Source organism: Scyliorhinus torazame, chromosome 5 (assembly GCF_047496885.1).
Source record: "Scyliorhinus torazame isolate Kashiwa2021f chromosome 5, sScyTor2.1, whole genome shotgun sequence".
NCBI lineage: Eukaryota > Metazoa > Chordata > Chondrichthyes > Carcharhiniformes > Scyliorhinidae > Scyliorhinus > Scyliorhinus torazame.
The window spans coordinates 246118464-246695179 of NC_092711.1; the positions used below are offsets into that span (position 1 = coordinate 246118464).

Consider the following 576716-nt stretch of genomic DNA (forward strand, 5'->3'; position numbering starts at 1 on the left):
GTGTGTAGTCAAATAGTGTGTAGACACACACTAACTGACCAATCAACACACACAAAACAGGTTAGGGCAGCACGGTAGCATTGTGGATAGCACAATTGCTTCACAGCTCCAGGGTCCCAGGTTCGATTCTGGCTTGGGTCACTGTCTGTGCGGAGTCTGAACATCCGCCCGTGTGTGCGTGGGTTTCCTCCGGGTTCTCTGGTTTCCTCCCACAGTCCAAAGATGTGCAGGTTAGGTGGATTGGCCATGATAAATTGCCCTTACTGTCCCAAATTGCCCTTAATGTTGGGTGGGGTTACTGGGTTATGGGGATAGGGTGGAGGTGTGGACCTTGGGTAGGGTGCTCTTTCCAAGAGCCGGTGCAGACTCGATGGGCCGAATGGCCTCCTTCTGCACTGTAAATTCTATGATCTTTGATCTGTGATCTATGATCTATGAATATTGATTCTAATGCCGCTCCCAGTGGGAACGCTAATTGCACTCGATCCAGTTCCAATGGGAACATTTAGGGCTGGATTCTCTGATGCTAACAGAGAATTTGTGGAGTTTGATGTCAGAAAAATTGGTGCCACACCTGCACAGATTCCGTTACCGGTGAGGGGCTAGCACCGGTGCCGCGTGGAACACCAGCAAAACCACGGAAAATGGTGCAGGAATCTCCGGGTCCGTGATGGACACTCACAGGGCTGACAAGCTGCAGCCACGCTTAAATAATACACCCCCCACACACACACTGATCGAGGCCGAAAAGATGGGACAGGTTCTGCTGGAGCGCCCATACAGCTGATGGTTTAAAGTGGGCTGTCAGCGGCATGCGCAGTTGCATGGCTGCCTTGCCGGCTGCAGTAATGGTGTTGCTTACCCGTCCAACCCGACCCCGCAGCCCAACGCCTGGCTACCCCCTGTCATAATATACACATCAGTATATGATGGTGCAGAGACACACACTGACTGACACACTGCAAGACCAATCAACACACACAACACAGCAGCCAATCACCAGTTAGGGCACAGTTACTATAAAGACAGAGGGCACTAGTTTTCCCGGGATGCAGCCTCTGAGACAGACAGAGCCCGCAGTCAGTAGCACAAACATCCACCATGTGCTAGCAGTATAGGCTGGTCAGGTTAGGCATAGGTCTTCAGTCAATCTAACATAGTGTCGACCCACAGTGCAAGTATGTTTAGTAGATCTTAAATAGAGTATTACAAGTGTTGGTAGCCTGTCTCTGTTACTGCTAAGGTAAACGCAGTCTCCACAGATCCAGAGTACCCAACACATCGTGGTACCAGTATGTGATGTTAGAGTTTAATAGACCTACCTTCAAGTGATCTGCCTTCGACCAGCAATCAGCCATCCAGTAGTATGGACAACGTCCACCCTCCCCTCCCCCCCCCACTGCGCATCACCGGCAACCTCGGTGCGAACTGGAAAATCTTTAAACAACGATTCCAGCTATACCTCGAAGCTACAGACCTGGAAGCTGCCTCAGACGCCAGGAAGATTGCTCTCTTCCTTTCCACGGCCGGGGAACACGCCATCCATATCTTCAAATCTCTCACTTTCGCTGAAGGTGAAGACAAGTCCAAGTTCAAGGCAGTCCTGCTCAAATTCGACAGTCACTGTGACGTTGAGGTAAATGAAAGTTTTGAGCGCTATGTCTTTCAACAGCGTCTGCAAGGTAAGGATGAACCTTTTCAATCTTTTCTCACCCACCTTCGCATCCTCGCGCAGTCCTGTAATTACGGCTCCACCTCCGACTCGATGATCCGTGACCAGATCGTTTTCGGTGTGCAATCGGACCCCCTACGCCAGCAGCTCCTCAAGGTTAAACAGCTCACCCTTGCGATAGCCAATGAGACCACGTTCTGCATGAACACGCCACTAACCGATACTCGCACATTCAAGCGGCTGAAATGGCGCGGCAAGATCCCCATGAGGCAGAGCGGGTGCAAGCCATTAAACAACTCCAGGGCCTAAGCCTGGATGAGGGCGGCCATTTCGCGTGCTTTTCGCGGGCTCCCACGCATGCGCGCACTGACCGAAGGGACGGCGAGGCCAAAGACCGCACTGCGCAGGCGCACACTACGTACGACCGCACCACATATGCGTGGTGGCGTACCGAGCGTTCTGACGTCACGACGTGCGGCAACTGTGGCTCCACCCACTTAAAGCGGCAAGGTCCTGCAAAATCCCGATGCTATCTCCAATGTGGCAAGCTTGGCCACTATGCAGCCCTACGCAGGTCTGCTCAACCTACTACCTCTCGTCGCTCCAACCAGCCACGCAGGAATGTCCGAACCATCCAGCCACCGGTCACCATCCATTCCGACTCCGACTTGATTCCGGACCTTGTCACTGAGGACCCTAAAGCACCATTTCGGGTGGGCATCATCACCAAACAGAAGATGCTCCAGAAGACAAAAGCCAAGTCTCTCCCAATATTCAGCATTGATCCGGACGACGAGTGGTGTGCCACCCTCACGTTCAACCGATCCCGCATCCGATTCGGCCTGGACACCGACGCCTCAGCCAACCTCATTACGCGGTCTAACCTCGAAAGCCTCCATGTCTAGCCTACCATCCTGCCTTTCGCCTGCCAGCTTCTGGACTATAATGGTAATGCCATTGCTGCCAGTGGCTCTTGCCAGCTTGAAGTGTCGCACCGGTCATTAAAGGCTAACCTGCCATTCGAAATAGTCGGATCCACTAAAGCCTCCCTGCTTGGTGCTCAGGCGTGCAAACTTCGAAACCTTGTCCAAAGGGTTCACTCCCTGTCACCCGCTGATGCTTCCGCATCTCAGGACGCTGACTTTCGGACACAGCTGAATGCCATCATCACCGATACCACGGTGTATTCGAGGGCATGGGCACACTCCCATACACTTATAAAATCTTGTTAAAACCAAATGCCACGCCTGTGGTGCACGCACCTCGCAGGGTACCAGCACCCCTCAAGGACCGCCTCAAGCAGCAGCTGCAGGACCTCCAGGACCAGGGCGTAATTTCGAAAGTTACAGAACCGACTGACTGGGTCAGCTCTATGGTGTGTGTGGAAAAAAACATCCGGCGAATTACGCAAATGTATTGATCCCAAGGACATCAACCGCAATATTATGAGAGAACACTATCCCATTCCAAAGCACGAAGAACTCACCTGTGAGATGGCTCACGCCACATTTTTCACCAAGCTAGACGCATCCAAGGGGTTCTGGCAGATCCAACTCGACGCATCCAGTCGGAAGCTCTGCCCCTATAACACCCCATTTGGCCGGTATTGCTACAACCGGATGCTGTTTGGCATCATCTCTGCATCGGACGTGTTCCACTGAATAATGGAGCAGATGATGGAAGTATCGAAGGGGTTCGCGTATATGTGGACGACATCATTGTCTGGTCTATCACCCCGCAGGAGCACATTGATCACCTCCAACGCGTCTTCCGACGAATCCATGAGCATGGCCTCCGCCTCAACAGGGCCAAACGCTCCTTTGGTCAAACAGAACTTAAATTCCTCGGAGACCACATTTCACAGTTTGGCGTGCAGCCGGATGCTGAAAAGGTATCTGCCATTAAGGCCATGAAGACACCGGAGGACAAGAAGGCGGTCCTCCGCTTCCTGGGCATGGTCAATTTCCTGGGGAAATTCATCCCTAACCTCGCCTCCCACACCACGGCTCTCAGGAACCTGGTTAAGAAGACGACCGAGTTCCAATGGCTCCCCGCACGAACACGAATGGCGGGAACTCAGGGCGAAGCTGACCAAGGCCCCGGTGTTGGTATTTTTCGATCCGGCCAAAGAAACAAAGATCTCCACGGACGCCAGTCAGTCTGGCATAGGAGCAGTGCTCCTTCAACGTGACGATGCCTCCTCATGGGCTCCTGTCGCATACGTGTCACGTGCAACGACGCCCACCGAACAGCGCTATGCGCAAATTGAAAAAGAGTGCCTGGGCCTTCTCACCGGAGTCGTCAAATTCCATGACTATGTCCATGGACTCCCAAAGTTCACAGTCGAGACAGACCACAGGCCACTGGTCAATAACATTCAAAAAGACCTTAACGACATGACGCCGCGCCTGCAACGCATTCTCCTTAAACTCAGGCGGTACGACTTCAAGCTCGTCTACACCCCGGGTAAGGAGCTCATCGTCGCCGATGCACTCTCCCGATCTGTCACCACACCCTGCGACCCAGCGGGCTTTGTGTGCCAAATTGATGCTCAGGTGGTATTCGCCGCATCCAATCTGCCCGCCAAGGACGAACGACTCATCCAGATTCGTCGTGAGATGACCAACGATCCCCTGCTCCAACGTGTCATGCGCCACCTGACAGACGGGTGGCTTAAGGGCCAATGCCCTCAATTCTATAACATTAAAGATTACCTGGTGGTGGTAGATGGAATTCTACTAAAGCTGGACAGGATCGTCATTCCGCACTGCATGCGGAACCTCGTCCTTGAGCAGCTCCATGAGGGCCACCTGGGAGTGGAGAAATGCCGCCGACGGGCCCGTGAGGCAGTGTACTGGCTTGGAGTCAACGAGGACATTGCCAACTCTGTTCTTAACTGCCCAACATGCCAGCATTTCCAGCCTGCTCAGCCAAGGGAGACCTTGCAACCCCATGAGTTGGTCACGTCCCCCTGGACCAAAGTGGGCATCGACCTGTTCCATGCACTTGTCCGGGACTACGTCCTCATAGTGGACTATTTCTCAAACTACTCGGAGGTAGAGACTTCCGGGTGCGGCGATGACCAGCTGAGTCGCACGTTTCGGCAGCTCCCTGTGAAACGGACTTTTGGGCTCTTGATAGGAGCCCCAACGGCAATTTTAACGGCTGAAAACACCGTGCGGTAAACCAGAAGGGTGTTCCCCCTGGACACGGATGGAAAAAGGAGAGGAAAGTGGCCGGATTGCAGCGGATCCTTTGGAACAACGGCAAGGAAGGCAAGCAGAAACCAAGATGGCGTCGGAAGGTGGCAGTTTCATATGGGGCCCTGAACAACAAGAGTTTTTGAAACGCTGCGTGGAGGAGATAAAAAAGGAAATGAAGAAAGAGTTGTTGGCCCCGATATTACAGGCGATTGAAGGGCTGAAAGAGGAACAAAAGACCCAGGAGCAGGAGCTTCGGGTCGTGAAGGCGAAAGCAGCAGAGAATGAAAACGACATACAGGGCCTGGTGGTGAAGTCGGAGATACAGGAGGCACACCAGAAACGATCTGTGGAGAGGTTGGAGGCACTGGAAAATAACGCAAGGAGGAACAACTTGAGGATTCTTGGCCTTCCTGAAGGTGTGGAGGGGGCGGACGTCGGGGCATATGTGAGCACGATGCTGCACTCGTTAATGGGAGTGGAGGCCCCGACGGGTCCGTTGGAGGTGGAGGGAGCATACCGAGTTATGGTGCGAGGACCGAGAGCAGGAGAAGCTCCCAGAGCCATAGTGGTGAGATTTCTCCGTTTTAAGGATAGAGAAATGGTCCTTAGATGGGCGAAGAAAACTCGGTGTAGTAAATGGGAGAACGCGGTGATCCGCGTCTATCAAGATTGGAGTGCGGAGGTGGCGAGAAGGAGGGCGAGCTTTAATCGGGCCAAAGCGGTACTTCACAAAAAAAAGATAAAGTTTGGAATGCTGCAACCGGCAAGACTGTGGGTCACATATCAAGGGAGGCACCACTACTTTGAGACGGCGGATGAAGCGTGGACTTTTATTGTAGAAGAAAAATTGGAATGATTGGACTGCGAAAATGAACGTTTGGACAAAGTGGTGGGACGAGTGGGGGGGGGGGCGAAGAGGGATTGTATGATTAATCCTGCGGTATGGTAACTTTTCTTTCTCCCACAGGTGGTGATGGGGGGAGGTGGGGAGGGAGAGGAGATGGGGCGTTGGCCATGGGAGGCGGGGCCGAGGGAGAGGCGCGGGCTTGGTTCCCGCGCTATGATAATTATGGCGGGAATAGAGAAGCAGGAAGGAGGGGGCGCCGCAGGGGGCGAGCCGTGATCACGGGGGGAAGCCGAGGTCAGCCAGAGTTTGCTGACTTCTGGGAGCAACATGGGGGGAGTAATTACGCTAGCGGGGGGTCTAGCGGGGGGAGGGGAGGGGGCAATTACTGGGTTGCTGCTGCTGGGGAAAGGGGGGAGTGGGTGCGGGAAAGGATGGGCGGGGAGGCACCGTCTGGGAGAAATACAGCCGCGTGGGAACTGGGCGAGAAGCTGGAAAAAGATGATGGCTAACCGGCAAGGGGGGGGGGTGGGAAGCCCCCCAACTCGGCTGATCACGTGGAACGTGAGGGGGCTTAACGGGCCGATAAAGAGGGCACGAGTACTCGCACACCTTAAGAAACTTAAAGCAGATGTGGTCATGTTACAGGAAACGCACCTGAAACTGATAGATCAGGTTGGGTTGCGCAAAGGATGGGTAGGGCAGGTGTTCCATTCGGGGCTGGATGCGAAAAACAGGGGGGTGGCTATATTAGTGGGGAAGCGGGTAATGTTCAAGGCAAAGACTATAGTGGCGGATAACGGGGGCAGATACGTGATGGTGAGTGGCAAATTACAGGGAGAGATGGTGGTGTTGGTAAACGTGTATGCCCCGAATTGGGACGATGCCAATTTTATGAGGCGAATGCTAGGACGCATCCCAGACCTAGAGACCGGAAAGCTGATAATGGGGGGAGACTTTAACACGGTGTTGGAACCAAGGCTGGATAGGTCGAAGTCCAGGACTGGTAGGAGGCCGGCAGCAGCCAAGGTGCTTAAGGATTTTATGGAGCAGATGGGAGGGGTGGACCCGTGGAGATTCAGTAGACCTAGGAGTAAGGAGTTCTCGTTTTTCTCCTATGTCCATAAAGTCTATTCACGCATAGACTTTTTTGTGTTGGGTAGGGCATTGATCCCGAGGGTGAGGGGAACGGAATATACGGCTATAGCCATTTCGGATCATGCCCCACACTGGGTAGACTTGGAGATAGGGGAGGAAACAAGAGGGCGTCCACCCTGGAGAATGGATATGGGACTAATGGCGGATGAGGGGGTGTGCTTAAGGGTGAGGGGATGCATTGAAAAGTACTTGGAACTCAATGACAATGGGGAGGTTCAGGTGGGAGTGGTCTGGGAGGCGTTGAAGGCGGTGGTTAGGGGGGAGCTGATATCAATAAGGACACATAAAGGGAAGCAGGAGAGTAAGGAACGGGAGCGGTTGTTGCAAGAACTTTTGAGGGTGGACAGACAGTATGCGGAAGCACCGGAGGAGGGACTGTATAGGGAAAGGCAAAGGCTGCATGTGGAATTTGACTTGCTGACCACAGGCACTGCAGAGGCACAATGGAGGAAGGCGCAGGGTGTACAGTATGAATATGGAGAGAAGGCGAGCAGATTGCTGGCACACCAATTGAGGAAAAGGGGAGCAGCGAGGGAAATAGGGGGGGTGAGAGACGAAGATGGAGAGACGGAGCGGGGAGCGGAGAGAGTGAATGAAGTGTTTAAGACATTTTATAAAAAATTGTATGAAGCTCAACCCCCGGATGGGAGGGAGAGAATGATGGAGTTTTTGGATCGGCTGGAAATTCCCAAGGTGGAAGAGCAGGAAAGGATGGGATTGGGAGCACAGATCACGGTAGAAGAAGTGGTGAAAGGAATTAGGAACATGCAGACGGGAAAGGCCCCGGGACCGGACGGATTCCCAGTTGAATTTTACAGAAAATATTTGGACTTGCTCGCCCCGCTACTGACGAGGACCTTCAACGAGGCAAAGGAAAGGGGACAACTGCCCCTGACTATGTCAGAAGCAACGATATCGCTTCTTTTAAAGAAGGAAAAGGATCCGCTACAATGCGGGTCCTACAGACCAATCTCCCTCCTCAATGTAGATGCCAAGGTCTTGGCCAAGGTAATGGCAATGAGAATAGAGGAATGTGTCCCGGGGGTGGTTCATGAGGACCAAACTGGGTTTGTGAAGGGGAGACAGCTGAACACGAACATACGGAGGTTGTTAGGGGTAATGATGATGGCCCCACCAGAGGGTGAAACGGAGATAGTAGTGGCGATAGATGCCGAGAAAGCATTTGATAGAGTGGAGTGGGATTATCTGTGGGAGGTGTTGAGGAGATTTGGGTTCGGAGAGGGGTATGTTAGATGGGTGCAGCTGTTGTATAGGGCCCCAGTGGCGAGTGTGGTCACGAATGGACGGGGATCGGCATATTTTCGGCTCCATAGAGGGACAAGGCAGGGATGTCCTCTGTCCCCATTACTGTTTGCACTGGCGATTGAGCCCCTGGCGATAGCGCTGAGAGGTTCCAAGGGATGGAGGGGAATACTTAGGGGAGGAGAAGAACACCGGGTATCTTTATATGCGGATGATCTGCTACTATATGTGGCGGATCCAGCGGAGGGGATGCCAGAAATAATGCGGATACTTGGGGAGTTTGGGGATTTTTCAGGGTATAAATTGAACATGGGAAAGAGTGAGCTGTTTGTGGTGCATCCAGGGGAGCAGAGTAGAGAAATAGAAGACCTACCGTTGAGGAAGGTAACAAGAGACTTTCGTTACCTGGGGATCCAGATAGCTAAGAATTGGGGCACATTGCACAGGCTAAATTTGACGCGGTTGGTGGAACAGATGGAGGAAGATTTCAAGAGATGGGACATGGTAGCATTGTCAATGGCAGGGAGGGTGCAGGCAGTTAAGATGGTGGTCCTCCCGAGATTCCTTTTTGTGTTTCAGTGTCTCCCGGTGGTGATCACGAAGGCTTTTTTCAAAAGGATAGAAAAGAGTATTATGGGTTTTGTTTGGGCCGGGAAGACTCCGAGAGTGAGGAAGGGATTCTTACAGCGTAATAGGGATAGGGGGGGGCTGGCACTACCGAGCCTAAGTGAGTATTATTGGGCCGCTAATATTTCAATGGTGAGTAAGTGGATGGGAGAGGAGGAAGGAGCGGCGTGGAAGAGATTAGAGAGGGCGTCCTGTAGGGGGACCAGCCTGCAGGCTATGGTGACAGCCCCATTGCCGTTCTCACCAAGGAACTATACCACGAGTCCGGTGGTGGTAGCTACACTGAAGATTTGGGGACAGTGGAGACGACATAGGGGAAAGACCGGAGCACTGGGGGGGTCCCCGATAAGAAACAACCATAGGTTTGCCCCGGGGGGAATGGATGGGGGATATGGAATGTGGCAAAGAGCAGGTATAACGCAATTGAAAGATCTATTTGTGGATGGGAAGTTTGCGAGTCTGGGAGCGCTGACCGAGAAATATGGGTTGCCCCAAGGGAATGCATTCAGGTACATGCAATTGAGGGCTTTTGCGAGGCAGCAGGTGAGGGAATTCCCGCAGCTCCCGACACAAGAGGTGCAGGACAGAGTCATCTCAAAGAAATGGGTGGGGGACGGTAAGGTGTCGGATATATATAGGGAAATGAGAGACGAAGGGGAGACTATGATGGACGAACTAAAAGGGAAATGGGAAGAAGAGCTAGGGGAGGAGATTGAGGAGGGGATGTGGGCAGATGCCCTAAACAGGGTAAACTCGTCGTCCTCGTGCGCCAGGCTAAGCCTGATTCAGTTTAAGGTATTACACAGGGCACATATGACTGGAACACGGCTCAGTAAATTTTTTGGGGTGGAGGATAGGTGTGCGAGGTGCTCGAGAAGCCCAGCGAATCATACCCATATGTTTTGGTCATGCCCGGCACTACAGGGGTTTTGGATGGGGGTGACAAAGGTGCTTTCGAAAGTAGTAGGAGTCCGGGTCGAACCAAGCTGGGGGTTGGCTATATTTGGGGTTGCACAAGAGCCGGGAGTGCAGGAGGCGAAAGAGGCCGATGTTTTGGCCTTTGCGTCCCTAGTAGCCCGGCGCAGAATATTGCTAATGTGGAAAGAATCCAAGCCCCCGGGGGTGGAGACCTGGATAAATGATATGGCGGGGTTCATAAAGTTAGAGCGGATTAAGTTCGTCCTAAGGGGGTCGGCTCAAGGGTTTACTAGGCGGTGGCAACCGTTCGTCGAATATCTTGCGGAAAGATAGATAGGGGAGAACAAAGAAGGCAGCAGCAGCGGCCCAGGACTTGGGGGGGGGTGGAGGGATGGGGGGGTGTGGGGGGGGGGGGGGGGGGGTGTGGCCTGAGACAAGGCAGTTGCCAATTAGGGCTAGTTTTTATTTTTTGTTATTTAATATTTATTTATTTGTTGTTGTTTTTGTTTAAATTTAAAAAAGGTCATTATTATCTGTATTGTTACAATGTTGTGTAAAGGATGCACAATGTACTGTGTTGGTTGACCAAAAATTTTCAATAAAATATTATTTCAAAAAAAAAAACTACTCGGAGGTAGTTAGGCTACACGGCCTCACCTCAACTGTGGTCATCCGTGCGTGCAAGGAAACCTTTGCTCGCCATGGCATCCCGCTCACGGTGATGTCCGACAATGGCCCGTGTTTTTCCAGTCAGGAGTGGTCGAATTTTGCCACACGATACAACTTCACCCGTCACGTCCAGTCCCCATTACCCCCAATCCAATGGCAAAGCTGAAAAGGGGGTGCAGATTATCAAATGACTCCTGTGCAAGGCGGCTGATGCAGGATCTGATTTTTACCTCGACCTGCTTGCTTACAGATCAGCTCCATTGTCCATCGGCCTGTCACCGGCTCAATTGTTGATGAATTGCATGCTGCGGATGACGGTACCGGCCATTCATGTCCCGGACTTGGACAACCTTCCAGTCCATCGTCGAATGCAGTTGTCTCGGGCCCAACACAAATCGGTGTACGACGCCCGCGCCACGGATCTCCCTGCTCTGGCTCCTGATGACGAGGTCCGTGTCCAACTTCCCGATGTTGGTTGGCCCGCCATCGCTGTGGTGCTCAGACAAGTGACCCCAGGTCAATTTTGGTTTGTCTACATGACGGCTCGCTTCTTCGCCGAAATAGGCGGGCACTACGACTCCTTCCTCGCTCGCCACCAACTCATCATGTCCTGCCTCGCCGTCACGACAAACCCGTCACGGACTTTGCAGATCTTCCTTTTGCTCTGCCACCCTCTGAGTCTGACACAGTCCCGCCCATTCCAGAACAGGCGGCCCCTGACCCACCCTAGAGGGAATTTGTCGCCCACCTCAGAGACTGAATTTATGAACTGCCTGAATTCATGGACTCTTTGAACTCATGAACTGATTGTTTCGTTACCCTGTTTGATTAACTCACTGGTTTGTACATACTGTTGTTCTAGTTATATTTTGTGTTACATACTGTCCATCTGCACTAAACACCTTCCAATGTAAATATCTTAGAGTTTCTGTACATAGTCCTGTAAATATGCTTGCATGTGCCACACATAGTTAGGAACATTCGCATACGACAGTATTTATTGCCACAAACACACATTTATTTTAGAAAAGGGGGGATGTCATAATATACACATCAGTATATGATGGTGCAGAGACACACACTGACTGACACACTGCAAGACCAATCAACACGCACAACACAGCAGCCAATCACCAGTTAGCGCACGGTCACTATAAAGACAGAGGGCACTAGTTTTCCCGCTCATTCGGGATGCAGCCTCTGAGACAGACAGAGACCGCAGCCAGTAGCACAAACATCCACCAAGTGCTAGCAGTATAGGCTGGTCAGGTTAGGCATAGGTCTTCAGTCAATCTAACATAGTGTCGACCCACAGTGCAAGTATGTTTAACAGCTCTTAGTTAAATAAAATAGAGTTGTACTATTACAAGTGTTGGTAGCCTGTCTATGTTACTGCTAAGGTAAACGCAGTCTCCACAGATCCAGAGTATCCAACACATCACCCCCTACTCCTCCCCCCAACCCTGGCAGAAGCCTCCACGGCTGTCAGCGAACTATGGCGGAGCTGGACACTGTCCTTATGCCCTCTCTCTCTCTCGGCAGCCACCACGCCAGGATCACGATTTGTGAGAGCACACGTGTACCGCGCCGTCGGGAAGTCGGCCGATCAGAGGCGGAGCATCATGGGCGGGCCCACGAATGATATGCGAACAGTATTTCAACTATACGCGCGGGCTTGCGTCGCATTCAGGCTTATTTTTGAGGAGGCGGAGCATCCGATTCGGTGGCAAACCGCTGCGATTTCGGAGTCGGAAGCTATTCTCCGCGCTATCCCATGCCCCGATTTCAGCGTCGGCCAGCGGAGAACCCTGTCCAGTAAATAAACGTAGTTGTTTCATACCTAAAGAGGAGACAAATATAATTTAACCTCATCCTTTATTCTCTGAACGAACTATCATTGTGGTTGATATTTTCAGCTTGTCTATTCTGCAGTTTCTTGTTTTATGTGGTTGGCTTAAATGTTGAAAGAATTATAAAAGCCCAACTCTTTCAGCACACCTAAACCACATAATTAGCAACATTCATTTGCACACAAAGCATCAATTCAAGGTGCATTGCTGTCACACGAGAAAAGGGGTTTGACAGAAGCTTTATTTCCACTGGTGTTGAAAGGCAGCCTTGTTTACGTAATTTGCAAAACTCAGAGCAAAAATGACACAATTCTCCTCTCTTATTGCAAAGAGAATAGGTTGGCAAAGTCCATGGGCAGGATTTTCCGTTGGCTGACGCTGAAATCGGGAGATGAGATTGGGCGGAGAATCGGACGACTCCAAAATCGCAGTGGGCGTGATTTGACGGCAAATCACAATTCACCGTCACCTTGACAGCAGTGTCAATGCGGACCGGAACGCACCCCCACACTACTCCCCCCCCCCCACCCCACTCTCCCGCCGCCAGAAACCCCATCCGTGATACATACCTGCCGCAATACAGCGTGCGGGCCCTGGGTTGGCAGTAACACGGGTCTGGTCCATGGGATGGAGGATAATGACAACCCGCTCTGCTGCGATGAGCTCTGGTGCTCCAGATCGTTTGACAATGTCTGACTCCTGCCCACGGAAGTATTTTCCACCATCCACCTGTCTGATCTCTGCATGTGAGCTGGTCATTCCATCACACAGTCCCATCAAATCCCTGGGGTGACAGTGGTGGGGACAGTGTGGGGGGGGGGGGCAGGCCACTCACAATGTCTGCCCATTCCCCCACCAACCCCGCAGCCCCTCTGTGGCCAGCCCAGACCAGTCCACCCCCCATCCCTCACACTCATCTGACAGAGCACCGAGGAAGTTGTAACAAGTTGTAACACAGTTGGCACGGTGTTTAATGTGACAATATATATACAAATTTGTGCCCTAGCCCGATCACTAAACTGTGCCAACGTAACGGGTGTCTAACTTTCTGGCCTTACGGACCCTAATGGATCCCCGGACGGTACTTCGGGGTGGAGGCGTCCTGCTGCAATTCCCGTCCGTGTGGGGGTGAGGGTGGTGTGGGAGTGAGGGTGGTGTGGGATGAGGGTGATGTGGGAGCGAGGGTTGTGTAAGGGTTAGAGTGGTGTGGCAGGGTGAAGATTGTGTGGGAGGTAGGGTGAGGTTGGCGTGGGGGTGAGGGTGGTGTGGGGGTGAGAGTGAGGGTTATGTGGGGGTGAGGGTGGTGTGGGGATGAAGGTGTTGTGGGGAGGGTGATGTGGGGGTGAGGGTGAGATTGGTGTGTGGGTGAGGGTGAGGTGGGTGTGGGGGTGAGGGTGAAGTTGGTGTGGGGGTGAGGGTGAGAGTGGTGTGAGGGTGAGGGTGTTGTGGGGGAGGGTGATGTGAGGGTGTGGTTTGTGTGGGGGTGAGGATGAGATTGGGGTGAGATTGGTGCGGGGGTGAGGTTGGTGTGGGGGTGAGGGTGAGGGTGGTGTGGGGGTGAGGGTGTTGTGGGGGAGGATGATGTGGGGGTGAGGGTGAAGTTGGTGTGAGGGTGAGGGTGAGGTGGGTGTGGGGTGAGGGTGAGATTGGTGTGGGGGTGAGGGTGAGATTGGTGTGGCGGTGAGGGTGAGGTTGGTGTGGGGGTGAGGGTGAGGTTGGTGTGGGGGTGAGAGTGAGGGTTGTGTGGGGGTGAGGGTGGTGTGTGTGGTGATGTGCATCAATGTAAATACATGTCGGCCATCTAGACACTAGAGGGAGCACCAGTGACATCACACACACACACTCAACCAATAGATCAAGTAGATAGGACACGACCAATAGACATTCACAATACACAAGGAGGTGACACGACCACAGGGGGGCATTACACCAACCCATATATAAAGGACACCATACACATGATCTGCCTCTTTCCAGTGGAGACAGATGGGGGTGAGGTTGGACACAGGGTTGATTCAATATTACACCCACCACGTGGATTGCAGCAACTGGTTAGTCAGACTGGGTAGCTATAATAGGATTAGCAGTAGTGTCGAACCCAAGTAATAGAAGTGTAAATAGTTTAATAAATGTCTTGAAGTTATCTCCACGTCTGAACCTTCCTTTGTCAAGTCCACCACAAGGAAGCCGCTTATGTTACACCTGGAGCATAACAAATCATGGTACCAGGACTGAACTGTTTCAATCCACATAGCCATACCTCAGTTTACAGTGACAACCAGCAACGATACCCAGGCAAGATGTTCGAGATCCGGGTTCCGCAGCAGCTCCAGTGCCACGGCGATCTCCGCGAAAACTGGCGGGTATTCCGGCAAATGTTTGAATTCTTCCTGGTCACAGCCGAACTAGAAGACGTGGCCGATGCTGAAAAGACAGAGCTTCTGCTCACCATCGCTGGTGCCAGAGCAGAAGAAATCTTTAAAAATTCAAGTTCTCCAAGGGGCAAAACAGGAGTGACTTCCAGGCAGTCCTGGACAAATTCGGCAAATACCGTGAGGAAACCACACTCCAACCAGCAAGAAAAGGTAAGAGAAGCGCCAGTACTCACCACAATGCCAAAATCCCGGGGCAGAGAATAATTTTGATTGGCGGCCATCTTTCTAAAGGGCCTGCACTTGCGCAGTTGCGAGACGCCGCGCATGCGCAATCACGAAAATGCGCTACGTCACATGCATCATGATGTCAGAGGCCCCGGACCACGCCCATATAAAGAGGAAACGTCCCAAATCAAAGAAAACATTTTTTAAAGCCGTCAAACAACCTTCCTTCGCCTGCAATGACAGCACAATGCCTCAAATTGAACCAGGAAATTAAATTAACCTCCGAAGAACCCTGCAACAAGCAGTTACCTTCGCCCAAACCGATGATTCCGACCTTGAATACTACGATACCGACCTTTACATTTTCTCTGGACCTCGCGAGCCCAATGCCAGCTCCGAAGCAAACAGTGATGATATGGTCCTAGAAGACAACGACTCGGACGAACCTTTCACCTTGGGAGGCTACCCCAGAACCAAATCCAAACCGCAACTAGACGTGTAGCACATTGGCGACCCCCATATTGAATCCGACGCAGACGCGGATTCGTTCTTCGGATTTGAGGGTCTTCAGCCCAGCAGATATGACATCCCAACTCGTGAGTGCAGGATGATGCTGCAGCCTGAAACCAAGAGACAGAGAGCGGTACAAGCACACAGAGAGCGATCTGCTGCCACACAGGGCGTGGTCCACGCACCGCTCAGGGTTCCCGACTCTACGGAAGAAGACATGCAAGACTCCACACCGCAGTCCTTGCATGAACAAGAAGTGACTCCAGTGTCACAAGCCGCCACAATTGCAGAAATGCAAGACTCCAGAGCGCAGTCCTTGCACGAACAAGACGTGACTCCAGTGTCACAAGCCTCCGCAGCGAGCTCGTGGACAGCCTCCACGATAGAAGCAACGCAAGACTCCGACACGCAGTCCTTGCAGGAACAAGACCATGAGAGTCTAGCAACCTCCTCTGACCAACTAGCGGCAGACGATGCAAGTCTACTATGCTCAAGCAAACAGCAAGAAGACTATGACAGTCTACCATGCTCCAGTGCACAGCAGGACGACCATGACGGTCTATCATGCTACAGTGAAGAACAAAGCGGCGATGACAGTCCAAGCCCAAATGAAGGACAACAGCAAGACAATGACTGTCCACCCACATTGTTTGCACCACCAGATGAAGACTCTGACGATTTACCCAACCCAAGTGAACAACAAGCAGCTACTGAGGCTGTACCCACAAGTCAATGCATTCCTGCATGTTCCGACCCCAGACGTGCAGCTTCAAGAAATCTCAGCTGACTCCAGTGAACCTGCTAAGACTCCAGACGTGGAGCATCAACAAACCAACACTGACTCAGTTAAAACAGACCAGACTCCAGATGGGGAGTAACCAAATGCCGACTCTGATTCACGTAAGCCGGACTTTACTCCAGACAGGGAGTGCCGCAACCTCAGTGATGGCACACTCAGGGTGACAGCAGATGCCACAACGACAGGAGATGGATCATTTAACAATTACACTGGGTCAGTAATAACACGCAGCAGCTACACTCCAAGAGGAATACACCAATATTCACCACAGCTATACCCACACATTTGTTCCACACCAGCAGTGCAGCCAATGACAGCTCATGCTGGACAAACCCAGTATTCAGGCATGCAGCAGCCAGCAATCTATGCAGCATATTCTCAAACAGGCCAGCACTACGGATTGCCCACTAATGGAATCAAGGCCGAAGGAGGACTACCGCAAGCGCAATCTGCACTACAGACTGGATGCCTTCGTTACAACCCAGGCTTTGCTGCACCCCAGCCTGGCCAGACGGCATATTCCTATCAGATGCAAGGTTCTAGTTTCACACCATCACCAAGTATTTATGCGAGCAGCAATTCTGTTTCCAATTCGACAAGCTTCAACGGTTCTCAGCAGGATCACCCTTCCAGCACAGCATGTGGCCAGAACCAGTATGTACAGTTCCAACTTCAACATATGGCACATCCATAACCTCGAATGATACTGTTGATGGTACCTCCTCAACGCCAACACCTTATCAGCTACAAGATGCCATCCGACAGCATCATCACAAACATCGGAAAAAGAAAGGGACTCCAAATCAGACAGCAAAGTGATTTGACCACTTCTTGGTTCCTGTGGCACAGGGACGTTGATGACCTTCATAACCAAGAGAGACATTTGACCCCCGGAGGTTCCTGCAATCAGTGCCAATTCCAGATAATCATCCCGCCTTTCATATTAACTATGTTGTCCCAAAATGGCAAAAATAAACAGAAGTTGGCTGCAGAAGCTATAACGTTGTAACTAGCGAGAAGGGCTAATTCCAATTAGATGTTGAGCAAATCAGGACTCAAAATCTACCCATCAGCTAGCCTCCTTAAACATTCCCATTTTTCATACCTCCTTTCTCTATATTTCAAGTATCCAGCCATTCCATAATTCAATGTTGACGTTAATATTTTAAAGCGTATGCAGACACTTCAGTATTCCAATGTATTATCATGTGCAACTTCAAGTCCAAAGACGTGCATGTTAGGTGGATTGACCAGGCTAAATTGCCCTTCGTGTCCAAAAAAGATTAGGAGGGGTTATTGGGTTACGGGGATAGGATGGTAGTGAGGGATTAAGTGGGTCGGTGCAAACTCGATGGGCCAAATGGCCTCCTTCTGCACTGTGTGTTCTATGTTCGAACTGTGATTGGAGATGGTTCCCAATCAGACCAGTTAGAGGACTGGAATGGCGTTGGTCGGAATGAAGCATTCAAGAGGGCATTAGATGATTATTTGAATAGAAATAATGTGCAGGGATATGAGGAAAAGACAGGGGAGTGTCACTAAGTCATAATACTCATTTTGGGAGCCAGTGGAGACACCATGTGCCAAAGGCCCTCCTCCTGTGCCATAACAATTCTGTGAAACTGTGGTGGCCCATTTGAGGATGTTGTAATTTGCTGTCTATTTGAAAAACTGTTAGGAGATCAGCCACAGTGTGACTCAGGTTTTCTTGAAAAACAACTGCTTCCTTGTCTGAGCACAAGATGGTTATTTATGAAGCAATTTCCTGATTACTATATGGCTATAAAAATCACTCATATCATTGCAGAAGGCAGGAATGAAAGCTTTTCGAATCAATCACAAGATAATACTGATGGGGAAAACCATTTCCCCTGTCTTTCTTCATCCATCTGGAAAAACAACAATATCTTTCCACTTCCTCCTGCCCCCATCTAATTGCTTTGTAAATAATTTCAGGGTTTTGCCTTTAATAATTTATTCATGACTCTTTTGTGAAGAACATGCTGATATCAAATTTGTCAAGCTTGAAGCTTTGTGTTGCCCCCAGTTTAGTTTCAAGTATTGGGTTTATTTTCCATATCCTTCCATCATACATACTGTTGTGGTCTGTGGCTCCCCTGATCATGAAGACACGCACAGAACATATATGACTTCAACCAGAACAATTATTTATTATTAAACACGTGGGTTGGTAACCTACAGATCTATGTACAAACACAGATATTCAAGTTCCTAAAGAGCTACTGTAAGTGCGACTTTCCTACTATCCGTCCTGCAACCAACTGCCAAGTCGTGTCAGTCACATGAAGCATCTCTGGCGCCACCCACTGGCAGGAGGTCATACCTGTGATTGCATGCACTGAAGAATAGCTTTTCAGTTGTACAGTTATATACAGTTATATTCATTTGTACACAGATATACATGTATGCATATCACCACATCCCCCTTCCTTTGGAGATAAGAGTATTTGCAAACACATTTTCTGGACGTTCTGTTATACGTTCAGTCTATTGGGCTTCCGCCTTATTCTGGTCGACCTTCTGAACACCAGCTGAGTTGGTGAGCGTGCCCCACCTTCATCAATTGCTGATCTTTTCCCATGCACTGGTGTGTTAGGCAGGTTGGTTCAATGTGGACTGCACTTGATGCAGGGAAGTTAGAAACAGGCGTCTAACACAGGAGAAGATCCAACACTGTTTTATTCAACTAGATGAACTGCTGTACATATTCAGCTGTGGGTCGACACTATACTGATCTGACTAGTGACTTTGTAGTAGCCTGACCAGACTTACTAGCTACCGCATGGTGTTTGTGCTTGCTAGCTCGTGGACTCTGACTGTCTCAGTAGCTGGGTCCCGAGAGAGCAGGAAACCTAGTGCCCTCTGGCTTTAGAGTGGTAGTGTCCTGTCTGGTGATTAGCTGTGTGGTGTTGTATGCTTACTGGTCATCCTATGTGTCAATCACTGCCTGTCTGCATCTCATTATATACATGAGTGGATATTATGACATGCACCATTGTAGATGCATCATTAACCCCAGGCTGTGCTGTCAGTCTGTGTCTTCCTCCAGCTCGGGTTTACACCCAAACTCTTCTACTGGGGTAAGCACAAAAGGTCATTGTACTTTGAGGAGCACTCGTCGGTTCTGGCGCAGAAGTGAGCCATCCTCAGTGAACACCATATATGAGTTCAACACTTGTTGAACAACCGTTAACAGCTTCACCCATTCATTTCTGACGGTGTCCCTTATCTGCAACGGCCTTATCTGCAGATCTATCGTAAATCTCTTTCTGCCTTTGTTTCTGAAGAAGTAACTTCCTCTTGAACCGTTGTTTGACCGAGGAAGCCACCATGGAGGGCAGGGTTGTCCGCAGCTGCCTGTTCATAAGCAGCTGTGCTGGTGACAGGCCATTTACCAGTGGGGCTAAACAGTAACTGAGTAATGCCAGATATATATCGTCCTGGCTATCCAGGGCCTTCGTGAGCTGCTTCACTACGTGTACGCCTTTTTCCGCCTTGCCATTTGATTGAGGATAGAGCAGGCTCAAGGTAATGTATCTGAAATCGTATCGCCGAGCAAACTCAGTCCATTCATGATTACTGAAGCATGGACCATTATCTGACATGACAATAGATGGTATGCCATGCCAAGCAACGATCGCTTTGACATGCTGAATTACACAGCGAGCAGTTGCGTTGGCCAACTGCGCCACCTCTGGATCGTTAGAGAAGTTGTCGATTATGACCAGGTAGTCACGGCGATTAAAATGGAACAAGTCCACTTCCACTTTCTGCCACGGACTGGCAACGACGTCTTCCACATGCATAGGTTCCTTTCTCTGTTTGCAGCAACATTTCTGACAGGTATCACATTGATCAACCATACCTGCAATGTCCTGGGTAATGCTTGGCCAATATATTGTCTCCCAGGACCTACGCTTGCATTTTCCAATGCCCAGGCGCCCTTTGTGAAGATTCTTCAGCATGAGCGGCCTCAGCGAATGCAGGACGCCGATTTTGTGCTGCCGCAGGAGAAGACCATTTACCTCATTGAGTTCGGAATGAATATTATAGTACGCAGAGCAGGAGCCTTTTGGCCAACCTTCTTTGAGACATCTGCTGACCTTTTGAAGTACCAGATCCTGGGCTTTATGCCTTGATCAGCCTTGACTTTTTGTCAGAAATCGGCAGTGACGCAATTCTAGATCGACATGCAGCTGAACTTTGACAGCCCCCGGACAGACCTCGTGATGGCCGCAGCTCTCGAGAGTGTGTCTTCGACAGCCACGAACTTGCCTGGTGTGGCGATCAGGTTAAATTCACACTGCTGGAGCTTCATCATGAGTCGTTGTATTCTAGGAGACAACTGACACAAGTTCTTTTGGACAATCCCAGACCTCAGTTCAGAATGTCCTTCTGAACTGACTTCAAGCTTGCTACTTCCTTTCTGCTTTAGTGACTGGGCTGGTCACAGTGTTGGTGGTTTCCTCTGACTGCTGCACAATGCAGATTGAGCATGACTGCTGCTTTTGTTGTACAGATCAATGATCTATTTGCTTTGTTGATCTCTGCTCTGTCCACTAACCAAGTACACTAAGGCCCTTTCAACGTTATCCTGAGCTGACACAACGGGCAGAATTCTTTGTTTCTGAGACTATGGGCAATGGCAGGCATCTTCAATGTCGCCTTTCCCATTGGCCAAAATGGTGGGATGCCGCACCAGGTTCTGCGTTTGAAACCTAATTAATTATGAACCCCGAATCTCTTGGTGGGCTGGCAGCTGATTCATCTACCCGCTGTCAGCTGCTGGGTTCAAACATTCTGGCAGCATATGTAATCGCCAGTCTAGCACATTCATTTTAAAATACATTTAGAGTACCCAATTCATTTTTTCCAATTGAGGGGCAATTTAGCGTGGCCAATTCACCTACCCTGCACATCTTTTGGGTTGTGGGGGCGAAACCCACGCAAACACGGGGAGAATGTGCAAACTCCACACGGACAGTGACCCAGAGCCGGGATTGAACCTGGGACCATGGCTCCGTGAGGCAGCAATGCTAACCACTGCACCACCGTGCTGCCCCAGTCCAGCGCACTCATATCACCCTCTCCAGGACGGCACCGTGGCACAGTGTTTAGCACTGCTGCCTCCTGGCGCCGAGGACCCGGGTGACTGTCTGTGTGGAGTTTGCACATTCTTCCCGTGTCTACCTGGGTTTCACCCCCACAACGCAAAGATGTGCTGGGTAGATGGATTGGCTATGCTAAATTGCCCATTAACGGAAGAACTAAAAAAAAAGTAAAGCATATCATGCTCTCCAGCCCACTTGGCCTCGCCAGACTGTACAGAGGGCGGAATTCTCCCGTACCCGGCGGGGCGGGGGTCCCGGCGGGATGGAGTGGCGTGAACCACTCCGGAGTCGGGCCGCCCCAAAGATGGGGAATCCTCCGCACCTTCAGGGGCTAGGTCCGCCCCGGAGTGGTTGGTGCCTCGCTGGCCAGCGGGATAGGGGCCTGGCACCACGCCAACCGGCCACCGTGGGGGCACCTCCCGGGGCCAGATCCCCCCGCGACCCCCCCATGAACCCCGGAGCCCGCCCGCGCTGCCAGGTCCCGCCGGTAAGGGACCAACTCCAATTTACGGCGGCGTGACCGGCATAGAATGAACGGGACTTCGGCCATTGCGGGCCGGAGAATCCGGACAGCCCCGGGGCCCATTGAGTCGCGCCGGACCCCGCCATTCTCCGAGGCGGGCGGCACGACTCACGCCACGCCGGCTTTTGGGGGGCGGGAGAATTGGGAGGACGGTGGGGGCGGGATTCAGGGCGACCCCTGGTGATTCTCCCTCCCGCCGGGGGGTCGGAGAATCCCGCTCAGAATGTCTGGAACCCAGAAACAAAAGGCTAGCAGCCTCAAGAAGAATTCCTCAAACCAACCACCTTCTCCCTGAGCCCATCACGGGCGAGGCACCCATATCCCACTTGGATCTCTACCCACCACATCTGGAAGCCTACTTGCCTCCCTTCCGGTGAACAATGTGGTATCCATTTCACCCCATTGTTCATGAGGTTTTAGTGCATTCTTGCTTGGGTCCAGCGTCTCTCTCCTCAGTGTTGAGAATGGAGCTTGCAGGGACACTGGCCATAATCTTACCATCTTCTCTAACCTCAGAGAAGGTATCAGAGGACTAGAGAATTACAAATGTTGGACGGGGTTCTGTGACCCTGAGGCCATGTTGATGCCGTCGGAAACGCCGTCACGTTTCTCGACGGCGTCAACACGGCCTCAGAATCAGCAATTCTGGCCCCGACAGGGGGCCAGCACGGCACTGCAGCGGTTCACGCTGCTCCAGCTCCTAATCCGGGCGTCAAATGGCGCCACAGGATCCGCGTATGTGCTGTGGCACCGGCGCCAATGCGCACATGCACAGTAGCTTCCTTCAATGCACCGGCCCCGACGCAAAATGGCGTAAGACTACAGGGGCCGGCGCAGAAGAAAGGAGGCCACCCAGCCAGAGAGGCCGGCCCACCGATCGGTGGGCCCCGATCGCGGGCCAGGCCACATCGGAGGGGCTTCCCCCCCCCCGGGGTCGGACCCCCCATCCTCCCCCACAGGCCGCCCCCCGACCCTTCCACGCCGAGTTCCCGCCGGCTGAGAGCAGGTGTGGACGGCGCCGGCGGGACTTAGCTTTTTTATGACGGCCACTCGGCCCATCCCGGGCCGAGAACCAGCTGGCCGGCCACGTAGAGCGGCCCCCGACCGGCGCCACGCCAACCACGCCGGCGCCAATGCGGAGAATCAGGTGCCGGCGTCGGGGAGGCGTGGCGCGATTCGCGCCGGTCGCGGGGATTCTCCAGCTCGGCCCTGGGCTGTGAGAATCCCGCCCGATGTGTCCTTGTTCAAAGGAGGTTGTAAAGATTACAACCCGAGCAATTACCGGCCAGTCAGTTTAACATCAGTGATGGGCAAACTGTTAGAACAATTATTCAGGATGGAATTAGTCGTTACATGGAAACACGTGGATTGATTAGGGAGAGCCAGCATGGATTTGTAACAGGGATATTGTATTTAACTAACTTGCTGCAGTTTTTAGAGGAGGACACAGAAAGGGTCATTGAGAGTAATGCTGTTGAAGTTGTGCACATGAGCTTTCAAAAGCCATTCAATACAGACTTGTGCGAGAAGTTAAAACTCATGGAATAAAAGGCGCAGGAGCAACGTGAACACAAAATTGGCTGAATAATCAGCACAGAGTAATGGTCAATGGATATTTTTCGAAATGGAGGAAAGTTTGTAGTGGTGTTCCCCAGGGGTCGACATTGAGGCCCTAATATATATTAATGACCTAGATCTTGGTGTGCAGGGTACAATTTCAAAGTTTGCAGATGACACAAAACTTGGAAGTATTGTAAACTGTGAAGAGGAGAGAATAGAACTTCAAAAGGACTTAGACAAGTTGGTGGAGTGGGCAGATAAATGGCAGATGAAGTTAAATGCAAAGCAATGTGAAGTGGTTCATTTTTGAAGGAACAACATAGCGAGACAGTACAAAATAAGGGGTAAGATTCTTAAATAGGTACAGGAGCAGACTTTTCTTGGTGTATATCTATATAGATTATTGAAGATGACAGGACAGGTGGAGAGCAGTTCATAAAGTATGTAGTATTCTGATAGGTATGGTAACCTGACCGGGCCTAGTATTGAGCCTGATTAAATTGGATATTTGAAATTAAAGATTTGGGCACCCGAGGCACATCAGCAGCGAAGGCTCCAGGCAGAGGCAATCGAGACCCATCTGAGAAGGAAGGAAGGAAGAAGCTGTCGGCAAGACTCGCCTTCATGACGATAGGCCAGAGGAACTCAAGAATCGGACCCACAGTTCAATCAAGCCACCTTTGCGTGTTTTGAGTATTATATATTTTGGGTTAATTTATGGGTTAATTATGCGTTTAATAAACATTGTTGAATTTATGCTTGTGTTTGTCCTTTGTTCTCCTCACTGTTAAACTACACCTAGGTAAAACCTTTGAGTAAGTAAACATGTCGAAAGTATCTGAGGTTATACAGATACAGCATAGGGGTATAGAGTGCAAGTGCAAGGAGGTTATGCTGAACGTAAACAAAACACTAATTAGACCTCAGCTAGAAGTGTGTACAATTTTGGATGCCACGCTATAAGAAGGATGTGGACGCATTGGAGAGAGCGCAGAAGAGATTTACAAAGATGGTTCCAGGGATGAGAATATTCAGTTTTGGGGATAAATTGGAAAGGTTGAGACTGTTCTTCTTGGAGAGAGGAGGAGATTTGATTGTGATGTTCAAAATCATGAGGGAGCTGGATAGAGTTGATAGGGAGAAATTGTTGCCCCTCATAAAAGGATCAGGAACAAAAGGGCACAAATTCAAAGTGATTTTCAAAAGAAACATATGTGGTGTGGGGAAAAACTTTGCACTCCACCCCTAGTCGAACTTCAAACCTTTGTTGCGGTGGCTGCATGAGTCCCCCAGCTCAGTGCTGTCCAGATAGGTGTGTGGCACCAGGGGGAAGGGGACCCCTGTACTCCCCTCCACTGTACTCCCCACCCCCAGGCGCAGTACTGATCCACGTTGGTGACATAAGAGGGCCCATGGGTCAAGCAGTATGTAGCTGTCCATGAAGACCAGCTCGGCATGGAGATGGAAGACAGAGACCAGTCTGCCCCGGCAGAGTGGTGTACAGTGAACGTATCAGGAGCAGCAGAACACTACGGCAGTAGACTTTGTTACACGCACCACAAAGTCTGTTGCAAACTAGGAACTGCCTTGTCCACACCATAAATTATCAATCTGGTCTTAGACCGACAAAATTTCACGTTGTTGTGGTGCAAGATTGAAAGGCCTGGCCGGATACTGGCAGGCAGCTGTTGTAATGAGCATTCAAGCGATGCTGAATGCAAATGGCGTTCACGCCAGCAGCTGGCAGGCAGATCGACCTGCCATTGGGGGAATTGCAATGTGATTTTATGCGAGCGGGTTTCCAACTTTTTGTCTCCTGTTAGATTTTTCGCTACCACTCGCTACCAAACCAGCTGGTAAACTATAAGAAGTGGAAAATGCATGACATCTCTAGTACAACCCTGCTTTGTTCCAGTGGGGGTGGGTGGGAGAAAGATCATAAAGTAGTCCAGGATTCAGCTTTCTCTAAGAGGTCCTGCAAGGCCTTGTTTACTGTGGTGCCTCCACCTACCCAAAAACAAGTTTCGCAACATATTAGAGTGGGCATAGCTGGGGTGGGGACTCACACGTTTACAGTTTTGTCATCGTAGCCTGGTAGAAGAGTGGGCCAGTAAGCAAGTGACAGCAGGCATACCACTGTCCAGTAGAAGTGAGGTCTAGTTGGGCTTCAAGTCTGTATCATGATCTGTAACCTTGAATTTCTTGACAACTTCAAGATTTTTCTGCAGGGACTGATGAGACATTGGTGACGTTTTTCCAGGGAATGAACCCAGTCTCCCGTCACAAATCGGGGCCCTCAAGGCCAAACCACCTGGTACGGGGAGGGGTACCAATTCCCCATCCCCCCAGGCAGAAAAGTCCATTCTAACCAGCAAACAAGCAGAACCAGTTACATGACCTAGGGCTCTATCGGGGGGGGGGGGGGGGGGGGCACAAGTAAAACCTACCAAACCAAGACACCAAGGGAACACCTAATCAGGGGAGGGGGAGGCGAGGGAAGGTGGGGCTACCTGATGGGGGGAGGGGGGAAGAAAAACAACTATACACATGTCAATACACAATGATCTCGTTATGTAAACTATATAAAAACTGCAAAATTTCACTTAAAATATTTTTTGAAACCAAATTGAAGCCATGATCCATGCAATTTCCAGCCTCTTTATGAGTACAGATTACATCTGTGGTGGAACAACCCAGATATTTTAATTAAGTGATCTGCCTCTGTCTTTGGAGTAAATTGATTATCTGTAAACTTTCAACACTTACCAGTCAGCTCAATATATCTTCCTGTTACCCTTGCCTGAATTCAATCTGATTTTCTAATGTCCGGATATTTTTTTCCAACTGATCTTGTGAGCTGTCATAATTAGAATTTGTTGCGCCCCAGTTTGGTATCATTTCAAAATTCACCAAATTGCAATAAGTTGCTGAATTCAGGGTTGTTCATCAAAATTAGAAACAATAGTATCTGCTGTAGCCAGACTGTTCCACCGCCTTAAGAGATGCAGGCTGACTTTAAGTCATGTTGGTCGGTGCTATAGCCTCACATAAACGCGGGCCTGCTGTGGAGCTATTCAACAGTGTTTGGTGCTAGCTGCCATTGTATTCTTCGAGAAAGGCCACATTGCGCGATTACATTACTGCGGTCTGAATCTTCCCTTCTGGAGTCTAAAGATTATTATTAATGCTGGTGGCGAGAATGGGAATCAGGTTGATTGCCACTGGGGGATGGGATAGCTGACCATGCGCCATCTTGCAATAGTCAGCTCATGACATATGTATCCACGAGGATCCATGGTGAAGCAAATTGCCATCCTGCAGTTACCTCATGGGACTGAAGATCCAGGCACCATATTTAATGGGTACCCAGACAGCCTGCACTATCCTGGCCTACTGCTCCACTCTTCGCTGCGAACCATTCTCCCGTCCTTGGTCATCATCCGTGCAACTTAAACTGCCACCACCCAGTCTCAAACATAAACTAGCATTTACAGACACTCCCCAAAGAAGACAATGGAGCTGCAACTCACCATTAATCATGAAAGATGTCAACCTCATTAAGTGCAGTAGTAAAAATGGAGGTTCTAATTTCTGCTGGCAGGGTACTTAATTCTGGGGAGGTGGCCTTTTAATGAGCATGCATGACATGCCAATGTATACCAAAGGGCTTCCCGACAATATTAGCCAGGAAGCCCGAACCGCCTTCAAACTCCCGAGAACATATTTGATAAAGTTCATCCTGCCGCCGGGAAACTGATTTTTGTCTCACACCAAATTAAGTTCCTCTGCTCGCTAAGCTTCCCAAAGCTGGCCCAACTGGAAGATTCTGTCCTGCCTGTCAAGATTTGGCAGCACTCCCCACTCCTGCAACCGCTCCCCCCCCCCCTCACCCCCCCCCCCCCCTCACCCCCCCCCCCCCCCCCCCCCCCCCCCCCCCCCCCCACCCCCCCGCCTTAAGTTCAGTGAAATTAGCTTTTTGAAACAAGCATTTTTATTCTAGGTTGCTCCTTGTCTTTCTCCATAACTAATCTAAATCTAAAAATACTATTATGACTATTCTCCATTCTCAATTAGACACAAATGTCATTCTCGATTTCCCAGCACTAGCAATGTCTCCCTACATCTTCAACAGAAAAGATACTGGGTGCGACCTACCGGCCGAAAAGGAGTGCGACACGGCTGGTAGATTCCGGGAGAGGCCTCCTGCGGGCTTCCCGACAGCCAGTATGCCTCATGAGATCTACTCAGATCTTGTGAGGCGTGTGATCATGATCCCTTTCACAATGGGCGGGATAAAACCTTGCATGCCTAAGTCGGTTTAAAACCTGGGTAGATGTGCTGTCCCGGGATCTACCGGCCTCCACAGGGGGACCCCAGCCAGGCACCATTCAGCACTGGTCCACACAAACGTGGACCAGATGGAACAGCACCCGGTGGGGGGGATCCCACCGTCCATCAGAGGCCACTGGATGATCAGGGACAGGGCAGGTTGGCCCCCTGGCCCTCCTCCTTGAATGCAGGCACTGCCAAGGTGCCTGGGTGACCCTGCAAAGCTGGCAGGAGCACTGCCAGGGTGGCCCATGAAGGGAGGTTGGAGGGGGTATAAAGGTTGGGGGGTGCAGGGTATGAAGGAGTCTCCGGAAGGTTGGGGAGTGAAGGGTGGAGGTCCTGGAAGGAGGGGGCATCGGAAGGCTTGAAAAGGGAGGGGGGCCCTCAGCAACCCCATAATGGCGTGTTATCACTTCAGTGGATGTGGGGTGATGCCCATGTGTGTGGGGGGTGACATTGCCTATGGCTGTGAGGGACCCACAAGCCTTCTTGGAGATCGGGACACCCTTTTAAAATTCTAAGTGTGGGTTTGACAGGGGCAAAACTCCGCAGGGCCCAAAAAGGTGGCACAATCGAACGGGCACGATGCGCCCGAAAAACAGTGCGCTGCAGCATAATGTGGCTGATAGATGCCAGAGATCCTGCTCCTGGGATCTACCCAGCTTGTGGCCTCGCGGGATTTAGCGCGATCTCGCAAGCCGTAACAAAGTAAACCTTGCCCATTGTGAGCGGAATCACTTTTTGGCGAATCTGCATATCAGAATGAGAGAGCCAGCCTCACTGTAATGAGTCCTCCGAGGCATTGGCATCTATCCCCTTCACCTTGGAGACCTTGGACGAGCGCCATCCAGTACGGTTTCCACAAACGGGGACCAGGCGGAATGGCACTTGTGGAGGTATTCCGGAGGGCCCCAGGTGCATGCCTTTGGGCAGGGTGGTACCCTGGCACTGCTGGTGCCACCTTTGGTGCCATGGTGCCCAGGTGGTACTGCCAATTGGCAAGGCCACTGACAGTGTACCAGGTTGTCACTGCCAAGCTGGCATTTTACGTGTGCAGCGATCGGGCTGGGGGGTGCCCTGTGTGGATGTTGGGAGGTGCCGGGCGGGGGGGGGGGTCTTGTGGACCCCTCATAGTGTGTTGGCAGTGGTCGCGTCGGGGGCAAACCAATCTCTCATTACGCTGAGGAGTTCCGGCGCGTGGAACTCCTCAGTGCAGAAAATGCTGCTGTGTGCAACCTCGGCCGTGCTGAGGCCCCGTATCCAGCCTGAGTGGCGTTTAATAGCGTTGTGTCTCAAGGCACTGTCAACGCTGGGAAACATGTGGCTAAACACGCTCGCTATACGACTTTGTTCACATTTAGCTGAACCGCACCCAATGACAGTGTGGTTAGATAGCAGTAGGGAACTCGCCGACAGAGCCGGAGAGGAACTTCCTGCAAAGCATGCCACAAATGACACTTGGAAACTTTTACGTTAGATTGTGCCCATGATCTAGAAAATCCTCCTGAACACATTTCAAAAATTCCTCCCGTTCTGTGCCCTTAATGCAAATATCACTCCATTCCCAATGGGTTACTGAAAGAATATCACTGCAATGTGCCTCATGCACTTTACAGACATTTCTTTGCAAATCTGCTCCACTATTTCCTCTCATTAATTGATGGCCTTAATTGCCATCAAATAGACCGTGGGCGGAATTTACCAGCTGTTTACGCCGGTGGCGCACCCCCACTTTGAGTTTCCTGGCGACGAGGGGTGCATTCAATGGGAAATCCCGTTGACAACAGTGGGACCAGAAGATCCTGCTGGCAGGCCACCTGCTGAAAAACATGCAGGGGGTTACTCAGTAAATCCCGCACCCGTCTTTGACTCCCTCAAGAACATTCTCTCCTCCTTTTTATTGTAATGTAATCTAATCATTGTAACATTTTCCTTAATCTAAACTGCTACCGCTCCTACTTTTCTTCTTTCTCTGCCGTTTCTGAATATGGAATATTAGCGAGGAATATTAAGGATCCAATTCTCCCGCCTTTCCAGCCAGGTCTCAGCACCATTGCATCACATTTCCATGTGGTATTTGCGCCTGCAGCTCACCAACTTCATTATCCCTGGTTTTACACACATGCACTCCAAACCTGCATTTGGTGTTTTCAATTATCCCACCTAATTATTCACTTCAAACTCTAATTCTCCCTCTCAGCCATTGTCACCCAGCATTTCTACATTTTAAACACTAAATCTGGATGACCAAACCCTGGTGAGCTCATTAAACCCTCTTCCACAGCACTAGTCTTCAGCTCTGTTCAGGTGAGATCTATGACCCTGAACAGGTTCCTCCTACACCAATGATGGGCAACCTAGGCGAGTGAGTGGGCCACGCGAGTGCCCTCCTTCGTCTCAGTGGGTCGCAAGATTGAAATCAGGTTTGTTCACCGACCATGACCCCATGAATACTGAACACATTTAATACACACCAAATATTTCACAACGAGTTACAGAAAATGTTTAATCACTTATATAATAATAGAACTATCACCAACTTCAAATGGTAAAATTAAAATAAATATTTACACTTCAGATGCAAAGGGAACGTGCTGCTCTCTTAGTCACTTCTGTGTGCAATCAGCTTCACTTCACTTGTCCCTGATTTATGTGCGTTTAACTTCAGTCATAAGGGGTATAATCATAGAATTTACAGTGCAGAAGGAGGCCATTCAGCCCATCGAGTCTGCACCGGCTCTTGGAAAGAGCACCCCACCCAAGGCCAACACCGCCACCCTATCCCCACAACCCAGTAACCCCACCCAACACTAAGGGCAATTTTGGACACTAAGGGCAATTTATCATGGCCAATCCACCTAACCCGCACATCTTTGGACTGTGGGAGGAAACCGGAGCACCCGGAGGAAACCCACGCACACACGGGGAGGATGTGCAGACTCCGCACAGACAGTGACCCAAGCCAGAATCGAACCTGGGACCCTGGAGCTGTGAAGCAATTGTGCTATCCACAAGGCTACCGTGCTGCCCCGTAGTTTAGCTCAGTTGGCAGGACTGCTGGTTTGTGATGCGGAGCGACGCCAGCAGCGTGGGTTTGATTCCCGTACTGGCTGAGGTTATTCTTGAAGGTTCTGCCTTCTCAACCTTGCTCCTCGCCTGAGGTGTGGTGACTCTCAGGTTAAATCACCAGCAGATCAGCTCTCCCCCTCAAAGGGAAAAGCAGCCTATGGTCATCTGGAACTAGGGTGATGCACGATCAATTGCCTAGAGACGAGAGTTGAATACAACTGAGGCTTTATTACTCTAAGATGTGTGGCCTCCTACAGCAGCTGGTGAAATGGCTGCAGTATAGGGAGCACACATATTTATACTCCGCCTACTGGGCGGAGCCAGCAGGCAGGGACTACCCCCGTACCTGTAGTACCTGTAGGGCCTTACCGCACATCTCCTAATATATACAACAGTGGTGATTACCACATAGAGCAATATTTACAATTATGCTTCAGTCATACCGATAGGAAAAAAACTAGGGAACCAGCAGAATGGGCGGCAGATTACCCACCGCTGTCCAACATTATGGCCAGAAATTTACCGCCCCGCCGCAGCACGTCGCTTCCCCACAGTGGATGAGGGGGGCCATTTAAATCTCTGGGTGGACCATAAAATCATGGCCCATGTTTAGCTACTCATTAACCTACCCTAATGCCTGGCGCAGAGATCATGGGCTGGATTCTCTGATCCCCGACTGCAAAATCGCGTCCGCCGACGGGGCGGAGAATCCCCAATGACGCCGAAATGCTGAAGCCCGCTCCGCGATGCTCCATCCCCTAACGGTCGAATTCCCGACAGCATGGGTCGCATGTCGTCTCACCCGTCGGACTCAGTCCAGCGGCGCCACAGTCGGGGGGAGGGCCGATTCACGGGCAGGAGGGGCATTATTTGGGGCTGGGGGCACTGTGGTGGGGCGGTCCAGGGCCCGCAAGCCGAAGGGGGGGACTGTTTGTGTGGGCCGCCATGAAGCACGCGCAGCTGCTGCAGGCCGCTGCCGTGTGCAAGTGATCCAGCAATTCTGCAGGCCATATCGGCAGCTAGTGCTGGGAGCTCTACGCTGCCTTCCTGCTAGGCCCCCACCCCCATCCCCACCGGAGCAGAGAATCGGTGGCAGGTTTTGCACCAGTTTTCCTGCCGTAAAACACCACCGTTTTCACGCCGGCGTGGGGCCTTAGTCTCCGGAACAGAGAATCCAGCCCCATGCTTTTCAACCTCCACCCTATCTCCTTAAGATTTGACTGTGGGACCTCAATCCTTTTCTAGTGAACTATGCCGTTGTTCCTGATATGAAGCACAAATTATGGCCCTTCCTCTTCATCCCAAAGAATGTTCTGCACCTTTTCAGTGATATCCCCAACCCTGGTATCAGGGAGACAACGTACTAAACCAGTCCCATTTCAACAGCAAAACAATCTGTCTGTCCCCCCGACCATCAATTCCCTGATGACTATTGCATTTCTACTCTTTGCTGTAAACTCTTGTGAAGTCCTTTGCCTCAGATTACCAGCCTTGGAATCGCACTCCTTCAGCGTGGCATGAACCCCATCACTAGTAAATGGCAAATATCGATTTGAGTGCACCACACTCCCATAGGATTCCTGCACTGCCTGCCTCTACCTCCTGTTACACATCTCCACCTACTTCCTATTCTATATTCTATGTGACTGTGACTGACTGTCTCCCAGAACTCACGATCCCAGAAATCATTCGGCTACCCATATTCCCTACAGTGAATTCAGATTATCCTAAAACGCAGAGGCCCTCAACATGAGTTTGAACAATGGGAAGCCCTTTCTGCAAAAATGAGCCTCCGGGACACATGAAGTGCAGGATATGGACCGCAGCTGTCCATTCATTCTACATAGCTGATGGTAATTAGGTCTAAAACACACTGCCACCTTTCCACTTTTCCTTCAAAATGACCAAACCAAGGACGAAATTATTTGGCCAAGGTGAACAAGAACCATTGAAGTACTAAACACAAAGAACGTAAATATCGGACACCTACATATGAACCTTAGATACTTAGCTTAGAATCCTTAAGTTTTGAGTTCCGCTCCTTTTGAGTTGAATTTGAGGATCCACCATCCTCCTCGCCCCTGCCTGAATTTCTACCCCCCTATCCTACCTCAACATCCATTCTGTTTATAATCCACTTTGATAAAACTCTATGTTCAAATTTGAGATGATTGTCATTTAGATTGTCTTGTTTACGAACTCCCCTAACTCATTGACTATAATAGATTGGGGGCCCATGACGTTGCGGAGGATTGTTAGAGTGAGATCACAAATTGTATTTTCAATGACTGTCTGGCAGGAAAGCATTTGATGGTAAAGTTACAGGACTGATTCCATGATGCAGCGCTCCTGTATAAGAGCTGCACTCACAGGGTGCATGTCACAGGCAATCGCTCAGTAATTTGCATGAATTGAAATGAATGGGAGCAAATCACAGGCTCTGCACCTGGATTACATTTCCTGTGAACATTGCTAACTACTGTGAATGACAAATCACCCCCTATATATTGGAAAGGAGGCAGGCTGTGGCAATGGTGCAGATACACGTGGGGGTTCCAGAGAGGAAGGCCAAGATGGCTGACACCTGTGGAAAGGAGGTTAAAAGACAAATCCCTCTCTTCCAGTCCAACAATTCCGGGATCTCTGTGCTTTTTTAATTTTGACTGCTTGCAGATCTCCAACTATCATTTCTCCACCACTGACAAACAGCCTTGTCCTCAGCTACCTAAACTCTGGAATTCCGTCTCTGAGCAGGAAGGAGGAAAAGGACGGAGAAGGGGAAGGAGAAGGAAAAGAAGAAGGAGGAGGAGGAGAATGAGAAGGAGGAGGAGGAGAAGGAGGAGGAAGAGGAAGAGGAAGAGGAGGGGAGAGGAGAGGAGAGGAAAGGAGAGAAGGTGAAGGAGAAGGTGAAGGAGGAGGAGAGCAAGAAGGACTGCCCTGACAATCACGCCTGCTCACAATTCAGAAACCCTGTTTTGATGCCCCCCCAATCCATAGTCCTTTGCACTATTGACCATGCGCACTGACGTCCCAACTAAGAGCAGCTAATTGAAGACTAATAGCCAGCCCTGCAGCCTTCTGGGCAATGTGGTTCAGGGTTACACCCATGTAGCACCTTTTTACATTATTGGAGATAGATCTGTGCAGGTTGTTTCCTCGTTCCCTTCCACATTTCACAGTATTGCATGTTTTTAATTAAATTGAACCACATCCAAACCTCGAAGAATAAGGTGGATACGGATGGATGAAAACTCCACACAAATGTGTTTGTGATATGTTTGAGCTTCTGGGAACTTTGATTGTTCCCATTAGTGTGCGGACAATTATATGGATAACAACAGATGAAGCAGCTGTGCATTCATTGCATCATCTTCTATTACTTCTACAATATATTTTTCTACCACTAATGTCTCAAGTAAATATCAACTCTATTCACCCAAATGCAGTTTTTCAGAAGGAGCGGTTTACTCAGCTGTGCAGCTATGTATAAAAAACCCGAGTGCACAGAACATTTGCATTCATCCAAGAGGGAAGAGGTCCAACCACCGACTGGTCTTTGGCAAGTATATTTGCCCACTGATGGGTTCTGCTGCAAAAATAATGCTGCTTATTGCAGCTTTCCACTTCTGGGATCTACAAGGTAGGTACAAATCTGGCCATATTCTCATACTGGTCATTCTTGCTCCCTCTTCTGAATCTTTCCTGCCCTCTCTGCCTCTTTTCTTTTCTCTTTTTGCATACACTCTCCCATTTTGCTTCTCTTCGTCTCTCCCTTTCTTTCACCATTTTTTTCTTTCCATAGGAAAGAGACTAGACGAGAGACACTGCAAAGTTTAATATGTTTCTCTGTAACTGTGGAAAGAAACACTGCTCTGTGCATTATATTGTGCTATGGCATTAAAGGGGCACTCCAGGCTCAATCCAGCTATCCATTTTCTCCCGGAATGTCCTCTTAGTCGTGAAACATGCTGGTAATGATGCCTTTCATCCACCATGTTCTAAGATTAACTTGTGCATTAAGTACTGCATTTCCAAAAGCTGCCTGACACTTGTGGATATTTTCACGCTTGACAATCAGTGGTATGGTTTAACCTTTTCTTGAGCAAACTAATCAAAACAGCATCAATAGTTGCGTGTTTATTGAAAGTTCTGTTCAGTGTGCAAGAAACCTCAGAGGTGTCTTTTCTTTTTACATAAATTACAGCTGAGACTGAACCTGAGATACATTTTGCAGAGTTGAAGATCAAAAGGCAGGATGAGCACAAACGTGTGAAACGAGAACAGTTTTGCCAAGTGTTGTGCCTTCCAAACTGGACACTGTACAATGACACCTGCTATCGAGCTTCACAAATACCCCGTACCTGGATTGGGGCTGAGGTAGGGCAGAATTACTTTTGTTCTGGTTTTGTGTGAGTGAAGGTGGGGTTTCAAAGGAAAACATCTACATACAGGATCAAACAAAGTTATGTACGATTGAATTCACTCACACTTGCCCTTTTACTATTGGTTCCTCACTAAATTATGTTCACATGACTTTAACTTACATGAATATTCAGTCCAGTTTGTTGCAGGGTTATGGATGGGCCATTTAAACTTTGAGAGTAGAACCATCATTCATTCAACATTTGCACATGAACATTCTCCACAAGGGCTCATTGGATTATCCTCATTCTTAATGATGATAAAGTCCAACACATGAATGCAAAGACAAGGCTGAAGCATTTACAATCATCTTCAGCCAGAATTGCTGTTTGGATGTCTGCTTAGCTAAATACTTGCAGCACTATACAAACTCTCACTTGTCCACACACTGACGTTTCTGTTCCACACGGGTCTTACAAGAAGGGCTCTAAATATAGAATACACCTTTAAGGATGTGGTGGTGTTGCAGGATGGGGCTCTTTACCATCACTTTGGTTTACCCATGATCTTGTTCCAAATAGTGCAGTATGGTCATTTATATGCGTGGGGCAGATGGTCCATTCCTATGGATACAACAGAAGTGCTTGTAGTGATCTCTGTAGGTGCATGCATACAAGGGGTTAATGGGTAAATAGCAGCACCACATGATCACCAGAGGGCTGGACCAACAGGGGTATAAAAAGCAGCCACACGGAGTCTCTCTCTCTCTCTCTCTCTCGTGGGTGCACTGTGAACAGGGTAGCATCAGAATAACATAGATAGTTAGTGGAGTTATGTTTAGTTATTATTGTTAAATCTTGTTAACCAATTCCTAGTTTCCATGTTAAGGTAAAGAACTCACGCATTAATAGTTATAGTTACTCAATAAATCTTTGTTGTCACTGGACGAGTTCGAGTCTTCTTCAACAAGATTCAGATGACCTCACCATCAACCAAGTATTGAGTAACACGTGTTATTGACCACGCAGGTAACACAACGGTGCTCACCCTGCAATTTCAGGGAAATTCACAAAGGCACCTTGCCATTTTTTTAAAATTCATTCACGGGATGTGGGCATTGCTGGTTAGGCCAGTATTTATTACCCATTGCTAGTTGCCCTTCAGAAGGTGCTGGTGAATTGCCATCTTGAACCGCTGCAGTCCTTGAGTTCTTAAGTACACTGTGCTGTTAGGGAGAGAGTTCCAGGATGTTGCCCCAGCGACAGTGAAGGAGCGGCGATATCTTTCCAAGTCAGGGTGGTGAGTAACTTGGAGGGGAACCTCCAAGTGTTGGGCTTCCCAGGTATCTGCTGCTCTTGTCCTTCTACATGGTAGTGTTTGTGGGTTTGGAAGGTGTTTGGTGTTTGGAAGGGCGGCACAAAAGCACAGTGGTTAGCACTGTTGCTTCACAGCGCCAGGGTCCCAAATTCGATTCCTGGCTTGGGTCATTGGCTGTGTGGAGTCTGCACATTCTCCCTGTGTCTGCGTGGGTTTTCTCCGGGTGCTCTGGTTTACTCCCACAAGTTCTGAAAGACATGCTGTTAGGTGAATTGGACATTCTGAATTCTCCCTATCAGTACCCAAACAGGTGCTGGAATGTGGCGACGAGGGGATTTTCACAGTAACTTCATTGCAGTGAGCCTACTTGTGACAAGAAATATTATTGTTATTATTATTGTCGAAGGAACCTTGGTGAGTTACTACAGTGCATCTTGTAGATGGTACACACGGCTGCCACTGGTCGTCGGTGGTGGAGAGTTTGAATATTTGTGTAAGGGGGAGCAATGACATGGGCTGTTTTGTCCTAGATGGTGAAGAGCTTCTTGAGTGTTATTGGACTGCACTCATCCAGTAAGTGGAGAGTATACCATTACACTCCTGATTTGTGCCTTGGAGATGGTGGACATGCTTTGAGGGGTCAGGAGGTGAGTTACTCGCCGCCGGAGTCCTAGCCTTTGACTGCCCTGATAGTCACAGTATTAATGTGGCTAGTCCAGTTCAGTTTCTGATCAATGGTAACCCCCAGGATTTTGATTGTGGTCATGCCATTGAATGTCAAGGGGCGGTGGTTAGATCCTCTCTTGCAGGAGATGGCCATTGCCTGGCACTTGTGTGGCGCGAATGTAACTTAGACCATAAGACCATAAGACATAGGAGCGGAAGTAAGTCCATTCAGCCCATCGAGTCCACTCCACCATTCAAACATGGCTGATTTCAACTCCATTTACCCGTTCTCTCTCCATAGCCCTTAATTCCTCGAGAAATCAAGAATTTATCAACTTCTGTCTTAATGACACACAACGTCCTGGCCTCCACCGCCCTCTGTGGCAATGAATTCCACAGACCCACCACTCTCTGGCTGAAGAAATTTCTCCTCATCTCTGTTCTAAGGTAACTCCCTTTTATTCTAAGGCTGTGCCCCCGGGTCCTAGTCTCCCCTGCTAATGGTAACAACTTCCCTACGTCCACCCTGTCTAAGCCATTCATTATCTTTTAAGTTTCTATTAGATCTCCCCTCAACCTCCTAAACTCCAATGAATATAATCCCAGGATCCTCAGACATTCATCGTATGTTAGGTCTACCATTCCCGGGATCATCCATGTGAATCTCCGCTGGACCCGCTCCAGTGCCAGTATGTCCTTCCTGAGGTGTGGGGCCCAAAATTGCTCACAGTATTCTAAATGGGGCTTAACTAGTGCTTGAAAAAGCTTCAGAAGTACATCCCTGCTTTTATATTCCAAGCCTCTTGAGATAAATGACAACATTGCATTTGCTTTCCTAATTACGGACTCAAACCTGCAAGTTTACCTTTAGAGAATCCTGGACTAGGACTCCCAAGTCCCTTTGCACTTCAGCATTATGAATTTTGTCACCGTTTAGAAAATAGTCCATGCCTCTATTCTTTTTTCCAAAGTGCAAGACCTCGCACTTGCCCATATTGAATTTCATCAGCTATTTCTTGGACCACTCTCCTAAACTGTCTAAATCTTTCTGCAGCCTCCCCACCTCCTCCATACTACCTGCCCCTCCACCTATCTTTGTATCATCGGCAAACTTAGCCAGAATGCCCCCAGTCCCGTCATCCCATCACTTGTCAGCCCAAGACTGGATATTGTCCAGGTCTTGCTGCATTTGAACATGGACTACTTCATTATCTGAGGAGTCGCGAATGGTGCCAAGTGAGGGAACTAAAATCTCTTATCAAGCTGAAGTGTTAAGTGTATTTAAGTTTATTTGCCATGGTAACCTTTGGCCCATATTTTCTTTCAGAGGTCTAGCATAGCATCCATCTCACTCTGAACAGATGTGCAATCTGCTGCCCCTATGAGGAATGAGCCAGTCAGAGTTCTGGAGTAGCTGAGGAATGTTGCATGAATTGTTAGCAATTCTGACCTTGGGTGACTGTCTACGTGAGGAGTTTGAACCTTCTCACAGTGTCTGCATGGGTTTCCTCCGAGTGCTCCAGATTCCTCCCACAGTCTAAAGATGTGCAGGTTAAGTGGATTGGCTATGATAAATTGTCCCCTTAATGTCCAGGAATGTGCAGGTTATGTGACGTGGTTACAGGGATAGAACGGGATGGGCAGGGGAGAGGGCTACTCTTTCGGAGGGTCGGTGAAGACTTGATAGGTCGAATAAACACCTTCTGCACTGTAGGGATTCTATGATCTATGATCCCCCCTGCTAGTTGTGGTGGTGGAGGTTATAAAGAACATACCATCTCCCAACTGGTATATCCTAAGCCAGTAATTCGCAAACATTTTCCTGGTGCAAACCCATTTTAATGTCTCAGACTTTATGTGATCCCCAGAGTGACAAAATGAGGGTACTGAAGCAGGAGGAAGGGGGGTTCGCTCAATGGGGAGACACTACAGTTAATGTGGAGGGTTGTGATTGTTGAGCAAAGACCATTTAGGACTTCATTAAAAGAGTTGGTGAAAAGGCAGGGGCCGGGATTCTCTGAAATTTTGGCTTCAGAGAGCAGTCCATTAGACCATTCTCATCATAGAAAATACACATGGACTCAAAGGGACCTTGTAGCTGTCATGAATCATTCTGCGCTCTATGGCAGCCATTACTGCCTCGGAACCCGTGACCCCCAAAAATGTGATGTGCCTCCAGGAGGGTCGCGACCCATAGTTTGGGATCCCTGTCCTAAGTACAAGATTCAGAGTGGAAATCCATTGGAGTTTGGTTACTTGCCTCAGTGCGCCCCTCCTCCATTCACAAAATTGCACTATGTTACAGTTCTCACGAGCCCTCAGAATTTTGAACCCAAAGTCTTTTGCATTACATGTGGACTTCCTTGTTATTTCACAAAAACTTTTCACAGTCCCTTCAAATGTTTGGGCTTTCTGGGGAGATTCTGCCTTCATAATAATAATAATCTTTTTTGTCACAAGTAGGCTTACATTGACACTGCAATGACGTCACTGCGAAAAAAACCCTAGTTGCCATTTTCCGGCACCTGTTTGGGTACACAGAGAGAGAATTCAGAATATCCAATTCACCTAACAGCACGTGGGAGGAAACCGGAGCACCCGGAGGAAACTCACGCAGACACGGGGAGAACGTGCAGACTCCACACAGACAGTGACCCAAGCCGGGAATCGAACCTGGGACCCTGGAGCTGTGAAGCAACAGTGCTACCAACTGTGCTACCGTGCTTGCTCTGTGAATTTGATTCAGTGCCATTTATCATAATGGCACTCATCTTTTCAGGCTGGTCTGAGGATTACATATTTGTCAATAGTCTCTCCCATTTGGTCTGATGAACATTGATATGTATGTTTCTCTCCATTCTCAGATATACTGTCAGCAATTGGTTCCCGGTGGGCACCTTGCCACACTTCACAGTTTGGGGACAAGTGAGTTTCTTGTGAAGCTGGCAAGCAGAACATTGAGTGCTACTTATATTTGGGTTGGTGCCTCTGCCCAGTACAAGGTAAATACAATTACATAGCCAGTTACAATAGCTTACTTTTTATTTCCTATATCATTGTGCAACACTTAACATTATCCACTTTTGACATTCACTCTAATTTAGAAAGACACCTTCTTCTGGACAGATGGATCTCAGTGGGATTATTTCAAATGGCATAAATATGACTCTTCAGTGGGTGACTGTGTTCAACTCATCTGTGTGGGTGCAGGTATTACTTTTTTCATTGGAAATTGGGGTCTCAATCTTTCTCTAAGATTTTATGAATGTGTACCAATAGTTGGAAGCCTTATTGCTGGTAGCTCATGAGTCGCCATACATACGTAACATGTATAATTAGCCCTACAAAAAAACAATAGCTGAGTTCTCCATATTCACATCAGGGAGTGGTGTCTCTGCACATGTTAAATTCGGCCCCTTCACTCTCTGTTGGGTAGCATTCTCTCTTATTGTACATCACTTGATCTTTATTTTATAGACAACATACTCATTCTGAACCTTATAAACCCTAAAGTTCTCACCCAAACCCTTGGATTCACTCTTATTTTTCAATATATCTTTGGCTTTGCTATCCGTCTAACATGCCTTGTTCTCAACTTCACAGACTTTTCACACATTCCCTGTTCTATAGATCCTCAGAATGTTTTGCATAAAAAACTTAGAAAATAGAAGCAGAAGGAGGCCATTTGGCCCTTCGAGCCTGCTCCGCCATTCGTTCTGATCACGGCTGATCATCAAGTTCAATACCCTGATCCCGCCTCCCCCCATATCCCTTGATCTCTTTAACCCCAAGAGCTTTATTTAATTCCTTCTTGAAATTACACAACGTTTTGGTCTCAACTACTTTCTGTGGATAGTGAATTCCACAGATTCACCACTCTCTGGGTGAAGAAATTTCTCCTCACCTCAGTCCCAAACGGTTTCCCCCTTATCCTCAAACTATGACCCCTAGTTCTGGACTCCCCCACCATCGGGAACATTCTTTCTGAATCTACCCTGTCTAATCCTGTTAGAATTTTGTAAGTTTCTGTGAGATCCCCTCTCACTCCTCTAAACTACGATGAATATAATCCTAACCGATTTAGTCTCTCCTCATATGATAAACCCACCATCCCAGGAATCAACCTGGCAAACATTTGCTGCACTCCCTTCGTAGCCAGGAGTCCCTTCCTCAGATAAGGACACCAAAACTGCACATAATACTCCAGATGTGGCCTTACCAATGTCCTATACAATTGTAGTAAAACTTCTCTATTGCTTTACTCAAATCCTCTCGCTATGAAGGCCAACATACCATTTGCCTTCCGTACTGCCTGCTGTACCTGCGCGCTTACTTTCAGCGACTAATGCATGAAGACACCAAGGTCTTGCTGAGTATCGACCTCTTTCAATTTACACCCATTCAAATAATAATCTGCGTTCCTGATTTTGCTACCGAAGCAGATAACCTCACATTTATCAACATTATAAGGCATCTGCCATGCATCTGCCCATTCACTCAGCCAGTCCGTATCCTGCTGAAGCATCTCGGCATCCTCCTCACAGCTCACCCTCCCAACCAACTTTGTATCATCTGCAAATTTGGACATAATACATTTAGTTCCCTTGTCCAAATCATTAATATATAATGTGAACAGTTGGGGTCCTAGCACAGATTTCTTTTTAAAAATAAATTTAGAGTACCTAATTCTTTTTTTCCCAATTAATGAGCAATTTAGTGTGGCCAATCCACCTAACCTGCACATTTTTGTGTTGTGGGGGTGAGACCCATGCAGACATGGGGAGAATGTGTAAACTCCACACAGACAGTGACCCAGGGCCGGGATCGACCCGGGTCCTCAGCGCCGTAGGCAGCAGTGCTAACTACTGTTCCGCCACCCTAACACCGATCCCTGCATACCCCACTAGTCACAATCAGAAAAAGACCCATTTATTCCAACCTTTTGCTTCCTGTCTCCTAACCAGCTTTTTATCCATCTCAAAATGCTACCCATAATCCCATTTGATTTAACATTACATATTAACGTGCTATGTGAGACCTTGCCGAAAGCCTTTTAAAAGTCTAAATAAACCATGTCCACCTGTTCTCCCTGGTCAACTCTACTAGTTACATCTTCAAAGAATTCAAGTAAATTTGTCAAGCATGATTTTCCATTCGTAAATCCATACTGACTTTGACTGATTATATCACTGCTTTCCAAATGCTGTGCTATGAAATCCTTGATAATGGAAAGCAACTTCCCTACTACCAATGTTAGGCTCACTAGTCTACAGTTCCCTACCTCCCTTTTCGAATAGCAGGGTTACATATGCTACCCTCCAATCTGTAGGAACCATTCCAGGGTCCAATGAATTTGGAAAATGACCACCAATTTACCTACTATTTCTAGGGCCACTTCCTTAAGTATTCTGGATGAAGATTATGAGGCCATGGAGATTTGTCCACCTTCAATCCCATTTATTTTCTCCAAACCATTTCTTTACTAATACTAATTTCCTTCAGCTCCTCAGAACTTCCGGTACATTATTCATGTCTTCCACAAAATCTATGTGCAGATTAAAGTCACCCATAATCACAGTTGTTCCTTTATCACATGCAACTCTGATTTCCTGTTCTAATGCTATTCCCAACATTCCCAAAAAAATGTTTTTTGCCCCTTGATGTTTCTTAACTCAACCCAGACAGATTCCACATCACCTGTACTAATACCTTTCCTCAATATTGTATCAATATCCCCGTTAATCAACAATGCAACTCCACTATCTTTTCCTTTCTGTCAGTCCTTCCTAAAAACTGAATAGCCCTCAATGTTTAGTTCCCATCCTTGGTCACCTTGGAGCCATGTTTCCGCAGTCCCAACTATATCATTTTCTTTTTCTTTATAGACCCTTTGACCAGCTCATCATTGGTAATTTACAAGCTCATTGATAGTCTATATAAGACTGATGTAATACCACAATATCCTACCCATAAATTGTGCTAATCCTGTAATCCCCTGATATTGAACATGAATGTGCAACTGGAACCTTCTGCAATGAACAAGCTCCAGTCAGGTTGCCTAGCCAACTTAAATAGGGGATAGCCAACCTATCCCCTATCTGCTTGTCATCTGCCTTGGACTCAAATTCCATGTGAAGGTGACAACACTGAAGTTAGAACCAATCTGTACTTAGACATCACACGTCAAAACCAGTTGGCACAAACCCAGAGATCACACAAAGAGCAGAGGGCTCAGTGTTTGGGGCTCTTTATCCAAAGCTCTGTTCAACATCAACATTTCTAAACCACTTCCTGGGCTTAGAGTCAATGAAAGAAAATGTTCATAGAATGCTAGGAATCTTAGTATGGGGGAGACCATCTGAACATCAGCATGCTGGTGTTAATGTTCTCGCCTCTCTTTTATATTCCTCCCTTTCAATGATATTTTAAACCCTACCTCAAAAGCGAAGGATCACATGGTCCTTCAGGAACAATCCCAGTCAGTTCTCCCACTGAGAATCCTCCCACAATCTTTGATGCACTGACTAACCTGTTGTGCAATTCCTCATTTCTCCATCTCCCTAATGGTGGAAGAGCCAAGAATTGCCCTATTTGTTGAAACTCCTTATACTACTTTGGTACTCTGTCCTGCTCCAGCTTTACAAACTTTCCTAACGTCCATCTTTTCAATCATGTCAGCCCTCCTAAGTTTTCCTCTATGTATTGACATCCTTTCCCTTAGCTATTTCTCTCCATAAAGTACTTTGAAATTAATTTAGATATGGAAAACATTATAGAAATAGATGTCCTTGTTGCATGTTTGTGTTTGGCATGTGTTTGTCTGGGCTGCTGTTCACATCTGCCTATGAAAGTTTTGCCTGTCTGTTTCATTTTATATCTGTCTAGTTGAATAAAAATGACAACAAACTAGTGGAAATTTATTACAAATGGACTAACCATTGTTGGATGTCTTTTGTTTCTTTTGTGGCTATTTTTAGATATTTACACAGTGAAAATCTGGTATTGTTCAACAATATGGACTTTCATATGCCAGTACAAGCCTGAGTTTGACTAATCTACCTCTCTGAGAGCTAAATGGATCACCTCTGACCAAGGAAACCTCAGCTCAAAGACTCATCACATTAGTTATGGTTTCATCTCTAATAAGAACTCATATCATGTAAAGTAGTTTGTCATCCGAGAACCAATAGACAAACAGGCATAAGCATGTAACAGCTATCAAAATGTTTTGTTGCTGAGAGAATGAAGATTCTGGCCATGTACAATCAGGGTAATGCAGCAAATGTAAGTTCCAAAGCTGGGAGGGGTATCCACCAGAATTTTGCCAAAACCTAACACCAGAATTCCCCTAGCCCTTCACCCCAGTACAAAATAATGAAACACGAAATCAACCGTAACAGAAACAAGTATCTTTCGCAGCTGAAAGTACGCTAAAAACCTGTTGAGTGGTATATATATAACACTTTTAAACATATGTAAGAGGGATGCATCTGCTACACTGCAGAATCTGGCCAACATACTTGCACGATTGTTTATGGATTGTTTATGCTGTTTGCTCGTTCTCGCACAACGACGAAGCACACATAAAACAAGGAAGCTCATTAGCACCCCCTTTCATCTCAAGCTTTAATAGCACACTCTGCTTCGAGAGATTCCAAACACTTCTGCAATGTAATATAGAGCAGAATAGACTGAAGAAAAATGGATCACGTAGGTAGCTACTACTGAGCCTGCAACCAGGCTTCAAAAAGCACCCATGGCCAGTCCGCTAAATAGGGGTGAGTATAAGTTTCAACCACTGAAACATTTAGAAAGTAAACTTTCAGGAGAGCTCAGATCTACCTGTTGCTAATGACTGAGCACACATATCAGACCGGGTTTTCACAGAGTTAGAAGAACTTGAAGCCTTGAGTTGGAGAACACACAGACAGTGACCCAAGCTGGGAATCGAACCTGGGACCCTGGCGCTGTGAAGCAACAGTGCTAACCTCTGTGCTACCGTGCCACCCAAAAATCAATATCAGGAGTGGGATGTCCTGGAGTGGTCCTTAAAAACCCATGCAATACCAATGGCATGTGTGATATACCATCAAACCTCTTCGCCCACCTGCAACTTCCCAACTGGAACAAAATTTCCTAGGAGAGGAAAGAAAGCAGAGGATTAATTCAGGTAACAAACTCGGTATCCAATTTTACAACAACAACATATTGTGGGTGATTTCCTGTTTCTTAGTGTGAGTGATTTGCTGTTGAGACACTCCAAACAAAGACTGCTGGCATCTTGTCTGAGCTTTTACACTATGTGATTTTTGAATGCTCTCATCATTCTTAACTCCACTCATGTCCAAATAGGTTGGAGCCTCATTGAAATATTTAATTAGGCTTCTAAGGAAATTGCACCATGATGCAATCTAGGTCTGTCCACTGAGCAGCTAAATCAGTGGTCCTTAAATACCTCATGCACTGAATAACAGAGAGAAATAAGTTCTCCAAAGATCATAGCCAACATTCTTCCTCCAACCAATATCACAAACATTAATTAATTAGTCATTGCTGTTTTCGACGGAAAATCTTTGCTTTATTCACCAATGTAACAGAGTACTTGAAAGTAAATCATTACTCCAATGTTCCAAGATGCTAATATCAGTACAGGTATTCAGTTAACCAAAAATGTATACTTTTTAACATAAATTTAGTGTACCCAATTCATTTTTTCCAATTAAGGGGCAATTTAGCATGGCCAATCCACCTACCCTGCACATCTTTGGGTGCAATGTGCAGGGGGAGAACGTGGAAACTCCACACGCACAGTGACCCAGAGCCGGGATCGAACCTGGGACCTCGGCGCCGAGAGGCAGCAATGCTAACCATTGTGCCACCGTGCTGCCCCTAAAAATGTATACTTAACAGGTTATAGCCTTGCTTATTAAATACAGATCTAAGCCTCATTTGTATTGTTGTCACTTTATGTTTACATTGATTGTGGTTCTGATGAATTATATGATTCTTTCATCCTTTCCAAAAGGGGGCACACTTTATCCAGATATCATTTCAATCCAAATGACAAAGTAATTTTTATTTATTAACATGTTCAGCATCTAGAGAGATCTAGAGGTGCAGTGGGTGACATTCCTACCTCTGAACCAGAAACTGTGGATTCGAATCCCATTTCAATACTTGATGCAAAGAAGGTGTGTTCATAACGTGGCCAATCAGATCATGTGGACATGAAAATCCTTCCAATAGGTGCCAATGGCAGGCACTAAGAGTGGGAGAGATTCCTGGTTGGGAAAAATCGTTGGATCCTCTACTATCACTATCCATAGCTCCAGACTACATGCACAGATAAAAAAATGTGTTGCCACAGCAACTCGGACTTCCTGAGTGAATTGAAACCACCACCACTGCACCTTCCACAGAACAAGTGAACAGGGTTATCCAATAATCACCCCTAACGTGAACTGCCAGGCAAAACTTAACAACTTAAAACTTCAGAGGTATGTTCTAGAATTTGGAGTATCCAATTTGTTTCATAAATGCATAGTGTGTACATTCCCACATGCAAGAATGTGCCAGTGCTGTGGATAAAGGCAAATAATTCTCTTGCAAGAATTTAAAATGCATGTTAATATCTAAAGGTAAGAGGTGTTGCCTATAAGAACCCACTTCATAAAATAAAGAATTGTCAAAACTATTGATGCTGAGGCACTTACTGAGGTTCCAGTGAACTTATCCAGAGTTCAGTGCCAGACAGAGCAGGTTCAGATTTGAGCTTTGAGCTGTGATATCGATGATCGAAGTTAGTCGCCAGTGAAGGCATTGAAATTGACATCACTACCCATTGGTTAGAGAGGGGGAAATCAACCAAGTTTTCTGTTGTAATACACCTTGAAGGGATTGCAACATGACGTCACGTGAAGAAATTGTGTCATGCGGTCGATTTTTAGTGTCACTTTTGCTTTTCAGCAAAGTACACACACAGCTCTGTAGCTCTGCTGCCTTCAAGCTTTTTACTTATGCTAATCTGTTCTAAAGTGCCTCGCTTCACTAAATGAGCCCACAATGTGTTTGTCCAGTACCACAACATGGCATGCAGCAGCAATTCCTTTTAAACAACATGGTGCGCAGCCTGGCAGCAAGATTCAGTACAGGTACGACATGGTGAACAGATTTAGATCATGGTGCATGTCATCAGATGACCCTTGATGTTTGGTCAGGTCACACAACGACTGGTGCGGTGGGTCCCCGCCAACAGCGGGATTCTCCATCCCGCCAGCCGGTCACTGGGGTTTCCCATTGTCGACAGCCCAACGCCCTCGAGAAATTCCCGGGCATGGGTGCACATCCGGCGCAATGGAGAATCCCATCAGCAGAGAATGCAGCCCACAGTGCTCAGATAAAGAGCTGGCAAGCAGATAGATCCCTTGTTCTGAGATTGCAGCACATAGATTGTCAATTCAGTGAGTGGAAAAGTGTACAGAGAGGACCAGAACCAGGTTAACACAGTTGGGAAAGGCGAGTAACCAGACTGTAGGCCCGAATGAATAGCAAAGGAAGAATCAACCAAATAAAAAAATTCTAAACTTCAGGCCAGAGAAGGAAGTGATTATGCTGGGTGGAGGTTTGGAAAAGTGTGCGAAAGCGGCTATAGCTCCAATCATCCCAAGTGCTATAGAAGAAAGAAGGTCAAAGGGATATTGTCAAAATGTTCACAAATTTCTCCAGTTTTAATTGAAATGCTGCTGACCTACTATCCGAATTTGAGATTATTAAGTACAGAGCTTGATTCAGGTGTGGCTGAATCAGACAACCAAGTCATAAAGATTCACTTAGCTATTGGGAATGAAGGATTAACAGCAGAAGAGCTTGGACAGCACGGTGGCGCAGTGATTATCACTGCTGCCTCATGGCGCCGAGGACGCTGGTCGATCCCGGCCCCGGGTCACTGTCCGTGTGGAGTTTCCACATCCTCCCCATGTCTGCCTGGGTTTCACCCCAACAACCCAAAGATGTGCAGGGTAGGTGGATTGGCCACGCTAAATTTACCCTTAATTGGGTAAAAAGGAATTGGGTACTCTAAATATATTTTTAAAAACAGCAGAAGAGCTAAAGGATCCCCAAAGGATATGGGGCAGGATTCTCCATTCAGCGACGCCGGATTTGTGACACGTGATTGGGCACAGGATCGCGTGTCAGCCAAATATCGAGGTCGGCCTGGCCGCCCAATGGAATGCCATAGTCGGGGCTGGTTTAGCACAGTGGGCTATGTCATAGTATACACCAGTATATCATGGTGCAGACACACACTGATGGACACACAGTGGGACCAATCAACACACACAACACCGCAGCCAATCACCAGTTAGAGCACACGCACTATAAAGACAGGGGGCATCAGAGTTCCCGCTCATTCGTGCTGCAGCTTCCTAGTAGGACAGAGCTCACAGCCTGCAGCACAGGCATTCACCAAGTGCTGAGTGCATCGACTGGTTAGGACAAGGCAAAGGTCTTTAGTTAAAGCTAGTATTGTTTTAACCCACAGTGAGAGTATGTTAAACAGTTAATGATTCAATGAAATAGTGTTGCACTATTTCAAGTGTTGGTGACCTGTATGTGTTCCACGGATCCAGAGCGCCCAACACAACAGGCTAAACAGCTGGCTTGTAATGCAGAACAAGGCCAGCAGCGCGGGTTCAATTTCCGTACCGGCCTCCCGAACAGGCGCCGGAATGTGGCGACTACGGGCATTTCACAGTAAGTTCATTGAAACCTACTTGTAACAATAAGTGATTATTATTATTATTATGTTCTGGTGCCTCAACAAGGGCGTGAATGCGTTCCACACCGCCCATCGGTGCGTGGGTGCAAATTGTCTAGTGACGGCCGTTAGCATATTATTAACAGGCCCGACCCGGTATTCTCCAGTCTCCCGCGATGCTCCGCCTCTGCCAGGTGCAAGTGACGAAGGCGCAGTTCACATGTGGGATTTAAAATCTGGAAACAGGCGCCGTGGCTGCTGAGGGTGAGAGAGGTGGTAAGACATGTTTCCAAAGAGGCAACCGTGGGCTGCCAGTTGTGACGTTGACTGAGGGGGTATCTGCAAGGGACGGGGGAGTATGTGATTGGTCGCAAAAAGACCCTGTTTTGGCGATGGTCTACCACATTGGCTTGTACGGGAGCCAGCACAAGGAACAGCCCCAAGAAATGCAGGCCTCTGTGACCAAAATTGTAGAACTTACTGTGTTGGACTACATTCTTTGGTGGGGGGCACGCGCATGGTCCCACACAAGGATAGAGATCCCATACTATGAATCATGCATAATGGTCACCTAGGGGTATCAAGGATGAAGATGCTAGCCCTTAACTGTGCGTGGTGGCCAGGCCTGGAAGGTGAAATAGAAAGACTGGCCCAACAGTGTGCCACCTGCCAAGAGCAGCAAAAACTCTCCCCTGCAGCGCTGTTACATCCGTGGGAATGGCTGGGCCGGCCATGGGTGCCGGCTGCTTATAGAGTTTAAGGTAAACATCCTGACTCAAAAAGGATGCATTCAGCCCTCGTAAAACATTTTCCAAAGGCCATGCACACCTTTGGACTGTGGGAGGAAACCGGAGCACCCGGAGGAAACCCAGGGAGACACGGGGAGAACGTGCAAACTCCACACAGTCACCCAAGGCTGGCATCGAACCCGAGTCCCTGCCACTGTGAGGCAGCAGTGCTAATCACCATGCCACCACGGTAGCATAGTTAGCAGATGTATTGCGATTGTTACAATTTATTTCTGTTCTGTGCACTCTCTAAGTCAACTCGGCTAACCACCATTGTCACTTTGCTTCTTATATTTGCTCTGTTTCCCAGAGTGATCCTCCTTTCCTCTTTGAGTAGTTCTTCGATGTTGTATGTTTGAGCTCGACAAGCAGATCATTCTGGAGCTCTTTCATGGGCGTGGATGTGATCACCAAATGAACAATTCTGTCTGCTGGTCCTGCATCTGCTGACAAAGTGGTCTGTGGGTTCTGTAGGCTGTTGTTGAAATGAAGTGAACTCCAGGCGATGGTTATGGAAGTTTAACCTGATTCTGAATGTAGTCCATGGGCAGGATTCACCGTTTCCAGCCAAGAATGTGCCAACCCAAAGAGCAGCACCCAGGTTCGCCGGTGCAGAGCTGGATATATTACTGGATGCCGTCGAGGAGAGGGGGAAACATCCTGCTCCCCGGGGTGGCAAGGAGGCTGCCAAATGCAGATGTCAACCTGGCCTGGGCGCAGGTGGCAGAGGCCATGAGCGCCATGGGCCCCACTGCTAGGACCTGTCAGTAGTGCAGGAAGAAGCTGCACGATCTCCTCAGGGCGGCCAGGGTGAGTCACGAGCACGGGCCCTAGCTCCAACCCCGTCCCACACTCTCCACATCCATAACCCCCTCCACAGTCCCTCCAAGTGGCCCCAACCAGGCGGACCAGTAGGCAACTCTGCTCGTCAGTGCAGGAAGAGATTGGGGCTGCCATTTTTAAATGGTGCCCTGATCTCCCGATCTGCCAACACGGCCTCCGGACCCCCGATGCCCCGACTTACAGGTTGCGAGGTACTTGAGTCCCCGCACCCCACCTCATAAGGGCAGGGCACCCCGGACCCGATCCGGTTTGCAAAATGTCACTTGGCACTGCCAGCCTGGCACTTTTCCAGTGCCCCTGCCAACCTGGAGGTGCCATTTAGGCACCCTGGCTGTGCCAGGCTGGCACCCTGGTGACACTGCCAGGGTGCCCTGCTGGCAGTATCAAGGTTCCCAGGTGGCATCAGCACTGGCAGGGTGCCACCCTGCCCAAGGGCCAACCACCTGGGGCCTCTGATTGTTGGGGGGACCCCCCCTTCCCTGGGGCCTCTGATTGTTGGGCAGACCCCCCCCCTCCCAGAAATGCCATTCCGCCTGGAGCCCGCTTGTGGAGACCAGTGCTAAACGGCGCACGGCTGGGGTCTGGTTAGCTTTAAGTGTGCTGTAAATGTAGAGATTCAAATGGGTGGGATGCAAACCGTGACGTCTCGCGAGATGCCGTTAGATCTCACGAGGCATGCTTAGCGGGTAAATCTCGCGAGAGGCATCTCGTGAGATTTACCGGCTGAGTCGCATCCCAACTCAGGCACAACACGGCCATTAGATCGCGCCCTATGAATAATCTCCGGCAGTACAGTGGGCAGAAAATGTTTTACGAGTGCTGAATGCATCCTTTTTGAGTAGGGATGTTTATCTTAAACTCTATAAGCAGCTGCAATGCTCACATCTGGAGTGTGTACCCACAGTTTGGAAGCCCCACTCTCAGAGAGATATACAGCTTAGAGAGAGTACAAAGACATGGGGGGCGATTCTCTGAGCCTCGCGCCGGGCCAGAGCATCGCCGCAACCGCGCCACGACGCCCCGTGCCGGCACGCGATTCTCCGAGGTGCGACGAAACGCCGCCATTTGTGCCAGGGTGTTTGCCGCGGCACTGGCCGCGGGCCACTGGAGTCCTGCCGGCGCCATTCACCCCTGGTTGCTGTCGCCGGGAACTCTGCGGGAACGGTCGGGGGGCAGCCTGTTGGGGGGGGGGGGGGGGTAGAGGGGGGGCTCCATCCCCGGGGGGGGGGCCTCCGATGGGGTCTGGCCCGGGATCAGGGCCCACCGATCGGCGGGCCAGCCTCTCCCCCCCCCCAGGCCTACTTTCTGGTGCGGCCGGCCCCTGAACACCAATGCAATGTTCGGCGCACTGAAGAAGTCCCCCGCGCATGCGCAGGTTGGCGCAGCCCAACTGCGCATGCATGGGTTGGCACGGTGCCCATTTGGGAAAGGAGGCTGGAGCGGCGTGAACCGCTCCAGCGCCGTGCTGGCCCCCTGTGGAGGACAGAATCGGTCGTACCCGGTTCGCGCCATCGTGAAACGCGATGGCGTTCACGACGGCGCGGACACTTGGGCTCCATTTGGGAGAATCGCCCCCATGTTACCAGGAAGATGGAAGGCATGAGGGGTATATCTTATGAGGTGCATTTAAGAATTCTTGGATTATAATCTAGAGAAGTGAATACTGATTTTTGGTTTGGTTGAAGTTTATAAATTGATGCAAGGCCTTACTACCACTGAGCCTGAAAAGTTCTTTATTTACAATACAGGGTTTTGTGCGGTCAGCAGTACAAACTACAGGAATTTGGTTCACGTCTTGATATTCATTAAAATAATTTCACATAGAATTGTTGATACTTGGAACGTTTGTCTGATTTTGTTGTGAATGCTGAAAGTTTATTGACTTTTAGGAGACTTGTTCGGAACATAGTCTGATTTCTATGTACATATTGTCTGATGTTGTGGTTGATGTTCTTGTTTTTAATATTGTGCCTAAGCACTGTACGACAATAAAGATAAAGAAGTACAAAGATCCTTGCAGGTCGACCAAGCTTCCAAGTCCTAAGTACAACCTCAGTTGTTGACATACTTACTAGAACAGCCAAACCTATCAAACATGTGGAAGGTATGGCTTTCTGCATGAACCAAGAGAATGCCCAGCTTTCCAGCAATCCCGCAAGACATGGGACCGAAATGGCTATTGGCAACGACAGTGCACTTGAGGAGAAGCTGATGTAGCTACAAAGAGCCATGCATTGATCCACAATGGGTACACAATGGGTACATTCAGGAAACAGAATTGACCAGCCAGTGTCCTGTCAGATACATACAGAGGAGGTGATTTACAACCTTGAAAATGACAATGATGGGACTTCCGGTGGCGGCCAGGGAGGAGTAGGTTGCACATTTGATAGCTCCCGCCTGTGACGGACTTTTGGACCTTTTTCCTCCGTTTTTGTCCGGATTTTATTGGATAAACCGGGTAAGAGTGAGACAGTAAGGAGAAATCCCCCTCCGGTGTATGGAGAATTGGACCAGAAGTGGCCGTGTGAGAAGACAAAGTTCTACAAGGAAGAAGCAAGTAGAGCTGGCAATGCGGGAGAGCATGGCGGAGAAGCAGGGCCGCGGGGAGATGGCACAGTGATCGACGGAGCAGCTGGTGAAGTTTTTTGAAGATTGCTTCGCCAAGCTTAAGAAGGACACGCTGGACCCGATCAAGGCTTCGATTGATCAAGTTGTGCAGAATCAAGAGACCCACGGGCGAGCGATCCAGGAGGTGGAGAAAAATGTGTCCGAGCACGAGGAATACATAACCGTGCTGGAGACCAAGGTGGAGAAGATGAATGACCACCAGAAAAGAATGCAGGAGAAGCTGGAGGACCTGGAGAACAGGTCCAGGAGGCACAATCTGAGAATCGTCGGCCTCCCTAAAGGCAGAGAGTGATTGAATGCGAGGGCCTATGTGTCAACATGCTGGAGAAGTTGATGGGGGCTGAGGCGTTCCCTCGGCCCCTGGAAGTGGTAGAGTGCACAGAGCCCTCGCGAAGAAGCCCTGAGCGAACGCGCCGCCGAGGGCGATGGTGGTATGTTTACACCGATGCCTGGACAAGGAACACATTCTGCGGTGGGCCAAGAAAGAATGGAGCAGCAAGTGGGAGAATTGTGAGCTGTGCATTTATCAGGACCTGGGCGTGGATTTTGCCAGAGGCGAGCTAGGTTTAATCGGGTAAAAACGGCCCTCTTTAAGGAGGGTGTGAAGTTCGGGATGTTGTACCCAGCCCGTCTGTGGGTCACACATGAGGAACGGGACTTTTACTTCGAAACACCAGACAAGGAAAGACGACTGGAGGTGAACTAAAAGACACCGAAGCCTTGGAGAGTACTGTAGTGGCGATTTGTTGTAAATCACTTTTGTGCTGGGTTGAATAAGTAGTGTTATGAATAATAAGGGGCTGTTTTGATGGCTAAAGTTAACTTTGTCTTACTGGGAGCTGCTGAGAGGGGGGATGGTTTCTGGGGTTGATTTTTCTGTGGCTGTTTTTTCACTTTTTTCTGATGTTTGTTTACTGGGGAACATGATGCTTTGAATATGCTTGTCCAACTGGGGGGAGAGGGGAGAGAACAATGGGGAGACAGACTGCTTGGTGCCATGGGCGGGTGCTATCAGGTCAGCATAGTCAGCTGACTCACGGAAGCACAGTGGGGGGTGAGCAGGAGTTAAGCTGGAGCTTGATGTGTGGCCGTTGAGTTGAACCCCAATTGAAATTGAGGAAATAATCAAGGGGCTGGAGGGCATGCAGTCAGGCAAGGCCCCGGGGCCGGATGGCTACCCGGTGGAATTACATAAGAACATAAGAACATAAGAACTAGAAGCAGGAGTAGGCCATCTGGCCCCTCGAGCCTGCTCCACCATTCAATGAGATCATGGCTGATCTTTTGTGGACTCAGCTCCACTTTCCGGCCTGAACACCATAACCCTTAATCCCTTTATTCTTCAAAAAACTATCTATCTTTATCTTAAAAACATTTAATGAAGGAGCCTCTACTGCTTCACTGGGCAAGGAATTCCATAGATTCACAACCCTTTGGGTGAAGAAGTTCCTCCTAAACTCAGTCCTAAATCTACTTCCCTTTATTTTGAGGCTATGCCCCCTAGTTCTGCTTTCACCCGCCAGTGGAAACAACCTGCCCGCATCTATCCTATCTATTCCCTTCATAATCTTATATGTTTCTATAAGATCCCCCCTCATCCTTCTAAATTCCAACGAGTACAGTCCCAGTCTACTCAACCTCTCCTCGTAATCCAACCCCTTGAGCTCTGGGATTAACCTAGTGAATCTTCTCTGCACACCCTCCAGTGCCAGTACGTCCTTTCTCAAGTAAGGAGACCAAAACTGAACACAATACTCCAGGTGTTGCCTCACTAACACCTTATACAATTGCAGCAGAACCTCCCTAGTCTTAAACTCCATCCCTCTAGCAATGAAGGACAAAATTCCATTTGCCTTCTTAATCTCCGGTTGCACCTGTAAACCAACTTTTTGCGACTCATGCACTAGCACACCCAGGTCTCTCTGCACAGCAGCATGTTTTAATATTTTATCATTTAAATAATAATCCCTTTTGCTGTTATTCCTACCAAAATGGATAACCTCACATTTGTCAACATTGTATTCCATCTGCCAGACCCTAGCCCATTCACTTAGCCTATCCAAATCCCTCTGCAGACTTCCAGTATCCTCTGCACTTTTTGCTTTAGTGCCGTTTGCAAACTTGGACACATTGCCCTTGGTCCCCAACTCCAAATCATCTATGTAAATTGTGAACAGTCGTGGGCCTAACACTGATCCCTGAGGGACACCACTAGCTACTGATTGCCAACCAGAGAAACACCCATTAATCCCCACTCTTTGCTTTCTATTACTTAACCAATCCTCTATCCATGCTACTACTTTCCCCTTAATGCCATGCATCTTTATCTTATGCAACAACCTTTTGTGTGGCACCTTGTCAAAGGCTTTTTGACAATCCAGATATACCACATCCATTGGCTCCCCGTTATCTACCGCACTGTTAATGTCCTCGAAAAATTCCACTAAAATAGTTAGGAACGACCTGCCCTTTATGAACCCATGCTGCGTCTGCCCAATGGGACAATTTCCATCCAGATGCCTTGCTATTTCTTCCTTGATGTTAGATTCCAGCATCTTCCCTACTACCGAAGTTAAGCTCACTGGCCTATAATTACCCGCTTTCTGCCTACCTCCTTTTTTAAACAGTGGTGTCACGTTTGCTAATTTCCAATCCGCCGGGACCACCCCAGAGTCTAGTGAATATTGGTAAATTATCACTAGTGCATTTGCAATTTCCCTAGCCATCTCTTTTAGCACTCTGGGATGCATTCCATCAGGTCCAGGAGACTTGTCTACCTTTAGCCCCATTAGCTTGCCCATCACTACCTCCTTGGTGATAACAATCCTCTCAAGGTCCTCACCTGTCATAGCCTCATTTCCATCAGTCACTGACATGTTATTTGTGTCTTCCACTGTGAAGACCGATCCAAAAAACCTGTTCAGTTCCTCAGCCATTTCCTCATCTCCCATTATTAAATCTCCCTTCTCATCCTCTAAAGGACCAATATTTACCTTAGCCACTCTTTTTTGTTTTATGTATTTGTAGAAACTTTTACTATCTGTTTTTATATTCTGAGCAAGTTTACTCTCATAATCTATCTTACTCTTCTTTATAGCTTTTTTAGTAGCTTTCTGTTGCCCCCTTAAGAGGTTTTCAGAGATATTGAGCTCACTGCTGGTGAGGACATTTAATGAAGCAAGAGAGAAGGGAGTCCTCCCCCCAACAATGTCGCAGGCCTCGATTTCAATGATCCTGAAACGGGAGAAGGATCCGGAGCAATGCGGGTCATACAGGCCAATTTCTCTACTGAATGTGGATGCCAAACTGCTGGCTCAGATACTGGCCACAAGGATAGAGGATAGTGGCCCGGGGGTGATAGGAGAAGACCAGATGGGATTTGTATAGGGCAGGCAACTCAAGGCCAATGTTAGAAGGCTTCTAAATGTTATTATGATGCCCTCAGAAGGAGAGGAGGCGGAGGTGGTAGTGATGGATGCGGTGAAGGCTTTTGATCGGGTGGAGTGGGATTACCTGTGGGAGGCGCTGGGAAGGTTTTTGGTTTGGTGATGGCTTCATTGACTGGGTGCGGTTGCTCTATCAGGCACCAGCAGCGAGTGTGCGTACGAACCGGCTGAGGTCGGGGTATTTTAAACTACCCTCCCCCCACTACTGTTTGCTCTGGCCATAGAGCCATTGGCCATGGTATTAAGAGCCTCTAGGAACTGGAAAGGGCTGGTTTGGGAGGGGAGTGGAGCACCGGGTCTCGCTTTACGCAGATGACATGCTCTTGTATATTTCAGACCCGTTGCAGGGGATGGGGGAAGTAATGCAGATCCTGGGGGAATTTGATGATTTTGCGGGGTATAAGTTGAACATGGGGAAAAGAAAGATGTTCGCGATCCAGGTAAGAGGGCAGGAGAAGAGATTGGGAGAGCTGTCGCTTAGAATGGTAGAAAAGAGCTTTCGGTACCTGGGAATCCAGGTGGCCCGGGAATGGAAGGCACTGCACAAGTTAAACCTATCCCGGCTTGTAGAACAAATGAAAGAGGATTTTAAGAGATGGGATATGCTCCCGCTATCACTGGCGGGGAGCGTACAGACCGTGAAAATGACGGTCCTCCCCAGATTTCTGTTAGTCTTTCAGTGCCTCCCCAACTTCATCCCAAGGGCCTTTTTCTAGCGGGTGAATAAGGTTATTGCGGGCTTTGTGTGGGCGGGTAAAACCCCATGAGTGAAGAAAGTGTTGCTGGAGCACAGTCGGGGAGAGGGTGGGTTGGCGCTGACAAACTTTTGCAATTACTACGGGCAGCTAACATAGCCATGATTAGGAAGTGGGTAGTAGGGGAGGGGGTGGTATGGGAGTGGATGGAGGTGTTGACAAGTAAAGACACAAGTTTGGGAGCACTGATGACGGCAGCTCTTCCGTTCTCGCCGGCCCGCTACTCCACAAGTCCGGAGGTGGTGGCGGCCCTGAGAATCTGTGGGCAGTGGAGGAGATATAAGAGAGCGGAGGGAACACGTGTTTGGACCCCGATTTATAATAATCATCGGTTTGTACCGGGTAGGCTGGATGGTGGGTTCTGGAGATGGCAAAGGGCAGGAATTAGGAGGATGGGGGACCTATTTATAGATGGGTGCTTCCCCAGCTTGAAAGTCTTGGAGGATAAATTTGAATTGCCAGCAGGGAATGGGTTTAGGTATTTGCAGGTGCGAGACTCCTTGCGAAAGCAGGTTCCGGCCTTCCTGCTGCTACCGCCACGGGGGATACAGGACAGAGTAATCTCCAGCACCTGGATGGGAGAGTGGAAGGTATCAGGTATTACCAGGAACATTTGGAAGCGGAGGAATCTCCGGTGGAGGAGCTTAAGGGCAAGTGGGAGGACGAGGGCCGGATTGTTGTTTTATGGTTGGGGTGTGTGAAGATTGTGATGAGGGTGGAAATGTTTCTTGCACCATGTTTATGTCATTGTTATTGTTATTATTATAAAAACTTGCAAATACCCTAATAAAAATATTTTTTTTAAAAAGAAAATGATAATTATGTGCACAACGAGACAATGGGCGGTGAACACATATTTCACATTGTCAATGTCTTTTTTTTCCAATTAAGGGACAATTTAGCATGGTCAATCCACCTTATCTGCACATATTTGGGTTGTGGGAGTGAAACCCATGCAGACATGGGGAGAATGTGCAAACTCCACACAGACAGTGACCCAGGGCCGGGATCGAACCCGGGTCCTCAGCACCGTAGGCAGCAGTGCTAACCACTGAGCCACCGTGCCACCCACATTGTCAATGTCATGGAAAACACTGATGCCATCACACCATCCAAAGTGTTTCCAAGACTGGAATTATCTGCCCGAAGAAAGTTGGTAACTATGCATTATTGGCCAAAATTGACACTGGTAAGTGTCAACATATTACCCCTGCGAATTATAAAAGCCATGTATCCACAGACATGGAAGGCCCTGGAAAACCTACTACTGCACGTCTAGGGGCATACAACAGTTTACTACTTGATGTGCAGGTTCAATGGTTCTGGAGTGCAAGTGCAATCAGTCCTCCTGGGTGTGACGGATGTTCGACATTGTGGAGACTAAAGGCCTGGCAATCGCAGGTTTACTGCAATGCCCTGACCATAGAACTATAGGAAGGTTACGACACAGACAGTCTGCACCAACTGAAAAAGCAAGCCATCGATTCTAATCCCACCTTCCAGCACCCGGTCCGTAGCCTTGCAAGTTACAGAGGTTAAGGTGGAGATCCAGGTGCCTTTTAAATAAGTTGAGAATCTCGGCCTCAACCACCAATCTGGGCAGAAAATTCCAAACACTTACCACCTACTGGGTGAAAGCATTTTTCTTAACATCCCCTCTAATCCTTCTACCAATCATCTTAAATCTGTGCCCCCTGGTAATTAACCTCTCTACTAGGGGAAACAAGTCTCTCTTGTCTACTCTACGTAGGCCCCCCCATAATTTTGTGCACCTCAATCAAGTCACTCCTCAACCGCTTCTGTTTAAAGGAAAAGATCCCTAGTTTACACAATCTTTCCTTATAGCTGCAATTTTCAAACTCTGGCGTCCCGTCTTTCGCCCGTATTCTGAGGAAAGCAACTCTAGCCTATCCAATCTCTCCTCATGGCTGCAACTTTCAAGCCCTGGCAACATTCTTGTAAATCTCCTCTGCACTCTCTCCAGAGAAATTTTGTCCTTGCTGTAATGTGGTGACCAGAACGGTACGCAAAGCTTCAGCTGTGGCCTAACTAGCATGTTATACAGTTCCATCATTACATCCCTGCTTTTGTACTCGATACCTCATCCGCAAAAGGAAAGCATTCCATATTCTTTCTTTACCAACTTATCTATCTGTCCTGCCAACCTTAGAGATCTGTGGGCATGTACTCCAAGGGCTCTCACTTCTTCTCCCCCTTTGAACATCCTCCTGTTTATTGAGTATAGCCTTGCATTGTTTTCCGTCCCAAAATGCATAACCTCACACTTTTCTACATTGAATACCATTTGTCACTTATCCGGCCACTCAACCAAACCATTGACATAATGCTGGAATCCACAGCTATTCTCTTCACCATCAACTACATGGTCAATTGTTGTGTCATCTGCAAATTTCTCAATCATGCCTTCCACACTGAAGTCCAAATCATTAGCGTATACAACAAACAGCGAAGGACCCAACACTGACCTCTGTGACCTCACTAATGTATATTCAATCATACACTTTGTTTCCTATCAGTGAGCCAATTTGGATCTAACTCGCCACATTTCCCTGTATTCCATTGGCTTTTACTTTTCTGATAAGTCTGCCATGTGGAACTTTATCAAATGCCTTACTAAGATCCATGTAGACCACATCCACTGCACTACCCTCATCAATCTTCCTTGTTACTTCCTCAAAAATTTGTATTAAATTAGTGATCTCACACTAGTGACAAGCCATTGAATTCATCTGATATCACAAGGCAAATCAACCTCCGAAACTATTTCTATCGCCTCAGTTCATGCCTAATATCGAAATATCCAGAATATTCTGACAAAATTGGAAGTTTCAAGGGAGCTGAAACATTACACTTGCAGTAGGATGCATGTCCATCAATTGATCTGGTACACTTTGCATAACGTAAATTTCAGCCGCTACAAGAAGATATGGTGATAGACTTTACACTTCAGGAACTGTAAAAAACTATAATTGAAGGATGGCCTGATTCAATCCAGTATGTTTAGGAACACATGAGACCATTTAGGCCTTACCGGGATGAGCTAGACATCATTTTTAAATGATTCCCCATGGAATCATTTTTAAAGGCAGGCAGGTCAACATACAGAATCTTTGTAATCTGATATTCTTTAATAATTTCATCACTCACACATGGGCGTAGATTGGACAAGAAGACTTGTAAGAAAGACAGTCTCTTGCCTGGGTATGAACAATGAATTGAAGCCGTCATCATAAGGAGTATGAGGCATGACAAAGCACCACTGATTCCATATGAAGTTCCTATCTATCCTTGGTCCAAAACCACATCAGACCCCTTCTTGTCCATCGCACTAACTTCATCGTCATTGTCGACTACTTTACTAAGTATACCCTCCGAGAGGGGGAGGGGATGGGGAGGGGAGGGGAGGGAAGGAGGGGGAGGGAGGGGACGGGGTAGGGGAGGGGAGTGGGAGGGAGAGGGGGAGGGGGAGGGGGGAGGGGAGGGGAGGGGGCAGGGGGAGAGGGGAGGGGAGCTTCTGAAGTCAGCTGCACTCCCCTTAATGTTCAGTGGTATCGCCGGACCTCACTCCCATCCCAGCCATCACCTTGCGACCCAAATTGCCCCCTTCACCATCGCCCCAGGCCTCCCCACCCGAGGACAGCTTAAACTTACCTTGGCCTCCGGTGCCCGGACTTAGTCTCAGGCGTCCTCATGCACCTCCACTTCAGTCCACTGCTTCTCTTGTCGCTGTTGGGACTGGAGAGCTGCTAGCCAACCTGATTGTCCGGCTGCTCTCTGAGGAGGAACTTCCTCCTGAGTAAGGGGCAGAACTCCCACCTGAAGACAATTTATGCTCAGTTGACCATCAGTTGACTGCGGGCACTCGAAGTTGGCAGAGATGTAATCCCTGCTGACTCTTCGGGTGGCAGGAAGGGAAGGCCTGAAAACGTCAGGCCTTAAAAAAGGAAAGGGGAATGTTGTAATGTGTAAATTGACATCACAACCCATTGGTTAGAGAGGGGAAAATCATGCAGGTTCTTAACCTTTAAGGGGTTGCAGATTGACATCATTAGAAGGAAATGTGTCATGTGATCCAGTTTTAGTTTAAATTTTACTTTTCAACAAAGCATGCACTCACAGGTCTGCATCTCTGATGTCTTCAACCTTTATACATATGTATATCTATTCACAATGCCTAGTGTCATTTAGTCTCAATAAATGAACCAACAACAACTCTACCCAACTCCTTATGAGTGATTGGTGCCTTTATATATTTATTAAAACACAACAGTTCTTGCTCCTGACTCTCGTGTCTCTGTTCTCCTCTCTTCCAGAAGTGCATATCTGAATGCCAGTGATATTTTGTACAGTTGAATGACTTTCTTCTATTCACTGTTGTGACACACACATTAATAGCGGTCACCTAGGTAAGATACTGGAGGTCAGCTGGTATCTCTGCAACCCTGCATCAGTAATGTGTTAAAATGAGAATATTGATGAGAACAATAGATTACAGCAAGAAAGTGTTTCATCATTTTTTACCAACAGATCAATATAAAGTCCACCCAGAGAATCCACCTGGGAATGACCCTTGTGATTTATTAGTGAAAGTTTATTGCTAAACCAATAGTAACTATAGTAACTGTATGGTCATTGAATCAAAGATCCAGAACATAATGGAAAGCTCTCAAATATTGTCCTTCATATAGAGTTTTGCTGTTGGGTAGATTAATGTGCCAACTTATATGTGATCTCTTTGTATCTGATGTGTTTTATGTCCAAAGCAATAATGAGAAACAGGGAGGAGCCCTGTTCCTCCAATAAGTGTTCATTAATCCTGCTGATCAATACAAAACTTACAAAGTAATTTTTCTGATAACATTTTGCCATGGTTCATATCCAGACTTGTTAGGATACAATTGATTCCATCCTCCTCTCTAGTTTTCTTCTCTTCATTCATGAATTAAATCTCTTGTTGGGCTAACGTTCCATGCGTTGCTAACTTTTGGTTGGTTCAATTGGCTCTGTTTTATAACCTTTGCTCTCGAGTCGCCAGGTATCTTTATGATACCGCCACGAGGTTCAAGTTCAAGTAATGATCAATTACTCAATACACCAATCAGGAAGATTCAAATCAAAGCACATTTATTTACACACAGTCAAATCTACTCATGCATAAACGCTACTTTCTAAGCTACTTCTACAACTAACAGGCCTATACTTAGCTTCGGACTGGCCCACCAGGTCAGGGGAACAAATGGCCTTTCATTTGGGTTCTGAGTCTGCGGGATTCAAAAGCTGGTACGGACTGGTAGTTAGGAGTGCCTATCTCGTAGCGAGCGTTGACTTGAGACTTACGGTCTTTTGGCGGCAGCTGAACAGGTCACTGTCAAGGGTTGGTTCGCGTTGCTGAGTGACCCGGTCAAGAAGGACGATTTGAACTTGGGGGCTTTACTTTATGGTCCCCAGGGGCTTCCCGCCTTTCGGGGCGGACCTCATACCCGGTTCCAAGTGATTGGACTTCGTTCCAATCGCTTAGTTCGATTTCTCCAATGCTGGAGCGGTTCCCTGATCGATGGGCGGCCATTAGGTGTCCGTTAACCTCTTTTGTGTTAACTCCTGCTGGCGCCGAGCAGTCTGGCTTGGCCTTGTTTATCTCAAATGTTTTGATTGTTCCCAGGGATCGCTCATTCGTATGTAGATGGTCGCTACATTATTTTGCAAATGGCTGCTGGTATCGATGCTGTCTGGGCTTTTGCAGAGTTTAATACACAGTAAACTTGCACCTGCTAGTTTCTGCCTGTGTTGGCTGAATTTCCCTTCAGCCTTTGCTGTTCTCCATTTTACGTCGGGAGTTGGCCAACCCAGGTGGCTACACATCCCTCCTTGTGATCCTAACGCGAAGCGTGAAGGATCACATAACTGCGTTGTTGTTCATTCCCTGACCCGGCGAGCACTCTTCTATGGCCTCTACACTGATCATAACTATGCAAGAAATTTATAACTGACAATTCTGAGGGGCGCTATGTCAAACAGGGACATGCATTGCAAAATAAGAAAATCGGTACCTCTAACTATCCTTAATAAACTACACTCACTCAAACATTCAATCATACTAACTTCCTAAACAATGCACACAAAATCATAGCAGCATTATACACATTTTTTTTCTGGCTTGGCAGTCAAGCTCAGGATTGTACAATCACTCATGAAATATTTCTTTATTCACAAAAAAAGGGAACGCAAACGAATGCTCTTTATTATAGATCGCGGGGGTCGGGGGTCTGGTCATATCCGAAAATAGGGGATCTTATCCTATATACCGGGGTGCGAGCGCGGTAGGCTCTCCTTCTCCATTTCCTCAGATGAATAGTCTGCACAATGCAGCAGAGAATCGCCAACACTAGTAGGGATTCTATCAAGTAGGACAGGGAGTACCAGGTTATAAACCTGTCACACCAAGATGGTGTGGTGTCGCTTGTGATTGGGCTCTGGGTACTGTGGGGAAGTGAATCATTAACGGCTGGGGGGAGTGTTGGGGTCAGGGGGTTCGCGTTCGCGTGCAACCAAATGTCCATTATGGTGATGAGCAACACGGAGGATGTCCTCATGGTTCTTCTTCTTTCTTTTCTCTTCTCTTCTCTTCTCTGGTCCTGGAGCTTCTGGAGTTCTGTGGGATCAAGCATAGTGTCTGTTACTATCTTGGTTTAATATCTCGTATGATAGCCTGTCTGTCCTTTAGTGCCAATTACGCCCTTTATAATTGATCACTATGTGTGACTCCCTCATTTTATTTTTCAAAAACCGAATTTCAGGACAAGACACACTTACAAATACTGAAACAGTGCGATCCGTCTGGCAGACTGTGTGATTTACCATCCAAATGTTTGAGGATGTAAATAGCAGAGGGTTGGCAACCTAAGGGTTACCTGAAAACAAAACAAAACAAAACTTTTTGAACAAAACTTGTCGAAATGAGGTGCGTATGGGCCGCGACGGGTAAGATTTGGATGGAATCCCCAGGTAGGAAGGCGACCAATGCCGTGTGTGCTCTACCCGAGCGTAGCTGACCAGAGGGGGGGTTCCCAGGCAGAGCGGGTCCCAATGCCATTTCTCCACTGCCTGAGCAACCGACAAGAACGGGCAAGAAATGTAGTCATCGTGGGGGGTTGCCGTATTGGTTCTTCCTTCGAACCAGAAGGGCAGTTACGAACGGGGGTCTGTGTACCTGTCAACAGACGAGTTCCTCTGAACTGGCGTCTGGGACATTAACAAGTCTCTGCGGACAAACTAGTTCCGCTGAACTAGCATCCGGACAAACTAGTTCCTCTGACTGCCAGTGGGCGTCGGAAGGGTGGTGGCGTGGGGCCGTGGAAAAAAATTTCCGGTCTAACATACAACATTGAACAATACTAGTACAAACAACATTAAACATGCTGCAGGTTCCATCAGAAAGGACACCGTTTTCTCCCAAGCAGTTCCTTTTTAAAACAACATCTGGACACCTCAGTTATCGGTTGCGAAAAGGGTCGCAAAGGGGTTCTTGTTTTGGGAGTCGGACTCAAAGTCGTCATCTTCTCCTGGATGCCAAACTCTCGAGTGTATCTGGGCTGATAGGGCTGCATGGTGTGATTTGGGATCGCTCTCGTCATTCCGGACGAGTCTGTATGAATTATCTCGGTGCCAAAAGGTGGTGTCTAGTTCTGTGGGGATGGAATCAGGGTCGTCATTGTAGGTCGGTGGTGGGGTTTGTTTAGGAAAGTGATCGTGAAGGGATCACTCGAATCATGCTCAGATTCGCTGGGTGTGGGTCCTGTTGCATGGGGATAGTAGGGAGGCGTGCTGTGGCTATTGCCGGAGTCACAGTCGCTGTCCCTGCTGCTGCTGTCTGTGGGCATTCCGGGGCGGAGTGTATATTTTGGGGGTGGAGTCGATGTTGAGTTTGTGGCTGGGCTGGACGTGTTGGGGGAGGGTAAGGTTACGTTGGCTGTGGGCGGGGCGTGGTCTGCTGCGTCGAGCATGACGTGATGTGCGTGGTTAGATTGTGTTCCATATGCCTTCAGCTGGTTGATATGGAACCACGCAGTCTTTCCGTTGGGGTACTTTATTTTGTAGACGGAAGGGCTTACTTTGTCCGCAATGGAGTACGGACCCGAATACTTAGGTGACAGGAATGTGCTGGGGTTGTATACGGAGAGCATGACTTGCTGTCCTACACTGAACTCAGTCGCATGCACTGTCTTATCGAAACAGGCCTTGCGCTGTTTCTTTCTTGTGCCCAATTTCACTGTGGCTGCTAGCTGAGCAGTTTTAACATTCGCCACTAATTGTTCTACTGCCTTCTCGTGTGTGAGGGCCGTCACTTCGGGGCTGGTCAAATCTAATCCTAATAAAAATTCTGTGCCTTTCATGGGGCGTCCGGTCATGAGAGTGTGTGGATGTTGAAACTGTATTTCGCAAAAACATCAGCACAAAGTGGAGGACAGAATCCCAAGTGGTGTTGTTTTGCTGGACCATTTTTCTGAGGGTGGATTTTAGGGTCCGATTCATGCGCTCCACGATACCACTCGACCGGGGGTGGTATGCAATGTGGAATTTTTGGGTAGGACGTTCTTCATGACACGTCCCGTAAAATGCGAACCTTAGTCGGATTCAATGCTGCGGGGGAGTCCCCATCTCGTAAAGATGTGGTGGGTTAGGATCTTGGCTGTGGTCTTTGCCGTGTTAGTTCTGGATGGGACTGCTTCCCTCCATTTTGCAAACGTGTCTATCACCACAAGTACATATTTATAACCATTCCTGCAAGGGGGCAATGGTCCTATAAAATCAATCTGGAGGTTAGTCCAGGGGCCATTAACGGGTCGGGTGTGACTGAGTTGAGCCTTTTTGGCGTATCTGTCCGGGTTGTTCTGGGCACAGATAAGGCAATTCTCAATGTAGTGAGTTACATCATCTTTTAAACTTGGCCACCAACAGAGCTGCCTGAGGTGGGCTGCAGTGGGATCAATTCCCTGAGATTGCTATCCTGCTTCTGGGCCTGCACTAAATCCTCGATATTAGTCGGCGAGACCTGAACTGCATTCACTGGTGCGCTTTCGGGGTGTGTCCAAAAATATCCATGCCTGGAACCTGCTTTTGCCAGTGTGTCGGCTTTTACATTTCCAGGGGGGGAGGAACGGTGGTGACTACGAACTTTAACTATTCCAAAAGTCCTGTTCTGTGCCTTTTCTAGAATATGACGGAGCAATGGGGCTGAAGGGAGGGGTTTTTCATCTGCGGAAACAAATCCTCTTGTTTCCCACAGGGGTAGGAATTCCATAAGGCTGTTGCAGACATAGAGGCTGTCCGAGTATATGTCTGCTGGGCTGGTGAAGGAATCTGGGTGGTCTACTATGTATGCGATGGCCGCAAGTTCTGCTGCCTGCGCGCCTAAGTGTCCTGGAAGTTTTATTGCTATTTCTTCTAGGGCGCGTCCCTGCGCGTCCTCGACGTAAATGCCGCATCCTGTTATGCGCTTCCCTTCTAATACTGTGGAAGAATCATCCACATATATCCTAATGGATTTGCACGTGTCTGTGTGCTTGGGGCTCTGGGTTGGATTACCTATCTTTCTGGGGGGTATTTTAGCAATAAAGGGGCCTGTGTTGTGGTGTGGAGAGATAATTTCACATTCATGGGGGGTTCCGGCGTACTGTAGGTTATCGGCTAAAAAAGTGTGGGTCTTTGTCCTTTTAACAGTGATGTCCCGTCCCTGCAAAAGAAGGGTCCATCTGGCTGCTCTAATCTGACTAACTGTACCGTCCTAGAGTCGTCCGTCAAGTAAAAGTTGAGTGGGGATGTGTTCTGTGAGGATTGTGATGGGGTTCAGTCCGGTAATGTAAGAAAAATACTGCCCAAAAAACTGCGAGCAGGTGCCTTTCACAGGCTGATAATCCCTGCTCCACAGCATCTAAAACTCTGGAGGCGTAAGCCACGGGCCTTAACTGTTCATGCCGTTCATGAAGGAGCACGGCCGAAAGGGTGCTGTCTGTGGTCGCTACCTCTATCGCATAAGGGGAAAGCAGGTCTGGAACTTGTAATGTGGGGGCTGCAATGATTGCTCTTTTCAATAAGTCCACAGCATCCGTATGCTGCGGAAGCCATTCCCAGGGGGCTCCTTTCTTCAGGAGGTCTGAGAGGGGTGCTGCCTTGCTCGCAAAACTGTCAATGTGGCCAACCAGTCCTAAAAACGACCGGAGGGCTGAAACGTTCTGGGGAAGGGGCAATTTAGCAATCGAGTCAATCCTTTTGTGCTCGATCTCGCGTTTACCCTGTGTGATAATTGTACCCAAATATATCACCTTGTTTTCCAAAATCTGGGCTTTTTTGGGGTTGACGTTACATCCAATTGCTTGTAGGAGTTCCAGGAGTTCGGACAGAAGCTCGATGTGCTCTTCCTTGGTGTCTGTCTGCTGTAGTTTGGGGCAGCACGGTAGCATGGTGGTTAGCACAATTGCTTCACAGCTCCAGGGTCCCAGGTTCGATTCCCTGCTGGGTCACTGTCTGTGCGGAGTTTGCACGTTCTCCCCGTGTCTGCATGGGTTTCCTCTGGGTGCTCCGGTCTCCTCCCACAGTCCAAAGATGTGCAGGTTCGGTGGATTGGCCATGCTAAATTGCCCTTAGTGTCCAAAATTGCCCTTAGTGCTGGGTGCAGTTACTGGGTTATGGGGATGGGGTGGCGGTGTGGACTTGGGTAGGGTGCTCTTTCCAAGAGCCGGTGCCGACTCGATGGGCCGAATGGCCTCCTTCTGCACTGTAAATTCTATGTAATCTATGTAGTAGGTCGTCTAAGTACTGGACCAGACATTTGGGGCGAGAAAATTTGGCTAAACCATTTGCCAGCTGTCGGTGGAAAATGGAGGGGGAGTTGTGGAATCCTTGTGGAAGGCATGTCCATGTGTACTGTTGGTTTTTAAAGGTGAAGGCAAATTTGAACTGGCACGCCTTTGCCAATGGAATGGACCAGAATCCATTACTGATGTCCAAAACCGTAAAGAATCGGGAATTGAGTCCCTGCTTGAGCATGGTCTCGGGACTTGGTGCTACTGTGGGGGCTGCTGCGGGGGTGATTTTGTTGAGTTCCCGGTGATCGATGGTCAGTCGCCATGATCCATCGGGCTTTCTCACTGGCCAAATCGGGGCATTATTAGTGGAGCCTACTGATCTAAGTACACCCTGCTCTAATAAGCTGTCGATTACTTTTGCGATTTCTCCCTCTGCCTCTTGGGGAAATCCATATTGCTTTTGGGGTCTAGGGTCAGGTCTTGTGATTTGTACTGAACCAGTCATCCGGCCACAGTCGTGTTTGTGGGTCGCGAATGCTGTCCTGTTCTTTTGTAACACTGCCCTAACCTGCTTGTCCGTGCTAATCGTAGTCAGGTTAAACCAAAATTCGCCTACTGCGCTAATTTTGTTTGCATAGTCCCCTATGGTGAGCGTTGCGGGGGCTCTTGCAGATTTTGCCATTCTCCAGGCACATTGGTTGACTGGATCAAAGGATAGACTGTGGGAATTCATAAAGTCTATGCCCAAAATGTGTTCTGCAGTGTGGGGTAGATCGACTAAAACTATGGGGTGCTTGGTGGTGATGTTCCCGATTTGAATGGGTACAGGGGCTGTGATGTGTCCCTGCTGTGAGTGGCCTGTAAAGCCACTGAGGGTGATGGTGCCTGTAGTGGGCCACGTGTCCTTTTGAAACATGATGGAGGAATTTATTGTGGTGCGGGACCCTCCTGTGTCCCAGAGAAACTCGATGGGCTGTCCCCGTATTTTTGCTGCAACTACTGGTCGGCCGGACCTATCCCAAAGGGTATCGCAGACCCAACTGGGGGAACCCGAACACCGTCAGTCCGTTCCGTTCAGGTCCGTCTGATCTGAACGGGTGCTCACACTATGTATGCGCTCTGTCCTATTCTTATTCAGAGTGCCTGCCTGCTGGGCTCTCTGTGGCTTTCGTGGGGCATTGCACTCTCTTGCAAAGTGTCCCAAATGGCCACAGTTGTAACACTCCTGTGGGTTCTGTGGGGGGCTGTTCTTGCCTTCATTTACCCTTGCGGGGTTCTGGTGTGCCTTAACTGCTTGTCTATCTGCTTCAGCCTGCTGTTCTTCGGGATTTTTAACTGCGGGATTGTTTTGTACAGACTGCTCCCACGTGCGGGACAATCTTTTTACGGCCCATTTCTCATTATGAGCCTCCTCTGAGGGATCATAATTGGCACAAGCTTTTTGTCCTGTTTCTGTGGCAGGGGCGATAAGGGTGCGGGTTCATTTGGCCATGTTGCCTGGGGACTATTGGGCGCGGTCTAAGTCTCCGAAAACTGCTGCAAAATGGATCCACAGGCGTCCAGCAAACGCTGTGGGGTGCTCGGTTTTCTTTTGCCTGCACTTATTCAGGCCTTCTACGGGGTCACCCCGGTTATACCCGATCGCGTCTAGGATCGTGGTATGCATTTCTGCAAGGGTCCCTCCTCCTACATTCTGTGGGTCGGGAAGGGCTGCTACGACCGAAGGGTCGAAACTCAAAACTGTGAGCTTCACGTGCTCTCGCTCATCCAGGCCGTACATGGTAGCCTGCTGCTTTACTCTGGCAAAGAAGTGGTGGCGGTCTGAGGTGGGGAGGAACAGTGTGATTTTCTCGCACGCGTCCCGTAATTGGGTCACTGTTAAGGGGGTGGTGTACAGAGATTCCGTGTCGTCCGATGTGGCTGTGCGGTGGGTGGTGACTGGGTTCATTGGAGCCTGAACTATCTGCTCTGTGGGGGGTTGGGGCGCTTTTCTCTTCTGGGGTTTTCCCTGCGTACATGTTCCCTGAACATATCTCTGCGCTGTCTCATTTAACTCTTCCTAATCAGGGCCGTCTTCCTCGTCTAACTGTGATCCAAAGGTTTCCTGGAATCCTTTTTGAAGCAGAGATTGCAGTTCTGCAATCTGCTTCCGGCACTTTGCGTGGTCTAATGAGCTTTGTCTTTGCTCCGTGGTGGCAGCATAGAGTGCTCTTAACGCTGCCTTCAGGTCACTACACTACCTCTGCAATGCCCCTACCTGCTTCTCGGTTTCCTCTCGTACCAGGACTGCACGTTGCGTGTCCTGATAGGCCTTTTCGTACTGGGACTGGAAGCTGCTTAAGTGAGCCAGACAAGACTGGTGTGCCCACTTGGCATCATCCACCTCTCCGTCTTTTGCTGCCAACTTCCTCCTTAACTCTACGTTCTCTCTTTCTACCTCACTGACATCGACCTTGCTCATTCGATGTACTCCTTCTATCTCTTTCCAGAGCATCCTAACGACCTCCTCTGTGCCTCGCAATTGTGCCAAGCAGGACACGATTGCCATCGGCTTGCGAGCTTTTCCTAAGCTCTTCTTGTGAATCTCGCTCAGGTTCTCCCACCAAGTATGTCATATACTCCCGGGACCTGTTTCCTCATTGTTACAGAATTCGCTCCAAAGGGGCCATCCTTTCCCTTTGAGGTACTTCCTGATTTCCTCTTCCCAAACGGGACACTGTCCTACTCTGCTGCTGCTGGTCGCTGCGACCACGAACTCTTCGGGGTTCATGAGGCGTCGCGTTGCCTGCATTGCCATCTTTCTTCTCTGAATGCTTCTTTTAAAATTTGGAACAAGGGGTGCTGAGGCGGTGCTGCAATTACGGGTACGGCTTTCGCTATTTTCCGGAATACAAAGTCCCGACAGTTTTGTCGCAACAAAAATCTATCAGTTTACCTTATCGCCCTGTTAGTTACGCATACATTTAACACACTTCCGAATTATGAGGATTGATCAGAACTGCTTGAACACTTGTGGTTTTCTGTTCCCAATTGGATCTCTAATTCAAATTTTTGGGTTCTCCCGGAGTGGTTAAGCCACTTCTAGATCGGGTCCCCTCAGATGTCGCCAGTAATATGTTGCTAACTTTTGGTTGGTTCAATTCGCTCTGTTTTATAACCTTTGCTCTTGAGTCGCCAGGTATCTTTATGATACCGCCATGAGGTTCAAGTTCAAGTAATGATCAATAACTCAATACACCAATTAGTAAGATTCAAATCAAAGCACATTTATTTACACACAGTCAAATCTACTCATGCATAAACGCTACTTTCTAAGCTACTTCTACAACAGGCCTATACTTAGCTTCGGACTGGCCTACCAGGTCAGGGGAACAAATGGGCTTTTGTTCGGGTTCTGAGTCTGCGGGATTCAAAAGCTGGTACGGACTGGTAGCTAGCAGCGCCTATCTCGTAGTGAGCGTTGACTTGAGACTTACGGTCTTTTGGCGGCAGCTGAACAGGTCACTGTCAAGGGTTGGTTCGCGTTGCTGAGTGACCCTGTCAAGAAGGACGATTTGAACTTGGGGGCTTTATTTTATAGTCCCCAGGGGCTCCCCGCCTTTCGGGGCGGACCTCATACCCGGTTCCAAGTGATTGGACTTCGTTCCAATCGCTTGGTTCAATTTCTCCAATGCTGGAGCGGTTCCCTGATCAATGGGCGGTCTTTAGGTGTCCGTTAACCTCTTTTGTGTTGGCTCCTGCTGGCGCTGAGGAATCTGGCTTGGCCTTGTTTATCTCAAATGTTTCGATTGTTCCGGGGATCGCTCATTAGAATGTAGATGGCCTCTACATTATTATACAGATGGCTACTGGTATCGATGCTGTCTGGGATTTTGCAGAGTTTAATACACAGTAAACTTGCACTTGCTAGTTTCTGCCTGTGTTGGCTGAATTTCCCTTCAGCCTTTGCTGTTCTCCATTTTACGTCGGGAGTTGGCCAACCCAGGTGGCTACACTTGGACAGCATTAAACTTCTGGAATTTCACTATGGTTCATGTACGATCCTTCATAATGAATGCCAGCAAGCATTTTGGCTCTCTTAAACAACATACTGGGAGGCAGTTGTGTTGGGGGCTAAAAGTCCAGTCTGCTGGGAAAGTGGGATAGGTGATTCCAAAGCTCAGGGTTGTAAACAGTCACAGCCTCCTTTGGAAATGTTTCCTGGGAATTCTGTCTCCATTCATTTTTGACAGGTCTGGTGGTTCCCACATCTGTCGAGGAATCAAGTACCTTCAGAATGCTCCTCCTCTGATCCCCATGGGGCAGATATTATTTATTTTTGAGTGGTCTAGGGGCCTCTTGCTTCCCCCCCAAGGGGAATGTGTGCTGTTCTGTGTTCTGAGATGCTGCAGGATATTCATTCCAAACAGAACATTGGGCGGGATTCTCTGATCCTGAGGCTAAGTGTTGACGCCGGTGTAAACGCCGTTGCTTTCTCGATGGCGTCAACATGGCCTTAGAAGCAGAAATTCTGACCCCTACAGGGGGCCAGCACGGCACTGGAGCGACCCACGCCGCTCCAGCTGCTGATCCCCAGCATCAGATGGGTGCCGCGAGTCTGCGCATGCGCAGCGGGACCAGCGCGCGCATGCGCAGTGGCTCCCGTCTGTGCGCCGGCCCCGACGCAACATGGCGTAGGGCTACAGGGGCCGGCGCGGAACAAAAGAGGCCCCCAGCCTGAGAGGCCGGCCCGCCAATCGGTAGGCCCCGATTGCGGGCCAGGCCACAGAGGAGCCCCCCCGGCCGGGTCAGACCCCCTCCTCCCCATCTGGCTGCCCCCGGATGCATCCACGCCGAGGTCCCGCTGGGTAAGAGCAGGTGTGAACGGCGCCGGTGGGACTTTTATTGTGTGGCCAGTCGGCCTATCCTGAGTCGAGAATCGGCGGGGGGGGGGGGCCCATAGAGCGGCCCCCGACCAGCGCCGTGCCGACGACCATCAGGGCGGCGTTGCACGATTCGCGCCGGTCCCGCCGATTCTCCGGCCCGGCCCCGGGGTGAATGAATCCCACCCATTGAGTCTGCAACAAGTTGATCCAGTCCTCATTCACCCCCAGCACATTTTCCCCTTCCTATGGAACTTTCTCATGTGCATGCAACAGATGCAACACCTGCGCTTTTACCTCCTCCTTTTCCAGTCACAAGGGCCAAAACACTCATTCCAGTTTAAATATACTTGTACTTCTTTCAATTCAATATACTGTATTTGTTGTTCACAGTGCGCCGTCCTCTGAATTGGGGGTGAGGCCATTGATGGGATAGCATATAGGAGAATACCAATAAGAATGCACACTGGCCTGCCAGACACTGTCACAGTCAAGGAGCATGGAGAAGCCTGGCTCCAACGTGACATAGGGCATCATGCAGACCTTTGAACTCATCCTCTCCTCTGGAAGTGGTGGTCAAGCCCATGACAGCACTGTGGACCTAGACATGTTGCAGTGACACGGCAACACAAAGAAGCCACCCACTATCTGGGTGAATTCAGATACCCTCTCATCCTTCTTCTCCTGCCTGAGGAATAAAATTATGTATTCACCTCTCCTGGTATCAATGGCTCTCATCAGCTTCCTGATCCATTGATGCTTGGCATGTTGGGAGATGTTATATCAATCGAGCTGCACGGAAAAGACAGGATGCACGAATATTCAATGCCACTGTAACCTTTACGGACTCTGGCAGCATTGACTTTGCCCTGGTGTGACGCTCCAGATAGCGGTGAAGGGGCTGCCACAGTCTGTGACTGCATCTCTTTGTTGAACCTGATTCGCCTCAGGCAATGTTCCTGGATTAGGCAGGATACGAGAGATGATCTCAAAGGAACCTATGGTGGATCGGCTTTCCTGTGCTGAATACTCACCCTCTTCCCTCTTTGCAGAGCTTCCCCTTTCTGCTGCCTATGTGGTATGTGCTGGCCATGCTGCAACCACAGCCCACATACGTCACACAGAGTTGAGTCACCACATCTTCTGGCAGCTCAGGACAAAACTTCCAAAAGGGGAAGACATCTTTCTGTATCTCTGGCAGAAGTAGGCCGGATATCACCACATTTGCAAGTTAGATGCTTGCATTTTTACATCGCATTCGTAAGGCGGACAGTGGATAAGGGGTAGGGTTCCCTCATGCTGCATATTCAGCCGAGAGCAATTAGCATAGGCAGTCAAGGCCAACTTTGTAAAACCTGTGTCGAATCAGCTAGAACAGTCACAGCCAGATCTCTCCTTCTGCTGTCAATGGATGCTTGGCATGGCTGCGCTAGTGCCTTACCCAGTACAAGGTGCAGTGCAAGCAAAATGACTAGCAACTTGCGGCCTGCATCAGCAGGCCTTCCAACTGCTAATCACCTCAGCAATGTCCAGCCATGCCTTCCTGCTCTCTCACACAGGCTTCTTCCCCCCATCAGAAAATAAGTTAATCTCCCTGTGGGTCCTCACAGACCCAAGAACCTAACCTAAGGAGAGCAGTGACGTAAGCACGGACTTGCTATGTTACCTGGTGCTGTGACTCCAGTTGTGTTTCTTCACCTGTCATCTCTGCAGTGTTCCTTTAAATAGTTAAGGCTCATGTGGATCACCAACACACCTGCTTGCTTTATTTGGTCGGGAAATCAGAAAGTCAAGGGGAGAATTCAGTGGCTGGGTTAAAATGTTGCTGACATTTTCCCCACATGTGAATTACTCCCAATTTCCAGCACATTGCCATGTTAAAATATCCTCTACAATAATGGCCACAAACACTCACACCACAGTAAGTACCCACAGCAACAACCTGAGTTGTGATTATTTCTTCCCCTCTCCTCAACCCAGATGCTGATGTAATGATATTGTAGCCCTTCGGTTACTAGCCCAGTTGAGATTAAGTAGTTCAAAATTAGAGAAGACATGAATCTGCATTTTCTAGTTAGGACAACCCAGTATCGCACAGGACAGTGTGTTTCGCAACCTTGTCAGCAAAGGTTTTGGAATTCAGCATTGGAGACAACAATGGCAAATAAGCATTGAAAGATATTCAAGCACTTCCCAACCTCAATTAAAATTAAAATAAAAGATAAATTCTGTGGTAGTGTGGCCCCTTTTTAAAGGTGGACTCCATGGACAACGTGATCAGCTCGGGGCCAATGGCACGGGGGTTAGCGAACACTGGCCAATGAGGAGATTGGGCAGGGTCCTGGGAGCACGTGGGAGCAGAACCCCAGGCAGTGTGGACCTGGGAGCTGAAATGTAAAGACCTGGGCTAGGATTCTCCCCTACCCGGCGGGGCGGGAGGTCCCGGCGGGATGGAGTGGCGGGAACCACTCCGGCGTCGGGCCGATTTCTCCGCACCTTTAGGGGCCAAGCCTTCACCTTGAGGGGCTAGCCCCGCGCCGGAGTGGTTTGAGCACCGCCGACCGGCGGGAAAGGCCTTAAGTACCACGCCAGTTGGGGCCGAAAGGACTTCGCCGGGCAGCGGAAGTCCACGCATGCACGGGAGCGTCAGCGGCTGCTGCCATCATCGCCGCGCATGCGCGGGGGTGGGGGGTCACATAACAAGTCGGCCATCGCGGAGACCTACACGGCCGATTGCGGGCCAAGCTACCATGGAGGCACCCCCCCGGGGCCAGATCGCCCCGCGCCCCCCCCCCCAAGGACCCCGGAACCCACCCGCGCCGCCTAGTCCCACCGGGAAGAGAGGTGGTTTGATCCTCGCCGGCAGGACAGGCATTCCAGCAGCGGGACTTCGGCCCATCGCGGGCCGGAGAATCGCCGGGGGGGGCTCGCTGACCGGCGCGGTGCGATTCCCGCCCCCGCCGAATATCCGGTGCCGGAGAATTCGGCGGCCGGCAGGGGAGGGATTCACGCCGCCCCCCCCTGGCGATTCTCCGACCCAGCGGTGGGTCGGAGAATCCCGCCACTTTTGTACAGTGTTCTGTGCCTGTTACTGGACTGCCTTTTCCTTTCATCAATAACCCCCTTTGTTGATTGCTGGAAGCCTCCAGTGTATGTCTCGAGTCACCACAATGGACGAGGTAAAAGTTTTAGATCACAACCAACAGTTGTCATGAATTGAGGGGGAAGGAAGGGACAGTTGAGAAAGTAGAGAAGCTCCAGCAAACGTCACAAACATTTAACCCGTGAGTGGAATGCCTATCATTGGGAAACTAGTCCTATTTGCCCAAGGGGTTGAGGATTGGAGTCAGTACATCAAACTACTTGGTTGTTTCTTTACCGCGAACGAGCTCACAGGTGAGGACAAGCTGAAGGTGATACTTCTGACAGTTTGCGGGTCCGAAATATCTAATTTGATCCAGAGGCACCCAACGCGAAGACCTTTGACTAGATAGTGAAATTGGTTAAAGAACATTTCAACACAAGGCCCCTGATTATCCTCCAACGTTATTAGTTTAACTCTGTAGCAATGGACCATGAAGAGTCTGTCTCAGCCTTCATAGACAGGCTTCGTCAGCTTGCTGATCGCTGTGTGTTCGGGACCGCAATTATTGACATGTTGCGCGATCGGCTGGTTTGCGGAATCCATAACCTTAATATCCAAAAGACGCTTCTAGCGGAGACCACGATTGCATTGGAAAAAGTGATTGAGATAGCTCAGGCAACGGAGTGCGCTGAAAAAAGGAACCACTGAGCTGCAAAGCATGGCTGAAGGGGAGGTTAATCAGGTCTGTTGCGGTATGGCGGCGAGGACTGCAGTGGGATCAACAGGCACAGCGCAGAACCAGATACGGTCCTCGGGACAGCACTGGAACTCAAGTGGGAAGGAGTGGGGGCGGCAACCCGAATCTGAGCTGGACTGCCACCATTGCTGGGCGGACCATCCCCAGGAGGTCTGCCATGTTCAGGAGTTTGTGTGCTTCCAATGCAACCGAAGGGGGCACATTCAAGCACATTGCCGCGCGAGGCAAAGCGCACCATTGCAAAATTTTAAAAAACAGTAGCAGCAATACACAATACTACTGAACATAGTGGAGAATCGCTCTGAAGAAGTGCAGGCAATGCATCAGTTGAATGCAGTCCAACTAAATAAAACGGCACCGATTGAAATTGGCTTACGGGTAAATGATAGGCCCCTTCAAATGGAAGTCCACACCGGGGCATCGGTGACCGTAGTGGGTCAGCAGACTTTCCAATATCTTCGTGCAGTAATGCAGTCTTTAAGCTTGAAGAGTACTACAGCCAAGCTTTCCACATACACCGGAGAAATTTTGAAGATCCTCAGAACAGCCAAAACCCCAGTGGCCTACAGAGAGCAGGATGCCAATCTGCCTTTGGTTTTCATGGAAGGACATACATCCAGTCTGTTGGGAAGAGAATGGTTACAGAAGATTAGACCAAACGGGCTGGAAATCTTCAAAATATCTAACAGTGTTCTCCAAGGCGTCTTAAGGAGGTATGAAGACATCTTCCACAAGGAATTGGCCGTATTAAGGGCGTAAAAGCCAAGATATATTTCAATCCAATTTGATGCCCAAGTTCTTCAGAGCCAGACCAGTGCCATACACATTGCATCAGAAGGTTGATGTTGAGCAAGAGAGATTGGAAGAGCTGGGTAAAATCAAGCCAGTTCAGTTTTCAGAATAGACCTGCCCGATAGTCCCTGTCCTTAAACCTGATCGTTCTACAAGGGTTTGTGGGGACTAGAAGGTGAACATAATCAGGCTGCCCAGGACAATCGGTATCCAATGCAGCAAATTGCGGACCTCTGTGCTAAGCTGGCAGGGGGCGTCACCTATTCAAAATTGGACCTCAGTCACATCTATCTGCAACTAGAGTTTGAAGAGGTGTCTCAGAGGTTTGCTACACTCAATACCCACAAAAGCCTCTTCCAGAGTGGCAGAACCCCATTTGGCATTGCTTCAGCCTGTGCTATCTTCCAGTGCATGATGGAAAATCTCTTCCAGGGAATTCCCATAGTGATGGTTTACCTTCATGACATGCTAGGCACCAGCACTACACCAGAAAAATGTGGCCAGTCCAGAGGAAGACGTTTTGTGATGAAGGGGTCTGTTTAAAATGCGGAAAATATCCTTTTCCAGCCCCAGAAATGGCATACCTAGGATTTTGAGCTGATGCAAAAGGGTTCCACCCCTTTGAATGAAAGGACAAGGCCATACAGGATGTCCCTGCATCCAAAAATGTCAGCAAGCTTGAATCCCTCCTTGGTATGGTCAATTATTATGGAAGGTTTATTTCAAATTTAGCCACAACATTAGCACCATTACATCAGCTCTGAAGCCAGAAACGAAGTGGCAATGGAAGGAGCTCCAAGAGGAAGCCTTCGAGCCGTGAAGCAAGCATTGCAGTCTTCAAACCTCTTGGTGCATTTTGACCCAGGGAAACCAATCGTGTTGGCATGTGATGCATCAGCTTACGACACAAGGGCAGTTTTGGCCCACAAAATGGGAGATGTTTCGGAACCTCAAGGACCATTTCTGAAGCAGAACAAAATTATGCCCAGATTGAGAAGGAGGGCTTAGTGGTTATTTTCAGTGTGAAGAAATTCCATCAGGATGTGTATGGTTGGCAGTTCGACATAGTAACTGACCACAAGCCATTACTGGGCCCATATCACCTGTAGCCTTGGTGAGGATGTAGATTTGGGCCTTGTTGTTGGTGGCCTAAAACAATGCCTTTCAGCACCGGCCTGGGACGCAAATTCTTAATGTGGATGCATTAAGTCGCCTACCCCTACCCAAGAGCATTCCGCCGCCACCTGTACCCCGGGTGATCGTTCTAGCCCTAAACTTCCGAGATCCTCAGGGCACATCCGCAACTGAACCCAAAGAGACCCTATTCTTTCACAGGTTAAGCAAATGATGCAGTCTGGCTGGCATTACGAGAAGTCTGAACAGCTGAGGCCCTGCTTCACTTGTCAGGACGAGTTGTCATGTCAAGACTGCGTGATTCTGTGGGTTGTCCAGCCATAGGCCAGGAGCCCCCTCTTTCAAGGGCTACATAGTGCCCACCTAGGGCAGACAAAGATGAAGATGTTGAAACGGAGTTACATCTGGTGGCTAGGCATACTTAAAGCCATTGAAGAAGTAGTACAACAGTGCCACCCTTGCCAATTGCAGCAATCTTAGCTGCGTTTGCCACCCTTCACCCTTAGGAATGGCCAGATCATCTGTGGACCAGGATCCACACTGATTATGCGTTTATGGGCAAGATATTTTTGGTGCTGGTGGATGTGAACTCGAAGTGACTATCTGACATTGGGGCCACAACCTCGGTGGCCACAGTAGATGTTTTGCGCCCAGTGTTTGCCATTCATGGGCTTCTCGAGTCAATTGTTTTGCATAACCGCACCTCCTTCACTGGCAAAGATTCACAAGCTTTTTATGCGAGCCAATGACATAGAATACACGAGGACAGCCCCTATCACCCAGCATCGATCTGGCTGACAGAGCCATCCAAACTTTCAAAAATGCAATGAAAAAGCAATTTGATAAATCCCTTTGCCAGAGGTTTGCTAATTTTTTGTTGTTGTACAACTCAAACCCTCATTCAACCATGGGGATCACATCAGCTGAGCTGCTCATGGACCGTCGGTTGCGAACTCGATTGGAGCTTATGTTTCCAAATTTGCCGGGGAGGGGGGAGGCATGACAGGCCTCCCAGAAGCATCAGCAGCCAGAGTGGGGGGGGGGGGGGGACTTTCGGTCTGCAATTTCGCCTCAGATTCGCCTTGGTTAGAAGGATGAGTTGTGGCCCTGTCAGGGAGGGTGTGTTATGTGGTCAAGGTGAATGGGAACACTATCACAAAGTGCATCGACCACTTGAGGAGTCAAAGGGTGGAAACACCCAACTTGGAGTCGGCAGTGAGCATCGTGAATACTCTTGTAACTTTCGCCAGCCAAGGGGAGCCTTGACTCCCGTTTCTGTTAAACCAGCTGTGTCTGTCGAGGCCAGTGAGACCAGTTCATCTGTCATTGTTGACCAACTGTTGACCACTCAGTCGCCCAACAAAAGTGCCAAGCCTGTGGCAGGGCAATGGAGGGCTGGGAGGACCTGGTGGTCTATTATCTATGTTAACATTTGTCATTTCTGTGTTTAGTTTTTTGGGTGGTTGTAATAAGGGACTTATGGCGGGGAGGGATCTGGTAACACAGCTCCTTTAAGACCTTCACGTGCCACATGACTGGGAGTTTGCATGGAGCCTTGGGAGCAGGACCCCGAGCATAGTGGACCACAGAGCCGAAGCGTTGTGTAGTGTTCTGTGCTTGTTACTTTGCTGCCTTTGCCTTCCATCAATAAACCCCTTTGTTCACTACTGGAAGCCTCCACTGTATGTCTCAAGCCACCACAAATTCCAAGGTTGTCAGGGACATTTCTGTTTCCTCCAGTAGCTATCAGTTCATTTTTGTTACATTCCCCATAACTTGGATGTGGTGAATGTATAATTACTGATAATTCACCAGTGCACTGTGTTATGTTATTAACCCCGTGGGCTCTACCAATGGGCCATTGTGTGGCTTCACCCACAGGGGATATGTTGGGGCATGTACGGGCTCCGCCCATGGCTCCACCCCATTTACAGGAAGTATAAGAGCTGCTGACCTGCGGGGCCGCCTTCAGTGTTGTACCGGTCACAGGCAGGCTCAGTTCTAAGCTGATTAAAACCACAATTTACTTCTCCACGTGTCTTCGCGTGAATTGATGGTCGCATCATTGGGGTATGTGGGTAAGTACCAGAAGTACCTATCCCTGAGGTGCATTGTCCCGCAATACACAGATTCCAATGTAAGTGTTGGACTGAGCACGCATAAACAAAGTGCTATTGGAATGATTTGGGTCTGATTATCGTGTCAGCTGCATACTAAGCCTAGTGTCTGCTCCAGTGACCGACTGAATGGAGGGCTAAAAATAAAAGCTGGAGAGCATCCAGAACTCAAAACATCAAAATACATTAATCTGTCTGAACAGAATTTGTTCCTTCTCTTCAATCAACTGTAATGACCCAGTTTACCAGTTCTGTTGAGTATACATACACATATATATATATATATATATATCTTGAATTACTTAATGATATGTCACCTTTTAATGTTCACTTGCTGCTGGAGGTTTGGAGATATTCAAAACACATTAGAAGGTTTCCTGACATACTTTGTCAGAGCTTTCTTCTGGAAATTCTTTTCCAAAAGGACAGGCTTGGTCATGGTTATCTTGTTTGGGGTCCCTTTGGCCTATGGGAGGAATGAGGCCAGGTAGAGCAGCACTCGCAGCTGCAAGAGGGAGGGGCAGCTCCCCCAGAACGCCATCACTGGGCCTCCAGTGCCATGTCTGAGAACCGGCAACACACTTCAGCAATCCTGCAAACTGCCACTGAGCTCACTCCGCAGTGAAAGAGTGGTACATACTCGTGCGACTCGGCCAACGTTGTCTACCTCATACACTGCAGGAAAGGATGTCCCGAAGCGTGGTACATTGGTGAGACCATGCAGACGCTGCGACAACGAATGAACGGACATCACGCAACAATCACCAGGCAGGAATGTTCCCTTCCAGTCGGGGAACACTTCAACAGTCAAGGGCATTCAGCCTCTGATCTCCGGGTAAGCGTTCTCCAAGGCGGCCTTCGGGACGCGCGACAACGCAGAATCACCGAGCAGAAACTTATAGCCAAGTTCCGTGCACATGAGTGCGGCCTCAACCGGGACCTGGGATTCATGTCGCATTACATTCATCCCCCACCATCTGGCCTGCGAAATCCTACCAACTGTCCTGGCTTGATGCAATTCACACCTCTTTAACCTGGGGTCACCCCATCTCTGGATCTGTAAAGATTTAATCACCTGCTAATGGTCGCATTCCAAGCATTGTTTGGCATCTTTGAATTTGTCTATATATGTGTTTCTGGAACATACCTCTTCATTCACCTGAGGAAGGAGCAGCGCTCCGAAAGCCAGTGACATCGAAACAAACCTGTTGGACTTTAACCTGGTGTTGTAAGACTTCTTACTGTGCTCACCCCAGTCCAACGCCGGCATCTCCACATCGCAGTGAAAGAGGTTGAGTGGTGCCTGGATGAACTGCTCCAGGGGAATTGTGTGGGGAACATGCTGATGTCTGCACATCTGAGCAAGTTTAAATGATAGTCATTAACTGCTCGCTAAAACCAGATTTTCAACCAGACGTGCCTTATCAGCACACCGCCCATTTAGAGTCTATTTCCTGCCTTTCACCAAAATAGCACCCTAGTTTTTAAAATAAGAATTGGGATAAAGTCTGTTTCAGACCGGCAGCTCATGGCGACATTACTTGGACAAGCAGGTAGAACCCATTAAACAAATTGGATCGAATCACATGGATTATGAGGGGGCGGTGATGAAGTGCAAGTAAACGATTAATAATATCCTTTGAGCTGACTTGGGTTTACCAGTGCCTGTATACAGAGAATGCGACCCGTCTGTCCCTTCTGTACGTTTTAATCTCCTTGCTCTGCAATGTAGACCATGAGATTGTGAGACTGACAACTGTATGTGGAATGCAATATGGCACATCATTTTTCCCATTAAGCATGTTTAAACCTGCTTTTCATTATGATTGATTAGCTCAATTTTTTTCTTCAATGCTGTGTGATGATTCTGTCCATAACTATGCTACTTAAGCCGAGCTATACATTCGACCTGCATTCCTTGGTGTTCACTGCAATGCAGATGTTCAAGTGCCACTGCTATTGGGAGACGGATTCATTGGCTTCAAGTGCCGTTTTGCAGTGATTCTCCATTTGTTACGCATCGTTGCAGTAAATAGTCTTCGCAAAGCAATTTCCTCAGCAAATTGCAATACAATAGATGTAGTGGTATTGGACTGTAATGACAAGAATTGTAACTATTAAAGATACACAATTGTGTGAAGTGATGGTACCGAATTTGTACTGCCTCCCGATTTTTCATTGACACGTTCTTCCATGGCAATCCCATACCATGCCAGAAAGCAGGAGCTTAGTCAGTTTTATTCCCTCAATGTCATTATGTTAATTTGTTATTTTTAGTAAAACATCTTGCGAGACAAGTGATATGTTAGAAAATGCAGATTTTTAAATGACTCCCTGCTCCGATAATACCCATACACACTTTGTACTTGCCGAGTGTCTTTGCTCTGTGCTACCACATCAGAAATACCCCCAATGCCAGGGACACTAACAGTAAATGGACTTGTACCTGAAATCGCAAATCAGAGCCCAGCAGGAAATGGACCATTGCCAAGCACTGCTGATCATGCAATGCCGCTAATATCACCTTCTGCTAACTCTCTTCATTGCAATTTGAAGGGTGGAGCTTTTCCCAAACCCGTTTTGGTGATCGACATTTCACATATTAAATGTATTTTATTGTAGATCTGAACTCAAACTCAACCAGCTATCACAAGGTTACAAAGTAGAGATAGAAGGAAGAATATATTGCACACCTCCCTCATCCCTCCGAAAAATAACAATACTGCCATGACCTAAATCTTCACAGTATCATATTAATTCCTAAAGGATTTTTCATCGTCATTCAACATCCACCATAAACCTTTCTGGCATATTCTTTGAATGATAATCATTCATGGTGGGCAGCATGGCAGCATAGTGGTTAGCACAGTTGCTTCACACGCCAGGGTCCCAGGTTCGAATCCCGGCTTGGGTCACTGTGTGCAGTTTGCACTTTCTCCCCGTGTCTGCGTGGGCTTCCTCCGGGTGCTCCGGTTTCCTCCCACAGTCCAAAGATGTGCAGGTTAGGTGGATTGGCCATGCTAAATTGCCCTTGGTGTCCAAAAAGGCTGGGTGGGGTTACGGGGACTGGGTGGGGTTACGGGGACTCGGTGGAGGTATGGGGATTAAGTGGGGTGCTCTTTCCAAGGGCCGGTGCAGACTCAATGGGCCGAATGGCCTCCTTCTGCACTGTAAACTCTATGTTCTATAGCATGGTTGATTTGTTTTTATGTGTTGCTCAGTTTCCTGAGTAGTGAGCTGCAATGACCCTGATGCAGGCGTGCTTCACTGTCAGTGGTACCAACTTCTGAATTAAATGTTAAACCGAGGCACCGCCTCGTCTCTTTGGTGAATGTCAAATGTTTCCTGATGCATTTTGAAGAAGAGCAGGTGCATTATCCTTGTGTCCTGGTCAATAGGTATCCCTCAACCAACATCACTAAAAACAGACTGGGTACGATTTAACAGAAATGAAACAGAGTCCCATGTCGAGGGCGTTTAGCCGGGTGTTTCCCAGCGCTGGCAACACCAATAAAGACCCCACTATCGAACGGGACTCTGCTTCATTTCAGGCCTTAGTGAGGAACGCCCAACAAAGGCCACACTCAGTCCCATTTCCTGCACTAACGAGCTCCGATCTCTAGAACCCCCCCCCCCCCCACCGCACTGTCGTCTCCGAAACCCCCTCAAAGGCCCAACACATCTATAAGGGCCGCCATACCCCACATCACCCAGGCCTGATCATAGGCGCAGCCAAAATGCCACCCTGGCACCATGAAGGTGTCCCTGTCATCCTGGCTGTGCCACCCTGGCTGTGCCACCCTGGCTGTGCCAAGCTGGCACCCAGGTGGCACAATCAATGTGCCCAGGTGGCACTATCAGGGTGCCAGGCTGGCAATGCCAGGGTGCCTGAGTGGCATCAGTGGTGCCAAGGTACCATCCTGTCCAGAGCCTGAACACCCAGGGACCCCCGATCGCCTGCGAGGCCTGCCAAGTGCCAGTATATCTGGACCCGTTTGTGGAGACCAGTGCCAACCGACGCCTCTCATGAGATTTACCAGTCGAGACACATCCCGGGTCAGACGCATCTCAGCCGTTAGATGAAACCATTATCTGCTCATTGCCACATTGCTGTTTCTGGGAGCTTGCTGTGTACAAATTGGCTGTCACATTTCTTAACATAGGCAAGAAATTTCAGAAGCACCTCTTCAGCTGTAAAGCCCTTTAGGGTGCTCTGAGCTTGTGAAAGGCGCTATACAAATGCAAGTCCTGCTTTTTTAGATGTTCCCTGACAACAATGGCTTGATGTTCCGGGGAAGACCTCTGGCCAAAGAACACATCATCCCAAACTCAAATATCCCTAAGGTGAGGGCATTGTGGCTAACGCATTGGCTGTTCTTCATTATTGACCTGGACAGCATCAACAGACTATTCAACTGCAGTAGGTATCACAATAGAACCAAACCCTATCTTCACTAATCATTCAAACAGGATTTTCAGTGAAAGTACTTAGATAGTGAGCAGGAGCAAGGGGCCCCTACCACATTTAGATTTTTCTTTGTGCCCCTTCCTATTCCAAGAATGTTGGTGCTATTATGATCAACCGTTTCGCCATCACAGCCATTGTCAGTAAACCAAAATTCAAAATGGACTCTTCCTGTCTAGAACATGCATTCAGGGCACTTAACAATTGAGCAACTGGCAGAGATTTGTGCCGTGTGTGAGGAACAGGGATCACCTGTTCATTACGTGTCATTACTAACAGTGCAGAGTTTGGCTCATTACCATCTGTGAACAGCAACCATCGCTGAAAGCACCATTGATACTCCTTTGCCTCTGTGCTACTCGGGTTGGAATGCATGGTGCCCAGTAGAAACACTGTCATGTATCACGACATACAATTGCACTTCGCAAAGCAATATGGTCATTTGTTATATTATTCATTTATTTGGCATCAGACAGCCTAGTCTTTGTATGAATTACCTGGAAATGTCAAACACATGCTCCAGATACCTTAATGAAAAAACAGATTTTTTTTTGATCTTTCAAAATGAAAGTGCACTTTCTCTGTAAATCAGAATGATGAGTTACAATAAGAGTCAAACACAGAGTGTGAACAAGCGTCATATGTAGACCAAATGGTCGGGAGGTTACCTTTACTGAAGGACATCACTAAACTCGTCAGATTTTTAAAACAACCCAGCAGATTTTGGAATAGATTTTTCTGGTGTTAGTCCACCTACCACCTTAATTGGATTCAATTCACAACTTGCTGAGGTTGGATTTAAACTTTCTTCGGCAGGTTTGCTAGTCCATTGCGATAACCACAGCACTAGCATATCAATAGGTTGAGGGAAACGGTTGAGGGAAACAGTATAGAAGAGATGGAATTCAGAAGTGACAGGGAAGAATATGGGGAAAGCATTAAATGCAGACAAGGAGGAATTGGATAATTATCTGAAGATAAAACATTCACAAGTCTACAGGGGACAGATGGGGGAGAGGTATGGCGGCACGGTGGTTCAGTGGTTAGCACTGCTGCCTCACGGCGCTGAGGTCCCAGGTTCGATCCCGGCCCCGGGTCACTGTCTGCGTGGAGTTTGCACATTCTCCCTGTGCCTGCGTGGGTTTCAAAGATGTGCAGGTTAGGTGGATTGGCCATGTAAAATTGCCCCTTATTTGGAAAAATGAATTGGGTACTCTAAATTTATTTTTTTAAAAGGTGGGGGAGTCGGACCAGGTGAGTTGCCTTTACAGAGGGCTGTCACAGAATTGGTGGGCCAAGTGGCTTCCTTCTGTGTTGTATAAAAGCAAATTACTGTGGATGCTGGAATCTGAAACGAAAGAGAAAATGCTGGAAAATCTCAGCAAACCTGGCAGCATCTGTAAGGAGAGAAAATAGTTTTTTTCTCTCCCTACAGATGCTGCCAGACTTGCTGAGATTTTCCAGCATTTTCTCCTTCTGTGTTGTAAACGTTCTGTGATTCTAAAGGGTAGGAGACCGAATAGACAGCAAGGGAAAGGGAGAATGTACAGGAGAGAGAAAGATGAGTTTATAACAAACAGGACTTACTTTGTGATGAACATATGGTGAAGTCATGGCAGAGGGAAAATGGGAGTGGGGTGAGGAAAAATGGCAGGAAGTAGGATTGGTAGCAGCAAAGAGGATTGAAAATTGAAGGGGGAATGAATGACAATGGAAAGTAAATAGTGCAATAAAGAGATGAGGGTAAATGGATGGTAACGAAGGGAGAGCAATTGACAGAAGTACTAGGAGAGGCTGAAGGAAGAGGAAGTGGAGGAGGAAAGAAATTACCAAAATTAGCTGAGAATGAGTGGCGAAAGAAGTGATTCTGTTGAAAGTTCAAGGGCTGGATTCTCCAACGGCCGGATCCTCTGCCTCGCCGGCAGCACACCCACGCCCGTGGATTTCCCAACAGCGTGGGGTGGCACACAATGGGGAAACCCCACTGGTTGGCTGGCAGGATGGAGGATCCCGCTGCCAGCTGGGATGCACCAGAAAACCGGTGCGGCGGATGGAGAATCCCACCCAAAGTGGTTTTTTTCCCCTTTTTAAAATTGATCATCTAAACATTGCACTTAAAAATTAACCCAGGATGTATAATATTAATATTAAGGGCAGAATTTTATGAATCTTCTTACCAGCAGAATATTCTGATCCCGCCAAAGTCAATGAACTTTTGATGTGGAGATGCCGGCATTGGACTGGGGTGAGCACAGTACGAAGTCTTACAACACCAGGTTAAAGTCCAACAGGTTTGTTTTGATGTCACTAGCTTTCGGAGCGCTGCTCCTTCCTCAGGTGAATGAAGAGGTCTGTTCCAGAAACACATATATAGACAAATTCAAAGATGCCAAACAATGCTTGGAATGCGAGCATTAGCAGGTGATTAAATCTTTACAGATCCAGAGATGGGGTAACCCCAGGTTAAAGAGGTGTGAATTGTACCAAGCCAGGACAGTTGGTAGGATTTTGCAGGCCAGATGGTGGGCACAACGAATGAACGGACATCGCGCAACAATCACCAGGCAGGAATGTTCCCTTCCAGTCGGGGAACACTTCAGCAGTCAAGGGCATTCAGCCTCTGATCTCCGGGTAAGCGTTCTCCAAGGCGGCCTTCAGGACCCGCGACAACGCAGAATCGCCGAGCAGAAACTTATATCCAAGTTCCGCACACATAAGTGCGGCCTCAACCGGGACCTGGGATTCATGTCGCATTACATTCATCCCCCACCATCTGGCCTGCGAAATCCTACCAACTGTCCTGGCTTGATACAATTCACACCTCTTTAACCTGGGGTTACCCCATCTCTGGATCTGTAAAGATTTAATCACCTGCTAATGCTCGCATTCCAAGCATTGTTTGGCATCTTTGAATTTGTCTATATATGTGTTTCTGGAACAGACCTCTTCATTCACCTGAGGAAGGAGCAGCGCTCCGAAAGCTAGTGACATCGAAACAAACCTGTGGGACTTTAACCTGGTGTTGTAAGACTTCGTACAATGAACTTTTGAACAGGTCTCCGCGTTTTCCATCCCGTCCCCACTGCAATTAGTCCGTAAAATTGGACCCTGTGGGACCTTTGTGAAGGAGCATACCATTCCCCTCCCAGATAGACAACCTCAATGTTGAATCCTCCTTTAGACTTTCACTACCTAATGGTTCTAGACTTCCGCAATTTGAGAAAATTTATCATGTACTGCTTGAGGTACAAAGCCGATTATAACTACTTATCGGGAAGGCGGTGGTGTAGTGGTCTTGTCACTGGACTAGTAATTTAGAGACCCCAGTACTGCACTGGAGTCTCAGGTTCAAATCCCACCACTGCAGATGGAGGAATTTGAATTCAATAAAAACCTGGAATTAAAAGTCTAATGATGACCATGAAACCATTGTCGATTGTAGTAAAAACCAATCTGGTTCAATCCTATCCTTTAGAGAAGGAAATCTGCCATCCTTACCTGGTCTGGCCAGCATGTGACTCCAGATCCACAGCAATGTGATTGACTCTTAACTGCCACTCAATTAGGGATGGGCAATAAATGTTGGCGAAGCCCACATCCCACGAACGAATTTAAAAAATCTTCACATGTTGTGGTTGTTCTTGAGTTTTTCCGTTTTCTTAGGCTTTGCCAGATTTTGGTTTGGTTTAAAACTGCTAGTTTTCAAGCATCTCGGGGGTTCTCAGAGGGCAGCACTGGAGGGTCAGCCTAGTTCCTGTGCTCAAGTGCTGGACAGGTTCTTGGATATTGGACTCAGAGCCACCAAACCGGCACTTATCTCCTGTTAATAAAATATTGGTTCTGACAGTCTGGAGCGAGTTAATTCTGCCTTGAAGTTTGAGAAATCAATTGATAATTGATTCATGCTGTGCGGCAAGCTGTATTTTTGTGGGGTCACAAAGATAGTGGCAGGCAGCCATAAGCACAGTGCTAGGTTACCCAGGCATGCACAGAGCTGCGTCAGCTGCTCTCAGGGAAGGAGCCTGTTTATGAGAGAAGAGAGCAGCTATTTGCCTGCTTGCTGTGGGTGAGCAGTTTCTAACTAGCTTGGCCAATCTATCTACCTGCCCCCACCTCCCCCAGACTACGGTCTACATCAGCAAGCTGATTGATGAGATTGTTCAGAGACATTGAGAGACTTGTGAACTCCCTGGAGAGGGGGACGGAGAGGTCATTCAGATACTGTGGACCATTAGCCTTGTTAAAGGAGATGCTGAGTAGCCTGTGAGCTACAGTGTACAGAGCAGCTGTGCGTGGGCTACACTTTATTCACAATTATCCAAATTAAAATGTCTCATGTAAGTAATTTTTCTTACTATGTCATGAATGTTTCCTGCCTCATTTATACATTTTTACCCCTCTATTGGTCCAGCAACACCACAATTTTAAAATTCTGCTTTTAATTTTAAAATTGTTTTCAAATCCCTCCATGGACTCTTCTATCCCTTTCTCTGTAACCTCCTCTGGCCCTCCAGTCCTCCAAGATCTCAGCGTCGCTCCAACTCTGGCCTTCCGTGCATCCCCAATATGCTACGCTCTGGAATGTTCTCCTGCTTTTCCCTCTATCTTTTTCTCCTGCTTACAGATGCTTCTTAAAACTTACCTCTCTGACCAAGCTTTTGGTCATCTGCCTTAATATCTCCTTGTATGCCTCGGTCTCAAATTTTGTTTGCTATTTTAAAGGGGCTATTTTAATGCGTTGCTGCTGTTGATTACGTGGGCATTTGCTTAGCTCCCACCAAACCTCCACCAATTGTATGTCACTAATGCCATTATGTTACAGACTCACTCATTTCTTTAATCTAATCTAAGACTTTGATGCTGCTGGATATATTGCGCAGTATCCTGTTCGCAGATTCCACAGCCCTGAAAGAAAAAGATAAGTGACGACGCCACATACTTTGTCAGAAAGCTGTGATTTGATTGTTTTGTTCTTTGCTTGTCAGATTCTTGCCAGTGCTGCGATGCAGCACAGTAAGGCAGGGCAACATGACAGTAAGGTCGGGGATTTAAACTAGCAAGGTTAAGGATGCAAACCAGAAAACAATGGCATTACCTCATTTACCTAACGGCACTGCTTGAAATCAGGCTTGTCCTCAGGTAGAGTGCTACAAATGTGTAAATACAGCGCAAAGCTCCATATTGGAAAGTATATGAAAGAAGTCTGGCTATGACTCTTCTTTTTTTCCCTGCTCTTTCTGCCCCCCCCCCCCCCCCCCCCACTCTGTGGGCGTGTGCTCTGTCTCCTCTAGCAATGGGCAGCATCATGATCAGAAGCATTAAACATGGGGGCAGACATTTATCTGATAGCTTGTGTGGACAATTTAAATATGTTTATTTCAAGATGGACGAGCACTGGGTTCTTTCTTTAATCTGACATCTTCCAACTGAGACGCTAGTTTCAGCACAGGCCTGAAGTTCACAACTTGGAGGTTTTAATTTTTTTTTTAGAAAATATTTTATTAAAGCATTTATAACTTTAACACTTTTTTAATCAGAAAGATCCAACAAACACAAAAAACCCACAATAACATAGCTATCTCCCCCCCCCCCCCCAATCATAGACCCTGACTATCATGTTCCATCTCACAGTTCTCCCTTCGTTGGTTTTCCTACCCTTATTCGTCACTTCCATGCCTCCCTCCTTTCCCCGCCGTCCCCCTCCCACTTGCTGACAAACTAATTTTCCTTGAAGAAGTCGACGGCTGCCACCTCCGAGCGAAGCCCTGTAACGAACCCCTTCAGACGAATTTGGTTTTCTCCAACCTGAGAAACCCCGCCATGTCCCTGACCCAAACCCCCGCTTTGGAGGCTCCGAGTCCCTCCATCCCAGCAAAATCCATCTCTGGGCCACCACGGAGGCAAAGGCTCCCGGATTTTCCGACACTCCAAATAACCGGGTAGCATGGTAGCACAGTGGTTAGCACAGTTGCTTCACAGCTCCATGGTCCCAGGTTCGATTCTTGGCTTGGGTCATTGTCTGTGCGGAGTCTGCACGTTCTCCCCGTGTGTGCGTGGGTTTCCTCCGGGTGCTCCGCTTTCCTCCCACAGTCCAAAGATGTGCAGGTTAGGTGGATTGGCCACGCTAAATTGCCCTTAGTGTCCAAAAACATTAGGTTGGAGGCATGGGCTTAAGTGGGGTGCTCTTTACAAAGGCCGGTGCAGACTCGATGGGCCGAATGGCCTTCTTCTGCACTGTAAATTCCATGATTCTATGATTGCCACCTCTGGACTCGGCGTCACCCTCCCTTCCAGGACCTCAGACATGACATCTGCAAATCCCTACCAAAATCCCCTCGGTCTCAGACGTGGCCAGAACATATGTACATGATTTGCAGGACACCGCCCACACCTGTCTTCCACCTCCTCAAAAAACCTGCTCATCTGGGCCACAGTCATACGAGCCCTGTGGACCACCTTAAATTGGATTAGGCTAAGCCGGGCATACGACGAGGATGCATTGACTCACCTCAGGGCCTCCTCCCATAACCCAAATTCCAACTCTCCTCCCAATTCTCCCTCCCACTTCCACTTCACCTGCCCTATTGGAACACCTTCCCACTCCATCAGTTCCTTATATATTTCTGAGACCTTCCCCTTCCCTACCCCTGTTTTTGACATCACCTTATCCTAAGGATAGTTGGAGGCGCAGGAAGTACCGCACTTGCAAGTACCGGAATCTATTCCCACCTGGCAACACAGACTCCTCCTCTAGCTCCTCAAATCTCAGGAAACCCTCTTCAATAAAAAGATCTCCGAATCTCTTGATCCCTGCCACCTCCTAAAGCCTCCGTCCACCTTCCTCCCCTAGGTGACCACACCGACGCCCCCTCCAGTCCCATGTGCAGCCTCCATTCTCCGCACACCCTCAGGGCTGCCACCACCACCGGGCTTGTGGAGTACCAAGTCGGCGAGAACGGCAGAGATGCCGTTAACAAAGTCTTCAGACTCGTGCCCTTGCAAGATGCCACCTCTACCCGCTCCCACACCGACCCCTGTTACTATCCATTTCCTAACCATCGATATGCTAGCCGCCCAGTAATAGTTGATAAAGTGCGGAAGGACCAGCCCCCCCCCCCCTCCCTGCGCCCTCGATCAAGTAGGACCTTCTTCACCCGCGGGGTTTTCCCGGCCCAGACAATACCCGAGGTCGCCGCATTCATCTTCCTAAAAAACACTTTAGGGATGAAAATTGGGAGACGCTGAAAAACCAACAGCAGTCTCGGGACGACTGTCATTTTCACAGTCTGTACCCTCCCCGCCAAAGACAGCGGGAGCACGTCCCACCTTCGGAAGTCCCCTTTCATCTGTTCTATTAGTCTGCCCAAATTTAGTTTATGAAGTTGACCCCAGGCCTGTGCCACTTGAATACCCAGGTACCTAAAACTCCCTCCCACCACCTTGAACGACATCTCCCTCAACCTCCTCTCCTACACCTTACCTGGATCGCAAAACCTCGCTCTTGCCCATATTCAGCTTATAACTTGAGACCCGGCCAAATTCCTCCAGTATCCCCATAATTCCTGCAATCCCCCCCCCCAATGGGTCTGTTATATAAAGGAGCAAATTGTCCGCATTGAGCGAGACCCTGTGTTCCACCCCCCCCCCCCCCCCCCCCTCACTATCCCCCGCCAAATGTTCAATGTTCGCAGCGGCATTGGCAACGGCTCGATGGCCAGGGCAAACAGTAGTGGGGAGAGTGGACATCCCTGTCTCCTCCTCCGACACAGGTTAAAATATTCCAATCGTATCCGATTTGTCCTTACATTTGCCACCGGTGACTGATAGAGCAACTGGACCCAATCCACAAATTCATGCCTGAATCCAAACCTTCCCAGTACCTCCCATAAATATTTCCACTCCACCCAGTCAAAGGCCTTTCTGCATCTATGGTCACCACCACCTCGACCTCACGCCCCTCCGCAGGCATCGTTATTACGTTAAGGAGCCGCCTAATGTTGGATGCTTGGTGTCGTCCCTTAAACCCCGCCTGGTCCTCTCCTATTAGCCCCGGAACACAGTCCGGGGTGGCCAAGCTCTTTGCCAACAATTTTGCGTCCACATTTAGCAGGGAGATCGGCCTATACGACCCACAGTTTTCTGGATCTTTATCTCGTTTCAAGATAAGGGAAATCGATGCCTGCGCTAACATTGGGGGGAGCACTCCAGGTTTTAATTATTTGATTTCATGTCTCAAACCGCCCCACATAGTCTAACAGCCTCATTTTCCATCTCTAAAATGTTCATAACAAGAAATGAAAAAGAAACATTATTCTTTTCATGCCCAACATTTTGCTCCTGGATAGCTCGCAGCAGTGTCCAGTAAATTAATCGTTAATCCCTGGGGACTCCTCGAGAGTGAGTACAGGTCAGAACTCTCCTTGCTTCATCAAACACAAAAGATGTTTCTGCATTACCGTCCCAATGTCATGTTACCACTTGCTGACCCTTTGTCAAGATGCCAAGCTTGTTACAATTCTCTTACGACGGGTTAAAAGTAACTCGGCTACTAACTCAGTTCTGAGGGTGAATCGTGATGAAAATGCATGCGTCACTTAGCTGTCTGATATATTGCAACCATTTACTGAAGTAGATCCTTCACGTCCAGAGTGGAAAATAACTGCGGGTCTTGTGAGCCCGGTGCTTTGATTTCGTACAGGAGGACAGGCGGAGATCACGGCAGTTGCTTTCCGTGACAGGGACAAGCACCTTGTGTCAGGAATTGTGTACGGCTCCTTGTGGTTAAGGTAGTGTCGATGCCAGCACTTTTGCTCCCTGTTTGTTGGCTCTCAGATCATTCTACTGTGTGATACAGCCATTTGATTAATTAAATTAATGTAATCATTAACCAAATGGGTCTATTACGCAGCAGAATGATCGGAGAATGAACAAACACACAGCAAAAGTGCTGACATCTACATTACCTCAGCAGTGAGCGGCTGTACCTCTGCTTTGTGGTTTTGCAAAAATGGCCACTAAGCTCCACTAGTCCCTGTGTAGCATACAACAACTTTGATATTCCTTCCTTGGACAATGTGGACCACTTTCCATATCTTGGGAGCCCACTTTTAACACGGGCACACAGCAACAATGAGGTTCAACACTGCCTTCGGTGTGTCAGCACGGCCTTCGGTCGCCTGAGGAAGAAAGCTTTTGAAGACCAGGACCTCAGACCTATCACCAAGCTCATGGTCTGCAGAGCAGTAGCAATGACCGTCCTGTGTGGCTCAGAGATGTGAACTATGGGCGGCAGGCATCTCAAAACCCTGGAGAAGAATCACAAGCACTGCCTACAAATCCATTGGCAGGATAGATGCACCAAAGTCAGCGTTCTCACTCAGGCCAACATCCTCAGCATTGAAGCATTGAGCACGCTCGAACAGTTCTGCCGGATGGGTCACACCGTCCACATGCCTGACACGAGACTCCCTAAGTAAACGCTCTACTTGGATTTTCGACACAGCAAGCGAGTTCCAGGAGAATAAAGGAAATGCTTCAAGGACACCCTCAAAGCCTCCTTGTAAAAGTGCAACATTCCTCCTGACACCTGGGAATCCCTGTCCCAAAACTGCCTGAAGTAGAGCAAGCTGAAGCCACGTGTCAACAGTGAAAGGAATATGTAGCAACCAGGGTACCCCATCCACCCCTTCCTCCAACCACCATCTGTCCCATCTGTGACAGAGACTTTAGGTCCCGCATTGGACTCCTCCCTCACCTGAGAACTGTTTAGTGTGGAAGCACGTCATCCTAGGGGCTGACTAATAGAAAGAGGGAGGGTGAATGACCTGCTCAAAGGCTGTGATCAATCAATCTAGCGGCTTGGTCATGAGTTTGGGAGGTGTGTAGTCCCTCAAATTAGTAAATAAACGCAATTAATTGTTAGAGCACTTGGCAACTGAGTAACTACAGCTATTTGCTAACGTTTGCTGAACCTGTCTTGTCCTGTGTGTGTGTGTGATATTTAATATGCCACTTCTTTCATTCTCACCCATTTTCTCTGGACAAGCTGTTTCTATTTGTACCCAAAGCCGCTTTTACCTCTTCCACTTGGTCTCCAATGAACTTGGGGTTGTTGCTAAACTTTGATTGTTGTAGTGTTGGGTGTTCTGATACACAAATGATCCAACACGGCTGTAGATGGTACAACTTTCTTTTATTGTCTAATCTACGGTAACAACTAACTACTGACTTGGGTACGTGCTTCACCAGCTAACCTGTGGACCCAGCCCTATCACTATCTTAGTGAGGCACTCAGCACATGATCTATGTCTGAGTGGCATGCTGTGAGCTCTGTGCTCTGATCTATCTCCTGGTAGAATGAGCGGGAACTGTGGTGTTCCCTCTTTTATAGTGCGCGTGCTCTCACTGGTGATTGGCTGCGATGTTATGTGTGTGCTGGTTGGTCCAACTGCCTGTCCATCAGTGTGTGTGTGATTGCACCATGATATACTGATGTGGATATCATGACATCCCCCCCTCTCACAAAGGATATGTGCCTACATGCTAATAAATAGAAATGTGTACTGAGTATGTGTGTGCAATATTTACAACAAGTACATGAGGCTAAACTATATACAGAGGAAGGTGTCAGGTGCAACAGAACAACGACGTTGTACCAATAACAGAACAAATGCAATCAATAAACGACGAGAGAAAACTCTGGAACAATGAACGACAAGAAAAGAAACTCATTAACAGTACTGTAAAACAATTCAGTGAGTCCAATGTGCTAACAGGCTCATAAGTCAAGTCTCTCAGGTGGTCGACGAATTTGGGTTGACTGTCTCGAGGGTGGGTCAGGATCCACCGACTGAGGAATGGGCCTGGCCACGGGCGAGAGAGGAAGAGGCAGAGTGGCAGGAAGCTCAACAAAGTCAACATCAGGGACAACAGGAAGGCGTGGCACCGGTACATGATCTCGTAGCGAGTGCAGAACCAGACGAAGGGCCGGCCGATTACGGCGGCGAATAGAGCCATCGGGCATACGAACCAGGAATGAGCGGGGAGCCACGTGGCAGAGAACCTCGGCGGTTGCCAACCAGCCACCCTCCGGTAGGTGTATGCGGACATTGTCTCCAGGCGCCAGGGCAAGAAGATCAGTCGCCCAAGCGTCATGTGCCACCTTCTGCTGAGCACCCTGTTGTTGCATCCTTCGCAATACTGGAGCATGGTCGAGGTCAGGAACATGAATGGACGGCACAGTGGTCCTGAGGGTGCGACCCATCAACAGCTGGGCCGGCGGAGGCCCGTGGACAGTGGGCCGAGCGATAGGCCAGCAGGGCTAAACAGAAGTCGGATCTGGCATCAGCAGCCTTGCAGAGGAGCCGCTTCACAATGTGGACGCCCTTTTCCGCCTTGCCATTCGACTGAGGTATGTGAAGTTGTATGAAGTGGCAAAGGAAGACTGTTCTTGACTCGCAAAGCAAGGTCCGTTGTTAGACATGACGGTGAGCGGAATTCCATGGCGAGCAAAGGTTTCTTTGCATGCTCGGATGACAGCTGATGACGTTGTGTCGTGCAGGCGTATGACCTCCGGATAACTTGAGAAGTAGTCAATAAGAATAATGTAGTCCCTGCCGAGCGTATGAAAGAGGTCCAGGCCCACCTTCGCCCAGGGGGACGTGACCAACTCATGGGGCTGAAGGGTCTCAGGGGGTTGCGCCGGCTGAAACCTCTGGCAGGTGGGACAATTGAGCACCATATTGGCGATGTCGTCGCTGATGCCCGGCCAGTACACAGCCTCTCAGGCCCTCCGCCTGCACTTTTCAACTCCGAGATGGCCTTCATGCAGTTGTTCGAGGACAAGCCGGTGAATGCTGTGTGGGATCACGATCCGGTCCAACTTCAAGAGGACACCATCAATGACGGCCAAGTCGTCCCGGACGTTGTAAAATTGAGGGCACTGCCCCTTGAGCCACCCTTCCGTCATGTGGCGCATCACACGTTGTAGAAGGGGGTCAGCCGCAGTCTCACGGCGAATGTGGGCCAGACGTGCATCAGTGGCCGGCAGATTGGCCGATGTGAAGGCTACCTGTGCATCGACCTGACAAACGAACCACTCCGAGTCGGGCGGTGTGTTGACCGCCCTGGACAGAGCATCTGCGATAATGAGATCCTTCCCCGGGGTGTAGACAAGTTGGAAGTCGTACCTCCGGAGCTTGAGCAGAATGCGCTGGAGGCGAGGGGTCATGTCGTTGAGGTCCTTCTGAATGATGCCAACCAGGGGGCGATGGTCGGTCTCCACAGTGAACTGCGGAAGACCATATACATAGTCGTGGAACTTATCGATACCAGTTAACAGGCCTAGGCACTCCTTCTCAATCTGCGCATAGCGCTGTTCTGTGGGGGTCATGGCCCGCGACGCATAGGCAACCGGAGCCCATGATGCAGTGTCATCCTGTTGCAGGAGTACCGCCCCAATGCCAGACTGGCTGGCGTCAGTTGAGATCTTTGTTTCCCGTGTGGTATCGAAAAACGCCAGAACCGGGGCGGTGGTGAGCTTGACCTTGAGCTCCTCCCATTCACTCTGGTGTGCGGACAGCCACTGGAATTCCGTTGTTTTTTTGACCAGGTGGCGAAGAGCAGTCGTCTGCGAAGCAAGGTTAGGAATGAACTTCCCCAGGAAGTTGACCATCCCGAGAAAGCGCAGCACTGCCTTCTTGTCTGACGGCTGCTGCGATGGCTGCCACTTTGTCGGCATCCGGCCGCACACCCGACCGGGAGATGTGGTCCCCCAAAAACTTTAGCTCAGTCTGGCCAAAAGAGCATTTGGCTCGGTTAAGGCACAGGCCCTGATCCCGTATCTGTGCAAAGACACGATGGAGACGGCTGATGTGCTCCTGTGGTGTGGTGGGCCAGATGATAATGTTGTCTACGTAGACGCGTACCCCTTTGATGCCCTCCATTATCTGTCCCATGATGCGATGGAACACTTCGGAGGCCGAAATGATGCCGATTGGCATCCTATTGTAGCAGTATCTGCCAAATGAAGTGTTTAAAGTGCACAGCTTCCTGCTGGACTGATCCAATTGAATCTGCCAAAAGCCCTTTGAGGCATCAAGCTTGGTGAATATTTTTGCCTGAGCCATCTCGCTCGTGATTTCTTCTCGTTTGGGTATGGGGTAGTGTTCCCTCAATGTTGTGATTCAAATCTTTTGGGTCGATACAGATCCGGAGCTCGCCGGAGGGCTTCTTGACGCACACCATCGAGCTGACCCATGGCGTTGGCTCCATGACCCGGGAAAGCACTCCTTGGTCCGGCAGGTCCTGCAGCTGCTGCTAGAGGCGGTCCTTGAGTGGTGCTGGGACCCTATGAGGTGCGTGAATGACCGGGGTGGGGTCCGGTTTGAGCCGTATTTTGTACGTGTAGGGCAGTGTGCCCATGCCCTTGAAAACCTCCTGGTTGTGCGCGAGGCGTGAGTGGAGCTGCGCCCTAATGTCTGCATTCGGGAAATCGGACGTGCCTTCTGGAGACAGAGTGTGTACCCGCCGAACGAGGTGGAGGATCTTGCACGCCTGTGCACCTAACAGAGTCCTTCGAGGATCCTACAATTTCAAATGATAATGTGGCTTTGTGTGAGTTGTGTGTAACTTTGAGCTGGCAGGACCCTGTGGCCGGGATGACATTTCCATTGTAGTCAACCAGCTAACAGTGGGATGGCAGAATCGGTGGTTTAACCTTCAAGGTCTGGAAGGCTGACCATGCGAGGAGATTGGCGGAGGCACCAGTGTCCAGGCGGAATGTGATCTGGGATCGGTTGACCGTTAGCGTGGCACACCACACATCGCCCGAATCAATGCTGTTCACTGGCAGCAGCTGGTAGTTCCGACTTGGGGACATCCGGTTCTTGTGGATTACCGCAACGCGGAAGGGCTCCCTGTCTTCGGTCTGCATACTATCTGGATATGACTCGGTGAAGGTGGGCTGAATCGCCCGCACGTCCCTGCGAGGCTGGCGGAATTGTTGGGAGTTGGCAGGTTGAGCTGCTCGACAGCAGGCAGCATAGTGGCCCATCCTGCCACATCGTAGGCATTGTCGGCTTTGGCCAGACATTGCCGCTTTAAGTGGGCGGAGTCACAGTTGCCGCACGTCGTGACGTCATGGCGTTCGTCGCGCCACCATGCACGCGCGGTGCGGTCCTGCATAGAGCGCACATGTGCATCACGTTCCTCTGCATCAACGTCCCCTCTTTTGGCACGTACAAGCGCGGGAGGCCTCAAAGTGCGCGAAATGGCCGCCCTCGTCCGGGCCGCGGGCCGGGAGGTACTCGATTGACTGGACCCGCTCTGCCTCGTGGGGCCTGTGCCGTTTCGGCAGCCTGGATTTGGGAGTACCGGCTGGTTACGTTCTCATGGAGGACGCAGGTCTCGATGGCAGTCACTAGGGTGAGTCGCTTTATTTTAAGGAGCTGCTGGCGTAGGATGTCCGAGATGACCCCAAAAACTATCTGATCCCGTATCATGGAGTCGGAGGTGGCCCCATAGCCGCAGGATTGCGCGAGGATTCAGAGGTGTGTTGAGTAAGATTGGAAAGGCTCATCCTTACCCTGCAGGCGCTGCTGGAATAGGTACCTCTCGAAGTTCTCATTGACTTCCACGCTGAAGTGTTCATCGAACTTCAGAAGCACCGTCTTATATTTTGTTTTGTCCTTGCCTTCCGCGAATGCCAGGGAATTATAGCTGTGGATGGCCTGTTGCCCCGCCGTGGCGAGGAGGAGGGCAATCTCCCTGGTGTCTGATGCATTCTCCCTGTCTGTGGCTTCGAGGAAGAGCTGGAAGCGCTGTTTAAACAGCTTCCAGTTTACGCCAAGATTACCAGCGATTCAGAGCGGCTGCGGCGGGCTGATGTTTTCCATGGAGCAGGATGGTGGATTTCGGAAAGGGTGCAGGTAGGTCTCACAGTCGCTGGTTTGCGTCCACTACTGGTATCATGTCGTGTTGGGTGTTCTGATGCACAAATGATTCAACACGGCTGTAGATTCCCGTAACAGCCTCCCCGAACAGGTGCCAGAATGTGGCGACTAGGGGCTTTTCACAGTAACTTCATTTGAAGCCTACTTGTGACAAGCGATTTTCAGATGGTACAACTCTGTTTTATTGTCTAATCTACGGTAACAACTAACTACTGGCTTGGGTACGTGTGGACCCAGCCCTATCACTATCTTAGTGAGGCACTCAGCACATGATCTATGTCTGAGTGGCGCGCTGTGAGCTCTGTGCTCTGAGCTATCTCCTGGTAGAATGAGCGGGAACTGTGGTGTTCCCTCTTTTATAGTGCGTGTGCTCTCACTGGGGATTGGCTGCGATGTTATGTGTGTGCTGGTTGGTCCAACTGCCTGTCCATCAGTGTGTGTGTGATTTCACCGACAATTGTGATCGTTCTTCCTGTGATCCGGTGCTCCATGAATGCCAATTGGAAGCAGATTTGTAGATTGGAGGCTTGGTACGACTTTGCTCTTGATGCTTGAATGCCAGCTGGTTGTGGAACTAACACTACGTTATAAACATTTAGATGTCATGTGCAATAGTGTCACAATGTTTCTAACAATGTCAATGTTTAATGCGTTGCAGCTGTTGATTACGTGATGTGGAGATGCCGGCGTTGGACTGGGGTGAGCTCAGTAAGATGTCTTACAACACCAGGTTAAAGTCCAACAGGTTTGTTTCAAATCACTAGCTTTCGGAGCGCTGCTCCGTACTCAGGTGAATGAAGAGGTATGTTCCAGAAACATATGTATAGACAAAGTCAAAGATGCAAGACAATGCTTTGAATGCGAGTATTTGTAGGTAATTAAGTCTTTACAGATCCAGAGGGGTAATACCAGGTTAAAGAGGTGTGAATTGTGTCAAGCCAGGATAGTTGGTAGGATTTCGCAGGCAGATGGTGGGGGATGAATGTAATGCGACATGAATCCAAGGTCCCGGATGAGGCCGTACTCATGTGTGCGGAACTTGGCTGTAAGTTTCTGCTCAGCGATTCTGTGTTGTCGTGCGTCCTGAAGGCCACCTTGGAGAACGCTTACCCGGAGATCAGAGGCTGAATGCCCTTGATTGCTGAAGTGTTCCCCGACTGGAAGGATCTGTAAAGACTTAATCACCTGCAAATGCTCGCATTCAAAGCATTGACTTGCATTTTGACTTTGTCTATATATATATATATATATATATATGTTTCTGGAACATACCTCTTCATTCACCTGAGGAAGGAGCAGCGCTCCGAAAGCTAGTGACATCGAAACAAACCTGTTGGACTTTAACCTGGTGTTGTAAGACTTCTTACAGCTGATTACGTGGGCAGTTGTTTTGCTCCCACCAAACCTCCACCAGTTGTATGTCACTAATGCCATTATGTTACAGACTCGCTTATTTCTTTAATCTAATCTAAGACTTTGATGCTGCTGGATATATTGCGCAGTATCCTGTTCGCAGATTCCACAGCCCTGAAAGAAAAGATAAGTGACGACGCCACATACGTTGTCAGAAAGCTGTGATTTGATTGTTTTGTTCTTTGCTTGTCAGATTCTTGCCAGTGCTGGGATGCAGCCCATGAGGCAGGGCAACAGGACAGTAACGTCAAATCCTTTTTAATTCACATCTCACTAAAGCAAAATCCATTTGGGTTGACTGATCTTCTATTATCTCCTGCTTTATTCACTTTAAGAAAGTGACCATCCAGCACTGCACAGCACATTGAAATCGCCTCTTGAATGTATGTTAACACTTTGATTAAGAACAATTCAATGGCATTGGGTATGTATTAATGATGTGGTGGCTAAATACACTCATACCTTCTGCTGTTCAGAAATGCTTGTTACCCCTTTTCTGCTTAGTAAGGGTTACAGCTTGTTTAATGCCCGACTTACAGGCTACCCTTCTCGGGAGAGGTAAATGGATTCCGTTAATGTCTTTGATTCTCCGTTCCTCCCTCCATGCTGCCAGGATTCTCCGGTCCTCCATGCTGCCAGGATTCTCCGTTCCTCCATGCTGCCGGGATGCTCCGTTCCTCCATGCTGCCGGGATGCTCCATTCCTCCATGCCGGCGGGATTCTCCGGTCCTCCATGCCGGCGGGATTCTCCAGTCCTCCATGCCAGCGGGATTCTCCGGTCCTCCTTGCCGGCGGGATTCTCCGTTCCTCCATGCCGGCGGGATTCTCTGGTCCTCCATGCCGGCGGGATTCTCTGGTCCTCCATGCCAGCGGGATTCTCCGGTCCTCCTTGCCGGCGGGATTCTCCATTCCTCCATGCCGGCGGGATTCTCCGTTCCTCCATGCCGGCGGGATTCTCCGTTCCTCCATGCCGGCGGGATTCTCCGGTCCTCCATGCCGGCGGGATTCTCCGGTCCTCCATGCCGCCGGGATTCTCCATTCCTCCATGTCGGCGGGATTCTCCGGTCCTCCATGCCGCCGGGATTCTCCATTCCTCCATGCCGGCGGGATTCTCCGGTCCTCCATGCCGGCGGGATTCTCCGGTCCTCTTTGCCGGCGGGATTCTCCATTTCTCCAAGCCGGCGGGATTCTCCGGTCCTCCATGCCGGCGGGATTCTCCGGTCCCACTGCAGTGACTGAAGATTTGGCTGAGCGCCAAATTCTCTGTCCTTGTTGGCAGTGGTCGGACTCGCAACAGAGAATCCTGCCCAATGTCTTTTTTCACCACATCCATCACCCATAGTGTAATTCTATTCTACTGTTCAATCCCAACAACTTTTAATACTTTCATTATTCAAGCCGCTAATTCCCTGTTTAACCATCAACTTATAAAATAATACACATGGTTGCAGGTATGTGGTAGTATGTATTGGGGGTCATGTGGGACTGGAAGCCCTAATGTCATTGGCTGACAGATCCCGGGTCCTGGTTGGCCGTTGACCTCATACTCTGCCCTGAAGGCGAAGTATAAGAAGCCGGTGCCTTCCCCCGCAGGCCAGTTTACTATCGGGCTGCTGGGGAACAGACACGCTTAATAAAGCCTCATCGACTTCACTCTATTTGTCTCACGGAGTCTTTGTGCGCCACAAGGTATAAACCCCGTGAGGCCCAGTGGATGCCCCGATTGATCTCCCTGTGGGGCTCGTGGAGTACGAGCTCCCCCGCTGAGGGAGATGAGTCCCAGCAGCGTGTTTGTTGATTCCCCAAAATAAAAGTCGCCCCAGTAGGAGCCGGCATCTCAGGATGATCCGGCTGGGACTTGAACAGTTACTTTCTTATTGTATTTCCTAGCGTGAGTAGGAAATAAACTATTTTTTACTCTCCTTTTCGGGACTGCTCATTGACTGCTCTGGTCCTCCATGCCGGCGGGATTCTCCGGTGTTGCGTAAACATTTGCACAAAGAGGCAGTGTCGATAATGAAACCAAGAAGAAACCTATTTCCTCTAGCACACTTTGTTTTATAAGCAAGTATTTCCTGATAATTTTGAAAGAAAATGTCAGTTATCGGAGGTTTCGATATAAAAGTTCTTTATTTTACTGCCTGTTATTATATGATGTTGCTGTTTTACACTCAGTAAAATTGTGCTGAATACCCTATTGCTGCAATACTGTTGCATCAGCCTATCGTGGGCAGCATGGTAGCATAGTGTTTAGGACAGTTGCTTCACAGCTCCAGGGTCCCAGGTCCGATTCTCGGCTTGGACCACTGTCTGTGCGGAGTCTGCATGTTCTTCCTGTGTCTGCGTGGGTTTCCTCTGGGTGCTCCGGTTTCCTCCCACAGTCCAACTCTCCGAACATTGTCACTGTCTAAGAGTAGAACAAAGAGTCCAGTGCTACATTTACAAAAGTGGCTAACAGGGATTCGGGATAAATAGGAAACTTTCAGGTTAGCTAACTGTAACAAGTGGAGTGCCGCGGGGATCAATGCCAGGCCCTCCAGCATTAATTATTCATATTAATGACGGGCAAATTGCCTCTAAATTTGTTGACGATACAAAGATAGGTAGGAAAGCAATTTCTGAGGAGAAATGAGTCTGCAAAGGGATATTGATAGTTAAATAAGTGAAGAAAAAATTGGCAGATGGAGTATAATGTGGGAAAATGTGAGGTTGTCCACTTTGGCAAGAAGGATAGAAAAGCAGAATACTATTTTAATGGAGAGAATCTGCAGAATGCCGTGGTGTAGAAGGATCTGCGTGTCTAATACATGAATCAAGTGCAGCAAATAATTAGTAATAAGGAATTAGCTATGTGGAGAGGCTGAATAGACACGAACTGTTTTCATTAGAAAGACCGAGGTTGAGGGGTGACCTCATAAGAGGTCTACAAGATTATGAGGGACATGGATAATAGAGTGGATGGGCAGGGACTCTTTCCCAGGGTGGAGGGATCAGTCACCAGGGGGCACAGGTTTAAGGTCTGCAGGGCAAAGTTTAGAGGCAGGTTTTTTTACACAGAGGGTGGTGAGTGCCTGGAACGCGTTACCAGGGAGGTTGTGGAAGCAGATAGCTGCCTCCATTCTATCACCTCTAAATCTGAAAGTAGTTGGAGGCTGTTTGGTGACAAATTTCCAATTTTGAATTACAAAATCCTTGCCCCTTTCCTTCATGTTTGAAGGGGTTAAATATTCAAATATTCTAATTATTTAGGTTCCAAATAGAGTTTAAAGCACATTTAAAGCTTTATCCGGAAATTTAGGTTGCTTCAGTATAAATCTACTTTTGATAAAGTTTTTTTTGTGTTTCTTGCCTGAGATTTGGGGCAGCAGCGTAGTATTTTTCTCCTCGGTTCATGAGTAGGTACATGAACTACACCTCGTGAATACCCCAGTGATTCACGGGTAGATTGTTAACGTGAGGCACATGCTTGGTGCATAGGATTAATTTAAATTCGCCTGAGGTTCAACCTACTTCTGAACGTTAGGGTGAGCACGGATCAAGGCTAAATTTGAAATAATCTGCTTTAGAGACGTTTTCATTTATGAAAAATATCTGAAAATGCAACACGCTCCAGCCACTCACTCAATAAAGCTGGCGTCAGTTAATCTAAGTGACCAAAAGACTTGTACAGTGCGCTGTAATTAGCACCCCAAATAATGAACTTTTTTCACCCAGAGATAAGGTTAAATTCCAAGCATAGTATTTCTTTCAAATTAAGCAATTTGTTTTCATGTTAAACTGGTCATAGTCATCTGCTATCACTGGAGTTTCAAACAATGTTGTAATCAGCTGGTGCAAGTCAACAGACTGGCTCTGCTCTGGATACTCCTTGTTCCCCAAATGTATTTGACTTGTGGTCAGAAATCTTTCTGCGACTCCTCAAAACCTGACTCGTGCTGTTTTTATAGAAGTTTCATTTCTGCAAAAACAGTCACCCACCTCACTGACTTTAGTTGACGCTCTGTCACGTTTCTCTCAATCACTGTCCTCTTGGAACATTTTGGGTGGAATTCTCATCCATTTTCCCAGAAATTAAAAAGCTGGGCAGACACCTATTGCCTAGTTCCCATTTAATTCCTGTCCATCGCCCTCTTAACTAAGCCAGCGTGCCCGACTGACCCAGGGGTTCTATGATGTTGTTAGTGTTACGTCTGGTGCTTGGCCGGATGGAATTAGTGCACTAGTGACTAGTTGAATATTTTTTGTTAAACAATAACATGGGTCAGATAACAATATGAAACCGGGAGACTTCCGGTGACGGAGTGCGGGAGGCAGCCGCGCGTTGGAGGGCTCCCGTTCAGGAACGGCATTGTCGGGGGTTAACGCTCAGTCCTAGGGCCAGCGAAGGCAGTAAAAGTCGGGAGACAGCACAGAGGAGGGGAATGTCGAAGACCAGCAAAAAAACGGCCGTAAAAAAAGCGGCTGAAAGTCTGTCGGGGAGTGGAAAGGTCACCGCGGGGTCAGTAAAGAAAATGGAGGCTGGAGCACCAGGGGAGGCCACATTGCTTACAGCTGAAGAAATAACTAAGGTGATGGCTGCGGAATTCGAAAGGCAGTTTGCAAAATGCATGGAGTCGGTGAGGAAGGAGATGAGGGAGGTTTTGAGTGCGCTGGTGGAGGAGGCGATTTCCCCGGTGATGACGGCGGTGGCGAGCGCAGTGGCAGAGGTGTGAGAGGGGAGGTGCTGAAGGAAGTGGAGGAGACGGTATTGCAGCACGGTGATCAACTTGCCTCGATGAGGAAGGAGATGCGGAAGGTGATGGACATTAACAAGGGTCTGCGAGGAAAAATGGAAGACCTGGAAAACAGATCCAGGCGACAGAATTTGAGGATTGTGGGGCTGCCGGAAGGAGTTGAAGGACCGAAGCCGACTGAGTATTTTGCCGCGTTGCTGGCAAAACTATTGGGGGAGGGGGAGGATCCCTCCCGATATGAACTGGATCGGGCTCATCGGTCGTGGAGGCCTGTACCAAAGGCGAGTGAGCCGCCAAGGGCAGTGACTCTGTGCTTCCGTAGGTACAGGGTGAAGGAGAAAGTCCTGAGCTGGGCCAAGCAGAAGCGGGTGGTGCAGGGGGCTGGAACTGGTATACGTGTATACCAGGACTTTACGGTGGAGCTGGCGAGGAGGCGGGCTGCCTTCAAACCGGGTGAAGAGGGCACTGTACATTAGCGAGGTGCAGTGCGGCATTGTATATCCAGCGAAGCTGAGGGTGACTTATAAGCTCAGGGACTTTTATTTTGGAATGACGGAAGCAGCGGAGGAGTTTGCGAAGGCAGAAGGACTGTGGCAGAACTGACAAATTGAGAAATGACCATGTGCCGATGTAACCTCATGACTGCATTTTCTTTTTTGTTTCACTGCGTGCGGGTGTAGGGGCTAAAGGAGCCAATGTTGTATATATTTGGACAAGGGAAGGGATGGGACTTTCACTCGAAATGAGGACTCTTTGAGGTGTAGGTGGATATGCGGGGTTTGTGTGCTAAAAGGGGATCTCTGGGCTTTCCTTGGGCCGGGCAAGGGGGAAAGAGACCCGGGCGGTGGCCTCCACGCTGGCCGGTTTAAGCCGGCCAGTGAACAGGAGTGAGGTGGGGGGAGGGGCTGCGGCCATCGGAGCCTGGCAGAACAGGGTCCGAGTGGTCTAGCCGGGGTGGAAAGTTGGGGGGAAGGAACCGAGGTTGGGAGGAGGAGTTTTACAAGAGGCAGTGGACTGGAGGAGCTGGAGACTTGGAGGGGAGGGGGGGGGGGGGTTGTACAACTCTTGGGTATCATGTACGGTACTCTTTCAGAGGCTGGATGGCGTTGAGTGTAGAGGGGGAGGGGGAGTGGACTCTATAGGGCAATGGTGACCATGGGTGGTCCCGGACCCCTTTTTCTTTTTCTCCTTTGTTTTTTGTTTCCACCGTGGGAGGGTTTGGTTTATTGGATGCATATATTTACAGGTGGGCCGTTGTTTGGGGTGGTGGGAGGATGGGATCATTGGTATTGTTAAGGGGATTGATTTTGTATTTGTTACCATTTACTGTTTGTGGGCGGTGTGTAAATTTTTGAAGGAAAATGTGAAAATGTAGAATTACAAAAATGTTTTTTTTTTAAAAAGCTAACAATATGAAACCTACTGAAATCTATTATTAAATTATTATTATATAATTATCTATGAGCTACTACAAATGAACTATCCACTATGACGACTATCTCCAGATTCCCCGAGGTAACAGGGTCATGTGATTGTTCTGTACTGCCACCTGCTGGTTGGAGGTCGTAACTGTTAATATTTACATGACTGCTAATGCAAATCATCACAGTTAGGACCCTAATGACATATTGATCTCAGAATGCACAATGGGAACTAATGTGAGAAAAATCAGATGGGGGAAGAGGCCCTCAAAGGTATGTCAAAAACTCATTAAAGGGGCCAGGCAGCTCACCAAGGCTCCTTCAACAACACCTTCCAACCCCCCGACCTTTACCACCAAGAAGGACAAGGGTAGAGGACACATGGGAACACCACCACCTGCAAATTGTCCTCGAAGTCACGCACCACCCTGATCTTGAAATATATTGCTGTTCCTTCACGGTTGCCAGGTCTAAATCCTGGAACCCTGTCCCTAACCTACACCACATGGACTGCAACGGTTCAATAAGGCAGCTCACCACCACCACCTGAAAGGTAATTAGGGATAGGAAAAATGCTCGCCACCCAGGGAATGAATATAACTGAAAGAACCCTGCAATAATGGTCTTGATTCGCCCCAACCTCCGAGGGTTATCTTGGTGCTGACTGGTTGCCTCCAGTCCTGGGTGTTGAAAAAGCTTGGGTTGAATTCATTTCTCACTGACCACAAACCTGCTTCCAGTTAAAATCCAGCTCATTATCACTGCAATTTCCGTGGACTTTAGGGAAATCCTAACTCCCTGTGGCAAGCCAGTGAAATGCACGGGTTGTCTCTCGGAGAACAGCACTAGGAAACCGAGTTCATTACAACAGTCGGACTTTATGAGGCGTAGACGTTCAGGGCTGCGGTGACCTTGACGATCACCAGAAGCAGGTAGCCGCCTCCTACCCATGGGCAATGTCACCCTCCAGACACATTGACTCTACCCCACACCCCCCAAGTGAGGACACCCCACAATGGGGTTCCTGGGTGTCCCCCTCTTCAGGCACCCTCAATCCCCTTACAGGACCCCAGGACCCCCACCCATCACTCCTCCAGCCCCTACTTACCTGCCATGCACTCTCCCACCCTTCAAACTCCCCCTCCACCCTCTTTTCATGGGCTTGGCCCCCCTTTCCGCCTGGCCCTTGGCAGTGCCACCCTGGCACTTGGGCAACCTTGCACTGCCACCCTGGTACCCAGGCAGTGCTCCTGCTGACTTGGCGGTACCATCCATTCACCTTGGCAGTGCCAGGGTGGCAGTGCCAAGGTGCCAGCTGGGCAATGTCAAGGTGCCCTTGTTCCAGGGCGAGGGCCAGGGAGCCAGCCTGCATTTACCCTGACCACCCAAGGGTCTCCGATGGCCCGGGAGAGACCCCACCCCACCCCCCGGGTGCCGTTCTGCCTGGTCCAGGTTTGTGAGGACCAGAACTGATCGGCGCCCGGCTGCAGCCTCCCTTGGGATGCCGAAGAATCGAGGGAGGCCGGTGTGTCCCAGATGTGTAGGCCATAAGTAGGTTTACTACCTACTTCCAGGACCGCTGTTTGGTCACGGCCATTTAGAGCAGAGTTCTGACTGACATCTCGCGGGACTTTGGAGAATCCCGTAAAGCATGGAGCCTGTCAGAAGACTCGCTGAAAGCCTCTCCCGGGATTCTGCGGCCGTGTTGTGCTCTCGCTTGCACGCTATGTGGCCGAAGAATCATGCCCTCGGCCTTCAAGCAGTTTTGCAGCAAAAAACAGGAGAGCTCACACAGCCTGCAGTCACTTTGGAGCTGTGAAGTGCTCACATTACTAGAATTGCCAATTCCCCACTAGCAATAGTCTACAGCTGTGTAGCCAGCGGCCACCACGGTCAGCAGGGGTTAAATTGACCTTCATCGTATTACCATGGACGGAACTCCATCACAGGGTTGCTCGGTGGAACAGACCGATAGCAGCTGAAGCTGCCCCCATTATAGATACACACGATCCAGCGGGTAGCATGCCAGACCCGTGGTCACTGTGCCCCTCCCCCAGCCTAGGGGCATTGCCCCTACCACCGAGCCCGTCCCCCTCCGGGTCTCTCTCATACCCCCAAGCACTGGGACAGCTGCCCTGGTGCCACAGAGCTGACTGCTTGATTCCAAGATGGCTACTCACCTGTTTGGACTGCCTCAGCAGCCACTTCGCTAGCTTCATTTTTACATAGGTGTACTAAACAGCGCCCGCATGATTGCTAGCTGGGGATCCAGTTAGATCATGGGAGGCCGTTCGATTTTGGGTCCTTCCCGTTAGTGGGACGGAGTTTGGCCTTAATTGATAATTATTGGTTTCTCACCGTACCACAGTGGGATCCTGATTTTTGCCAATGGGAGTGGACCAGTTAAATCAGAAACCGATGGGTGTCTACCCGCCAACTCGTTTTCGCGCCAGGGGTGACATGGCCAGTAGATTGCGCCCCCTGTCTCAGTCCTAACATCCTGTCTCAATCCTTCTAACATTCTGTCTGAATCCAGCTAACATTCTATTGCAGTCCTCTTAATGTTCTGTTTCAGTACACACTCTGATACCTCATTGGCTCTTTTTGAACCTTTCAGGGTGAAAGTCAATGTCTGAAGGATGACAAAATGAGTGACCGCAGATTTCTCATGCATGATATACCCAGCCACCTATGTTTCCTTTCAATTGTCCTGTTCACTCTCTCTCAGGGCACCGACACTCCGGAAACTGCTGCCATCTTGTATTGGGACATGATTGCCATTCTCTCTCAGTTCTATTTGCTGTCTCTGGACATTGTCCCAGCTCTTACTGGAAGCACTATCAGCTGTTCAATTTTGTTTAAAAAAAGCATTCATTGTCTTCATTTGGGACAGTGATCTCTGTTCATTTTTAGGATTGTCGGTGTGCTTACATGAGGTACTGTCACAATCCATTTGGTAAGTTGCATTTCCACATATTCTAGCAAAACATTTGTGCCAGTGTTTGCGCTCCTCGCAAGAACCTGCTACTGCTGTTGTCTATTCAGGATGCAGCTTTGTTTCAATGCACTGATGCTTCAGAGGTGATATCTGCACTTTGCCCAGTTTGGCTGCGTCCACCATCTGGCGCTGGCAGAGGTAGGAGACCTGCAGTGGTGCAGAACGCTCAAATAAATCCTTAATCTACTCTTGTTGTTTTGACAGAGTATTCCCCTCTTCAGGAGGTTGGTGCAGTCCAGAGAATGCTCTCAGTATGTGCACGCGCACACACATAGTCACACAGTGCTGATCAAGAGGAAACCGCAATAACCACTCACAGATGCTTATGACTGGATCAGGCGTGACTGAGGATTTATTGTGCCTATCACATTCCTTGCAATCTGTCATCTGAGCTGCACTTTAGACTCTTGTGTAGTCAGGAAGGGATTTATCTCCCAGTTCCATACACCCGGTTCTCTTTCTTCCTCCCAGCCTGTCAGTGTAACAGGGTCCATTGCTGCTCCAGCCTTACAAGGGACTCTTTCTAAAGATACTGCATAAGAACTACAAGGCTGGCAGCTTGATCAACATGACTTTAAAATCCAACAAGAGTGAGCCTCTTGGCCCCTTCGCTGCCTTCGAGAGTATCAATAGCTGTCGGACTCCACTGTCTGATCTGTACCTGGAGCAGCTACTGCAAAGCAAAGGCAAGCCTGAGGTGAGTACTGACCCTACATTCTCTCCTCTTCCTTACACCTAACTGGTGCTACCGCTGTGTTAGTGTTTATTGTCCAGCATGGTGAAAAAAAAGGGACCCTACATTCAGCCTCTTCCTACCCTCATCTCCAACCTTTGCTGCTGCTGTGTTAGTCATGGGCAGTGCAGAGCTTGTGCATTCTAGCTGACTCGAGCTGCTGTTTATTGTTCGTCTATCCCAGTGGCTGGGTGATTCTCTGCTCAGCTGCTCCATTCGTCAGGGTTAATAATAGATTGCCTCATTAAATTACTGGGAAAGTGTGGCCCGTGAGCTGCTCAATAGAAAACTGTTTGTATTCTGAATGAGTTCTGCAGGTGATATGTCAGCCAATATCACCTGGGCTGACAAACGGTAAATCACTACCCGCAGGCGTAGGGACACATGCTGTTTCTGTTAGCGGAATGCTGTAATGTTCATTCACTTGGAAGGAATCCCTCAAGAATGGTTTCAATGCCCAGATCGAGAAATTACACAGGGCTCTCACTCCTTGTCATAAGATGTATGGATGAGGACAGAATTGGCATGGAGGTAATATCTTCCATCCCGAGAAGTTGATGTATTTAACACTGCGTAAACTTTTAAAAAACATTTTTGCTAAATTTAGATTACCCAATTCATTTTTTTTTCCAAATAAGGGTCAATTTAGCGTGGCCAATCCACCTACCCTGCACATCTTTGGGTTGTGGGGGTGAGACCCACGCAGACACGGGGAGAATGTGCAAACTCCACACGGACAGTGACCCAGAGCCGGGATCGATCCCGGATCCTCAGCGTCCTGTATACTGTGTGAAGCTGGTAATAATTTGAAGGGGAGAAGTTTATCGATGCCTTTGATTGGAATGGAAGAAAGGCGTCAGCCTTGGTTCAATGGGGTAACGTATTGACCTTTGTGTCAAAAGATTGTTGGTTTGAACCCCACTCTGGGGACAAAAAAGAAGAACCACTTGCATTTATATAGGACAGGATTTCCCCACACCCCCACGATGTGTTTTGCGGTGGCAGAGGCAACCCACCATTGGCTAGTGGTGGGATCTTCCGTTCCCGCTGCTGTCAACGTGGTTCCTCATTGTTCACACCATCTGGCGGGGGGGGGGGGGGATCGCCATTGGCGGGACTGGAAAATCCCGCCCCTAGCACTTTTCACCGCCACCAGACATCTCAAAGTGCTTTACAGCCAATGAAGCATAGCCACTATTGTAATGTTGGAACAGTATGTAATCTAGCCTTGAAACTTCAGTATAGTTTGGGCCAGTTGTTGAATTACGGCCCCAACCACCCCGCCAGTGATTGTGACAGGCGCCATTGCACTGTTCAAGGAAGAACAAGCGGAATCTCCTAGTTCGCAGGCCAAAATTTGTTTCTCAACCAACATCCTTGGGGAGAGAAAACAGATTATCGAGGGATTTATCCGTTTTGCTGCTTGTGGTCTCTCAAGGTACACAAATTAGTTGCCACATTTCCCCACATCACGACAGTGCCTGCACTCCCAAAGAACATCACTGTGATGGCCTGACGTTATGAAAGATGCTCAGTAAATGGAAACTCTTTCTTTGAGGACTTCACCTGCAGAACAGATGCTAATGTTGTGACAGGAGTCACACTGCACATTATATAGAGGGCGAATATGTGCAAATGCAAATCTGGCTGACTGCGGAATAGTCAAAATAATTGCAGAAACAACGCAACATAGGGATCAAATCGACAAAGGAGTTGGGGAATAGGAATCATTTGGGGATTGGTTAACAGAGCCGATCACTCGTGGAGTTGTTTATACCGAGGTGCTTGCAGCAATGCTGTGTGCAGACTCTACATCCTGTGGCTGTGGCCTGCACCAGGGCTTTGAAAAGATTAGGCCACATTGCAGGGAAATATTAGGATTTGTGGAAAATTGGTTTTGGAAAGGTCTAATGTTAAAAATGTGCGGGTTAAGTAACAACTATAATGATCAGAATAGTGAACAGTGTAAACGTAAGGCAATAGCACCTGTGAAAATTTTCATAAACACGGCATAGAGTCCTATCCAGAGCCTTCATTAGCCTAATGGTTTAACGTGGCCCTGAATCAACGCTGACAAGGAAGGGCACAGCTTGACCAGTGACTGTTATCATAATTACTATTGGCCATTGCGTCATTAGAGCAAGTAGGGAGAGGCTGGGAATCAGTAAGAATTCTAGTTTGAAGGGCAGCACGGTGGCACAGTGGTTAGCACTGCTGCCTCACGGCGCTGAGGTCCCAGGTTCGATCGCGGCTCTGGGTCACTGTCCGTGTGGAGTTTGCACATTCTCCCCGTGTTTGCGTGGGTTTCACCCCCACAACCCAAAGATGAGCAGCGTAGGTGGATTGGCCACGCTAAATTGCCCCTTAATTGGAAAAAATGAGTTGTGTACTCTAAATTTATAAACAAAAAAAGAATTCTAGTTTGCTTTGGATCACTGTGACTGAAAAATCCAATTGCGTGTCAATCGGGTGAGGGAAAGGATAACTGATGGTTCCCATGGAAGAGAGCCCACTGATACCCCCCGAGACCCAACCTGAAAAGAAATGGAGCAAACAGGTGACAGGCATCAAATTCAGTCTTATGTTTAAACTAAAATAAATATCGTCACTCCCAATTAGTGTTACTGGCCAATTTTGTCCAGGGTATCTCTTGTGTTACTGCATAAGATTGCATGTTAACTGCACAATAAACTGGATTTTCCTTCCACTAAATGAAAGTGAGATCAGCAGTGGTTTGTAATGCGCCCCATCAGAGCTTCCTCTCTGTCTGGATGATGTTCCAAGTTGAAAATATATACCCAAAATGTTCATTTCGGAAGTGCCAGGAATGATCTGTTTCTGTTATTTCTCCTCCGGAGACACAGATCAGACTAATTTAGCTGTGGCAGAAATATCAGGGTGAGAATTTGGGATTGTTTGCATCTGTTTTTGTGTGCTGCAAGTGTCCCTGGAGTTCCAAAATGGTGCCTGAGACACACGTGGACACTTTTGTGGGGAATCACACTGGACTCCGTAGTAGTGAGGCTGTTAGTGCACGCGGTGAAAGGTCACCGAGTAGGCAGAGCAGGACGACAATCAGCATGCAACACTGGTTTGATGCCAGCGGTGCCATTTCGGAGCCCAACATTCCAGCTAACACCCTCTCTTAACCTTGCCCAGCTGAATCCATTTTGAACAGAGTAAACTGACTAACCACCAGTGCTGCTTAAAGGGATCATCGATAACTTGCAGACTAATCATTGGTTGATTCCTTCTGGCTGGTGCTTTGATTCTACAATGTTTGGTGTTTTGAATGGTCGTTTAAAGTTGCAGATCTCTACAGGGACTGGTATACTAGGTGCTGAAGGACATTTTGCTGACTTCAAGGATGCTAGCTGCTCCCAGACATGGGTGCACTAAGCAACATTCTCTTTGGAATACAGCATGATTTGGAGAATGGACTGAAGCCACACAGAGCAAGATAAACTGCTGGAAGAGGAAGGAGCAGGGACAAGGTGTCAAAGCAGGAGGGTCATATCTGCTCACGGCATTAAGGAAGCAATTCATCTACCCCCGAATCTCAGCAGTGAACAATGTTTGCAATGTGTGCACTTTAGTGAGGACATCCTCATGGAAATCTGCCACCAGCTGCAGCCACAGCTCTAACCTCAGAGCAGGACAAGGACTCCATTACCAGTGACTGTGAAAGTGGCTGCAGCTAGGAACTGATATCTGTCTGGCTCCTTCCAGGTTGTTGCTGGAAACATTTGCAACATCTTGCAGTTAGAAGCTCACTGTTGTGTATAAGGGAGGCTATTGACCCTCTCCACTCAGTGGGAGCAAGTCTATCTTGCCAGGGAGGAACAGGGCGTGGAAACATGCAGCTTCAGTAAGATTGCTGGTTTACCCATGGTGAAGGGTGCCATTAACTGCATGCACATTGCTTTGTGGACACTATATGTCAACTCTGGCCTGTACGAGAACCAATAGGTATTCCACTTCCTCAACGTGAGTCATGCAGGTCAATGACTGGTATTCTGGCAGCAGTCATGAAGCTTTCGTTCTGCACATCCCACAGCGCTACTTTCATCCCAGCCACTATGACTAACTGAGCAGCAGGGACCAGATGGCTGGTGTATCTAGCGTACAACCCACACGTATGCAATATGCATGCAATGAAATGTGATTAAGCAGGCCATCACGCCATTGAAACAATGCAGGAGCCCTGCATTACAGAAGAGAGCATGTCACGATTCGTGATGGTCTGCTGCATGCTCAGTAACATCACCATCATAAGGGCTTGCCACCAACTGTATAGTGAACAACTCGGGCATGAGCTTGATGAGAAAAACAAATTGGCGAACCAACCTAGATGGCCCTTTCTGCCCAAGCTGTGCATGAAGAACTCATCTGAATCCAACACCAGTGATTACCGCTCCAATTGCAGTTCACCAACAGCTCCACACCTTCCTGTCACTAACATGCAATATGCATGCAATGAAATGGGATTAAGCAGGCCATTTTCATTCATTTATGGAATGTCGGCATCGCTGGCTCGGTCAGAATTTATTGGCCATCTAATTGCCCTTGTGAAGGTGGTGGTGAGCTACCCTCCTGAACCACGGCAGTCCCTGCAGTGTAGGGACATGCATAGCACTGGTGAGGAGGGACTTCCAGGATTTTGACCCAGCGACTGTGAAAATCGCCAATATATTTCCAAGTCACAAAGGCGAAATGAAAATTGTTTATTATCATAAGTAGGCTTCAAATGAAGTTACTGAGAAAAGCCCCTAGTCGCCACATTCCGGCGCCTGTTTGGGGAGGCTGGTACGGGAATTGAACCGTGCTGCTGGCCTGCCTTAGTCTGCTTTCAAAGCCAGCGATTTAGCCCTGTGCTAAACCAGCCCCTGATGAGTGACTTGGCGGAGAACTTCCAGATAATGGTGTTCTCGTGTGTCTGCCGCCCTTTTCTTTCTAAATGGTAGCGGTCGTAGGTTTGGAAGGTGCTGTCTTAAGAACCTTGATGAGTTTCTGCAGTGATTCTTGTACATGGTACACACTGCTACCACTATTCATTGGTGGTAAAGGGAGTGAATATTTGTGCATGGGGTGGTTAGGTGGATTGGCCGTGATAAATTGCCTTTAGTGTCCAAAATTGCCGTTAGTGTTGAGTGGGGTTACTGGGTTATGGGGATAGGGTGGAGGTGTTGACCTTGGGTAGGGTGCTCTTTCCAAGAGCCGGTGCTTGGGTAGGGTGCTCTTTCCAAGAGCCGGTGCAGACTCGATGGGCCGAATGGCCTCCTTCTGCACTGTAAATTCTATGATATCTATGAATCAAGCTGCTTTGTCCTGGATGGTGTCTGTCATAATATGCACTCATGCACATAATGAGGTAAAGACAGGCAGTGACAGACACCCAGGTTATCCAATCAACACACAGGACAGAACACAAGAGGAGGGTTTCCTACTATAAAACACATGAGGCATCAGCACTCTGCCTCTTTCCACTGGTGACAACTGTAGTGACAGTCTGGGTGTATATATCAGTTAGCATCTTCTACACGTGGCTCAGAGCTAGTCTGGTCTAGTTAGTTAGAGTTGGCACACTTAGAGTAGTAGAGTGTCAACCCACAGCAAGCTGTGTGCACTGTTACAGAAGTTCAATAAATCGTATTGAACCAACTCTAAGTTAGCTGTCTGCTTTCCAGTACAACTGCATCCAGTTGCTGTCCGTGTTACCCCAGGGTGAATAACACAACAGTGTCGAGCTTCTGGAGTGTTGTTGGAATTCCACTCATCCAGGCAAGTGGGGGGTATTCCATCACGCTCCTGATTTTTACCTTGTAGATAGTGGACAGGCTTTGGGGAATCAGAAGGTGAGTTACTCACCATAGGATTCCTAACCACTGACCTGCTTTTGTAGCCATGGTATTTATATGGCTGGTCGAGCTCAGTTTCTGGCCAATGGCAACCCCCAGGAGGTTGATGGTGGAGGAATCAGTGATGGTAATGCCATTGAATGTCAAGGGGCGATGGTTAGATTCTCTCTTGTTGGAGATGGTTATTGCCTGGCATTTCTGTGGCATGAATGTTACCTGCCAATTGCCAGCCCAAGCCTGAATATTGTCCAATTCTTGCTGCATTTGGACATTGACTGCACAAATTATAATGGTTGTGTCACTGTCATCTTGCTCTTCCTCCACTGCCTGACCAGGTTGCGGTTTTTGGGCATCTGAAATGAGAAAGGTACAAGATCAGCATATGGTGCAGGGAGGGGAAGATGGGGGAAGTAAGAGATGCATTCTTAACAATCTGCAACTTGTAAATCAGAAGGGAAAACGTGGGAATCATAGAATTTACTGTGCAGTAGGAGGCTATTTGGCCCATTGGGTCTGCACCTGCCCTTGGAAAGAGCACCCTACTTAAGCCCATGCCTTCACCCTATCCCAGTAACCCCCACCGAACCTCTTTTGGACTCTAAGGGCAACTTATCATGGTCAATCCACCTAACCTGTACATCTTTGGACTGTGGGAGGAAACCGGAGCACCCGGAGGAAACCCACGCAGACCCAGGGAGAACGTGCAGACTCCGCACAGACAGTGACCCAAGCCGGGAATCAAACCTTGGAGCTGTGAAGCAAATGTGCTAACCACTGCGCTACCGTGCCGACCTGTGGGTGGAAGGGGAAGTTGGCTATGAGGAGGAGGTATGAGGATTCTGTAATCTTTGTTGGTTTCAGCTCTACCAATGGCCACGATCACAGCAATGGATGTCCCAGTAATGGCCAGCACCAACTCCTTCATAGGAGTCAAGTGATGTCAAAGTTCCTGGCCCCCTCTGTTTATCTTTTGGGTCTCCAGTTGAGTGCAAGGGAAGGGAGAGTTTGTCTTGCAATTTACTTGGGTGGTGGTGTTGAATAGCTGGCAGTGTGTGTAATTTGTGACTTTGAGGCTTGCAGCATTGTTATGTGGATGGTAAGGTGGAGTGTACGGATGTCTGGTATGAGTCCTGATTGATAGAAATGATTGGCATGTGAGTGAGGAAGGTATTGTGAAATGAGCAGTGTCCGATGGTAGGTAGGATATGACTTTGAAGATGCAGTTACTGACCTTTACCTCTCCTGTGAGGTCGCTGAACCTCCCACCGGGTTTCTCCATTAACTGCAGCTCTCGGAGCCTAAAACTACTACGGGGCCAAATTTGATAGCACATGGAAATGGCCTCCATTCCCATTTGTCAATCCAATAATTTAACCCCAATATGCTTGAGACTCTGAGAGCTCAAAGTTTGAGCTCAGCAACTGCTGTGTAGTCAGTGGTAAGAAGCCAAACTCCTTTAAATGCTGAAAAAATTAACTGTAGTTGCAAATGCTGACGTGTGTGGATTTGGTGCAGAAGCCACCCTGTAATTTCCCTTCCTCAAATTACAACATACAAAATATGAACAATGCGGCCACCGAGTTCTGGGAGCTAATGCGTGGCTAAGAGTGTCGACATTATCACGATATCGGCTGCAGAGAGGAGGATTTGATAGAATAATGGTGGGCTCTGGTGACTGCAATGGGAAATCCCATTAGCCGCTAGCGGGAACCGAGAATCTCGCTGCTAACGATGGCGCTACCAAGGAACATGCGGCTGGGGCGGCTGAGGAGGTGGAGAATTCACCCCAGTATCATTTTGGGTGAGTTTGGTGGGGAGTTGGCGTTTGGTCCAGACTGCTATTCACCTACACTTTCCTCCATTTCCCCAGCAGCGTATTTCTTGGCAGTGCGCCGTTCGCTGGCAGCGAGATTCTATCTTCCTGCCGCTTGACAATGGAATTTCCCATTGTAGCCACTCCACGCCGCCAGGACACACGCGGGCAGGGGTGCTTTACCAGCGGGAAAAGTGAATCCCAACGACGAAGAATTCCTGCTTTAGTCATTTCTATGAGCCTTGGGGAGTTCTCATTGGTCTAGCCCACACTTAGAACCTTTTTCAGCAGCGGGGAGCTGAACTCGCCAGTGAGACCGGCTCCTCAGCGATCAGGGCACCATTTTGTAAGAGTGCCATGATCTCCATGTGCAATTGAAAGTCCCCCACAGCCCTCTGTTGGTTGTTGGCAATGCCAGCCCCTACAGACATGGGTATTACCATCCCTTCCGAAGTGAGGACATCCACTATTGGGTTGATGAGGGACCCCCCTTTTCAGGCCCCTCATCCCCCTTCAGCCCCCAATCCTTAAATGAGGGCCCTTCGTACCCCTCTTTACCCTCACACTCTCCATATATGCCCTCACCCATCCCCCCCCTCCCCCATTCATGGGCATGGCCTCCTTCAGGCCCCAATCTTTGGCAGTGCCAACCTGGCACCTTGGCACTATCGGCGTGGAACATTAACATTGCCCTGCCAGCCTGGTTGTGTCACCTGGTCATGCTGGCAATGCCAAGGTGCCAGGCAGGCAGTGCCCAGATGCCAGTGGGGATGCCAGTGTGCCACTCCGCCCAATGCTTGACTATCTGTGGTCTCCAATGGCCTGCAAGACGTCTCCAGGTGCTGTTAAAACTGGTCCATGTTTGTGTGGACCAGCGCTAAACGGTGTCCTGACAAAGTCTCCCAGGCTCAGCCGGTGAATTCCGGGTCCGGGATAATCCAGTGAATGCATATTTAAATTAGCCTAATGGTTCATTTAAGTACACATAACTGAATCTCACACAGCGAGAGAAAGATCCATTCATGCCTTAACATCTCTCAAGACATTTCGAGCATTGCATATCTCATGAGAAGCTTCCCGCAAGATTCAACGGCATCTTCCCAACACCAAGTCGGGCGTGACAAGGTCATTGAATCGCACTTCCCAATTTGGAAATCACACTTGCTATGTCTCGTTTGGGCTGGCTCCATGTGTTATTGCACTAAAAATGGTTTTCTTATGTTGAAAATGTTGCTAACAGGGTGGGTGGGGGGGGGGGGGGGGAAGTTATTTTGTAGACATTATCAACGAGCACATAAACCTTATTATTCTGTACGCAAAATCAGCAGAATGCCACCTGTAAAGACAATTTGGCCGGAACTTGCCAATCCTGCCTTGCTGAGAACTGCTGCGAGGAATGTGGATGACCAACCAATGACTTTCAACAATCCGACAATCCTGGCAGTGGGCAGGGCTGAAAAATCACACCCTATAAATCCTAGTAGCTGGAGTCCCTTCCTCAGTTTATCTTTGTTAAAGAACATTGGGGATTGAGGTTCAGCGCTGTCATGTGAGAGTACCTTTAAGAAATGGATGTCTAAGCAATGTACCTTTAAGAAATGGAGCTGATCATATTACTGAAGTGATGTCAGAGGGTGGGGGGAGCTGAGCTCACTTCTGCTTTTTGCTTTCAGTTTGAGAAAGCAGCTGGGAGTGTCTGTGTTTTGCTGAGAGCTGCAGGAAGAAAACACAGAGCTGGTCTGTTGATGTCTGCAAATCCAAAGACTATAAATATATTGAATGTAACTTGATGTGTTCTTATTTTTGAAGGTTTGAAGTCTTTTGGATGTTTAAAGGAACAGTTTGAAGGATTATTTAGTGTTGTAGTCTTTTGGGGTTATCTTTGAAGTAATGGGTGTTAAGATATTCAATGTTTGTTTTTAGAAGGTTAACTTGAGTTCATAGAATAAACATTGTTTTGTTTTAAAAACCATTGGTCCATAATTGCTAAATCACACCTGGAGAGTACGCCGTGTGCTTCCCACACCACAATCTATTAAAAGTTGTGGGTCAGTTGAACTCCATGAAACACTTTGGGGTTCTGTAAACCCGGACCCATAACAGTTCAGAGCATATCTATCATGTGGTCCACAGTTAGTGGAAATTCAGGGCGCAATTCAACGGAAAAAGTCTCTGTCTGGTTTTGGGCACATTTAACGACGTATTACTTAGCCGCTACAGCACCAAGAAAAACCCTGCTATTCAATGGCACTTTGCCATTTTTATGGAACCCGGGGAGTTTCTCGCCGCTTAGGCTGCACCTGAGTCATATCCGGCTGCAAGTCCAGCAGGAAAGTTTCCTCACAGATCAGGGTGCCATTTTGGAAGATGGCCCAATCTCTCCCCACTGCTTTCAGCCCCCATTTTTGAACTTCCCCTCCTCTCCTGTCAACCTCGGAGAGGACCCGGGAACAGCTCCTCAAACCCCTCTCCACCTGGCAAGGTCCGATCCCTAGCAGTGCTAATTGGCACCCTGGCACTGCCCACCCTAGCACCCTGGTAGTGCCAGGGTGGGACTGCCAAAGTGCATGGGTGGTACTGCCAGAGTGCCAACCTGGCAGTGTCAAAGTGCCTGGGTGCCAGAGGGTGTGCCAGGACCCCAACCACCCAGGGTCGCTAATGGGAGACCCCCCCCAGGTGCCATCATGACTGGTCCACGCTTGTGCGGACGAGTACTAAACGGCACCCTGGCGAGGTCTCCCAGGCAAGGCTGTTAAACACCGGACGCCAGGAGAATCCCGCAAACACACAATTAAATTAGCCCAATGGCTTATTTAAATATGCAGATCTGGATCATGTCCAGTGAAGTCTCGTGATGTCTCGCGAGACTTTGTTCGAGCCAAGCAAATCGCGGGAGAGGCCGTGCTGAATCGCGGGAGAGGCCGTGCTGAATCGCACTCTATTATATTTGGAACAATAAATGTATTGAATTAAAATCTGTTTCAGCAACTGATATAAACCAGCCAGGTAAATCTCACACGTGCCAATTCAAAAAGAAATGGAGATTGTTTGATAATGATGGTCATTTGTGCTTCTCGGTTAGGGTGTTTTCATGTGTATTGTGCATTTGCGTTTCTTGGTGGCTGCACAAAGTTCAGGCGTCAATGAGTTGAGATCAGTTCTGATGGAACTTAAATAACCACAGTCCGAATATCCACAGTCCGTGATCCATGTCGTGATTTTGTTTTGCTTTGTGCTTTTAATGTTCTTTCCAGATCATTCTGTTCAATGCCACGAGAAGCTTGGATACAGATAATTAAGTGATTTGTGTTGAGTCATAGAATCATAGAATGGTATTATATAGGAGGCCATTCCACTAATCAAATCTGCAAAGGAGGTGACTGATAGGAGTCCATTTAATCAGAGAGTTATACTTGACTATGATCTGTAATTACACCTCCATGTCCATGTACTAGATAAGCAAAAGGAGTGGAAGTTGAATTTGCTTTAATTTAATCTCCAGGAAGATTCCAACCGTGGCTCACCCAATGGCTCAGCGAACTTATCCTGTGAATAGCTGAACCTTGCGATTCTGATTTAGTCCATATTGGTTGTGGTGATGGTAAGGGCAATTAACCTCAGTACCCCATGTGCTGCTAGAGCAATAAGGCACATGTTCCAGTGACACAAGCTGGATGTGAGTGTGTGTGGACTGCGGCTGGGGGCAGATCAGGCTTGTTTGTGGTGTGACACAACCTGTCTTCCCAGTTTGCCATGGCAAGCCACCTAATTTATTTTTGGATTTAATAACATTCTGATATTTGAAATAAGCCCATCAACCCCTTATATGGAGAGAACATGAAAGTTTCCAACACAAATCCCCAGAGCACTTCATTATCCACGGCTAGAATCACTGAAACATCCTTTTACTCCTACTTTTTCTTTTTATCTTTCAGCAACCCAATATCCAAACTCCTACTTTATCTTTAATACCATCTTCATGCAAGCATTCTGAATAATGACCCCTGGGGAGGGCTCTTCACAGCTGATTAAACATTCCTAGAAAGGAATCAGCACAAGGAGAGGAAGCAAGGGTAGAATATTGGCAAGCAATAGAACATAGAACATAGAAAATACAGCACAGAACAGGCCCTTCGGCCCACGATGTTGTGCCGAACCTTTGTCCTAGATTAATCATAGATTATCATTGAATTTACAGTGCAGAAGGAGGCCATTCGGCCCTTTGAGTCTGCACCGGCTCCTGGAAAGAGCACCCTACCCAAACTCAACACCTCCACCCAACACCAAGGGCAATTTTGGACATTAAGGGCAATTTATCATTGGCCAATTCACCTAACCTGCACATCTTTGGACTGTGGGAGGAAACCGGAGCACCCGGAGGAAACCCACGCAGTCACGGGGAGGACGTGCAGACTCCGCACAGACAGTGACCCAAGCCGGAATCGAACCTGGGACCCTGGAGCTGTGAAGCATTGTGCTATCCACAATGCTACCGTGCTGCCCTTAAGAACAAATAAATCTACACTATATCATTTTACCGTAATCCATGTACCTATCCAATAGCTGCCTGAAGGTCCCTAATGTTTCCGACTCAACTACTTCCACAGGCAGTGCATTCCATGCCCCCACTACTCTCTGGGTAAAGAACCTACCTCTGATATCCCTCCTATATCTTCCACCTTTCACTTTAAATTTATGTCCCCTTGTAATGGTTTGTTCCACCCGGGGAAAAAGTCTCTGACTGTCTACTCTATCTATTCCCCTGATCATCTTATAAACCTCTATCAAGTCGCCCCTCATCCTTCTCCGTTCTAATGAGAAAAGGCCTAGCACCCTCAACCTTTCCTCGTAAGACCTACTCTCCATTCCAGGCAACATCCTGGTAAATCTTCTTTGCACCTTTTCCAAAGCTTCCACATCCTTCCTAAAATGAGGCGACCAGAACTGTACACAGTACTCCAAATGTGGCCTTACCAAAGTTTTGTACAGCTGCATCATCACCTCACAGCTCTTAAATTCAATCCCTCTGTTAATGAACGCGAGCACACCATAGGCCTTCTTCACAGCTCTATCCACTTGAGTGGCAACTTTCAAAGATGTATGAACATAGACCCCAAGATCTCTCTGCTCCTCCACATTGCCAAGAACTCTACCGTTAACCCTGTATTCCGCATTCATATTTGTCCTTCCAAAATGGACAACCTCACACTTTTCAGGGTTAAACTCCATCTGCCACTTCTCAGCCCAGCTCTGCATCCTATCTATGTCTCTTTGCAGCCGACAACAGCCCTCCTCACTATCCACAACTCCACCAATCTTCGTATCGTCTGCAAATTTACTGACTCACCCTTCAACTCCCTCATCCAAGTCATTAATGAAAATCACAAACAGCAGAGGACCCAGAACTGATCCCTGCGGTACGCCACTGGTAACTGGGATCCAGGCTGAATATTTACCATCCACCACCACTCTCTGACTTCTATCGGTTAGCCAGTTCGTTATCCAACTGGCCAAATTTCCCACTATCCCATGCCTCCTTACTTTCTGCATAAGCCTACCATGGGGAACCTTATCAAATGCCTTACTAAAATCCATGTACACTACATCCACTGCTTTACCTTCATCCACATGCTTGGTCACCTCCTCAAAGAATTCAATAAGACTTGTAAGGCAGGACCTACCCCTCACAAATCCGTGCTGACTATCCCTAATCAAGCAGTGTCTTTCCAGATGCTCAGAAATCCTATCCTTCAGTACCCTTTCCATTACTTTGCCTACCACCGAAGTAAGACTAACTGGCCTGTAATTCCCAGGGTTATCCCTAGTCCCTTTTTTGAACAGGGGCACGACATTCGCCACTCTCCAATCCCCTGGTACCACCCCTGTTGACAGTGAGGACGAAAAGATCATTGCCAACGGCTCTGCAATTTCATCTCTTGCTTCCCATAGAATCCTTGGATATATCCCGTCAGGCCCGGGGGACTTGTCTATCCTCAAGTTTTTCAAAATGCCCAACACATCTTCCTTCCTAACAAGTATTTCCTCGAGCTTACCAATCTGTTTCACACTGTCCTCTCCAACAATATCGCCCCTCTCATTTGTAAATACAGAAGAAAAGTACTCGTTCAAGACCTCTCCTATCTCTTCAGACTCAATACACCATCTCCCGCTACTGTCCTTGATCGGACCTACCCTCGCTCTAGTCATTCTCATATTTCTCACATATGTGTAAAAGGCCTTGGGGTTTTCCTTGATCCTACCCGCCAAAGATTGTTCATGCCCTCTCTTAGCTCTCCTAATCCCTTTCTTCAGTTCCCTCCTGGCTATCTTGTATCCCTCCAATGCCCTGTCTGAACCTTGTTTCCTCAGCCTTACATAAGTCACCTTTTTCCTCTTAACAAGACATTCAACCTCTCTTGTCAACCATGGTTCCCTAACTCGACCATCTCTTCCCTGCCTGACAGGGACATACATATCAAGGACACGTAGCACCTGTTCCTTGAACAAGTTCCACATTTCACTTGTGTCCTTCCCTGCCAGCCTATGTTCCCAACTTATGCACTTCAATTCTTGTCTGACAACATCGTATTTACCCTTCCCCCAATTGTAAACCTTGCCCTGTTGCACGTACCTATCCCTCTCCATTACTAAAGTGAAAGTCACAGAATTGTGGTCACTATCTCCAAAATGCTCCCCCACTAACAAATCTTCCACTTGCCCTGGTTCATTACCCAGTACTAAATCCAATATTGCCCCTCCTCTGGTCGGACAATCTACATACTGTGTTAGAAAAGCTTCCTGGACTCACTGCACAAACACCACCCCATCCAAACTATTTGATCTAAAGAGTTTCCACTCAATATTTGGGAAGTTAAAGTCGCCCATGACTACTACCCTATGACTTCTGCACCTTTCCAAAATCTGTTTCCCAATCTGTTCCTCCACATCTCTGCTACTATTGGGGGGCCTATAGAAAACTCCTAACAAGGTGACTGCTCCTTTCCTATTTCTGACTTCAACCCATACTACCTCAATCGGGCATACTCCTCGAACTGCCTTTCTGCAGCTGTTATACTATCTCTAATTAATAATGCCACCCCCCCACCTCTTTTACCACCCTCCCTAATCTTATTGAAACATCTATAACCAGGGACCTCCAACAATCATTTCTGCCCCTCTTCTATCCAAGTTTCTGTGATGGCCACCACATCGTAGTCCCAAGTACCGATCCATGCCTTAAGTTCACCCACCTTATTCCTGATGCTTCTTGCGTTGAAGTATACACACTTCAACCCATCTCCGTGCCTGCAAGTACTCTCCCTTGTCAGTGTTCCCTTCCCCACTGCCTCACTACATGCTTTGGCGTCCTGAATATCGGCTACCTTAGTTGCTGGACTACAATTCCGGTTCCCATTCCCCTGCCAAATTAGTTTAAACCCTCCCGAAGAGTACTAGAAAACCTCCCTCCCAGGATATTGGTGCCCCTCTGGTTCAGATGCAACCCGTCCTGCTTGTACAGGTCCCACCTTCCCCAGAATGCGCTCCAATTATCCAAATACCTGAAGCCCTCCCTCCTACACCATTCCTGCAGCCACGTGTTCAACTGCACTCTCTCCCTATTCCTAGCCTCGCTATCACGTGGCACCGGCAACAAACCAGAGATGACAACTCTGTCTGTCCTGGCTTTTAACTTCCAGCCTAACTCCCTAAACTTGTTTATTACCTCCACACCCCTTTTCCTACCTATGTCATTGGTACCAATGTGCACTACGACTTCTGGCTGCTCCCCTCCCCCTTAAGGATCCTGAAGACACGATCCGAGACATCCCTGGCCCTGGCACCCGGGAGGCAACATACCTTCCGGGAGTCTCGCTCGCGACCACAGAATCTCCTATCTATTCCCCTAACCATTGAATCTCCTACAACTATTGCTTTTCTATTCTCCCCCCTTCCCTTCTGAGCCCCAGAGCCACACTCAGTGCCAGAGACCTGGCTGCTAGGGCCTTCCCCCGGTAGGTCATCCCCCCCCCCAACAGCATCCAAAACGGTATACTTGTTTTGAAGGGGAACGGCCACGAGGGATCCCTGCACTGTCTGCCTGTTTTGTTTTTTCCCCCTGACGGTCACCCAGCTATTCTTGTCCTGTACCTTGGGTGTGGTTACCTCCTTGTAACTCTTCTCAATCACCCCCTCTGCCTCCCGGATGATCCGAAGTTCATCCAGCTTCAGCTCCAGTTCCCTAACACGGTCTTTGAGGAGCTGAAGTTGGGTGCACTTCCCGCAGGTATAGTCAGCGGGGACACCGGTGGTATCCCTCACCACCCACATCCTACAGGAGGAGCATGCAACTGGCCTAGCCTCCATCCCTTCTTTCCTGACAGAATATAGCTGCCCTGTGGACTAACTAGATCTCCGCCCTCCGACTCTGCTCCCAGTCAGCTACACTTTCTGTAAACTCCTGGCTCTCTTCGCACTCTTTGCGGAAATGTCGGAAACAAAATGAAAGGAGCACCTTACTCCCTCCTCACCTAACTCCCTCGGTCACCAAACTCTTACTATAGCACTCAAAAAGCACCAAATTCAGCACTCAGTGCAAACTGCAAATGTAATGTAAATCGGAAAAAATGAAAACTCATGCTGAGCTGACATGTATACGCCCGTTGTCATTTTTTATGGTGACAGATAGACTGTTGTGCAAGTGTTTCGCACTTTTATAATTTAAACCAGGACCCACAATGCTATCGGGAGACAAATCTGAATGTAAAGGCTGCATGCTGAGTTTCCCAGGTCTCAGAAAACTTGCTGCGAAATGGAGAAGGTAGCTGTCAGCTCCAGAAGGTAAGTGCTTTTTAAGTACTTCTCCCAGTCCCTCAAGTGAATCTTCAGCTTGCTGATCACGGTCTCCTTCCTTCCTCAACCGTAATTGGCAACCTTCCCCTGCCAGCCAGCTGGCCCCAAAGCCTCCAATTCTCCCTCATTGAAGGCTAACACCCAATTCCAATTGTCGGGGGCTGCACCCTGAAGGTCCTCAGCTGTAGCCCCCTGCCACTGGCTTACCCACCAGCCTCTGGTCAGTTGTCCAATCGATTGGCCGCAGAGTGGAAAACAGAAGAAAACATCTTGGTCTCCAGCCTGGCGGGCGTCCACACCTGTCCCCTGCAACCTCACATTTCCCCAAATATTGTGACCAATATTTCTTGCCATGATGGGTATTGTTTAAGTCTGCGTCTTTTTATGGTCCCCATTACAGTTATATAGTGCTGATAACATGGGATTTACAAGTGCAATGTAATGGCACTGTTGGGAATTTAACATTTTATCGAACCCTTACTGTATCATGCCATTATAAAGTAGTGATGGACTTTCATACAAAGATTATTCTTTAATAAGAATAATTTTTATTGTCACAAGTAGGCTTGCATTAACACTGCAATGAAGTTATTGTGAAAAGCCCCTAGTCGCCACATTCCATCGCCTGTTCAGGTACACCGAGGGAGAATTCAGAATATCCAATTCACCTAACAGCACGTCTTTCAGGACTTGTGGGGAAAAAACCGGAGCACCCGGAGGAAACCCACACAGACACTGGGAGAATGTGCAGAATCCGCACAGACAGTGACCCAAGCCGGGAATCGAACCTGGGACCCTGGAGCTGTGAAGCCACAGTGCTACACATTGTGCTACTTTTGTTAATGAGCAGCAAAGCTGGCAATGAAATATAATTTTCACATTCCTGAGCCGGAAGTCTCCGCTCGTTGCGATTCAATTTTCCCGCCGGCAATGCATCTCCGCCAGTGGGTTCCCCAGTGGTGTTGGGTGGTTACAATGGGAAATCCCATTGACAATCGGTGGGAAAATAGAACCCTACTGCCAGTGAACGGCGCGCGGCCGGGAAACACATGGTGGGCGGACCGGAGAATCCCGCCCATGGACTAATCCTAAGATTTTCCTGTGTTATATGGTTAAGTTCCACACGAGGCAGACACAGTGGGAGCATTGCAATCAAACTCAATGGCTGGAATTTCCCACAGGCATCAGGACTCCCAACACTGGGACTAAGTGGGAGCCCCCAAATCTGCATTTTCCAGCAGTGAAACGGGCTCAGCAATTTTCCTGGAAGCATTGATGTGCTCATCAGCCAATTAAGGTAGTGGGTAGATTCTCAGTGCTTCAATCGCAATCAGAGGAAGAGCAACATTGGAGCCGCAGCAGCCTCACCAGGAGAGCTGCATGCTGCTGAGGCAGGGCAGAACCACAAGGACACCCTCAATGTGGAGGCATAGTGGCCTATGCAACAGTGATGAAATCGTTACAATCCCCGTGGGGAATCGTAAACCAAAATAACCAAATTTACTGAATGACCACCAAATGAAGAAATTACCAATAAGATTTCATTTTATGTAACATTTACTTCACTATGAATCTGAAAGAACATAAATTAAACATGAATTAACAATCAGTTGATACTTTAAATAAAAAGGTAAATTTCACTTTACGTCGTCGATACAACAAAGATGCCTTTGACAAAACCACAAGCATTTGTGTGTTATTGATATAAATGACATGGATGATTATGTGGGGGTTCGGATCAGTAAGTTTGTGGATCTCACAAAGATTGGCCGGGTGGTTAACAGTAAGGATGAGTGTCTCAGGTTACAGGAAGATATTGACGGGGTGGTCAAATGGGCAGATAAGTGGCAGATGGAATTTAACCCTGAAAAGAGTGAGGTGACACACTTTGGAAGGAGTAATTTAAGAAGGAAGTATAGTATGAAACATCTGACACTGGGCAGTTCCGAAGAACAAAGGGACCTTGGTGTGTTTGTCCATAGGTCTCTGAAGGCAGAAGGGCAGGTTAACAGGGTGGTGAAAAAGATATGGGATACTCTCACTTTTATCAATAGGGCATAGATTACAAAAGCAGGGAGGTCATGATGGAACTGTATAGAACTTTGATGAGGCCACAGCTGGAGTACTGTGTGCAATTCTGGTCGCCACATTATAGGAAGGATGTGATTGCATTGGAGGGTTTGCAGAGAAGATTCATCAGAATGTTGCCTGGGATGGAACATTGAAGTCATGAAGAGAGGGTGGATAGGCTTGACTTGTTTTCTCTGGAGCAGAGAAAGACTGAGGGGTGACCTGATTGAGATGTACAAATTATGAGGGTCATGGACAGAGTGGATAGGGAGCAGCTGTTCCCCTTAGTTGAAGGGTCAGTTACTTTTTTTTATAAATGTTTTTTATCGGGTTTTTGAACAAAATATATTTACCGTTATGTACACAGAATATGATTATATTAGACGACACACACACACACACACATATCACAAAAAAAAGAAATAAAAAATCAAATAAAGTAACTGGTAAGGTATCATGCACCAGCTGAACAGCAGCAACTCTGTACAATTGGCAAAATTATTTACAACACCTAAGTAGGCATCTGTTTGTGTGTGTGTGTGTGTGGAGTGGGGGGGGGCGGGTGGAGACTGGGGAGGTAGATATACATTTGGGTGCCGGAGAAACAATTACAGAGTGCAATTCTCGAATAGGTTGGTGTTGGTGTTGTCAAAGGGTCAGTTACGAGGGGACATAAATTCAAAGTGAGGGGGGATTTGAGTAAAAACTTTTTTAACCCAGAGAGTGGTGACAGTCTGGAATGCTCTGCCTGGGAGGATGGTAGAGGCGGGATGCCTCACATCCTTTAAAAAGTACCTGGATATTTACTTGGCACATTATGACATTCAAGGCTATGGGCTAAGTGCTGGCAAGTGGGATTAGGTGGGCAGTTCAGGGCCTTTCATACATCGGCGCAGACTCGATGGGCTGAAAGACCTCTTCTGCACTGTAGTATTCTGTGATTCTGCGATTTGCATCACCCCTCCCGCACAAACGAGGCACCACATAGCTACATAATTCCACATTATGCTGTTTTTTTATTCATGCTAGATGGGTCAAAAGTTCTTTTGAAAACAGCTTTCACCAGTTTCACAGGTATGATTATCAACAGCAAAGCACACGTCTACAAGGCCTCTCGCCCTCGGGTCATGGCAGCCCTGAAGGTGTAATTTTCCAGAGTTTCTTTTCAACCAATAACCCTCATTCACAGTTTGACCATTTTGCTGAAAATATCCAGCTCTTTAACGTTTCCAAGCTATTCATATTCATACAGCTTTCCAAGTTTTAGATCATTTAAGCTAGTTCACACAGTACCTCTGGGAGTTCCTGTGTCCTTTTCCTGACCTCTTCCTGAGTGATTTTCTTCTTTTTGTCTCTGTCTCTATCTTCTTTCTTTTACATAGAAACATACATGAAAAATAGAAGCAGGAGGATGCCATTCGGCCCTTCGAGCCTGCTCTGCCATTCATTATGATCAGCCATGATCATACAAGTTCAATACTCTGATCCAGCCTTCCCCCCCCCCCCCCCCCCCCCCTATCCCTTGATTCCTTATAGCCCCAAGAGCTATATCTGATTCCTTCTTGAAATTACACAATGTTTTGGCCTCAACTACTTTCTGTTGTAGTGAATTCCACAGATTCATCACTCTCTGGGTGAAGTAATTTCTCCTCACCTCAAGTCTTCAAACTATGAGTCCTAGTTCTGGACTCCCCTACCATCGGGAACATTCTTTCTGAATCTACCCTGTCTAATCCTGGGGGAATTTTGTAAGTTTCTATGAGATCCCCTCTCACTCTTCTACACTCCAATGAATATAATCCAAACCAATTTAATCTCCTCATTTGACAGTCCCGCCATCCCAGGAATCAGCCTGGTAAACCTTTGTTGCACTCCCGCCATAGCAAGAACATCCTTCCTCCGATACGGACACCGAAACTGCACACAAAAGTCGAGATGTGGTCTCACCAATGCCTATTACAATTGCAATAAGAAATAACAGGAAGACAGAGTACTGGGCTAATGGTAAGATTCTTGGCAATGTGGATGAGCAGAGAGATCTCGGTGTCCATGTACATAGATCCCTGAAAGTTGCCACCCAGGTTGAGAAGGTTGTTAAGAAGGCGTACGGTGTGTTAGCTTTTATTGGTAGAGGGATTGAGTTTCGGAGCCATGAGGTCATGTTGCAGCTGTACAAAACTCTGGTGCGGCCGCGTTTGGATTATTGCATGCAATTCTGGTCGCCGCATTATAGGAAGGATGTGGAAGCATTGGAAAGGGTGCAGAGGAGATTTACCAGAATGTTGCCTGGTATGGAGGGAAGATCTTATGAGGAAAGGCTGAGGAACTTGAGGCTGTTTTCGTTAGAGAGAAGAAGGTTAAGAGGTGACTTAATTGAGGCATACAAGATGATCAGAAGATTGGACAGTGAGAGCCTTTATCCTCAGATGGTGATGTCTAGCACGGGGGACATAGCTTTAAATTAAGGGGAGATAGATATAGGACAGATGTCAGAGGTAGGTTCTTTACTCAGAGTAGTAAGGGCGTGGAATATCCTGCCTGCAACAGTAGTGGACTCGCCAACACTAAGGGCATTCAAATGGTCATTGGATAGACATATGGACGATAAGGGAATAGTGTAGATGGGCTTTAGAGTGGTTTCACAGGTTGGCGCAACATCGAGGGCCGAAGAGCCTGTTCTACGCTGTAATGTTCTATGTTCTATCTCTATTCCTATACCCAAATCCTCTAACAATGAAGGCCAATATACCATTTGCCTTCTTTGCTACCTGCTGTACCTGCACGCTGACTTTCAGTAGCTGATGCACAAAAACATGAAGGTCTTGCTGAGTATTCACCTCTCTCAATTTGCACCCATTCAATAATATAATAATCTTTATTAGTGTCGCAAGTAGGCTTCCATTAACACTGCAATGAAGTTACTGTGAAAATCCCCTAGTCGCCACAGTCCAGCGCCTGCTCGGGTACACTGAGGGAGAATTCAGAATGTCCAATTCATCTAACAAGCACATCTTTCGGTACTTAAGGAAGGAAACCGAAGCACCCGTAGGAAACCCACGCAGACACGGAGAACATGCAGACTCCTCACAGTCAGTGACCCAAGCCAGGAATCGAACTGGGGTCCCTGGCACTGTTAGGTTGCTACCGAAGCGGATAACCTCACATTTATCCACATTGTACTGCATCTACCATTCATATGCCCACTTATTCAGCCTGTCCAAATCCCGCTGAAGTATCTCTGCATTCTCCTCAGAGCTCACCCTCTTCTTCTGCAAATTTGGAGATAATGGGCTGGATTCTCCGCAGCCCAGCACCAAAGTCACGTTTGGCGTGGGGACGGAGAATCCATTTTGATGCCTGAATCGGTCCCTGGAGAATCGCTCACACGCGATTTACGCGGCGCGGCTGGGGGGCTATTGCCAGAGGCCCTCCCAGCGAATGCTCCGGTCCCAACCAGCCGAATTCCTGACTGCGTGGTTCTAACCATGTCTGGCCGGTCGGGACTCTCCTGCAGCAGCTGCGGACTCAGTCCGCGGCTGCCCTGGTGGGGGGCGGGGGATCAAGTACCAGGGGGTCTGTGGAATTCATTGCCACAGAGGGCGGTGGAGGCCAGGACGTTGAGTGTCTTTAAGACAGAAGTTGATAAATTCTTGATTTCTCGAGGAATTAAGGGCTATGGAGAGAGAGCGGGTAAATGGAGTTGAAATCAGCCATGATTGAATGGTGGAGTGGACTCGATGGGCCGAATGGCCTTACTTCCGCTCCTATGTCTTATGGTCTTATCATCCATGAAATTAAGGTACAATTAATCTCTTTACAGTCGATGCAAACTTGTAAAGTGCATTTCAACCATTCTTAAAAACAATAACAGATTCCACAGAGCTTTTAACGGAATTATAAATTGTCCTTATTGTCAATACTTTTGTATTCATACTCGATGTTAGGTAGAGAGCCTGAGCGGTTCTACTGATTTTCCAGCCCCTCTATGTTGATTAATTGACTTGACTAAAACATAGAGATATATCATTGCAATAAAGTGTTGAAGGGCTGTTGCTCTATTTTGAAACCAGAAATCAGCACATGTAACTGCCTCCAGGGAAAGATGTGGGGAAAATAAATCATTGCATTACCTTTTAAAAACAAACTTTTGGTTTGTTGGCTGAATTTTGGTTTTTCCTGTCCTGTGTGGACTTAACCACCCACCTTTAATGCTTTCTTCGCCTTTTGGTTCTATGAATATCATTGGTCAACTGGTTTCTGATTTGTGAATGTGACTCCAAGACCAAAGGAGATGATTGCTAAAGTAATTAAGACTCTAATGGCACCAGATTTAGAAGAAAGAGCAGTTAGAATGTAGGACATGTACTCATCAAAAGTATTTAATAATTTCAATTCATTCATTTTTTAATATATATAAATGTCAGCATGTACACCAATCATCCATTTTTAAAAATGCATGTAATGTGGCCATTGCCACCATTCATTGCCCATCCCTAATTTCCATGAATTGCCTTTCTTGTTAGGCCATTTCAGAGGGCACTTACGAGTCAACCACATTGCTGTGGGTCAGACCAGGTAAGGATGGCACATTTCCTTTCCCAAAGAACATTAGTGAACCAGATGAGTTTTTACAACAATCAACAATGGTTTAATGGTCATCATTAAACTTTTCATTTCAGATATTTTTTGCCGTGGTGGGATTCGAACCCAGGTCCCCAGAGCATTACCCCTGGTCTCTGGATTACTAGTCCAGTGACAATACCACTACCTCACCATCTCCACGCTGTGAAACAAACATCATTGGGGGCTGGATGGCATATTGACACATGAACATGAATCAAAGGGGACCAGCCCCCTATCCTTCTCAGTACCATTTTGAGGCATCAATCAAGTTGGTTGCTGTTGTAGTTGCTGTAGGTGGAATTGATTGAACTTAGCTGGAGAATACCTGTGTGATCAGAATTCCCACCTACATTATGCAGCAGCATTCAATTGCTCCAGTTTGGAGTAGCATTAAAATAGAACAGACTTAGACAGAGTTTGAGGGGAGTGCGAGAGGAGGTGAGGAGGTAGAGTTAAGTCAGGTGAAAGCTGACTTTCATGTTTATGGATAACTTTGCCAACATGTGAATAAGGAAGAAGAGGTGGCCAAGGACAAAAGGCTGGGGTTCCTGGAGCTATGGTGTCAGAGTCACAAACTTTTGCTGAAGACATTGTGGTGACAATTGGATAGTTTTTGCAGGTAAATACCAGAAGAGATGAGAAAGGACTTTCCAGTCTTGACAAACTGAGAGATAAGTTTCCATCTGTTAAACCATTTGGACCAGGAGATAAGGGTAATGTTGGGTAATTGGCAGCAATGATCCTATGGTTGTGAAATGGAGAAGAAACCAGCACTCTACCTGATTGTTATAAAGCAAATCTCCCACCACTGCAAATATATGTTGGGGATCATTGGTTGAGAATAGGTCTGTGAAGTCCTCTACAGTTAGATCGCCTGTTAGCATTCAAGCTCACATGTAGAGAGATAAATTCCTTGTTTGCTTTAATACGCCAGTGCCCTCCGGAGTGGAGTATCAACATGGGAAAAGTGGGAGAGTCATGGGGATTTCATTTGTGGATGACACAGTCAGAGTTGAGTAATGAAAGTTGTAGCATTAGGTTGAATTCTGAAATTCAATTCATGAGTCCAGTACATTTCCACAAAGATTTCTGTTGTCAAAGTGTTATCTATGGATATTTGCATCCTCCTTTCCTGCCTACCTCTTTAACCTTTTCTAGTCCCACAGCTGCCAAAACTGTGTCCTCCAGCTCTAACCTCATGTGCATCCTCCAGTTCCTCCACCATTGGAAGCTATCTCAGCCTTGAGCTTGCAATTTCCCTCCCTCAAGCTCCCAGCCTCTTCATCTCTCTTTCTCCTCCTTTAAACCTTCACCTTTGAACAAACATGTGGTCATCTGTCCTAATATCTCCTTTTTTGGCTCAGTGTTAACTTTTGAGCTGATTACAATTCTGCGAAGTGCGATAGGATATTTTATTAAGTTAAAGGTGGCATATAAATACAAGCTTTTATTGTAGTTAATAAATTGAGGAAAGTCTGATACAGAAAATTCTGGATGGTTTGTTGGCTGAAGTAAGATGGATGCAAGAAGCCCTCTCTTGTCCAATAATTCAAGTACTGAAAGGATCAATTGTCCTTTCTCTCTGGTATGTATGTCAATAAGTCTGTTAGCAGTCAATAGGCCTTTGTCTGTGAATATGTATCAAGCTGTGAATGGTCAAATGGTCAGTGTAGTCAATCTCCCAATTTTTCTGAAAATAAATTGCATTTCCCTTCAATTGCTGCCTTGAAGAAGCTCAGTTTCCATGCTAAATGCTTAAATTTGCTCAGCAGTTCTCAACACCTTATAAACACAATTTCATCCAATGTGATTATTGATCCCATGCCTGGGAAGGCCTGATAACTCCTATCACCTGTAGCCTGAAATGTATCTCTGTTAACAGCTTTAATTTTCTCTCATTTTTACTTTATACTTGGGTCTGTGCTTCTTTAAACTTTACTTTCAAGCCAGAAATAATCCATCCCAGACCATTTTAAAATTTGTTCTATGATTGTGCGTCATGTTTATTGCCTGTCCCAGAGGTCATGCTAAGGTGTTGGGACCATTACAGAGGACATTTAAAAAAAATTGTTGTTATTAAGGCATTTATAAATAAACCAAATAAAACCACAACCAAGATAAAAAAGATAACCAAAAGATAACAAACAGGAGTACACCGCATAACTCAATAAATAGCCAACAACCGCAATCAGCCCTCCCTCCCATACCTCAGAGGACATTTTAAAGTCAATTGCTAAGTGGGATAGCAGCGGCAAGCTCCCTTCAGTGAAGGACATTAGCAAACTAGACAGTTGTGACAATCCAGGGAGTTTCATGGTCATTTTTCTGCTGCAAATGCAGAAAGATTTGTTGAATTCGGTTTCACAATTTACCACGGTGGCATTACCAACTTCAACCTCCAGGTTGTTGACAGCTTCAAAGATCTCAGACTTCGTAATCACCAGCAGTAATCTGTCACTTGATGCTGAAACTAACACACGCATTTCAAAAGCCGCAGCTGTTATGTCCAAGTTGAGTAAGAGGGTGTGGAACAGCAGCAACCTGACTGAGGACATCAAACTGCAAGTTTACTGCCTGCGTTCTCCTACACAGTCCCCTACAGTGGTGCGACCTGGATAATAGGCTAGACAAGAGAAAAGGATGAAAAGTTTCCACCTTCTCTGTCTCAGGTGTGTCCTTGGCATCTCATCGCAGGACGGTCCCTAACTTAGAGATCCTGAAGTGCGCTAATTCGATCAAAGTACACTCATTACTAAACCAACCACATCTGTGATGACTTGGCCACATTCATTGAATGGATGAATGCCGTAAAACGAAAGACCTTCTGTGCAGTAAATTAACAATTATATAATCTTTATTGTCACAAGTAGGCTTACATTAACACTGCAATGAAGTTACTGTGAAATGCCCCTCGGCGCCACATTCCGAAGCCTGTTTGGGTACACCGAGGGAGACTTGTGGGAGGAAACCGGAGCACCCGGAGGAAACCCACACAGACACGTGGAGAACCTGCAGATTCCACACACAAGTGACCTAAACTAGAATTGAAGCTTGGACTCTGGAGCTCTGAAGCTACAGTGAGTGCTAACCACTGTGCTACCGTGCTGCCCATTTTGGCCACCAGGTTATGACTTGCTGGATGTCCATTCCTTAGCAAGTAAGATATGAAGATGCCTGACATTAACACAGCCAATTGGGAGACAGTCACCGATGGCTGTGACCCCTGGAAACTGGCTTTGCTTGGAAGGGCACTGGAAAAGATGAGGAGAAACAGAAAGTGCACCTGAGTGACAGGAGGGTGTGCTGAAAGCAGAGGCCAACAAACATTGCACCACTGTCTTCACCATCAGGTGCTGCTGAGATTGCTATACCTGAACTGGGCTCCTGAGCCAGACCTGGTGATAATTAGCACACAGTTGACCACCGAGGTGCAAACCATTGTTTCATGAGATGGAAGGTTGCAAAGAATCTCAGTCCAGTACCACAATTACTAAGCTACTAAACACTGCTCATCCTCTTTGCATCCCAACTGAACACTCCTTACCTAGCTTCCTACTCTATTCTTTCTTCAAAACTGAATTTCCTTACCTCCCTCAGTCTTTCACTCTAGTGTCAACTAACCACTAGGAAGACATTCTGACTCACCTTCTCTTCTGTTTTATTCCTTTTTAGCTTTGATGATGTCCTGCACTGCGAGATTTACATATTCGCCTTGGTTTATCAATAGCAGAAATCTTTCTATCTGTGCAAATCTTCATTGGTATGTCAGTCAGCTAAACTGCAATCTACTAGTCCATGCGTTATTCAGTCGCTATCTTAGAATAGAACTCCCACTGGGCAGCAGGGTGGACAGTTGTTAGCACTGCTGTCTCACGGCGCCGAAGTCCTGGGTTCGATCCTGGCTCTGGGTCACTGTCCCTGTGGAGTTTGCACATTTTCCTTGTGTTTGCGTGGGTTTCGCTCCCACAACCTAAAGATGTGCAGGGTAGCTGGATTGGCCATGCTAAATTGCCCCTTAATTGGAAAAAATGAATTTGGCACTCTAAATTTATTTATAAAAAGAATAAAACTCCCACAATGCAGAAGAAGGCCATTCAGCCCATCGAGTCTACACTGATCCTCTGAAAGAGCACCTTACCTAGGCCCACTTGCACGCCCTATCCCCGTAACCTAACCTGTACATCCCAGGACACTAAGGGCCAATTTAGCATGGTTAATTCACTCACCTGCACATCTTAGGACTGTGGGAGGAAACCGGAGCACTCGGAGAAAATCCACGAAGCATGGGGAGAACGTGCAAACTCCGCACACTCACCCAAGGCCAGAATTGAAGCCAGGTCTCTGCTGCTTTGAGGCAGCAGTGCTAACCATTGTGCCACTGTGCCACCGCCATCCATAAATGGTTATTAGCCTGTGTGCTATTCTACCATTTCCATATGGATTTCAGTGAGTATCGTATAACTATATTCAGAAAGCCGGGTTTTCGTTTATTTACTGGTTATCAAGGAAGGTACTCGACATGGGTATGGATTATTCACGTATCACAAAAAATGGATCAAACCCTTCAAATTACCGGGGTTCATTGTGTATTTCTCTGGCAATATTTCTATGAATATAATGAACCTTGTCACAATTTGATAGCTGAACTGCATATTTACTGACGTAATTGGCATTAGAAATTGTGTAAAGCCTGCTGTGCTCCCTAGTTCTGTTATTTAATACAGATGTGCAGGGTAGATATTGCTGTAGAAAAAGATGCACAACAGCACCGATTGGAAACTCAACAATGTATGTGTGTGGTAGGGGAGGAGGGCGGGGAAAAGAGGAAAGGAGATATATCTGCAGGACACCAAGCTGTACGACATTTCCTTCTGACTTATGGCTTTATGGCTCACTGAAACTGTGAGCTAAGGATTCACTATAGCTCAGTGGATAAGTGAACAACATGAAATCACTAATCCAATCAGGAGCAGCAATGGACAGTTACAGTTCATTTAATGGTTGATGTTACAGATTCCTGTTTTGCACAGTGATTGGATCTGGCTTTTTTGTATCAGTAATCAAAAATGTTATTTGTTTTTATCAAACAACATGATCAATTCTGAGGTGAACGTTGGGACATAATAGTCTGATCTGCGCCATTTTGATCTCTCAGCTGTATTGTGTAAGATGAACTTTCTGAGTACGGTTGTCTTCACTGTTCCTGTGTTTAGAGAGAAGCAGCTTAGTTAGAATTCTTGCTATACATCACTACCAGAGATCTCTTCTCAAAAGAACATGTGTGTGGACAAAGAATGAAGACATGTTTGCCCTCTGCTGTTACCTGATGCCTCCCACAGTTGATCATTCTGTCCTTTAAGTGCATAAATTAGGTAGTCCACTTGAACAAATAGTCACCTACTCCTGCAGACCGCGATCAGTTGATATCTTCAGCCAAAGAGAATACTGGAAAATGAAAAAAAACAAAGGAACAGACATCTTTAAAAGGAACTACATCTGGGGTGGTATGCAGTCAGATTTTCTGCAGTTCTGGACATCCTTTATCTCAAACCCTGTCAGTTTACTGCTCACCAGGTTGCAGTTCCTTTAGTGCATAGTTCAGAAGGTATAGGTCATTTTGCATGCCTAATTAAATGTTTATTCATTTTTGTCAGGCAAGGCAATCAAGTCTAAGGTGAACTTTGCCACTTGGGTGTTAAAATGCGCTGATCCATGAAGTCTTAGAATAATTCAATTAGGCTGGGTGCCCTGAACTTTGCACTGCTATGAAGCACCTGCCTAACCGTTGGCTAGCTTCTCAAAAGTAATCTTGTAGTCAGCAGCTACCAAGGTATTTACAACCGTGAGATAAGGTGTGGAGTCAGCAATTGGATGTGTACTTAACATTGTTCCGGCTCAATAACACTCGACGCACAGGACTTCAGTAGTTCTTAGCAGCTTCATATGTGAGTCTAAGCACAACAGTCAACATTGTACAGCAGGCAAACCCACCGCAGAGTATCTGTTTTATGTACATGGAGGGGTTAGTTTTGGTTCAGACTGTGTAATGTGGTGTTAGTTTCCTTCAGTTCTATTGACTGGAATTATACGGAGGAATCTGATTGCATGTTTAACATCGAACTGGCAAACAGTCCTGAATAAATGCCAACAGGCAATTGCTTCAGGATAATTTATAACATTGAATTCCTTTGTTTGGACTTTAATACTTATGTATGTTTCGGGCTCGCATTCCACAGTTTATTTGTTGGCATGTGAAATGAAGGTTTCCATTCACTTCCACGCTGAACTATTGCCTCATTATTATTCAGTATCAGGTAAATCTCCTATTTGATATTGGATCGGGAATGAGTTAAAATTGAATGTCAAAGGAAAAGTGAGAGTAATTACTCTTAAAATTAAGGTAACATTCAGCTGAGTATGGAAGTACAGTCGAAGCAGAATGCAAGGTCAGCAAGAGGCATTGTATCTGACACACCAGGAAGATACATGGATACATAGAAGATAGGAGCAGGAGGAGGCCTTTTGGCCCAAGTTTTAGCATCAACTACTTCCTGTGGTAATGAATTCCACAGGCTCACCACTCTTTGTGTGAAGAAATGTCTCCTTATGATGGCTCTGATTGTCAATTTACTCGCAGCATACATTACAGGAGGTTCTCAGGGCAATGTCCCGGGCCCAACCATCTTCAGCTATTTCATAATAAGGACAAAGTTGGGCTGCTTGGCGATAATTCCACTACAGCATCTTGCAATACAGCCATACAAGATGGCCACTGATATCCGTCTGAACGTGTGCACTGATCCATACATGCACACATCAGTTTACCCAGCAGGATCCACAGAGTCTCTACAGTGCAGAAGGAAGCCATTTGGCCCATAGTGTCTGCACCGACCCTCTAAAAGAATACCCTACCTAGGCCCACACTCCCGCCTATCCCTAACCTGAACATCTTTGGACTGTCAGCTCATTTTGTTTTCTAACTTGGTTATTGCAATATGCTCTTGATTTGTGGATCCCACCTATCACTTGGTCGGCAGGTTTCTTAGACTATCTAGCACACAAGCATTTTATTGACACTTGGAAAAAGTGTTAAAATATTTTACAAGGGGGGTGGCATGGTGGTGCAGTGGTTAACACTGCTGCCTTATGGCGCCAAGGACCTGGGTTCGATCCCGGCCCCGGGTCACTGTCCATGTGGAGTTTGCTCATTCTCCCCATATCTGCGTGAGTCTCGCCCCACAACCCAAAGATGTGCAGGGTAGGTGAATTGGCCACACTAAATTGCCCCCTAATTGAAAAAAGAATTTGAAAAAAATTGCAGGAATGTGGGGGGAAAAAAATCAGGGAGTGAGACTAACTACATTGTTCTTCAAAAGAGCCAAACCATATTCAATGGGTTGTGTGGTGTTCTTTGTGTTGCTTATTGAGGATGGATTGTTTCACAAAGACCACAGTATAGCTTTTACTTAAACAAAGCTATGATTTTATTCACACTACTAAACTGAGTTTTGACACTTAGTCCTTTTAGAATTGATCAATAACATCTAACTACACTCACCTACTGCGAATCTCACTCACCGGTATAACTACAATCTAACTTTCCACACTAACTTCTCTGGACACCTTTCCCTAGTTGTCTCCTGCTTACTCCTCCCCGAAGGTCTAGCATCACTGCTTTATATAGTAGTATCTGCAGCACCCTCTAGTGGCTATTTATGATACTACATTACCCCGTGTAATTCTGATAGTTATGATAATACCACACACCCTTTCTTTGTGAAAACAAATGTTATTACAGTGGTTGTGATATTTTTTTTATAACTAACCTACTAATAACTATCACTATCTTATTATCATACAATACAGTATTTGTTTGCATTATTACAGTTACATCACTTAGATGAGAATGGTTAAATTACAATCACAAGTTCAGTCACTCTGGAGGTTGTCTTCTTCTGGGAGAACGTCTCAGTGGAATATTCAAGGCATTAGATTACTCTAGTCCATCCTCTAGCTGTGTTAGTGCTAAACGTGGACCTGGTAAAACAATGTCCTTAAATATGTTGTCTCGTTGAACAACTTTTTCCCGTTGAGCTTGAACCTTGTGCTCTTCTGTTCCTTCTGAACAGCGCTCCTCGTTCTGTTCGCACTAGGTAGGATCTGGGTGCTACCTGTTTTAGAACTGTGGCAAGATTTGGCCAACCACCTTCTGGATCATTAAATCCTCACAAAGTCCCCTTCGTGAAACTCAGGTAAAGGTGTGGTATGTCTGTTGTATACCTCTTGTTGCTTGATCTTTGCCTTAGTGATTCTTTCACTTATCTTCTTGTTCTCAGTTTCTGGACTGATGATCTGTGGTAAAGTGGTTCGTCGTCTTAAACGACTAATGTCTTTCATTAAGTTAGTAGAAATGCAGTCTATTCTTCCAGTACACACTTGAGAAATTGATTGGAAGAATCCTTTTTTATCTTGTGCAAACAAAGAACATGAAAGTCCAACTTTGTCCAGCCTTGCTGAAAAGTTCTTCTTGGTTACCCAGATATCGCAGATGATTCTATGCATTGAACCCTAAATAGCTTGGCTGCCCAGTTAATAATGCATATATTACAAGGAAGGGCAATAGTCTGAACAGAATTTCTATCAATAACTCTGAAGTAAATTGTGCATCCAGTCCAGTTAAACGTTTCATGTCTAAGATAACTTGTCTGTATTGTGGTAAATGATTCTGGAGTCGGGGAAGGTTTACAATCTTTGCTGACTTCACTGATGCAAATTTTTAGCTTTAGTCTTAGCAAACTCAATCTCGAGGAATAAAATACTGAAAGTACTCTAAGTCTGACAACATCTGCGGGGAGAGAAACAGAGTTAACATTACATGAAGCAAGGTCCTTAATCTAAAATTATAATTCTGTTTCCTTCTCCACAGATGCTGCCAGGCCTACTGAATATTTCCCCCATTTTCTACTTTTATTTCATAGTATTTTGCTTTTGTTTTAGTGCACAGTGTGAAGAATTATTTATTCTGTTGTAACTGATGGTAAAATTGTGTACTTTCATGGGGAGTAAGTTAGTATTCTGGGGCGAAATTCTCCCGAAACGGCGCGATGTCCGCCGACTGGCGCCCAAAACGGCGCCAATTAGATGGGCATCGCGCCGCCCCAAAGGTGCGGAATGCTCTGCATCTTTGGGGGCCGAGCCCCAACATTGAGGGGCTAGGCCGACGCCGGAGGAATTTCCACCCCGCCAGCTGGCGGAAACTGCCTTTGTTGCCCTGCCAGCTGGCGCGGAAATGATATCCCCGGGCGGCGCATGCGCGGGAGCGTCAGCGGCCGCTGACAGTTTCCCACGCATGCGCAGTGGAGGGAGTCTCTTCCACCTCCGCCATGGTGGAGACCGTGGCGGAGGCGGAAGGGAAAGAGTGCCCCCATGGCACAGGCCCGCCCGCGGATCGGTGGGCCCCGATCACGGGCCAGGCCACCGTGGGGGCACCCCCGGGGCCAGATCGCCCCGCGCCCCCCCCCAGGACCCCGGAGCCCACCCACGCCGCCGTTCAAAAGGTGGTTTAATCCACGCCGGCGGGACAGGAGAATCCAGCGGGGGGGCCCGCCAACCGGCGCGGCCCGATTCCTGCCCCCGCCGAATATCCGGTACCGGAGACTTCGGCAGCCGGCGGGGCGGGATTCACGGCAGCCCCCGGCGATTCTCCAACCTGGCGGGGGGTCGGAGAATGACGCCCCTGGTCTTTCACATATGTCTGGATGCAATCCTGGTCCAGCTTGGCAGAACTCATCCTCTTGGGCTACCCAAATAGTACTGGAAATAATTTCAGCTTGATTCGATTTGATTCCCAAATGATAAAACTGCTCATAATTGCTGCAACTTGACACTAAACTGACAACCTTGCAGATGTAGAACATGGAAAACAAAATTGTACTGGTGCAGTAGGGGAGATGCTTTTCTGAGATGAAGGGTAGTGTATGTTAAAGGAGCAGAGCACAGGGACATGCTTGATGCTATAGTCTCATCTTGGAACTGTTCCCTTGCAGAGTGCAAATATCCTTACTCACCTTGAGGCACACCAAAACATGACTCCAAGTATTTTATTTAAAATGATTTTTAATCAAGAATAGATGCTGATATCTTACCATGACTGGGTGAGCATGTTCCCATCCAAATGTCTCAAATCCTGTTCAGTTATACTCTAGGGGGAGGAATGGTTCTAGTACACTGCGATGGATGGAACCATCAGAATTTAAAACAGATGTAGCATGTAGCTTCTTTTGTTTAATACTGTTTAATTGTTAATTATTTCACTTTTTTTTTAATGTTCTATCAGGGCGGCATGGTGGCCCAGTGGTTTGCACTGCTGCCTAATGCGCCAAGGACCCGGTTTGATCCCAGTTCTGGGTCACTGTCCATGGGGAGTTTGCACATTCTCCCCGTGTCTGCTTGGGTCTCACCCCCACAACCCAAAGATGTGCAGAGTAGATGGATTGGCCATGTGCGGACTCTGCACATTCTCCTCGTGTCTGCGTGGGTTTCCTCTGGGTGCTCCGGTTTGCTCCCACAGTCCTAAGACGTCAGGTTAGGTGGATTGGCCACGATAAATTGCCCTTAGTGACCAAAAAGGTTAGGAGGGGTTATTGGGTTATGGGGATAGGGTGGAAGTGAGGGCTTAAGTGGGTTCGGTTCTGACTCGATGGGCCGAATGGCCTCCTTCTGCACTGTATGTTCTATGTTCTAAATTGCCTCTTAAAAAAAGATAAAGGAAATGTTCTACTTTTACAGTATTATGGTTGAATACTAAATACTAGCATTCTGGTTCGCCTCCAAATGGTCATTCTTTGTGTTGGAAACATAGAAGCATAGAAAATAGGAGCAGGAGGATGCCATTCAGCCCTCTGAGCCTGCTCCGCTATTCCATAAGGCAGAGCAGCAGAATTAGACCACTCGGCCCATCGAGTCTGCTCGCCATTCAATCATGGCTGATATTTTCTCATCCCCATTCTCCTGCCTTCTCTCCATAATCCCTGATCCCCTTATTAATAAAGAACCTGGGCGTCATTCTCCGACGCCCCGCCGGATCGGAGAATCGCCGGGGGCTGGCGTGAATCCCGCCCCCGCCGGTTGCCGAAGTCTCCAGCACCGGATATTCGGCGGGGGCGGGAATCGGGCCGCGCTGGTTGGCGGGCCCCCCCGCTGGATTCTCCGGCCCGGATGGGCCGAAGTCCCGCCGATAAATTGCCTGTCCCGCCGGCGTGGATTAAACCACCTTTTGAACGGCGAGACAAGGCGGTGTGGGCAGGCTCCGGGGTCCTGGGGGGGGGGGGCGCGGGGCGATCGGGGCCCACCGATCCGCGGGCGGGCCTGTGCCGTGGGGGCACTCTTTCCCTTCCGCCTCCGCCATGGTCTCCACCATGGCGGAGGCGGAAGAGACTCCCTCCACTGCGCATGCGTGGGAAACTGTCAGCGGCCGCTGACGCTCCCGCGCATGCGCTGCCCGGAGATGTCATTTCCGCGCCAGCTGGCGGGGCAACAAAGGCCGTTTCCGCCAGATGGCGGGGCAGAAATTCCTCCGCCGCTGGCCTAGCCCCTCAATGTTGGGGCTCGGCCCCCAATGATGCGGAGCATTCCGCACCTTTGGGGCGGCGCGATGCCCATCTGATTGGCGCCAGTCGGCGGACTTCGCGCCGTTTCGGGAGAATTTCGCGCCCTATCTCTGTCTTAATGACATTCAGTGATTTGGCCAATACGGCCTTCTGCGGTAAAGAGTTCCACAGATTCACCACCCTCTGGCTGAAGAAATTCCTCGCCATCTCAGTTTTAAAGGATCGTCCCTTTAGTCTGAGATGGTGTCCTCTGGTTCTAGTTTTTCCTACAAGTGGAAACATCCTCTCCACGTCCACTCTAACCAGGCCTCGCAGTATCCTGTAATTTTCAATAAGATCCCCCCCTCATCCTTCTAAACTCCAACGAGTACAGACCCAGAATCCTCAACCATTCCTCATATGACAAATTCTTCATTCCAGGGATCATTCTCATGAACCTCCTCTGGACCCTTTCCTAGGCTAGCACACCCATCCTTCGATACGGGGCCCAAAACTACTCAGTACTCCAAATGAGGTCTGACCAGAGCCTTATACAGCCTCAGAAGTACATTCTTGGTCTTGTATTCTAGCCCTCTTGACATGAATGCTAACATTGCATTTGCCTTCTTAACTGCCAACTGAACCTGCATGTTAACCTGAAGAGAATCGTGAACAAGGACTCCCAAGTCCCTTTGTACTTCTGATTTCCTAAGCATTTTCCCATTTAGAAAATAGTCTACACCTAAAGTCCTCCTTCCAAAGTGCATAACCTCACACTTTTCCACATTGTATTTCATTTGCCACTTCATTGCCCACTCTCCTAGCTTGTCCACATCCTTCTGCAGCCCTTTTGCTTCCTCAATACTACCTGTCCCTCTACAGAGGGACCATCTACCATCTGCAAACTTAGCAACAGTGCCTTCAGTTCCTTCTTCAAGATCATTTATGTATATTGTGAAAAATTGTGGCCCCAGCACAGACTACTGAGGCACACCACTAATCACTGGCTGCCATCCTGAAAACAACCCCTTCATCCCCATTCTCTGCCTTCTGCCAGTCAGCCAATCCTCTATCCAGGATCTCGCCCTTAACAGCATGGGCTTTTAATTTATTTAACATTCTCCTATGCGGCACCTTGGCAAAGGCCTTCTGGAAATCTAAATAAATCACATCCACTGGTTCTCCTTTGTCCAACTTCCTTGTTACCTCCTCAAAGAATTAATTCATTATGATCATGGCTGATCATCAAACTCAATAGCCTAATCCCGCCACTCAATAACCTGATCCTGCCTTTTTACTCTAGAAGGTCAGTGTTGGAAGCCATTTGTCACAATCATATATCACTCAATGTATACACATACCATGGGGAAAGTGCCAGGGGATGAGATGTGTGACCAGTGTACTGACTATATTAGGGCACAGATAGAAGCACAATGAATGCATCCAGAGCACAGATGGAGCAGTCGCCATGAGTGTGACAAATGCACAGAGTGAGTGGCAGGATATGGGAAATGTGACTTAGATGTACGGAACATGGTTAGAATTATAGAATCCCTACAGTGCAGAAGGAGGCCATTTGGCCAATCGAGTCTGCGCCGACCTTTCGAAAGAGCACCATACCTAGGCCCAATCCCAGCTCTAGTCCTGTATCCCCACCCAACCTTTGGACCCTAAGGTTAATTTAGCATGGCCAATCTACCTAACGTGCACAGCTTTGGACTGTGAGAGGAAACCGGAGCACCCGGAGTAAACCCACACAGGCACGGGGAGAAGTGCAAACTCCACACAGACTTTCTCCCACTTTAGGGCACAGGAAGACTGGCTATGGCGTGGGTGAGAGGCCAGGGTTTTGCCATCTGTTTTAGTTGCGTCAGCATCACAGACTAATATCCGTATTCAACCAACATTTATATGGGTAGCGCTAGCTAAACCACACATGAATTGCTGAGATGGTAGCCCTGATAACTTTTAAATGTAAATAATCTAATATGGTCAGGGAATTGGTAAAGTAATTAGGGCACTGAAAAGCAGACATGGGCTTCAGAGATTATAGAAAACAAGGCTGACAAATGTGTTCCGATCATCACGGGTCTACAATGACCGGAGAAAATTATGTTGTTTGCTGCATTAGAACAAGTGAGGATGGAAAGTTTGTAGTATGCTTCCACAGACAAATATATAGTGAAAGAAAATACTGTCTGGATGCCAGAAGTTACCTGACCAGTTTCTCACCTGTTGTTGTCCCTGTTGTCCGTTCTGCATTACAGCCGTGTAGACACTTGGGGCCCTCTGATTCTCAAATGCCATGTCCCCAAATATGAGGACTAATGAGACTGAGCAGGGTATTTAACTTTGGAGGGTATTGCAGTCAGGACCAATCTCATTTCACCCAATGTCCAAGTAGGCCGTTTCACAGTGGGTAATTTTACTCTGTCTGAGTTGTCAACAATCTCCTTTAATTTTGAGCATCTTTATCCACCTAACTGTTGAAGAAGTTGCTACAATTTAGGAGCAACTGGAGGCTGTTTGGAATTGTGCACCTAAGGTTTCAATGCTGGATATTTTGGCAAGTAGCCCATAGTGTTATCATTAAAGTGAAGTATTGTAAGTCTCCTCTGGGCTCTGCTAGCCTCAGCAGAGCTTTTCCTTCCTCCTTTGGCAAAGTGCTGACTAGTTTAGTTGCTCTTTATACTGCAGTAAACTTTTAGACCATGCGTCATATGAGATTTCCAGTCCAGATGCTTTTGTAACACAGTTATACTTACGGCGAATAACTGCTGACTAGTTACAGTCAGCAATGTGACACAACCTGTGGCTTATGTTGCCTCAGTTCATGTGACACATTTGCAATTTTCAAACTGATTAAGTTTGACTGATGCAAGTTCTGAAGAGGTGGCATTTCCCTTATCTTGCCCTGCAAGTGCCACCTATTCAATATCCTTGTAGTTAATTTTTTGACAATCTGTAGATTCTGATACAGCATTACACTGCATCAAAAACCCATAACATGCCCATGCACAGGGCACAATATCTAAAGGCTGATTTCTGCTTTAGCTGAGTTATTTATTGTGTCAGCAATTATTCGGCATGATTGCCTTGACTGCTTGTCCGGCCCTCTGCAATGCCCTCTCTCGTAAAGGTTTTGCTACATAAAAACATTGGGATAGAAGTACACAATGCAACTCCTTGAGTCCGTTCTGTCATGCTGTATATTCGCTGCACATCGCTTGATACCATTACTTGATTACTTCTCACTACCCTTTATATAAACCCTTTGAACAAAGTGCTTCCTTATTACACACCTAAATGGTTGAGCTGTAACGTTAAAATTATGGCCCTTTGTTCTGGGTGCACACCCACCAACCCTCCCACTCCCCCCCCCCCCCCCCCCCCCCCACTAGAGGAATTGGTGTCCAAAGAACCACAATTAGCTTTGTTGCTTTATCCTGAGCCTTCTCCAATATGTCAATGTTCTTCCACAATTAAGCGGCTGAATTCTCCATTTTTGAGACTAAGTGCCGTCGCCGTCGTGAAAACTGTGGGCCGGGTTTCTCCCAAAACGCGGCTAAGTGTTGATGCCGGCTTAAACACCGGAGTGTTTCACACTGGTGTCAACGGGCCTCTTGGCCCAGCGACTCTGTAGCCCACAGGAGGCCAGCACACGCCGGAGTGCTCCGCAGTGCTCCAGCTTCCGTACGCGGCCCTGCACTGCCGGCCGCAGGTCCGCGCAGGCGCCGCGCAACATGGCGGAGCCACACAGCGTGCCGGCGCAGAAGAAGGTAAGCCCCCCCCCCAGATTGCGCGTGCTCGCCAATCGATGGCTCCCGGAGACTGATCCCCCGCCACAAACCAGGACGGCAACCACAGCCACGGCAACCACAGCCACGACGCCGAGCTCCCGCCGGGTGGAACCATACGTGAACCACGCCAGTGGGAACTCGGTCGATCGACCGTGGATTATCAACGGCCCCCAGACCGACATTGCGTCGACCCCGAGTGCGCGATTGGTGCCGAATCTCTGGTCGCCGGAGAATCGAGTTGTGGCGTTGGACCCGATCGCGGTCTGAAGCCCCATTCTCCGCCGAGTGCCATTTCGGTGCGGAGGCTCGGAGAATCCCGGCTGTGGTCGTTTACGCCAGGAAAACTGGCATCTAAAGGCCACGGATTCCCTGTTTTGCTGGGGGCTAGCGGGTACCTGTCGTAGAGCTCGCAGCTCTAGCTGCCGATACGGCCCCCGCACTTCCGGGTCAGAGGCTGCGCATATGCACGGTGGTGGCCTCCAACGGCTGTGCCGTGCTCCATGGCAGACTCAGCCCACGGACATGGACCACCGAAATAGTGCCCCGCATTGGCCGCTCGCCCGTCTCAGACAGCCCACACACATAGCCCCCAGTCCCGAATGAAGTTTCCCCCCCTGCCCTCCGATCAGGCCACCCCCGACTGTGGCAGCCCCGGACTGAGTCTGCAGCCGCCACGCGAGGATCCTGGATGACAGGACCATGAGATGTCCACGCCGTCAGGAAATCGGCCAGTCAGGAATGGAGAATTGCGGGGCGGGCATCAGGCAATGGCCTGAGGTGGTGGATACTCAGCGCGGGGGTAGGAGAACTGCAAAAATCGCGCCAGTCCCGAATTTGTGCACGAAAACGGATTCTCTGTCCTGTCACCGAACGCGGTTTTGGCATCGGGGTGCAGAGAATCGAGCCCAAGGTATCTAAAAAATGGCACACAATGGGGAATTTTATCAATTCAATATAATAGAGGATGTCACCCAATGATGATGGAAACCCGAATCTGCACTATTAGTGGATGAGATTGCCTACCGACAATATATATTTAGAAAATTACCCCATATAGTTGTCAGCATTTCAGATTGAAACAAAATGGTATGGTACGGCTCTACAGATAATGGTAGCCCCACTCTACTATTCCAAGTGGTATTCTTGATGTGAAACCCCAAACAGTGAACACTGCAGATCATTTAACCATGCATCACAGTTGAATCCAATCTTGTCATCACTCATTGTCAATATACTATGGACTTTCTGTCAATACTTTATATTTTTAAAAACTGAAGAAAAAGCTGCAAACGATAGCTGTCTCAGCATTACCCAGTTTATTTTGTGGATTGAAACCACTCTGATGTCTGCAGAGGGAACAAAGGTTACCTTCCAGACTGATGTATCAATACCACTTCTGAAACTAATTTGAAAGGTTAATTACAAATTGAATGGGTCATTCAAACATCCAGACACTGACTGTTCAAACTTTCAAGATATCAAATGACAACACAGGATTGTAATCAGCTCACCACCCATTTTTGGAAAATGACTTTGAACTTGGGCAAATCACATGATGAGAAGTCTAGATTAAAATTTCAGCAAGACGCTGCTTGCAGACAAAATCCTACTGAAAACCATCAACCACACTGCAAGTCATCCAACCAGCTAAGGTAACAGACAGTAATACTTTGAAAGTGGGAGAAGGACCCCCTCCATCCCAATCTGTTCCAACACTGAGTTCACCTGAGAACCGACCTCCTGGAAACCTCACAGCTGACTGAAAATCTCTGCTTTACAAGACCTCCACTTCAACTAAAGCATTAACTCATCTAAGAAACTACAGGCCTGCCATGAAACAGATAATTATCTAACCAACCTTCTGCCTTCACCTGTATCTAATTTTTGCGTGGCTGATAATGTGTATGAGATGAATGAGTGAAATGTCATGTTTTAAACATCCCGGGGTAAGTGTCTGATAATAAGTAACCTATTTTATTTTAAAACTCACAAAAAGCTTGCTGCTGGAAAAATTTAATTTGGACAATCACTCGAGGGTAAGGAAACACACACCCCGTACATACAAGCATATTAATCACAGGTCACAAAAAGAGACACAAACTCTTTGCCCGTGACACGCATTGTCCACATTCTACACCCATTGTCTACATCCCTTTGCACAGGAATCACTGGAGAACATTGAATATTTTCCTCTCTGATTGCTCTGCTTCTCTACCTCAACCTACCTCTTTGACTATGCTTTTGGTCATCTGCCTTAATTTGTGGTTGAAGGCAGCATGGTGGCGCAGTGGTAGCACTGCAGCCTCACGGCGCTGAGGTCCCAGGTTCAATCCCGGCTCTGGGTCACTGTCCATGTGGAGTTTGCACATTCTCCCCCTGTTTGTGTGGGTTTCACCCCACAACCCAAAGATGTGCAGGGTCGGTGGATTGAACACGCTAAATTGCCCCTTAATTGGAAAAAATGAATTGGGTACTCCAAATATTTTTTTTAAAAATGTGGTTGAGGGTCATGTTTTGCTTATAATGCCTCTGTGAAGTACCTTGAAATATTTTATTGCATAAAAGGTACTACATAACAGAAGCTGATGTTGTTGAATGTTACAGTAAGGGGCAGAATTTGGGGAATTGTACAGTGAAGGCAGGGTTATGGATAATGTTACAGTGAGAAGCAGGCTATTTGGAGTTCATCATAGCGGTGGGCAGGAGTCATGAGGAAAAATGGATTGTAGATGCAAGGCATATTAGACAATATTAAACAAAAGACTACGGGAGGTGTGTTATGACCCCTGCAGAGACCAGTAAGTTTTTGAAAGAGGTAGATTTCTCAGACAGCCCAATGGAAATAATGGAAGGCCAAGACCACGCTCCCATTCAGTTTTCCGGATACAATTATCACTGACATGTCAATTTATCCCCCTCTCCTTCATTTCACAACAATCCTGCAGAATTAGAATTCCAGAGATTTCTGTAACCAATGACTTTCAATGGTTTAGTCGGCCTAGTAAAACTGTTTTTCCCATAGCATTTAACTTCTGCTCCCCAGGGCGGCACAGTGGTTAGCACTGATGCCTCACAGCTCCAGGGACCTGGGTCTAATTCCGGCTTTGGGCGACTGTTTGTGTGGAATTTGCACTTTCTCCCCGTGGCTGCTCCGGTTTCCTCCCACAGTCCAAAGATGTGCAGGTTAGGTGGTTTGGCCATGGTAAATTGTTCCTCAGTGTCCAAAAGATTAGGTGTGGTTACTGGGTTGGGTGAAGGCATGGTCTTAAGTGGCGTGCTCTTTCCAAGTACCGGTGCAGACTCAATGGGTCGAATGGCCTCCTTCTGCACTGTAGGGATTCTATGGTGATCATTTTGGGAGAACAGTTAGAGGTGGGTTTAGCACAGGGCTAAAGAGCTGGCTTTTAAAGCAGACCAAGGCAGGCCAGTAGCACGGTTCAATTCCCATACCAGCCTCCCTGAACAGGCGCCGGAATGTGGCGGCTAGGGGCTTTCACAGTAACTTCATTTGAAGCCTACTTGTGACAATAAGCGATTTTCATTTCATTTCATTTTCAAGTTATGGGTGTGATTTAACTAAATGGGAACAATGATCCATAGCGAGCGTGTTTAGCCACACATTTCCCAGCGCTCGCTGCACCGAGAAACACAACCCTATTGAACTGCACTCAGGTGATTTAGGAGGCCCTAGGGGAAACGTACGGCCGAGGCTGCAAATAGTCCCAGTTTCTGCACTAATAAGCTCCACTCGCCAGAACTCCTCATTGTATCGAGAGATCAGGACGCCATTTAAAAATGGAGCCCCGGCATGATCCACCCCCCAAGCCCCAACTCCCTATGAGGAGGTCCCTAGGCCACCCACACACCCCCAACACAATCACAGGGCATCCCGGCCCAATGGCCACTACATGTAAAATGCCAGCTTGGCACCTTAACCATGCCAACCTGGTTCCCTGGCAATGCCCCTGCCAGCTGACAGTGCAATCTGGACACCTTGGCAGTGCAGGCCTGGCACATCAGGGTACCATCCTGCCCAAAGGGCATGCACCTGGGGGCCTCCGATCCCCACGAGTGCCATTCCGTCTGGTCCCTGTTTGTGAAGACCAATTTATTTTTATTTTTTTCAAAAAAATATACTTTATTCATAAAATCTATCATAAACATTACAGAACATTTCGAATTGTCTTGACTGTACATTTCCATCAGAGTTACCCATTCCCTTCACTTCTTCCATTCAATTTTGATAACCTTACTTTGTGAAGACCAATACTGAACAGCCCTCGCTTGAGGTCACTGAGGCAAAGGGGATAGATCCCAACCCCTCGGGAACTTTGAGAAACTGCACATTAAAGTGAGACTAGCTGTCTCGCACTAATATGCAGATTTGCCAAAAAGTGACCCTGCCCACAATGGGCGGTATTCACATCGCAGCATCTCGTGATATCACGATAGATCTCTCGAGGCATTGCGAGTTAGATAGATTCTGGGAGCGGGGTCTCCCGGCTTCTAACGGCCACATTGCATTGCGGTGCGCTGCCTTACGGGTGCAGCATGGCCGTTCAATCGCGCCCTATCTATCAGTTTATTGAAAGGTGTTACAGTGAGAGGTATTTTGGACAGCTGATGAATTATCAAATCGGGTCATTAGTGGACTCAGAAGTGAAACACGTCATTAAGTGTTGTCGTCTGTGAATAAATTATGCACTAGCATATAGAGGAGGCACCACACAAACCATGAAACAACATTCATGCAATATGTGAACCCAAAACACTAAAGTTATGAATGTTGGTCTGTGAGTCAAAACTATACTACACAACCTATGAGATGCATTATTTGCATAGTGGCTGGTCTAAGAAATTTTAATCTCTTTTTCTGTGCAAGTACTGCAGCGTTTTGTTGGTTTTCTTACACTTTTGTGCTGGCACTTAACAGGCTCCATTAGGATCAGCTTCAAACTGATGCTGAGGTTATTTGCAGTCATGGTGCCCCAGGGCATTGGTCAGTGGGTTGGTGCCTGGATACTGAAGCTTACACATATTTTCAGAGATGTACAACATGCTGATATGGGATTCAAGGAACATGTGTGTTAATGCGGCAAAGTGATGTTTCTTTAACAAATTACATATTTTTGGTTGCTTTTCAGTTATTTGAGAAGATCAACATAACAATGATCTCAAACATCAGCTATTTTCACAGTAATGGAGTTTACCTCACAATAAAGAGGTTTTTATGTTTCACTGAAGCCTTTTTACAAATTGCCTGTGGTTTACCTGAGAGTGCTGGACAATTTTAATTCTTCATATGCCATTCCTCACCGCTTTAGTTTACAGTTCACAAGCTCCTGGGAACTGTACCAATCCATCTGTATCACGTCCATCAGGTCACAGTTTGTGTATTTACAAAGAAAGGGATTGGATTCAAGTGAAAGATCTCCTGTTTAAAAGAAAAGCCCTTTGGAAACTCATCAGGAGAAGCCTTTGGTATTGAACGGAGTTCAATAGAGCTGAACTCAGCGGCTGCTATAATTCACTTTGATGCCCCAAAGTGAGGAAGTAATCAAACACATGGGGTCAATTTTAACCTAACTAGCCTGACATGAAACTGACGAGCAGACCGGACCACACAATTTTATTTCAATGAAGAGTAAAGTTTATTGGTTGCAACCTGGGTGACTGATCTGATCCCATCAATTGCCCATTGGTTTGGAGGGGTGGCGTTAGGGGTTGAAATGACCCCCCCTAGTTCCTGTTCTTGGTCATTATCTGGTGACTGATACTGAAAGGTGTGCATGCATGTATGTATGTCAGGCAGGAGTAAGACTGGAGTCAACTATGAGGCTGCAGATGGAAACATTACCTGATGGCACTTACTGTCCAGGCTTGCACTACAGAGGGAGAGGGGGGTAATGATAAATGACCAACATCGCCATAGTTTGCTGGCAGTTGTGCCACCGGCTGGGAGGCTTCTGCCCGAACTGGGGGGAGTATCCATGGGTGGCCAGGAAGTGGGCTGAGGGAGGATGGGCACGGAACACCATTGCCGTAGCTGGCAAGGCAGCCATGCAGCTGCATAGGCCACTAACAGCCCACTGTGAACACGGGTCATATAGGTGTCCATCCAGGCCACCTCCCTAGGAGCTCTCTGGCCCCAGCTGACCAATTAGCTGTGTGGGCACGCTCAAGCACAACCAGTGCCATCTGGTTGGCTGGGATGGTGTGCGTGGGGATTGTAATGTGCGGCTGCAGCTTGTCAGATTCCCGAGTGTCAATCACGGACCGGGCGAATCCCACACCGTTTCTCATTGGAATCAATGGTGTTCCATATGGCGCCAGTGCTTGCCCCTCCACGGTCGCTGAATCAGTTCAGGTTTGGTGCCAGTTTTTCTGTCGTGAAAGTACACGATTTCTGCGGCGGTGCAAACACTTAGGCCTGGAATCTCCATTTCTGAGGCTAAGTGCCGGCTCAAACGGAGACTCTGCGGGAGGTTTACGTGGGAAAAATTGGCGTGAACCCCTCAGATTCCGGTACCGGTGATGGGCTAGCACCAGCACCGGGCGAAACGCCCGGCTCCTGCGCTGAAAGCGGGCAGAGAATGGCCGGGTCCCTGGCGGCGCATGCGAACGGCTGATGACCTGCAGCGGCCGCGCCGTACAACATGGCATCGGCCGTGCGCGGCCTCGACCCGCCATCTGTAACTCCACAGCCCGCTCCCTGGCTACCCCCGACCAGTCCCCCCAGCCCTCGTGGAAGCCCCTGGCCAGCGGCATGGATCCCACACATGTCCCACGCCATCAGGAACGCGGAGCATCGCTGGAAGGCCAGTCGATGACACGCCAGTACCATTGCAACGGCGCGCAATGCTATGATCCCATTTCCGAGGGGGCAGAGCATGGCTGACCGGTGTCAATTTGGGCGTCAGAGTCGATTCTCCGCCCGATCGCTGATTATGACATGGGCGTCGGGCAACGGAGAATCCCGCCCTTAGTCTCAGAAACATACTTAATTTTAACAGGATTGTTTTACCTAACCATTTCCACCAATGACTGAGGCAGGCAACTTTCCCAACTCCTCTTAAAATACCCACTGATTTATTGGGTGTATGCAGCACCAAGAGTGGAACTGTGGCCAAATACCAGAAAGGCCACAAATTCAAATCAAAGTGGTTTCGCCTCAGCTGGGGCAGCAGCTAGACTCCCACAATTGGCCTTCGTGCCTCTGGGTGGTTGTGGGAGGGCAGGAATAATCAGTTATTCAATAATGCCTGCTGGCAGGTGCTCGTATGGTATTGCAGGTGAGGTTAGTTCAGGCCCAACTGTCATGTCTCTCAAAATGGTGCAACCTGCCAGGATGTTGCACGAAATGTGATGCTGAAGAAGTGGTTACCATCTTAAAAATAATTCTGGTAAGAGTCTTAAAAAAGGATGAGCAGAAACCGACTTCTCAAGGACAATTCGGGATGGGCAATAAATGCTGGCCTAGCCAGCGATGCCCACATCCCGGAAATGAATCATGAAGAAAATGAAATCTATTTTTTGAACATCCGGCAGCCGGGGTAGCTTCAGCAGAATATTTAGTTTAAAGCTTAGAGTTTAGACTGGGGCTTCAGTTAGTGATGGCCAGAGTAACAAGCCACCCTATCGTATTAACCTGGCAGTGATAATCTGATTGGGACTGCATGAGCCTCTGATTTTGGTGACTGCACTGTCAGATGATCGGACTTAGGGACTGGATAATAAAATGAATTCGAACCGTGTCCTCCCACCTCTACGTGCCTTTGATTAATCAAAGTTGAGAAACCCTTGACAAAAGAATCTATAATGGAAAGCAAGGTGGATTTTCACCTAGAGTAACCTTTCCAAAAGTCCATTTTGTACTAGCCTAATCTAAACAGAGTGAGACTGCTTCCTGAAGCTGGAGTGACGTCTGATATGCAATATGCCTAAGGTGAAGCCCCTTTGGCTCTGAAATATTATTCTGGCAGCTCCAAACTGAGTGTAGCTGGCAGATTAAAGAGGGCATTCAATATTTTATACAATAGTACAATCTGAGAATTGTTTTCATACGAACCTTCAAAATATTGCTGTGATATTAGCAGACAGATGCTTAACATGTTATTTACATTCACGCGGCTGCAAGTTTAGCTGAGGCAATTACCTATTAAAATAAACAAGTTCATGCCTGCATTAAAATAGAGAACAGATAAATGTCTTGTGAATGCGTTCATCCACTACTGCCCAAAGGCTTGGATGTAACTTGAATTGGGTCTTTTCTGTAATTGTCGTCCTGTCAAACAGCTGCCCTCAAAATTGTGTTAGACTTTGGCTAGTCCTCTAGCTGAAACCCAGCCTTCCTTACAGGAGTGACTACCGGAAAAAGGCGAAGGGTTCCTTCAGCTCTACTCAGCTGTTTTTCCAGAGGGATTTCTAGAACTAGGATCGACTCCTCAGAATCACTGCAAATGCCCACTGCAGTTTGGGACTCGTCTCACAAATTAAGCCAGGGTTGACCCTTTGCTGATGACACCTGAAAATTGCGCCAGGTGTACAGCTAAATGGAGAATATCTTATGATAAGCTGTGTATGATTGGGAGCAGAGTACTTCCTTAAAGGAATGGTGAGCATTAAGGAAGAATTAAGGAAGCTCAAAGTTGGAACATTGCAATGCATTCACAGTCTGCAGGAGCTTTTCTGTCACTTTTGAGATTATATAATGGTATTTAAGAATGAAAAGGCTTCGGCAATTAACCATAATCTGTGGCGACAGACCTGGTGAATAAAGAAAATAGACAGACATGCCACACAGTGCAATGTTCAGAGACATTACACAGTACAAAATGAGGTCTTGCATACAGTATAATCTGATAAGGTACGGCTGCCTTTGACCGGTTAGTAAACTTTTCACTTCATTGCACAAATCTGCTGATAGCTCCATTCAAATATGTAAACATCCTTGTTTTCCGTAGATAAATGGGAGGACCAATGTAATACGGTAACAATTTAAACCCTCACAGGAATATCTTCCAGCTCTAATATTCTAGATCAAAAGAAAACCTTCCTAAATACGTTGGGGAGGGGTGTGGGGGGAAGCCAATACATTATAGAAAATTACAGAGAGAACGATTGAAAGAAGTTAGAAAAATAAATCCCCCTATTTTATTTAAATGGAAAATGGAGTTCCTATTTTAAGCCTTTCAATTCCGAATTATGCTGGAAAAAATGTACCTTTACCCATGTGAGAATTTATTTTCAGCATTATGTATGTTCTATACTATTTCCTCGGGTGGATGTAGCTGTTACAAGGGGGCATAACTATAAGGTTCGGGGTGGGAGATATAGGAGGGATGTCCGAGGTAGGTTCTTTACTCAGAGAGTGGCTAGGTAATGGAGTCGGACACTTTAGGAACTTTCAACCGGTTATTGGATAGGCACATGGAGCACACCAGAATGACAGGGAGTGGGATAGCTTGATCTTGGTTTCGGACAAAGCTCGGCACAACATCGAGGGCCGAAGGGCCTGTTCTATGCTGTACTGTATTATGTTCTAACATGTTAATATGATCTTATTAGGGTTACATGTTGACATGCAATAGCGCTGCCCAAGATGTCTACAGCAATGGCAGTGCCAACTCATCTCCTTACATGAATGGTAACAGTAAAGAACATGAGGCACAAAATGTCAAGAAGATCCAAATGGTTACATTCCAGAAAAGTACAAGTGAACCGATGGTATGTCTGCTTTCTGGGAAAGAAAATAATTTGTGTTGCATTTTAGCCCGTCTTTGCGTGGGTTTCCTCCGGGTGCTCCGGTTTCCTCCCACAAGTCCGAAAGACGTGCTGTTAGGTCAATTGGACATTCTGAATTCTTCCTCCTTGTACCTGAACAGGCGCCAGAATGTGGTGACTAGGGGCTTTTCACGGTAACTTAATTGCAGTGTTAATGTAAACTTACTTGTGATAAAGATTATTATTAATAAAAATAGGCTGCCACCTAAAGGGGGGCAATCTCTTTCCACAACTGTCACTGGCCATCAGGTTTCTTTTCTGACAACATTATGGATGGACTAATCCTTTTGCAGCTCAGTACTGAGCTCAGCAAGATATTCATGTTTTAACGTCTAATGCCATCCCCTTCCAGCAGCACAACCAAGAGCCGAGCTTGCCAGGTCACATTCGGTCCATTACTGCCACTGTTTAAATGCATGATGCCAAGCGATGGTGGAATTGCTGGATGGTGGAATGGTCATTGGCGGAAGTGGGCCGAAAGCAGATGCTTCTCAGGCACACACCTCAGGGGGGTATAAATACACACACCTCCTGAATTCACAAAGTCCGCACCTCAGCTAAGCTGCTGGGTTTCCTGACACTCGGGGAAAACCAGCCCACCAAAGTTAAATTTGTAAACCTGAATAACAATGAGACTGGCAACCTCATTATCACATTATAAGTGGCAACCCCCACCTCCTTGGAGTGGGTGGGCTGCTTACTCACCTTCAAAGCACTGTAATACTGGAAATGGTTGAGATGGAGGTGCGTTGCGATTGGGAAACAGATCTTTGAAAATTTAACCCCCCACCTGACACTAACTTGCCTGTCTTGTTAGATTCAATTTCAGTCCCTTCACATGGTCCTTAATGTGGTGCAGGAATATTGCTTACCATCTCTCAGTTTTGCTGCCACTTTGGAGATTCACACATCGGCCATTTGGAAAGATGTTTAATTTTGCCTATTATATCCACAGGGAATTACTCTAAAACTAAATGACAAGGGACGCTGTGTCATTGGAAGGATCCTGCATGGAGGGATGATTCACAGGCAAGGTATGAAACTGAAATAGATGCTGCCCATTCCTCACCTAACATTTCCGCCATATTATTTCTGAAGCCTATTTGAGATTTTAACTTTTCATAATTTTTCGCCTCCTTTCCTTCTCTCCTCCTGATGTGGTTCAGGGTCATGAGCAGTAGGGTATCCACAGGTACCTCATTTAAATGGCCTAACTTCACGGGTGGACCATGACAGTGGGACAGCCAATTCCTTTGCCCTTTCTGACCCCATCCTCCCCTGGCCTTCACCTACCAGAGTTAGAAGCAGAAAACCTCTGATTCTGGTCCATGATTTTAATGTTATTTAAACTGAATGTCTGCAGGCCTGAAGTTGACAGCCTGCCTCAGCAGAAACCTGCTCTCCGTTAGGTGCTGCCTGAGCTTTCAGAGCTGGCTGCCTCTGACAGGATCCGCAGCAAGAAAGAGCTATCCTTAATTAGATGGCGGGTTCGGTAGCGACCAATTAGGTGGCTGCCTCTGGGAAGTTTGTCAGTGCCGTCCCACTGCCCAGCTGTGCGAGAGCGAGATCCACTTCTGGTTCCAAGGCCAGAACACCAACCCCCACCTCCCCACTAAAATTCCACTCGTTCATTCTGTTTCTCTCTCCACAGATGCCGCCAGACCTGATGAGTTTATCCAACGTTTTCTCTTTTTATTTCAAATTTTCAGCATCCACTATTTTATTTCTGTACCAGAAAAACTGCTCTCTCAGGTCTTTGCTTTATTGTCGGCCAGTGATTGCCTCACTAAAGGGTGCATTTAACCGTCATCCATTATGATGAAAGAAGGGGTGGGAGGCTGTCTCACTGACAGGTGTATTCAGTCCTACACCTGTTGCCGGGTGACACCCTGCATCTTCTGGTGCGACAGAAAATTGCAGACCTCCTGCCTCACTGAAAACTGCTTTCAGCATTGCATCTATCATAGTGACAGGATTGAGCAACCCGCTGCCTTGTTAAAGGCTGTGTCGAGCTCTGCATCATTTGAAGTGATGTGGTGGTGGGGGGGCAGTACTCCTATCTAATTGAAAACTGGAACCTATCATGTGCCTTCTGTAATGGTAGGAGAGTTGTAGCCCTGGCTTCACCAGGTCACTCGGCCCTGGTGTGTTTATATTGGGTTACGGGGATCGTAGAATTCATAGAATTTACAGTGCAGAAGGGGCCATTCGGCCCATCAAGTCTGCACCGGCTCTTGGAAAGAGCACCCTACTCAAGGTCAACACCTCCACCCTATCCCCGTAACCCCACCCAACACTAAGGGCAATTTTGGACACTAAGGGCAATTTATCATGGCCAATCCACCTAACCTGCACATCTTTGGACTGTGGGAGGAAACCCACGCACACACGGGGAGGATGTGCAGACTCCGCACAGACAGTGACTCAAGCCGGAATCGAACCTGGGACCCTGGAGCTGTGAAGCAATTGTGCTATCCACAATGCTACCGTGCTGCCGCCTGAGAGAGAGGGAGGATAGGGTGGCAGTGAGGGCTTAAGTGGGTCGGTGCAGACTCGATGGGCCGAATGGCCTCCTTCTGCACTGTATGTTCTATGTTCTATATTGCCCAGTGAAGCTGAAAGTGTGTCATTCTCTTGGACCAACAGGCTCACTCCATGTTGGCGATGAAATTCTGGAAATAAATGGAACGAGTGCAGCAAATCAAACGGTGGAGCAGCTGCAGTTGGTGCTGGTAAGTATTGAGCTCTCTAGAATTTAGTCCACTTTCAAAGCAAACTGTCAAACATCATCGGCACATTTATAGAACAATAAATTGACGTAGTAATCAGACCAAATAGGCTGAACGTTTCCTCTCCCTTTTCAACCTGACACTTATGGATTCATGGAATTCACCTCAGTCTCAAGCAAAATCTGAGTGGTTGTGGATCCATTGCATACATTCATTTTCCAACAGGTGTCACTAGATAGTGAAGAGGGCCTGAGATTCGATTACTATTTTTCCCTCTCACCCAACCTTCTGCACTCAGCGGTATTCCTCAGAGACCAACCCGACAGGATGCTGAGGGCACCTATGGACATGTGATTTCCCTGCAATAGGGGATGGTGTTCCCAAACTGAAGATTAAGACGCATTATTGAATGGAAAGTAAAATAAACTAGCTTCTGTTATCACAATTCCCAATAGATTGTACACACATATTAAAAATGGAGATAAAAGGATAGATGTATGAAAGATTTGATTTGTTATGTTGTAGGTGTAACATAAGCGGCTTCCTTGTGGTGCACTTGACAGAGGAAGGTTCAGACGTGGAGATAACTTCAACACGTTTATTAAACTATTTACACTTCTATTACTCGGGTTCGACACTACTGCTAATCCTACTATAGCTACCCAGACTGCAATCCACATCACGACAAGACTGTTAATGGAGGGTGGTGACACTGAACAATGCTGATGTACAGGAAAATACATGTCAATATAATTAGGTGACAACAGGACTCCAACGTGTTTTTGAAGTATGATGTAACCGAGTGGCAGTTTATAATGAATGGACTTCGACTTTAATTTACACTTGCTGTTTGTCGGTTTATTCTAAGGAAAGCAATTTGTCTTGTTCTGTTTGAGAGTAACTGTCCACTTGGGTAAACTTCTTGCTGCTTGTATTACAGAAAGAACTGATGGGAACCATCACCTTACAGGTTCAGTCCAACTACCATTGCAACCCTCCATCCTTTGAGGTGAGTGGGTTCACCACCCTTACCTATAATCCCAAACTCTTTTCTTGGATTGACCTATAGATATTTTAATTATAGTAATAATAACAAGGAGTTGTAGTTGTAAGTAGCTGGGGAACATTGACACAGGCCCTTGCATAATATTAGACATTTTAAAAAATCGGTAAAGTTAATACTGATTTGTTTTCAACGATAGTTGACATCTCTAGTGTTAGAAGAACAACAAAAGCAACATTTAAAAGACATGCAGCTGAATTCTCCGTTTGAGAGACTAAGTGTTGGTTCCGGGACTGAATTGCGAGTGTTCTACATGGACGAAAGTGGTGCAAGTGCCAGAGTGATTCAGGTCACATTAATGGGCTGGCACTGGCGCCATGTAGAACCCGCACAATTTCCAATGCATGCCAACCCTAATCCCAGCCAAGGTGATGGCACTGGTTGCGTTGGAATTGGAGCATGCGCATCTCGTTGACGGGTTGGCTGGGGTCATGGTTGCCTTGCAGGTTACAGCAATGGCGATCTGTACCCAGCCACCCCGACCCATGACCCACCTCCTAGCTGCACCCCCAACCGCAAATTCCCCCGGCCCTGGCTCCCAGACTGCGGCACAACTGTCAGCGCACTATGGCGATGTTGGACAGTGTTTGTACCCCCTCCGGCACTCTCCGCAGCCATGGCACCTGTTTCCCAATTTTAAATACTGTATGTGAACCTCACCATCGTTAATTCCTCCTGGGGGAGGCGGAGGAGCATCATGGAAGGCCCAGAAATGCTGGGCCGGGCCCATTGACGATATACTAACTGTCTTAACTGTACAATTTGCATGCCCAAGCCGGCATGCGGTGTAGAACACTATCATGCCACGAGCGAGGGACCGGAGAATGGCATTCCATTCAGCATCGGGCGCCAACCTCAATTTTCGGCTGACGCTGAATTCTCCACCCGATCATATGTCACGATACCAGTGTCGCTGGTTGGAGAATCCCGCTCAAGATTTTTAACCCGTGGGCAGAACAAACCCAAAAATGAAGTTCCTTACTATTAATTGACTTGTCTGTACCAGGGAGTCAAAGGTTGGCCAGTGAGGTTAATAAATACCAAGCACTTTAGCCTCAGAAGAGTGAGGCTTTCTATGTTTAGAGAGATATGGGGGCTGGAATTCTCCGGCCATTCGCTGGGGGTGGAATTCTCTGGCAGGAGCAGAGAATCTCAGCACCAGCGAACCGCATGCCGCCTCCCACGGCCGAGAGACATGTGGCTGAAGAATCCTGCCCGAGAAGAGTATGTGTGAATTCTCACATCCAGGGATTAAGTCCCATGGCGAGGGCACAAACGGGGACAGGGAATGTTTTCTGCTGCAGAGGCCGATGGGAAACTTTGTCACATCCTCTGACCCTAACCTAATTTACTATGCATCTGTATTCCATGGTGAGGCGGGCTTCATTACACATGTCCCATCATCATATCTGGGTGTCCTATTTAAAAGCCACCCAATATCATTAACCCACCGTTGAAGAAAGTAGGTGGACCTCCTGATAAAGAAGATAGATCTCCAGGAACACTCTGAGGCTGGAAAATGGATCACCTCGAAAACACTGAAACTGGAAGATTCACCTGATAGATACTCCCCACATCCACTGCTGTGGTGTCCCGGAGTTGCTGTCAGCCTCCATCCTGGACTCTGGGGGCAGCCCGGTGCATTCTTTAGGTAAGTCCCAACTTTTCCGAGCCATGTTCTTCCAGATGTGGACAGGCGTATTTTCTAGCTGGTGTTGCAGAGAATCAGGAGTGGGAGGGGACTTCATCTGCATCCCATTATCAGGATGCTAATCGGTTTCACGTCAACCACCAGCACGTTTCCTGATCCATGGTGGGCACCAGAAAATCTTCCTGCAGGAAATTCACATCAATGAAAAACCCACTTTTGGGCCTCCCCACTGAATTCTCTCTCTCCATTAACCGCCAGTGAACCTGCTGGTGGGGGCATGGGAGAATTCCACCCTAAGGTGTTCATGGGTAGGCACATGTGCAGATAAAACTGTGTCCTTTTCTGGATATATACAAGCTACACCCAAGAATCCTCCACACTTCTTTAATAGACCACAATGTCTCAGCTTGGTGCCAGGGCAGAAAGTCTTTGATCCCTTTGATGTACCAGATCTACATCCTGCAGAAGAACTCCACATTCAGCAGCCTTGTGATACCCGAAGTCTCCGACAATATTCAGTGAACCTTGATGGGATGGATTCCAAAACATGGACATTGACACGTGAGGGGTCATGGCTTGGGTACTCACAGGCTGAGGGGTTTGTGCAGGGAGGTTGTTTCCACTGGCGGGTGAAAGCAGAACTAGGGGGCATAGCCTCAAAGTAAGGGGAAGTAGATTTAGGACTGAGCTCAGGAGGAACTTCTTCACCCAAGGGGTTGTGAATCTATGGAATTCCCTGCCCAGTGAAGCAGTTGAGGCTCCTTCATTGAATGTTTTCAAGATAAAGATAGATAGTTTTTTGAAGAATAAAGGGTTATGGTGTTCGGGTGGGAAAGTGGAGCTGAGTCCACAAAAGATCAGCCATGATCTCATTGAATGACAGAGCAGGCTCGAAGGGCCAGATGGCCTACTCCAGCTCCTGGTTCTTGTTCCCTGGCCTGGTGCAATATTCACCTGCGAACCAATAATTGTGGGGTCAGGTAACTGAGTTGATGGATCCTTAAAGAGAAAGATTATTTTCTGGCTTCCCAAAACATGTTCCCCAGAGGTATGAAATTAGTTTTCCTTCTCCTGATCCCAAAGACATTAGTTGGGTCAATGTCAGAGGGCATCATTAGGTAGATACTAGTAGTTATACCTGGATCTAAGGCTGCCAGGTTTTCAGTCCTCCTATATTGGATAGGTAAGGCCAGGAAGTTTTGAATTTGATCACTAGTTTATGTTGCATTAGATGGCCTCAACTGAATTATTTTTGTTACATTTGTGAAGGAAAAACAACTATAGGATCTGGGGCAACATTCTCCGACCCCCCGCCGGGTCGGAGAATCGCCGGGGGCTGGCGTGAATCCCGTCCCCGCCAGTTGCCGAAGTCTCCGGCACCGGATATTCGGCGGGGGCGGGAATCGCGCCGTGCCGGTTGGTGGGCCCCCCCGCTTGATTCTCCGGCCCGGATGGGCCGAAGTCCCGCCGATAAATTGCCTGTCCCGCCGGCGTAAATTAAATCACCTACCTTACCGGCGGGACAAGGCGTCGTGGGCGGGCTCCGGGGTCCTGGGGGGCGATCTGTCCCTGGGGGGTGCCCCCACGGTGGCCTGGCCCGCGATCGGGGCCCACCGATCCGCGGGCATGCCTGTGCCGTGGGGGCACTCTTTCCCTTCCGCCTTCGCCACGGTCTCCACCATGGCAGAGGTGGAAGAGACTCCGCCCACTGCGCATGCGTGGGAAACTGTCAGCGGCCGCTGCCGCTCCCGCGCAGGCGCTGCCCGGAGATGTCACTGGGGCTGGCGGGATTCACGCCAGCCCCCGGTGACTCTCCGACCCGGCGGGGGGTCGGAGAATGTCGCCCCAGAATTGGGAAGGATGGAATAACATTCATCACTCTCTTGTACATCTGGAAATCAAGAGAGATCAAGGTCACAAAGCTAAAGGTCTTCAACGCCAGCGTGAAGACTGTTCTCCTTTATGGCTCTGAATCATGGAGGACCACCAAAACATTGTTGACAAAATTTCAATCCTACTTCAATAGATGCCTCAGAAGGATCCTTAGGATACACTGACCAAATACCATCAATAGTATTAGGCTATGGGAGGAGACAAAACCAGGCCCAATATTCCTCCAAATCAAAAGGTGAAAGTGGAATTGGATAGGCCAAACTTTGAGGAAGCCATGGGATAACATTACCCAGCAAGCTCTCACACGGAACTGTTATGGGCCAGGGTTTAGAGAACCCCAAAGTGTATCATGGAGTTCACCTGACCCACGATTTTTACTAGATTGTGGTATGGGGAGCACACGGCCCATTCTCCAGGTGTGGTACAGCAGAAATTTAAAGGTAACTTTTGAAGCAAAACAATGGGGCGGGATTCTCCCAAAGGGCGGCTAAGTGCCGATGCCGGAGTAAAAACGGGAGTGTTTTACTCCGGCGTCGGCGCCCGTTCCGGGACCCCCGCGGCCTAGAAGGCTAGGACGGTGCTGGATCGGCCTCCAGCTGCCGATCCCGGCTTGAACCCGGAGCCGCGGGGTCCGCCCATGCGCAGTTGTGCCAGTGCCAACTAGCGCATGCGCAGTGGCCTTCTTCCCCGCGGCGGCCCCGACGCCAAATGGCGCAGAGCAACAGAAGCCAGCGCGGAGGAAAGGAGGCCGGGGGGCAGAGAGGCTGGCCCGCTGATCGATGGGCCCCGATCGCGGGCCAGGCCACTACGGAGGCCCCCTCCCCCACAGGCCGCACCCGGACCCTTCAACGCTGAGGTCCCGCCGGCCCACAGCATGTTAGAACGGCAGCGGCGGGACTTGGCTTTTTGTTGACGGCCTCTCGGCCCATCCGGCCCAGAGAATCGGTCCACTGGCCCGGGCCGGAGAGTCGGTACATAACCCGACCGGCACCACGCCGACGCCGATTCTCCGCATTGTGGAGAATTGTGTCCCGGTGTCGGGGCGGCGTGGCACGATTCGCGCCGCGCCGATTCTCCAACCTGGCGGGGGGGGTCGGAGAATTCCGCCCACTGTTTATTCTATGAATTCAGTTAACCTTTTTAAAATATACAGTGAACATCTTAGCAACCATAAATTCAAATACACCCCTCAAAGAATACAACACTCTAATTAATCCTTAAAACTTTCCTTTTAACATCCATAAGACAACCGAACCCCCCTTTGCACAGAAAGACATCAGGTTCAACTTCACTATTGAGAACAGTTACCACGTTGAAATTACCAAATGGACATTCATAAGCTTGCAGAGATTCACACACATCTTGCTGTGACTGCAGCGTCTCCAAAACTAAAACGAAACCAAAAACACAGACACACCCAAGCTTTTCCTCAAAGTGAAACTAAAAAGCAGAACCAGAGCTCAGCTCCACCCACACTCTGACATCACTACAGCCACTTGAACAGACAAACATTTCTTAAAGTGACATTCCCATGACGGAACCACAAGGAATGAGAAAGCAAGGCGGACCAAGAAACATATGGAGGGGTGATGTAGAATATAAGATGGAGGGCAGAATCTGTCTGTGGCCTAGGCTCCATCAAGGAGTGAAAAGGCTAAGAAGAAGACATATTGATGAGAGAAATGGGTGATGCTCACTTTACTTTATATACCAAAGAAGGAGAACCAATGGACAGTCACCTGCTGGTTGTCCGCACCAGTTCCTCAGGTTTCTCTCTTTTTTTTTAATTGAAGGTTGGAATAAGATCCTGAAGGTGGAGGACACCCTTTGGTACCTCATCCAAGTGGCCATTCTTTACATAGTGAACATCAGCAAGCTAATTAGCTAGACAGGACACCAAAACTAAGCATAAGCCTGGTCCTAATCCAATGGCCGAATGTACACCCATTATAAGTGATCCAAGTGAGACCCATGACTGAATTATTTTCTCTAAGTCCAGCAACAGGTCATCTCCATTCCTGGGTTAAAAACCACATGACACAATATAAGAACAAAACCTGAGACCTTCCCAGTCTAAAAGGTTTAATTATCACACCATCCAATACAAAGACAAACTGTTTAAGAAATGGATAGGCATAATCTATGTGGCAGATAAAATAATTTGTTGGTGAATTGAGTGTTTATCACTGGTTTCTGCTTCACAGGCTGTAAGTTCTAATCAGCCAGAATTCTGAAAGGTGAATATTGCCTCCAAATTCTCATCGACTAGATACTGTCATACTTTCCATTTCACCCGGCTGGCCCCAAAGCCGCAGTGCCATTTTTGGATCAAAAGTTGTTTTAAACATTGCTTCTAGCTCTTGTAGAGGCTTTTTTAGTTTTAACTTGGCCCTTTTAGATGGTAGTTCCCAATCCCGAGGGTAACCACTTGACCAGCATACTTTTATAACCAATGAATGTGCAACATTTTGTGGATATTGGCCTGATTTTTGTAGTTTAATAATGATGAAGCTAACGATAAATCTAACAGCAACGTCTGGTAACTGGAGTTAAATGCAGAAATCCAGAGATTGTTGTCAGAGAAACTTTGTTCCACCACAATAAACTTGGTACTGAAATTCCTGTAATGGGGTGATTCAGTGGTGATTTTTAGTTCCACAGTGAAACAGCATTCAGGTGTAAGTGAGCGTTTCAAGGCATAATATGTGATAATTACTATTGAACAACCTCTGGTGATGAAAAAATATTTTATAAATGTGGACTCTCATCCCCTCAGTGGAAAGTTAATGCTGCTGGAGATTTTCAATAGTATCTTTGAATGTTTTTTGGGGTCCCTTTTCCCCCTCTCTTAATCAAATCTGCATTTCTCACTCTTTATTTGACTTCCTGTGCATGATTCAAACCTAATTTATATTTTCTATTTCTTCACCTCCTGGTTTAGATGTTGGGTAGATCAGTGATTGCTTGAAGGGCCTTGCTGTTGCTTGCCCCCAGTGACCTCCTGTAGAAGGAGCCGCATTGACACAGATGATAGAGTAGTGGACATTTCAGCTAACAAGCCCATGAAAAGCCTATGGGCAACCATATATAAGGTGAAGGATGGAAGCTTTACTTTCGCTGCGGAGGAGAAAATCAAGGCCAATGTGAATGAGACTTAACAAAAGTTGTTATACAGTTACAGCTGGTAACTGTGCTTTGCCTAGTTTCCTTTTGCTGGTCGGAGGGTTATCAACTCATTGGGTGGAATTTTCAGGCCCTACCCACCTGCTAGATCTTCCGGTCCCTCTGGAGGTGAACTCCCGTGGTTGGTTTCCCGGCGGTGGGGCCATGAGCCATTAAAAAATCCATAGGCCATGGCAGGACCGGAAGGTGCCGCCAGCAGCCAATGGTGAGTCATTTCCACTACCGGGTAACACAGCGGGTGGCGAGCCGGAAAATCCCGGTCGTCATTTTTGTTCCGCCTTGAAACAAGCAGACATGCTTTGATAATGATAATTCGTATTACTAATATTGTGAAGACTCTCACCCTCTAATATTATCCACACTTGAAGAAGAACATGTTCTGGGACATCATTAATGCATGAAATATTCATTCAGGGTCCCAAACCAATTAATTATTTTGCTCTTCTTTTTCAGATGTACATGCGAGCTCAGTTTGATTATGACCCAAAGAAGGATGATCTTATCCCGTGCAAAGAGGCTGGATTAAAATTCGAGACTGCTGATATCATCAAGATAATCAGTAAGGATGATCCCAATTGGTGGCAGGGCACTGTGGAGAAATCGAGCAAAACAACCGGATTAATTCCTTCCCCTGAACTGCAGGAATGGTATGTACTGCTCTTGCCAAAGTAAAAGGAACCATCTGCTGAAAACAGCTGGGTGGGTGAATGCTACGATAGATTTGGAAAGAATATTTTTTAAAGTAAGGGTGTCTATCCTTTTGCAGCAGTGAGCTGTAATTACATGCCATAGTGAATGAGTAGGCCACGGATGATTAAAATGTTTTTTTGAGTCAGACAGAATCATAATTAAATGCCACGTTCAACTCCAGAGACCAACTTGTGTTCGCTGGAGTCATTAGATCATTTAAAAAAAACTTTACTTGTGGTCTCTTGCCCTGTTCTCTATCTGTTCCTCTGCACCTCACCCCCTCTCTCTCCTTTAATTCCATTTCTTGCACTCTGTCCTCTTGCACTATTGTCTGGTCTTCCAATGTCTCTTGCTGCTTCATCCCCTCTAATTGACTCTTGCTTTCTGCTTCTACATTTGTATCTCGCTCTCCTACACTTTCCTCTCTCTCTCACATTTTACACTTCTGCCCCTTATATTCTGTCTGCCATATAAGCTTTCAATCATTTTACCGTTTTAATCTCTATGGTGAACTCCTACGTAAATGAACCAAACTCTCAGAAGGCTGTGAGTCTTTGGAATTCTTTTCCTAGAAAAGTGGAATATTTTTAAGGCAGAGGTGAGGGGGTGGGGGTGGGGCTGGGGGGGTTGATAGGATATCGGTGGGGAGGGGGGGGGGGGGGGGAATTCAGATTTGAGGTTTCTATCAGATCAGCCATGATCTTATTAAATGGCAGAGCAGACTCAAGGGGGCGAATGGCCTACTCATGCTCCTTGTTTGTATGCTCACAATAAAGTTCCTCTTAGCTACAAGCTTTCCACATTCTTTAACAATTGTAAGTACTGTACAACATACACTCGTTACCTACAGTGTTGATTATTATGATTGCCTCAGAAATGCACAATGACACAGATTCCATCTGTGGAGGGAGCATGAGGCAGTTATCAGCTGGTGCCCCACCAGTGAACATCTGGCACATTCCCACAGGCAAATCGATTGCTTCTGAAGGTGTTTTTTTTTTTTTTTGGAGCAATTGTTTTTTGAATCGCAAGCTGCCCCTCAGGGCGGCGCGGTGGTGCAGTGGCTAGCACTGCTGCCTCACAGTGCCGAGGACTCTAGTTTGATCCCGGCTCCGGGGCACTGTCCGTGTGGAGTTTGCACATTCTCCCCGTGTCTGTGTGGATTTCACCCCCACAACCCAAAAGATGTGCAGGGTAGGTGGATTGGCCTGGCTAAATTGTCCCTTAATTGGAAAAAAAAGGAATTGGATACTCCAAATTTATTTTTAAACAAGAGCTGCCCCTCTAATCATTTAATTTGAGAAGTGGGTTCGGTAGACAGTTGCGGTTGGACTCATTTGTTTTACAGGATACTGTTAATGAAAACAATCAAAACGGACAATCGAATGTTTGCACCTATCCAAAGGTACTTGTCTTCAAAGGGGAGGGAGTGGTGGTGTAGTTGCACAGAATCTTGCTCTGGCCCAATCTTGAGTACGGCGTTCCGCTTTGGGCTCTCCAACTTGGGAAGGAGATATTGGTTTTGGACGTGGATTGATGCCAGGACTTAAAGGGTTAATGTATGATGGCAGACGACAAAATCTTCGTTTAGAAGGTTGGGGCTGAGCTAATGTCTAAATTATTTTGATTTTAAAATAAATTTAGAGTACCCAATTCATTTTTTCCAATTAAGGGGCAATTTATCATGGCCAATTCACTTACTCTGCATATCACAGAATCATAGAATTTACAGTGCAGAAGAAGGCCATTCGGCCCATCGAGTCTGCACCAGCCCTTGGAAAGAGCACCCTACCCAAGCCCACACCTCCACCTATCCCCACACCTCCACCCTATCCCTGTAACCCCAACTAACCTTTTTTGGACACTCAGGGAAATTTAGCATAGCCAATCCACCTAACCTGCACATCTTTGGACTGTGGGAGGAAACCGGAGCATCCAGAGGGAACCCACGCAGACACGGGGAGAACATGCAGACTACGCACAGACAGTGACTCAAGCCCGGAATCGAACTTGGGACCCTGGAGCTGTGAAGCAACCATGCTACCGTGCTGCAACATCTTTGGGTTGTGAGGGCGAAACCTACGCAAACATGGGGAGAATGTGCAAACTCCACACGGACAGTGATCAAGGGACGGGATCGAACCTGGGACCTCGGCGCCGTGAGGCAGCAGTGCTAACCACTGCGCCACCGTGCTGCCCTCGCTAATATCTAAAATGACAATGGAATTTGATAGAGTAAACGCAGAAAAGTTATTTCCTCATTTGGGGGAATCCAGCACAAGGGAACATAATCTCAAAATTGGAGGTAGGCAGTGAAACCAGGGAGCACATTTTCACATACAGGGTTAACATTTTCCAGTCTGAAGTCAACATTTTTAATTGGGTAAGGATATCAATCCATTTGGATCAAAGGCAAATACATGTTGTACATTCTGCCAGGATAGTTAAAGCATTCTATTAAAATGCTAATACTAACATAGATGGTGCAGTGGTTAACACTGCTGCCTCGTGGCACTCCGGACTCGGGTTCGATCTCGGCCCTAGGTCATTGTCCGTGTGGAGTTTACACATTCTCCCCGTGTCTGCATGGGTCTCATCCCCACAACTCAAGGATGTGCAGAGTGGGTGGATTGACCATGCTAAATTTCCCTTAATTGGAAAAATTAAAACAAAAACTAATATAGGGAGTAATACTCGATACGGATTAATCTTGACTCTGTCTGCTGTGACATAGTAAATTCACCTAGGAATATTTATTTTGTTCAGTATATCTGGTGAAATAATAAGACACATTCTTAACGCATTCTGACCAGAGGAATATTTACCCTCCGAGGAACCTATGTGAAGGGCAGTTCCATATTCCTATTCTTTCAGATTCCACAAAGAGCATATTGTGGGAAATCATAATTTTCTGCTCATTAAAATTAATTTCTGTGCTTCATTCATGAGTACACAGTATTGGCCCTGTTATACTTTAGTTATAAACTCTTGAAGTGTGTTATTACTTGTGAGATGATGCGGAGAGATACCAGAGTAGCTGCTTGAATTCATCTCAACAGAAGCCAACGTGGAAATCTTTGCAGATAGATGGACTCTTCCCAGGAACGGACACTGTCAAAATAAATATTGTAGCATCATACTCTAGTGCTATTCTTTGTTTACCTATGTTATAGGAGGGTGGCCAATAGGAATACGGCGAATCAAGATGTTACATCGGGATGTGGAATGTTTGGGAAAAAGAAAAAGCAATGTAAAGACAAGTATCTGGCCAAGCACAGTGCAAGTATGACTCTCCATCACTGTTTATCATTGTTTGAAAATGTTCGGGATGTAATAATAATAATAATCTTTATTGTCACAAGTAGGCTTACATTAACACTGCAATGAAGTTACTGTGAAAAGCCCCTAGTTGCCACATTCCAGCGGCTTTTCAGGTACACGGAGGGAGAATTCAGAATGTCCAAATTACCTAACCGCACGTCTTTCGGGACTTGTGCGAGGAGACCAGAGCACCCGGAGGAAACCCACGCAGACATGGGGAGAACGTGCAGACTCCACACAGACAGTGACCCAAGCCGGGAATTGAACCTGGGACCCTGGTGCTGTGAAGCAACAGTGCTAACCACTGTGTTACCGCACTGGGAACCTTTCCTGCATGCTTGTGCACCCTTCTGACCAAAGAATTGGGTGTGTGGGATCTAAAGATAAACAAAAATAATGAACAAGTGGAAGATATACACTTTTTTTACAAAGTGTTTTTTTACTGTTATTTTACTGTTATGGCTGAACCCCATAATCAGTTCCCTCTGTATAGCTAAAGGAGCTGGATACTGAGCTGATTTATATTGCAGTAGCTACAGAATTATCTTCTCAGGCTGAACCAGATTGTTTGCAGTATTGACATCCTATTTCGCTGCTTGAGCTCTGCTTCCTCCCGTTGAGGAGAGGTAGATATAAGACAGATGTCAGAGGCAGGTTCTATACTCCGAGAGTAGTAAGGGCGTGGAATGCCCTGTCTGCAACAGTAGTGGACTCGCCAACACTATGGGCATTCAAATGGTCATTGGATAGACAAATGGACGATAAGGGAATAGTGTAGATGGGCTTTAGAGTGGTTTCACAGGTCGGCGCAACATCGAGGACCGAAGGGCCTGTACTGCGCTGTAATGTTCTATGTATTATTGCCATCACTCAGACTCCTACTCCACTTCCATAACACCACTCATCCCTCAGCTCATCTGCAGTGAAAAGCCCTATCCATGTCTTTTTTACTTCTAGACATGACTATTCCAATGCTCTCTTGGCTGGTCTCCTACCTTCTGTAAACTTGAGTTAATTTAAAACTCTGCTGTCCATATCCTAACTTGCACCAGTCTCATTCATCCATTACCCATAAGCGCACTGATTTACATTGGCTCCAAATGCAGCAAAGGATCGATTTTACAGATTCTTATCCTTGTTTTGAATACCTCAATGTCTTCACCATTTCCTATCTGTTGAATTTCCTCCAGTCCTCTGAGATAACTGTGTTCTTCCAATTCTGGCCTCTTGGCAATCCCTGATTTTTTTTCGTTCCACCACTCATGCCCATGCTCTCAGCTGCATGGGCATCATGCTTCGGAATAAACTTCTCTGCCTCCCTATGTAACTCTCCTTTTTTAAGGTGTTCAATTCATAAGCAGGTTCAATTCCTGTACTAGTTTATGGAGGGCTGTCTACTTGCCTTGTCCCATGCTTTATGTTCCCATTAAGCTATTATAATCATTTTCCTCTTTCTAACAGAGAGCAATGTTTACGTTCCCTCGTGGACTCTGATCAATTCCCAAAGATACAACTTAATTGCAAGTTGCTCCTGCTGTGTACACTGATACAGTAGGTGGTATTGCAGCTGTATGCAATGAGAGATGGTATTATTTTTCCCTTAATTTACAGGATTGTCATCATTGGCTAGGCCAGCATTTAATGCCATCCCTAATTGTCCTTGAGAACAAAGAACAAAGAAAATTACAGCACAGGAACAGGCCCTTCGGCCCTCCCAGCCTGCGCCGATCCAGATCCTTTATCTAAACCTGACTTCTATTTTCCAAGGATCTACTTCCCTCTGTTCCCCGCCCATTCATATATCTGTCTAGATGCATCTTAAATGATGCTATCGTGCCCGCCTCTACCACCTTCTCTGGCAAAGTGTTCCAGGCACCCACCACCCTCTGCGTAAAAAACTTTCCACGCACATCTACCTTAAACTTTCCCCCCTCACCTTGAAATCGTGACCTCTTGTAATTGACACCCCCACTCTTGGAAAAAGCTTGTTGCAATCCACCCTGTCCATACCTCTCATAATTTTGTAGACCTCAATCAGGTCCCCCCTCAACCTCCGTCTTTCCAACGAAAACAATCCTAATCTACTCAACCTTTCTTCATAGCTAGCACCCTCCATACCAGGCAACATCCTGGTGAACCTCCTCTGCACCCTCTCTAAAGCATCCACATCCTTCTGGTAATGTGGCGACCAGAACTGCACGCAGTATTTCAAATGTGTCCTAACCAAAGTCCTATACAACTGTAACATGACCTGCCGACTCTTGTACTCAATACCCTGTCCGATGAAGGCAAGCATGCTGTATGCCTTCTTGACCACTCTATCGACCTGCATTGCCACCTTCAGGGTACAATGGACATTAACTCCCAGATCTCTCTGTACATCAATTTTTCCTAGGACTCTTCCACTGACCGTATAGTCCGCTCATGAGTTAGATCTTCCAAAATGCATCACCTCGCATTTGCCTGGATTGAACTCCATCTGCCATTTCTCTGCCCAACTCACCAATCTATCTATATTTTGCTGTATTCTCTGACAATCCTCCACGCTATCTGCAACTCCACCAATCTTAGTATCATCTGCAAACTTGCTAATCAGACCACCTATACCTTCGTCCAGATCATTTGTGTATATCACAAACAACAGTGGTCCGAGCACGGATCCCTGTGGAACACCACTAGTCACCTTTCTCCATTTTGAGACACTCCCTTCCACCACTACTCTCTGTCCCTGTTGCCCAGCCAGTTCTTTATCCATCTAGCTAGTGCACCCTGAACCCCATACGACTTCACTTTTTTCATCAACCTGCCGTGGGAAACTTTATCAAACGCCTTACTGAAGTCCATGTATATGACATCTACAGCCCTTCCCTCATCAATTAACGTTGTCACTTCCTCAAAGAATTCTATTAGGTTTGTAAGACATGACCTTCCCTGCACAAAACCATGCTGCCTATCACTGATAAGTCTATTTTCTTCCAAATGTGAATAGATCCTATCCCTCAGTATCTTCTCCAACAATTTACCTACCACTGACGTCAAGCTCACAGGTCTATAATTCCCTGGATTATCCCTGCTACCCTTCTTAAACAAAGGGACAACATTAGCAATTCTCCAGTCCTCCGGGACTTCACCCGTGCTCAAGGATGCTGCAAAGATATCTGTTAAGGCCCCAGCTATGACGTCCCTCACTTCCCTCAGTAACCTGGGATAGATCCCACCCGGACCTGGGGACTTGTCCACCTTAATGCCTTTTAGAATACCCAAAACATCCCCCTTCCTTATGCCGACTTGACCTAGAGTACTTTAAACATCCATCCTTAACCTCAACATCCATCATGTTCCTCTCCTTGAATACCGATGCAAAGTACTCATTAAGAATCTCATCCATTTCCTCTGACTCCACGCATAAATTCCCTCTTTTGTCTTTGAGTGGGCCAATCCTTTATCTAGTTACCCTCTTGCTCCTTGTATACGAATAAAAGGCTTTGGGATTTTCCTTAACCCTGTTAGCCAAAGATATTTCATGACCCCTTTTAGCCCTCTTTATTGCGCGTTTGAGATTTGTCCTACTTTCCCGATATTCCTCCAAAGCTTCATCAGTTTTAAGATCTTATATATGCTTCCTTTTTCATCTTAGCTAGTCTCACAATTCCACCCATCATCCATGGTTCCCTAATCTTGTCATTTCTATCCCTCATTTTCTCTATCCCTGCACTCTAATCAACCTTTCCTGAAAAGACTCCCACCTTTCAAATGTGGATTTACCCTTAAACAGCTGCTCCCAATCCACATTCCCTAGCTCCTGCCAAATTTGGCCTCTTTCTTTAGGACCACTCTCGTCTTTGTCCACGAGTATTCTAAAACTTACGGAATTGTGATCGCTATTCCCAAAGTAATCACCGACTGAAACTTCAACCACCTGGCCGGGATCATTCCTCAATACCAGGTCCAGTATGGCCCCTTCCCGAGTTGGACAATTTACATACTGCTCTAAAAAAACTCTCCTGGATGCTCCTTACAAATTCTGCTCCATCTACGCCTCCAACACTACATGAGTCCCATTCAATGTTGGGGAAGTTAAAATCTCCCACCACGACCACCCTATTGCTCCTACATTTTTCTATAATCTGTCTCCATATTTGTACCTCTACTTCACGCTTGCTTTTGGGAGGCCTGTAGTAAAGTCCCAACAATGTTACTGCACCCTTCCTTTTTCTTAGCTCTACCCATATTGCCTCAGTGCTCGAATCCTCCATCATGCCCTCCTTAATCACTGTGATATCATCTCTGACCAGTAATCCAACTCCTCCACCCCTTTTACCTCCCTCTCTATCCCTCCTGAAGCATCTATACCCTGGGATATTTAGTTGCCAGTCTTGCCCTTCCCTCAACCAAGTCTCAGTAATACCAATAACATCATATTCCCAAGTACTAATCCAAGCCCTAAGTTCATCTGCCTTACCTGCTACACTTCTCGCATTGAAACAAATGCACCTCAGAACACCTGTCCCTTTGCGTTCATCATCTCTTCCCTGTCTACTCTTCCCCTTAGTCACATTGAGTTTATTATTTAGTACCTTACTGGCTTTAATTTCTGCCTCTTTACTGACCTCTAACTTCCTAATCTGGTTCCCATCCCCCTGCCACATTAGTTAAAACCTCCCCAACAGTGTTAGTAAAAGCACCCCCCTAGGACATTGGTTCCAGTCCTGCCCAGATGTAGACCATCCGATTTTATTATGGTCCCACCACCCCCAGAACCAGTTCCAATGTCCCAAAAATCAGAACCCCCTCCCTCCTGCACCATCTCTCAAACCATGTATTCATTCGGACTATTCTTGAATTTCTACTGTCTCGTGGCACTGGTAGCAATCCTGAGATTACTACCTTTTGAGGTCCTACTTTTTAACTTATCTCCTAACTCCCTAAATTCTGATTGTAGAACCTCATCCCATTTTTTACCTATATCATTGGTGCCTATATGCACCACGACAACTGGCTGTTCACCCTCCCCCTTCAGTATGTCCTGCAGCCGATCTGAGACATCCCTGACCCGTGCTCCCGGGAGGCAACATACCATTCGGGAGTCTCGTTTTCGACCACAGAAACGCCTGTCTACTCCCCTTACGATTGAATCCCCTATGACTTAAGCCCTGCCAGTCTTTTTCCCGCCCTTTTGTGCAGCAGAGCCAGCCACAGTGTCATGAGCCTGGCTACTACTGCCTTCCCCTGGTGAGTCATCTCCTCCAACAGTATCCAAAACTTTATACCTAAAGTTTCTCCTATCTTTGGAGAAAGATGACTGCAGGGGACACATGCACTTCCTTCCTGCTCTTTCTCTGCCTTTTGGTCACCCATTCCCTGTCTCCCTCACCAATCCTAATCTGCGGTGTGACCAACTCCCTGAACGTGCTATCCACGACCTCCTCAGCATCGCGGATGCTCCAAAGTGAGTTCATCCGCAGCTCCAGAACCATCATGCGGTCTAACAGGAGCTGCAGCTGGACACACTTCCCACACATGAAGGAGTCAGGGGCATCGGCCGCATCCCTGAACTCCCACATTGAGCACGAGGAGCATAATATGGGTCTGGGATCACCTGCCATATTTACACTTTACCTTAACTGATCACAAATATAATATCAAATAATGAATAAGTGAAAGGAATAACGATTTTACTTACCAATCACTGCTCCCGCCGAAAATCTGAAGGCCGCTTCTCCGGCAGCTGTGTCCCCAACACTCTCCTCGCGCTCTTTTATCCTGTGTCCCCGCAGCACTCCTCGCGCTCTTTCACTGAGTCTCCGCCGCTCTCCTCGCACTCTTTCACCGAGTCTCTGCCGCTCTCCTCGCGCTCTTTCACTGAGTCCCCGCCGCTCTCCTCGCGCTCTTTCACGGAGTCCCCGTCGCTCTCCTTGCGCTCTTTTACTGAGTTCCCGCCGCACTCCTCGCGCTCTTTCACTGTAAATACAGGTAAAAATAAAACACTTAACCAGCAACCACTGCAGCCCACATGAGAACAGCAATCAGCTGTTATGGGCCACTGCAAACAATTTAAATCTTTACTACTTACCCAGCAGTCACTCTGTCCTCACTCCGACCGGATTCAGCTGGAAACTCCCAACAGTAAGTTTAAAAAAAAAAAGTTTCTCCCCTTCTCAGCAAGCACTCACTCAGCAACCACTGTGCCCTGCACGATAACACCGCAGGGAAAAGAAAAACTACTTACCAGTCACCAGCCAATCACTTACCTGCAGGCTGTGACATCACGGTTCAACTTCTTTCTACTTCTACCTGCCCTTGAGTATCCCTCTTGATCTTTATTCGGCTGGGATCATTTCAGTCATTGTCCTTTTCTTTTGGTTAGAGGAGGAGGTAGGGAGGGAAACACTGAAGAAGTGTTTCGGGTTTAACTGTCACTTGACAATAGCTTCTCTCCAAACCACCTTCAAGATACGGTGACTGCAATGTACTGATGCAAAATTTCCCCCCAACAGCCAATCAGCAGCTCCACTCTACTGCCTTCTGCTGGATGCTTGCAGTAGTAGTGAGCTGCCGCCTTGTACCGATGCAGTTGTGTGGTGTAGGTACACCCACTGTGCTGTTAGGAAAGGAATTCCTTTCCTAATCCCTCCATGACCCCAGTCCTCCATCTCTGTTATTGACTTCAGTCTCACAAACCTCCAAGATATCTAGGCTCCTCATAAGTAAAATTTAGTATCAAGTTTTGCTTTATAACACCCCTGTTTGGGATGCTTTATTACATTTAAAGTGCTAAATAAATGCGAGTTGTTGTACTCTGAGATTTAGTATTAGTGCAGAGATTATACTAGTCAATGTTCCCTGTAAGATGGGAGAATGTGCAGTCACACTGCAATACATAACTTATAATGCAGGGAACAAACAGGCAGTGCATGGACAACGTTCACTTTAAGATGCACGGACACCGTGGAACAATGCTGTGGAACAATGTTAAAGGGGCTATGCAGTGCACAAACAGGTGATGTGCTATTAAGGAAATAAAAGGGAACATTGGTTTACTGTAGCTCATGTTGCTGCATTAGAATAACAACTGTCACTATTATAATTGCTGTCTTCGATGTTTCTCCACAGTCTTTGATCGGCTGGATCTAGTCTCATATGAAGAAGTTGTACAACTCCCAGCATTCAACAGAAAGACGCTGGTGCTTCTGGGTAAATATTGATGGTTAACAGTAACTAAGTTCTTAAAAACACATCACACAGATGTTTCCAGGCTGCTTTGCACGGATATCAAAATCTTATTTAATATTAATTAGTTCTATCTAATTTGGGAAGTTTGCTATGCCAAGAAAGCTAGACTCTGATCTACTGGAATTGCCCGGTCGAGTTGACAGAAGAGAAAGGAGACATGCAATCCTTGTTATGTGTGGAGAGACATTTTGTTCTTGTATTAGATTGTGTGCTGGGTGATCAGAAGGAAAATACAAACTCAAAAGACAATTGGGAGAACACTGCAACAAAGCATCACATCATGAGTGTACTGAATTGCTTTGTGTTTCATTCATTTGTAGGAGCTAATGGAGTTGGTCGAAGTCACATCAAAAATGCTCTGATTACGAAACACGCTGACAAATTTGCTTATCCAATTCCACGTAAGTGCCATGCAGACAGCTACAAGAGACAAGATAGTATTCGTGCTGTTAGAGTGATTCAAGTTCCCCATCCAATATCTATTCATAGGCAGCACTATTTATGGCACCTATTTACCAGGAGAGTAGAAGTCCCTCTGCCTGATCAGTCCCACTCAAATATATTTGAAACCTTGTTGTGCTAATTTCTTTGCCATCTGTTACAATCTTTGACATTTTATAGACCTGTTTTCTTTCTCAACAGATGACACCAATTTGTGTATGCAAAAACAAGTAGAAATGATTACATGCCATTGGGTGAAGATATTCAAAGGAGAAATTAAGTTGTTAGAATTTTTTTATCATGGTATTTCCATGATATATTGCATCAACAATCTTTTAGAAAATTATTGTGATTCATATTTTCATTTTATTTATTTTGATATTCACTGAGAAGTTACAACATTGCTTTGTCTCGGCCCCAGAAGCTGTTTTTCTTACTCTAAAGCCAATGCCCGGAGGTCTGACAGTAAATTAGACCTCAACATGCTCCCACATTGAGTACCGACAATGAATAGCCAAGGCAACTGTATGATCAACAAGGTGTTCCACTAGGAGAGGTCCAATGTGATGGTTGCTGGTGGATATACTTCAGCCAGTACATCTGGTACATCGCCAGCCGCAACTGAAATGATACACTGAGAGCACAGCTTCTGCCTCATGCGTTAAAGAACTTGTACGAAGGAGGTTGGAACGAAGGAGGTTGAGGGGAGACCTGATAGAGGTATACAAAATTATGAGGGGCATAGACAGAGTGGATAGTCAGAGGCTTTTCCCCAGGGTAGAGGGGTCAATTACTAGGGGGCATAGGTTTAAGGTGAGAGGGGCAAGGTTTAGAGTAGATGTACGAGGCAAGTTTTTTACGCAGAGGGTAGTGGGTGCCTGGAACTCGCTACCGGAGGAGGTGGTGGAAGCAGGGACGGTAGTGACATTTAAGGGGCATCTTGACAAATACATGAATAGGATGGGAATAGAAGGATACGGACCCAGGAAGTGTAGAAGATTGTAGTTTAGTCGGGCAGCATGGTCGGCACGGGCTTGGAGGGCCGAAGGGCCTGTTCCTGTGCTGTACTTTTCTTTGTTCTTTGTTGGGATTGCTTTTAAGGAGCTTAGAGTTTTATTCCTTTACTGCAGAACTTCTAAAACCCCATCTGCATGAGTAATTCACTGGGAAATTATTCAGTACTCATTATGTGGCACTTCTCAATTCAAATTCCTTTGCAGGCTTTAAGGGCTCAAGGGCAATACATCCCTAGGGACAGATGCAACTACCAGAGAGGGCTAAGCAAGACTATACATCACATCTACAAAGTGCTGAGGGAGTCAATGAATGCAGGCGAGTTCCTGCTTTATTGGAAACAAGCCAGTGCTGTACCTGTTCTCAAGAAAGGTGACAAAATATACCCAGGTAACTACAAATCCATCAGCTGAGCTGAATGACCTCCCTCATCCACACCTAACTTTGAGGCTGCACGACTGGAGGATGGATTTTTCTCCCTGTTCCCATAAACAATCCAAATGGGATTGGCAAAAGGAACCCACTTTATGAAAGGTTGCAAGGATATCAGGAGTCCAATACATTCATGCCAAGCTAACTTAAAATGCATGGCTATCGGCTAGTTTTTCAGGTACTTTACTTTAAGCATTGACTAATATCTCCCAGTCTTACCAATAAGTACTCATAACAACAAGAGCCACTGCTTTCCCCCCAAAACAATAAATAAACTTGCTATAAAATATGCTTTCTTCTCCACTAGACACCTCCAGATCACCAAAGGAAGACGAAGAAGATGGAAAAAATTACTACTTTATTTCCAATGAGGATATGGTGAAAAACATCACCTGTAATGAATTCCTAGAGTATGGAAGCTTCCAAGGGGCCATGTTTGGAACAAAGCTGGAGACAATCCGCAAGATCAACCAAGCCCAGGGCAAAATTGCAGTTGTGGATATTGAGCCCCAGGTATGCCCCAACAACCAAGTATTTTCTGACTGAGACATTCAACATCAATACATACACTTCCCCTCCTCCCTGCCTCCTCCTGACATACATGAAGCATGTATGGATTAATATATAATCTTTATTAGTGTCACAAGTGTGAAAATCCCCTGGTCGCCACACTCTGAGCGCCTGTTCGGTTACATTGAGGGAGAATTCACAATGTCCAATTCACCTAACAAGCACGTCTTTTGGGACTTGTGGGAGGAAACCGGAGCACCCGGAGGAAACCCACGGCAGACACGGGGAGAACGTGCACAGACAGTGACCCAAGCCGGGAATCGAAGCTGGGACCCTAACACAGCACTGCCTGCCATGGGGAAACACCACAGCCCCACCATCTGCACATGGAAGAGCTGACTTTGTACATTAACAAAGGCTGCTCATTTAAATAATTTGTGGACAGCTGTACATGTCTCTCATGGCAAATTGCGTGGCCTGATGCTGGTGAAACACTATCGGCTGCCTACTGTGTGCCAGGTACTTTCCCAAGTAGGCCTAGTGCCACGCTGCAAAGGGCAGATGTATGTAAATTTATACATTTATTTTTAAGACTGGAAAAGAAACAACCTCCTTCTAAGCCGTACTAAATGGTCATGAATGATTGGAGCATTGAAGAGACATTAAAGCCATATTGTCAGATGGACAATAAAAACAGAACGGTTTCTGCTTTTATTTCAGATCTCCTGCCTCCGCAGTATTTTGCTTTTATAGTATTATAGGGTGGGCAACTATCTTAAGTAAAAATGGAGTCCTTCGTGCCCTAGTCTCTAAGTTTATGTAATGATGCATTTGTGCTTGTTGTCCACATTGTGTGTGGATATGTAATGGGCCCTACGGCTGTCCAAAGAACCTCCTACCCGGTGGACTTCTGTCCTTGTATTATTGGACCCATGTGTGGGATGAGGACCACATTCAGTCATTTAATCATCAAATGACAAGTCCAACGTGGTGTTTCACAAGAGTAGATGCTGTTTTTCACCATTTATAAAATTGATTTGGACTCGGGAATCAGAATTACAATTTCAGAATTTGCAGACCACATTGAATTGGGGAATATAGTTATGTAGTTAATAATGATATTAAACAGAGTGATAAAACACAGGAAGAAAGAAATGAGCTTCAATATAGATTAAGTGTGAGGGGATAAATTTTGGTAGGAAGAACAAGGCCAGACACCCCTTGGAAAATGAGTGCCTAAGTGGGGCAGAAAAGCCAAAGAACTGGGGAGTAAGCTACACAGGGGAGCAACACCAGATAATAAGGCCATAAAAGCAAACAGCACTGGTGTCCACCTCGAGATATAACATTGAAGAGAAGCTATGTTAAACCTATACAGAACCTTGGCTAGACCACATTTTGTATGTTGGGAACAGTTCTGGGCCTGGATTCTCCGTCTTTGGGACAATGTCCCCACGCCGTCGTGAAAACTGTGGTCTTCTACGCCAGGAAAAGTGGCGTCAAAAGGCTAGATTCATCGTCTTGCAGGGGGCGTCATGGAGCTCACACCTCCTGCACTTTCTGATCCGAGGCTGCGCATGCGCAGGGCAGCGGCCGCGCGTGCTCCATGGCGGAGTCAGCCTGCATACTACCCTGCATCGGCCGCTCGCCTGACCTGGACAGCCTCTACACATAGCCCCCAGTCCTGAATGAGCCCCCCCTGTCCTCCAATCAGCTTTCCCCCGACTGTGGCTGCCACGGACGGAGTCCGCAGCCGCCTCGTGAGTTTCCCGAACGTCAGGACCAGATTAGACCCACGCCGTCGGGAATTTGGCCGGTCGGGGACGGGGAATAGCGGGCGGGCCTCCGGCAATGGCGGTGCTACTCGACGCGGCCAACTCCCCGAATAAGCTGCTTTTCGGGGGGGCGGAACATAGCGGAACCGGCGCCGGTCCCGATTTTGTGCGGGAAAATGGGTTCTCCGCCCCGTCGCCGAACGCGATTCTGGCGCTGTGAAGCAAGTGCTACCCACTGTGCTATCATGCTGCCCACGACTGCATGACCTGATAGAGGTTTAGCTCAGTTGGCTGGGCAGCTGGTTTGTGATGTTGAGTAAGGCCAGCAGCACGGGTTCAATTCCTGTATTGGCTGAGGTTACTCATGAAAGCCCTGCTTCTCAACCTTGCCCCTCGCCTGAGGTGTGGTGATCCTCGGGTTAAATCACCACCAGTCAGCTCTCCCAATCAAAGGGGAAAGCAGCCTCTGGTAATCTGGGACTATGGCAACTTTACTTTTTGTTATATTACACACACACCTGCACAAAAATCATTGACCATGATTTTAAACATTTTGTGGTTATGTGTCTTGAAAGCTCAATCACATTCCGTCATATATTAATGCACTGTTCTACTATTGCATGTATTCGCTCTACTGGCAGGCCATGAAAGTTCTCAGAACAGCGGAATTTGCACCACTAGTGGTATTTATTGCTGCTCCATCTGCTACTCAGCCAGGCAATCAGGTAAGGAGATTTGTGCAGAGCTCAGCTATCCAAAATAAAAGTCAATTATGGATCGGAAAAATTGCTAAATTTCTGAAACTAATTTTAAAGATTACAATGCCTTTAAATAATTACATTCACAAGGCCTAAGTGAGGGAGACAATCTCTCACTACTCAAACCTCCATGGCAGTCTTTGCAATAGATGTTTGTGAATCCTCAGAGATTTTCCCCATTTTATAAGAATGGAAGTGTTTCGGCAGGAAAGGTTTTACATAGAACATTACAGCGCAGTACAGGCCCTTCGGCCCTCGATGTTGCGCCAACCTGTGAAACCAATCTATATAGCCCATCTACACTATTGATTTGCACTTGATTCTGAGGTTGGTCATATCTTATTGGCAATAATGGCATTCACATTCCCATCGTAAGGAATGGGCAGAGCGTTAGATCCTGCTTGTGAATGATCCAGGTTATTTGTCAGAGTGCCCATCATAAGGAAATATCTTGAACCGTGGAGTAAAATGTTTTAATAAACTATTGGATGTTTTGTGGGCATATTAGGGGTCACTCATTTAAGAAAGAGAAGGCATTTTTTTTCTCTTGAGGGTAGTCTTTGAAACTCTCCTCAAAAGGTGGCAGAAGCAGTCTCTGAATATTTTTAAGGCAGAGATTAACAAGCAGGTGAAAGGTTATTGGGGGTAGGTAAGAATGTGTGGTCGAGGTTGGTCAGATCAAGCATTATCTTATTGAATGGCAAGGGGCCAAGTGCCTTACTCCTAATTCATGATTCCCACTTCTGGACTTGATGGCTATGGAAAATGCATTCATGACTAGCCAAACATGTTGATCATCAACCTGCGATCTTTCCAATTAAGCTGTCGCAGGCAGCAAGAGTGGGTGTCGCCTGGTCAGTCAGAAGCTGCAGAAGGCAATGGCAAAATTCTGCGAAGCATAACCATTGATGTTTGCAGTTGCCAATGTCCTCATTGGCATGGTATCTGGAGAATGAGGGTTTGGGGGTGGGTGGGGGTTGCTTGGCTTGAGGAACAATCTCCCTAACCTGGAGTTAAAATAAAGAAGTACTATGAGATGGGAATAACTGCTGACTCAATATTATGTTCATAAACCTCATGGAAGGAAAGTAGCTCATTTGTATCAACATCAATCTCCTTTCTATATCAGGATCCAAAACAAGATATTTGTAGGTTAGTAATTTGGTCCCCAAACTCTTCATATGACTGGAACTAGCTTCACCAGCCATCCTCAGCAGTGCTGACTGAGACTCTGCCACTGGCTGCAGTTCCATCTGACCCCTTCCCCAAAGTATTTTTAAATAAAAACAAATTCTGAGGGATAGAGCAGAGGGGGTGACAATAATCTTAATTAGTGTCACAAGTAGGCTTACATTAACACTGCAATGAGGTTACTGTGAAAATCCCCTAGTCGCCACACTCTAGTGCCTGTTTTGAGTATACTGAGGGAGTTTAGAATGTCAAATTCACCTAACAAGCATGTCTTTCGGGACTTGTGGAAGGAAACCCACGCAGACACGGGGGGAACGTGCAGACTCTGCAGTGACCCAAGCCGGAAATCGAACCCAGGTCCCTGGCGCTGTGAAGCAATACCGCTAACCACTGTGCTGCTATGCCGCCCTGCAGACTGGTGGACATTGCTAATCGGCGGAACAGTGGCTGCTGCCAACAGCAGGGTAATTGAGTTCCTGCAGTAGAATGAGGCAGTCGAGGATTCTAATAAGAGTTTGGCAGAAGAGATCAAAGTAGACTCAAGATCAAGTCTTGGATTTTAATGCAACCACAGCCATGGGGTTTAACTGACACCACAGTAACCAGCTGGGGAACAAAGAGACTATCAGGAGACCCTGCTACTATAGCAAGCTGGTAGGCCCATAACAAGAAAACAAAGGTCTATAATTGAACTTAGCCAGGAGAAGCGAAGAAATCCAAGAGGGGGAGATGACCAAAAAAGATCAGCAGTCTGCACTCAAACACAGCCCAGTGAAGGCTCCAGCAGACACCTTGCATGGACCATCAGCTTTCACATTAATGCAATCACTCTGCTACAAATGTCGGCAGGCATCAGGTGTGGATAAATGTTGACATTTAAAAATCCATTGGGTGTATTTGTTTGGATCATTTTTTTAAAAATGGAACAGCAGACCAGACCATTTGTAATATTTTTTAAAAAATGTTTTTCTAAAGTATTATAACAAAACATCCCAAGGGGTTTCACAGGAGCATTCACAAGTCGCTTAAGGCGATAATTCAGCCCAAAAGCTTGAGCAGAGGTAGGTTTTTAAACAAACACCTGAGAAGTATTGGGGTAAAGCATCAAAAGGATTGAGGTTAGAGCTTCCCGGAGGAACCGGCCTCCACATTGCTGGAGGTGCTGACGACAAGGGGACTGGAGAAGGGGGCAGTGTACGGAGCTATTCTGGAAGAGGATAAGGCACCACTGGAAGGGATCAAAGTAAAGTGGGAGGAAGAGCTGGGAGAGGTTAGAGGAGGGGGTCTGGTGTGAGGTGCTCCGGAGAATGAATGCCTCCACCTCATGTGCGAGGTTGGGCTGATACATCTGAAGGTGGTATTATAGAGCGCACTTAAGAGGGCGAGGATAAGCCGATTTTTTGAAATAGAGGATGTGTGTGAGCGTTGCGGGGGGGGGCGGGCACTAATCATGATCATATGTTTTGGTCCTGTCCAAAGATAGGGGAGTACTGGAAGGTTTTTTAGGGTAATTTCCAAGGTGGTGCGCATGAAACTGGACCCGGGAGGCCATAGTCAGGGTGTTGGACCAGCCAGAGTTGGAAACGGGTGTGGAGGCAGATATCATAGCCTTCGCCTCATTGATCGCCCGAAGGCGGATCCTGCTGGGATGGAGAGCAGCCTCTCCACCCTGGCGTGGCGTAACCCTTGAGAAGGTTAAGTTCGAACTGAGGGGAAGCTCAGAGGGGTTCTACAATTCATGGGCACTACTTATTATGCACTTTCAAGAACTGGATAACACCAAACATTAGTTTGGGGGAGGGCTGTGTATATTAAGGATGACTATGGGTAATCCCAGATTCCTTTTTGTCATGTTAACATGCGGGCTGATGTTTGGGGGTTGGTGGGAGGATGGGATCGTTGTTGTTATGGGGATTGACATCTGTTGCTGATTATTGTTTATGGTTGGTGGGTGTAAATTCGGGAGAAAATGTGAAAAAGGAGAATAAACACAAATGTGGGTCAGCAAAGAGGCAATAGAACTGGATTTGGTGCAAGGAACAATGAATGTTGGGTGACAAAGTTTACAGAAGGCAAAATGGGGGAAGGCAGCTAGGTGTATGCTGAAATAGTCAAATCTAGAAAGATTTCTGTTGAGCTGAGGTTGGGGCAGAGGTCAGCAGTATGGAAGTGGAAATAATCTTAGTGATAAATTAGTCAATTTCTGTTTTTATATTGTATTATGTCTAAGTAACATATTGCAGGGTTGGGGGGAGAGGAGAAAGAATAAAGAGAAGTTGCCTAGTATCTCAAAAGTGGATTGAACAAAGTAAAATTGGAGTTTTATCCATATGGAAACTGATACTTTGCAAATCATTGTCCTTTCTTATTTTAAATATAGGCCGAGTCTCTCAAGAAGATCCAAAAGGAGTCAGAAATTCTACAGCACACCTACGGACACTGGTTTGACCTGACACTGGTTAATAATGAACTTGAAGATACGGTGCATAACCTGGTGGAGGCAATCGAAAGTGCATGCACTACAGCACAATGGGTGCCTGTTTCATGGGTCTACTAGTAAAGACAAGACAGCAATAAACTATTCATGTACTTTTTAAGAAATCATTTAATCTAAAATCAGACAGCAGTTTGGAGCCTGCCATTTTAAACCTAAAACATGCAGATTAGCTTATGAAAGTACATCTGAGCTGCATTCGCCACAGCACTCACTTGGGTTTATATATTTAAAAAGGACTGTTTACCAATGGGATATTTACAACTGAAGTTCCCCAATACTTTTGAAATAAAAATACAAAATGCTTGCAATGTTCAATTTCCAGCATCTGCTGCACCTTGCTTGTTTTCCTCAATAACCTTTATACAACTGCATCTAATTGGCATGCATTTATCCCTGTAAACTAAATGACCTGGTATTTTAATATATTTGCAACCCCCATATTTTGTGTAGTCAGCTGGTGCAACCATTTTAATGAACAAAAACAAACAGTACCATGTCTAGACAGACATGCAGGAATGATGAATCTACTCGTTCCTGACCAAGCAGCATGATAGTTCAGATCACCAATAATTGTTGAATTATTCTGCACACAAGGAAACGGGGAAACTGAACAGTCACTCACCCAGATTCACAATCCGTGAACATACACTATACTGCAAACTGACACTATACTCGGGTGTATTGTACCTGGAATAGATTTCTAAATCACTATATAATCCCTGAACTGATTTGAAGTTGTCTTCACAATTCCCCTACCACTGGTTCAGTGAATTAATGAATACCCTGAAGAAAATTGTCACCTTACATTTGAACTGTAGCCAAGAGGATGGGTGTAAAACATTCACGTCCTTTATAGCATTTGTTTGGCCCGTCAACAAAATCCACGTTAATGTAACAGAAAATGAAGTATAAAATGCTTCACGTTCTCTCTTCTACTTGGGTTTTCATGTTCAATGTTAGGTGCTAAATATTTCTTTGCAAGAGTAAAACATGCAATGCCATGCAATTGTCTGGGAAGGTGTTACTTGAATAAAAGCATTCACCTACTTGGTGAATGTGAGTATAGATTTTTGATGAAGGGGACATAGCAACTATTGTTTTCTGAAATATTCAAATACTTGCAGCAACACTCCATGATCTTAGACTGAAACTAGCTCTGCTCCCCAAGCAGTTGCAAGTTTAGAACATTACTTTTTTTAAAAACTGGAAGCAACTTGGTATTTTGCCACATTTCCATCAAGCCTAAAACCCAAGACATTACTCAGCTGGTTATCTCAGTCTGACATACAAGATGTGTTTATAAGGGTGATAAGGCAAGGTCCAACAGAGCCTCTTTGTTATTGGCACACTGGCTAGACAAGATTAGGAGAAAAGCAGACAGGATACTTTAAACATATAAGAGATCCTTCCCATACGTATGCATGAAATATGAAAACAATTGGTGACATCTGTTAAGAATGCTTTCTATTCAAATTCAAAATTAGCCCACCTAACGATTTGCAAGTGTGCTGCTGTGGATCAAATATGGCATACTCCATTTGAAAGTATATATCCCTCAATTTCTAAACATGAAATAAAATATCCCTAAATCTGACTGAATGTAGCCAATATTCAGTAGCTCCACATTGGTCTACAAAAGATCCATTAAGTTGATTATTTTAAAAAACAAGTATAAAGAAACCATTTATTGTTTTTTAAAAAACCTGTTACAACAGTCAGACATATCTGTACAATTAAATGTGCACTAGGCTCAAAACTTTTTGAACCCAAGCCACAGCACATCTGATAAGGCAAAAATTTATTAAACTTAAAAAAAAAACGGCCGATTACCTTTATTACAATGTACATAATCAGTATGGTGGCATAAATCACCAATATAAAAATATTTAAAATATTCATATTGAAGTAACCTCCAAATTCATCCTATTAGAGGGAAGGAACTCTTGCTAAGATGGATGGAAGCAAAAAATCTTTCATTGTTCACTCTCCTGGTTAAATGTCCAACTCGGCTTTACAAGGGCAAGGAGGAGGTAGCAGCCCATTACATTCTTCAATGAGAAGTCAAGACGCATTAGAACTATGACAACAAATTAACACAAAACCCGGAAGGCAACACAGGCCATTTCAGAGCAACTATACCTGATCAGCAGACGTTTCAATTTTGAAACCTGGTCAATTTTGACATTCAGCCCACATGACATATTTTGCAACTAGGTTTTCAACCAAGTATGAAATGTTTATAACAAAGCAGTCACGTCAGAGCATTTACAGCCCTAGACTGCAACCTATTTCAGACATTAGGCAGATATTGCTGCATTATTGCAATACCACCACTACCATCAATTTTGTAAGTGCCCCTTGCACAAAGTGATCGGCATCAAACCCAAGAACAAATGAGGCAACGCTAATTTTAAACTAAGTACCAACAGCAGATGAAAGTGTGTGCAGGTTTCTTTGCCCTCATCGGAGCAATACATCTTTCCTGGAGGACAGCTATGAACATGATAAACATGACTGCAATTTATGTACATCCCCAGACTACTACCTTTACAACAGGATAGTGAACTGAATGTAGGAGTAAGAACCTGATTACAAGATTGCACACAAGTGTGAAAGTCATTCAAGCGCAACAACTTTGATGTCTGATCATTAGGTGGAAATTAAGGTGGTGCATTTTCATCAAGTTCTGTCCCAGGGTGAACATTCCTCCCCCCGTTTGCCAAAGATTGAGATGTTGAGGCAATCCATCATTTGCCTGTTTCAGCCTTTTCCTTTTTCTTCTTCTTCTTCTTCTTCAAGCTTTCAGTGTCCTGTGGAAGATCAATGGCATTAGCAAACAAAGAAACGGCTGTAAATATCAGTACATTATTAAGCAATGTAATTGCTGTATTCAAGTCCAAAACAGCCAAATGACCACGTGATCAGTCAGCAGCAGAGGCGCAAAGGCTGTAGCTGCCGATCGCAGGCAAAAGGTTTTCATGTGGCAGGAGAGCTTGTCACTGCTGAATTGATGAGCAAAACCCGTAACGGCCTCCCCGAACAGGCGCCGGAATGTGGCGACGAGGGGCTTTTCACAGTAACTTCATTTGAAGCCTACTTGTGACAATAAGCGATTTTCATTTTCAAAACCAGACTATTTGAGAAAGCAGCTGGATGAGCAACAAAAACCCCCTCAAAAGGTTAGAAACTAAAGTACACATATGGGTCCTACAGCATGACATACCAACATTTTTTAAAAATTGTCCACTAGGAATGTGGGAGGAGTCACAGGCTGCGCCAGCATTTATTGCCCATGAAGGGGGCTGTTAAGAGTCAATCATGTTGTGTGGATCTGGAGTGTGCTACATCAGATAAGGACAGCAGATTTCCTTCTCTAAAAGGACATTAGTGAATCAGGTAGGTGTTTCAGACAATGGTTTCATGGTCACCATTAGACTTATCGAATTCAAATTTAGCCATCTGGGGACGCTGGAGCATTGCTCGGAGTCTCTGGTTTATCATAGAATTTACAGTGCAGAAGGAGGCCCTACAGCCCATCAAGTCTGCACCGGCCCTTGGAAATAGCACCTCACTTAAGGCTACACCCATAACCCCCACCTAACATTTTAGACACCAAGGGCAATTTAGCATGGCCAATCCACCTAACCTGCACATCTTTGGACTGTGGGAGGAAACCCACGCAGTCACTGGGAGAACATGCAGACTCCGCACAGAGTGACCCAAGCCGGGAATTGAACCTGGGACCCTGGAGCTGTGCAGCAACTGTGCTACCATGCTGCCCCTTTACTGACCAGTGACAATACCACGATGCAATCACCTCCTCGTGTCAGTTTGATCTCCAACTCCAAAAGGAATAAAGCATTACTACAACTTAAATCGCCAGACAGGAAACCAAACACATTTCAGTTGTTTTGCAGTAATAAAAGGTGAACAAATCCACAAGTCTTTTCTTTATTTATTAATGGCTATTAACAGCACTTACCCCACTTGCAGATTCTCCCTTTTCAGTTTCTTTTTGCTTCTTCTTCTTCTCTTTCTTGGGCGTCACTGGGGTAGATTTTGGATCAACACTTCCAGTTTCCAACTGCACCAAGTAAAAGACCAATAAACGTAACTTGGAAGCCCTCAAGTGCACAAAATCACATAATTCTGGTTTGATATTACCCAATTTGAGAATTTACAGAAACCAAAATTGCTCTACTGAGAAGTGTAACAAAATTGCACACTTGGTTAAGAGAAATTTGCTGTCATACATCATTTTCTAAAACTGGACATTAGGAAAAGCACTGCAAAATACAATATGGTCTGGAAAAAAAATCCTGGCTCAAATTAGTCAAGATTAGCGAATTAATCAATTTCCACATATTTGAAGGAATTTGAAAAGCAAATTCTATCTACTTTAAAACTTCCAATAGGACTTTCCAAACCTGGATCTCCATCACCTAAAAGGACATGGACAGCAGATGCAAAGGAACACCACCCACCTGCAAACTCCTCTCCAAGCCGTAGGCCATCCTGACTTGGAACAATATAGCCATTCCTTCACTGTCACCGTGTCAATAAAAACTCCCTCCCTAACAGCACTGTGGTGCACCTACATTACATGACCTGCAGCGGTTCAAGGTGGTGACTTGCTTCCATCTTTGAGGGCAATTAAAGATGGCGATAAATACTGGCTTAGCTAGTGATACCCATAAGCAAATTTTAACTCAAGCTGGATTGGAAGAAAACAAGCCCCTGATCAGTTCCTACTTTCGTCTGTAAGCACCGACTGTATAGTATCCAAATTGGAACAGTGCCAACCAGCACCATACTACCAACACTTACGTCTGTCGCCAGCAATAACTTTTGCTTCTTTTCTTTCTTTTTCTTTTTGTCTTTCTTGCCCAGATCTGGTGCAGATTTTGGTGGTGTTGGGGTGGCTGGGACTACGGATTCATCACTCTCGCTTTCACTCTCTCGCTTTCTCTGAGAAGACACAAATTACATAATTGAGTGGAACCAGTACTACAACAAACACAACAGGTGCGACTGAACGGCCATACTGCGCCCGAAAAGCAGCACGTCGTAGCGCAGCATGGTCAATAAGAGCCAGGAGACCCCGCTCCCAGGAAGTACTGTACTTGCAACACCTCGCGAGACATTGCAATGTGAATCCTGCCCATTGTGGGCGGGATCGCTTTTAAAAAAAAGCAAAACTGCAAATTAAAGCGAGACAGCCAGTCTCACTTTATTGTGCAGATTCTTGAGGCATGGGATCAATCTCCCTCACCCTGGAGACCTCGGGCTAGCGCCGTTCAGTGCTGTCTTCACAAGCGGGACCAGGCGGAATGGCACTCGTGGGCGTCTCCCAGGTGCATGTCCTTTGGGCAGGGACGTACGTTGGCATTGCCAGTTGGCAGGAACATTGCTGGCATTTTTTGCACAGGTGCGGTCAAGCCGTGGATGGTGAGGGATGCAGGGGTCGGGACCACCCCCGTAATGCATTGGGGCAAGCAGAGCTCCTCAGTGTAAAAATTGAGGAGCCTCGGCCACGTATCCCCCGTTGAGGCCACTTATTGAACGCAAATCGCTTTTTATAGCCTATGGTCACACGGCTAAACGCGCTCGCTACGGGACTTTGTTCCCATTTAGTTAATTTGCGCCCATTACAAATCAGTATTAGGCCACCAACTATTCACATGAGTGTGTTCAACAGTCACCCGATGTTAAGTGATCACTTGATTGGATGCATGTAAATGTGGACAAGGTTCGATGTAAAACAAGAAAATTTAATGCTAGCGTCCTCCCCATCAGGGGCACACAAACCTGCAGATAGAAATAATCCAATGCTAGCAATGGCCTAGGAGAGGTGACCCGACAAGTGGCACAAAGAAGCTATAGGGAAGCTAATATGATCTGATTGGGCCAGTTTCTATCCCAATACATTGTCAGGGTATGTCAAATGCATAAATCATGACTCCAACAGCATAATTTGCATTTCTCTGGGGGCCACTGAGCAGTTGCATATAGTCAGTGTTTCCCCAGATTTACATCACATATCGATATCCACGTATCTCTCACACAATATTATGAATCAGAAAATAAATCGTACTTCAACTATCAATTTCGTTCAGAACAAACATAACAACTAAATTAATTAGCTCTATTGAGTCATTGGATTATCAATCAGCACAGCGAACCCCTACCTCTGGACACTTACTTTCACTGGTTTAACTTGTGTTGCATTGCCAGATGCTGCAGTTTCCAGACTAGAAAGAAACCAATTTGTACATTTCAGTGAACATTATTGAAAGAGGCATGCAAATTAGTTACCTCCAGAAAACACCAAAACCGGTGACTTACACACTCACTAAGCCAGAAAAAACTCACATCATTGCAATTCTTAGTCTGAACACGTTAGGATAATAATAATCTCTTATTGTCACAAGTAGGCTTCAATAAAGTTACTGTGAAAAGCCCCTAGTCACCACATTCCTACGCCTGTCCTGGAAGGCCAGTACGGGAATTGAACCCTCGCTGCTGCCTGGTTCTGCATTCCAAGTCAGCTGTTTAGCCCACTATACTAAACCAGCTGAACACCAACAGTTTGACAGAGTTAAAATGAAGATTAGATCATAGAAATGGGGGCAGCACGGTGGCGCAGTGGGTTAGCCCTGTTGCCTCACGGCGCTGAGGTCCCAGGTTCGATCCTGGCTCTGGGTCACTGCCCATGTGGAGTTTGCACATTCTCCCAGTGTTTGCGTGGGTTTCGCCCCCACAACCCAAAGATGTGCAGGTGGATTGGCCACGCTAAATTGCCCCTTAATTGGAAAAATGAATTGGGTACTCCAAAATTTATATATTTTTTTTAAAAAAATCATAGAATTTACAGTGCAGGAGGCCATTCGGCCCATCGAGTCTGCACCCTACCCAATGTCAACACCTCCACCGTATCCCCATCCACCACTGTGGGAGGAAAGCGGAGCACCCGGAGGAAACCCACGCAGACACGGGGAGGATGTGCAGACTCCGCAGACAGTGACCCAAACCGGAATCGAACCTGGGACCCTGGAGCTGTGAAGCAATTGTGCTATCCACAATGCTACCGTGCTGCCCATGCAATTCTAAATCCTCTTTCAGACTCTAAAAGCCACACCAGACTGGAAAGGGATAACTGTCTGCTATCAAAAAACTCAGTAGAAATTCAAAAACAGTCCATTTACCATTGTATGGTGACTTTGGATTTCAATCATGGATTAGTTGGCAACACTCTTGCATGCAAATCACAAGGATAGTTGGGTTCAAATCCAAATCATCTAGGATAACGGTATTGAGGACGTACCTCATCTGCTCCCTTAGGTGGATGCAAAAGATCCCAGGGAACAATTTCGAAAAAGAGTGGAAAATTCTCCATATCCTGGCCAATGTTATCCCTCAAACATTTTTAACAGCTTATCACGTCACTTGTCACATTGCTACTTGTGGAAGATTGTTGGGCATAAACATTTGCGTTGCTTTTCCCCCAATTACAATGCTGCAAAGAGTACACTTTGTTGGCTGTGAAGCACATTGGGACATCTGGACGTTGTGAAGGATACACATTTCTTTTGATAATTCAGTTCACACTGGTGAAGACCTAGTTAGGCAGTCCACATTAAGATCCACAACGTTAAGTTCAGTAGTATGCAGACCCATTTAAAATCAAGATCAAGTACAAAATATAGCTCCATTTTGTATATTAATGTGGACGGTGTGCCACCTAGTGGCACAATCAAGTCATACCAACATCTGCAGAAAAAAAGCTAGGTCAGAAATGTTATACAAAAAAATTCCCAATACAAAACTAAAAAAAAAATCCTTACTTGTAATCAACATAGTCCTTCTTCCACGATTCGGGAGTATTTTCACTTGGCTTGCCATGTTTATCTAACAAACCCTGCTTAATCATCATTTTCTTCTGACTTGCCTTGAAAATAAAATGCAAATTGTTGAGTACTTAATTATTTTACTCCCAGCATCAGCTACAGTGGATCTTGGCCAGAGACTTAAAACAAGCCCTTATACACTGGTCAAAATCTTTTGCATTTTCCCCATTTAACCCGAACCCTCAAGGACAGGAGACTCCATTCACCCCCGAGCATCAGGAACGTGTGCAGCGACTCAACAAACTGACATGTCATGCACGCTCAGTTGTTCAGCTAATATGCATACAAGCTCACCTATAAACTGTTAACATAATTCAACATTTCGAAGCAGTTCTTTTTTGCATCTCTTTTACTAGCCCCACGATTGACTGTTCAGCCATTTCGCCTCAGAAATCACAGCTCAAGTATGAGCAATTTGAATTTTAACAAACTGAATGTACTATCCACGAGTCAAGGCAAAAGCTGTATTTGCACAAAATGCTAAATATTCATTATCAACCTGCCTGTGGTTAGACTAACTGGAACTCATGCACCATGCAAACCATCTGAGCTTACCTTTGGTCCCAGACCCCACTTGCGTGGGTATGTGTCCCGTTCCATGATAACCCGCTTGATCTTTGCTACAATGCCATGGTCACAAGTCGATATCACTGCCGTCGTCATTAATGCAATTGCTGTCAAATAAAACAAAAGAAAAAAGTGTAATTATGAGGTTGCAAGCATCCTTTTCAAATGTACATAGTACTACGGTTCTTCCCTTAGCCCCGTGCCCTACAGAATCATGTCCCAAGAAAACTCAATTCTACAACAGATAACAGCATTAAAGGTGCATGTTAACTTCCCAAACATTAACTGGGGTAAGTCAGTGTGAAAGGTTTAGAAGGAGCAGAATTCTTAAAATGCATCCAGAATGTTTTAAACAGGTACATAGATGGACCTACAAGAGAGGGGGTAGTCCTGGACTTAATTTTAGGTAACAAAGCCAGGCAAGTAATTGAGGTATCAGCAGGAGTATTTTGCAGACAGTGATCATAACGTCATGAGATTCACGGTTATGGAAAAGGATGGGTCTGAAATCAAAGTTCTAAACTGGGAGAAGGCCAATTTTATTAAGATCAGGGGCGAAATTCTCCCCCAATGGCGCGATGTCCGCCGACTGGCGCCAATCAGACGGGCATCGCGCCGGCCCAAAGGTGCGGAATGCTCCGCATCTTTGGCGGCCTAGCCACAACATTGAGGGGCTAGGCCGACGCCGGAGGGATTTCCGCCCCGCCAGCTGGCGGAAATGGCGTTTGTTGCCCCGCCAGCTGGCACGGAAATGCGGCGCATGCGCGGGAGCGTCAGCGGCCACTGTCAGTTTCCCGGCGCATGCGCGGGAGCGTCAGTGGCCGGTCAGTTTCCCACGCATGTGCAGTGGGGAGAGTCTCTTCCGCCTCCGCCATGGTGGAGGCCGTAGCGGAGGCGGAAGGGAAAGAGTGCCCCCACGGCACAGGCCCGCCCGCGGATCGGTGGGCCCCGAACGCGGGCCAGGCCACCGCGGGGGTACCCCCGGGGTCAGATCGCCCCGCGCCCCCCCCCCCCCAGGACCCCGCCCATGCCGCCTGGTCCCGCCGGTAAATACCAGGTTTGATTTACGCCGGCGGGACAGGCAATTTCTGGGCGTGACTTCGGCCCATCCGGGCCGGAGATTCCAGCGGGGGGTCCCGCCAACCGACGCGGCCCGATTCCCGCCCCCGCCCAATCTCCGGTACCGGAGACTTCGGCGGGGGCGGCATTCACGGCGGCCTACGGCCATTCTCCGACCCGGCGGGGGGTCGGAGAATGACGCCCCAGATGTGAATTGGTCAAGAGTGGACTGTGAGTGGCAACGGTGTGGGGCACATTTAAGAAGGAAATGGGATAGAGTACATGTTCCAATAAAGAAAAAGTGTGGGCCCAACAAATGCAGTGCACCCTGGAAATCGAGGGCTGAAAAACAGAAGCCAGAGATTATAGAATGTGCAAGACGGAAATTAGGAGAACAAAAACGGAACAGGCACGAATACTAACAAGCAAAACAAAGGAAAATCCCAACTTGTTTTACAAGTACATTAATTTCTAAATTAATACGTTTTGTGCCAGTGTTCACGAGTGAGGGGGACAGTGTGAGTACAGAAATCAGGCAGAAGGATGGTGATGAACCTAAAGAAATTAGCATACAGGAGTTCCAGTCATCTGGCAGGAAGTAGAGGGTGATGGTCGAAGGGTGTTTTTCTGACTAGAAACCTGTGTTCACCTACAGGGATCAGTATTGGGGCCATTGCTGTTTGGGGTTTATACAAATAATTTAAACTTGAATGTAGAATGGCTGATCAGTAAGATTACGGACCATACGAAAATTGGTGGGTGGTAAATAGCGAGGAGGATAGCTTTAGATTACTGGAGGATATAGACGAGCTGGTCAGTCACAAATGGAATTCAATCTGGATAAGTGAGAGGTGATGCATGGTCAGGACAAGCGAGGCAAGAGAACACATGATGAGTTGAAGGACCCTGGAAAGCACCAAGGATCAGAGGATCCTTGGTGTGCATGTACACCGGTCCCTTAAGGTAGCAGGGCAGGTGGATAAAGTGGTTAAGAAGGCACATGGTATGCCTGCCTTTCTTAGCTGAGACATAGAGTTCACGAGCAGGGAGGCTATGCTAGAAATATATAAAATGTTGGTTAAGCCACAGCTAGAGTACCGGACAGACTGGTGTTGGTTTCCTTGGAGCAGAGGAAACAGAGGTGGGAAATGATTGAGATGAATAAAATTATGAGGGGGCTTGGATAAAGTAGACGGGAAGAAACTTTTCCCCATTATGGAGGGATCAATGACATGGGGAAATAGATTTAAGAGGTTTAAGGGGTTGCAAGGGAAAACTTTTCCACCAGAGGGTGGTAGGAGTCTGGAACTTACTGCCTGAAAAGGATGCTGGAGGCATTGTTGACCCTCGTAAAATGTAAAAAGTAGGGCTATGGGCAATTGCTCGAAAATGGGTAGAATATGTAGGTGATTGATTTTGACCGTGAGCAAGCGCAATTGGCCAAAGGGCAGTTTCTGTGCTGTAGACCTCTATGATTAGATTACCTTAAACTGGGCCACACAAAAAAATATCTCCCAACTGTCCCACAAATATTAATAGTTAATTCAAGGTTCGATTACCTAGACAAATTGCTTCTCCCTTTGTGGTGATGACAACGATCTCCTGGTTCACCTCAATTCCATCTTCATAACGGAGCAGCCCTGGGAGCATAATTTTGGCACCATAGCAAATAGCATTTACCTAACAGAACAAATCACTTAATGAGACAGAAGCAAGCAGTTCAGCAGGCTATAAGTTTTTGAAGAGTGTCACAGAAGCCCAATGGCTGTGCTTGCATACTTCAACAGTTCATAATTTTTAAATATATGCATACAGAAATGAATTACATATTAAAGAGCCCTACTTTCAGACCGCCAAAAAAATGACAGGTTTTGGAGGGTTGTCAACGTCGGTCATTACCAACACAACTTTCACCGCAACAAACAGCATTGTTCCATTCTGCCATCAGTAATTTTAATAAAGCTACATTGTGGGTATAAACATAAGCCAACATTCACTCAAATGGGGACACATCAGGATTATGAGCTCTGTAAAGAGTAAAGGTGGTTTAAAATGTTGGGCACAAACAACATTTTTGTTCACATATCCAGCATTTTCTCTACTTACTGCACTGTCCTTCATAACAAGTCGTTTGTGGGTTGCCATCAGTTTTTCAAGGGGGTAGATGACACGACGCAGATAGGTCTCATCCTTGTTGTGGTCATACTGCCACTGGGCATCCAACACATCATGCATTGTTACCATGTTATCCTGAAGTTACAAAGCAAAAGCTTTAACAATCAAGTTACCAGCACAAATATAAAACTATTTTAAAATATAACTGTCAGCCAGGAGTTTCTTGGTGGGGGTACATATTGCCACCAAGTGTATCAACCCCATTGCTTTTCACTTTCTCCAAAGTTCAATTACCAGCGCAGGAGGATCATAACCTGTACTGAACTCAACACTTTGGAATCAATACGATATCGAACAAGACAATAGGTGCAGTAGCCATTACCTTGCAGCAGTTTTTAGCATTCACTGGAGCATGCTATCCATAGCAGGTTAATCAAACGATAACGCGGAAATATTGTGTTAACCTAACGGCAACCAGAAAATGGGCTCTGACAAAAACTTTACAGAATATACAGTGCAGGAGGCCATTCGGACAATCAAGTCTGCACTGGCCTCGGGAAGCGAACCCTACTTAAGCTCCCTCTTCCACCCTATCCCCACCTAACCTTTTGGACACTAAAGGGCAATTTAGCATGGCCAATCCACATAGAGTTGCACCGGCCCTTGGAAAGAGCCCACACTACACCCTATCCCTGCAACCTAACCTAACCATTTGGACACCAAGGGGCAATTTAGCATGGCCAATCCACCTAACCTGCACATCTTTGGACTGTGGGAGGAAACCGGAGCACTAACCACTGTGCCACCCTTCCTCATGCTAAATTAATACGATTTAATAGAGGGGGTTTCCTACCTTTTCACCATTCACACCAGATCGCACCCGTCTTAGCTCCTGCATCTGACCTCCAACTCCAAGCAACAGACCAATATGCACACAAAGTGTTCGGATATATGTTCCTGCTTCACAACTCACCCAAAAGATTCCTGGACATGGACGCAAAAGTGTTATATAGACACTTCAGTGTACAGTAAGGCAGTTAACTGGTTTAAACGAGAAAATAGCCACTCTTTGCCATAAAGTACATGAAGGAGATTTGTACAATACTTATTAAACAAGCCAGGGTGCACAGCCATCAGTCAAGGGTGATAGGTAGAAGTCATCTTGGCACAGTGTGCTAATGTCATCTATTCAACATCATGTGGCTGGAAAGCAGCTTGGCAAGTGTGAAAAGGACAGTTCATTGTAAGATTCCCTTCGACTATGTTTTCAACTATACATCACCTTTCAGCTGACAGTTGATCAGCTTTTGCTCATCTCCAAACTATTCAGTTGCTACATTTTATGTAACAATACCTGACTCCACTAATTTTTTGCTAAAATCCTGATCCATGCTTTTGATCCTTCTAGACCTAACTATTCAAGTACTGTTCTGGATAATCCCTCATCTTCCACTATGAACTTGCGCACATCCAAAACTATGTTTTATTCACCCACTACCAGTGCGCAATGATTTATTAGAGCCTCTGGTCGGCGACATTTTCACTTTCTTTACAAATCTGTGGTCATAGACTGGCCTCACCGCTCCCTATCTCTGCATAAACACTTCCAGCCCTACAACACCATAACCACCCCCTCAGCCAATGATCTCCGTTGTCCTTCAATTTTGATCTCTGAAGCACCCTCAACTTTAATTGTCTCAGTAATTGAAGCTCCATAGGTCATAAGTGCAGGAATTACTTATCTATAAATATCTCTCTCTCCTCCTTCAAATGCTTAAAAATGACCTCTGACACAAGATATTGGCCACCCATCCTAATATTGCATGTTTCCCTGTGCCAAATTCTGTTTGATAACATTCCCCTGAAGCACACCAGGACATTTTGTTATATTAAAAGGTTCTATTTAAATTAGGTGTTGTTGGAATTACAGAAAATAAAACTCACCTAACCGTCTCTCTGGATCATACTCAATTAGTTTACTATCGTAGATGGTCCGGACTCTTAACTGTCTCTTGACGGCAGCAATCAGAGGTGGTCTTTGGAATAAGGCTCCAGTCAGCATTTCCATGCCCTGAGTGAGAAATATAAACTTAGGGTTATAGAACCACAGGAGTAGGCCATTCGGCCCCTTGAGCCTGCTCCACCATTAATGATCAGGGGTGGCCATCAAACTCAATAGCCTGACCCTGCTTTCACCCTCATAAGCCCCCTTACTCCCTTCTTAAAAACGTACCATTTTTTCTCTCAAATGTTTTCTGTGCTCGAGAATTCTCTGGGTGAAGATTCATCTCAATCCTAAAAGATGTACCGTGTATCCTGAGACTACAACCCCCGTTCTGGACAATCCACCATCGGAAACATCCTTCCTGCATCCACCCGGTCTAACCCTGGTAGAACTTTATTAGGTTTCTATGAGATTCCCCCCCACTTCTTCTGAACTCCAGCAAATATAACCCTGACCAGCTCAATCTATCCTCGCAGGTCAGCCCTGCCATCCTAGGAGTCAGTCCGGTAAACCTTTGTTGCTCTCTCTCTCTCTCTCTCGAGCAAGAACATCCTTCCTCAGATAAATAGACCAAAACTGTACACAATATTCCAGGTGTGGCCTCACCAAGACTCTGTACAATTGCAGGAAGACATCCCTGCTCCAGTACTCAATTCTCTTGCTATGCAGGCCAACATACCCTTTTGCCTTTCCCCCCCACCTTCTGCACCTGCATGCTTAGTTTCAGCAACTGGTGTAAGAGGACACCCAGGTCTCGTTGCACATTGCCCTCCCTTAATTTATAGCCATTTCGAAAATAACCTGGCCTCTTCTTTTCACTACCAAAGTGGATAACCTCGCATTTATCCAAATTATACTGAATCTACCCACTCATTCAACTTGTTCACATCACTCAGGCATCTCCTCACAGCTCACTTTCCCACCCAGCTTTGTGCCTTCTACAAACTTGGGAGGTATATTTAGTTTCCTCAAATAATTTAATATATATTTTGAATATCTGGGGTCTTAACCTCAAGGTACCCCACTAGTCATTGTCTTGCCACTTGGAAATGACCCATTTATTCCTACTCTTTGTTTCCTGTCTGCCAATCAGTTCTATACATCCCAATACAACACTACCAATTCCACACTACTTGCTAATCTCTATGTATTCTTTATTGAAAGCCTCCTGAAAGTCCAAATAAATCATATCCACTGGCTCCCACTCATCAACTCTATTAGTTACATCCTCAAAGAATTACAGTAGATTTGTCAAGCATAATTTCTCCTTCATAAATCCATGTTGACTTGTCTAATTCTACCAGTTTTCCCCAAGTACTCTGCCATAAAAATCTTTGATAAGATTTTTCCTGACGTCAGGCTGACTGGTCTAGAATTCCTTCTCTCTACTTCCCTTTTAAATAGTGGGGTTACATTAGCTACTCTTCAATCTGGTCAAACTGTTCCAGAGTCTATGCTCTTCGAAGATGACCATCAATGTAGCCACTATTTCTCAGGCCACTTCCTTAAATACGCTCGGGTTTAGATTATCACGCCCTGGGGATTGATTAGCCTTCAATCTCATCAATTTCCCAACACTATTCCTCTACTAATGAATATATAATGCAGTGGGCTGAATATAAAAATACCTAAACCATAGTTAAATTTGGTTATTCATAACGTGGAATTAATCTTTGAATTTTCCACACAACTCCTAATTACACCCCGAAATCACAATCTATTCACAATCACCGTAAATTTCAATCAAAAAGCACCCCCTATATAAGAGTTATGACTAATTAGGACTATTTATGTACGTGATCAGACTGCATCATTCATCTTCGTAAAGTTGGATCCCAGAAAGGTCCCAACTCTGCCAAACCATCTCATATCCACATACACCCAATCAGGGACCAACAACTTCTCAGCAGAACGCCAGTAAGTCATATGGTACAAGATGAATGTAATTCACCCAGAGCTTAAAATAAGACTCAGCGTGCTGTGGAAGAAGTGGCTAGCGGCACTCGGCGAATGGATAAACTTATTCATCATTTCACGCACAGTATTAACCACTTATAGATATAGCAAGGAGAGACAAGATCTTTAATTGCACATCTGGGTTAGCATAAAGACAACACAAACTAAATAATTTGGACACCTCACCCTGATTATGCTTTGCATCCTAGATGAATCAATGAATGGGAAACTCCCAGACATTTGATTCTAGAGTCCTGCAGAATCTTTGACAAAGCATCAGGAAGATTTCTAACTGGGAATGAACCTAAGACAAAACGAAACAGACTTACTTACCCGGCTAAGCTGAAGTTCACTTTCAATAGCATTGTGCAGCCGAACAATTCCCACGTACTCTTTGCCTACAATTAACAGCACAAGAGTCGTCAGGAGAGGCCACGTCAGTTACTGTATCACAGAATGTGAAATTAACTAGCCTCAAATGGAAACTCTTGCTTACAAGATCAGCTCTACATGCTAGGACATCGCCGTACTGATGGGTTACTAATGACACTTAGTTAAAAAATATCTACAAGTCACTAAAATCCTAGCTACGCCAAGCCAAAGTAGTTTACTGCATTTCGAATTGGTACAAATGAAAAAATTAGTGATCCTACACACAGATCAAAGTGAATGCAGCACGCCATGGAATTTTATTAAAATGTTGCTGGAACACACTGCCAACAAACCGAGCTAACGAAGGAAACCACTTACCAGCACTCTGCTGGGATTTGACCAGTCGTGTTGCTCGCTCTATACAAACAATTAGACACCCTGTTACTTTAGGATCTAGTGTTCCACTGTGACCAGTCTTTTCCACCCGTAGAATCCTGCGTATCCATGCCACCACTTCGTGCGAGGATGGGTTTGCAGGCTTATCAAGGTTAATGAATCCTGACCTGCCAAAACATAGTCCTGAATCAATATACCTTTTAGTTGCCATGATACAATTATTTTCCGTTCCTGTGCTCCCAATTCCTGGTACAGGTTGAAAATCCCTTATCCGAAATGCTTGGGGCCAAGCGTGCATCGGATTTTGGAACATACGGAGTATGTGCAGCACGCGTTGGGAACTGCGCATCACCTTGGAGCCTCAAGGGATTTTCCACTTGTGACATCACATCGGCGCTAAAACAAAAGTGAGAATTTGGGAATTTTTCGGTTAAGGGATGTTCAACCTGTAATAATTTAACGTTTCCTGTCTCCTCCCCACCATCGATGGCAGCATTTCATGTACACATAGGACAGCTATGACTTAACAATGTTTCGCCTTGTGTTGTAAACGTACCTTACGTAGTCAGCAATTTCCCTCTTGAGAGGTGAGCAACCAGTCGGAATTGGCGTGTAATGTGTTGTTCGTACATTGAGTTTGTCAAAATTCTGTCAAAGAAAAGAACATATACATAGCATCAGTCATGTCCTTAGGCTTCACTTTGCTGATGAACACTGCGGCCAATAACACAAAGGTCCTACAAGCAGCAATGAGACTTGATCTCATCTTTCAATGGCATTACTGAAGATCTCTCAATGCCAATCTTGATAACCAGCAGAACTAGTACATTCTTCAAGCAGTGTTGTGGGACATTTGAGCAGGAAGACTTGGTTTAACTATATAAACATCTGGCACAGCATTTCTTCAGTACACCATCCAAATGCAAGGCTAGATTACATGCTTGGCTGAAGTGAGCTTAAGCCCAATGACCTTTCACATCAGAGGTGAGACAACATCAGCATTTTCTCAAAGCAGGACACAAATGTAAACTGAGTATAAACAGATGCATGCTTAATTCCACAATTTGCAACTGGACATTTATAGAACTGTACATTTGAATGAGAGTACCTTCAGCAACAAAGGCCAATGCGAAGTGTCTAATTTTGCTGGCTTTGCCTCTGGTTCAATTAGAAAGTTTGTCAACTGCTGGATGCTCTGGAAGTATAAGAAACAACAGACCTAAGATCTATTTGCACATTATATGTAAACACAGTATACTAGATTTATGCTCAAAAACCTGACTGCCTCAGAGGCCAGCAACTTTCTTCATCAAATCCATTATGCCAGACAGGCCCTAGTTTATTGATATAAAGCAGAAAATCCTGGAAATCAGTTCAGGTCAAGGCCTCATCATTTGACTTGAGACTTGGCACTCCTGCATGTTGCGTTCAGGCAGTTGTTATGTAGCCATCCATACCTCATCTGGGTACATTGTTTACTATATCCATCTATTTGGCTTTGATACCATGAAAGAAACATTTGTTCTTTATAGTCTTGCCTGTCCTCCAGCTTATCATAAATCTTCCTCCCCCTTTCATCTGGACCATTTCTATCTCTCCTCAGTTCTGACTAAGTTTTGCAAGCTGCAATGAGCAAAAAGCATTGATTATAATTATTTGTTTTTTTCGTATTTCATTGCAAACCTTACGTGGCTAAAGCACGCATTTACAATTGTTTAGATATTGTGGTTCAGGCAGTTATGTTCTCTCTGCCGTTATGTTCTCTCTGCCTATTCCAGGTTCTTCTCCAATCTTATTCCGTGACTTGCCCCGTTGCTCCCCATCACTTTATTGGCTATGAACATGTCTTGAAACAAGCCTTCTTCCGACCCACAGATGGCAAACTTTATCTTTTCAAGCCTGAGAAACCCGGACAGCCAGTCTGCAGCTTTGGGTGGTGCTGCCGATCGCCAGCCTAGCAGTAATCTCCTGCGGGCGATCAGGTAGGTAACAGTTAGGGCGCCAGCCCCCCCTCCCCATGAAGATGCCCCAAACAGCACCACGAGTGAGCACGGCTCCACCCTCACTGCCACAACCCTGGACATGGCCTCAAAGAAGGACGTCCAGTACCCAACAAGACCAGAACACGAGTGTGGTTGGCTGGGCCTCCCTGGCGCCGTTCACATTTGTTCTCCACCTCTGGGAAGAACCTGTTTAGGCGTGCCCTGTGCAACACCTTTAGCTGCGTTAGACTCAGCCCTGCGCATGTGGAGGTGACGTTTGCCCCGTGCAGTGCTTCTATCCAGACCCCCCCCCCCCCCCCCCCCCCATTTAGTTCTTCCTCCTACTTTTTCCTCACGCAGGAGTGAGCATATCACTTCTAACAGTTGTCCGCAGTTCCCCTCCCTGCGTGCACCTGGCCAGGGGGTGGTTGTGCGGTTGTGGCTAGCCCTCAGAGGGTCGCCCCTGCACAGGAACTCTCCTCCCCACTCCACTCTATTTCTTGACTCATTCCTGTACTTTTGCGGCACTGGCGGTCCAGTGATACAACTGGAGGCTTGGGAAGGCCCAGCCTTCCACATGTCTCCCCCTTTGTAGGACCATCTTCCTAATCCGCCTCCCCCCCTCGGCAAATAAAATGCCACAATCAGCTGATCTGCTATGTTGAAAAAGGTCATGGGAATGTTGATCTGGAGGGCCCTGAACAGGAAGACGAACCTGGGCACCATATTCATCTTGATCATCGGCACTCTTCCTGCAAGGGGGGAGTGGGAGCGAGCTCCAACTCTACACACCCTTTTTAACTTCCTCCACCAGGCACGAGTGGATCTGTGTCCTGTCATGGGCTATTTGAATCACCAGGTAGCGGAATTTGGACTGGGCCAGTTTGCATGGTAGTCCCCCCACCCCAGCTCTGCTCCTCCCACTAAGTTCATAACCTGCAAAGGCCCCGAGTTTAATTATTCCTTCCATGCTGGCCATGAGGTTGGAGGTGTAGAGGAGCAGGTCATCTGCATAGACTGAGACTCTATGCTCTGTCTCCCCTTTGAATACCTCTTCACCCCTTCGCTGCTCTGAGTGATAGTCGATTGCTCGACTGCCGTGGTAAACAGCAGCAAAAACAGCAGGTATCCATGCAGCCAGAAATATTCAGACCTGGTGGTTTGCCGCATGCTGCCCATGGGAACGGTTCACTCAGTTGGTGAACCCTGGCCTTCTGCGTGGTTCAGATTCTACGATAGTTCTTTCCCTTGTATGCAGTTGTAGCCTTGGCACAGCAAAGCAAGACGGTGGACATTTCAAAACTATTAAACTGCACACGGTTCTCAGAAGATATCAGAAAGGAGTTGAATACTTACCCCAATATTTTCCCCACTTTTCTTCCTTTGCTTCTTTTGTTTCTTAGCAGATGCTGCAAAAGGCAAACAAAGTCTATTAGAATTTCTACACTTCAAGGAGTTTAAATACTTTACTGGATGCACCCAAGGCGGTATGGTGGCAGCGATTAGCACTGCTACCTCACAACGCTGAGGACCCGGGTTCGATCCCAGCCCTGGATCACTATCCGTTTGTAGTTTGCATGTTCTCCTCGTGTCTGCATGGGCCCACCCCCAGATGGGCAGGGAATAATAATCGCTTATTGTCACAAGTAGGTTTCAATGAAGCCCCTAGTCGCCACATTCCGCCGCCTGTTCGGGGAGGCCTGTACAGGAATTGAACCCGTGCTGCTGGCCTTGTTCTGCATTACAAGCCAGCTGTTTAGCCCACTGTGCTAAACCAGCCCCTTTATAAGAGCTGGGGGCAAGTAGACTGGCCACGCTAAATTGCCCCTCAGTTGGGAAAAAAATTTGGTGCTCTTAAACTCCTTTAAAAAAATTATTGAACGCACCGGACTTTTGGAACATTTCAACACAGTAACTATTGAATGCGTGCAGCTTAGTTAACTGAAACTTTTAGTTGATACCAAGCAATACACTGAACTCCTCTACGCCTTTAAAAGTGAAATTCCTGCATTTCTGAAATTTAATAATCTGTTCCTCACAATGCAGAACCGAAAAAATGCTTTTGTGCAGACTTAACTTACTGAGACATCCAACCGGGAAGAAAGGTACCAATCGTGGCCACATTATTTTGTATATTGTGTGTGGGGACTTAAAAAAAAAAGTAGTGTTCCCAATTAATTTTTTCCAATTAAAGGGGCAATTTAACGTGGCCAATCCACCTAACCCGCACATCTTTGAGTCGTGGGGGCAAAACCCACACAAACACGGGGAGAATGTGCAAACTCCACAGTGACCCAGAGCCGGGATCGAACCTGGGACCTCGGCGCCGTGAGGCTGCAGGGCTAACACACTGCGCCACCATGCTGCCCGCAGATGGGGACTTAACTAAAGCCAGCCAAATAAAGGTTGTTGGTCAGCACTACACATATGATTACTCGCCTGGATTTAAATGAAACGATATCAACTCTCAATGTCCAGTTATCAAGTTACGTATATTTAGAAGCTAACGTCCCTAAACCCGTAATACAGACACGTATACAATGTGATGCGGGAAATACGGTTTAAATTTTTCTTTTACTAGCGACGATATTATGTTATGGTCTGAAATCGTACGGTACTAAATCCTGCACCACTGCAAATGCGGGAATGCAAAAGATAGCGGCAACCTGATAAGTTGTTAAAGAAGTTTGCAGTTGGAAACAAGTCACAGCAAATTGGGCAGCCAGGCCCGGGCGCACCGCCGCCATGCGGTCCTGCCACGTGCTCAGGCTCGGGCCCCGGTCCCCAACGCCATCCGAAGCCGGTAGATGCTAACAACCAGGGGGCCGCCGGGAGATGCTAACAACCAGGGGGCCGCCGGCATCTGGAGGCAGAGAGCGGCGCGGGCACAGACCGCGTGAAAAGCGCCCTAGGCCCGCAATCTCCCGCTCTCACTCCTCCCTACAAGTCCCAGGCTACGAACGCTACAGTCGCGCTGCCCGGTCTTCTCCCCCGTCTTGCGCTACTGCCTTCCCCTTCCTTCTTGCGCTACTGCAAATGCCGATGGCTCCAGGCTCCCACATCCTCCCCTCGGCCTTTACCGTCACCATCCGCCATCTTCTCGCTCCCCTCGCCAAATGATCGAGCCGCGGCTCCGCTCCGCGCATGTGAATTACTGTCCCGCCCCACAATGCCTCGCTTCGCGCATGTCAATCACTATGCCAGGTTGGAGGTAGTCTGCGCATGCCCGGCTGCTGGAGGGGCAAATACAATGACAGAAAGCAAAATATAATCGTCAGGTCGGCCAGTTTCAGGACACCTTTGAGGCTGATGACCTTTTGTTAGAATTGGTAAAAGTTGGGATGTATAAAAATATAGGCAAAGGCAGAAGGGCAAGAAAGAATTCAAAAAATCTGTGATCTGGTGGAAGACATGAGAGATTAAATGAGAAGGGAACCAGAGATGGTAATGGATGGGAAAATGCATTAGAAGGTAGAACTGCACCGCAAATGGATAGCCTTCAAAGAACTATTACACAGCGTACAGCACCTATACATTCCTCCAGGGTGCAAAACAAACCGTTCAACCGTGACGAACAAAGAAAGTTAGGGATTATATAAGATTAAAGATAAAGCCAGAAATAGTAGTTAACCTGAGGATTGGGAGGTTTAAAATTCAGCAAAGCGAGGCCCAGAAACTGATAAAGGGAGAGCAGAATGTTAACACAATCTAGCAAAAAAAAATTAAAACGATCTGTAAATGGGTCTATAGATATATGAAACGGAAATCAAAGAGAAAATGCTGTAAAATCTCAGCAGGTATGGCAGCATCTGGAGGGAGAGAAAAGACCTCACGCTTCGAGTCCAGATGACCTTGGACTGGAAACGTTAACTCTTTTCTCTCCCTACAGATGCTGCCAGACCTGCTGAGATTTTACAGCATTTTCTCTTGCAGTAATCTGCTTTTATTTTATGAAAAGGAAGTGTTTGTCTAAGGCAGATGTGGGTCCATTAATAATAATCTTTATTCCCTGGTGATTTAGTGGTTAGGATTTGGCACTTTCACCACCGTCGCCTGGGTTCGATTCCTGGTCAGGGAATTGTTCTTATGGGCAGCACGGTAGCACGGGTCCCAGGTCGATTCCCGGCTTCGGTCACTGTATGGAGTCTGCAGGTTCTCCCAGTGTTTGCGTAGGTTTCCACCGGGTGCTCCGGTTTCCTCCCACAAGTCCTGAAAGACGTGCTGTTAAGTAATTTGGACATTTGGAATTCTCCCTCTGTGTACCCAAACAGGCGCCGGAATGTGGTGACTAGGGGCTTTTCACAGTAACTTCATTGCAGTGTCACAAGTAGGCTTACATAACATTGTAATGAAGTTACTATGAAAACCCCCTAGTCGCCACACTCCGGCATCTGTTCGGGTACACTGAGGGAGAATTTAGAATGTACAAGTCACCTAACAAGGATGTTTTTCGGGTCAGAATTCATGATGGGGAATAGAGAAATGTCAGAAAAGTTAATTGATTACTTTGTGTCTATTTTCACTAAGGAAGAGAATCTCCCAGATATAAAGATCCAAGGGACGAGGGAGAATGTGGAGTTGAAGGAAATTAGTATCAGTAAGAAGGTTGTATTGGAGAAATGGGGACTGAAAGATATTATGCATCCCAGTGTTAAAAGAGGTTGCTATAAAATAGTGGATGCATTGGTGATTATCTTCCAAAATTCTATAGATTCTGGAATGGTTCCAGAAGATTGGATGTAGCAAATGCCACCCCATTATTTAAGAAGGGGAGAAGAAACAGGGAAGTACAAATCTGTTAGCCTTACATTAGTGAGGAAAAATCCTATAATCTATTATAAAGGATGTGATAAATAGACACTTGGACAACCACAACCTGATTGGACAGAGTCAGCATGGATTTAAGAATGGGAATTCCAGAGGGGCAGTGTACGAGTATGGGAGAATGAGTAGGATTCTGGTCCACCAATTTAGGAAGCAGTGAAGGCGGTTCGGTTGGAAGGGTGAAGGGCAAGATGGGAAGATTGGTGCTGGACCTGGTAGGGGTGAATGGGATATTTCAGGGGTTTTATAAGAGGCTATATGAATCTGAGCCCCATTTCAGGGGTTTTATAAGAGACTATATGAATCTGAGCCCCGGGAGGTGGTGGTTGGGGGGGGGGGGAGATACAGCGGTTCTTGGATGGGTAGGAGTTTCCCCAAGGTGGAGGAGGAACTGGTGGAGGGGCTAGGGGCTCTAATTGGGCTGGTGGAAGCAATGGAGTATGGGGGAAATGCAGGCAGGGGAGGCCACGGATGGGTTCCCGGTGGAGTTTTAGAAGAGGTTTGGTGGGGACCCGAGGCCTCTGCTGATGAGGCCATATAATTAGGATAGCAAAAGGGGGGAGCTCCCCTCCTACACTATCGCAGGCGTCCATTTCCCTCATACTGAAGAAAAATAAGGATCAGGAAAAGTGTAGGTCCTACTGCCCGATATCGTTAATAAATGCGGTCGCTACATTGTTGGTAAGGATCTTGGCTTTGCGTAGAGGATTGTGCACCGGAGCAATAGGTGAAGATCAGACAGGGGTTGCAAAGGGGAGACAATTGTCCTAAAATGTTAGATTACTGAACGTAATAATGATGCCCCCAGAGGGGCAGTAGCAATGGATGCAGAGAAGGATTTCGATAGGGTGGAGTTGGAGTATCTGTGGGAAGTGTTAGGACTGTTTGGGTTTGTGGATAGGGCACCGATAGCAAGCCTGCGGAGGAACTGGATTAGCTCGGAGTACTTTGGGTTGCACCATGGAACAAGGCAGGGGTGCTCACTGTCTCCCGTTGCCCTTTGCCTTGGCAATAGAGCCACTGGCAATGGGGCTGAGCATTGAGGGGTGGAGAGGGATTGTGCGGGGTGGGTGGGGTTGTTGAGCACAGGGTCTCGCCATATGCAGATGGCCTGTTGCAGTATATCTCGGACCCATTGGGGGAATCACGAGTATCCTGGAGGAGTTTGGATGGTTTTCCAGATACAAGCGGGTCGGGTGCAGACAGTGAAAATGACGGTGCTGCCCAGACTCTTATTTGAGTTTCAGAATCTCCGCATCTTCGTTCCAAAGTCATTTTTAAGAAGCGCAATGCTTTGATTTTGGGGTTTGTGGGGGCGGGGAAAACCCCACAGGTTGGGAAGGTGCTGTTAAGAATGGGGCGGGGGGGCTGGCCTTGTCAAATATAATAAATTATTATTGGGCAGCTAATATCGCTATGGTTCGGAAGTGGGTAGTGAGGGAGGGTCGACGTGGGGGCGAGTAGAGGCAGTCTCTTGTAGGGAAACGGGTTTAGGGGCACTGTTGACAGGGCTTCTGCCATTCTTGTCGGCCAGATACTCCATGAGCCAAAGTGATGGTAGTGGACTTGAGGGTATGGGGGCAGTGGCACCAGCATCTGAGGTTGAAAGGTGCCTCGGTGCAGGCACCCATTTGTGATAATCTCAGGTTTACACAGGGTGGGCTGGATGTAAGTTTCCGGGGGTGGCAGCAGGCAGAGGTTGAGCGGTTCGGGGACCTGTTTGTTGGGCGACAGCTTTGAGTTTAGAGGACTTGGAGGAGGAATACGAGCTGCCCAGAGGAAATGGGTTCCAAAAGGTTTGTGACTTTGTGAGGAAGCAGGTGCCATCCTTTCCCAGGCTGCTGACCTTGGTGTTGCAGGATAAGGTGTTGTCGAGGGAGGGTAATGTGTCAGAGATTTATATAGAGTTAATGGACTGGGGGTGCGGGCGGCCAATAGGAGAAGTTACATGGGAAAAGTGGGGAGTTGGAGGCCGGGATGTGGGAGGAGGCCCTGAGGATGAATGCGTCCTCGTCGTGTGGTTATCCAGTTCAAAGTAGTTCACAGGGCGCACATGACGGTGGCTAAAATGAGTGAGTTTTTTGAGGGGTTAGAGGTTAGTGTGGGCGGTGCACGGGGAGGCCTGCAAACCATTTCCACATGTTACGAAGCATGTCCGAAACTGAATGGGATCTGGCAGTGGTTTGCGGACGGAATGTCCGAGGTGCTGAGGGTGAACCCAAGCTCAGAGGCAGCGCGATATTTGGGACCCAGGACTGCAGGGGACAAGAGAGGCCAACATCTTGGCCTTTGCCTCCCCACCAGAGATGGATTTTGCTAGGGTGGAGGGACTCGAAGCCACCAAACATGAGTGAGTGACCTGGCGGAATTCCTGAGTTTAAGTTCGTCTTGAGGGGGTCGGTCAAGGGGTTTGCCCGGAGATGGAAGCTGTTCGTCAACTTCTTTAAGGATTGAGGTGTCAGAGACAGAGGGGGATGGAGAAGAGATAAGGGGGTTAAAGTGAGGAAGGTAGAATGGGAAAGAACAGGAGGGTTTGGGTGTTGATTACGTATTTATTATGATGTTCCAGTTTGTTCTTGCTCATTTGTATATTTAATGTTTATATAAAGGCTTTAATAAAAATATATTTTTTAAAATGTGATATCATGTTTGACGAACATGTTGGGGCGTTTTTAATAAAATTCATAAATGAGAGTTGATGGATGCTTCAATTGTACAGGAGCTTGGTTAGGCTGCACCTGGAACAGTGTGTGCAGTTTTACTCTGCTTACCTCAGAAAGGATATTATTGCCATAGAGGAAGGGCAATAAAGTTTCAGCAGACGTGTTCCAGGGCTGTTGGGACTGATTTGTGAAGAACGATTGGAGAAACTCGGCCTGTGTTCTCCGGAATTTTGGAATGAGACGATCTTATTGAAACCTACTAAATTCTTCAAGGAATAGACAGGATAGATGAAAGATATTTCCCTTATTTGGGTAGCCTAGAAACAGGGGGCACAATTTTAAAATAAGCGGGATACTACCAAGGAAAGAGAAATTTCTTTATACAGAGGACCATGAATATTTGGAATTCTCTACCCCAGAGGGCTGTGGAAGCTCAGTTATTGTGTATGTTTAAAGCAGAGATAGACAAGATTTCTGATTACCAATAACGTAAAGGGTTATGGGTATAAAAGGCATTGAAGTGTCCAATCAATCATGATTGTATTGAATGCCAGAGCAGGCTCGACAGGCTTAATGGCCTACTCCTGTTCCTAAAATGGATGTAACTAAGGTTAGGGTAACTGGGGCCACACGGTAGCACAGTGGTTAGCACAGTTGCTTCACAGCTCCAGGGTTCCAGGTTCAATTCCGGCTTGAGTCACTGTCTGTGCGGAGTTCTCCCCCTGTCTGCGTGGGTTTCCTCCAGGTGCTCCGGTTTCCTCCCACAGTCCAAAGATGTGGTTAGGTGGATTGGCCATGAAAAAATGCCCTTAGTATCCAAAAGGTTAGGTGGGGTTACTGGGTTATGGGGATAGGGTGGAGGTGTGGGCTTCAGTAGGGTGCTCTTTCCAAGAGCCGGTGTAGACTCGATGGGCCAAATGGCCTCCGTCTGCACTGAAGGTTCTGTGTTCTATGTTAGCAGAATTACCAGCAGCTGTTGTTCAATAACATAGGAGCACCTGTTGTGATCTGAAACTATTGAACAAAGTCTGGAAGGCCTCAAAATTTGAGTGCTATTTCTCAAGCTTACATTGAGCTTTATTCTTAATAAGGTAGGAGGCCAAGGACAGAGATATCAAAGTGCAAGTGGGGCAGAGAATTAAAATTACATTCTCTGTCTGTGGCACCCTAGATGTCCAAGAGGTTTCAAGAGGTCCGCTTGTAGCTTTGGATTTGATTGTCACGTGACAGTGAAAAGATTTGTTCTGCGTGCACTCCAGAGAGATCGTTCCATACATGAACAAAAACCTAAGACATACAAGTGGCTCTTCACCTTCACCACACAAGTCAATTTATTGCCCATCCCTGCAAGTTACATTTAGGACACAAGTCTTACCTTCCAATTGACACCAGTACTTGGTCCCTTGCCTCACATCGGAAAAGAGGAATCAGAAATCACACCTTGGTCTCAAGTCTCACAGGTATTGGTCCATCATATTGTCAAGAAAAAGAACAAGTGAACTGCACCGTGTTAGTAACAAACAGGAGAAGCAAGAGAGGACACTTGCTCAAGTGACACTTTTACTACCAACCTTGGTAAGAGTCTATTAACTTAAGCAAAACTGAACTAAAATGAACACACGTCAAAGACACTTCATCTCACTTCCAGGTGCGGCTATGCAGAGCTAGGTCGCATATTCGGCAGCTCCTGCTTGGAACGGACTTTTGGGCTCTTTTACAGGGCCCCCACGGCATTTGTTTGACATTTCCCGGTGTAGGAAGAAGGCTGCAATATTCCCCTGACAGTGTCCCCCAGGAAGGGTATGTCTCTGGGTTGCCAGACACGGCAGTAACAGTAAAAGATTTGGCTGCAACTGCAGGATAAACAGGGCCTCTTCCAGTATGCAGGCGGGGGAAGGGCAAGCTTAAAGCTGCAAGCTGACCTGAGGGCCTGTATCAAAGGTGAATTCTAGCAGCAGAGGGAACAACTGTGAAAAGACCTCATCAAGGCCACTGAAGGGACTTCCGGTTGCGGTGATACCTAGCTAGCCGCACGCTTCGGCGGCTCCAGCTCCGACGGACCTTCGGGCTCTTTTAAGAGCCCCAATGGGGAATTTTTCGACGACGCAACCCGGTGTGGGGTGTGTGAGAAGGGAGTCCCCCCCCAAACGAAGGAGGAAAAAACCGGCGGCGGCGGCTGCAGCGCGAGGAATCGTCGACCAAAGGGTCAGAAAGTGAGAAGTACAAGATGGCGGCGGAGAAAGCGCAGGCGACATGGGGGCCTGAGCAGGATGAAATTGTGAGACGGTGCGTGGAGCTGCTGAAGAAGGAGGTGCTGACCCCGTTGCTACAGGCAATTGAGGGGTTCAAGGAGACATTAAAGACCCAGGAGACAGAGCTCCGCGTGGTGGAGCAGAAGGTGACAGATATTGAGGACGAGATCCTGGGCCTGGCGGTTAAGACACAGACGCACGAGGCACTTCATAAAAAGTGTACTGAAAGGATCGAAGCCCTAGAAAATGGAGCGCGAAGGAAGAACCTTCGGATACTGGGTCTCCCTGAGGGTGTGGAAGGAGTGGACTGTGGAGCGTACGCAAGTACGATGCTGAGCTCACTGATGGGTGCTGAGGCCCCTACGGGCCCCTTGGAGGTGGAGTGGGCAAATCGGATTCCGGCGAGAAGACCAAAAGCGGGAGAACCACCCAGGGCAATAATCGTGCGATTTTACCGCCTTAAGGATAGAGAAGAGGTCCTGAGATGGGCTAAAAAGGTGCGGAGTAGCAGATGGGAGAATGCAGTGGTACGGGTATATCAGGATTGGAGTACGGAGGTGGCGAGAAGGAGGGCGAGCTTCAACCGAGCCAAAGAGGTGTTGCATAAAAGGAAGGTGAAGTTCGGGATGCTGCAGCCGGCAAGACTATGGGTCACGTATCAGGAGAGACACCATTATTTCGAGATGGCGGAGGAAGCATGGACCTTCAACAAAGAAGAGAAATTGGATCGGAACTGAGGGACTGATGCTGCAGGAAATGTTATTGTTAATGTTATGGTTGAAGTTAATTGAGGAGTAAATTGGGAAGGGGGGATACATTGGGGAAATGTGGGCGCCGGTGAGGGGGGAAAGACGGGACATAGCTGGAGAATGGGGAAGGGGAGGGGGATGGGAAAGGGAGCTGCGCCATAAGAGGCGGGTCAGGTAAAGGGATGTTCCCGCGCCAGAAAGAATAAGGCGGGAAGACAGGCGCAAGGCGGATGGGAGTTCCCCACACGGGGGGGGTCGAGGAGTGAGCAGGAGTAGCCGGGGTCAGTTGAAGTCAGCTGACTTACGGAAGTAATATGGGGGAGCAATCATGCTAGAAAGAGATCTAGCGGGGGGGGGGGGGGGACGACACAACTGGGTTGCTGCTGTGGAAATCCAAAAGGAAATGGCTAAAGAGTGGGTGGGCGGGGATGGTGTGCGACGCTGGGGGAGCGAGCGGGAGCGCGGAGGTGGGATATGGGACTGGCCTAGAGAAGGTAATGGCTAGTCGACACGGGAGGGGGGCAGGTAGCCCCCTAGTGAGGCTGATCACGTGGAACGTGAGAGGCCTGAACGGACCGATAAAAAGGGCCCGAGTGCTCGCGCATTTGAAAGGACTAAGGGCAGACGTGGTTATGCTCCAAGAGACGCACCTAAAGGTGGCGGACAAAGTTAGGCTAAGGAAAGGATGGGTGGGACAGGTGTTCCACTCAGGACTGGACGCAAAGAATAGAGGGGTGGCCATTTTGGTGGAGAAACGGGTAGCATTTGAAGCAAAGAACATCGTAGCAGATAGCGGAGGTAGATATGTAATGGTGAGTGGCAGGCTGGAGGGAATGGAGGTCGTGTTGGTTAATGTGTATGCTCCAAACTGGGTCGATGCGGGATTTATGAGACGGATGCTGGGGCGTATACCGGACCTGGAGGTAGGAAACTTGATTTTAGGAGGGGACTTTAATACCGTGCTGGACCCGGGGCTCGATAGATCCAGCTCAAGGACCGGAAGAAGGCCGGCAGCGGCCAAGGTACTTAAGGGGTTTATGGACCAAATGGGGGGAGTGGATCCATGGTGATTTCTTAGACCTAGGGCTAGGGAGTTTTCCTTCTTCTCCCATGTCCATAAAGTGTACTCCCGGATAGATTTTTTTGTTTTGGGAAGGTCGTTGATCTCTAGGGTGGAAGAAGCTGAGTACTCAGCCATAGCGGTTTCGGATCATGCCCCACATTGGGTGGACCTGGAATTAGGAGAGGAAAGGGAGCAGAGAACACTCTGGCGATTAGATGTGGGACTGATGGCGGTTGAGGGAGTGTGTGCAAGAGTGCGGGGGTGTATTGAGAGATACCTGGAGGTCAATGACGACGGCGAGGTCCCTGTGGGAGTGGTATGGGAAGCACTAAAAGCGGTGGTCAGAGGAGAGCTGATCTCCATTGGGGCCCACAAAAGGAAAACAGAGGCCAAGGAAAGGGAAAGATTACTGGGGGAGATTTTAAGGGTGGATAGGGAATTTGCAGAGACCCCGGAGGAGGAATTGTACAGGGAGAGGAGACAACTCCAGACGGAATTTGACCTTCTGACCACCAGAAAGGCGGAGGTACTGTGGAGGAAGGCACAGGGGAGGAGGTATGAATATGGGGAAAAGGCTAGCCGCCTGTTGGCTCATTAATTGCGAAAGAGGGCAGCAGCGAGGGAGATAGGAGGAATTAGAGACGAAAGGGGAGACACGGTGCGAAGGGCAGGAAAGATAAATGAGGTGTTCAAGACCTTCTATGAGGAACTGTATAGGTCTCAACCCCCAGAGGGAGAGGAGGGGATGCGGCAGTTCCTGGACCAATTGAGGTGCCCGAAAGTGGAGGAGAGGGGGGTGGTAGGCCTGGGGGCACCGATTGGGGTGGACGAGGTTATTAAGGGACTGGGAAGCATGCAAGCAGGGAAGGCCCCAGGACCAGACGGGTTCCCGGTGGAGTATTACAGAAAATATGTGGACTTGTTAGCCCCGCTGATGGTGAGGACGTTCAATGAGGCCAGGAAAGGGGGGACTCTACCCCCGATGATGTCAGAGGCGACGATATCGTTAATTTTGAAGAGGGATAAAGATCCGTTGCAGTGCGGGTCCTATAGTCCCATTTCATTATTGAATGTGGACGCCAAATTGTTGGCAAAGGTACTGGCATCGAGGATAGAGGACTGTGTCCCGGGGGTGGTGCACGAAGACTAGACAGGGTTCGTAAAAGGGAGACAACTGAATGTTAACGTGCGACGACTATTAGGGGTGATAATGATGCCCCCAGTGGAGGGGGAGGCAGAGATAGTGGCGGCAATGGACGCAGAGAAGGCATTTGATAGGGTGGAGTGGGAGTATTTATGGGAAGTGTTAAGGAGGTTTGGGTTTGGGAACGGGTTTATTAGCTGGGTTAGACTTCTTTATGGGGCTCCAACGGCAAGCGTAGTTACAGGTCGACATAGATCGGAGTATTTCCGACTATATAGGGGAACAAGACAGGGATGCCCGCTGTCTCCATTGTTGTTCGCGTTGGCAATTGAACCTCTGGCCATGGCGTTGAGAGACTCCAGGAAATGGAGAGGGGTGATTAGAGGGGGAGAAGAACACCGAGTCTCGTTATACGCGGATGACCTATTGTTATATGTGTCGGACCCAGCGGGGGGGGGGATGATAGAGGTTATGCGAATTTTGAGGGGGTTCGGGGATTTCTCGGGGTATAGGCTAAACATGGGGAAGAGTGAATTATTTGTGATACATCCAGGGGACCAGAGTAGAGAGATAGAAGGCTTGCCTCTAAGGAAAGTGGAAAGAAACTTCCGATACCTGGGGATTCAGATCGCTAGGAGCTGGGGAACCTTGCACAGACTTAATCTGACACGGTTGGTAGAACAAATGGAGGAGGACTTCAAGAGGTGGGACATGCAGCCTCTATCGCTGGTGGGCAGGGTGCAAGCAATTAAGATGATGGTCCTCCCGAGGTTCTTATTTGTACTTCAATGTCTCCCTATACTAATCACCAAGACCTTTTTTAATAAAATAGACAGGAACATCACGAGCTTCGTGTGGGCAGGGAAAGTTCCGAGAGTAAGGAGGGGGTTCCTTCAGCGTAGTAGGGACAGAGGAGGATTGGCACTACCGAACTTGGGCGATTACTATTGGGCCGCCAATGTGGCAATGATACGTAAATGGATGATGGAGGGTGAGGGAGCAGCGTGGAAAAGACTGGAGAGAAAGTCCTGTAAAGGGACGAGTTTAGAGGCGCTGGTGACGGCGCCGCTACCGATCTCACCTAAAAAGTTTACCACGAACCCGGTGGTGGCGGCAACATTGAATATCTGGGGACAGTGGAGGCGACAGAGAGGGGTGCGGGGAGCCCTGGTGGGGTCCCCAATAAGGAACAACCATAGGTTCACCCCAGGAAGAATGGATGGAGGATTTCAGAGCTGGTACCAGTTGGGAATTAGGAGGGTGGGAGATTTATTTATAGATGGGACTTTTGCGAGCTTGGGAGCATTGGAGGAAAAGTATAAGTTGCCCCGGGGAAATTTCTTGAGATATATGCAGGTGAGGGCGTTTACTAGACAACAGGTGAGGGAATTTCCGTTGCTCCCGACACAGGGGATACAGGACAGGGTGCTTTCAGGGGTGTGGGTCGGAGAGGGCAAGGTGTCAGAGATTTACCGAGAGATGAGGGAAGAGGGGGAGGAGTCGGTGGGCGAACTAAAAGGAAAGTGAGAAGAAGAACTAGGGGAGGAGATAGAGGAGGGTATGTGGGCTGATGCCCTAAGCAGGGTAAATTCCTCTTCCTCATGCGCCAGGCATGATTCAATTTAAGGTGCTACATAGAGCACACATAACGGGAGCAAGATTGAGCAGGTTCTTTGGAGTGGAGGACAAATGTGGGAGGTGTGGCGGCAGCCCGACAAACCACGCACATATGTTTTGGGCATGTCCGGCACTGGAAGGGTATTGGAAGGGAGTGACGGGAGTGATTTCGCGGGTGGTGAAGGCCCGGGTCAAACCAGGCTGGGGGCTAGCTCCATTTGGAGTTGCGGAAGAGCCGGGAGTGCAGGAGGCGAAAGATGCCGACGTTGTGGCCTTTGCGTCCCTAGTAGCCCGGCGCAGGATCCTACTCATGTGGAAGGAGGCGAAACCCCCCGGACTGGAGGCCTGGGTAAATGATATGGCGGGGTTCATTAAACTGGAGCAGATAAAGTTTGCCCTGAGAGGATCGGCTCAAGGGTTCACCAGGCGGTGGCAGCCATTTCTCGACTACCTAGGGGAACGTTAGAGGGAAGACAGATGACCAGCAGCAGCAACCCACGGGGAAGGGGGGGGGGGTTTAGTTTAGTTTAGGTCAAAGATAAAGGGGTTTTGTTACTTGTGTATTGTTAAAAATTTCTGTATTGTTATTGTTGCGTTTGCTTTGTAAGAGGGGAAAAATTGTTGTTTGGGAAAAAAATTTCAATAAAACATATTTTTAAAAATAAAGACACTTCATCTCTTGACGATCATTACTCAGCACCAGCAAAAAGTTTCACATAAAACAAAAATATGCAGTAAACGTTTGTGCTGTTACAGAGCCTCAGAAGCAAACAGATTAAGAACCTCACAGTATGCCAAACAAAGTAAATCACTGTTTCATCTTGGAGTATTAATATTGGTAGGAAGGAGGAACACCTGTTGCACAGAAAGTTACACTTGGAAGGAGTGTTGGGCATGTTTGAAGAGTGGTTTATCAGGGAAGAAATGTTGAAAGGTAGAGGGGATGGAAGATGATCCATTGAGTGTGAAGACTTGGAGAGTGGAATGTGAGAAACACCTACCCTGGGGATACATGGCTGTACTAGTGCAGTTTTCTGCTTTTGCCCAAATGGAAAACATCAACTTTGCCTTCAATTTCCACCTTTCCCTCATCTTCACAAGGCTCATCACAAGTCCCTCAACTACTGTATCTCCATTTCTCTAGATGAGCTATTTACCAATATCCATTATAATCCCACTGATTCACACAGCTACCTCGATTCTTATTCCAATCTAAGGACTCATTCAATTTTCTAGGTTTTTGTGCTTCTGTTTTGAACATAAACAGGAGCAAGAGGAAGTCACAGAGCCCTTTTGAGCCTGCTCTGTCATCCAGAAAGACCATCTTCAGGTCCATCCTATTGCACTTTTCTCATTAATCTCTACCTTGAATGTATTTAGACTATTCACAGCTTGCTGAGGTAGAGAATTCCAACGATTCACAACTCACAACTGAGTGAAGAAATTTCTCCCCTTGGTCCTAACTGGTAATCCCTTACATTAAGACTGCGATCCCTCATTCAAGATTCCAGCCAAGGGATACAACTCACAACTGAGTGAAGAAATGTCTCCCCTTGGTCCTAACTGGTAATCCCTTACACATTAAGACTGCGATTCTTCATTCTAGATTCCAGCCAAGTGATAGCAACCTCTGAACACCTAATGTGTCCAGTCCCTTAAGAAATTTGTACATTATGATTGAGATGTATAAAAGTATGAGAGGCATAGAGTAGACAGGAAGAAACTTTTGCCCTTGGTGGAGGGACCATTGACCAGGGAGCATAGATTTAAGGGAAGAGTCAGGAGATTTAAGAGGGGATGAGGGGAAAATTATTTTCACCAAGAGGGTGGTGGGCGTCTGGAACTCGCTGCCTGAAAGAGTGGCGGAGGCAGAGACCCTCATATAGTTAGGTGGTTGCTTTTAACTGGTGCAGACACAATGGGCCGAAGTGCATTTTCTGTGCTGTAGACCTCTATGACTACTCATTGAGATCACTGCTTATTCTTCTAAATTGATGTTTACAGAACTCGTGGTCTGGCCTCACCAATGCCCTTTATAATTGCAATAGACTAACTCTTGTACCCTAATCATTTTATATGAAGGGCCAGCATTACTTTCGCTTTTCTAGTTTTTTGCTATACCTACAAGTTCACTTTGTGATGCATGTACAAGAACACCCAGCTTCACTCCGAAAACCAATAGTTCCCAGTCTCTTGCTATTTGCTCTGAGGAAGAGTCACAGGGACTCAAAGGCCGTGATTCTCCCAAAAAGTTTCCAAGTTCATTTGTGGCGGGTTTTTCAGGGAGTTGAGAGTTCTTCACCGCTATTCAATAACAGTCACTTTTTTGGGCCCGGGGAGTTTCTCACCGGTTTAGTCCACACTTAAAATTTTGTTTAGTATGGGGAGCTGAACTCCGAGATCGAGCTCCCATTTTGAAAAGATGCCCTGATCTCTAAGTGAGCTTGTGGGTTCTCCCCCACACCCCCTCCCGCCACCACCCCCACCCAACCTCCCAGAGGCCCCTAACTACTTTCCTTGCACACACCCCACCACCGTGCTTTTATGGACATGGTCTCCCCCCTTGGGCACTGACCCGTGGCAGTGCCAACCTGCCAGTGCTCCAGCCAGCTGCAGTGCCACCCAGGCACCTGGACTGTGCCAGGTGGCCACCCTGTACTGAACCTGACCACCCAGGAGTCTCCGATTGCCTGGGAGACCCCTGGGTGCCATTCCGCCTGTTCCATGTTTTTGTGGACCAGCCCTGATGGGCGCCCAGCTGCAGCCTCACTGGAGAGGCCAGAGAATCAGGGGAGGCCGGTGTATCCCAGGTAGGTAGGTGAGAGCCACTTACGGGAGTGCTGTTTGGTCCGGCCCCTTTTGGGCAGAGTTCTGACTCCGATGTCTCGTGGGACTTGGATGAATCCCAAGAGGCGTGGAGGCTGCCGAGACTCACGAGAGGGCTCTCCCGGGATTCTCCAGCTGCATTGTGCTCTCGCTCAAACGCAGCACAACCAGAGAATCGCATCCAAAATATCAAACCTATTTACTTGCTCCACAGATGCTGCCAGACCTGCTGAGTTTTTCCAGCTTTTTGTTCTTTTCTTAGTGGCTTGCTATTTAAATATTTCACTTCATTTTCCAAATTGTTAGTGTCACACGTCTCCAAATTACATCTTGCTCACTCAATTTCCTATAATTCCTTTGCACATCCTCACAGCTTACTTTCTCACTTAACTTTATATAGTCAGCAAAGCTGGATGCATGGCACTGCCCCTTCACGAGTCATTAATATAGATTGTATATAGTTGAAGCCCAAGTACCAATCCTTGCAGTTCAATGTGAGAATGACCCATTTATACCTATTTGTTTCTGTTAACTAATCTTCAATCCTTGCCAATATATTACCCCCAGTCCAGGGAGCCCACTTGTAGTCATGTGGCAGCTCACTGAAGGCTTTTTGAAAATCCACTAATTCTCGATCTAAAAAAGTTCTAATAAGATTTATCAAGCACTATTTCACTTTCACAATTGCATATCCACTCTACCTAATAAAGTGTTGTTACCACATCCCTTATAATGGATTCTAGCACCTTCCCTACTACAGATGCCAATCTTTGTTTTCCCTCTCCTCCCTTTTTTTTGGATAACAGGGTTGCCAAACAAATCATGACTTGGGCTGCACATTAGTTAATCAAAACTTTTGAATAGTAAATCTACAGTTCTGGTCGCTGCATTATAGGAAGGATGTGGAAGCATTGGAAAGGGTGCAGAGGAGATTTACCAGAATGTTGCCTGGGATGGAGGGAAGATCTTATGAAGAAAGGCTGAGGGACTTGAGGCTGTTTTCATTAGAGAGAAGGTTAAGAGGTGACTTAATTGAGGCATACAAGATGATCAGAGGATTGGATAGGGTGGACAGTGAGAGCCTTTATCCTCGGATAGTGATGTCTAGAACAAGGGGACATCGCTTTAAATTGAGGGGAGATAGATATAGGACAGATCTCAGAGAGTAGCAAGGGCGTGGAATGTCCTGCCTGCAACAGTAGTGGACTCGCCAACACGAAGGGCATTCAAATGGTCATTGGATAGACATATGGATGATAAGGGAATAGTGTAGATGGGCTTTAGAGTGGTTTCACAGGTCGGCGCAACATCGAGGGCCGAAGGGCCTGTACTGCGCTGTAATGTTCTATGCTATTATGCTTTTGCCAGGCTTTACATGGCATCACATCCGTAACAATGCAGTTTGTATAGTCATAGAAAATGATTATTGGGAGGAAAAGCCAAATTACATTTAGTACATATAACAGATCTAGGTGACATGGATGCATTGACTGCACTTCTTGTTCAATGAACACTATGGGATTTCAAGTTGAGACAGACTACATGCTGGAACTACAGCAGAGTTTAAATGAAAGCACTGTACAATTATGAACACTGTTTACACCAAACATTGTATTGTTTAGTTTGAGCGGCCATTCTTGATCCAATTGTAGAAGCTCACCATACAAACTCCTCCGTGGATGATTTCAGAACACTTTTTTACTTCCGTATACAATGAATTCTATTTCACTTAGATTAACAAACCCTTTTGACAGGATAAAATAATAAGAAGCGAAGGAGAATGGTTGAAAGGTGACAACAATTAAAGCTTTAAAACTCACTTCATGCAAAGGTTTTAGTAGAGCTGAGAAAGCAAAATATAATTTATTTTGAGAAATATTGTTCCTATGAAATATGGTTTTCTGGAATGCATGGTCCATCATCAATTAAGATGCTCCACCAGTAGTTAAAAGTTCAAAAATGAATCTAAAATTCAGAGACATGCCAAAAGTCTGCCATAGACAAATTGTTGACTTTTCAAATCTTGATCCCAAGGAATCTTGCAGTGTTCAGGACATCATCTCTCATCAGGTAACAGCCACACAGCCGACGGTACCCAGTAAATGCATCACGGCCATGCAGGACTCTCCAATTATCAACAAATAAAACCTGTGGTAGAAACAAGTAGTCATTAAAAGTGTTACAATTTGTGAACCAGTTTTGACTTCCCAGTACAGAGCAACTTCGTACACCAGATTTGTTTTCAAGGAGATGCAGAGAAGTGTTCAAAATCCCAAAACAACTTTAGTATGTGGTTCATGGGTATCCTGCATTTAATCAGTTATTCATATATAAGTTGACTGCACATTGTGTCTCTCTTTGCCTCATACAGATTGCAGTGAAAATGGATAGCAGATAAAACTGCCATGACTTAATTGCAGAGTAGCACAATTCCAGACATCACATAACAGAAATAACAAATAGCTGTTAAAGTGCAACACAAGTAGCTCGACATCAAGTTAAGTAATTACAACAGTGAAGGAGTTAGAATTTAAAAAAAACCCATTAAAATTGGAGTAAATTAATATTTATATTTAGATGATGAAAGTTAGACATGCTATTTTTTTTCTAAAAGGGCTATTAATGAATGAGAACAAATACAACCCTTAAGCATAAACACAAGGGAGGTGGGTAAGAAATACTCAGGGACAAACTACAAGGGCAGAAAGCATAAAATAGTACACCACAAGAGTGGCCTATAATACCAGTGCGGAACTAGAGCATTTGTTTAAACTAATATATGGAAACAGTGAATCTCAAACTTTTAAAAATTGCAATTAATTAAACAAGCTGCATCAGCATTCCATGTCGACATTCATTATGTATTCAGCACAGAATTTCATACTCAATATGTTGAATCTAGGGTCAGTGGACCCTTCATTGGGACATACCCCCTTTTACCTCTTCTAGAGATGGGTGTTCAATTAAGGAAGTGCCCAGAAGACTCTTCAATTATCAGAAACGATTCCCAATCTAAAGTTTTGTATCTCTAACATAAGTAACCCTGACCTGAATTCCGCAGAGTGTGTCACTTAAAGTTTAGAATTCATGGACAGTGATGCCTTTAAATAAGTGGATTGAAAACATTTACCAAGTACCTTGTAAGCCATTGTTCTGATGTGTAAATGGGGAGGTTGAAATTATCCAAATATATTAATCTACTACAGAATTCATGATGACAAAGCTGTAACGTTTTGAGATCGCCCAAGCCAACATGTATCCTATATCTGTGTGCTTGATATAGCGCTGGGCTGAGAGGTGGCAAATGGAGTTTAATGCAGAAAAGTGTGAGGTGATTCATTTTGGAAGGATAACAGGAAGACAGAGTACTGGGCTAATGGTAAGATTCTTGGTAGTGTGGATGAGCAGAGAGATCTCGGTGTCCATGTACATAGATCCCTGAAAGTTGCCACCCAGGTAGAAAGGGTTGTTAAGAAGGCGTACGGTGTGTTAGCTTTTAATGGTAGAGGGATTGAGTTTCGGAGCCATGAGGTCATGTTGCAGCTGTACAAAACTCTGGTGCGGCCGCATTTGGAGTATTGCATGCAATTCTGGTCGCCGCATTATCGGAAGGATGTGGAAGCATTGAAAAGGGTGCAGAGGAGATTTACCAGAATGTTGCCTGGTATGGAGGGAAGATCTTATGAGAGAAGGCTGAGGGACTTGAGGCTGTTTTCGTTAGCGAGAAGAAGGTTAAGAGGTGACTTAATTGAGGCATACAAGATGATCAGAGGATTAGATAGGGTGGACAGTGAGAGCCTTTTTCCTCGGATGGTGATGTCTAGCACGAGGGGACATAGCAAATTGAGGGGAGATAGATATAGGACAGATGTCAGAGGTAGGTTCTTTACTCAGAGTAGTAAGGGCGTGGAATGCCCTGCCTGCAACAGTAGTGGACTCGCCAACACCAAGGGCATTCAAATGGTCATTGGATAGACATATGGACGATAAGGGAATAGTGTAGATGGGCTTTCATAGAATTTACAGTGCAGAAGGAGGCCATTCGGCCCATCGAGTCTGCACCGGCTCCTGGAAAGAGCACCATACCCAAGGTCAACACCTCCACCCTATCCCCATAACCCAGTAACCCCACCCAACACTAAGGGCAATTTTGAACACTAAGGGCAATTTATCATGGACAATCCACCTAACCCGCACATCTTTGGACTGTGGGAGGAAACCGGAGCACCCGGAGGAAACCCACGCACACACGGGGAGGATGTGCAGACTCCGCACAGACAGTGACCCAAGTCGGAATCGAACCTGGGACCCTGGAGCTGTGAAGCAATTGTGCTATCCACAAGGCTACCGTGCTTTAGAGTGGTTTCACAGGTTGGCGCAACATCGAGGGCCGAAGGGCCTGTACTGCACTATAATAGGCAAACTGGGTCTATAATACCAGGTGCTAAATGGATCTTGCACAAACTAACTCACCCAGTCATCTTGGAGTTGAGCACACCATATTTTAAGTTGAGCAGTTGGAATCAAATTTGTCTTACATTAGAAAATACAGTTCTGCTGATTCAAGCAAGTGAACATACTAACTTTATTGCAATACAGCACCAGCATCCCTTTTTGTTTCCCAGATGTATAACTGCAATGCAGACAAAGGTCAAAAGAGATATTTGTTACATTTGGAACCTACACAACTCCAAAATCTTCCCTTACCTTGCCAGGTTTGAGTTTCACCCAGATTTCGTTCTCTGCCTTCCTGAGTTCAGTTGTAAGGGCTCGGTGTGCTACATACCATTGGTGGACAACATCATGAGGTACTGTGCTTATAATGGTTCTGTCATAATTGTTATACCTGTAGACAAAAGTGTCAGAAAGATAAATAGAGGTAGATTTTAAAACCTGGGGCTCGTGTGATTTGATAAAATATAAAGTTACAAAAAAAAGGTAGGGTAGATATAAAACACTCCAGTGATTAAGGAATCTAAAAAATCAAAAACAATCTGGCTGAAACGTAGCAATAAAATGAGACACAGGATTACAGAAATCCTTAAAATGGTTGTTGTATTTATCCACTGAATCATAAGTTCATCTAGAGAGGAATAAAAGATACCAAGAAAGGTTAGACACTCCCCCTTACTGGACGTTGTCCATAATGCTACTTTAGAGAACAGTTGAGGACAGAAAAGTCAATATCTCTGCTGCTTGCTCTCACCTTAGCAGATACAATTCATTATTCCATGGATAAACATTCAGAACTGGTCCAATTCCAATCATGTGATTGTGGCATCCTCCTATATTCTCTATGAATTCATGTTTTATTGGTACTTTAGTAAGTACTTCAAAGTGATGAGGGTTTTCATTTCGTACATTTTCTGCAGCATTAAACCCATCCTGCAACAGAGTTCTTCCGCCAGTTCCATCGTGCCTCAGACAATGGAACAACTGAACACTGTTTAAAACAAAAGTCAGCAGCATAAACAACAGATAACAAAGCTACAAATTAATTTAGGGTCTTATTGGACCCCATTAAAATCAGACGTAATACACAAAAATATTTGGTTTCTTGCTCCTCATGTTGAGAACACAGATTTACCCATCCCACAATATTCTCCAATTCTATCTTGAATCGGACATTTCCATGGCAGGCTCCAGTTTCATGGGTACCCTGTATAAAGGCAATTATTCAATTAAGAGTCTTGGCATCAAGTTTCAGATGGGCATTCAACATCATCCCTGTCCAACATGAATAGTGCTCTGCAATACATTATGAATTCGGGTCAATTTTTCTCTTTCTACTTTCCCATTGAATCCCAATTGGAGTATCAAATCTATCGGGGGGGGGGGGGGAGAGATGAGCAAATTTGAAAATTAGAGAATTGAATTTCACATCAACTTAATAATGGCTTTCCTACCCCTTTTTAAACAATAAAACTGAATTAGGTGATAGAATATTTGAGAACGTGCTTTGGCCATTTTCTCCCTTGAAGAAAAGAAATGCATACAAGCGGACTGTTAAACCTCAAGATTGGGGTCAACAGAAATATAACCCATCTTCCTTAAAATCTTAGTTGTGAGAAATAAAATTGAAAAGGAGAAAAATACCTAGTAATTCTACATTGACAAGAAAGTCACATACCCACAAGGTTCCTGAAAATAGGTTGTGTCTACATGTCGATCCAGTGCCACTTTTGTGTAAGCAGTGTCACCACGAGAGAAGTCTGAAGTAAAATCCCACATTCGGCCAAAAATAGATTCCCTATGGCAACATAACAGCCAATTAACACCATGTCAAAGTATACTTAGATTTTAAAGCTTCTATCTGTCCACTTCCAGGATTCAGTAATTGAAAGTGAAGACAAATTGCTTGCCTTTTGAAAATAAGAATTCCAATGGCACAACTGAGCACATACTTAACTCAAAAACCAGGTTTTCCACGAGATATTGATTATATAGCCTTTTTTAAAAACAAACAGCTGCTGGCGGAATGTAAAATTTGGAGTAGTAACTATTGCTGAACTGACTAGATCTTTAACACCAGAGAAAACATTCTGGTTTCTAAACAATATCCTCATTCAATTCAGATAACTCAGTTATGGTCTTGAAATGCAACATTAATTTTAAAATGGAATTGTTTCAAGCAAGTTAATGTTACAATTAAAATGTATAATATACCACAACTTCTCATTGCTTAGGATGAAGTAGAACCAAGGTTTAGAGACCAATCATTAAAAAAATGCACAATGAGTTGTTATAAAGAGCTACAAAATAATAATAGAGTAGAACCCTACAGTGAACCAATTTATACCACCCTACAACCCTCTCCACACTTGCCATGTAAAATACAGAAACCAGTGAAATAAATATGTTCCTGAAATGGAGGGACCAGATTACAGTAAGCAGGAAGTGACAAAGACAACATTACAGATAATGACAAGCTCATTGGTTTTGAATTCTTTAGTAGCCATTTAGTTATAGCAGGATACTGTTAATTTTTTACACAGAAGTAAATGAGGCAAGTTAGAATTCCTATTGCACACTATTTAAATGCGTTAACTAATTTTTTTAATTTTCTACAGCTTGTCGTGTAGATAGAAGTGCAAATAACTGCACTTGTACTTTTCTGTATATTCACAAGTAATTAATTAGCATGAAATAACAGGTTGTCTTGGTATTTTCACATTCCTATTCAATAAACTGAATAGCAATGCTCTCTGGAAAAACTGCTTAATAATACAGAAAAAACCCACATTGATCTCCGTGTTGGATTATGCATAATCTAGTGTTAATTTTAAAGGTTGAGATTTTAAAAATAAACTATTCACCTCTAACCATTTGAGCTAAGACAATGTTTAGTTTCCAAGCAACATACAGTTGTAGATGGTCATTTTTCAGCTACTCATCAGATTTCTCCTCATATTCTGACTGCTTGTTTCGTTCTACACTCCAAACGGTGATTAATCCTACTCTGGTAAATTGAGGTATAGTCTTCCCAAATCAAGCACTAACAGCATAATATGGCTATAGAGAAAGCAAATAGGGTTTTAGTTGCATAGCTAGGACTGTTACGTATGAAATAAAAGCTACTGTATTTAACAGGACTAGAAAGACTTTGGTACATTCACACTTGGCAACATGTCGTCCAATTTTGGTATCGATTTGCTTTTGTCCTTTAAAAGAAAACTAGAGTTTCCCCAAGCCATCAGTAATTCATTTAGATCTAAAAAAGGGATTTTTATTTTTTTTAAACATGCTTTTTGTGAACACTGACGGGTGGCACAGTGGTTAGCAATGCTGCCTCACAACGCCAGAGATGCAGGTTCGATTCCAACCTCGGGTGACTGTCTTTGTGGAGCTTGCACATTCTCCCAGTGTCTGCGTGGGTTTCCTCCGGGTGCTTCAGTTTCCTCCCACAGTTCAAAGATGTGCAGGTTAGGTGGATTGGCCATATTAATTTGCCCCTCGGTGCGAATAACTGAGAGAGTAAGGTGCTCTCTCAGAAGGTCGGTGCAGTCTCGATGGGCTAAATGATCTCCTTCTGTGCTGTAGGGATTCTATGATATGTCCTGGTTAACCAGATGTGCCTCAAAATCAAATTTGCTGCTGGAGTCACAGCAGGAAATACAGCAGCCTGAATATTTCCTGGAGCACATGCTGCATGATGTGCTCAGATCACAAAGAGAGTTGAGGAAGATCATAAGCGAATGGTCAGTCAGCAGGGGAGGAGGAGGCAGGCATGACAAGAATCCTCAAGGAGTGTGGCACTTAATTACTTCTCAGATGGTAGTGAATCTGTGGAATTCTTTACCGCAGAGGGCTGCAGGGGCTGGGTCGTTAAGTCCATACAAGGATGAGATAGACATTTTTTAAAAATATAAATTTAGAGTACCCAATTAATTTTTTCCAATTAAGGGGCAATATAGTGTGGCCAATTCACCTAACCTGCACATCTTTGGGTTGCGGGGGCGAAACCCACGCACAAACACGGGGAGAATGTGCAAACACCACATGGACAGTGACCCAGAGCCGGGTCAAACCTGGGACTTTGGCGCCGTGAGGCAGCAATGCTAACCACTGTGCCACCGTGCTGCCCACAGATAGACATATTTTTAATCAAAAGTGAATCAAGGATTATGGGGGGAATAAGGAGAAGGTGCTGAGGATCATCAGATCAGTCATGATCTCATTGAATGGCAGAGCAGACACAATGGGCCAAATGGCCTACTCCTGCCCCCATGTCCTACAGTCTTTTGATTTTTGTTCTGAATATGCAGTGCAGTTCAGAGCACATCATGTGACTGGAGAAATGTGCAGGTGGGAGGGCTTCAGATTTCTGGGCCAGTTCTGGTGCAGGAGGGATTTGTTCAAACTAGATGTGTTGGGCCTCGAAACAGCTGGGACTGCTGTCATCACAAAGGTTACTGATATTGTGGGAAGAGAGTTTAAACTAATTTGGCAGGGGGACAATCATGAAAGAAGAAGCAATGTATACAGACAACAGAAACAATTAGAACTACCCGTTAAAAAGAATTTCAGAACTAGAACGGAGATCTTGGGCGAAATTCTCCGGAAACGGCACGATGTCCGCCGACTGGCGCCCAAAGCGGCGCAAATCAGACGGGCATCGCGCCGCCCCAAAGGTGCGGAATGCTCCGCATCTTTGGGGGCCGAGCCCCAACCTTAACGGACGAATTTCCGCCCCGCCAGCTGGCAGAAAAGGCCTTTGGTGCCCCACCAGCTGGCGCGGAAATGACATCTCCGGGCGGCGCATGCGCGGGAGCGTCAGCGGCCGCTGATGGCATTCCCGCGCATGCGCAGTGGAGGGAGTCTCTTCTGCCTCCGCCATGGTGGAGACTGTGGCGGAGGCAGAAGGGAAAGAGTGCCCCCACGGCACAGGCCCGCCCGTGGATCGGTGGGCCCCGATCGCGGGCCAGGCCACCCCCGGGGCCAGATCACCCCGCACCCCCCACAGGACCCCGGAGCCCACCCGCGCCGCCTTGTCCCGCCGGTAAGGTAGGTGGTTTAATTTACGCCGGCGGGACAGGCATTTTAGCGGTGGGACTTCGGCCCATCCGGGCTGGAGAATCGCGCGGGGGGGGGGGCCACCAACCGGCGCGATTCCCGCCCCCGCCGAATATCCGGTGCCGGAGACTTCGGCAACTGGCGGGGGCGGGATTCACGCCAGCCCCCGGCGATTCTCCGACCCGGCGGGGGGTCGGAGAATCTCGCCCCAGATTTGTGCACATGGGTCCAAGACAGCTTTGGGTGCATGTACACAAATGCTTGGGAGTGTGGGTAGGTTTGATGGGCAATCGGCACAAGTCAGCAGATGGGACTAATGGAATAAGAGATCTAGTTCAAATTATTTATTATTACAAGGTATTCAGGAAAGATAGAGAAAAAGGTGCAGATGGGTAGCAGGATTGATCAAAGAAATTGTAACACTGGAAAAGGAATGATATAGTTGAGATAAGGTTAGAAGCTAACATTAAAAAGGAGAACCAAGAGTCAAATACATATCAAAATAGTAGTCAAAGGTGACCAGGGTCAATTAGAACATAGAACATACAGTGCAGGAGGCCATTCGGCCCATCGAGTCTGCACCGACACACTTAAACCCTCACTTCCACCCTATCCCCGTAACCCCTCCTAACCTTTTTGGACACTAAGGGCAATTTAGCATGGCCAAACCACCTAACCTGCACATCTTTGGACTGTGGGAGGAAACTGGAGCACCCAGAGGAAACCCACTCAGACATGGGGAGAACGTGCAGACTCCGCACAGACAGTGACCCAGCGGGGAATCGAACCTGGGACCCTGGCGCTGTGAAGCCCCAGTGCTAGCCACTTGTGCTACCGTGCTGCCCTAGGCATGGGGAAAAGAGACAGAGAACATGAAAAATACACAATGAGTACTTTCCATATTTCTTCGCTAAGGAAGATACTGCCAATATAGCAGTAAGGAGCAGGTAGTGATATTGGATAAGATAAAAATAAAGACAGAGACAAAATTAGTTACCACTTCTCAAAAGACAAAGTCACTTGACCCAGACAAGATGCTTTCTGGATTTATAGAGTGAAGTAAGGGTGGGAATTGCAGAGGCTCTGGTCACTATTTTCCAATTCTCATTGCAAATGGAGGTGCTGTCAGAGGGCTAGAGAATTGCAACGGCTGTTATATCTTACTTAAAAAAAGGGAGAAACCTGACATCTACAAGCCAGTTAGACAAATATAGACAAAAGAGAAAATTAATTGGTTAATAAATGAACTTCATCCATTTGTTAAACAACTTAACTGATTTGAAAAAAACAATGAAATGATAATCGTTTATTGTCACAAGTAGGCTTCAAATTAAGTTACTGTGAAAAGCCCCTTGTCGCCACATTCCAGCGCCTGTTTGGGGAGGCTGGTACGGGAATTGAACCAACGCTGCTGGCCTGCCTTGGTCTGCTTTAAAAGCCAGCTATTTAGCCCTGTGCTAATCCAGCCCCAATGAAGTTACTGTGAAAAGCCCCTAGTCACCACATTCCGGCGCCTGTTCGGGGAGACCGGTACGGGAATTGAACCCACGCTGCTGGCCTTGTTCTGGATTACAAGCCAGCCATTTAGTCCACTGTGCTATACCAGCCCGTTAATTTCTTCAATTAACGAAATGGTCAGAGTTGACAAAGGTGGTGCAATCTATGTTTATATGAATGTTCAAAAAGGCATTGAACATAGAACATTACAGCACAGTACAGGCCCTTCGGCCCTCGATGTTGCGCCGACCTGTGAAACCACTCTAAAGCCCATCTACACTATTCCCTTATCGTCCATATGTCTATCCAATGACCATTTGAATGCCCTTAGTGTTGGCGAGTCCACTACTGTTGCAGGCAGGGCATTCCACGCCCTTACTACTCTGAGTAAAGAACCTACCTCTGACATCTGTCCTATATCTATCTCCCCTCAATTTGCTATGTCCCCTCGTGCTAGACATCACCATCCGAGGAAAAAGGCTCTCACTGTCCACCCTATCTAATCCTTTGATCATCTTGTATGCCTCAATTAAGTCACCTCTTAACCTTCTTCTCGCTAACGAAAACAGCCTCAAGTCCCTCAGCCTTCTCTCATAAGATCTTCCCTCCATACCAGGCAACATTCTGGTAAATCTCCTCTGCACCCTTTCCAATGCTTCCACATCCTTCCTATAATGCGGCGACCAGAATTGCACACGATACTCCAAATGCGGCCGCACCAGTTTTGTACAGCTGCAACATGACCTCATGGCTCCGAAACTCAATCCCTCTACCAATAAAAGCTAACACACCGTACGCCTTCTTAACAACCCTCTCAACCTGGGTGGCAACTTTCAGGGATCTATGCACATGGACACAGAGATCTCTCTGCTCATCCACACTGCCAAGAATCTTACCATTAGCCCAGTACTCTGTCTTCTTGTTATTCCTTCAAAAATGAATCACTTCACACTTTTCTGCATTAAACTCCATTTGCCACCTCTCAGCCCAGCGCTGCAGCTTATCTATGTCCCTCTGTAACTTGTAACATCCTTCTGCACTGTTCACAACTCCACCGACTTTAGTGTCATCTGCAAATTTACTCACCCATCCTTCTACGCCCTCCTCCAGATCATTTATAAAAATGACAAACAGCAGTGGCCCCAAAACAGATCCTTGTGGTACACCACTAGTAACTGGACTCCAGTCTGAACATTTCCCATCAACCACCACCCTTTGTCTTCTTCCAGCTAGCCAATTTCTGATCCAAACTGCTAAATCACCCTGAATCCTCTGTCTTTATTGTCACAAGTAGGCTTACACCAACACTGCAATGAAGTTACTGTGAAAAAGGGCAGCACGGTGGCCCAGTGGTTAGCACTGCTGCCAACGGTGCTGAGGACCCAGGTTCGATCCCGGGTCACTGTCTGTGTGGAGTTTGCACATTCTCCCCATGTCTGCGTGGGTTTGACCCCCACAACACAAAGATGTGCAGGGTGGGTGGATTGGCCACACTAAATTGCCCCTTAATTGGAAAAGAAATAATTGGGTACTCTAAATTTAAAAAAAAAGTTACTGTGAAAAGCCCCTAGTTGCCACACTCCGGCGCCTGTTCGGGTACAGAGGGAGAATTCAGAATGTCCAAATTGCCTAATAGCACGAAAGAAATTCTCCGGAAACGGCGTGATGTCAGCCGACTGGCGCCCAAAACGGCGCAAATCAGTCGGGCATCGCGCCGCCCCAAAGGTGCGGAATGCTCCGCATTTTTGGGGGCCGAGCCCCAACCTTAAGGGGCTAGGCCCGCACCGGACGAATTTCCGCCCCGCCAGCTGGCGGAAAAGGCCTTTGGTGCCCCGCCAGCTGGCGCAGAAATGACATCTCCAGGCGGCGCATGCGCGGGAGCATTAGCGGCCGCTGATGGCATTCCCGCGCATGCGCAGTGGAGGGAGTCTCTTCCGCCTCCGCCATGGTGAAGACCGTAGCAAAGGCGGAAGGGAAAGAGTGCCCCCACGGCACAGGCCCGCCCGCGGATTGGTGGGCCCCGATCGCGGGCCAGGCCACCGTGGGGGCACCCCCGGGGCCAGATCGCCCCACGCCCCCCCCCCAGGACCCCAGAGCCCGCCCGCGCCACCTTGTCCCGCCGGTAAGGTAGGTGGTTTAATCTACGCCGGCGGGACAGGCATGTTAGCGGCGGGACTTCGGCCCATCTGGGCCGGAAAATCGCGGGGGGGGGGGGGCCCGCCAACCAGCACGGCGCGATTCCCGCCACCGCAGAATATCCGGTGGTGGAATTCGGCAACCGGCGGGGGCGGGATTCACGTCAGCCCCCGGCAATTCTCCGACCCGGCGGAGGGTCTGAGAATCTCGCCCCACGTCTTTCGGGACTTGTGGGAGGAAACTGGAGCACCTGGAGGAAACTCACGCAGACATGGGGAGAACGTATAGACTCCGCACAGACAGTAACCCAAGCGGGAATCGAACCTGGGACCCTGGTGCTGTGAAGTCATAGTGCTAACCACCAAACTACCGCCCAGGCTGCCATAATCAAGTGCTTCGCAAAATTGAAGCCCAGTACTACATAATCAAGTGGTTAGCAAAAGTGAAGCCCCTTCGATTGAGAGATGTAGACTGTGGCAGAACGATTACAAAACCGGCAAAAGGGAGAGAAATGACAGAAGTGAATGGTTAGTATATTTCAGACTGAAGGATATAGTGACTTTCCCCAAGGGTCAGTATTAGGACCATTGCTTTTGTTGATGTGCATTAATCACCTGGACTTCAGTATATCGGGTGTAATTTCAAAGTTTACAGATGTTACAAAACACAATAAAATACGAGGATGGTAATCAATGTCAGGATGACAAATTTGGTAAAGTGGGAAGATGAAATTTAACAGAAGTGAAGTGTGAAGTGGTCAGACAAATGAGGGGAGGCAACATAAACCAAATGATACAGGGGTACATAGAGAGAGACTTGGAAGTGTATCTACACAAGCCTTTGAAGGTGACAGGACAAGTTGAGAATGCGATTAAAGCAAATGCTATTCTTGGCTTTATTAGTACAGGCATAACAATACAAATGGAAATTTTGACGAAACCTGAACATAAGAGACAGTGACCACAGGACACAGATTTACAGGAATTGGGAAAAGAACCTTGATCCTGAGCTGATGTATTATGATCAGTTCCAGGCATCACAGTTTAAGGTGGAAATTTAGGCCCTTGAAAGGGTGAAGAGATTTATTGAATGGTACCAGGGACTTGAGTTAAGCGGTGGTCCGAGAAGTGGGTTGTTCACCGAACGGAAGATTCAGAGATATGTATAGGGGTGTTCAAAATCATGAAGGATGAGAAGAAATAAGAAACTATTTCCAATGGTAAGAGTCAATAATTAGAAGACACAAATTTACAGTAATTGGCCAAGAACCAGAAACAATTTTTTAAAATATAAAATGAGTTGGACAAAGAGAACTGGATAACTATTGAAGGGAAACAATTTACAAGGTTATGGGAAGAATAAGGGTGTTGCATTGCTCTAAAGAGCTGACACAGGAATGATGGTGGAATAGCTCTATGACTCCAAGAAGTAATTTCATTTTTTGGGATTGTGAGGATTTATTTGGCTGTGTTTTGTCTCTCCCAGAAGATTGTATTGATTGTCCAATGTCTTCTTTCCTCCACTCCCTCATCTCCATTCCCGCAAACACCTTTAACAAAGTGCCACATAGGAGACTGTTAAATAGGTTAAAAGCGGGCGGCACGTGGCTCAGTGGTTAGCATTGCTGCCTGCGGCGCTGAGGACCCGGGTTCGAATCCCGGCCCTGGGTCACTGTCCGTGTGGAGTTTGCACATTCTCCCCATGTCTGCGTGGGTTTCACCCCCACAACCCAAAGATGTGCAGGTTAGGTGGATTAGCCACGCTAAATTGCCCCTTAATTGGAAAAAAATAATTGGGCACTCTATTTATTAAAAAAAAGTTAAAAGCCCATGGTGTTAAGGGTAGGATCCTGGCATGTATAGAGGATTGGCTGACTGGCAGAAGGCAGAGAGTGGGTAAAGGGGTCTTTTTCAGGATAGCAGGCGGTGACTAGTGGTGTGCCTCAGGGGTCTGTGCTGGGACCACAACTTTTCACAATATACATTAACGATCTGGAAGAAGAAAGTGAAGGCACTATTGCTAAGTTTGTAGATGATACAAAGATCTGTAGAAGGACATGTAATATTGAAGAAGCAAGGGGGCTGCGGAAGGACTTGGACAAGCTAGGAGAGTGGGCAAAGAAGTGGCAGATGGAATACCATGTGGAAAAGTGTGAGGTTATGCACTTTGGAAGGAGGAATTTAGGCGTAGACTTTTCTAAATGGGGAAATGCTTCGAAAATCAGAAGCGCAAAGGGACTGGAGAGCCCTTGTTCACGATTCTCTTAAGGTTAATGTGCAGGTTCAGTCGGCAGTTAAGAAGGCAAATGTAATGTTAGCATTCATGTCGAGAGGGCTAGAATACAAGACCCCAGGGATGTACTTTTGAGGCTGTGTAAGGCTCGAATCAGACCCCATTTGGAATATTGTGAGCAGTTTTGGGCCCTGTATCTAAGGAAGGATGTGCTGGCCTTGGAAAGGGTCCATAGGAGGGTCACAAGAATGATCCCTGGAATGAAGAACTTGTCGAATGAAGAATGTTTGAGGACTCTGTGTCTGTACTCATTGGAGTTTAGAAGGATGAGAGGGGATCTTATTGATAGTTACAAGATACTGCAAGGTCTGAATAGAGTGGACATGGAGAGGATGTTTCCATTTGTAGGAAAAACTAGAGCCGTAGGACACCATCTCAGACTAAAGGGACGATTCTTTAAAACAGAGAGGAGGAGGAATTTCTTCAGCCAGAGGGTGGTGAATCTGCGGAACTCTTTGCCGCAGAAGGCTGTGGAGGCCAATTCACTGAGTGTCTTTAAGACAGAGATAGATAGGTTCATGATTAATAAGGGGATCAGGGGTTATGGGGAGAAGGCAGGAGAATGGGGATGAGAAAATATCAGCCATGATTGAATGGCGGAGCAGACTCGATGGGCCGAGTGGCCCAAATTCTGCTCCCATGTCTTATGGTCTTCTAGGCTATGTGAACATTAAAATAGACACTTGGAAAGCACCTGTCACAAATTTCAATCCAGGATCTAATATTATTCCACTTACCTACAAACTTACCACAAAAGTACTGTGATACAGATTAATGTAAGTGCAGTATATTTCACATTATTTTAGGGGTAACAAGAGTGGCTGTGTTACAAATACGTATATTATAAAAAAATTAGTTTAGAAATCGTAATTTTTAAATGTAGGGTAAATTCAAAAAAGCATGTTCTGGATAGCTCATCAGTCAGGTCTACAGTTGATCTAAGTTGCAGATGATAGTGAGAGATATTCATACCTAGGACTATATTGACCTCTCTGAATGAGGCCACAAGACCATATGACATAGGAACAGGCCATTTGGCCCACCGAGTATGCTGTGCCATTCAATGAAATCGTGACTGATCTGAAATGATAATCCTCAATTCCACTTTCCTACCTTATTCCCATAACACCAGATTCCTTTACGGATTTAAAATCTGTCTGTCTCAGCCGTGAACATAGTTACCGACCCAGCCTCCACAGCTTTCTGCAGAAAAGAATTCCGCAGATTCACTATCCTCTCAGAGAAGAAATTCCTCCTCATCCGTCTGATTATGCCCTCTGGTCCTAGACTCCCCCACAAAGGGAAACAATCTCTCAGCATCCAACCTGTCAAGCCCCCCAAGAATCCTGTATGTCTCAATTAGGTTGTCTCTCATTCTTCTAAACTCCATTGAGTACAGGCCCAGCGCACTCAACCACTCCAGAGAAGAGAATCCCTCCATACCCAGAATCAACCTAGTAAACCTTCCCTGGACTGCCTCCAAAGTCAGTATATATTTCCTTAGATAGGGGGACCAAAACTGGTCATAGCATTCCAGGTGTGATCTAACTCATGCCTTGTAGAGCTTGAGCATGACTTCCATATTTTAAAAATCCATTCTCTTTGAAATGAAGGTCAATATTCCATTTTCTTTCCCTATTACCTGCTCAACTTGCATGTTAGCTTTTGGGGATTTATGCATGAGGACTTCCAAATCCCTCGGAACTGCAGCTTTCTGCAGTCTTTCTCCATTTAAATAATATTCAGCTCTTCTATTCTTCCTACCAAAGTGCATGACAGCAGACTGGAGGCAGGCTGTCTGTAGGTATCTCAGAATAAGGGTTGAAGTTTGGGTCTGGAACAGTTTACAGAAGACAGAGAGAATCCATCAAGAGCTGGGGACAAGGAGCAGAAGGCTATCAGGAACCAGGTTGTTTCTGATTTGGAATCCCAAACAAGGATGCAGTAAGGTCCATACTCAAGCTGGGGAGTCCATAACTGTGAGGTATCGAAGGAGGGTTGACCTAGCTGGATGTTAATGGAAGGATTCAAAGAAATCTCTTTTTTAAAATAAATTTAGTGTACCCAATTCATTTTTTCCAATTAAGGGGCAATTTAGCGTGGCCAATCCACCTATCCTGCACATCTTTGGGTTGTGAAGGTGAGGGGGAGAATGTGCAAACTCCACATGGACAGTGACCCAGTGCCAGGATTGAACCTGGGACCTCGGTGTAGTGAGGCAGCAGTGCTAACCACTGCGCCATCCCCAAAATCTCATATCATGCAGAATAGTGGGAACATTGAGAAAAATCAAACTTAACTTCTGAGAGATGTGGCACACCGAGTTTGCCAGAGAGAGTGAAAGCATTAAGGAACCCTCAATATCTAAAGGGGAACTATTGGGTGGAAATAAAAAACAGAACAGGGAATATTCTGTTGTGGTGTGTGTGTGTGTCTAAAATGGAAGTGTTTATTAAATATAGTGTTGATAGTAGTACATGCCTTAATTTTTGTACATTAAACCATGTATTCATGAAACATGTATTTTTATGGTGTAAAAACTGGGAATTTTGAGTTTAAGAAAGTCACGAGTCTCCACCAAAATCTTAACAGCTGTTATAATGCAACTTAAGATGCGAGACATTAAAATAGACTTAAACCAAGCAAAAAGGGATCATATAAAAATCCTGGTCAGATCAGAATTTGAAGCTTTAATACCAACTGACAAGGAATTCTCACCATCTAAAAGAAAATCGTACCTGATCAAACCAACACGCAAAGCTACAGTTTCTGTTGCTTCAACACTCGCAGGAGCTTCATCAATAAAAGCAATGCCATAAAGCAGGAAAGTTTCTAAAAATTTTTTTAGTTCCTCATCAGACTCCATCACAGAATTGTAAGTGACGTAAGGCATTTCAGCTTCTTTATAAACTGCAGCATTCCAAAGGATACGAGGTTGAACTATCTGCACCTGGCCTTCAAAAGAATATTTTGCCAACCATGACAAGGCATACTTGGTCATGTGATTATCTGGCCCTGTGAGCAAAACAGGAAAGAGACTGAAATGGTTACAAACAAAGGAAAAAGAATCATGCTTAGCATGCTCAAAGAACTGGTATTATTAACTAGCATTAAAAGTGACAAATTAAATTTTATTCTCACACAGTTTAAACGTCTCCCGATTCCTTAAGAATTGGCCTTGCTAAATAAAGAATTGTACTATGCGCATAAAGGAGTAAGTAACTTACAGGTTATGTAGATCGCATCATTATCTGAACGTATTTTTGCTGGCTTGATGGCTAAATCCACCTGAGCTGTATCCAAGCTTCGCTGATTGGTCTTTGGGTTGTAACATGATGCAGAGCGGCAATGATCCCGTAGCCAAACATAATCTAAACGCATCACCACGTCATTAAACTTCAATTCTGAAAAAGTAACAGGATTTTAGTTCTTTAATTTTAAGTACCTTAACAAGGCATGGATTTCATGGTATCTTCAATCAGGTACAAGTCTAATAAATGCAAGGTTATAAGGAAGAGAATGGAGCAAAAGACAAAAAAATGCAAAAGAGTACAAGTTTTGCTTTAAAATTTAGAGTACCCAATTCTTTTTTTCCAATTAAGGGGCAATTTAGTGTGGCCAATTCACCTTTTGGGTTGTGGGGGTGATACCCACGCATCACGTGGAGAATGTGCAAACTCCACACAGACAGTGACCTGGGGCCGGGATCAAACCCAGGATCGGTTTCGTGAGGCAGCTGTGGAGTACAAGTTTTTATTGGCGCTACCCACACAACTCAATGTGGGAAACTAAATTTTGTCAGCAAGCATGAACTGGTTAGAATTTAAATTAATTATCTCACTTCACAAATCAAAGCTTACTTTTTAGTCCATATATTCACTGCAAAACGTAGCATTAAAACACAACTGGAGCCAAGTCTAGGGACGACAAGGTGGCAGAGCTGTTAGCATGCTGCCTCACAGCGCCAGGGACTTGGGTTCCAGTCCACCTTGGTCATTGTCTGCATGGGGTTCCTCTGGGTGCTCCGGTTTCCTCCCACAGTCCAAAGTACCGGAGAAGGCATCAGTTAATGCTGAACGACAGCAAGCAAAGTTAAACCAGGCAACTTGAATCTTATCAAAGCATTGCTCTGAGGAATGAACCAGGGAATGGTATCACTTATCTTGTTTAGCTGAAACAGGTGTAGTGTGAGTACATGTTCTTTCTCGATGCAAAGAACAGGATCCTGTGCATTAATATCTGTACCTTCCAGTACACACAAATGTGCCACACTGTGAGCCCAAATGACAATTTAAAATAGTTTGTCAGTGTAATTTTTTGCACAGAGGACTATTTAGTGAACAAAAACAGGGGACGCTGGAAAAACAGCAGGGGCGGGATTCTCCACTCCCACGCCGAAGTGGCTGCGTCGTCGTGAACGCCGTCGAGGTTCACAACAGCATGAAACGGCCCCGATCCCGACCGATTCAGGCCCCGACAATGGGCTAGGATCGGGGCCGCGTCATCTACACGCGCCAGGCCTTGTCCTTCGCGTAAAGGCGCCGCCGCATAACTGGCGTCATCCCGCGCATGCGTGGTTGCCGTTCTCTCCTCTCCAAGATCAGACAGATCTTGCGGGGCCGCGGAAGGAAGGAGGTCCTCCTTCAGAGAGGACGGCCCGACGATCGGTGGGCACCGATCGCGGGCCATGCCACATTTGAGGTACCCCCTGGTGCAGGATCCCCCCCCCCCCCCCCCCCGCAGGCCGCCCCCCCCCAGCGTTCATGCACCGTTCACGACGGCAGCGACCAGGTGTGGACGGCGCCGGGGGGAACCCATCCAGGCCTGAGAATAGCGGGGGTGCCGGAGAATTGCCATTTTGGGAGTCTCCGGCGATTCTCCGGCCCGCGAAACTCGACCGGGCCGTTCCCGCCGCTTGGGAGAATCGCGGGAGGGCGTCGGACCGGCGTCGCGGGAAATATTGGCGGCCCAGGCAATTCTCCCAACCGGCGTGGGAGTGGAGAATCGTGCCCCAGGTCTGCCAGCATCTATTAGGAAAGAAACAGAAATTGTTTTCTGGTGTCAGATTCCAGCATCCACAATATTTTGCTTATAGTAAATGTCCAATCATATGGACACTGTTTTTGAGTTTTGCTAGCACAGTTGGTTGGGTACAATCTGTACTTTGGCCATTGTGAAGAGCAGAAGGGACATACTGTTTGATATGATCTAACAGTCTTTGGGGCATATGGCCTACATACCTAACATTGTAAAAATTATGCTGGCAACCAATTTAAGATCATCACTCGGGCTTGCAGTGTGGCGCACTTGTGTGTATTAGAAGCTACATATATTAATACACAGGCGCAATTCTTTGCAGAGAGAATTGCGCCTCTTTCAACTAAACAATATATTCAAGATGGCCAGTTTAAATTTTCAAACACTGCTTGGGTTTTTTCAATTTTGATATTATTATACACATATCACTCTTTACATTACAATTCCTTCTTAAATATTTACATTGTCATGTTTGTTTTATACATTGGAGTGTTGGTGGCCCAGACCGAGGGGGGTTTACACTGTTACCCGCCCCTCGGTGTACATTTGCTGGAAAGACCTTACACAGTGGTCTTTCCCCATTGCGCCTTGGCGGCAGCTGCCCCAAGCTTGAGTGCGTCCCTCAGCACGTAGTCCTGGACCTTGGAATGTGCCAGTCTGCAACACGCGGTCGAGGACAATTCTTTGCACTGGAAGATCAGCAAGTTTCGGGCAGACCAAAGAGCGTCTTTCACCGAGTTGATGACCTTCCAGCAGCAGTTGATATCTGTCTCGGTGTGTGTCCCTGGAAACAGTCCGTAGAGCACAGAGTCCTGTGTCACAGGTCTGTTCGGGATAAACCTTGACAAATACCACTGCATCTCTCTCCAGACCTTCTTTGCAAAGGCACATTCCACAAGGAGGTGTGTGACCGTCTCATTTCCTCCACAGCCACTCCGAGGGCAGCGTGCATTGGCGCAGAGCCTTCGGGTGTGCATGAAGAATCTGACAGGGAGGGCCCTTCTCACCACCAGCCAAGCTAGGTCTTGGTGCTTGTTTGAAAGTTCTAGTGATAAGGCGTTCTGCCAGATGACTCTGGTAGTCTGCTCAGGGAACCATCCAACGTCCTCCACGGTCTCCTTTTCCCCGAGGGCCTCGAGGACATTACGTGCTAACCACTGCTTCATTGCCTTGTGGTCAAAGGTGTTTTTCTTCAAAAACCTTTCGTAACACCGGGGACAGGTAGAACCTCAGTATGTAGTGACACTTGGTGTTTGCATACTGGGGGTCCACGCACAGCTTGATGCAGCTGCACACAAAGGTGGCCAACAACACTGCTTGGGTGTTAACTGTCAGCCGCTATTAACTGATGCATTTTCCATGGCAATGCCTCTGCCAAATCCACTTGCCAACCATTTAGCACTCATTTCTCATACAGTATAATGTTGTTTCCCCTAACATCAATATTCTTGCGATTGTCCTGAGTGCGTGACAAAGAGCTTTGAATATTCATATGCAGCAACAGATTCAGGAAGATCAGAAATCAAGATGGCTACTTCAGCAATTTAAAAAGTCAGTAATGTAAATTCCCACTTTGCAAATGCTGGTATTGATGGGAGTTTTGGTCATCTCATCTACATATCAGCGAAGCCTTATGGTTTCTTCTATTAAGAGATATAATATCCCACCCTACATACAATAATAATAATCTTTATTGTTACAAGTAGGATTACATTAACACTGCAATGAAGTTACTGTGAAAAGCCCCGAGTCGCCACATTCTGGCGCCTGTTCGGGAATACAAAGGGGGAATTCAGAATGTCCAAATTACCTAATAGCACATCTTTCAGGACTTGTGGGAGGAAACCCACGCAGACACGGGGAGAACATGCAGACTCCGCACAGACCATGACCCAGCCGGGAATCGAACCTGGAATCCTGGAGCTGTGAAGCCATAATGCTAACCACTGTGCTACCGTGTATGCAACATCAGTTGTAGCCAATAAATTTAAATGACAGGCAAAGTTATTGCTTTGCTGTGGTTAAAAAGCAGAGGAAAACTGTAAGTGTGCTTTCTTGGGTGATCACTGAGCAGACAAAAGATTAAAGCATCACTACCATTCCAAGTAAACCAGAGTAACTCCCATATATTTGGCATGAAGTCTTTAAATCTGACTTGAATGCTGGGTCAGATACCAGTCCTGACTGATGAGTAAAGCAACTGTGGAACAAGTTATAAACTGAAAATCTCACAGATGTAGAGCTGTAAATTAAGTTTAAACTAAATACGGCACCATGATCGAGCTTCTGACAACATAATGCAATCAGATGATTGAGGCATCCAGGACCTAGAATTTGCAATACATGTGTCAATATCTGTAATTCCCAACAACTCCAAGGTCTAAATTTTAGCCAAGGCTGAAAAGGTACATGAGCCCACCAGTCTGAGACCGACTTACCAATTGAGCCAGAGAATGAACATAAAAAAAAATCAAAAGAATGGTTGCAGATGTGGGACTATAGAAGGTGCAGATTAAGATAAACAATACAAATGTGTGTATCCAAATTCAATCTGAACTTACCCAAGTGTTTATCATGCATCAACCACGAACAGCTCAAGGAGTCAGGAACACCATGTTTATATCGTCTTCCAGTTACAGTAGGTAGAATCTTCCTTATTCGACATTGCCATGATCCCAGTCCTTGAATGTCAGCCCTCAGCAGATTCTGTACACTGGTGCTTAGACGCAGTAAGCGGTTGCAAGACATCTGAGAAAGCAAAACAGACCTTTCACTTCAGAGTATGAAATTTAGGCCCCAAAACCTATTCAAGGTACTTACATTCATTTATGTATTGCATTCTTAAGTTCCCTCCATCTTACCCTAAGTAATGAAAGTATATGCATGATCAGAGATCTGTCAAAAGGCCACTGACTGCTGGTGAAATCTCCATTAGAAGAACAGACTGCATTGGCAACTCCTCTAATATAGAAGTGTTCTTAGTTTCTCACTGGCTGCAATAATAAATTAATTTCACATTGAGACTACTTGACTAAAAACATACAAGACTATCACCTCTAGTCAGAAACATAGAAAGAAGCGTCAGAAACTGCAGATGGAGTTTGGGTTGTTATCCACGAGGAAGGCAGTTGGGCAGCTGAGGAGGGCGAGAGGGGCAGTCTATGAAAATGGTGAGAAGGATGCTGGCGCACCAATTGAGGAAACAGAGGGAGCGAGATCGGGAAAGTGAAGGCCAGAGGAGGGAAACACGGTTTTGGACCCGATGGGGGGTGAATGGGGTGTTTAGGGATTTCTGCAGTAGGCTATATCAGTCGGAACCCCCAGGGTGGAGGGATGAGGCAATTTTTGGATAGGTTGGAGTCCCCGAGGGTGGAAGGGATTGGGTAGTAATGGAGGGGCTGTAGGCGATGCAGTCGGGCAAGACCCCGGATGGATACCGAGTGGAGTTTTCCAAAAAGTTCTGGAGAGTTTCGGGGCCCTTGTTGGTGAGGGCGTTTAATGAGGCACGACAGCGGTGCTATCATCGACCTCTATCCCGTTGATTTTGAAGCAGGATAAGGATCCGGGGCAAAGTGGGTCATAAAGGCCGATCTCATTGTTAAATGCGGATGCCAAGATATTGGCCAAGATTTTGGCCTCGGGAATTGAGGACTATGTTCCAGGGGTGATAGGAGAGGACTAGACAGGGTTCGTGAAGGGGAGGCATCTGGTGGCTAATATCAGGAGGTTGCTAAACTGATAATGATGCCCCCCGAGGGACAAAAGGTGAAGGTGGTGGATGCGGATAAGGCCTTCGATCGGGTGGAGTGGCACTATTTGTCTGGGGCGGTTTGGATTTGGCAGGGTTTTGTGGATTGGGTCCGGCTGCTGTATCAGGCACTGGTGGCACGTTTGCGGACGCACCGGATGAACTTGGATTATTTTGGGCTGCAACGGGGAACGAGGCAGGGATGTCCACTCTCCCCACTACTCTTTGCCCTGGCTTTAAAGCCGTTGGTGATGGCATTGAGCGTGTCGAGGGACTGGCAGGGGATTGCACGGGGGTGGTTACGTGCAGGTGGCACGGTCGCACAGGGCAGCACGGTAGCACAGTTGCTTCACAGCTCCAGGGTCCCAGGTTTGATTACTGGCTTGGATCACTGGCTGTGCGGAGTCTGCACGTTCTCCCCGTGTCTGCATGGGTTTTCTCCAAGTGCTCCAGTTTCCTCCCACAGTCCAAAGATTTGCAGGTTAGGTGGATTGACCATGCTAAATTACCGAGTGTCTAAAAAAAAGGTTAGGTGCGGTTACTGGGTTACGGGGACAGGGTGGAGGTGTGGGCTTAGGTAGGGTGCTCTCGATGGGCCCAATGGCCTCTTTCTGCACTGTGAATTCTATGATTCTATGTACATTACGGACCCGTTGGGTGGTATTGGGGGGATTATGGGATCTTAGAGGAATTTGGACGGTTTACAGGGTACAAATTAAACATCGGCAAAAGTGGGTTCTTTCCAACCCAGGCGAGGGGGCAGGAAAAGAGATTGTAGAGATGCCGTTCAAGGTGGTGGGGGGAAAGCTTTCAATGCTTGGGCATTCAGGTGGTGCGGGGGTGGGGGTGGGGGTGGTAATTTAAATCTGGCACGGTTGGTGGAGCAGATGAGGGGGGACTTTAGAAGGTGGGATGCGCTCCCGCTATCATTGGCAGGGAGGCTTCAGACGGTGAAGATGACCGTCCTCCTGAGGTTCTTGTTTGTTTTTCAGAGTCAGCCAATCTGGGCTGGCCCTCCCGAACTTTATGAATTACTATTGGGCGGTGAACATAGCGGTGGTCAGAAAATGGGTGGTGGGGGAGGGGTCAATGTGGGAACGAATGGAGGCAGCTTCATATAAGGTTACGAGTTTATTAAGGGCACTGCTAACGGTGCCTTCGCCGTTCTCACCGACCAAATACTCCACAAGCCCGGTAGTGGTGGCAGCCCCAAGGGTGTGGGGACAGGAACAGTAGCACATGGGGATGGAGGGGCACCAATAAGTGGCAACCATTGGTTTGCTCCAGAGGGGCTGGACTCGGAGTTTTGGGGATTTGTTTATATGTGGGGGCTTTCCATGTTTGGAAGAGTTGGAGGAGGAATTGAGCTGCCCGATGTAAATGGGTTCCATTACTTGCTTGTGAGAGACTGTGTGTGGAGGCAGGTATCAACTTTCCCGCACCTACCGCCCAGGGGCTACAGGATAAGGAAGTGTCGAAAGCGGGAATGGGGGCGGGAAGGTATCGGAAATTTATAAAGAGCTCATGGATTGGGAGGGAGCTCCAATAGGGGAGGTGAAGCGGAAGTGGGAGGAGGATTGGGTGGGGAGTTGGAGGCTGGGCTATGGGAGGATGCCCCGAGGCAAGTCAATGCGTCCTCGTCATGTGCCAGGCTTAGCCTTATACAATTTAAGGTGGTCCACAGGGCACATATGACTGTGGGCTGGATGAGCAGGTTCTTTGAAGGGGTGGAGGATAGGTGTAGGCGGTGGGGCCTGCGAATCATGTCCATATGTTTTGGGCATGTCCGAAGCCTAGGGAGTTCTGGCATGGCATCAGGTCAGAGGTACTGAGGGTAAGGGTGGTTCCGAGTCCAGAGGTGGTGATTTTTGGTGTGCCAGAAGATCCAGGGAGCGAGTTGTTTCTGTAAGCCATGTTGGCCGAGTTTTGTTGTTTGTTTGGTGTGTGGTTGTTTATTCTGTTAAAATTTATAATATAAATGCCTCAATAAAATATTTTTCAACAAAAAACACTGCTAGGGTGGCAACCGCAGTGGAAAGCCTGGAGCAGGATTGCAGCACCATGAGTGTTGGTGTCCAAGGCATTGCTCAATCAGTTGCAGCCATGGCTGAGCACCTGGAAAGCATGTCCCAGTTGCTGGGGGACTTGTCCCTGATGTAGGTGGACTTTGCTGAGGTGCTATGAAGCATGTCACAGTCCCAGGTGGACATTGCCGAGTCCCTCCAGAGCATGTCCCAATCGCTGAGGACTATGTCCCAGACGCAGATGGACATTAGCGACGCCAGGCAGTAACACCTGTCTGCAAGGCATGTCTACCCAAGGAAATCCACTTGGGATTTAAAATAAATTTAGAATACCCAGTTCTTCTTCTTTTCTCAATTAAGGGGCAATTTAGCATGGCCAATTGACTTACTCTTTTAGGGTTGCGGGGGTGAGAATGTGCCCCACTTGGGATTTAGTAATGGTCAACAATACGTTTTATATGCTTGCACAGCAGCTTAGGAAAAGGGAGGCAGCTAGGGAGATAGGGAAAGTAAAGGACGGAGATGGGAACCTGGTTGGTGATTCAGTAGGGGTGAATAAGGCGTTTAGGGATTTCTACAGCAGCCTGTACAGGTCGGAATCCCCTACGGGGCCGGAGGGGATGAGGCACTTCTTGGAGGGGCTGAATTTCCCAAAGGAGGACAGGGAGCGGGTAGAAGGGCTGGGGGCCCCAATCAGGCTGGAGGAGATAGTGGAGGGCTTGAAGGCCATGCAGGCGGGTAAAGCCCCGGGTCTGGACGGGTACCCAGTGGAGTTTTATAAAACGTTCTATTGGGGCTGGTGTTGTTGAGGATGTTCAACGAGGCAAGGGAAAGAGGGGTGTTGCCCCCGACGATGTCACAGGCAACGATTTCGCTGATTCTTAAGCGGGACAAAAACCCGGAGCTGTGTGGGTCCTACAGGCCGATCTCCCTGTTGAATGTAGATGCCAAATTGCTAGCCAAAATTGTCCTCCAGGATCGAGGATTGTGTTCCGGACGTTATTGGGGAGGACCAGACGGGGTTTGTTAAGGGCAGGCAGTTGGTGGCCAATGTGAGAAGGCTGTTAAATGTGATCATGGTGCCCCCGGAAGGTAGGGCGGTGGAGGTAGTGATCGCAATGGATGCAGAAAAGGCTTTTGATCGAGTAGAATGGGACTGTAGGAGATACTGGGACGGTTCGGATTCGGGCGGGGCTTTATTGACTGGGTCAGGTAATTGTACCAGGCTCCTGTGGCAAGTGTACGGACGAATAGGACAACATCGGACTATTTTAGACTGCACCGGGGGACGAGACAGGGGGGGGGGGGAGCACAGGGTTTTGTTCTATGCCGATGACCTGCTTCTGTATGTTTCGGACCCAATAGAGGGGATGGAAGAAATCATGACTCTAGGGGAATTTGGCTGGTTTTCAGGGTATAAGCTTAATATGGGAAAGAGTGAGATGTTTGTGGTCCAGGCGAGGGGACAGGAGAGGCGACTGGGGGAGCTGCCGTTTAGGCTAGTAAAGGGAAGCTTTAGGTACCTAGGCATCCAAGTGGCACGGGAATGGGACCAGCTGCATAAATTGAATCTGGCCCGGCTGGTGGGCCAAATGAAGGACGATTTTTGGAGATGGGACACGCTTCCGTTGTCTCTGGCTGGGAGGGTGCAAACGGTGAAGGTGACGGTCCTCCCAAGATTCCTATTTTGTATTTCAGGGTCTCCCCATCTTTAGTCCGCGGACCTTTTTTAAGCGGGTCAATAGAGTGATCACGGGCTTCGTCTGGGTGGGCAAGACCCCGCGAGTAAGGAAGATAATGCTCGAGCGGAGTCGGGGAGAGGGCGGGCTGGCGCTGCCAAATTTGAGCAACTATTACTGGGCGGCTAATATAGCCATGATCAGGAAGTGGGTGGTGGGGGAGGGGTCGGCATGGATGCGTATGGAGGCGGCTTCATGTAAGGGCACCAGTTTGGGGGCATTGGTAACTGCGCCTCTGCCGTTCCCGCCGGCACGGCACTCCACCAGTCCAGTGGTGGTGGCGGCCCTGAGAGTTTGGGGCCAGTGGAGGCAGCATGTGGGAGCATCGGTCTGGGCCCCAATCTGTGATAATCACCGGTTTGCCCCGGGGGAGTATGGACGGGGGGTTCCGGTTATGGCAGAGAGCTGGGATTGAGAGGATGGGGGATATGTTGATAGAGGGGAGCTTTCGAGCATGAGGGCGTTGGAGGAAACGTTTGGTTTGTCGAGGGGAAACAAATTCAGGTATATGCAGGTGCGGGACTTCCTTCGTAAACAGGTGTCAACCTTCCCGCTCCTACCACTAAGGGGGATTCAGGACAGGGTAGTTTCCAGAGGGTGGGTAGGAGAAGGGAGCGTCTCGGACATTTATAAAGGAGCTTATGGGATCGGAGGAGACGCAGTCCAAGGAGCTGGGAGGAGGAGCAGGGAGGTGAGATAGAGGATGGTCTATGGGCAGACACATTGAGTAGAGTCAACATGTCTGCAACATGTGCCAGGCTCAGCCTGATACAATTTAAGGTTGTTCACCGGGCTCACATGACAGTGACCCGGATGAGCAGACTCTTTGGGGTGGAGGACAGGTGCGCAAAATGTGCGGGAGGACCGGCGAACCATGTCCACATGTTTTGGACATGTCCAAAGCTTAGGGGATTTTGGCAGGAGTTTGCAGACGTCATGCCCACAGTGTTAAAAACAAGGGTGGCACTGAGTCCAGAGGTGGCGATTTTCAGGGTGTCAGAAGACCCGGGAATCCAGGAGGAGAAAGAGGCAGACGTTCTGGCCTTTGCTTCCCTGGTAGCCCGGAGACGGATACTATTAGCTTGGAGGGACTCAAAGCCCCCAAAGTCGGAGACCTGGCTATCGGACATGGCTAGCTTTCTCTGTTTGGAGAAAATCAAGTTTGCCTTGAGTGTCACGGTTAGGGTTCACCCGGAGGTGAAAACCGTTCGTCGACTTCTTTGCGGGAAATTAATCGTCAGCAGACCGGGGGGGGGGGGTTTAGATTAGAGTAGAGGGTCAATAAGGGTGGGACCTGTACAAGAGGTCAATGGCTTTTGCATTATGTTTATGGTTTCATGTATAATATTTATTTTGTTGTTGTTACTATACCAAAAAATACCTCAATAAAATAATGTTTATTAAAAAAGGTTCCCCATGGTAGGCTTATGCAGAAAGTAAGGAGGCATGGGATAGTGGGAAATTTGGCCAGTTGGATAACAAACTGGCTAACCGATAGAAGTCAGAGAGTGTTGGGGAAATGTGCGCACCGGTGAGGGGGGAAAGACGGGACATAGTTGGAGAATGGGGAAGGGGAGGGGGAGGGGAAAGGGAGCTGCGCCATAAGAGGCGGGTCAGGTAAAGGGATGTTCCCGCGCCAGAAAGAATAAGGCGGGAAGACAGGCGCAAGGCGGATGGGAGTTCCCCACACGGGGGGGGTCGAGGAGTGAGCAGGAGTAGCCGGGGTCAGTTGAAGTCAGCTGACTTACGGAAGTAATATGGGGGAGCAATCATGCTAGAAAGAGATCTAGCGGGGGGGGGGGGGGGACAACTGGGTTGCTGCTGCGGAAATCCAAAAGGAAATGGCTAAAGAGTGGGTGGGCGGGGATGGTGTGCGACGTTGGGGGAGCGAGCGGGAGCGCGGAGGCGGGATATGGGACTGGCCTAGAGAAGGTAATGGCTAGTCGACACGGGAGGGGGGCAGGTAGCCCCCTAGTGAGGCTGATCACGTGGAACGTGAGAGGCCTGAACGGACCGATAAAAAGGGCCAGAGTGCTCGCGCATTTGAAAGGACTAAGGGCAGACGTGGTTATGCTCCAAGAGACGCACCTAAAGGTGGCGGACCAAGTTAGGCTAAGGAAAGGATGGGTGGGACAGGTGTTCCACTCAGGACTGGACGCAAAGAATAGAGGGGTGGCCATTTTGGTGGGGAAACGGGTAGCATTTGAAGCAAAGAACATCGTAGCAGATAGCGGAGGTAGATATGTAATGGTGAGTGGCAGGCTGGAGGGAATGGAGGTCGTGTTGGTTAATGTGTATGCCCCAAACTGGGACGATGCGGGATTTATGAGACGGATGCTGGGGCGTATACCGGACCTGGAGGTAGGAAACTTGATTTTAGGAGGGGACTTTAATACGGTGCTGGACCCGGGGCTAGATAGATCCAGCTCAAGGACCGGAAGAAGGCCGGCAGCGGCCAAGGTACTTAAGGGGTTTATGGACTAAATGGGGGGAGTGGATCCATGGCGATTTCTTAGACCTAGGGCTAGGGAGTTTTCCTTCTTCTCCCATGTCCATAAAGTGTACTCCCGGATAGATTTTTTTTGTTTTGGGAAGGTCGTTGATCTCTAGGGTGGAAGAAGCTGAGTACTCAGCCATAGCGGTTTCGGATCATGCCCCACATTGGGTGGACCTGGAATTAGGAGAGGAAAGGGAGCAGAGAACACTCTGGCGATTAGATGTGGGACTGATGCCGGATGAGGGAGTGTGTGCAAGAGTGCGGGGGTGTATTGAGAGATACCTGGAGGTCAATGACGACGGCGAGGTCCCTGTGGGAGTGGTATGGGAAGCACTAAAAGCAGTGGTCAGAGGAGAGCTGATCTCCATTGGGGCCCACAAAAGGAAAACAGAGGCCAAGGAAAGGGAAAGATTACTGGGGGAGATTTTAAGGGTGGATAGGGAATTTGCAGAGACCCCGGAGGAGGAATTGTACAGGGAGAGGAGATGACTCCAGACGGAATTTGACCTTCTGACCACCAGAAAGGTGGAGGTACTGTGGAGGAAGGCACAGGGGAGGAGGTATGAATATGGGGAAAAGGCTAGTCGCCTGTTGGCTCATCAATTGCGAAAGAGGGCAGCAGCGAGGGAGATAGGAGGAATTAGAGACGAAAGGGGAGACACGGTGCGAAGGGCAGGAAAGATAAATGAGGTGTTCAAGACCTTCTATGAGGAACTGTATAGGTCTCAACCCCCAGAGGGAGAGGAGGGGATGCGGCAGTTCCTGGACCAATTGAGGTTCCCGAAAGTGGAGGAGCAGGGGGTGGTAGGCCTGGGGGCACCGATTGGGGTGGACGAGGTTATTAAGGGACTGGGAAGCATGCAAGCAGGGAAGGCCCCAGGACCAGACGGGTTCCCGGTGGAGTATTACAGAAAATATGTGGACTTGTTAGCCCCGTTGATGGTGAGGACGTTCAATGAGGCCAGGAAAGGGGGGACTCTACCCCCGACGATGTCGGAGGCGACGATATCGTTAATTTTGAAGAGGGATAAAGATCCGTTGCAGTGCGGGTCCTATAGACCCATTTCATTGTTGAACGTGGACGCCAAATTGTTGGCAAAGGTACTGGCATCGAGGATAGAGGACTGTGTCCCGGGGGTGGTGCACGAAGACCAGACAGGGTTCGTAAAAGGGAGACAACTGAATGTTAACGTGCGACGACTATTAGGGGTGATAATGATGCCCCCAGTGGAGGGGGAGGCAGAGATAGTGGCGGCAATGGACGCAGAGAAGGCATTTGATAGGGTGGAGTGGGAGTATTTATGGGAAGTGTTAAGGAGGTTTGGGTTTGGGAACGGGTTTATTAGCTGGGTTAGACTTCTTTATGGGGCTCCAACGGCAAGCGTAGTTACAGGTCGACATAGATCGGAGTATTTCCGACTATATAGGGGAACAAGACAGGGATGCCCGCTGTCTCCATTGTTGTTCGCGTTGGCAATTGAACCTCTGGCCATGGCGTTGAGAGACTCCAGGAAATGGAGAGGGGTGATTAGAGGGGGAGAAGAACACCGAGTCTCGTTATACGCGGATGACCTATTGTTATACGTGTCGGACCCAGCGGGGGGGATGATAGAGGTTATGCGAATTTTGAGGGGGTTCGGGGATTTCTCGGGGTATAGGCTAAACATGGGGAAGAGTGAATTATTTGTGATACATCCAGGGGACCAGAGTAGAGAGATAGAAGGCTTGCCTCTAAGGAAAGTGGAAAGAAACTTCCGATACCTGGGGATTCAGATCGCTAGGAGCTGGGGAACCTTGCACAGACTTATCTGACACGGTTGGTAGAACAAATGGAGGAGGACTTCAAGAGGTGGGACATGCAGCCTCTATCACTGGTGGGCAGGGTGCAAGCAATTAAGATGATGGTCCTCCCGAGGTTCTTATTTGTATTTCAATGTCTCCCTATACTAATCACCAAGACCTTTTTTAATAAAATAGACAGGAGCATCACGAGCTTCATGTGGGCAGGGAAAGTTCCGAGAGTAAGGAGGGGGTTCCTTCAGCGTAGTAGGGACAGAGGAGGATTGGCACTACCGAACTTGGGCGATTACTATTGGGCCGCCAATGTGGCAATGATACGTAAATGGATGATGGAGGGTGAGGGAGCAGCGTGGAAAAGACTGGAGAGAAAGTCCTATAAAGGGACGAGTTTAGAGGCGCTGGTGACGGCGCCGCTACCGATCTCACCTAAAAAGTTTACCACGAACCCGGTGGTGGCGGCAACATTGAATATCTGGGGACAGTGGAGGCGACAGAGAGGGGTGCGGGGAGCCCTGGTGGGGTCCCCAATAAGGAACAACCATAGGTTCACCCCAGGAAGAATGGATGGAGGATTTCAGAGCTGGTACCAGTTGGGAATTAGGAGGGTGGGAGATTTATTTATAGATGGGACTTTTGCGAGCTTGGGAGCATTGGAGGAAAAGTATAAGTTGCCCCGGGGAAATTTCTTGAGATATATGCGGGTGAGGGCGTTTACTAGACAACAGGTGAGGGAATTTCCATTGCTCCCGACACAGGGGATACAGGACAGGGCGCTTTCAGGGGTGTGGGTCGGAGAGGGCAAGGTGTCAGAGATTTACCGAGAGATGAGGGAAGAGGGGGAGGAGTCGGTGGGCGAACTAAAAGGAAAGTGGGAAGAAGAACTAGGGGAGGAGATAGAGGAGGGTATGTGGGCTGATGCCCTAAGCAGGGTAAATTCCTCTTCCTCATGCGCCAGGCTTAGCCTGATTCAATTTAAGGTGCTACATAGAGCACACATAGCGGGAGCAAGATTGAGCAGGTTCTTTGGAGTGCAGGACAAATGTGGGAGGTGTGGCGGGAGCCCGGCAAACCACGCACATATGTTTTGGGCGTGCCCGGCACTGGAAGGGTATTGGAAGGGAGTGACGGGAGTGATTTCGCGGGTGGTGAAGGCCCGGGTCAAACCAGGCTGGGGGTTAGCTCTATTTGGAGTTGCGGAAGAGCCGTGAGTGCAGGAGGCGAAAGAGGCCGACGTTGTGGCCTTTGCGTCCCTAGTAGCCCGGCGCAGGATCCTACTCATGTGGAAGGAGGCGAAACCCCCCGGACTGGAGGCCTGGGTAAATGATATGGCGGGGTTCATTAAACTGGAGCAGATAAAGTTTGCCCTGAGAGGATCGGCTCAAGGGTCCATCAGGCGGTGGCAGCCATTTCTCGACTACCTAGGGGAACGTTAGAGGGAAGACAGATGACCAGCAGCAGCAACCCACGGGGAAGGGGGGTTGAAAGAGGGGGGGGGGGGGTTTAGTTTAGTTTAGGTCAAAGATAAAGGGGTTTTGTTACTTGTGTATTGTTAAAAATTTCTGTATTGTTATTGTTGCGTTTGCTTTGTAAGAGGGGAAAAATTGTTGTTTGGGAAAAAAATGTCAATAAAACATATTTTAAAAAAAAAAGAAGTCAGAGAGGGGTGGTACCATGGGATTGGAGAGAGGCGAATGTCGTGCCCCTGTTCAAAAAAGGGACTAGGGATAACCCTGGGAATTACAGGCCAGTTAGTCTTACTTCGGTGGTAGGCAAAGTAATGGTAAGGGTACTGAATGATAGGATTTCTGAGCATCTGGAAAGACACTGCTTGATTAGGGATAGTCAGCACGGATTTGTGAGGGGTAGGTCTTGCCTTACAAGTCTTACTGAATTCTTTGAGGAGGTGACCAAGCATGTGGATTAAGGTAAAGCAGTGGATGTAGTGTACATGGATTTTAGTAAAGCATTTGATAAGGTTCCTCATGATAGGCTGATGCAGAAAGTAAGGAGGCATGGGATAGTGGGAAATTTGGCCAGTTGGATAACGAACTGGCTAACCGATAGAAGTCAGAGAGTGGTGGTGGATGGCAAATATTCAGCCTGGTATCCAGTTACCAGTGGCGTACCGCAGGGATCAGTTCTGGGTCCTCTGCTGTTTGTGATTTTCATTAATGACTTGGATGAGGGAGTTGAAGGGTGGGTCAGTAAATTTGCAGATGATACGAAGATTGCTGGAGTTGTGGATAGTGAGGAAGGCTGTTGTCTGCTGCAAAGAGACATAGATAGGATGCAGAGCTGGGCTGATAAGTGGCAGATGGAGTTTAACCCTGAAAAGTTCAAGACTAGGGAGGTTATGCTGCAATTGTATAAGGTGTTGGTGAGGCCACATCTGGACTTGTGTTCAGTTTTGGTCTCCTTACCTGAGAAAGGACATATTGGCACTGGAGGGAGTGCAGAGGAGATTCACTAGGTTGATCCCAGAGTTGAGGGGATTTGATTATGACGAGAGGTTGAGTAGACTGGGACTGTACTCATTGGAGTTTAGAAGGATGCGGGGGGATCTTATTGAAACATATAAAATTATGAAGGGAATAGATAGGATAGATGCGGGCAGGTTGTTTCCACTGGTCGGGGAAAGCAGAACTAGGGGGCATAGCCTCAAAATAAGGGGAAGTAGATTTAGGACCGAGTTTAAGAGGAACTTCTTCACGCAAAGGGTTGTGAATCTCTGGAATTCCTTGTCCAGTGAAGCAGTTGAGGCTCGTTCTTTAAACGTATTTAAGATAGATACCTTTCTAAAGAATAAAGGGATTCAGGGATATGGTGTACGGGCCGGAGAGTGGAGCTGAGTCCACAAAGATCAGCCATGATCTCATTAAATGGCGGAGCAGGCTCGAGGGGCCAGATGGCCTACTCCTGTTCCTAGTTCTTATGTTCTTAAGTGTGAGGTTGTCCATTTTGGAAGGACAAATATGAATGCGGAATATAGGGTTAACGGTAGGGTTCTTGGCAATGTGGAGGAGCAGAGCGATCTTGGGGTCTATGTTCATAGATCTTTGAAAGTTGCCACTCAAGTGGATAGAGCTGTGAAGGCCTATGGTGTGCTGGCGTTCATAAGCAGAGGGATTGAATTTAAGAGCCGTGAGGTGATGATGCAGCTGTACAAAACTTTGGTAAGACCACATTTGGAGTACTGTGTACAGTTCTGGTCGCCTCATTTTAGGAAGGATGTGGAAGCTTTGGAAAAGGTGCAAAGGAGATTTACCAGGATGTTGCCTGGAATGGAGAGTAGGTCTTACGAGGAAAGGTTGAGGGTGCTAGGCCTTTTCTCATTCGAATGGAGAAGGATGAGGGGCGACTTAATAGATGTTTATAAGATGATCAGGGGAATAGATAGACTAGACAGTCAGAGACTTTTTCCCCGGGTGGAACAAACCATTACAAGGGGACATAGATTTAAGGTGAATGGTGGAAGATATAGGGGGGGGGGGGGGGGGTCAGAGGTAGGTTCTTTACCCAGAGAGTAGTGGGGGCATGGAATGCACTGCCTGTGGAAGTAGTTGAGTCGGAAACATTAGGGACCTTCAAGCGGCTATTGGATAGGCACATGGATTACGGTAGAATGATGGGGTGTAGATTAATTTGTTCTTAATCTAGGACAAACGTTCGGCACAATATCGTGGACCGAAGGGCCTGTTCTTTGCTGTATTTTTCTATGTTCTTTGTTTTATACACAAAGAATAAAAAAAATCTTAACAGTCCACATATCACATTAACCATGAACCAAGGAAAATGCACCATGCCATACACAGGCACCTGTTCACTACAAAATATCAGTCCAACACCAAAGTCACAACAGTGTAGTTATACCAAGAAACCAAATGGACATTAAACATGAAACAATCAACAGAACAAAGAAGTTACCAGTATCCGAATCAACTCGCTACTCCCTACCCCCTCCTGCAGCTTCCAACAGCAGACTAACCAGCACGGTGTAAGAGCAAGGGAGTGCCCTTTCCCGGATTCCCACCACAGACAAAAGGGGCTGCAGGAGACAAACACAGCCCCCAGACAACAACCGGTAAACAATCAACAGTACAAGAACTCTTCTTCGCAACACCCCCCTCCCCACAGTTGCCTCTCATCAGTGGAAAGTCGCTCAGGGATAAGCAAAACATTGCACATGAAAAAGTCACACTGCAACAGCACATAGCAGAAGAACAAGAGAGCACCCCTCCCCAGCATTGGCAGTTCTCCGAACTCCAAGACACAGAAGCAAAAGGGGCTGCAGCAAACAAGCCCACAACCTCCAGACATTAAACAGTAACAGTACAATAGCAAGCACACGGCTTCTGAACATTAAACACAAACAAGCAACAGTACAAAAAGGCACCAGAAATTTTTGCATGGCCTCCAAACCTGAAACAATGAACAGTCACCAGCACAATAAGCCACCACAATTTTCAATGGCATTTCTTCACGACCTTAAAGTTGCGCAGCTGAAGTGAGCCACCACCCAACTGTAGTACAGGCATCTGGTCACCAACTGCACCCAGTCCTTGGTCCAGGCCACAGCAGTAAAAGGTGGTAGCAAGCAACACACGACTTCCAGATATGAAACATTGAACAGTCAGCATTACAATAAAAGCACCAGCAAGCTGCTCAGTTGAATTAGCCGCCACCCTTCCCTTTTGTCGGTACTGGCTGTATCTCACCCTCTCCCTTCCCTCACTCCAGGCAACAGAAGCAAAAGAGGCAGCAAGCAGACAGTTTCCAAGTGGCAGCAACAGTAGTCAGACACTTCTCCTCTCTCCCCCTCTGGCAGCTCCCAGCAGTAATAATTTTTTAATACATTTTTAAATAATATTTACTGTCACAAGTAGGCTTACATTAACACTGCAATGAAGTTACTGTGAAAAGCCCTTAGTCGCCACATTCCAGCATCTGTTCGGGTACAGAATGTCTAAATTACCTAACAGCATGCTATCTGGAAGATGTGGGAGGAAACCGGAGCACCCGGAGGAAACCCACGCAGACACAGGGAGAACGTGCAGACTCCGCACAGACAGTGACCCAAGCCGGGAATCAAAACTGGCACCCTGACGCTGTGAAGCAACATGCTAACCACTGTGCTACCGTGCCGCCCATAGACTCCCAAGACATGAACAATCATTACCTGAAAGCCTGGGGTAATTAAAACGACCAGCTCCGTATGACAGTGGACAGGACTTCTGTGAGTGTTTGGTAGGACTGACAAGCAGCGAGAGAGAGAGAAAGAAAACGAGAGAGAGCACCAACACTCCTCTTCCCCCCCCCCACCACTGGGGCAGCAGACTGGTTCCAATCCCCACAGCAGCCATTGCACTAGCTTCACGTTTTAAAAAAGGTGTGCTCCCTGGAGAGATCGTGGGAGGCTGTTAGATAGGAGGTCCAGGGCGGCACAGTGGAGGCCGAGCACCCAGGTTCAATCCCAGCCCTGGATTACTGCCCGTGCTGAGTTTGCACATTCTCCCTGTGCCGGTCCCCCCACACAACCCAAAGATGTGCAGGGTAGATGGATTGGCCACGTTAAATTGGAAAAAACAAAGAATTGAACCCTTTAAATTTTAAAAAGATAGGGGGTCTGTCCCGTTAGCGACCTGAAGATTGGCATTGTTGGTTTCTCACCATGTCTAAGTGGGATCCGGATATCGCCAATGGGAGCAGGCCAGTCAGCAGGATCCTAATTTCTGTTTCTCCTTCGATCTAACCGGCTTACTTGGATTCATGCCAGGCGCAACGCGGCCATTAGATCACACTCTGTTTATTAATAACACATAACTATGTGCAGGTTACAGTCCATCTGCTTCTCCTTCGATCTAACCGGCTTGCTTGGATTCGTGCCAGGCGCAACGTGGCCATTAGATCACACTCTGTTTATTAATAACACATAGTTATGTGTTATTAATAAACAGAGTGTGATCTAATGGCCGCGTTGCACCTTGCATGAATCCAAGTGAGCCGGTTAGATCGAAGGAGAAGCAGATTGACTGTAACCTGCACATAGTTATGTGTTATTAATAAACAATAGTTATGTGCAGGTTACAGTCCATCTGTTTCTCCTTCGATCTAACCGGTTCACTTGGATTCATGCCAGGCGCAACTCGGCCATTAGATCACACTCTGTTTATTAATAACACAGGTTATAGTCCAAGCTAGGAGCTGGTCGCTTCTACACAGGTCTTGTCTAGGTGTCTTTATATCAGACTGTGGGCAGTACGTTTCCCAGTCCCACATTATAATAATAATCTTTATTATTGTCGCATGTAGGCTTACATTAACACTGCAATGAAGTTACCATGAAAATTCCCTCGTCACCACACTCCGTTGCCTGTTCAGGTACACTGAGGGAGAATTCAGAATGTCCAATTCACCTAACAAGCACGTCTTTCAGGACATATGGGAGGAAGCTGGAGCAACTGGAGGAAACCCACTGAGGCCACCTAAAATGGCGTACTGCAAAAGGATGTTGGGAAAAGTGGCCAAGTTCATGGACAGACAGGTTGCAGCTTGCAGATATACAAAAAGCTGCAGCCCAGACGTTTTTAAACAGCCCAGGAAAGGCTGTTGAAAGGCCATCCCGGCACGATGGGTTTGAAAGAGAAATAGACATTAAGTGGCAGACTTGGTAGCGTCTGTTGCCTTATTTGGAAAAGCCTACGGGTCCCGAACAACAATAGCCATGACCAATCAGGATATCAAGGTAGCGGATCTTAATTGGATATGATCAATCAGGGTGATCAAGCCCTGATCGATGGATTGGATATTCACCTGGGACCGCCCAAAAGGCCGCAAAATCTCTCCAGGATAAAAAGGTGCTGCGCAGCCCACCACTTGCTCTCTCGACTGCAGCTTTCGATGGCCAACAACATTTGATGACCTTTTCACCGACCACAAGGAAGACCATCCTGCTATCGACAGAAGGTCCAGAGCCAAGGACAAAGACGACCAGCAACGTACTTCCAGCACTGCCAGACAACGTATCTCAGATAAGACCATATCTATCCAGTACTTGCCAGTCACCTGGAAGTTATGATGTGGAGATGCCGGCGTTGGACTGGGGTGAGCACAGTAAGAAGTCTTACAACACCAGGTTAAAGTCCAACAGGTTTGTTTCAAATCACTAGCTTTCGGAGCACTGCATGACCTGAGGAAGGAGCAGTGCTCCGAAAGCTAGTGCAAAGACTCACATTCAAAGTATTGTCTTGCATCTTTGACTTTGTCTGTATACATGTTTCTGGAACCCACCTCTTCATTCACCTGAGGAAGGAGCAGAGCTCCAAAAGCTAGTGATTTGAAACAAACCTGTTGGACTTTACCTGGAAGTTAAGTTAAGGTCTTTCTTGTGTGTATTAGCTAAGAGTTTAACTTGCATATGTGTGTGATTGATTAATATTAACAATTGTGAAAGTGTGAATAAAAGTATTATTGTACCAAACAACTTGTGGTCATTTGTCCATCGCACATTGGTTAAAGACAGTGGTTCAGACACACCACACAGAGAAGGGGAGAACGTGCATATTCAGCACAGACAATGACCGAAGCCAGGAAATGAACCTTGGACCCTGGTGCTGTGAAGCAACATGGCAAAATTGTGCCACCCACCATCCTTGCAACACCAAATACCCTCAGACTATAGGTCACGTACTGGAAATAAATGTACAAATGCAGTTTCAATTACAATTATGCTGAAATTGGAGCCTAGTGAAACAGAAAGGGCTCCAAAAGAATAACTACAGTTCTTTAGGTGTATCTTTAGAGGATTGTGTTGTACCATTGCTGGCACAGTACTACAATAATCTGACAGGTTATAAACAGACCTAAATTACAATGAGCAGGATTATTGAATGTCAAACTGTTACTCTCTATCTAAGTTCCTCCCCACACCTGTTGTGCTCAACACTGACAGCAGAATGATGTACTGACGTTGTGGAAATAAGAAAAGCTAAAAATAATGGAAGTCTGCACCATCATTCTCAGCAGGAATTTGAACTAGGAAACATAACTAGTCCTTCCCAAATTAGTGTACAATTCTCCCAACTGCAATCAGTTAATTGAGCAAAAGCCAAGATCAAAACTATGAAGTTTCTGTAGGACTCACAACAATCACGGGGGGGGGGGGGGGAGGAGAGAGAGAGAGAAAGAGAAATAATTGCTACATTCGATGAAATTATTCTTTATGACAGCCCTAGAGAGCACTAGGGTTCAACCTCTCCATTACTTATTTGCAGTTTATCATCAGAGATTAATCAATTTTTTACTCAGCACTTTATAAACGTAAAACCAGATATGTATGACTAGTTACTAATAGAGGCACTATAATGAAGCTCATTTGCACACAAAGTACCTCTTCAGACAGAGGGCCTTGATCAACCAACTGACACTAATTGATCAGTTGTCAGTAGTTAAGATGACCCATTATAAAGCTAGTTTAAAATATTACCACCCCTTCACTGTTGACGGATCACGTTTTGCGTTAGCTTCAGCAAGAGAAGCCAAGTTTTTAAAAAAATTAGCCCCAATTAGGATTTCCCACACAAAAGACCAAGAACACAGTTGTCTGCAATTACTTGCACTAGTTCCGGACCGCAGTAAATTTAGACACGTTATCGCCCACAATTATTATTGATGTTTTACGACAGGTTTTATTTCGCCTATCGATTCGACGGACGAGCAGAGCGTCAATGCGTTTATAAATCATGGTTCAAAACTCAGACGTTCACAGAAGATGTCGACTGCAGAGTCCATCAATGTGGAAATCAGATTTCTCCGGTGTGACGTTTGCCATGGCAAACACTAATAAAAAGCAGAATTACAGACAGGCGCTGTTTGCAAGGTGCCAGAAACCAAACTCGCCCTCCGCGGTGCCCCAAGGCTGGGCATAGTTTATCCAACTGGGGAAAGAGGGCTTGCCGAGCGGCGGGGCCCGTGTGAGGGAGCAGGGGTGGAGAACACCGAGCCTTACCCACATCTCCTCGAGACTCCAAAGCGGGGTGGAGATAAACAAGCCGCTGAGCAGCCTCGTACCCATCCCCCCTCCCTGCCCATGCGCGGCCAGCCTCAGCCCACCGCGACTCCCGGAGCTGTCACTCAGAGGCCACTCCTTCACTGCCAGCCCCGACGCCGGATCTGTCACTCAGAGGCCACTCCTTCACTGCCCATGCGTGACCAACCGCAGCCCCGCCCCGACTCCCCGGAGCTGTCACTCAGAGCCCACTACTTCACTGACCAGCCGCAGCCCCGCCCCGACTCCCCGGAGCTGTCACTCAGCGCCCACTCCTTCACTGCCCATGCAGGACCAGCCCCAGCCCGACGCCGGAGCTGTCACTCAGGGCTCCCTTAACAAGGGCACCTCTCTCTTGTATATAATAATCTTTATTGTCACAAGTAGGCTTACATTAACATTGCAATGAAGTTACTGTGAAAAGCCCCTAGTCGCCACATTCCAGCGCCTGTTCGGATACACAGAGGGAATCGAACCTGGGACCATGGAGGTGGGAAGTAACAGTGCTACCCACTGTACTACCGTGTCTCCCTGCCCTGATTGCATGTCGAGGAGGGAGACCGTGTGGAAACTTACTGTATGTTGACTAAACCTAGTTAAAATTTTCTACCTGTTGGTTCATGTGTGCTACTTTGGCGGATTCTACAGTGAGAAGTTTCCAAGAGGAAAGCCACTTTTCCTGCGACAGCAAAGCACATCCCCACTACCGGCCAGAGGCGGGGTGACTGGGAAGTTTATATTCTCACGGGGAATCGGATTGTTCTTACACTGTGACCTCCTATAACACTAAGTTCTTTTAACCCCAAAATTGGCCGCTAAGCCAACAAGAAACGCCCCCCTCGGAAAACCACCACATAGTCGAAAATATGCCCTTGAACCAACAAAAAGGTCGAAGAGAGAGACTAAGGGCAGCAAGAGCCAGGAAAGAAAGGACAAGACAGACACGAGGAGCGAGGCACAGCAAGATAAGGCAGAGTCGCCAATACGAATGCCAGCTTACCCACGAATAGGGCAATGGATGAAGCTCCAAACATGAGCTCCAAAAAACCAAAGATGCCAGAAAGAAAGAGACCATGGCAACGGTAAAGTCAGTGGTCACAGACACCATGGCCCCCTTCAAAGAGGCGCTGGAGAGGACGGAGCGACAACTGGAGGCGTAGGAGGCAATGGTGTGGGAACTCGAGAGAGCAACCAGGGCGACTCCCGGATTGCCTCGCTGGAAGCAGAGGTGGCAAGGTTGGTGATGGGGTAACCCCAGATTAAGGAGGTGCGAATTGTGTCAAGCCAGGACAGTTGGTAGGATTTCGCAGGCCAGATGGTGGGGGCTGAATGTAATGCGACATGAATCCCAGGTCCCGGTTGAGGCCGCACTCATGTGTGCGGAACTTAGCTATAAGTTTCAGCTCGGCGATTCTGCGTTGTCGCGCGTCCTGGGTTACCCCATCTCTGGATCTGTAAAGATTTAATCACCTGCTAATGCTCATATTCCAAGCAATGTCTGGCATCTTTGAATCTGTCTATATATATGTTTCTGGAACATACCTCTTCATTCACCTGAGGAAGGAGCAGCACTCTGAAAGCTAGTGATATCGAAACAAACCTGTTGGACTTTAACCTGGTGTTGTAAGACTTCTTACTGTGCTCACCCCAGTCCAACGCCGGCATCTCCATATAATATTTAAGAGCAAGGTATTGTTCGGATGCAATACCCACCCAAAACTGTGGGTGACTTATCAAAACAGGGAACACTACTTCACCATGCTGGGAGAAACGGAGGAGTTTGCAAGAACAGGCTGGGAAAGTAAAGGACACAAATGGACCATTGTCAATGATAAATCTACCTTGCTTTGGCGTGAATGCATGTCCGAGATGGGGGGGGGGGGGGCGGAGCGGTGAGAGGGCAGAAGGGTACCAAACAGGGAAGGTGGGGGAGGAAAAGAACAGGTGGAGAATTGAGGAGTTGCACCTGGGGGGGGGGGGGGGGGGGGACCACCATGCTGGCGAACATGCTAGTGCAGAGAAGTAAGTGGAGGGTACGACTGGCAGAAGGCGGGGCACAACACTGAAAAGGGGGGGGGGATAAACCCACAGGATACGGGGGGGGGGAAATCAGGAGGGTTAGACGGGCCCAAGGGTGGGATCGGGGAATAGGGGGAGGGTAGAATGCTGGTTGCAACAGGTTGCACATGATGACGGCTTGACAAAGGAATGAACAACAGCCATCTTGAATGGCCTGAAACAAAGGAAACCCCAGAGTGACAGGCACATCCACACGGTGAATATGGCTGCGGTGGCCAGCTTGAATGGCCCCCAAAGGGAAACCCGGAGAGCAGGAACACATCCACATGGTAAGCATGGCTGACCCCGCAGGAGACGGGGGGAAGGTCAGAAACCCTCCATCAGAATAGTCACCTGGAATATCAGGGGACTTAACAACACAGTGAGAAGATCCAGAAAGCTTACGGGGATGGGTCAAGGAACCGGGTGTGGAATGGGTTAAGATGGAGGAGAGTTCCTTTACGGGGATGTCCCTCAGAGCACTGGCCATGGTTGTACTCCCATCCTCCCCAGCCATATACTCAAAAAGCCCAGTGGTAGTGGCTACGCTGAGGACATGGAACCAACTATGGCACTACTTTGGTCTGATCGCAATGTCCATTATGGCCACCATCTGCAGAAACCATAATTCATCCCTGCAACGATGGACGCCTCCTTCAAAAGGTGGAGACAGGACGAAGGGACACTGATGGGAGAGAACCTATACGTAGACAGCAGGGGACCTATACGTAGAGAGCAGAGACCCTGGAGGAACTCACAGACAAGTTACAATTCCCAAAAGGGATCGAGCTAAGATACAGACAAATCAGAAATTGAGACGCCAAGAGGGGAACTCAGGAAAGGGGAGCCGGAAGGGACAAAGGCAAGAGCGCAAGACCATAACGGCGAGACCAAACCGCACTAGGCCGAACAAGTCCCCTCCCTGGTATGGATCAGTGCCAGGGGACAACGAGGACCGGGCGGCAAAACTAAATGGCAGTGGCGGCGATCGCTGGAGGCTCGCAAACAGGGGCACCATACCTGTACGCAGGCTCTATCCTTGCATTCTGTTAATATCCTTTAGTCATTTTTTGTTTGTTGTCATGTTGATATTGTATGCTCTGTTTGTCATAAACTAAATTCTCTGGGCAGCACGGTGGCGCAGTGGTAGCACTGCAGTCTCATGACGCCGAGATTCCAGGTTCGATCCCGGCTCTGGAGTTTACTCTGTCTGTGTGGAGTTTACACATTCTCCTCGTGTTTGCGTGGGTTTCGCCCCCACAACCCAAAGATGTGCAAGGTAGGTGGATTGAACACGCTAAATTTCCCCTTAATTAGAAAAAATGAATTGGGTATTCTAAATTTATTTTAAAAAATAAACTAAATTCTCAATGGCCCCTCACTATGGAGCTGTCAATCGTACCTCGTGCCCGCTCCCTCCTCCCCAGAGTTGGCAAGCAAATTCAGAACACGCCCACCCACCTTTGGAACTGTCATTCAAGACCTCAAGTGTGGTAGGAAAGGTTTTCGCAGGCGATATTTCCACATTACTTTATTTGAAATCCACCGCTCCCCCTCCAAGTATTATCATAGAATCATAGAATTTACAGTGCAGGAAGCCATTCGGCCCATCGAGTCTGCACCGGCCCTTCCAAAGAGTGAAGCCCACGTATCTACCCTATCCCCGTAACCCCACTTAACAGTTTTTGGACACTAAGGGCAATTTAGCATAATTGCTAATCCACCTAACCCGCACATCTTTGGACTGTGGGAGGGAACAGGAGAAAACCCACGCAGACACGGGGAGAACGTGCAGACTCCGCACAGACAGTGACCCAGCCGGGAATCGAACCTGGGACCCTGGAGCTGTGAAGCAACTTTACTAACCACTAAGCTACCGTGCTGCCCTAAATATTATGAATATTAACTGCAACTTGCATTTATGTACAAGTGTTTGAAGTTGGTAAGGCATGTCTCTATAAATAAGGGAGAAGATCGGGGAAACATCTGTGCACAAGTTTAGAAGGCGGGGCTAGTTGTGAGCATGAATACTGTTTATGAAATGTCTCCAGTGTCAGGGCCGGAGGGATGTCAGTAACAGATAAAAATGAGATAACAAGCTGGAGCGATGGGCTGGAGCAGTTTTCAGCAGTGTGGTAGTCACCGCTGTTGTATATATCACATACGAGATGTAATACGGTAAGGCTCCTGTTCTACAGGTACGGGGGTAGATCCCTGCCTGCTGGCTCCGCCCAGTAGGTGGTGTATAAATGTGTGTGCTCACCGAGCTGCAGCCAATTCGGCAGCAGCTGCAGGAGGCTACACATCTCTGCTTAATAAAGCCTTGATTACTCTCTACTCTCGTCTCGTCGTAATTGATAGTGCATCAATTTATTAAGCAGAGATTTTACACCGATGGACCTCCGCATCAAGCTGGATCGCCTGCAGGTGCACCCTCAAGCAGACGACGCCAAGTTGGCCTTCGCACATTGGCTAGCTTGCTTTGAAGCATACATCGGATCTGAGACAGAACCACTCTCAGAGGCACAGAAGCTCCAGATCCTGTATACGCGGCTGAGCTCAGATATCTTCCCCTCATCCAGGACGCGCTTACCTACGCTGAGGCCATAGCGCTACTGAAAGAGAACTACACTCAGCAGACCAACAAACTCTACGCCAGGCACCTCCTGTCCACGTGGCATCAATTCTCCAGTGAGTCTGTGGAAGATTTCTGGCATGCCCTGCACGCTCTGGCGAGATACTGCGATTGCCAGGCCGTTTCGGCCGTTGAACATTCCGAACTCCTAATTAGGTACGCTTTCGTTACGGGCATAGGGTCGACGTACATCTGCCAGTGCCTCTTAGAAGGGGCTACCCTCGACCTTGCAGCGACAAAGAAACTCGCGATCTCACTAACGGTCGCCTCCCGTAATGTACAAGCGTTGTAGCCACCTAAAATGGCTGATTCCCGATTAATTTGGCCAAAACCCGATATAAAATGGCTAACCGAAAAGGCTGATGGGAAAAGCAGCCAACCGGGCACAAACGGACAGCTGCAGACAGAATAGCGTATTCGGCTCTGGGGAAGTCGGCCCAGATCGATACCTGCGACCATTAGCAGCACATCAACACAGACATCTGCAGTTTAATCGGCTATCCCCGGGAACAATTGCAACATATTAGCAATTGAATGCCGGGCCAGACCTCTCGGCGCCAGCAGTGGCCGAAACAAAGACAGGTGAACGACCACCCCCCAATTGAGGAATCGCCCCGTTATTGGAGCGTATCGAACCCAGTGATTGGGAACAAGTCCAATCACTTGGGACTCAGGGTCAAGGTCCGCCCCGAGAGGCGGGAAGCCCCTGGGCCCTATAAATTGAGGGGCCAAGTTCAGATCTCCCTCTCTCTCCCTTCTTCTCCTGCTCGCAACCTTCGCAAGAACCATCGAACAGCAACCGTAAATTTGACTCCAGCGATCGCTACCCGATAGAGACTCCTAGCCATCGACCTGTATCAGCCTTTTGAATCCCGCAGGCCAGACCCAATTCGATAAGCCATTCGTTTCCCTGACCTGGTGGGCCATTCCCAAAAGTTAAGTATTGGCCAGTAGTGGTAGGTAGTGATATAGAAAGTAGGATTATTGTGTAATTATTTATTGCTGTACATAATAAATGACCGTTGATTTAATCTTACTAAGCGTTGTGCTGTCTTATTAATCATAACTACAGCTTGAACCACGTGGCGGTATCAGAAAGATACCTGGCGACTCGTGAGCAAAGGTGACATAATTAGAGCTAATAAAACGAAGGCTAATAAGAGCAACAGCGTACACCCCCCTCCTGGACATCGTGGACCCCACCAGCGAACACCCCATCGTGGACTCCACCAGCGACTGCCCCCAGCCAACCCCAAGCCTGCGCCGCGCGGCAGCCAGCCAAGCCCGGGGGACCCAAGTGCTACATCTGCGGACAAACAAAGCACCCCCGGCAGCGCTGCCCGGCGCGGAGCGCACTCTGCAAGGCCTGTGAGAAGAAAGGACATTTCGCTGCTGTGTGCCAGGCACGCTCGATCGCCGCTGTAACCAGGCCCATTGTTCCTGCACCCCCCACGTGCGACCCGTGGGCGGCGCCATTTTCGCCCCCGCAACTCACATGCGGCCCGTGGCCGCTGCCATCTTGCTTGCCCCAGGACATGTGTAGCCCGTGGACACCGCCATCTTCCCCCATCAGGCCTCGTGCGGCCTGTGAGCGCCGCCATCTTCCTCGCCTCAGGATCACTGCTCTTCGGGCACCTCATCGGGCCGCTCATCACCTGCCGACCAGCCAGGCGCCTTCCAACACCAGCTCCATCACGATCGACCACTCCCGGCCGCACAACCTCGCAACCGCGTCGACGACGGTAAAGGTCGATGGGCACAAGACATCATGCCTTCTTGACTCTGGGAGCACAGAGAGCTTCATCCACCCCGATACGGCAAGGCGCTGCTCCCTCACGGTACACCGCATTAACCAGAGAATCTCCCTGGCCTCCGGATCCCACTCCGTGGAGATCCGGGGGTACTGCACCGCCACCCTCACCATCCAGGGCATAGAGTTCAGCGACTTCCGGCTCTACGTCCTCCCCAACCACTGCGCTGCCTTGCTCCTCGGCCTGGACTTCCAGTGCAACCTCCAAAGTCTAACCCTGAAATTCGGCGGGCCCCTACCACCCCTTACTGTATGCAGTCTCACGACCCTTAAGGTCGACCCGCCTTCTCTGAATTTGTGAACTTTCTCCAAAATGTTAACCTTAAAATGCATGTAGTTTTCCACCCCCCCCCGGACTCTTTTTTAACAGGGAGTGAATGTGGTAGTCACCACTGTTGTATATATCACATACGAGATGGAATACGGTAAGGCTCCTGTACTACAGGTACGGGGGTAGATCCCTGCCTGCTGGCTCCGCCCAGTAGGCGCTGTATAAATGTGTGTGCTCGCCGAGCTGCCTCCAGTTCGGCAGCAGCTGCAGGAGGCTACACATCTCTGCTTAATAAAGCTTCGATTACTCTCGTCTCGTCGTAGCAGCTTGCCCGACGAGGCCTTTAGAGTGATTCCTAAATGAGGGAAATAATTAAAAAAAACATTTTAGCTAAAAATGCACAATCCAATTAATTTAAGCATCTAGAGTTTTCTACCCCCATGGGCAAAACTCCCGGAAACAACATTTGCTGGTTAACTCACAATTACAACTAACGATGTACAATTGGAAATGTTTTTGTACATCCATTCAGTCGTTATTTTCAAATAAGCTTTTCTTCTAAGCACGTGTTCACTCCGCTGTTGTTCACGTTGTTGACTCTCGGATCAGAAGTGGTTCAGTGAAATCAGTTACGACAATGTGGCAAAGCGGGAGGACGCGACGTAAAGCGGTCGCTATGGAAATGACGTAAGTGAAGCGCGTGACTGTGGCCTGCTGGTGATCCTGAAGCCTGGGGACTGCGATTGGAAGGAGGACGCAGTGCAGGGAAACCCTGGGATAAATCGGAACATTCTGCAGGCGGGGGATGCCGAGCACAGCCATGAAGAAAAAGGTAAGAGTGTAGGCTTACTCAGGGGACGTGGGGGAAGGATAACGCAGCGGGGTTACCAGGGCAACAGGGGTTTCTCCCCCATCCCCCTCCTCGCAGGAAGGAAGGGAGGAAGAGTGGAACACTACCCTGCCCTGGGTCATCCAAAGCAGGGTAATCCCAAGAACCCCCTCCTCCCAACTCTGATTCCTCATCAAGGCCACTGCTGCACCAATATCGTCACCCACACTCTCCATCAGGTGTTCACTGCTCTTCTCAAGTCCTCCTTGGCATCAACTCCTTCCTGCTGCCGTTGAGAACCTGCAGAAGCTTGGCATCCTTGTCACCCCCTGTCTTCACCAAGCTTCATTTTTGTGTGTGTTTTCAGTCAGCCCTTATCCTAATTCAAATGGTTTAATCTTTTTACCTTGCTGAGGTACCTGTAACCCCAAGACTCTGTGCTCCCCAATACTGATTGCTTCTTTGCTCACCTTGCTGCCCTCTAGAACTACTCCCTCTCCCCTCCTCCAATGTGGTCCGTCTTCTCTTTTCCCCTGTTCGTCTTGAGAGTTATATTTTCTGGGTGTCCTTAATGAATTGTGCTGGTAGAGGTGAAGCAAAATGGAAGAGCTCCTTTTTCCAGTGTGTTTCAGCCATTTACTATTGGGCATTGGTTAAAATATTTGAGATGAAGGAGCACTGACAGCAGACAATTTGTACACCGTAAACTCCTGCAAACAGCAATGTTGATAACCAGAAACATTTTTCTGTGATGTTGTTTGCAGAGTAACATTGACCAGGAAACTAGGGACAACATCCCTGGTCTTTGAAATAATATTGTACCTTCATCTGAGAGGGAAGATGAGGTCTTGACTTAACATCTCATCTGTAAAATGGCTCATTGGCTGCTGCACTGGACGAGATGTTTTCCTAGTCCCCTGGTGTGGGACTTGAACATCAAAGATGTATGCATGTTAGGTGGATTGGCCATGATAAATTGTCCCTTAGTATCCAGGGATGTACAGGTTAGGTTATGGGGGAGTGGGGTCTGGGTAGGGTTGCTTTTTCAGAGGGTCGGTGCAAACTCGATGAGTCAAATTGCCTCCACCTGTGCTGTAGCAGGTTCTATGGATCACCATATCAAGTAGTTGATCTGCATACATCTGGGATACTGTCATGTCAGAGTACCTTTAAGAAATGGATGTTTATCAGTGATGTCAGAGCGTTGGTGGAGCTGGGCTGTCTGTCAGCTTTTTGTTTCGCTTTGAGAAAAAGCTTGGGTGTGTCTTTTTTTTTTTGGTTTCGTTTTAGTGTTGGAGCTGAAGCCAGCCAAAGAAGGTGTAATTTCGATCTCTGCAATCTAAAGACTATCTCTAGATCATTTGGTGAATTCAGAGTGATAACTGCTTTCAGTAGAGAATTTAAACCTGATGTGCTTCTGTTAAAATGTTTTTTTGTCTTAAGGATGTTAAAAGGAAAGTTTAAGGATTAGAGTGTTGTATTCTTTGGGGGGTGTATTTGAATTGATGGTTGCTAAGATGTTCACTGTATGTTTTAAAAAGGTTAACAGTTCATAGAATAAACATTGTTTTGCTTTAAAAAATGTTAGATGTCTGCTGCACCACACCTGTAGAGTGGGCCGTGTGCTCCCCATACCACAATCTATTAAAAGTTGTGGGTCAGGTGAACTCCATGATACTCTTTGGGGTTCGCTAAACCCTGGTCCATACCCAATACCCTGTGCTTTCCATAAGTTCTGAGAGCTCCCATCAAAGACAATGTATGATACTGTTCTCTATCCTATTAACAATAATCGCTTATTGTCACAAGTAGGCTACAATGAAGTTACTGTGAAAAGCCCCTAGTCGCCATATTCCGGTGCCTGTTCAGGGAAGCCGGTATGGGAATTGAACCCGCGCTGCTCGTGTTGTTCTGCATTACAAGCCAGCTGTTTAGTCCACTGTGCGAAACCAGCCCCTATTGCATAGAGCAGTGGTCTTCAAACTTTTTTTCCGGGTCCCATTTTTACCAACCGGCCAACCTTCGTGATCCGTGCCGGCCGACCTACGCAACCCATTTTCTCTTACCTTATTTGCTGCTGTCAGAAATGGAGGAAATGGTTTTGGATCCCTTTGGCCCTCGTACACTCTCCTCCAATGGAACCTGTTGGATGAAGGTGAAGCCTTCCGGTGTTGGAAAGTATGGAGTCTCCATCTGTCCAAAGTGCTGCATTTTTTTCCTGTAAAATATTATGAAATAAATCCCCCTGATCTTGTAACGAAAAAGAAAAATGAAATGAATAAAACAAATAAAAGATTAAATGAATAAAACCCCCCCGAACTTGTGAAACAAAAAGCTGCGACCGTTTAAAAAAAAAAAGTGGCTGCACTGCGCATGCGCACCGATGATCGGGCACACATGCGCAGTGTGGCCGTATTTGTTTTACATGATCGTGGCCATTTTGAAGGCAGCTTGCAGCTGGCGTTATTAACAGCCGGCTGTTGCGCGCAGATTTGCGCGATCGGGAGCGCCGCGATGGACAGCTCCGTGACCCTCCTGACACCCGCCCGCGATCCACCCTGCGGGTCGCGCCCCTGAGTCTGACCATGCCTGACATAGAGCACAGAAGCTGACCATTCAGCCCAGCCAGCATATGCTGCCATTTATGCTTCACTCAAGCCTTTTCCCATCTTTCCTCCTCTAAAACAACTGTAACGCTATTTATTTTTCCCTCCATATATTTATCAAACATTCCCTTAAATGCACCTATATTATTCCAATTAGCACAGTTGGCAGACGGCCAATAAAATAGGAAAACAGTGTTTGTAGATTTTGGGCTTCAAATGTTGAGGGAAAGTTGGGTGTGAGCAAAGACCGAGAACCAGTTTTGTACGCATACAAATGAGAAGGAGGAATTAAAGCAGCTGACCCAAATGAAAACAAGGAAGTTGAATTTCTCCATTATGTCCTCGTCTCCTCCTCCATAAGTGTGTTCTTCTTCTATGAAAAGGGTAAAGGGCCAATCCTGATTGCAATTGAAATGCGCTTGGTGTTTTATTGTTTCCTTGCATAACTAGTGTGGATTTTATCTTGTAAAAATGTGATGGAAGTACAGATGTTTTGTGATTGCTCCATAGCACTTTATGCACATTGTTGTAATGTCCCCTCACTTCCCTATAATTAACTTTAACGATCGTCATGCCGATTAATAACTATATTCCTCCACTTAATCTCCGAGTCATTAGAAATTATTGTAATATTACTGCAAACGTCCATCAGATTCAAAACTTCTGTAATTGTCGGCTACCATCAGATGTCTATCACCTTCCTGATTCTATGCTTGCTGGTGCCCATTGGTAAAGTGCTGTGAATTAGCTTATTGCAGGTATTTTATTAACGGTAGCAGCAGCAACATCTTTGTTCCAAGGACCTTAGGAACAAGAACAAAGAATAGTACAGCACAGGAACAGGCCCTTAGGCCCTCCAAGCCTGCACCGATCATGATGCTTGTCTAAGCTAAAATCTTTTGCATTTCCAGGGTCCGGATCCCGCTATTCCCATCCTATTCATCTATTTGTCAAGATGCCTCTTAAATGCCGTTATACCTGCTTCCACCACCGCCCCTGGCAGCTGGCTCCAGACACTCGCCACCCTCTGTAAATCCTCTGACATATCCTATCAACTTTTCTCCTTGCACCTTAAACCTATGTCTCCAATCGCTGGCTTTGAAAGCAGACCAAGGCAGGCCAGCAGCACGGTTCAATTCCCGGAACAGCCTCCCCGAACAGGCGCCGTAATGTGGCGACTCGGGGCTTTTCACAGTAACTTCATTTGAAGCTTACTTGTGACAATAAGCGATTTTCATTTCACCCTGAGGAAATGAGCATCTGACTATGCCACTCATAATTTTGTAAACCTCTATCCAGTCACCCCTCAACTTCCATTGTTCCAGTGAAAACAATCCGAGTTTATGTAACCGCTTCTCAAAGCTAATACCTTCCAGATCAGGCAACAACCTGGTAAACCTCTTTACCCTCTCCAAAACATCCACATTCTTCTGGTAGTCTGGCGACCAGAGTTGTTTCCAGTATTCCAAATGTGGCCCAACCAAAGTTCTATACAGCTGCAGCATGACTTGCCAATTTTTATACTCAGTGCCCCGACCAATGAAGGTAAGCATGCCGTGTGCCTTTTTGACTGCCTTATCCACTTGTGTTGCCACTGATTAGTGGACCTGTACGCCCAGATCTATCTGCCATCGACACTTTTAAGGGTTCTGCCATTTACTGTTTAATTCCCACATGTATTAGACCTTCCAAAATGTATTACCTCATTTCTCTGGAATAAACTCCATCTGCCATTTCTCCACCCAAGTCTCCAACCGACCTGTATCCTCTGACAATCCCCATTAAGCCTGAGACCGATTTTTGATTCAGAAGGAAGTAAAGGGTTATGGAGGAAGCTGCCAGGAAAGTGTAGTTAAGGCCAGAAAGCCACAAACAGGTCAACCATGATTTTATTGAGTGGCGTTGCAGGCTCGAGAGGCTAAAATGGCATACTCATGTTCCATTTATATGAGTTTTAGGCTGGCCAGGAAAACATTGGAATAGTAATGTCTAGAGGTCACCTGTGCATGGATGGCTGTTTCAGGAGTTCGTGGGCCGAAGTTGGAAAAATTATAGAGGTAGATGTGGAAGGTCTTTGTGCTGAACAGGATATGGGGTAGGAAGCACTGCTGATTGTTAAACCAGGATACCAAGTTGCAAGCAGTATGGTTCAGTCAGCGACCATGTTCAGAAGGGCTCACGGAGTTGGGCCGAGGGGTGCCGATGGCAATGGGATGGTATTCAGAGTGCTTTTTGGTGTTTCTGCATAAGCAATGGGGTGGTATTCAGAGTGCTTTTTGGTGTTTCCTCACAAGCAGCCTTGTAGCTGAACATAAACACTTCAAGAAAACAGTTGCATGATGCCATGTGAGATAGTCCTCAGCCGTTTGAGTGGACAAAGGGGTACTCTAACATCACAGCCTGTAGTGTTAACATCTCCGAAATAAAGCTCCATGTTTTGTTTAAATCTCCCAAAGCCTGAAGACTCGATCGTGAATCAAAAACGTATAACTGGCGACAAGGTAGATAAACAGCGTTTGTAGGCACCCCAAGAAATAATAAATAATTTATATCATGCTACATGAAAGCTGGCAACCGGAGTCAAACAATGGGAGCAGCCGCTGGAGGAACTGAAAAATCTGAAGGAAACAACTTGGAGTGAAGCCTGCCACCTGCTGTTCCTGAAACAAACTCAGTAGCCTTGAGTGGCAAGTACCTTGCAACAGTAAATTTAGAGTTGGTTGCAAAACATGAGCTCGGGTTGTGCCTTGGTTTTGGGAAGAAAGGAAGCAAAGTATTGCTAAAAATTTGTGGCGTGTTGCGCACTCACAGGTCCTTCCATAGAGAAAAATCATAGGAGCTTTTGGCACCGTGGGACCTTTTGATGAGAATACAGAGCGATGGAGCTCAAATGCAGAACAAGCTAACAAGATAGCAGAAGCCCCAATATTCCTGAGCATTATGTGTGTAGGGGGGAGCATTTAACCTTCTTAGGAGTCTGGTACAACCGGAAGGAACCGGCACAAAGCATATGAAGAAATAGTGGAATTTTGCAAAGCCACTATTCACTGAAACTATTAGCCATCACAGAGAGGTTTAGGTAAGTTGATTAAACCATTTGTAGCTAAAAATTTGGCCATCGAACTCGATAAACACTGACAAAACTGGATCTTAAAATATCAATCTTAAGAGGCCTTGGCCCCCATGAAAGACCGTCAAAGCTCATGAAGCTGCAGTTATTGACACCGAGATGGCTTTTTGGACCATAGTGATTGAATCACTTCCCAGGAGTCCGACTTTGCTTCTGTGGTCTAATTTAACAAAACTTTTCACAACTGAGCTGAATGACCTGGAGAAGAGATCAATTTTTTAAATATACCAAATTATTTTTTTCCAATTAAGGGGCAATTTAGCGTGGCCAATCCACCTACCCGATACATCTTTTTGGTTGTGGGGGTGAGATCCCCACAGACGGGGAGAATGTGAAAACTCCACATGGACTGTGACCCGGGGCCATGATCGAACCCTGATCCTCAGTGCCATGAGATGGCAGTGCTAACCACTGCGCCATCGTGTTGCCCCATCCGAAGATCTATTCCATAGGGCACTCGCTGGCACAGTGGTTAGCACTGCTTCTTCACAAGCTAGGGTCCCAGGTTCATTTGCGGCCTTGGGTGACTGCGTGGAATTTGCATGTTCTCACCGTGTGTGCTTGGGTATCCTCCCAATGCTCTGACTTCATCCCACAGTCCAAAGATGTGCAGGTTAGGCAGATTGGCTATGCTACATTGCCCCTTGGTCTCCAGGGACGTGTAGATTAAGGACATGTAGGTTAAGTTATTGGGCTAGGGTGGGGAAATGGGCATGGATGGAGTGCTCTTTTGTACTCAATTTGGCACAATTTTAGTCATCGGCATGGCATTGCAAGTTGAATACATTTTTACACTCCAGTTGGGAGTCTCCCTGCTAACAAAAGGTGTTAGTTAATGAGAGTGGTATTCAGAGGGTTTTCTGCAGCTCATTATGTTATTGCTTGCCATCGTTTCTTTTGCTTTGGGGTGTCGTTATATTCAACTGTGGCATTTTGGGGGTGTGGGTGAGATGGGTTTTAGTTTTGGTTTGCAGACCATGTCTGCTGATCTCTCTTTGTCGAGTCATTTGACTTGGTCCAGAGACCATCGTGGGTGCTTTGTAGCTGTGTCCCTTTTTAAACTTCTCCCCTTTGCAATGGCTGAGGTTTTTAATTCATTTTTTTAAGGGATGTGGACATCGCTGGCTAGACCAGCATTTGTTGTGCACCCCTAATTGCCCTTCAGAAGGTGGTTATGAGCTGCCTCATTGAACTGCTGCAATCCAGGCGGTGTAGGTACACCCACTGTGCTGTTAGGGAGGGGGTTCCAGAGTTTTGACCCAGCAACAATGAAGGAACGGTGATATATTTCCAAGTCAGGATGGTGAGTGATTTGGAGGGGAGCGTCCAGATGGTGGGGTTCCCATGTATCTGCTGCCCTTGTCCTTCTAGATGGTAGTAGTTGTTGGTTTGGAAGGTGCTCCCTAAGGAGCCTGTCAGTTCCTGCATTGCATCTTCTAGTTCGTACACACTTGCTACTGTGCGTCGGTGGTGGAGAGAATGAATGCTTGTGGCAGGGGTGCCAATAAAATGGACTGCTTTGTCCTGGATGGTGTTGAACGTCTTGTGTCACATCCAGGCAAGTGAGGAGTGTTTCATCAGACTTATGACTTGTGCCTTGTAGGTAGTGGACAGGCTTAAGTCCGAAATCCTGACACATTTTGTTCCAAATTTACCCCTGCAACTGGCATGTGATGCATCACCTTTGTGTTGGGGTGGTGGTTTCCCACATAATGGCTATAGGTGAAGAGAAGCCAATAGCCTTTGTGTTGAATACCTTTAATAAAATTGAAAACAATTATGTGCAAAGAAGCCCTGGGAATCATATTTTAGAATAAAACGGTTCTACTAGTTCATCAATGGAAGGAAATTCACTTTATTGACAGACTACTGTCCACTAGCAGTGATTTTTGCATTTCATACCAGGATTCCATCATTGGCAGCGAGCAGTATGCAGAGGTAGGTATTGCCCTTGTCAGCACACACATACACAATCAAGTATTGTTAGCCAAACCTTCATGGGAACGCCGATGGACACTCCCAACTACCCTTACCAAATAGTTTGTCAATTAAGCAGTCTGTGTGGAAACATTTCCCACTTTGAGCAAATAGAACACATTTTTGTAACCGCAGGACAGGTGAGGAAGCATGCCCGAAGTGGTCCAGTACTGTCTGATGTTATGGACATGGTGATTCGAGCCGAGACTAAAGGAGTAAGACTTGAGTTATCTGCACAGGCAGAGTTCCTCCTCTGGGGAATGAGCCATCATTCCTCTATTTCTTAGAAAACATGTATTAAATGAGTGATACGGAGGCCACCGTGGTATTGTAAGGATGAAGGCGATAGCCAGGAACTATTTTTGGTGCCCCGGGCTAGATGCTGAAATCCAGGAGAAGGCGGGAATGTGTTTGTCTTGTGCAAAAGTGAGGTACCTGTTACCATTTAGCCCCCTTGGAATGGCTAGAAGAGGCCTAGCAACGGGTACATATTAATCACGCAAGACGGTTTGAAGGGCACCTGTTTCTCATTCTAATCGATGCCCACTTGAAATGACCTGCAGTTGCCATCATGAGGTCAACGTCATCAGAGAAAACAATTCTGAGGGATTGGGTGAAATTCTCAACCGATTCAGTTATCTTGAACAACTGAGCGATAATGGACAGCAGTTCATAAACTACTTCAAGGAGAATAGAATTCAACACATCCAGTCCACTTCTCATCACCCTGCCAAAAATGGCAGAACATTTTGTGAAGATTATAAAACAATTATTAAAGGTAACCAGGGAACAAGGTTAATTGTCTAAATGGTTGAGCCAATTCCTGCTCATATAAAGGAATGCTGTGCACTCAACAACCCAAGTTTCTCTGGCGTTACTAATAGCTAAATGTCAACTACACAAGACTGAAATTATTGAGGAAAGCAAGTCATACGGCAGGAGAATCAGGCAAAATATCAAGTTTCTCCAAGTTTTGGCAAGAAATTGTACCACAGGTGAAAAGTGGATTCCTGCCACCATCGTAGCACAGACAGGACTGGCCGTCCTACATGGTACAAACCCGAGATGAAGTAATATGGAGAAGGCATGTGGATCAACTTCTGGCAACGAGAATCAGGTGCAGAAGTCCAAATCCAGCTGTACTAAGAGACAACCTGGACCTTCCCGAGAACCCAACACTAACCCAACCAGTTGGGGGAAAACAACACCTCAGTTGTGAATCGAGCACTAAGTCAACCTCCGATCACTACGTTGACTCTGGTTAAGATAACCACTGATTACACTCCCACCAAGCCAAAGACACCAGCGGTTGTAGCAAATGCTTGAGGTTCACCACAACCAACACAGAATGACGACCTCCAGAATGTCTGACATATTGACTGTTGTTGATGATTGGTTGTTCATGTTGCTAATTGTCAATGCTATACTGTTTATTGAGTCAGGGACCTTTGATTTTAAAGGGGAGGAAATGTTTGGTATTCATAGGGTGTCCTCGAGCAGGCTTGTAGCTGGGCAGGGGCACGTTTAAGAGAACGGTTGCATGACATCGGCCGTTTGCACGGGCAAAAGGGCAGGCTAACATCGCAGCTTTTAGCTTCCCTATAAAGCTCTGCGTTTTGGTTGAACCTCCAAGGCCTGCAAACTCTATCTTGAATCCGCTCCATTTGCGAGGAACAAAAATAGTATTGTGGTGTAGATTAGTAGGAGCACAGTATTGCTGCCATGTCTGTAGGTGATTTTGCCAATGGCCAGCATGTAGATGAAAATGCATACTTGGTTAATGTTGTATTTAAATGGCAAATTTACCACATGGGAAACCTGAAACAGTTCAACCGTACCTGCATATCTAACTTCCTGAGATTTGAATTAAAAGCAGATCTTTACTAGCAAGGTGGTGGGCCACATTCTCATGCTTATGCTGTTGTAAAATGTTATCCACCCACTGATTTGTATCATGATGTTGCTGTTCTCTCACTAGGTGCTGTTGATGGGAAAGAGTGGGTCTGGTAAGACCAGCATGAGATCCATTATCTTTGCAAACTACATAGCCAGGGACACACGGCGCCTTGCAGCTACAAGTAAGTACTGTGCATGATGGGAGTTTGGAATGAGAAGATACCTTTTAACATGAGAACCACATTTTCTTGCAGTGTCTTTAAGCACACTAGCTGTAAAAAGTAATTCAGTTAAAGAAAACAAATACATTTAATGGCAATTGGTTTCGATTGTTGTTTATTTTTATTTTTTTTATTTTAAAAACATTTTTATTTCTCCATTTTCACATTTTCTCCCACATTTACATCTATCAACAATAAACAATAATCAGCAAGATATGTCAGTTCCCATAATAACAACAATCCCATCTACCCACCAACCCCCAAACCTCAACCCGCATGTTTACATAAACAAATGACAAAAAGGAATCCGGGATTACCCGTAGTCACCCTTAATCTTACACAGCTCCCACCACCCCCACCCCAGGTCTCCAGCTCCTCCCGTCCACTGCCTCTTGTAAAACTCCTCCCCCCAACCTCGGTTCCTTCCCCCCCAACTTTCCACCCGGGCTAGACCACTCGGACCCTGTTCTGCCAGGCTCCGATTGTCGCAGCCCCTCCCCCCACCTCACTCCCGTTCACTGGCCGGCACAAACCGGCCAGCGTGGAGGCCCCCGCCCGGGTCCCTTTCCCACTTGCCCAGCCCCAGGAAAGCCCAAAGATCCCCTTTTAGCACACAAACACCTACACCCCAAAGAACTCATTTCGAGTGAAAGTCCCGTCCCTTCCCTTGTCCAAATATATACCACATTGGCTCCTTTAATCTCTACGCAGTGATACAAAAAAGAAGAAAATACAGTCATGAGGTTACATCGGCACATGGCCATTCCTCAATTTGTCAGTTCTGCCACAGTCCTTATGCTTTCGCAAACTCCTCCGCTGCTTCCGCCGTTCCAAAATAAAAGTCCCTGAGCTTGTAAGTCACCCTCAGCTTCGCTGGATATACAATGCCGCACCGCACCTTGCTAATGTACAGTGCCCTCTTCACCCGGTTGAAGGCAGCCCGCCTCCTTGCCAGCTCCACCGTAAAGTCCTGGTATACACGTATACCAGCTCCAGCCCACTGCACCACCCGCTTCTGCTTGACCCAGCTCAGAACCTTCTCCTTCACCCTGTACCTACGGAAGCACAGAGTCACTGCCCTTGGCTGCTCACTCGCCTTTGGTACAGGCCTCCACGACCGATGAGCCCGATCCAGTTCATATCGGGAGGGATCCTCCCCTCCCCCAATAGTTTTACTCAGTCGGCTTCGGTCCTTCAACTCCTTCGGGCAGCCCCACAATCCTCAGGTTCTGTCGCCTGGATCTATTTTCCAGGTCTTCCATTTTTCCTCGCAGATCCTTGTTGGTATCCATCACCTTCCGCATCTCTTTCCCCATCGAGGCACGTTGATCACCGTGCTGCAATAACGTTTCCTCCACTTCCTTCAGCGCCTCCCCTTGCTCTCACACCTCCGCCACTGCGCTCGCCGTCCTCACCGGGGAAACCGCCTCCTCCACCAGCACACTCAAAACCTCCCTCATCTCCTTCCTCACCGTCTCCATGCATTTCGCAATCTGCGCCAACTGCTTTTCAAATTCCGCAGCCATCACCTTGGTTATTTCTTCAGCCGTAAGCAGTGCGGCCTTCCCTGGTGCTCCAGCCTCCATTTTTCCTGGTGACCCCGCGGTGACCTTTCCACTCCCCGACGGACCTCCAGCTGGTTTTTTTTCGGCCGTTCTTTTGCTCACCCTCGACATTTTTCTTTGGGTTTTTTTCCCTCCTGTGTCTTCACAGTGCCTCCTCCGTGCCTTCTCCCTTCTTCTGCCGACTCCGTGGACCCTGGGACCGGGCTTAAAGCCCCGAAATGCCGTTCCCGAGCGGGAGCTCTCCATTGTGCGGCCGCCTCCCGCCCGCCGTCACCGGAAGTCGTTGTTTATTTTTCTCTATTCCACACCATTACAACATTCTGCCTCAAATGACGTATCTAGCACTTGCCAGTATAGAATGGCTTCTGAAGTAGTTAATATTAAGCCAGTAAGGGCACCATGATAAAGAGTACTGTTTAGATAATGTAACAGTATCATATTGTGAATCTGAAATATCTCGTTCTCTTTTACAGTTGATGTGGAACATTCACATGTCCGTTTCCTGGGAAACCTTGTCTTGAATCTATGGGACTGTGGTGGGTAGGTGTTTTATTGTACAATAAGAGAGCATCTCTCTTTCCTTTCCCTTACTGATGCCTAATTATATTTCATATTTTTGACAGAAGATGAAACTTATTCGGACACTTCAGGTTAAAATGGACGGATATGAGATCGTTCACATGGCTTTAATGGGGAGGCAGTGGCATAATGGTATTGTCGCTGGACAAGTAACCCAGAGATGCTTGGGGGACGTGGGTTCGAATCCCACCGTAGGAGATGGTGAAAATTGAATTCAGTAAAAATATAGAATTAAAAGTCTAATGATGACCATTGTTGAATAAACCTATCCGGTTCACTAATGTACTTTAGGGAAATAAATCTGTTGTCATAGAATTCCTACAGTACAGAAGGAGGCCATTCAGCCCGTTGGGTCTGCACCAACCCTCCGAAAGAGCACCCTACTTAGGCCCTATCCCCGTAACCCCAGTTAACCTTTGGACACTAAGGCACAATTTAGAAATCCACCTAATCTGCACATCTTTGGACTGTGGGAGGAAATGGAACCCCCAACAGAAACCCACGCAGACACTGGCAGAACGTGCAAACTCCCCCCACGCACACTAACCCGGGGTCAGAATCGAACCTGGGTCCCTAGTGCCATGAGGCAGCAGTGCTTGCCACTGTGCCACGCCTGATCTGGCCTATATTTAATTCCAGATCCACAGCAATTTTTTTGCATTTTATTTTTTTTAAATATAAATTGAGAGTACCCAAGTATTTTATTTTCCAATTAAGGGGCAATTTAGTGTGGCCAATCCACCTAACCTGCACATCTTTGGGTTGTGGAGGTGAAACCCACTAAGTCATGGGGCGAATGTGCAAATTCCATAGAGAGTGACCCAAGGCCGGGATCGAACCCGGGTCCTCAGCACTGTAGGCTAACCACTACTCTACCGGCCTCCCGTGAACTCACCAATGAACACACCTGTTTTAAAACTACAGCTAACCATTGCGCCACTGTACCGCCCAATGTTGTCGACTCTTAAATGTTCCTGGGAATGGACAATAAATGCAGGCCCAGCCAGCAACACCTACATCCCATGAATACATTTTTTTAAAACCGCACACTGGAGAATGTTGTGCTTCTGCACGGTTAATTTGATAAATTATCACTTACGGGCAGATTACCTATCTCCCTGTATATATTGTAAAATTCTAAACATTAGAAACATGATATGTAATGGAACTGAGATAAGGGCTTTGTTTAAACAAGGGATTTGGATGGTTGATTTGTAGGGAAGTGAATGCCTTTGCTTTTCTGTTTTGTGATATAATTTGTGACGGCATTGATAGTTGCTTGACTAAGTCATCTATGAAAGATTTAGTTAACAGGTTAATTTCTCAGTTTAATAAGTGTTCAACTAATACTTAATAGTCCAGTCAACAACGAATATATTATTAAAGTATGTAATTAATATTCAAGCTTAGGACCACAAAATTAAAAGTTTATAAACCATTCTGGTTCTGCAGTGGTGAAAGCAGAGCTTTAAAAAAAATTTTTAGAGTACCCAATTTCTTTTTCCAATTAAGGGGCAATTTAGAGTGGCCAATCCACCTACCCAGCACATCTTTGGGTTGTGGGGGTGAGATCCACTCCGACACGGGGAGAACTCTAAACCGACTGACCTGGGGCCAGGATTGAAACCGGGCCCTTGGCGCCGTGAGGCAGCAATACTAATTACTGTGTCACTGAGTCACCCGCTTGCAGTGGTGGTTTCTGACTTTAACTAGTTTATTAAAACTCTAAACTAGTTGGAGTCATACCTAGCACAAAGCAAGATGGTTGTGATTGTTGGACGCCAGACTCCGGACATCACTGCAGGAGATTCTTGGGACAGCGTCTGAGATACAATCATCCTCAGCTACTTCATAGTGGGAATGTTCGCTGATGACGCCACCGTATTCAGTACCATTTACGATCCTCAGATGCTGAAGCAATCTGTGCCCACATGTAGCAAAACCTGGTCAACATTCAGGCTTTGGTTGATAAATGGCAAGTAACATTTGTGCACAGTCTCCAAACATGAGGGTATCCAACCATCTTCCTTTGATATTTAATGGCATTACCATTACTGAAACCCCCAAAATCAACATCCTGACAATTACCATTGACCAGAAACTGAATTGGACGATTTGTGGCTCCAAGAGCAGGTCAGAAATAGGAAATGTTGCAGTGAGCAACTCAACTGATTCCGCAAAGCTTGTTCTCCATGTGCAGGGCACAAGTTAGAAGTGTAATGGAACACTCTCCACTTACCTGGGTGAGTGCAGCTGCAACAACACTCTAAGAAGCTTGACACCATCCAAGACAAAGCAGCCCACTTAATTGGCACCTCACCCCCTGATCTTGAACATAAAATCCCACTGCACCGGTGCACAGTGATACCAATATGTACCGTCTACAACAGGCACTGCAGCAACTCACCAAACCTCTGTTGCCAGAACCTTCCAAACTCATCACCTGTACTACTTGGAAGGATAAACGCTGCAGATGCATGGGAGCACCACTTGCAGGTTCCTTTATGTTGCTAACTTTTCGGTTGGTTCAATTGCTCTGTTTTATTACCTTTGTTCTCGAGTTGCCAGGTATCTTTATGATACCGCCATGAGGTTCAAGTCCAAATAATGATCAATAACTCAATACACCGATTAGTAAGATTCAAATCAAAGCACATTTATTATACACAGTAATCGCTACTCATGCACTAATTCTACGTCTAAGCTACTTCTATAACTAACAGGCCTATACTTAACTTCGGACTGGCCCACCAGGTCAGGGGAACAAATGGCCTTTCGTTCGGGTTCTGAGTCTGTGGGATTCGAAGTTGGTACGGATTGGTAGCTAGGAGCGCCTATCTCGTAGCGAGCGTTGAATTAAGACTTACCGGGCTTTCGGCAGTCACTGCACCGGTCAAGGTTGGTTCGCATTGCTGGGTGACCCGGGCAGGAAGAAGAGAGCGAGTTGAACTTGGGGGCTTAACTTTATAGTCCCCATGGGCTTCCCGCCTTTCGGGGCGGTCCCTGTACCTGGTTCTAGGTGATTGGACTTCGTTCCAATCGCTTGGTTCGATTTCTCCAATACTGGAGCGGTTCCCTGATCAATGGGCGGTCTTGAGGTGTCCGTTAACCTCTTTTGTGTTGGCTCCTGCTGGCACCGGGGAGTCTGGCTTAGTTTTGTGTCCCAAATGTTGCTATTGTTCCCGGGGATTGCTCATTGGTGTATAGATGGCTGCTACATTATTATGCTGATGGTCGCTGGTATCGATGCTGTCTGGGCTTTTGCAGAGTTAAATACACAGCAAACCTGCACCTGCTGGTTTCTGTCTGTGTTGGCTGAATTTCCCTTCAGCCTTTGCCGTTCGCCATTTTAAATCGGGAGTTGGCCAATTCAAGTGGCTACACTTTCCAAGTCTCAAGCTAATTTGAAAATCTACCACTGTTTCTTCAGTCATTCGATCAAAAACTTGGAACTCCTTTCTTAACAGCAATGGGTGTACCTCTGTCAGATGGCCTGAAAGGATTCATGAAGGTGGGTCACTGCTATTTTCTCAAGAGCAACTAGGAATGGCAACAAAGGCTGACCTTGCCAGCGACGCTTTTTATTCGTTATAATAGAATCTTATATCTATTAATTAATGTTAAAGTCTAATTCCATACTGGCTGAACTCTGATGCACGTGTGAACTGAGGAATGCGGTTTCTTTCCTCCCAGTCTGTTTACATTTTGACGTCATGCTCTCACTCTTTTTAACCAACCTTGGGTGCAAACCTGCGACGACACAAAAATGGCACGAGTAATGGTAAGATGTAGGTATTGGAGACAGGAAGTGAGTGCTGATATAAATAAGCTCTCTAAACATTCAGGCAAGCTGGTAACTTAGTTTACAAAATAATCACAAATGGGATGAGATTTTCATTGTTTACTTTATCCTTGGACTGTTACTGCTTTACTTTAGATTAATGGAATGAGCAATGGACGTGTCTCTTTATTTTTGAATCTCAGCCAGGACACTTTCATGGAAAACTACTTCACCAGTCAACGAGACAACATATTCCGCAATGTGGAAGTTCTCATTTATGTTTTCGATGTTGAAAGCCGTGAATTGGAGAAAGATATGCACTACTACCAGTCATGCCTGGAGGCAATTCTTCAAAACTCTCCTGATGCCAAAATCTTCTGTCTTGTTCACAAGATGGATCTTGTGCAGGAAGATCAGCGTGACCTGGTAAGTGAAGGACAGCTGTCTATCCAGAATTGTTCTATTAAAGCAGGGTAATATTTTGCATCTTCTGCAAATGAAAATATTCACAACATTGTGTGGTGCGATAAATTTCGGGCATGGGTTTCAGTTTACCATGTATTAATGGAATGAAAATGCCCCTTTTTTGACATTATACACATTCAATGTGCAGTAACCTAATTCTTGAAGGGTGTTGACCCACAACACACAATGTTCAAATGTGATTCAACACCAATAAGACGTAAGCTGGTGGTCTCATTTGGTTGGAACATAGAAATAGAAAATACAGTGAAGCACTAATGTTACAATTGGGTTTTTAGCTCGTTATTAGAAATGTGAGAACCTCTCTGATTCAATCTGGTGCTTTGCCTGACCTGAGAGTACTTTGAAACCGGGACTCCGTGTTGGAAATGGAAAGTGTTTGATTCTTGCACTGATATCCCATAGGTTTTAAAATCTTAGTTTTTATTTTATGAGATTAGTAGATTTGCATAAAAATTCAGGTTGGCAGTTTTGTAACATTAGTTCCCAGCATTCGACCATAAGACATAGGAGCAGAATTAGGCCATTCGGCCCAAGTCTGCTCCGCCATTCAATCATGGATGATATTTTTCTCATCCCCATTCACCTGCTTTCTCCCCATAACCCCTGATCCCCTAATTGATCAAAAACCTATCTATCTCTGTCTTAAAGACACTCAGTGATTTGGCCTCCAGCCTTCTGTGGCAAAGAGTTCCACAGATTCACCACCCTCTGGCTGAAGAAATTCCTCCTCATCACTGTTTTAAAGGATCGTCCTTTAGTCTGAGAGTGTGTCCTCTGCTTCTAGTTTTTCCTACAAGTGGAAACATCCTCTCCATGTCCACTCTATCCAGGCCACGCAGTGTCCTGTAAGTTTCAATAAGATCCCCCCTCATCTTTCTGAACTCCCAATGACTACAGACCCAGAGTCCTCAACCGTTCCTCATACGACAAGCTCTTCATTCCAGGGATCATTCTTGTGAACCTCCTCTGGACCCTTTCCAAGGCCAGCACATCCTTCCTTAGATACGGGGCCCAAAACTGCTCACAATACTCCAAATGGGGTCTGACCAGAGCCTTATACAGCCTCAAAAGTACATCCCTGGTTTTTGTATTCTAGCACTCTCGACATGAATGCTTACATTACATTTGCCTTTTTAACTACCGATTGAACCTGCACATTAATCTTAAGAGAATCGTGAACAAGGACTCCCAAGTTCCTTTGTGTTTCTGCTTTCCTCAGCGTTTCCCCATTGAGAAAATAGTCTATGCCTCTATTCCTCCTTCCAAAGTGCATAACCTCACACTTTTCCACATGGTATTCCATCTGCCACTTCTTTGCCCACTCTCCTCGCCTGTCCAAGTCCTTCTGCAGCCCCCTTGCTTCCTCAATATTACCTGTCCCTCTACAGATCTTTGTATCATCTGCAAACTAAGCAACAGTGCCTTCAGTTCCTTCTTCCAGATCATGAATGTATATTGTGAAAAGTTGTGGTCCCAGCACCGATCCCTGAGGCGCACCACGAGCCACTAGCTGTTGTTGTTCAGTGTACATTTTAAACTAATTCTTCAGTTGGGACAGGGAAATGATTAAAACAGACAGTTAGTGAGCTAATGCAGGCATAATGGCGATAATGGTCTTCTGTGCTATGGCTGAATTGTTCAGTCTGTCCAAATTTATTTTACCTTCTTGGTTATAGATTTTTAAGGAACGTGAAGATGATTTGAGGCGATTGTCCCGTCCTCTAGAATGTACCTGCTTTCGAACCTCCATCTGGGATGAGACCTTGTACAAAGTAAGATTGAGTTATAGTGTAAAGATGGAAATGTTAAAGATAAAAGTTGTTCACGTGCTTTGGCTCAAAACTCTGGGGGGGGATTCTGTTCATTTTTAAAGAATCCCAGCTTCCATCAGTCTGATATTTTGCCACATTACCCCATTTGTATTTCTCGAAATTGGACAAATATAAACTGATTTTTATATCATAAAAGGTTTCAATAAAGTCCAATGAAAAGAGAAGGCTAATTGGTGACCTGATAAAGAAGCCTTTGAAATGTTATTGGATAGACCTAGAGAAGATGTTTCCACTTAGCAAGGGTTCAAAAACTGATGGGGGAGGGATCATAAATATAAAATAGTAATAAATCCAATAGGGAATTGAGGAAAAAGCTCACTGTGTGGTAGGAATGTGGGATGCAGTATCACAAGGGGTAATTGGGGAAATAGCATAGATGCTAAATGGAAGTTAAACATGAGGGTGAATGGAGAGATATGTTGATGGGATAAAATGAAGAGAGGTGGGAGGAAAATCGGATGGAGCATAAAAGTGACAGACTAATTAAACTGATTGCCCTGTTTCTGTGCGAGAGTTAATGTACTATGCAGAGGAGTCGGCAGATAGTGTTTAAAAAAAACATTTGCCAATTTGCACCTCCTGTACAAGAGTTGGAAAACATTACCTTGCTGAAATCATTCAGTTATGCCTCATAAGTCAGCACACCTCTGGCTCCAACAAAGTGAAACATCGCTTTCTGTGCCACTACCCTAACATACACTAGTGCACTTCTCTGAAGTGTGTAACTGGACTGCTCTGAAGTAAACTGAAAGAAACTCTCTATGCTTGGAAGAGGTTCACAGTCACCGTATGGAATTTGTCTTGTCCATTTAAGAGTGCGTGGATAGGGTTGAGTTACATTCTTAATTCTTTGTGGATGAGCTGTATTCGGACTGAAACTGCCAAATGCTCATATGCTCTTTCACATCAGACAAAACCTTCAATTTTCTTAATCTTAGATGCGGTGGTAACATTGCTACAGTCAGCCTCTCTAGAAAGAGGAGCAATTATCAAAGGTTCTTGCTCCTCATCGACCCAGAGGCTCCTAGTGGAAAGTATATTTGTGTTGATGCCATGTAAAAGGTGTATTGGACTTGGATTGGGAAGATATAGGCCTGTGGCCAATTACACAGCTAATGCATGGCACCTGCTGGAAAGGACAAAGAAGGGGGGAAATAGTTGACACACAAAATTGTGATTGAAAGGCTGTCATAACTCTACAATAAGAAGTCTTACAGCACCAGTTTAGAATCACTAGTTTTCAGAGCACTGCTCCTTCCTCCGGTGAATGAAGAGGTGTTTCCAGAAACATATATACAGACAAAGTCAAAGATGCAAGACGATCTTGAATGCGAGTCTTTGCAGGTAATTAAGTCCACAGCTCCAGACGGAGCAACTGGAGAGAGGGATAATTATCAAAGGTTAGCTCCGAAAGCTAGTGATTCGAAACAAACCTGTTGGACTTTAACCTGGTGTTGCAAGATTTCTTACTGTGCTCACCCCAATCCAATGGCATCTCCACACCATAACTCTACAACACCATGAAAAAACATAAGTTTATGAAGATCAATATCTTTGCAGTTGGGTTGTTGCATTAATATCCTATAAATGCAACTAAAAATCTATTCGTAAGAAACCTAATAATATCTATTCCAAATGATTAAGTATTTTTTCATGAAGCCTTTGGCATTTTCTGCTGCTCATGAAATTTGCTTCTCTTAGGCTTGGTCAAGCATCGTGTACCAGCTGATCCCTAATGTACAACAACTGGAAACCAACCTGAGAAATTTTGCTCAGATTATTGAAGCTGATGAGGTCCTACTGTTTGAAAGAGCCACATTCCTAGTAAGTGCTCTCCTCCTTTGGAGGTGTTGATATATGATCTGTCATTCCTCGGGTGTTGGTTGTGCCGTGATAGCTTGAATATATTTGCTGCATTCTCTGAGAATCATAGATGAATCATAAAATTCCTACAGTGCAGAAGGAGGTCATTTGGCCATTGTGTCTGCACCGACCTGCTAAAAGGGCACCCTACCTAGGGCCACTCCTCTGCTCTATCCACAACCCCCCACATAACTCTCTGGGCACCAGGGGGCAATTTTAGCATGGTTATTTCACCTAACCTGCTCAGCCGCATAGTGGTTAGAACTGGGACTGCGGCGCTGAGGACCCGGGTTCGAATCCGGGCCCTGTCCGTGTGGAGTTTGCACATTCTCCCCATGTCTGCGTGGGTTTCACCCCCACAACCCAAAGATGTGCAGGTTAGGTGGAGTGGCCATGCTAAATTGTCCCTTAATTGGAAAAAGAATAATAATTGGGGGCATCTCTGGCTCAGCCTAGATCTCTCGGTTATTAGCCTAGTGACATACCCACTAACGCAGTGTTCTTCAAACTCGGGGGCGCGACCTGCGGTTGGGTCACGGGCGGGTGGCGGGAGGGTCGCGGAGCCATCCTTCGCGGCGCACCCGAACGTGCAAATCCCCGCGCAGCAGCCGGCTTTTAATAACGCCGCTGCAAGCGGCCTTTAAAATGGTCGCGAACGTGTAAACAAAAAATTTGGCCGCATTGCGATCAGAGCAGACATCGCCAAGGCCGGGATGCGTGCAGTGGACGAGTCACTGCCTTTCCAAGTAGAAAGCGACACTTCAGACGTCGCCCTTGCCGCCACCCTAAACCAGGCAGGCAGACCCGTGGCATTCTTTTCCCGCACCCTTCATGCCTCTAAGATTCGACACTCATCCATCGAGAAGGAGGCTCAAGCTATCGTTGAAGCTGTGCGGCATTGGAGGCATTACCTGGCAGGTAAGGCGTGCCGATGATCGGGCGCGCATGCGCAGTGCGGCCCCTATTTTTTTTAATGGTCGCAGGTTTTTGTTTTGCAAGTTTGGTTTTTTAAATTCATTTTATTCATTTAATTTTTATTTTATTCATTTTTTTTTTTTTTTACAAGTTTGGGGGGGTTTTATTTAATAAAATTTTACGGAAAAAAATGCACAACTTTGGGCAGATGGAGACTCCATACTTTCCGACACCGGAAGGCTTCCCCTTCATCCAACAGGTTCCATTGGAGGGGAGTGTACAAGGGCCAAAGGAACCCAAAACCATTTCCTCCATTTTTATCAGCAGCAAACAAGGTAAGAGAAAATGGTGGGTCGCCCAGGTCGGCCGGCGTGGATCGCGAAGGTCGGCCGGGTTGAGTCCCGAAGGTTGGCCGGTTGGTAAAAATGGGTCCCCGGAAAAAAAGTTTGAAGAACACTGCATTAACGTATCCAGTTTAGTGCATTTATCTTTATTCCCGTTTTTAATTCCGCTAGCTCAAACTTTTGGGGGTAGTAACTTTAAATTGAGCATTCACTCATGAAGGCTCTTCATAGTCACGATTCAAAGAAATGTCTTAAAATCCCCTTTTAAGAAAAGTTTTAATTTGGTGATACATTTCAGATGAGTGGGGCAGCAAGAACCATAGGCACCAGGATATTCAAGATTTAGAACCCGAACCCTAATCCAGGAGATTCAAGATTTAAAACCCTAACCCTAATCATGGAGAGGAGCGCAGCAGTATTGAAGGAGAGGCCTTGGTATGGAGCAGAGTAAAGGAGAAGAAGCAGAGCAGCACCGGTCAGAGTCAAACTGGAAAAAATGGTGTTAAAGAGGAGATTATTCTGGTACAGTTGATATACATTCCCACAAGGCCAACAAAGCCAGAGCTCCCTGGCAAGTGAAAGAGGCAGTAAGATGAAGCAGGGTGTGTGTGGTAGATGTCATGTTGATAATACAAATGAGAACCAGGCTGAATACAGAAACTTCAGAGTATATGTGAAAAAGAACGTAAAAGAAAATCCAAAACACTTCTTCTGTAGCCATGTAAATATAGTAAAAAGAAATGGGCCCAATTGGGGACCAAAAAAGGGATTTGCACATGAGGCAGAGAGAATGTCTGAGGTACTAAATGAATATTTTGTACCTCTCTTTACTGTCAAAAAATGTGCTACCAAAGTCTTATTGAAAAAGAAGGTAACAATTAAGTTACAATGACAAACAACACGCACAAATTAACTTAACCCCAAACCAGCACGGAACACACCGTGCAGAAGGAGGCCATTCAGCCCATCGAGTCCGCACCGACCCACTTAAGCCCTCACTTCCACCCTATTCCCAGTTAACCCAATAACCCCTCCTAACCCTTTTGGTCACTAAGGGCAATTTATCATGGCCAATCCACCTAACCTGCACGTCTTTGGACTGGGAGGAAACCGGAGCACCCAGAAGAAACCACGCAGACATGGGGAGAACGTGCAGACTCCACACAGACAGTGACCCAGCGGGGAATCGAACCTGGGACGCTGGCGCTGTGAAGCCACAGTGCTATCCACTTGTGCTACCGTGTTGCCCACTTAAACCCCTTAACAACTGACGGTGATTAGCTCGTTAAAAAAGGTAACGAATGACTGGCATCGTGGGTAGAACCCGTCTACTGACCCCTTAATGGTGTACTTGATCTTCTCCAAATGTAAGAAGGACATGAGGTCACCCAACCAAACTGAGGCACTGGGCAGAAAAGGAGACCTCCACCCAAGCAGAACTGTCCTTTGGGCTATTAACGAGGCAAAAGTGAAGACATTCCCCCCCCCCCCCCCCGCGCCCCAGCACTGGCGCGTCCGAAAATAGCCAGCAGCAGCTCCTGTTCGACACAAAGTATCTCTGACATGGTATTAAAGAAGGAAACCCATGAGCTTATTAATTTGGGACAAGACCAGAGCATATGAGTATCGTTAGCCAGCTTCTTGAGAACATCGCTCACACCTGTTGTCCACCCCTGAAAAAATAAATGCTCAGCCTCGCCTTGGTCAGATATCCCTCTGCACCACCTTGAACTGGATCAATCTAAGCTGAGCGCAGGTGGATGTGGAGTATACCCTACGAAGAGCCTCTCTCCTCACCACCTCATCCAAAGGTGGACCCAATTCCCCCTCCCATTTTATCTTCACCTCATCCAATGGAGTCAACTCCGCTGAAATGATTTGACCATAGCTGCCCGAAATACACCCCCCCCCCCCCCCCCCCCCCCCCAAAAACCAACCAACCAGACCCGGTCAAAGATCAAATCCTCTTCAACAGAGAGGACGGTGGTGCCAGCAAAAGAAGGAAATGTCTTCTACAAAAAATCACGAATCTGGAAGAACCTAAACAAATTGGATGCAGGGAGTTTTCCGACAGCTCAAAGCTGGCAAACCTTTTCACACCCTTCCCCTCCCATGTCCTAAATGTTGAGGTCCAAGCTCACTGGCAGAAAAAGATAACTACAGCTAGGGACTAACAATGGCATGGAGCTAGATATAAAATGCTGTCTGAACAGCCTACAGATTCTCGGGGTGGATACCACCACTGGATTTGAAGAAAATCTCGCTGCAGAGAACGGAAGCGAGGCTGTCACGGAAGCACCCAAACCAGATCCCCACCAAGAACTCTCCTCCATGTGCCCCCAAATGGAAGTCTGATCACTAAGCCACTCCAGTACTTTCTCAATATTAGCAGCCTAATAATAAAAGAACAAATTGGGCAAAGCTAAACTACCTGACTGTCTATCCCTATAGAGAAATGCCCTACAGATCCTTGTTACCTCTAGCAAAAAAGGATTTAGAGAGGGAAAATCATAGAATCCCTACAGTGTAGAAGGAGGCCATTCAGCCCGTTGGGTCTGCACTGGCCCTTGGTCCACCAGAGCAATGTTTTTCAAACTTTTTTTCCGGAAACCCATTTTTACCAACCGGCCAACCTTCGAGACCCACGCTGGCCGGCGTTTGCGACACATGCTAGTTGACTTTTGCAACCGACATCGCCCAAACTTCGTGACCCACCATTTTAGCTTACCTTTAATGCGACATGTGAGCCTGCCTGGTCCTCACGATCTTACTTGCTTTGTCATTCAATGTTGTATTTCTGTATGGGTTGTTCAACAGAGGTCCTGGATCTCACACCAACACTGCTTTGTCATGTTGTGGACTGTCCTGAACAGCTCACACCACCACTGCTTTGTCCTGCTGTGGATTCTCCTGAGCCACTCTCTCCAGCAGGTTTAATTGGGAGATCCTGGCCTGTTTGTGTCTCTGGCCCTCTCTGTCTTATTACAAAACGATTCATTAAACATTTTTCAGTCCTGTTGGTTGTTTGCTGCTGACAAAATGGAGGAATCGCTCCCAGAGCACATGACATCAGTGTTCGAGGTGTGTGACCTGCTCTCTGCCTCGCTTCAGGCATGATGTGGAGATGCCGGCATTGGACTGGGGTGAGCACAATAAGAAGTCTTACAACACCAGGTTAAAGACCAACAGATTTGTTTCAAACACTAGCTTTCGGAGCACTGCTCCTTCCTCAGGTGAATGTTCAGGATTCACCTGAGGAAGGAGCAGTGCTCCGAAAGCTAGTGTTTGAAACAAACCTGTTGAACTTTAACCTGCTGTTATACGACTTCTTACTCGCTTCAGGCAGGAAGACTAATTGAATTTTAAAAAGAATCTTCTCCTCTGTCATGGTGCTGACATCAGGAGGAGGCAGTGCTTCTTGCTGGGCTCCGGGCATGCGCACTGATGAGCGGGCACACATGCAAAGCCTGTCGTAGCCGTCATTTTTAAAAGCCGGCTGCTGTGGCCGTTGCACGTGAATTCCTGCGATTGGGAACGTTGTGACTGGTAGCTCCGCGACTCACCCGCGGGACGTGACCCCGACTTTGAAAATGACTGCAATAAAGCACCGTACCTAGGCCCAATTCCCCGCTCCTATCGCCGGAACCCCACCTAATGTTTTGGGCAATGTTGGCATGTCCATTTCACTTAACCTGCACATCTTTGGACCGTGGGAGAAAACTAGAGCACACGGAGGAAAGCCACGCAGACACTGGGAGAACGTGCAAACTCCACACTCGATCCCGCTTAGGGGTGCCATGAATCCACCCTGACCCACCATCTTCCCAAACATCTTTGAAAAGTATTCCATGGGAGTTGGGGCTTCCATTCCCTCTGGCAACCTCACGGTTCTGATATTCTGCCTCCTAGAGTGCTTCGCCAAATCATCCACTTGGCTTTGTGTTTATTCACACCTGCCATATGCAACATCTCAGCTTCCAGACAGGCGATCTGATCGCTGTGCCTCAAGAGAGCTGCCTCCACTTCCTTATCAACCCGCCATGCACGTTTACCAACTTTTATGTCTTCTTCAATGCCGACCAAATGGATAAATGTGAGGTGATGCATTTTGGTAGATCAAATCAGAGCAGGAGCTATTCAGTTAATGGTAGGGAGTTGGGGACAGTTTTAGAACAAAGAGATCTAGGAATACAGGTTCATAGCTCCTTGAAGGTGGAGTCGCAGGTGGACAGGGTGGTGAAGAAGGCATTCGGCAAAGGCTAGGTCAGAATATTGAATACAGGTGTTGGGACGTCTTTTTGAAGTTGTACAAGACTTTGGTAAGACCACACATGGAATACTGTGTTCAGTTCTGGTCACCCTATTGTAGGAAGGATATTGTTAAACTAGAAAGAGTGCAGAAGAGATTTATGACATGCTACCAGGACTTGATGGTCTGAGTTACTGGGACTTTTTTCCCTGGAGCATAGATGGCTGAGAGGTGATCTTATAGAGGTCTGTAAAATAATGAGGAGCATCGATAAGGTAGATAGTCGACATCTTTTCCCAAAGGTAGAAGAGTCTAGAACTAGAGGGCATAGGTTTTTAAGGTGAGAGGGGAGAGATACAAGAGAGACCAGAGGGAAAATCTCTTCACACACAGGGTGGTGAGCATCTGGAACGGGCTGCCAGAGGCAATGGTAGAGGTTGGTACAATTTTCTCGTTTAAAGAGCAGTTGGACAGTTACATGGGCAGGGTGGGTATAGAGGCATATGGGCCAAATGCAGGCAAGTGGGATTAGCTTAGTGATAGAAACTGGGCGGCATGGATCAGCTGGGCCGACGGCTCTGTTTCCATGCTGTAAACATCTATGACTTGAAATGGGAGCCAGGGCCTCTTATAGAATCATAGAATTTACAGTGCAGAAGGAGGCCATTCGGCCCATCGAGTCTGCACCGGCCCTTGGAAAGAGCACCATTCCTAAGCACACACCTCCACCATATCCCTGTAACCCCACCAAACCTTTTGTTTGGGCACTAAAGGCAATTTATCATGGCCAATCCACCTAACCTGCACATCTTTGGATTGTGGGAGGAAACCAGAGCACCCGGAGGAAACCCACGCAGACACTGGGAGAACGTGCAGACTCCGCACAGACAGTGACCCAAGTTAGGAATCCAACCTGGGACCCTGGAGCTGTGAAGCAACTGTGCTAACCACTGCTACCGTGCCACCATCCTCTATCGACCTGCTTTGCTTCTCACATTCCACTGCCAAGATGACAGTAAGGCGGGGGGGGGGGGCTAATTTCTGTTATTTCTAACAGCTGACTGTCCGTGTGTACAAACCCTGAGACTTGCAAAGAATCATTGTGCTGCAAGATTCTAAATCAGCCTCAAATCTCAACACCTGGGAAATGCGTAGTTTACTTGGTAGTGAAGCATATTGTTCCCAGTCTCATGTGCCATAATCCCTTGTTGCTTGTAAAACTTCTTATTTTAATTTGCTTTTAAAATATTGCCCCCCCCCCATGCAAATCGATCTAATGAACATTCTCATTGGATGTCACTAATTACAGACATTACTGTATGGTAAAAACATGGGCAAATATGTGAATCCAATTTTATATTTGCAAGCACCAAATATTTTAATGTAATTGTCGGTGACATGCGGTTCTGATTTTTGTATTTGACCGTGTTACCTTTCAGTAAAATGCTTTAATCTATATTATGTTTGTCCTCCGGCGGCAGTGAAGTACTCTGATAATGACGCATTTTATTATTATTCACTCTTTTAGGTGATCTCTCACTATCAGTGTAAAGAACAGAGAGACGCACACAGATTTGAAAAAATCAGCAATATTATTAAACAATTTAAACTAAGCTGCAGGTAAAACCTTTTTTTGTCTGAGGTGCAGGGAATGTTTGTGCTCACCAAAATGAGTGCATCCGTGCTAGGCATTGTACACGACTTGTTCTGTCAGTATAGAACATTCCTAAATGGGGTAGGGCATAGACTAGATTCAGGATAACCATTTATACTCTGTCTTACTTTTAACCTCTCCAAAGATTCTGCCCTGCCACATCAGTGTAACCTTTCTATTCTCTGCACCTGCTATCTTTATATCTTTGTGTGTGTTTCTATCATATTAAGATCAAATATGGATTTTTTTTTTCTGATCAGGAACTACTGAAACACTGCAGCTAAAACCAAGGTGCATGTAAAACATTTTTAAAAAATAAAATAAAATAAATTTGGAGTACCCAATTATTTTCTTTTCCAATTAAGGGACAATTTAGCATAACCAATCCACCTAACCTGAACATATTTTTGGGTTGTGGGGGTGAAACCCCCACACACACTGGGGAAAATGTGCAAACTCCACACGGACAGTGACACAGGGCCGGGATTTGAACCCGGGTCTTCAGCGCCGTAGTCCCAGTACTAGCCACTGTGCTGCCCCTTGTAAACCATATACTGACTTAATAAGAATGCACAATAATATCCTAAACCTGGGACGTCATTCTCCGACCCCCCGCCGGGTTGGAGAATGGCCGTTGGCCGCCGTGAATCCCGCCCCTGCCCCCGCCGAAGTCTCCGGTACTGGAGATTGGGCGGGGGCGGGAATCGGGCCCCGCCGGTTGGCGGGACCCCCCACTCAATTCTCCGGCCCGGATGGGCCGAAGTCCCGCCCAGAAATTGCCTGTCCCGCCGGCGTAAATCAAAGCTGGTATTTACCGGCGGGACCAGGCGGCGTGGGTGGGGTCCTGGGGGGGGGGGGGGGCGCGGGGCGATTTGACCCCGGGGGGTGCCCCCACGGTGGCCTGGCCCGCGATCGGGGCCCACCGATCCGCGGGCGGGCCTGTGCCGTGGGGGCACTCTTTCCCTTCCGCCTCCGCCACGGCCTCCACCATGGCGGAGGCGGAAGAGACTCTCCCCACTGCGCATGTGCGGGAAACTGTCGGCGGCCGCTGACGCTCCCGCGCATGCGCCGCATTTCCGCGCCAGCTGGCGGGGCAACAAACGCCATTTCCGCCAGCTGGCGGGGCACCAAATGCCATTTCCGCCAGCTGGCGGGGCACCAAATGCCATTTCCGCCAGCTGGCGGGGCACCAAATGCCATTTCCGCCAGCTGGCGGGGCACCAAATGCCATTTCCGCCAGCTGGCGGGGCAACAAACGCCATTTCCGCCAGCTGGCGGGACGGAAATCCCTCCGGTGCCGGCCTAGCCCCTCAATGTTGGGGCTCGGCCCCCAAAGATGCGGAGCATTCCGCACCTTTGGGCCGGCGCGATGCCCGTCTGATTGGCGCCGTTTTTGGCGCCAGTCGGTGGACATCGCGCCGTTGGGGGAGAATTTCGCCCCTGGTCTTGATTAATTATTTGATCCCAGGACTCGTTGTCCAACCACCTTATTTGTTAGATGCACTACGTTGAAATGGGTGGTGTTTACAGAGTTATTGTGTTGGTTGTCCTTGATGTTGGAGCATTCAATTAATTTGTTTTGAATACTGTTCTTTCTGTAGTAAATTGGCTGCATCTTTCCAAAGTATGGAAGTTCGGAACTCCAATTTTGCAGCATTCATTGACGTCTTCACATCAAACACATACGTAATGGTAATCATGTCCGATCCCTCTATACGTAAGTAGCCAAAAAAAATTCCAATTTGTTTCAATTATTTTGTTTTCTTTCCAGGTATTAAATACACCTTGATCTTGCTTTCTTTTCTATAAGTGACACAAACCAGATTTGTTTGTATGACTAATGCAATCGAGCTCAATGTGGAGGTATGAGCTGCAACTTCACGCAAAAAAAGGCTTTCAACAGATGTATATTTATATAAATGTCCTGTTTTTTTTTTTTTTGCAGTTTATTTGTCTATACTAAGATTTGAAAATTAATATGGGGTTTAAGGAAACAGACATGGTGTTCAAATAAATCTTTGACTAGGTGGTCTTTGTAATGTTAGAGCTAGGTGGTCCTTTTGATGTTATGGGGCTAGAAGCCCACTTGGGATCAAATAGGATAACTATCAATGAGAGGCAAGCTTACATTGGTGAGAAAATAAGGATTCATGTCTTCTGAACTTTCATTTGCGGACGTGACCTTTCCATTATCACTGCAACAACTCCTGCATCCCTTGATTTTAATGATTCCATGTGTGGTTTAACTTGCTGTTTTTCATTTATTAAATTCATAACTGTTTTCTTCTCAACTCTTTTCAGCTTCTGCAGCTACACTTATCAATATTCGTAATGCCCGGAAACACTTTGAAAAACTGGAACGAGTAGATGGTCCCAAACACAGCCTTTTGGTGCGCTGAAGGGCAACATTATTATAGACTGGATATCAGATGGGTGTATGATGAATTGATATTTCTTGATATAATTCTTTATATCGTGTCTGTTTTTTGAGTAATTTGCTGCAGTTGTCACATTTTTTTTGTGACCTTGAGCACCTTGTCACGCAACTCGTGTCATCTGAAAGCAGCAGGACCTTTTTATTGCAGACTCTGCTCCAAGACTTTTGCAGTGAAATATTTTACCTGGTCCCAGTAGATATCCCATTTTTATGGTAATCCATGCAGGAGGTGAAACCTTTTAAGAGAAGCATTCTGTGGAGTCTGTAATAACAAGGCTTTTTGACTTTGCATTCTGCATGTAAAATATACAATCTTTCTCTTTCTGACCTGACAATCTAACCTTTGTTTTGCCATCTACAAAAAAAAAAAATCACACTATGATCATTTGTATCTGTGAAAGTCCAGTCCAGGAGGAAATACTATCTCTACTTATTAAGGGGATGCGAATATATTCACTTCCTGTAATATTAATTCAGTGTTGGTGCTGGAATGAATGGCATGGCTACTTCCACACACTTTTTCCCCACCCACCCCTCAAGGATTGAGTTTGTGTTTCAGTAATACAATGTAAAAATGTGCGTGTTTTACCTGATTTGCTATTTTTCTTGAACCTTCCAAGATCGCAGTGCTTTTCTTTTTAAGAAGTTGAATTATAGATGGTCCATTGCCAGACTTTTACATCATTGCACATTCTCCTCTATTCCCACAGATGAGTATGTTTTTGCTGTGTTGGGATGAGCTAACAAGACTTGGTCTTTTTTTTTCTCCCCTCTCTCTAATCCTCTGGGATGGGAGAATCTGGCCAGTCCTCCAGGGCTGCCTTTGCACAGTTCCTACTTTTTGGTGAGCCACTGTAAGGGCCTGGTTTCTCTGCCTGTTCCCTGTTGAAATAATGCAAAGAATTTAATAAAATCTATTTCAATATTGAATCATGTTTTGTTGAACTATTTGAGTTACTCTGCGGTGTTCATTTTATCGATTGTTCTTTCCAAACGTACACCTTTTAGCTGACGAGAAGGTTATGTACATTTTTTGCAAATGATTAAAGTGTTTCTGCTGACATAAGCCAAAATAGTAACACATTTAAACCATGTGATATAGGTATTTTGTCTGCAGATCTCACGGGATTGACTCTGTTCCTCCAGGTGCACATGGTGATAAGTGATAGTGCCCGTTGTGATCTATTGCATTTTCTTTTGTCCACTCCAGCATATAACTTAAAAGAAAAAAAATGAATAAAAACAAAAAAAAACCTTGGACGTATATAATCAATAAGAGTGAATGTGTGGGTTTTTTTCACAATGAATGATGACAATTCAAAGAACTTTGTATTACTCTTTTCATTCTGGATTTAATTTTTTCAAATCTGTCTGTAATTTTTCTTGGTGTAAACTGGCGAGGAGGAAGTTGTTTTTGGTGGCAGTTTGTAATTTTATACTGTTCTTGTATTGAAAATATGTCAGAGGGCCAAGAGTTTGTGACTAGCTTTATTTTAAAATGCTCAAAATACATTTGCCACTTTTAAATAACTTTTTTAAGCCCTAAATCGATTGAACTTTTGAGTTCACTTCTAAGCACAAATGCCTAATTTCACACTTGAGTATTGTTTGTGGATCACTGGATGCGGAATGTTCTATTACAGAATACGATTTTTCAGACGTTTCTGCGGTGATAGGGTTTCAAAAGCTGCAAGAAACTTTGAACTATTGACTTTTGGCAATACTCTTAAAATGGTTGAGGTGATCTAATTGCATCACCTTTGCACATTCCCCTTCAAATCCCACTAGACAGTATTATACCTATGACATAGTTTAACATAAATATTGGCTAATTTTACAGCTCTGATGTTTCCTGATACACACATTTATACACTCAACAGTTGATTTTAGGGGGGCAGATAGATTGGGTGAGAACAGGGGAGATGTATGCTCACATTTCAGTGCTACAAATGTGAGTAGTTCATTTCTCCAAAATGGTCAGGCTAGTCTTCTGTTTAACGCATTGTATTTTAAATTTCTGTCATTGTTTGTTAAACATCTGCAATTCTTTATAGCTCAATAAAGTAATATAGAAGTAGTGCGTGGCATTCCCTTGATGTATTACTTTGACCAGCTTGACATCCATTGTAGGTGGTCTGCTGCATTTGTCCTCCATTATACACCAAGCATTATATTGGCTTGCTGTGCTTGGATCATTCAAACATACTTCTTGGAGGTCTGCAATTGCACAACATACTAGAATGGTGCAGTGTGTTTAATGGCAATTACCTCTACAATGGAGGACAATCAACTGTCAGTTTCTGAAGCTAGTTCACCTGATCTTGTCACCCCTTCCCCACCCTCAATTATGATAATTCCCTTTATGTCCTCGCCTTCCACACTGCTAGTTCTGTATTCATTGGATCACCCTCTGACATTTGCACCATCCCCAGCACAATGTCACCACCAAACATATCCATAGAATTCCTACAGTGCAGGAGGAGACCATTTGGCCCATCGAGTCTGCACCGACCCTGTGAAAAGGCACCGTACCTAGGACCACTCCCCCATCCTATCCCTGTAACCACATCTTTGGATACTAAGGGGCAATTTAACCATTTAATCCATCTAACCTGCACATCTCTAGACTGGGAGGAAACCAGAGCATCCGGAGGCAACCCACGCAGATACAGGGTGAAACGTGCAAACTCCACACAGTCACCCAAAGCTGGAATCTAATCTGGGTCCCTGGCGATGTGAAGCAGCAGTGCTAATCACGGTTTTGTCTTCCCCTCGGCCACTTCAGCATTTCAAAATCACCGAACCCATTGTAATACCCAGGCACACTCCTCACTCACTCCCAAGCATCCCACTCTATTAATAAATTTTGTGTACCCAATTCATTTATTTCCAATTAAGGGGCAATTTAGTGTGGACAATCCACCTGTCCTGCACATCTTTGGGTTGTGGGGGCGAAACCCACGCAAACACTGGGAGAAACACACTGTGACCCAGAGCCGGGATCGAACCTGGGGCCTCGGCGCCATGAGGCAGCAATGCTAACCACTGTGCCACCATGCTGCTCTCCCACTCTCTTCCCTACAGTATTTTTCCATGCAAGTGCAGGAGGTGCATTCACCACCTCATTCACCATTCTTGGTCCCAAACACTGCTTCAAGGTGAAACTGTGATTTACTTGTTTTTTTTCAATTTTGAATACTGATTCACTGCTCACGACATGATCTCCTCCACACTGCTCACAACATGGTCTCCTCTACATGGAGCTGACCAAACACATTGTTGACTGCTTTGCACAACATTTCATTCAGTCTGTGAGTGTGACCCTGAGCTTCAAATAGGCTGTGATTTTAATTCTCCACCTTGTTCCTATTCTGGCCTCTGGCCTCCTCGTGACTATGAAACTATTACCGAGTCTAGGTTTATATCCCAGATTTTATTAATTGAATTTAAATTCCTCCAGATGCCATTGTTAAATCCGCATCTCAGAGCATTGATGTATTACTTTGACCAGCTTGACGTCCATCGTAGGTGGTCTCCAGCATTTGTCCATTACACACCAAGTATTATATTGGCTTGCTGTGCTTTGACCATTGAAACATACTTCCAATGAAGCTCAACCCAAGCTTGAGAAAAAGCACCTCATATTTGAATTGGGCAATTCACCTTCCTGACTCAACATTGGGTTCAACAATTTTGGATTGTAACCTGCCAACCATTTTGTTGGTTTGGGATTTTCTTTTCTTGCTTTTCTCCAATTTCCAGGGCTATTCCGTGTTCTGGTATGTCTCCTTTAGGCCCATCTTTTTGTTTTGTTACTTGACTTATTACCACACGCTTTGGCTTTTTACCATAAAACCCATTGTCACTTTAATCTCTCCTCTGCTTCACCCTGTTAAAACCATAGACTTTTTACCACTCTACCCACTCGTGTTCAAAGCATACATTTCCAACTTTTCCCTGATGAAAGGTCACAGACCAGAACGGTTTCTCTTTCTCTCTAAATCCTACTGTGAGGTGGTCACTTCTACTGATGCTGTCATGGGCAGATGCATCTGCAGCAGGCAGGTTGGTGAGAATGAGAGCAAGTATGTATTTCTATCTTGTTGGCTCCCTCACCACCTGCTGCAGTCCCAGTCTAACAGCTTTGTCCATTAGAACCCGGCCAGTTTAGTCTGTGGTGGTACTACTGAGCCACTCTTGGTGATGAACATTGAAGTCCCCCACCCAGAGCATATTCTATGCCCTTGTCACCCTCAGTACTTCCTCCGAGTGGAGGAATACTGATTCATCAGCTGATGGTGGACTGTACTGTAATGTTCTTGTCGAATGGCCTGATTTATTACAAGAACACTAGTAGCTAATTTAATTTTTAAAAAAAATTTAGAGTATCCAATTCATTTTTCCAATTAAGGGGCAATTTTTAGCATGGCCAATCCACCTAGCCTGCACATCTTTGGGTTGTGGGGGCGAAACCCATGCAGACACAGAGAATGTGAAAACTCCACACGGACAGTGACCCAGGGCCAGGATCGAACCTGGGACCTCATCGTCGTGAGGCAGCAGTGCTAACCACTGTGCTCACTTGTAGCTAAAGGTATAGACGATTTATTAACTAACTGTGGGTAAACTATCTGCAAGACAGCAGATGAAAAATAGTAAAATCATGCCAAGCAACCTCTCCAACTTCTAACTAGTCTGAGGGGTCAGCTGACTTTAACATTCACTTATTAGTGGTCAGTCAGTGAATTACAATTGACCTTGCTGCTCAGAACTTGGAGATTCAACGTTCTCCATGACATTCTCATGCTCAGGAACTGCTGAACTATCTGACACTGCAGCTTGCATTGATTATGATGTAAATTCGTCATCCATCATGTTATTGTGAAAGTCTTCTCTGGTTTTCAATAGTGCGCGATGGTTTCTTCTTAAAACCAAACCATCTGTACATTGTAGGAACGAGGTGCTACTTCAAGTACAATGGCTTTTTAAAAATAAATTTAGAATACCCAATTTTTTTTTTTTCCCCGATTGAGGGGCAATTTAGCATAGCCAATCCACCTAACCTGCACATCTTTGGGTTGTGGGGGTGAAACCCACGCAGACACGGGGAGAATGTGCAAACTCCACACGGACAGTGTCCCAGGGCCGGGATTCGAACCCGGGTCCTCTGCGCTGTAGTCCCAGTGTGAACCATTGCGCCATGTGACCCCCTACAATGGCTTTTTTTGACCAATTGCCTGAATCGTCTACTCTCACCATGTCATCACTACCCAGAGGTGGTAAAGTTCTCGACATTCTATCATATAGCTGCTTTTGTTTCTCTTCAATGTTTTGCATTTCCTGCAGTACCGCTCCTTCTTTGCCAAGTATTGCGTAACCTTCTATTCATGAGTAACTCTGCTGGCGATCTACCATGTGACCATGGTGATGCTCTGTAACTCAATTGTACGAGATATGGATCAGATTGGCTGTCCATTGCTTTCCTCAACAATTGCTTAACAATATGTACACATTTTCCGGCTTTTCCATTGGCTTGAGGGAACAATTGACTCGACGTGACATGATTGAAATCATACGTGACTCCGAAGTATTGCCACTCTTTACAGCTAAAAGAAGGACCATTGTCACTCATGACGACGTGCGGAATTTCGTGTCTGGCAAAAATGGACTTGGTATGCAGTATTACACTGCTTGCCGTTATGCTTGACAGTGGAGCCATTTTGAGATAGTTTGAAAAATAGTCTATGATCGTTAAATAATCTTTCCCTCATAGGTGAAAGAGATCAGTAGCGATCTTCTGCTCTGGTTCCATAGGTAAATCAGATATTTGCATACGTTCTCTTGTTTGCTTGCAACGATGCATCTGGCATGTGTCACAACAACTGACCATCCTGTCAATATCCTGGTTTATACCTGGCCAGTAAACAGAGTCATGAGGTCTCCGTTTACACGTCTCAATCCTGAGATGTCCTTTGTGTATCCTCTTACGTACATCTTTGCGAAGAGATTGAGGTATGACTATAGTGTTCAAACGAAGAACTCCGTTAATGATACCGAGTTCAGATCTTATATTGTAGAACTCCATAAATTGACTTCTGGGCCAGTGTGAGTTGATGTTTCTCATAACCTCTTGAAAAGATTGATCCTTCCTGGTCTTTTCTTGAATCTCACATAGATTTGCATCTGATACTGGTAGTAGTGTAGAAATAAGATTGACATGTCGATCTACATCCTCCGTAATCTCACCACCAATACTTTGCATCGATGCTCTCGATAATGCATCAGCTAAGAACAAATAGTTGCCTGGCGTGGAGATGAGATTGAAGTCATAGTGTTGTAACTTCATCATCAACTTCTGAATGCATGAAGACATATGGTTGTGATTTTGTTTGATGATGTTAACCAAAGGACGGTGATCTGACTCAACTGTGAAAGTTGGAAGCCCATAGACATAGTCATGGAATTTCTCCAAGCCTACAACTAAACCCAGGCATTTGTTTTCGATTTGTGTGTACCTCTGCTTTGTTGTCATCATGGATTGTGATGCACATGCGACTAGTTTCCAATCATCATGCTCGAGTTGCAGAAGAACTGCTTCCAAACCATCTTTGGATGGTCTGTTGACACTTTAATCATGGTCAAAAAGCGTGAAACTGGCGTGGTGGTTAGTGAAGTTTTGAGCTTCTTCCACTCTTGCTCATGTTGCTCAGTCCAAGTGAAATCCGTTGTGCAGGAGATCACATAGATGTGTTCTTTTTGCTGTCTGGTTTGGAATGAATTTTCCTATAAAATTGATCAAACCCATTATTCTTAAGATGGCTTTCTTGTCGTGTAGTTTTGGCATGTTGAGAATTGCTTGGATTTTGTCCTTGTCAGGTTCAATGCTATGCGATGAGAGCTTGTCACCTAGGAATGTGACTTCAGTTACTCCAAATTGTCACTTTTGTTTGTTGAGCTTCAGCCCCTTTCTCCTGATGCCTGTTAGAACTTTAAGCAACCTCGTATTGTGCTCTTCTATGGTTGAGCCCCAAACGATGATATCATCCACGTACACACATACACCTTCAATGCCTTCGATCATGTGCTCCATGGCATGGTGAAAATTTTCTGATGCCAAAATTATGGCATTCTCAGACAGCAGTACCGTCCAAATGGCATATTGAAAGTGCAGCATTTTGTACTCTGTTCCTCTAGCTTTAGTTGCCAGAAACCCTGAGATGTGTCTGGTTTGGTAAAGAATTGTGCACCAGCCATCTCAGATGTGATTTCCTCACGCTTTGGTATTTGGTAGTGTTCTCTTTTGATATTTTTGTTGAGATCTTTAGGATCCATGTATATGTGAATATCGCCATTCTTTTTCTTTGCACAAACCATGGAGTTTACCCAGTCGGTAGGTTCTTCTATTTTTCTGATGACTTTTAATTTTGTCCTTCTGTCTAGCTCCTTTTTGAGGCGATCCCGAAGAGGAGCAGTTACTCTTCTGGGTGCCTGCATCACAGGTTTTGCATCCTCTTTGAGTTGTATCTTTATAGGTGAATGGTAGTTGACCAAAACCTGTGAACACATGTGAATTTGCTGATAATGTTCTCAGAATCATTGGAGTGTTGATCCAATCCGTTGTGGATGCTATACACCAACTGCACCAGACCTAATTCTTCGCAGGACTGGTCACCTAATAATGAATCAAAGCCCTTGGATAAAATATTGAATGGGGCGGAATAAACTGTGTTCTTCACCACCACACTCAGGTCACAAGCACCATAACATTTAATGCTTGAACCATTATAATCTCTGAGGTATTTTGTGATTTCTTCTAATCGACTGAATTTTTAGACTTTTAAAATCAGTCATACTGATTAAATTGACTTTGGCACCAGTGTCTAACTTCAATTGGACCACTGTATTGTTCACTTCAAGTTGTAGCAGCCATTTGTCCTCATCAACCCCATTTATTTTAAATGCAGTATCAGTTGCATTTTTTTTAAGTGCTGGAGAATTTTTTGATGTCTCCAAAAATTTATTCTTCTTTGTTATTACTCCAACAAACAATGATATTTCATCACTGGAGATTGTGTCTTCCACTGTGCTGACTGGTTTGGGGCTGAGCTGAGAGTAACAATTCTGAGAAAAATTATTTTTTCCTTTGCGTCTGGAACAAAACTTGCCAAACGCTGGACACAGCCTTAATTTGTGCCTATGACCACACCTTTTACACAGAAATACTTCGTCCTGATCTTTAACCTGGTGAGCGAGGAGGTGCAGGAATGTTACTGCCTTTTTTCAGAAGTTTCACGCCTTTTTGGAGCTTTTTCCTCCAAAAAGACGCCGCCGCCATTACTGAGAAACATTTCAGAATGCTGTGCTGCTAGTTCGTGAGCCTGACAAATCTTAACTGTTTGTTCCAAATTCAGCTCCGATTCCCTCAGCAACCATTCCGTCAGCTTTTTTTCGTTCACACCAAACACAATCTGGTCCCAACTCACGGAAGATTCCACCGCAGAAAAATTACAGGTTTACAAATTTAAATGTATTAAACACAACAATTGCTTCTGGCCCTGCCGCTGTGAGGACCAGTGCTACCTTACGTGAATCTGATTGATCTTCTAAATTTACTGTAGTAAGAAACAGATTAAATTGTTGTTTAAACACTTGCCAGTTGCTGTCCACATTACCATGAAATCTGAGACTCGTTGGTAGCTTCAACGACCCCATGCTGTTAATTCTGCAGTCTGGAAATTCTTCAAATCTCTATGGCAGGCTGATAGTTTTTTTCACCACCATTCCTGGTACCGTGTAATATTCTTGTCGGATGGCCTGATTTATTACAAGAACACTTGAGCTAAAGTTATAAATGATTTATTAACTTTAACTGTGGGTAAACTATATACAAGACAACAGACTAAAAACAGTAAAATCTTGCCAAACGACCTCTCTCGCTTCAACTTTCTCCAGCTAGTCTGAGGGGTCAGCTGACTTTTACATTCACTTATATACTAGTGATACTCCTAGTGGTCAGTCAGTGAATAACAACACAACCATGCTGTCACTACACTCACATGGTAATCAGCAAGAGGTTACCTTGCCCATGTTTAATCTGAAGCCATGAGACTTTATGGGAGCCAGGGTTGATGCTGAGGACTCCCAGGGCAACTCCCTCCCGACTGTATACCACTGTGCCGTCACCTCTGCTGGGTCTGTCCTGCCCGGAGTGTGGTGTCTGGGACAGGTCTAAGGCATGATTCTGAGAGTATGACTATGACTATATACATTAATGATCTCGAAGAAGGTACTGAAGGCACTGTTGCTAAGTTTGCAGATGATACAAAGATCTGTCGAGGGACAGGAAGTATTGAGGAAGCAAGTGGGCTGCAGAAGGACTTGGACAAGCTAGGAGAGTGGGCAATGAAGTGGCAAATGAAATACAATGTGGAAAAGTGTGAGGTTATGCACTTTGGAAGGAGGAATCTAGGCTAGACTATTTTCTAAATGAGGAAATGCTTCGGAAAGCAGAAGCACAAAGGGACTTGGGAGACCTTGATCACGATAAGGTAAATGTGCAGGTTCAGTCGGCAGTTAAGAAAGCAAATGCAATGTTAGCATTCATGTCAAGAGAGCTAGAATATAAGACCAGGGATGTACTTCGGCTCTGGTCAGACTCCATTTGGAGTATTGTGAGCAGTTTTGGGCCCCATATCTAAGGCAGGATGTGCTGGCTTTGGAAAGGGTCCAGAGGATGTTCACAAGAATGATTCCTGGAATGACGAACTTGTCATAAGAGGAACGTTTGAGGACTCTGGGTCTGTACTCGTTGGAGTTTAGAAGGATGAGGGGGGTGATCTTATTGAAACGTAGAAGATACTGCGTGGCCTGGATAGAGTGGACGTGGAGAGGATGTTTCCACTTGTAGGAAAAACTAGAACCTGAGGACACACTCTCAGATTAAAGGGACGATCCTTTAAAACAGAGATGAGGAGGAATTTCTTCAGCCAGAGGGTGGTGTATCTGTGGAGCTCTTTGCCGCAGAAGGCTGTGGAGACCAATTCACTGAGTGTCTTTAAGACAGAGATAGATAGATTCTTGATTAATAAGGGGATCAGGGGTTATGGGGAGAAGGCAGGAGAATGGGGATGAAAAAATATCAGCCATGATTGAATGGCAGAGCAGACTCGATGAGCCGAGTGGCCTAATTCTGCTCCTATGTCTTATGGTCAGGCTGTTGCTTAACTAGTTTGTGAGACAGCTCTCCCGACTTTGGCACAAGCACCATGGTCTTAGTAAGGAGGACCTTCCAATGTCAATAGGGCTGGGATTGCCATTGTTGTTCCCAGTGGTCCGTCTGGTTTCATTTCTTTTTTGTGTTTTCATAGTGGTTGAATACAACTGAATGGCTCACTAGGCCATTTCAGAGGGCATTTAAGTGAACCAATGGGTTTTTACAAAAATCAACAATGGTTTCAAGGTCATAATTAGACTTTTATTTTATTGTGTTTAATTTCCACTATCTGCATGGTGGGATATGAACCCGGGTCCCCAGATCATTACCCTGGGACTCTGGATTACTAATCTAGCAACAACAATACTACACCACTGCAGTGACATTGGCAATGGGGCAGTACAGCAACATTGTGGCGTGCAGTAACAGTGACAATGTGGGGCTGCAGTGACTGACAGTACAGGTGCAGTGACAGTGTGGGGTACAGTGACAGTGTAGGGTTGCAGTGATAGTGTGGGGGTGTAGTGACAGTGTGGGGAACAGTGACAGTGTGGGGAACAGTGACAGTGTGGGGAACAGTGGCAGTGTGGGGCACAGTGGCAGTGTGGGGGACAGTGGCAGTGTGGGGGACAGTGACAGTGTTGGGAACAATGACAGTGGGGTTGCAGTGACAGTGTGGAGGTACAGTGACTGTGGGTAGTGGGTGTAGTGGCAGTGTGGGGGTACAGTTACAATGTGGGGGTACAGTGACAGTGTGGGGGTGCAGATACAGTGTGGGGTGCAGTGACAGTGTGGGGGTGCAGTGACTGGGGGTGAAGATACAGTGTGGGGGTGCAGTGACTGTGGGGGTGCAGATACAGTGTGGGGTGCAGTGACAGTGTGGGGGTGCAGTGACAGTGTGGGGGTGCAGTGACAGTGGGGGTTCAGTGACCTTGTGGGGGTACACTGACATTGGGAGTACAGTGACAGTGGGGTACAGTGCCAATGGGGGTGTTGTGACAGTGGGGGTGCAGTGACAGTGCAGTGACAGAAGGGTACAGTGACAGTGGGAATGCAGTGACAGTGACGGTACAGTGACAGTGAGGGTGCAGTGAGAGTGGGGGTACGGTGACAGTGGGGGTACAGTGACAAGGAGGGTGTAGTAAGGCGGTCTCTCCCCATCCTCTGACTGCGCACTGCGGGCTGACGCACCAGCTCAGTGTTGATCAGAGCAGGCTGCGAGCAGGAGCTGCTTTCAGCGCAGGTTAGTGATGCTGCTTGGTTCCGGCTTCCTCTGGGCAAAGCCCGAGCATTTCCATTAGTTACCAGGGGAAAGAGAGTGTGGAGCGTGGGGCAGGTAGTCTGTGAGCCGGGGCTGGCAGAAGGAGCTGATACTGGGGAAAGAGGGTAGGGGGGGTCCTCATGAGCAATGGATTAGATTGGGATTGCCCCGAGTATCTGTGCTGAGATTGATAGCAAAATGCCACAATTGTCGGAGGCGGTGATGTTGCTGTGGTCAGTCTGATCGGTAGATGGTGAGAGCTCAGCCAGCATCAGAAAATATCTCATTCGTCTTCAGTCATTTGCAGCGAAGTGAATTATCCGCCCTTTAGCTGCAGTGCGCGGGGGGGAATTGTTGGCCTTTGAACCATTTGTTTCTGTGTCAGGCCGGGGGGGGGGGGGGGGGGGGTGAGATAATGGTAAACACAATAGGCGGCTTTGTGTGCGGGGCTGCTAGTTCTTTATTTTATTTTGTTAATTTCAGACCATCGGTTCCAAGGAGTTCCTGGGCGACGCCATCGAATGAAAATTCCACAAGAGGCTGGTGACAAAATGAATGCGGATACAGAAGGTGAGCCTTTCGCAACCTTACCTGTGTATAATGTGGTTGTATTGGTGTAAATCTCACTCTGGGGTTGGTTGTGAGTGAATGGGTTTGCGATAGTGACTGGAATTACCTTGATGATAAATGTGGAATGAGTTTGCCAGTAAAAATCCAAATTCTGGGACAACGGTACCTAATTCTCCATTTGCCTCTGTCCTCTGACCATGCATGATTTTCTTTTTTTTTGAGCAATACCTCACCCACCGAACCATCCTAATGGAGCAGAGAATCGTGAGTGATATTGCTGGCTGTGGGCATCCTCAGTGTCAAAATGTTACTGGTAACAACCGTACGGTAAAGTCGTCATACTCCCAGATGACCATCGGCTGCTTTCTCCTTTGAGGGGGAGAGCTGGCTGGTGGTGGTTTAACCTGATATTACCACATCTCAGGTGAGGGGCAAGGTTGAGAAGGCAGGCATTCGGTAGCACAGTGGTAGCATTTGGGCGGCATGGTAGCACAGTGGTTAGCACTGTTACTTCACAGCGCCAGGGTCCTAGGTTCGATTCCCGGCTGGGGTCACTGTCTGTGCGGAATCTGCACGTTCTCCCCGTGTCTGCCTGGGCTACCTCCGGGTGCTCCGGTTTCCTCCCACAAGTCCCAAAGACGTGCTGTTAGGTAATGTGGACATTCTGAATTCTCCCTCCGTGTACCCGAACAGGTGACGGAATGTAGCAACTAGGGGCTTATCACAGTAATTTCATTGCAGTGTTAATGTAAGCCTACTTGTGACAATAAAGATTATTATTCATGAATAACCTCAGCCGGTACAGGAATTGAACCTGTGCTGCTGGCCTTGCTCTGCATCACGAACCAGTTGTCCAACCAACTGAGCTAAAGCAACCAGCCCCCAGGTAACAACAATAAAGGATTGTCAACTGGGGCACATGCCTGTCCCACATGATCTGTTCACTGGGCTTGCATGCTTAAGGGGCTGAATGGCCTATTCATGTTCCTCGATTCCCATTGAGTGCCAGCATGGATTTTAGTAACTTCTTTTTGCTAAGACTCTCGTGGGAAATTGAAATAAATCAACAGACACGATATTGATGCAGAATGTTGAGATCGATCGGGTGATAAGAAACAGAAAATGTAGATAAATGGTCAACATTCTGGGTGGAGGGCCGCATAAATTATCTCGAATAGCGTGCTGTAGCTATCTCAGGAAAGGCATTGTTAATACTGTAGGAAATTGGATAAACCCCAAGAGCGTTTAGTTTGTTTGGGGTGGTGGGCAAAGAATTGGACGTTTGCAGTTAAAATAGGTAAGTGGAAGATCAGGCATTTCGGGGTATTAAGTAGGCAGGGGATTATTGGATTAATGGAATTGGATTAATAGGCAGCACGGTAGAATAGTGGCTAGCACTGTGGCTTCGCAGTGCCAGGGTCCCAGGTTTGATTCCCCGCTGAGTCACTGTCTTTGCGGAGTCTGCACGTTCTCCCTGTGGCTGCGTGGGTTTCCTCCGGGTGCTCCGGTTTCCTTCCACAGTCCAAAGATGTGCAGGTTTGGTGGATTGGCCATGCTAAATTGCCCTTAGTGTCCAAAAAGGTTAGGAAGGGTTATTGGGTTATGGGGATAGGGTGGAAGTGAGGGCTTAAGTGGGTCGGTGCAAACTCGATGTGCCGAATGGCCTCCTTCTGCACAATATGTTCCATGAATGATTCTGTTTAAATACCAGTTAGGAGAGACACCCAGAAATCATGATGAATAAATTCCTCAAGGTAATGAGTCAATATCTGGAAGCTGTCAAAAAATAAAATGACATGTCGGGTTGCCCGAAAAGTGGAGAAAGGTGTAGATCAAAGGAAGTTATCTTGTCGTTGTAAAGAGAGTAGGTCAGGCCACAACTCATCCTTTGGGCACCACTTTGGGTCCATCAGTACAAGAAGGATGCAGCTGAACTGGTAAAGGTAAGGAGGAGGTTGATTAGAATGATTGGAAGTGAGAAAATAGAACATATAGGAATAGAACTCATTGGACAGGGAAAGGCTGAGGGCGAGTCTGATGAAGATGTTGAAATGAGTAAGGCTTATGGATATAGTGAATCAGGCAGGGATATTCGATTTGGTATCAGATATCTCAACAAGGGAGCAGGGCATGAGTGTAAAAAGTGTGATGTAAGAAAACAGTACCCCACTGATAGGCTGGTTGCCTTTTGGAGTAGTTAATTGTGGGAGGTTGAAAGGGCAAGTAGATCTATTCAAGGTTACATTGGATAAGTAGCTTGACGGGTAATACATTATTGATTATAACTGCTGGCGGACGTAAGTCTGAAATAGCTGAGAACTCTAGAACATCCTTTGATGTGAAGAAAAGTGACATTGGCTTTGAAATGAAGCTGAGGGTATGCCCAACATTCCTTCAATATTTCTTCGCTTAAATTAAGGAGAACAAAAAGTGCATGAAGGATAAAATACAGGAAGTGATTTTCATGCTGTGTGTTAATTGTGTGTGATAATGGGTGGGGCACGCAGAGTAATTGAAGCACTTGGTGTGGGATCCAATAGATTTTTTTATCCCAGGGCTTGATAGCAATGCGGTTGGTGAGCTGCCAGTGTGGAAATGCACTCTTTTCTGAGGGCCACGAAGAATCCAGCACGAGTTCAAGGATAGAAAGAAATAACATTTATTTACAATAACATATATATACACAACAGCAGCAGCAACTCCTTGCTGCTCACTCTCCTCTAGTCGGTTCCAAATTGGCCAGCTTTATTTATGCAGGGAATCTGCTAATGATTTCTCCGCCCTCCTCATTGGGGAAGCTCATACTCCCAAAGGATTGTGGGATTGCCATTAGTCCCCAGCCAGTGGTAAGCAGGCAGGTTCTAACATCCCTCCACCCCCAAAGTCCAAGGAATCCACCGAAGACCCTGGCGAAGGAGGGCGTCGGACACGTTTTGCCGCAGGCCAGACACCATTTGCATGCGGCGCTGGATCGGGCGGCGTGTAACGAGACGGAGAACGGTGCTTCCGTGATGAACGGCGTAACGGTTGTACATCCATGGCCCGTGGGCACGAGGATTCCCCCTCTGAGGCGTCCTGTGTCTACATCTCGGAGTCACAGTCCGCTGTCATCTTGGCGTCTCTATCTCCACGCGGTTCTGCAACGACCTGCGCAGGCTTTGAGTGGGGCACCATAGGAAGATTGTAATGAATACTCTCCACTGTGTCTGGTCTCTGTGGCTGTAGAAATGAGCTCCGGGGGCGGGAATCTTTGGAAGGGATGGTCTTCTGGACCAAACGTGGTCTACATGCTTCCGCTGGAGACGACCCTGGGCTTGCACCTGGTAAGAGATAGGGCCCATTTGGTGAAAGATAACGCCAGGGACCCACTGGGCACCACCAGCAAAATTCCGAACGAACACTGGGTCACTGGGCGCAAACTGCCGAATCGGCCGATGCTGAGAAAAACCATGTCCCTACCGTTCTTGTGTGCGGCGTACTTTTGCGCCAATGTCCGGGAAAACCATGCTAAGGCGGGTGCAAAGTCTCCGGCCCATTAGGAGTTCCGCGGGAGCTACCCCAATCACCACATGTGGGGTGGTCCTATATGAAAACAGAAAACGAGCCAGTCTCGTGTCCATCGACCCAGAAGACTGCTCCTTTAGGCCTCGTTTGAATGTCTGCACTGCGCGCTCCGCCAACCCATTTGAAGCTGGGTGGTAAGGGGCAGTGTGGATATGGCGTATGCCGTTCATCTTCATGAACCTCGCAAACTCCTCACTTGTGAATGGAGTGCCGTTGTCCATGACCAGCACCTCGGCGAGGCCATGCGTACTGAAAGACAAATGCATCTTCTCGATTGTTGCGCAGGATGTTGTGCCTACCATCTTATGCACCGCTAATCATTTAGACTGGGCATCGATTAATTGAAGGAACATGGATCCTTGAAAAGGGCCGGCAAAATCCACATGCAAGCGCGCCCAAGGACGCCCTGGCCTTTCCCAGTGATGTAGGGGTGCAGCCGGTGGAAGCTTCTGATGCTTCTGGCAAATGGAGCAGTTTTGGGCCACCGTCTCAATGTCGGTGTCGAGGCGTGGCCACCAGACATAACTCCGGGCCAACATTTTCATTTTGGTCACACCCAGATGCCCATTGTGCAAGTCTCTTAGTATCAGCTCCTGTCCTTTTTCTGGGACAATCACATGCGTCCACCACAAGAGGATACCGTCTTCCACGCTAATTTCTGATAGCGTGGAGGAAAATGCCCGCAACTCGCCTGGGAGCTGTCTATGCTGCCCACCATACAGGACTATGTGCCGAACCTTTGACAGGACTGGCTCCGTCTGGGTCCACTCACATGTGATGCCGTGACAGGTAAGGTGTCCATAAAATTTAGGGTTACAACCACCTCACTGGTCGTGGGGGTCGACACGGGGCCGGTCGATAAAGGCAATCGGCTCAGTGCGTCGGCATTTGCTATCTGGGTTCCTGGTTTATGGTCCAGAGAATTCTCGTATGCAGCAAGCAACAAAGCCCAGCGCTGGATCCGTGCGGAAGCAATGGGCGGTATTGGCTTATCCTCTCGGAAAAGTCCCAGCAGAGGCTTATGATCAGTCACGATAATGAAGTGGCGGCCGTACACGTACTGGTGGAAGCGTTTCACCGCAAAGACCACCGCCCGGCCCTCCTCCTCGATCTGCGCGTATTTCTTTTCCGCTGCAGTCAATGTGCGGGAGGAGAAAGCTATCTTGTGGGCGGCCCCAATACCATACGGGGATGCATCACATGTGACGAGCAAAGGCTTTCCAGGATCATAGTGGGTTAGTAACCCAGGCGATGAAAATTGTTGTTTTACCCGCCGGAAAGCGGTTTCTTGCGGCTGACCACAAACCCAGGTGTGATTCTTCTTTAGCAGAAGGTGCAATGGGGCCAGTGTAGTCGCCAGATTGGCGAGGAACTTCCCGTAATAGTTTACGAGGCCGAGAAAAGAACGAAGATTTGAAGAGTCAGTCGGGGCGGGGGCCTGTTGAATTACACGCACCTTCTCTGCGACGGGCTGCAAACCTTCGCGGTCCACCCGATAACCCAGGTAGACTACTTCCTTCGTCTGAAAGACGCACTTTGTGTGACGTAAACGGACTCCAGCCTCTGAAAAGCGTCTAAGGACAGCCTCCAAATTTTCCAAATGTTCCTGCTCCGACATCCCTGTAATCAAAACGTCGTCTAAGTAGACAGCGACACGCGGTAAACCTCTCAAAATGCCCTCCATGACGCGTTGAAAAATAGCGCAGGCAGAGGATACCCCAAAGGGCAACCGTGTATACTCATACAGGCCCCGGTGTGTATTAATCGTTACATATAGTCAGGAGGCAGGGTCCAGTTCCAACTGTAGGTAGGCGTGACTCATATCTAATTTTGTGAAGGAGAGTCCGCCTGCAAGCTTTGCGTAGAGATCCTCTATGCGAGGCATTGGATATCGGTCGAGCCGGGAAGCCGTATTCACTGTAAGTTTATAGTCGCTGCACATGCGTACTGTGGCATCTGGCTTCATTATAGGTACAATTGGTGCTGCCCAGTCAGCGAAACGGACGGGCCTGATAATACCCAAAGTCTCCAAACGAGTGAGCTCCCCTTCTACCTTCTCAAGTAAGGCACCGGGCACAGCGGGAAATAGCGCGGCGTGGCTCCTGGTTCAATTTGGATATGGGCTACGGCCCCTTTTAGTTTCCCCAAACCGGGCTGGAATACATCTGGGTACCATCCTAGCACCTCAGTCAACCCTCCAGAAACTCTTTGGAGGATGTGTTGCCACTGCAACTGCAAATTGCGCAACCAGTCCCGACCCAACAGGCTGGGCCCGTAGACGCGCATCACGATAAGTGGGAAATGCCCCTCCTGGCGTCCATAAACAACAGGGGTCATCGTAGTTCCTGCAATGTCCAATGGTTCCCCTGTGTAGGTGGCCAACCTGGCCTGTGTGTCGGTTAATGTAAGGGTCTGTATACCCTGCTTGATGCGGTCGAATGTCCTCTGGGCGATCACGGAGACCACTGCGCCAGTGTTCAACTCCATCTCAAGCGGGTGACCATTGACCCGCAATGTCACCTCAATGGGGGCCACATGGGGAGCTGCCACACAATGCAGCTGCAGGCAGCCATCCTCCGTCTCCACGTCCTCAGGAGTAGTCACCGCAGGTTCATCCAAATGGAAGGTACGGCCCCTGGGCTGGCCCCAGTTTCTGTTGGAACGACGGCGCCTCTGGCGCCCCCCAGGACCGGTGTCCGCGACGGGGTCGGCGCCCACAAGTCTGACACGGACATGGCTCCTCATCCATTAGTTCTGGAGAAGGCTGCCTTTGGGGAGGAATGTCCAACGGCCACTGGCATTGATCCGAACGTCGCCTCGCCCAAGGTACTGCAGGGGTGCGGGGGGACGCTTTTGGACGGAAGGGGTTGCGCCCCAAGGCATGCGCCTCCATTCCCTGTAGCTCCTGCACTCCCCGTTCTGCGCTCTCTCGGGACAATACTATTTGAATGGCCTGCTGAAAAGTCAATGTTGGTTAGCTAACAACTTTCTCTGGGTGGCCGCATTGTTAATACCGCAAACCAAACAGTCGGGTAACATTTCCGACAAGGTCTCACCATAGTCACAGTATTCCCCAATCCTGCGTAGGCTGGATAGAAAATTGGCAAGGGATTCTCCTGGGGTCCTCTCAGTGGTATTAAACCGATAACGCTGGACTATCGTGGACGGGGTTGGGTTAAAATGTTGCCCCACTAAGTTCACAAGTTCATCAAACGTTTTGGTGTCCGGCACAGCTGAGTACGTAAGGCTCCTAATCACCCCAAAAGTATGCAGGCCGCAGACGGTGAGCAATATGACCACCTGGCGCTCGTTTTCGATGATGTTGTTTGCCCAGAAATAGTCATGCATCCGTTGTGCGTACAGGTTCCAGCTTTCCAGTCCACCGTCAAAAACATCCAAACGTCCATACAGAGGCATGGTGTAATAGAAAACAACTTCCAACCTGTATCCAACAAAAATCCAGGGAGGTGGCTTTAGCAGTGTAGACAGCTATTCACATCCCATCCTCGTTGCCAGTTTTGTGAGGGCCACGAAGAATCCAGCACGAGTTGAAGGATAGAAAGAAATAATATTTATTTACAATAACATATATATACAACAGCAGCAACTCCTTGCTGCTCACTCTCCTCCAGCTGGTTCCAAACTGGCCAGCTTTATTTATGCAGGGAATCTGCTAATGATTTCTTCGCCCCCCTCATTGGGGAAGCTCATACTCCCAAAGGATTGGGTTTGCCATTAGTCCCCAGCCAGTGGTAAGTAGGCAGGTTATAACACACTCCATGGAAGTAATGAATTGTGGGGAACAGTCACTTGTGAAGGACCTGGAGTGACAGATTAATAGGGAGCTGTATCTATGGTAAGGAACTCCATCATTGGGCGGCACGGTGGCACAGTGGTTAGCATTGCTGCCTCAAAGCTCCAGTGACCCGGGTTCAATTCCGGCCATGGGTGACTGTGTGGCGTTTGCGCTTTCTCCCCGTGTCTGCGTGGGTTTCCTCCGGGTGCTCCGGTTTCCTCCCATAGTGCAGGTTAGGTGGATTGGCCGTGCTAAATTGCCTCTTGGTGTCCAAAGGTTAGGTAGGTTATTGGGTTACGGGGATAGGGTGGAGGCATGGGCTTAAGTAGGGTACTCTTTCACAGGCCAATGTAGACTCAATGGACCAAATGGCCTCCTCCTGCACTAAATTCTATGCAGCAGGCAAAGTGTGCAGAACCTACTGTGGCTGATGCGTAATTCAAATCCTTCAAGGTGCAGTACCACAAGTGGCTGCCATCAAAATGTCTCCAAAGCTCCACCCAACTTGATCTGACAGTAGTTGAGGATTTCTTCTTTTTTATAAATTTAGAGTACCCAATTAATTTTTTCCAATTAAGGGGCAATTTTAGCGGGGCCAATCCACCTACCCTGCACATCTTTTTAGGTTGTGGGAGCGAAACCCACGCAACACGGGGAGAATGTGCAAACTCCACACGGACAGTGACCCAGAGCTGTGATCGAACCTGGGACCTCATGCCATGAGGCAGCATTGCTAACTACTGCGCCACCGAGCTGCCCCAGTTGAGGATTTCTTTAGTTAATGCGGGGAAGTGTCAGTTCATGGCCTGTAGCATGGTTGAAGGGTGAGCAGGAGGAGAAACTGGCAATATTCGGGCATCCAAAGCCAGAAATATTATCGGGATTTTTATTGCATAACTTGACCCCAGTGTGCGCATTTTCTGAGTCTCCCGCCTGCTCTATCGTTTTGTTTTTAATTTAGAGTACCCAATTATTTTTTTCCAATTAAGGGGCAATTTAGCGTGGCCAATTGACCTAACCTGCACATCTTTGGGTTGTGGGGGTGAAACCCACAAAGACATGGGAAGAATGTGCAAACTCCACACGGACCGTGAATCAGGGCCACGTTCAAACCCGGGTCCTCTGCCCCGTAGGCAGCAGTGCTAACCACTGCACCACCATGCTGCCCTTTCTCTATCATTTTTAAGTTATGTAAAGATTGCATATGAACATTCAAAATAGGAACAGAGGCAGGCCATTCAACCCCTCGAGCTTGCTCTGTAATTCAATATGATCATGCCTGATATGTTTGTGTTTCGAATTTCACATTCCCACCTATACCTGATAACCTTTGACTCCCTTTCCTAACAGGAATCTATCTACTTCCGCCATAAAAATGTTCAATGATGGGGGGGGTCACGTGATATGAATGCAGGCGTAGCTGTATTTTCACAAGCTCTGGCTCTGCTCGTCTTTTAATCCTTTATTTTATCCTAGCATATGTTTCACATTTGTCTTTTTTTTAGGATATATGTCTTGCACTATGTCCCGGGATGACCCTGCTTGGAGTTTTGCAATGAGGAGCCGATTTTAATCGTAGAGAATCCTCATTTGACTGTGGTGGTCGGAGTTGGTTAGCGTGGGGCCCAGCTTCAGTGGTGTTGTTGTTGGTGAGCGGGCCTTCACCCCGGCGGTGCTGTGTGCATGGGATGATGGCCGACTCATTTCCATTGAGAATGTTGTTCTGAATGATGATCTTGGTTCTATGGTGCAGGTTTTTGGAGCTTGGTGTAGTGATCTGTACATCTGTACATACATCTGCACATACACCAGGGACTGCAGCACAGATGTAACAGCCACAGCATCACTAGAGGGCAGCATCAGAGATGGGTATAAAGGGTCGAGCCCAAGGCAGGATCCGCCTCTTTCAGAAGCACAGGGCTAGGGAGCAGCAGCACACAGAGACAGCTCAGCATAGGCAGCTTACCTTGGCTTCACTGGTCATACCTGTTGACTGTATTATATCTAGTTAAGCTCTGGAAACAGAACAAACCCATTGAATAAAGTATTTGTGTTAACTGGAAGTTTACAAACTTTATTCAGACTTCGAGAATAACGTATGGTACCCGGAGTGATTTCAGAAAGCTAGCTAGACACCAGCAAGAGAAGGAAAACTTAAACCGGATATTCGACTGTGGAAGACTTCGCAGCAAATGGATCCTTGACGACTAACTGATTCGATGGAACTTGTTGGAATCCCATGGCAGCTGGAAACAAACGGTAATTTAAGTTATAACTGGAAAATGTTTGAACAGCTCTTCCAAATATTTATCACAGCTAATGATTTAAGCACTGCCTCTGATGCAACAAAAATAGCCCTACTACTCTCAACAGGAGGGCATGAAGCTAGAGAAAAGTATAATTGCTTTAATTACTTAGAAGGTAAAGACAATACCAAAGTAGACGGTTTACTTAAAAAATTTGCTAACCGCTGTAACAGTCAGGCTGGTGTGATGCTGGAAATATTTAACTCTTGTCAGAGAAACGGAGGGCCCATCTCTGATTTTATTACAAATCTCAAGTTAATACCATAAGGCTGTGATTATGCTGATTTCAGAGGCACTGTGATAATGCATCAATTAATTTCTGGACTATCTGATAAAAATTTGAGGGAAGAACTATCACAAAATAAGCATCTAACTCTAGAAACTGCTATACAAAAATGCCTTGCTTATGAACAAAAACAAAGTCAATACTGTCAGTCTTTACAAACACAGAATCACTGTCTAGAAAAGAAAATCGGAAAAAACGGTGCCAAATCTTACCACGAGGCAGAGGCAGGATTGAAGGAAGTTCCGAGCGGCACATGCGCAGTTGCGAAAAGAGCGCACAGTACAGGAAACTCGGAGTGCACATGGGCAATCGAGTCCTACGCATGACACCACAAGCGTCATGACATCAGAGGACCAGGACCACGCCCACTTAAAAGGGAAATGCACGAAAATGAACAAAAAGAAATTTAAAACTGCAAAACCCAATTTTCTTCCCTCAAAAGACAGAACAATGCCCGAACTTACACCAGCAGTTGAAAATAATTGTCACAACACCCTGGAACAAGCAGTAAGCACCGCCTTCGAAGATGTTATGGTCCTTGTAGACTATGACTCAGACTAAGATTTCATCTTGGGAGGTGGCTACCCCAGTACCAAATCCGAACCGCAACTAGAGGTGTTGTACCGCGAAGACCCCGACGATGAGTTCTTCGGATTGGGGAATCTTCAGCCCAGCATATGTGACATCTCGACTCATGAGTGCAGGATTATGCTGCGGCCTGACGCCAAGAAACAGAGAGTGGTCCACGCACCACGAAGGGTCCCAGCCTCCACACAAGATGATTTGTTCATTAAACATGAAGAGAACGATCACAACTCCGAAACAAAAAGCGATGATTTGTTCATCGAACAATACACACAATACTGCTCAGACATGGCTGAGTTATTCGGAGATCCTGATCACAGCATCAGCAACACGGTTGAAAAGCTCAACACGACTCTTCTCATGGTAGATGAATCCAATACCAATGGTGCCATGGCAGATCGTCGGTACATTGGATGACAGCAATACCTAAGACGAAGACGACGCCACACAGAGAGCACAGAACTCTACAGCGAGAACACTGCACGACTCCACAAAGAGAGCGATGACAGACTCCACAGAGAGAGCGATGTCAGACTTCACAGAGAGAGCGATGACAGACTCCACAGAGAGAGCGGTGACAGACTCCACAGAGAGAGAGACGACAGACTCCACAAAGACAGTGATGAAGGACTCCACAAAGAGAGCGACGCAAGCCTCCATAAAGAGAGTGACGCAAGCCTCCACAGACAGCTCGGTGACAGACTCAAAGATGGAAGCAAGAAAACACCATAGCGGATGCCATGCATGTACAAGACCATGAAGATCTATCAAGCTTATTTGAGCCACCAGAAGAAGAGACTGAATGTCTACCCACTGTAAGTGAGACAAGTGACGAAGAAATCAGAATTCCCACACAGGATGTGCAGGATCACAGCGAGACTGACATATCTCAGCTCATCTGCACAGAAGCACTCAATAATCAGAGGACGGCCACGCATGAGTCCAGCGAGACCTCGTCAATAGAAATCCTGAAGATTTTGACTCCAGAAGAGGAGCACCAAGAGTCCAGAGAGACCACGTCAATAGAAATCTTGAAGATTTTGACTCCAGAAGAGGAGCACCAGGACCCACAACAAAATGAAATTGTGAAGATTTTGGCTCCAGGAAAGGAGCACAAAGAGATCACAGATGATTCAAATGAACCTGAAATGACTCCAAAAGAGGAGCACCAAGAAATCAGTGATAATTCAAGTGAACCAGAAATGCCTCAAGAAGAGGAGTACCAAGTAAGCAAAGAAGAGGAATCAAATCCACCACAAATGACTGATGTCACCAACATCAATGCAACATCAGATCATTCTCACAATTCTCAAGAAGATACGCTCAATGTAGCAGATACCACAAAGGACACTGACACCAATAACTGTGACAATGACTCAAATCATCCACATGGCACACTCATTGAGTGCAACAAGAACAATAAAAAACGCAAGAAGCACAGCAGAAGCAAGAACAACAGCAACAACAAAAACAACATGCAGCGCAACAAGAATGACAAAAGCAACAAAAAGCATCCCAGAAACAACAAGCATGACAAGAAAAAGAACATGAATAAAAGCGAAAACAAAGAAAATAGAATCAACAAGCGTGACAAAAAAGAACAACCAGAACGGCAACAACAAGAACGCCAACAAAAACAACCAAGACAGAAACGACAAAAACAACAACAATGAAACAACAACCTGTACAAGATGGTACAACTCTGCACGTGAAGGACAATGCCACAGCACACTGCAAAACAATGACAAGACTACGAACATGCCATGGCATGATAAAGAATCTCACATTCACATCTGCTCCAGAACAAACAAGCAAAAAAAACAGCTTTCACGAACGATGACATACAGAATCAATACCACAAACACAGGAAAAAGTCGAGGTCAGACAACGGTGCGACACAGAATCGCTACCCGCAATCAAATGGAACAGGGGAAAAAAGTGTCCACATCATTAAACGACTCATCAGCAAGTCAACCGAGTCACGTTCCGACATCAACCTAGCTCTGTTATCGTACCGAGCAACCCCATTGAGCTCAGGACTGTCGCCAGCGCAAATGCTCTTCGGCAAAGGCACCCGGACAGCCCTACCGGCAAAGCAATTCCGAGACCCCGGCGACGCACCGGTTCTCGACGACATGCGGGCAATATGCTCAAACAAAAACTATACTACGATCAACGTGCAATCCCACTCAAGCCACTGACAATAGGTGACGCCATCAGAGTCAAGGACCCAGAAAGCGGAGGTCCGAGTCAGCTACGGTGATCAGGCAGGAGGCACCGCGGTCCTACATTGTCAAATCGTCTGCTGGAGTACTTTTTCGCCGTAACCGCTGGGATCTATTAGAGATTTGTCCTACAAAGCCAGTATTTCCCACACTGTACTTGACCGAGTCCATTTGTCCACAAAACGTTCCTCGCCACACAACGCCAGACATACCTGTTGGTCATACCTGTTGACTGTATTATATCTAGTTAAGCTCTGGAAACAGATCAAACCCATTGATTAAAGTATTTGTGTTAACTGGAAGTCTACAATCTTTATTCAGACTTAGAGAATAACATACTTGAGAGAATAGTGGCAGCTCAGGGGAGAATCCTTGTATTCGATAGAGCACTTTCCCTGCTCAGGCCAGCCTTCAATTCATTGAAATCCTCCGGCTCCCCAGTTAGAGCTAACTATATTGGGTCTTTATTTTTATTCTATGTTATTTTGAATTTAAGAATCTGTGCTTGTCCCCTTCGATGGCCTGGGTATATCATGTATCTTGGGGAGGACTGGGTTCCTTCTGACTCTTACTTGAGGTTGTAGTGTTTTTTTGGGGGGGGGTCTTTTTTCGTTAGAGCTATTAGAATAGGAGGAATTGAGTGGCAGTGCACGCCGAGGTAGGTTTGGTCAATCCTTAACTGATTTGTTGCAGAGGGAGACTGTTTGCCATGCCTCCACATTGTCGGTGCTCTTCCCTCGTATGGGGGTAGGTTTGACCGGGGAGCTAGGATTCCTCCTCCAAGTGGTCATATATGTTGGTTTCTTGAGTGTCCTCCTCATCGTGGTTGGGTTTTCCACTTGGAAGCCGTGTTCCTGTCTCAGTGCTTTGTGAAGCAACATTGTTTTATCCCTTAATATCGTTCTTGTGATGGCGTGCAGTGCGGGGTAGTGGCTGATATTCCTAAATTAGCTCGGGTGTTCTTCCATAAGGATTTTGTTTCTTCTTCTCCACCTGGGTGAGCAGTGTGCTGTTAGAAATCCTGGTAAGTGCTTCGTGGGAGGTTCCCCTTATTGTACTCGGGGGTAGAGGGATTTGCCCCCCCCCTCTCAGATTATTGGGTGTGTTGACAATTCTTCTTCTCTTTGGTGATGGGGTCTCCCTGGCTAAGGCTGGTGTAATTTATTATCAGTGGAAAATGGGGTGGATGCACTGCCGCAAGTGTGTGGTTGGTGTGGTTGACTGGGGTGTAGGTTTTGGGGTGTGCTGGAGGTCCTGGGAGTACTGATTCCTGTGTGTCAGAATATGCTGAGATAGGCCAGGTTCGTTGCTATGGTTGGTACCCAGTTGCCCCCTGGAGCTTGGGATGTCAATTCTCGAAGGCACTTATTAGAGACATCCTGGGAGGCTGGGTTTTGCTTCTTATGTGCATGGGGGCCTGGGGTTGAGCCGAATGCTGGATTCTGGTCAGGACTTTTTCTTGTTTGATTGAGCAGCTTGTTGTCTTCTTCATTAATAGGTAGTGGGCGTGTGCCTAGGGAATACCGACCCATGGTGGGGTCCTGATCCTTTGTTATCCTGTGATCCACTCCTGCTAGTTCTAATTCTCCTTCCTGTTTGCTTTCTTAGAAGGTGTTGATGGCTCTGATCCGAATAGGTTGCTGTTGGCCCTCTCTGTAATAATGCATGGAATGACATTGGTTCTGTGCCGGGCCTGAGACTGGGGTTATGTTGCGTTGTGTAATTATATATGTAACACCCAGTTGGAACTGGGGTTCTCATCTATTTTCATTGTCGGTTTCCTATTGTTTTAAGTGGTGGGGTATGAAGAAACTGTGATTGGCCCCTGCATGGGTGCAGTGGGTCTGGTATCCAAGGAGAGGAGGTTGCGGTGTGTCATTGGTACCTCTTTCACTGGAGTGGAGAGAGTGTGCGCCCAAATATGGCGCAAAAGATTTATCCTGAACTCTTGAGCCAATTGCGAGCAATCGCTGCATGGGAAGGTGTGCACCATTTTATCATGTTTTCATGGCCTTATCCTGTTTCTCCCTTGTTCTCTGGTTGGGCTTATCGAGGCATCAAATTATGTCTAATGATTGCATCAAGCCCGTTATGCTGCTGTTCTCCTGTCCCATATATGCTGAGCCTTTTTTTTTGCTTGCTGTACTGTATAATTCTTGTGGTTTTGTTGCGTTAGAATCATAGAATCCCTACAGTGCAGAAGAAGACCATTCATTCTTTCAGGTCTGCACTGGCCCTTGGAAAGAGCACCCACTTAAGTTCCCGTGGAGCTGTGAGGTGGCAGTGTAAACCATTGTGCCATCGTGCTGCCCTTGTTTGTCAAAATGTAAAACCTTCATAAATATACTTTTAAAAAAAATAATTCAATGACCCCATCTCCACTGCTTTCTGAGGCAGAGTTGCAGAACCCTCTGAGAGAGAAAAATTCTCCTCATCTCTACCCTAAAAGGGTGACCCCTAATTTTGAAACAATGCCCCTACTTCTGGACTCAGTTACCAGAGGAAACATCCATCTTGTCGAGACCATTCAGGATCATAAATACCACAATCAAGTCACCGCTCACTCTTAGAAACTCCAGCGGAAACAAGCCCAGTGTGTCCAGTCTTCCCTCCTAAGACAAACCCACTCATTCCAGGTATCAATCTAGTAAACCTCCTCTGAAATGCCCTCAACCCATTTACATCCTTCCTTAAATAAGGAGGCCAAAACTGCACACAGTATTCCAGATACGATCTGACCAATGCCCTGTATAACTGAAACATAGCATCCTTACTTTTATGTTAACTTCCTCTTGTAAGAAAGGATAGCATTCCATTAGCTTTTCTTAATTACTTGCTGTACTTGCATTCTGACTTTTTGCAACTCATGCACTAGAATACCTAGATCCCTCTGTACACCGGAATTCTGAAGTTGTTCTCCTTTTAAGTAACACTCTGCTTTTTTTATTCTTCACTCTGAAGTGAACAACTTCACATTTTCCCATAAATTCTATCTGCCATAGTTTTGCCCACTCACTCAACCTATCTATGTCTGTCTGCAGCCTCTTTATCTCCTCTTCACAACATACATTCCTACCTAGCCATGTGACAATCTGTAAATTTCTACATCATTGACATAAATTGTAACAAGTGAGGCCCCAGCACAGACCCCTGCAGGACTCCACTCATCAGATGATTTACAACAATCGGCAATGGCTTCATGGTCATCATTAGACTTTTAATTCCAGATTTTTTATTTAATTCAAATGGTGAGATTCAAACCTGGATCCCCTGGGTCTCTGGATTGGAGTCCAGTGACAATGCCACACACCATTGCCTCCATTGACTGGACATAATCTTCCATTTTTCCCTAATCTCTGGGCCCCAATATTACTGAAGTAAAGTTGAGAATTTGTTTATTACAGACAGCCTCCTGCACACATGCATGTCAGGCTGCTCTTAGTCATATTAGCAGTATTCAGGATATTTTAGGTGAGACAAATTTATCACATTACAAATTTTATCAGATCAATTTTTATCAAAAAAACACTTGTGTCTATTTTAATTCTTTTTCCCACTTCTTTTCTCTCTCTACCACTTTTCTATCTTGTAGTGTTTTGCTGCTCTGTATAAAAATGTAATTTCTTTATGTTTCTCAATATTTTTTCTATCTCTATCTTTCTCAGTTTATTTGTCTCTCTCAACTCGTAATGTCTTTAAATCATAGAATCCCTACAGTGCAGAAGGAGGCCATTCGGCCCATCCAGTCAGCACCGACCCTCCAAAAGAGCACTCCACCCAAGGCCCACTCCCCGCCCTATCCCCGGAACCCCGGAACCTAACCTGCACATCTTTGGACTGTGGAAAGAAACCGGAGAACCGGAAGGAAACCCACGCAAACACAGGAAGAACATTGAAACTCCACACACACAGTTACCCAAGGCCGGAATCGAACTCGTGTTACTGCCGCTGTGAGGCAGCAGTGCTAACCACTGTGCCGCACAAATGATACCTATTTTGTCCCTCATTTTCTCACCTTGGTATTTATCTGTTGACATCATTGGTATTTCTTTCTTTCATGCCATCAGTGTCTTCCCGTACCAGCCTCCCCGGACAGGCGGCGGAATGTGGCGACTAGGGGCTTTTCACAGTAACTTCATTTGAAGCTTACTTGTGACAATAAGCGATTTTCATTTCATTTCATTTCTCTCCCTGTTTTCTTCTCTCCTTGCCCTTTTTATTCACTCTGTGAGGCAACGGTGCTGAAGGACAGTTCATGTGATAACTGGGGCGTCATTCTCCGACCCCCCGCCGGGTCGGAGAATGGCCGTTGGCCGCCGTGAATCCCGCCCCCGCCGAAGTCTCCGGTACCGAAGATTGGGCAGGGGCGGGAATCGGGCCGCGCCGGTTGGCGGGACCCCCTGCTGGATTCTCCGGCCCGGATGGGCCGAAGTCCCGCCCAGAAATTGCCTGTCCCGCCGCCGTAAATCAAACCTGGTATTTACCGGCGGGACCAGGCGGCGTGGATGGGCTCCGGGGTCCTGGGGGGGGGGGGGGGCGCGGGGCGATCTGACCCTGGGGTGTGCCCCCACGGTGGCCTGGCCCGCGATCGGGGCCCACCGATCCGCGGGCGGGCCTGTGTCGTGGGGGCACTCTTTCCCTTCCGCCTCCGCCACGGCCTCCACCATGGCGGAGGCGAAAGAGACTCTCCCCACTGCGCATGCGCGGGAAACTGACAGCGGCCGCTGCCGCTCCCGCGCATGCGCCGGGAAACTGACAGCGGCCGCTGACGCTCCCGCGCATGCGCCGCATTTCCGCGCCAGCTGGCGGGGCAACAAACGCCATTTCCGCCAGCTGGCGGGGCGGAAATCCCTCCGGCGTCGGCCTAGCCCCTCAATGTTGGGGCTAGGCCGCCAAAGATGCGGAGCATTCCGCACCTTTGGGCCGGCGCAATGCCCATCTGATTGGCGCCGTCTTTGGCGCCAGTCGGCGGACATCACGCCGTTGGGGGAGAATTTCGCCCCTGATGTCTGTTGCCTTTAGTGTCAGCTCAGGCATGTTGACCGAGACAGGAGTTGTAGTGAGAGGCTGAACTAGAATCATAGCACAGCAGTAGGCCATTTGACGCAACATGATTTGGAATGTAGGAACAGGGTTCAACCATATTTATGATTGTTTATGTTTATATAGAACATGGGAGTCAGAAGCCGGGAGTACAATTGTGATGTATGCAAGTGATGAGGAGGGTGTGCCAGAGCCCCTGATGTTTACAGGCACATCACAAAATGTTTTGCTGTGAGCAGAAGAAGGGAAAGAGTGTTGGAATCGAGTTCATGAATGAGTTTATGATTTCTTAAACACACACAAGAAAAGAATGGATGAGGAGCTGTGATATGCGGCACTGTTTTTGATATTGTGTCTTCTAGTGAGTTGTGTTTGGGAAGAATATTGAAACTGGGGATGAAGTTTGTTGAAGGAAGTACCAGGATTTTGACCCAGTGACAGTGGAAGAACAGTGGGCGGGATTCTCCGAACCCCCGCCGGGTCGGGGAATGGGCGGGGGGGGGGGGGGCGGTGTGAATCCCGCCCCGCCACAGCCGGCTGCCGAATTCTCCGCCGCCGGGGTTTAGGCGGGGGCGGGAATCGTACCACGCCGGTCGGCGGCCGCTGACAGCTGCTCCCCCGGCGATTCTCCGGCCCGCGATGGGCCGAGCGGCCGCCCGTGTTCGGCCGGTCCCGCCAGCATAAATCAAACCAGGTCCGTACCAGCGGGACCTGGCTCTACATCCAGATCGGTGGCATGTGCGACATAGCTCGGGTGTCTGTGACTCCGGGAGCGTGGCTTCGATCTCCATGGCAGCTTCGGCACCCCTCGACGGCGCTGGTGGGGAAAACGGTTGACCTGGGAAGGGAGTGCCTGCGGGGGGCGTCAGTGGGTGGGGGGGCCTAGGCGCGGCCGGCGGAAGAACCGATCCTCCTGTAAGGTGCTGCGGTGGAGGGGAGGGTGGGACTGATGGCTGGGATGTGCGTGGGGTTCCGGCAGGTGCCAGGTCCCGTAGGGAGACCGTATCTTGTCGGCCGTCGGGGTACGCCACATAGGCGTACTGGGGGTTAGCATGGAGCAGATGGACCCTCTCGAACAGCGGGTCCGACTTGTGTGCCCACACGTGTTTTCGGAACAGGATAGGTCTGGGTGCTGCCAGCCAGGCCGGGAGTGAAGTCCCTGAGGAGGACTTCCTAGGGAAGACCAGGAGATGTTCGTGAGGTGTCTGATTGGTGGTCGTACAAAGCAGCGACCGGATGGAGTGGAGGGCATCCGGGAGGACTTCTTGCCAGCGGGAGACTGGGAGGTTCCTGGACCGGAGGGCCAGTAGGACGGTCTTCCAGACCATTCCGTTCTCCCTCTCGACCTGTCCGTTACCCCGGGGGTTGTAACTGGTCGTCCTGCTCGAGGCGATGCCCTTGCTGAGCAGGAGTTGACGCAGTTCATCGCTCATAAAGGAGGACCCCCTATCACTGTGAATGCAAGCTGGGAACCCGAACTGTGCAAAGATGCTATGGAGGGCCTTGATGATGGTGGTTGCAGTCATGTCGGGGCAGGGGATGGCGAATGGGAACCGGGAGTACTTGTCAATCATGTTCAGGAAGTGCGTGCTGCGGTCGGTGGAGGGGAGGGGCCTTTGAAGTCCATGCTGAGGTGTTCAAAGGACGGGAAGCCTTTATCAGGTGTGCTTTCTCTGGTCAGTAGAAGTGCGGTTTGCACTCCGTGCAGATTTGGCAGTCCCTGGTGGCTGTCCTGACCTCCTCGATGGAGTAGGGCAGGTTGCGGGTCTTTACAAAATAGAAAAAGCGAGTGACCCCCGGGTGGCAGAGGTCCTCGTGGAGGGCTCGGAGGCGGTCCACTTGTGCGGTGGCACATGTGCCGCGGGACAGGGCGTCAGGAGGCTCGTTTAGCTTCCCGGGACGATACAAGATCTCGTAGTTATAGTTGGAGAGTTCGATCCTCCACTGCAAGATCTTGTCGTTTTTTATCTTGCATATCCGCTGTGCATTATTGAACATGAAAGCCACCGACAGTTAGTCCGTGAGGAGAGTGAATCTCCTCCCGGCCAGGTAATTCCTCCAATGTCGCACAGCTTCTACTATGGCCTGAGGAGTGGCGGATTTCGGAAGCATGGAGGGTACGGGAGAAGAAGGCCACAGGTCTGCCCGCTTGGTTGAGGGTGGCCGCCAGAGCTACGTCGGACACATCGCTCTCGACCTGGAGGGGGCGGGACTCGTCGATGGCGTGCATCGTGGCCTTTGCAATGTCTGCTTTGATGCGGTTGTAGGCCTGGCGGGCCTCTCTCGACAGGGGAAAAGCTGTGGATTGGATCAGGGGACGGGCCTTGTCTGCATAGTTGGGGACCCACTGGGCGTAGTAGCTAAAAAACCCTTGGCAACGTTTCAGGGCCTTAGAGCAGTGAGGGAGGGGGAACTCCATAAGGGGCGCATGCGTTCAGGTCGGGGCCTATAACTCCATTTCGTACTACGTAGCCGAGGATGGCTAGGCGGTCGGTGCTAAACACGCATTTATCCTTGTTGTATGTAAGATTAAGGATTTTAGCGGTCTGGAGAAATTTTCGGAGGTTGGTGTCGTGGTCCTGCTGGTCATGGCTGCAGATGGTGACATTATCGAGATACGGGAATGTTCCCCGTAAACCGTACCGGTCAACCATTCGGTCCATCTCGCGCTGGAAGACCGAGACCCCGTTGGTGACACCGAAGGGAACCCTTAAGAAGTGATAGAGCCGCCCATCTGCCTCAAAGGCAGTGTATTTGCGGTCACTAGTACAGATGGGGAGCTGGTGGTAGGCGGACTTGAGATCCACCGCGGAGAAGACCTTGTATTGCGCGATCCTGTTTATCAGTTCGGATATGCGGGGGAGAGGGTACACGTCCAGCTGCGTAAACCTGTTGATGGTCTGACTGTAGTCGATGACCATCCTATGCTTCTCCCCGGTCTTTACCACCACTCCAGGGGCTGTTACTGGCTTCAATGACCCATTTCTGTTCGGTGTCACCAACGGGGTCTCGGTCTTCCAGCGCGAGATGGACCGAATGGTTGACCGGTACGGTTTACGGGGAACATTCTCGTATCTCGATAATGGACCTCTGACCTAATAAAGATCCGGTCCTGGGCACTGTAGCGTCTGCTCCTGGTGGCGACGGGTTTGCAATCCGGGGTGAGGTTCGCAAACAGGGAAGGCGGGTCGACCTTAAGGGTCGCGAGGCCGCAGACAGTAAGGGGGCGTATAGGGCCGCCGAATTTGAAGTTCAGACTTTGAAGGTTACACTGGAAGTCTAAACCCAGGAGTGTAGCCGCGCAGAGGTGGGGAAGGACGTAGAGACGGAAATTTTTGAACTCCCTTCCCTGGACTGTGAGGTTTGCTAAACAAAACCCCTTTATCTCCACTGAGTGGGAACCGGAAGCCAGGGAGATTTTTTGATTAATGGGGTGGATGAGGAGAGAACAGCGCGTTACCTTGTCAGGGTGTATGAAGCTCTCCGTGCTTCCAGAGTCGATTAGGCAGGACGTCTCGTGCCCGATGATGAATATGGTCATCGTAGCAGTTGAGAATGTTCGAGGCCGAGACTGATCCAGGGTCACCGAGGCTAATCGCAGCAGTTGAGATTTCTCTTCGGGCAGTGAGTGGTCAGCCGAGCTGGGTTTCCTGGGGGTTCATCCAAGATGGCGGCTCCCATTGGCCGCACATGGTTGGGGGTGCACAAAATGGCGGTGCCCATCCCTCCAACGTGGCGTCCGCAGAACAAGATGGCGGCGCCAGGGTCCGCACATGGCCCTGGAATATGAAGATGGTGGCGACTGCTGGCCGCACGGGGCCCGTGGAGAAGTTTGTGGTTGCGGTCCGCATTTGCCGCCGGAGACCGCGGCAACCGCATGAGCCTGGCATACCCCCACAAAATGGCCCTTTTTGCTGCATCCCTTGCAGGTGGATGCGCGGGCCAGGCAACGCTGGCGGGGGTGCTTGGACTGCCCGCAAAAGTAGCAGCGGGGCCTCTCGGGGTTGCCAGGCCGCCTTGCAGCGCAGGCCTGTGGGGGAATGGGGGAAGTCTTGGGGTCAGCCGCGGAGGGGTTCCACGCTTACCACGGGGCTGCCGTGCGGTCGGGAACATAAGTGCGGGCGTTCCTAGAGGCCACGTCCAAAGAGCCTGCAAGGGCCCATGCCTACCTGAGACCCAGGGTGTCCTTTTCTAACTGACGCTGGCGGATTTCTGAAGATAGCATACCTGCCACGAAAGCGTCCCGGACTAAGAGTTCCGTGTGTTCACTCGCCAAAACGTGCAAGCAGCTGCAGCTTCTTCCCAACACCAGGAGTGCACAGTAGAATTCCTCCAGCAATTCCTCAGGGGTTTGTCGCCTTGTTGCAAGCAGGTGTCGGGCGTAGACCTGGTTTACTGGACGAATATAGTGTCCTTTTAGCAGCTCTATTGCTGCATTGAAGTCTTCCACTTCCTCGATGAGGGTGTAAATCTTCGGGCTCACCCTTGAGTGCAGGACGTGCAGTTTCTGATCTCCCGTGGGTGCGTTTTCGGCCGTCCCGAGATACCCTTTAAAGCACGCCAGCCAGTGCTTAAAGATCGCCGCTGAGTTCGCCGCGTGGGGGCTAAGTTTCAGACACTCCGGCCTGATTCGAAGCTCCATCCTTTCTTCTAAACAAAAACTAGTTTATTAAATTGATGCACGATCAATGACCACTAAAGCGAGGTTGTAGTCCAACTGAAGGCTTTAATAAGCGAGATGTTTCCCCCAGCAGCTCAGGTACAGAATGAAGGCTGCTGGGGCGGCACTGGTTCTTATACCCCGCCTAGCAGGGCGGAGCTATCATACATTCTAACCAATAGAAAGCACACAGTTTCCACCAATGGTGCTTTAGCCTATCAGGTACCGTAATACCTATAATACCACAACCCCTTTTTCGATTTTGCCATTGGACTGCAGATAGTGCGGACTGGAGGTGACATGCCTGAAATTGTACCTCTTGGTAAACGTGGACCATTCTCGACTGTGGAAACACTGGCCATTGTCGCTCATGACGGTGTTCGAGATGCCATGCCGTCAGAATGTCTCTTTACACGCTTTGATGACGGTCCGTGAGGTGAGGTCTGGCAGCTTCAGCACCTCAGGATAGTTCGAAAAATAATCTATGATTAAGATATAGTCGCGACCATTCGCGTGGAATAGGTCAATGCCAACCTTTGACCACGGAGAGGTCTCTAGGTCATGTGGTTGGAGCATCTCCTTGCTCTGCGTTGGTTGGAACCTCTGACAGTTTACGCAGTTCAGGACCATGTCCGTGATGTCCTGGTTGATGCCGGGCCAGTAGACAGCTTGCCGGGCCCTGCGTCTGCACATTTCTACGCCCAGGTGTCCCTCATGAATCTGCCGCAGCACCATGCTCTGGAGACGTAGCGGGATGACTATCCTGTCCTGCTTGAGCAGGATGCCGTCGATCAGCGTCAGGTCTTTCTTGACGTTGTAGAATTGAGGGCTTTGCCCTTTCTGCCAGCCATTGCTGAGGTTGTGGATGACTCACTGCAACGGGGTCTTTGGCCGTCTCTTCTCGAATGTAAACGATCGTCTCATCTGTTGCCGGGAAAGTGCTTGCACACCGTCGTACCTGCAATTCAATGTGTTGGAAGATCTCCAGTGGTTCACTGGGTGAGTTGACGGAGCGGGACAATGCATCGGTGATGATGAGCTCCTTGCCAGGGGTGTACACCAAATTGAAATCATACCTCCGGTGTTTGAGCAGAATTCTCTGCAAACGAGGCATCATGTCGTTCAGGTCCTTTTGGATGATGTGGACCAGAGGCCTATGATCCGTCTCAACAGTAAATGCTGTAGTCATAATCATGAAATTTGAGGATGCCGGCGAGAAGACCTAAACACTCCTCCTCAATCTGCACATATCTGGTCGCAGTGGGTGTCATTGCCCGTGACGCGAAGCTACTGGTACCCAGGATGACGTGTCATCTCTCTGAAGCAACACCGCCCCAATGCCATCCTAACTCGCATCTGTTGATATCTTGGTCTCTCAGTCTGGGTCAAAGAATGCAAGGACGGGTGCAGTGGTGAGCTTGGCTTTCAGCTCCAGCCATTCTGTTCGGTGCTCTGCCTTCCACTCAAACGCGGTTGATTTTTTCACCAGGTTGCGTAGGGCCGTGGTGTGTGTGGCCAAATTCGGGATGAACTTGCCAAGGAAATTGATCATTCCCAGGAAGCGCAGTACTGCCTCCTTGTCCTCGGGGACTTTCACTGCCTCGATGGCTTTAATTTTGTCTGTGTCTGGGCGCACATCATGTCGAGAAATCTGATCACCTAGCAATTTCAGCGGGATGTCCCAAAACAGCACTTGGACCTGTTTAGCTTGAGGCCATGTTCATGTATGCGTCAGAATGCTTTCTTGAATCACGACATGAGGCACGATCAATTTGGCAGGAGACGAAGTTGAATCCAAACTGAGGCTTTATTAGTATCTGAAGTGTGGCCTCCTACAGCAGCTGACGAAATGGCTGCGAGCTGAAGGCCACGCATATTTATAACCCGGCTCCTGGGCGGAGCTAGCATGCAGGGACCCAGGTGAACCTGTAGTGCAGGTTCTACTGTACAACCCTTAATATAAGAACACAGTGGTTTACTGTGGGGAGGTGGAGGGGAGGGTGGCGCCGGGGGTGACGGGGGTGGTGCGGGGGTGGAACGTGCTGGTGCCAGGTCTCTGAGGGAGACGGTATCCTGGCAACCATCGGGGAACGCCATGTAGGCGTACTGTGGTGCACCCTTTCCACTAACGGATCCGCCTTGTGGAGCCGCACATGTTTACGGAGAAACACGGTTCCCGGAGCTGTGCGCCAAGTTGGGAGCGCTACCCCGGATGTGGACTTCCTGGGGAAGGCAAAATGGCGTTCATGCGGTGTACTGTTAGTAGCAGTGCAGAGTAATGAGCGAATGGAATGTAGTGCATCAGGGAGGACCTCTTGCCAGCGGAAGGCCGGGAGATTTCTGGACCGTAGGGCCAGCTGGACAGCCCTCCATACCGTCCCATTCTCCCTTTCTACCTGTCCGTTTCCCTTGGGGTTGTAGCTCGTCGTTCTGCTGGAGGCGATATCCCTGCTGAGCAGGAACTGACGCAGCTCATCACTCACGAATGAGGATCCCCTGTCACTGTGGATGTAGGCGGGGAAGCCGAACAGAGTGAAGATAGAATTAAGGGCTTTGGGACCCACAGTGTAATACGAGAAGAACCCCAGGCAGCGCTTGAGGGCCTTGGGGCAGTGGGGGAGGGGAAGCTCCATGAGGGGGCGCATGCGGTCAGGATCGGGCCCCAGAACTCCGTTCTGGACCACGTAGCCAAGGATGGCTAAGCGGTTTGTACGGAACACCCACTTCTCCTTGTTATACGTGAGGTTGAGGACCGTGGCGGTGTGGAGAAATTTAGCGAGGTTGGCTGATCATGGCCGCTGATGGTCACATTGTCTAGGTACGGAAACGTGGCCCACAAGCCGTACCGGTCAACCATTCGATCCATCTCCCTTTGGAAGACCGAAACCCCATTGGTGACGCCGAAGGGGACCCTAAGGAAGTGATATAGCCGGCCGTCTGCCTCGAAGGCGGTGTATGGCCGGTCCGATTTTACGGATGGGGAGCTGGTGGTAAGCGGATTTCAGGTCCACCGTTGAGAAGACCCAGTACTGTGCAATCTGGTTAACCATGTCAGATATGTGTGGGAGGGGGTACGCGTCGAGCTGCGTGTGCCTGTTGATGGTCTGGCTGTAGTCCACGACCATTCGGTTTTTCTCCCCAAACTTAACCACTACCACTTGAGCTTTCCAGGGGCTGTTGCTGGCCTCGATGACTCCCTCCCGAAGCAACCGCTGGACCTCGGACCCGATGAAGGTCTTGTCCTGGGTGCTGTACCGTCTGCTCCTGGTGGCGACGGGTTCGCAATCTGGAGTTAGATTGGCAAAGAGGGAAGGAGGACCGACCTTTAGGGTCGTGAGGCCGCACACAGTGAGGGGTGGTAAGGGTCCGCCGAATTTAAGGGTCAGGCTCTGGAAGTTGCACTGAAAATCCAGGCCAAGGATAAGTGCAGCGCAGAGGTTAGGGAGGACGTAGAGGCGAAAACTGTGGAACTCAACGCCTTGGACTGTGAGCATGACTGTGCAGTACCCTCGGATCGCTACGCGATGGGATCCGGAGGCCAGGGAGATACTTTGATTGGTTGGGTGTACCGTAAGGGAGCAGCGCCTTACCGTATTTGGATGTATAAAGCTCTCGGTGCTCCTGGAGTCCAGTAGGCAGGAGGTCACGTGGCCGCTGACTTTCACCCTGGTGGATACGTTGGTCAGAGTGTGTGGTCGGGACTGGTCAATTGCCATGGATGTGAGTCGTGGTTGATCGTCGGGTAGTGAGGCGGCCGCTGAGTCGGGGTCGTTGGTCTCCATGTGCTGCGGGGTGGACAAGATGGCGGCGCCCGGAGGTCCTGGGGGTCACAAAATGGCGGCGCCCATGGAACGCACGTTGCGGGGGTGGAGCAAGATGGCGGCGCCCATGAAACACACGTGTTGTGCGGGGGAGAAGATGGCGGCGCCCATTGCTCGCACATGGCCTGGGGAGGAGGGGAGGTTAGCGGCGCCCATTGACCGTGACCGGGGGGGAGTGGGGAAGACTGCTGCCGCTGAGCGGGCCTGGCACACCGCTGCGTAGTGGCCCTTCTTCCCGCAGACCTTACCAAGGGCAGCGCGTGCCGGGCAGCTTTGGCGGGGGTGTCTTTGTTGGCTGCAAAAATAGCACGGGGCCCCCCGGAGATCACTGGCTGGCGTGTAGCGCAGGCGTATTGGGTGGGTAGTACCCCCGCTGGGGCGGCTGCCTGTGGGGCCCATGAAGTGTAGGAGGGGTAGGCCGCGCGGTTGGGGGTGTAGGTCTGTACATTGCGCAGGGCGACCGTCATGGAAAGCGCTAGTGTTTTAGTCTCTGCGAGGTCGCGCATGGCCCCTTCTAGGAGCCGCTGCCTGATAACATCAGACCCAATCCCAGTTACAAAAGCGTCCCTCATAAGGAGATCTGAGTGCTCCTTAGCTGTAACGTCCTGGCAGTCACAGTCCCGAACTAGTGGGATCAGGGCCCTCCAGAAGTCCTCGATTGACTCACCAGGTAGTTGAGTACACGTTGCGAGCGCGTATCTGGCGAAGAGCGTGTTCGTCTTCTGCTCATAATTTTCTTTGAGTCGTGTCATAGCATCAGCGTAATTGGGCGCATCCTGGATCAGCGGGAAGATTTTAGAGTTGAGTCTGGAGTACAAGATTTGAATCTTCTGAGCCTCTGGAACAGGGGTCGGCGCCGCATTGATATACGCTTCAAAACAAGCTAGCCAGTGATGAAAGTCCTTTCTGGCGTCGCTTGCGTGTGGATCCATCTGCAGTCGATCTGGTTTAATCCGGAGGTCCATCTTCCGAATCAGATACTAATAAATTGAGGCACGATCAATTTGGCAGAGACGAAATTGAATTCAAACTGAGGCTTTATTAGTATCTGATGTGTGGCCTCCTACAGCAGCTGACGAAATGGCAGCGAGCTGGAGGCCACGCATATTTATAAACTGGCACCTGGGCGGAGCTAGCATGCAGGGGCCCAGGTGAACCTGTAGTGCAGGTTCTACCGTACAACACTTAATATAAGAACACAGTGGTTTACCACACAACACATGTTCCTCTGGGGGTGTGGACCAGATTATGATATCGTCAACATAGACACGAACCCCTTCTATGCCCTCCATCATCTGTTCCATGATGCGATGGAAAATCTCTGAGGCCGGGATGATGCCAAATGGCATTCGGTTGTAGCAGAACCTGCCAAAAGGCACGTTGAAGGTGCAGAGACTTCTGCTGGATTCTTCAAGTTGGATTTGCCAAAATCCTTGGGATGCGTCCAATTTTGTGAAGAAGCGCGCATGTGCCATCTCACTCGTGATTTTTTCCCTCTTCGGGATGGGGTAATGTTCCCGCAAAATGTTTTTGTTTAAATCCTTGGCATCAATGCAGATGCGTAGGTCCCCCAAAGTCTTCTTTACGAACAACCATCGAGCTGACCCAGTCGGTTGGTTCAGTTATCTTGGAGATGATGCCTTTTTGTTGTAGACTCGTGAGCTCTGCCTTCAGGTGCTCTCTCAGTGGAGCAGGGACTCGTCATGGTGCATGGACCACTGGCTTGGCATCAGGCCGCTGTAAAATCTTGTATTCCTACGGCAGCGTGCCCATCCCGCTAAATACATCTGGGTACTGGGTTAGGATGTCGTCGATGCTGGTCTGAACATCCGAATGGGACGGCGTCGTGGTGTAGACCCTTTGAATGAGGTTCAGTTGCTTGCATGCGTGCGCACCTAGCAGGGACGCCTTGTCTGGTTCAACAATCTCGAAGTGTAAGCTTGCTTGTGTGAGTCGGCTGGACACCTGCAGATGGCAGGACCCCAGTGCCTTGATTGCGTTTCCATTGTAGTCCAGGAGTTTGCAGGCAGCTGGAAGGATCGTGGGAGCTTCTTGATTCTCTTGAAGTCCACCTGCGAAATCAGGTTGACGGAGGCACCTATGTCCAGTTTGAACTGGATGGGGCAGTGGTTGACCTTCATCACTGCTCGTTATTCGTCCTCTGAATCCAGCCAGGATTGGTTGGACTTGCGATGTGTCCGGTGTGGCGTATTCACACTTTGTAATAATGCCCACTCGGTAAGTGTTGTCCAGGTATTCATCATCTGGATCCGTTGCACTGCCTGAATCAGCATCATGCATTGGTGTTGCACACATCTGATACGCCGCTGTCGGAATTGGGAGTGCTGGCTCCTGACTGGTGGTGCAGATCTGCACAGGGCTGCATAGTGGTTTGGTTTCCCAAAACAGCGTTTGCCTCTTGAAGGGCAGTTTTAAAAAAAAAATGGGCGGTGCCACAGTTTGCACACATCATGACGTCGGCGCCATGACAATCAATGCGTCATTGCGCATGTGCGGTGCGGTTCTCGGACATCTGCACCTGCGCATGCGGCGGGTCCTGGGAAGAGCGCGCAAAATGGCCGCTTTCGTCAATGTGGAGGCACTGCATCTGGGAGATGGCCTGAACAGTCGCCACCTTGTGGGAGGCGTGTTTTTCACTTTCTGCCGTTTTGTACTGTGAATAGTGATTTTTAGAGTGCTCATGCACAGTACGCATTTCAATCGCGACTGGCAGGGTCATGTGCTTGATTTTCAACAATTGCTCTCGCAGAGGATCAGAGTGGACTCCAAAAACGATTTGGTCTCTGATCATGGAGTCAGTGATGTCACCAAAGTTGCACGATCACGCTAGCAGTCTAAGGTTAGTTAGATAGGAGGTGAAGGTTTTGTCTTTACCTTGCATCCTCTGCTTGAAGATGTAGCGCTCAAAGATTTTGTTGGTGTTGAATTTGTCCAGGATGGTTTGGTACTTTGTTTTGTCCTGCCCTTCGGAAAAGTGAAAGGAGCTGAAGATCTCTATCGCATGGTCACCCGCAGTGGTGAGTAGAAGAGCTATCTTCCGTGCATCGGTCGCGCCATTGAGGTCGGATGCTTCCACGTGTAGTTGAAATTTCTGCTTGAATGATCGCCAGTTGGCACTAAGATTGCCGGTGGTCCTGAGTTGATGGGGAGCCTGAATCTTGTCCGTTATGCCTGTATGCAGTAGCTGGTTGTCACGGATCTTGCTGAGTTGAACTAAATAGATTGAACAGTCACTCCTGGTATCATGTTGTGTTATGCTGCTTAACACAGGCTGCTACTTGATGCAGTCTTAACTAAAGGATGCTCCAGACTCTGAAATGGGTTCAACCTGTTTATTGAACTATTAACACAGTTCTCAAATGAGTTTCACTCTCTGCTAATCTAACTGTAGTAACTCAGTCTAACTGTACCAGCATGCTCTGAGCCACGTGCTGGGGTGTGATGCTGCTGATGAATCCTGTCTAACTCTCTAGGTGTCTGTCTGTGGAAAGAGGCAGGATGTGAGTGCCTCATCCCTTTTATAGTATTTATGTCATGCCCCCTTGTGTGATGCCACCTCTGAGTGTCCTGACTGCCCATTGGTTGTGTCCTATTCTGAGTGTTCATTGGTTGCATGTTTGCATATCATGACAGGGGAGAATCCCGCCCAGTGTCTGTAATTCCAAATCGGAATGGTGTGTGGCTTGGAGAGGAAATTGCAGGCGGTGGTGTTAACATACATCTGCTGCCTTTGTCCTTCTAGGTGGTTGAAAGGGTTTGAAAAATGCTGTCGAAGGTGAGTTGCTGCAGTGCACCTTGTGGATGGTCCACTGCTGCCACTGTGTGTCGGTGGTGGAGGGAATGAATATTTAAGATGGCGGATAGAGTGCCAATCCAACAGGCTATTTTCCCCAGCATTACGTCAAGCTTCTTGAGTGTTGTTGGAGTTGAACTCATCCAGGCAAGTAGAAAGTGTTCCTGCACACTCCTGGCTTGTGCTTTGTAGATGGCGGACAGGCTTTGGGGAGTCAGGAGGTGAGTTACCGGCCACAGAATTCTCAGCCTCTGGCGCTGTTGTAGCATTAAAATTTATATGGTTGGTCCAGTTCAGATACTGGTCAGCAGTAACCCCCAGGATGTCGATAGTGGGGGATTCAGCCATGGTCATACCACTGAATGTCAAGAAGAGATGGTTAGAGTCTCTCCTTTGGGGATGGTCACTGAAAATCTGCAGAGGACACTGAGAGGGGAGGGCGAACAACCAGTCGTTGTGGTCCACATTGGTACCAAAGATATAAGTAGAAGGAGGGAGATGTTCCTGCAGATAGAATTTAGGCAGCTAAGTAGGAAATTCGCAAGCAGGACCTCAAAAGTAATCATCTTTGGATTACTCCCAATAGCATGCACATGTTGGTATAGAGATAGGAGCAGATGAATGTGTGGCTGGAGAGATGGTACAACAGAAAAAGTTTTGCACTCTTGGACATTGGGACAAGCTCTGGGCGAGATTGTACTGTAACGACCAGTTGAGTTGCACAGCTGGGACCAAATTTTCTTACAGGACGATTTGCTAGAGCTGTTGGGGAGGGTTTAAACTAACTTGATAGGGTTGTGGGAATCAGAAGGTAATGCTACAGAGGGATATCAAGATGTAAAAAATATTGGGAGAGACAGTGTCTTAAATTAGGAAGTGAATTAGGTGAGTTTAGCATAAGAGGAGGACTTCCGGTGGTAACATGTAAAAGAGCAGTCGCACACGAGATGGCTCCCATTATAGAACTTTAATTTAAGCCCTTTTCGCCCAGTTTTCGCAGGAGGTTTGGGCTGGAATTTGGTTAGTTCGATGGGTTAAGAATCCCATATCAAAGGGATGCTCAATAAATACAAGACTAGGCAGCAGAAATATAAGGAATCCTCGTCGAACTTGGAGGCCTCGAGGGCTTTGTCTGTGAAGAAAATGCCGGAGGCTCCTGCAGCGTCAGTGGGCACTCCACTAACTGTTAAGATGCTTACAGGCATTCTGGCAGGGGAACTTCAGAAACTACAGCAAAAATTGAGGGCGATGTCCTCTATTCAAACCGCCTTGGTAAAAATGGATGAAGTGGGAAAAGCGCAGAGCATGGAGCTAAAGGAGGTGGAGGTGGCCCTTTTCAAGACAAAATGACCAGATCACCCTGGAAGCGGAGATGGCATGGGTGGGCGGTGACAACAAGGCATTAAGGGCCAAGGTGGACAGTTTGGAAAATCGCTCCAGAAGGCAGATTTTGAGGGTTGTTGGATTGCCAGAGGTTTTTTTGCAGAGGGAAAAACAATCGGAGCGCCTAGCGGTTCCCAATCTGTTATTTTGATATTAGGCGGTGAATATTGAAAAGGTACGGACGGGGGTGGTTTAAGGATACAGAGTCCATAAGGGGGTGGATGGAGAGGGGTGCCTGGAGAGAAACTAGGTTGAGGGCCTTAGTTACTGCTCCGCTTCTGATTTCCCCCTGTAAAGTGGACTTCACGTCCAGTGATGGTGGCCACTCTGAGAATATGGAGACAGTTGAGGCAATGTTTCAAACTGGGTGCCATGTTGCTGTTGGCCCCAATCTGCGGAAACCATCATTCTATTCTGGACTCATCGCTTTGGGCAAGGGGGGAGGAGGTGATGGAGTGATTCGGGGACATGTTTATAGAAAGGATGTTTGCTGCATTTTGACGAGTGGTTGGGTGGGTAAATTCCAGCCTTCGAGAACTAATCTTTTCAGGTATCATCAGGTGCGTAACTTTTTGCATAAGGAGATTCCTTCCTTCTCCTTGGCACCCTCACCCTCTTTGATGGATTGGGTCTTTTCAGTGGTTGAGTCAGGGGAGGGGAACATATTGGATATTGTGTCGATGGAGCAAGCTCCATTGGATGAGGGAAAAGGGAGGTGGGAGGGGGAGCTGGGTCAGTTTTTTGGCGGGGGGTGGGTGGAGTGAGGCTCTACACAGGGCGACCTCCACTTCCTCATGTGCCAGGCACAACTTGATTCAGATTGAGGTGGTGCATAGGGCACACTGACAAGGGCACGGATGAGAGGGTTTTTATCTGAAAATAGAGGATATTCATGGGGTCCGGCGAATCATACACATTTATTCTGCTCTTGTTCTAAACTTGCGAGCTTTTGCGTTCCCTTCTGTAGCACCAAGTCCTCGATTCTTGGGATTGAATTGGAGCCTTGCCCTTTGGTGGCTATCATTGGGGTCTCGGACTGCCTGGAGTTGCAGACTGGGGCGAAGGCTGACACTCCTCTTGCTAATAGCCCAAAGGCGGGTTCTCCTTGGGTGGAAGACTCCGGTTCCGCCAGTGCTTCATCGTGGTTAAGTGACCTTATGGAGTTTTTGCACTGAGAAAAGGTCAAGTGCATCATGAGGGGTTTGGCAGAAGGGTAGGAATTGTTTTGGGATTTGTCTTGGTTGTTTTTCTTTGTGTGTGTGGGTGTGGATGAGAGGCGGGGGGGTTGGTTGAGTCTAGAATTGCATTTGTTGCGTAGTATGGTTTTACAGTGTTATATGAAAATATTTTCTTAAATAAAAATATTTTAAAAAAAGAGTTTAGCAAATCGGAAAAGTAATAATTTCTAAATGAGGTTACAGTGCATGTGTCTGAATGAGTGGAATGTGGTAATTAGGGTTGGTGAGTTTTGAACGCAGATAGCCATATGGAAACATGGGGCGAAATTCTCCGACCCCCATCTGGGTCAGAGAATCGCCGGGGGCTGGCGTGAATCCCGCCCCCGCCGGTTGCCGAAGTCTCCGGCACCGGAGATTCGGCAGGGGCGGGAATCGTGCCGCACCGGTTGGCGGGCCCCCCCCCCACTCGATTCTCTGGCCCGGATGGGCCGAAGTCCCGCCGCTAGAATGCCTGTCCCGCCGGCGTAAATTAGACCACCTACCTTACCGGCGGGCCAAGGCGGCGCGGGCGGGCTCCGGGGTCCCGGGGGGGTGCGGGGCAATCTGGCCCCGGGGTGTGCCCCCACGGTGGCCTGGCCCGTGATCGGGGCCCACCGATCCGCGGGCGGGCCTGTGCCGTGGGGGCACTCTTTCCCTTCCGCCTCCGCCACGGTCTCCACCATGGCGGAGGCGGAAGAGACACCCTCCACTGCACAGGCGTGGGAAACTGTCAGCGGCCGCTGACGCTCCCGCGCATGTGCCGCCCGGAAATGTCATTTCCGCGCCAGCTGGCGGGGCACCAAAGGCCTTTTTCGCCAGCTGGCGGGGCAGAACTTCCTCCGGCGCCGGCCTAGCCCATCAATGTTGGGGCTCGGCCCCCAAAGATGCGGAGCATTCCGCACCTTTGGGGCGGCGCGATGCCCGTCTGATTTGCGCCGTTTTGGGCGCCAGTCGGCGGACATCGCGCCGTTTCCGGAGGATTTCGCCCATGGTGTTGGACGATAGGAGAGACCTGGGGGCGAAATTCTCCGGAAACAGCGCTATGCCCGCCGACTGGCGCCCAAAACGGCGCAAGTCAGACGGGCGTCGCGCCGCCCCAAAGGTGCGGAATGCTCTGCATCTTTGGAGGCCGAACCCAAACATTGAGGGGCTAGGTCGGCGCCGGATGAATTTCCGCCCCGCCAGCTGGCGGAAAAGGCCTTTGGTGCCCCGCCAGCTGGCGCGGAAATTACATCTCCGGGCGGCACATGCGCGGGAGCATCAGCGGCCGCTGACAGTTTCCCACGTATGTGCAGTGGAGGGAGTCTCTTCCGCCTCCGCCATGGGGGAGACCGTGGCGGAGGCGGAAGGGAAAGAGTGCCCCTACGGCACAGGCCCGCCTGCGGATCGGTGGGCCCCGATCGCGGACCAGGCCACCGTGGGGGCACCCCCTGGGGCCAGATCGCCCCGCGCCCCCCCCCAGGACCCCGGAGCCCGCCCGCGCCGCCTTGTCCTGCCGGTAAGGTAGGTGGTTCAATTTACGCCGGCGGGACAGGCATTTTAGCGGCGGGACTTCGGCCGATCTGGGCCGGAGAATCGAGCGGGGGGGCCCGCCAACTGGCGCGGCGTGATTTCCGCCCCCGCCGAATCTCCGGTGCCAGAGACTTCAGCAACCGGCGGGGGCGGGATTCACGCCAGCCCCCAGCGATTCTCCGACCCGGCGCGGGGGTCGGAGAATTTCGCCCCTGGTTCTTGGGAATGGGGTAGGTCAAGTGGATCAGAATCAATAGGTGAAAATTTAGGGGAAAATGATAATTGTATCATCAGGCTTAGGTTGACTATAGGGATGGACAGGGGCAATAGAGAATAAGAATAAGTAACTGGGGGGACAAAGACAACTTCGATGGGGTGAGAATGGAACTGGCCCAGATAAAGATGAGTTGACCAAACTATAATGGAACAATGTGCTGCCTTTAAAGAAGAGATGTCAAGGTCAGCCAAGGTATATTCCCATGAAAGGGAACACCGGGCAAACTTGTCAGGGAGGGTAGAAGTTAGGGGAAAGGTAAAGTGACCGCCTGGTTCATTGGGTGTGTTGGGATCATTAGGAAACTTGTTGAGAGTTGTCTCTTAGGGCAGCATGGTGGTGCAGTGGTTAGCATTGCTGCCTCACGGCACCGAGGTCCCAGGTTCGATCCCGGCTCTGGGTCACTGTCTGTGCGGAGTTTGCACATTCTCCCTGTGTTTGTGTGGGTTTCGCCCACAACCCAAAGATGAGAAGGCTAGATGTATTGGCGACGCTAAATTGCCCCTTAATTGCAAAAAATGAATTGGGTACTCTAAATTGATAAAATAGAGAGAAAAAAAATAGTTGGAAACGTTCTGAAATTTTCATGGGGCACCTTTAAGAGCTTTGTGAAGATGTCTATCTCCCAATAGTGGTGCCAGTGCTGTAACAGTTTTAATTGAAGAACAAAAGTGCAAGTTTCGACAAAACAAACGATTGAGCAGCAACGGCCTGACATAGTCATACTCACAGAATTATACCTTACAGATAATGGCCCAGTAACAACCATCACCATCATGTCCTGCCCCACTGGCAGGACAGGCCCAGCAGAGGTGGTGGCACAGTGATGCATAGCCAGGAGGGAATCCTTTGCCAGGTCTCTGGACCCCATGAAGTCTCATGGCATCCGATTGAACATGGGCAAGGAAACCTTCTGCTGGTTACCAGTCCTACCAACCCCCTCAGCTAATGAGTCGCTACCCCTCCATATTGAACGCTACTTGGATGATTTGATTTATTGTCACATGTACCGAAGTACAGTGGAGGAAGCACTGAGGGTGGAAAGGGCACAGCACGTATTCTGGGTGGGGGACTTCAATGTCCATCACCAAGAGTGGCTTCTCGGTAGCACCACTACTGACCGAGCTGGCTGTGTCCCAATGGACATAGCTGCTAGACTGGGTCTTCAGCTGGTGGTGAGGTAAATAAGAAGAGGGAAAAATATACTCGACCTTGTCCTCACCAGTCTACCTGTTACAGATGCATTGGTCCACAACAGTATTGGTAGGAGTGACCTCTGCACCGTCTTCACATTGAAGATATCCTCAATCGTGTTGTGTGGCGCTACCACCATGCTGAATGGGATAGATTTAGAACAAATCTAACAACTCACTTACATTATCATCAAGGCAGGGGATCAACCCTGGTGCAATGAAGAGTGCAGGAGCAGCACCAGCATACCTAAAAATGAGGTGTAAAACTGATGAGGTTACAACACAGGACTACTTGCATGCCAAACAGCGTTAGCAGCTTATGATAGACAGAGCTAAGTGATCCCACAGCCAACAGATCAGTTCTAAGCTCTTTAGTCTTGCCACATCCAGTTGTGAATGGTGGTGGTCTTTTAAACAACTAACAGGAGAAGGAGGCCCACAATGATGGGGGAGACCAACATATCAGAGCAAAGGACAAGGCTAAGGCAGTCATCTTCAACCAGAAGTGTCAAGCGGATGATCCATCTCGGCGTCTTCCGGAGATCCCCAACATCACAGATACCTGTCTTCAGCCAATTCAGTTCACTCAAGAAACAGCTGAAAGTACTGGATACTGTAAAGGCTATGGATCCTGACAACATTCATGTAATATTACTGAAGACTTGTGCTCCAGAACTAGCTGTGCCCCTAACCAGCTGTTCCAATACAGCTACGACACTGGCATCTATCTGGCAATGTAGAACATCGCCCAGGTATGTTCTATCCACAAAAGGCAGGACAAATCCAACCCAGCTAATTACTGCCCATCAGTCTACTCTCAATCATCAGCAAAATTATGGAAACTGTCTATGACCATGGAATTAACCTGCACTTGCTGAGCAATAACCTGCTTGCTCAGTTTGGGTTACCCAAGAACCACTCAGCTCCTTATCTTATTGCAGCCTTAGTTCAAAGATGGACCGCAGACCGTGAAAGCAAAGTGCACTATGATTGAGATGCCCTTAGACTTGGCTCCCGAACACCAGGTGAAACGGTTAGGATTCAGATTGCATGTGGCCATGAACAGTTAACGGTGATACACGTAATGCTCACCAACCAAACAGCTATGCGTTAGCCTCAAATGGTGCCCACTATGTATGCAATCACCATCACCTTCTGCAAGCACCAACTTACAAGACATCACTTCAGTCATCTCAGTGGCCATGCAGACTCTTACCTTGGCCAATGCAGCAAATCCTACATCTGACGACTTCACAGGTGAAATATCCCATGTTGCTACCAGTAGTGGGATGGTGGCATAGTGGCTTTCACTGCTACCTCCCAGCACCAGGGACCTAGATTTGATTCTGGCCATGGGTGACTCTCTGTGTGGATTTTCCACCTTTTCCCCGTTATTGCGTGAGTTTCCTGCGTGTGCTCTGGTTTCCTGTCACAGTCTAAAGATGTGCAAGTTAGGTGGGTTGGCCATGTTAAAACTGCCCCTTAATGTCCAAAAATGTGCAGGTTAGATGGGGTTATGGGGATAGTGTCATGTGAGAGTACCTTTAAGAAATGGGTATTTATCAAATAGCTGTAGGGTGTACCTTTACGAAATGGGTGTTTATCAAATAGCTGTAGTGGATGTACCTTTAAGAAATGGGTGTTTCTCAAATAGCTGCAGTGGATGTACCTTTAAGAAATGGGTGTTTCTCAAATAGCTGCAGTGATGTTAGAGTGTGGGTGGAACTGGGCTGTCTGTCTGTTTTTACTTTCGTTTTTGAGCTGGCAGCTACAGTGTGTGTTTAGTTTCGTTTTCAGAGTTGGAGCTGCATCCAGCCAAACAAGGTGTAATTTTGATCTCTCTCTGCATGAAAAGAATGTCTTTAGACCACTTGCTAATTTAAAAGTGATAACTGCTCTCAGTAGAGAATTTAAATCTGCTGTCTTTGTTAAAAAAGGGTATTTGTCTTTCGGATGTTGCTAGGAAAAATTAAGGGTTACTTACAGAGTACTGTATTCTTTGGGGGGAGTATTTGAGTTGATAGTTGCTAAGATGTTTCTGTGTGTTTATAAAATGTTAACTGGAGTCATAGACTAAACATTATTTTGTTTGAAAAGTACTTTAGATCTCTGTTGCATCACACCTGTAGAGTGGGCCCTTGTGCTCCCCATAACCAAAATCTATTAAAAGTTGTGGATCAGCTAAACTCCATGATACACTTTGGGGTTGGGTGGGTAGAGTATGCTTTGAGAGGGTCAGTGCAGACTCAATGGGCCGAATGGTCTCCTTTAGCACCGTATGGATTTTATGAATATCTAGATGCCTGTCACAGATACACTACAACACCACCAACTGGTGTAATCACACACTTTGGGTGACTGAGCAGGCCAAACACATAATTATTCCAGAACTTTATTACCACTTAGCCTAGAACTGACTTTTGAAGTTCCACTTTCTTTACAACAGAAAAGTGGAGGGGGAGGAGATGCGATGGACTAGACACCAGATGTTACAGCCTAATCTGTGCCTCAATATACATATATATGTAAATAGTTATGCATTGTCAGTTTGCTTAGTTGCATGTCCCACAATGGTCTGTACATAGTTTCCGATTGCGCACACTGTTGCATTTCATGCCACCGGGTGTCCCAACTAAACAGGGAAGTTGCAGACAGAGTGGTCATGTGTGAACATGATGTCATAGCTACATAAGAGGTCACGTGTTGGAAATGTGGGCGTTATCCTCGGGATCTCAAGCAGAGCACATGTACCAAATGTAGCTGCTAAGCCTAGAAATAAAATACTTTTATTGGACGTCCTGGATGTTAGTGATTTAAGGAACCCACAACATTCTACATGGACCAAAGAGCTAAATTCCAGAGGTGAGGTTAGGTGAGAGCGCTTTCCCTTAACATCAAGGCATGAAATGAATGTGGTATCAAGGAGCCCAAGCAAAACTGGAGTCAATGGGAATCGGGGAATAACCGCCACTAGATGGAGTCATACCTGGCACAAAGGAAGATGGTTGTTGTTCTTGGGACCTCAATCATCTCAGTTCCAGGACAGGCAACAGGAGTTTCTCAGGTTGGTGTCCTAGGCCCAAATATCTTCAGCTATTTCATTAAAGACCTTCCCTCCATCAAAAGCCAGAAGTGGGAATGTTCACTGATGATTGCACAATGTTCAGCACCATTCACGAAACCTCAGGTACTGAAGCAGTCTGTGTCCATATGGAGCAAGACCTGGACAGTATTCAGGCTTCGGTTGAAAAATGAAAAGTGCCAGATAGTGACCATCTCCAACATGGGAGAATCTAACCATTTCCCTTTGACACTCAATGGAATTACCATCACCAAATCCACCACTATCAATATTCTGGGGGTTATCATTGATCATTGAACTGGACCAGCCTATCAAAACTGTGACTACAAGAGCAGGTCAGAGGCTGGGGATTCCACAAACTCACCTCCTGCTTCCCCAAAGCCTGTGCACCATCAGCAAAGCACAAGTCAGAGTGTGATGGAATACTCTCCACTTGACTGCAGCTCCGACAACATTCAAGAAGCCCGCACCATCCAGGATAAAGCAGCCCCTTGAAAGGCATGCCATACACCACCACCTTTAACATTCCCTCCCTCCACCACTGGCAAACAGTGGCAGCAGTATGTACCATCTACAAGATGGATTCAGCAACTCACCAAGGCTCCTGTGACAGTCCCTTCCAAATCTGCGACCTAGAGGGACAAGGGCAACAAGTGCATGGGAACACCACCATCTGCAAGTTCCTGTCCACACATCATCCTGACTTGGAAATATTTTGCTGTTCCTTCATTGTTGGTAGGTCAAAATCCTGTAACTCACTGCCTAACAGCACTGTGGGTGTTCCTGCAGCGGTTCAGGAAGGAGGCTCATTACCACCTTCCCAAGGGCAATAAATGCTGGCCTTGCCAGTGATATCCACATGCCATGAACAAATAAAAAAAAAATAACATTTTTATAACCAACCTATCCAAGCTTCCCATTTGCCCTGGCCTCTTTGAAATGAAGATTTTTTTTTAAGACCACACAGAAACGGCAGCCACAGCCATGGCTTTTGGTTTGGCCCAGATTGTGGCCTGCTTCCCTGCTCTCCTGCCACTCTTCCCACCACCCCCCCACTGCTAATTGGGAGGGAGACACAAGTCTCTAGAGTCACTAATATCTCAACCCCGTGATAGGAGGCAGGAACGTGACGTGGAATCGGCCCCGGCTCCAGATTCCTGCCTCCGATGGGAAAATTCAGAGCATTGGGAAAGCACGGAAATTACGATAAACCACTATAATTTGCTCGTTAAACCTCAGGTAAAGTGACGTGTCCAATTCTAGGCACCACATATTAGAAAGTATGTTTGGGCCTAAACAGGGTGCAGAAGAGGTTCGGAGGTAGAGGGACTGGAGAAGCTGAGGTTTTTCTACAGAGAACGGAAAATAATTAAAAGGAGATTTTATAGAGATTTTTAAATCATGGGTGATTTTGATAGTTGCGGATGGTGGAAGCAGATTCAACAGTGGCATTCAAAAAAGAACTGGATAAACACTTGAAAATGTCACAGGGCTATGGAAAAAGAGGAGGGCTGGGACTAACTGCATAGATATACCAGAAGTCTGACACCAGCATGATGGGTTTATTTATAATCAGCATGGTACAATGTTCCATGCTCAAACTGTGAGGTGGTGGTGGGGGGATGGGGATGGCTTAGTTATATTCACCTGAAGATTCCTATTCCTCTGGCTGTTTTGCTACATTCAAATATCTTACTCACTTCCATTCTCCCAGCTCTCCTTTAATATCTGCATTCTACAGTCCTAAATCTCCAGGCACCTTCCTTACTGAATCGACTGTCACTTTTCTGATCTCAGCCTCCGCATTGAAGCATGTGTCAATCTTGGTAACATAAATTTTCATGTGAACTCTCTCTGTCCCTCCCTTTACTGATATCCATGTCCAACTTTCCTCTTTCAATCTCAGTCCACCACACTGAGAGCCATGGCCACCTCGACAACCTTGTGGATCAAAAAGCCCACCAAAACGATAAGTCTGCCGAAAATCTTCACCCCAGTGCCCTCAGTTGCTGCTTCTGATCCTCGAACTTTGTGGATTTGGTGAGGATCAGAAGCAGCTTCAATAACTGGAATCAACAGGTTTTAGAAAACTGCAGCTTTCAGGGGCTGATGCTTTCGATTTCTTTTTAAATACTGCCGGTTCCTCTCAGTTCAACAACATTGATTTTACCTTTCCTCTGTGGCTGGTATTTGCATTCACCTTCAACCCCCTCTCCTGAATCCTGCCTTAACCCCGCACCCATCACCCCCAGCTTCGAAAAATCTTTAAGCGGACATTCATGGGGAGAGTGCGGTTGTTTGTTGAGTGGGTGTGGGTGAATGCCAGGGGTGATGGGGAGAGGTGGGGCAGTGAAGTTAGGTGGGAGGTACATGGTGGTGGCACATGAGGTGAGATGAGGGGGTGTGACATGAGGGGAAGGAGGGGTGCGAGATGAGGGGCTATGATTAGTTTGTATCGATTACTGCTGTCATGCATGGAGTGATGTGCTGAGCATATTTATGAGGCAATGCTATTGTGTGTGCAGTGTTATAATAGAAAATGGGGCAGCACGGTGGCGCAGTGGTTAGCATTGCTGCCTCACGGCGCCAAGGTCCCAGCTTCGATCCCGACTCTGGGGCACTGTCCGTGCGGAGTTTGCACATTCTCCCCGTGTTTGCGTGGGTTTCGCCCCCACAACCCAAAGATGTACAGGGTAGGTGGATTGGCAATGCTAAATTGCCCCTTAATTAGAAAAAAATGAATTGGATATTCTAAATTTATAAAAATAAATAAATAAATAGAAAATGGAGTAGTTTTCTATCAGATTACACTCCGGTAAAGGAGAAAATACCAGGAAAATATTTATTTTTACAAGGGAGTTCACGGGATTTGGCATTTTCTTAAAGTTTGGGAACCTCTGCCGTACATGAATCACAAAAGGTTAGCATGCAAGTACAGGAGGTTATTTCCCTGCCTGCAAAGTGGGTGGCATATAAAAGCAGCAAAGTCTTGCCACAACTGTACTGTGTACAGTTTTTGTCTCCTTATTTAAGGGAGGATATATTTGCATTGGAGGCAGTTCAGAGAAGGCTCTCTAGGTTGTTTCCAGGTATGAAAGAAATGTCTTATGAGGAAAGATTTGAGTAAGTCAGGCCTCTTACTCCTTGTATCTTGGAAGAATGGGAGGTGATCTTATTGAAAGATAGAGGACTCTGAGGGTCTCAATTGGGGAGATGCGGAGAGGATATTTTCCACTGTTGGGAAATGTAGAACTTGGGGGCACAGTTTTAGAATAAGGGGTCTCCCATTTAAGACAGAGATGAGGAGGAATTTCTTCTCTCAGAGGGTTATTAGAGTTTGGAATTCTCTTCTACAGAGAGCAAAGCAAGCTGGCTCATTGAAAATATTCAAGGCTCAGTTATAGATATTTGATCTGAAAAGAAGTCAAGCGTTTTGACAGTCGGGCCGGAAAGTAGAGTTGAGGCCACAATCAGATCAGTCCCAGTCTTATGAAATGGCCCACTCCTGCTCCTATTTCTTATGTTCTTATTAATATCTTTAATATGGAGGAATTTAGAATTTAATCCATGATATGTAAAAAAACATAGTTGGAAAAGGATTTCTTTTGCCTGCGAGGGACTTTTGCCATTTACACTGTTTCGTGCCAGATTTATCTGATTGATTTTATTCCCTCCAAAGGCACAGATTATGAAAATCAAGAGGAGCTGGAGGAGAAGACAAGGCTAATAAACCAAGTTCTGGAGCTGCAGCACACACTCGAAGGTGATTAATTAGGCTCTTATCTTGCTGCAAATTTGGCTACAAAATGTGTTTTCTTTTCTCTTGCTATACTAATGTCCGCCTCTGTTTGCTGGCACTTTACTCCTGCTGCTTCTTTCTTCTTCATGTTGACATACTTTTATTTCTAGAATTTATTTATTTTCTCTTGTTTCTATAATAGCTCCTGTGACCATGCAATTTTTTCCATATTATTCTCTCGCTCTGTTTTAATGTTTGTCCCTCTTATTTTTCCTGTGTTCTGTTTTTCTCTCTCTTTCTTTGTTCTTCTCTCTTCTAAAGCTGGCCTTTATCTCTCACTCTTTCAGTCCCTTTCTTTCTGTGCTTACCTCGCTGCAGGCCTGTTTCATACCCCAAACCTTTCCACGTTTTTGAATTGACTGTTTGACCTGGTGGTCGAGTAAGAGTGGGGATGAGTTACGCCTTTTTGGGGCCACTGTGCACACTGGAGGCCTCCCAAAAGGTCTTCCCACAGCGTGTTTACTCCATGCCCTGTTCACCCCACTCTTGCCCCTCGCAGCCCTGGTGATTCTCCCCTCTCCATCTATTCTCCCCTCTATCATCACATCCAGCTCCATTGGCAATCGCTGTTGGTAACTGGTTGCAGAGGACAGCTGTATGATGAGCTTGTGGAGCAAGGCGGGGCTCAGCTCTGACTCTTACACAGGGGGCAGGAACCCCAACACTGCCCCACCTCTGGTAAAATCCAACCCTTTACGACCATATCATGCCCCATATCCCAACTACCATCTTTCCTTTTTCTTTGCGTTTCTTTCTCGTTCAAAAATAAATCTTCCTTCTCTGTTTCTTTCCTTGTCCCTCTGAGCTGATCATTCCTTTGGCTTACAGATCTGTCCGCTAGAGTTGATGCTGTGAAAGAGGAAAACCTGAAACTCAAATCTGAGAACCAAGTACTTGGTCAGTACATTGAAAACCTCATGTCAGCCTCCAGCGTCTTTCAAACCACAGACTCGAAGAACAAGAGAAAGTAAGGAGCTCATGCCACTGATACCAGTCAGCTTTATATCTCGACAGGTGTAGTGGGTTAATCTGCATGTTGTGTTCATCTGTGTGAAAACTCAGTTTGACCCTTTCACCTTGAGATTCAAGGGCCATGAGACATTCTCAGGCCATTCAGATCCTGTTTATAGATTGGGAAGTAAAATCTGAAATTTGATTAATAGGATTTTGATCGATAACCGCTAATTGATGGAATGATTTAGAAGAACATTTCTACAAGTCAACAATCGGACCTCTCAAAATGCACAACATTTTTTAGGTTGCTCTAAATTGAAAAATCTTTGCTTTCAATTGAAGTACTGACGAAAAAACTTTTGCACAGTCAGCAACGTATGATAAGCAAGTCTGCAGCCACTTCACAGCACGGTATATTTTGTGGCCCACACTTAGAGTGTACCAGTCCCTGGACACAACGCAAGGGAAACAACTTAACCTTCATCAGAGTGTGAGGAGACAATCTGTGGCATAGAAGTGATCAGCCAATCTACTCCACAGCGTCCAGTGAACAAGTCTATGCCTCAGGTACAAGAGCAGACAGGTCACCCATTCCCTTGGTCACACTCTCCCTCCTATGTTCAATTTGTTTTTTAAATTTTGGGAAGCCAAAGTGAAAACAAAAGGTGAAGAGCAAAAGGTTTGGTGTGCTAAAGTTTAGGTATCAAGGAGTGAAATAAATAAATGAACATGCGACACCAAGCTTAGATTTGAAAAGACTGTAGGCAGGGGGAGCAAAGAAAACATTCCTGGGAAAGAGTGAGTTATGCGGGAGAGACTGAATAACCTGTTTTGATTTCAATATATTGAGGGTGCAGGGATTCAGAAGAGTGCAGAGGACAAGATACTGAGACGAATGAGGGAGGAAATTACTGAGGAGGAATGTTAGAGACACAAGATGCACATATCGGAGCATACCCTAATTCCTGGGTGAGACGGCAAACAGGGGATATATACACCAGCACACACCTTTCTCAAACTGAGAGGGAAGGTGAGTGACCTCAAGCTGCAACCAAGACCATACCCCAGGTGAGAGGACTGAGAGGCAATATACATTGCACATTCACCATTTTCCATGACCAACTAATCTACAACCCCATCATTCCCCGCTCGCCAGTCTCTGCAGTCCTGCCATTCTATTAATGATAAACCTAAACAGTTACTGATTTTGTATCCAAATAAGGTGAAAGGGTTAAATAGCAAGATTATTACATTAATTCAGTCAATTTGCCAAAAAAGACAAATTAATTTCAATTAAAAAATGTCCTTTTTTATTTTCCAGACCAACCAAAAGCTCCAAGAAGACAGACAAATAATAATAACATTAATTATGGTAAAGGGGACTGGGAGTCGAGACCATCCAGTATTAAGAGTGTAACCCTGTTAGAACCAGTAGCTTCTTGTCTCAAGTCAGCTTGAATACCTTTTTTGTATTTAGTCTATTTAATTATGGAATAATAAACCCTAAAGCTGATATTGTTATGTTTAATGTGTTCCCTCCTCATTTTGCACACAAAATCCTGTTTGGATGGTTAATCTGTGAGATATTAAGTTTCAAAACTAGCCTAATTTTGCACAGAGGCAATAATTTGTACTCGGGACCTTGACCACAAAAAAACTATCAATTGAGAAAGATCAAGGAACATTTGAGGCATTAAGCCACCTACTTGTTCTGAAATAACCATTAATGGTCATCGACTTGCCTTGAACTATTTAATCTCATGATGGCACGATTGCTTTGTAGGTGAATAAGGTTGTCTTTTGACTCATCCATGAGGAAAGAACCAACATTGGCCTCTGTACCCACCACTCACCCCCGCCTCCCACTAACACCACCACCACAGTACTGCATCAAACCTTTTATGAATGATTTCCTGACTTTTGCCTTCATTTTCCGACTGGAAGTCCATTCTTGTCTGTTGATACGTCTTTACATGATGAGCACTCCGATGCCATTAGTCCTTTTAGTCCATCTACTTCCCTTAACCTTTCTTGGAAAGTAGAGGTTTTGGATTTGCTGTTGAAGGATATTTGATCAGTTCCTGCAGTGCATCTTGTAGATGGTTCACACTGCTGCCACTGGGTGTTGGTGGTGGAGGGAGTGAATGTTTGTGGAAGGGATGCCACTCAAACAGGCTGCTTTGTCCTGGATGGTGTCGAGATTTTTGAGTGGAGTTGTTGGAGCTGCACTCACTAAGGCCAGGGGAGAGTATTCCTTCATACTCCTCCCTTGTGCCTTGTAGATGGTGGATAGGCTTTGAGGAACCAGGAGGTGAGTTACTCACTGCAGATTCTTAGCCTTTGACCTGTTCTTATATCCACAGTATTTATATGGCTGGTCCAGTTCAGTTTCTGGTCTATGGTAACCCCCAGGATATTGATAGTGGGGGATTCAGCGATGGTAATGTCATTGATTGTCATGGGGAAATGGTTAGATTTTCTCTTGAGTTGGTCATTGTGTGGCATTTGTGTGGCGCAGATGCTACTTGTCACTTGTCAGCCCAAGTCTAGACATTGTCCAGTTCCTGCTGCATTTGGATATGGACTGCTTCAGGGGCTGGTTTAGCACAGGGCTAAATAGCTGGCTTTTAAAGCAGACCAAGGCAGGCAAGCAGTACGGTTCAATTCTGTACCAGCCTCCCCGAACAGGCGCTGGAATGTGGCGACTAGGGGCTTTTCACAGTAACTTCATTTGAAGCCTACTTGTGACAATAAGCGATTTTCATTTCATTTCATTATCTGAGGATTATGAATGATAATGAACATTGTGCAATCATCAGTTAACACCCCCACGTCTGACCTTATAATGGAAGGAAGATCATTGATGAAGCAACTGAAGATGGTTAGACCTAGGACACTACCCTGAGGAAGTCCTGCAGTGAGGTCCTGGAGCTGAGATGATTGACCTCCAACTACCACAACCATATACATTTATGCTAGTATGACTCCAAGCAGATTCCCGTTGGCTTTGGTTTTGCTAGGGCTCCTTGATGCCATACTCGATCAAATGCTGCCTTGATGTCAAGGGCAATCACTCTCATTTCACTTTTGGCATTCAACGTTTTTGTCCATGTTTGAACCAAGGCTGTGATGAGGTCAGGAGCTGAGTGGTCCTGGCAGAACACAAACTGATCGTTAGTGAACAGATTATTGCTGAGTAAGTGCCGCTTGATAGCATTGTTGAAGACCCTTTTGATCACTTTACTGATGATTGAGAGTAGACTGATGGGATGGTAATTGGCCAAGTTGCATTTGTCCTGCTTTTTATGTATAGGACATACCTGGGCAGTTTTCCACATTGCTGGGTAGAAGCCAGTATTGTAGGTGTCCTGGAACAGCTAAGTTAGGGGCACGTAAGTTCTGCAGCACAAGTCTTCAGTACTATACCCAGGCTCTATATTGTCAGGGCCCATAGCCTTTGCAGTATTCAGTGCCTTCAGCCATTTCTGGATATCGCATGGGGTAAATTTAATTAGCTGAAGATTGGCATCCATGATGCTGGGGACCTGAGAAGGAGTCAAAGCTAAATCATCCCCTTCCGGTTGAAGATCGTTGCAAATGTTTCAGCTTTATACTTTGCACTGATGTACTGAGCTCCCTCATAATTGAGGACAGGCACATTTGTGGAGCCACCTGTTCTAATTACTTGTTTAATTGTCCACAACCATTCATGACTAGATGTGGCATGACTGTAGAGCTTTGATATCATCCGTTGGTTGTGGGATCAGTTAGCTTTGTCCATCACATGATGTTTCTGCTGATTAACATACAAGTAGTCTTGTGTTGTACCTTCACCAGATTAGCACATCATTTTTAGGTATGCCTGGTGCTGCTTCGGGATTGCCCTCCTGCACTTTTCATTGAACCGTGGTTGATCCCCTGGCTTGTTGGTAACGTTAGATTGAGGGTTATGCTGATACAAGAAGTTACAGACCGCACATAGACCAGTTGTCCCCTGAATGCAGTTTTTAACTGTTAGATTTGATTTGAATCTGTTTGATTTAGCTCGGTGGTAGTACCACACAACACAATATATGGTATCCTCTGTGTTAACAACCTACATGAGGGAAAAACCTACTTGATCTCATTTTCAATAATCTACCTGTCGCAAATACATCTGTGCCTGACAGTATTGGTAGGAGTGATCACGGCACTGTCCTTGTGGAGACCAAGTCCCTTTTTCACACAAAGGATACATGGTTTGGTTTTAAATAGTCTTCGTATTTGACCTTTTCTATGCCTTTTCTATGCACTTATGTTAGAGCACTTTATGGTTTCAATAATGCAAATCTCAAGATTGTGCAGATTTTCCTTATTAAAATCAGCCACTGAAACTCAAAATCAGTCTCGGGTTCATCTCCACAACTCCCTTTCTTTTATCAGTGGTTAAAACTGAGCATGTTAATCAAAGGGCTGAATTTAATGTTCTTTTGAGGTGGGTGAGAGCCAACCTGAAAGTATGCGGATTGCCAACTCCCACTTCGGCCTTTGAATGATGTCTGATAATACAGGAATTGCTCAATTAACCATCGCCAGAGGGTTGCCAACCAATAGCATTTGTGGAAGGGTTCACCCAATGGGCTATTGAGGCCGGGATGTCGAGGCACCAAGGTGACAGGCTTTGACCAGGAATGTCACCGCCATCCATTTAAAGGCACAGGAGTACATCAGTGGCACCAAGATTCATCATTGGCAGAGAGTAAGACGATTTATTTGCTGAATATACGTATTTGGAAACATTGCCAGAGGTGAGTGAAAATTGTTTGCTTACTTTTGACTCATTACTGATGGGAAACTTTCAGGACGTTTGGCAGAAACGACAAAGCCTTGGAATGTAGCTGAACTACAACCCAGATAAAATTGATGTACTTAGGAAGATATGGAGACTTCTAACTCTGTCTCTCTCCAGAAAAGGGAACCAGATGATGGGGAGGGCAGCCCAAGCAAAGGACAGCCACAAGGGCGATGACTAACTGTAAGCCCTCCTTGAGGCTGTAAGTGACAGACAGGTCTTCATGCCAGCTGAATGAAAGAGGAGCCCTCCCAGTCTGACAAATGCAGCCTGGATGGAGGTCACGGTGGAGATCAGCAGCTTTGGGATCATCCCAAAGAACATGGATTCTGTGCAGAAAATGCCTTTTACGACCTGCAAGGGTGAATACCAAGGCTCCAATACGGAAATGGATCGAAGGTTTTGGGAAGGCTCGACTAGAGTTTGGTTTGGTTTGATTTGGTTTATTGTCTCGTGTACCGAGGTACAGTGAAAAGTATTGTTTTGCATGCAGCTCAAACAGTATTGTGTTGTGTGCTTCGCAAAATCGTGGGATGCCATGATGCACAGATGTCCCCTTGCATGGCACCGAGGCCTATGAAGGGATGCTTGGGGGTTGGGGGGGGGGAAGAAGAGAGACTGTAAAAGCCACACTGATTAGTGGACTACTTAGTGCAGCCTGTGGAATTCTGAAAGGCCGGAGGCTGTTTTCTCCATCAGCATAATTCTCCGTTTTGGCGGCAACGCACTCACGCTCATGGATTTCCCGACAGCGTGGGGTGCCCGCAATGGGAAACCCCATTGGTGGGATGGAGGATCCCGCTGCTGGCAGGGGCGCGCCGCACCAGAAAACGTGTGCATCGGGACTGAGAATCCCGTCCCATATACGTGAAGGAATGAGTGCGCCGGAGATTCAAAATCATTGCAATATCGCATTTTAATTGCAGGAGAAGAGGGCTCAATGTCCGGGAGAGAAGCAAGACAGGAAGCAGTGTGCCAAACTTGACAATCCTAACACCAATTGAGGAGGAGGTTGCTGCCAACGTGTGAAGCTCATCCGTTGGTAGAAGCGGGATTGGAGGAAGGCACCAAGGAGTGGGGAGTGGGTGTGAGATTGCAAGGGGTATTATTTACAATTCAAATACAGATGTCTTAAGAGGGCTAAAGGGAGGGTGCATGATGTCTGGGTTGTCTGGGAATGAGGTATTAATAGTTTGTTGTTTTGAAGGCTCTCCTGCATCTGGGAGGAGAGTAACTGCATTTTGGAAGTTGTGCAATTCAAACAAAGAGCAACATCTCACACCGTTTGCAGTGTTGCCAATGTGGAAATTTTCCCCTGTGCATTCACCTGAATCTAGAAGATGGCTTTAACCGTACTAACATTTGTCTCTTGCACAGATGCACCATCGGCTGCTGCTGCAGTCCCGAGGGTCCCATGCTAACCTCTGAGGAGGAGGAGGGAGAGGAAGCCTCAGTGAGTGCGGTGTCAGCACAGATATGAGCATCTCAGTCAGGAATTGCATCTTGCAACTAAGAGAGCCACAAACTGATGAGAGCACTTCACACTCGCATGGAATCTGACTCAGAGCAGGGCTCTGGCTGTTCGAAGGATGCTGAAGGAGAGCCTGATGCTGAGTTCCAGTTGGATGTAGAGCCTCTGGAGTCATCCATAAGGAGGTAGATGCTGGGTTTCGAGTGCGTGGTGTGTGGAGATACCAGAGGGGTTGTGTCTTCTGGCACCAATATTGAAGGAGTCCATCTAGCCCATGAGTCATATGATCCACGCGACAAGAATGCATTGCTTCCCCCATTGACAGAATAGGGAGGGCCAAACCTGTTTTACTGATTACGGAATAAATTATGGGCACATGTTCTGACTTGCAACCATTGCCTTGTCTCTCAGGGGTGCAGATCCAGGGCAAGAGGAGGCTGAGGTGCCTGAAGTCATCCAGCTCCAGGTCTGTCTCAGGAATGCTGTGGTACGGTGCAGGCTGCGTTATGCCACTCAGGTCTCCAAAAGCAGCCTGAAATGACTGTGATGCAAAGACATTCAGCACCACTGTGGCTTTCAATTCCACAGGCATTGGATGGCCCTCCATGCGATATCTGGGGCCAACATGTCAGACAGAGATGTCATCATGGATCACGAAAAGCAAAGTCTCTGCAGGCACTCTCAGTCATTTGCGAAAGCTTTGTACACAATTGGCAGGTATAGCCTCTGCCTGCATCTCTCTGCCTGTTGCAGTCTGCGTTCAGGTGAGTGAGTGAAAAGCCTGTCAGTAGCCTCACCTAGTAAAGTCAGACATAAACTAATCATCGGTCTTTTCATTCCATGAACAGAAAAAAAAAGCAAGGTTACCACCTGGAGTATTTCACATGCAGGCAACGTATTGCAGCACCAGGGATGTATTGTTACAGTCAATTGGACTGCTAATAGGTTTAAACAATCATTAATTTCTCATTTAAAAATGGTGCAATGGCTCCTGATTTCAGAGGGTGGCTGCCCATTGCTTTACTGCCGGACCCAACATCATCATGCTGGATATGGCATTTCTGTCCAAGGTTTGCAATCTGACTATAGAATGCTATACAGATAATCATGGCATTCTGTAAGTTCTTAAAAGTTCATTTACAGAATGTGGGAGGCTCTGGCTAGACCAGCATTTGTTGCCCATCCCTAATACTCCTTGAGAAGGTGGTGGTGAGCTTCCTTCTTGAATCCCGAAGGTGTAGGAACACCCAGAGTGCTGTTAGGGAGGGAAATCCAGGATTTTGACACAGCGACAATGAAGGAACGGCAATATATTTCCAAGTCAGGGTGGTGAGTGACTTGGAGGGGAACCTCCAGATGTTGTTGTGATAATGTGAGATCACAAAGCAGGTATTCGAATGTGTTCCTTATATCAGAAACTTCTTTATACGAATAAATAACAAAGTTTAACAATAACAGTAGTAATACTATGAAAACAAGCTCTAGTAAAATGGGGCTTGCTTACAGGTCACTTCTTGAAGACTGACAAAAGTCCACTCAAAGCTCGCACATGGTCATAATCCTCAACAGATGCCAGTATGAGATACCCTCAATTATGACTCAGGAGAGAAGATCGATAATTCAAAGGCTTTAATTACCAGAGAACCAGACAGCTGCCGAGAAGTGTGCTCACTGCACGCTGCCCACTGAACGTAACCTTATATACAGCTCCCTGGGGGCGGAGCCGGAGGCAGAGTCCACCAGGGTTCCAAACCCGGTCTTAAAGGGGCCTACGCATTAAAGGTACATGTGAATACAGATATCATTCATCACATTCATCCCCTGTTTAAAAAAACACATAGTCCGTCGGGGGTGAAGTGGAATTACAAGTTCAGTCTTTTGGGTGGTCTGATTGCCTGTGTTGACCTTCTCAGCTCCGGTGGTGGTGCGGTGGATACGGTCGTCCTCGGTGGTGGTATATCCGGGAGCACGGTTGTCTGAGCCTTTGCCCACGTTGGAGCAGGGGGCGTATCCGGGGTGACTCGGGTGATTGGTGCCGGGGACGGCTGGGGGGCGCTGTCGGAGTCGACAGCCGGTGCGGGGAGGGAAGCATTGGTAGAAGGGGGGGCGTCAGTGGGCGAGCCAGCGGGTGCCAGTTCTCGCAGGGAAACGGTGTCCTGCCTGCCGTCGGGGTGCTTGACGTAGGCGTATTGAGGGTTTGCGTGTAGTAGTTGGACCCTCTCGACCAGCGGATCTGTCTTATGGCTCCTCACGTGCCTCCGGAGTAGAACTGGTTCCGGAGTCATCAGCCAACGTGGAACGAGACCCCAGAGGTGGACTTCCTGGGGAAGACAAACAAACGGTTGTGAGGGGTCTCGTTCGTGGCCGTACAAAGGAGCGACCTAATGGAGTGTAGGGCATGGGTAGGACCTCTTGGCGATTGGGAGACTTCTTGACCGTAGAGCTAGAAGGACAGCCTTCCAAACTGTCGCGTTCTTCCTCTCCACCTGCCCGTTTCCCCGCGGGTTATAGCTGGTCGTTCTGCTCATTGAGCAGATATCGACGCAGCTCATCGCTCATGAACGATGTACCCCGGTCGCTGTGGATATAAGCGAGGGAAACCAAACAGCGTGAAGATGCTGTGCAGTGCCTTGATTACGGAGGCCGAGGTCATATCAGGGCAGGGGACAGCGAAGGGGAAGGGGGAGAATTCGTCGATGACAGTGAGGAAGTAGGTGTTGCGGTTGGTGGACGGGAGGGGCCCTTTGAAGTCCACGCTTAGTCGCTCAAAGGGCCCAGAGGCCTTTACCAGGTGGGCCTTGTCTGGTCGATATAAGTGTGGTTTGCACTCCGCACAGATCTGGCAAGCCTTGGTCATGGCCTTGACCTCCTCGGTGGAGTAAGGTAGGTTGCGGGACTTGATGAAATGGGCAAGCCGGGTGACCCCCGGGTGGCAGAGGTCATCGTGGATGGCCCTCGGGCGGTCATTTTGCGCATTGGCGCACGTGCCGCGGGACAGGCCATCTGGGGACTCGTTGAGCTTCCCCGGACGATATGTAATATCATACGTGTAGGTGGAGAGTTCAATCTTCCACCTCAGAATTTTGTCATTCTTTATTTTGCCCCGTTGTGCGTTATCGAACATAAAGGCGACCGGCCGTTGGTCGGTGACGAGGGCGAACCTCCTACCGGTTGGGTAGTGCATTCAGTGCCGCACGGCCTCCACTATGGCTTGTGCCTCCTTCTTGACTGCAGAGTGTCGAATTTCCGAGGTGGTGAGGGTTCGGTAGAAGAACGCTACTGGTCTGCCTGCCTGGTTGAGGGTAGCAGCCAGGGTGACGTCTGATGCGTCGCTTTCTACCTGGAAGGGAATGGTTTTGTCCACCGCGTGCATGGCGGCCTTGATGATCTTGGCCTTGATCCGACTGAAGGCCGACTGAGCCTCAGCCGTCAGGGGAAAAACCGTGGTCTTAATGAGTGGTCGGGCTTTGTCCGCATATCTGGGGACCCACTGGGCGTAATAGGAAAAGAGCCCCAAGCACCGTTTGAGTGCCTGAGGCTATGGGGGAGGGGAAGTCATTTTCCACGACGTAGCCGAGGATGGCTAGCCGGGTTGTGTGGAACACGCATTTCTCTTTATTGTATGTCAGATTGAGGGCCCGGGCGGTCTGGAGGAACTTCCTCAGGTTTGCGTTGTGGTCCTGCTGGTCATGGCCGCAGATGGTGGCGTTGAACAAGTATGGGTATGTAGCCCGTAAGCCGTACTGCTCCACCATTTGATCCATCGCCCTTTGGAAAACGGAGACTCCATTTGTGACACCCAAAGGGACCCTGAGGAAGTGGAAGAGCCGACCGGCTGCTTCGAAGGCCATATAGGAGCGGTCCTCTGGACGGATAGGGAGTTGATGATAGGCAGATTTGAGCTCGACTGTGGAGAATATTCGATACTGGCCGATTTGGTTCACCATTTCTGCTATGCGGGGAAGTGGGTACGCATCGAGTTGCGCAAAGCGGTTTATGGTCTGACTATAGTCCACCACCATACGTTGTTGTTCTCCGGAGCGGACTACCAGTACTTGTGCCCTCTAAGGGCTGTTGCTAGCCTCTATGACCCCTTCTTTTAGTAGCCGCTGAACCTCTGACTTGATGAAAGTCATGTCTTGGGCACTGTACCGCCGACTCCTGGTGGCAACGGGCTTACAGTCGGGCATGAGGTTTGCGAAGAGGGGGGGTGGTGCAACTTTGAGTGTCGCCAGGCTGCATACCGTGAGCGGGGGCAGGGGTCCGCTGGACTTCAGTGTCAGGCTTTGGTGGCTGCACTGAAAGTCCAGACCGAGCAGCAGGGGGGCGCAGAGGTGAGGGAGGACATAAAGTTTAAAACGGGCGTATTTGCCGCCTTGAATAGCGAGGTTCGCAACACAATACCCCGTGATTTGGACCAAATGACACCCAGATCCTATGGCGATAGTTTGGGAGGTGAGGTAGGTGCGCAGGGAGCAGCGTCTTACTGTGTCTGGATGGACTTGGGAGTACCGGCTGGTCGCATTCTCATGGAGGACGCAGGTCTCGATGGCAGTTGCTAGGGTGAGGTGCTTTATTTTAAGGAGCTGCTGTCGTAGGGTGTCCGAGATGACCCCAAAAACTCTCTGATCCCGTATCATGGAGTCGGAGGTGGCCTCATAGTCGCAGGACTGCGTGAGGATACGGAGATGTGTCAAATAAGATTGAAAAGGCTCATCCTTACCCTGCAGTCGCTGCTGGAATAGGTACCTCTCGAAGCTCTCATTGACTTCCACGCTGAAGTGTTCCTCGAACTTCAGAAGCACCGTCTTATATTTTGTTTTGTCCTCGCCTTCCGCGAATGCCAGGGAGTTATAGATGTGGATAGCCTGTTGCCACGCCGTGGAGAGGAGGAGGGCGATCTTCCTGGTGTCCGATGCATTCTCCCTGTCTGTGGCTTCTAGGAAGAGCTGGAAGCGCTGTTTAAACAGCTTCCAGTTTACGCCAAGATTTCCAGCGAATCAGAGCGGCTGCGGCGGGCTGTTGTTTTCCATGGAGCAGGATGGCGGATTTCTGAAAGGGTGCAGGTAGGTCTCACAGTCGCTGGTTAGCGTCCACTACTGGTACTATGTCGTGTTGGGTGTTCTGATGCACAAATGATCCAACACGGCTGTAGAAGGTACAACTTTCTTTTATTGTCTAAACAACGGTAACAACTAACTACTGGCTTGGGTACGTGCTTCACCAGCTAACCTGTGGACCCAGCCCGATCACTATCTTAGTGAGGGACTCAGCACATGGTCTATGCCTGAGTGGCGCGCTGTGAGCTTGTGCTCTGAGCTATCTCCTGGTAGAAAGAGCGGGAACTGTGGTGTTCCCTCTTTTATAGTGCGTGTGCTCTCACTGGTGATTGGCTGCGATGTTATGTGTGTGCTGGTTGGTCCAACTGCCTGTCCATCAGTGTGTGTGTGATTGCACCATGATATGCTGATGTGGATATCATGATAGGCCTCAGTTCCTGGTGAGCGCAGTAAGTCTCTCCAAGTATTCATCTAGCGTTGCCCCGGAGCGCTGGCGGCAGGTCGAGAGCAAATGTCTGGCGTGTACCTCGTTTATCGGCTTTACGAAGCGCTTCTGTAGGTTTCTTTACTAATTATGATGCGGAGGCTCCCGTGTCCACCTCCATCTTGATTTGCTTCCCATCCACCACCACTCTAGTATAAATAGGCTCTGCTCATGCCTCATTGACATTAAACATGTTGTAAGAATGCTCCTCTGCATCCTATGAGCTTTCTACATGGCGCGTAGCTGCTGGAGGCTTCCTCAAATTTAAACTTTCTTGCTCAGCTTTCGCCTCTCCTTTCGTACCTCTGCATTTCATGCCCCTTCTTGTTGCATCGGTGACAAACAGCATCCAGAAACTTGCACTGATTTGCATAGTGTGGCCACTCCACTGCTTTCACCTTTCTGCTTGCAGCTTCTTTCTATACTTGGTGCAGCACCTCTGCCTGGGCGCCACCATTAGCCTGCTGGATATGTCGATATTTGCTGACAACCATTGCCAAGCCCCGAGAAATGTCAGGAGCCTCCTTAAAGGTAAGTGTGGCTTCACTCAATAACTAACGCTGAATGCTGTCTTTGTTAATGCGGCAGACGAGCCGATCTCTAAGCAGAGCTTCTAAAAGTGCTCCAAAATCACAGTGCTCTGAAAGCTGCCGTAACTCTGCCACAAAGTCAGCAACTGATTGACCTGCTTTTCGAATGTGGCTATGAAATTTGAATCTTTGAACAATTACCAAGAGTTGGGATTATGGTAATTCTGGGCATGACCGACTAAGTCTTCAAATGAAATCTTCCTGGGCTTCTGTGGTGTGGCCAGATTTCTCACCAATTTATAAGTCTTCATCCCATTCATGCTCAGGAGAATCAAATGCTACTTTGCTGCACCTTCTATTTCATTTGTTCAAAAGAAGCACTTCAGCCTCTCCATGTATTCTGCCCAGTCTTCACTTTGCTTATTAAACTTTCTGACTGCCCTGGACAGAGTGATGCTTCTAATTTGAAATTCCTTTGATTAAACCCACAATGGAAACTAGCTACTCACAGTAATAGCGGTGTTCCCAGATATTTGCTGCCCTTCTGGATGGTAGTGGTCGTGGGTACGGAAGATGCTGTCTAAAGGAGCCTTGGTGAGTTCCTGCAGTGCATCATGAAGATGGTACACACGCTGTCATTGTTTGTCAGTGCTGGAAGGGGTGAATGTTTGTGGAATGGGTAGCAATCAAGCGGGCTGCTTTGCCCTGGATGATGTTGAGCTTCTTGAGTGTTGTTGGAGCTGCTCTCATCTAGGTAAGTGGAGAGTATTCCATCACACTCCTGACTTGGGTCTTGTAGAAGGGGGGCAGGCTCTGGGGAGTCAGGAGGTGAGTAACTCGACACAGGATTCTTAGCTTCAGACCTGGTCTTGTAGCCACAGTTTTCATATGGCTTGTCCAGTTTAGTTTCTGGTCAACGGTAACCCCCAGAACGTTGATAGTGGGGGGTTTCTGACATGGTAATGCCATTGAATAACAAGGGGTGTTGGTTCGATCCTCTTTTGTTGAAGTTGGTCATTGCCTGTCTCTTTTGTGTGTGAATGTTACTTGCCGCATGTCAGTCAAAGCCTGGATATTGTCCAGGTCTTGCTGCATTCGAACATGGGCTACTTCAGTATCCGCGGAGTCGCAAATGGTGCTGAACATTATGCAGCCATCAGCAAACAGCCCCACTTCTGACCTTATGATGGAAGGAAGGTCATTGATGAAGCAGTAGAAGATGGTTGGGCCTACAGATTTGAACATGTAGTTCTGCCTTCCATTTTCTTCATTGATTGCTGCTTTTCCCTGTTATATTTCCCCAGTTAGCTCCAAAGAGAAAAGTAGAGGTGCCACAGAGTGCAGCGTTTATTTGGAGATGTTGCCCTTACAGTACAAGATGGTGACATCATTACACATCATGTGACGTTCCACCAGCAGGCAGTGTTACTTGAACACATAACAACCCTCCCCTTTACTTCTTTAGTGCAAACAACGTTTCTTTTAATACTTTAACAGACCCACGTCAATATCCATTACTTTACACCATTGTATTGTTGATACATATGTACACTCATTAATATACTCTTAGGAGGACGTCTTTCTCTTAGGTAGTACTCAACATTATGGAATGTGGCTCCTCAAAACCTTGGAAACGCCTTCCTTTTCTCTCGGGAGTGGTACCTTTTGAGAAACTACCTCTGTGTCTGTCTCCATTCGTGAAGGTTCTGCAGGGACAGATCTTGAAAATTTCCTCTGTAGTAGGTCTCGGTTCTGACGTATTACTGTCCATATATTCTAATGTGAATACATCTGGTGACGTCTCAGCGATTTTACTGTGAAGCTAGTAGTTGGTCTATATGACCTCGCCGAACTCTCTCATCTGTATGCTGTATGGTATTTGACCTATCTTTTCTAGCAAGATGGCTAGTACTTATTTTTCACTCGTCGTATAGCTCCTGAGTTTTGCTCTCTCCCAGCAATCGTTTGACAGTCTCTGAAGTATCAGGTGGTGTCAAGGGGTTGAATTGTGTGCTTGGTTTCCTCTTGAAGAGTAGCATTGCTGGTGAGTTCTGCATATCAGAACGTTATTAATACGTCTTGATAAGGTGCCTTGATCTCGTGATGCCTTAACTGCATGAGTGACTGAACAATCGTTTGGCCAATCCATTTGTTGCAGGATGGTACAGAGCCGATTCAATATGTTGTATACCAATTCCCTTTAAGTAATCTTCAAACTCTTTTGACGTAAATTGGGTTCCATAATCACTTACGATCTGCTCCGGCCTTCCAAACCTTGTGACTACTTCATCCAATCTATCAGTGGTTTGTTCAGTTGTCTTGCATTTCATGGTTGTGTCGCCTGGCCATTTTTAGTCTGCATCGGCAATCATTAGGAACATGTGTCCCTCAATAATCCTGGCCACCGACTTCTGGTTGCGGCGATGACCAGCTAAGCCGCACGTTTCGGCAGCTCCAGCTTTGACGGACCTTCGGGCTCTTTTAAGAGCCCCAACAGGAAATTTTCTGCAACGAAACCCGGTGTGGGGTGAAGCAACAGGGAGTCCCCCCCCAGTGGGAAAGAAAAAGATCGGCGGCGGCGGCCAGATCACGGAGGATCTTCGAGGGCAGCGGCAAAGGAAAGAAAGGAACAAGATGGCATCGGAGGGAGCTCAGGCGACATGGGAACCGGACCAGGATGAATTTTTAAGACGGTGTATGGAGCTGCTAAAAAAGGAGGTGCAGGCCCCGATGCTACAGGCAATCGAGGGGTTTAAAGAGACACAAAAGGCCTAGGAGATAGAGCTCCGTGTGGTAGAGCAGAAGGTAACTGACAACGAGGACGAGATCCTGGGCCTAGCGGTCAAAATGCAGACGCACGAGGCGCTTCATAAGAAGTGCATCGAAAGAATTGAAGTCCTGGAAAATAGATCAAGGAGAAAGAACCTCCGGATCCTGGGTCTCCCCGAGGGAGTGGAAGGAGCTGACGGCGGGGCTTATGCGAGCATGATGCTACGTTCGCTAATGGGAGCTGAGGCCCCCTCGGGCCCCTTGGAAATGGAAGGGGCCCACCGGGTCCCTGCGAGGAGACCAAAGGCTGGAGAACCACCTAGGGCGATGGTCGTGCGATTTCACCGCTTCAATGACAGAGAGGTTGTTCTGAGATGGGCCAAGAAGTTACGAAGTAGCAGATGGGAGAATGCGGTGATACGAGTGTATCATGACTGGAGTGCGGAGGTGGCGAGAAGGAGGATGAGTTTCAATCGAGTCAAGGAGGTGCTGCATAAGAAGAAAGTAAAGTTCGGGATGTTGCAGCCGGCGCGATTATGGGTCACGCACCAGGATAGACATTACTATTTTGAAACGTCGGAAGAAGCATCGACCTTCATTCAAAAAGCGAAACTGGACCAGAACTGAGGGACTGATGTTGGAGGGGAAACGAGAATGCTGATGTATAGAGGTGTAAATTGGGGAGGGGGGGACACTGAGAAATGTGGGCGCCGGTGGGGGGGAAAAAGAGACACAGGCGGGGGATGGGGAATGGGAACGGGGCTGTAGGGGGAGCTGCGCGATGGGGGGCGGGATGGTTCTAGAAAGCGCGGGGTTTCTTTTTCTTTTCCCGCGCCAGAGAGATGATGGCGGGAAGATAGGCACAAGGAGGATGGGAGTTCCTCACACGGGGGGGTCAAGGAGAGAGCGGGAGAAGCCGGGGTCAGTTGAAGTCAGCTGACTTTCGGAAGCAATATGGGGGGAGTAACCATGCTAGATGGGGATCTAGCGGAGGGAGGGGGGGGTGGACAACTGGGTTGCTGCTGCTGAGATCGAAAGGGAGCTGGTAAGAGAAAAGGTGGTCGAGGCAGGAATGCGCCGCCTGGGGGACGGGTGGGTGCGCGGGACCGGGACTGGTGCAGAGAGGGTGATGGTTAGTCAACAGGGGAGGGGGGCGGGCAGCCCCCCAGTCCGGCTGATCACGTGGAACGTGAGAGGCCTAAATGGGCTGATTAAGAGGGCCCAAGTGTTCGCGCACTTAAAAGGACTGAAGGCAGACGTGGCCATGCTTCAAGAGACGCATCTGAAGGTGGCGGACCAGGTTAGGTTGAGGAAAGGATGGTTGGGACAGGTGTTCCACTCAGGGCTGGACGCAAAGAATAGAGGGGTGGCCATATTGGTGGGGAAACGGGTGTCGTTCGAGGCTAGGAACATTGTAACGGACAGCGGGGGCAGATATGTGATGGTGAGTGGCAGACTGCAGGGAATGGAGGTCGTGCTGGTCAACATATATGCCCCGAACTGGGATGATGCGGGATTTATGAAGCGGATGCTGGGACGTATCCCGGACCTGGAGGTAGGAAACCTGGTAATGGGGGGGGGGGGGGGGGGGGGGGGGGGGACTTCAACACCGTGCTAGACCCAGGGTTAGATAGATCTAGATCCAGGACCGGAAGAAGGCTGGCAGCGGCCAAGGTGCTTAGGGGGTCTATGGACCAAATGGGGGGAGTGGATCCGTGGAGATTTGCCAGGCCACTGGCCAAAGAGTTCTCCTTTTTCTCCCATGTCCATAAGGTATACTCCCGGATAGATTTCTTCATTCTGGGAAGGTCACTGATTTCGAGGGGGGAAGGAACGGAGTACTCGGCCATAGCTGTTTCAGACCATGCCCCACATTGGGTGGATCTGGAACTAGGATAACGTGCGACGGCTATTGGGGGTGATAATGATGCCCCCATCAGAGTGGGAGGCAGAGATAGTGGCGGCGATGGATGCAGAGAAGGCGTTTGATAGGGTAGAGTGGGAGTATCTATGGGAGGTGCTGAGGAGGTTCGGGGAGGGGTTTGTCAGCTGGGTTAAACTCCTCTATGGGGCCCCAATGGCAAGTGTAGTCACAAATCGGCAAAGATCGGAGTATTTTCGACTACATAGGGGAACAAGACAGGGATGCCCGCTGGCCCCATTACTGTTCGCGCTGGCAATTGAACCACTGGCCATAGCGCTGAGGGACTCCAGGAAATGGAGAGGGGTGGTTAGAGGGGGAGAGGAACACCGAGTGTCACTCTACGCAGATGACCTACTGCTGTATGTGGCGGATCCAGTGGGGGATGACAGAGGTTATGCAGATATTGAGGGAGTTTGGAGATTTCCCGGGATATAGGCTTAACATGGGAAAGAGTGAGCTTTTCGTGATACACCCTGGAGACCAGAGTAGAGGGATAGATGGCCTGCCGCTAAGGAGAGTGGAAAGAAACTTCCGATACCTGGGGATTCAGATAGCCAGGAGCTGGGGACCCTTACACAGACTCAATCTGACTCGGCTGGTGGAGCAAATGGAAGAGGATTTCAAAAGGTGGGATATGCAGCCACTGTCACTGGCGGGCAGAGTGCAGGCGATTAAGATGATGGTCCTCCCGAGGTTCCTATTTGTGTTTCAATGTCTCCCTATATTGATCACTAAGGCCTTTTTCAAGAAAATAGATAGGAGCATCATGAGCTTCGTGTGGGCAGGGAAGGCCCTGAGGGTAAGGAGGGGGTTCCTGCAACGTAGCAGGGACAGAGGGGGACTGGCGTTGCCGAATTTGGGCGACTATTACTGGGCCGCTAATGTGGCGATGATCCGTAAGTGGATGATAGAGGGAGAGGGGGCGGCGTGGAAAAGGCTGGAGATGGTGTCCTGTAAAGGAACGAGCTTAAAAGCGCTGGTGATGTCGCCACGTCCGCTCTCCCCGAAAAGGTTTACCACAAACCCAGTGGTGGCGGCAACATTAAGTGTCTGTGGGCAATGGAGGCGACAGAGGGGTGTGCTGGGAGCCTCGGTGTGGTCCCCGATCAGGAACAACCATAGGTTTGCCCCAGGGAGGTTGGACGGAGGGTTCCAGAGCTGGCACCGGGCAGGAATTAGGAGAGTGGGAGACTTATTTATAGATGGGACGTTTGCGAGCTTGGGAGGGCTAGAGGAAAAGTATGAGCTGCCTCTGGGGAATATCTTTAGGTATATGCAGGTGCACGAGACAACAGGTGAGGGAATTTCCGCTGCTCCCGACACAAGGGATCCAGGATAGAGTGCTTTCGGGGGGATGGGTCGGGGAGGGCAAAGTGTCCGAAGTATACCGGGAGATGAGAGAAGAGGGGGAGGAGCTGGTAGAAGAACTGAAAGGAAAATGGGAAGAAGAGCTCGGGGAGGAGATTGAGGAGGGTTTGTGGCTGATGCCCTAAGTAGGGTAAATTCCTCTTCCTTGTGTGCCAGGCTTAGGCTGGTCCAATTTAAAGTAATACATAGAGCACACATAACGGGAGCGAGGTTGAGCAGGTTCTTCGGAGTGGAGGACAAGTGCGGGAGGTGCGGGGGAAGCCCGGCGAACCACACACATATGTTTTGGTCGTGTCCGGCACTGGAGGGGTATTGGAGGGGAGTGACGGGAGTGATCTTGAAGGTGGTGAAGGTCCGGGTCAAGCCAAGCTGGGGGTTAGCCATATTTGGGGTAGCGGATGAGCCGGGAGTGCAGGAGGCGAAAGAGGCCGATATTGTGGCCTTTGCGTCCCTAGTAGCCCGGCGAAGGATTTTACTCATGTGGAAGGAAGTGAAACCCCCCGGCGTGGAGGCCTGGATAAACGACATGGCGGGGTTCATAAAACTGTAACGGATGAAGTTTGCGCTGAGAGGATCGGCTCAGGGGTTCTCCAGGCGGTGGCAACCGTTCCTCGACTATCTAGCGGAACGTTAGGGGGAAAATAGATAGCCAGCAGCAGCAGCCCAGAGTGGGGGGGGGGGGTAACTTTGTTTTTGTTCTAGAGGGGGTGAAGGGGCGGGAGGGGAACACTATTTCGTGTTATGTTGTCAGTTCACTATTTTATTTAAACCATGTTATCTATCAGTTATCATGTTACCGTTTTTGTTGATTTGTAAGGGGGAAAAATTGTGTTTGAAAACTTTAATAAAATGTATTTAAAAAAATAAATAATCCTGGCCACCAAAAATAACTGCATGCCATTTATTTCATCCCCACTATACCAGGATGTCCTTCATATAGTTGATCAAGGATCTTGATGTGTAAGCACTCTGATTCCCTCGAACAGAAATCCACTCTGAACTGTCAGATCAAGTCTTCTTTTGTTATAGAGCTTGAGGTCTGGCTTCTTACGTTGTACCTTTTAGGGCCATGTCCATTGATGTGTTGGGTGTTCTGGATCCGTGGAATACATACAGGCCACCAATACTTAAACTAGTACAACACTATTTTATTAAGTTAGAAACTGTTGAACATACATTCATTGTGGGTTAACACGATGATAGATTAAACTAAAGACCTATGCCTGTCCTAACCAGTCTATGCACTCAGCACATGGTGAAGATCTGTGCTATAAGCTCTGTCCTTCTGAGAGGCTGCATCCTGAATGAGCGGGAACTCTGATGCCCCCTGTCTATATAGTGAGTGTGCTCTAACTGGTGATTGGCTGCGGTGTTGTGTGTGTTGATTGGTCTTGCTGTCTGTCCATCAGTGTGTGTATCTGCACCATGATATACTGGTGTATATTATGACATCCATGACCGTCCCCATCACTGGATAGGCTCTTGTATGCCTCTGTACTTGAGGTGAAGTCACAGGCACATTATCCTTGTGTGAGAGATATAGGGCGTTTGCAAATTTTTTTTCAGGTTCTTGTTAGACTGGATCTCTCCCCCACAACCCAAAAAGATGTGCAGGGTAGGTGGATTGGCTATGCTAAGTTGCCCCTTAATTGGAAAAAAAACTTGGGTACTCTAACTTTATTAAAAGAAAGGTTCTTGACTGATTTGTAACAGCAAGCTGATTAAAGCATCCGCATTTGTGTACTGATCTTCGATACTGGATATCATAATTACGTGCCGACCATCTCTGCAACGAACTAGCTGCTAATGAAGGAATACTTTTATACGGTCCAAAGATTGTCGTCAAGGGTTGGTGATCTGTTGACTTCCGGTTGCGGCTATGCGGAGCTAAGTCGCACGTTCAGCAGCTCCCGCTAAAAACTGACTGTTGGACTCTATTTAGGGCCCGTAACGACGCGTGTTCAATGTTTCCCGGTGTGGGAAGGGGACAGTAACATTCCCCCGATAGTGTATGGATTGGACCAGGAGTGGGGCGATTTAAAAAGTGGCATTGAAGCAAGGAAAGGTGCGAGGGAGGAGGCCCAAGATGGCGGCGGGCGGAGACCAGGCAGCGTGGAGGCAGTGGGCGCAAGAGCAGCAGGAGCTTCTCCAGCGCTGTTTTAAGGAGCTGAAAGCAGAGCTGCTGGAGCCGATGAAGGCTTCAATCGATAAGCTGCTGGAGACCCAGACGGCCCAAGGGGCGGCGATCCGGGAGGTCAGGCAGAAGGTCTCGGAGAACGAGGATGAGATCCCGGGCCTGGCGGTGAAGGTGGAGGCGCACGAGGCACTCCACAAGAAATGGCAGGCGAGGTTCGAGGAGATGGAGAACCAGTCGAGGTGGAAAAACCTGCGGATCCTGGGTCTCCCGGAGGGGCTGGAGGGATTGGATGTGGGGGTCTACGTGGTCACCATGCTGAATTCACTGATGGGAGCGGGGGCCTTTCAGGGGCCCTTGGAGCTGGAGGGGGCCGATCGAGTGCTGGCGAGGAGGCCCAGGCCCAGCGAGCCGCTGCGGGCGGTGCTGATGCGGTTCCACTGGTTTGCTGATCGAGAGTGTGTGTTAAGGTGGGTCAAGAAGGCATGGAGCAGCAGGTGGGAGAACGCGGAGGTCCGGATCTACCAGGATTGGAGCGCGGAGGTGGCGAACAAGAGGGCCGGTTACAACCGGGCGAAGGCACTGCTGCACAGGAAGGGGGTGAAGTTCGGTATGCTGCAGCCGGCGCGACTGTGGATCACCTATACGGACCGTCACCATTATTTTGTGTCCCCGGAGGAGGCGTGGGCCTTTGTACGGGCCGAATAACTGGACTCGGATGAGGGGTCGTGCTGGAGGGATGATTGGGGACTGTTGTGTTGTGTTTCGAGGGGGGGTTCTTTGTTTTTTTGGGGGTTGATTGGGCATTGTTTTGATTAGGTCCGCCGGGTGGGCTCGTGGGGGGGGGTAGGTAAACTGCTTGGGGGTTGATGGTCGTTCGGGGAGATGGGGCCCCGGGGGGGGGGGGGCGGAGGGGGGGAAGGCCTGAGTTGGAGGTAGTGGGACCGGGCCTGGAAAGGGAGGTGCGCCAGAGGAGGCGGGGCCGGGCGAGTGGAAAGCGCGGGCTTTTTCCCGCGTTAAGGATTGAAGGTGCGGGGCCGGAGCTGGGCAGCACGGGCTTTTTCTCCCGTGCTGAGAGTGGAATGGATGAGAGCCTGCTGGTGGACAAAGGGGGGGGGGGAGAGGAAGTTCCACACTGGGAGGGGAGGGTCGATGAAGCGGCGGGAGTGGCCGGGGTCAGCAGGAGTCAGCTGACTTACGGGAGTGCAATTGGGGGAGCAATGCAGCTGGGGGGGGGGGGGGACCGGTTTGCTACTAGAATGGCCAAGGGGGAGCTGGGGTTGGTAGAGGAGGTCAGGGTGGGGGTCTGCCGCTGTGCGGAACGGATCGTGCGGGAGGCGTGGGCACGTGGCTGGCCTAGGAAGGGCTATAGCTAGTCGGCGGGGGAGGGGGGTGAGTAGCCTGGAATGTAAGGGGTCTGAATGGGCCAGTCAAGCGGGCCCGGGTGCTCGCGCACCTGAAGGCGGATGTGGCCATGCTTCAGGAGACGCACCTGAGGGAGGCGGATCAGGAAAGGTTGAGAAAGGGGTGGGTAGGGCAGGTGTTTCATTCGGGTTTGGATGTAAAAAATCGGGGGGTGGCGATCTTGGTGGGGAAGAGAGTGTTGTTCGAGGCGTCGAGCATTGTGGCAGACAATGGCGATAGGTATGTGATGGTAAAGGCAAGCTTACAGGGGGAGCGGGTGGTGTTGGTCAATGTATATGCCCCGTATTGGGACGAGGCGGGGTTCATGCGGCGCATGTTGGGCCGGATTCCGGACCTGGAGACAGGGGGGGCCTGATAATGTGGGGGGATTTCAGCACGGTGCTGGATCCGACATTGGATCGATCTAGGTCTAGGACGGGCAGGAGGCCGGCGGCGGCCAAGGTGCTGAGTGGGTTCATGGACCAGATGGGAGGGGTGTACCCATGGAGGTTTGCAAGGCCGGGGGCCAGGGAATTTTCATTCTTCTCCCATGTCCACAAGGCCTACTCCCGGATCGACTTTTTTATCATGAACAGGGCGCTGATTCCGAGGGTGGAAGATACGGAGTACTCGGCGATAGCCATTTCTGATCATGCTCCGCACTGGGTGGACCTTGAGTTGGGAGAGGAGAGGGACCAGTGCTCGCTGTGGCTCCTAGAGGTATGGTTGCTGGCGGACGAGGAGGTGAGCGGGCGGGTCCGGGGGTGTATAGAGAGGTACCTGGAGGCTAATGCCATGGGGAGGTGCAAGTAGAGGTGGTCTAGGAGGCACTGAAGGCGGTGGTCAGAGGAGAGCTGATCTCCATTAGGGCACAGAAGGAGAGGGGGGAAAGGAGAGAGAGGGAGAGGTTGGTGGGGGAGATGGTGAGGGTGGACAGGAGGTACGCGGAGGCCCCGGAGGAGGGATTGCTCAGGGAGCAGCATAGCCTCCAGGCTGAGTTTGATTTGTTGACCACCAGGAAGGTGGAGGCGCAGTGGAGGAAGGCGCAGGGGGCAGTATATGAATACGGAGAAAAGGCGAGCCGGATGCTGGCGCACCAGCTTCGGAAGCGAGAGGCAGCTAGGGAGATCGGGGGAGTTAGGGATGGAGGAGGGAGCACGGTGTGAAGTGCTGTGGGTATCATTGGGGTCTTCAGGGACTTCTACGAGGAACTGTACTGGTCTGAGCCCCCACTGGAGGAGGGAGGGATGGGTCGCTTCCTGGACCGACTGAGGTTTCTGAGGGTGGAGGAGGGGCAGGTGGCGGGGTTGGGTTGGAGGAGTTGGTCAAAGGGGTAGGGAACATCCAGGCGGGAAGACACCAGGGCCGGATGGGTTCCCGGTTGAATTTTAAAAGAAGTATTCGGACCTGCTGGGCCCGCTGTTGGTAAGGACCTTCAACGAGGCAAGGGAAGGGGGGGCTCTGCCCCCGACGATGTCTAGAGCGCTGATTTCCCTGATCCTGAAGCGGGACAAGGATTCCCTACAGTGTGGGTCATATAGGCCGATTTCACTCCTAAATGTAGATGCAAAGTTGCTGGCAAAGATTTTGGCCATGAGGATAGAGGACTGTGTGCCGCAGGTCATACACGAGGATCAGACGGGGTTTGTGAAAGGGAGGCAGCTCAATACTAATGTACGGAGGCTCTTGAATGTTATAATGATGCTGGCAATGGAAGGGGAGGCGGAGTTAGTGGCAGCGATGGATGCGGAGAAGGCCTTTGATAGGGTGGAATGGGGGTACATATGGGAGGTGTTGAAAAGGTTCAGGGAGGGGAGGGGTTCGTCAGGTGGGTGAGGCTGCTATATGAGGCCCCGGTGGCGAGTGTGGCCATGAACAGAAGGAGGCCAGAGTATTTCCGGCTACACCGGGGGACGAGGCAGGGGTGTCCCCTGTCCCCCCTGCTCTTTGCGCTGGCGATTGAACCCCTGGCCATGGCGTTGAGGGAGTCGAGGAACTGGAGGGGGCTGGTGTGGGGTGTGGAGGAGCATCAGGTGTCGCTCTATGCGGATGATTTGCTGCTATATGTGGCGGACCCGATGGGGGGAATGCCAGAGGTGATGAGGATCCTTAGGGAGTTTGGAGATTTCTCCGGGTACAAGCTTAATATGGGGAAGAGCGAGTTGTTTGTAGTGCACCCAGGGGACCAGGAGAGGGGGATTGGTGAGCTCCCGCTAAAAAGGGTGGAGAGGAGTTTCAGGTACTTGGGGGTCCAGGTGGCTAGGAGCTGGGGGGCCCTACATAAGCTTAACTTCACGAGGCTGGTGGAGCAGATGGAGGAGGAGTTTAAGAGGTGGGACGTGCTGCCACTCTCCCTGGCGGGTAGGGTGCAGTCTGTTAAAATGACGGTGCTCCCGAGGTTTTTGTTCCTGTTCCAATGCCTCCCAATCCTGATCCCGAAGGCCTTCTTCAGGCGGGTTAACAGGAGCGTTATGGGGTTTGTGTGGGCGCAGAAGACCCCGAGGGTGAGAAGGGTGTTCCTGGAGCGGTGCAGGGATAGGGGGGGGGGGGGGGTTGGCGCTGCCTAACCTCTGTGGGTATTATTGGGCCACCAACGTGGCGATGGTGCGTAAGTGGGTGATGGAGGGGGATGAGGCGGCATGGAAGAGGCTGGAGATGGCATCCTGTGTGGGCACGAGCCTGGAGGTGCTGGTGACGGCACCGCTGCCACTTCCTCCAATGAGGTATACCATGAGCCCGGTGGTGGCGGCTACCCTCAAAATTTGGGGGCAATGGAGACGTCACAGGGGGGGGGGGAGGGGGAGGTGGGGGCCTCGGTGTGGTCCCCGATTCGGGGGAACCACCGGTTTGTCCCGGGGAGGATGGATGGAGGGTTCCTGAGCTGGCACAGGGCAGGTACTAGAAGGATGGGGGACCTGTTTGTGGACGGGAAGTTCGCGAGCCTGGGTGAGCTGGAGGAGACGTTCGGGCTCCCCCCGGGGAACACCTTCAGATATTTGCAGGTAAGGGCGTTTGTTCGGCGGCAGGTGGTGGAGTTCCCACTGTTGCCGCCACGCAGAGTCCAGGACAGGGTGCTGTCGGGGGTGTGGGTTAGAGAGGGGAGGATCTCGGCAACATATCAGGTGATGCAGGAGGAGGAGGAGGCCTTGGTGGAGGAGCTAAAGGGTAAGTGAGAGGAGGAGTTGGGTGAGGAGATTGACGAGGGGACATGGGCTGATGCCCTGGGGAGAGTGAACTCTTCCTCCTCTTGCGCGAGGCTCAGCCTCATACAATTTAAGGTGCTGCATAAGGCTCACATGACCGGGGCAAGGATAAGCCGGTTCTTTGGGTGCGAGGACAGGTGTGTTAGGTGCTCAGGGAGCCCAGCAAACCACACCCACATGTTCTGAGCGTGCCCAGCACTGGAGGACTTTTGGAAGGATGTAGCGAGGATGGTGTCAAGGGTGGTAGGTTCCAGGGTCAAGCCGGGCTGGGGGCTCGCAATATTTGGGGTGGCAGAGGAGCCGGGAGTGCAGGAGGCAAAAGAGGCCGGTATTCTGGCCTTTGCGTCCCTGGTAGCCCGGTGAAGGATTCCTCTTCAGTGGAAGGATGCGAGGCCCTCAAGCGTGGAATCCTGGATCAACGATATGGCGGGGTTTATTAAATTGGAGAGGGTGAAATTTGCCTTAAGGGGATCGGTGCAAGGGTTCTTCAGGCGGTGGCAACCGTTCCTAGACTTCCTGGCAGAACGTTAGAAGATGGTCAGCAGCAGCAACCCGGGGGGGGGGGGGGGGTTGCTTTGTTTTTCTTGAGTGGGCGTATATATTTGCCTGTGTTGATGAAGGCTGTTAATTTATTATTTATGTATATGGGGCGGGGCGGGGGGGGTTGTTTTCTTTCTGTATTTTGTTGATATTTTGTGAAAATTTGAATAAAAATTATTTTTAAACGGTTGGTGATCTGTCAAGAGTGTAAAATGAGGTTCGTAAAGGTAATTGTGATACCTTCTTAACGCCGAATATTATGCTCAGTTTCTTTTTGTAGCTGAGCTTAATTTGTTTCTGCGCTATTAAACGTTCATGAAACAAATGCTATTGGTCGTCCCTTTCCTGAGGACCTTATGTATGAGACACTGTGCCAACCCCATAGGGTGACGTATTCCAAACAAGCTGTAACTTCAGCTTAAAATAATAATAATAATTGCTTATTGTCACGAGTAGGCTTCAATGAAGTTACTGTGAAAAGTCCCTAGTCGCCACATTCTGGCACCTGTTCGGAGAGGCTGGCACAGGAATTGAACCCGCGCAGCTGGCATTGTTCTGTATGACAAGCCAGCGATTTAGCCCACTGTGCTAAACCAGCCCCGAGCAGTTGTGGACCAATAACCCTGACGTCTTCAAAACTTTATCTTACATTTTAATATATATTTTCACATTCTTCAGACCAGTGTCTTGCCTCTTTGACTCTATGTAATGACTTCAATCTCATTGCTAAGTTAGGAATGAATTTACCATTCTAAATGAGCAATCCTAAAAATGACCTCAGTGCGTCACATTTTAAGGACGTGGAACTTCTAGAATTTCAGCCATCTTCTTTGGTTCTTTATGTAAGCCATCTTTTTCAATGATGTAACCTAGATAGTTGATGGACGATTTAATAAATTCACACTTTTCTTATTTGACTGTGATTTTGTAACTGCCCCAGGATAGCTTCTGAGTTCTTTACTTGTTCTTGGTCACTTGAACATGTAATGCGAATGTCAGTTAGATAACATTGTCCACCAGTTAGCCCACTTAGAATTTGAGCCATGGATTCTGAAAAAATAGCAGGTGCTGAAGTTATCCCAAATGAAAGTCTTCTGTGATCATTATGATATTGGTTGTGATTCTGCAACATTAATCTGTAGATACGGTGGTGAAAGATCTATTTTACTTAATTTCTGACCTCCAGAAAGTCCTGCAAATAAGTCTCCAATTATTGGCAGAGGATAGTGATCTGCACACAGTACTTGGTTAATTGTGATTTAAATTCTCCACATATCCTTACTGAACCATCAAGTCTCAAAACAGGAACTATCAGTATAGCCCATTCACTGGTGGTAACGGGTTCAATGACTCGTGTTTGAACTAGTCTTTCAAGTTCTTCTTGACTTTTGGCCTGATGATGTGTGGGACAATTCTTGCTTTGAGACATTTTGGAGTAATCTGGAGCCCAGTGAGTCTTCAAACACCTTATTATATTTACCCAGAAGTTGTTGTAGGTCATTCTTTGAATCAACCAGTTGGTTTTCGATGGCCCTGTTGAGTTTTTAGCCTGCTCAACCGTGCCCTACCAAATAAGGCACAAAAGTTCTCTCAGGCAACGTGAAGAGGCCACTCCGCTGTTTTGACTATAATCTTCCAGTTTTGCCATAATGCATCCTTTTAGTGGTATGACTTCTTCTGTGCACGTCCTTAGGATAACATTTGATGGTTGTAAAAGAGATGTTTTAGCTACTGATCTTGGCAGATACCTTGGGTATTAATGAAACAGCTTCCCCCGTATCCACTTCCTTCTTGACCTGGTTATCATCAAGTTTTGGGAATTCCCAAAAAGGTTGTTGACCACCTCTTGCTGATAGGACATCTAGTTTCAGCTCTTTAAGCTGTTCTGGTGAGTCTTTAGTTCTATCATTCAGTTTGTAATCTCAACACGTAGACTTGACTGTACTTTTTTTGTACTGGTGAAGTTTGACGTGACCAGCATGCTTTGCAATACGGCCCTTTTTGGCCACAAATTTTGCATTCATTCTCATTACTCCAGCATTCTCCAACTGAATGTCCTACTTCTGCACAACGATGACATAGTAGACTTTTCGCAGACTTGCTTTTAATGGTCTACATCCTATGGATCTTCACTCCAACTCCAATTTCCACTGCAGGTTTCAGCGATAAAGTGCTTTCAGTCAGCAGTTTTCTCTGGATAGCTTCATTTTGGAGTCCACAAATCAGCCGCTGACGAAGGGTGTCATCCAGTGTTGTACCAAACTCGCAGACACTGGCAGAACTCAATACAGACAGTTCCCCAAGGCCGGAATTGAACCCTGGTTCCTGGTGCTGAGAGGGAGCAGTGTTAACCACTGTGCCACCGTGCCAACTTACAAAATGCTTTCACTTTCTTTCTGATCATGGCGGTAGAAATTAAACCTTTCTGCAATTAAAGGTGAAGGGGAGAGAAATGTCCTTCCTAGATTTTCATTACTTCCTTGTAGGTTATATCTCCTGGCTTTGCTGGGTGGACCAGATTCTGTAGCAGCATAAAGGTTTTACACACTACTAAACTGAGAAACACATACAATTGAAACCTCTCTTCATATGCATTTGAAGTCTTATAGTCCTCATCAAATGCATCCATGGCACCACTTTTTCCTGCCATTTTTGGATCCCGGTTCCCCGGACTGCACTTCAGCCTTCCTTCCTTCCTTCCGATTTTTTAAAAGAAACAAGCAATCTTCTGGCCGACAAGCAAAACTAATTTCTTCCCTTGCCTGGATGAGCATTTTCCCGAGCAGTAGGTTGCAGAGTCGGACAGCCTTCTGGGTTCCTATTCCTGCAGCACGTTAACAGTTCCACGAGCATGGGCACCTCAGCTTTTATCCACCTCAACGGTAAATAAATGGCCAAAACTTTTTTTAAAGATATGTTCATATGATATGAATCCTGTCCCCGCCCGAAAACCGGCACCGGAGAATACGGCAGCCGGCGTCGGGGCGGGATTCGCGCCGCCCCCCGGGGATTCTCCGACCCGGCAGGGGGTCAGAGAATCCTGCAGTTTATCCCAGTGAATATGGTTAAACAAGTTTGTCATTAACAGGTGTTTGTCTGTACACAATAATAGTGGTGCCAAACCCAGAAAATACAAGCACATATTCTCAAATCTGGCCTTGAGGAAATGCTTTCCAGATGCTATTGCTTCAGCCTCTGAATTTTCTTGAGAGTTTTCACTGTTGTAGAATAACCTGCAGAAGACAATGGCATGCCAGGACCTTTATATTTCAACCTTTCAAGTCCAGTCCTGCATTCCAGGCTTGATTCCAACCTTTCCCCATCTGCTGAAACAAGGTCCTCGTAAAGGGCACAGCCAGAAATATATGCCCACTGTGAAGTTAGCTCCCTCCCTTAAATGCTGAGCAATGTGTCTGGTGCAAGCCAAGTGCTTTCCTCTCCTCCAATCCCACTTGATTGGCAACCCACCCACAAAAAATCACTGATGCAGTGGCAGCAGTGTATACCACCTATGAGATACACTGCAAAAATTCACCTAGACTCCTCAGACAGCACCTTCCAAATCCACCACCTCTACCATCTAGAACAAGGGCAGTGGGTACATGGGAACACCATCATTTCAAGATCCCCTCCAAGCCACGCTGCATCCAGTCTTGGAAATATATCACTGTTCCTTCATTATCAATCCTGGAACTCCCTCCCCAACAACACTTGTATGTGTACCTACACCACATGAACTGCAGTGGTTCACAAAGGCAGCTCGCCACCACCTTCTCAAGGGTAATTGGGTATGGGCAAGCTTGCAATGTTCACATCCCATTAACAAATATTTTAAATATTCTATAATTGTGGCAGAATGACTTTAGAAGGTGCCTAATTGAGCTGCAGATACATACAGATCACATAATGAGGGTTTCATAGCAAATCAATAAACCAGAACTTTGAGGATCCTCCTCAGTCACCATATCATAGTGGTGAGATTTGCAGGTACTGCTCCTCTTCCTCCTTGTGTTTCAAGAGAGATTACAATTTGTTCCAATCTTCATGCCTTCAGTCCAGACTGTTAAAGGAATATTCTGATAAAGCAGTAACAGACCATTACGAAGTTTGTTCCTTCTTAAGCAACATACCAACCACAAATATTTGATTTTTATAAAACATTCAGCTGTCTTCGCAAGGAAGATTGCATACTTGCAGGGGGGAAAATGGTAATTGTGCAAATGTGAGATGGTTGTGGTCCTGAATTAGTACTAAAAATTAGAATCCTTGAACACAAAAATAAACAAGATGCATTTTACTACAAGGAATTTTCTCAATTTAATTCAGACGGATCCACTGGTAGATGTAGTCTGGGTTATTAGACTGAAGAATAACCTCCCTGCCAAGGACACAAAATATTTAGTAACATTATTGTAATGATGCGAAGTGTCACTGAGGAGGCTTCTTATATAACCAAGAGATTTATTGGAAACAACAATGAGGTTGAACCATATAAAGGCACAGAAGTATATCATACTGACCTTTACTATCTGACTCCCGGGTCCATGCTCTCAGGGCCCTGCACTTTTTCCTCATGATTCAGACTTTGTGCCTCACGTGATATGGGTCATATGGCCCATGGAAAACCAACACTTAAAAGGGGACACGCTACCATAACTATGTTAAGGAAGCAACACGTAATAACTTGGGTCATAATCTGATTTGAGAATAGCTGTTATTAATTTTTATCACATCAAAATAAAAATAAAAACATCTCTTAGTGAATACAAGAAATATGTTTTATTTTATCACAAATTATAATAACGTGGAAGAAAATATTGTCTCTTATTCATAGCAAACTTACAAATATAAAACTAAAAAACACATTTATAATACTGTTACAAATAAAGCACAAGCATCTTCCTCCAATATCCGCTGCATAGCCTGTGTTACTAACAGTTATGTCCAAAGGTTTTGTGTTAAACTCGAGTCAGGCTGACTTGACTACTCCATGTAAAATGTATCTTTTCGAAGAGCATGAATCCAGGTGGTCATTACTTTGGATTTGTCTTGCGATATCGCAGAGCCTCTGCTGTAATCTGACCTGGATCTGGTTCACCGCCTCCTTGTGCCTGCAACCAGAATTTATTCTATAAGCATCTTTGTTGTATTTCCTGCATAAATTTCACACCCGCTTCTACTATCATGAATGATTGGGGTGTCCCATTAGAAATACTACTCAATTTAGAAAACACTGCATTATCTTAGGGCAGCACGGTAGCATTGTGGATAGCACAATTGCTTCACTGCTCCAAGGTCCCAGGTTCAATTCCAGCTTGGGTCACTGTCTGTGTGGAGTCTGCACATCCTCCCCGTGTGTGCGTGGGTTTCTTCCGGGTGCTCCGGTTTCCTCCCACAGTCCAAAGATGTGCAGGTTAGGTTGATTGGCCATACTAAATTGCCCTTAGTGTCCAAAATTGCCCTTAATGATGGGTGGGGTCACTGGGTTATGGGGATAGGGTGGAGTTGTTGACCTTGGGTAGGGTGCTCTTTCAAAGAGCCGGTGCAGACTCGATGGGCCGAATGGCCTCCTGCACTGTAAATTCTATGATAATCTGCTCACTTCTAGGAGTAAGATACTATTGTCAAAGCCATAAACCATGTCACTGATTTAGGAAACTGTTGAGATGGTACGGTAATAATTTGTAGCCAGTTCCCACAATCAACCTCTGTATTTGGGGCTTAAAGCTTTTGGAAAAAGGAATGACTGGAATTGCAATGTGATCATGATTCCATGCATGAATTAGAATTTGCTCAAATGTAACTCCTGGGGCGTCATTCTCCGACCCCCCGCCGGGTCGGAGAATGGCCGTAGGCCGCCGTGAATCCTGCCCCTGCCCCACCGAAGTCTCCGGTACCGGAGATTGGGCGGGGGCAGGAATCGGGTCGCGCCGGTTGGCGGGACCCCCCGCTGGATTCTCCGGCTCGGATGGGCCGAAGTCCCGCCCAGGAATTGCCTGTCCCGCCGACGTAAATCAAACCTGGTATTTACCGGCCGGACCAGGCGGCGTGGGCGGGCTCCGGGGTCCTGGGGGGGGGGGGGGCACGGGGCGATCTGACCCCGGGGGGTGCCCCCACGGTGGCCTGGCCCGCGATCGGGGCCCACCGATCCGCGGGCGGGCCTGTGCCGTAGGGGCACTCTTTCCCTTCCGCCTCCGCTACGGCCTCCACCATGGCGGAGGCGGAAGAGACTCTCCCCACTGCGCATGCGCGGGAAACTGACAGCGGCCGCTGACGCTCCCGCGCATGCGCCGGGAAACTGACAGCGGCCGCTGACGCTCCCGCGCATGCGCCGCATTTCCGCGCCAGCTGGCGGGGCAACAAATGCCATTTCCGCCAGCTGGCGGGGCGGAAATCCCTCCGGCGTCGGCCTAGCCCCTCAATGTTGGGGCTAGGCCGCCAAAGATGCGGAGCATTCCGCACCTTTGGGCCGGCGCGATGCCCGTCTGATTGGCGCCGTGTTTGGCGCCAGTCGGCGGACATCGCGCCGTTGGGGGAGAATTTCGCCCTGATTTTTTACAAAAAATACCTGTCAATTAGGGTTGCATGATGCCAATGCAGGACCAGCTGTGTTTTCATGAGCTCTGGCCCTACGTATTAGTGAGAGGCAGCACGGTTTTGTGAAGGGGAGGTTGTGTCTCACTAACTTGATAGAGTTTTTCGAGGAGGTCACAAAGATGATTGATGCAGGTAGGGCAGTGGATGTTGTCTATATGGACTTCAGTAAGGCCTTTGACAAAGTCCCTCATGGTAGACTAGTACAAAAGGTGAAGTCACAAGGGATCAGGGGTGAGCTGGCAAGGTGGATACAGAACTGGCTAGGTCATAGAAGGCAGAGAGTAGCAATGGAAGGATGCTTTTCTAATTGGAGGGCTGTGACCAGTGGTGTTCCACAGGGATCAGTGCTTGGACCTTTGCTGTTTGTAGTATATATAAATGATTTGGAGGAAAATGTAACTGGTCCGATTAGTAAGTTTGCAGACGACACAAAGGTTGGTGGAATTGCAGATAGCGATGAGGACTGTCAGAGGATACAGCAGGATTTAGATTGTTTGGAGACTTGGGCGGAGAGATGGCAGATGGAGTTTAATCCGGACAAATGTGAGGTAATGCATTTTGGAAGGTCTAATGCAGGTAGTGAATATACAGTGAATGGTAGAACCCTCAAGAGTATTGAAAGTCAGAGAGATCTAGGAGTACAGGTCCACAGGTCACTGAAAGGGGCAACACAGGTGGAGAAGGTAGTCAAGAAGACATACGGCATGCTTGCCTTCATTGGCCGGGGCATTGAGTATAAGAATTGGCAAGTCATGTTGCAGCTGTATAGAACCTTAGTTAGGCCACACTTGGACTATAGTGTTCAATTCTGGTCGCCACACTACCAGAAGGATGTGGAGGCTTTAGAGAGGGTGCAGAAGAGATTTACCAGAATGTTGCCTGGTATGGAGGGCATTAGCTATGAGGAGCGGGTGAATAAACTCGATTTGTTCTCACTGGAACGAAGGAGGTTGAGGGGAGACCTGATAGAGGTATACAAAATTATGAGGGGCATAGACAGAGTGGATAGTCAGAGGCTTTTCCCCGGGGTAGAGGGGTCAATTACTAGGGGGCATAGGTTTAAGATGAGAGGGGCAAGGTTTAGAGTAGATGTACGAGGCAAGTTTTTTACGCAGAGGGTAGTGGGTGCCTGGAACTCGCTACCGGAAGAGGTGGTGGAAGCAGGGATGATAGGGACATTTAAGGGGCATCTTGACAAATACATGAATAGGATGGGAATAGAGGGATACGGACCCAGGAAGCGTAGAAGATTGTAGTTTAGTCGGGCAGCATGGTCGGCACGGGCTTGGAGGGCCGAAGGGCCTGTTGCTGTGCTGTACATTTCTTTGTTCTTTGTACTCATCCTTTATCACCCTCATGCAGCTTATATGTACCTAATCCTAGAGTGAGAACTCCATATTATGTCCCTGGAAATTTCTGGCTAAATGTTGGTGACAAAATGCCAAGAACTATTAAGAAAATAATCTATAAAAGAGTGCAGTCAGAAGTAACTGGGATGGAGCCGACTCCTCAACATGGCGACTTAATCCACAAACAAGCTCTCGATCCGGCACTCTCGATCCGGCACTCTCAAAGGCATTACAGCTGATGACTGCTAATATTATTATTAAGGTCATTGATGAGAACACGGCTTATTAGCACAGAATATCAGTGCTCATGCTACAGAACTGCAGAATACTGGTTAAGGACTTGATGAAGTGGAGAAGGGAATCCCTACTGTTGAAAATGCAATGTCCTCAGTTGAGGTCCGCTTACAATCCTTGGAAAAGCAGCTACATGTTATGTCAGAATTCCTGAATGATTTGGAGAACCAAGGCCTATGGACAATGAGCGACCAGGCCTTAATTATGCGTTTTCGTAACTTCGAAGATGGCCGAAAAGTATTGGAGGCAGCTGGATATAATGGGGCCTTGTTCTTTGATGGAGCGAATGTGTCTTTATCCAAGATTTCTCGGCGGCAATACAACAGAGGCACAAGAGTTTCAATGAAGTTAGAAAACAGCTAAAGGCTATCGGAAAGCAATTTTCCCTACTCTATCCTGCTATGCTGAGGGTGACAATTGACAACTCTGTAAAAACATTTGACCAGCTAAGGCCATGCCTTTGTGAACTTCATGGAAGGAAATAATTTGGAGTAACAATTGTCAGTTCACTGTAAATTCTGGATTCTATCCCTTGTCATTATAATTCATTCCTGATTGTGTTATTTTTTATCATGCTGATATGGATGATCTAGGAAGTGAGCAATACAATGAGTACCAGTGACTTCCATTTGTCTTGAATGGGAAACACCTCAGCATGTTCCTTCTAGTTAAGGAGTGTGCTGTGCAGGTTGTATGTCACTAGGGCTGTGTGATAAATATCCATCTTTTCTTCTTATCTGTGCATTTATAATGGTGGTATATGCTTTATGGTCTCCTTTAATGATAAATATGAGTAGCGCGGCTGCTGGGAGGTGGGTAAGTGGCTTGAGTCTTAATGGGAAGGGTTAGAATGCAGAAAGGACACTCGACACTCATCCTTATTGTGGTATATCTTACCACCTTTTTTTTGAGGGGAAAGACTCCTTGATGTAACGATGGAACGTTTGTAGGTATAGTCCTACGGATTCCTCATTTGGTGAAGAATACTGCCTTACAACTAATAACTTTGCATTTTTTTAAATTTTGGGGTTAAAGTATCGTTAGCTGGTTCCTGCAAAGGCATAGACAAGTCTCATATCCCAGAAAAAGACTTTACAATGTGTCAGTGGCATCTAGCATATTTGGAGATGGGGGAGGTATGTTATGGTGAATGCTCTAGTGGAGTATGAAAATCTGTGGCTGATAAGCCTTTTTTCTCTTTGGGCTAATATCCTTTAGTCTCTTTAACTGAATAAGCAATGGCAGTAGCTATTTTGAAACTTTGCTCTTGGAATATGCAGGGAGTACATCGTTCTATTAAAAGAAAGAAAAAAAATGGTCGGAATTCTCCGGTTGTTGAAATTCACTTTTCCCAGGGATAGCACAACCCGGAGGCATGGGGTGGTTTCAACTGGAAATCCCATTGACAAGCAGTAGGAAGATAGAATTCCGCAGCCAGCGAACGGAGCAGCCGAGAAAACGCGGCTGGGGAACTGGAGAATCCTACCCATTGTCTTTTCTTAAAAAGGAAAAAGTTGACAGCTTTATTGCAGAAACTCATTTAGATTCTAAAATTGAAGAGGGATGGGGCGGTGTGTTTTCCTTCATTCTCAACCAGTAGTCAAGGTGTTGCAGTGTTAGTCAATGAAAATGTGCCATTTAGACTGGAGGACTGTGTGAAGAATAAGGGAGGTAGATATGTGATTGTCAAGGGGCCATTGCATGGGGAAAATGTCTTGATAATGAATGTCTATGGCCCCCCCAAATTATTCCCTTGATTTTGTCACTGAAGTCTTCATGGACCTTGCTGATAATTTCTTTATAGATGGGACTTCAACTGTCATCTTAACTCTTTGAGGGACTAACCCCCCATAACTAGGAATCCCCATCCAACGGGTAAGGCTTCAGCATCGGTTCGTGAGGAGGTGGGGTATTTAGATGTGTGGAGAACACTGCATTGTAAAGATATAAAGAGTTCACTTTCTTCTCAGCTCCCCACGAATGCCATACTAGAATTTATTATTTTTCATGCTAAAAACAATTCTTCATTTCATGGCTTTCTGCTCTATAGGTAGTATTGAGTTTTCTGATCATGCTCCTGTCTTCCTGGAATTTTTATTCAAGGTGACCCACCCCCGGTCCAGATCTTGGGAGATTAAATGCATCTCTGTTCAGCGATCATAACTTTATCTTATACTTTAAGGCCAAATTTGATCACTCAATCAATTCTCTCTCTGGAGTAAGCCCCTCAATCCAGTGGGAAATCTGCAAGGCTTATGCTAGGTCAAGTTTAAAATGATGGAGCTAGTTGGAAGTAAAACTGGCTGAAACAGAGGCAGTATGGTAGGAATCCTAGCCATTCGATGTTGAAAGAAATGAATGCAATTAATGCATAGAAAAGCACATTTCCTTTGGCTGCTATGGTGGTGGCTGGCCAGACTATATCCGTTTTACCCTAGAACTGGAAAACCTTCTTTAAGAACTAATTTTGTGCTGGAAAATATTACGAGTAATACTCTACTGATTCTTTTAATTTAACACATTTAAACAAAATAAAATTGTGGTCCCTTTAAGATGCGAAACAAATGCCAGAAACTTCTAACCTGTGCAGAGGTCCCCAAATATGCATTGATTTTTCCTAATGCACCTCCTTCTGTCATCTCTTTGCTTTTAACTTCATTATCTTGTTGATCTGAAAGTATGCATCATAATTATTAATTAACAATCATAATCCAAACTAGACGTGGCATCTATTCAGTTTTGTTGAATGGACTGTCTGGAAACTGGACACAAACAATCAATTAAAACAATTTCAGTCAACGTATGTGCCTTTTCAGATGGAGGCATTAATTCCAAAAGTTTTCAATGGACATTCATTATCAACAAGGATAAAGACCAATTTAACTGAGCTTTACTGTCAGTTATGACCCCTATATTCAGCAAGACTGAATCAGAAAATCCCCATTCTAAGTCGCCTTTCAAACTCATCACAGACAGTTGCATGCTGCTTAGACTGTACACTGAATAGTGTTTTCAAACAAAACCATTTGTTTTGGTCAGATTCCCCCAACAGGTGTGTTCTAATACCAACTGCATTGGCTGGTAGAGAGTCCAAGTGGATATCAGGGGCGGGATTCACCGAGCCCGCGCCAGGACGGCGAATCCCCGAGGGGCCGCGCGAATCCCGCCACACCGCTCTGGCGCCGGGATGCGATTCTCCGGAGAACCGGGAATCGGCGCCAACGCAAGGCGCCGGTCGGGGACCGCTCTACGCGGCCTCCCCAGCGATCCTTGGCCGGGGATAGGCCGAGTGGCCGTACAAAAAACCCGAGTCCCGCCGGCACCGTTCTAACCTGGTCTTACCTGGCGGGACCTTGGTGTGAATGGATCCGGGGGCGACCTGGTGGGAAGTGAGGGGGGGGGGGGGGGGAGAAGGGGGGGTCTGACCCCGGGGGGGGGGGGGGGCATCCGCTGTGGCCTGGCTCGCGATCGGTGTCTACCGATCGGCGGGCCGGCCTCTCGGGCTGGGGGCCTCCTTTGTTCCGCGCCGGCCCCTGTAGCCCTACGCCATGTTGCATCGGGGCCGGCGCGGAGAAGGGAGCCACCGCACATGCGCGGCAATCGTGCCGGTCCCACTGCACATGCGCAGACCCGTGGCACCATCTGATGCGGATTCGGCAGCTGGAGCGGCGTGGGTCACTCCAGTGTCGTGCTGGCCCCCTGTAGGGGTCAGAATTGCTGCTCCTGAGGCCACGTTGACGCTGTCGGGGAACGCAACGGCATTTACGACGGCGCCAACACTTGGCCTCAGGATCAGAGAATCCCGCCCCAGGTTCTTCCTGACAGTGGAAGGAAACCAGGAAACAAGTCAATTTTCCACTTTGGGCACCTCCCAGTGGTGGTGTTTGGGGCAGCATGATTTTTAGAACAGCTGTCAGCATCTTTTTTAAAAAAGCAAGCCATTCCTCAACATTTAGGGTCCCTCATTAGTTGATATCATTAATACCCTTCCCATCAAATTGTTCAGGTGGACTCTGATAATTTATAACTGCCAATTTTTAATAAATGTTTTTCTCCCAATTTGCCTCCTCTGTTCTGGACACAGCAACTCCCATGCATTCAAAGGTCCTGGATGTACTCCGACACAATGCCTATGTAACGACTGCACTAGCATGTTGGCAGTTTGGTGAATGGATGGTTAAATCTGTCTGATTTTACCCTTCCTAGCCGAAGGGTTTGATGATGGAAGGTGGAAGTCAGTAATGGTTCATGTTTTTGTGGGACCCAGAAGAGCACTCAATCCGGCCCTTCGAGATCCACAGAATTGATTCAACATTTACATTTGACAAGGTTTCTAGGTTCCATCACCCATGAAACCTGACAGCTAGTTCAATCTAAAATGGCAATCCAGTTCCAACTTACTTCTTAGGCCTCAAATCGCCATATTGGGCAGCACAGTAGCAAAGTGGTTAGCACAGTTGCTTCACAGCTCCAGGATCCCAAGTTCGATTCCCGGCTTGGGTCACTGTCTGTGTGGAGTCTGCACGTTATCCCCATGTCTGCGTGGGTTTCTTCCGGGTGCTCCGGTTTCCTCCCACAGTCCAAAGATGTGCAGGTTAGGTGGATTGGCCATTTTTAATTGCCCTTCGTGTCCAAAAAAGGTTAGGTAGGGTTACTGGGATAGGGTGGAGGTGGGCTTAGATTGGGTGCTCTTTTCAAGGGCCGGTGCAAACTCGATGATCGAATGGCCTCCTTCTGCACTGTAAATTCCATGATTCTATGATTAAAAGAGCCCAATGGAAACCCAATCGTGGGATCCTTTTGAAGTCGAACCATTGCATTACCTGTGTTAACATGGCACAGTTACTGTTAATGTCAGGTGAAGGCAGCCAAAACTGACCTGCGACACAGGGAAACTTGAGCAGGGCAAACAGTATTACATCATTTTTATTATTATTGCTATTTAGTTTACCGGACTCTTGAGGCTCTGCTTCTGTTATTAGTTTTTCTTCATCACTGATCTGCACATCATCTGTCTTTTTGTAGTAATAATCATCAGGGGGTCCAAATCGCTGGGAAAACAAATCACAGCACAGGACAGTACAACACAGGGCAGAATAAAATGTAGCACAGCAGAGAGCAGCATGGGGCAGGTGATACATTACAACACAAAGCAAGAAAGTACAGCACAGGCAGGTGAGGTACAGAGAGAACATCACCATACAAGAATATATAATAGAGTTACTGAACAATGTCACACAATTTAGACCGGGGTAATTTCAATCTAGGAATTCACAGAATTGTTAGACATACCTTGTTTGGCCAATAAAAGCTAATGAATAGGATAACTGGCAGAGCAACAGTGAAGACATAGACCCCCCAGAGCCATGGGCGCTTGTCTGCCGCCAGAAACAACTGCAGGATCAATCCAGGCTGTGGACAATAGGGAACAGTGACAATTACCTCAATTAGTGATAAAATAAATACTCACCATCGCAGTCATGCACACACACACACTGCCAAACTCACGCCAAGCACACCAATGCATATTCAAACTGCCATAGTACCACCAGCTACACCTAGGGTTGGCAACTGTGATTAAATGTATTTCTGGAGGTTTCATCAAGTGACCTGACTCCATGCTTCAGCCATTAGTTGGCCTCACATCCATCTCTGTGAAGCACTGCCTCCATATGGTAACTTGAAAGCAAAAAGACTTTCAGTACCCAATTGCTTAATGCTCGATTGTCAGCCAAACAGCTTTCTTCCCATTTTTGATATTTTTATGTCTGGTAAGGAGATATGTCCAAAGAATTTTTAAAAAAACAATCCTTTTTTATGGAGTATGGAGAATGATTGTTCCCACTGGAACACTGACACAATGAAACACAAGTCACAAAATGTACTTACTCCATCTGCATCATAGACTGCCTTTGTTTGTGCCCATGTGTCTTTCACCCACTGCTTGACAACACTTTCATCAGAGGATATAATAAAATTGTCAAACAATATGTCAGGTGTCAGTGACCATAGCTCAAGCCCAACTGCAGCGATTGGAGTCATAAGGAATGGCTTTGTATCCTCAAAATAGTCTGGATTCAGAATCTTGCGAGGTTTCCAAACTCCCTTTAGGAACAAAATTGGAAAAAAAATAGTAAGCAGGTTTGATAACTTAGATTTCTGGATAATGTTCTGCAGATAAAGGTATATGCTATAGAGGGTGAGTGAGCTACAATGAATAAATATAATATGTTTTAGAGGATCATTTTTGTGAGGGCCACGAAGAATCCAGAACGAGTTTTAAGGATACAAAGAAATAACATTTATTTACAGTAACATATATATACAACGGCAGCAGCAACTTCGCTTGCTGCTCACTCCTTTCTGCTGGTTCCAAACTGGCCAGCTTTACTTATACAGGGAGTCTGCTAATGATATCTCCGCCCCCTCATTGGGGAAGCTCATACTCCCACAGGATTGTGGGATTGTCATTAGTCCCCAGCCAATGGGTAAGCAGGCAGGTTATAACATCCCTCCCCCCCCAAAGTCCAAAGAATCCACCGAAGACCTTGGCGAAGGAGGGCGTCGGACTCGTTTTACCGCAGGCCGGACACCATTTGCACGAGGCGCTGGATCGGGCGGCGTGTAACGAGACGGAGTCCGGCGCTTCCGTGATGAACGGTGTAATGGTTGTACATCCACGGCCCGTGGGCTCGAGGATTCCCCCTCTGATGCGTCCTGTGTCTCCATCTCGGAGTCAGAGTCTGCTGCCTCCGTCATCTCGGCGTCTCTATCTCCACGTGGTTCTGTAACGACCTGCGCAGGCTTTGAGTGAGGCACCAGAGGAAGATTGTGAGGACTACTTTCCATTGTCTCTGGTCTCTGTGGCTGTAGAAATGAGCTCCGGGGGCGGGGAACTTTTGGAAGGGATAGTCTTCTGGACCGAACGTGGTCTACATGTTTGCGTTGGAGACGACCCTGGGCTTGCACCTGGTAAGATATAGGGCCCGTTTGGTGAAAGATTACTCCAGGGCCCCACTGGGCCCCACCAGCAAAATTCCGAACGAACACTGGGTCACCGGGTGCAAACTGCCGAATCGGCCGATGCCACGAAAAACCATGTCCCTGCCGTTCTTGTGTGCGGCGTACTTTTGTTCCAGTGTCCGGGAAAACCATGCTAAGGCGTGTGCGAAGTCTCCGGCCCATTAGGAGTTCTGCGGGAGTTATCCCAGTCACCGCATGGGGGGTGGTCCTATACGAAAACAAAAGGCGAGCCAGTCTCGTGTCCATTGACCCGCAAGACTGCTTCTTTAGGCCTCGTTTGAATGTCTGCACTGCGTCCTCCGCCAACCCATTTGAAGCCGGGTGGTAAGGGGCAGTGCGGATATGGCATATGCCGTTCATCGTCATGAACCTCGCAAACTCTTCACTCGTGAATGGAGTGCCGTGACTTCCGGTAGCGCCCTCGAGGAAACAAGTCGCAGGTCGGATCTCTCCCGCCCGCGATGGGCAAACGGACCTTTTCCAACGGACTTTTTCGGAACCTGGCGACCTGAATCGGTGGAGGAGACGATAGGGAAGAGGCTTTCCCCCCCGGGGTATGGACAGCTGGACCAGAAGTGGTCGAGTGGAGCGGCAAGGATCGAAGCGGGAGCAGCGGGGACCACAGGCCAGGCGGCGAAGCGGGAGCAGCAGGGACCAGGGAACGGAGGCTCACTGGCCGAGGGAGCAACAGATGGAGTTCTTCAGGAATTGCTTCGATGTTACTGTGGTTCGTTCATTACCCTTTAACCTGTGGACCCAGCCCTAACACTATCTTGGAGAGGCACTCAGCACATGGTGAATGTCTGAGTGGCTTGCAGCGAGCTCTGTGCCCTGAGCTGTCTCCTGCTGGAATGAGCAGGAACTGTGGTGTTCCCGTTTTATAGTGCGTGTGCCCTTGCTTGTGATTGGCTGTGATGTTGCGTGTGTGTTGATTGGTCCGTTGATCTGTCCATCAGTGTGTATGTGTGTTTGCACCATGATGTTTATCTGAATATCATGACATCCCCCTTTTTTTTTTACAAAAATATGTGCCTGTGCGTTAATCAATATAGATGTGTACTGAGCGCAGCTGAATGTGTGTGTGCAATATCTACAACATGTACATGAGGCTAAACTATATACATAGGAAGGTGTCAGGTGCAACATAGCAACAAGGTTGTACCATAAACAAAACAAGTGTAAACATCAAGCATCAAAACAAACTCCTGTAACGACAAAAAGAGAAACATATTAACATTGGACTCACTAAAGTTTTATGCCACAATGTTCAAACAGGCTCATAAGTCCAGCCTAGTAGGTGGGCGACGAATTTGGGTTGACCGTTAGGGTGGCACACCATTCATCACCCGGATTGACACTGTTCACTGACATCGGCTGGTGGGTCCTGCTTGGGGACATCCGGTTCCTGTCAATGACCGCAACACGGAAGGCTTCCCAGTCGTCTGTATCACCGGTCTGTATTTTGTTCGGGTATAACTCGGTGTATGGAGGCTGCTCTCCAGTATCTTAGCCAAATGGTCACTCCTCGAGTGTGCGCCCCAGTGAATTGACTGTGTAATCGTGGTCGAACTTGATGCCCACACAATTATTTTTCAGTGGGATCTGGGTAATAATCATTATAGGTTTTTAATTTCCCAAGTCCAGGGCACCAAAGACTATGGGTGGAATTCTCCTCAAAAAATGACTTAAGTGTCATTCTGGGCAGGAATCGCGAGGTGAATTCCGCCGGGTGTATGGGCAAGATCCAGATCGCAATTCATCCACACTTGGTCATTTTTTTGGAGCTTGGGGAGACTCTCACTGAAATATCTCACACATAGAACTTTTTCTGGAGCTGGTGTGGGGATCTAAAGATGCCGGCAAGACCGACTCCTCCGGGATCAGGGAGTGATTGGTTCCATGCCCAGCACGCGCCCTTTTCGGGGCTCTCCCACTCTTCACCGAGAATAGCAGGATTGGCTCCATGCCCAACGTGGCCAGAGAATTGTGCCCTATGTAACACCCAACAGCTACCCCCAGCTGAGACCGCTAACTCAGCAGGCACTAAGAACTAACTTCAGATCTTTCGGGTCTGCATGACTCAGTAGCACAATCGCGATGTGTTTACCAAGAATCTACAAGAATTCCAAAGAATGTCCAAATCTTTTAGCTCTGGTCAGTAATGTAAGAAAAACTGCGACATTTCAGAGATTTGTTTCACACAAAAACCTGCAGTGCAACATAAATTAATTTACCTTGTATTTGGGATTGTCAATCATTGGCACTTTCCATTTGCCCTTGTAAGCAGGGTTAGATATCATGGGAGGTCTCCAGGTTCCACAGCCTGCAGTCTTACACAAAGGATTTGGGATTTTGGGCTCTTGCCATTCACCATCCATATCAATATCCCTGCAAGAGACAACAACGTCATATTGATGTTAAAACAATTTCAGGATGTTAAAGAAAACTAAGGGAATCACTGTATACTTGAACTTTATGTATATCATCTTTATTTTCATCAACTATAATTTTAAACTTATATTTCTGGCAAGCATTTTCTGTTCATGAGAGGAAAGCTCCCTCTCTTGGTGAGGGATGAAGGCCATATCAGAGAACGCTACAATATATTGGCTGGGGTAGATGAAAAAGATGATGAGAGGTGTGGAATATATGAAAGAATTTGGCAGTGAGTAAGTGGGCTTTATCAGAGAAAGGTACAGTGAACGCTGGAGTACATGAAAGAATATCAGGATGTCCTAAAGGGCAGAAATGCACACTGATGTGCCTGCATGCAGTTAAAATCATTAACTGGCTTGTGAAGTAGTCTGGAATCTCAAGTCAGTCTGAAATAGTTCAGTACTCACCAGTCTGGAGGCTTTTTTGATTCAGGATCTGGAATATACTCTGGCTCCTCATCCAGCCAGTTATCTGGTTTCATAACCGTGGAATCTTGGATATAGCGAGGAGCATCCTCATCCCTGTCATACAGAACATGGTGATATCCCTTAGCAGCTGCATATATGAATATCATATCATAAGTTATTCAATAAGTACATAGGTTTCTGAATAAAATACAACAGATTGTATCTACTCCAGACTTTACACATACCCAGGGACCTAGGTGAGGGATTTGAAATTAGTTGAAACAGTGTCTGTAAATAGCTGTGAGTTGTGCATTTTTTCCTCCAGCGTTCTTTCCACAGTTGGCACCCACCTTCAATATTGGCAAGGTATGTGACTGGAGGAGTATCACAGATGGGCCCCATTTTGTCTGAACCCAAGAAGCAGGAACTTCTGGATTCTCATGAGGAGCTGTTCTCAATTTACCACGTTCCTGTTAAGACCACCAAGACCAATTATAGTGTAGCATGTTTCTATATTTCATGGGTTATTTCTGGTGTTGGCAGAAGGATGGTCCTGTATTTCACTGGTGGTCTTGGGTCTATTAATTTGTGACCTCTAATGTAGTCTCTGTGTTGGACTCTACTGTCAGGGAGAGGATGTTGCTGTGTACATAGAATCATAGAATTTACAGTTACTTAAGCCCCACGCCTCCACCCTATCCCCTTTATCCCGGTAATCCAGTAACCCCACCTAACCATTTTGGACACTAAGGGGAATTTAGAATGGCCAATCCACCTAACCTGAACATCTTTGGACTGTGGGAGGATACTGGAGCACCCGGAGGAAACCCACGCACACATGGGGAAAACGTGCAGACTCCGCACAGACAGTGACCCAAGCCAGGAATCGAACCTGGGATCCTGGAGCTGTGAAGCATCTGTGCTAACCACTATGCTACCGTGCAGCCCCTTACACTTGGTGCCGTCCTATTGTTTCTATGTTCCTTACTGCCCCTAGTGTTGGGAGAAAGATATCCCTTAGGGTAGCACAGTAGCATAGAGGTTAGCACTGCAGCCCCATAGTGCCAGGGACCCTGGTTCGATTCTGGCCTTGGGGAACTGTGTGGAGTTTCCACATTCTCTTGGTGTCTACATGGGTTTCCTCCGGGTGTTCAGCTTTCCTCCTACAGTCCAAGGACATGCAAGTTAGGTGGATTGGCCATGATCAATTGCCCATTAAGTATCCAAAAATGTGCAGGTTATGTGGGGTTACGGGGATCGGGCGAGCGAGTGCTCTTTCGGAGGGCCAGTGCAGATGTGATTGGCCGAATGGCCTCTTTCTGCACTGTAGGGATTCTATGGATCCCTGTATTCAGACTGGAAGGATTAAGTCCCAATTTCCTGGTGGCCTCAGGCTGTGAGATATTTTTTCTTTATTCGCAGTGGTTTTAAGAGTAAGGGAAAGTGCCATCAATTCAATAGTGTTCTCTACTATTGTTGGAAGGGAGTCCTATTTCCTGATGATCTGTATTGTCTGTGAGAGGTAGGTCTCAATACAAGTGATCTTCTCTCCTGTTGGCGGATAGATGCCCATTTGTGGTCTCTAATATTGGGGTGTTCTTTGCTGATTTTGGATTCATGATCATTTCTAGTTTTGGTGCTGGAAAGAGTTTTGGTGTACAAAGAGACTACTGTACATTTGTACAAACATTTTCACTGAACCGGAGTTTGCTTAATCCTCACCAGTCATGGGGCTTCACTGACTCTGGATCAGGTATTTGAGGTCTGTCATCCCAGTCTTCAGGTTTTTGATGGTTGGGATCATCGATCTCTTTGGGAGGATTGACAGGAGGAGTCATGTCTTGCAGGAGGCTTCCTTTACTCACAGAGTTATCATCTATTAGCAACTCAAAACTGTTATCAGGTCTCACAACTAAGCCAGTCATTTTTGAATTGTTATTGGATGTAGGGAAAGAGATAAAAGAGAAGAAGTCAAAGTGGGAAGTAATTTTAAGCGTAACAATTATACATTATAGCATGCTAATATAACATATCAATATATTACAGTGTACTGATGCCACTAAGGTGCAATAATGAAGACACTCATCGGAGGTCAGTGGAACTGGTTTTGGTACCTGTACTATAATCTGAATTTGCTGCAGAAAGGTTGACTGCAGATTGTCTTAAACTATAGAGTAATATGTAAGATGTGTTCAATTATTATTTTCACTAACAGTTATCTAATGGCAAGTTGCTAGACTGTTTAGTTGCTATATTCAAATGTGATCAGATCAGTAGATTTGCATGCTCTGTGGTGTTTGATGAAATATTTCATCATTAATAAGGACGCTGAATGATTGCTATCTCACATATGAAGCCTGCAAGTTTCATTCTAATCCTAATACATGGAGGGTACTTTCTTAAAGATTGCCGTCCCTCTCATGGACCTATTTCTGAATGCATTAGAATGATTAAGAGGATCATGTTACTCAGTGTATACAGATGAGGTCTTTTGTCGATGAAGTAACTCTGGAGGTCCACGTCTGTTTTCCTGGCATGCTTCTCCTCATATGCACCCGTCACTGGATCCCGATGTCTGAAGATGAAGTGCAATTTATAGTCCTGCCCGCACTTGTCTGGGCCAAACATAATTGTGTAAGGGGTCTTGTCAAAGAACTGTTTCTGTAAAAACAATGTTAGAACTTATAAAGAACAGAATAAATAAATCTTAAGAAAATCATCCAGATTACGAGAGGTTTTCCACATGTGCAGAACTCACGCAAACTATTTTATCTGTGTTCCTGTCTCAGTATCAAGCTGGTACCCATTGTCTCCATGAAAACGTTGACAGAATGATATCAATGATAATAAATGATCGACAGTCTAGGACAACAGTGAACACTGAACATTGTCAATGGTCAATATTAATAATCATCCATTGATATAGTCTGGGATCAGTGGTAATCACCTGTTAACATAGTGTGGGATTGATAGCAATTACCTTTTTTTCATTAGTTCTGGGTATCACCAGTAAAGCTAGTTTTTATTATACATCCCCAATTGCCTTGAGAAAGTGGTGGTGAGCTGCCTTCTTGAACTGCTGCTGCCTGTGTAGTTCACCCATAGTGCTGTCAGATTAAAAATTCCATGATTTTGACCCAGTGGCAAAATATTACTTAAGTCAGGGTGATGTGTGCCTCGGAGGAGAACTTGTGGTAGTGTTCCCAAGCATCCGAAACAGGTGCAAGAAACCTTGTTGAGTTTCTGCAGTGCCTCTTGTAGATGGTACACAATGCAGCCACTGCATTCTGGCAGTGAAGGGGGTGAATATAAAGATGATGGATGGGGGTGCCAAACAATTCTTGACTTGGATGGTGTTGAGTTTCTTGGGTTTTCTTTTATTCATTCATGGGATACGAGCTTCGCTGGCTGGGCCAGTATTTATTGCCCATCCCTGAAGGCACTTAAGAGTCAACTACATTGCTGTGGGTCTGGAGTCAAATGTAAGCCAGACCAGGTAAGGGACTAAGTACATTAGTGAACCAGATGGGTTTTTTCAACAATCGTTTCATGGTCGTCATTAGACTTTTAATTACAGATTTTTATTGAATTCAAATTCTACCAACTGCCTGGCGGGATTCGAACCTAGGTCTCCAGAGCATTACCCTGGGTCTCTGGACTACTAGTCCAATGACAATGTCATTATGCCACTGCCTCTTGCAGGCAAGTAGGGAGTCAGGTGGCGAGTGACTCAACGTGGAATATCCAATCTCTCACATGCATTTGTAGTTACAATATTTATGTGGCTAGTCCATTTATGTTTCTGGTCTTGGTCCAGGATATTCACTATGGGATGTTTCAGCAATGATAATGCTGTTGAATGTCATGGATAGTTTCTTGTTGGAGATGGTCATTCATAAGCACCAGGCAATGTTACTTGCCACTTATCAGTTCAAGCCTTAATAGTGTTCAGGTTTTGCTACTTGCAGGCATGAACTGTTTCAATATCTGTGGAATTGTGAATGGAACTGAATAATGTACAATTATCAACAATCATCCCATTTTGGATCTCATGAAGGATGGAAAGTCATTGATGAAGCAGCTGATGATTATTAGGCCAAGGACACTATCCTCAGAAACTCCGTAATTGATGTCCTGGGACTGTGATAATTGGCCTCCGACAGCCATTATCATCATCCTTTGTGCTATGTAGGACTCCAACTGGTGGAGTATTTTCCCCGATTCCCATCGATTTGAATTTTACTATGGGTCCTTGATGCCACACTTGGTTAAAGGCTGTCTTGATGTCAAGAGCAGTCACTCTCACCTCTGGATTTCAGCTCTTTTGCCCAAGTTTGGACCAAGGCTGGGATGAATTATGCAGTGGAGTGGTCCTGGTGGCATGGTGCCAGGGACCCGGGTTCAATTCCGGCCTTGGGTTACTTTCTGTGTGGAGTTTGCACTTTCTCCCCATACCTGCGTAGGTTTCCTCCGGGTTCTCCACAGTCCAAAGATGTGCAGGTTAGGTGGATTGGCTATGCTAAATTGCCTCTTAATGTCCAAAAAGATGTGTAGGTTAGATCAAGGGGCTAATGGGATAGGGAGGGGAGTGAGCTTGGGTAAAGTACTCTTTCAGAGGGTCGGTGCAGACTCGATGGGCCGAATGGCCTCCTGCACTGTAGGGATTCTATGATTCAATGGCAACTCAGTATTGCTATGCAGGCATTTACTCTGATGATCGGGAGTAGACTGATGCAGCAGTAATTGGCTGGGTTAGATTTGTTCTGGCTTTTGTGAACAGGACAGACCTGTGCAATTTTCCACTTTGTTGCGTAGATGCCAGTGCTGTAGCCCTACTGGAACAGCTTGGGTATCGGCGGGACTAGTTTCAGGGCACATGTCTTTAGCATCATAGCTAAGATGTTGTCAGGGTCCACAGGCTTTGCTGTATCTAATGTGTTCAGCCATTTCTTGATGTCACATGGGGTGAATTCAATTGTCTGAAGATGGGCACCAGTCCTGTTGGGGACCCCAGAAGGAGACTGACTACTCAGCACCTCCGGCTGAAGAATTCTGGCAAATGTTTCAGTCTAATCTTTTGTGATTATGTGCTGGTCTACTCCATCACCGAGGATGGGCTTGTGGAGCCTTCTCTTCTCATTAGTTTATTTGTCTACCACTATTCACGGCTGAAGGTGGCAGGACTGCGGAGCTTTGATCTGATCTGATAGTTATGGGATCACTTAGCTCTGTCAAGAGAAAGTTGCTATGTTGTTTAGCATGCATATAGACCTGTGTTGAGGCTTCGCTGGGTTGATATCATTTTTAGATATGCCTGATGCTGCTCCTGGAATGCCTTCCTACACTTCTCATTGAACCCTTAGCTTGATGGTAATGTAGAGTGAGGTACATGCCATGCCATGAGGTTACAGATCGTGGTTGAGCACAGTTCTGCTACTGCTGATGGCCCAAAGCGCCTCATGGATTCTTAGTTTTGAGCTGTTAGGTTTATTCTGTATTTATCCCATTTAGCACAGTGGTAATGCCATACAACACAATGGACATAGTCTGGATTTAAAAGTAACCACCCACTCACACAGTCTGGGATTGACGGTTATGACTAAACAATACATTTTGAAATTAATGCTGACCATCAAATAATAGTTGAAGAATGACTTATTACCAACTGATACAGTCCAGGCTTTGCAGTAGTCACTGACTAACTCAGTCTGGGAAATACTAACCACTGAGTTTGATGACCTCCTTTGGTTTGGACAGGTGAGTGGTCAGCACGCTATGAAATTACATCACTGTATGAAGCAGCCTTGGTGACCGTATTTCCTCAGTGTTTTTCACCATTGCATGAGGGTCTCTGGGAAGTTAAAGTTACTTCTACTTGTGGAGTATTACCTACTAATAGTGGTACAATAATTTGGATTGATATGATACTTCTGTGTAGAAAAGTCATCCATCCAAATATTATTGCCGAAGAGAAACAGCAAATAAAAATGAATTATTTATTGCCCTGGATGTTGTTCTTTCTCTCCGTCTAGCTGTATTCAGCAATGATGTGTCTCCTACTGCAGTGCACACAAAAGGATGTCAATCTTAACTTCTCAACAGGACAACTCACCAGGTCAAGCTGATCATCTACAGACAGAAGCTTCAGATATGCACCTCCGCACTTGATTTCATTCTGGAAATGCACCTCATACCTGTAGAAGAGTGAGGATGGACACCAGTACATTTAACTGCAATGATACCGTAGCCTGTTTTTTGGTTTTGTTATTTAATATTCTTCTTTTTTCTGTTCTTTGGTGTTCACTTATTAAGCACCATTCTCTGGCCAGGAGGGTAGGTCTGAGGCCTCTGTCAGTACATCTCACTAACTTTCTGCTAAGAAGTACAAGAGAAAGGCCAGTAATGAAACTCCATGGGTTTCTCTAAATTCTTGTGGAGAAGTGTCCAGCCTCCAGTCAGCTATTCCCTCATAACACGTTTCTAATGTTGGTTGCAGTATGGGGATAGATGACCACGAAGCTAAACATTACCAATAACTGCAATGGTATAGAATCTATAGAATGATAGAGTACAGGAGGTGATTTGGCCCATGTGTGTCTTTGTTGGCGCTTTGAAATAACTAAGTCCCACCCCATCCCGCTGTTTCCCGAAAATCAAGTGAACTGTTTTACCATTTCAAGTATTTATCCAATTCTCTTTTGAAAGTTACTATTGAATCTACTTTGATCAACCTTTCATGCAGCACATTTCAGCTCATAACAATTCACTGCACAAATGTTTTCCCTCATTGTGCTTCTTGTTCTTTTGCCAATTAAACCGGTAACTCTGATTACCAACTCTTCCATTAGAAATTGTTTTCTTACTTACTGTCAAAATCCTTCAAGGTTTAGAACACCCCTATTATGTTTTCACTTGACCTTCCCTGCTCGAAGAACAACTCCAATTTCTCTAGTCTCCTGTGCCACTCTAATAAATCTCCCCTGGGCTCCCTTCACTCCTACCTAAAGTGTGGCATCCAGAATTAGACACAATTCTCCAGCTGGGGCCTAACCTTTGTATAGGTTTAGCATAACTTCCTTGTTTTTGTAGTCTATGACTCTATTTATAAAGCCAAGAATTCCAAATGCCCTTTAAAAGCCACCTCAACTTCTACTGTTAACTTCAGAGACCCCCGATCTATTTGTTTCTGCACCCCTTCTAAATCGTAGAAGGGCATTTACTTTATATTGCCTCTCCTTTTCTCAAACTTCTTCTGCCATGTGACTGTCCATTTCATCAGTCTATGTCTGTTACCATCCTCCTCACAGTTCACTACATTTGCCAGTTTTGGATCAGCTGCAAAATTTGAAATTAAGCCCTGTATATATCTAATATATTGGAGCACCAACAATTGCATTGTTATATCACCCAATGTCTCACCAAAACGGTGCAAGACAGCTAATTGTGATGCTTGCTAACACTACAATTCGTATCAGTGTTTGTAGGCTAAGGAGGGAGAAACATGACACAGCTCAAGCTCCTGATAACTATAAACATCCCTGCTGGAAAGTGCTTATGAATGGACGCTGCCATGGACAGGAACAAGCTCATTATCTCTCGGAATGATTGTACATCAGCAACCTGTTCAATGCTTTAACTCAAATAAAGAATGACCCATGATCTGGATTGGAGGTTGAACCATTTTATAAATGGTTTCTGAAACCAGAAGCTGGATCTTAAAATAACTTCTGAAACTGGTGACATTTAAAATTCTGCAATAATACCTCTCCATTGCATTTTGTTGCACCATTGCAAATGGACAGCACCGTACATCAGTACGAAGGGAAAATAACCCAGTCCTGGTGTTACTTCAGGTGTGGGGGGGGCATCTAACCGGATGCCTGCTCCATGTCTGAGGCAATGAACATCATGCTAAGAGCTCATGCAATAACTGGGTACAAAGCTGGTTAAATCTTCAGGCATTATGTAAATTAGAGCAAAGATGTATAATGCAGCTGATGCAATGAAACAGAACTTCATTTCAGTTGTACATTTGCAATGGTCCTTTGAAGAAGCCTAACACAAATATTAAAATGTTGCCAGTTGGAGACTATTTCATTCTTTTTTGTTTTAAAAATATTTTATTGGAGGCATTTTCAAATAAATACATAACAAAGAAGAAAATCAAAAAGCAACCGGGTCAACAGCACACAGGCACAACATCCTTACACCCTTACATCCCCCCAAAAATCCCCCCCCCCCCGCCAACTCTACCCGCTGCCACCCCAGCGAGGACTGTTTATTCTAATAGGATTGCTTTCCGTATCTTCAGGTTCCTATGCTGAACCTTCAAGTACCAACTGTTCCAAAGGGTTTTTCTGCCATAAACCAAGCTTTGGGGAAAAAAAAGAAACTTTAATGTTTCATGGATATATCAAATGCTGGGTGTTACGGTTTGAACTTGGATGAGGGAAAGGAGGGCAGTTAGCGTCCATGCAGCTGTACTTCACAAAAAATCCTTATAGTGGTCCTGTGTAATTCTTTTGCTACATTATATGTCACACTAGAGGCGTTGAATGAAAACACGATACTCACTGCACAATGAGAGACAGGTTTTTGAAATGAAAGGGTTTCTTAAAGTACGCGGCAATGGCATGATGTTTGGCATGGGACTTCAACACCAGTCCTTTGTTTCCTGGCATTTTCTCCTGATAAGATTCTTCGACAGCCCATATTCCTGGAATTCAGTAACCAATTAGCACAACCAGAAGCACTCAAATGTTATGAACACTCAACCATTCAGTATATCACATTCTCATGCATTACCATATTACAAATTTACTGGAGTATTGTATTCTGGTATCATACACTATAACTGTACAATATAGTAAATACAAACCACACCATCCAGTGGTGTCATACAGACACTGCACCAAGCTCTTAACCTATCCAAGGAAAAGCCTAAATATTCTTAGGACCACCAGTACACCAGTAGTTTACAAAGAACAAGCCCAGTTGCCTTTGATTGTCACAGGGGCACAGACCAAACTCGATGGGAAGGGCCTGGTTGCAGTGAATTAAACTAAATTGGCTGGAAATCTTTAAAATCTCAAACAGCTGTTTATAAGACATTATGCAAAGATCCCACAATGGGTTAGGTGGGATCAAGGCGTGAAGGCCAAATTCATGTTGATCCAAACTTGACATCCAAGTTTTTTTAAGGCCAGACCAGTCTCTTACGCTCTGCATCAAATGGTCGAATCTGGAGATAAAGCAATTCGAAAGCAGTAGCAGGATCAGTCAGAGTCAGCATAGATTTATGAAGGGAAAATCATGCTGGACAAATCTGTTGGAATTCTTTGAAGAGGTAACCAGTACAGTCGACATGGGGGAGCCAGTCGATGTGGTATATTTGGACTTTCAGAAGGCATTTGACAAAGTCCCACATAAGAGATTATTGTGCAAAATTAAAGCGCATGGGATTGGGGAAATGTATTGAGGTGGATAGAAAACTGGTTGGCAGAGAGGAAACAAAGAGTAGGGATTAATGGGTCCTTTTCAAATTGGCATGCAGCAACCAGTGAGGTACCACAGGGATCGGTGCTGGGACCCCAGCTATTCACAATATATATTAATGATTTGGATGAGGGAACGACATGTAACATCTCAAAGTTTGCAGAGGATACCAAATTAGATGGGAGGGTGAATTGTGACAAGGATGCAGGGATCCTACAGCAAGATCTGGACAGGTTGGGCGAGTGGACAAACCAATGACAGATGCAGTATAATTTGGAAAAGTGAGGTTATTCATTTTGGAAGCAAAAACAGGAAGGCAGATTACTACCTGAATGGTTGTAAATTGGGAGAGGGGAGTATGCAGTGGGACCTGGGTGTCCTTGTGCACCATTCGATGAAGGTAAGCATGCAGGTGCAGCAGGCAGCAAAGAAGGCTAATGGTATGTTGGCCTTCATTGCAAGAGGTTTCGAGTGTAGAAACAGGGATGTATTGCTGCAATTGTACAGTGCCTTGGTGAGGCCACACTTGGAGTATTGTGTGCAGTTTTGGTCTCCTTCTCTGAGGAAGGATGTTCTTGCTCTCGAGGGACTGCAGCGAAGGTTTACCAGACTGATTCCAGGGATGGCGGGACTGTCATATGCGGAGAGATGACTAGGTTGGGATTATCGCTGGAGTTCAGAAAAATGAGGGGGGGATCTCATAGAGACTTATAAAATTCTAACAGGACTAGACAGGGTAGATGCAGGGAAGATGTTACCAATGATGGGTGTGTCCAGAATCAGGGGCCACAGCCTGAAGATTCAGGGTAAACCATTTCGGACAGAGATAAGGAGACACTTCTTCACACAAAGAGTGGTGAGCCTGTGGAATTCATTACCACAGGAAATAGTTGATGCTAAAACATTGAATATATTCAAGAGGCGGCTAGATATAGCACTTGGGGAGAATGGGATCAAAGGCTATGGGGGAGAAAGCAGGATTAGGCTATTGAGTTTGATGATCAGCCATGATCGTGATGAATGGTGGAGCAGGCTCGAAGGGCCAAAAGGCCTCTTCCTGCTCCTATCTTCTATGTATCTATGTAGAGCACCGGGGAATAATTAAACCAGTGCAATTTTCTGAATGAGCAGCCCCATAGGCCCTGTGCTGAAGCCAGACCGTTTGATAAGAATATGTGGGGACTATAAACTCACTATCATCCCAGCCACTCAGGTGGATAAGTACCCAGCCCCCCCCGAATTGAAGACCTCTACACCAAGCTGGCATGAGGCCTCATCTATTCCAAGCTGGACCTCAGTTAGATTTAGACAAAGTTCACCACGATCAATACACATAATGGCTTATTTCAATACACAAGGGTACCTTTCAGCATTTAAGGTACGGTATCACAGTGGTTAGCACTGCTGCCTCCCAGTGATAGGGGCCCAGGTTTGATTCTGACCTTGGGGGACTGTGTGGAGTTTACACATTTTCCCAGTGTCTGTGTGGGATTCCTTCTAGTGCTCCAGTTTCCTCCCATAGTCCAGAGATGTGCAGGTTAGGTGGATTGGCCATGCTGAATTGACCCTTAAGTGTCCAAAAGGTTATGTGGGGCAACGGGGATCGGGCAGGTTTGTGGGCTTAGGTAGGTGCTTTTTCGAAGGTTTGGTGCAGACTCAATGTGCCAAATGGCCTCCTTCTGCATTGTCGGGATTCTATGATTTCCTAGCCCTGGGTTATTTTCCAGCGCACGATGGAAAACCTCCTTCAGGGTATCTAAGAAATGATGGCCTACTTAGATGATGTTTTACTCATCGGAACCACACATGAAGAGCATATGTCAAGTTTGGAAGAGGTATTAAAGAAGTTCTGAGATGCAGGATTCCACCTTAAACCTGAGAAATGTACCTTCGAAGCAACAGAAGTCACGTACATGGGGTTCTGGGTGGGTACCACAGGTCTACACCCACTGGAAGAAAAAGTTAAAGTCGTATAAGAAGTCCCAGCACCCAGGAATGTAGCCGAGTTGAAATCCTTCCTAGGAATGGTGAACTATTATGGCATTCATCCCAAACCTGGCTACGACATAGTACATAGTAACTGGTGTAGTGATGCCAAATGAAACAACAACATTGGCAGTGAAAGGAGCAGTAAAAGGAAGCTTTCCATCTGGTAAAACAAGCTCTGCAATCTTCGAATCTTAGTTCATTTTGACCGGGGAAGCCAATTGTTCTCATACGTGACGTGTCACTATACGGGATAGGGGCTGTTCTATCCATAAGATAGAGGACGGATCAGAGCAGCCAATTGCCTTTGTCTCAAGGACCCTCTCAGAAGTGGATCAAAATTACACCCAAATTGAAAATGACTAGCCATCATCTAAAAAGTTCCACCAATATATTTACGGACAGCGATTCATCACAATTGCTGTTCACAAGCTCTTTTTTTTCTTAAACATTTTATGAAGGCATTTATGGTTTTATAATAACAAAAGACACAAGTACAGATATAAACATAGTTCAATACGTAACACACCCCTCCATCTCCCACAGTTCTCGCCTAAGCTAGACTGACATAGTCTAACTCCCTCCCCCCTACCCCACCCTTGCTCCCTAGCAACCCACCCCTCCTTTATTGAATCTGCTGTCGGTTCAATTTTCTTCGAAGAAGACGATAAATGGCTGCCACCTCCGAACGAACCCTAATAATGAACCTCTCAGGGCGAACTTGATTTACTTAAGCCTGAGAAACCCAGCCATGTCACTAACCCATACCCCTGTTTTCAGGGGCTTCGGGTCCCTCCACGTTGGTCAGATCCGTCTCCGGGCTACAAAGGAGGTAAAGGCCAAAACATCAGCCTCTCTCGCTCCCTGGACTCTCGGGTCTTCCGACACTCCAAATATCGCCACCTCTGGACTACCCGGTGCCACCCGAGATGCAGATGCACTACAGAAAACGTCCTATCAGGCTGCATCAAGCCTGGTATGGCAACTGCTCGACCCAAGACCGCAAGAAACTTCAGAGAGTCGTGAACACAGCCCAGTCCATCACACGAGCCTGCCTCCCATCCATTGACTTCATCTACACGTCCCGCTGCCAGGGGAAAGCAGGCAGCATAATCAAAGACCCCTCCCACCCGGCCTACTCACTCTTCCAACTTCTCCCACTAGGCAGGAGATACAAAAGTCTGAGAACACGCACAAACAGACTCAGAAACAGCTTCTTCCCCACTGTTGCCAGACTCCTAAATGACCCTCTTATGGACTGACCTGATTAACACTACACCCCTGTATGCTTCACCCGGTGTTATCTAGTTGCATTGTGTACCTTGTGTTGCCCTATTATGTATTTTCTTTTATTTCCTTTTATTTTCATGTAATTAATGATCTGTTGAGCTGCTCGCAGAAAAATACTTTTCACTGTACCTTGGTACACCTGACAATAAACAAATAAACAAATCCCTCACCTTTAACACCCTGGACATGACATCCGCAAATCCCTGCCAGAATCCCCTGAGCTTCGGGCATGCCCTCCTGCATATCCCCCACACCGAAAACGTAAATGGCCCAAAAAACCTGCTCATCCGGGCCACCTTCATGTGTGCCCTGTGAACCACCTTGAATTGTATCATGATGAAGACGTATTGACTCTGCTCAGGGCATCCTCCCACAGACCCGCCTCTAACTTCTTTCCCAACTCATATCGCATTTACGTTTTGTCTCCCCTATCTGGGTTTCCTCCCACTCCATAAGTTCTTTGTAATTTTCCAATACCTTCCCCTCCCCCACCCCCGTTCTAGAAACTACCTTGTACAAGTTCTTTTTTGAGAGTGGACAAGCCAATTGCCCTGCCAGGGTGCAACCTTGGGCCTCGCTGTTAGCAGCATACAACTACACCTTGCAGCACCAGCCTGGCATCCAAATCTCTAATGTGGTTGCAGCGAGTCAACTCCCCTTGCCAAAGCATGTGGTGCCACTGCCAGTACCTAAGAAATCATCTTAGTGTTGAACTTCTTGGACACCTTGCCGGTGTTAACCGGCCATATCTAAAATAGGGCTCAGCGAGATCTATTATTATCCAAGGTGAAACAGATGATACAAACTGGCTGGCATCATGAGAAGCCCAAACAGTCGAGGCCCTACTTAGCTTGCAAGGATGAACTAACTTGTGAGGATGGAATAATACTTTGGGGCTCTCGAGTCGTCGTTCCACCTCCAACGAGGGAATCCCTCCTGTAAGAATTACACAGCTCCCATCCGGGCCAAGCAAAGATGAAGATGCTGGCTCGCAGTTATATGGTGGTTGGGAAGCTATTGAGGAAATAGGACAGGAATGTATTCCCCACTAGACTCAACAATCGTTACGTCCTTCGGCCAATCTCCACCCCTTAGGAGTGGCCAGGTGGCCAATGGGCCAGAGTGCACAGCGACTATGCAGGCCCTTTCTTGGGCAAAATATGTTTTGTCTTGGTAGACGCTCATGCCAAGTGGCTATCCATACAGGGAGCTACAACCTCATTGGCTACCATGGACACCTTACGCCAGGTATTCGCCATACACGGTCTTCCATAAGCCATTGTGTCTGATAATGATACACTTTTTACTGGTGATGATTTATTATACTTCATTCTGACAAACCAAATTCAGCATACTAGGATAGCCCCATATCACCTTACATCCAACAGGTTGGCAGAAAGGGCCGTGCAGACTTTAAAAGATGCTATGAGGAAGCAATGTGCCATCAGTTGGCCAACCTCCGTTGTCCTACAACACAAACTACCACACCACCAAGGGGAGTTACACTGGCTGAATTGCTTATGGACCATCACCTCAGGATTTGGACTTGAGATTTCCAAATTTGACAGGGAGGTGAAGGCACATCAGGCCTCCCAGAAAAATCAACATACATCACAAAGGGGTGACATCATTCTAGGTGGGTGACCTGGTTCTAGTTCAAAATTTCACCTCCGGCCCACTCTGGTTAACCGATCAGATCATGTCCCAATTAGGATCGTATGTGGTCAATGTCAATTGCAGGACTGTGCGGAAGCATGTCGACCACGGAAGGAGCCGGGGGTTGGTCCCCGGACAGGCTGATTCTGTGATGGACTCTTTTCCGTCATATCTCTTGACCTCGCATATGGCGTTGTTATACAGCTTACTTTATAAAATGTAATGAGGGACTTTGGGGGGGATGTGGTAGCGCGGCCCCTTTAAGGGGGGAGGGCGGCTTTGCGGTCCACATGACTGGCTCAGGACCAATCGACCCCGACCAATAGAGAGAAAGTGCGGGCCCTTGAGAGCAAGAACCGGGGCAGTGTGGACCCCGGAGCTGGAGAATAAAGACGTATCCAGCATTGCTCTGTGCCTGTATTTTCCTATTGTTAATAAACCCCATTCATTGACTCAAAGTCTCCAGTTTATTATCTCGAGCCACCAGTCATGTACTCATCACAAATTATCCATGATTTCCATTGCCGATCATGTATGTAATGGAAGTGTGTGTAGAGGACATAGAAGTCAATTTTAACTTATATCATCTGATATTAATATGGCACTATCAGCCTCAAAATGGAGTCAGTAGTCCACTCCAGACATAGCACCCAGCACATTTTAAAAAGAGGCCTATCCACTAATTCCCAATATGTCTTCCTGTTTCAGATGTAGGCCTATTTCACTGCTGCTTTTCTTAGAATTTACAGTGCAGAAGGAGGCCATTCGGCCCATCGAATCTGCACTGGCCCTTGGAAAGAGCACCCTACTTAAGCCCCATGCCTCCATGCCTATCCTCTTTATCCCCATAACCCAGTAACCCCACCTACCCTTTTTGGACACTAAGGGCAATTAAAATGGCCAATCCACCTAACCTGCACATCTTTGGACTGTGGGAGGAAACCAGAGCACCCGGAGGAAACCCACGCAGACACAGGGAGAACGTGCAGACTCCGCACAGACAGTGACCCACGCCGGGAATCGAACCTGGGACCCTGGAGCTGTGAAGCAACTGTGCTAACCACTGTGCTACCGTGCTGCCCCTCTGATAGCGAGTAACTGGCCACCACTCCATTTGTTGGTCGACCATAACTCAATATTATCTACATGAGTGAAGACAGGGGGCGAAATTCTCCGTTATCGGCGCAAAGTCCGCCGATCGGCGCAAAAAACGGCGCAAATCTGACTTGTGTCACGTCGGAAAAATGGTTCAAAAGTCTCCGGCCCGAAATGGGCTAGCAGCGACGTGACGGGATCCGCGCTTGCGCACGTCATACACGCCGCACGGCGTGACGGCTCATAAGGCCGCGCTGATCCCCCCCACCCGACCGGAACACCCGACTGGATGGCTGGCCGCCGCTCAGCCCCGAGGTTCCAGTCACGGGATGTGGAGGCGCTCCTGGACGCAGTGGAGCAGAGGAGGGACGCCCTGTATCCCGGGCACGGCCGCACAGTTGCCCCACACCACAGCTGGCGTCTGTGGAGGGAGGTGGCAGAGGCCGTCACCGCTGCGGCCCTGACACCATGGACAGGCACCCAGTGCCACAAGAAGGTGAACGACCTCGTCAGAGCAGCCAGGGTGAGCCTCCCCCCCCTGCCCGATATCCATATCCCCCATATCCCCCCTCCCCCATATCCCCCCTCCCCCATATCCCCTCCACCCCATATCCCCCCTCCCCCATATCACCCCCTCCCCCATATCCCCCCATCCCCATATCCCCCCATCCCCATATCCCCCCATCCCCATATCCCCCCATCCCCATATCCCCCTCCCCCATATCCCCCCTCCCCCATATCCCCCCCTCCCCCATATCCCCCCCTCCCCCATATCCCCCCCTCCCCCATATCCCCCCTCCCCCATATCCCCCCTCCCCCAGATCCCCCATATCCCCCCTCCCCCAGATCCCCCATATCCCCAAGTGAATCCAGCCCTAACCTTAACCTCTGCAATGCACGCGCAACCGATGGCGTGCATTCATATACCTGCCTAACACTGTTGCCTTTTACCCCTGCCACCACCCCCACCCTCCCCCCCCCTGCCACAGGAGAAGCGCGCACACAACAATAGGGAGCATGTGAGGACTGGAGGAGGCCCCGCTGATGAGAGGCCACTGACCGAACACGAGGAAAGGGCCCTGGAACTGGCTGGCGGACCTGAGGACCGGGAGGTTGCTGATGCATAGGACGGGGGCGTACTAGCAAATGAGCCACCGACAGCCCGTCCCCATATCCCCCCTCCCCCATATCCCCCCTCCCCCATATCACCTGATCACTGCCTGCGTGTCTAACCATGCATGCTTCATTGTGTATCGCAGGAGCAAACGTCGAGGCACCCATCCCCGCAGATGCAGACCGCCTCGGAGGCCACGGGAGACGGAGAGACCCGGACCCTCCGGCATGCGACGCCCGCAGGATGCCTCTCGCACACCACGGGAGACGGAGAGACCCGGACCCTCCGGCATGCGACGCCCGCAGGATGCCCCTCGTACAACACGGGAGACGGAGAGACCCGGACCCTCCGGCATGCGACGCCCGCAGGATGCCTCTCGCACACCATGGGAGACGGAGAGACCCGGACCCTCCGGCATGCGACGCCCGCAGGATGCCCCTCGCACACCACGGGAGACGGAGAGACCTGGAGCAACAGGGAGACGACACCCCCGTCACGTGCGGGAGCGACAACGCAGGCGTGTGCCACCCAGTGACGAGGGGGGCAGCCACAGGCCCCCGTCACATCCGAGCCAGGACACCACTACCCAGGACACCACTACCCAGGACACCACTACCCAGGACACCACTACCCAGGACACCACTACCCAGGACACCCCTACCCGGGACAGCACTACCCAGGACACCCCTACCCGGGACAGCACTACCCGGGACAGCACTACCCAGGAAGACGAAATACCGGACAGTGACTCAGAGTGGATGGGTGGAGACGAACCACCACCCCAAAGTGCCATGGACTCAGAGTGGGACGAAGAGCACGACACAACGCCACTGCTGTCACCAACACCCTCCACCATCGCAGAAACACTCACCTCATTTGGGCACTTTAGTGATGAGGCGTCTGGTACACTCACTGGTGCGCACAACACAGCCGTCCCGGTACAACAGGTGGAGGTAGGAGCAGCAGAGGGGCCAGGCGGTCGGAGGGCAGCCCAGCCCAAGCGAACATCTGCCGCCCAGATGGATCCCGGGTTCCTGGAGTTACCACACCCACCCATAGATCCGATGCAACCACCGACCCGGAGACGAGCGAAGAGGGTGACGGCCGGCTTGCGGCGGCTGCAGTCGCAGGAGGAGGAGTCCACCCGCATCCAGGAGCTGGAAGTGGTGCCGGTCATGCGTGCCACCCAGGCCGACACCGCACGGGTGGCGTCCGCGGTGGAGGCAATGGGTGCGACGGTGTCAGACATGGGGAACGGTTTGCGAGGCCTGGGGCTTTCCATGCAGGCGGCGTCTGTGGCCCAGGACATGGCTGCCCTCTCACAGGAGGCCATGAGCCAGTGCCAGCACCAGATGGCAGAGGTGCTCAACACCATGGCCCAGTCTCAGCAGGCCATAGCCCAGTCTCTGCAGGCCATGGCCCAGTCTCTGCAGGCCATGGCCCAGTCTCTGCAGGCTATCGCTGAGGGCATCGGCGCCAGTGGCCATGTGCGAGCCGGCGTCGCATTGTCACAGACAGGGTTTGCCAACCCCCTGGGCTCCATGGCTGCAAACCTGCAGACCCCTGTCGATACCAGCACGGGCCTCCAGGACTGGCAGCGCCAAATGCCGGGGGGGCGTCGGATGGCCAGTCCGTTCGCATCCCCCACCCATGTAGAGGCCTGGGGTCCATCGGGCACCCCGAGGGAGGAGGAAGTGGTGTGGTCCGTCCCGGCTCCCCCTGTAGGGGAGGTCCGGGAACACCGCAACACCTCGGACTCCCCCCCCACTTCCGTCCCAGGTGCATCGGGTGGGCAACGGGCAGGACAGGCTGGCAGCTCGCCATCCCAGTCGCCCGGGCCGCAGCCTGGCCCATCTAGGCCAGGACGCCCCAGGAAACGGCCGCCAAAGGGATCCAGTGTCAGAGGGCAGGAATCACAGGAGTCCACCTCCAGTTCTGCTGTACCGTCTGGGGAACCACGTAGACGTAGTCAAAGGGCCCGTAAGGCCAAACAATTAGACACTGAGTAAGTTGGCACGGGTGCAGGGCACAGATGAGTTTTAGGGGCTAGGGCACGTGCATGAACTCCTTTGGTTATTAAAGTCAATGTTACACCTACAGAAGCTGCCTTTGTGCTCGGTCCAAAGCGTGCGGGGGTGTCATGTACGTTGAGCGCAAGTGTGTGTGTGAGGGGTGGTCTTACCTCAGCCCCAGGTGAGTCTGCCCCCTTCCCCCTGGCCCGCCATCAACATCCCCCCCGGGCAGAGGACGGGACCGTGCGCTGCAGTGTCACAGACGCATGCAGGGATGGTCCGGGTGGATGGCGGTACTGTGGCCATGGGTCAGACATAGTCCAACGAGCCAGGAGCTCACCGCAGGGTGGGTTGTCAACATCCTCCATGGCCTGCAATAGACACGCGTCCACCCGCAACTGTGTGAGCCCGGCCGTTGTGCCGCAGGTGGATCGGCAATGGGGGGGGTGGTGTGCATGCGGGTGGGGTGGGTGGGGTTGGGGAGGGGGGGTGAGGCTGCTGGGTGGGTGGGGGGTGTGGGTGGTCGGCTGTTGCCATGGTGTGCGGTCTGTGGCCATACTACCCGATTCCCACGCCCATCTAGTCAGTGAAGCGGGCGGCTATCAGTCTGTCCCGTGCCCGCTGGGCCAGCCGGTAATGGTGGACAGCCACCCGCCTGTGTCTAGCCCGTCTGCCCTGACCATTGCCCCCATCCCCCTCATCTAGGGAGGACTGCGCCTCTTCCTGCTGCTCCTCCACTCCGCCCTCCTCTGCCTGCGGCACATCGCCCCTCTGTTGGGCTATGTTGTGCAGGACGCAGCACACCACAATGATGCGGCCGACCCTATCTGACCGATACTGGAGGGCGCCCCCAGAGAGGTCCAGGCACCTGAAACGCATCTTCAGCACGCCAAAGCACCTCTCTATCACTCCCCTTGTCGCTACATGGGCATCATTGTAGCGGTTCTCCGCCTCATTGCGTGGCCTCCGTACAGGCGTCATCAGCCACGATCACAATGGGTAGCCCCTGTCGCCCAGCAACCAGCCCCTCAGCCGGGGATGGCGTCCCTCGTACATGCCGGGGATGGATGACCGCGACAACACGTATGAGTCGTGGACACTGCCTGGGTAACGGGCGCAGACTTGCAGGATCATCATGCGGTGGTCGCAGACCACCTGTATGTTCATCGAATAGGTCCCCTTCCTATTGGTGAACACGGCCCTGTTATCTGCAGGTGGCCGCACGGCGACGTGCATCCCATCGATCGCGCCCTGGACCACGGGGAACCCGGCCACGGCAGAGAAGCCCACGGCCCGGGCATCTTGGCTGGCCCGGTCCACAGGGAAGCGGATGTAGCGGTGCGCCATGGCATATAGGGCGTCTGTCACTGCCCGGATGCACCGATGTCTGCGATATGCCGGACAGGTCCCCACTTGGTGCCTGGAATGACCCCGTTGCATAAAAGTTCAGGGCAACCGTAACCTTGACGGACACAGGGAGAGGGTGTCCCCCGCCAGTGCACGAGGTGACAGGTGTGCCAGCAGGTGGCAGATGTGTGCCACGGTTTCCCGCCTCATCCGGAGTCTCCTCCTGCATTCCCGGTCCGTGAGGTCCTGGTGTGACTGCCGGGGCCGGTACACACGGGGCGCCCTCGGGTGCCTCCGTTGCCGTGGGGCCGTGACGTCTTCCTCCCCCTCCTCGTCCTGTCGGTCAGGTGTCCCTCCAGCCTGGGCGGCTGCCGCCTGCCCCTCTGCAGCAGCCTGCGCCGCCTCTCTGGCACGCTCCTCCTCCTCATCCTCATCCAGGGCAACATGGACATTAGCGGCTGCCGCCACGGCGGCACGGACCTCCCCCCCCCCCCATCCCCACCCGGGCACGGGCCCCCCCCCCCATCCTCCTCCCCATCCTCCTCCCCGGCACGGACCCCAACCTCCTCCCCGGCACGGACCCCAACCTCCTCCCCGGCACGGACCCCCCCCCATCCCCCTCCCCGGCACGGACCCCCCCCCCCCATCCTCCTCCCCGGCACGGACCCCCCAATTCTCCTCCCCGGCACGGACCCCAACCTCCTCCCCGGCACGGACCCCCCCCCCCATCCCCCTCCCCGGCACGGACCCCCCCCCATCCCCCTTCCCCTTCCCGGCACGGACCCCCATCCACCTCCCCGGCACGGACCCCCCATCCCCTTCCCCGGCATGGACCCCCCCCATCCTCCCCCCGGCACGGACCCCAACCTCCTCCCCAGCACGGACCCCCCCATCCTCCTCCCCGGCACGGACCCCCCCATCCTCCTCCCCGGCACGGACCCCCCCATCCTCCTCCCCGGCATGGACCACCCCCCATCCCCCTCCCCGGCACGGAACCCAACCTCCTCCCCGGCACGGACCCCCCATCCTCCTCTCCGGCACGGACACTCCTCCCCGGCACGGACCCCCCTCCCGGCACTCCCCCGGAGCCCAGCCCACTCTAACCACCCCCCCGCTGCGCACACACACACACAACCAGAGACACACCTCTCCCCACACATTCAGACTGCGGCCACGCCATCGCCTGCCCAGCGGCCAACCCCCCAGGCCGTCACTCACCTCCACGCTGGTCGGCGTCAACCTGGAGCACAGGTTCACGCCGATGAAAAGGAGGTTTGATTTACGTCGACGTGAACGGTCATCACGTCGACGGGACTTCGGCCCATCCGGAAGGGAGAATATCGGCAGGCCCAAAATCGGCTGCCTTGCGCAGACCCGTGCCATTCTCCGTCGTCAGCGGCGCCATTAACGTCCCGCCGGCTTTTCTCCCTTCGGAGACTTCGGCAACCGGCGGGGGCGGGATTCACGGCGGCCAACGGCCATTCTCCGACCCCCCAGCGGGTCGGAGAATGACGCCCAGGATCTGGATAATTGGTACAACCATCTGTGGTCAAATCTCATGCTTATAATCATTGTTTAGAGATTCAGTCTAGATGACTAATGAGTGTTCAGAATAATGCCAACAGTGCAGCTTTACTCTTGTTCTGGCTAAGGTAGACTAGAGAATTTCCTCCTCGTCCTTGCGAGTGGAAGGCAGTAAACCACCGACAAAAAATGCCAACGAAATGACTTAGGCTGAAGCTTCAGTAGACAATGAGCAAATGAAATGCCTTCAGGCAGAGCTCATATGAATGAATCATTGTTTAAGCTTATACATAGAAATGACCAATTATATGAAAGAACATGTTTGGTGCCTCTGAAACTATACTCCAGTACAAGTTAAAACTTTCAGGAAAGGTGGAGAAAAATTGGGGAAAATTCTCTCAAGGTTTGGATTGTACCCAGTTGCTTGACTCTTATCAATGGAAAGTGGAATTGATTATCAAATCCTACATATTGTGGAAAAACAACAACAGGTAACAGAATTTAAAATGAATCAGCAGGGCGACAATTTCAATCATTGAGACGAGGACAGCGTAGAAAGATTAATTTTTAGGCTAAAGAACTAGCTGAGATACTGACTCTGAGTACACATTTATGGTACAGGATGAACAGTTGCCTTAAATATGTATGCATATTAAATGTACACAGCATCAACCACTCAGAGCTTGTGTGCAATGCTGAATCATCAAGTGAAGATGTAAAGTTTTATTTTAAAAATATAGCCCTTCTTCCACATGTTCCAAAGAGCCAGAGATAAAGCACTATTCATACTCAGTAACAAATCCATTTGTATTTCATAGAAAAAAGTTTTATCTTACCATCATATCTGGTGTCATTAGTGTCATCCTTTCTTGCTTTGGACTTCACCCATCTGAAGAAAGGAATGTAAAATCTTTCAGCTGTTGTGTGACAGAGTGCATGTTCCCCAGAATACGGAGACCTCCCTGAACTTTACTTGTTACTCTTTAACCAGCCTCTATGAAATATGTAACAGTGTTCTGTGGTTCCTCTCCCTGTTTTTATAAGGCATAGCTTCCACTCTCGATATACTCCCTAACTCAGGGTGTGATTTGGAAACTTGCCATTTGGAAATTTGTACTGTGTAAACATCCATCGCACCATTGTATGCAGTGTTTATAAACCACCCTATAATACGGTTCAATCTTGTAATGAGTAATCCGAAGATCACCCACCTTTTGCATTATTTGCCAGGGAAGGGAGGGCAAGAATATCTCACATCCTCTTCATTAAAGGCTAACAAAATCCACAGAGCTGCTTTGATTAAGAGAAATTATGAAGAAAATCTCTCTCATTGGACTTTAAGTGCTGGTAAATAAACATTAATGGATCAATAAAATACTGAGGAAGCAAGTTGGTTATTGAATGTTAAAATGTCCAGTTAATTATGATTCCTAAATAGCTTCATAACCTGCAATATACTGAGCTACACAGTGCAAAAGTTCAAGGTTTGATGCTTGGTAGCACCGAATTAGCTGATGTCAGCTCGACTAGCAGTTTGGAGCATCACAACAACTCTAGGTTAGAGAAGCAGCCAGAGCTCCTGATCACTATCCAGTTCCTGCTAGCCAGCATATTTCTCATTCTACCATTATTAAGTCAGGGACCAACCCAGAAACAGCACCTGACATATCCAAAAATGAGGTGTCAACCTAGTGAAGCCTCAATACAGGATTGTATGCATGCTAAACAGCGAAAAGAACTTGCTATTGACAGAGGTAAGCAATCCCACAACCAGCGGATTAGATCACATCTTTAAAGTCCTGCCACACCCAGTTGTGAATGGTGGTGGACAATTAAATAACTCTAAGAGGTTCCACAAACACCCCCATCCTCCATGATGGAGCAGACCAGTGTAAAAGATAAGGCTGAAACATTTTCAACCATCTTCAGCTGTTTGAAGATTCACTATTGCTGCATGTATCTCACCACCTCATCCAAGTAACTCCCCTTCATGTGTCAACTTAAACAGTATCAGAAGGGGGTTCAATAGTGGAAGGAACATCATGTCCACACATGGGCATTTTGCTTTTAATTATTTATTCATGGGATGTGACCATAGTTTGATTTTTCCTAATTCACCTCAAAAGGTAGTGGTGAGCCGGTGCATTGACTGTCAAATCGATGATCCATCTCGGGCTGTCCCTCAAGCCTCTAGCAGCACAGACTTCAACCAGTTCGATTCACTCCATGTGATATCAAGAAATGGCTGAAGACAATGGATTCTGCAAAAGTGTGGGCACTGAAAAATCCCCACTGTGGTATTGAAAACTTATGTTCCAGGCGCAGCTGTGCCCCTAGCCATGCTGTTCCAATACAGTTACAAATATTAACATCGACCCGACAATGTAGACAATTGCAGCATTATAACCTGTCCACGAAAAAGCAGAACAACTCCAATCTGTCTGATTACTGCCCCATCAGCCTACACTCAATCTTCAAACAGCGTGATAGAAGGTTTTGCTGACGGTGCTACCAAGCGACAATTACTCAGCAAATGATGTTCGGTTTGGGATTTATCAGGATCATTGGACTTCAGACATCATTACAGTCTTAGGAACTCTTTTTTTTGTGATAAATTTAGAGTACCCAATTCATTTTTTTTCCAATTAAGGGGCAATTTAGTACGACCAATCCACCTAGCCTGTACATCTTTGGGTTGTGGGGGCGAAACCCACGCAAACACAGGGAGAATGTGCAAACTCCACACAGACAGTGACCCAGAGCTGGGATCGAACCTGGGACTTCGGTGCCATGAGGCAGCAATGCTAATCACTGCGCCACCATGCTGCCCTAGGAACTCACTTTCTAACAGTATGTGGATGTACCTACACCAAATGGACTGACATAGTCAAGGCACCGGCTCACCACTACCTTTGAGGTGAATTAGGAAAAAGCAAACTATGGTCACATACCATGAATAAATATGGCAGCACAGTGGTTAGTACTGTGGCTTCACAGCGTCAGGGTCCCAGGTTCGATTCCTGGCTTAGGTCACTGTCTGTGCAGAGTCCGCACGTTCACCCCGGGTTTTTTCCGGGTGCTCCGGCTTCCTCCAACTAGTCCCGAAAGACGTGCTGTTAGGTAATTTGGACATTCTGAATTCTGCTTTTGTGTACCCAAACAGGCGCCGGAATGTGGCGACTAGGAGCTTTTCACAGTAACTTCATTGCAATGTAAGCCTACTTGTGACAATAAAGATTATTGAAAAAGATTAAAGAGGAAGTGCTTTCAGGAGATTAAAAAAGAAAGAAAAGAGAGGTTTGAATTAATGAGCATCAGGTTCATAAGCAAACTATGTTTTTTCTTTAAAATAATTGTGCTCATTCTAGTGCTACGGACAGGAGGGGGTTTAATTTAAACAGTCCTGATTTCTCCTCTCACTCTCCATAAACAGAAAGGGGTTTTGAATTGATCCTCTTTTTGTGGCACATTTCCCAACCCTTCAGTTTTGGTGTGATCAAATTTCTATTAATAACCCCACAGCAAACGTGAGATAGGGTGAACTTAAAGGGTTAGTTTATTCGCACATACTCAAAAAAACCAGGAAGGAGCCCCCAGTGCATTCATACAATAAACTAGGGATAGAGAAAGAAAGATTTACAGGGCAAAGAATAAAGAATTATTAAGTCCTGTGAATCCAGAATCATAGGGCAGGATTCTCTGATCTCCCTGCAGCATGATTCTCATCGGTGTGAGGTGGCCCGCCATTGGCCAGCAGGGGGAATATTCTGGTCCCGCTGCTGTCAATAGGATTTCCCAATGAATCCAGCCACATCATCAAGAAACCTGCGACAGGGAGGTGCCATTAGCAGGACAGGAAGATTCCGCTGGCATGAACAGCTGCAATATCTCACTTAAAGTCCTATGTTGTATTCCTTCACAGAGGTTGGCAAGCTGAAAACTGATGCTGGTCAATTTACTTTTTTAGTAGAGGTGACTACCATGATGAGATAGGCATGCAAAGACGGATTAGTCTTGTAGGTGATGGTATAGACATCCAGAAGATTCCAGTATCACAGAATAGAATCCCTAAAGTGCAGAAGGAGGCCTTTCGGCCCATCGAGTCTGCACCGACTCTTTGAAAGAGCACTCTATAAAAGCCCACTCCACACCATAACTCAATACCCCTTAACCTAGCCTACACATCTTTGGACATTAAAGGGTAATTTAGCACGGCCAATCCACCTAACCTGCACATATTTGGGTTATGGGTGGAAACCGGAGCACCCGGAGAAAACGTACGCAGACATGGGGAGAATGTGCAAACCACATTCACACAGACAGTCACCAAAGGCCAAAAAATTAACCCCGGTCCCTGATTAAGCATTTTTCACAACTCATTAGGAAATATTTGTCATGTATTAAATGAATTGAATCTTATTCATGGGATCATGGTTAGTGAACAAGCATGATTTCAACCTTGTGGCCCAGAGATGAAGGCGACCCACTCACTAGCCTAGGTTGCCTTTCTCCCCTTATATTCATTCCACAGAATGTAAAAGCATCCATGAACCGGCAAATTGGGCTGCATTTTACCATGCAATATTTAAATTTTTTGAATTATAAAATATCTTTTCATATCTTTAAGAGCAGTAACCTGGTGCAACTTTATTAATCCAGTGCAGCTGAAAATGGACTTATCATAAAAAAATTAACATTTTTGAATCAGAATGTCTCGTTGACTACGTGGGAATAACCCAACTTTAAATACCTGAAGATGTCATAAAAAAACTATACCGGACTGTTTATCAGTTTCATTGGTATACAACGGTCAGTCTTTTAGTAAATTAAAGAAAAGTATTTTAAATTTTTTTAAAATTAATGTCCTTGCACCTAAAAAGTTCTTACTTTTAAGAGCTTCCTCAAAGTCCTGCAGTTAGCTTTAACTCACAATGTTGCATGGCCAGTTTTGTGAGCGGGCCAACTTCAAGCTCCATGCTTTTTAAATAAGCTCAAAGTATTGTGGGAACTCCATTTGTATTGATTGTAATTTGCATTTAAAATCCCTCAAACTTTTGTGCTGGTTTAGCCATTTTAGGGAAAACTGCACACAACCTAGGAAAACCTCTTGCTCGACCTGTCCTCCAGAAGATGGGGAGTGTTTCTGCAGTTACATCACTGAGAATGGTCACAAGCATGGACCTCTCATACTAGTACATATTAGCTGCTAATTAATGCAGAGCATGTTGAAGAAGGCCAGTACTGAACTTGGCTGGTGTCTGTTGATAATATTGGCTAATTATTTTAGCAGATTAATTGAACAGCTCTTTCAATGAATTGGAATTGTGTATTGCAACCTGGGATGCGTTTAACTCAAATAAATGACTGACCTCTTGTTCATAATGATGTAAATCACCAGTCAGTATAAAGGCGAATCTTCCTCTTATGCTTGAGGTAGAAGATTAGCATGGTGGAGCACAAAGGAGAATTTGAAGTGGAATGCTTTCCCATATTGCAACCGCTAATATTCAGTCAATTTAACTTAACAGACAGACAACTATGAAGGCTCCATGGTGGGTGCACAACCTCCTTTGCCCAATGTTTCCTGCATTCTCTGAAAATTATCATTTACAGTCAAGAACAGCAAGGAAAAATTCACACTGTTGCAAGAATATACATACAGATAATTCATTTATCAGCGTGCACAGATGTCTCACTTTTATCTACAAGGATAATATCTGACCTTAAAGACCATACTGCCCTCCTTCCAAGATCACTGCAGCAATAGTACTTGGAGAGAAAGGATTTGGAAACCCAAACTTACTACCTCTACTGACAAATGGAAAATCAAGTGACGAATTTACACTGAACCTTGCGTAAAATCAGATGGAGCAGCTGTAACTACATCTAGCCCATTCATCTGAGTGATCAAATGTTTGGTGCTGTAATAGTTGCAGAATACAGTTTCATAACATTTCTCTCAATTCAATCAATCAATCAATTAACCAGAGAGAATCCACACTAATCACACAGTCACACTGACTCCCACTTCACAGGCAGTGCGATCAAAAGCAGGGGGGGGCAAACTTACCCTTCAAGACCATCTGTGTCAAAGGACGCCACAAAGTAGACATCACCAACAGGTTTTGGAGGCTTATAAACAACCTGAAAAGAAAGTACAAAAAAAAGCATAGTACACAGCATGGCACTGACAATGCAGCTATTTTAGAAATGTTCTTGTTTGTGGGTCATTCCATGGTTTGTGCCACAATTTGGCATTACCTCATAGTGAACTCAACTTAGCTCATTGTTGGGAACCTTCTTACAGTGAGAAAAGGAGAGCAGAGACAAGCCTCTTGACCAGTCTCATATGCCTCTTGGAAATGAGTAGTGTTGTAACTAAGCTCACGAGAATAGAGCTGATACTGTATCAATACATCAATTAAAGAAAATGGCTCAATGAGTAATCCACTATACCTGGTTTGCAATTGATTAATAAAGATTAAGATGGTCACAGGTTCAATCCGAGATCTATGCTGAGTTGTTGACAGGGTTTTAAGACTGAGGATAACGCTCTTGATTTTGAAATCTATCAGTGATTGATTGTAACTGCCATTTCAATTAGTGTGAACCCAATGCCAGTTGCTGTGGTGTCTGTGTATTATTTCTAAATACACACGGAAGGTGTTCCACAAAATTCAAAATTTAATGCTTGTCGGGGGGCAAGGTGGGTACCCATGGGATAGTGAAACATTTAAGCTGCTAATATTGTTAACTGTATAAGAAAATCTCTCACCCTGTTTGGATGAGAAGACTCTGCATCTTGAAAGTGTGAATCATCAGCAATGCCTTGAGCAAACAGCAGAGTCAGTCCACAGACCCCAAGGTATGAAATTATCTGCAGCTGCATTACCTGCGTAGTTTCTTGTAAAAATGAAACAAATTAATTAATCAACAAAGAACAAAGAAATGTACAGCACAGGAACAGGCCCTTCGGCCCTCCAAGCCCGTGCCGACCATGCTGCCCGACTAAACTACAATCTTCTACACTTCCTGGGTCCGTATCCCTCTATTCCCATCCTATTCATGTATTTGTCAAGATGCCCCTTAAATGTCACTATCAATAGATAGTTGCATACTTATTATCCCCCACAAACTCCTCCAAAAGCTAAAATAAAGACTTAGACTTACCAGCCCAGAGAGTATTGATGCTCTGCTCATGAGCTTTTTACTGACTGTTCTTTGACACGTGTTTTCTATTTTTCCTTGTGTTTGGATTCTAAAACCGAGTTCAAGCTAGGTTCACTTTGTTGCAAATTGCCCAGATAGTTGTGACTAAATAAACATTTGTTTGTGATTTGTACAGTTGTTAGAATTTAGTAACTGTCCTTATTGAGAAAAATTGAAAACAAAGAATAATTTTTCATAACACCTGCTGAAATAATGGACACATTTTTCCGTGGCTCTGCATCAAATGGCACCTGCCTTTAGCTATGCCTCTCCGTGTACTGTTATATAATCTATACAGTGCAGAAGGAGGCCATTCAGTCCATTGGGTTTGCACCCACCATTCGAAAGAGCACACTACCTAGGCCCACCCTTCCCATCAACCCACCTGACCTTTGGGTGCTAGGGGGCAATTTAGCATAGCCAATACACACAACCTGCACACCTTTGGACTGAGAGAGGAAACCGAAACCCAGGCAGACATGGGGAGAATGTGCAAACTCCACACAGTCACCCAAGATCGAACCCAGGTTCCTGGTGCCGTGAGGCAGCAGTGCTAACTGCTGTGCCACTGATAGCAGGGTAATGAGGCAAAACCGGGCATCTGGAATCTGCGAACAGGACAGACAACTGTATATCTCCTGAACCAATCAATCAATCAGATTGAAGGATTGTGAAATGCACAGCTCAAGGATCGAGAAGTGAAAATTACAGGAGGTGAATTCAATGTCAAATCAGGTACGGACAGAACGAGAAAGCGAGGGAACAAAACTTGGGATTAAAAGAGGGAGAGAAAAAAAAATAGAAAGGGAAATTGGATTTTAAAACTTGACGATTCTAAAATCAACAATCGAAACCCGGAGAAACGAGGCACCATTTATGATGGTAATTTTCAGTGTGGTTGTTCGGCAGCAATTGACATCCATCATTGTTGAAAGGGTGCTTAACCTGAAATGGGTAAGAGTCTTCACTTTCTGTGAAGAGTTTAGTTCATAGATTGAGCGCAGATACAGAAATTTCTGACCCTGAAGGACATTCCGATGGCGAGGCAGACAGCAAGGTGCCAGCAAAATTAGGCATCTAGATATCAACTTCGAATTCCGGTACTCTCTCTTACTACAGAGTTGCCCCCAGTTGGTTTTGCTTTAGTTGTGGCTCGTTCCCATCCAATGTTAACTTCAATTCCCAGCTCCCTTTGTTGTCTTGTGCCAGTTCGCACCTTCCATTGAGCGGCTTTCCTAGTTTAAATGGGGCTGGGCGTGGGCACCCTCGGGGTGGGGGTGGGCTGGGCAGTCCCGGGATGGGGGTGGGCTGGGCAGTCCGGGATGGGGGTGGGGCTGGCAGTCCCGGGATGGGGGTGAATGGGCAGTTCGGGGTGGGGGTGAGCTGGGCAGTCCGGGGTGGGCTGGGCAGTCCCGGGATGGGGTGGGCTGGGCAGTCCTGGGGTGGGGGTGGGCTGGGCAGTCCCGGGGTGGGGGTGGGCTGGGCAGTCCCGGGGTGGGGGTGGGCTGGGCAGCCCCGGGATGGGGGTGGGCTGGGCAGTCAGGGGTGGGGGTGGGCTGGGCAGTCCCGGGGTGGGGGTGGGCTGGGCAGTCCCGGGGTGGGGGTGGGCTGGGCAGTCCCAGGATGGGGGTGAGCTGGGCAGTCCGGGGTGGGGGTAGGCTGGGCAGTCCCGGGGTGGGGGTAGGCTGGGCAGTCCGGGGTGGGGGTGAGAGGGTGGGGGTGGGCTGGGCAGTCCCGGGGTGGGGGTGAGCTGGGCAGTCCGGGGTGGGGGTGAGCTGGGCAGTCCCGGGGTGGGGGTGAGCTGGGCAGTCCTGGGGTGGGGGTGAGCTGGGCAGTCCCGGGGTGGGGGTGGGCTGGGCAGTCCGGGGGTGGGGGGGGCTGGGCAGTCCCGGGTGGGGGTGGGCTGGGCAGTCCAGGTGGGGGTGGGCTGGGCAGTCCGGGTGGGGGTGGGCTGGGCAGACCATGGTGGGGGTGAGCTGGGCAGTCCCGGGGGGGGGGGCAGTCCCGGGGGGGGGGGGGGGGCGGGCAGTCCGGGGTGGGGGTGGGCTGGGCAGTCCCGGGGGGGGGGTGGGCTGGGCAGTCCGGGGTGGGGGTGGGCTGGGCAGTCCCAGGGTGGGGGTGGGCTGGGCAGTCCCAGGGTGGGGGTGGGCTGGGCAGTCCCAGGGTGGGGGTTGGCTGGGCAGTCCGGGGTGGGGGTTGGCTGGGCAGTCCGGGGTGGGGGTGGGCTGGGCAGTCCCAGGGTGGGGGTTGGCTGGGCAGTCCGGGGTGGGGGTTGGCTGGGCAGTCCGGGGTGGGGGTGAGCTGGGCAGTCCCTGGGTGGGGGTTGGCTGGGCAGTCCGGGGTGGGGGTGAGCTGGGCATTCCGGGGGGGGGGGGCTGGGCAGTCCCAGGGTGGGGGTTGGCTGGGCAGTCCCGGGGGGGGGGGTGGGCTGGGCAGTCCGGGGTGGGGGTGGGCTGGGCAGTCCCAGGGTGGGGGTTGGCTGGGCAGTCCGGGGTGGGGGTTGGCTGGGCAGTCCGGGGTGGGGGTGAGCTGGGCAGTCCCGGGGTGGGGGTTGGCTGGGCAGTCCGGGGTGGGGGTGAGCTGGGCATTCCGGGGGGGGGGGGGGGCTGGGCAGTCCGGGGTGGGGGTGGGCTGGGCAGTCCGGGGTGGGGGTGGGCTGGGCAGTCCCGGGATCGGGGTGAGCTGGGCAGTCCGGGGTGGGGGTGGGCTGGGCAGTCCGGGGTGGGGGTGGGCTGGGCAGTCCGGGGTGGGGGTGGGCTGGGCAGTCCGGGGTGGGGTTGAGCTGGGCAGTCCCGGGGTGGGGGTGGGCAGTCCTGGGGTGGGGGTGGGCAGTCCCGGGGTGGGGGTGAGCAGGGCAGTCCCGGGGTGGGGGTGAGCTTGGCAGTCCGGGGTGGGGGTGGGCTGGGCAGTCCGGGGTGGGGGTGGGCTGGGCAGTCCCGGGGTGGGGGTTGGCTGGGCAGTCCCAGGGTGGGGGTTGGCTGGGCAGTCCCGGGGGGGGGGGGCAGTCCCGGGGGGGGGGGGGGGGGGTGGGCTGGGCAGTCCGGGGTGGGGGTGGGCTGGGCAGTCCCAGGGTGGGGGTTGGCTGGGCAGTCCGGGGTGGGGGTTGGCTGGGCAGTCCGGGGTGGGGGTGAGCTGGGCAGTCCCGGGGTGGGGGTTGGCTGGGCAGTCCGGGGTGGGGGTGAGCTGGGCATTCCCGGGGGGGGGGGGGGGGGGCTGGGCACTCCGGGGTGGGGGTGGGCTGGGCAGTCCGGGGTGGGGGTGGGCTGGGCAGTCCGGGGTGGGGGTGGGCTGGGCAGTCCGGGGTGGGGGTGGGCTGGGCAGTCCCGGGATCGGGGTGGGCTGGGCAGTCCGGGGTGGGGGTGGGCAGTCCCGGGGTGGGGGTGGGCAGTCCCGGGGTGGGGGTGGGCAGGGCAGTCCCGCGGTGGGGGTGAGCTTGGCAGTCCGGGGTGGGGGTGGGCTGGGCAGTCCCGGGGTGGGGGTGGGCTGGGCAGTCCCGGGGTGGGGGTGGGCTGGGCAGTCCCGGGGTGGGGGTGGGCTGGGCAGTCCCGGGGTGGGGGTGGGCTGGGCAGTCCCGGGGTGGGGGTGGGCAGTCCCGGGGTGGGGGTGAGCAGGGCAGTCCCGGGGTGGGGGTGGGCTGGGCAGTCCCGGGGTGGGGGTGGGCTGGGCAGTCCCGGGGTGGGGGTGGGCAGTCCCGGGGTGGGGGTGAGCAGGGCAGTCCCGGGGTGGGGGTGGGCTGGGCAGTCCGGGGTGGGGGTGGGCTGGGCAGTCCCGGGGTGGGGGTGGGCTGGGCAGTCCCGGGGTGGGGGTGGGCAGTCCCGGGGTGGGGGTGAGCAGGGCAGTCCCGGGGTGGGGGTGGGCTGGGCAGTCCGGGGTGGGGGTGGGCTGGGCAGTCCGGGGTGGGGGTGAGCTGGGCAGTCCGGGGTGGGGGTGAGCTGGGCAGTCCCGGGGTGGGGGTGGGCAGTCCCGGGGTGGGGGTGAGCAGGGCAGTCCCGGGGTGGGGGTGGGCTGGGCAGTCCGGGGTGGGGGTGGGCTGGGCAGTCCCGGGGTGGGGGTGGGCAGTCCCGGGGTGGGGGTGGGCTGGGCAGTCCCGGGGTGGGGGTGGGCTGGGCAGTCCCGGGGTGGGGGTGGGCAGTCCCGGGGTGGGGGTGAGCAGGGCAGTCCCGGGGTGGGGGTGGGCTGGGCAGTCCGGGGTGGGGGTGGGCTGGGCAGTCCGGGGTGGGGGTGAGCTGGGCAGTCCGGGGTGGGGGTGAGCTGGGCAGTCCCGGGGTGGGGGTGGGCAGTCCCGGGGTGGGGGTGAGCAGGGCAGTCCCGGGGTGGGGGTGGGCTGGGCAGTCCGGGGTGGGGGTGGGCTGGGCAGTCCGGGGTGGGGGTGGGCAGCCCCTGCTGCATTTCCGCGGTGCCAGGCGGCTCTGAAGAGGCGGCCACATCGCCAACAACATTAATACTGACGTTGAGAAGTTTGTTTTGTTTTTCTGACTGATTTGGTGGCTGTGCCTCTCTCTTTACAACTGTTCCCCCCTCCTGATTACCTCAGAAAAGGCACCACAACTGTTTTATAGACCGCACGCTGTCGGGTTTGGAAGTATCGGGCGACTGTGAGTGTGGCTCTGACCAGCCAGTGGGAAAGGCTCAGGGGCGGCATCGCTCTACCCCCCACACCGACACTATTGTGCTTCAGCGGCAGGGACCTCATCCCAGCGCCGCTTCATTCAGGATCAGGAGCTCACTGGGCAATGAGCAGGAATCTACTCACGTTTCCTCTGACTTCCCCACCTGCTCTTTCCTCCTGGCGATCTTTACAATCCTGCTGCACCCAACACAACTGCTCGACCTTTGCCCCGGTAACCAGGGAAACCTTCACCTGCCGGAACCATGGCAACAGGGGGGAACTTTCACCTGGCCGAACCATGGCAACCAGGGAGAACTTTCACCTGGCCGAACCATGGCAACCAGGGAGAACTTTCACCTGGCCGAACCATGGCAACCAGGGAGAACTTTCACCTGGCCGAACCATGGCAACCATGGGGAACCTTCACCTCTGGTCGAACCATGGCAACCAGGGGGAACCTTCACCTCTGGGAATCATGGCAACCAGGGGGGAGCTTTCACCGGTGGAACCATGGCAACCAGGGGGAACCTTCACCTCTGGGAATCATGGCAACCAGGGGGGAGCTTTCACCGGTGGAACCATGGCAACCAGGGGGAACCTTCACCTCTGGGAATCATGGCAACCAGGGGGGAGCTTTCACCGGTGGAACCATGGCAACCAGGGGGAACCTTCACCTCTGGGAATCATGGCAACCAGGGGGGAGCTTTCACCGGTGGAACCATGGCAACCAGGGGGAACGTTCACCTGGTGGAACCATGACAACCAGCCAAGAGTGGAGCATGCAGAAAGCCTCACCCTCATTCATTTGAAATTATTGGGTTTAGAAATGTTACACATTGTAAACATTACCACCATAAAATAAAATTCTGTTCCACTAATTTAGAATTTAAATGCATTTGTCATTTTCTGGTAACCGATTACATTTCACTTCTCATCTCCTACAGACTGCATCCTCCACACACATCTCGGAGTGATCAGCATCTGGTCACTCATTCACTCCCTACTGGGAGTATCATATTAGAGCTAACCGCCCTTTGAGATGCTTTTGTGATACCATAAAACATCAGAGACATCCTTCAAATAACTCCTCTGCTCCTGGGTGGTACAAAAGCTTTGACTCATTTGCAGCTGTTATTTTCTTCCCCAGGCTGGGAACGGGTCTACCACAGACATTAAGTGAGGTCTTTCCATGACTTCATTCCATCCCGTCTTTCCAATCCCACCCAGCTTTCTATCCTGTCCTACATCCTTCGGTCCTCCAACTCTGCTTTTTATGCCTATGCATTCATGGCAGAGACTTCAGCTGTTTTTGGCCCTGTTCTCTGGAACACCATCGTTGCACTTTTAAAAATCTCCACAAAGCTCATAATTTTCATTATTCATCCCTCTTAACTCTAGTTCAGTGTCTCAGTGTTTTTCCTTCACATCACTTACATATACCTTTTTATTCTTTCTTCTACATAAGGTGCATTAGGATATATTCTATGTCAAAGGCACCTTATAAATACAATTTTGTTCTGGAACATGGTTACCTTTCTCTCGGACCACTCTAAAGAAGCACAACATACCAAATGACAGCCGAAGTCAATTTAATGATGGTCGGAATATTATAACTATTGCAATCAAACATACAATCAACTCCAGGTTTGTTGTATAGAGCAGAGAATCCTTTCCAAGGAAATAGTAGCATACAGATCACATCAGATGCATCAAAATCAGCAATAGTGAATTGGGAACACCAGTCAGAATTTAGGATCCATTGTCCTAAATTGCCATTGGTTCTGATGTTATAACAGATCTTCTGAAGGACCAGTTCCAGCCAATGCTTCTGAGTAGTAAACTCCCTTCCCCCCATTTCAAGTTGCGAAGCAATGGGAGGCAGTGGCTTATGATATAATTCTGCACCCTGATTATACAGTGATTGAGGATCAACGAAGTCACTCATGGTGACACGGTGGTGCAGTGGTTAGCACTGCTGCCTCACAGCACCAAGGTACCAGGTTCGATCCCGGCCCAGGGTCATTGTCCATCTAGAGCATGCAGATTCTTCCCCTGTCTGCGCGGGTCTCACCCCCACAACCCAAAAGATGTGCAGGTGAGGTGGATTGGCCATGCTAAATTGCCCCTTAATTGGAATACAAATTGGAAACTGAAAAAAAGAAAAAAAATATCAACAAAGTCACTCTGTTTACATTGAGGTTAAGAATAGAGTTCCTTACATCGGGAATGAAGATTGCCAGACTGTTTATGTGAAGTAAAGATTGATTGAATGCAAATAACCTCTTTACAGTGATTGATGAATAAATCTTAATCAGAATACTGAGATCTGTACATATCTGTAACCTGGGTTATTTAGGAATTAATGCTGCAGTTTTCATGGCCCGTTCATCACAGGTGCAAATCCCGCATGGCCACTAAATCTCACAAGGCCAAAAATAGGGGATTTGCACTAGCAATATCTTCACTCACATTCTCCCTGGGCCCTCCCTCTGATGTAATCAGATTCACATCCAGGAAGGACGGGAACCTAATTTAAATGTTAGGAAAGAGTTAATGTTCCCTAGTACTTAAGTTAGAATTGGGGTTTTAATTGTGTAATAGATTGCGCTTTTAAAATAGAATTTACAGTGCAGAAGAAGGCCATTCGGCCCATCGAGGCTGCACTGGCACTTGGAAAGAGCACCAGACTTCAGCCCATGACTCCACCCTATCCCTGTAACCCAGTAACCCCACCTAACCTTTTGGACACAAAGGGGCAATTTAGCTGGCCAAGCCACCTAACCTGCACATCTTTGGGCTGAAGTCTGGTGCCAGCTGCTTACCTTGTCCCGTGGCCTTCGATGCCCCTGACGTGTGTCCTCTGGGAGCTCTAAGGCCAGAGGGCCCTGGCTCACTTGTCAGCAGCACATGTGCAGCCATGCTGCCCTGTCCCTTGTCCTGGCTGCGAGACGCAGCCTCATCAGAGAGGCGGAACTCGGGGGAGCTGATGGCCACCATCCCTACTCCATGGGACGGGACCGGATTGGCACTCAGCACCCCTTCCTCCTGCTCGGTGCCCTAGTGCCCTGGGGTTCACCTTGGGATGGAGGGGTAACTGGTTTGAGCCCCCGTTGCCCCTGCCCCGTTGCCCCTGCATCATCTGGCTCTGCGAACCCCGAAGGTTCTTCAGATCTGTACCATCATGCCCTCGGCGATGCTCCTCAGTGACTGGAACATGCTCTACAGCGCCTTCGCAATGTTCACCTGCGACTGGGACAAGCTCTGCAATGCCTCGGCCATTCTCATCTGAGAGCGGGACATGTCCCGCAGAACCTCATCAAGGTCAGCCTGGTACTGGGTGACAACCCCCAGTGAGGCGGACATTGTCGAGACCCTCAGCCATGGCCGTCACCCACTGCATGACGCCTTGGACACCTTCACTCATGGTGCCGACGTCGTGCACCAGGCTCTCTACTGCGGTCGCCATCCTTGAAGTGTTGGCCTCGGTGCCACGCATTGCCGCCAACCATTACTGCGCCGTAGTCTCTGGGACTCCACCAAGTAGCTATGGATCTGCTGGAGTGACACTGTTATCTCCCTCTGAACATCCTGACCGCTCCCTAACGTCCCCATCAGCACTGGGTAACCCTGTTCTACAGGCTCAGCATTAGGCTGGGACCCAGCTGGGACCTGGGATCCAGCAGATCTCCAACTGCTGTCTTGCCTGGGAGTTCCTGCCTCCACCTGATATCCATCAGCAGCTGTGTGGTGCTCACCAGGCTGGGCCCCAGAAACCTGACCACTAACATTTCCCACCGAGGTGTGTGTGTCTGCGCTGGTGGAGGGTGGGGATGACAGCTGTGCTGTGACTATTATGGTGTCGTCCTCGGAGCTCTCCCCGAGGTGTTCTCCTGGGTGGCTAGAGAGGGGCCACCTGGGATGGGCCAGTGCTGGAGGACCTGTGGGAGAATGGACATGTGGTCAGTGGGAGGGATGGGTCAGTCAGTAAGGCAATAAAAACCCACGTTCCACAGGTCCTCCTGGTTGAGCCCGGTGGTTCCCCACCTCTGCGGCGTCCGCCAGCCTCCACGTTGGTGACCGCTCTGTTCTCGGCCACCCCATCACCTCCAGAGCATGCTCCTCGAAGGTGGTGAGGATTCCTAATTCTGGCACGCCATCACCTGCCTGGGCCGTTTCCCGACTGTAGTGGGAGAGCTTTTCCTGAGGAGCCACAGAGATGGCATCATTAGCCACACGCGTGGTTCACAGTGGGGGGGGAGGAAGGGTTGGGGAGAGTTGAAAGGGAGGGGGTTGAGGAAGGATTGGCGGGTTGAAGGTGGAGGGGGTTAGATGCTCTCGTGGCAGGGGTGGGGTTGAAGGTCTCGAGGTTGGGTGGGGTGGTGGAGTGGGGGGCTATGGTGTCTACTCACTTGTGCTGTCCGGTTTAGGTCATTGAACTTTTTCCTGCACTGGAGGCCAGTCCTGGTCACACTCACGGCACGCACAGCCGCCACCTCGTCCCAGGCAGCACTGGCTGCCTTGTGGCTGCCCCTCCGGGACCCTCGGGAGAACAGGGCATCACTCCTGGCCTCCACTGCGTCTCGCAGCCTCCACAGGTCAGCTTCCACGAATCTTGGGGCTGGTCACCTTGGCGCCATAGTTGCGAGCTGGCTGGGGATGGCGGAGAAAGTGCAGCTTAAGTTCTGCTCGACCTTGTTAGCAGGGGGTTGGTGAGCGCAATCCCGGCAATCAGCTGCCGAGCCTTCATTTACGGCGAAGAGCCCGTGAGGCCTCATCAAGTGGACCAATTAACGTTGAATAGCATTGCCAGCCTCGCTAGGCTGAGCGCCGGGAAGCTCGTGGCAATGCCCGCTTGCTACCACACTTTGAAACCTTTCAGTAGAACCGCGGCCAGTGGTGCTGGAGGAAAGATCAGCATAAACCACCAACGAAAGGAAATCAGGCAGCCTCTTCAGCTACCCTGCAACACTACGTGTCTCCAAACCAACTGTTTAAACCGCCAAAGCCAGCTCTACCGGAATCACCCAACTTAATGGCTGCAACGTATCACCAGTCCATGCTCATGGACAAGTCAAAAACTGATTTGTATATATTTTTTGAACTAAATTCTTAACCTGTGCTTGATGCCTTTTTAGTATTTTTCTTGGGTTTAAATAATTAATAAACGTACTCTTTCTTTAACTCAAAAACTGGTTAAATTGGCTCTTTCTAAAAAATAAATACATTTGGATTTGGAAAAGGTATTCATGGGGGGGTGAGTTTTCTTTCAAATGGACCTTGTTGTGACCAAAGTTGGGGGTGGTTGAATGAAGAAGGGGATCCAGCTCATTTCTCCTCACCAGGGAGCGTAACAAAATTGAGGCCCCGTTTGGGAAGTTAACAGAGGGGCCCTCACCCGGTGATCGGTTGTAACAATGGGACATTGTCTTATTTGAGTGGAAGACTGCAATTCAACTAGTGGGTCGGTACGTGGCAGGGCAGTTGCACCAATTCTTCTCTATCAGCCAGAATGGACGTACCAGGTAAAGTGAAAGGAGTGTTTTAAAACTGAATATTGAAGAAACCTCTACAGAAAATTTGCCATGATAATCATTCCTAGAAAAGCAACCTTGGTGTCATTTCTGTCTCTGCGATGAGTTCCTGCTGTAACTAAGAGCACCTATTTTCACTCCGTAACAGGCCGGTTTAGCTCAGAGGGCTAGACTGCTGGTTTGTAACGCAGAACAAGGCCAGCAGCGCGGGTTCAATTCCCTGAACAGGCGCCGGAATGCGGCAACTAGGGGTTTTTCACAGTAACTTCATACTTGTGACAATAAAAGACTTGTTGTTGTTGTTGTTGTTGTTGTTTCCGACTCATTTAAGAAAGGCTATACTTGCATTGGAGGTGGTCCAGCAGAGGTTCATTAAATTGGTACCTGGGATGAGGGGGTTGTTCCATGATGAGAGTCTGAGTGAATTAAGCTTGTCTAATTTGGAATTAAAGAATGAGGGGCATCTCATTGAAACTTCCAGAATTCCGAAGGGGCTTGATAGGGTCGATGCTGAGAGATTGTTTTCAATTGCTCAGTGATTGGACACAGTCTCAGGGTAAGGAGTCAATCGTTGAGGACTGAGATGCAAAGGAATTGCTTCACTCAAAGGGTTGTGATTCTTTGGATTTCTCGCATCAACGTCAATAACTCCTTTTCCATTGGGGTTCATGCTGATTCTGATTCAGGTGACAAAATTCTTTTCATGAAATTTAATTTGCCTTCAGTAAGTATGACCCGATTCATCTTGACATTCCAATTAGCTGGGAGTTGCTGCCGTGGTCTATGCTCATTATTGCCCTCATGTGGGTAGTGAGTGTATAGCAGTTTGATTTGCTGAAATCCATGAGTTGCATGGATGATTAACATTTTGAACATTGAAAGTCCTCACAAAATTCCTCTGAGAATTTGACCCCACAGCACAAGCAACCTGGGCTTAGCTTTAATTTGGCACTCTTATTTCAGAAAAGTGGCCACAGTGACCTTTACATCCCAACCACTTGTCATGTCTTTCTGTAAAAGGACAAAAAAAACATTCAATACGAACAAAGGCCACAGCACCAGCAGCTCCACATGGACTGGCTCAGCATTAGATCAAACACAACTTCTTCTAGGACCAGGAAGGACATGTTTTGCAATGTTTCTGTTTTTTTTCATCATCAGGTTGGCCGGCATCTGTGGAGAGGGCAAATACTTCAAAACCAGAGCAAAGACCATAAGACCATAAGACATAGGAGCGGAAGTAAGGCCATTCAGCTCATCGAGTCCACTCCGCCATTCCATCATGGCTGATTTCAACTCCATTTACCCGCTCTCTCTCCATAGCCCTTAATTCCTCGAGAAATCAAGAATTTATCAACTTCTGTCTTAAAGACACTCAACGTCCCGGCCTCCACCACCCTCTGTGGCAATGAATTCCACAGACCCACCACTCTCTGGCTGAAGAAATTTCTCCTCATCTCTGTTCTAAAGTGACTCACTTTTATTCTAAGGCTGTGCCCCCGGGTCCTAGTCTCCCCTGCTAATGGAAACAACTTCCCTACGTCCACCCTATCTAAGCCATTCATTATCTTGTGAGTTTCTATTAGATCTCCCCTCAACCTCCTAAACTCCAATGAATATAATCGCAGGATCCTCAGACGTTCATCGTATGTTAGGCCTACCATTCCTGGGATCATCCGTGTGAATCTCCGCTGGACCCGCTCCAGTGCCAGTATGTCCTTCCTGAGGTGTGGGGCCCAAAATTGCTCACAGTATTCTAAATGGGGCCTAACTAGTGCTTTATAAAGCTTCAGATGTACATCCCTGCTTTTATATTCCAAGCCTCTTGAGATAAATGACAACATTGCATTTGCTTTCTTTATTACGGACTCAACCTGCAAGTTTACCTTTAGAGAATCCTGGACTAGGACTCCCAAGTCCCTTTGCACTTCAGCATTATGAATTTTGTCACTGTTTAGAAAATAGTCCATGCCTCTATTCTTTTTTCCAAAGTGCAAGCCCACGTTGAATTTCATCAGCCATTTCTTGGACCACTCTCCTAAACTGTCTAAATCTTTCTGCAGCCTCCTCACCTCCTGAATACTACCTGCCCCTCCACCTATCTTTGTATCATCGGCAAACTTAGCCAGCATGCCCCCAGTCCCTTCATATAGATCGTTAATATATAAAGAGAACAGCTGTGGCCCCAACACTGAACCCTGCGGGACACCACTCGTCACCGGTTGCCATTCCGAAAAAGAACCTTTTATCCCAACTCTCTGCCCTCTGCCTGACAGCCAATCGTCAATCCATGTTAGTACCTAGCCTCGAATACCATGGGCCCTTATTTTACTCAGCAGTCTCCCGGGAGGCATCTTATCAAAGGCATTTTGGAAGTCAAGATAGATAACATCCATTGGCTCTCCTTGGTCTAACCTATTTGTTATCTCTTCAAAGAACTCTAACAGGTTTGTCAGGCACGACCTCCCCTTACTAAATCCATGCTGACTTGTCCTAATCCGAACCTGCACTTCCAAGAATTTAGAAATCTCATCCTTAACAATGGATTCTAGAATCTTGCCAACAACCGAGGTTAGGCTAATTGGCCTAACATTTTCCATCTTTTGTCTTGTTCCTTTCTTGAACAGGGGGGTTACAACAGTGATTTTCCAATCCTCTGGGACTTCCCCTGACTCCAGTGACTTTTGAAAGATCATAACTAACGCCTCCACTATTTCTTCAGCGATCTCCGTTAGAACTCTAGGATGTAGCCCATCTGGGCCCGGAGATTTATTAGTTTTTAGACCTCTTAGTTTCTCTAGCACTTTCTCCTTTGTGATGGCTACCATATTCAACTCTGCCCCCTGACTCTCCTGAATTGTTGGGATATTACTCATGTCTTCTACTGTGAAGACTGACGCAAAGTACTTATTTAGTTCCTCAGCTATTTCCTTGTCTCCCATCACTAGATTACCAGCGTCATTTTGGAGCAGCCCAATGTCTACTTTTTCCTCCCGTTTGTTTTTAATGTATTTAAAGAAACTTTTACTATCATTCCTAATGTTACTGGCTAGCCTACCTTCATATTTGATCCTCTTCTTCCTTATTTCTCTCTTTGTTATCCTCTGTTTGTTTTTGTAGCCTTCCCAATCTTCTGACTTCCCACTACTCTTTGCCACATTATAGGCTTTCTCTTTTGCTTTGATGCATTCCCTGACTTCCTTTGTCAGCCATGGCTGCCTAATCCCCCCTCTGATAACCTTTCTTTTCTTTGGGATGAACCTCTGTTCTGTGTCCTCAATTACTCCCAGAAACCCCTGCCATTGCTTTTCTACTGTCTTTCCCACTAGGCTCTGCTCCCAGTCGATTTTCGTCAGTTCTTCCCTCGTGCCCCTGTAGTTACCTTTATTTAACTGGAACACCTTTACATCTGATTCTACCTTCTTTCTTTCAAATTGCAGACTGAATTCTACCATATTATGATCACTGCCTCCTAAGTGTTCCCTTACTTTAAGATCTTTTATCAAGTCTGGCTCATTACATAACACTAAGTCCAGAATGGCCTGTTCCCTCGTGGGTGTGGTGTTGGGTGTTCTAACACACAGAAGAGCCAACACAGTTGCATATGGTACAACGCTTGTTTATTTAAACTCACTATTTACAACTTGGTCTTTGCACTCTGCACGTGGGGGGCTCCCTGCTTGTGGTGTTTCAACAGCTCTTTCATGCTTCCTTCTCCCCAGACCTACTGACCTCCAGGTGTCGTGCTCGTGCTTTTTATGTGGTTGGTGTTCTTGTCTGTGATTGGTTGTGGTGTTGTGTACTCTGATTTGCCTGTTAGTGTGTCCATCATGATGTGTGTGTTTGAATATCATGACATCCCCCCTTTTTACAAAGATATGTGCCTACGTGGTAATAAATATGATCGTGACGTGAGTGCATCTAAGAGTGTGTGTGTGTCGTGTGCAGCATGTGTCTATGACGGAACTATGTACATGGGGCGATGTCGAGTGCGTCACATGAATCCAGTTGTACCATAACATAACAGAAATGCGAACGAGAGAAGAAGAAAAAAAATTTTGAACAGTTGTCCAGTCAGACGACATCTGGAACGATAAACAACAACAGGTTATCATGTAAAATTGTCCAACTTATTAAACATATGAACTGTATTATAAGTCCATTCTAATGGGTTTGCGACGAATTCGGGTTGACCGCCTTAAGGGTGGATCAAGAACCACCGGCTGCTGTGCAGGCATGGCCATGGGTGGCGATGGAAAGGGCGTGATGTGCGGCAGCTCCACAAAGTCATCCTCGGAAGCCTGTTGAGGATCTGGCGTGTTGTGTGGCTGTGAACGTGGAAGTCGGCGAAGGGCGCGCCGATTGCGGCGACGCACGGAACCATCCGGCATGCGAACCAGGAACGAGCGGGGAGCCACTTGTCGGAGGACTTCGGCCGGTGCTGACCAGCCACCATACGGTTGATGGACGCGTACTTTGTCTCCGGAGGACAGGGGGGGCAGGTCCGTCGCTCGTGTGTCGTACCGACCTTTCTGGCGATCACGCTGCAGTTGCATGTCCCGAAGAACCGCCTCATGGTCTGTTGTCGGTGCCAGGACGGAAGGTACCGTCGTCCTGAGGGAGCGACCCATTAGTAGCTGCGCTGGCGAGAGGCCCGTGGATAACGGGGCCGATCGATAGGCCAGCAAGGCAAGGTTAAAGTCCGATCCGGCATCAGCCGCCTTGCACAGGAGCCGCTTTGCGATGTGGACACCCTTTTCAGCCTTCCCGTTCGATTGTGGATGCAGAGGGCTGGATGTCACATGAGTGAAACCATATGCTGCGGCAAAGGACGACCATTCACGGCTGGCAAAACAAGGTCCATTGTCTGACATGACAGTCCTTGGAATGCCATGGCGAGCAAACGTTTCCTTGCAGGCCCCAATGACTGCGGACGACGTCAGATCATGGAGAGGCATGACTTCCGGGTAGTTTGAGAAGTAGTCTATAATAACAATGTAATCTCTGCCGAGCGCGTGAAATAGGTCAACACCCACCTTCGCCCAGGGGGACGTCACCATCTCGTGTGGTAGAAGTGTTTCCGGAGGTTGCGCCGGCTGAAACCTCTGACAGGTTGTGCAGTTGAGCACCATGTTGGCTATGTCTTCATTAATACCCGGCCAATATACCGCCGCCCGGGCCCTTCGTCTGCATTTTTCGACACCCAAGTGGCCTTCGTGTAGTTGACGAAGAATCATCTGGCGCACACTGTGTGGAATGACGATCCTATGCGATTTCATAAGGACCCCGTCTATATTGGTGAGATCATCTCGCACATTATAAAACTGGGGGCACTGCCCTTTTAGCCACCCTTCCGTCATGTGGCGCATCACTCGCTGCAGCAGAGGGTCAGTCGCCGTCTCTGCGCGTATGTGGGCCAGACAAGGATCATCAGCTGGCATATTTGCTGCTGTCAGAGTCACGTGTGCCTCAATTTGACGCACGAACCCCTCCGCATCTGGTGGTGTGCTCACTGCTCGGGAAAGAGTGTCCGCCACTATGAGTTCCTTCCCCGGAGTGTAGATCAGTTCAAAATCGTACCTCCTGAGTTTGAGTAAGATGCGCTGGAGGCGAGGAGTCATGTCGTTCAGGTCTTTGTTAATGATGTTGACCAGGGGGCGGTGGTCAGTTTCGACCGTGAATCGTGGCAGGCCATACACATAGTCGTGGAACTTGTCCAGTCCAGTTAACAAACCCAGGCATTCTTTTTCGATTTGCGCGTAGCGCTGTTCGGTAGGGGTCATGGCTCGTGAGGCATACGCAACCGGGGCCCATGATGACGTGCTGTCTTTTTGCAGGAGTACCGCTCCAATACCAGATTGGCTGGCGTCTGTTGAGATCTTTGTAGGGCGAGTCGCGTCAAAGAAGGCCAGCACTGGTGCCGTGACCAGTTTGTGCTTGAGCTCCTCCCATTCCTGCTGATGCGACTGGTGCCAGTTGAATTCCGTCGATTTTTTTACGAGATGGCGCATGTTTGTTGTATGAGAAGCCAGGTTGGGAATGAACTTCCCAAGGAAGTTGACCATGCCCAGGAATCTTAAGACAGCCTTCTTGTCAGCCGGTCGTGGCATGGCTGTGATGGCGCTAACCTTGTCTGCATCGGGACGGACCCCGGACCTTGAGATGTGGTCCCCGAGGAATTTCAGCTCCGTCTGGCCGAAAGCACACTTCGCACGGTTGAGACGCAGGCCATTTTGCCGTATGCGGGTGAAGACACGTCGAAGACGATGCATGTGTTCCTGCGGAGTGGTGGACCAAATGATGATATCGTCCACATATACACGTACCCCTTCGATGCCTTCCATCATCTGCTCCATAATGCGGTGGAATACTTCAGATGCCGAAATGATGCCGAATGGCATCCGGTTGTAGCAGAATCTGCCAAAAGGGGTGTTGAATGTGCATAGTCTTCGGCTGGCCGGGTCCAGTTGGATCTGCCAGAATCCTTTGGACGCATCCAATTTAGTGAATATGTTGGCTCGCGCCATCTCGCTGGTGAGGTCTTCTCGTTTCGGGATGGGATAGTGTTCCCGCATGATGTTGTTGTTCAGATCTTTTGGATCTATACATATACGGAGCTCGCCAGAGGGCTTCTTTACACAGACCATGGAGCTGACCCATGGCGTGGGCTCCGTGACCTTGGATAGGACCCCTTGGTCCTGAAGAATCTGCAGTTGTGCCTTGAGGCGGTCTTTGAGAGGCGCAGGAACCCTGCGAGGTGCGTGAACGACAGGGATGGCGTCCGGTCTGAGTCGAATCTTGTACGTGTGTGGCAATGTCCCCATGCCTTCAAAAACCTCCTGGTTGTGAGCGAGGAGGGAATGGAGATTCGCGTGGAACTCAGCATCCGGGAAGTCGGATATCTCATCTGGAGAGAGAGACATGATGCGCTGTACCAGGTGAAGGACCTTACACGCTTGTGCGCCCAGTAACGAGTCCTTTGATGAGCCCACAACTTCGAAGGGGAGTGTGGCCGTGTACCTCTTGTGAGTCACCTGTAGCTGGCAAGATCCTACGGACGGGATAACGTTCCCGTTATAGTCAACCATCTTAAGCCGGGATGGTGTGATGAGTGGTTTGACCTTCATGGCCTGGACTGCAGAGTAAGCAATCAGGTTGGCGGATGCGCCGGTGTCCAGACGGAAGGCGACGCGCGATCGGTTGACCGTCAGGGTGGCACACCACTCATCGTCTGGATTGATGGCATTGACCTTGTTGACATCAATGACGGCAACTCTGAAGTCATCCTGGTCATCTGCATCACTTAACTGGAAGTCTTGATGCGTGGGCTGGACGGTCCTGACTCGTGTGCGAGGTTGTCGAGGATGCGCCGGATCCATGGGTTGAGCCGCACGACAGCGGGCTGCGTAGTGGCCTATCATGGCACATCTGTTGCACTGTTGGTATTTTGCAGGACATTGCCCTTTTAAGTGTAGACCTCCACACTTGCTGCACGTCATGACGTCACGGCGTTCGTTGCGCCACTGCGCATGCGCAGTGCGATCTTGCGGTGGGCGCGCCTGCGCAGTGCGTCCCTCGTTGTGGCCGTTATTCTTGGCGCGCACCTGCGCGGGAGACCGCGAAAAGCGCGGGAAGCGGCCGCTGTCGTCCGGGCCGTGGGGCGGGAAGAAATCGACGGCCTGGATGCGTTCAACGTCGTGGGCGGCCTGGCTTGCCGATTCGACGGCTGGGGACCCCCTCCGTGCCAACTCGGACGCCTGAAATCGGGCAAAACGGCAGGCAGCATTCTCATGGAGGACACAGGCTTCCACAGCAGACGCTAAGGTGAGGCTCTTTATTTTAAGAAGCTGCTGGCGTAGGCCACTGGAGGCAACGCCAAAAACAATCTGGTCCCTGATCATGGACTCTGTGGTGGTGCCGTAACCGCAGGACTGCGCCAGAATCCGGAGGTGCGTCAAAAAGGGTTGAAAAAGCTCCTCCTTACCTTGCAGGCGTTGCTGAAAGATGTATCTTTCGAAAGTTTCGTTTACTTCAGTTTGAAAGTGCTGGTCCATTTTGAGGATGACCGTGTCATATTTGGCCTGGTTTTCGCCTTCCTCGAACACCAGTGAATTAAAGACATCATTTGGGTGGGGGCCTGCGTAGAAGAGGAGCATTGCAATCTTCGAATCATCCGAGACATTCTGTTTTTCGGTGGCACGGATGTACAGGTCAAATCGCTGCCTGTAGAGCTTCCAGTTGGTGCCTAGGTTCCCCGTGACTTGCATCGGCTGCGGTTTGCCGGTGTGGTCCATGTCCAGAATGGCAGGTTGGTAGGCAGGTATCGATCCACTCCTGTACCATGTGGTGTTGGGTGTTCTAACACACAGAAGAGCCAACACAGTTGCATATGGTACAACGCTTGTTTATTTAAACTCACTATTTACAACTTGGTCTTTGCACTCTGCACGTGGGGGGCTCCCTGCTTGTGGTGTTTCAACAGCTCTTTCATGCTTCCTTCTCCCCAGACCTACTGACCTCCAGGTGTCGTGCTCGTGCTTTTTATGTGGTTGGTGTTCTTGTCTGTGATTGGTTGTGGTGTTGTGTACTCTGATTTGCCTGTTAGTGTGTCCATCATGATGTGTGTGTTTGAATATCATGACAGTGGGCTCCATCACAAGCTATTCCAAAAAGCCCTCCTGTAAACATTCAATGAATTCCCTTTCTTTGGGTCCACTGGCAACATTATTTACCCAGTCCACCTGCATATTGAAGTCCCCCATGATCACTGTGACCGTGCCTTTCTGACATGCCCTTTCTATTTCGTGGTGCATTTTGCGCCCCTGGTCCTGACCACTGTTAGGAGGCCTGTACATAACTCCCATTATGTTTTTTTTGCTGTTGTGGTTCCTCAACTCTACCCACACAGACTCCACATCATCTGACCCTATGTCGTTTGGTGCTATTGATTTAATTTAATTCCTAATTAACAAGGCAACCCCGCCCCCTCTGCCCACCTCGCTGTCTTTTCGATAGGTTGTGAATCCCTGGATGTTTAAATGCCAGTCCTGAACCCCCTGCAACCACGTCTCTGTGATGCCTACCACATCATACCTGCCAGTCACAATCTGGGCCACAAACTCATCTACCTTGTTCCGTACACTGCGCGCATTTAAATATAGCACCTTTAATTCTCTATTGACCGTCCCTTTTTGTTTTCTTAGTGTGGTGGACCTTGGTTTACTGAGCCTTTCCATACACTGTATCATATTTTGTGAGATGGGGACTATCGTAACCTCATCTGAGTTCTGTCTTTTTGTGTTTTTTTGTATTCCTAAGCAGCTACGCTTCCCACTGATTACTTCACCTCTTGGTTCCCTGACGTTCCCTTCCCCCCCAATCTCTAGTTTAGTGTCCTATTGACCACCCTATTTACTCTTTTCGCCAGAACACTAGTCCCAGCTCGGTTCAGGTGGAGACCATCCCAACGGTATAGGTCCCCCCTGTCCCAGAACTGATGCCAGTGTCCCACGAAAGGGAACCCCTCTTTCCCACACCACTCTTTCAGCCACGTGTTAACTTCCCTTATTCTTGCCTCCCTATGCCAATTTGCAGGTGCCTCGGGCAGTAATCCGGAGATGAATGAAATGAATGAATGAAATTGATGAATGAATGAGATTATGACCCTTGAGGACCTGTTTTTTAATTTGAATCCTAGCTCTTTATAATCTCTAAACAGGTCCTCTATCCTAGACTTGCCTATGTTGTTGGTACCGACATAAACCACAACAACTGGATCCTCCCCCTCCATCTCCAGTATCCTTTCAAGCCGGTCAGACATGTCCCGCACCCTAGCACCGGGCAGGCAACATACCATGCGGGACTCTTTATCCTGCTCACAAAGGATACTATCTATCCCCCTGATAATAGAATCCACTACAACGACAACTTGCCTATTTACTCCCTCCCCTTGAATGGCCTGCTGAACCATGGTGCCTTGGTCAGCTGACTCATCCTTCCTACAGCCCTGTTCGCCATCCACACAGGGAGCAAGTGCCTTGTACCTGTTGGACAGGGTCAAGGGCTGAGGCTCCTGAGTTCCTGACTGCTGGTTCCCTTTACCTGCCTGACTTGCAGTCACACCCTGCTGTCCCTGGCCACTGGCAGGATTTAAACTACTTACTCTGACAGGTGTGACTGCCTCCTGAAACAGTGTCCAGGTAAGTCTCCCCCTCCCGGATTTGCCTCAGTGTTTGAAGCTCAGACTCCAGCTCATCAACTCTGAGCCGGAGCTCTTCGAGCAGCCAACACTTACTGCAGATGTGGTCGCTGCAGCTCGCAATGGGATCTGCCAGCTCCCACATCAGGGGGAGGGGAGGGACAGACATAGATGATCAGTGAAGTATTTCAGTGAAAAAAAAGAGGTGGGTAAATCCCAGAGATGACAAGAAGAGGTATGAATATTTTTTTTAATGTTAATGTTCATCAACATAAAGTCAGATCATGTGAGGAGCAGAGGTGAGGATAGAAACAGAAACTAGAAAAGACAGTGGGGATGTGAAACAGGATCCAATAACATGAAATGAAAAATGAAAATCGCTTATTGTCACAAGTAGGCTTCAAATGAAGTTACTCTGAAAAACCCCTAGTTGCCACATTCTGGCGCCTGTTCGGGGAGGCTGGTACATAGCAGCCTGCGAGGTGAAAAAGAATGGTACAAGACACCTGTCACCCACCAGCCATGTCTCATCCCAAGCACTAACTCACTCCTTTCTCTCCCTCAGCACCCTGCTCCCCCTCCACAGAACCAAACACACAGAAAAGCCAACACCGCCAACGTCCTGCCCAAACTACAGTCTGTGGCGGGATGGTCTGTGAACGCCCCCCCCCTCCCCCATCCACTCCACTCCACTGCCAACTGAGGCTCTTAAGTGGGTAATTAATGCCCTTGGTCAAAGATGCTCAGTGCTGAGAGTCAGCCCCAACCCATCCTCCCAAAACCTCCCTCCACCTCCCCAACTCATTTTGGGTCCCAACTACAGCCGAGCTGGAAACCAGCTCACAAGTCACAGGTGGGAGGAGGAGACGAGGGGGGTGGCATTGTCATTCGACGAGTGAACTAGACCCCAGGGCAATGCTCTGGGGTCCCAGGTTCAAATCCCACCATGAAATTTGAATTCATTAAAAATCTACAATTAATCTCCTAATGATGACCATGAAACCATTGCCGATTGTCGTAAAAACCCATCTGGTTCACTAATGTCCTTCTGGGAAGGAAATCTGCCATCCTTACCCAGTCTGGCCTACATGTGACTTCAGACCCCCACAGCGATGCGGTTGACTCTTAACGGCCCCACTCAAAATGGCCTAGAAAGCCACTCAGTTCAAGGACAATTAGGGATGGGCAACCAATGCGGTCCCAGCCAGTGAGGCCGATGTACCAAGACCAATTTTTAAAAAAGTCTTGTTTTCTTTTGCCCTCATGCCTCCTCCCCAGCAACTGATTTCAGTTTGTAGATCACTGGCTCATGGTTCTATCGTTAAAAAAACAATTCTCTCCATTTACACCTCACTGAGTTCATTCCAAATCCTTCAATCTGCTGATTGTTCAATTTCTTTCTGAAAGGAAAGTTCCTGAAGGCTGAGCAAACAGATTCTGCAGCACCCAGTACCACAGGTGGCCTCTGACCACCAATCGCTGATCAAGCTTCAAATGACCGAAACGCTGGCACTGGACAATGGCGAGCAGTCAGAAGGCGAGTGGGAGAGTGGTCCAGGATGTATCTGAGATGGCTCTCCTTCTCAGACATTGTTTCCGGATCCTACCCCTGCCCTCTCCAGTTCTGAGCGCGATTTCTCTCTGTCTCCACGCAGTGTTGAATTCTTGCCAACAAACTGCTGAAAATTGCCAGCACATATCTAGGTGAAGGGTAATGCTGCGATGCCAGGAATGGTTTGGTCTCCTTCATTTGCACAATGTCGACGATTCTTAAAATTGAGCTGGAGCCCTGTTCCTTGGTGGTTTTAGTTGGGGTGTCAGACTCGCTGGAGCTGCAGGGGGGTGGGGTGCGATTTTCTGGTCTTCACCTTGCTGATTGTCCGGAGGCGAGAGCTGATGGGAGATGTCATGATATGCAGACACACACATAATGATACACAGACAAGCAACTAATGGACACAGCGAACAGGACACGACCAATAAGCAGGCAGGACACTCAGGGGTGGGATCTGACTATAAAAGACACAAGGCACTCACACTCCGCCTCTGGTTCAGTCCGACAGAGTAACCACACTTAAGTTAGCAGAGAGTCGAACTCATAGAGAACTGTGCTCCTGGTTCAATAAACCTGATTGAATTAACTTCAAGGTCTGGAGTGTCTTTTTGATCTAAGCTGCACCCAGTTGCAGCCAGTGTTAGACCAGTTTACCTAACACAACATGATACCAGGAGACTACTAATTTAAGGTGGCTTACCTCAGTCCATTCCATGACGACCAGCAAATGTATCCCGGCACCATGGAGAAGATTCAGGCTCCTCACCAGCTCAGGACCTCCGGCAATCTCAGATCCAACTGGCGGATATTCAAGCAAAAGTTTCTGCTGTACATCGAAGCTTCAGACCTCGAGGGTGCATCTGATGCAAGAAAGATCGCGCTTCCCCTCTCAACAGTGGGGGATCAAGCCATCGAACTCTTCAACTCGTTTAACTTCACCGAAGGCCAGGACAAGACAAAGTTTCAGACCATCCTGGACAAGTTTGACAGTCACTGTGAAGTGGACACCAATGAAATCTTCGAGCGCTACATATTCAAACAATGTCTTCAAGGTAAAGATGAATCTTTCAACTCCTTCTTAACTAACCTCTGCCTTCTAGCGCTGTCCTGCAACTTTGGTGATATTGCTGACTCCATGATCAGAGACCAAATCATGTTTGGAGTTCACTCTGATCCTCTGAGAGAGCAGCTCTTAAAAGTCAAGCATATGACCCGGCCAGTCGCGATTGAAACATGTACAGTGCATGAGCACGCAAAAAAACGGTATTCCCAATACAAATCGGCTGAAAATGAGAAACTTGCCTCCCATGAGGCAGAGAGTGTGCAGGCCATCTCTCGGATGCAGTGCCTCAGCATTGAAGACAGCGGCCATCTGGTGCGCTTTTCCCGGAGCCCCACGCATGCGCGATGGGAAAGGGATAACGAAGCGGCCGACACTCACTGCGCAGGTGCAGACGTCTGCCGACCACACTGCGCATGTGCGACGACGTACACCGCGTCACGGCGCCGACGTCATGACTTGCCCGAACTGCGGCAAAGCCCACTTAAAGGGACACTGCCCTGCAAGAGGCAGGCGATGTTTAAACTGCGGGAAGCCTGGACACTATGCACCCTTGTGCAGGTCTGCACCACCAGTAGGCCAGCGCTCCCAATTCCGACAACGGCGCATTCAGAATGTGCAACGACGATTACAGGATTCTGATCCTGGCAGTACAACAGATCCAGAAGATGAGTGCCTGGAGTCCGCCTACCGAGTGGGCATCATTACTACACGTGAACATGCCACACCTAACTCATCTCGCATTCAGTCCATCCTCGCTGTGGATTCGGAGGACGAATGGCGTGCGGTGATGCAGGTCAACCGCTGCTCCATCAAGTTCAAGCTGGACACAGGTGCTTCTGCCAGCCTCCTCTCACAGGCAGACTTCAAACGCATCAAGACCCCCCCAAGGTCCTTCCAGCAGCCTGCCAGCTCCTGGACTATAACGGTAATGCCATCATGGCACTGGGGTCCTGCCATCTACTCATCTCCAACTGGAGCACCCATGCACGGCTAAGGTTTGAAATTGTCAAGCCGGACAGGGCATCCCTACTGGGCGCGCATGCCTGCAAAAAGCTAAACCTGGTGCAGCGGGTTTATTCAACGACACCCTCCAACGTGGATCATCAAGCTGGCATTGACGACATCCTCGCTCAGTATCCAAATGTGTTTGACGGGATGGGCACTTTGCCATATCGGTACAAGATTCTACTGCGACCTGATGCCAAGCCAGTGGTCCATGCACCACGCCGGGTCCCGGCTCCGCTGAAGGAGCGCCTGAAGGAACAGTTCAAGGAGCTGCAGCAGCAGGGGATCATTTCCAGGGTAACCAAACCGACTGACTGGGTCAGCTCGAAGGTGGTGGTTAAAAAACCCTCTGGAGACCTGCGCATCTGCATTGATCCCAAGGATCTCAACCAGAATATAATGCGTGAACACTACCCCATCCCGAAGTGGGAGGAACTCACTAATGAGATGGCACATGCAAGGTTTTTCACGAAGTTAGAAGCGTTACATGGATTCTGGCAAATCCAGCTGGATGAGTCCAGCAGAAGGCTCTGCACCTTCAACACACCGTTTGGCAAATACTGCTATAATCGCATGCCATTTGGCATCGTCTCGGCATCGGAAATCTTCCATCGCATCATGGAGCAGATGATGGAAGGCATTTGTGATGAATGATAACTGTACCTTTAATGTCATGATCCCTTTAAGACCGGGTTTGGAACCCTGGGGGACTTCGCCTCCGGCTCCGCCCCTTCAGGGAGTCATATATAAGGTAATGGTCAGTGGGCAGTGTGCAGTGAGCACACTCGGCAGCTGTCTGGTTCTCTGCTAATTAAAGCCTTTGTATTACCAATCATCTCTCTCGAGTTGTAATTGAGGGTATCTCAGCATCAAAGGGGTTCGTGTGTACGTGGACGACGTCATCACATGGTCCACGACCCCTGAGCAGCATGTTTCCCGTCTCCAGCAGGTATTCCGCCGTGTCCACGCTAATGGCCTGAAGCTGAAGAGGGCCAAATGTTGCTTTGGCATGTTGATACTCAAGTTTCTAGGAGACTAGATCTCTCAGCAGGGCGTGAGCTCCGACACAGACAAGGTCAAGGCCATCGCAGCCATGAAGGTCCCGGAAGACAAGAAGTCGGTATGGCGCTTCCTGGGCATGGCCAATTTTCTGAGCAAGTTCATCCCAAACATGGCCTCACACACCACGGCCCTACGAAACCTAGTGATGAAATCCACTGCCTTCGAGTGGAAGGCGGCCCATCAGGCAGAGTGGTTGGAGCTGAAAGCAAAGCTCACCACTGCACCCGTATTGGCATTTTCCGACCCAGACAGGGAAACCAAAATCTCTACAGATGTGAGCCAGGATGGCATTGGTGCGGTCCTGCTGCAGTGCGATGACACCTCATCCTGGGCACTGGGTGTTGCCTACGCATCAAGGGCAATGACGCCCACCCAACAAAGGTATGCACAAATCGAGAAGGAATGCCTGGGCCTTCTCACTGGCATTCTCAAGTTTAATGACTATGTCTATGGCCTGCCGACATTCACAGTCGAGACGGATCACAGGCCCCTGGTCCACATTATCCACAAGGACCTTAATGACATGACGCCTCGGTTGCAGCGCATCCTCCTCAAACTCAGAAGGTACAACTTTGACTTGGTCTACACGCCTGGCAAGGAGCTCATCATTGGCGATACACTGTCCCGCTCCATCACCGTGCCTAGTGAACCACTGAACGTCATCCGGCAAATTGAGTCACAGGTTGAGTCACAGGTGCAGCTGTGTGCTAGCACCCTCCCGGCATCTGAGGAGAAGGTGATTCGTATCCGTGAGGAGACAGCCAAAGACCCCCTCTTTCAGCGTGTCATGCAACACCTAGCCAATGGCTGGCAAGAAGAGCAGTGCCCTCAATTTTTCAATGTAAAGGACGACCTGACAGTGGTTGATGGTATTGATGCACGATCAATGACCACTAAAGCGAGGTTGTAGTCCAAGCTAGATGTTTCCCCCAGCAGCTCAGGTACAGAATGAAGGGTGCTGGGGCGGCACGGGCTCTTATACCCCGCCTTGCAAGGCGGAGCTACCATACAGCTTGACCAATAGAAAACATACAATATCTACCAATGGTGTTCCAGCATTACCAGGTACCGTAATACCTCTACACAGACTATCACATTCACCCCCTGTTAAAAAGGAGTCCAGCGGGGGTGGTGGCCTGATATTATGTCAGTAATATTGCGTCAGTCTTCACAGTAGAAGACATGAGTAATATCCCAACAATTCCGGAGAGTCAGGGGGCAGAGTTGAATATGGTAGCCATCACAAAGGAGAAAGTGCTAGAGAAACTAAGCGGTCTAAAAATTGATAAATCTCCGGGCCCAGATGGGCTACATCCTAGAGTTCTAAAGGAGATAGCTGAAGAAATAGTGGAGGCGTTAGTTATGATCTTTCAAAAGTCACTGGAGTCAGGGAAAGTCCCAGAGGATTGGAAAATCGCTGTTGTAACCCCCCTGTTCAAGAAGGGAATAAGGAAAAAGATGGAAAATTATAGGCCAATTAGCCTAACCTCGGTTGTTGGCAAGTTTCTAGAATCCATTGTTAAGGATGAGATTTCTAAATTCTTGGAAGTGCAGGGTCGGATTAGGACAAGTCAGCATGGATTTAGTAAGGGGAGGTCGTGCCTGACAAACCAGTTAGAGTTCTTTGAAGAGATAACAAATAGGTTAGACCAAGGAGAGCCAATGGATGTTATCTATCTTGACTTCTAAAAGGCCTTTTATAAGGTGCCTCACGGGAGACTGCTGAGTAAAATAAGGGCCCATGGTATTCGAGGCAAGGTACTAACATGGATTGACGATTGGCTGTCAGGCAGAAGGCAGAGAGTTGGGATAAAAGGTTCTTTTTCGGAATGGCAACTGGTGACGAGTGGTGTCCCGCAGGGTTCAGTGTTGGGGCCACAGCTGTTCTCTTTATATATTAACGATCTAGATGACGGGACTGAGGGCATTCTGGCTAAGTTTGCCGATGATACAAAGATAGGTGGAAGGGCAGGTAGTATGGAGGAGGTGGGGAGGCTGCAGAAAGATTTAGACAGTTTAGGAGAGTGGTCCAAGAAATGGCTGATGAAATTCAACGTGGGCAAGTGCGAGGTCTTGCACTTTGGAAAAAAGAATAAAGGCGTGGACTATTTTCTAAACGGTGACAAAATTCATAATGCTGAAGTGCAAAGGGACTTGGGAGTCCTAGTCCAGGATTCTCTAAAGGTAAACTTGCAGGTTGAGTCCTTAATTAAGAAAGCAAATGCAATGTTGTCATTCATCTCAAGAGGCTTGGAATATAAAAGCAGGGATGCACTTCTGAAGCTTTATAAAGCATTAGTTAGGCCCCATTTAGAATACTGTGAGCAATTTTGGGCCCCACACCTCAGGAAGGACATACTGGCACTGGAGCGGGTCCAGCGGAGATTCACACGGATGATCCCAGGAATGGTAGGCCTAACATACGATGAACGTCTGAGGATCCTGGGATTATATTCATTGGTGTTTAGGAGGTTGAGGGGAGATCTAATAGAAACTTACAAGATAATGAATGGCTTAGATAGGGTGGATGTAGGGAAGTTGTTTCCATTAGCAGGGGAGACTAGGACCCGGGGGCACAGCCTTAGAATAAAAGTGAGTCACTTTAGAACAGAGATGAGGAGAAATTTCTTCAGCCAGAGAGTAGTGGGTCTGTGGAATTCATTGCCACAGAGGGCGGTGGAGGCCGGGACGTTGAGTGTCTTTAAGACAGAAGTTGATAAATTCTTGATTTCTCGAGGAATTAAGGGCTATGGAGAGAGAGCGGGTAAATGGAGTTGATATCAGCCATGATTGAATGGTGGCATGGACTCGATGGGCCGAATGGCCTTACCTCCGCTCGTATGTCTTATGGTCTTATGACAACATGGTAACGTGGTAGAAATTATAGTTATGGAGGTACCGTAATACCTCCGTACAGCATTTTGTAACTATTTACAATTCTGTTTACTTTTTACAACTTATGATTCATAATTAACTATACACTTTAAAATGAAGCAATCAGTCGATCGGGGGCTTGTCCTCGATCTCTGTGGCAGCTTCGACACCCCTAGACGGCGCTGGTGGGGAAAACGGTTGACCTGGGAAGGGAGTGTCTGCGGGGTGCATCAGTGGGTGGGGGGGGTCTAGACGGGGCTGGCGGAAGGACCGATCCTCCTGTAAGGTGCACTGGTGGGAGGGAGGGTGGGACTGGTGGCTGGGGTGTGCATGGGGCTCCGGCGGGCGCCAGGTCATGTTTCCCCCAGCAGCTCAGGTACAGAATGAAGGCTGCTGGGGCGGCATGGGCTCTTTCCCCTGCCTTGCAGGGCGGAGTTACCATACAGCTTGACCAATAGGAAACATACAATATCTACCAATGGTGTTCCAGCATTACCAGGTACCGTAATACCTCTACACAGACTACCACAGGTATCCTCCTCAAACTGGACCAGATTGTAATTCCACACAGTCTCCAGAGCTTGGTGCTCCGTCAAATGAGGGCCACCTGGGTGTGGAAAAGTGCAGACGCAGAGCCAGGCAGGCTGTCTACTGGCCCAGGATCAGCCAGGACATCGCAAACATGGTCCTTAACTGTGCGACCTGTCAACGCTTCCAGCCAGCGCAGAGTAAGGAGACACTTCAGCAGCATGAAATCGAAACCTCTCCGTGGTCCAAGGTTGGCATCGACCTCTTTCATGCAAATGGTCGTGATTACGTGTTAATCATGGATCACTTTTCCAATTACCCTGAAGTTGTGGAGCTCTCAGTCCTCACATCTCGGACCGTCATCAAGGCCTGTAAGGAGACGTTCTCCAGGCATGGTATCCCACTCACTGTCATGAGTGACAATGGCCCATGCTTCAGCAGCCATGAATGGTCTCTGTTTGCCCAGTCGTATCAGTTCAAACACATCACTTCCAGCCCACACTATCCGCAGTCAAACGGAAAAGTTGAGAAAGGGGTGCACATAGTGAAGCAGCTCATCTGCAAGGCCGCGGATTCTGCGTCTGACATTCACCTTGCGCTGCTTGCGTACAGGGAGAACCCACTGTCCACTGGCATGTCGTCGACTCAACTCCTGATGAACAGGGACCTGCAAACGACATGTCCAGCCATACACGTGCCCAACCTGGATCACCTCCCGGTGCTGCAGAAGGTGCAGCAACTCCGAGACCGGCAAAAATAGGGCTATGATGCTCATACCACCGATTTGCCCGTGTTATCCCCGGGAGACACTGTTCGGGTCAAGATCCCTGATGGAGGCTGGTTAGCTCCAGCTGTCGTTGTTCGACAGGCTGCCCCTGGCTTGCATGTTGTGCGTCTGGCTGATGGTTCTGTTGTGCGACGAAACAGACGGGCCCTGCGCAAAGTTGCCTGCCCGCAACCGCTTTCTTCTCCGTTTCCTTCTGTTGTTTTGCCACCTCCTGATACCTCGACTCACGAGGCCACCAGTCAGGCTTCAATCCCGCCCATCAAGGCGCTGTCGTCCCCACCACCACCTCTCAGGCGGTCGACCAGGATCAGACGCCACAGAGACTGGATTTTTGAACATTTGTTCTGTTTGCTTTGTTCTGTGTTCTCGCATTAGACAGCTGTTTTCACATGTACATATGTTCACATCCACTGCATGTATATACGTTAATATTGGCCTACTCTTGTAAATACGTTCACATATGTCATCCAAACATAAAAAAAGGGGAGATGTCATGATATGCAGACACACACATAATGATATTCAGACAAGTAGCTAATGGACACAGAGAACAGGACATGACCAATAAGCAGGCAGGACACTCAGGGGTGGGATCTGACTATAAAAGACACAAGGCACTCACACTCCGCCTCTTTCCACTGATGAACACCTAGAGAGTCAGTCAAGGGTGTTGTTACAATCTCACACCTCCAGCACGTGGCTAAGAGCTAGTCTGGTTCAGTCAGACAGAGTAACCACACTTAAGTTCGCAGAGAGTTGAACTCACAGAGAACTGTGTTAACTGTGCTGCTAGTTCAATAAACCTGATTGAACTAACTTCAAGGTCTGGAGTGTCTTTTTGAGCTATGTTGCATCCAGTTGCAGCCAGTGTTAAACCAGTGTACCTAACACGACAGGATGGAGGTCAGCTTCTCGACCCAGTGCCTCAGTGTGGCTCGGAGATTTGATGGAGTTCCTATACTTTGAGAAAGTCAAGTACACGGTGGGGGTAACAATTGAGGCAGCTGTTTGTTGTATATTTCAAAGAGCTGGTCACCGTTAGATGCTAAAGGGGGGGGGTGCTGTGGGGAGTAAGACAAAGAGGAGGAGTTAGGTGTTTTTTTGGAGGTGCGGGGCTACGGCCTGGGGGGGCTGTGGTTGGTGGGATTGTTTTTTTAAAATTCTGGTTGTTTGTGTCGTTCTGTTTTTGTATGGTGGACAAAATGAAAATAGTTGAATAAAAATATTTCAAAAAAGAAATGGATTTGAATTGTCATTCTGGTGTAACTTCTACCATATCGTCCCCTTAATAGGGATCGATACAGCTCAAACAGACCAAGCTCTGTCGGTTACATTTTCACCATTGTCGTGTTGGGTGTTCCGATATACAAATGAACCAACACGGTGGTAGATGGTACAACTCTGTTTTATTATTCGGTATAATAACAACTGTTAACTTTTGGCTGTGGTTTGTACTTCACCAGTTAATCTGTGGACCCAGCCCTAGCACTATCCTAGAGAGGCACTCAGCATATGGTGTATGTCTGAGTGGCACGCTGTGAGCTCTGTGCTCTGAGCTATCTCCTGGTGGAATGAGCGGGAACTGTGGTGTTCCCTGTTTTATAGTGCGTGTGCTCTCACTGGTGATTGGCTGTGATGTTGCGTGTGTGTTGATTGGTCCGTTGACCTGTCCATCAATGTGTGTGTGTGATTGCACCATGATATGTTAATATGGATATCATGACAACCATGTCTAATCAACCCAGAAGAGCAGACAGCACAGCCAATATGTATCATTTAATCAATGAGTAGAGTTGGAGCGACTATTGCAAAGATACAAAGTCATCACTGGGATTGGAGAAGGCAGCCCAGAAATTACCGAGTGAGTTGTGTTAAATATGTAAAGTAATCAGACCAATGGCAGGTGGAATTTAATGCCGAAAAATGCAAACTAGCCTTTCTCACCATCCTCCCCCTGTCAGCTTGTACTAGGTGTAGGGGAGGGAGCTTCCGCTGTGTTCATTTCCTCCTTCAAACAACATCATCAAGGACAAAAACAGAAAATACTGGACAATCTCAGCAGGCCTGGCGGCATCCGTGGAGAGAGAAGGGAGCCAAGGTCCCGAGTCTGGGTGACTCTTTGTCGTCATCAGCAAACAGATTGATGGTTTGTTACACATATAGAATTGTCCTGTGCATAAATAGAATTGTCCAGTGCATAAATTGCACATGGCCACACTGACTGGTAAGTTGTTCTGGATATTCGGAAATGCAACGTGCTGATCTCAAAGTGAGAGACTTTTTTTTCTTCCTGTCCAAAAAGGACCACAATAAATCACTTCTGATCCTGCCAGGTTACTAAGGGTCAGGTATAGGAGGCTGCTCTGACCCTGCCCGGCGACTGGGTGTTGTACACCCAGTGTCTGGTCTGGCACATATGGGGTTAATGTGGGACTGACTACAGTACTGACCACACAGTGAGGTAAGAAGGCAGATGACTCAGACCCAGTGGTCAGTAAGTGGAGATGGGTTCCTTTTTATTCATTCACGGAATGTAGGCATCGCTGGCTGGGCCAGCATTTATTGCCCATCAAGTGGCTTGCTAGGATGTTTCAGAGGGCATTGAACATTGTTGTGGGTCTGAAGTCACATGTCGGCCAGACCAGGTTAGGACACCAGATTTCCTTTCCCAAAGGACATTCGTGACCCAGCTGGGTTTTTACAACAATGGTTTCATGGTCCCCATTAGACTTTTACTTACAGATTAAAAAAAATATATATATTTTATTCAAATTTTTTTCGGCCAAACAAAACAGTACAAAAATTTTTCCCTTTTACAACAATAAAACAATATAAATAATAGTGACCGTTTTTAACAAATAAATAAATAATATATAAACTAAATGGCAACTGCCATAACAAAATATTAACTCTCCCAAATAATTAAATCAAACAAGCCAATATACATATCCAAGTAAAAATCTCCATACAAAAACACTCCTGAGGACCCACCCGAGCCCCTCCCCCCCGGTTGCTGCTGCTACTTTCCCATTTCCTTTATCGTTCTGCGAGATAGTCAATGAACGGTTGCCACCGCCTGGTGAACCCTTGAGCCGAACCTCTTAGTGCGAACTTTATCCGTTCCAGTTTTATAAACCCTGCCATGTCGTTTATCCAGGCCTCCACGCCCGGGGGTTTAGCTTCCTTCCACATTAACAATATCCTTCGCCGGGCTACTAGGGACGCAAAGGCCAAAACATCAGCCTCTCTCGCCTCCTGCACTCCCGGCTCTTCTGCAACCCCGAATATAGCCAACCCCCAGCTTGGCTCGACCCGGACCCCCACCACCTTTGAAAGCACCTTCGCCACCCCCACCCAGAACCCCTGCAGTGCCGAGCATGACCAAAACATGTGTGTGTGGTTCGCTGGGCTTCTCGCGCATCTCCCGCACCTATCCTCTACCCCAAAAAATTTACTGAGCCTTGCTCCGGTCATGTGCACCCTGTGCAAGACCTTGAATTGTATCAGGCTAAGCCTGGCACACGAGGATGAAGAGTTTACCCTGCGTAGGGCATCTGCCCACAGCCCCTCTTCGATCTCTTCCCCCAGCTCTTCTTCTCATTTTCCCTTCAGCTCATCCACCATGATCTCCCCCTCGTCTCTCATTTCCCTGTATATATCTGACACCCTACCTTCCCCCACCCATGTCCCCGAAATCACTCTATCCTGAATCTCCTGCGTCGGGAGCTGCGGAAATTCCCTCACCTGTTGCCTCACAAAAGCTCTCAATTGCATATACCGAAATGCATTCCCCTGGGGCAACCCATATTTTTCCGTCATGGCTCCCACACTCGCAAACGTCCCGTCTAGGAACAGATCCCTCAGTTGCACAATCCCTGCTCTCTGCCATGTTCTAAATCCCCCATCTATTCTCCCCGGGACAAACCTATGATTATTCCTTATCGGGGACCGCACCGAGGCTCCCGTCATTCCCCTATGCCGTCTCCACTGCCCCCAAATTTTCAGCGTTGCCACCACCACTGGACTTGTGGTGTATTTCTTCGGGGAGAACGGCAACGGCGCCGTCGCCAATGCTTGTAGGCTGGTTCCTTTAAAGGACACCATTTCCAGTCTCTTCCACGCCGCTCCCTCCCTTTCTCCCATCCACTTACACACCATTGAGATATTGGCGGCCCAATAATAATCACTTAAGCTCGGCAGTGCCAGTCCCCCCCCTATCCCTGCTACGCTGCAAAAACCCCCTCCTCACTCTCGGGGTCTTCCAAGCCCACACAAAGCTCATAACACTCTTCTCGATTTTTTTGAAAAAGTCTCTCGTAACCATCACCGGGAGGCACTGGAACACAAAAAGAAATCTCGGGAGGACTACCATTTTGACCACCTGCACCCTGCCCACCAGTGACAGGGACACCATGTCCCATCTCTTAAAATCCTTCTCCATCTGTTCCACCAATCGTGTTAAATTAAGCCTATGTAAGGTTCCCCAACTCCTGGCTATCTGGATCCCTAAGTACCGGAAATCTCTTGTTACCCTCCTCAGCGGTAAATCATCTATTCCCCTGCTCTGCTCCCCCGGATGCACCACAAACAACTCACTCTTCCCCATATTCAATTTGAACCCCGAAAATTCCCCAAACTCCCTGAGTGTCCACATTATCTCAGGCATCCCCTCCACTGGGTCCGCAACACACAGCAATAGATCATCTGCATACAATGATACCCGGTGTTCTTCTCCTCCCCTGAGTACTCCCCTCCACTTCCTGGAGCCCCTCAGTGCTATGGCCAGGGGTTCAATTACCATTGCAAACAATAACGGAGAAAGGGGACACCCCTGACTCGTCCCTCTATAAAGACGGAAGTAGTCAGACCTCTGCCTGTTCGTGATCACACTTGCCACCGGGGCCCTATATAGCAGCTGTACCCATCCAATAAACCCTTCTCCAAAACCAAATCTCCTCAACACTTCCCACAGATAGTCCCACTCCACTCTGTCGAATGCTTTCTCGCCGTCCATCGCCACCACTATCTCCGCCTCCCCCTCTGGTTGGGGCATCATCATCACCCCTAGCAGCCTCCGTATGTTCGTGTTCAGCTGTCTCCCCTCAACGAACCCAGTTTGATCCTCGTGGACCACCCCCGGGACACAATCCTCTATCCTCGTCGCCATCACCTTGGCCAGGAGCTTAGCATCTACGTTCAAAAGGGAAATGGGCCTGTAGGACCCACACTGCAGCGGGTCTTTTTCCTTCTTCAAAAGTAGCGATATCGTCGCCTCTGACATAGTCGGGGGCAACTTCCCCCTTTCCCTGGCCTCATTAAAAGTTCTCGTCAAAAGCGGGCCAGTAGGTCCATATATTTCCGATAAAATCCCACTGGGAACCCATCCGGTCCCGGTCCCGGGGTCTTCCCCGCCTGCATGCTCCCAATCCCCTTTTACCACCTCCTCCATCTCAATCTGTGCTCCCAGTCCTGCCCTCTCCTGCTCCTCCACCTTTGGGAATTCCAGCTGATCCAGGAAACACATCATTCCCTCCTTCCCTTCCAGGGGCTGAGCCTTATATAACCCCTCATAGAATGCCTTGAACACCCCGTTCACTCTCTCCGCTCCCCTTTCCATCTCTCCCTCCTCATCTCTCACCCCACCTATCTCCCTCGCCGCTCCCCTCTTCCTCAATTGGTGGGCCAGTAGCCGACTCGCCTTCTCTCCATACTCATACTGTACACCCTGTGCCCTCCTCCACTGTGCCTCTGCCTTACCCGTGGTCAGGAGGTCAAATTCCACATGTAACCTTTGTCTTTCCCTGTACAGTCCCTCCTCCGGTGCCTCTGCATATTGCCTGTCCACCCTCAGAAGTTCTCTCAACAATCGTTCCCTTTCTTTACCCTCTTGCTTCCCTTTCTGTGCCCTTATGGATATCAGTTCCCCTCTGACCACCGCCTTCAACGCCTCCCAGACCACTCCCATCTGAACCTCTCCATTGTCATTAAGCTCCAAGTACCTTTCGATACACCCCCTCGCCCTTAGACATACTCCCTCATCCGCCAATAAGCCCATATCCATTCTCCAGAGTGGGTGCTGTTCTTTTTCCTCTCCTACCTCCAGGTCTACCCAATGTGGAGCGTGGTCCGAAATGGCTATGGCCGTATACTCCGTCCCTGTCACCTTCGGAATCAGTGCCCTTCCCAAAACAAAAAAGTCGATCCGTGAATATACCTTGTGAACATGGGAGAAAAATGAGAACACCTTACTCCTAGGCCTAATAAATCTCCAGGGGTCTACTCCTCCCATCTGCTCCATGAAGTCCTTGAGCACCCTGGCCTCTGCCGGCCTCCTCCCGGTCCTGGACCTCGACCGGTCCAGCCCTGGATCAAGCACCGTATTGAAGTCTCCCCCCATTACCAACCTTCCCGCCTCCAGGTCCGGGATACGCCCCAACATACGCCTCATAAAATTTGCATCATCCCAGTTCGGGGCGTATACGTTCACCAGAACCACCGCCTCCCCTTGCAATCTGCCACTCACCATCACATATCTACCCCCACTATCTGCCACTATGGTCTTTGCCTCAAACAGTACCCGTTTCCCCACTAAGATAGCCACCCCTCTATTCTTCGCATCCAAACCCGAATGAAACACCTGCCCCACTCATCCTCTACGTAGTCTGACCTGGTCTGTCAGTTTCAGGTGCGTCTCCTGCAACATAACCACATCTGCCTTTAATTTCTTTAGGTGTGCGAGTACCCGTGCCCTTTTAATCGGCCCGTTCAGCCCTCTCACATTCCACGTGATCAGCCGGGTTGGGGGGCTCTTTACCCCCCCCCCCGCCCCTTGTCGACTAGCCATCCCCTTTTTTAACCCAGCTCCTCACCCGGTTCCCACGTACCCGTATATCCCACCGACGGTGCCCCCCCGTCTTGACCACCCCGTCCCATAACAGCTCCCCCTTCTCCTTAGCAGCAGCAACCCAGTTAACTCCCCCCCCCCTCCGCTAGATCCCCCTCTAGCGTAGTTGCACCCCCCATGTTGCTCCCAGAAGTCAGCGAACTCTGGCTGACCTCGGCATCCCCCCTTGCCCTCGTCCCCTCACTGTGCGAGGCCCCCTCCTTCCTGCATCCCTGTTCCCGCCACAATTACCATAGCGCGGGAGCAAAGCCCGCATTTCCCACTCGGCCCCACCCCTAATGGCGCATTTCCCGTCTCCTTCCCCTTTCCTTCCCACCGGCGCCCACAGTTCCTCATACTCCCTCCCCCCCCCCCCAACGAGGGGAAGAGAGAAAAGTTACAGGGTCGAAGAATTAACAAATTGAGAAGAAAAAAAATCGTCCCCCCCTTCCCCTTCCCCTTCCTCGCCCCACATAATCACCCCACCACTTTATCCCAGAAGCTCTTTCTCTCGCCAGACTATTCCAGCTTCTCGTCCACAATGAATGTCCACGCCTCTTCTGCCGTCTCAAAGTAGTGGTGCTTCCCTTGGTGTGTGACCCACAGTCTCGTCGGTTGCAACATTCCAAATTGAACCTTCTTTTTGTGAAGCACCGCCTTAGCCCGATTGAAACTTGCCCTCCTTCTCGCCACCTCCGCACTCCAATCCTGGTATACGCGGATCACCGCGTTCTCCCACCTACAGCTCCGAGTTTTCTTCGCCCATCTGAGGCAGTGCTTCCAACCTCTCCGCACACCTTTTGTGCTGTGCCTCGTGCGTCTCTGTCTTCATCACCAGGCCCTGTATTTCATCTTCGTTTTCAGCAGTCTTTGCCTTCACGACCCGAAGCTCCAGCTCCTGGGTCCTCTGCTCCTCCTTTAGCCCTTCAATCGCCTGTAATATCGGGGCCAACACCTCCTTCTTCAACTCCTTCTTCAGCTCTTCCACATAGCGCCGCAGGAACTCTTGTTGCTCCGGGCCCCATAACAAACGGCCACCTTCCGACGCCATCTTGCTTCAAGCTTCCCTTCCTTGCCGCTGCTCCAGAGGATCATCTGCAATCCGGCCGCTATCCTCTCCTTTTTCCATGTGTGTCCGGGGGGATTCCCTTCTAGTTTACCGCACAGTGATTTTTGCCGTTTAAATTGCCGTTGGGGCTCCTATCAAGAGCCCAAAAGTCCGTTCCAATGGGAGGTGCCGAAACGTGCGACTCAGCTGGTCATTGCCACACCCGGAAGTCACTTACAGATTTTAATTGAATTCAAATTTCACCATCTGCAGTAGTAGGGTCCAAACCTTGAGCATTGCCCCGGGTCTCTGGATTACTAGTTGTAATAGCTGAAAGCCTGTACTCTTTATTGTACATGTGTAAATACTTATACATGTTAATAAAAGGGCAGCACGGTGGCGCAGTAGATAGCACTGGGACTGCGGCGCTGAGGACCTGGGTTCGAATCCTGGCTCTGGGTCACTGTCCATGTGGAGTTTGCACATTCTCCCCGTGTTTGCGTGGGTTTTGCACCCACAACCCAAAGATGTGCAGGTTAGGTGGATTGGCTGCGCTAAATTGTCCCTTAATTGGAAAAGAAATAATAATTGGGTACTCTAAATTTAAAAAAAAATGCATGTTAATAAATACTTACAGTTAACCGACTGAAGTTAATAAAGACTTTTTTAAGAGACACCACCCTGTAACCAACACCCTCCCAACAGGGGTCCTGTACAGGAGTCTGGTCCCCACCATTTATTATGACTGCTTTTGTGACTAAGCTGTGTGAAAATTAGCTTTGCATTTACCAAATTATTAATGGCTACACCGCAAAAGTAAGCAGTTGCAAAACACCATGGTATATCCTGAGGCTGTGTTAAGACACTAAATAAAGTTTCCCCTCCTCCTTCCTTTTGTTTGTATGGACTTGTTGTTTGTAAGGATGTGCCAGGCATTCACAATAAAGCAGTTCTTTCACTTCAGTAAGCAAGAGAGAGAGAGCTTTCCTTTCCATTCCAAGGTCTAAATACTTCTGCCCAGTTCTCTCATAAAGCATCACCCAGGAACCAAGCACGGACTGTTGCCTACCCAGTCAATCCGACTCTCTTCAAACCTAGTTCCTGAGATCTATTTGGTGCTGTGGAGTCTGGCTTCTCTCAAAAAAAAAGAAAACCTGGGAACACAGTGTCCTGACAAGTAGGCTGCTTCAACCTCGAGTCTTCTGCTTAAATTCCGATTATGGGTCCACGGGCCAAAATAATAAAATAACATAAAAGAATTGGGAACAAAGGGGAATAGGGCTGGTTTAGCACAGTGGGCTAAACAGCTGGCTTGTAATGCAGAACAAGACCAGCAGCGCGGGTTCAATTCCCATACCAGCCTCCCTGAACAGGCACCGGAATGTGGCGACTCGGGGTTTTTCACAGTAACTTCATTGAAGCCTACTCTTGTGACAATAAGCTATTATTATTAAACAGGAAAGACTCTTACAGCTTTCAGTCTCAGTCTCGTGGATGGCCTCAGGGCAACGTTTGCAATGCTGGGGTTTTAACAGTTTACCAAAGTGTCCGTATCTGGTACAGTGGAAGCATTGGCTTATACTCACAGGAAGCTGTTCTCTCCTGTGAGGGCACGTCACAGCGCAGCACTGGCAAGGTCGCTCTGCTGGGGCGGTTCACTAATTGCTTTCCCTGACTTGGATTGTTTCTGCGTCTTCGTGATCTGATATGTTGTCCAGTTTTGATGGGCTTCACAAAATGGCGGTGGCGCAGTTCTGGAAGGAGAATGTTTAACAATGGCTCTGTCGGCTGGGTGTCTGCCAGCTTACTTTATTTAGCAGTGTAGCGTTGCAAATAGAGAGGTGTTTAAATTAACTGCAAGTTTGCTGTTTAAAGATTCGGATGGTCACGAGGTTCCCCAGAGTAAGTTAATTATTTATTTTTGTTTCCTTTTTAACTTGGAGGCCACCTATTGAGGGTTGAAGTCAGGGATCAGGATCAGCGATGGGTTTTGTTCAAATGGCGTTTCCGACTGAATTAGTAAAAGGGCTTTGCAGGACTGGCTGTAGCCTGGAAGTTAAAAAGATTTATAATAATAATATTAATCTTTATTGTCACAAGTAGGCTTACATAAACACTGCAATGAAGTTACTGTGAAAAGCCCCTCATCGCCACATTCGGGTACACAGAGGGAGAATTCAGAATGTCCAAATTACCGAACAGCACATCTTTTGGGACTTATGGGAGGAAACCGGAGCACCCGGAGGAATCCCACGCAGACACGGGGAGAACGTGCAGACTCGCACAGATAGTGACCCAAGCCGGGAATCGAACCTGGGACCTTGGAGCTGTGAAGCAACACTGCTACCCACCGTGTTACTGTGCTGCCCTGCCAGATATTGCCCCCTGGCCACCCCCAGGCCACCCAACACCAGTCCCCCCCAGCCCTTGCGGAAGCCTCCCCTCCCCGGCCAGCAGCTCGGCTCCCGCTCGACTGTAGCGGCGCTGGACACAGTCCGCAGCTGCCACGATGGGTTTCTGACCGCTGAGACCACACGTCAACTGCGAAGTCAGGAACACGGCCCATTGGGGGCGGAGCATTAGGGGAGGGTCTTCAGATGACGTACTAACACCGTTCCAACGACATGCGGTGTGCAACGCAATGATGCCATTTCGGAGGGGGCGGGGGATACAAGACCTGCGTCAAACAGGCGCCGCTCCTGATTTCGGCATCAGAAGGGATTCTCTGCCCAATCGTCGAATACAAAATTGGCGTTGGGGAATGGTGAAACCCGCCCATTGACTTTCAGCAGCAGCGGAGAATCCTGGCTGCTGTTTCTGGCACAGAGCACACTTTAACTGGCCAGAATATGTTACAGTTCATTCTTCTAGGTATTTTCAAACATATGGCCCAACAGGTCCCTGACAGTGTTTATGCTCCGCGTGAGCCTCCTCCCATCTTCTTTGTCTAATCCCATCAACATATCCTTATATTCCTTTCTCCTTCATGTCTTCACCTAGCTTCCCATATATTTGATTCTGCTATTTGCCTCAACTACTTCACGCGGTGATGAGTTCCACATTCTAGCCTCTGCATGAAGAAGTTTCTCTTGAATTTCTTAATGGATTTATTGATGAGTATCTTACATTTATGGCCAGTAGTTCAGGTGTCCTCCGCAATTGGAAACTCCCTTTGTTCACCGTATCAAGTGCTTTCATAATCTTAAAAGCTTCTATCAGGTTACCTGAGCACCACAGCAATCAATCTTTCCCCCCTGGTTATGATCTCTCAGTTCTGTTTCATTCTAGTAAATCCTTTCTCGCACCTTCTCCAGTGTCTCCATATCCTTTTTATAATAGGGAGCAGGACCATTCCTAGTACTCCCAGTGTAATGTACCCAATCTTCTGTGCAAGTAACCTCTCTGCTTTTCAATTCTTTCCATCTTGAAGTGAGCACTAGTGTTTTGTTTGCTTTATTTTATGGCATTTTGCATTCTATTTTTAATGATTTGTATATCTGTACTCCAGATTCCTCTGTTCCTTCCTGCCATTCCAACATGTATTTTCCGTGGAGTTATGTTGCCTCCTTATTCTTCTTAACAAAATGTATAACCTATTATATTGAAGTCCGTTTGCCAATTATATAGCCGTTTGGCAAGTTTATTAATGAAATGAAAATCGCTTATTGTCACAAGTAGGCTTCAAATGAAGTTACTGTGAAAAGCCCCGAGTCGCCACATTCCGGCGCCTGTTCGGGGAGGCTGGTACGGGAATTGAACCGTGCTGCTGGCCTGCCTTGGTCTACTTTCAAATCCAGTGATTTAGCCCTGTGCTAAACAGCCCCTAGGGGGTCTCCCTATATTTTATCACAGTCCTCCTCTGTACAAACTGCACCCCCAGAATTTGGCATGATCCACACATTTTGAAATTATGCTTCAGATTCCTGAGTCCAAATCATTTATTTAAATGATGAGAAATGGTGGTCCCAGCATCAATCCTTGTGGAATACCGCTTCCACCGTTTGCTAATCCGAGTAACTGCCTTTCACCCCTACTGTCAATCGCTGTTCTGTAGCCATTTTGCTATCCATTCTATTACTTGCCATTAACACCATGTGCTCTCATGTTAGCCATGTATCTATTAATCATTATCATACCAAAAGCTTGTATAGGCATTCCTCCCCTCAACCCTTTTTCACTTCCTCTGTTCCTTCTTAAAAGACGCTCTAAGCACTTAAAGGAGTAGGAATATGCCATTTAGCCCCTTGGGGCATCATGGTTGATCATTGACTTCAACTCTACTGTCCCACTGAATTCCCAGACCTCTTGATTCCCTTGGAGTCCAAAGAGCTATCAAGCTCAGCCTTGAATATACACGATTGCTGAGCATTCACAGCCATCTTGGTTAGAGGATTCCAATGATTCATAACTCTCTGAATGAAGGGATTTCTCCTAGTCGTAGTAACAAAAGGCCACCCCCTTCTCCTGAGATAGGCTCCCTTATTCTAGACTCTCCACTCATGGGAAACAACAGGGGAATTTTCAGGCCTGTTAGCCTCAGGTGCAAATTCCGTTATGGCCACTAACACCATAGCAATTGTCGCGCCAGGCAGGAATGTTCCCTTCCAGTCGGGGAACACTTCAGCAGTCAAGGGCATTCAGCCTCTGATCTTTGGGTAAGCATTCTCTATGGCGGTCTTCAGGACGCGCGACAACGCAGAATCGCCGAGCAAAAACTGATAGCCAAGTTCCGCACACATGAGTATGGCTTCAATCGGGACCTTGGATTTATGTTGCATTACATTCACCCCCCCCCCACCACCTGGCCTGGGCTTGCGAAATCCTACCAACTGTCCTGGCTTGAGACAATTCACACCTCTTAAACCTGTGATTATCCCTCTCTCCAGTCGTTCCGTCTGGACCTGTAAAGACTTAATTACCTGCAAAGATTTGCATTCGAAGTATCATCTTGCATCTTTGACTTTGTCTGTATATATGTTTCTGGAACTCATCTCTTCATTCACTTGAGGCAGGAGCTGCGCTCCGAAAGCTAGTGATTCGAAATAAACCTGTTGGACTTTAACCTGGTGTTGTAAGACTTCTTACTGTGTCTACCCCAGTCCAACGCCGGCATCTCCACATCCCAGATGTGAAAGGTTAGCAAGCTACCCTATTGCAGCATGCACTATGTTAATTCTTACTGATAACAAATACTAAACAAACCGTCAAAATTAATTTCTGATCTGGTTCCAATTGCGCGAGAAACCGGGCTTTATTGATTTTTTTTTGTTTAAACTGTACAAGGCATGTTTCAAACCACATGTATGGTGTCCCGGTGTGATGGCAAGGACTGGCCACTGGAGGGGGCTGTTTACTCTCCTGCAAAAGTGCAAGTTCATTACATCAACCCAAAAGTACCCAAAGCCGCAGTTTGATATCGTCCTTCCAGCCACTGTCTAGCACATGAAGTTTCCATGCTTGACTGATAGTAGATTAGAACAGCCTGGCTCTCACAGCTGGAAGTTGTTCAGTCAGCCTTATCAGAAACCGCAGAACACACAGCAATGCCACTACATCTGATCCCCCCACCCCCCAATCGTCTTCCCTCATGTGGCAGGGTCTCTGGGAAAAACGTGTTTGTGAATTGAAGTTTTGTTTTCAGCATGAAGATATGATGCTTTTTAACATAATTTGCATCGTTATAAACATTGTGTTTGCAAGCAATTAAAAAAATTACGTCAGGCGGCATGGTGGAGCAGTGGTTAGCACTGGTGCCTCACGGCACCAAGGACTTCGGTTTGATCCCAGTCCCGGGTCACTGCCTGTGTTGAGTTTGCACATTCTCCCCGAGTTTGTGTGGGTCTCATCCCCACAAAGATGTGCAGGGTAGGTGGATTAAGGGGCTAAATTGCCCCTTAATTGGGGCAAAAAAAATTATGTCAAGCAGGGACAGAGGGATGTGGGACTTTATGTGTGCTGATTGTTGAAGGAGACAGGATGGATTGCAGGAGTAGTTTGCAAAGCATATGGAGTCCCGGGCTTCAAAAATAATGGTTCTGAATACAAAATCTATGCTGAACCTTTGTAAAGCTCTGATTATACCTTGGACAGGGTACTGCATCGAGTTTACAACATTTAATGCAGGATGGAAATGGCCTTTAGAGGGTGTGGAGGAGATTTGTGATCATAGTTCCGTGGATTAGAGGATTTGCTACCAAGTTAGGTTGGGGAAGCTACGATTGTTTTCCATGCAGCAAAGGAAGTAGAGGAGAGATTTGATAGATGTGTACAAGAGGGCTGCGGATGCTCTATCATTGAGCAAGTCCAAGACAGAAATCGATAGTTTCCCGGAAACTATGGACATCAAAGGATATGGAAATAGTACATGAAAGTGGCGTTGAGATAGATGATCTAATTATCTGGTAGAGCAGGTTTGAAGGGCTGAATCATGCCGGTGGGATTCACTCCTGCTCTCCAGCAGTTGAGATGACCACGCCAGGGGTGTAGAACCAGTGTAGCCCCTGGGTGGTCAGGGACATGGCACAGCAGTGCCCTGGCACAGCCCTGGCAGGTTGAAACTGCTGGGGGCCGGGGAAGCGGCCTCTAGGGAACTCCATGGGGCGGGTTCCCGCTATGTGGGGATGCTGGTGATGGCGGTGGGGAGTGGTACTGAAAACCCAATGCCAGCGATGGTGGGGGTGGGCACTGGAGTCCCGATGCCGGTGATGCTGGTGGGTGGGGGTGGGCGGGTTTCATTTTGAGATTGGGGCACCCTGATCTCTGTGTAGCCAGGCTTGCTGGCTCTGTGAGGTTCTGTCCTGCCTTGGTGACAGTGCAAAACATGCCCAACTGCTTTTTTGCAAAGCGCCAGAAGATCTGGAGAGAAAACCTGGCTCTTTCTTGGGGAGAAACATGGCGGTTCTCAGTCAGACATTTTGCAATTTTGGGGGAAAATTCCTCCCTTGACCAGAACCCAAATGAGTAGGGTCTTCCCGGAGCTGGAGGACAGATGTGAACGATGCCAAGGAGGCCCGGCCAACCACGCCCACATGTTCTGGTCTTGCCCCAGACTTACTGGGTACTGGACAGCCTTCTTCGAAGCAATGTCCAAAGTGGTGGGGATGAGGGTGGAGCCGTGCCTGAAAGGGGCTGTCTTCAGGGTATCAGACCAGCCACATTGCTTCGTGGGGAGGAGGGCAGACGCCCTTGCCTTTGCCTCCCTGATCGCCCGACGTAGAATCCAGTTCGGCTGGCGGTCAGCAGCACCACCCAAAGCTCCAGACTGGCTGTCTGTCCTATCGGAATTTCTCCAAATGGAGAAATTGAAATTCGCCATCCGAGGGTCTGAAGATGGCTTCCACAGAACGTGGGAGCCATTCACCCGATTGTTCCGGACCTGTTTGTGGCCAGCAACTAAGTAGCCAAGAGCTAGGATGAGGAAGCCAAGACACAATAGGAGAGAGGGGGAAAAGGGAAGGCCCAGGGAAACAAGGAAGTGTAGCCAAACCCAGCGAGAGATAAAGGGGGTAGCAGGGAAGAAGGATGGGGGAGGGGGGAGGCGGGTAAAACAATGGAGGAGAACCAGGAAGGATAAAAGAGGGGGGGAACACAAGTGGCATAGGAAACACAGGAAAAGACAACGGCCACAACGAATACAGCAAGACGAAACGAGGACAAAAGAACAAGAAGAAGGAACGGTCCAAATTCGAGACCCATGCAAATAAATAATAAAAAACTGACCAAAATGTAAATAGCATTAGAGGCACCACCCAGGTGCCCCCCGCCCCCTCCGTAACAAAAAACCTTTCTCATTCTGTGTGCATTTGTATTTCTACCATGTATAACAAAACCCAATAAAAATATTCTTAAAAAAAACACAGAGGTCATGTATATATATATATATAATCTTCAATAATTCGATCCAATAGGAACGAACAGTGAAGGCAGTGCATTAGATCAGTGCTACACCTGATATCCCTTCTGTTCACGCTTGAACAAGTCTGGATGCCATTAATGTAACTTTGTTTAATTTCATTAACGGGATGTTGGTGTCACTGCCAAGGCCAGTATTTACTGCCTGTGTCCTAAATCAACAAGAACTTCCAACAAAGGTTAGTCTATTACTGAGCTCAAGAACGATATACAACACTTGTGCTCTGCACGCGCAGCCGGGATTAACTCCCATGCTCCCGTCACGCGATCTCCTTTGTAGCTGTGTCATCAGGTTCTCACATGATCACTCAGTCTACACTGATCGAATTGCCCTTGAGAAGGTGGCGGCGAGCTGCCTTCTTGAACGACTGCAGGAGTTGCAGGATTTTGACCTGGCAGCAGGCAGGGAACGGCGATATATTTCGAGGTCAGGATGGTGAGTGACTTGGAGGGAGACTTCCAGGTGATGGTGTTCCCATGTGCCTGCCGCCTTCGTCCTTCGAGATGATAGCAGTTGTGGGTTTGCAAGGTGATGTCTAAGGAGCCTTGGTGAGTTCCTGCTGCGCAAATGATAGATGGTACACACTGCTGCAACTGTGTGTCGTTGGTGAGTGAGTGCTTATGGAAGGGGTACCAATCAATTGGACTGATTTGTGCTGGATTGTGTCAAGGTTCTTGATTGTTGTTGGAGCAGCACTCATCCAGACAAGTGGAGAGCATTCCATCCTGACCTGTGACTTGCAGGCTTTGGGAAATCAGCTGGTGAGTTACTGGCCACAGGCGTCCTAGCCTCTGCCCTGCTCTTGTAGCCACAGTATTTCTGGGTGTGATGGGTATAGGATGGGTGCTGGGTCCTCTCACTGAGAGTAATTGCAATGACAACAGGGAACTAAAGTGCTGCTGTAGGCCTCAAAAACCTAAGGCAGTTTATAAGGATGGGGCATCCTTGGGCCTTGTGAGATCTTGTGGAGGGAATTAGTTATCTTGAACCTGGCTGAGCAGAGCAGGAGTCTACAACTAGCAGACACATATCCTGGAATGCTTGTGAGAAGTATTCTTTTCCCTTGAAGCGAATGTTTAAAATGACAGCAAAAGGGCAAGATTTCAGAGCAGCTTTGAAAAAGACAATTTACGAGCATGCCAGTAAACAGGGGTTAAGGCCACCTGCTTTAATGTCATGGCTGCTGAACTGCTGTGGCAGGAAGTCAAAGAAAAGAGTGATAGCATATTTCTCCAAATGGACAGAAGGTCACTTGAGCCATGACAAGAGGTAATGGGGACCATCAGCAGCAGCAACAACATTGTGCCACGAACCTGGGGCCAGGTTGAAGAAGTTCAATGATACTACTAGGAAGGAGGAAGCATGTATGAATCTTTATACAGATTTTAAACTGCTTGGCAACCACGTGGCATTTTTCCTAGTGTTTCCTATCACTCAGTATAATCAGGCGGTTGAAGTAGTATCAGGTGGAAATGGCATAATCTCGTGTACAGTAGGTTGGCTCAGTGGTCACAAGTTACATTGATTTCCCAAAGTATCTGCAAGCATCTGATGCATGAAAGAGCAATAAAACAGCAGCATCTTCACAATAGTTTCTGAGTGTAAAGGGGAATGGCACCGACAATGTTGGAGTTAGGATGCTACAGTAGGAAGGCCATAGCTGCTTGAGAAGATCTTACTACAGTTCCTCCTGTAGCCATGTAAAATGGCCACCTGCAAAGGACCATGGGAATTGTGGTCAATTTGGGACACAGGCAGGTACACAGCCTCTGTGTATTGTGCAAAGAAACCAGACTTGGCTGAAACTTGCATCCATTGAGAATCTGTTACCATTTTCCCCAAGACAATAGCATTCGCATTAAGGACCATCAATGACAGCAGACTAACCGGCAGCCCCCCCCCCCCTTATTTGGAAAGGACTACGTGCCTGGGACAATGATAGCTAGGACCCGCCCAGCCATCGAGGCATCCGCCCCCTAATTGACTGAAACCGATGAGGGTCTCTGTCAAAAACCCTACCGATCCATTGGACCTGGAGTAAGGACCGCCCAAAAGGGCGCGAAAGAGACGAAGGATAAAAAGCCCTGTGCACTAGAGATCGGTCTCTTTTGGGACCGGCCCGTGCGCGACCAACTGTAGCAGAACAACCAAATTCAAGGACCCGCGACCATCCTGAAGGACGAGCCCAGCTGAGACGAACCCAACAACTTCCAAACCGACCACGTGGACCCGGATAAAGGCCTTATCTCGCACAGTGCCGGTCACTCAAAGTTAAGTAAAGGCTGTGTAGTTTAGTACGGAGCCGCGTGTATCATTGCATAGAGATACAAGTCTTGTGTTATTAACAAACTGTGTTTTTGAGCTAACATACTGGTTGAGTGGTCATTTGGTCAATATAAGAAACAGCTTGCGGTTCACGTAAAGGGTAAAAAGGCAACACTCCACTGACAAAAAGTTTGGACCGTTTGAGGGAAGGAGGATAGAGCTCCAGGATTGCAATATCATAAAGGCTGTGGGTTGGCATGTCCCCGTCTTTCCATACAGGTTCACTGCCTTCTTCCCAGTTCTGGTCAATGTGCCTGGCAAAGGCAACCTTCAGGATTTTCCCATGTTGATGAGTGCGATAGCAAGGCTCATGGCTTTACATTCGCCTAGCAATGAATTTGCCTTTATATATGTTGCTCTTTAAGTTCTTAAAGGAACATTAGTTCCAAGACTTGGCATGCAGCAGTCCAGTTACACCCACCCTGGGGGATATAGACAGAGGTTACGAAGAGAGCACTGAGGTGGAGCCACTGACCATCAGCGAGCAGGAACAGGAAGAGCAGGAGGTGGGAGAAGAGGCCTGCTGTTGGCGGATAAGAGCCGTCTCCAGCAGCTGCACACACAGTGGATCCAGATCTCTGTGGTTTAACATTCCGTGGATGATAGACTGTTGCTGTAATTGAGTCATGTGCGTAGTATCTTCTGCACCATGTAGACAAGCCTTCAGGCATCCACATCCTGTATGTGTGAGGTGCTGATGTGTGGTAATGCAGGCAGACCTCCTTGGAATGAATGGTAGTCCCAGGGACATCTGCTACCCAGCCCCACACACATCGCAACAGCTGCTACTCTGTCCCTATTCTGCCATTTGGACAAAGCACCTCCTCTGACAATTCCAGCTCTAGTTCCTCCAGGTGGATGGCCTTATTGGTATTCAGACCATGTGATGATCATGAAGTTCTTTGCAGGATTGTACTGCAGGAATTTCCTTGTGGAACCGTTGTTTCAGTGAAAAAAAGAGACTTACGTTTATATAGCACTTTTCATAAGCACAGGATGTCCCAAAGTGTTTTACAGCCAATAAGATAATTTTAAAGTGTTATAATGTAGGAAACATAGCAACCAGTTGTAATGTAGGGAGCTGCAATGTTGTAAGGGAGGCAATTATAATGCTGTGATGCAGGATATTGCAATGTTGTAACATAGGAAATTGTAATGTAATGTAGGAAATTGTTTGGTTCTTTTTTGGGAAATTGTAATGTTATAGTGTAGAGAATTGTAATGTTGTTGTGTGGGGAACTGTAATGTTGTTATGTGGGGAATTGTAATGTATTGTAGGAAATTGTAATGTTGTTATGTAAGGAATTGTTATATTGTTATGTAGGGAATTGCAATGTATTGTAGGGAATTGTAATGTTGTTATGTAGGGAATTATAATATTGTTATGTAGGGAATTGTAATATATTGTAGGGAATTGTAATGTTGTTATGTGGGGAATTGTAATGTTGTTATGTAGGGAGTTGTAATGTAGTGTAGGGAATTGTAATGTTGTTATGTGGGGAATTATAATTTTGTTATATAAGGAATTGTAATGTTGTTATGTAGGAATTATAATGTATTGTAGGGAATTGTAATGTATCGTGGGAAATTGTAATGTTGTTATGTAAGGAATTATCATGTATTGTAATGTATTGTAGGGAATTGTAATGTTATATAGGGAATTGTAATGCATTGAAGGGAATTGTAATGTTGTTAAGTGGGAATTGTAATGTTGTTATGTATGGAATTGTAATTTTGTTATGTAAGAAATTGTAATGTTGTTATGTAAGGAAATGTAATGTTTTTATGTAGGCAATTGCAATTTTGTTTTATTGGGAATTGCAATGTTGTTAAGTAAAGAATTATAATGTTGGAATGTAGGGAACTGTAATGTTGTTAAGCAAGGAATTGTAATGTTGTCATGGAGGGAATTGTAATGTTATTAAGCAAGAAATTGTAATGTTGTTATGTAGGAAACACATCAGCCAATTTGCACACAAGACACTCCCCAACAGATGTGTGATGATGACCAGATGATCTGTTTTGGGGATGTTGACGGAGGATGAATATTGGCCAGGATACAGAGGATAACACGTCTACCCTTCTATGAGTTAGTGCCAGGGGTCTTTAACATCCAACTGACAGGGCAGACAGGGCCTTGATTTGACAACTCACCTGAAGCAGCCCTTCCTCACAATGGCACTGGAGGTGCCAATCTAAGGTTGTGGACCCACGACCGGAAATGGGGCTTGAACCCACAATCTTCTGCTGAAGAAGGTTGCAATTATCTGAGCTGCAGCTGACGCAATGACTGAGAATTTGATATGAATGTGGGGTATGGAGTGGAGGCAGGCAGGGGTGCAACTTTGCGCCGGCTGTGTTTGTGCTAGTTTGCTGCCGCAATCTTGACCGGAGCCACTTCCAATGAGGGTGGCTAAAAATCAGGTTGGCTGCTAGCTGTTTCCTGGCAGGAAGCCAATCAAGGGTAATCATTGACAATTACGATGTGGAGATGCCGGCGTTGGACTGGGGTGAGCACAATAAGAAGTCTTACAACACCAGGTTAAAGTCCAACAGATTTGTTTCGATTCACTAGCTTTCAGAGCACTGCTCCTTCCTCAGAGGCCGTAGTCATGTGTGCGGAACTTGGCAAAAAACCGCACCGACCTCCTCAGAAGACAACCATGGGACACAACCGACAGAATACCCTTCGTCGTCCAGTACTTCCCCGGAGCGGAGAAACTACGTCATCTTCTTCACAGCCTTCAACACGTCATTGACAAAGACGAACATCTTGCCAAGGTCATCCCCACACCCCCACTACTTGCCTTCAAACAACTGCGCAACCTCAAACAAACCATTGTTTGCAGCAATCTACCCAGCCTTCAGAACAGTGACCATGACACCACACAACCCTGCCATGGCAATCTCTGCAAGATGTGCCAGATCATCGACATGGGTACCACCATTACACGTGAGAACACCATCCACCAGGTACATGGTACATACTCGTGCGAATCTGCCAACGTTGTCTACTTCATACGCTGCAGGAAAGGATGTCCCGAAGCGTGGTACATTGGCGAGACCATGCAGACGCTGCGACAACGGATGAACGGACGTCGCGCGACAATCGCCAGACAGGAATGTTCCCTTCCAGTCGGGGATCACTTCAGCAGTCAAGGGCATTCAGCCTCTGATCTCCGGGTAAGCGTTCTCCAAGGCGGCCTTCAGGACGCGCGACAATGCAGAATTGCCAAGCAGAAACTTATAGCCAAGTTCCGCACACATGAGTATGGCCTCAACCGGGACCTTGGATTCATGTCGCATTACATTCACCCCCCACCATCTGGCCTGGGCTTGTGAATTCCTACCAACTGTCCTGGCTTAAGACAATTCACACCTCTTTAATCTGTGATTATCCCTCTCTCCAGTAGCTCCGTCTGGACCTGTAGACTAAATTACCTGCAAAGTCTTGCATTCAAAGTATCGTCTTGCATTTTTGACTTTGTCTATATATATGTTTCTTGAACCCACCTCTTCATTCACCTGAGGGAGGAGCAGTGCTCCGAAAGCAAGTAAATAGAAACAAACCTGTTGGACTTTAACCTAGTGTCGTAAGACTTCTTACATTGATAATTACAGAGTCTCTTAAAGGCCCACTCCCATGCTAACTGGGATTTCCAGTCAGCAATACAGTGGCCCATGGCGGCCTAGACCATGACCATAGAATCATAGAATTTATAGTGCAGAAGGAGGCCATTTCGCCCATTGAGTCTGCACCGGCCCTTGGAAAGAGCACCCTACCAAGCTCACATCTCCTCCCTATTCCCGTAACCCAGTAACACTACCGAACCTTTTTTGGACACTAAAGGCAATTTAGCATGGCCAGTCCATCTAACCTGCACATCTTTGGATTGTGGGAGGAAACCGGAGCACCCGGAGGAAACCCACGCAGACACGGGGAGAACGTGCAGATTCTGCACAGGCAGTGACCTAAGCCGGGAATTGAACCTGGGACCCTGGAGCTGTGAAGCAACAGTGCTAACCACTGTGCTACCGTGCCGACCAGGCCAACTTGGTGAGTTCAGTGTGGGTAATGAGGTTCAGGATTAGATGGGGTTGGTTTGGATCACACAAGCCCCTCCCAAATCCATAATGGCTGCCAGACTTTGGCTGTCCCCTGAAGGAATGCACCGCCATGATCATGCCCATGCGGTTTTATAAACTGTGGGAAAAACTTACTTGGCCTTCTCTCTCCCTCTCTCTTCATCTTCAGGTCAGCCAGTTGGGCTGTCAATCACTGAGTAGTGAAGGGCCTCCCATTGGTCCTCTACCGGTTGACACTCGATTATCCCTGATTGGACGAACCCACTTCCTGGCCTTTAATTGGCTGCAGCTTTGATAATCCTAGTGGGTGTGTCCAACACACATCATGCACTGTTGGGACCCGGAACTGGCACCCATGTCTCATTCCCAAGTCCTGATTGAAAATTGAGTCCATTGTTCCAATAATGTTTTCTCTGGTGGCTGTGGTAGATGCAGGAATGTTGTTGTATCATGGCTTCATTGCAGTAATTGGTGAACGAGGAGGATCTGTAAGCCATAGAGCTAAACAGTGGGTAGTCACGGTTTCCTCATAGTAAGCCGTTGGATCTTTGCCCTTCTTCAAACAGTGATGGAATGCTGGATTGATAAAGGATAAAAGCATTGTGTGTGCTTCACTGGTGTTCACACACTGATTTCATTGTACTCCTTATGTAAGGGGTCTTTCTATCTATTGGAGTCTGCAAGCCATACCAGTTCCTGCATCCTGAAAAAATCACCAACACTGGAATAAAAGCCAAAGACAACAGCTTACTGCTCATTGGCATCTATTAGAAAATTGGTGTAGTCATTTGCCTTGTCAAACAAGGAAGCAGTGATCTGGTGGATGCAGCTATGCATCACTAATTGGCTCTTTGTCATTGGTCACCCAAACCATTCAGTGGAAAAGTTATTGAGTGGCCTTGTGCTAAAAGAGCACAGGAGGCTTGGCATTGTGGCCTCAAGTCCTCTTCCAGTAGGTGAGAGGCTCTCGTGTTATTTGCATACAAAACTGCAGCCCCCTTAAAACTGCTCGTTTGAGATTCCCAGCAAGACCTTAGCCCTTAAAGCTGCTCTCCTCCTTTGGTGCTGGCTCACCTCCTTGCTTCCAGCAATGCATCCAGTTATCTCTCCACCCTTCCTTTACAATGCACATGTAAAGTAGGATCCTTAAGAAAACCCCAGTTCTGCGTTTGGTACTGGTGTCCTGCCAACGGCATTTATATCAGGACAAATTATCACGACTGAATGATTATTTAAACAGGGATGCAAAGTCCCTATATCAAATCACTTTTTTTTATTCGTTCATGTGGGATGTGGCTGTCGCTGCCTGTGCCAGCATTTATTGCCAACCCCTGAGGGCATTTAAGAGTCAACCGCATTGCTGTGGATCTGGAGTCACTTAAAGGCCAGACCAGGGAAGGAAGACAGATTTTCTTCCCTGAAGGACATTAGTGCACCAGATGGGTTTTTATGACAATGGTTTCATGGTCATCATTGGGCTTTTAATTCCAGATTTGTTTTAAATCAAAATGTGAAGCCGGTCCCCAGAGCATCATCCTGGTTCTCTGGATTACTAGTCCAGCGACAATACCACCACGCCACTTGCCTTACCAAAAATCCATTAGGGAATTCAAAAGTACCTTTGCAACCCGGAGTGGTAAGAGTGTGATAATTCTACCACAAGGAGTAGTTGAAATGAAAAGCATAGATGCATTTAAAAGGAACCCAGATAAACACTTGAGGGTTATGGAGGTTATGCCGATAGGGTGAGATGCATTCGGGTGGGGTGAAACTCATGAGTAACGCAGATACCTGTTGGGTCAAATGGCTTGTTCCTGTCTGCACATTCTTTGTAATTCTATGTAACCATTACAAATATTCAGAGTTAGACCTAACAGCATTCTAACTGCGTCCTCTTTCTATAAGGACAACTTGTCCATGACTTGTGACCCATGCTGCACTGATACTTCGCCTTTTCTTCAGGTGCTCCTAGAGCCAGGAGGATCAATCCTTTACAGTCTGAGACACCCAAAGAACAGATATAAGAGAGAGAGAGACTTAGGGGCAGGATGTTCCATGCTGGAGAAGTCCAGTGGTGGGTGGGAAAGTCAGTGTGATTCCTGCTGGGTCAACACGTGCAATCATCTATGTTTCAGCTTATTAATTCTGCAACAACGGGGGGCTTGGTGAATCTCATGGAGGGGTGGGCAGGAAGTCGCCTGCCCCATTGTCATCTCCTGGGGTCGAATGTCCTAGAGCCATACTTAAAGGGCACCTGGAAACACATTCACTCATTGCAGGCCAGGAGCTCCACACTATTCCTCCAGAGTCCTAGTGGCTGCAGTTCATATTGGAGAAGCTAGTGGATGCTCACATCCACATCCCACGACATACACAGGCACCTCCGGTATTGCCTTTCACTCTTCTCTAGAAAAGAGCATGGTGGGTCCAGTGATCACCATTGCAGTGGTCTTTGTTGACCAGCCTCTTGACCTTATAGAGGCTCCTCTGTCTCTTGTTACTCGGGCGCTTGATCTTCATGGTCCTCAGCCAACCAGTGACAGACTCTCCTTCTCCTGTTCTGAATGACAGCTATTACCAAGGCAGGGTTACCTGCAGCCTGCATCATCAATGCCTCAGTGAAAGTGTCACAGGTCATCAATGGATATGTAACCTGCAGCCAGACGGGGAGGTCTCACCCTCCACTGAACAGTGATAAGGGGAGAAATAATTGAATATAGGGCACTTAGGGATAGAAAGGAGAGGGCAGCCAGGCAACAATGGGTCTACTTCATATTGAAGGTGGGCCGGCAATACGCCATGGCCCCAACTGTGGAACTACTGGCAGAGGGAAAACAGTTACAAATGGAGTATGACCTGCTCTCCACCGGGAAAGCAGTGAACCAGCTCCGTCAAACACGGGGGTGCTTCTATGAACATGGAGCCAAGGCCATCCACTTGCTGGTTCACCAGCGCAGGTAAAAGATAAGAATGGAGGACTAGCCACGGCCCTAGACAACATCAATGAGGCATTCGCAACATATTACCGGGGGCTGTAACCTCCAAACCCCTGGAGGGGTCTCGAAGATGAAACAGTTCCTCGATGGACTGGACATACCAGTCATGGGGGAGGATAGAAAACGGGGACTGGAAGTAGTACTGGGGGAGGTTATGGAGAGCATAAAATTCATGCAGTGGGGGAAGGCACCGGGTCCGGACGGATTCCCGGTGGACTGCTATAAAAAATTCACGGCACCTCTGGCCCTGCACCTATGGAAGATGTTCAATGACTCGCTATCGAGAGGGACCCTGCTGCCCACATTGGCTTAGGTCTCGCTATCGAAGATCCCTAAAAAGGTCAAAAACCCGACGGAGTGTGGATCACTCGCTGGTTTAGCACAGGGCTAAATCGCTGGCTTTGAAAGCAGACCAAGGTGGGCCAGCAGCACGGTTCAATTCCCGTACCAGCCTCCCCGAACAGGCGTCGGAATGTGGCGACTAGGGGCTTTTCACAGTAACTTCATTTGAAGCCTACTTGTGACAATAAGCGATTTTCATTTCATTCATTTCATTTCATTTCATTTTCATTTCATTTCATTTCATTTCATGGCAGATCCATCTCACTCCTAAACACTGATGCTAATTTCCCGATGAAGGCCTTGACGACGCGACTGGAGAGTTCTATGTCAGAGGTAGTTATGGGGGATCAGACGGGCTTTGTTAAGGGCTGGCAACTAATAGTGAACCTCAGAAGCCTGAAGATGATTATGACCCCACCCGAGGAAGAGTTACCAGAGATGATCGTCTCCCTTGACACAGAGAAGGCCTTCGAAAATGTCAAATGGAGGGATTCGAACAGTTTGAGTTCAGGCCAGGGTTCACCTCATGGGTGAAGATACTGTACAGCAGGCATTGTAAAAGTTGGGGGCACGACCCGCGGGTGGGTCGTGGGCGGGTGTCTGGAGGGTCGTGGAGCCGTTCGACGCAGCACTCTCGATTGCGCAAATTCGCACGCAACAGCCGCAGCAGTCGGCTTTTAACTATGCCGGCTGCGAGTGGCCTTTTTACCATATAAAAAAAATGCGGCTGCACTGCGCGTGCATGCCCGCGCATCGGTGCACATGCAGTTTACGCATGCGCACTGATGATCGGGCACGCATGTGCAGTGCAGCCGCATTTTTTTTAAATGGTAAAAAAACCGCTCGCAGCCGCATAGTTAAAAACTGGCTGCTGCTTGCTCTGCCCGTTTCGGAAGTGCTTGGTTCTACTGAACGAAGCTAAGGCCGAGTTTCCTCCCGGCGACTCGCACCATCGGACCCACCCCCAGTGATCGACCGTCATGGCCTCCACCTTGGAACTCGCCTGTATCTACAGCGCGTTCATCCTGCATGGCGACGAGGTCACTGTCAACGAAGACAAACTCAATGCCCTGATTAAAACAGCTGGTGTGACCATTGAGCCTTTCCGGCCTGGTCTGTTTGCCAAGGCATTGGCTAATATTGATGTCAATAGTCTGATCTGCAACGTTAGTGCTGGTAGCAGTGCCCCAGCTGCTGCAGCAGTTGTTTCCACTGCTGCCCCTGTTGCTGCTGAAGAGAAAAAGGAAGAGAAGAAACAGGAAGAATCTGAAGAGTCTGACGATGACATGGGCTTTGGTCTCTTTGATCAAACATGCTGTGCAACAACATTGTGACAATTTACAAAAAACAAATAAAAATTTAATATAAAAGCCGGCTGCTGCGACTGAAGACCGCGAATTTGTGCAATTGGAGACGCAGAAGATTTAAAAAAAAATTCTATGTAATCTTCTTACCTGAGGGAGGCAGAGAGCAGGTCACGGCCCCCGAATGTCGCCATCACGTGCTTTGGGCGCGATTGCGATTCCTCCATTTTGTCAGCAGCAAACAAGGTAAGAGAAAATGGTGGGTCGCGAAGGTCGGCCTGTGTGGGCCACGAAGGTCGGCCGGCGTGGGTCGCGAAGGACAGCGGGCGTGGGTCGCGAAGGTTGGCTCGTTGGTAAAAATGGGTCCCCGGAAAAAAAGTTTGAAAAACATTGCTGTACAGCACTCCCATGGCGAGCGTACGGACAAACGCCACTAGCTCTGGGTACTTTTGGCTACACCGAGGCATGAGGCAGGCTATTGGCCCTGGCGCTCGAGCCACTGGCCATCGCCCTCAGATCAGGGAAGAGGTGAAAAGGCATCCAGAGAGGAAACAAATAGCATAAAGCCTCACTCTATGCAGATGACCTGCTCCACTATGTCTCCAACCTCCTAGGCAGCCTGGGAGGAATAATGGACCTAATAAGAGAGTTTGGAACCTTCTCAGGTTACAAACATAATCTAAGTAAAATCAGAATATTCCCCTTGAACCCACGGGGAAGGGAACCAGAGCTGGGGAAAATGGCGTTCAAGTTGTTCCGATACCTGGGGATCCAAATAGCCCACAACTGGACACGGATGCACAAGTAGAACTTGTCGAGCCTAATGGAAGACGTAAAGAGGGACCTGCTGAGGTGGAACGCACGCCCACTCTCCCTGGCAGGGAGAGTACAGATGATCAAAATTAACATACTGCCCAGGTTCCGCTTCCTGTTCAGATCCCTTCAGATCTTGTTCCTGGCCTGAATGCAAACCGTTCAAATCCCTCCATTTGACATTGTTGAAGGCCTTCTTTTTGTCAAGGGAGATGATTATTTCTGGTACCTCTTCCCCGGGCGGGGTCACAATCATCTTCAGGCTTCTGAGGTTCACTTGTGACAATCAGCAATTATTATTATCTTCATCCTTCTTCACTAACCTAGATAAATCAATCATGGTGTTTGTGAAAAAGGGGGGGTGATTGAGAAGAGTTACAGGGAGGTAACTACACCCAAGGTATAGGACAAGAATAGCTGGGTGACCGTCAGGGGGAAAAAAACAAACAGGCAGACAGTGCAGGGATCCCTCGTGGCCATTCCCCTTCAAAACAAGTATACCGTTTTGGATGCTGTTGGGGGGGGATGACCTACCGGGGGAAGGCCCTAGCGGCCCGGTCTCTGGCACTGAGTCTGGCTCTGGGGCTCAGAAGGGAAGGGGGGAGAATAGAAAAGCAAGAGTTGTAGGAGATTCAATGGTTAGGGTAATAGATAGATAGGAGATTCTGTGGTCGCGAGCGAGACTCCCGGAAGGTATGTTGCCTCCCGGGTGCCAGGGTCAGGGATGTCTCGGATCGTGTCTTCAGGATCCTTAAGGGGGAGGGCGAGCAGCCAGAAGTCGCGGTGCACATTGGTACCAACGACGTAGGTAGGAAAAGGGGTGTGGAGGTAATAAACAAGTTTAGGGAGTTAGGCTGGAAGTTAAAAGCCAGGACAGACAGAGTTGTCATCTCTGGTTTGTTGCCGGTGCCACGTGATAGCGAGGCTAGGAATAGGGAGAGAGTGCAGTTGAACACGTGGCTGCAGGAATGGTGTAGGAGGGAGGGCTTCAGGTATTTGGATAATTGGAGCGCATTCTGGGGAAGGTGGGACCTGTACAAGCAGGACGGGTTGCATCTGAACCAGAGGGGCACCAATATCCTGGGAGGGAGGTTTGCTAGTACTCTTCGGGAGCGTTTAAACTAATTTGGCAGGGGAATGGGAACCGGATTTGTAGTCCAGCAACTAAGGTAGCCGATATTCAGGATGCCAAAGCGTGTAATGAGGCAGCGGGGAAGGGAACACTGACAAAGGAGAGTACTTGTAGGCACGGAGATGGGTTGAAGTGTGTATACTTCAACGCAAGAAGCATCAGGAATAAGGTGGGTGAACTTAAGGCATGGATCGGTACTTGGGACTACGATGTGGTGGCCATCACGGAAACTTGGATAGAAGAGGGGCAGAAATAGTTGTTGGAGGTCCCTGGTTATAGATGTTTCAATAAGATTAGGGAGGGTGGTAAAAGAGGTGGGGGCGTGGCATTGTTAATTAGAGATAGTATAACAGCTGCAGAAAGGCAGTTCGAGGAGTATCACCCTAATGAGGTAGTATGGGTTGAAGTCAGAAATAGGAAAGGAGCAGTCACCTTGTTAGGAGTTTTCTATAGGCCCCCCAATAGTAGCAGAGATGTGGAGGAACAGATTGGGAAACAGATTTTGGAAAGGTGCAGAAGTCACAGGGTAGTAGTCATGGGTGACTTTAACTTCCCAAATATTGAGTGGAAACTCTTTAGATCAAATAGTTTGGATGGGGTGGTGTTTGTGCAGTGTGTCCAGGAAGCTTTTCTAACACAGTATGTAGATTGTCCGACCAGAGGAGAGGCAATATTGGATTTAGTACTTGGTAATGAACCAGGGCAAGTGATAGATTTGTTAGTGGGGGAGCATTTTGGAGATAGTGATCACAATTCTGTGACTTTCACTTTAGTAATGGAGAGGGATAGGTGCGTGCAACAGGGCAAGGTTTACAATTGGGGGAAGGGTAAATACGATGTTGTCAGACAAGAATTGAAGTGCATAAGTTTGGAACATAGGCTGTCAGGGAAGGACACAAGTGAAATGTGGAACTTGTTCAAGGAACAGGTACTACGTGTCCTTGATATGTATGTCCCTGTCAGGCAGGGAAGAGATGGTCGAGTGAGGGAACCATGGTTGACAAGAGAGGTTGAATGTCTTGTAAAGAGGAAAAAGGAGACTTATGTAAGGCTGAGGAAACAAGGTTCAGACAGGGCATTGGAGGGATACAAGATAGCCAGGAGGGAACTGAAGAAAGGGATTAGGAGAGCTAAGAGAGGGCATGAACAATCTTTGGCGGGTAGGATCAAGGAAAGCCCCAAGGCCTTTTACACATATGTGAGAAATATGAGAATGACTAGAGCGAGGGTAGGTCCGATCAAGGACAGTAGCGGGAGATTGTGTATTGAGTCTGTAGAGATAGGAAAGGTCTTGAACGAGTACTTTTCTTCTGTATTTACAAATGAGAGGGGCGATATTGTTGGAGAGGACAGTGTGAAACAGACTGGTAAGCTCGAGGAAATACTTGTTAGGAAGGAAGATGTGTTGGGCATTTTGAAAAACTTGAGGAGGATACCATGACGGGATATATCCAAGGATTCTATGGGAAGCAAGAGATGAAATTGCAGAGCCGTTGGCAATGATCTTTTCGTCCTCACTGTCAACAGGGGTGGTACCAGGGGATTGGAGAGTGGCGAATGTCGTGCCCCTGTTCAAAAAAGGGACTAAGGATAACCCTGGGAATTACAGGCCAGTTAGTCTTACTTCGGTGGTAGGCTCCTGGGTGTGTGATGTTGCTTCCCGCAGTGTTCGGTCACAATTTCCAGGCATCACAGTCTAATTGAGTTGCTAGGGAATGACTCCCACATGCTACATGGCCTGCTCACCCACGGGGATCCAGTTGGGTTGTATGAAGTGTTCACTTAACCACGATAATAGCCAATTCTCTATTAGCAGTGTAGCCATCTGGGATGGCCACTTACAATAAGAAACATGGACGGTCGCAAAGCATAATGGGAAAAATGGACAATGCAAGGTTCAGGCAGGCTCAGGGCCTGAATGTATATTTGTGAGCGAAGAAGCCAGACAGCATCGAAACCGCCAACCGATTAGCATTTTGATGGCCCATCTCCGTAAGACAAAAGACTGATACTTGAGCAACCGATACAATCCCAGACATTTCGGCGCCACTCCCTGTACCCAGGACGCATCAACAACAGGGTCAATAACCGCTTCGGACACGCCCGGCCATCGAGGCACCCGCCCCTTTATTGGCTCAATTCAAATCCAGTGATCAAGAATTACCCACGGGGATCCACTTGGGTAGTCGTGCCCCTGTTCAAAAAAGGGACTAGGGATAACCCTGGGAATTGCAGGCCAGTTAGTCTTACTTCGGTGGTAGGCAAAGTAATGGAAAGGGTACTGAAGGATAGGATTTTTGAGCATCTGGAAAGACACTGCTTGATCAGGGATAGTCAGCACGGATTTGTGAGGGGTAGGTCTTGCCTTACAAGTCTTATTGAATTCTTTGAGGAGGTGACCAAGCATGTGGATGAAGGTAAAGCAGTGGATGTAGTGTACATGGATTTTAGTAAGGCATTTGATAAGGTTCCCCATGGTAGGCTTATGCAGAAAGTAAGGAGGCATGGGATGGTGGGAAATTTGGCCAGTTGGATAACGAACTGGCTAACCGATAGAAGTCAGAGAGTGGCGGTGGATGGCAAATATTCAGCCTGGATGCCAGTTACCAGTGGCGTACCGCAGGGATCAGTTCTGGGTCCTCTGCTGTTTGTGATTTTCATTAATGACTTGGATAAGGGAGTTGTAGGGTGGGTCAGTAAATTTGCAGACGATACGAAGATTGGTGGAGTTGTGGATAGTGAGGAGGGCTGTTGTCGGCTGCAAAGAGACATAGATAGGATGCAGAGCTGGGCTGAGAAGTGGCAGATGGAGTTTAACCCTGAAAAGTGTGAGGTTGTCCATTTTGGAAGGACAAATATGAATGTGGAATACAGGGTTAACGGTAGAGTTCTTGGCAATGTGGAGGAGCAGAGAGATCTTGGGGTCTATGTTCATACATCTTTGAAAGTTGCCACTCAAGTGGATAGAGCTGTGAAGAAGGCCTATGGTGTGCTCGCGTTCATTAACAGAGGGATTGAATTTAAGAGCCGTGAGGTGATGATGCAGCTGTACAAAACTTTGGTAAGGCCACATTTGGAGTACTGTGTACAGTTCTGGTCACCTCATTTTAGGAAGGATGTGGAAGCTTTGGAAAAGGTGCAAAGAAGATTTACCAGGATGTTACCTGGAATGGAGAGTAGGTCTTACGAGGAAAGGTTGAGGGTGCTAGGCCTTTTCTCATTAGATCGGAGAAGGATGAGGGGCGACTTGATAGGGGTTTATAAGATGATCAGGGGAATAGATAGAGTAGACAGTCAGAGACTTTTTCCCCGGGTGGAACAAACCATTACAAGGGGACATAAATTTAAGGTGAAAGGTGGAAGATATAGGAGGGATGTCAGAGGTAGGTTCTTTACCCAGAGAGTAGTGGGGGCATGGAATGCACTGCCTGTGGAAGTAGTTGAGTCGGAAACATTAGGGACCTTCAAGCAGCTATTGGATAGGTACATGGATTACGGTAAAATGATAGTGTAGATTTATTTGTTCTTAAGGGCAGCACGGTAGCATTGTGGATAGCACAATTGCTTCACAGCTCCAGGGTCCCAGGTTCGATTCCGGCTTGGGTCACTGTCTGTGCGGAGTCTGCACGTCCTCCCCGTGTCTGCGTGGGTTTCCCCCGGGTGCTCCGGTTTCCTCCCACAGTCCAAAGATGTGCAGGGTAGGTGGATTGGCCATGATAAATTGCCCTTAGTGTCCAAAATTGCCCTTGGTGTTGGGTGGAGGTGTTGAGTTTGGGTGGGTGCTCTTTCCAAGAGCCGGTGCAGACTCAAAGGGCCGAATGGCCTCCTTCTGCACTGTAAATTCAATGATAATCTATGATTAATCTAGGACAAAGGTTCGGCACAACCTCGTGGGCCGAAGGGCCTGTTCTGTGCTGTATTTTCTATGTTCTATGTTGCAGCTGTATAGAACCTTAGTTAGGCCACACTTGGAGTATAGTGTTCAATTCTGGTCGCCACACTACCAGAAGGATGTGGAGGCTTTAGAGAGGGTGCAGAAGAGATTTACCAGAATGTTGCCTGGTATGGACGGCATTAGCTATGAGGAGCGGTTGAATAAGCTCAGTTTGTTCTCACTTGAATGAAGGAGGTTGAGGGGAGACCTGATAGAGGTCTACAAAATTATGAGGGGCATAGACAGAGTCGATAGTCAGAGGCTTTTCCCCAGGGTAGAGGGGTCAATTACTAGGGGGCATAGGTTTAAGGTGAGAGGGGCAAGGTTTAGAGTAGATGTACGAGGCAAGTTTTTTACGCAGAGGGTGGTGGGTGCCTGGAACTCGCTACCGGAGGAGGTGGTGGAAGCAGGGACGATAGGGACATTCAAGGGGCATCTTGACAAATACATGAATAGGATGGGAATAGAAGGATACGGACCCAGGAAGTGTAGAAGATTGTAGTTTAGTCGGGAAGCATGGTCGGCACGGGCTTGGAGGGCCGAAGGGCCTGTTCCTGTGCTGTACTGTTCTTTGTTCTTTGTTCTTTTGCAGCTGCACCTGTGATTCAATCTGCCGGATGATTTCCAGCGGTTCACTAGGCAATGTGATGGAGCGGGACAATGCATCAGCGATGATGAGCTCCTTGCCAGGCGTGTACACTAAGTCAAAGTCGTACCTTCTGAGTTTGAGGAGGATGCGCTGCAACCGAGGCGTCTTATCGTTCGGGTCCTTGTGGATAATGTGGACCAGAGGCCTATGATTTGTCTCAACAGTGAATGTCGGCGGGCCGTAGACATAGTCGTGAAGCTTGAGAATGCCAGTGAGCAGACCCAGGCATTCCTTCTCTATTTGCGCATACCTTTTTTCGGTGGGCGTCATGGCCCTCAATGCGTAGGCTACCGGTGCCCAGGATGAAGTGTCATCACATTGAAGCAGCACTGCACCAATGCCATCCTGGCTCGCATCTGTCGAGATCTTTGTCTCCCTGTCTGGGTCGAAAAATGCCCAGACGGGTGCAGTGGTGAGCTAGGCTTTCAGCTCCAACCACCCTTCCTGATGTGCTGCCTTCCAGTCAAAGGCAGTGGACTTTTTTACCAGGTTTCGTAGGGCCATGGTGTGTGAGGCCAGGTTTGGGATGAACTTGCCCAGAAAATTGACCATGTCCAGGAAGCGCAACACCGCCTTGTCTTCAGCGATCGTCATGGCTTCGCTGGCCTTGACCTTGTCTGTGTCCGGGCGCACGCCCTGCTGAGAGATCTGGTCACCTAGGAACTTGAGTGTCGACATGCCAAAGCAACAATTGGACCTGTTCAGCTTCAGGCCATTGGCATGGACACGGCGGAATATCTGCTGGAGTCGGGAAACATGCTCTTCAGGGGTCATGGACCATATGATGATGTCGTCCACGTACACACAAACCCCTTCAATGCCCTCCATCATCTGCTCCATGATGCGACGGAAGATCTCCGATGCCGAGTCAATGCCAAACGGCATGCAATTATAGCAGTATCTGCCAAATGGTGTGTTGAAGGTGCAGAGCCTTCTGCTGGACTCATCCAGCTGGATTTGCCAAAGTCCATGTGACGCATCTAACTTGGTGAAAAACGTGCGTGTGCCATCTCACTGGTGAGTTCCTCCCGCTTCGGGATGGGGTAGTGTTCATGCATTATATTCTTATTGAGATCCTTGCGATCAATGCAGATGCGCAGATTTCCCGAAGGCTTTCTAACACATACCATCGAGCTGACCCAGTCAGTCGGTTCGGTTACCTTGGAAATGATGCCCTGTTGCTGAAGATCCTTGAGCTGTGCCTTCAGGCGCTCCCTCAGCGGAGCCGGGACCCGGCGTGGTGCGTGGACCACTGGCTTGACATCAGGTTGTAGCAGAATCTTGTATCGATATGGCAGCGTGCCCATCCCGTCGAACACATCTGGATACTGAGTGAGGATGTTGTGCTCCGGTTAGAGACGAGTAGATGGCAGGATCCCAGTGCTGTGATGGCATTTCCGTTGTAGTCCAGGAGCCTGCAGGCTGCTGAAAGGACCTTGGGGGGCTTCTTGATGCGTTTGAAATCTACCTGTGAGGGGAGGTTGGCGGAAGCACCTGTGTCCAGCTTAAACTGGATGGAGCAGTGGTTGACCTGCATCACCGCACGCCATTCGTCCGCAGAATCCACAGCGAGGATGGATTGACTTTGTGGCATATTCACATTTGGTAACGATGCCCACACAGTAGGCGAAGTCCAGGCATTCTTCCTCTGGATCCATTGTGCTGCCAGGATCAGAATCCTGTAATTGTTGTTGCACACTCTGAACACATCATCATCGGAATTGGGAGCGCTGGCCCCTGACTGGTGGTGCAGACCTGCACAAGGCTGCATAGTGTCCAAGCTTCGCACAGTTTAAACTTTGCCTGTCTCTTTCAGGGCAGTGTTTCTTTAAGTGGGCATTGCTGCAGTTCGAGTATGTCATGACGTCGGCGTCCTGACGCTGCGTGCGTCGTCGCACGTGCGCAGTGCGGGTGTCGGCCGCTTCGTTATCCCGTTCACATCGCGCATGCGTGGGGCCCCGGGAAAAGTGGGTGAAATGCCGCTTTCATCAATGCTGAGGCACTGCCTCCGGGAGACGGCCTGCGCACTCTCTGCCTCGTGGGAGGCAAGTTTCTCATTTTCAGCCGATTTGTACTGGGCATAGCGATTTTTGCCGTGCTCATGCACTGTGCATTTTTCAACCGCGACTGGCAGCATCATATGCTTGATTTTCAATAGCTGCTCTGTCAGAGGATCAGAGTGAACTCCAAAAACAATTTGGTCTCTGATCATGGAGTCAGCAATATCACCAAAGTTGCAGAACAGCGCTAGCAGGCGGAGGTTAGTTCAGACGGAGTTGAAAGATTCGTCTTTACTTTGCAGACGCTGTTTGAATATGTAGCGCTCAAAGATTTCATTGGTGTCCACTTCACAGAGACTGTCAAACTTGTCCAGGATGGTCTGAAACTTTGTCTTGTCCTGGCCTTCGGTGAAGTGAAAACAGTTGAAGAGTTCGATGGTTTGACCACCCGCTGTTGAGAGGAGAAGCGCGATCTTCCTTGCATCAGATGCACCTATGAGGTCTGAAGCTTTGATGTACAGCAGAAAATTTTGCTTGAATGTCCTCCAGTTGGCACTGAGATTGCCGGAGGTCCTGAGCTGGTGAGGTGCCTGAATCTTCTCCATGGTAACGGGATACATTCGCTGGTTATCACGGAACGGACTGAGGTAAACCACCTAGATTAAGCAGTCTCCTGGTAGCATGTCGTGTTATGTACTGTGGGATAACATAGGCTGCAACTGGATGCAGCTTTAACCAAAAGATACTCCAGACCTTGAAGTTAGTTCAATCTGATTTATTGAACCAGTAGCACAATTAGCAAAGTTCTCTATGAGTTCGACTCTCTGCTAACCTACGTGTGGTTACTCTGTCTGACTGAACCAGACTAGCTCTTAGCCACGTGCTGGAGGTGTGATACTGTACATACACCCTGACTCACTCTGTCGATGTTCATCAGTGGAAAGAGGTGGAGTGTGAGTGCCTCGTACCTTTTATAGTGAGATACCACCCCTGAGTGTCCTGCCTGCTCATTGGTCAAGTCCTGTTCTCTGTGTTCATTAGCTGCCTGTCTGTGCCTGTCTGTATATCATTATCTGCATGTCGACTTCCGGGTGCGGCTATGCAGAGCTAGGTCGCATATTCGGTAGCTCCCGCTTGGAACGGACTTTTGGGCTCTTTTACAGGGCCCCCACGGCATTTGTTTGACATTTCCCGGTGTGGGAAGAAGACTGCAGCATTCCCCTGACAGTGTCCCCCAGGAATGTTATGTCTTTTGGCTACCAGACCCGGCAGAAACAGTAAAAGATTTGGCTGCAACAGGATAAACAGGGCCTCTTCCAGCATGCAGGCGGGGGAAGGGCAAGCTTAAAGCTGCAATCTGACTTGACTCTATCAAAGGTGAATTCTAGCAGTAGAGGGAACAACTGTGAAAAGATCTACCAAGGCCATTGAAGAAGCAGGGATGAGGCTTCTTCCGGTGCCGGCCATGGAGGAGTAGGTCGCGCATTCGGCAGCTCCCGTCTGGAACGGACTCCCAGACCTTTTTTCAGGAGTTTCCATAGACCTTTTGGGGCAGACTGGTGAAGCGAACACTGCCAAAAGGATTCCCTCTCGACTTCCGGTTGCGGCTATGCGGAGCTAAGCCGCACGATTCGGCAGCTCCCGCTACCACGGACTTTCGGGCTCGTTAGAGGAGCCCCAACTGAACCTTTTTTTTTTTTTGACGCAGCCCGTGGGGAAGGGAAGAGAGAGGTCCCCCTCCAACTTCTATGAAATGGACCAGAAGTGTAACGGCCAAAGGAGCGGCACTGGAGCAACGGGAGAAGCGAGGGGAAGAAAACAAAATGGCGGCGGCCAGGGACAAAGGGGAGCTGCAGGAGTTCATCAAACGCTGCTTCGAGGAGCAGCGCGAGGAGATGCACAAGGAGATGTTGGCGCCTATGCTTTCGGCAATTGAAGGACTCGGGATCACCCAGAAGGCCCACGAAGCTAAGATCCAGGAGGTACAGAAAAGAGTCAGTCAGAACGAGGACGAGCTCGTGGGCCTGGCGGTGAGAGTGGAGCAGAACGAGGCGCTACACAAGAGGTAGGCGGGAAGACTCGAAGACCTGGGGAACAGGTCGAGGAGAAAGAATCTGCGAATCCTGGGTCTCCCTGAGGGAGTGGAGGGGGCTGATTCCGGGGCATACGCGAGCACGATGCTCGAGGCGATGATGGGCACGAAGGCCCCTTCGAGGCCGCTGGAGTTGGATGGGGCACATCGGGTGCTGGCAAAGAAGCCCCAGGCAAATGAGCCGCCAAGGGCGATGGTGGTGAGGTTCCACCGGTTCATGGACAGAAAGTGGGTCCTGAGATGGGCCAAGAAGGAACGGAGCAGTAAGTGGGACAATGCAGAGATCCGAATATATCCGGACTGGAGCACGGAGGTCGCAAAGCGGAGAGCGGGTTTCAACCGGGCCAAAGCGGAGTTGTACCGGAAAGAAATGTAATTCGGAATGCTGCAGCCAGCGCGACTGTGGGTCACATATAAGGGCCAACACTATTACTTCGAAACGCCTGAAGAGGCGTGGACCTTTGTACAAGCCGAAAAGTTGGACTCTAACTGAGGGTTTTTTTTTACACAGAATTTACAGCGCAGAAGGAGGCCATTCGGCCCATCGAGTCTGCACCGGCTCTTGGAAAGAGCACCCTACCCAAGGTCAACACCTCCATCCTATCCCCACAACCCAGTAACCCCACCCAACACTAAGGGCAATTTATCACGGCCAATCCACCTAACCCGCACATCTTTGGACTGGGAGGAAACCGGAGCACCCGGAAGAAACCCACGCACACACTGGGAGGATGTGCAGACTCCGCACAGACAGAGACCCACGCCGGAATCAAACCTGGGACCCTGGAGCTGTGAAGCAATTGTGCTATCCACAATGCTACCATGCTGCCCCGTTTGTGAGGGTGGGGGGGGGATGTTCTGTGGTTTGATGTGTGATGGTTGTTGTACATAGGGGGTCAATCACGTGCAGGAAATGTTACATGTACTGGGGGAGAGAGACAAGGCCGCGACAGGAGCTGCGCCAGAGGGGGCGGAGCGGGCTTTGGAAAGGCGGGAAGGGGAATGAAGGAATGCATATGGATTGGGAAACTCCCACGCGGGGAGGTCAATGGGACGACGGGGGAAGCCGGGGTCAGCAGGCATCAGCTGACTTACGGGAGTGACATGGGGGGAGCAAAAAAGCTAGACAGGGGTCTAGCTGGGGGAGGGGAGGGGGGAAGGCGGGGGGGGGGAAAGGGTTGCTGCTGCACTGGCCGAAAGGGAATGGGACACAGAAGAGGTGGTTGGGACGGGGGTCCCCCCTCTGGGGGACTGGAGGGTGTAGCCATGTAAAATGGCTGCGTTCCGATTAATCTGGCCAAAGCCCAGTTTAAAATGGCTAACCCGAAAGACTGCTGGGAAAAGCAGCCAAGAAGACACAAGCAGGCAGCTGCAGACAGGTTTGCATATTCAGCTCTGGGAAGGTAGCCCAGATCGATACTCAGGGCTATCAACAGCCCATCAACCCAGGTATCCGCAGTTGCATTCAGGACTGTTTACACCTAATCTACTCAGACATCCACAGTTAAATTGGCGATCCCCGGGAACAATTGCAACATATTAGCAATTGAATACCGGGCCAGACCTGTTGGCGCCTGCAGTGGCCGAAACAAAGGCAGGTGAGCGACCACCCCCCCGATCGAGGAATCGCCTCACCATTGGACACATCGACCCCAGAGATTGGGGACAGAATCCAATCACTTGGGACTCAGGGTCAAGGGCCGCCCCGGGAGGCGGGAAGCCCCTGGGCCCTATAAAAGTGAAGGTCCAAGTTCAGATCTCGCTCTCTCTCCTCTTCGCCTGCTCGAGATCTTCGCAAGACCAGCCACCGGCAAGTGTAAGTTTGAATCCAATGATCGCTATCCGGTAGAGACACCTAGCCACCGACCTGTAGCAGCCTTTTGAATCCCGCGGGCCAGATTTGATTGGACAAGCCATTTGTTTCCCTGACCTGGTGGGCTCTTCCTAAGTTAGGTATTGGCCAGTAGTGATAGGTTTATTATATAGAAAGTAGTGTTAGGGTATTAATATTGCTTGTTGTATTTAATAAATGACTGTTGTTTTAATCCTTACTAAGCGGTGTGCTGTGTTATTAATCATAACCTGAACTTGAACCACGTGGCGGTATCATAAAGATACCTGGCAACTTATGAGCAAAGGTGACCTAAACAGAGCAAATAGACTAAAGCTAAAAAGAGCAACAGGGTGAGGGAGGCGTGGACACGGGACTGGCCCAGAAAAGGAGATGGCTATTCGGCGGGGCGTGGGGGGGGTGAGAGCCCCTCCAATCCGGCTGATAACGTGGAATGTGAGGGGCCTGAATGTGCCGGTGAAGAGGGCTCGAGTGTTCGCGCACTTAAAGGGACTGAAGGCGGACGTGGCCATGCTCCAAGAGACACACCTGAAGGTGGCGGCCCAGGTCAGGCTAAGAAAGGGATGGGTAGGACAGGTATTCCACTCGGGACTGGACGCGAAGAATAGAGGGGTGGCAATATTGGTGGGAAATCGGGTGTCATTTGAGGCCAAGACTATTGTGGCGGACAATGGAGGGCGATATGTAATGGTGAGTGGTAGGCTGCAAAGGACGTGGGTGGTGTTGGTAAACGTATACGCCCCGAACTGGGATGATGCAGGATTCATGAAGCACATGTTGGGGCGCATTCCGGACCTTGAGATAGGAGGCCTGATAATGGGAGGGGACTTCAATACAGTGTTGGATACAGCACTGAACCGCTCCAAATCAAGGACTGGAAAGAGGCCGGCGACGGCCAAGGTACTTAGGGGGTTGTTGGATCAGGTGGGGGGAGTGGACCCATGGCGGTTTGCAAGGCCGCAGGCCAGGGAATTTTCTTTCTTCTCCCATGTACACAAAGCCTACTCCCGGATAGATTTCTTTGTTCTGGGTAGGGCGCTCATCCCGAGGGTGGAGGGGAGGGATTATTCGGCTATAGCTGTTTCGGACCATGCACCGCACTGGGTGGAACTGGAGCTGGGAGAGGAGAGGGACCAACGCCTGTTGTGGCGGCTGGATGGGAGACTGCTGGCGGACGAGGTGGTGTGTGGGAAGGTGAGGGGGTGTATCGAAAGGTACTTGGAGGCCAACGACAACGGGGAGGTGCGGGTGGGGGTGGTATGGGAGGCGTTGAAGGCGGTGATCAGGGGAGCGCTAATTTCCATTAGGGCTCATAGGGAGAAGACAGAGGGTATGGAAAGGGAGAGGTTAGTGGGGGAGATTTTGAGAGTGGACAGGAGATACGCAGAGGCCCCGGAGGAAAGATTACTTGGGGAAAGACGACGGCTCCAGACGGATTTTGACCTGTTGACCACAGGGAAGGCAGAGGCACAGTGGAGGAAAGCGCAGGGGGCGACCTACGAGTATGGGGAAAAGGTTAGTCGGATGCTGGCACACCAACTCCGTAAGAGGATGGCAGTGAGGGAAATAGGGGGAGTCAAAGATGGAAGGGGAGCCACGGTTCGGAGTGCGACGAAAATAAACGAGGTATTCAAGGCCTTTTATGAAGAGCTGTACAGATCCCAGCCCCCAGCGGCGGAAGAGGGGATGAGACGATTCCTAGATCAGCTGAGATTCCCGAGGGTGGAGGAGCAAGAGGAGGCTGGTTTCGGGGCACCAATTGGGTTGGAGGAGCTGAGCAAGGGTTTGGGGAGCATGCAGGTGGGGAAGGCCCCGGGACCGGACGGATTCCCAGTGGAGTTCTACAGGAAGTACGCAGACCTGTTGGCCCCACTACTGGTGAGGACCTTTAATGAGGCAAGAGAGGAGGGGACCCTGCCCCCGACAATGTCGGAAGCGACAATTTCTTTGATCCTAAAGTGGGACAAGGACCCACTGCAATGTAGATCGTACAGGCCGATCTCGCTCCTCAATGTGGATGCAAAGTTGCTGGCAAAAGTGCTGGCCACGAGGATCGAGGACTGTGTCCCGGGGGTAATCCACGAGGACCAGACGGGATTTGTAAAGGGCAGGCAACTAAACACCAATGTGCGGCGGCTCTTAAACGTGATAATGATGCCATCTGAGGAGGGAGAGGCGGAGATAGTGGCAGCTATGGACGCGGAGAAGGCCTTTGACCGAGGAGAGTGGGAGTACCTCTGGGAGGTGCTGCATAGGTTTGGGTTCGGGGTAGGGTTTATCAATTGGGTTAAGCTCCTTTACAGAGCACCGATGGCGAGTGTAGTGACGAACCGGCGGAGGTCGGAGTACTTTCGACTGTACCGAGGGACGAGGCAGGGGTGCCCCCTGTCCCCCCTGTTGTTCGCATTGGCGATCGAACCATTGGCCATGTCATTGAGGGAGTCTAATAAATGGAGGGGGGTGGTCCGAGGGGGAGAAGAGCATCGGGTGTCGCTATATGCGGATGACCTGTTGTTGTACGTGCCGGATCCAATGGAGGGGATGGTGGAGGTCATACAGACTCTCAGGGAGTTTGGGGAGTTTTGGGGCTATAAGCTCAATATAGGGAAGAGTAAGCTCTTTGTATTACAGGCAGGGGACCAAGAAAGAGGGATAGGGGACTTACCGCTGAGGAGGGCGGAGGGGAGCTTTCGGTATCTGGGGATCCAGATAGCCAGGAGTTGGGGGACCCTACATAAACTGAATCTGACGAGGTTGGTGGAGCAAATGGAGGAGGATTTCAAAAGATGGGACATGTTACCGCTCTCGCTGGCGGGTAGAGTGCAGTCGGTCAAAATGGTGGTCCTTCCGAGGTTTCTGTTTGTATTTCAGTGCCTTCCCATCGTGATCACTAAGGCCTTTTTTAAGAGAGTAGGCAGAAGTATTATGGGGTTTGTGTGGGCGAATAAGACCCCGAGAGTAAGGAGAGGGTTCCTGGAACGCAGTAGGGACCGTGGAAGGTTGGCGCTGCCAAACCTGGGGAGTTACTACTGGGCAGCAAATGTGGCGATGATCCGCAAGTGGGTGATGGAGGGAGAGGGGGCGGCTTGGAAGAGGATGGAGATGGCGTCCTGTAAAGGAACGAGCCTGGGGGCGTTGGTGATGGCACCGCTGCCGCTCTCGCCGACAAAGTATACCACGAGCCCGGTGGTGGCGGCAACGCTAAGGATCTGGGGCCAGTGGAGACGGCACTGGGGTGCAATGGGAGCATCGGTGTGGTCCCCGATCAGGGGTAACCACCGGTTTGTCCCAGGGAAGATGGACGGGGGGTTCCAGAGCTGGCATCGGGCGGGGATTGGAAGAATGGGGGACCTGTTCAACGACGGGACGTTTGCGAGCCTAGGGGCACTGGAGGAGAAGTTCGAGTTACCCCCGGGAAATGCCTTTAGATATATGCAGGTGAGGGCTTTTGTGAGGCGACAGGTGAGGGAATTCCCGTTGCTCCCGGCACAAGAAGTTCAAGATAGGGTGATCTCGGGTGTATGGGTCGGGGAGGGCAAGGTGTCGGAAATATACCAGGAGTTGAAAGAAGAGGGGGAAGCGCTGGTAGAAGAGTTGAAGGGTAAATGGGAGGAGGAGCTGGGGGAGGAGATCGAGGAAGGTCTGTGGGCTGATGCCCTAGGCAGGGTTAATTCCTCCTCCTTGTGTGCCAGGCTCAGCCTGATACAATTTAAGGTGGTCCACAGAGCGCACTTGACGGGGGCGAGGTTGAGTAGGTTCTTTGGGGTAGAGGACAGATGTGGAAGGTGCTCAGGGAGCCCGGCGAACCATGTCCATATGTTTTGGTCATGCTCGGCACTGGAGGGGTTCTGGAGAGGAGTGGCGGGAGCAATATCTCAGGTGGTGAAAGTCCGGGTCAAGCCAAGCTGGGGGCTAGCAATATCTGGAGTAGTGGACGAACCGGGAGTGCAGGAGGCAAAAGAGGCCGGCATTCTGGCCTTTGCGTCCCTAGTAGCCCGGCGAAGGATCTTGCTAATGTGGAAGGAGGCGAAGCCCCCCAGCCTGGAGGCCTGGATAAATGATATGGCTGGGTTCATAAAGTTGGAGAGGATTAAGTTCGCCTTGAGAGGGTCTGCGCAGGGGTTCTACAGGCGGTGACAACCGTTCCTAGACTATCTCGCGGAGCGTTAGAAGAAGGTCGGTCAGCAGCAGCAACCTTGGGGGTGGGGTGGGGGTGGAGGGGATGTCCTGGGAGGGGGGGGAGGGGGGGGGAAAGGGGGGACTGCCTGGGAGGATGGATGAGCAAGAGATAACATGAAGGGTTGGGGAAACTGGCACGTACGGGTGAGGGCCAGTGTACAAAGCTGTGTAAATATATCATTTTGCCATGTATATATCTTGCTCTGCGCTATTTCTCATTTGTTTTTTTGTTACGAGGGGGTGGGGGGGCGTTATTGTTTGTAAGGGAGAAAAATTGTGTTAAAAAACTTTGATATATATATATTTTAAAAAAATTATCTGCATGTCTGCATATCATGACAGGAGCCACACGTAAATAGTAAAACTGAGAGGTCAGGTTCCTGGCCACCAGGGGCCCAAAGCAAACTGTCTCCCCCCCGCCCCCCTCCCCCACAACCTGTGCATATGTTCTCCGGGTATTTGCAACAAAATACATTAACTCCCAGTTTGCACTATATTCTGTACTAATAGATCCCTTGTTACTTGTATTTGCTCCTTGTATGTTTAAACACTAATGCAACAACACAGCTACCAGCCAAATGTAAATAACCAATAGAAAACAATTGACTATTGATATGTTTGGAAATCTTGACAAAGGCAACTCCCGGGTTTCTTTAAATTGTGACATGGGATTTAGCCAGCTGAAGTCATACCTCAGTTTAATGTCCTTTCCAAAAGATTGGCATTGCCAACAAAGCAGCACCCCTTCAGGACTGGCTTGAATGCTGGAATGGGAATGGACTTGCAGTCTTGGTGGAGTGGCATTGGTATTGGTCAGCCGTGTAAAATGGGCCACAGCAAATCAGCAGCCCATTCTACACACCAACTACTGTTTTCATTGACTCCAATGTCACGCCCCCATCCCAGTTTCACTGGAAAATTGAAAGAAGCAAGTTTTACATTACTTCAAGAATATCTTATAGTGTTGAGAAAATGCCATTGAATCGAGCAAGATAACTCCAGTGTAATTGTTTTGACAGGGTTAGTGATGCTGGAATTTTACTTCAGAAAAGCCTCCATATTACTGAGATTCTGGTTTGGATTGTGTTGTATAAGTGGGTTTCCTTTTCCCCCATGTTAACACTCACTATAGAAATTAATCTGAATAGCTAAAAATAGGACGCTAATTTTCTCCAATACTGTATGATCGAGGCTATTCCTTGCTCATTTGTTGGATGAAACAATTTCCATTTGGATAAACCCTCACCCACACATCTTCACTTCCAGGAAGAAAATATTTCTCCAGCTGAGAGTGATTAGCCTCTATCCGCGCTCAATCTCTCCACATGGTTTGTCAGTGGTCAGCTGGGAACTGGAAGGAGAGCTGGGAGAAGGACGAGGGTTGAAGGAATGGAGTAAAACCTTGTTTCCTGATGGCCAAGTTTTAATATGAAACAGTACTTTGGTCTTTGATAAGTTATTTGGCAGGGGTTAATGTGCACTTGAGACATCAAAAATGGGCCGTATGCCATATCGTTTGCTATAGAATGATTTAAAAGGAAGAGAGAAAGGTAAAAAAAAAGGCAAAAGATAAAATATATGATTTGACATTACATGCTCTTGAAAATGGCTTCTTCAGAAGTGACATAACAACCTGGATCTTAGCCCGGAGGCTTGTTCCGCGCAGCGAGAAGCCCAGTAGAATGGGGCTGTCCAATGCCATGTAGTTTCTTACTGATTAAGAAGCTGCAGTCTGTCAGGTGGGGAAGCCAACAGCCGAGGAGAGCAGATAGACGGGCATGTGGGGTGGGAGAGACTGTGGTACAGATGGGAATTATGATCACAGTGGTGTTCCGATCATGGGGCAGTAAACACTGTGGTTTACTGGGATAGTCTGGGGGAGGTGCGTGGGTCTGATGGTGGGCAGGGGTGTCCAGTGGTGGTGGGGGTCTCTGTTGCAAACAGATCAGCCTGGGAAATCTAGTGACATGAGGTAAAATATAACGTCCGTTAAAATGAAGGCATACAGCTTCAAAATATTTAAAAGACCTCCTTCCCATGAGTCAACTGGTCACCCAGCCCTTATCCTGCCTCCATTAAAATCAGAGGTCAGCAAGTTCAAGGTAGATGAGTTCCTGGATCTGATTTTATGAGCAATGACCATAGTTGATCAAAGCAATTTTGAGGAGACTTCCTTTTGTGAGGGCCACAAAGAATCCAGCATGAGTTGAAGGATAGAAATAAATAACATTTATTTACAATAAATATATATACACAACAGCAGCAGCAACTCACTTGCTGCTCACTCCTCTCTAGCTGGTTCCAAACTAGCCAGCTTTATTTATGCTAATGATTTCTCCACCCCCCCCCCCCCCCCCACCTCATTGGGGAAGCTCATACTCCCAAAGGATTGTGGGATTGCCATTAGTCCCCAGCCAGTGGTAAGCAGGCAGGTTATAACATCCCTCCCCCCCCACAAAGTCCAAGGAATCCACCGAAGAGCTGGCGAAGGAGGGTGTCGGACTCGTTTGGCCGCAGGCCGGACACCATTTGCACGAGGCGCTGGATCGGGCGGCGTGTAACGAGACGGAGAACGGCGCTTCCGTGGTGAAATGGCGTAACGGTTGTACATCCATGGCCCGTGGGCCTGAGGACTCCCCCTCTGAGGCGTCCTGTGTCTCCATCTCAGAGTCGGAGTCCCTGCCTCCGTCATCTTGGCGTCTCTATCTCCACGCGGTTCTGCAACGACCTGCGCAGGCTTTGAGTGCGGCACCATAGGAAGATTGTAATGAATACTCTCCACTGTGTCTGGTCTCTGTGGCTGTAGAAATGAGCTCCGGGGGCGGGGAATCTTTGGAAGAGATGGTCTTCTGGGCCGAACGTGGTCTACATGCTTGCGCTGGAGATGACCCTGGGCTTGCATCTGGTAAGAGATAGGGCCTGTTTGGTGAAAGATAACGCCAGGGAACCACTGGGCACCACCAGCAAAATTTCTAACGAACACTAGGTCACCGGGCGCAAACTGCCGAATCAGCTGATGCTGAGAAACCATGTCCCTGCCGTTCTTGAGTGCAGCATATTTTTGCGCCAATGTCCGGGTAAACCATGCTAAGGCAGGTGCAAAGTCTCCGGCCCATTAAGAGTTCCGTGGAAGCTACCCCAGTCACCGCATGTGGAGTGGTCCTGTATGAAAACAAAAAACGAGCCAGTCTCGTGTCCATAGACCCGGAAGACTGCTTCTTTAGGCCTTGTTTGAATGTCTGCACTGCGTCCTCCGCCAACCCATTGGACGCCGGGTGATATGGAGCGGTGCGGATATGGCGTATGCCGTTCATCTTCATGAACCTTGCAAACTCCTCACTTGTGAACGGAGTACCGTTATCCGTGACAACACCTTCGGGAGGCCATGAATACGGAAAGACAAATGCATTTCTCGATTGATGCGCAGGACGTTGTGCCTAGCATCTTATGCACCTCTAGCCATTTAGACTGGGCATCGATGAATAGAAGGAACATGGATCCTTGAAAAGGGCCGGCGAAATCCACATGCAAGTGCTCCCAAGGCCGCCCTGGCCATTCCCAGTGATGTAGGGGCGCGGCCGGTGGAAGCTTCTGATTCTCCTGGCAAATGGAGCAGTTTTGGGCCACCTTCTCAATGTCGGTGTCGAGGCCCGGCCACCAGACATCTCGATCTTGCAAGATTTGCATAGCGGACATCTGGGTGTTTCCAAGATTAAAATGCTCGCAAGGAGCTACGTGTGGTGGCCAGGGTTCGGCGACAACACTGACCGAATGGCACAGCAATATGTGACTTGCCTGGAGCACCAGAAGCTCCGTCTGTCAGCTCCACCCTTGTGAGTTGCCAGGACTCCGTAGTGCACTTGCATGTGGACTTCGCCAGGCCCTTCATGGGATGAATACTTCTGCTCCTGATCGTTGCCCACTCAAAATGGATGGACGTGCACCAAATGTCTTCCAACACCACGGGAATCACCGTGGAGAAGTTGCTCTAGTCCTTCAGCACCCATGTGGTCCCAGAGGTGCTTGTCACGGGCAATGGAATACCCCTGACCAGCGAGGAATTCCAGGGATTCATGCGCATCAATGGGGGGAAACACGTCCGAACTGCCCCATATCACCCATCCTTGAGTGGCCTGTCTGAGTGGACAGTCCAGACGTTTAAACGGGGCATGAAGAAACAGACTGCAGGTTCCATTGAAACAAAGTTGGCACGGTTTTTATCCAATTACCGGACAACACCACATATCAAAACCAGAGCAGTGCCAGCAGAATTGCTGATGGGCCGACGCCTCTGACCTGCTTGAGTTTAACATTCCCGAGCCTCGGTGGGAAGATGGAAAGGCAGCAGGACCTTCAGAAGAGGTATCACCAAACGAACGATAGAGGTGTAAACCAGGGGACTTTGTTCACATTTGGGAATTCGGAGACAACACGCAATGGGTCCCAGGGACTATAGTGGAGAGAACGGGACCAGTCTCATACATGGTCAAGACTAGAGAGTGGAGCATGCGAAAACACATGGACCACATCAAGGGCAGGGAGCACGCCCCAGAGGAAGCCACACTGGATGAATCTGTACCACAACCACCCATCCTACGTCCTTTAGTCAGGAATTACTTCCCACCAGGGACCTATGACTTGGGCAGCAGGATGCAGACAACTCAGCATCAAATGCGGACAATGCTCAGTGCTCTCGGAGGATGTCGTAATCAGAGACGGGCCGCTGACAGGGCCCTTTGGCGTCCTTACAACAAAGCTGCTCACCAACATAATGCACCCCCCCTTCCTGGCCCAACAGCTGCTAGAAGCCCAGCAATGGGCAAAACGGCGACAGAGACCCCCTCTACAATCTGTTGTAGGGGAACCTTCGGACTTTGCAGGGAGAGGGAAGTAATAACCCTCACGAGACCCATGGGGGCACCTCAACCGATGCCCCCCCCTATGGGACTCATGGAATATGAGCTCCGCACTAGTGGAAAGAGGCCCACCCAGGTGGGGCTTTTAAATTTACCTCATAAAGCCAGCTCGTGATCGCTAGTCTCGATTGGGACCTTTGAATTGTTTGCCACATAGCGGCCTTTGCTTTATGTTTGCTTATTAACTGTTTGACTTACCTTCTCGGGCCTCCTGAGCTTTTATACTCTTAAAGGAGTGTTGGAGAGACAAAAAGGTTTGGAGATGGAATTCCAGTGCTTAAAGCCCAGAGGGCTAAAGCACATTTGCCGATGGTGTAGCCAAGGAAGTTTATTTGGTCCCAGACCAGCGCTTGAGTGGAATGCTGCTCAATACTAATTAGCAAATGAAACAGTTGGGTTCGCTTACCACATTATATAGTTTCCAGAGGCTCTGGCCCTCTACTTGCTATGGTGGTGCATTTATTTACAGGAGTATAATTGCAAAAGTCCTCCACTCTGCCTGAAAATAATCTTTCCTGAACTTTCCATCCTTCTTTAATCAGTTCAAGGACTTGGATTAGGTCTTTATAAGTTTCAGTCCTCCTCTGCTGAAGAATGCAGGATAGTGAAGCCTAACCGGCAGCTCTGAGCCTGCACTGGGTGTCATGATATCCAGATCAGCATATCATGGTGCAATCACACACACACTGATGGGCAGGCAGTTGGACCAACCAGCACACACACAACATCGCAGCCAATCACTAGTAAGAGCACACGCACTATAAAAGGGGGAATACGAGAGTTCCCGCTCATTCTGGTCGGAGACAGCTCGGGACACAGAGCTTGCAGTGTGACACCCAGACATAGACCATGTGCTGAGTGCCTCACCAACATTAGTGATAGGGCTAGGTCCATAGGTTAGCTGGTAGCGAACGTACCCAAGTCTATAGTTAGTTGCATCTGTTAGTTAACATAATAAAATCAAGTTGTTCCATCTACAGCTGTGTTGGCTCATTTGTGTGTCAGGACACCCAACACGACATGATACCACGAGTGGACACAGACCAGCGACTGTGAGACCTACCTGCACCATTTCAGCAATCCACCATCCTGATCCATGGAAAGCATCAGCCCGCCGCAGCCGCTCCGAATTGCTGGCAATCTAGGTGTCAACTAGAAGTTTTTCAAACAGCGCTTCCAACTATTCCTCGAGGCCACAGACAGGGAGAATGCATCAGACACCAGGAAGATAGCCCTTCTCCTCTCCACAGCGGGGCAACACGCCATCCACATCTTTAACTCCCTGGCATTTGCGGAAGGCGAGGACAAAAAACAAAACAAAACGGTGCTGCTCAAGTTCAAACAAACAAAGAACAAAGAACAAAGAAATGTACAGCACAGGAACAGGCCCTTCGGCCCTCCAAGCCCGTGCCGACCATGCTGCCCGACTAAACTACAATCTTCTACACTTCCTGGGTCCGTATCCCTCTATTCCCATCCTATTCATGTATTTGTCAAGATGCCCCTTAAATGTCACTATCGTCCCTGCTTCCACCACCTCCTCCAGCAGCGAGTTCCAGGCACCCACTACAGCGTTCGATGAACACTTCAGCGTGGAAGTAAATGAACGGTACCTATTTCAGCAGCGCCTGCAGGGTAAGGACGAACCTTTTCAATCATACCTAACACTCCTCCGCATCCTTGCGCAATCCTGCGACTACAGGGCCACCTCCGACTCCATGATAAGGGATCAGATAGTTTTTGGGGTTGTGTCAGACACCCTACGCCAGCAGCTCCTTAAAGTGAAACAACTCACCCTGGCGACTGCAATCGAGACCTGTGTCCTCCATGAAAACGCGACCAGCCGGTACTCCCATATCCAGGCGGCCGAAATGGCGCGGCACGGGGCCCCCGAGGCGGAGCAGGTCCAGTCAATCGAGTACCTCGTGGCCAAGGCCTCCCGCGCTTGTACGCGGCAAAAGAGGGGATGCTGAGGCAGAGGAACGCGCGCACTATGCAGGACCGCACCGCACATGCGTGGTGGCACAACGAATGTTACAAACGTAATGATGTCACGACGTGCAGCAACTGTGGATCTGCACATTTAAAGCGGCAATGTCCTGCTAGAACTCGACAGTGCCTACGCTGTGGCAGATTGGGCCACTCTGCTGCCTGTTGTCGAGCACCTCAACCTGCCAACTCGCAACAATTCCGCCAGTCTCGCAGGACCGTGCGGGCCATTCAGCCGACATTCACTGGCTCACCTCCAGACACCTTGCAGACCGGCGACACTGACGACAGCGAGCCCTTCCGCGTTGCGGTCATCCATAAGAACAGGCTGTCCCCAAGTAGGCACCACCAGCAGCTGCCAGTCCACACCATTGATCCGGACAATGAGTGGTGTGTCACCCTGACGGTCAACCGATCCCAAGTCACATGTCGCCTGGACACTGGTGCCTCCGCCAATCTGCTCTCATGGTCAGCTTTCCAGGCATTAAAGGTCAGACCACCCATTCTACCTTCCGACTGTCAATTGGTGGATTACAATGGGATCGTCATCCTGGCCACGGGGTCCTGCCAGCTGGAAGTCACCCACAACTCGCGCACAGCCAAGCTGTCATTTGTGATCGTAGGATCCTCGAAGGACTCTCTGTTAGGCGCACAGGCGTGCAAGATTCTCCACCTCGTTCAGCGAATCCACATTTTGTCTCCTGACGGCACATCTGACTTTCCAGATGTAGACTTTAGGGTGCAGCTCTACTCACTCCTTGCGCACAACCAGGAGGTTTTCGAGGGCATGGGCACACTGCCCTACAATACGACACTGGGCATGCCCGTGTGTCGTACATATGGTTCGGGGTCAGGAATCCCCATGAATTGGGAGCTTTGGGTGCACTACCTCTGTCTACCATTGAATGGGAGGAGGTGGGTGGAACAGAGAAACCTGATGTAAAATGTGAACTGTAGCCTGCTGGCTAATGGTTTGTTTGCTTTTGAAACCTTACAGCAGTTGAAATGACAATTGTTCATCTGATCAACATTAGCTGGAATTAATGTAAACTACCCAGTTATCCTTCTAAGAACCGATAATTTGATTTAGCCTGAATTCAAAGGCTACATGACTTTGATGCAGACAACCTGGCTACAGTCTTCTTGCCTACAGAAACAATGAACTTACCTTCAAGATAACAAAACGTTTGAATTCAATTTTTGAATCACATTTACTTTTAGTATAGATACACAAGAATAACAGAATACTAAATTCGTCGTCTTGTTATACTTATGGCAGTCTAATCTCATTAAGCACTTGTTTAGTGGTGTCTCTTTTTTTATAAGGGAATACATGATCGGAGAATACGGACTTCATCCATTTCAGCAAATTGGTCATGTTTTAAAACAGATTTCTTCCCTTTAAATATTTCCAATTTATGTAACTCACCCAGAGACCCATCTGTCTAGTATCTATAGATCTCTTTGAACTATATTCCTCTTTTCAGAACATCATGCTTTACCGCACAATTGCGTGACATTCATAAACTCAGAAATTCTATTTACAATAGCTCCCATCAAGGTTATTCATAAATATTATGAACAGCAGGGGTCTGGGGACTGATCCCTTGGGGATTGTACTGGCCACAGCTGCTAATTTAGAACTCTTACCAATGATAACTACCCTCTGTTTCCTATCATTCAGTCAACTCATTGTCCATTTGACAACTTCCTCTTTGATCCCCCTGGGCTTTCACTTTAACATTTAATATCTTTTGAGGAATCTCAGCCAAGGCTGTCTGCTGTACATTTGAGAAAGTGATAATCTCTCCCTCAGCCATCAGATAGTCAAGGAGAGAGCTCTGTCAACCTTTAGAACTCAAAATCAAAAGATGAAAGGAGGCCATTCCTATTTCATTCATCCAGAAAGATCCTACAAATGATCATCCTATCATCAAATCCAGCTGCTTCTTAAGTGATTCCAGTTACTGCATTTACTTTTCTACTTAGAAAACTTTTCTTTGTGTGCAGAAACACCTGGCATCAGTACTAAATCTTCTTCACTGGCTTGAAGTTGCAATCCCTTGTCTTAGGATCCCAGGTTTACTCAAATGGTGTTCTGATTTATCTTTTCTATATTAAGTGACTGTTTCCTGCGCCTCTACAGAATCGGTCCTCAATTGGCTGCTTTCAAGATTGAAGAGCCCATGTTTGACCAGTGTTTCCTCTTGACTCCAGTTTTCCAACACCAGGGATCAATTTCTTACTCCTTAATTCTCTGTCCTTCCTCCAAGAGGTTTGTACCTTAGAGATGGGAACTGGACACAGGATTCAAGATGTGAGAACTGGACAGTTCGTGCAGATCTGTTTTGTCCAATTCACTCAACACTCGATTTGGTTCGATGATTGCTGTTTAACACTGATTGAACATGTTGACAGCTCAGTGTCTTAAAATATTCAAATATTAATAATAATAACCTTTATTGTCACAAGTAGGCTTACATTAACACTGTGATGAAGTTACTGTGAAAAGCCCCTAGTCACCACATTCCGGCGCCTGTTCGGTTACACGGAGGGAGAATTCAGAATGTCCAAATTACCTAACAGCACGTCTTTCAGGACTTGTAGGAGGAAACTGGAGCACCCGGAGAAAACACACGCAGACACGGGGAGAACGCGCAAACTCCGCACAGATAGTGACCCAAGCCGGGAATCGAACCTGGGACCCTGGCGCTGTGAAGCATCAGTGCGAACCACTGTACTACCGTGCTGCCCATTTCAACTTTATCTAGCCATTTCAATCTTCATATCGCTCTTGTCATCTGTTTTTACTTGCTATGTGTCATACTTTAGACTTGTCTGTAATAAATATTATTTTCGTATCCTCAGGTAGTAACAGAGGCAAAGGATGGGATTTGTCAGGCTCATTTTGAGAGAGGTGGATGATGCACTGGAGGCTTCAGAGCATTGGAAATAAAACAGCACGGTTTACAATTTCAAGAAGATTGACAAAATAAGCATAGATAACGCCAAGTTCATTGGTTGAGGTCAATGCCAGATAAAATAATCAAGCAGACATTTAGGGATAATATTGAGGATTACTTGTATGATTCTTGCAAACAGCAGCTAAGGTGAATCTAGAACGGGGTGATCCTGGTTGTCCAATTCCCTTAATGTTTTTCAAGAAGTAACACATCGAATTAAGGGCAGAAAACTCTGCATTGTGGTGTACGTGGCCTTCCAAAAGCTTTGACAGGAATTTGAAAAATTGGTAATTAAATTTCAAGTGGTGATTCTGGATAAAATTGATAAAGTTTTGTTGGAAAGCAACATATGCATGCCAGAGGAATGATATTGGTATGGGGGTGGGGCTGTTGCATGCATATACAAATATGCCCATAATCAAAAGGAAAATGCTAAGACAGGCAATGGGCGCCCGATCTCTAGATATTCACCCTGGCTGAGGAAGAATCCTTCCAGATTGCTGGGAACAGGGAGGTGAATCCATTGCTGACAGCGAGGCTGACGTGGAAAAGAATCAGAGTGAGAATGGATGCAACCTATTATGGATGCAACCTATTGCCGCCATATTGGGCGTCAGGACCATGTAGGGAGCCATGCTGGGTTCATAGATTCTGTGGAGCCTGATTGTGTATTTTTCTGTTCTTTTTTGCAGGTGCCCACAATCCAGACCCGAAGCCTCAGCCAGTGGAGGCCGAAGGCCCCACCTCTGGGGACGATGACACCAGTGACCCAGAGGATGCACCATCACCTTTCTCTCCTGCACCCTCGTCCAGGTACACCCACAGAGCAGTCACATTTAGATTTGGGAGCACATTCTGATGAGCACAGCATAGACAAGTCCCAGCATCTATGAGAGTATGTAACACCCAGGATCCCAGGAGCTGGGACAACTGTTGGGGATCAAGCCTCCACTGATGACCATGCTGAGGGCCGGCCTCTATGTGCTGGAAATTCAGCAGAGATTAGGCGAACATGTGGCAGAGTTGCGAAGAGTCATGCACAGCTTTGCACGGAGAATGGAGGAGTACATGCATGACATGAGAGTGCATGTTTTGATCCACGGAGAGGGTGGAGACTGACATTGAGAGCCAGATCAACCAAGTGGTCCATAGGCGCTCTGACCTGCCCTCCATCAACCTATAGCCACTGTGCCTGGATAGCAGGGGGTAAGCGAGAGGAGGATGAGGTACCCCTCATGAAATGAGATTCCTGACCCCGAACCATTTGTACGACACACGGGCATGCCCAGTGTCGTATTGTAGGGCAGTGTGCCCATGCCCTCCAGGTACCTCTTCCCCTCAGAGAGAGGGGAGATGATATTGCATACTCAGATGGAGAACAGGGCAACAGCTGTCCGGGGTCTTCCTCTCAGGGCACTCCAGATGAGGGGTCTCTCACCTTTACCTCTGCCATTAGCCCCATTGCCTCCAGCAGGTGTGGCTGATGAGGTTGCCTCTGCATCTGTGCAAGACACGCCCATTGGGATAGAACTGGCAAAGCCCTCAACCTCCAGAGGATGCAGGCCAAAGTCATCACAGACAACGGGCAATCACACTCATCAGCCTGCCTGTACCTCAGCTGCTGATGCCAAATTCATACCAAGATGTAGTGATAGGAGTCAAAAACTTAAGATTTATGACAACACAAATGTGGCTTGGGTATTTTTACAAACATCAATGTAAATATTGCACAATATATTGTTTCCACCTTGGTGACAATATCCCAAACGGCAAACCAGTCTCAGCGGGGAGATAATGGTCATGTAGGTCCCTCAATCTTGGGTGAATCTTATGTATATGAGATTGTCCTTGGTACCCCTGGCTCTCCATGGTCCTGGAATCCATTAGAGGTTCATGCACATTTATGTCACCTTCCTGAGGCTTATCTCATTCATTCTCATATAGGGAGGAGTATTGCTTCCCCCTGTAGTCCTGATGCAAGACTTTGCCGCATTGGATTGCCACATTGTACAGTGCACAGCACATCACGACTACCCGTGAAACACTATGTGGTGCAAATTGCTGAATCCTTCTAGTCCTGTCAAGGCAGTGGAAATGCATTTTCAACATGCTGATAGTCTGGTAGATGATGGTTCTGGTGGAGATGTGGACTTCATTAAAGTGCATGTCCACGGTACTGTGGGGAGGCCTCACTGGTGCCATCAACCAGGTTTGGGGGGATAATTCTTATCACCCAAGATCCAGCTGTCAATCTGGGCAGAGACCTCACAAAGCTCAGGAACTGAATTCTACAAGATGTATGAACCATGAGAGCTCCCTGGGAATCAAACACAGAACTGCATGATTCTTTGTCTGTTGTTCCAAACCAGTTGGATGTTTAGAGAGTGGAATCTCTTGCAACTAGCCATTCCTAGGGAACCCCAATGGCAACACGAGTGCAGGCAATTAGCCCTTGCACCGAGGGAAATGAATAATGGCCGTGAAGCCCTTTGCCTTAGCCGCAAGGCTGTCATCAACTGTGGTGAATAAGGGCGGCATGGTGGCACAGTGGTTAGCACTGCTGCCTATGGCGCTGAGGATCCGGGTTCGATCCCGGCCTCGGGTCATTGTTTGTGTGGAGTTTGCACATTCTCCCTGTGTCTGTGTGGGTTTCACCCCCACAACCAAAAGATGTGCAAGGTAGGTGGATTGGCCACGCTAAATTGCCCCTTAATTGGAAAAGAAATAATAATTGTGTACTCTAAATTTATTTTTTTTAAATTGTGGTGAACGTGATGAACTCATTGGCATGACGGAACAAGACATTTGACGCCTCACTGTTGTACCTGTGAGTGGCATCCTGTGAAATGCCACAAGGTCACCTGTGGAGCCCTAGAAACAGGCAGTGGTAAAAAGGGTGAGTGCCACTGTCACTTTGAGAGCTACTGGCATGGAGTGTGCTGCAAAGTCCAGGTGACTGCAGGTTTTGCTGCAGAATCCAGCAGATTTTGGTGACTACTTCCCTGAACAGCATCTCTTGCCCTGCCTCTCGGGCATCCAGAAGACACACTGCCACACTAGTAACATTCTCCAATGCCTTCCCTGGATGGCTGCCTCCTGATCACCCTGGTATTTCCAATTGCTGGTCTTGTGGCATCAGCTGTTGACCGAGGCCAAGCCTTCTTTGTTGCACCTATTCCTCTTGCTCCAGATATTGTTGGAAGATAGACTCATTGATATTATACCAAATGAATTGTGTGAAAAAGGCAGACAGTGATATGAGATAATGGGCACGATCTTCCAGAAAAATTTCTAAGTTTATTTGTGGCGGCTTTTTCAGGGAGTTTCCTGCCTGCTTGGCCGTTGAGTTAACCACCATAATTCAATGACACTTAGTCATTGTTTTTGGCCCTGGGGAGTCTCTCACTGGCTCAGCCCACACTTATTTTAGCACTGGGGAGCTGAACTCAGAGATCGGGCTGCCATTTTAAAAGGGTACTCTGATCACTATATGAGCTTGTGGGTTCCTCACACCTCCCACCCATGGGCAGTGTCACCCCTCACACATATGGGCACTACCCCACAGCCCCCAACTGAGGACACCCCACTATGGGGGCCCCTGGGTGCCCCCCTCCAGGCCACCTCAAGCCCCCTCCCTTCCAGGACCTGCACCCGTCACCACTCCCCCCCCCCCCCAAACCTCCCTAGGCCCTTACTTCTCTGCCCTGCACATCCCCACCCTTCAATTCAAACCCCTTCTCCACCTTCCTTTCATGGGAATGGCCCCTCTCGGCCCCTGACTCTTGCATTGACCATGGCACCCAGGCAGTGCTCTTGCCAGCTTGGCAGTGCCATCAGGGCATCTTGGCAGTGCCAAGGTGAGGGGGCTCTTGCGGCATTCACCAGCCTCACTGCGCTCAAGAGAGAGCACAACGCGACCGGTGGATCGTGCCCAATACGTGTCCATGTGTTTTGTACATACAGCCGTTGAACAGTGAGAATTTCAACTCCTCCTATTGTGCAGACCCAAAACTCACATTGGCCTCCTCCAATTGGCTCTGCACACCTGGCAGCTAGAAGATTTTGGACATGGCTAGCCACCACACTGAGTGAGTGACTTTCGATTTGAAACCTGTAAGACTCCACCCTCCCTCTGTCACCATTGACTTTGTCCCCATTACCCTTGACACTCCCAACATCACTGTGCGCCTTCTGTCTGTAACCTGTGAACCTCCCATCATCACCCTGGACCCTGTCATCATAGAAGTGGACATGCCATCTCTCCCTTCTGAACCTACCCCCATATTCATTGAGATTCCCCCGTCGATCGTAAACCCTCCCTGTGGCATCCTTAGAATTTCAATTAGAACCTGTGACCAGCCTTACAAGACCTTTGAATTTCTCCTCCTCAGACTGGAAATGGCCCCGAGCAAATTGAACTCCCTCTGTGACTGTGAATGTTTCTGCCAGCTAGCAACCTGGGGTTGACCCATTGGATCTGAATGTGGACAGTACTCCTCATTTTGTTTATTTACATTGACTGCTCCCACAAGCAGCACGGTAGCACAAGTAGGTAGCACTGTGGCTTCACAGCGCCAGGGTCCTAGGTTCCATTCCCCACTGGGTCACTGCCTGCGCGTTCTCCCCGTGTCTGCGTGGGTTTCCTCTGGGTGCTCCTGTTTCCTCCCACAGTCCAAAGATGTGCAGGATTGGTGGATTGGCCATGATAAATTGCCCTTAGTGACCAAAAAGGTTAGGAGGGGCTATTGGGTTACGGGGATAGGGTGGAAGTGAGGGCTTAAGTGGGTCGGTGCAGACTCGATGGGCCGAATGGCCTCCTTCTGCACTGTATGTTCTGGAAAAAAAAAAAGAAGCCTCTAACCAGATTCAAAATGCCAGGGCCTCCCCACTGCACATTTCCACGCCCAGATCCCACCCGCTGTCCTCCCTCAGAGTCCGCTTTTATTCCTCCAGTTCAGTTGGCATTGTACAGCATGTAGAGATGTCAGGACAGTGCAGGCTCGGAACTTCCCCAGTGGCTTAGTGTAAGGACACCTTACTTAGTTGTGTCACACTAAGTTATACCAACCAGGGTATCACCTGCTTTGATTTCTGACCTGTGATGGGTTGGATGACTTCATTCGAGGCAGCAACGTTTGGCTGTGGGCACTTTGCTTGTCATGTTCACTTCAGATTGCTGCAAAGTGAATAGGCTGGAAAGTGCACATGTGGACTTCATGGGTGAGATTCCCTGGCCTCCCCTCAGCGTGTTTCTCGGTGGCAGGAGGCAGCCCACCATTGACTGGCGGCGGGATCCCCTGGTCCTGCAGCTGCCAATGGGATTTCCCATTGAATCCACCCCACGTCGCCAGGAAACCCGCGGTGGGGATGCACCGTCAGCGGGACCGGAAAATCCCGCCGGCATAAATAGTCGTAAAATCTCGCCCCATGTCTGTACAGGGCTAATCTAAATTGTGATGCCTACCATGACTGAATAGTCTGTTAATAATCACTAATAAACTGCACACATAAAGGATGACCACTTGGGCAAGATATTGGTGGGCCAAGAAATGCCCACAAGATTGCACCCCAGCATGAATCAGTCACTGGCAGGTGAGGGTCGGATAACTGGAAACAATGTAGATTGTAGCTGGAACAGGCTGAATAAAGAGAACTTTATATTCATGTGTAACAAAGGAGTTTGATAAAATATTACAGAACTCCCAAAGTGTGGATTTATGTCCTAAACCCAGCTCGTGATGTTAAACATTCTTATCACCTTTGATGACCTTGAGTGGCAAAGATATTTAGACAATTAATTTCTGTTCTATGAAGTTTGATTTGTAACACAGCCTTATAGTGTCTATAAAGATATTAGTCACTACATGACATAATGGGAGAAGCATGTCAGAATCCATGAGAAAGTCTGGAATGCCGACCTTCGACTTAGCTGGAAAGGGCATGCATCATCTTGTGTCCCATGTTGACCTCAGGCTGAGTTGTCCTTCCTGAATAAGGAGGATTGTATTCTGATTCCCTCTGTCTGTTTTCCTGTGTGTGCTCCTTTTCCAGCCTCCAAGGACCAGGCCTGTCTGCTAGCATCCAAGGATGAGAGGCCTCTGGTTGCAATTAGCGTGTATTCCCGATTATAATGCATGGCATAGAGCTCGCAAGGGATATTAGGGTCTTCCAGAATGACAGAGCAGTGGGAAATGTGGGAGGACATCAATAGTTCGTTCTGCCAAAATGAAATTCTGAGAAATATCTATTAACTCTCTCTGTTCTATGAACACACTCGGTTAAAGTTTTCATTGAGGTAAAAGTGAACAGAGTCAATAGAAATATTACAATTCTGTAAACATCAAGATATTGGGCTGGATTCTTCCGCCCCGCCCGGCTGCAAGATCGCCACAGGCGAGATGCGGACAATGGAAAAGCCCATTGATGTCAGGCGGGATTATCCGGTCGGATGGGCGCGGTCGGAGAATACCGCCATTGATTTTCCCATTGTGTTTGTCATAGTTACTCCTCAAAGTGTGCTTACCGAAACACAGCTGTCCTGTTGACAAATTAGCTGCGGGCTCACTTTTTGATGAGCATTTTCCTTCATGACTAATTCTTTGGGTTTTATGGCAGAGGGAGGTTTTCTTTTTGTCTGGGGCAGCCATCAGGATTGGGGAACTTGTCAACAAAACCAAGACACTTAGTTGGCAGAAAATGACCACTTGGCAGAAAATGACCACTTGAATGAATGTGACCTAAACAGATCCTGGATTCTTGATGCTGGCTCATTGTCACATTCTGTTTTTGTATAGAAAACATTACCTATTGCTTTGCAAGGGTAGATTGACTATTTATCTGAACTTAGTAACTATGGGGCGATTTTCGGTCCCATACGCCGTCAAAGAAAACAGAGATACGGGCGGAAAATCTGGAAAAAACAGCATTTCCTGGTTTTCCCGGCCCTTCACTGGTGATGGCATGAGGTTCACACCCACAAAGGGAGGGAACCCAATTTAAATGGATTATCATAAATGTTACTATTATTAATGGGCCTCCCCGCCGCAAGACACCTGCTCATACCTCGCAAAATGACGTCACGTTGGCGAGGTTTACAACAGCTTTTAAAAAACAGGATTCAGTCAAGGGGTTCCCTCCAGGGGCGCAAAGGAAAGTATGACCCCGAGGGGCGGGTAAGGGCAGGAGGGGGGGGGGAGGGTAAGAGAGGGATATGCCCACCTGGCACTGCCCCTTGATACAGATTATGCGATTTGTGCCACATCTCTCAGCCAGTTGTCCACTGATTTGGACGGTATGCTCCCAATGTTTAATTTCCTTGCTTTGCTGAGTTTCTAACCTTTCCTGTGGATCAAAAGCCCATGGGCTGCATTCTCTGCTGTCGGGATTCTCCATTGCAGCGTGGGGCTACCCATTGGCCGGCTGGCGGGATGGAGAATCCCACCCCACGTATGAGAGAGCTGTGGATTCTTCCAAATTCTTTTTATAATTTTATGGGATGTGGAGATCACCGGCCAGGCAAGTATTTGATTACGATCCTGAATTGACCTTTAATAGCTAGCTGAACCATCTAAGAGGGCATGTAAGAGTCAGCCTGTAGGACAGACCAGGAAGGACAGCAGATATTCTTTCTTGAAGGACATGAGTGAATTGGTGATCATTTGTGATGGTGGGATTTGACCTGTGTCACCAGAGGATTGGCCTGGGCCTCAGGGTAACTGGTCCAGTGACATTACCACATCACCACCATCATGATAAGGATGATAGGATTCAACAAAGCTCAAAGGGCAATCAATGGAACACATATGGCGTAAGGCGGCACAGTGGTTAGCACTGTTACTTCACAGTGCCAGGGTCCCAGGTTCGATTCCCGGCTTGGGTCACTGTCTGTGCGGAGTCTGCACGTTCTCCTCATGTCTGCGTGGGTTTCCTCTGGGTGCTCCGGTTTCCTCCCAGAAGTTCCGAAAGACATGCTGATAAGTGAATTGGGCATTCTGAATTCTCCCTCAGTGTACCTGAACAGCTGCCCGAATGTGGCTATTGGGGCTTTTCACAGTAACTTCATTGCAGTGTTAATGTAAGCCTACTTGTGACACTAATAAAATTATTATTATGTATGTTCACTCCATCAGTCAAAGATCATACATCAGTAGAAAGGTTATATTGATAGAATTACATGGCATCAGGTGACCATCAGGTAGATTAACAAAGGAAGGTTTGTTCAAGTAAGAAACTATTATACAGAGAGTGAAGTAAAAAGCTACCATGTTCCAAAACTCCAAACTCCTAACTAACTGGGAAACCTACGCTCTGTGTCCAAGATTCACGTGCTCCGGCGCCAATGGCCAATAGGGTCATTGACACTCCAAGAACTCGTCCCCTTAAAAGGGCATGTTACCTCACTATTCTTAGTTGTTATTTTAATCACTAACCCCAGTAACACATTCCACAGTCTCACAAATCTCTTTTGAAAATGCTCCTCCTGCTTTTTCTGTTTCAAATTTCTTCCATTTAACCATAAAACTAAAATAATTCACAGTCGGGGGCAAGGAGGCAGCAGTCGTTCTGACCACAGGTTTGGAGCAGCATTGCGAAGGAAAATCCATGCCTTTACATCAACTAATAGAAATGATCTGCTCAATAATATTTATGTCAGAATTCACAAATAAGCTTGAACTAAAATCAGTTGAGTTGTGTGAGACAGATGTAGACTAACCTATGCCAACAGAGTAGTTTGGAAGAAAGCCAAGATCCAATATGTTCTGTTTCCTGGAGGCTGAAAACATGGTCGAGAAATGAAGCTTTCCCATGTAAGCTAGCCATTGGTTAGGGATGCAGAGTATCCAGCAATAGCAAACACTCAGCAGCTCTGGATCAGCTCCCACGCAGCCTGTTTTAGAAATGTTCCCCATGACTTTAATGGAAACAGTCTGAGGCACTAATGTTTTTATGAACTTTTTGTTTCAATGTAAAGCAGGTACTGTATATGAATAAGCAATACTTCCTTCCCCATTAATTCCCCATCTGTACACCCTGAGAAACACTTCTGGTCATTCTGAACTTTGCCTGGACTCCTCCAGGGCTTTCATAGAAAGAGTTTGTGGACATTTATGTTGAGAGGAGCAGATGTTAATAACTTTAAAACCCTGTTGTGTTTTCTACACCCTTGCAGAAAGTTACTGCTGATTTGGTACGTTAGTACATTGTGATGCTGCCAATTTTAGTCCAATTCGGAAAGGAAATCGGAGATTTTGTTTAAGAACAGACATGGCAATGGGGATGTGTGGAATGGAACCTATTTCTTTGCAAGTTACAAGAGCAACTTGCATTTATATAGCATAATTACTCTAAATATCTCAAGGTAGTTCACAGTCGTATTATCAAACAAAAATTGACACCAAGAGTTTTAAGTCTCCTCTCCATTTATGCAGCATGCTCAAAAATCACACTGCTGATGAGCCTTGAAGGCCATGCTGTAGTCCCTTTAATTAAAAATTCCTCCTTTGACAGGGTTGATGCACCACCCTGCCCTCCCTCCCTAAACTCAAAGGTGGGATGATGATTGGCTTGTCCTAGGATACAGCAATGGTCAGGGGTGCAATTTAATTGGTCAGCTTTCCAACCTGAAAATGACCCCGCCACTCTGGCGAGATAAGTCGAGATAATTCCGTTCCATGACACGTACGGAAGTGACCAGAAGCTTGGATCACATGGTTGGGGTTTTAAAGTTTCTTAAAGTAAGAGAGAGAGAGAGGGATGGAGAAACAGAAAGATTTAAGCAGGAAATTCCAGAGCTTCGAGCTGGGACAGCTGAGGCATGCTGGGCACGATCTTCCAGAAAAAGTTCGAAGTGTTGTACCGAGAGGGAATTGCCAGCGTTCGGCCAAGCGAAACCAGCAATGCAATTCAGTGTTAGTTGGTCCTCTTAACGAGGCCTCATGTGTTTCTCGCTGGCTCGCCTCACCAGCTGATTCACCTGGTCCACGCTCACCATTCCCCCGCTAGCAAGGTCGAGCAGCACTTAAGCTGCACTTGCTCAGCCAACCCCAGCCAGCTCGCAACAATGGCGCCGAGGAGACCGGCCCCAAGATTCGGAGATGCTGACCTGGGGAGGCTGCTAGACGCAGTAGAGGCCAGCAGTGGTGCCCTGCTCCCCCCGAGGGTCCCAGAGGTGCAGCCACAAGACAGCCAGTGCTGCCTGGGATGAGGTGGTGGCAGGCGTTAGTTCGAACAGTATGGCCAAGGGGATTGGCTAGCAGTGCAGGAAGAAGGTCAACAACCTACACCGGGCAGCACGATTGAGTAGACACCAACGACCCCCTACAAAAGGAGCATCCACCCCCCCAACTCTCCAACTGACCCCCAGCCCTCCCTCCCCATTCCCCCCAACTCCGCCTCTCCCACCATTGAACCATGCTCTCTCTCTGTCTCCTGAGGAAAAGCTCTCCCACAATCATAGGATCCAGACTGGTGGAGGAGTGCTGGACTTGAGAATCCTCCCCTCCTTTGAAGAGCAGGCCCTGGAGGTGACCGGTGTGGCCGAGGACAGGGCAGTCACCAACGTGGAGGCTGGCAGACACCGCAGAGGTGAGGAGCCACCGTGATCCACCCGGAGGATTGCCTTACTGACTGAACCATCCTTCGCACTGACCACACGCCCATTCTCCTGCAGGTCCTCCAGTCGACACCGCTGGCCCATCCCGGACGGCACCCTCCCCTGATACCGAGGAGAATGCCTCGGAGGAGAGCTCCGAGGATACCACCATAATAGTCGTGGCACAGCTGTCAGCCCCACCCCAGAGGACGCCAGCCAGGGGCATCGAGGGCCAAGGGACAAGGTAAGCAGTTGGCTGCCTCCATCTCTGATGTGCACCCTGGAGACACACCTGGGGGCTAGGGGGTTTGGGGGGGCAGTACTATCAGGGATGGGGTATTGTACAGCACATTGAACAACTTTTTGCACAACCATTATGATGCCTCTGTCACTTTCTTCAGCAATGTGGGCTGACCCCCCCGACCCTTTGCCCGTCTCTCCAGGCAACCCCCCCACCCCTCTTCCCGTGGTGCTCACCCACCCTCCGTCCGTGGACATGTCCCTGGAGATGTTTCCCATCCCCGGAATGTTTGGATGTTGCGCATGTGGTGTTGCCTCCTGCAGTTTTCAGGCACATCGTCCAGGCATCGAGGTTTGATTGGAATGCTGGGCAATGACTGCCACAAGCTACATGGTCCGCCCACCCACGCAAATCCACTTGTGCCAAGTTCTCACTTAACCACAATTCCCAATTCCCTATTAGCAATATCCTTCAGCCGCGCAGCCAGAGTCCTCAGCAGTCGCTGGGGGTTATGGGTGATTGGTGGGGTAGACGGGTAGGGACAAGGGTAGCCCCTGGAATGGGGTTGGGGTCCAGGGGTTGGCATGGTGGTGCCATGAGCGATTGACATCCCCCCAGTTGCCCCTCCAGTACCTAACTCCCATGGCGACCCATCCCTGCAGAGGGTCCCCCACCCCCCGTCAAACTCTGGGGTGGCAAGCCCAGCATTCCCGGGCTCTTTGCCTGTGAGCAAAGATGGCTACTCACCTCGACGGCTCCCCACGGGAGCCCTTTCGCCAGGTTCATGTTTTTCAAAAGGTGCACTAATTGGCGGCAGTGGAAGCACTTGCTGGGGAGGCTGCTGAACGACGGGAGGTCGTTGGGGTCGCTCTCGTTGATTGTATGGAAATGGAAGATTGTGGTGATAATTGGTTACTCACAACTCTACGACGAGATCCCGATTTTGCCTACGAGAGCACGTCGGCTGCATCACAAACTGTTTTTGGATCTTGGTTTTGGCCTCTCCCACTATTCACCGGCCTCGTTACACTTGAGCGCGAGTGCAACGAGGCCGGAAGATCGTGCCCGGTGTTACTTGTTGAGAGGACTTTTGTTACAGCACGTGTCCCTTAAAGGAGCCCTTGTAGTCTTCAGTCAGTTAACAGCAAGTCTTTATTAACTATTTGTAACTATATACATACAGACAGTAAAGTGGACAGGCAAGGAGCTTTTCTTAATATTATTTTGTCGGAATGTGGGCTTCGCTGGCTAGGTCAACATTTGTAGCCAATCCTTAATTGCCCTTGAGAAGCTGGTGGTGAGCTGCCTTCTTGAACTGCTGCAGTCCATGTAGTATAGGTACACCCACTGTGATATTAGGGAGGGAGGGAGTTCCAGGATTTTGACACAGTGACAGTGAATGAACGGTGAGAGATTTCCAAGTCAGGATGTTGAGTGACTTGGAGGCGAACATCCAAGTGGTGGTGTTCCCATGTATCTGCTGCCCTTGTCCTTCAAGATGGGTAGTGATCGTGGGTTTGTCTCCGTGTTTAGGCCTATACTTGTCTCTGCTCAACACCACACTGACCCTGGGCCTGGGTCATGTGCCTTCTTTGATCACTGTGTGGGTGGCACTGTACTCAGTCCACATTCACCCTGCATGTGCCAGACTCTTATACCAGACCTCTTCCAAATCTTTATCCAATGTATATGAAATTGCATTAGTTTACTTCATGTCTTACATTGTTATCGGCCTCATGCATTTACATTGTTGTTATCACATTATTGCTATTAGGACATTATTACTACTACAATATCACTCCCCCATCTCCTCCTTCAAGTCATTGAATTTACATGTTCAGGTGGTCTGGAGGCCTGAAAACCCTTCCACATCTTGTTCGCTGTACTGCTGGAGGAGTGGCAGGCTCTGGTGATTCTAGTTCTTGCTGTTGGCTTGGAAGTTGGACTGGCATTCGGGTAAGCTTCCATTCTTTCCTTCCATTGCTTTATGCTCAACCGCAGTTGGTCAGTTCAATGGTTGCATTGATCAGTGGTTGCTGCTACTCTGAATCATTTCTTGCGTGACGGACAAACTTGTCTCCTTCGTGCTTTTCTTCTCTTCTTCTTTCTCTGTGTAAGCTGTCTCGATGCCCTCTGTGGCTGAGGAAGAGAGTAAGAGGGTTTATTGGTATGCTGGTTGCGTGCTGCAGTAGGATAAGTAACCGGAAACTTGGGGTGGGGGTGGCGGGGGGAGAGAGAGAGAGAGAGAGAGAGAGAGAGACTGGAAAAGGTTATAGGGAGGGAAAGGCCATTGAGGTTGTAGTACCCTCAATAGCGACACGAGAGAATGGAATGGTAAATGAAGGCTTTAATAAACAGAGAACTAGCCAGTTACTGAGACGTGTGCTTACTGAGTGCCGCCAACAGGGCGCCACCTTATTTACGGCTCCCTGGTGGGCGGAGTCCCCCAGGGTTCCAAACCCGTCTTAAAGGGGCATCACCTGCATGGTGTTAAGGGTCCAGTAACCATTCATCACGTTCACCCCCTGTTTAAAAAAAACGTTGGGGTGAAATGGAATCACATATCTATTCTTTTTGGCGGCCTGACCATCCTCGTCGACCTTCTCAGCTCTGGCAGTGGTGTGGCGGACACGGACGTCTTTGGTGAGGGTACATCCGGGAGCACGGTGGCGCTTTCGCCCGGGTCAGGGTAGGGGGTCGGGGGGCAGAGGGAATAGCTGTGGGAATAGCTGCGGCTGGGGTTAGCGGTGCCAGTGCCGGCGGGGAGTGTGGGGGGGGGGGGGGGGGGGCGCTGTGGGGGGGGGGGGGCATGGTCGGTGTCTACCGACGGAGTGGGGGTCCCGGGGGGGGCATCAGTGGGGGAACCAGCGGGTGCCAGGTCCCGTAGGGAAACCACGAGGGGGGCGCATCAGTAGTCGGGGAACCAGCGGGTGCCAGATCCCGGAGGGAAACCGTGTCTTGCCTGCCGTCGGGGTGCTCGACGTAGGTGTATCGAGGGTTTGCATGTAGCAGTCGGATCCTCGCGACCAGATGGTCCGTTTTATGGCTCCTCATGTGCCTCCGGAGAAGAACAGGCCCCGGAGTCGTCAGCCAAGGTGGAAGCGAGACTCCGGAGGTGGACTTCCTGGGGAAGGCAAACAAGCGATTGTGGGGGGTCTCATTCGTGGCCGTGCAGAGGAGCGACCTAATGGAGTGGAGGGCATCGGGTAGGACCTCCTGCCAGTGGGTAGTTGGGAAACCTCTCAACCATAGGGCCAGAAGGACAGCCTTCCAAACTGTTGCGTTCTCTCTCTCCAGCTGCCCGTTTCCCCGCGGGTTATAACTGGTCGTCCTGCTGGAGGTAATGCCCTTGCTGAGCAGATACTGACGCAGCTCATTGCTCATGAACGGTGTACCCCGGTCGGTGTGGATATAAGCGGGGAAACCAAACAGGGTGAAGATGCTGTGCAGTGCCTTTATCACGGTGGCCGAGGTCATGTTGGGACAGGGAACGGTGAATGGGAAGCGGGAGAACTCGTCGATGACGGTTAGGAAGTAGGTATTGTGGTTGGTGGATGGGAGGGGACCTTTGAAGTCCACGCTTAGTCGCTCAAAGGGCCCCGAGGCCTTTACAAGGCGAGCCTTGTCTGGCCGGTAGAAGTGCGGTTTGCACTCTGCGCAGTTCTGGCAAGCCCTGGTCATGGCCTTGACCTCCTTGGTGAAGTAAGGTAGGTTGCGGGACTTGATAAAGTGGGCAAGCCGGGTAACCCCTGGGTGACAGAGGTCGTTGCGGATAGCCCGCAGGCGATCCTCCTGCGCATTGGCGCACGTGCCGCGGGACAATGCATCTGGGGGCTCGTTGAGCTCCTCAGGACGATACTTAATATCGTACGCGTGGGTGGAGAGTTCGATCCTTCACCTCAAAATTTTATCATTTTACATTTGGCCCCGTTGTGCGTTATCAAACATGAAGGCTACCGACCATTGGTCGGTAATGAGGGTGAGCCGCCTACCGGCTAGGTAGTGCCTCCAGTGTTGCACAGCCTCCACAATGGCTTGTGCTTCCTTTTCGACTGCGGAGTGACGAATCTCGGAGGCGGTGAGGGTCCGGAAGAAGAATGCTACTGGCCTGCCTGGTTGAGGGTAGCAGCCAGGGCGATGTCTGATGCATCGCTCTCTACCTGGAAAGGGATGGTTTCGTCCACCGCGTGCATAGCGGCCTTGATGATGTCGGCCTTGATGCGGCTGAAGGCCGACCGGGCCTCAGCCATCAGGGGAAATGTTGTGGTCTTTATGAGTGGGTGGGCTTTGTCCGCATATCTGGGCACCCAATGGGCGTAATAGGAGAAAAGCCCCAAGCACCGTTTGAGGGCCTTGAGGCTACGGGGGAGGGGAAGTTCCTTAAGGGGTTGGGACCTAAGATCCCGCTTTCCACGACATAGCCGAGGATGGCTAGATGGGTTGTGGGGAAAACGCATTTTTCCTTGTTGTAGGTCAGGTTGAGGGCCCGGGCGGTCTGGAGGAACTTTTCAAGGATCGCGTCATGGTCCTGCTGATCATGGCCGCAGATGGTGACATTGTCCAAGTACGGGTATGTAGCCCGCAAGCCGTACTGGTCCACCATTTGGTCCATCGCCCTCTGGAAGACGGAGACCCCATTTGTGACGCCGAAGGGGACCCTGAGGAAGTGGAAGAGCCGGCCGGCTGCTTCGAAGGCAGTATAGAGGCGGTCTTTCAGTCAGATTGGGAGCTGGTGGTAGGTGGATTTGAGGTCGACAGTGGAGAATACACGGTATTGAGTGATCCGATTGACCATTTCTGCTATGCGGGCAAGGGGGTACGCGTCGAGCTGCGTGAAGCGGTTTATGGTCTGGCTGTTGTCCACGACCATCTGTTTCTTTTCCCCGGACCGTACTACCACCACTTGTGCTCTCCAGGGGCTGTTGCTGGCCTCGATGACCCCCTCTTCCAGTAAATGCTGGACCTCTGACTTGATAAAAGTCATATCGTGGGCACTGTGCCGCCGGCTCCTGGTGGCGACGGGCTTACAGTCGGGGGTGAGGTTCGCGAATAGTGAGGGGGGTGCAACTTTCAGTGTTTCAAGGCTGCATACCATGAGGGAGGGCAAGGGTCCGCTGAACTTCAGTGTCAGGCTTCATTGGCTGCACTGGAAATCCAGACCGAGCAGCAGGGGGGCTCAGAGGTGAGGGAGGATATAGAGCTTGAAATGAGCGTATTCGGCGCCCTGGATCGCGAGATCCGCAATACAATACCCCTTGATTTGGACCGAGTGGGACCTGGAGGCGAGGGCTATGGTTTGGGAAGCAGGATAGGTGCGCAAGGAGCAGCGCCTTACCGTTTCTGGGTGGATAAAGCTCTCTGTGCTCCCGGAGTCGAAGAGGCAGGGAGTGTCGCGCCCGTTGATCTGGACCCGCATCATGGAATTCTGCAGGTGCTTTGGCCACGATAGGTCGAGGGTGATCGCTCCCAGTTGCGGGTAGTCCGAGTCCTCAGCCGAGGCGGATTCACAAAATGGCCGCCGCCATCGGTCGCACGTGTCGGGTCTAGAAGATGGCCACCACCAAGCTGGCCACCCCCATGACTCGCACGAGGCCGATGATGCGTCAGAAAGGGGCGTGTCCGGCCGGTGCGCAGCTGCGTTGCGGGGCCTGTGGGCCTGTGAGCTCGATTTTTGGGCCTGGTGAGCTTTTTGTTTCTGGGCCTTGGGCGTGGCCAGGCAGACCCTCATGAAATGCCTCTTCTTTCCGCAGTCTCTGCAGATGGTGGAGCGGGCTGGGCAGCGTTGACGTGGATGCTGGCCCTGCCCACAGAAATAGCACGGTGTGCCCCCAGTCTGGGTGGGTCGCCGCATGGCGCAGGCCCGTAGCGTAGCCGAGTCTGGGGAAATCCGAGGGGGGCTTGCAAGGTCCGCAGGGTACGTGCATAGGTTGTGGCGGGCCACTTCCAGTGAGGTGGCGAGCGTTACCATGTCCTGAAGGTCTTTAGCTCTATTTTCGAGGAGTTGCTGCCTGATATAGGTCGAACGGGTGCCGGACATGAATGCGTCTCGGATGTGCAGGTTCATGTGGACTTTCCCTGTCACATCCTGGTGTTTGCAGTTCCTGGCGAGCACAGTGAGCTTTTCCACGTACTCGTCTAGCATTTCCCCTGAGCGCTGTCGGCAGGTAGAGAGCAGGTGCCATGCATGTACCTCATTTATGGATTTGACAAAACACTTTCGCAGGATCTCGACCGCCTCGTCGTAAGTGGTCACCTTCTCGATCATGGCGGAGATTCTATGGCTCACCCGGGCGTGGAGTAGGCGCAGCTTGCGAGGCCCAAGGACGGGAATTTCCGAGGATTCCAGGTAGGCCTCGAAGCAGCGGAGCCAGTACTTAAACATTTCTTTGGCCACTGGTGTCCGTGCTTCCAGGTTGAGCTTTTCTGGCTTGAGACCGTCGTCCATCCTAACGTAGTTCTGCTTATTAAATTGTAGTACCCTCAATAACCACACGAGAGAGTGGAATGGTAAATGAAAGCTTTAATAATCAGAGAACTAGCCAGTTACCGAGATGTGTGCTTACTGAGTGCCGCTGTTTAGCTGTTTAGCACAGGGCTGAATTACTGGCTTTAAAAGCAGACCAAGGCAGGCCAGCAGCACGGTTCAATTCCCATAACAGCCTCCCCGAACGGGCGCCGGAATGTGGCGACTAGGGGCTTTTCACAGTAACTTCATTTGAAGCCTACATGTGACAATAAGCGATTTTCATTTTTAGGGGCTGTTTAGCACAGGGCTAAATCGCTGGCTTTGAACGCAGACCAAGGCAGGCCAGCAGCACGGTTCAATTCCTGTAACAGCCTCCCCGATCAGGCGCCGGAATGTGGCGACTAGGGGCTTTTCACAGTAACTTCATTGAAGCCTACTTGTGACAATAAGCGATTTTCATTTCATTTCATTTCACCTTATATACGGCTCCCTGGTGGGCGGAGCCGGAGGCGGAGTCCCCCAGGGTTCCAAACCCGGTCTTAAAGGGGCATCACCAATATGGTGTTAAGGCTACAGTAACCATTCATCACAGAGGTTTGGAATGAGAATCTGTTTTTCACATATGATGTTAAACTGATGCACAATCTGTCCTCTCTGGTAGATGGAAAATATTTCAAGGCCTTTTTTCAAAAAAGAGGGATTATCCCTCGTGTTTTGGGCAATATTTAATCATTCAACTGACATCACAGAAACAGATTATCTGGTCATTATCACATTGCTATTTGTGGGAGCTTGCTGTGCACAAATGGGCTTCTGTATTTCCACCATTATAATAGTGACTATATTTCAAAGGTAGGGCATTGGCTGTAAAGCACTTTTAAAGAAGTCCTATGATTGTGAAATAAATGCAAGTCTTTTTGTTTCAATTATTCACAGCCGGCAGCTCAGATATTGGCAGAACATGCTTCTTATAGGGTAGCGTAGAGTCAAGACCAGCACATGGTAACAGCGCCTGAGGCTGCAAGGGACGCTGTGGTACATGAACCTGCTGTCCTCTTTGAGAATGACAGCATCTCACCAAATGCCCTTGCTGCCAGCCAGTCCAGACTGCTGTTTCCCATGCCAGTGCTGCTTGAGGTCATCCTGCCAAGCCACCTGCAGTCTCCCCCATTGAAAGTTAATATCCTTCTACCAATCATGCCGCAGGCACTGGGGTATCACTGCACAGGAACACTAGTGTCATGGGCATCTGCAAGACTGGCACTAGAACATGCATAAGGGTAAGTTCAGTTTTGTGTGGATTATTGGCTGTGATGTTGAGGAACGTTGTTATGGAATGGCCTTTATTGGTGACTTCTATTTCAGGATTTTGGCCAAGAGGTTCCTGTGGTGGGGTATACTGATTGGATTTTGGACAGTTAGGTGGGAAGTTGTGAAGAAATGGTGGTGATGGGATGATGTCTTAGGGGACCCAGAGTCGCAATACTTGCTGATGGACAGATCATGGAGCGAAGGGGTCCTGGATGCCTCCTTCTTGCTTTCTCTTTAACCTCCCTCTCTTCCTTCCGAGGTGGTCAGTGGCAAGTCTGGTAACAAGGGCTGCACTGTTATCATAGTGAGATTGTGGAGGATGGGGCAGACCACCACTAACTTGGGCACCCACCCTGGTGAGGATTGGAGAGCACCCCCGAGTGGTTCGGACAGCGGGACCATTGCTTCAGGATTTTGCTGACTTGCTCCACAGTGTTTCTTGATGCGCCATCACGCTTGTTACTGGCACATTGTCTTTGTGTGGTTAGGTGGTGGAACAGAATCATTAACCCAGCGTATGGCCTGTATCCCTTGTTACCAAGCATTGTGGTGGTATAAAGATGGCGAGAACAACGAGCTACATCAGGATGAAGACATCATAAATGCTGCCACGATACCACGTATTCAACAACATGGCTTTCCACTCATGGTCATTGATGCACTATCAATTACGACGAGACGAGAGTAAAGAGTAATCGAGGCTTTATTACACAGAGATGTGTGGCCTCCTACAGCTGCTGCTGAAATGGCTGCAGTTCGGAGAGCACACACATTTATACTCCGCCTACTGGGCGGAGCCAGCAGGCAGGGAACTACCCCCGTGCCTGTAGTACAGGGGCCTTACCGTAATACCCTCGTATGCAGTATATACAATATAATACAACAGTGGTGACTACCACATTCACCCCCTGTTAAAAATGAGTCCAGCGGGGGTGGTGGAAAACTATTTACATACAGGTTATCATTAAAATTTCAGAGAAGGTTACAAATTTAGACGGTCGGGCGCCTTGATCCGTCGTTGAGAGCGCCGCAGTGCTGGTGGCGAATCAGGCGTCGGCTCGGTCGTCGGTGACTCCGGGAGCATGTCGACATCCTCTTCATCCCCGGGTGGGACCAAAGGGAGGACGGATTGTCCTGGAGCGCGGGCTGTGGTGGGGTGCGCTGGGGGAAGGGGGGATGTGTGGGGACCCAGCTGGTGCCAGTTCCTTGAGCGAGATTGTGTCTTGGCGGCCGTTGGGGTACGCTACGTAGGCATACTGCGGGTTTGCATGGAGTAGCTGTACTCTCTCAACCAATGGGTCCACCTTGTGTAGTCTTGCACGTGCTTGCGGAGGAGAACGGGTCCTGGAGCTGCCAACCACGTTGGGAACGAAACCCCGGAGGTGGACTTCCTGGGGAAGGCAAATAGACGTTCATGGGGGGTTTCGTTGGTCGCGGTGCACAGGAGCGACCGGATGGAGAAAAGTGCATCGGGGAGAACCTCCTGCCAGCGGGAGGCCGGGAGATTTCTGGACCGTAGGGCCAGCTGGACGGCCTTCCAGACCGTCCCATTCTCCTGCTCCACCTGTCCGTTTCCCCAGGGGTTGTAGCTGGTCATCCTGCTCGAGGCAATGCCCCTGTTGAGCAGGTACTGGCATAGCTCATCGCTTATTAATGAGGATCCCCGGTCGCAGTGGACGTAGTCGAGGAAACCAACAGAGCGAAGATGGTGTTGAGAGCTTTGATGACGGTGGCAGACGTCATATTGGGGCATGGGATGGCGAAGGGGAATCTGGAATATTCGTCGACCACATTGACAAAATAGGTGTTGCGGTCGGTGGAGGTGAGGGGCCCTTTGAAGTCCACGCTGAGGTGCTCAAAGAGGCGGGCGGCCTTCACCAGGCACGCACGGTCTGGCCGGCAGAAGTGCGATTTACACTCCGTGCAGACCTGGCAGTCTCTGGTGACAACCCTGACTTCCTCGATGGAGTAGGGCAGATTGCGGGCCTTAATGAAGTGATAAAAGCGAGTGACCCCTGGGTGACAGAGATCGTCGTGCAGGGTCCGGAGTCGGTCCACTTGGCACATGTATCTCGGGACAGGGCATCGGGGGGTTCGTTGAGCTTACAGGGGCGATACAAAATCTCGTAATTAAAGGTGGAGAGCTCGATCCTCCACTGCAAGATCTTATCATTTTTGATCTTACCCCGCTGTGTGCTGTTAAACATGAAGGCAACCGACCTTTGGTCTGTGAGGAGAGTGAATCTCCTGCTGGCCAGGGGGGATGTGTGGGGACATGCCTCCAGTACCGCACAGTTTCAACGATAGCTTGGGCCTCCTTTTCGACGGAGGAGTGCCGAATTTCGGAGGCATGGAGGGTGCGGGAAAAGAATGCCACGGGCCTGCCTGCCTGGTTGAGGGTGGCGGCCAGAGCGATGTCTGATGCATCGCTCTCGACTTGGAAGGGGAGCGTCTCGTCGACCGCGTGCATCGCGGCCTTGGCGATGTCGGCCTTGATACAGTTAAAGGCCTGGTGAGCCTCGGCCGTCAGAGGAAAAACAGTGGAGTGGATGAGTGGGCGGGCCTTGTCCGCATAGTTAGGGATCCACTGGGCGTAGTACGAAAAGAACCCCAGGCATCGTTTGAGGGCCTTGGGGCAGTGGGGAAGGGGGAGATCCATGAGGGGCGCATGCGATCGGGGTCGGGCCCTAGAACTCCGTTCTGAACCACATAGCCGAGGATGGCTAATCGGTTCGTGCTGAACATGCACTTCTCCTTGTTGTAGGTTAGGTTGAGGAGTTTAGCGGTGTGGAGGAATTTGGAAAGGTTAGAGTCATGGTCCTGCTGGTCGTGGCCGCAGATGGTGACGTTATCCAGGTACGGGAAAGTGGCCCGCAGTCTGTACTGGTCAACCATTCGGTCCACCTCCCGTTGGAAGACTGAGACCCCGTTAGTGACGCCAAAGGGAACCCTAAGGAAGTGGTAAAGGCGGCCGTCCACTTCAAACGCTGTGTACGGGCGGTCCGCCTTGCGAATGGGGAGCTGGTGGTAGGCAGATTTCAGGTCCACTGTCGAGAAGACCCGGTACTGTGCAATCTGATTGACCATATCAGATATGCGTGGGAGGGTGTACGCGTCGAGCTGCGTGTACCGATTGATGGTCTGACTGTATTCAATGACCATCCTGTTTCTCTCCCCCGTTTTCACCACTACCACTTGGGCTCTCCAGGGGCTGTTGCTGGCCTCAATGATACCTTCCCGCAGCAGCCGCTGGACCTCAGACCTGATGAAGGTCCTGTCCTGGGCGCAGTACCGTCTGCTCCTGGTGGCGACGGGTTTGCAATCCGGGGTGAGGTTTGCAAACAGAGAAGGCGGATCGACCTTAAGGGTCGTGAGGCCGCATTCAATAAGGGGTGGTAGGGGCCCGCCGAATTTCAGGGTTAGGCTCTGGAGGTTGCACTGGAAGTCCAGGCCGAGTAGCAAGGCAGCGCAGAGGTTGGGGAGGATGTAGAGCCGGAAGCCGCTGAACCATATGCCCTGGATGGTGTGGGTGACGATGCAGTACCCCCGGATCGTCACGGAGTGGGATCCGGAGGCCAGGGAGATTCTTTGGTTAATGGGGTGTACCGCGAGGGACCAGCGCCTTACCGTATCGGGGTGGATGAAGCTCTCAGTGCTCCCGGAGACCAGATAGCAACATATCTCATGCCCGTCGACCTTCACCTTTGTCAACGCGGTCGCGAGGTTGTGGTGGTCGGGACTGGTCGTCGGCGGTTGCAGGCGATGAGCAGCCCGATGAGGTGTCCGACAGGCAGCGGTCCTGAGGCGGGGAAGATGGCGGCACCCATGGGCCGCACGTGTCCTGAGGCAGGCAAGGTGGCGGCGCCCTCGGGCCGCACGTATCCTGAGGCAGGCAAGATGGTGGCGCCCACCGGCCACACGTGTTGTGAGGGAAGCAAGATGGCGGCGCCCACGGGCCGCACGTGGTCTGAGGCGAGGAAGATGGCGGCGCCCACTGGCCGCACGTGGACGGTGCAGGGACAATAGCGGCGATTGAGCGGGCCTGGCACACTGCAGCGAAATATCCTTTCTTGCCGCAGGCCTTGCAGAGCGCGCTCCACGCTGGGCAGCGCTGCCGCGGGTGATTCGTCTGTCCGCAGAAGTAGCACTTGGGTCCCCCAGGGTTGGTTGGCTGCCGCGCGGCGCAGGCGTGGGGTTGGCTGGGGGCAGTCGCTGATGTGGTCCACGATGGGGTGGCCGCTGGTGGGGTCCACAATGCCCAGGAGGGGTGGGCCGTGCGGTCGGGGGCATCCGCCTGTACGTTGCGTGAGGTGACTGTGAGCGAGAGCGCTAGTTTCTTGGTCGCCGTGAGGTCAAGCGTGGCCCCTTCTAAGAGGCGCTGGCGGATGCAGGCCGACCCTATGCCCGTAATGAACGCGTCTCTCATTAGCAGGTTGGAATGTTCAGCGGCGAAAACGGCCTGGCAATCACAGTCTCTCACCAGGGCGAGCAGAGCACGCCAGAAATCTTCCACAGACTCACCGGAGTTGATGCCACGTGGACAGGAGGTGCCTGGTGTAGATCTTGTTGGTCTGCTGAGCGTAATTCTCCTTCAGTAGCGCCATGGCCTCTGCGTAGGTAGGCACGTCCTGGATGAGGGGAAAGACATCGGAGCTCAGCCGCGTGTACAGAATCTGGAGCTTCTGTGCTTCTGGGATTGGGTCTGTCGCAGATCTGATGTATGCTTCAAAGCAAGCTAGCCAATGTGCGAAGTCCATTTTGGCGTTGTCTGCTTGAGGATGCAGCTGCAGGCGATCCGGCTTGATGTGGAGATCCACCTTTGTAAAGTCTCTTGTGTAATAAATTGATGCACATCAATTATGACGAGACGACAGTAGAGAGTAATCGAGGCTTTATTACACAGAGATGTGTGGCCTCCTGCAGCTGTTGCCGAAATGGCTGCAGTTCAGAGAGCACACACATTTATACTCCGCCTACTGGGCGGAGCCAGCAGGCAGGAATCTACCCCCGTACCTGTAGTACAGGGGTCTTACCGTAATACCCTCGTATGCAGTGCAGTATATACAATATAATACAACAGTGGTGACTACCAGTCATTTAGTTAGTTGTAGCCCTGTGGTTCCTGTGCCTCGCCCTGTGAGGCCCACAGAGCGCCATATATGCCAGTACCATTGAGAATCTCACTCTCAATGAACAACTGTATGCCTACATATCCTCTGCTTAGAGAGAAGATAATGCAGTGCCATTTCCCGATGTACAGAGCCTCCATCACCTCCATGATATAGCTGTGGGTGGAAAACTGCCTGCTCCAACCTCGAAAGCATCTGCTTGCTTAGAAATTCAGTGTGACGGCCACTGGCAATAGCGTACTCACCTTCCTGTGTGGCTGTTGTTCCTGTTGGAGGAGAAAGAACAATTCAGTGACCATGGGCGGGATTCTCCGATATCGGCGCGATGTCCGCCGACCGGCGCACAAAATGGCGCAAATCCCACCTGGGTCGCGCCGCCCCAAACGTCGCAAAGTCTCCGGCCCGGAATGGGCTAGCAGCAACGTGACGCTATCCGCGCTGGCTCACGTGGTTCACGCCGTGCGGCGTCATGCACGCCGCACGGCGTGACGGCTCATAAGACGCGCTGCTCCCCCACCCGACCTGAAGACCCGACCGGATGGCCACCCGCCGCTCAGCCCCGAGGTTCCAGTACCGCGACATTGAGGCACTCCTGGACGCAGTGGAGCAGAGGAGGGAGGCCCTGTATTCGGGACACGGCCGCAGAGTCACCCCACGCCACAGCCGGCGTCTGTGGAGGGAGGTGGCAGAGGCCGTCAGCGCTGTGGCCCTGACACCACGGATAGGCATCCAGTGCCACAAGAAGGTGAACGACCTCGTCAGGGCAGCCAGGGTGAGCCCCCCTCCCCCCTGCCCGATATCCATATCCCCCATCCCCCATATCCCCCCTCCCCCATATCCCCCCTCCCCCATATCCCCCCCCCGCATATCCCCCCCTCCCCATATCCCCCTCCCCATATCCCCCTCCCCCATATCCCCCTCCCCCATATCCCCCCTCCCCCATATCCCCCATATCCCCCCTCCCCCATATCCCCCCCCGCATATCCCCCCCCTCCCCATATCCCCCCTCCCCATATCCCCCTCCCCCATATCCCCCTCCCCCATATCCCCCCTCCCCCATATCCCCCTCACCCATATCCCCCTCACCCATATCCCCCTCCCCATATCCCCATATCCCCCCTCCCCCTACCCCCATATCCCCTCTCCCCCATATCCCCCCTCCCCATATCCCCCATATCCCCCCTCCCCATATACCCCCTCCCCCATATCCCCCATATCCCCCTCCCATATCCCCCCTCCCCCATATCCCCCTCCCCCATATCCCCCCTCCCCCTTATCCCCCGTATCCCCCCTCCCCCATATCCCCCCTCCCCCATATCCCCAAGTGAATCCAGCCCTAACCTTAACCTCTGCAATACACGCGCAACCGATGGCGTGCATTCATATACCTGTCTAACACTGTTGCCTTTTACCCCTGCCCCCACCCCCCACAGGAGAAGTGCGCACACAACACCAGGGAGCATGTGAGGACTGGAGGAGGCCCAGCTGATGAGAGGCCACTGACCGAACATGAGGAAAGGGCCCTAGAACTGGCTGGCGGACCTGAGGACCAGGAGGTTGCTGATGCAGAGGTCGGGGGCCCACCAGCAAGTGAGCCACCAACAGTCCGTCCCCATATCCCCCCTCCCCCATATCCTCCCTCCCCCATATCCCCCCTCCCCCATATCACTTGATCACTGCCTGCGCGTCTAACCATGCATGCTTCATTGTGTATCGCAGGAGCAAACGTCGAGGCACCCATCCCCGCAGATGCAGACCGCCCGCATGATGCCCCTCGGAGGCCACGGGAGACGGGGAGACCCGGACCCTCTGGCATGCGACGCCCCCATGATGCCCCTCGGAGACCACGGGAGACGGAGAGACCCGGACCCTCTGGCATGCGACGCCCGCACAGTGCTCTTCGGAGACCATGGGAGATGGAGAGACCTGGAGCAACAGGGAGACGGCGCCCCCATCTCATGCGGGTGCGGCGACGCAGGCGTGTGCCACCCAGCGACAAGAGGGGCAGCCACAGGCCCCCGTCACAGCCGAGCCACGAAACCACAACCCAGGACACCCCTACCCAGGACACCCCTACTCAGGAAACTGAAATACAGGACAGTGACACAGATTGGATGGCAAGAAGCATCAGGAATAAGGTGGGTGAACTTAAGGCATGGATCGGTACTTGGGACTACGATGTGGTGGCCATCACGGAAACTTGGATAGAAGAGGGGCAGAAATGGTTGTTGGAGGTCCCTGGTTATAGATGTTTCAATAAGATTAGGGAGGGTGGTAAAAGAGGTGGGGGGGGTGGCATTATTAATTAGAGATAGTATAACAGCTGCAGAAAGGCAGTTCGAGGAGTATCAGCCTACTAAGGTAGTATGGGTTGAAGTCAGAAAAAGGAAAGGAGCAGTCACCTTGTTAGGAGTTTTCTATAGGCCCCCCAATAGTAGCAGAGATGTGGAGGAACAGATTGGGAAACAGATTTTGGAAAGGTGCAGAAGTCATAGGGTAGTAGTCATGGGCGACTTTAACTTCCCAAATATTGAGTGGAAACTCTTTAGATCAAATAGTTTGGATGGGGTGGTGCTTGTGCAGTGTGTCCAGGAAGCTTTTCTAACGCAGTATGTAGATTGTCCGACCAGAGGAGGGGCAATATTGGATTTAGTACTGGGTAATGAGCCAGGGCAAGTGATAGATTTGTTAGTGGGGGAGCATTTTGGAGATAGTGACCACAATTCTGTGAGTTTCACTTTAGTAATAGAACAAAGAACAAAGAAATGTACAGCACAGGAACAGGCCCTTCGGCCCTCCAAGCCCGTGCCGACCATACTGCCCGACTAAACTACAATCTTCTACACTTCCTGGGTCCGTATCCTTCTATTCCCATCCTATTCATATATTTGTCAAGATGCCCCTTAAATGTCACTATCGTCCCTGCTTCCACTACCTCCTCCGGTAGCGAGTTCCAGGTACCCACTACCCTCTGCGTAAAAAACTTGCCTCGTACATCTACTCTAAACCTTGCCCCTCTCACCTTAAACCTATGCCCCCTAGTAATTGACCCCTCTACCCTGGGGAAAAGCCTCTGACTATCCACTCTGTCTATGCCCCTCATAATTTTGTATACCTCTATCAGGTCGCCCCTCAACCTCCTTCGTTCCAGTGAAAACAAACCGAGTTTATTCAATCGCTCCTCATAGCTTATGCCCTCCATACCAGGCAACATTCTGGTAAATCTCTTCTGCACCCTCTCTAAAGCCTCCACATCCTTCTGGTAGTGTGGCGACCAGAATTGAACACTATACTCCAAGTGTGGCCTAACTAAGGTTCTATACAGCTGCAACATGACTTGCCAATTCTTATACTCAATGCCCCGGCCAATGAAGGCAAGCATGCCGTATGCCTTCTTGACTACCTTCTCCACCTGTGTTGCTCCTTTCAATGACCTGTGGACCTGTACTCCTAGATCTCTTTGACTTTCAATACTCTTGAGGGTTCTACCATTCACTGTATATTCCCTACCTGCATTAGACCTTCCAAAATGCATTACCTCACATTTGTCCGGATTAAACTCCATCTGCCATCTCTCCGCCCAAGTCTCCAGACAATCTAAATCCTGCTGTATACTCAGACAGTCCTCATCACTATCCGCAATTCCACCAACCTTTGTGTCATCTGCAAACTTACTAATCAGACCAGTTACATTTTCCTCCAAATCATTTATATATACTACAAAGAGCAAAGGTCCCAGCACTGATCCCTGTGGAACACCACTGGTCACAGCCCTCCAATTAGAAAAGCATCCCTCCATTGCTACCCTCTGCCTTCTATGGCCTAGCCAGTTCTGTATCCACCTTGCCAGTTCACCTCTGATCCCGTGTGACTTCACCTTTTGTACTAGTCTACCATGAGGGACCTTGTCAAAGGCCTTACTGAAGTCCATATAGACAACATCTACTGCCCTACCTGCATCAATCATCTTAGTGACCTCCCCGAAAAACTCTATCAAGTTAGTGAGACACGACCTCCCCTTCACAAAACCGTGCTGCCTCTCACTAATACGTCCATTTGCTTCCAAATGGGAGTAGATCCTGTCTCTAAGAATTCTCTCCAGTAATTTCCCTACCACTGAAGTAAGGCTCACCGGCCTGTAGTTCCCGGGATTATCCTTGCTACCCTTCTTAAACAGAGGAACAACATTGGCTATTCTCCCGTCCTCCGGGACATCCCCTGAAGACAGCGAGGATCCAAAGATTTCTGTCAAGGCCTCAGCAATTTCCTCTCCAGCCTCCTTCAGTATTCTGGGGTAGATCCCATCAGGCCCTGGGGACTTATCTACCTTAATATTTTTTAAGACACCCAACACCTCGTCTTTTTGGATCACAATGTGACCCAGGCTATCTACACCCCTTCTCCAGACTCAACATCTACCAATTCCTTCTCTTTGGTGAATACTGATGCAAAGTATTCATTTAGTACCTCGCCCATTTCCTCTGGCTCCACACATAGATTCCCTTGCCTATCCTTCAGTGGGCCAACCCTTTCCCTGGCTACCCTCTTGCTTTTTATGTACGTGTAAAAAGCCTTGGGATTTTCCTTAACCCTATTTGCTAATGACTTTTCGTGACCCCTTCTAGCCCTCCTGACTCCTTGCTTAAGTTCCTTCCTACTTTCCTTATATGCCACACAGGCTTCGTCTGTTCCCAGCCTCTTAGCCCTGACAAATGCCTCCTTTTTCTTTTTGACGAGGCCTACAATATCACTCGTCATCCAAGGTTCCCGAAAATTGCCGTATTTATCTTTCTTCCTCACAGGAACATGCCGGTCCTGTATTCCTTTCAACTGACACTTGAAAGCCTCCCACATGTCAGATGTTGATTTGCCCTCAAACATCCGCCCCCAATCTATGTTCTTCAGTTCCCGCCTAATATTGTTATAATTAGCCTTCCCCCAATTTAGCACATTCATCCTCGGACCACTCTTATCCTTGTCCACCAGTACTTTAAAACTTACTGAATTGTGGTCACTGTTACCGAAATGCTCCCCTACTGAAACATCGACCACCTGGCCGGGCTCATTCCCCAATACCAGGTCCAGTACCGCCCCTTCCCTAGTTGGACTGTTTACATAGAGATGGAGAGGGATGGAGAGGGATAGGTCCGTGCAACAGGGCAAGGTTTACAATTGGGGGAAGGGTAAATACGATGTTTTCAGACAAGAATTGAAGTGCATAAGTTGGGAACATAGGCTGGCAGGGAAGGACACAAGTGAAATGTGGAACTTGTTCAAGGAACAGGTGCTACGTGTCTTTGATATGTATGTTCCTGTCAGGCAGGGAAGAGATGGTTGAGTGAGGGAACCATGGTTGACAAGAGAGGTTGAATGTCTTGTTAAGAGGAAAAAGGTGACTTATGTAAGGCTGAGGAAACAAGGTTCAGACAGGGCATTGGAGGGATACAAGATAGCCAGGAGGGAACTGAAGAAAGGGATTAGGAGAGCTAAGAGAGGGCATGAACAATCTTTGGCGGGTAGGATCAAGGAAAACCCCAAGGCCTTTTACACATATGTGAGAAATATGACAATGACTAGGGCGAGGGTAGGTCCGATCAAGGACAGTAGCGGGAGATTGTGTATTGAGTCTGAAGAGATAGGAGAGGTCTTGAACGAGTACTTTTCTTCTGTATTTACAAATGAGAGGGGCAATATTGTTGGAGAGGACAGTGTGAAACAGATTGGTAAGCTCGAGGAAATACTTGTTAGGAAGGAAGATGTGTTGGGCATTTTGAAAAACTTGAGGATAGATAAGTCCCCCGGGCCAGACGGGATATATCCAAGGATTCTATGGGAAGCAAGAGATGAAATTGCAGAGCCGTTGGCAATGATCTTTTCGTCCTCACTGTCAACAGGGGTGGTACCAGGGGATTAGAGAGTGGCGAATGTCGTGCCCCTGTTCAAAAAAGGGCCTAGGGATAACCCTGGGAATTACAGGCCAGTTAGTCTTACTTCGGTGGTAGGCAAAGTAATGGAAAGGGTACTGAAGGATAGGATTTCTGAGCATCTGGAAAGACACTGCTCGATTAGGGATAGTCAGCACGGATTTGTGAGGGGTAGGTCTTGTCTTACAAATCTTATTGAATTCTTTGAGGAGGTGACCAAGCATGTGGATGAAGGTAAAGCAGTGGATGTAGTGTACGTGGATTTTAGTAAGGCATTTGATAAAGTTCCCCAGGGTAGGCTTATGCAGAAAGTAAGGAGGCATGGGATAGTGGGAAATTTGGCCAGTTGGATAACGAACTGGCTAACCGATAGAAGTCAGAGAGTGGTGGTGGATGGCAAATATTCAGCCTGGATCCCAGTTACCAGTGGCGTACCGCAGGGATCAGTTCTGGGTCCTCTGCTGTTTGTGATTTTCATTAATGACTTGGATGAGGGAGTTGAAGTGTGGGTCAGTAAATTTGCAGACGATACGAAGATTGGTGGAGTTGTGGATAGTAAGGAGGGCTGTTGTCGGCTGCAAAGAGACATAGATAGGATGCAGAGCTGGGCTGACAAGTGGCAGATGGAGTTTAACCCTGAAAAGTGTGAAGTTGTCCATTTTGGAAGGACAAATATGAATGCGGAATACAGGGTTAACGGTAGAGTTCTTGGCAATGTGGAGGAGCAGAGAGATCTTGGGGTCTATGTTCATACATTTTGAAAGTTGCCACTCAAGTGGATAGAGCTGTGAAGAAGGCCTATGGTGTGCTCGTGTTCATTAACAGAGGGATTGAATTTAAGAGCCGTGAGGTGATGATGCAGCTGTACAAAACTTTGGTAAGGCCACATTTGGAGTACTGTGTACAGTTCTGGTCGCCTCATTTTAGGAAGGATGTGGAAGCTTTGGAAAAGGTGCAAAGAAGATTTACCAGGATGTTGCCTGGAATGGAGAGTAGGTCTTACGAGGAAAGGTTGAGGGTGCTAGGCCTTTTCTCATTAGAACGGAGAAGGATGAGGGGCGACTTGATAGAGGTTTATAAGATGATCAGGGGAATAGATAGAGTAGACAGTCAGAGACTTTTTCCCCGGGTGGAACAAACCATTACAAGGGGACATAAATTTAAGGTGAAAGGTGGAAGATATAGGAGGGATATCAGAGGTAGGTTCTTTACCCAGAGAGTAGTGGGGGCATGGAATGCACTGCCTGTGGAAGTAGTTGAGTCGGAAACATTAGGGACCTTCAAGCAGCTATTGGATAGGTACATGGATTACGGTTAAATGATATAGTGTAGATTTATTTGTTCTCAAGGGCAGCACGGTAGCATTGTGGATAGCACAATTGCTTCACAGCTCCAGGGTCCCAGGTTCGATTCCGGCTTGGGTCACTGTCTGTGCGGAGTCTGCACGTCCTCCCCGTGTCTGCGTGGGTTTCCTCCGCGTGCTCCGGTTTCCTCCCACAATCCAAAGATGTGCGGGTTAGGTGAATTGGCCAATGATAAATTGCCCTTAATGTCCAAATTGCCTTTGGTGTTGGGTGGAGGTGTTGAGTTTGGGTAGGGTGCTCTTTCCAAGAGCCGGTGCAGACTCAAAGGGCCGAATGGCCTCCTTCTGCACTGTAAATTCAATGATAATCTATGATTAATCTAGGACAAAGGTTCGGCACAACATCGTGGGCCGAAGGGCCTGTTCTGTGCTGTATTTTCTACGTTCCATGTTCTATGAGACGAACTGCCACCCCAAAGTGCCATGGACTCAGTTTCGGACGATGCGCACGCCACAACGCCACTGCTGTCACCAACACCCTCCACCATCGCAGAGACGCTCACCTCGGTTGGGCACTTTAGTGATGAGGCATCTGGTACACTCACTGGTGCGCGCAACACAGCTGTCCCGGTACAGCAGGTGGAGGTAGGAGCAGCAGAGGGCCCGGGCGGTCGGAGGGCAGCCCGGCGCATGCGAACATCTGCCGCCCAGATGGATCCCGGGTTCCTGGAGTTACCACACCCTTCGGAGACTTCGGAGGGCGGCGGGGGCGGAATTCACGGCGGCCAACGGGGGGTCGGAGAATCCCGCCCCACAGCTTTTGGGTGCTATATTTGGGGAAGACAATACTGTTCTCCCCAATATGAGGTTTGACAGTGGTCAAAACTCACTGTTTGCACTAGGCTCTGCATCAAAAATTCAAGTATATCATTAGACACAAAGGAAAGTTCCTTTGACACACTCTCCCAGTACTTCCATGTCAGGTATAGTAATCTGTCCCCAACAAAACCCAACCTTGGAGAGGCCCCAGTGTGACGTTTTAAATTCTCCCACCAGACACTCTTCTGCAGCATAAATGTGGTGAACAATTTAAACTCAGTTTGTGATGAATTGTGCACAGGTTTGTGCATTGAAGTTATGCCAACTAGAACAAGGTTTAAGACTGACGCAGATTAATTTTACACAGTATCAGCCAACAGGTAGACAAGATTTTCATCAACTTGGACTGCTCAGGTCCGGATAACACCATCGCATAAACATTCCCAGCTGATCTTGGGTTCAACTGCACGAGGCACCCACATCCCCCACAACCAAACCCCACCCCTCTCACCACAAACAATATTTAAAAGATCAGGCGCGAAATTCTCCGTAATTGGCGCGATGTCCGCCGACCGGCGCCAAAAACGGCGCAAATCAGTCCAGCATCGCGCCGCCCCAAAGGTGCGGAATCCTCCGCATCTTGGGGGGCCCCCTTGAGGGGCTAGGCCCGTGCCGGACTGATTTCCGCCCCGCCAGCTGGCGGGAAAGGCCTTTGGTGCCCCGCCAGCTGGCGCGGAAATGACATTGCCGGGCGGCGCATGCGCGGGAGCGTCTGCGACCACCGCATGATGATCCTGCACGCCTGCGCCCGGTACCCGGGCAGTGTACACGACTCATACGTGTTGTCACGGTCATGCGTCCCCGGCATGTACGAGGGACGCCATCCCCGGCCGAGGGGCTGGTTGCTGGGCGACAGCGGCTACCCATTGCGATCGTGGCTGATGACGCCTATACGGAGGCCATGCAATGAGGCGGAGAACCGCTACAATGATGCCCATGTAACGACAAGGGGAGTGATAGAGAGGTGCTTTGGCGTGCTGAAGATGCGTTTCAGGTGCCTGGACCTCTCTGGGGGCGCCCTCCAGTATCGTTCAGATAGGGTCGGCCGCATCATTGTGGTGTGCTGCGTCCTGCACAATATAGCCCAGCAGAGGGGCGATGTGCCACAGGCAGAGGAGGGCGGAGTGGAGGAGCAGCAGGAAGAGGCGCAGTCCTCCCCAGATGAGGGGGATGGGGCAATGGTCAGGGCAGACGGGCTAGACACGGGCGGGTGGCTGTCCACCGTTACCGGCTGGGCCAGCGGGCACGGGACAGGCTGATAGCCACCCGCTTCACTGACTAGATGGGCGTGGGAATCGGGTAGTATGGCCACAGACCGCACACCATGGCAACAGCCGACCACCCACACCCCCCAACCATCCACCCACCCAGCACCCTCACCCCCCTCCCCAACCCCACCCACCCCACCCGCATGCACACCCCCCCCCCATTGCCGATCCACCTGCGGTTGCGCGTGTATTGCAGAGGTTAAGGTTAGGGCTGGATTCACTTGGGGAAATGGGGGAAGGCGGATATGGGGGAGGTGGGGATATGGGGGATATGGGGGAGGGGGGGATATGGGGGAGGGGGGATATGGGGAGGGGGGATATGGGGGGTATGGGGAGGGGGATATGGGGGAGGGGGATATGGGGGAGGGGGGATATGGGTGAGGGGGGATATGGGGGATATGGGGGAGGGGGGATATGGGGATATGGTGGAGGGGGGCATGGGGGACATGGGGAGGGGGGATATGGGGGATATGGGAGAGGGGGGATATGGGGGATATGGGGGAGGGGGATATGGGGATATGGGGGAGGGGGGTTATGGGGAGGGGGATATGGGGGAGGGGGGATAGGGGGGATATGGGGGAGGGGGATATGGGGGATATGGGGGAGAGGGGATATGGGGGAGGGGGGATATGGGGGATATGGGGAAGGGGGATATGGGGGATATGGATATCGGGCAGGGGGGGAGGCTCACCCTGGCTGCTCTGACGAGGTTGTTCACCTTCTTGTGGCACTGGGTGCCTGTCCGTGGTGTCAGGGCCACAGCGGTGACGGCCTCTGCCACCTCCCTCCACAAACGCCGGCTGTGGCGTGGGGCAACTCTGCGGCTGTGCCCGGGATACAGGGCCTCCCCCCTCTGCTCCACTGCGTCCAGGAGCGCCTCAATGTCACGAGACTGGAACCTCGGGGCTGAGCGGCGTGCGGCCATCCGGTCGGGTGTTCTGGTCGGGTGGGGGGAGCAGCGCGTCCTTAATGAGCTGTCACGCCTTAATGAGGCGTGAACCACGTGAGCCAGCGCGGATAGCGTCACGTCGCTGCTAGCCCATTCCGGGCCGGAGACTTTGCGACGTTTGGGGCGGCGTGATGCAGGTGGGATTTGCGCCGTTTTTGCCGCCGGTCGGCGGACTTTGCGCTGATAACGGAGAATTTTGCACCCGCTCTTTGCTACTGAAGGAACAGGGGCGAAATTCTCCGGTATCGGCGCGATGTCCACCGATTGGCGCCCCAAATTGCGCAAATCAGTTGGGCATCGCGCCGCCCCAAACGTGCAGAATGCTCCGCATCTTTGGGGGCCAAGCCCCAACCTTAAGGGGCTAGGCCCGTGCCGGACGAATTTCCGCCCCGCCAGCTGGTGGAAAAGGCCTTTGGTGCCCCGCCAGCTGGCGCGGAAATGACATCTCCGGGCGGCGCATGCACGGGAGCGTTAGCGGCCGCTGACGGCATTCCCGCGCATGCGCAGTGGAGGGAGTCTCTTCCGCCTCAGCCATGGTGGAGACCGTGGCGAAGGCGGAAGGGAAAGAGTGCCGCCACAGCAGAGGCCCGCCCGCGGATCGGTGGGCCATGATTGCGGGCCAGGCCACCATGGGGGCACCCCACGGGGCCAGATCGCCCCGTGCCCCCCCCAGGACCCCGGAGCCCGCCCGCGCCGCCTTGTCCTGCCGGTAAGGTAGGCGATTTAATCTACGCCGGCGGGACAGGCATTTTAGCGACGGGACGGAGAATCGCGGGGGGGGGGGGCCCGCCAACCGGCGCGGCGCGATACCCGCCCCTGCCGAATACCCGGTGCCGGAGAATTCGGCAACTGGTGGGGGCGGGATTCACGCCAGCCCCCGGCGATTCTCCGACCCGGCGGTGGTTCGGAGAATCTCACCCCAGGTTCTTGCCCATCTTGCAGTCGCTGCCTTTTACATTGATCTATATGTGTTCAGTGACCTTGCATCCGAGTGCGATACTATCTTTCTGCATAACTGGAATGCTCAGTGCACCTGAAAGATTGTTCACGTTATTTTTCCTGCTTATTTCTCATGGTTACCAGGGATACTCTGCAATCACATTATGAGATACTAGTAGATTATGGAGCAAGAGTCTGACGTATTGGCCCCGATATTTACAGCGTGGTGTGAAGGAGCTGGGTGGGGTGGGGACTGGTTTGCCTTTGGGAAGCCTAGCTGGAAGAGCAGCTTTTCCTCAGACACTGCCGCATTTAATGGCAGGACCTGATTGGTATTTTTAAAACCTCCATTGATCCCAGCCACGAGCAGCTAGATTGAGAGGTTGGCTGGCTGTCAGGTAGCTCGGCCTTCGACAACAGACTGCAGCCAAAGAACAGAGAGAAAGGAGGGCTGAACCAGAGAGATGAGGTGATGGGACAGGGGGATATTGGAGGCCAGGGTGGGAGGACTGGAGTTCGCAGGCAAGTTTGGCGGGTGGGGGGAGGGGATTGGAGGCCATAAGGATCAGTGAGATTGGAGGTGGGGGAATATCAAAGGGTGAAGAGGTCAGCCAGGTTGGGGGAGATCAGAAAAGTCGGAGCATTTATAGTTGGGCAGTGGGGGTGGGGGTGGGGTGTTGAATGAGTTGGTAAGGGAGTGGAGGCTGCAGCCAGGTAGCAGATGACAGGGAAGGAGAGTTTGCAAAGATCTTCGGGGATAGGGAAGTTGGGTTGAGGGTTGCAGAGAACGGGAGGACAGAAAGGCCAGGTATGTGGGAGATTGCAGTTTGGCAGGATGAGGGGTTCATTTGAGAATGAGGAGCCAACCACATGAGTGGTTTACAGGTTAGTTTCTGAGGAGCTGATGGGGGAGGCCCAATACCTACAGGATCCTGCTATCTTTGTCTCCCTTTAGCTGTTGGATTCCTCCAGACCCTGGAAACCCTGCACAGTCAGAGTCAAACTTAATATGGAGAAAAAGCATGAGGCACTTGTCATGATATGCAAACATGCAGCTAATGAACACATAGACTAGGACATGACCAATGAGCAGTCAGGACACTCAGGGGTGGTATCTCACTATAAAAGGGATGCATCTCACTATAAAAGGGATGAGGCACTCACACCCCGCCTCTTTCCACAGACCAACATCTACAGAGTGAGACAGGGTGTATCCTGAGCATCACACCCCAGCACGTGGCTTAGAGCAAGGCTGGTTCAGTTAGACTGAGTTACTACATTTAGATTAGCAGAGAGTCGAGCTCATTGAGAACTGTACTAATAGTTCAATAAAACACATTGAACTCACTTCAAAATCTAGAGCATCTTTTGCTCAAAACTGCATCAAGTGGCAGCTTGTGTTATTCCAAATTACATAACACAACATGATACCAGGAGTCTGTTCAATCTAGTTAGTTCAACTCAGCAAGATCCGTGACGACCAGCGACTGTATACCGGCACAATGGAAAAGATTCCGGCTCCTCACCAGCTCAGGACCTCCGGCAATCTCAGTGGCAACTGGCGGACATTCAAGCAGAAATTTCAGCTTTACGTCGAAGCATCAGACCTCAATGGTGCGTCTGATGCACGGGAGATAGCTCTTTTCCTCACCACATGGGGTGATCAAGCCTTGGAAATATTCAACTCCTTTCACTTCGCTGAAGACCAGGACAAGATAAAAGTTTCAGACCATCCTGGACAAGATTGACAGCCACTGTGAGGTGGACACCAAATAAATCTTCGAGCGCTACATATTCAAGCAGCGATTGCAAGGTAAAGACGAATCCTTCAACTCATATTTAACTAACCTTAGAATGCTGGCGCAATCCTGCAACTCCGGTGATATCACCGACTCCATGATCAGAGACTAAATCCATTTTGGAGTTCACTCTGGTCCTCTGAGAGAGCAGTTACTGAAGATGAAGCACATGACCCTGTCAGTCACGATTGAAACATGCACCGTGCATGAGCACGCTAAAAATCGCTATTCCCAGTACAAAATGGCAGAAAATGATAGACTAGCCTCCCACGAGACGGAGAGTGTGCAGGCCATCTCCCGGATGCAGTGCCTCAACATTGACGAAAGCGGCCATTTTGCGCGCTCTTCCCGGGGCCCGACGCATGCGCGATGCGAACGAGATAACGAAGCAGCCGAAACCCGCACTGCGCAGGTGCAGACGCCTGAGAACCGCACTGCGCATGTGCAACGATGCACGGAGCGTCAAGACGCTGACGTCATGACGTGTTCGAACTGTGGAACCGCCCATTTAAAGAAACACTGCCCTGCAAGAGGCAGATGCTGTTTAAACTGCGGGAAGCCAGGCCACTATGCAGCCTTGTGCAGATCTGCACCACCAGTCAGGAGCCAGCACTCCCAATTCCGACGACGGTGCATCCGGAGTGTGCAACAACGCCTACAGGATTCTGATCCCGGCAGTGCAACGGATCCAGATGCTGAATGCCTGGACAACGCCTACCGTGTGGGCATTATTACAACGTGTGAATATGTCACACCAGACACATCGCAAGTCCAGTCAATCCTAGCTGTGGATTCCGAGGACGAATGGCGAGCAGTGATGAAGGTCAACCACTGCCCCATCCAGTTCAAGCTGGACACACGTGCCTCTGCCAACCTTCTCTCACAGGCAGACATCAGACACATTAAGAAGCCCCCCACGGTCCTTCCAGCTGCCTGCAAGCTCCTGGATTACAATGGGAATGCCATCACGGCATTGGGATCCTGCCATCTGCAGGTATCCAACCGACACACACAAGCACGGTTACACTTTGAAATTGTTAAACCAGACAGGGCATCCCTACTAGGTACGCAAGCCTGCAAGCAGCTGAACCTCATTCAAAGGGTTTCCACCACGATATTCTCCCATGTGGATCTTCAGGCCGGCATCAACGACATCCTCGCCCAGTATCCAGATGTGTTCAACGGGATGGGCATGCTGCCGTATCGATACAAGATTCTGCTACGACCTGATGCCAAGCCAGTGGTCCACGCACCACGACGAGTCCCTGCTCCACTGAGAGAGTGCCTGAAGGCACAGCTCAAGGATCTTCGGCAAAAAGGCATCATATCCAAGGTCACCGAACCGACTGACTGGGTCAGCTCGATTACTACCTAAAAGTGGCTGTGATTTGGAGCAGTCGGATTCATTTTAAATATATGTTCCGATTTTGCCCAAGGGGAGGACTATGCTTATTTCAGCTAAGGTTCTGTTCAATTCAGTATTATTTTCCCATCCTGTTGGAAATATTAAACTCATCTGTGCTCCACCCTTCATTTGAAGCCTACTTGTGACAATCAGCGATTTTCATTTCATTTTTTCATTTCAATATTTAAGTGAGCCACCTGCCTCTTGGAGCAGGTTGGTCACTTGGTCCCATCCCGTCTCTGTTAAAAATGGAAGTGGGTGGGTTCGAGGTGGGTTGAATTTGGGTGGCAGACTTTAACGTTTTAACATCCCACTTGACCTAAATCCACCCATTTTTTTGGAGCTTATCATTCCCCACAATGTCTACCTGTTCTTAAGGAATATGCATTCGGACCCAGTACGAGAGATAGTCAAAAGGCTGGGGTTAATACATGGGCTGTGCAGTTCTGTTTATTTTGCTTGTTAGCCCTGCTCAGGGAGTACAATGAGCTGAAAGATGTGCTCCTTCCTCCACTGATAATGTTCAGATATAAATAGGATTAGTCCATGTAGTCAAACCTTTCCTTTCAAGGCTACTCTCTTTCAAGACATGCCAGATTATTTTGCCTGCCTGTTACTTCCATTGTCTCCAGTAATGTGAAGGGTGGAGCACAGATGAGTTTAATATTTCCAACAGGATGGGAAAGTAATACTGTATTGAACAGAACCTTAGCTGAAATAAGCATAGTCCTCCCCTTGGGCAAAATCGGAACATATATTTAAAATGAATCTGACTGCTCCAAATCACTGCCACTTTAAGGTAGTCAACTTCCTCCGACCAGTGATATTCAATTTTAGTTAAAATTTAACTTGATATCTGTATCAGTATTCTTACCATTAAATATTAGAATCTGCTTGATAGTACACTTCTTCAATATGACATGATTTCAGTGTTACGCCTTCTAAATATTAACAGCTTAATATCATGGATACCCTATACTAAATCCACTTGACAGTGCAGTCACTTGATATCCCATTTTACATGCAAGGAGAGGAAGGAATAAGAAATTGCAATATAGCCCAACCAGCTCTCTTACTTAGGTCCCAGCACATGGCCCACTTTGGGTCAGTTTTCAGCAGGAGCCTATGTAGCTGGTATGGTTGGAGCACTGTACAGAGTAATATATGTAATTTGACGGGTGTACAATCTGCTATGCGTGGCTTATTCGCTAATTAAGATGAAGGCTCAAGCACCAACTCTGACTAAAGGTCACATTGCCTTTGCAAATAAATTACCTGGTAAATGTTAAGTTATTCTGTCCAAAGTCAGATACCTTGGGGTGATTCTCCAATATTGGGCCCAAGAGTTCGCGCAGTCATGAACGCCGTCGCGTTTCACGATGGCGTGAACCGGGCCCGGTTACGTACGATTCTGGCCCCCACAGGGGGCCAGCACGGCTCTGGAGAGGTTCACGCCACTCCAGCCTCCTTTTGCGGCACCAAATGGGCGGCACACCAAACTGCGCATGCGCAGTTGGGTTGCGCCATTCTGCGCATGCGTGGGGGACTTCTTTAGCCTGCCGGCCCCGACTCAAGATGGAGTCTGTGCTCAGGGGCCAGCCGTGCCAGAAAGTAGGCCTGGGGGGGAGGGGGGGAGAGGCTGGCCCGCTGATCGGTGGGCCCCGATCGTGGGCCAGACCCCATCGGAGGCCCCCACAGGTGAAGGAGCCCCCCTCCTACCCCCCACAGGCCGCCCCCCCGACCGTTCCCGCAGAGTTCCCGCCGGCAGCAACCAGGCGTGAACGGTGCCGGCGGGACTCTGTTGTATTGGCGCAGCCGCTCGGCCCATCTGCCGAAGAATCGGCGGCCCCGCCGATTCTAGCAGCCTGTGGCCTGCGCCGTGCCAAACGTGCCAGTGCAAATGGCGCCGATTCTGCGCACCTCGGAGAATCGCGCGCCGGCATCGGAGCGTCGTGGTGCGGTTGCGCCGATTCTCCGGCCCGGCGCAGGGCTCGGAGAATCGCCCCCTCTGGGTTAAATATTAACTTTCATTGACAGAGGATTTGTAAGGCGTCGCCAGTGAATAGACTGTTTTTCGTTCTGATGTTCCCACTATTACTGTAAAAGCTGAATCAGTTGTTTTTAAAAACTTCAGGTAGTGAGTTAGTTGCTTTCAACAGGAAAGCTGGAAAATTATTCTCCGTTAGATTTGGCCATTTGTAAATGTGGCTCTCAATTGGACTAGTCCTGAGCTGGCACTGTCTTTTTCTGACAAGCTATCTGTTTATAGAAACGCACTGCCAGGAATCGAGAAGAGCGATTATGGATTCTTCCATTGCATCGACAACTTCAATGAGCAGATAAGGGCTGGCATCAAAGCAGGAGGAAAGTGAAAAGAGTTCTCTGTAGTTCAGGGTTCTGCAACATCGTGAAAACTGACCTCCCCTCCCCTCCATTGATAATTCAAATGCATGCCTTCCGGATAGGCTGGAGGGAATGCAAAACAGCGTAAACATTCTGATTATGCACAGAGATGCATTGTTGAGCACCAAGATCATTTTGTTAAGCATTCTGAATGTTTATTTGATTGCATTTCATGGTAATCTGGTGCATCTCCCTGCTTTTGTGATCAATTGGCAGTCCAAAATTTGCTAAGGTGTCAACAGCTATATTTTTACACCATTGCCATATGGTCCCCAAGAGTTGTTTAATCAGCTTGTCATTCTGCAAAAGGGCCCTAATGCAAATGGAGTCAAATGAAACGAATTGTGAGTGAGCCCGGAAAAGTGTCTACTTTCTTCTGTACCTGATTTGATGTTACTAAAATTGGGGGCTGGATTTTGGAAGCCTGTCAGAGGTGGATTATGGCGGTGGTTAGCCCAGAAATTCCCGACATTTGCCAGCACGCCAGTATATCAGTGCCACCTTCAGGCCATTTTGAAAGAGTCAAGTCTGGCAGGGTAATGGCTAACCCCATAAAGCAGGCAGCTTGTTTACATATTAAGAGGCCTATTAAGGCCAGCGATTAAATGCTGACTAAAATATTCCAGTTGGCCTGTAAGCTACATATAGTATCCACTGCCTGGCAGATGCCTGGAGATGATCCACCGACAATAGACCAGCACTCCAGGAACAATTTGTCACCCCCCCCACCCCGCCCCCAGCCATCAAATCCACAATATGACCTTTCCTTTTTAAAAGCTTGTGGAAGTGCGAAGAGGTGTTGTCTCTCTCCCTTACCTGCCCCCAGGCTGAAGCTCCTTCAGTGCTGTCCACAGCCTACTATTGGCTGAGCCTACTGAACCCTCTGGCCATTCCTTTCAAGATCTGTGACTATTCTTAACAGGGTGCAGGGTGGGGGGTGGGAGAGGGGGGGGGGGGCACATCGGGGTCCCAATCCCAAGGCAGAAACCTAGCCCTGTATCTCGAGTCTGCAGCAAAACCAGGCCTCAAGCACACAGCAAAGTCTAGGCATCTTACAGAATCACTGATATGCATGAACTCTGAGGAGCCTAGTGTATTTCCTTGGCAAAATAAATACAGCTTGTCAACATAGTCGATGCTGTTGGCTGTCCAAAGCTTCAAAAATGTCTTTAACTGAGCAGATTAAAGAGTTACAGAGAAAATGCATCAGTAGACTTGTCCATTCTTGATGAAGCTGCAGTAGTTGGGGATGGAGACTTAAGGTACTACCTGAGCAAATGGTGTATTCAGAGAATTACTTTAACTACAGCCTCTTATCTGATGAATTAAGACACCCTTTGATTTGCCATAACAACAGCAAAGATTCTTCAAATTAATGGCATTCCTGGAATAAAGTTTAATTTATTGAGTTACCATGAAAAAGTGGCCGGGTTTACTCATGAAAGAATGGTGAATGAATCATCAAAATTTTGGATTACCTCCTTTCTATTTTAATTGTGATTAATATTCTCACAGTTTGGGCATAAAAACAAGAGGCGCTTCAACTTGTCTCCTTTACTGGGTCACTCAGACTGATGGGCACAGTGCCCTTCATCTATTTTGGTCACACTCCTGCCTTGTTGCCAACTTTTTATCTGCTCATCAAGTCTGACAATTGAGAGAAATAATATGCATTTTCCCTAGCTCCTTGTGTCCTGATGCTGGTGGTGAGAACACCATTGCCACTGATCTACCTGAGACAGGTGCTGTACAGAGGCGAGTCACTTGTTAAGATGGAAGGATAGGGAGTTGCTTGATATGTTCATCCTCGAGCGCCCCAATGGAGTCAATTCAAAAGGCCTGGAAACAAATTACCTGCTGCCTTCTCTATCAGCAGGAGCTCGGGGAGGTAAACCTGAATTTAAAACATAAGAGAAATACAGCGGACGCGATTGAACAGCCTCATCACGCCCAACTCAGTGATGCGACGAGGCCATTAAATCACCTGAGAGGCCTTTTGTGAGATTTTGATGCTCGGAATGCCTCGCAAGATCCAATGAGATTTCGTGAGATGTCACATTCTGGACCTCGTCTTCGCTGGGCAAAATCCAGATTTACAAATTTAAGTGAGCCATTAGGCTCATTTAAATATGTTGGTGCCCAATTCTGCCGAGGCCCGGGAACGAACGCCCGCACCTGGGAGACCACGTCATGGCGCCATTTAGCACTGGGCCACACAAAAAGCCCCTGTGAAGGGGGTGGGAGGGATCTCACAGGCAATCTGAGGCCCCCGGGTGGTTGGGCTCTGGGCAGGTTGGTACCCTGGCACTCCCACTGCCACCAGGGTGCTTGGCACTGTCAGCCTGGCACCTTCGCACCCTGGCTGTGCCACCCTAGCACGTCGAGTGCCTGGGCTGCCTGTACCAGCGAACAGGCCCGGGGGTGCTCTTATGATGCGGGATGAAGGGAGGGCTTGAGCAATCCCAATAGGTAAGTTGGAGCACTATGAGGGTCCGAGGCCGCGGTGGGGAGTCCGAGGGGGGCCAAGAGATCGGGGTGGCATTTAAAAAAGGCGCCCAATTCTTCCTGGAAGTGAGGTAAGTGCGGACTCAACAGGACATTCCTCACCGAGGCCCCCCAAAAAAGAGTCCCATTTGATAGCGGGGTCACCCCGCTATACGCGCCAAAACTGAATTTTGTTTTTGGACGTTAAATCGCGCCCAGCGAGTTAGAAAATGCAATTTAAAAACGGGCTTCAAATGTGTTGGCAGATATAATCAATGCTGTTATTACAGTAGGGAACCCAAACCACTGGCAGCAGGGAAAATAACATCTGTAACTGGTAATTGTATCAGGCTGTGTTTGTAGTTCAGAGGGTTAAAGGCAGCTCTGGGCCCTCCAAGTGCAGCCTGCTCCATCTGGTAGACCCATTGTAGAGAAAGCTGGGCCCCTGCCTGTGTGTTTCCTCCATACTTCAAGCCAGCATGTGAACTGCTCCCTTGGGGAGGAAGTCCTTCAGCTTTTTTTATGCAAGAACATCCTGTTCAATGGCTTATCAACAAGGGCCTCAGGCTTAAAGCCAAGAGCTGCAAAAACTTCAGGATCTGGCTGGAGCATTTACCCCAGTGAGGCTCAGGAAGCCTACAGGGAGATCTTAAAAAGAAACGAGAGAGAGAGAGAGAGAGAAGGAAATAAAGAAATAGGTTAAGTGCATCCACTTCATGCCAAGTATTAGCAAGGAGACTCGTCTTGCGTTTGGAGAATGCTTTTGTGTTCAGAAACCTCTGGTAAAGAATGAAGCAGTTGCTATTATTTGGACTGCTCTTACAGCAGAAGGGGCCGGATGTTTACAAATGCTGGCAAATGTTCCAAAGGCTGAATCTGACAGCTGATAAACTAGCAGAATGTGCTGAGGCAGAGCAGAGCGGAGCCTGGGAAAGGTCTTCGCTGTATGTGCCTGCATCAGTCTGCAGTAATTATCTTAGCGTGACCGCGATTCCAATTCTTTCCAATGTCATGAAAAATTAGAAGACGATTGTGCACCTCGAAAAGACAAGGCGGCCACCCGTCAACAGACTGGTGCTTTGTAAAAGTGATACTTTTAGCAACACTTCATGACTGGGCTGTGAATTTCATCACATCATCATTCATCAATCAATTAAGATAATTTGCAGAAGGGCCAAGATGACGCAGATTTGTTAATAATTTCAAAAGGGAATAGCATATACAGCTAAAAAGAAAAACAAAATGTCATGTTATTGGAAAAGAGCAGCGGAATGGAACTGACTGAATAGCTCTTTCATAAAACCTGGGCCAAATGACCTCTTTCAGATTCTATGGGGGGAGTTTTAACCGGGAGGAATGCATGGGTTTGGGTGAAGGGTGGGGAATTAAAAACCATGGAAAATGTCAGTGTGATGAGAAGCTGGCTTCAGCCCACTGACTCCCACATTTAATTGGAGTGTGTTTGGCTGCTTGCACACAATCTGCTCGGGAGAGGTGGGTTGCCTATTAACATGCGATCATCGCTCAGTTGGCACATCCCTGGGTTTCCCAGGCTTCCTGAAACCCGCCAGTGAGAGTGTAATGACAAATTGAGGAAGCTGTTTAAAACTCGTGGAAATACTGCGATAAACACTCTGTTCACATCTACTTTCTTACCTGTTGTGGGAAAGATTTTGTTCGGTGTTTTGACTGAAAGTTTGTTTTCTGCCCTTGGGAGGTTTAGGTGGTGCTGTGAGCATGTGCTGCCTGCTTTTAAGAGCCTGATAGCCGGATAGTAGAGAAAGGAGCAGCTGAGAGGGTAACAATCGAGAGGATAACAGCAGCAGGGTACAACTTGCATGAGGCACTACCCACGTCAAAGGATGTACAGACTGGGGCTGAGACATGCCAGAATAGTAGCTTCACTGGAGATTCAGTTTGTCATGTCAGGTGACAGCAGACATCTGCAACCTCCAAGAAGGAGAATTACTCACTGCTGGGAATGTAACCGGCAGCTGTCAAAGTCAACACTGTCCTCAAGTGTTTTAGCCATTGGATTCTTCCAGGTTGCCAGTGATATATCCGGTCTGTTGTGCACAAATGTATAAGGCAGGCGATGACTGATAGGGTGTTTGCCTGTGATGATACCGAATGAGTAGTTCCTGGGGTTTGTGTCCATGGTTATCTTCCCACAAATGCAGTGTGTCACCAACAATCCACACATGGTAATCTGGAAAACCCTACAAATCAACCAGCAGCATTCTTCAACTGGAAGGACGCCCACTTCATCTATGAGCAGCCACAAAAATATATTTATGCAGGTTTATACTAGATTCCCAGGAACCTGCCTTGATTCTTTTGTCCTGAGGCAGTCCCGGCTACCTGAGGGCCCCACCAAAGAGAGCCCTGCCTGTTGCCATGCAGTGAAGACTCAGCCATCATGTGACAAGGACTGGATGGGGAGTGATGGTAATGGGTGAGACATGGAAGTGCTTTGAATGGAGTCCCACCTTTAGGAGCAGATGGTAGTGTAGTGGTACTGTTACTGGACTAGTAATCCAGAGGCCCAGGCTAGTGCTGTGGGGACATGGGTTAATATTCCACCACGGTAGCTGGTGAGAATATTAAATTCAATTATAAAATCTGGAATTGAAAGCTAGTCTCAGGAATAGTGACCATGTTGGTTCACTAACGTCCTATATGGAAAGAAATCTGCCAACCTTACCTGGTTTGGCCTACATGTGATTTCAGATCCACAGCAATGTGGCTGACTTGTGAACCTGAATTATTTGGATTGTGGGGTTGATTTCCCACCATCTGAAATATCAACGGGAACACATACCTGCCTCGCAGCCATTTTGCAATTGAATGCACGTTAAGTGACTGCAGGTGGGACCCGCACTTGGGAGGAAACCCCCCATAGAGAGCTGCCAACCAAACTGAGTAGTCGATAGCTCTTCAGTACCTACAGCGATAGTGCTGCAGTGGACAGGAGGAACAATGTAGGAACACTAAGTCCCGGCATCAGAGGCCCAGATAAGTTCAAAGAGTTCTAGGACATGGAAGGTGGGGATGGCTTGGGGGCTCGTGATGGGGCTGATCCGGGTCTCAGGAAAGAGGCTAGGGGTGGCGGGGTGGGGGCGGTTAGGGAGGGAGGTACCACAGCCACCAGACCTTAAAGGTGGGACCCTTGGCTTCAGAGGGGGGGCTTAATATAAAGGTGTTTCTCCCCGCCTTTCGCACCCGAGATCTAACTGTTGATTTTTGGCCTTCTCACATGCACGTTCAAACCTCCCACTAGCCTAAACGTTGAGACTGAGTGGGAAACGGCCCTAAGTGGCCAGAAATTGGCAATTTAAGGGCTTCAATTGGGGCAAGGGTGGGCTTCCCATCCGAGACCTCGACTGACCCAGCCTAAAATCGCTGTGTGGATGGGGTGGGCGGGAACCATGAGGGAATCCTCACCTGAGGAAGGAGCAGTGCTCCGAAAGCTAGTGATTCAAAACAAACCTGTTGGACTTTAACCTGGTGTTGTAATACGTCTTACTGTGAAAACTTGCCAACAGTGGAGCGTAACATTCTGACCTTTACTGCCCTCTGAAATAGCCTAGCAAGCCACTCAGTTCAAGCAAAATTAGGGGTAAGCAACAAATACTGGCCTTGCCAACAATGTCCACATCCCATGAAAGAATACATATTAAAAATTGTATAAAACGTTTCATTTCATCATCATCTGTTTCCTGGCCCAGCCACATTTCACACAGTGCTGGAGAACACTTTGGTGCAGATCAGTATGGCTGCGCCCGATTTCGGTGTGAAAGTTGATTCTCCACCCCCGGGCTAAACACGATTTAGGTGCGGGGCTGCGGAGAATCAAGCCCAAGATGTTCCATGTTGATCTCTGTCTTGGCAAGAACACATCATCATAATGTCCTGTGACATCAACTCACTCATGCTTGAGGCACTCCTCCGTGCTCACTGCAATTGTGTTCAGTGTGCTTGGAAGGCCAATCAGTGTATTCTCTGCTGCTGCTCAATGATGATCATTTTCATCAACAACTACCAGAATCTGTGTCCAGTTTGGAGTACAAGAGAAAGGAGGGAATGCTGAACTTTTACAAGACTCTAGTTAGACCTCAGCTGGAATATTGTGTACAGTTCTGTGGCCACACTATGGGAAGGATGTGAACGCATTGGAGAGAGTGCAGAAGAGGTTTACAAGGATGGTTCCAGTTATGAGGAAAGATTGGGACAGTTCTCCTTGGAGAAAAGAAGGCTGGGAGGAGTTTTGATAGTTGAGTTCAAAATCATGAGGGGGCTGGACGGAGTAGATAGGGAAAAACTGTTCCCCCTCATAAAAGGATCAGGAATGAGAGGGCACAGATTTAAAGTGGATTGCAAAAGAAGCAAATGTAATGTGAGAAGAAACTTTCACACAAACGAGTGCTATGGGTCTGGAAGTGTGGCAGGTTTGATCGAGGCATTCAAGAGGGCATGAGATAATTATTAGAATAGAAACAATGTGCATGTGTAGAGGGAAAAAGCAGGGGATGGCACACAGTCATGATGCTTGTTTGGAGAGCCTGTGCAGACATGATAGAATAAATGGTCTACTGTGCCGTAACAATTCTGTGATTCTGGAGAGGCCTGCGCCCTCTAACACAGATTCTCCATCACTGTCTCTGTCTCCATCAACTGCTCTTGCTTACATGTAATGTGTGAATCATCAAGTGAAAACCCACCTATCTGTCTTATTGGCCCTTGAAATTATGTTAAGTGGGTTTTCATAGAGCGCACACGAAACCAGAAGTGAAGTACTAGTGAGGTCGCTGAGTTAAAGAGCCACAGATAGAGGCGCTGAACTCATTTCCAGGTTTTCTACACAGCATTGGGGCCCTTGGTTCCTAACACTTCCCCGATGATTGTATGAATCACACAAATACTGGTGAATGGACAATGGACAAAGATGATTAAGAGAAATATATTTAATCAGATATCACCACAGCAGCTACTTTTTCTCTGAAGTTTGGTCAAGAGCCAGAATAGCAGTTTAAAAAAAAAAATCCAACTTATTATTTGGAAATGAATTGCAAATACCTCATATACTAAACAATACATAAAAATCAACTAAAATCATTTAGCCCATTGCTATTATTGGGGTCATATATGTTATTTGTTTTACAGCAATACACTTGCAATTATTTGTCTCACATTTAAACGCAATATTTTTCTCACTTTTCTCAGAATTCTTTTCCCTACTTTTCTTAAGGTGTTAACTAGGATACAATTCCACAGTCTTGTGTATCGCACCCACTTTCTGAGCCTACATAGACAATATGCCAAGTTTTTACCCTAAATGGGGTCTAAATGGTTCAACAGTGTTTCAATACTTGGCTGAATCTTGTGTACAATTAGCATTCAATTCTCCAATTTAAGCTCATTTGAATAATTATTCACAACTCCAAGAGCAGCTAAAGGGCTGGCCCAGGTGTTAAGAAGGAAAAAAGTGCACGTATGTAAAATTTAAAGGGATGTAGATAGCAAACAACGAACTACAGTTCCAATTTAGGCCTCAAATCTTGATCCATTAGCCAACGCTGAAAGGAATGAAGAAATGGGAATCAGGGGCGAAATTCTCCGGTATCGGCGCGATGTCCGCCGACCGGCGCCCAAAACGGCGCAAATCAGTCGGGCATCGCGTCGCGATCCTCCGCACCTTGGGGGGCCGAGCCCCAACCTTGAGGGGCTAGGCCCGCGCCGGACTAATTTCCGCCCCGCCAGCTGGCGGAAAAGGCCTTTGGTGCCCCGCCAGCTGGCGTGAAAATGACATCTCCGGGCGGCATATGCGCGGGAACGTTAGCGGCTGCTCACAGCATCCCCGCGCATGCGCAGTGGAGGGAGTCTCTTCCGCCTCCACCATGGTGGAGACTGTGGCGAAGGCGGAAGGAAAAGAGCGCCCCCACGCCAAAGGCCCGCCCGCGGATCGGTGGGCCCCGATCGCGGGCCAGGCCACCATGGGGGAACCCCCCGGGGCCAGATCGCCCCGCGCCCCACCCAGGACCCCGGAGCCCGCCCGCGCCGCCTTGTCCTGCCGGTAAGAGAGGTGGTTTAATCCACGCCGGCGGGACAGGCATTATAGCAGCGGAACCTCGGCCCATCCGGGCCGGAGAATCGCGGGGGGGGGGGGGCCCGCCAACCGGCGCGGTGTGATTCCCGCCCCCGCCGAATCTCCGGTGCCGGACAATTCGTCAACCGGCGGGGGCGGGATTCACGCCAGCCCCTGGCGATTCTCCGACCCGGCGGGGGGTCGGAGGATCTCGCCCCAGATATGAAGGACAGGATAATTCTGTGGCTGGAATTCTCCAGCCCTTGCGATTCATTGTTCCCGGCAGCAGCTCCTGCCCACCCGTGGGTTTCCCGGCAGTGTGGGGTGGCTTCAATGGGAAATCCCATTGACAAGCGGCAGGTGGAGAGAATCCCGCCGCCAGGGAACGGTGCGCTGCCGAGAAACACACGGCTGGGGGACAGGAGAATCAAGCCCTATGTGCATGTGTTCAGCAGCCCAGCATGCAGTCTAATGGCTGCTGCCATTGAACTGGTAATGCAGGAACTGTTTATGAGACTGGTTGTCCACTGTGCTACTCCGTAGCACAATTTTGTGGGTGAGTATTGTAGACTACCTGTGTGGTATTATAGGTATTACGGTACCTGATAGGCTGAAACACCATTGGTGGAAACTGTATGCTTTCTATTGGTTAGGATGTATGGTAGCTCCACCCTGCTAGGCGGGGTATAAGAACCCGTGCCGCCCCAGCAGCCTTCATTCTGTACCTGAGCTGCTGGGGGAAACATCTAGCTTATTAAAGCATTCAGTTGGACTACAACCTCGGTTTAGTGGTCATTGATTGTGCATCAATTTAATAAGCTATTTTTTTTAAGAAGAAAGGATGGAGCTCCGAATCAAGCCGGAGTGTCTGCAACTTAGTCCCCACGCGGTGAACTCAGCGGCAATCTTTAAACACTGGCTGGCGTGCTTTAAAGGGTATCTCGGGACAGCCGAAAACACACCCACGAGAGAGCAGAAACTGCAAGTCCTGCACTCAAGGGTGAGCCCGGAGATTTACACCCTCATCGAGGAAGCGGAAGACTTCGATGCAGCAATAGAGCTGCTAAAAGTACACTATATTCGCCCGGTAAACCCAGTCTACGCCCGGCACCTGCTTGCAACAAGGCAGGTAGAGAGGGAGAACGGAACGGTCTGGAAGACGTCCTACTGGCCCTACGGTCCAGGAACATCCCAGTCTCCCGCTGGCAGGAAGTCCTCCCGGATGCCTTCCACTCCATCCGGTCACTGTTTTGTACGACCACCAATCAGACACCTCGGGCGTCATTCTCCGACCCCCCGCCGGGTCAGAGAATGGCCGTTGGCCGCCGTGAATCCCGCCCCCGCCCCCGCCGAAGTCTCCGGTTGGCGGGACCCCCCGCTGGATTCTCCGGCCCGGATGGGCCGAAGTCACGCCCAGGAATTGCCTGTCCCGCCGACGTAAATCAAACCTGGTATTTACCGGCGGGACCAGGCGGCGTGGGTGGGCTCCAGGGTCCTGGGGGGGGCGCAGGGCGATCTGACCCCGGGGGGTGCCCCCACGGTGGCTTGGCCCGCGATCGGGGCCCACCGATCCGCGGGCCTGTGCCGTGGGGGCACTCTTTCCCTTCCGCCTCCGCTACGGCTTCCACCATGGCGGAGGCAGAAGAGACTCTCCCCACTGCGCATGCGCGGGAAACTGACAGCGGCCGCTGACGCTCCCGCGCATGCGCCGGGAAACTGTCAGCGGCCGCTGACGCTCCCGCGCATGCGCGCATTTCCGCGCCAGCTGGCGGGGCAACAAACGCCATTTCCGCCAGCTGGCGGGGCGGAAATCCCTCCGGCGTCGGCCTAGCCCCTCAATGTTGGGGCTAGGCCGCCAAAGATGCGGAGCATTCCGCACCTTTGGGCCGGCGCGATGCCCGTCTGATTGGCGCCGTCTTTGGCGCCAGTCGGCAGACATCCCGCCGTTGGGGGAGAATTTCGCCCCTCATGAACGTCTCCTTGTCTTCCCCAGGAAGTCCTCCTCTGGGACCTCGCTCCCGACCTGGCTGGCAGCACCCGGACCAGTCCTGCTCCAAAAACACGTGTGGGCGCACAAGTCGGACCCGTTGGTCGAGAGGGTCCATCTGCTCCATGCTAACCCCCAGTACACCTACGTGGCGTACCCCGACGGCCGACAAGATACAGTCTCCCTACGGGACCAGGCGCCCGCCGGAACCCCACGCACATCCCAGCCACCAGTCCCACCCTCCCCTCCACCGCAGCACCTTAGAGGAGGATTGGTCCTTTTACCGGCCCCATCTAGGCCCCCCCACCCACCGACGCCCCCCGCAGGCGCTCCCTTCCCAGGTCAACCGTTTTCCCCACCAGCGCCGTCAAGGGGTGCCGAAGCTGCCATGGAGATCAAAGCCACGCTCCCGGATTCACAGATGCCCGAGCCTCCACCGGAGTCACCACCGAAGCTGCGACGATCACCGAGGACGACCAGGGCCCCCGATCGACTGATTGCTTCATTTTAAATTGTAGACTCAAACTGTAATCTAATTGCTCCATTTTAATTGTAAACTGTAAATGTAAACTATCAAATGTACATAGCTTTCAGAATTGTAAATAGTTACGAAACACTGTACGGACGTATTACGGTACCTCCATAACTAATTATACCATGTTGCCATGTTTTGTAGTTTCAGGCCACCACCCCCGCCGGACTCTTTTTTTAACAGGGGTGAATGTGGTATTATAGGTATTACGGTACCTGATAGGCTGAAGCACCATTGGTGGAAACTGTATGCTTTCTATTGGTTAGGATGTATGGTAGCTCCGACCTGCTAGGCGGGGTATAAGAACCTGTGCCGCCCCAGCAGCCTTCATTCTGTACCTGAGCTGCTGGGGGAAACATCTATCTTATTAAAGCCTTCAGTTGGACTATAACCTCGCTTTTGTGGTCATTGATCGTGCATCAACCTGCAAGAAGGTGCAGGCCACAGCTGATGTTACATTCTCTTCGCTAAACACTTTGCTGTGTGGTGGACCTCTTTGCACAGGATGACCTAATAGCTGATTGACTCAAACCCAAGAATTCTGGTGTATACATCATTTGATGATAGATTGTTCAGGAACTGAAGAAATGGTTGGGGACAATTGGGCTGTTGTGACCTAAACAAACAGCACCTCCTCCTGCCTACTCTGATATAAGTTGCTGAATGCAGCACCATGGAAACTATGACATGCTGTGATTGAGGTGCTTAATATTAACTGTACAAGTTTAATGGTTTCTAGTATCTCATCGTGATGCCACGAGGGGGTTCTACCAGCCCACCATTGGCCAAAGCAAAATAGTGTTACCTTTTTCTGCGGAGGCAAGTGTGCGGATGTTGGGAGGAGAGCCGCAAGGCAGATTACAGGCAAGCTGTCCTAGCCTATATTCCCCCACGATTCCTTCTTTATCTCTAATGCATCAGTTCAGAGAATCCTCATTCGCCAAGCTACTGGGACCAGGAAATGGAGGGATGGCATAAAAAATTAAAACTGGCTGACAAAAACATTTAAAGGCCCCAAACCCTTGGATTCTCCCACTGGCCACTCTGAGGTCTAGCTGCTTCCCACTGGGCTTGAATGGGTCTACCGGGGAATTGGAATCCAGTATACGCAGTGGCAGGGACACACTCCCTCCCTTACACAGAGTACTGAAGCTGCCATCTGCTTCAGACAAGAGTTTCAAGTGCCCAGTCCGTCCTGTCTGGAAAGTAGAGCGGGGCCCTAAACCAGCAGGAATTCAGCAGAATCCTGATTTCCAGGATAGCATTTTGAAATCAAAGTGAAAGTCAACCCCAATATATGGCAGCAGGAGATCCAACCATAGACATGACAACTGAGACTAATCATGTCCCCTTTGGATCTTAGCACCAACATACTTCTAAACACGAATGATTAGGTAGTGTGAAATCTGGGTGATATTTCTCCTGTTAGCCTAAGAGATCCGAGGCAAATTACAGGATTTCAACTGCTGCTGTGGTTTCGCAGCGAGCTCAGCAGACTGTGGATGGAACTTGGCATTTCCTGGGCTGGTATGACTTATGTGTGGGAGGGTATTTACCCTCTAAGCCAGCTGGAGCTCAAAACTAACTCCCCCATTTATATTTCCTTATTTCTTTTCTGCAGTGCCAAGTTTACAGTTGCTTTTCAAATCAGTCATTTCCTAATCAAATACCTCAATAAAGATTGTGCTGCCTATCAGCCGATTCCAAAATTCTCGTACTGGATTCAACTGTCCCATCACATTACAGGTTTTCAAAAGGCATGTTCTAACCATTATATTGATAGGTCCACTGTGAGGAAACAAATTCTTTCCCGATACCATGAACGGGAGGAATAAACATGAACGGGAGGAATAAACATGACTGTGATTAGAGAGATCAAGGGAGGGATTCTCTGTTGGCGGGATCCTCCGGAACTAGGGGTTTTTCACAGTAACTTCATTGCAGTGTTAATGTAAACCTACTTGTGACTATAAAGATTATTATTATTATTACCCAGCTCATTTGCAATCACACAAAGCAGATCCAGTATATTTGTGCTCGAGAGCACACACGACTCTTACATTATGAGTCAGGGAAAATTGAGAGAGCTTGGTGCTTAGGAGGTGGGCAGTGACATGCGATACCGCCAGAAGATGTGGCTAAGGACATTCATTTGCCACCCACAAAGTGCACCTGAGGAAAGAGGCAATGCTACACGTTCTGCTGCATGGTACTTCATAGAGCAGATGTTTGGCCTCCTAAAGATGTGGGGCGGGATTCTCCGGCCCCCCCGTCGGGTGGGAGAATCGCCGGGGGTCGGCTTGAATCCCGCCGCCGCCGCCCTCACAATTCTCCCGGCCCCCAAAAACCGGCGTGAGTTGCGGCGCAAGCCTCGGAGAATGGCGGGGTCCGGCGCGACTCAATGGGCATCGGGGCCACCCGAATTCTCCTTGACCCCATCATTTCTTATGTTGATATTCCTGTTCTCCGCCCTGAACCCATCAATGTTGATGTCCCCATGCTCCTTCGTGACCCAACCATTCTTCCTCTCAAGGCCACATGCACCTTTACTTTTCAGGAGCTCCCCGTCATGAGAGCATCCAATAAACCCATTATTTTTCAGCTAGTGACAGAGTATACAAAATCCAGCTGTCTTCTCTGAACATTACTGTGCCCCTTCTCTCCCAATACCATGACTCAAACACCCAAGACTAAATACCCTAGGTGACTGACCATACCCTACACACCATTCATTCCCTGCATGATCGTCACTGCCCAGAGAGGCCATCTGGGACTAAGACATGCATGCCATGCAGAGCACTTTAATATGGTCTGTACAGCCCCAGGATAATCTCTTCAATATGCCCCCGACAGTGTGTCTCAGCCGCAGGGCAGCCTCTGACCCTTCCTTGGACAGTCTTATAACTCTTGCCCCAGGACAATCTTCACTACTCCACCTTGTTCCTTGACCGCTCCTCATCCCTCTCCCCACTCCACCACACTCATGTTTTTCCCTCCTTGTCCTGCCTCTGTTTCCCATCTCTCCTTTTGTGTTCGCTGCCCCCGCCAGTTCTGCCTTCATATCCAACCTCCCTTCATGTGTCCCCTTTCCAGCCCTACCTCCATGTCACTCGACCCCACTCTTATGCTCAACCCTATGATACAGGCACCCGGTATCATGCAGCAATGCTCTTGGAGGGAGGCAAAAGGAATATCAACTGATCTCCAAGTCTTGGATGAGCTGAAGCTCGCCAGATGTGAGCCACACATCTAGCCATGAAACAGATCATTCTAATTATCTGCTAACAGGGCACTTAGTTTGGAGGAAGTATGTAATTCCGGCGTTTTGGTCTTTTAATAAGCATACATGGGATGCAAATTAATGCAAATGGGGTTCTTGACATAGCTCAGGAGGAAGCTCAATCTGCCTTTAGCCCACCACGAAAGGTGGGAAAATAAAATTCCAAACTAATTTACTGCCGGCTGAAAACTGACTTGCCATCATGCCAGAGTTAATGCCCTCATGGCGAGGATTCCCAGGCGTGGGTGCTCATTCCCAGGCCTCGGGAGAATCGGGCTCCAACATATTTAAATTAGCCTAATTGCTCACTTAAATATGTAAATCTGGATCTTGCCCAGCGAGAGCCAGTTCCTGATCGCGACGTCTCGTGAGATCTCGTCAGGTCCCGTGAGGCATTCCGAGCGTTGCAATGTGCCACCGAGTCGGGCACGTTGAGGCCATTCGATTGGGTCCGAAATTTCTATCACATCTTTAATGTAGAAAAACGTCTGAAATACGAATGATCACCAAATTGTGACAGGACAAGTGCTAAAAGAGGTGATTTAATGCATGTTCAAAGAGATTTAGTGCATATTTGTGAAGTGTGGGAAATTTGAACGATGTAGTAGTATAAGTGCTGTTTACTAGGTTATTCATTCATTCATTCATGTGTGCTCTGCCCAAAGGCAGGTCAATTGGCTCATTGTCTGCTGAAGCTTTTCCTGAACTGTTTTCTTTACAGTTTTTGTCAGTGGTTTGCTATTGCGTTCCACTCTCGGGGGCAGGGCCAGGAAACAGGTCCAATTCAACATTCTCTGGAATGGGAAGCAAACCTGTTGGTATTATTCTAAATCACACAATCGTCATCTAGTCAACTGAACTAACCAGCCCCCACTAGACTATTATTGCACAATCCTTAAGTTTCTTCCTGATAATCTATTTCATTATTTTACATGAATGGAAGCAATATTACTGGATTGCCTCTTTTGTCTCCTTTTACACCACCTTAGCCTATTTTCAACCTATTGGAAATTCACCAGCATCTAGTGACTCCCTCATGATGATTGTTAGTGCCTCAAGTCATACCGTTGTTAATCCCTCTCTGCAGTCGCGGATAAATACTGTATGTCCCTTCAGCCTTATCATTAGAACCCTTCAGTCTGCCCACAGTTTCCAATCAATTTATATCAAGGCTGTTGATTTTCTTGGGTTATCCCTGTTCTTGAGGGCTTGTTGCTGGGAGACAATTTTTCTGACCTTTGTCAGGCAGGAACAGTATGGCAGCACTTTGAACGTTGAACTTACCACCCTTTCCTGTCCCAATTCATTGAGTGTTGCTATCTCTCTGGGTATTGAGAAAATGCTATTATTGAGGAGAAGTAAATAGAGAGATAAAGGGTGCTTATTTTCAGGCCAGTTTGACGCCTGCCAAATGCCATCATGGCCCCTAAATCTCATGAGAGAGCCATAACATGATTTGCACTGGCGAGATCTTGTTTTGACATCTTTCCTGCCCCCTACCGGTGACGTGATCAGGTTCACATCTTGAAAGGGCGTGAATCTGATTTCCATTAATTTTAATACATTTAAATATAATTAAATTGCTTTAAGCTGTACCTGTCGTGTTCTGTAGAATGGCCAAAGTCAATGATGAACTACAGAACATCTAGTTTAAATAATTTGTTATGGAACAACTGCGTGATAAGATAACTCGGATAAATAAAATAATAAACTACCAACACCAATTAACTATTGTAGAGTTACTGCAAACACGTCTATCCTCCAGCACCACCTACTCCCAACTCCCCACTACAGGATCACATGGTTGGGTTTACACTGCCACCTAGTGGTCAGAGGTCGTGCATAGCATTATGTACAAACTTGCTTTAAGTATATCATCACACGTTCCAGCTCCACCGGACTCCTTCCCCACCCCGCTGTAGAGTGTGCCCCAAACGCTGAGTAGGATCGTTGAGGGCGTCAACACAATGGTGCCGGCATTGGAGAGCCGCCATGATGCAGGGGTTGCAGGGGCTCAAACCAGCTGCTCATCTGTCCCAAGGAGAACCCCAAGGCCCTATGGGCACCGACCGGGTGGAGGGACCATTGGATGTCAACCCAGACCCGTCCCATGGAGTGGCGACGGTGGCCACCAGCTCCCCCGATGGACACTGCATCCCACCCCACATCTCCCCCTCCCCGGGTACACCTTGTGCAGGTGATGGGTGAGCGAGCTCGCAGCAGACAGGCAGGGGTCAGATAATGGCATAGATTGAGGAGCAATGGTGCCCAGCTCTCTGCGGGTTACCTGCCCTCGACAATGACCCGCTGACTTTGGTCACACAGTCCCAGCACCCTGGAGTGATGTGACACGGACCCTGGGTGTTCAGATGTTGGCTGCTGCTTGTGTGGTGTTGCCTTCCACAGTGTTCAAGCACAGTGTCCAGGCATCATGGTCTGATTGGGATGCCTTCCACATGCTGTATGGCCTGCCCACTCACGGGAATCCACTTGTGTGTGATGCACTTAACTACGATTGCCAATTCCCTATTATCAATCGCATTCAGCCACACGGCCAGAGACCTCGGCAGTCGGTGGGAGTTATGGGTGGTTGGTGGGCCAGATGGGCAGGGACAAGAGTTTCCCCCGGAACTGATACACACGATCCAGGGGTTGGCACGCTGCTGCCATGCATGGTTGACCCCCCCACCCGCCTCAGCGCCTCCCCCCCACCCTCCCATGGCACCCCATCCCTGTGGAGGGGTACCCCCACGCCCCAGCTGAGCACTGCCCAGCACCCCCGGGTTCTTTGCCTGTGAGCAAAGATGGCTACTCACCTCCTTGGCTCCCCACAGAAGCCCTTATGCCAGGTTAACGTTTTTAAAAAGGAGTACTAATTGGCGCCAGCGTGACCGCTTGTTGGGGAGGCTGATGAATCACGGGAGGCCGTTGGATATGGGGTGGCTCCTGTTAATTGTATGGAAATAGGGCTGAAGTGGTGATAATTGGTTTCTCGCCATGCTACAGCGGGATCCCGATTTCGCCTACGGGAGCAGGCCGGTTGCATCGCCAAGTGTTTGGCGCCTGGTGCGGTTCCTGCTTTCGGCCTCTCCCGCTATCACCAGCCTCAAGAGCGCAACGAGGCCGGAGAATCTTGCCCACTGTGCCTAATTACATCCTCATGACATCCCAAAGTGGTTTAAAACTAATCAATTAGTTCTTAATTGCATTCAGTGCATATATTAAAAATAAATGGCTAAAGGCCGTACAAAATTATTGTGCAGAGGAATCAGAAGAACATGATAAATGGGAGCAGAGGTATACCATGTATCCCCATTGAACCTGCTGTGCCATCCAGTACATTAATGACTGATCTTTGACTTCAACTCTGGGGCGTCATTCTCCGACCCCCCAGAGGGTCGGAGAATGGCCGTTGGCCGCTGTGAATCCCGCCCCCGCCGGTTGCCGAAGTCTCCGAAGGGAGAAAAGTCGGCGGGGCGTTAATGTCGCCGCTGCCGCGGAGAATGTCACGGGTCTGCGCAAGGCAGCCGATTTTCGGCCTGCCGATATTCTCCCTTCCGGATGGGCCGAAGTCCCGTCGACGTGATGACCGTTCACGTCGATGTAAATTAAACCTCCTTTTCATCGGCGTGACCCTGTGCTCCAGGTTCACGCCGACCAGCGTGGAGGTGAGTGACGGCCTGGGGGTTGGCTCTGGGCAGGCGATGGCGTGGCCGCAGTCTGAATGCGTGAGGAGAGGTGTGTCTCGGGTTGTGTGAGTGTGTGTGCGGCGGGGGGGTGGGGGGGGGGTGGTTAGAATAGGCTGGGCTCCGGGGGAGTGCCGGGAGGGGATCCGTGCCGGGGTGGAGGTTGGGGGGGGGGGGGTCCGTGCCGGGGAGGGGGATGGGGGGTCCGTGCCGGGGTGAAGGTTGGGGGGGGTCCATGCCGGGGAGGGGGATGGGGGGGTCCGTGCTGGGGTGGAGGTTGGGGGGGGGGTCCGTGCCGGGGAGGGGGATGGGGGGGTCCGTGCCAGGGTGGTGGTTGGGGGGGGGTCCGTGCCGGGGAGGGGGATGGGGGGGTCCGTGCCGGGGTGGAGGTTGGGGGGGGGGGTCTGTGCCGGGGTGGAGGTTGGGGGGGGGTCCGTGCCGGGGAGGGGGATGGGGGGGGTCCGTGCCGGGGTGGAGGTTGGGGGGGGGGTGTCCCTGCTGGGGAGGGGGATGGGAGGGCAAGTGAGTTGGTCCACCTGGCCAGGTGCCAGCCTCCAACAGTTGGACCCACGCGGTCCATGCCACCTGGCTGGGGGGAGGAGGGGATATGGGCAATGATGACATGTCGTCGTTCCCCTCCCCCCACCAGGCCGTCATGTTTTCAGATCATCCAGCGATGTTGGCCGCCGTGGCGGCAGCCACTCATGTCTATGTTGCCCTGGATGAGGAGGAGGAGGAGGAGGAGGAGCGTGCCAGAGAGGCGGCGCAGGCTGCTGCAGAGGGGCAGGCGGCAGCCGCCCAGGCTGGAGGGACACCCGACCGACAGGACGAGGAGGGGGAGGAGGACGCCGCGGCCCCACGGCAATGGAGGCACCCGAGGGCGCCCCGTGTGTACCGGCCCAGGCAGTCATACCAGGACCTCACGGACTGGGAATGCAGGAGGAGACTCCGGATGAGCCAGGAAACCGTGGCACACAACTGCCACCTGCTGGCACACCTGTCACCGCGTGGCACTGGTGGGGGACACCCTCTCCCCGTGTCCGTCAAGGTTTTTGTGGCCCTGAACTTTTATGCAACGGGGTCATTCCAGGCACCGGGTGGGGACCTGTCCGGCATATCGCAGACATCGGTGCACCGGTGCATCCGGGCAGTGACAGATGCCCTATATGCCATGGCGCACCGCTACATCCGCTTCCCCGTGGACCGGGCCAGCCAAGATGCCCGGGCCGTGGGCTTCTCTGCCGTGGCCGGGTTCCCATTGGTCCAGGGCGCGATCGATGGGATGCACGTCGGAAGGGGACCTATTCGATGAACGTACAGGTGGTCTGCGACCACCACATGATGATCCTGCACGTCTGTGCCCGTCACCCAGGCAGTGTACACGACTCATTCGTGTTGTCGCGGTCATCCATCCCCGACATGTACGAGGGACGCCATCCCCGGCTGAGGGGCTGGTTGCTGGGCGACAGGGGCTACCCATTGCGATCGTGGCTGATGACGCCTATACGGAGGCCACGCAATGAGGCGGAGAACCGCTACAATGGTGCCCATGTAGTGACAAGGGGAGTGATAGAGAGGTGCTTTGGCGTGCTGAAGATGCGTTTCAGGTGCCTGGACCTCTCTGGGGGCGCCCTCCAGTATCGGTCAGATAGGGTCAGCCGCATCATTGTGGTGTGCTGCGTCCTGCACAACATAGCCCAACAGAGGGGCGATGTGCCGCAGGCAGAGGAGGGCGGAGTGGAGGAGCAGCAGGAAGAGGCGCAGTCCTCCCCAGATGAGGGGGATGGGGGTAATGGTCAGGGCAGACGGGGTAGACACAGGCGGGTGGCTGTCCACCGTTACCGGCTGGCCCAGCGGGCACGGGACAGACTGATAGACGCCCGCTTCACTGACTAGATGGGCGTGGGAATCGGGTAGTATGGCCACAGACCGCACACCATGGCAACAGCCGACCACCCACACCCCCCACCCATCCACCCACCCAGCACCCTCACCACGCTCCCCAACCCCACCCGCATGCACACAACGCCCCCCCCCCCCCATTTCCGATCCACCTGCGGCACAACGGGCCGGGCTCACACAGTTGCGGGTGGACGCGTGTCTATCGCAGGCCATGGAGGATGATGACAACCCGCCCTGCGGTGAGCTCCTGGCTCTACATCGTTGGACTATGTCTGACCCATGGCCATAGTACCATCATCCACCCGGACCATCCCTGCATGCGGCTGTGACACTGCAGCGCACGGTCCCGTCCTCTGCCCGGGGGAATGTTGATGGGGGAAGGGGGCAGACTCACCTGGGGCTGAGGTAAGACCACCCCTCACACACACACTTGCGCTCAACGTACATGACACCCCCGCACACTTTGGACAGAGCACAAAGGCAGCTTCTGTAGGTGTAACATTGACTTTAATAACCAAAGGAGTTCATGCACGTGCCCTAGCCCCTAAAACTCATCTGTGCCCTGCAACCGTGCCAACTTACTCAGTGTCTAATTGTTTGGCCTTACGGGCCCTTTGACTATGTCTACGTGGTTCCCCAGACGGTACAGCAGAACTGGAGGTGGACTCCTGTGATTCCTGCCCTCTGACACTGGATCCCTTTGGCGGCCGTTTCCTGGGGCGTCCTGGCCTAGATGGGCCAGGCTGCGGCCCGGGCGACTGGGATGGCGAGCTGCCAGCCTGTCCTGCCCGTTGCCCACCCGATGCACCTGGGACGGAATGGGGGGAGTCCGAGGTGTCGCGGTGTACCGGGACCTCCCCTACAGAGGGAGCCGGGACGGACCACACCACCTCCTCCTCCCTCGGGGTGCCCAATGGCCCCCAGGCCTCTACATGGGTGGGGGATGCGAACGGACTGGCCATCCGACGCCCCCCCAACATCTGGCGCTGCCAGTCCTGGAGGCCCGTGCTGGTATCGACAGGGGTCTGCAGGTTTGCAGCCATGGAGCCCAGGGGGTTGGCAAACCCTGTCTGTGACAGTGCGACGCCGGCTCGCACATGGCCACTGGCGCCG

General features: G+C 48.5%; 6 protein-coding genes and 3 non-coding genes across 21 annotated transcripts; 3 read left to right on the top strand and 6 right to left on the bottom strand.

The window, feature by feature from the left end:
- The first annotated feature begins 89640 nt into the window (after positions 1–89640).
- On the top strand, positions 89641–190657 carry mpp1 (MAGUK p55 scaffold protein 1). Of its 2 annotated transcripts, none has more exons than XM_072505284.1 (12): positions 89641–89664; positions 159746–159904; positions 160917–160995; positions 162608–162693; positions 163631–163699; positions 170934–171127; positions 174344–174453; positions 181605–181685; positions 182045–182125; positions 183919–184124; positions 186538–186621; positions 190226–190657. In XM_072505284.1, the coding sequence occupies exons 1-12, from the start codon at positions 89656–89658 to the stop codon at positions 190400–190402; spliced, it is 1335 nt and encodes a 444-aa protein (XP_072361385.1). In that variant the 5' UTR covers positions 89641–89655; the 3' UTR covers positions 190403–190657. The 2 variants fall into 2 exon arrangements, with proteins under 2 accessions (XP_072361385.1, XP_072361384.1); XM_072505283.1 differs by lacking the exon at positions 89641–89664 and adding an exon at positions 111181–111540.
- A 1355-nt stretch (positions 190658–192012) lies between these two features.
- On the bottom strand, positions 192013–211885 carry dkc1 (dyskeratosis congenita 1, dyskerin). Its single transcript, XM_072505282.1, has 16 exons — positions 211782–211885; positions 210058–210110; positions 207828–207914; positions 207276–207367; positions 206702–206886; positions 206285–206349; positions 203935–204061; positions 202844–202974; positions 201982–202125; positions 201435–201555; positions 198805–198923; positions 198187–198290; positions 196545–196593; positions 195170–195310; positions 194325–194426; positions 192013–193152 (listed from the first exon to the last, which is right to left on the bottom strand). Exons 1-16 carry the CDS (start codon positions 211795–211797, stop codon positions 193090–193092), a joined length of 1599 nt encoding a protein of 532 aa, XP_072361383.1. The 5' UTR covers positions 211798–211885; the 3' UTR covers positions 192013–193089.
- On the bottom strand, positions 202194–202329 carry LOC140422863 (small nucleolar RNA SNORA36 family). Its single transcript, XR_011947641.1, has one exon. It is a non-coding gene; the product is annotated as a small nucleolar RNA SNORA36 family (small nucleolar RNA).
- LOC140422858 (small nucleolar RNA SNORD83) lies at positions 203119–203194 on the bottom strand. The gene has a single exon (XR_011947636.1). It is a non-coding gene; the product is annotated as a small nucleolar RNA SNORD83 (small nucleolar RNA).
- LOC140422867 (small nucleolar RNA SNORD17) lies at positions 205792–206031 on the bottom strand. The gene has a single exon (XR_011947644.1). It is a non-coding gene; the product is annotated as a small nucleolar RNA SNORD17 (small nucleolar RNA).
- A 15545-nt stretch (positions 211886–227430) lies between the features above and the next one.
- On the bottom strand, positions 227431–274568 carry tmlhe (trimethyllysine hydroxylase, epsilon). Of its 3 annotated transcripts, none has more exons than XM_072505287.1 (8): positions 274422–274568; positions 248876–249062; positions 244505–244681; positions 244016–244292; positions 231970–232089; positions 231046–231282; positions 230547–230685; positions 227431–227987 (listed from the first exon to the last, which is right to left on the bottom strand). In XM_072505287.1, the coding sequence occupies exons 1-8, from the start codon at positions 274461–274463 to the stop codon at positions 227856–227858; spliced, it is 1311 nt and encodes a 436-aa protein (XP_072361388.1). In that variant the 5' UTR covers positions 274464–274568; the 3' UTR covers positions 227431–227855. The 3 variants fall into 3 exon arrangements, with proteins under 3 accessions (XP_072361388.1, XP_072361387.1, XP_072361389.1); XM_072505286.1 differs by lacking the exon at positions 274422–274568 and adding an exon at positions 267127–267289; XM_072505288.1 differs by lacking the exon at positions 274422–274568 and adding an exon at positions 267131–267193.
- Positions 274569–274600: 32 nt separating this feature from the next.
- On the top strand, positions 274601–305233 carry rraga (Ras-related GTP binding A). Its single transcript, XM_072505289.1, has 9 exons — positions 274601–274771; positions 284460–284559; positions 286637–286703; positions 290727–290949; positions 292686–292781; positions 294543–294665; positions 301741–301832; positions 303468–303583; positions 304168–305233. The coding sequence occupies exons 1-9, from the start codon at positions 274745–274747 to the stop codon at positions 304263–304265; spliced, it is 942 nt and encodes a 313-aa protein (XP_072361390.1). The 5' UTR covers positions 274601–274744; the 3' UTR covers positions 304266–305233.
- Positions 305234–315589: 10356 nt separating this feature from the next.
- Positions 315590–411772, top strand: LOC140421016 (short coiled-coil protein B-like). Of its 4 annotated transcripts, none has more exons than XM_072505300.1 (5): positions 315590–315759; positions 316261–316347; positions 358788–358871; positions 359736–359874; positions 409718–411772. In XM_072505300.1, exons 2-5 carry the CDS (start codon positions 316299–316301, stop codon positions 409731–409733), a joined length of 288 nt encoding a protein of 95 aa, XP_072361401.1. In that variant the 5' UTR covers positions 315590–315759; positions 316261–316298; the 3' UTR covers positions 409734–411772. The 4 variants fall into 4 exon arrangements, with proteins under 4 accessions (XP_072361401.1, XP_072361402.1, XP_072361399.1 ...); XM_072505301.1 differs by lacking the exon at positions 409718–411772 and adding an exon at positions 361183–361374 and having other exon boundaries at positions 315592–315759; positions 359736–359921; XM_072505298.1 differs by lacking the exon at positions 409718–411772 and adding an exon at positions 361183–361374 and having other exon boundaries at positions 315593–315759.
- Positions 390336–471161, bottom strand: LOC140421015 (calmegin-like). 7 transcript variants are annotated; one of them, XM_072505294.1, is made up of 15 exons: positions 437167–437270; positions 431980–432107; positions 431275–431348; positions 426041–426093; positions 412260–412401; positions 409798–409879; positions 406154–406346; positions 405408–405597; positions 403686–403799; positions 403077–403230; positions 399709–399924; positions 399112–399231; positions 398771–398870; positions 396402–396490; positions 390336–390690 (listed from the first exon to the last, which is right to left on the bottom strand). In XM_072505294.1, the coding sequence occupies exons 2-15, from the start codon at positions 432091–432093 to the stop codon at positions 390613–390615; spliced, it is 1719 nt and encodes a 572-aa protein (XP_072361395.1). In that variant the 5' UTR covers positions 432094–432107; positions 437167–437270; the 3' UTR covers positions 390336–390612. The 7 variants fall into 7 exon arrangements, with proteins under 7 accessions (XP_072361395.1, XP_072361398.1, XP_072361393.1 ...); XM_072505292.1 differs by lacking the exons at positions 390336–390690; positions 396402–396490; positions 437167–437270 and adding exons at positions 398233–398642; positions 471143–471161; XM_072505291.1 differs by lacking the exons at positions 390336–390690; positions 396402–396490 and adding an exon at positions 398233–398642 and having other exon boundaries at positions 437187–437318.
- Between the last annotated feature and the right edge of the window lie 105555 nt (positions 471162–576716).

What these genes read in the sequence shown, in the direction of transcription:
- mpp1 (XM_072505283.1), top strand. Translation starts at nt 111,412, where the DNA reads ATGACTTTAAAATCCAACAAGAGTGAGCCTCTTGGCCCCTTCGCTGCC. An exon ending in AGGGATGATTCACAGGCAAG is followed by an intron (nt 160,996 to 162,607) that starts GTATGAAACTGA and finishes TTGGACCAACAG; the next exon opens with GCTCACTCCATGTTGGCGAT. An exon ending in TTGTGGATATTGAGCCCCAG is followed by an intron (nt 184,125 to 186,537) that starts GTATGCCCCAAC and finishes CTCTACTGGCAG; the next exon opens with GCCATGAAAGTTCTCAGAAC.
- dkc1 (XM_072505282.1), bottom strand. An exon ending in TTGTTATGAAGGACAGTGCA is followed by an intron (nt 201,556 to 201,981) that starts GTAAGTAGAGAA and finishes TTGTTCTGTTAG; the next exon opens with GTAAATGCTATTTGCTATGG. An exon ending in AGTGGGGTCTGGGACCAAAG is followed by an intron (nt 198,291 to 198,804) that starts GTAAGCTCAGAT and finishes TTTATTTTCAAG; the next exon opens with GCAAGTCAGAAGAAAATGAT.
- tmlhe (XM_072505286.1), bottom strand. Translation starts at nt 267,192, where the DNA reads ATGGGTACGAGGCTGCTCAGCGGCTTGTTTATCTCCACCCCGCTTTGG. An exon ending in GGAGTCTCGAGGAGATGTGG is followed by an intron (nt 249,063 to 267,126) that starts GTAAGGCTCGGT and finishes TTGCTTTCTCAG; the next exon opens with ATGTCTTGCAACCGCTTACT. An exon ending in TATTTTCAGGAACCTTGTGG is followed by an intron (nt 231,283 to 231,969) that starts GTATGTGACTTT and finishes TGTTTTAAACAG; the next exon opens with TGTTCAGTTGTTCCATTGTC.
- rraga (XM_072505289.1), top strand. Translation starts at nt 274,745, where the DNA reads ATGCCGAGCACAGCCATGAAGAAAAAG. An exon ending in AATCTATGGGACTGTGGTGG is followed by an intron (nt 286,704 to 290,726) that starts GTAGGTGTTTTA and finishes TTTGAATCTCAG; the next exon opens with CCAGGACACTTTCATGGAAA. An exon ending in CAATTTAAACTAAGCTGCAG is followed by an intron (nt 301,833 to 303,467) that starts GTAAAACCTTTT and finishes TTCTTTCTGTAG; the next exon opens with TAAATTGGCTGCATCTTTCC.
- LOC140421016 (XM_072505298.1), top strand. Translation starts at nt 316,299, where the DNA reads ATGAAAATTCCACAAGAGGCTGGTGACAAAATGAATGCGGATACAGAA. An exon ending in AATGAATGCGGATACAGAAG is followed by an intron (nt 316,348 to 358,787) that starts GTGAGCCTTTCG and finishes TTCCCTCCAAAG; the next exon opens with GCACAGATTATGAAAATCAA. An exon ending in GACTCGAAGAACAAGAGAAA is followed by an intron (nt 359,875 to 361,182) that starts GTAAGGAGCTCA and finishes TTTATTTTCCAG; the next exon opens with ACCAACCAAAAGCTCCAAGA.
- LOC140421015 (XM_072505292.1), bottom strand. Translation starts at nt 432,093, where the DNA reads ATGCAGCTGCAGATAATTTCATACCTTGGGGTCTGTGGACTGACTCTG. An exon ending in AACCTGTCTCTCATTGTGCA is followed by an intron (nt 409,880 to 412,259) that starts GTGAGTATCGTG and finishes ACTCTTCTACAG; the next exon opens with GTATGAGGTGCATTTCCAGA. An exon ending in CAGTCTATGATGCAGATGGA is followed by an intron (nt 399,232 to 399,708) that starts GTAAGTACATTT and finishes TATTGTCCACAG; the next exon opens with CCTGGATTGATCCTGCAGTT.